Raw genomic sequence first — 446,619 nt, 5'->3', positions numbered from 1 at the left:
TGTGACCCACTAGCTTGTCTCAGCATTGACCTCTGGTTCGGAGCTGTATGTTCTCTCAAGAAGGGCCCTCTCTATCCTTTCATCTGTACATCCTTCATCAATCTCATCGGTTATGTGCTATTGTATTTTGTATGATTTGTAACTCTGAATGTCCAGTGCTGCAGAGTTTAGTTGCACCTTACAAACAAATGAAGATGTTGATGATGATATATTTTTCTTCTCTAAGATTTCCATTGAGCACTCATTCCAGGGCCTGAATTCTGTTAGAAAGTTGTTGTGGTTTGTTTTTGTTATTTATTTGTGTTGGTTAAATTTTGTTATAAGATTTAGATTTGTTATAAAATTTAGAGAGTTGGCATATTCACTCTGGAAAATGTGGCTTATTATAACAACAATTTAACTCAACACATAGCAGAATATTTTTGAGTGTAGTATAACAAGAATTAACTCAATACTTACAAGTTTTTTTCCAGACAACAAAGTACCATATACAATGTTGTCTCCAGTGCCAGCAGGGCAGTCGCAGAAGTTGACATCTTTAAAATAAAATCTGTTATGTGTTGAGTTACATTGTTTTTGTTACTGAACTCCATAAAATTCTAAGTTTGTGAATAAGTTTCTCGTGTTTAAAACAAAGGGCTATATTTAAGAAAATTCATATTGCCAGGATGGGATTTTTTGCTGGTGATTGTTATTGTCGGTGATAACCCCTAAAGTGGTAATTTTTTCTGGTGAAGACATTCTTGTATCTTTGCATTGGAGAGCCTACGTATCAAGTATGGCACCAGTAGATACGGCTACTGTTAACGTAATTTCAGTAGAGCTGGAGAAGCTGATTTTTTTTTTTATTATTGCAAGAAATCATTTTGTCAGCCCTAAACCTTTTTTTAAAAAAAAAATAATTATTGAGCCTATGGCTTAGCCCCAGAAAATAAATGTTTTATTATGGGGCGAGTGGGGGCGATCGGTAGATACAACTTTTATATTCTATCTGCCTTAATTTATTAAGATAATATAGCTATTTGCAGCTAATTAAATCACCTCTGATGAGTTTGATAAGGCGCTCCAATCCAATACTATCCAATAATACTATCTATACAATACTATCCCATAATCCAATACTACCTAGCCAAATAATAGGGCTAGGTAGTATCATAGCGAATGCAAGTAAAAAATAAAATATTATTATGGGGAAGGGCACAGAAGTTGTGTCTGGGGGGTGTGGTGTTCCTTTAACTGAACAACCCCTTAACAATATCAAAGAACAAAACAGGTTTGTTTTTATAGTTTTCTAGTAATATTTTCCTGAGTCATTTAAGGTAATAAAATGCTGTAAATTGTGTAAAGTGTCTATCTGAGAGTGCTGTGTAGCTGAACACTTCTTAGGGCCTTTCCTCAGACAGATATTTTATATTACCGTGGTGTCATTCTGACAATGTGTCTTTGGTACTCTCCTGTTATTTTCATCTTTTGACCTATTTCAGCTTCTCGCCAGTTCTCACTTTTGAAACAAATTTAGAATATAAATGTTTCCTCCTAGATACTACTACTAACAGACTGTATCCAGATATGACTTTATATCTTTATATCTTATCAATGAATGAGGTTTAATTAAAATGATTGAATATGATTTTATATACTATTAGGCAGCTCTTCATCTATTTCTAGGACTTATTTTTGGCATATACATTATGGCCAGGGCTAAAGCCCTCTGACGATATCTAGCTAAACAGATAAGCTGCATGAGTAATTCTATAAATGTGCGCCCTACTCTAAATTTAATATACTACACTATTGGGTCCTTTTACACTTTATAAACTATTGGCCTCAATCATTGTTACATGAAAAGGGAACGCGATTTGCTTTTTTCTTAATTAAAATTGCGCACAAGTATGCGCGTATTCAAGTACAAGCGGATCTGAAGAAACATTTCTAGCTGAATACGGGTGTAAGTACGCTCTGCCTAAACAGTACTTGCCGTTTGAAGACAGACACAACACACTGCAGGATGTGCACAATGCATATATAAAGTGCTATAAGAACACATGAATAAAAAAAAAAGTTAAATACATTAACACCTGTTAATAATATAATCATTAATAAAAATACATTTAAAAAGAAGGATTTGTTTTTTTTAGATGAAATATATACATCACAATGTTCTTAATGCCTGCTGTACATAAAATGCATTTTTACAGTTGCTCTTAATTGTAAACACATGTTCTGGCATGTATACACGACCCTCATCACTATCAGTTGACACTTACACCTACCCTATAGCTGGTGCAAGTGATAGGGCAAAAAATCGCATACCTGAGAGATTCCCAGAGCTTGAATCGGACGGATGTGCGTGCGCTCAGACTTGGCACGCCCTTACTGTACATTGCCCACATGCATACACCCGTTCCCTCCTCCATTCTGCTCCTAAAACCATAAGCTGTCGGGAGTGTCGAAACTGAAGGAGATGCACTTGCGTTCACTGGCTTATAGTCTGTTTCTGAGCATGCGCAGAGCATTTTGTGCACAATATGGCATATAGCAGGATTTAATCAATAATCAGGCCTTCTTTCTAGAAGATGGGTCTTCACTGTGGTTGTGGACCCGGAAAGAACAACAGGTTTACAAAAGACTCATATTGGAAAGAATTTGTAAACATGATATTAACTAGGTTGGCTGTAGGAATCCTTTGCTACACTGACAAAAAGTCGTTGATCCTCGGCACTCACCAAAAATAGCGTAAATGCTATTCTAGCTACTACAAATTGTGCTCTGTATTAAAAACAGTGAATCTTGACTCCACATACATGTTAAGATGTCCATCTCACTCCAAAGTCTTCCCCTTCTGGCCGGTCCATACTAAATATAAACATTAATTCAGTTTGAATTTTAAAGCTGTCATACTTATGCTTTTCATTTGGGTTGAGTACACAATACAGAATTTTCCGACCAATGTGTTCTCTACAACGATTGTACCAACGACTGAAAAAAAAAATCAGGATCAACATGTGGATTCATGCATACACACGATACATGTATTAAAAGATTTACCTTCAGATCTGTGCTCTTCAACTGTCATAACTATCGGCTGAAAAGATCACGACTCTGTAAACTCTATGGAGATCCTGATCGTGAGTGCCTACACACTGCAGGATTGGAACGACATGATTGACCCAATAGTCGGCTGAAAAACCTGTAGTGTGTACCCAACCTTACCTGCACACAGCTTTTAAAGGGGAATACTCCCCCAAGCAACAGAAACTATAAGGCACCTAGGGAATCAATTGACATACGTTGGATAGGGAGGGGAACTACAATGAGGGGTTAGTCATAAAACCCATTTTTAAAAAAGAAAGACTATAACTATATAGTTTATATAGGCTAAAAGAATTGTATTCTACCACAAGTATTTAATGAATGTAAACAGCTACAAACCGGGATGTAAGAATGCAGGAAGTTCTAGAACTTATTTGAATGCTTGGCCTAAAGTATCGAAAGATCTAATCTTATCCATTTTAGCTACCTATATTTGTGGCCATATCAATCAATCATTTTCTGTATTTATTCAGGCAAAGACCGTTAAGTAATAAGTAGCAATACATTTCTATACAGACAAATGGACAGTAGAGGCAAGAGCACAATAATACAGACAAAGATTAAATAAACTGTAAAAATAAAAGTACATTTGGGTTCAGGTAAAAGACAGTTAATAGTATATGCATAACAATGGTATCAAGTTATTAAACTGTATACCAGTTAGGGGTATAATTAAGAGAAAACTCTGCCCAATGATCACGGTGCCTATAGTCTTTTCCGAGTAGCTTGTTGAATTATTATTCTATTTGGAACTCAGCATGAACAAGTTCTTTTCATGTGTTTGCGAGAACAAGCCCTTAAACTGGACACACATTGACCAATTCTACTGCTCTGCATAAGCGCCAAGCAAAGATCGGTTTCCAATTTTCCAAAATACATAGGTCACCAAATTGGACAACCATTCCATGCTTGGGCCAAGCGGCCGGCTCAGTTCCAGAACGCTATTGGTTCTGTTTGTGCGCGACTATGCACACTGGCCAATAACATTTGCCATCAAGTTTAATTGGTTTTGATTGTATTGTGATCAGACTGATTTTGGAGCCACTATATTCCAGCATGTGTATCAGGGCTTAGATGTATCTAGTGAAAACGAGTTGTGTGTTTTAGTTTTTTTAATATTTTTAGTCTTTTAGTCTTTAGTCAGACAAATAAAAGAATCTCCAGGTTACAATAGAAAGAGAAGCAGTGATGATTCCTACAAATCAGATATGACAAGAAGACAAATCTCTGCTTTATCTAATGAATAATTTATTATGCCTAAAAGTAATTTATTCATGTTAAACAAGGAAGTGGACTAAAATATAGAAATATTTATTTGTATACTTCTTATACTTTTTCCTTTTTAAGCTACTTACAATTGTCAAATAATCTTCTCTTTTGGGAAACAAGATGTTTGCTTACCCAGCTAACGTTATTTTATTCATAGTACAGGTTTGTTCTGGTCATGCAGAGCACAACTGTGATATATAATCCCATCGCCCAGGTGTCCTTGACCTTTTCTATATCACTGCTACATATTGCTGAATGTCGTGTAGCTGTCATTCTCATAGACTAGCTTAGTATTTTATTTCTTGCCCGCCATCATTTACTAGTCCTTGCCATGCTTTTAACATAATGTAAAATCATTTCAATAATAAAACACATGAATGTAAGCAGGAGACGGCTGGAAAATGTTAGCCCGGCGGGCAAGACTGACTCAGCAGCCAATTAGGAACATTTTAAAGGAAAAAAAGCAGATGGCCAGTGAACCAGCCCAAGGTAGCCCACTATGGTACCAGATGCCCCCTTGCCCCCCAGCTCAGCCTGCACCTGAATGCAAGGTATTTTCACTAAAATGTGGATAGATAGATATGAGATAGATGTATAGATATGAGATAGATAGATTTATATGAGATATATAGATACGAGATAGAAAGATAGGAGATAGATGGATAGATAGATAGATATGAAATAGATGTATAGATATGAGATAGATAGATATATATGAGATAGATAGATAGATAGATACAAGATAGAAAGATATGAGATAGATGGATAGGTAGATAGATAGATAGATAGATAGATATGAGATAGATGTATAGATATGAGATAGATAAATATATATGAGATAGATACGAGATAGAAAGATATAAGATTAATAGATAGATAGATAGACAGACAGATAGATACTGGATAGATAGATGAATAGCTAGATATTGGGTAGATAGATTTTGGACAGATGGATAAGAGATAGATACATATGTTGTAGTTATGATATCTATGTATATATATATATATATATATATATATATATATATATATGAGATAGATAGATAGATAGATAGATAGATAGATAGATAGATGGATAGAAGATAGATAGATAGATAGATAGATAGATAGATAGATAGATAGGTAGATAGATAGAAGGTAGATAGATAGCAAACTCTTAGAAGGGGGTGAAAATATGCCACGAGGCTTTGAATTAAATTTTAATTGGTAATTACACAGTTTAGCTATAATTCACTTTGGTTTTCCAACATGAATATTTGAACTGTGTGTCAACTATGTCGGTAAGTGTGCCACAATGCCATAAATGTTGAACCAAGAACCACTGACATTTGTGGTCAATTCCCCAAAAGGGATCTGCTCACTTTCCACAAGTGCTCACGTTTCAGTTTGGGATTCTCCATTTTTTTTTACACCTGACCCAGGTTAAAGACTCCAAGTATTCCAGTTGCTATAGTTAGGTTGCTGGTAAGGTTGACAAACACCGCTACCTGAGCGAGGGTGTGTGTGGAGGGTGGGGAGCTGCTGGAAGCGTAGGACAATTACCCTGAAGTTTTAGGGAGCTTCAGGCTTCAGCACATGCCCCAGTAACGTCAGCGCCAGAGCGATCCAGCACAGGACAATGAGACTCTCTCTGAGGTGTGTGAAAATGAAAGCTAAATAATTCACCCATATATTGCAATACTCCTCTTCGGATAGAAATATCAGTGGTCTCCACTACACCCACCGTCCCAGGCCTGGAAGTACAGGTGGGTTGGACTCCTAATTTTCCCAGTGGACACATTCAAATTTATCCCACATGTTCCATCAATCAGACCATCTCTTGAAGTACATACAATCTAGATTTTCCACCCAACCTCTCTGCATGTTGCTGGGACCTATCATCCCCCTTCACTAAACCAACAATTCTGTCAACATCTTCTATTGTTTATTCACAGTCTCTTTGTGCCTACAAACATTTCTCTCTAACTTCCTCTCTTGGCCTTTCTCATTCCATTGATACTCATCGTGATGGCTTCTGCCTTGATCATTTTTTTCTTCAGACTGTGTTCAGTTTCTGATTTCTTTAACACTCCTTTCCATCTATCAGACCATCACGTTATCACCTGCAAGACTGCCTACACCACTTACATCCTCATACAGCAGAATCAGTTCTATTCATTTCTAGCAACTCTCTGCAACAACTTCTCCCCCCAATTTCTACATTCTGCTCCTTGGATCTGGCAGTATCACATATTAACCGCACCCTAGCAACATCTCTTGATCAACTGGCTCCAGCATCAACCACACTCTCAGTCATGGCCCACTAAAGAAATATGAAAACATTATAGACTTTCACAGAAAATAGAGCAACAGTGGCAACATTCTCGTACTTCTAATGACTTTCTCAAATTTACTGCTATGAACAATTGTATTAAAATGTTTTTTTACACTGTCAAACCGACATACTTCCAATCACTCACCAATGCTGAGGCTTCTAACTCCAAATTGCCTACTGAATACATTTAAATCTTTTCTCAACCCTAACAAATCAATCCATCTGACCCATATAAATGCCCATAATCTTGATTCCTACTTCTAGGACAAGATTGTAAATAAATGTTATTCTATTCCTGTAGAAATAATCAGATCAATTCCTTTCCTGAACTCTCTGGCAGTTTCTTTTCATGTGATCCCACAAATGAACATGAAGTATCTATTCTCTTCTCATCCTACCCTACTACCTATGTGCTCGACCTAATACACTCACTAATCAGTAATTCACTGTATCATGTGCTCATTCCAGCCTTGACCACAATCTGTAATATATTTCTCTCTCTAGACTAGGATTTCCTTCATTATTTAAGCATGCGGTTATTACTTCTATTATGAAAAAATAATTCTGACCACCAACTCTCTTGAATTAATGTCCCCTCATGTTTCCTTTCCTTACAGAACAGATTGTTGGACCCTCTTCAGTCAGGCTTTCGTTCTGCAACTCCATGCCATGTCTAAGGTGGTTGATGATTTGATCACTGCTAAATCTGAAGGACACTACTGGCTTCTAATTCTCCTTGATCTTTCTGCTTTTTTTGACACTGTTAACCACTCGCTTCTCATACAAAAGCTACATTACCTTGGTCCTTTCCTGATTGTCATCCAACCTTTCTGTGTGTTTGTTCCTTTTAGGATAACCCCACCCTTTCAAGCACCTGCTATGAGCCTATAAATTGATTGAGCGACTTCCACTTCTGTATTTGTCTGAGAGGCATGTTGGTGTCAGTAGCTGAGGGGGAGTGCTGGCACTGAATTGCTGTTTGGAGGCTTTTAAGATACCTCTTTGGTAAGTTAGCTCTCAATTTAAAAACACATATATGTATGGCCCAAATATATGGGACTCTCACTGTTTAGAGATAGGACCACCCTATTAGCAAAAGTGCCGTGGAGTGGCGGGTGGCTTTAACATACATTTACAAATGTGTGCAACTAAGGCTTTTACATTTTTTTCTACAATAGAAATGTCAGATCTTTTGCTGGCTATAGCAGTGTGCTGGGGGGATCTTTCTGTGTGTTTGTTCCTTTTAGGATAACCCCACCCTTTCAAGCACCTGCTATGAGCCTATAAATTGATTGAGCGACTTCCACTTCTGTATTTGAGAGGCATGTTGGTGTCAGTAGCTTAGGGGGGGGTTGTCATCCAACCTTACCAAATTACCTTTTCAGTGTTAATTTCTCTGGATCCACCTCCTCTCCTCTATCCTCTCCTCTATCATTTGTTGTACCACCAGGTTTGGTCGTAGGCCCTCTGCTCTTTTCTATCTACAACAATTTTCTTTACATTTCTCCATTTAAATACCATACCATACACAAGTTAAAATATTATTATTTATATTTATTATTAAAGCACCAACATATTTCATAGAGCTGTACTTTGAGTGGATTGTGATTCAATGAAATAACATTCAATAATATAATACAGTAATATTTAGTTACATAAGTTTATTTATTGCACCTGCATCATTGGGCCACAGTAAGGCTGTTGGTCCTCCTTTTTAGGCAGGATCTAAAAGTCTTTGATGTTTTGTTACTGGCTTCTGCTTATTTGCTAAAAAGGGGATGTATTTTTATTCTTGATTAAAGGGGAACTATTAAAATCAAAATGGTTTCATGTCGTGTAATCAAGAAAAAGCAATTGGAGTCATTTCCAAATGCAGAAACCTGCCCAGGTAATTTTGCTCCTGTTTTTACAGGATAGAGCCTGTTAGGGGGAGCTAAAGTTATCTCCTTTGAGAACATTGAGGAGTTACAAGTTGAATTACTAGTGAGCTTCTGTAACAGTATAAGATTACCTGCTGAAGTGCAAATGCAGCTTCAATTTAGTGGGAAAAGATACTCTAATCTAATAAATCACAGTGGGTGGGAAATGCATTAATGGAGGAATTTCCAGGTATCACCATAGCTATTCGAAAACTTAGTTTTACACATACATTCTTTAATGTGAGTGGTTATATATATATATATATATATATATATATATATATATATATATATATAAAAACATATATATACTCGTTTGCCACTTCACGCTTTATTTGGAAACCCACATTTCGCTAGATATAAACAGAGCTTGGACAACAATGGCGCCCATTCATTCTGCTCTGGGATGTGGTTAGGTTAGTAGTGAAGAAATCCATGCTAGACACTTAACGGCAACCACCAGAGAGACATGCAAAATTCTGTGGCGAAATGAGGGATGAGGTGAATATTCAATGGAACACGTTTGAAAATTTTGATCTTGTTTTACCCTTTTGTTTTGGAATGGTCTATTAAAAAAAAGACATTTTCAAAAGACAATTTTCTTTTATGACCCCCTAATTTTATTTTATGACCCCCTGTGTCTTCCTGTTCATTGCTTTGGACATTAGCCTAAACAAATGTACTAAGCTAATGGTACATATCCACTGCAAATTGATCTGCACGTCCTATGCGGCAGAATGCGACAGTGTTCAGTGACCACGTTGTGAATAAAGCTGATCATAGATCTCTATAGGAGCTGCCCTGTCTGTACCCACTGACTGTACCAGCAGTGGGTACAGAGAATGTGGCATCTATAGACATCAGTGATCTTTATATTGGTTTCTCTCATGTTGGGGTCACTGGCGTTCAGCCAAAACAAGCTGCCACATGGGAGTTGCAGAAATAGTCACAGTATTGATAATAGTAGGTATGTACCTTTAGTTACAGGTGGAGGTGAGTGAACAGTTTTGGAAAGTTTTGCGCTTCTGCAAAATTCGGCGTTTGAGGACATCTTATCAATTTCTTCTAGAAAGTTGTCTATTTTTATGTCACGCTCATTACAGTTCTGCCAACATGATATATTCCAAACATATGATAATGTTATTATGTTTTCCATATCGATTCTTTTTAAGTTGCAAAATGGGGACTGAATTAATGAACTGTTGGGAAAAAATACCTTTAATTAATCCATAGACTAATTATTTCATCCTTGGTTACTGCAAATGGAAATTCAGTACAAGCAAAGAAGGGAAGGAGGGTTATCACATAACAGAGAGACGGCTCATCTAGTTTTAATAATTCTCCGGCTACAAATATAAAATGCAATGTAATACCAAAGGATAAAAAGACAAAGTCTGACTTTGTTAGCAAACAAATACATGAATCTACTACAAATGATTACAAATAACTTAATGAAAAGCAAAGGCTTTCTAAAAGTGCACAATAATGATTGAACGATTCCAGGTGCAATAATTATATATGAATTTCAGCCCAACCAGAACATTGACTCTAAAGTGAAATAATTGACTAAATAATTGCAACATTTAGATCCCAGGATGCACAGATAGCAGCATTTACTGGATGTACAGAATACTTATACAAATCGTTCTACCACTACTTGTAAAAATGAGATTTCTATTTACAGAAAAAAGATAATTCATAATATTTTTAAACACATAGGTGGGGAAAGCAGATCTCACCTTATACTTCCTCCGTGCACCTATTTTCGAAGTTCAACCAGTAAGATTGCTTTTAATCTTTCTATATACTTGGAGATAATAACACAATTTTCTATGAAAATAATTTTCAAATGTATCTCTATACAATACAATTCCAAAAATGAAAATTTAAAGGGATAACCTACAAAAAAGGCAAAATGTTCCGAATTTCCATAACCGGAAAATGAGGCAGAGTCCAAAAGGACTCCGGCCTGCCTGCACTGAATATCTCACCGTTCCTCCTCTTCCCCTTCACGGAGACCACTTTGTTCACTATTGAGTCACCATGGCATCAAAACCGGTGCCACGGCCAATCACACTAAGGCCACCTTCCCCAAGCCTGGATACGTAAAAATAACATCATGTTGGATGTAGCAGCAGTTATTAAATATTTAGAAAATATATGTCCACAAAACGTTATTCATGCTCTCTAAAAGAGGTTGGGCATGATAATTAAACTCTAATGCTCAAGGGGTTGACACAGCAATGGGGTTGGGTACCATTTTCCTATGTTTGTAATTCCAACATTGGTTAAACCTACAAAAAAAATGCGATTTAAAGAATGCCTACAAAAGTAAAATAATGACTTACAATAAAAATGACAGTGGGCATCCTCGGGATATCTCGGTATTTAAAGCGCCAATGCCAGGACTCCACGACTATAACCCCTCATTTACTCGTTGGGGTCCTGGCATTGCCGATTTAAATACCGAGATATCTCTGTGGCTATGGAGAGTGACGTAATTTCAAAGTGCCGGCATTCAGAGGAACCGGTATGTAGCGTAAGCATGCCGAGGATGTCCACCGTCATTTTTATTGTAAGTCATTATTTTACTTTTGTAGGCATTCTTTAAATCACAATTTTTTTGTAGGTTTAACCAATGTCGCTATAGCGGTAGTCATTAATATGACTACTACTGCAGCAATGACTGTCACCATCCTGTCTCTCCTACTCGTTTATCCTCAAGCGCCCGCCCAAGGATGACTCATTGTCTTCAGCCTTTACCATGACAATACATCAAGATTAAAAACTATATGTTTCTTTCATGTTTTATCTTTCCTTTAGAGAACCACTATTCTTTAATATTTTAAAATTAATTTTGGTTTATACCTCTCCCTGTCACAATTTTACACCCCCCCCCCCCCCAAAAAAAAAGCCCCACAAGACCGGCCTGCCCATTAGACAGAGCCCTAAATTCGGGACTGTCCTGCTAAAGTCAGGACAGTTGAAAGGTATGCAATATACTGGTCAATATTAAAGTATTATTTCATAAATCACCTTGTAATGGTTATTTCATAATCAATCCTTATTTAAGAGCAGACACAAATCTAGACTTAGTTAACCCTTTTCATCTTTTTACTTGTTCCTCTTAACAAAAGTCTGCATCCCTTCAGTTAAAAATAAATGTGAATGAACGATGATTATATATGAAAAAGTACTGAGCTAATTAATCATTCATCAAACCTCCCTGCTGTTTAAAGGTCCATTGTGCTGTTTAGATATCTGTTTATTGACAATACATGCATTATTTTACTGGGATTGTATGCACATTGGCAGCTCACTACATGAAACGAGCTTTGTGTGCTCTACAGTAGTTTCTGACTTTTATTTTTTATTTAAGAGCTTTGCATTGCAATACATTTCTTTGACAGTTTTGGCTCCTGTGTGCACATACATTTTCCTGAAAAATGTACAATGGATTGAACCAGGTATTCGCATATCAGTAGATTTATTTCCGTTTGATTAAACTTGTTCAGTTTATTTTCTGCAGATTCTTTTTAATCACAGTGGAATTCTGACACCGTTTTCATAGCAAGTAAATATGACCTGAGTTTTGTCACTGCAGAATGACTGAATGGATTGGTGCCCAGAAGCCTTTGCTTTCTGTAAGAGGGAACAAATGCACTGGTATCAAATTGGCGACTTTATCATATATACGCACTGTGCTTCTCCTCGTTGCTGGTGCTGCATCTGGGACACACAAATCATCATTTTTAGTGTAGGAACATTTATTTTTGGCTTTAAAAAAAGGCTGTAACTTATAAACTATTAATTATAGGCTGCGGCAGACAAATATCCATTTATGTATCTGTATGAAATATATTAGTATATACAGTGGTGCATAAAATAAGGGCCTACAATTATTTTTTATAGCTGTGCGCATTAGAATAAATTGTTGATATGATTTGTATTTTTACAAAATAAGAATTGATATTTAAATACACAAATATCTGTTAATTAATAAGTCACTATTGTATGATACAAAATCTAATATATATACAGTCAACTCCAGAATTATTGGTACCCTTCATGGAAGTGATCTAAAATCAATATATGAAAATAAACCATACATGCAATGAGTGATATTTTGGTCGTAAATAAGGTGGTAAGTTTTAATTTTTACAATGTGTTTTGGAACTAAGAAAAGCTTTTTTTTAGTAACACAAGATTTTTAAAAAAAACATAGATTCCAAAAATATTGGCACTCCTATTAATAATTCCAGGAGAATGGCAAATTAAGTATTCTAGAACACAAAAAAAGCCATTACTATAGTTATGTGAGTTTCACACCAATAGTAGGGAAATTAGCAAAAAAAACCAAACATTGTTGACTATTTAGAGTCAAACAACTTAATAGACCCAAATCAGCATGAGTATTTTTAGATTTTAGCAAGGCATTTATGTTCCTGGCATCTAATCACATGATTATGGTGCAGATCCGGACACTGATAGGCTGAGATCATTGTGCTGTAGTGACCTCATCACAGCAAAACAGTGATCTCAGCCTATCAGAGACCGGGTGCTGCATCACACCCTAGCAACAATAATTGATCAAAGATCTCCAGATACTCTTTCCTTCCCAGTTTTGGCCATAACCTCCGCTGTGGCAAAATAATGAAACAAATTGCTCTCAAAAAATCTCCTGCAAAGTAGAATGGAATTACTGAAGTCTTGTGATGAATTTCCCAAATATACTATTTGCTACTTCAACTGTATCCAAAAAAATAGACTTCCAATCTTTAGTCTCCATTCAGCCTTCTAACCTCAAACTCTTCTTTAGACCTTTAATTCTATTCTCAGCCCTTCTCTTCTCATCTCTTTCACACCAGCCCCTCTGACCACCCTCAAGGGCATCTTATTTCAAGGGCAAGATTGACAAGAAGTCTGCTCAATTCATTTCCTGCACCCTCTGGCATCTCCTATTGATTTGATCTCACGAATACAGATGAAGTCTCTGCCCTCTTTTTCTTTATTCTTTTACCTGTGTACTGTCTTCTGTATTCATCACAGCCTTAACTAAACTATGTAATATCTCCCTTTCTAATGGCATCTTTCCATCATTATCAAGCATTCAGAAATTACTCTTATACTGAATAAGATTTATAATAAATATTATATATATAACATTAGTCTAAAATGCATTTAATTAGAAATTTCACATAACAGCAAAATCACATATCTAGTAAAATAAAGCAAAATAAAGCTTTCGTTTTTTCTAATACATCGTAAATAAGCATATTTTATTACAAAGTTAAATTTAATATAAATAGCTAGTATTCCATTAAAGCATTTTTATAAAAAGCAGAAACATAGGTAGTTACACAACCATGGAGAACAACTGCAATTTATACACATCTGCAAAATGTCATGCAACACCCTACCAGTTCAGTTATCAGAAAATGTTGTAGACGAGAGCTTCATCTTTAGCAACCCCGGTTCCCATGGTTGTTTGCTAGTACTTAGTTGCCCCCGGGAGTAGTAATAACTACACTGAGGTAGGTGGACACCACAGAATACTTGGTCGGGGGATGCAGAGCAGAGATCTCTATGGCAACAGGGATGGAGGATACACTTGGACCAGGTTAGGCATATATGTTATGATGCAAGAGGATATATCAACTTCTGCCACTATAACAGCTTGGCAGTAGAGAGAATTAGATCTAATTCTAGCTAAATCATCCTAGCCAAATTACGTTGGATACAATGAGCACTACGGCTAAGTTTTTAGCAAATTTAGGGTTCTAACTTTGTTTTTATTATCTGTTTATGCTGATACATTGGAATTATAACAGTTTTATTACTTTGTGAAGGTTAAGTTCTAGTCTAAGTGAGATTCTTTCTATGAGATCTCTCTACTAGGACCAAGCTGTTAGATGGCACAGTGCCACTGTTTGCCCTCAGAGAAGAGGTTACAAGACAAAGCAGAGGTACATAAGCATCTCAACTATTGATATTTATTCAAATATATCATACCAGCAATGGGGCCCCTTTAAGTTTCAGGTGCACAAACAGCACTGTATGTAGCTCCATGCTTGCTAGAGAGTAACCAGCTTTGATGGATTGCACATATTTAGCAGAATGGAACACTATGTCCTATCCAGCTTTTGAATCTTAATACAGGTTTTTTTCCTATTTAAGCACTGAAAACTAACGATGCTTATTAACACAGAATTCAGCAATTTATAAACACTCAAAAAAGAGGGAATATCTTCCTGAAGTTAAAGGCCAACTAGTAGTCTTAATCATCTGGAAATGCTTTTAAGAGAGGGTTTTCATTAAGAGCATTGCTTTTGAGGTTTACACATTAACACATTTTACATTTATATTAATTCTATGTACAGTGGGGTCAAGACTTCAAAATGCTAGTGTATCATTAAATGTCTTCAGTTCCCTTCTCGCAGGGCCTGATTCATTAAGAAAAGGAAAAAGCAGACAAAAGCAGTAACTTTGCATCTTGGCAAAACCATGTTGCATTGGAGGGGGAGGTAAATTTAAAATGTGGGGACAGATTTATAGTTGGGGGAAGGGCATGTTCTAGATCAACTTTAAATTTCAGTGTAAAAATAAAGCTATCAAGTATTTGTGTGCTACATAAAAAAACAGCCAGTATTTAACTTATGTGCAAAATAATAAACTCATTTGCACCCATTGCATTGTAACATGGTTTGTCCAGGAGCAAACTTACACCTTTTTTTGCTTACCTTTCATCAGTGAATCAGGCCCATTATGTTCTATGCAAATTGTGGATTTAAGGAGCTTGAGCATGTAACAGTTTGATTTGGGCATTTAGCAGTTCTACATAGACAATAATGGAGAGGGGTAGACAGAAAATGATCCCTGTGTAACATCACCATTATGAACAATGTGGTGCTCAATCGGTTGTCTGCTAATTGATGATCACACCTTCCAATAACTAATCTGTTCTCCTTCCTTCTGAAGTGAAATATTATTTTCCCAACTAGGACATAAAAAAGGTCTGTGCTCTTCCCCACGTACGAAAAAGTATTGTTTAGTTAAGTGGCCGCCATAGAGCCTCCAGACAACAGTCCTATGTTGGCATTAACCTACAACAGAAAATATTTTAATTCTACAACAAATACTGCCAAGTACAGTAGGAGATATAATCATACAATACAACAAGTATTCTACTCAACCAAATGATGACCTCCTTCCACAGTTAGCCTGGAAAAGGCTTTGGTAAATTGGGTGATTAACATGCTAATCAAGCCATTTAACATGCTAATCAGCCCAGCTAACATGATACACAGCCTGACTTGTATACTAATTGCTGGAAAGTGTTTCATGTCTCTGTGATATATATGACTCCAAGTGAACTAATAAGCTTAAAAATGATTCATTCTAAAAAAAACTGATGCCCTCACAGTTATTTCACCATGTTTTCTACTGGTTATGAAAGCCAGTAATGAATCTGGGGGTGCGGGGAAAATATTATATTAATATAAGATTATTTGCAGCACAAAACATATTTAAATTGTAAAATCATGTGTGCTGCATTTTGTGAATGTCCCAAATGATAATTCTGGTCATCTTGTCGAAGTCAGCAAATTGGATAAAGTCATTTCAATTAAAGTCTAGCAAACTTGGTTGTCTTTGTCTGAAAAGATGCGTACAGTACGCTACGACGTACATGGGCACGCTATGGCGTGAAAGGGCGTACGCATCCACTACACGTGGCAGCAACAATTATTGGTCTTTTACCATACATTCGCACAAACACGCATACTTATAAAATAGTACACATTTATGGTAGTTGCAACACATAGCCAGTTATGTCGAAATATAGTAGTATTTATATGTTATATCAGAGTTACATGTATATTAATGAAATACACGGAACAGGTTGAAGGAATCACATCATGAGTGGTATCATAATAAACCTCGTTACATATCCTACTGTTTGGTTCACTCTGCGAGGGAATCACAGAGTGCATACACAAGTTATGAATGATAGGGAATTATGAACTACTTAAGACTAAGGAATCTTGGCGGGAAGAGCAGAGCATACCCCCTGCAGAGATGACCCCCTCCTTTGGATTCCTTTGTATGAACTGGCCAATGATGACGACCCCTTGGACCTTCCTGAGACCTGGACCAATAGATGCAAGCTATACCATCTTCATTGTATTACTGTATGTGATTGTGTATATAAGCAGCAGCTTGTGATCCAGAGTGCAGACATCTTGTCCCCAGACTTCAGGATTGAATGACTGCACTGGATCCAGAGCGCCTGCGATAAGTAACGGCTGTATTTACTATTACTTCGCTTGAGCATATTTATTCTACTATTTGCGAATAAATCTTTGTGCTTTGGAAACACAACTCGAGGTTCGACAATCGTTATTGGTTAGCGACAATACGCACATAACAATCTGTTCCCCAAAATCATAGGAACATCTTGAGACATTATTAACAGTAAGGGGTAAATTTATGAAGCTACGGGTTTGAAAAAGTGGAGAAGTTGCCTATACCAACCAATCAGATTTTAGCTGCCATGCTGTAGAATGTATTAAATAAATGATAACTAGAATCTGATTGGTTGATTTTGGAAGCATCTCCACTTTTTCAAACCGGCAGCTTGATAAATTTATCCCTAAGTTTTTTAGATAGCTTATATAAACACTACTATAGATCAGTAACACTCAATCATCTATTACTGTACAAACAATAGTGATCCCATGCTGTCCAGTTTTGGGCTGCTGTTCTGTTCTCCTTAACTTCAGCATGGTTAAAACTTTAATTTTAAAATACAAATCTAATTTCCAAGTCAAAATATGAGACATCAATTACCATTGACTACAAAAAGACTAATGTAACCCCAAGGCAAGGACATTGTACAAAGAATAAATTCATTTTTAATGTCAGCGCATAACATTTTTGTGCACGGTACACTACACGATACCCTGTATTTTAATTTCATATTTTAAAAAAATAAATTTGATAAAAATGTTTCTGGGTCACTACAGTCGACGAGAATGAAATAAAAAAGACAGCGCTTTGAAAGTTGGATGTTTTCCAACCTCTATAGCCCATGAACTACTTGCGAATACATTATAAGTCATTTTTATATTGAATTATTCAGATTGAGTTACCATTTAGTAACTATCTTGCCCCTAAAATATTAAGTTGCTTTTAGGAGATTATTGTCAAGGAAATAAACACACATAAAGCATGCAGTGATGGAAAAATATAAAGTAATTTTATGTAGCCTTCAGTTCAAGGAGAGCTTACTAACATAGCACAGTTACAGCCCATTCTCTGCTACTCCAGTTCTGAGTGGAGCTCCCTATTCTTCTATGCTTGAGAAGATTAGTTCAGCAGAGATATTAGGTATACAAAGTTATTAACGGACACTAAGGTTTGTCGACGGTGTCCATGGCTGAAGTTCTCATTAACAAAGGACCTTACAGGTATATTTATTACCTTGGTACTGTTTGTACTAGAGATGTTAACTGAGGCCCGTGTTTTGGTTTTGGTTTTGGATTAACTTCATGTTTAGGTTTTAGTTTTGGTTTTGGCAAAACCACCCTCGTGTGTTTTGGTTTTGGTTTTGGATCCCTAATTTTTTTTTCTAAAATGCCCATTTTTTTTCTAAAATCACATAATTTGGCTCTTTTTTTGTTCCTACATTATTATTAACCTCAATAACATTAAGTTCCAGTCAATTTTTGTCAAGTGACAAGAACACTGCTACCCATGTTTCTGTATGAGCAATGGCACTGAGCAATGTCAATGGAGAATGGAGAGTGACTAGAACACTGCTACCCCTCCTGTTTCTGTGTGAGCAATGGCACTGAGCAATGTCAATGGAGAATGGAGAGTGACTAGAACACTGCTACCCCTCCTGTTTCTGTGTGAGCAATGGCACTGAGCAATGGTACTGGAGTAATGGAGAGTGACAAGAACACTGCTACCCCTGTTTCTGTGTGAGCAATGGTGCTGGATCTCCTGGGGAGGGAGGCACTTATGGAATCCAAAACCCTCGAGACCCGACAACGCAACAATGACGTTTTGCCTCGATTCAGATCCGAGGATGCGCAAAAGTACCGAGTCGGCTCGTGAGCCTACTCGGATCCCCTAAGATCGGGCGGGCTCAGTTTTCTGAAAACCAAACCCGAGCATCTCTAGTTTGTACGCACCCAATGTATTGATCTATTGCAGTGGGCATGTATCCATTCAGTACAGACAGAAAAAAATCTTATTATCTATCTTTTTGTTTGCTTTGATTTTTTGTAAATGTGATACTATGTGCTGTAATGGTGTGTTATTCGCTGGTTTAAGTATTCAAATTAGTCCTTACTTTTCAAGAGTTTATTAACTTAGGTCGGTGTAAAAGATTGGCCTCACAAAATGCAAGACAGAAAAACTAAAATGCACTAAGGCACACATTTTTTTTATGTGTTGTCCTCATTTCCCAGCCAATATATATGATTCCTAAATGATTAACAGATATAGTCTGAAATCTGAACAAAAAATAGTTTACTATTTAATTGCTATCATTATAAGAATTTAATGGCGAAAATCAAGATGACTTTTTGAATCAACAAATGCTTTTTCTAGGGTGAACATGTAAAAAAATAACTGAATAGAACACAGACACAACACACTTGAAAGTCCAGTGCTTGAATGGGATTGTTCCCTTGATGTATTGCCTTTAAAGTAGGCATTGTATTTGTGTGTGTTCTGTTTAGTTTCTTAGATAGTTCATTTTTATGCCAGTCCAGCACCTAATACAAACTTTTATTTGTGATGTCTTGTGAAGTTTTACTGTTGCTATTGTTGACAAATTCCCTTTGTATTCTTTGTAGTGATTTGTGATATTTTTTTTCCACCAGCCAATATTAATAAATATATATTAAAAGGCTTAACGGTTGATGGTCAGCCATGTATTAACTCCCAAAAACATAACTCCCCTTAACATAAAATAAACACTCAGACTACAAGTTTTGGCAAATGAGAATCAGTTTTATTAATAGGAAACAAATGTATGATGGCACAAAGCACAAACAGCCAGTTAGAACCAATACCAAAATACCACAATGAGGGTCACTCACCCTCTCGGTATAAATCAACCGGGGGCATTTTTCTCCCAGGAGCGCACCCTTAAAATGATCAGGTATCCATCTGCCACAAGCTTAGAGGACCCGCATCCCCTTCTAGGCTGACGTGACGCAGTGACGCACCAACAACCCCCCCCCACCCCCCGAGGAAGGTGCCTGTGACTGAACCTAAAGCCTGACACTTTAAAGGGGTGCGGCCTCTTCAGCTGAATAACTGTGCGCCCATCAGGTAACAGCCTCTGGCTGCCAATGCTTTCCGGCTAAAGCACAACATACCAAACCCACAAAATCTAGGGTGCACCACCCTACCTGCAATATCCAATCAGGAACAATGCAACAACCACCCCACCACAGGGACTGGCACCCAGAATCCCTGCAACAGAAGGTCCACCCACCTGATAGACAGCACTCACCATCTACCTCAAACATACTTGGGCACCCAAAGCGCCCATCGACCAGCAAACAACAGAACTGACCAGCATAAAAATGAAAAACCCTGGTGCAACAGAAGATACTGCCAAAACCACAGCACATCTGGGATAGGAGGGTGGGAAACTTGCACAGGATCAAGGAGGAAGTTCATAAGTTCAAAAGATATTTATTACCAGTACAGCTAAGCAACTCCCATTGTGACACAACATGGGAGTATCCAAGTAATCCAGATATGTCCCTTTTTCTTAACCCTTTCATGTATATGAGCTACCAGACTTGATCCCAAACCCAAGCCCTTTAATCTCCTTCAGGCTGATGACCATCCCTCTGTTGTAAATAAATATATATATATATACACAAACATACACAGATGTGGTCACAGTGAATATTTTGAAAGTGACGGTATGGAAAATGTAAGTGAATGGAATTTGATAGTTTGAAGGCAGCAGGAGAAGTGGCAGTATGACAAACTACCATATAGGGGTTAAAATCATTAGAATAATAGAATATAAGAACCAGGATTTGGAGCTCTGCAGAGAAGAGGTATAATATGCTATTCTTTTGATCATACAATCCCTAGCCATCAACTATAGCTGAATGTAATGTATCATTAATTAGTATCAGAGCTCTGTAAGGTACTGTTCTGATTAAATGTGAGATGTAGGTTTAGGTATGTAAGTTTGATACAAAAAATAGGCCAGGCTCCTTGGTGTTAGAACTGAAAGGGTTTCATGCTTTCCTTTATGTTCTTATCATTATTTTTCATTATGTATACCTGCCAATTATAATCATGTAACCCCTTTACGCATATTGATGTGTGGAAAACTTCACATATGCTGGGGACTAACCACAGATTTACGTTTTTAGACATCACCTTAGGGTTGAGGGCCAGGTGTAAATGTCAACTGTTGGGTGCAGGTGTCATGCGTGTAACTGTGATGCGTGCAACTGCTCATGATACGTACACATGACGTTCACATTAGAGCTAGAGATGTTCACTGACCCCCGTGTTTTGGTTTTGGTTTTGGATCTGGATTAAGTTTGTGTTTTGGTTTTGGCAAAACCACCCTTGCGTGTTTTGGTTTTGGTTTTGAATCTGTATTTTTAAGAATAAATAGCTAAAATATGCTAAAATTAAATATTTTTCCTCTTTTTTATTCCTACATTATTATTATACTCAATAGCACTAATTTCCAGTCATTTCCAGTCAATTTTGACCACCTCACAGGTCACAATATTATTTTCATCCACTTTCGGACAAAGTCTGCAGCGACCTGGCTGGATGGTAAGCGACAGAGCAACGGACACAAACCCACGGCAGTTCCTAGCACATCTAGGAAACATTGCCACACAGCAGTGGCAGAAAAGAAAAGTGGTGCAAGATGGAATTGTCCTTGGGCCATCCTACCCACCTTTCTGTAAGATATTGAAAAGGACATGTACAGTTTAACAAAGCAAGTGCTCCAGCAACAAGGAGTGCAACTTTTGTCATGCACCAGTGGAAGCAGTTCTTGCCAGTGATAAGAAGAAGGCCATTGTCATGCCTGGGCTTAAGACCAAAAAATCCACCTCTTATGTGTGGAATTATGTTTAACAAATCCTGACAACAGTTGTCTAGCCATTTGTAGCATTGTAAAGTCACAGTCAGTAGAGGTAGGAACCTTAACCATCTAGGAACCATGTCCATGTTACGCGATTTGAAGCGAGTTCATGGAAATCTCTTGTGAAAATCAGAAACTTATGCTAAAAAAAAACAACAAGCAGTCCAGCAACAGCTACCTCCCATCTCTCAGCTAGATCTCAGCACCTGCAATCTATCCCCCCCAACACCTTCATCATCAATATCCTCACAAGGGATCAGAGTTAGTCCTGCATCCAAGTTGCTAAGGTGAGATGACTCCTCCCCTATCCAGTACTCCTCAGAAGAATCCTTGAGCGTTAGGCCCACTGCTGCTGCTGCTGCTGGTGCTGCTCGTGAGGGTGGATCTTCAACCCAGAAGCAGACCAAGAAGAAGACTACTAGTAGTTTACAACAATTGACTGTTAAGCAATCCTTTGCAAGAGGAAGCAAGTATGGCAGCTGTCACCCAGTCGCACAGTGGATCACAGGCGCCATGGCGACTATGCTAGTATTAGATCTGCGTCCAATATCCACCATTAATGCAGCAGGAATAAGACAGTTAATTAAGGTTCTGTGTCCCCATTACCAAATTCCATCTCAACACAATTTTACTAGACAAGCAATTCCTCACCTGTACCAGGAGGTTACAAAACAGAAAATAACCACAGATATGGGGACAAGCGGAACTGGGAATACTAAAGATTATATGACTGTGACAGCCCACTGGGTTGGCAAATCGCTTACAGCAGTAGAAAGAGCAGCAGCATCTAACAAACAATGCCAGATCTTTCAGAGGCAGGCTACTCTGTGTATCATGTGCTTCACTAAGAGGTAACACCCTGTTTGAAAAACTAGGGGATGTCATTGCAACATGGCTTATCCTGCTTGGACTCTCCTAAGGATATGTGATTTCAGATAATGCCACCAATATTGTTAGAGCATTAGAGTGGGGAGCATTCCATCACATTCCCTGTTTTGCTCACACAATCAACTTGGTGTTACAGAACTTTTTAAAAAATGACAATGACATGCAGGAGATGTTGTCTGTGTCCCAAAATATTTTGGGTAATTTTCGGCATTCTGCAACAGCATGTAGGAGAATGCAGCAGCTGCAAGAAGAATAGAATTTGAGGAGGAATGTACTTTAGTCTAGCACAGTGGAGAATACTTTCCGTGTTGTGCAAGGTGCTGAAACCACTCAAAGTAGTCACCTGTGAAGAGAGTGCAGACACTGTTAGCTTGAGTCAAGTGACTCCCCTAATTAGACTTTTTGAAAAGCAGCTAGAGAAATTGAAGGAGGAAGTGAAACAAAGCAATTCCGCTATGTTGGACTTTAGCTTAAGTATTTTATTCACTTCGCCAGGATCCAAGAGTTATCAACTTCTTGAAATTGGATCACTACATTTTGGCAACTGTGCTTGGTACTAGGTTTAAGAGCTATGTCTTCTCTTTCTTTCCAACTTACCCAGATCTCAAGAGATGCAATGCAATGAGCTCTTGGTCAGCAAGCTGACAGCTCAAGTGGTACATGACACAGCAACATCTCCTCCTTCAGTTTCTCTGGCGAATGCTTCTAGGAAAAAACTTAGCTTTCCCAAGACACCCAGTGGTGACGCAGATGAATCAGCACAAGATTTTGACATTTGGTCTGGTCTTAAAGAATTGCTCAAAAATTGTGACAGCTCTGCTGTAAAATGAACTGCAAATTCCATGAGGAAGGCCATTACCGTCAATTACATCAAAGTACACAGACTTCTGTGATTGTGGATTCCAGCGGGGATGAATTAGTATTGTTTGAGGATTATGTACACACTGATGATGGTGAATATGATGACAGTTTAGATTGCAGGTGCTGAGATCTAGCTGAGAGAAGAGAGCTTGCTGATGCTGGTATGCTTGGTAATATTTTGGGTAGAATGGCATGTTGGCAATTTTATGTTTTTCTACAGTAAACTTTCACCTTTATTAGAGAGGTTTTTTTTTCTTTAAAAAGGTACAAGCTTTTTATTTACATTTTTGTTTCCCTGACTTAAAACCACTATGTACTTGAACATAGACTTTAGCACATGAGGTAGAGGGATTAGTATCATCATGACTGAGAATGGAGAGTGACAAGAACAATGTGACTGGAGAGTGACAAGAACACTGCCACCCCTCCTGTTTCTGTATGAGCTATGACACAGTAGAATGTCATTGGAGACTTTTAAGAACACTGACAGCACTATTTTTACAATTTCTGTTTCAGCACTAAACACTGCCACCTCTCCTGTTTCTGAGTGAGCTATGGCACACTAAAATGTCACGGTAGACTTTTAAAAGCACTGCCAGCCTTATTATTTGAATTTCTGTTTCAGCACTGAACACTGCCACCTCTCTTATTTCTGGGTGAGCTATGGCACAGTACAATGTGACTGTAGATTTAGAACAAGACTGCCAGCCCTATTATTTCTAATTCAGCAATGACAATTAGCAATGGAGCTCTCCTGTTTCTGTGTGAGCTATAACTCAGTAGAATGCCACTGGAGACTTTGAAGTATACTGCTACCCCTCCTCTTTCTTTTCTAGCTATGATGCTGCCCAACTGCACTAGTGATTGCCAAGAACAATGCTACCCTTTCTGTGTCTCTCTGTGAAATGGCGCTGGATCGCCGTGTAGGGTGGTACTTATAGAATTCAAAACTTGCGAGATCCTAGCATCTCTAATTAGAACACAGTACAATACAAAAGCACTAGAGTGTTTCTGGATTATAACAGGAAATCATGTCCCGATGTGACATCACTAGATCACTAGACATTTCTTTATTGCAGCCAGACATAGGATAGCTAAATTAGGGCCTATTTGAGTCTCTTATGACTCCTAAATGGCTTGTTAAAAAAATATATATAAAAGGGATAAAAAGTGAAAAATAAAAGTTAAAACAAACACACAAACACATACCCTGTTTCTGTCCATATAGTTCCCTAAGACCTCAGTTTATTGTACACATATTTGGTATTAGACCTAATTTTAGAGAAATTTCCATGATTGCTTTGAATATATAGGAAACGTTACAGGAACGTGTATTTTTGTGATATCTGTCTGCTTTGTTTTAGCTAATGGAAGTAAAATGAAACACTCTCTATTTCAATATGCCAGAAACAGATTTATAAAATGTGCTTGCATAGATTGGGAAGTAAAAGGATTAAATTATTGGTCAAATACATTTACTTGTATTATTCACATTGTCATTTGGATGCAGTGGGGCCATGAGGTGTGGGCAATGTCAACAAAGGAGACCTAAAGAGATAAAAAAATGTAGTCTTGGCATGTTTAATTATCCAATTAATACAATTTCTGGTAATTTTTTTAGGCTTTTAAATTCTAGAAGACTCGGTTTCTATCTGGTACAATGAATGATGGAAATCGATGATACGTGTGCAGTACAAGGGAATGGAAGTTATTAGTCCATTTGAACAGTCATTTTGAAATACTGTCCTGTTAAGGTTAATGAAGTTTTTGTATACCCCCCTCTTTTATCAAACATAGAATTTGACAGCAGATAAGAACCGCTTCGCCAATCTAGTCTGCCCATTGTTTTATTAACCTATAGAAACCTCAAACCCAATTTCATCCTTATCCCAGGCATGTTTAAACTGCTCTATTGTAATCGCCTCTACCACATATGATGGGAGGCAATTTTTCCTCATATTTCCTCTGAACCTACTTCCCTCCAGTTTCAGTGCATGTCCTCGTGTTCTAGTACTTCTCTTCCTTTGTAGAATGTTTCCCTCCTGTACCTTGTTCAAACCCTTGATATATTCGAAAGTTTCTGGGCCTGATGGCAGAAAGTTTCTGCCATTAAGGGAAGTTAAGTAAAAAAAAAGTAGTCTCCTGGACAACTACATGTTACAATAGAAGGGGTGCAAATTAGTTTTCTATTTTGCACATAAGTTAAATACTGCCTGTTTTTTCCTGTAGCACACAAATACTTGATAGCTTATTTGTAGACTGAAATTTAAAGTTGATATTTGTGTGCTACATGAAAAACAGACAGTATTCCATAAGTGATGTCACTTATGGAATTGAAAGGCTGCATGCTCATGAATATTGGTTCAGGCTACAAAATGGCTGCCTCCGCTGTGTGAAGACAACAATGTACCCTAATCACAATAATGTTTTATTTCACACATTGTTTTAATAATAATTTGCATGTAATGCAATAAACAATAAATTGAAGGAATAAAAACACACAAGAAAAAATGATTTAGATAATATTTAATCATACAAAATGTTTAAGGCCTCTGTTTTAACATTGATTCTGTAACCAGAAACATGTAAAGAATGAACATAAAGAAATATGAATTATGAATATTTGTTTGTTTGGAATAATCTCCTCCAGTAGCACATACAGTACTTTCACTGCTGTTGTGTCTTGTGAGCCGTTGGCATGTATTATTATACGCAGCTCAGAAGCCATTTATTACCTACTTTGTGTGTCTGGAACAGCAGGTGGTATTTACATTGACAATCACTGGAGCTTGTAAATGATATTATAATTTATGTCAAGAAAATTTCAGCGGCAAACAAGACGATTGTGACATGAAAATTATATGGTTTCTTCTTTTGCGCCGTACAGCACGTTGGGAAACGATAAGGCCTTCAGCTCTTTCTTCCAGTTCTAGGAGATAAAATAAGGATTACATTAAAAAAATATATATTAGACTGTCTTAAATAAACTCAATTAAATAATTAATAAATAAAACAGGCAAACTGCATTTACCCCAAAACAGAGACAGCGGGATAGAGAAGCAATCGCAAAATGTGTCAGTTGCATTTATTCCCGACCTGTTAAGTTGCTACCATTAAGGTAAAATGGAGGGATCAGGTTATTGCTGTGTTTACCAGCAAACCCACCGAAGTTAAGAGTGCTAGATCATTCCATTTGGCTCATTAAAACTGTTTAATATGTATCCCATGAAAAAAAATTCTCCAGTGCATATGCTATGATAATCAGGTTTTTCTTCTTTGCTCTAAACGTATCTCCTTTTTAATAGCGTCTACTCAAAGTTTAAACTAGTGTTCAGGGCAATCACGTGTGTACTGATTATGACAATATCCTGGTGCATTCAAATTTCATTAAACAAGGAATTTCTGTCCAAGCACCGAGCCAGGAAAATCCTTTCCACCGCACTACACTGTAAATATGTCGCCTTGAAAAGGGCCCCAACACATTCTTCAGATTGTGATGCTGCAGATTTTGAATTTAAAGCAGGATTTTTTTGACACTGATCCACAAACCGTTGAGTACAATGCCAAATCAAAATAAATATCCCCAAACCTTTTCCACAAATTGCTAAAAAATTAAAAACAGAAATGGTTAAATGCACAAAATATTCATTAATGGCAAGCTCAAATGTTCACAGGTGAGGTGCATCACCTTAGGTCATACAGCCTGATCAGTGACTCTACCTGTGTAATAAATTATTGAATCCAATGTCGTCAATGAATTATTAAGTTAGAGATAGTATTATGAAGTGTTCTGTTTTGCACACAAGTTAAATACTGGGGAAGGGCACAAGAGCACTATAGAAGCATTGAACATCGGTGGCAGCATTGTGTTAAGGGATTGCTTTTCCATGGCAGGGACTGGCCAACATGTCAGGATTGATGATGCACATAACAGATCTTGGACAAAAACTTCAACCTGACGAGGATGTTTGTCTTAGATCAATGTCCTGTTGAAAGATAAAGTGGAAGAGCGATACTGGAGAGGCTTAAAATTAAAGCCACTAGTGATACAATTGCAACCACAGTGTTTTATCTTATTGTCTGTTTAGACTGAATATTGACCTCCACCTCTATAATTCCGAATATCCTCTGTACCAATTGGAAGACACTGTTATGCTATCTTATTCATGTATCTGATTCCCTTATCTTTGTCCCTCTCCCCTTTGTTTTTTTTTCTTTCTGTACCTCAGAAGCGTTCCTCAAATTACTAAAATCTCAATAAAATATTGTTTAAAAAAAAAAAAGAATTAAAGCAACTAATAGCACTGACTGGAACAGACCTCAATCCCATCAAAAATATGTGGCCCCAAACTTGCGGTACATCGCTGTACCCCAACTAACCTGACCCAGCTTGGCCAAATAATAATCCATCTCGGTGTCTCAGTGTTTAAAAGAGAGACTTACCCAAACAGACTACTAGCTGTAACACCACCGCTGCCAGAAGTGATTCCACCAAGTATTCTCCAAGGGGGGGTGAATACTTATCAAGCAATGATATTTCAGTTTTAAATGTGTATTACTTTATGGTTTGCCATTCTCTGTTTTTGTTGGGAAGGACTCTGTGTAGACGAATATGTGACTCACAATTAAAATATCCCATTAAGTGTGGAAAAAAGATGAGACGGACATATTTTCAAGGTGCTGTTCACATCACATCATTGTGGTATCTAGCTGCATTTACGTATGGAAAACGGAATTTGAATAGGCCTAACCATAGAGATCACTGATATCCAACGTACACACACCCACCCTGACCATGAATCTTTCTTATTAAAATGTTGATCTATCCAGACATTGAAGTATTAGTATTACTAGTATATACGGTCAGTGAGGGTCTTTTACAAAGCTACAATAATGCTTTCTCTGCTGTGTGCAGGAATGAATGCACGCCGACTAACTGCTTTGTGCAAATGCTCTGCCCGACCATTGCAGTCCAAGATGGGATTGTGCAGACCAGAAAAAAACAAAAATGTCACTTTAAAATCCTGCTTACTATACCCGAGACCACTCCCTTAATAAATACAACTTTCAATTGCTCTCCTAAAATACTACTTGTTCAAGGTTCATTTATGTCTAGAAAAAGTCATAGGAGTAAGGGGACATGATCACTTTCTATAACAAGAGTCTTACCTACGGTGCAGTTAGTGGTGTCTACCACAAGGTGGACGCAATTAGAATGCATGTTATTAAACAGATCACCATCATCATTATCAGTTATTTATATAGCACCTCTAATTCTGCAGCGCTGTACAGAGAACTCATTCACATCAGTCCCTGCCCCATTGGAGCTTACAGTCTAAATTCCCTAACACACACAGACAGACAGGCTAAGGTCAATTTTGATAGCAGCCAATTAACCTATTAGTATGTTTTTGGAGTGTGGGAGGAAACTGGAGCACCCGGAGGAAACCCACACAAACACAGGGAGAACATACAAACTCCACACAGATAAGGCCATGGTTGGGAATCAAACTCATGACCCCAGTGCTGTGAGGCAGAAGTGCTAACCACTACGCAACTGTGCTGCCCACAAATCATTGATCGTTATGGTAAACCAGATATATTTACTCACTGAAACGCATAAAGCACCAAAAATAGAAGCGACCTGCCCTTCAGTGAGTATGGAGGAGGTACTTACTATACAGATCAATGATCCATCTAATAACAGGTATTCTACTTGCTACCACCGTGCAGAGGATGTCGCTGCCTGTGCCACAGGTAGCAAGTTGTTACCAAGTGTATAAAAATTATGACTAGACGTGATTTTTATCTTAGTTTCTCTTAGTTCCTACATAAGTCTAACAATACAACATAAATGAGTTAAAGGTAACTGACCCAGACACAAGAAAATATGTGTCTGGGTGAATGGCGTATTGCGTACAATATAAATTACCGGCTAAGTGACCATAAGTAGCACTGCTCCTGCTCTTCAGATAAAATCTCTCAGTGATACCGCTCAAGCGCTCAGGTTCATATTGTCAATCTGTGCACTGGAAACAGACCCCAAGCTACCCTTTAAATTACATTTCACAGTCCAGCATTTCCCATGTAAATAGACAACACCATGAAAACATTAGGGATGAAACCGGAAGTACCATGTAATAAAGTTTTTATGTCTCCAATGACTCATACATAGCTCTTAGGGGGGTATTCAATTGTTAGCGTTAACGGAAAAAAACGAGCGCTCAAAAAATATTACCGTTTATACAGTAATATTGCGCGAGAAAAGCGTTAATACGGTAGTTTACTCGCGGAATTTCCACTCGCCGCTCAGGGAGCGCGCGAGCTGAAATTCCACGAGTAATTACCGTATAAACGCTAAGATTTTTGGAGCGCTCGTTTTTTTCCATTAACGCTAACAATTGAATACCCCCCTTAGAGTGGTATTCATAATTCTAAAGTCTAAATCTGAAATTTCAACTAATATTACTGATATAAAACCAAAGCAAAAAGTAGTATCAGCATCTTATATTCGCGGTACAACAGAAGATATTTTATAGCACTATACACTCATTTTAATTGTAAGATATTTACAAATCTACATAAAATTAGTACTGAATGATTGCACAGTATAGAATTGGGGTTATCCTAAATTCCACTATCTTGGATAAACTGGCTGGCACCCAATTTGTTGAGAAGTATAACACAACCACAATTCCAAATTGAGATCCTTCAATATAAAAGGACCTATGTAAATACCTCTGAGACCTGGGGAACCAAATGACCTATGAGACAACTTGTAAACCAGGTAGCAAAACTTTATAAAGTACTCACCAAAAAAGGCAAAATAAGAAATCTGCTGTGGACAACTGAATTGCACTGTACGGTGAGGTTAATGGGACAGCTTTCAGTTAATGGGAAAATTCAAAATGGCTTCTGTCAAGCTAAGCATATAATGGGTAGCAAGTTTCCTTTCATAATATCCCCAAGTCCGGGCATGGAAAGCTAGAAAATTCAGTATGAAATAACCTTTTTCAGAAGTCATTGGGGACAATTTTAAATAATTTTTGCACATTATATTATTATATACAGTATGTCACGAACGCCCAACCTGTCCCAGATTCAGCGATCTGAACAGATGGCTGTGACTGGCATCACCTTAGTCACTTAGCAATGAATACACCTTTTCTGCCACCACAAAGGATTTATTATGGTGCTCTTATGTTCACCAAAACCACTTTTTAATGTTTTGCTTTTCAATCGCATACACTTGTATCATGAGCCTCCCTGGACTTTGTAAATTCAGAAAGAATCACAGAGAAAATGCGAGATTAAATGTATTTTAACCCGAAAAATGTTTCCAAGGCTTAGTTACAAAAAAGCTAATGACAAGACATACAATAAATTGTACAAATAAGTTTCAGAAATAAAATAGGAAATAAAACCAGTGTCACTACTTACTAGTTAAGACTTGGTGTGTGAGGAAACACAATTGAGAAATGTGGGACATTTCAGTATTGACAGACACCCTCATAAAAATGCACACGTTATTGTCTAAGGCAGAAGATATCAAACCTTTTTCCACATAGCTCTCACCCTCACCCTTGGAGTTAAGCTGTCAATAAGGACAGATTGATCTCCCAAATGTCACAGGGCTTTCGAAGTGAGCTAGGGATGTCCTGAGATCGGGAATGTTCACAGGACCTTGAGTTCTCATCTCTGCCTATTCTGCTTGGCTAGATGGTTTACAACTTTGGGGCTTCAAACTTCTCAGAGATACCCATCTCTCTCTGGTCTGGCTAACTTCAACAGATTATTGACTCTTGCAGTTCAGACTCATGTCATCTAGCAAAGCACATGTTGAGATTACCGTATTTTTCGCTCCATAAGATGCACTTGACCATAAGACGCACCTAGTTTTTAGAGGAGGAAAACAGGAAAAAAATATTCTGAACCAAATCTCAAATATTCTGAACCAAATCTCAAATCTCAAATATTCTGAACCAAATCTCAAATCTCAAATATTCTGAACCAAATGGCACTGCTAATATGGCTATGAGGTGTCAGGTTGTGAAGTTACATTTTTGCATCCTCAAAAAAGCCTGACAGCCTAGGCCGCAGCCTAAGCTTACTGGATAATCAGGACCTGGGTGCTAAACATGTATAAGGAATAAATATATTGCTCTTATTTATCACTGATGTGATGTGAATTCTCTTAGGCAGGTGGGTAGGTAACTGTAATGACATATTACAATGATTGGACCTACCACTATTAGTAGGTCTCACAATATCCATGGCATACTGTAATAGCTGTCAGCTGCTGTCACACGAAGTTTGCCGGGGAAGGAGGGACCGGCTGTGGGAGGGAGAAGGAGGAGGAAGGCCCATAGGGAGGAGTGAGGGCTGCGTGTGTGGCTGGGAGGTGTCGGATCTCTCCCACTCAGGAGCCCAGGGCTCAGTGCACTGTATGACGGGGGCCTCCTCAGGCTGATCCCGCCTGCCAGCCCTATGGATTAGTCGGAGTTGCGGGGCAGGAAGTTGGGAATCGCTGGGAGTTCGGGAACAAGTAGATAGGGGGTCACCATGAATTCAGCTGGCTACTTCACACAACGTCACTCGTATGCGCACACTTACTGGAGAATGGAGACATCCGCCCGGCAGCAGGACGCTTGAGCGTCCCCACGGCAGCCAGGTATTCTCGATCAAGGTTCTGTTCAAGTCTTTTTTTTTAGTATTCGCTCCATAACACGCACACACTTTTCCCCCCACTTTTTTGGGGGGAAAAAGTGCGTCTTATGGAGCGAAAAATACGGTACATTACAAGGTTACATACAATATACATTGTTATACATGAATTCAACAAAAAATAACAATCAGTCATTAGATATATTACATAATCGTCACACAGTATATTTGTTATGTTTCTAACATGAGATTTTAAACCACCATAACTCAATTTTAAATATTAGGCAGATATTTTTGATTATTCTTTTATGATACTGTTACTTTTATGAAAAAATAGTGATTGAAACAAGACAAAGACATACCTCATGGGCTGTTTTCCAGGGAAAAACACTGATTTGAACATTATGATGAACAGTTTCAGACACCTAAAAAAGAAAAAATAACAGAGAAATATACATACAATACAATATACACCAAACAAGTCACCTTTTGATAATGCAGTATGTTTAACGTCATTGTAAAATAATTAGTATTACCCTAAAGCTAAATACCTATTGGTGTTTGAGATGCTTTTTTTTGACGCTAGCAAAAATGGCAGTAAAAACACATAACAAAAGCATAAACGTGCAATAAGCATTTGATGTGTGTTTTACTAGAATTTTAGAGATATTTGTATATTTTTCAAATGCTTTAGAACACAGCAAATGCACTGAAATAGAACAAGTAGTATTAAAAATAAAACTCTTAACTCAAACAGCAGTATGTATGTACCCTAATCAGGGCTGGATTAAGGGAAGGGAGGGCCTCAGGCTAAGGGTACTTTGAGGGCCCCCCTCCCCCCATGTGGCCCCCCCACCCATGAGGCCCCAGCCCGTGACCTTACCTCCTTCCGTTGTTCCACTCCCTGTAGTGCTTCCGCGGCGTGCTGTAATCTCCTTAAGGAGATTACTGCGCGCCGCGTAAGTACTACAGTGACGGCAGGCAGCTAACAGCATAACATTTGCTATTAGCTGCCTGCCATTCTCCTTGAACAGGTGACAGTCGGAGCCGGATGCGAGGTCTCCCTCGACCCGATGAATGTCGGTGGGCCCCCAAGCTGCCCTAAGGCCCCTGGGCTGTAGCCCCTTTAGCCCTATTGTTAATCAGGCTCTGACCCTAATACAGGTAAATATTTCACATGCAACTAAGTGGTTAACTGCACTGCTTCAAGATCCATGAGCGTGTACATGTTATTTACAGGTCTATTTATGAATAGAAGAAAAGCACTATTGCGGCGTAAACACCATTGCTACCGCCACAATCCTCCGCAATCTCAGGCTTAGAGAAGAAGATATTGAAGTTTTTTCAAATTTATTTAAATACTAAATTTTTGAAAAGCAGAATTGCTGCAAAAGAATTCATTTTAAATATATTTAGATTTTTATTTTTTGCAAGTGGAACTAGAAAGCCAAGTTTTGGATATATAACACAGACGTGAGTTACATGATGATACTCAAGCAGCTGCTCGTATTGAATAATGCCACTGGGCGCCACGTAGCCAAGCTACAGTTCGGCAAACAATCAATGGTGAACTCATCATGCAGACTTCATAACATTGTCATAGAAATTAGGTCAAATCCTGCCAAAAAAAATATTTTTATATATTCATCCCTTGACATATTTTTATATGTTCATCCCTTGACATTTTCATTAGATGAAAACAAAGCGAAAAAATGGGGTTAGAGGCCTTTAACAATATGCTAATGTGTCATGTGACAGCAAGCTCGCAGAAGAAGCCAGCACACAGTCCTGTGATCAGTCAGCAGACTATCACAATAAGACACAGCGAGAGCCTGCTCGCTAAACAAAGAAGTATTTCATATATATTTTATTATATATTACTGTTTCGCACTTCATGAAAGAGCAAGTGTGTGAATAAATTCTGAGCTCTGCTCCATTGTTCCTCTATGGCTCAAAGCAAATGCACTGCAATGGTTTATAAAGATTTTATGTACCTCGTCCTGTGAAGTCGTGCTACTTCCTGCATAGTTTGGATTGGAAAACCCACTGGTAATATCGCCTTTATGCTTCCTGTTGGAAAATAAAATGAAGGCCAGTATTAATTTTAATCATGAGCTCATGAAGTTTTAAAGTGAAAGACATCTAAACTTGTGTGTTCCGAACAGCAATAATGTTCCTATATACAGGCAGACGTCTACAAATACTGGGGTAACTCATAGCAATTGATCACATTGCTTACTTCTTTTTTGCACTGTTTAGAAAATGAAAGCAAACACTTGTTTGACTGCTGTGACTTACAGCACCTCTTTTCTGTCCACTGGTTTCATAAATGTCCCCAAATAAACGTCTGAGACAATTTACTAGGGGTCAGGGGCGGGCTGGCCCGGGGGGGAAGGGGGGCAGTGGCCCCCCGGCCGCTCAATCAGACCGCTATTAGGGCTGGGGGGTAGGTCGGGCGGCCGCCCCCGGATGCAACATACCACATTTTTACCCGCGGCCGCATCTGATGACATGAGATGCGGCCGCGTCAGCACACAGGCGGCCGTATCACATGACAGGCGATGAGGCCGCGTCATCAATGATGTGGCCGCATCCCGCGTCATGTGATGCGGCCGCCTGTGTGCCCCCCGGGATTCCCTCTCCCAGCCTGTGCCTGATAGGGGTACATGAAATATAGTGTAATTACCATCTTCACCCACATCTACAGGAGCGCGCAGGCTGGTCACTTGCTACATGCTAATTAAGGAGGATAGCTCCATGTGAGAATTCTACAACATCTAAATGCTGCTGTCAGCAAACAATGTGCAGACAAACGTCCACAGACACTATACATCTTCCTTACAAAATCTTCTATCTCCTCACTTACGCCAATACACCTGTGCACCTAGCGGTTGCTCTGGAATATGTACCAGTCAGTGAACTCTCCCTGTGCACCTTCTGGGTGACCTGGCACAAGTGACCTGTGGGTGGTCTGGAAACTGACAGTTATTTGCAGCCTTGCTGGGTAACCTGGAACATGTGACCTGCTGGGTAGTCTGGAAACTATGACAGTTATTTGCAGCCACATATATCAGCGCATATTGCGGGGACTTCAATCATGGACTGCTGTGTTATTTCATTTAGTGATTATATTTCAGTTTAATTTAAGGCGGTTACCGCCGGGCTTCTTTAGTATTGATAGATGTGACTCTCTCTTTGTAAATGATCATCATACTCTTCTTTGCCCCTGGCTCCCTTTTTAAAATGTGTGCTGATGAGATCACGGCCCTAATGTAATGACTGCAGACTCATGGTTTATACTATAAGGCAGAGCTTATAGCTCTTTAGCTCTTGTGTAAGTATAAGCATGCCTACACCGATAATATAGTGTACATTCACAACAGACTCAGAGCAACAATAAACGTTCAAGCACAACAGAGATGTAAGTTTAGTTATAGCAATACTGTAATTAGTTTATTACAGTATTGCTATAACTCATTTAGAATACACACATCTTACCTGTTATAGTAGAAACAGAAGAATGCGATGCTAAGTTCAATAAACAAACACGCCAATCCGATGCCAACACCTATCCACATACCTGCACAGAAACAAAATGAAAGTATGAATGGGGTTTTATATATCGTTTTTTTTTAACTTCAACATTTTCATACACAGGAGCCTTGCATCTTGCTCTGTACTGTTATTAATTTTTAGATGTTTCATGTTGCTGGAAATAGTCTCCACGTGACTGCTAAGAAAGCTGAGGAATATGGGACCACCACCACCCTGTCATTTACACAATTACACAGATCCAACACAATTCATTTGCTGAGATTTATTGACATTGGGTTAATGTCCCATAAGTACTGGTTTTGGATTCTCTGCCTTTTGGCTAAGATCAAGTGCAGTTGTGGCAGAGCTGCACTTGGTCCTCTGGCCAGGGGACGGGTATGCCGCTTTGAAAGCCTGGGACAAATGTGCCTCCAGGAGTGGCGACCCCGGGGGTGCCATAAATCACGGGCCAAGACGCCTTAATATAGATATCACATGATTTTGTTGGCACCCATGCACTTTTGACCACTTTCATTTAGCACTCGCTACATTCTTTGCCCTGGCCTTTTGGCTGGGTGAGAAATTTTTTACTACCAGCTCAGCCATTAGGCTGGGGCCGTATCCACTCTGCACTATTTATTTTTTTCTCCACGTTTGTCACTTTCACTTTTATGTTTTCACGTTTCTTGGATTTGTTTGGGTTCGGGTACGCCCTTATGGGCTCCGTCCCCAATAGATCTAGGGGGGGTTGTGTGGCCCTGAGGCTCCGGCCCCCCTGAAAACCATCGTTGGTCCTTCCCTTCCGGGGGTTGGACATGTTGTCAAGTCCTGGGTGAAGCTTCAGCGGATCCCAGGGGCTAAAGGGGCCCCCCTAGCCTTGCGGCGAAGGGGGTCTGAAGACCCTTCGCCCCCTAAGGGACCTTTTGGTTATGGGGTCGGGGACCAGGGCCTTTTCTTTTTAAAGGAAGGGCCATGTTCGCACTTTTTTTATTACTTTTGCACCTTTTTTGGGCACTTTTGGACTTTTGATAGCACGTTCCAAGGCTTTGAAAAAAAATTAAATAAATAAGTACTGGTTTTCTGAAGGTTTCCCCTGGAAAATAAGGGGAAGCCATTTCCAGATGCATCACAATTACAAATACAAGCGTTAGCTGTGTCTTGAAAGAAAAAGGTTGGGACATATAGTCCAAATGTATATTTAAATCAAGTAATATTAACCTACTTCGACTATGACAATGTTATTCCCATCAATCCTCAAACTGCTAAATAAAATAATTAGCCTGAATCAATTACTGCAACACTAATACAATGGCGGTGTTGAGTCAACAATGGGTGAGAGATATTAGAAAATACAAAAGAGGGATCTACATTAATTTGCTTCTTTTTGTTCAAGGGCAAGTGGACTAATACCACCCAAAGATCATAGACCACTTCTATATCATCATGGACTGGATATTAGTTATACAAGTTGAAGGTGGTCTGTCATGTATGTACAGCCGATTGGCAAGGGACATAATCATGTATTGTGCTTAGTACATTGTATCTCTGGAATGAGATGTCATTCTTACCCATGGTATCACCTTCTGACGTGGGTGGAGATGTATTAGGAGAACTGATATGACATCGGGTCCCCTGCCAGTTCTTCTTACATCTGAAAATGAAAAACAGGAAATTACAGAATTAAGCAATTTAAGAATACAGCAAAAGTAACGTGGTCACAATCTGCCAACTATTGCTTCATACTTGTGCAGTTAAACCTCTCCGAGATGTCATGTTTTACGGTGTTCAGCATTTTCTTGGCATTTGCACTTATTTAGGTGATTGCAAACAGTGTCAGAGAAGTGCTGACTCTTCATGTGGTAGATCCCAGATGCAAAAATAAACTAATTTACTGGTGGCTGTGCCATGCTTAAATTTCTATTCCAGGGACATCGCAGTGATGGATAAGTCATTAGACCAGTGCCAGGAGGCCAATAGGTAGGCTCATTTAAAAAGAAATGTGTCAATAAATTTCGAACATTACTTGTAAAGGTCAAATAGAAAACTAAATATGGAGAGCATACTCTAAGTAAGGAAAAAATAATAATTCTATGCAGCAACTAACTCTAGACAAATTAATACTATTGCAGAGATTTATGAAAACTGGTACAGTTAGTTATGCAAATATGGTGCTGTAACCCACAGCAACCAATCAGTATTTATTCTAATAGTTTAAAATTTCAAAGTAAACTTTTGATTGGTTGCTTTGATTTTCAGCACCATTTTAAGCCACTTACCGGTATATTTAAATAAGCAATTACTTTATTGTCTGACTTTATGCACTGCAATAAAATGAGATTACCAGAAACAGGCTGTGTGATGGGTGTTTATTTTTCATAAAGTTCATTATTTAAGTATTTTGTCTGCCCAAAAAAATCTTGATTTTGTATATGGATGCAATATGAGGCACACAAGCGCACCCCGTGTGCATTATTATTATTATTACTGCAGAGTTTTTCAGTGGGGAAATAAAGCATAGTACAAAGATGTACAGTATGGAGAGGCACGGGGGGACTATATCCACCACATGTGCTGGGACGGCGAGGGGTCCCGGACACTGGGGAGGCAATGCTTCTACATCCTTCTGTGTGTGAGCTGGCTCATGGGCTGTGATGCATCAGATGCATCAAGTGGGCTCTCAGGAACTAGCGGCCTAGGGACTGCATGGTAGACGCCAGCCAACATGTAAAATATAACACAAGCAAAGGCAAAATACAAGAAACTCAAGAAGCATAAATGTAAACAAAGAAATAAATGAAGCATATTACTATATATGGCATGACAGGCAAGATATATAACATATGTAGGCTACAGGTTCTCTGCAAGTAAGAGTGTGAAACACAAGTACCTGAAACTGCAATGAAACAACAAACCAACAGTTTTCCATAAATTTCACCAGTTGTTTCATTAGAGTTGAGTGAATAGAACAGTGACCAGGATACTTTACCAAAGGGGAAAAGAGAATAGGACATAAGTTGACAGTACTTGTCTACTTTTCTAAATTTCTGGGAAGCTCACAAATTTCGGTGAGTCCTTTTGGAAGAGCAGGATCCTGGGGAGACGTGAATTGCATAATTAAGCCCCACCCCTGCAGAGCAATGTCAGAAATCTCGATAGTGGGAGGGGCAAGGGTAATGCGATGGCATCACCATGCCCCCCTACTACACTTGACACCTGACCTACCCTCCAGGATCTCCTAGAAGGGAGAAACTACAAGTTGGCAAATATAACCTAGCTGTGAGTTTCTCAAGCACAACAGAACTGCAAAGTCATGCCCCAAGTGTTGTAACACCCTGTACTTCCAGGTTTTATCAGGTAACCTAGGCATATTGAAGGCAGGTGGAAGGGTGTGTGCACAAGGAATGTAGCCGTACTCAAGCACAGAGCACAGGTAGATGCTCAATTCTTCCTTGCACTCAATCATAAAGTCACTTTATTTTTTAATAGTAACACATGACAAAAGCCTAATTTCAAAATTAAGTTGTTGACATACAGAGACCATTCTAGAGAAATCAGCATTATACTCCCTTTTGTCTTGTGACTCCAAGCTTTTGCATATTGCATATTAGCTGTTGGTGTGGGTTGACCTAACGAATCTGTGACCAGAACTGGACTGGAATAAGATTTTGGGGGGGGTCTGGGGTGCTTAAGACAGGGGGGTCGCTATGGTTTAAAATGAAGGGCATAGTGATGCAAAAAGAGTTAGAAAAACTGCTATTGTTACCCTCATATCTCTCTCATCACCTCCTCATCATGTCTCTCCCAAATACACCCTCTATACTTCTGTTTCACCAGAGATAGGCTAACCCAATGCATGGGGAAGCCTTTTAACATGCATGTATCAGAGCAATAACATGGGATGGCTATAACAAAAAAAAAAAAAAAAGTAAAGAAAATTAATAAAAAAAATACTATATTGTTTGAAAAAAACGTAAAACTTTTTTTTTTTCCAATGGTCAATATTTTTAACATATATATATATATATATATATATATATATATATATATATATATATATACACACACACACGTTTACATATTTTTTTTACATATTTTTTATTATTATTATTATTATTATTATTATTACTGTTATTATTACTATTTGCTTTTACCAAATCTGGGTCTTTAATAAGTCTTTACAAATCTGGGCTTTCCGTTTCATTTCATGACCTAGGTCACATACGTGAATATTCCACATATTAGCCAGATAAAGCTGTAAGTTGACCTTTATAGCACCAGGCCAGTATCGCAGAGGTAGCTGAATATCTCTCAGCCGTCCAGACGATATTTTATTGATAAATTGCAGTGATAGGTGATTTTTTTATCGTCGCAGTCAGTCTTATCGACACATATGAATAAATAAACCCCTAAGTGGGAGAAAGCTGTATATGTCTAGTCATGATGGGTACACTTTAATGTTTTTATCTATTTTTTTTAAACTGCTATGCAAAATTAGTATCTGCAATAGTAATAGTTCATTATACATTTTATATGTATTACAGTGCTTTTAAGTATTTCAAAATAAACTACATTTTTGTCTTTTAGAAGCATAAAGCACATAACATATCAACACCAAGCACATGCAAAATTTTCAATTATGTATTAAATTGCACTCACTTTACACAAAGGCTGTGTATTTTAGTAGCAGAATGCATTTACCTGCACATAAATTAGGAAGAACTCTTGGCAACAATACTTGCTAAAAATGTCCTGTATTTTTATAGCTTTCTCCAATTGGCCTTATTCTCATTATATCCCATTAATGTAATAGCCAAGACTGTGAGTGAATTAAATAACAAGAAAACAAACCTGGATATTCTCCAAATACTAAATGAATCATCTGTCACATGGAGAAAACTTTATATTATATACAAGAAAAAAAACATCAACTGTAAATACACATAATAATCAAGAGATGTTAATATTTGTATAAACAGTGAACTTGGATGTCTTCAGTGTTCATTAGAAAAATGTGCATATTATCAGGTAGAATGCCCCCTCTACTGTAAATTATTACAGATACTAGAGGTCAACACGTAACCTTGTCATGATTTCATATAGTCACAGATGGTCACATCTCATATTTATATAATTTATACAAGACACAGCAAAATGCCATTGTATAGCTCTTAAAGGACTCTTAATACTCTATTTTGTGTTTTCCTTTGAGATATTAAGAGACCTATAAAATATGTTTTCACCTTATTTCTACAGTGTTCTTTATTCTACTTCTTAATCTTCAGAACTTACTACTCAGTACAGTTGCCATTAATTATCTTCCCTGAATAACAATATAGAGGATAGCGCTCTAATTCGGAAATCACTCCAGAAAGAGCTGCTATTAAGGGGAGTTCCCAATTCCCAATTGGTATGCCATATAATTCTATTAGCACTCAATTCTTAGGACATTCCAAAAATAAATAATAATATTGAGAGCAAAAAACAACAAAAAGCAAACAACAAACAAAAACAAAGAAAAAGTAATAAACAAACAGAAAAAAAGAAAAAACACAAGAAAAAACTAAACAAAACAAGATATATAAAAAACACAAACACAAACAGCCAAACAATCAACAGAAAAAAAGTATATTGCCAAAAAAAAGTCCATGCATAAGCTGTAGTTCCATATAAATGTGTAGGATGATGTTCAACTTGGTCAATGATTGAAAATGTACCCACAATAAGTCAATGAGTTAGCGTAACGATGTAATACAATGAATATCAATGGCTGAGGACCAAATAACAAATAGGGGAAGGAGGGCACTCACAGTTGAAGCAATATAATTAAGCCTATTCCCAGTGTAGGGGGTAAAGTCAGTTTCCTCTTCCAAATTCAATAATCCCCGATAACATGCTGTGTAGTAACCTCATGCAGATAGCCGGGACCCTCCTCTATTCAATGCGAAACTTGTCGTTAGAATGTTCTCCCACGACTAATTCCTCTCCAGCCAGAGGGATATTACCAGAGAAGGCAAATGGAGTGGTTAATATAAAAAACTTTAGCGATGACAAAAAATGTGTAGTACTCACATATAGTACAGGGTATGGCAGCGTCGGCAAGGGACAGACACAGCCACGATGTCAATAGGATAGAGTGTAAGAGTAACTCAACGCGTTTCGTTTCCACACAGAACTTTGTTTTTGTTTGTTGTTTGCTTTTTGTTCTCAATATTATTATTTAGTTTTGGAATGTTCTAAGAATTGAGCGCTAATAGAATTACATGCCATATTAATTGTCTTCCCTTCCCGCTAATCCCATTATCTCCTCCCACATCTCTCCTGTCCATTGAATAGTGATAGTCCTCTCACAACTCAAAAGTTTGGGGGCATGGTACATGATATGTGTAACCTCATTACTGGGCACAGCTAGATTCCTAAAGGACCGAGTCCAGGAGACTCTTGAATTCCGGGTAGGTCTCCCAGACTCCTAGGAGAGCAGGCCATCCTTCCGCATCCTGCTCACTTCCTAGTGAAGATGGGAGCCTCCGTCATGCAATCTTCAGTGAATCACGTCATTTTGGTCCCAAAAATGACGCAATTGCTGCGTACTTCACCTTCCCTCCGGAATCATCGGAGGGAAAGAGTAAAATGTTGGTAAGTATGCAATATAACATCAAAGCATCCAGTCTTTGCTCTTCTCTTCTGCCTACTAGTCTGCAGGCAGATGGATCAATCAGTAGCCGGCAAGTAGAGACATTTTAGACTCTGGAAATCGAGAGGCATTTCTACTGCAATGGGTGGTTAGTGTCTCCCAGCTCACTAATCCACCGTCACACTGTAAGCTGGACAACACTACAGGAGCCTACAGCCATCCATCTGCACACAGTCTGTCCTCTCTATCTACCATCACACTGTAAGCTGGACAGCACTACAGGAGCCCACAGCCATCCATCTGCACACAGTCTGTCCTCTCTATCCACCATCACACTGTAAGCTGGACAACACTACAGGAGCCCAGAGCCATCCATATTTACACAGTCTGTCCTCTCTAAACACCCTCACAGTGTAAGCTGGACAGCACTACAGGAGCCCACAGCCATCCATCAGCACACAGTCTGTCCTCTCTATCCACCCTCACACTGTAAGCTGGACAACACTACAGGAGCCCACAGCCATCCATCTTTACACAGTCTGTCCTCTCTAAACACCCTCACAGTGTAAGCTGGACAACACTACAGGAGCCCACAGCCATCCATCTGCACACAGTCTGTCCTCTCTATCCACCCTCACACTGTAAGCTGGACAACACTACAGGAGCCCACAGCCATCCATCTGCACAGAGTCTGTCCTCTCTATCCACCCTCACACTGTAAGCTGGACAGCACTACAGGAGCCACAGCCATCCATCTGCACACAGTCTGTCCTCTCTATCCACCCTCACACTGTAAGCTGGACAACACTACAGGAGCCCACAGCCATCCATCTGCACAGAGTCTGTCCTCTCTATCCACCCTCACACTGTAAGCTGGACAACACTACAGGAGCCCACAGCCATCCATCTGCACAGAGTCTGTCCTCTCTATCCACCCTCACACTGTAAGCTGGACAGCACTACAGGAGCCACAGCCATCCATCTTCACACAGCCTGTTCTCTATCCACACTCACTTTCCCCTTCACCTGTTACATGGCAACCAGGAAGCGGGGGCAGGATACACAATGCTGAGATTATCTGAGCCAATGTTTATGTGATCTCTTCAGAGAGAGATAGAAAAGGACAGAATTCCCTTATTGCTGATCACAGGTAAGAAATACATGTGGGCTGTGGTTCTTTAAGCTGCAAATATGGGGCTGGATTTAACAAAAAATTGTTTTGTAGGCAGTTTTAAACCAGCACACGTTGCTGGTGATTTAGTGCTCCAAACCACCACATTTACTATAGGGCAGTGTAAGGCTCAAATGTCCGACATCTAAACCGCTGTTGGCTTAGCCAAAACTGCCCGAAAAAAAGTATTTTTAAAACCAGATATTGATACCCTCGAATGCTGAATGTGCACGTCGTTTGAGCAATGTTGACATTTCAGAACATAAGAGGAGAAGGCATCTTTGACTTAGGAATCATGGGGACAATCATTACTCATTGATTAAGGGGCAAAACTGATGTAGAATTAAATTATTGGGCAAAATACCGGTAATAGTAATACAGTATAATGTAATGGAAATTTACATTCATGTTATTATTAGTTCCTAGAGAATTGAGAGGCTAAGTATTGATGTCACCACAATGGTGACCCCCCCACTCTTGGGGGTCCTGTTCTGGTTGGGGTCTTGCCTCTCTCTATGTCGGTGTAGGTGGCACTCTCTCTCCAGAGAAAAGGTACAAGTTAGTCACTGACAACAAGAACCCTACAGAGTGCCACATCGGTTTAGCCCAGCGGTGCTCAAAGTGTGCGCCGCGGCTCCCAGGGGTGCCGCTGCGCTGTCACAGGGGTGCCGCGGGTCAGCCATAGATAAAAAAAAAAGAACACACAAACTTACCAATTCGCGCGGTGCCGGGACCCAGCATCCTCCTCTCTCACGCAGTTTGTCACTCAGGGACAAGCTGCGTGAGAGAGGAGGATGCTGGGTCCCGGCGCCGCGCGGATTGGTAAGTTTGTGTGTTCTTTTTTTTTTTTTATCTATGGCTGGCACGCGGCAGAGGGGGCAGAGTGAGAGGGATTGTGGCAGCGTGGCAGAGGAGGGGGACAGCGGGGCAGAGGACGGAGAGGGCAGAGGGACTGGGGGCAGCGTGAGAGGGCAGAGGCACTGGGGGCAACGTGAGAGGGCAGAGGCACTGGGGGCAGCGTGAGAGGGCAGAGGCACTGGGGGCAGCGTCTGGATGCAGAGGGGGCAGAGTGTCTGGGGGAAGAGTGGGCATTTTTGCATACAACTAAATAAGTATTTCTGTCCTGACCTAAATACTTATTACAATTTTTTGACCCAACTACTTCTAAAACAGGACTGCTCAGTAATTATTTTGGAGGGGTGCCTTGAAAAAATTATGGAGACTCTAAGGGTGCCGCGAACTACAAAAGTTTAGGAACCACTGGTTTAGCCTACAAAATGACTGTCTCCACTGTGTGCAGATGACAGCTACACTTTAATTAACCTATTTCAACAACCAAAAGTGTGGCAGACAACCATCAAATCCATATTCATCCACTCACTTTAATGTAGAATGAAAGAACCTCTAAAACGTCATATAATTTTTATAGTTTTAAAAGTGTGTTGGCTCCAAAATGTAAAGTCTACATAGCAACTGGAGCTGAAGGTTAAGTTTCTTACGGAATCCTGCCAATTGTAATTAAACATTTATTTTCAGTTGTTAGGCACCATTGTCTGCAGTAGATAAAAAGGTAATCAATTAGATACATATTCAATACAAGACCAATGTATGCATCCATTTACACATTAACTAGATATCTGAGTGGACAATATAAAAGTAATCATGTTACATTTAATATGTTGTATAGCTGTGATTTGTCTGCACAGTCATGGCCAAAAGTTTTGAGAATGACACAAGTATTGGTTTTCACAAAGTTTACTGCTTCACTGTTTTTTGACCTTTTTGTCAGAAGTTGCTATGATATTCTGAAGTAAAATTACAAGCATTTCATAAGTGTCACAGGCTTTTAATGACAATTGCATTAAGTTTATGCAAAGAGTCAATATTTGCAGTGTTGACCCTTCTTTTTGAAGACCTCTGCAATTCACCCTGGCATACTGTCAATCAACTTCTGGGATACATATGGACTGATGGTAGCGCTCACCTTTCCTTCTCCCCACAATTTTTTTTCCAGATGCCCCAAACAATCTGAAAGGGGTTTTATCAGAGAAAATTACTTTACCACAGTCCTCAGCAATCCAAACCCAATACCTTTTGCAGAATATCAGTCTGCCCCTGATGTTTTTTCTGGAGAGAAGTGGTTTCTGTGCTGGCTTTCTTGACGCCAGGCCATCCTCCAAAAGTCTTCGCCTCTCTGTGTGTGTTGATGCACTCACACCTGCCTGCTGCCATTCCTGAGCAAGCTCTGCACTGGTGGTGCCTCAATCCCGCAGCTGAATCAACTTTAGGAGGCGGTCCTGGTGGCTGCTGGATGTACTTGGGCGCCCTGAAGCCTTCTTCACAACCACTGAACCTCTCTCCTTGAAGTTCTTGATGATCCGATAAATGGTTGATTTAGGTGCAATCTTACTAGGAGCAATATCCTTGTCTGTGAAACCCTTTTTTTGCAAAGCAATGATAACTCAACGTGTTTCCTTGTAGATAACCATGGTTAACAGAGGAAGAACAATAATTTCAAGCACTACCCTCCTTTTAAAGCTTCCAGTCTGCTATTCTAACTTAATCAGCATGACAGAGTGATCTCCAGCCTTGTCCTCGTCCTTGTCAACAGTCTCACCTGATGTCAGCTGCTCCTTTTTCTGGAAGGGCTGAAATGCAGTGGAAATGTTGTTTTTGGAATAAAGTTTATTGTTATGGCAAAGAGGGACTTTGAAATTAATTGCTATTCATCTGATCACTCTTCATGACAGTCTGGAATAGATGCAAATTGCCATCATACAAACTAAGGCAGCAGACTTTGTGAAAAATAATATTTGTGTCATTCTCAAAACAGCATGACTGTAGAGTTTTCCAGTTTAGACAACGTGTCTGTATGAAGTTAGCCAATGGCTTTTTGTCAGCAATCTGGAAGACGTCTGACAGCTTTCAGCACATTGGCTCTGAAGGATCAAATGATGGGCAGCACCAGTGGTTAGTGGTTAGCACTTCTGTCTCACAGCACTGTGGTCATGAGTTTGATTCCTGACCATGGCCTTATTTGTGTGGTGTTTGTATGTTCTCCCCGTGTTTGCGTGGGTTTCCTCTGGGTGCTCCGGTTTCCTCCCACACTCCAAAAACATACTGGTAGGTTAATTGGCTACTATCAAATTGACCTTAGTCTCTCTCTGTCTGTCTGTCTGTCTGTGTGTATGTTAGGATATTTCGTCTGTAAGCTCCAAAGGGGCAGGGACTGATATGAGTGAGCTCTCTGTACAGCGCAGCGGAATTAGTAGCGCTTTATAAATAGATGATGATGATCTTTAGCCTACACAAAAGATAATATAACAAAATCCTAATCAGGGTGGTAAAATGCCATCACTAGGTTTCATAGTAATTTTTTGGGGGATATGTGTCCATCCTCCCTGGAGCCCCTGCTCTGCTGTTCTGGAGAGGACGATACATGAGCTGGGAAACAGGGCGTTACTGCACATGTACAGCATGTACATCCAGCAGGGTGTATGGACTAGTATCACCCACTGCACAGAGCAGTAACAGAGAAGGGAAGGTGTAGGTAATAATTATACAGCAGTGCTTCTTATGAAAGGCAACAGCATTTCTATAGGGACATAGAAACAGAGGTGTAAACACTGTTGTGCCTTATGGTCCAAAAAATATGCAAATAATGAAATCATGTCACTTTACATTACACTAAATATATTATTATTGTATTAATGATGTTCCCTTTCTACTGTTTTATTGCCATATTTAATTAGAACTAATAATTCAACCGATAAATAACAACCAAGTTCACTTTTTATATTGCTAAATTATGTGGCTACAAATGATGTTGACTGTATCGCACTTCATGAATATGCAAATAAACTGCCATATCGTGTTGTTAATTCAATTAATGCTTGTTCATTGCCATCACTACTGTCCTTGTTCAATGGTAAATACTGTCTGCCAGCAGTATAATGATCAGCTGCTGTGATAAAATTATATATATATATATATATATATATATATATATATATATACTTTCTGTCTTTTAAGTATACAGTAGTTACCTTCCGCTTACTACAGCAAGTTGATATTGATAAATGGTTCACATGCAAAGGGACTAAATGTATTCGTGTTTTTGCTGACAGAGCGTACTCGCCCCTATCAGCCAGTGCAGACTAATTACTTTGCGTAATTGCAGATGGTGTTAAGCAATGAATCATTATTAGGAATACTCCACTCCCACCAACGCTGTTTTAACATTGAAAATGCACCTTATTAAAATAGAAACTTTTACATTATTCTATTTTTTATTTTTTTTTAAAAGGACCACTAAACCTATATATAAGATGATCTAATACAAATAACTTAATGGTAATATTTCAAATATATCATTGTAAATGTTCATGTACTCATACAGAACTCAGCATGTTCAAAACTGTATGTACCCTTATAACTAAGCCTAATACATGCTATGGGGTAAATTTACTAAAGCTACTTAAAAGGAAAGAGGAGTTGCCCATAGCAGCCAATCAGATTTGAGCTACATTCTACAAAATCATAGTTATAATCTGATTGGTTACTATGGGCAACGCCCCCACTATAAGTGGATTTTCTGCTGCTGTACAGGCTTGTAGACAAAAATTGGTGCATTTATTTTTTTCTGTAAATACAAAGGCAAAGGATCTTATGGGATGATGTTACAGGAGCTTGGTGATTAAGGTAGGTTAGTATCTGTATGCTTATTAGTGGTTATTAGCATGTTCCTTAGTTTCTACATTTGAATTTAATTGCATCAATTTGGAACTCAATGGCATGTCATATTCTATTTAAGTTGCAGTTGAAATTTTGATTACTACCCAGATGTAGTCAGTGAAGTCAGTTGAGCTTTAGTTTGCATACAACAGGACGCTATGCTGCTTTATATGCTAAATATATGGGTTTACTGGATCTAATGAAGATGTATTATGTTTTAACAAATTAATAATATGTGGACCTTGAGTTAATTTCAAGTGGATAAATAAAGACTTCATTTAGCAATGTGCTGGCCAATGGCAAGGGGTAGGATGTTTTTGTCTTGAATATGTTAAAAAGATTCATACTGGCATATAATCAGTGCAATCTTGTGGGACTACCATCCTGGAATATAAAGGATGTGTCGGTATATTGAGGTGTTTTCAGCTTTGGATTTATTTTTTGATTAGTTTCCTATGTCCGAGAATGTTTAAAACGTATTCATATTGCAGAGGCACAAATCCGCTGCATCCCTGTAAGGAATGGAATACTGCCATCAATCAGTCTCCAAACCTTGAATCTCATTTAAATAATCTCATCCCACAAAACTACATCTTATTTTTGCATGTGGATGCCTAACTAGACTTACTGGGTGCACAGTGACGCAATCATCGTGCCGATCACACGATAAACGACTGTTCAGATATGGCATTAGTGTCTACACTCCCACAATCATATTTTATCGTACCAAAGTGCATTATATCTGTTAATTTGGTTTTATAAACATCCTAAATATCACGATCAATGAGTGAACAAATGTGTAAGTGTGTACGCACTCATGTAAGCAGTGTAGGCTGATCTCTATAGAGTGTGCAGGGTCAGGATCTTTTCAGCAGCTGGTTATGAGAGATGAAGATCACAGATCTGAAGATAAATTGTGTATACACATGAATCTACATGCTCATCAGGACTTTCAGTCGTTGGTAAAATCATTACAGAAATCACATCTGTAGTAATTTTCTATAGTGTGTACCCAGTTTTATTCATGGTGTAGACTGCACTCAGCATGCACCCCTGTAGACAACACTATCATCAGCATCATCTATTTATATAGCGCCACTAATTCCGGAGCGCTGTCCAGAAAACTGACTCACATCACTTGCAGCCCCATTGGAGCTTACAGTCTACATTCTCTAGCATACACACAGACAGACAGACTAGGGTCAATTTGTCAGCTGCCAATTAAACTACTAGTATGTTTTTGGAGTGTGGGAGGAAACGGGAGCACTAAGAGGAAAACCACACAAACATGGGGAGAACATACAAAGTCCACTCAGATAAGGCCATGGTTGGGAATCAAACTCATGACCCCAGTGCTGTGAGGCAGAAGTGCTAACCACTAAGCCACTGTGTTGCCTATTATGGCCTGCAAACCCATGTACTTTCCTATAAAAAAAAAAAGTGGACATTGTGAGAGATATAGGCTCAAATGTTATAAGTGAGGAAAGTGTTTTGTACTTTCGTAATGTTAGTGTCTGTATTATGCATACTCCTAGTCATACTTGTCAAGTTTATGCCTCTCCCCACCAGAGATCATCATCACCATTTATTTATATAGCGCCACTGATTCCGCAGTGCTGTACAGAGAACTCATTCACATCAGTCCCTACCCCATTGGAGCTTACAGACTAAATTCCCTAACATACACACAGACAGAGAGAGAGAATAGGGTAAATTTTGAAAGCAGCCAATTAACCTACTAGTATGTTTTTGGAGTGTGGGAGGAAACTGGAGCACCCGGAGGAAACCCACGCAAACTCGGGGAGAACATACAAACTCCACACAGATAAGGCCATGGTCGGGAATTGAACTCATGACCCCAGCGCTGCAGGGCAGGAGTGCTAACCACTGAGCCACCGTGCTTCCCCAAGATCCAAGAGGGAAGGTCAGACAGCAACTGAAAGGGGAAGGGGGATGAAGCATCATTCGATTGCGTTATCGTGCCAGATGGACATGGCCAAAGAATAGCATCATCACGCCACAAACTGCGTCATGAAGGCCCCACCCACCTCGCTAGGAACGGAGCAAGATGCAGAAAAGGAGGGCCTGCTCTCCCGGGACTACAAGAAAAACTATCCAAAACTACTCATGTCACCCTCTGACTCTAGTAAAAACATAAGAAATACAGAGTGTGGAGGAGCTAAAGGTGTTTTTTGAAAGAAGCTGGATGGTTTAATGGAAGTGTACATTCTATGCACTGTATTCTCTAATAGCTAGTAATATAACTTGATTTCCAATATAGTATGTTCTGAATGTAATATCCTTAGCCTCAGTTTGTCAGCATTGCACCCTGCGCTTGCTTTGTGCTGTTGTGGAAGATTATAAATCATTTTGTCATTCCCAGACAATCAAAAATTCATCTCTTCCCACAGGAGACAACATTAAATCATAATGCTTAGCTCTGTCTCAGATGTATATTGTCGAAGTCCGGGGCGCAACTGAAGCTGCAATCTACATCATGAGTATATAATTTATTTTTTAGCAAAACTTGTATTTAATGCGTGGTTCTGCCAATAAACTTTCAGTTATTTATGAGTTTTATACAGCATCTAGCGGAGAAGACAAAGGGCTGGCTGGAACAGACGGGAAATGCTAGATGTTTGCACTGTGACTGAATAGAGGGACTTGACAAGTTTCCCAAAAATTGGAGTAAAATAACTACATCTGTAATAGCAGATTCATTTCAACAAGAGTATTTCAGTGTCACACCTAATCACCAAATGCCAAATAGATGAGAATATATGTAACAAATATAACCCTTTATTTGTACAGTGGAATGAGTGGGAACAATGAGCTGTACAATGCTTGGGGCCTAATAATTAACATCACATGGGGCCTAATAAGTAACATCACATGAATTTAGATGCTATAGTCTTCTGTGAAGAATATAATTCTGTAAATGCTTCTGTGAAGGAAGTGTACTTGTCCCCAAATGCATTAGCAAGTGAATGTCATGGCCCTTTTGACCCGTGATATGATAATGGGAGCACTGGCAGGACCAGAATGTTTAAACATGCGGCTGTCAGATTGCCTATTGCAACCACATACCATGTTTGGGGTTAAGGTGTCTGTCTCGAGTTTGACTGTGCATTCAATCAAGAGCACCCGAGTAATATACCCTGGAGAGGAGAGATAGAGGCTGGTAATAGCCTGAAGCGAGACAGAGGTGAACCCAACAGTACTGCAAGGTAGGATATGAGGAAAAACTCTTTAGGACAGTATCCTGATGAGATCTGATACAAATCAAACAGCTAAGACTGCAGTTATTTGAGCTGCTGTGACATCGCTGGCCCTGACCCTGTGCTCGCTGCATTTCAGCATAGCAAGTCACCCACGCTGTCAGTCACAATGTCTGCTGTGTTAGAGAAGCACCAGTTGGCTAACATGGTAACATGCTGCAGAGGAGTGAAATAAAGTACGTTGGACGTATTTAATTAACCACAAACGCTCCAGTTATTTCATGTATTCATTCAGCTTCGTAATATACAGCTTTTGATATACAATGCAGGTCGACAATCTGCCTTTATCAAGTACCTACATATTTTAGAAACTACCACTATTATTATTCTGTACCAAACCTGCAAATGCAGTACAATCTGTGTACTCTGCATCATTATTCCATGTCACAGTATTACACACTACAGTGCAGGGCACAGTACAGTATTACACACTGCAGTGCAGAGCACAGTACAGTATTACACACTACAGTGCAGGGCACAGTACAGTATTACACACTACAGTGCAGAGCACAGTACAGTATTACACACTACAGTGCAGGGCACAGTACAGTATTACACACTACAGTGCAGGGCACAGTACAGTAATACACACTACAGTGCAGAGCACAGTACAGTATTACACTCTACAGTGCAGAGCACAGTACAGTATTACACACTACAGTGCAGGGCACAGTACAGTATTACACACTACAGTGCAGAGCACAGTACACTATTACACACTACAGTGCAGGGCACAGTACAGTATTACACACTACAGCATACTTGCCAACTCTCCCGGATTGTCCGGGAGACTCCCGCATTTTGCAAGAGTCTCCCGGACGAGTGTGGCAATCTCCCTGATAGGAAGGGGGAAAAATTTAGTTTAAACGCCGCGATTCACCCGGAATCGCGGCGTTTAGCCCCGCCCCCACTGTAAAATGACGCGATTTGCGTCATTCCGTCACGGGGGCGGGGCCAAAATGACGCGATTTCGCAGCCCCGCCCCCTGCACGCCCACGTCCCAGCCGGCATCTCCCGGAAAAAGAAAAAAAAAAGTTGGCAAGTATGCACTACAGTGCAAGGCACAGTACAGTATTACACACTACAGTGCAGGGCACAGTACAGTATTACACACTACAGTGCAAGGCACAGTACAGTATTACACACTACAGTGCAGGGCACAGTACAGTATTACACACTACAGTGCAGAGCACAGTACAGTATTACACACTACAGTGCAGGGCACAGTACAGTATTACACACTACAGTGCAGGGCACAGTACAGTAATACACACTACAGTGCAGAGCACAGTACAGTATTACACTCTACAGTGCAGAGCACAGTACAGTATTACACACTACAGTGCAGGGCACAGTACAGTATTACACACTACAGTGCAGAGCACAGTACACTATTACACACTACAGTGCAGGGCACAGTACAGTATTACACACTACAGTGCAAGGCACAGTACAGTATTACACACTACAGTGCAGGGCACAGTACAGTATTACACACTACAGTGCAAGGCACAGTACAGTATTACACATTACAGTGCAGGGCACAGTACAGTATTACACACTACAGTGCAGGGCACAGTACAGTATTACACACTACAGTGCAGGGCACAGTACAGTATTACACATTACAGTGGAGGGCACAGTACAGTATTACACACTACAATGCATACCGCAAAAGCAAACTTTGCGGCTCTGACAAACAACCAAAGACTCACCTTTTCCACGCCACAGTAGCAGCTAAGTAGTCTTCATGTTGTCGTTCATCCCTCACCACTACACACAAAACTATTGCATCAGGAAACTGAGCTTTATGGGGCCAGCGGGAAGGATTATTATTGATAGGGGGAACAGAGGAATTGCCTAGAGAAAATATGAATGAGCTAATTTTATATAAAACTCATTCACAGTCATTCTCACAACCCACAAAGCAACCTTTAGTAAACAACAGTCAACGTTGTTCATAGAAATCAACACCGGCAGATATGGACACACTGGATACTATTAAACATTGGCACAGACATGCACAGATAGCAGAGTGCAGACTCTTAAAGGATATTATAACCTTTCTATAACAAGGTGCTAAGGGTGTGTTATGCTGTTGGAGCATCCTCCCCTTGCATCACTACCTGCCACTTTCCCTTCATCCCCAGTACCTCTATAGTAGTGGAAATCACCTCTTTCCTTAAACAATGACCATAGTAGTCTCTGTATGAAGAGTGCAGTGATTGATATCTGGAACAGAGATATAGGAGGGGAAGGATCTTCCCTTACGTCCTCTCCTGTAGAGCGTCTACTCCTGCTTTCATTAATGAATCCAGAGGTCCTTATACAGTGACTGCAGGAAAAACAGCACAGCGAATGGTCTGTGGGCCACCGTGTAAATTCGGAAAAGAGGAGAGTTATTTTGGAAACCGGGATGCCTCTGCTATATGAGGACTGGAGCAACGCTGGGGGTTTTTCATAAAATGGTCCGAGAACAATAGAGATTGATATTCCTATTTTACATAACCTCTCTTACCCTATTAACATATACTGAGAATAAGTGACACCAGACTTAATTGTGGCAAAATAAAGGAGTTTATTTGGAAAAAATTGTATGGTGGAGGAGAAAACAGCAGGCAGTACGGCAAGGCCCAAAACCACTACCCAGGACCTGTAAAAATACGGAACGCAGTACGAGGCCAAGACCCGACATAAAGACAAAAACCGACACAAAGATAGAACATCCTGAAATCCAGCAGCAGGCGCCGAAGAATCCATCCAATGCCAGGTAGGGTGGGCGGACAACAGGGGCGGGCTGGCCCGGGGGGTAGGGGGGCCGCAGCCCCCCGGGCCGCTCGGTCAGACCGCCATTAGGGCCAGGGGGTAGGCCGGCCGCCCCCCCTGGATGCAAAATACACCACTTTCCCCCGCGGCCACCTGTGTGCCCGCCGGCCATCCCTCTCCCAGCCCGCGCCTGGCGGACAAGGTCCTGGATCCTAGGGACTGATATCTGCTCCGCCCCTCACTTCTATTAACTAATCCTTAGCCCTCCCCTAGTGACATCAGATGGGCGTACTTTAACCCTTACAGAGGTGAACTTTAGCTAATGAACACAACCTCAGCTTTTAATTCCCCTCGTGCTTAAGCAAAAAGGGACATTTCTGAAACTACAAAGCTGTGTGTCCCAAGTCTGATTATCTGATGTCACTCACCTATTCTTAGGGAAATGTGTCTTTTTATTGCATACAAATGGAGTTTGTTGCATGTTCTGATAAGATGAGCTGGTCTCAACAAGGGCACTCAAAACTAAATTTGAGTTCGCTTGCTTCATACTCCTTATTTTGGGTTGATACAGTGTGGGACATATGCCATTTTGCATAGGGAATCTTGCGTGAAATCGCTCTGCGAATGCCAAAAAAGTAGACAGGGGAAGGGGCTGTCTAACACTGGCCTAGTACAGTAAAGAGGTGTTTCTGCAATTGCAGCCCATACAGACTCGCTGAAACATGCAGCGCAAGGTGAGCGATTTCAAGGGTTGGAGAGGGTACAGGGTAAATCTAAACATGTATTAAAAAAAATGTCTTGACCCGTCTTGAAAAATGTGTTATGTTTGATCTTATTATAAATCAGAAAAATGTTTAAAAAAGTTAGAAAAAAACCACAGTTTTGCTGGCATTATAATTGTACCGTGTTCTGTTTGGATATATTGCACATTAAACATATGTATGTATGTATGTATGTATGTATGTATGTATGTATGTTTGTGTAGAGCAGTACTTTGGAGAGAAAACTTTGAGACTTTAGAAAGGTGTAAATAATTTCCTACAGCTCTTACTTATTCTGCTCCCATGTATATTTAAGCTCACTTTATTTTCCAGGTAATGAATTAAGAAATCAGAAAAACTTTATATTGGTCAACACACAACTAGACATTAGCTATAGTAAAGCATACATGCATCAAACAGAAATTTAAATTATCTATCTAATATCTATCTGTCTGCTTGTCTCATATCTATCTCTATATATATATATCATATCTATTGGTCAGCACGCAGCTAGACACTAGCTATATTAAATCATACATCACCAAACAGGAATTTAAATTATCTATCTAATATCTTTCTCTCTATATTATATTTGTCTGTCTGTATGTCTATCTAGTATCTATTTGTCTTTCTTCTATCTATCTATCTATCTATCTATCTATCTATCTATCTGTCTGGTCTATCTCATATCTGTCTATTTGACTATCTCCTATCTATCTAATATCTATCTAATATCTATCTTTCTATCTAATATCTATCTGATATCTATCTATCTAATATATATCTATCTATCTAATATCTATCTATGTATCTATCTAATAGATAGCCCCTGCTGGGGACTCTCACCTCTAATCTGGCTGTTCATTGAGCTTTCTGAGTTACTGTGATTTCTGTTAACTGTACTGTACTGTCTCACCCTGTATCGTGTTTCTGTCTGTCCCTGTACGGCGCTACGGATACCTAGTGGCGCCCTATAAATAAAAATTAATAATAATAATAATAAATCTATCTATCTATCTGTCTGTCTGGACGGATGTCCATCCATCTCTCTGTCTGGTCTATCTCATATCTGTCTATTTGACTATCTCCTATCTATCTATCTATCTATCTATCTATCTATCTATCTAGGGCAGCACAGTGGCCTAGTGGTTAGCACGTCTGCCTCACAGTACTGGGGTCATGAGTTCAATTCCCGACCATGGCCTTATCTGTGTGGAGTTTGTATGTTCTCCCTGTGTTTGCGTGGGTTTCCTCCGGGTGCTCCGGTTTCCTCCCACACTCCAAAAACATACTGGTAGGTTAATTGGCTGCAATCAAAAAAAAAAAAAAAAAAAATTGACCCTAGTCTCTGTCTGTCTCCCTCTCTGTCTGTCTTTGTGTGAGTGTGTGTATATATTAGGGAATTTAGACTGTAAGCTCCAATGGGGCAGGGACTGATGTGAATGAGTTCTCTGTACAGCGCTGCGGAATTAGTGGCGCTATATAAATAAATGATGATGATGATGATCTATCTATCTATCTATCTCTCTGTCTGGTCTATCTCATATCTATCTATCAGATTTGCAGATTTACAGGACAGCAATGGATGCTACAAGAATACGCACGAGGTTTCAATAAAACACAATTTTTCCGTTCCTCTGGTCACCCACACTGAAAAGAGGAAGTTAAGCTGTTTGCTGACATGTCTCTGGTGGTTTGGATGGACGCCTGTTTCGTTGAAAATGTTTCCAAAACCTGACGGGCACAGACAGATAATATATTGAGGGTGGTTATTTCAATGCAAATGAGGAGCCACAGATTGAGGCTGTGTTCTGTGGTGGCTGCAGTGAAACCACATTTGTGGTGTTTTAATGAGCAGTTATTGGCATTACAATCCAAGCGCTTCAGTCTCTGCACTTATTTTGTGGTTAGATTGTAACAGAACATGGTACTGTCTAAGTTAATCAGGGAAACTTTACTAAGGTTTGATGTTTCTTATAATAATATACAAAAAAGCCATCTAAAGTGCAACTGGAGGAAAAATTTAGATGTGAAAACATCGCTACATATAAAATTGCAACAATGTATTTGTGTTGGACATTGTTAAAACTTGATATTATCTGATAATTGAGTGTGATAATGTGTACCCATCGCCTACACACTTTGGAGAAAGCCATGGTGTGTGCTGCATGAAGAGTCATGAGTCTGCTGCTTCTCAATTCAATACTAAGCAATGATATCCCTGAGGCATGAGGCACAAAGTGCCTCACACTCTATTTATAATCCAATCTGCTAGACATATGATTAGCTGCATACCAGCTACAGTGTTTGCAATGCTCAAGAACCATTGAATGTTGCCTCAGCCAAGACCAATATGTTCATAATAATATGTATTATAATATAATATATAATTATAATATAATAATAATATGTTCATGCATAATATGTAACACAATACAAGGAAAACCATATTAAAGGTCCCTGCCCATAAAATTTCCTTTTATTTACAGAGTACTATTTTAAATTAGTTACAGTAGGGGAAAGAACTAGAGGTGCAGGAGGTGCACTGTGCAAAAGTCTAAATGTCACATCAAAGTGCTACCTCCTGGCACTGTATAACCAACCCTTTCATTGTACAATTTCCATAATATACCCTAGCATGGTTGCACATATTCTGCACCACCTGTCTCCTTCTGTAGTTGTCTTGTCCATGACCTTTCCTCCTGCCCCCCCCCCCCCCCTGCTCCTAAACAGTGAGTGGTAGGATTTGTCGAACCTTCTAAAAAGAAAAAGTATAGGTGTTGGCAACCAATCAGATTCTAGCTTTTATTTATCTAGGTCAGTTTAGAAAATGATAGCTGGAATCTAATTTGGTGTTATGGGGCAGAACCTCCACTTTTCACTTTTAGAAGAGTTGAAAACCTCACTCCCCAATTCTGAACATTTCACCCTCTCCCATTCTCAGCTAATGTTCAGCATTGTAGCCCTAAGGTCCAGTATATCATACTTAATTGTTCAGCGTGATAGCCCCAATCTCCAGCACTGTAGTCTAATGCTGAGCATAGTATCCCTAGAATTCAGCATATCATGTAGCCAAAATGTTAAACCCGGTAGCCCCAAAGATCAGCATATTTACAGTGCAAATATCTAACAATATCCATAACAGCTGTAAAGTACAGCATTTGATAGTGATTTCAGTAAATAAGGTTACATGAAAAAAATAAAAAATGCTGTGTGTGCAAAATGCCTCAATTTGAAATGTATATATGCAGTTTGTTACATGTAAGTCTCATGTTCTATATAAAATATAATACAAACACAAATACAAAATTAAATTAAACAAACACCTGTTGTTTCCCATTTTGAAAATCACATGGTAATCTTTCCTGCCGCAGGATAAATGTAAATGTTAATTAAGTGATGCAATAGACAGCCATAACTTCATATAATACAGCAGCCACTAATGAATGAGGTACTATCAGCTAGAAGGGTCAAGACACAATCAGCCAATCAGAAGCAGCTGATTGTCATCATCATCATCACATATCGTTGTGCCCGCCCCCTAGCACCTGTACAGACACCTCCTGACAGGTGTTTGTGTCCAGGATGTGAACACACCAATACTTGGTCTACGCTTCACCTCCCCTTCCCTCCCCGGTTCTGCCTCTCAAGTCACTAAATGCTAAGGGCTGACACCGCACCACTGCCTCACCTTACCCTTTTTACCTTTAAGCTGTCAAAGCTTAAATCATGACCTGAAAAAATGACACGGACGCATGTTTAAATTTTTGACGCCCTATGGTCACAGTTTCAATTGTTATAAATAATGGGGGCAAAGAAAGCAGATGCAGTAACAGCTACCAGTCAATACCAAACATGGGGTGGCCAGCTGGCCCAGAACCCCGGCACTACCTTAAGGACGTCAGAAAGACTCCATGCCTTCTGCCTCCAAAAAGGGACACTTAAACAAACGATACCCCGGACACCTACACAAGTGACCTTGAAGAGACAAGAGCGAAGGGGGAAGAATACTAAGGCCCAACGCAACATTTGAGCCAATGTATTAAACCGCTGGCTGCACTGCTTTCCCGCCGACTGTGACGTGTCTGAATTAGGAGAGAAAACAACAATAAACAAATGACAGTGCCAAACACATGCATCAAAAGGGAGGGGCGGGCGGGCAATCATGAAGCAAGAGAGGGAAAATTCCTGTCCCTCTTGCTTATGTAAGCTTCCAAGCCCCACCCCATGAAATCTTATTGGTTACCTCCATATCCTGACAGAAGCTTAACCCTTCAAGGTAAGTGCAGTAGTGAGATTACAAGCCCAGCGTTTAAATGCATCCGTCCCCGTTCTGGTCCTCATTTCTCCAAAGAGTTGTAAGTGTGTGTGAAGTACAGAAATGGGTATTTTAAGTATATTTTAGGTAAAAAACAGACATAAGTTAAAAAAAAGACAGACATATGTCCAACTATTTATGAGTCCCTAAATGTTGGCCTTTCACTATTGAGATTGTTTATTCTTAAATATATTTCAGATGCATGCCCTAAAGGTTATTAATTTGATATTTAAATAAGAAAAATAATCTTCTATGTGGGATTGCTGCACTAATGAGCAAAGAAAATCAAATTTTCACATATATTTGTTTCACACAAGATCGAATAATCTATGCATAGGTCAGCATATACATGCAAAACAGGGAAATAATTAACTTAAATAAGTGGAAATTTTGTGGGTTATTAACATTAAAACTTTCAAAATTCATAAAATCAATATGAATAAAGTGGTTGTTTTATGACATTTTCCTGTATTAATTGCATTCATTTTAATTTGAGTCAGCATGGTATAAATTAAAGAGAGAAATGGCTATAGAAAGATATATATCTAATTTAGCATATTATAATAGCATTCTCCTCCAAAGCTAACTGTGCCAGCATCTAGCTAAAAAGCGCTTTGCAATGCTCAGTAACCTCTGGTCCTACTGAAGAATGGAAATACATGCGGTATATTCAGACTCTTATTTTTCAGAGTAAAGATATACAAATGAAGGATTCCGCAATACTGACCAGATGAACCAATATGGAGGACGTCATCATTATCATCATCATCAGCAGCAATTTATATAGTGCCACTAATTCCGCAGCGCTGTACAGAGAACACACTCACATCAGTCCCTGCCCCATTGGAGCTTACAGTCTAAATTCCCTAACACACACACACAGGCAGTCAGAGATAGAGAGACTAGGGTCAATTTGACATTTATGAAGGACACTTAGGGGCATATTCAATTCTTTAGAAGTCCAGCGGCGTTAAAACTACTACAGTTAATACGGTAAAATCCAGCGAGAAAATTACCGTATTAACTGTTTTTCCTCGCACGATTACCGTAATCGTGTGCGGACCGCAGGATTTTCGCCGTTTCCGCCGACAATTGAATACGCTCCTTATTGTCTACAATAAAACCCCTTGTTTTGCAGTGGTACATATGGATGGTCCATCCAGCTCACATTCAGGTGCACACCTGGGGCCTGATTCATTAAGGATCTTAACTTAAGAAACTTCTTATTTAAGTGTCCTGGACAAAACCATGTTACATTGCAAGGGGTGCAAATGAGTGTTCTGTTTTGCACATAAGTTTAATACTGACTGTTCTTTCATGCAGCACACAAATACTTGATAGCTTATTTGTACACTGAAATTTAAAGTTGATATTTGTGTGCTACATAAAAAAACAGTCAGTATTTAACTTATGTGCAAAATAGAATACTAATTTGCACCCCTTGCATTGTAACATGGTTTTGTCCAGGAGACTTAAATAAGAAGTTTCTTAAGTTAAGATCCTTAATGAATCAGGCCCCTGCTCTTCACTCTCTTGGGAGGTGATTCTGAAGACCATAAATCTCCAATCTCTGCTACTTTAGAACCACCTTTTTAATTAACATCAAGGTTTACTTTTTTTTTTTACAATAAACAGCTTCTTTTATGTCTTGAATTAATCATGAGAGTGATGGAATAGTAGTGTAAGGGATAATTGTATGAAAGTTCGGTTTTCAACAAGTTTGCTGGTCATATTGAAAATGGCAATTTAATTAAAGGCAAAACCTACCGAGTGCCGTAGACACCTGCCACTGCCACTGGTGTGCCCAGTATTTACATGTTTTTAGGGAAGAGGAAGGGGAAAGCCCACGGTTGTAGAAGAGCTGGGCATGCAGCCAGGGGTAAAATGGCATGCTCTAATGGCTATGCCACCATGAAAGTAAAATACATTGTATAGTGTTAACGTGACATGCAGCATACCAATGGGATTCTATACAAACCAAAAGGTTGCAGTCTGTTAAGCTGCTGTGACAAAAAATAAACAGCAAGTTTATTGCAGCAAGTATTTTTTGTTCCGTAATCAAGTATTTGTGAACCCCCTCTATAAATCACGCGTTTGCCCTGGCTCTACATAATGAACTACGTATATACTTTTTCACTATACCAATGGTCACATTTAAGAAAATCATATTTTTGAAAAATAAAACTCAAATTTATTTGTAAACTAAAAACCTGTATTTTCCATCAAGGCGTACTAGTGTTTGCAGGGATAACATCCAAAATACCCCACAACTATAGTAATAGAAAAAACAACTTTTTATTGAAAATCCTTCAAGCTTCATTTATTTTGAAGGATATAAACCTCCCAGGATTCTGCTTTGATATCTGCTATCAGAAAGAAATACAGAAATTACACTGAACTTAAATCTCCCTAGCACCAGGCCATAGCTTAATCCTTAAAAGAAACCATGTAATCTAACAATACAGGGACGACCGAAGTTACTGATCTCAGGTGAGTTGACAGAAGTGGAAAGAAAGGTTGCTTCATACAAATAAACATTTTATGTGTATTTTTCAGTCTTTTCTTCAATCCTTCTGTTCGTCAAGCTGTTTTAAATACATTACAAAACAGTTTATTGGTAATACGTTATTTAAAAGGACGGTTATCATGAGAAATGTTGTATGATCATTTTTACAGCAATAAATGGTTAATTTGATGTTTATCACTCTGCTTTATTGATTTGGAGTTGCAACAAGACTCTTGCGCAACAGTCAGTTCTGACTAGGGATGAGCGCACTCGGATTTATGAAATCCGAGCCCACCCGAATGTTGCGGATCCGAGTCGGATCCGAGACAGATCCGGGTATTGGCGCCAAATTCAAATGTGAAACTGAGGCTCTGACTCATAATCCCGTTGTCGGATCTCGCGATACTCGGATCCTATAAATTCCCCGCTAGTCGCCGCCATCTTCACTCGGGCATTGATCAGGGTAGAGGGAGGGTGTGTTAGGTGGTCCTCTGTGCTGTTTAGTTCTGTGCTGTTTAGTTCTGTGCTGTGCTGTGCTGTGCTGTGCTGTGCTGTGCTGTGCTGTGCTGTGTTCTGCAGTATCAGTCCAGTGGTGCTGTGTGCTGTGCTCTGTCCTTCTGAGGTCAGTGGTGCTGCTGGGTCCTGTGCTGTGTCCTGTTCAGTCCAGTGGTGCTGTGTCCTGTGCTCTGTGCTTCTAAGGGCATAGTTATTTCCCCAATATTCCCCTGTGTTTAAAAAAATAAAAAAAAGTTTTTTTAAAAAATACCAAAAACTACTTTAATTTTTTTGAATTACCACAAAATTTGCACAACCAATCCTGCAGTATAAGCCCATTGGTACTGCAATATTACCAAGTTCACACATTCAGCAGTAAAAGTCCAGTGGTACTGCAATATTACAAAGTTTACACATTCTGCAGTATCAGTCCAGTGGTGCTGTGTCCTGTGCTCTGTGCTTCTAAGGGCATAGTTATTTCCCCATTATTCCCAAGTTTTTAAAAAATAAAAAAAAAGTAAAAAAAAAAAAAAAAAATTTAAAAAAAATAAAATATATATAATAATTATAACCAAATTTGCAAAACCAATCCAGCAGTATAAGTCCATTGGTACTGCAATATTACAAAGTTCACACATTCTGCAGTATCAGTCCAGTGGTGCTGTGTCCTGTGCTCTGTCCTGCTGCGGTCCGTAGTGCTGCTGGGTCCTGTGCCGTGTCCTGTTCAGTCCAGTGGTGCTGTGTCCTGTGCTCTGTGCTTCTAAGGGCATAGTTATTTCCCCATTATTCCCAAGTTTTTAAAAAATAAAAAAAAGTAAAAAAAAATAAAAAAGTAAAAAATAAATAAATATAATAATTATAACCAAATTTGCAAAACCAATCCAGCAGTATAAGTCCATTGGTACTGCAATATTACAAAGTTCACACATTCTGCAGTATCAGTCCAGTGGTGCTGTGTCCTGTGCTCTGTCCTGCTGAGTTCCGTAGTGCTGCTGGGTCCTGTGCCGTGTCCTGTTCAGTCCAGTGGTGCTGTGTCCTGTGCTCTGTGCTTCTAAGGGCATAGTTATTTCCCCACTATTCCCAAGTTTTTTAAAAATAAAAAAAAAGTAAAAAAAAAAAAAAAATTTAAAAAAAAATAAATATATAATAATTATAACCAAATTTGCAATACCAATCCAGCAGTATAAGTCCATTGGTACTGCAATATTACCAAGTTCACACATTCTGCAGTATCTTGTGCTACATATAATGGAGACCAAAAATTTGGAGGATAAAGTAGGGAAAGATCAAGACCCACTTCCTCCTAATGCTGAAGCTGCTGCCACTAGTCATGACATAGACGATGAAATGCCATCAACGTCGTCTTCCAAGCCCGATGCCCAATCTCGTAGTACCGGGCATGTAAAATCCAAAAAGCCCAAGTTAAGAAAAAGTAGCAAAAAGAGAAACTTTAAATCATCTGAGGAGAAACGTAAAGTTGCCAATATGCCATTTACGACACGGAGTGGCAAGGAACGGCTTAGGCCCTGGCCCGTGTTCATGACTAGTGGTTCAGCTTCACCCACGGATCTTAGCCCTCCTCCTCCTCCCCCCCCCTACAAAAAATTGAAGCGAGTTATGCTGTCAGCAACAAAACAGCAAACAACTCTGCCTTCTAAAGAGAAATTATCACAAATCCACAAGGCGAGTCCAAGGATGTTGGTGGTTGTCAAGCCTGACCTTCCCATCACTGTACGGGAAGAGGTGGCTCGGGAGGAGGCTATTGATGATGTAGCTGGCGCTGTGGAGGAACTTGATGATGAGGATGGTGATGTGGTTATTGTAAATGAGGCACCAGGAGGGGAAACAGCTGATGTCCATGGGATGAAAAAGCCCATCGTCATGCCTGGTCAGAAGACCAAAAAATGCACCTCTTCGGTCTGGAGTTATTTTTATCCAAATCCAGACAACCAATGTATGGCCATATGTAGCTTATGTAAAGCTCAAATAAGCAGGGGTAAGGATCTTGCCCACCTAGGAACATCCTCCCTTATACGTCACCTGAATAACCTTCATAGTTCAGTGGTTAGTTCAGGAACTGGGGCTAGGACCCTCATCGGTACAGGGACACCTAAATCCCGTGGTCCAGTTGGATACACACCAGCAACACCCTCCTCGTCAACTTCCTCCACAATCTCCATCAGATTCAGTCCTGCAGCCCAAGTCAGCAGCCAGACTGAGTCCTCCTCAATACGGGATTCATCCGAGGAATCCTGCAGCGGTACGCCTACTACTGCCACTGCTGCTGTTGCTGCTGTTAGTCGGTCATCTTCCCAGAGGGGAAGTCGTAAGACCGCTAAGTCTTTCACAAAACAATTGACCGTCCAACAGTCGTTTGCCATGACCACAAAATACGATAGTAGTCACCCTATTGCAAAGCGTATAACTGCGGCTGTAACTGCAATGTTGGTGTTAGACGTGCGCCCGGTGTCCGCCATCAGTGGAGTGGGATTTAGAGGGTTGATGGAGGTATTGTGTCCCCGGTACCAAATCCCCTCGAGATTCCACTTCACTAGGCAGACGATACCAAAAATGTACAGAGAAGTACGATCAAGTGTCCTCAGTGCTCTAAAAAATGCGGTTGTACCCACTGTCCACTTAACCACGGACATGTGGACAAGTGGTTCTGCGCAAACGAAGGACTATATGACTGTGACAGCCCACTGGGTAGATGCATCCCCTTCCGCAGCAACAGGAACAGCTGCATCAGTAGCAGCAACTACAAAATGGCGGCTCGTGCAAAGGCAGGCAACATTGTGCATTACAGGCTTTAATAAGAGGCACAATGCTGACAACATATTAGAGAAAATGAGGGAAATTATCTCCCAGTGGCTTACCCCACTTAGACTCTCATGGGGATTTGTGGTGTCAGACAATGCCAGTAACATTGTGCGGGCATTAAATATGGGCAATTTCCAGCACGTCCCATGTTTTGCCCACACCATTAATTTGGTGGTGCAGCATTACCTCAAGAGTGACAGGGGTGTGCAGGAGATGCTTGCGGTGGCGCGCAAAATTGCTGGACACTTTCGGCATTCAGCCAGTGCCTACCGCAGACTAGAGGCACATCAAAAAAGCATGAACCTGCCCTGCCATCACCTCAAACAAGAGGTTGTGACGCGCTGGAACTCCACCCTCTATATGCTGCAGAGGATGGAGGAGCAGCAAAAGGCCATTCAGGCCTACACAGCCACCTACGACATAGGCAAAGGAGTGGGGATGCGCCTCAGTCAAGCGCAGTGGAGACTGATTTCCGTGTTGTGCAAGGTTCTGCAGCCATTTGAACTTGCCACACGAGAAGTCAGTTCCGACACTGCCAGCTTGAGTCAGGTCATTCCCCTGATCAGGCTGTTGCAGAAGCAGCTGGAGAAAGTGAGGGAGGAGCTGGTAAGCCATTGCGATTACACCAAGCATGTAGCTCTTGTGGATGTAGCCCTTCGTACGCTTTGCCAGGATCCGAGGGTGGTCACTCTTTTAAAGTCAGAGGAATACATTCTGGCCACCGTGCTCGATCCTCGGTTTAAAGCGTATGTTGTGTCTCTGTTTCCGGCGGACACAAGTCTACAGCGGTGCAAAGACCTGCTGGTCAGGAGATTGTCCTCTGAAGAGGACCGTGACATCCCAACAGCTCCACCCTCATTTTCTTCCACATCTATGGCTGCGAGGAAAAAGCTCAGTTTTCCCAAAAGAGGCACTGGCGGGGATGCTGATAACATCTGGTCCGGACTGAAGGACCTGCCAACCATTGCAGACATGTCTACTCTCGCTGCATTGGATGCTGTCACAATAGAAAAAATTGTGGATGATTACTTTGCTGACACCATCCAAGTAGACATGTCAGACAGTCCATATTGTTACTGGCAGGAAAAAAAGGCAGTTTGGAAGCCCCTGTACAAACTGGCTCTATTTTACCTGAGTTGTCCCCCCTCCAGTGTGTACTCGGAAAGAGTTTTTAGTGCAGCGGGGAACCTGGTCAGTGAGCGGCGAAGGAGGTTGCTTCCTCACAACGTTGAAAAAATGATGTTTATAAAAATGAATAATCAATTCCTCAATGAAGTACAGCACTGCCCTCCAGACAGTACAGAGGGACCTGTGGTTGTGGAGTCCAGCGGGGACGAATTGATAATGTGTGATGAGGAGGAAGTACACACTGTAGGGGGAGAGGAATCAGAGGTTGAGGATGAGGACGACATCTTGCCTCAGTAGAGCCTGTTTAGTCTGTACAGGGAGAGATGAATAGCTTTTTTGGTGTGGGGGCCCAAACAAACCAATCATTTCAGCCAAAGGTGTTTGGTAGGCCCTGTCGCTGAAATGATTGGTTTGTTAAAGTGTGCATGTCCTATTTCAACAACATAAGGGTGGGTGTGAGGGCCCAAGGACAATTCCATCTTGGACCTTTTTTTTTTGCATTATATGACCAATCAACAGTCGTTTGCCATGTTCAAAAAGTAAAACCAAATTTAAAAAAATACAAGAAATTAAACCAAAAGTAAAATGCCGTGTCATAATTTAAAACAAGAGGTATTGATGTGCTCTAAAACTACTGTATTGTTGTTTATATTTTATAAACACTACACTTGAAAGCTTGAGTCTTTCAATAAAAAAGTAACTGTCCATTGCACGAATATTTGCAACAGGGACAATTTTAGGGTTAAGAAAGTCAACTAATAACACTTCGACGCTGTCTGTCTTTATAAACACTACACTTGGAAGTTGGAGGAGGTATTGTGGCCCCGGCACCAAATTTACTACCGGGGCCACTCCACTGTGCAGTCCATATTTAGGTGTATCAGATATTAAACAACGGTGACAGTTGATGCCCAATTTTTTAATTATATTGTGGCCTCGGTACCAAATTGTGTACCGGGGCCACCACACTACGCAGTCCAGATACTTGTTTGGTGGAATTCAGACCAGTTGAGGGTTTTATTATTATTATATTGTGTGGACCACTCTATCTATACCACACTACAACTCTATATACCACTCTATTTCATACTTTAATTCTATTTCATACTTTAATTCTATTTAATACTTTAATTCTATTTCATACTTTAAATCTATTTCATACTTTAATTCTATTACTAATTACCATAAAGAGGAACAAAATAAACCAATTTTACCAAAAGTATAATATGACTTAGACTTACAAACACTACACTTGAAAGATCGTGCCTTTAAATGAAAAAGTCAGTCTTCATTGCACGACTATGTGCAACAGGGACAGTTTTTTGGGTTTACAAAGTCAAACAATAACACTTTGACCCTGTCTGTCTGGGATCTCAATGACGAATTGTCTGTACCATGTTTGGAGGAGGTATTGTGGCCCCGGTATCAAATTGGGTACCGGGGCCACCCCACTATGCAGTCCAGATACTTGTTTGGTGGAATTCTGACACGTGGAGGGTTTTTTAATTATATTGTGGCCTCGGTACCAAATTGTGTACCGGGGCCACCACACTACGCAGTCAAGATAGATAGATGCGTATCATAGATAAAGTACATTCAGTGGTGTGGGGCAAATTGAAAAATATTCAAAATGCACTGACATTATCAAAAACAAGAGGTTGTCACACGCTAAAACTCCAACATGTATATGATGGAGAGGATGGAGGAGCAGCCGTATGTGTAGTGTAATGCAGATCTGTTGAAGGTTTTTTATATATTTTATTGTGGTGCCCAGTGCCCACTCCTCTACGCAGTCCAGGTACATTTATTGGTGCGATTCATAAAAGTTCAGGGTTTTTAAGATATTGTGGTGACCCACTCCTCTACGCAGTCCAGGTACATTTATTGGTGCGATTCATAAAAGTTCAGGGTTTTTAATATATTGTGGTGACCCACTCCTCTACGCAGTCCAGGTACATTTATTGGTGCGATTCATAAAAGTTCAGGGTTTTTAATATATATTGTGGTGACCCACTCCTCTAGGCAGTCCAGGTACATTTATTGGTGCGATTCATAAAAGTTCTGGGTTTTTAAGATATTGTGGTGACCCACTCCTCTACGCAGTCCAGGTACATTTATTGGTGCGAATCATAAAAGTTCAGGGTTTTTAATATATATTGTGGTGACCCACTCCTCTACGCAGTCCAGGTACATTTATTGGTGCGATTCATAAAAGTTCTGGGTTTTTAAGATATTGTGGTGACCCACTCCTCTACGCAGTCCAGGTACAATTATTGGTGCGATTCATAAACGTTCAGGGTTTTTAAGATATTGTGGTGACCCACTCCTCTACGCAGTCCAGGTACATTTATTGGTGCGAATCATAAAAGTTCAGGGTTTTTAATATATATTGTGGTGACCCACTCCTCTACGCAGTCCAGGTACATTTATTGGTGCGATTCATAAAAGTTCAGGGTTTTTAATATATATTGTGGTGACCCACTCCTCTACGCAGTCCAGGTACAATTATTGGTGCGAATCATAAAAGTTCAGGGTTTTTAATATATATTGTGGTGACCCACTCCTCTAGGCAGTCCAGGTACATTTATTGGTGCGATTCATAAAAGTTCTGGGTTTTTAAGATATTGTGGTGACCCACTCCTCTACGCAGTCCAGGTACATTTATTGGTGCGATTCATAAAAGTTCAGGGTTTTTAATATATATTGTGGTGACCCACTCCTCTACGCAGTCCAGGTACATTTATTGGTGCGATTCATAAAAGTTCAGCATTTTTAATATATATTGTGGTGACCCACTCCTCTACGCAGTCCAGAAAGATACCTTGTTGCAACGTTTTGGACTAATAACTATATTGTGAGGTGTTCAGAATACACTGTAAATTAGTGGAAATGCTTGTTATTGAATGTTATTGAGGTTAATAATAGCCTAGGAGTGAAAATAAGCCCAAAAAACTTGATTTTTAAACTTTTTATGTTTTTTTGCAAAAAATCCCAATCCAAAACCTTAAATCCGAACCGAGACCTTTCGTCAAGTGTTTTGCGAGACAAATCCGAACCTCAAAAATAACGAAAATCCGGATCCAAAACACAAAACACGAGACCTCAAAAGTCGCCGGTGCACATCCCTAGTTCTGACAAGGTGATATCGCCTTCATTATCCACACAGCTGAGCTAGTAAGACTATAGATCGCACAGCACAGTGAAAAGTAACATGCATGATGAGCCCTGGGAGAGGAAAGCTGGATAAATAACGCTTACAACAATAAAACAGTCAAATCTGATACTTGAGCAAGATGTTATAGAAGCAAAACTGACAACAACTATGGTTTCCTTAAGGTTATGTTATATATAAGCCTATATCTCCTTAAAGGAAGTCTTTAAGAAAGATTGTTGTGGATGAGTGAAAGTAGCATGGCCAAGTGTTTCATAGACCCAGAATTTGAGCAAAATCACGACGAAATAAGCCCAACCCAAACTGAATGACGAGCCATATTTGCTCAAGGCCACACCCATTTTCCTGATAAGCGTTCTCCCTTTTGAAGTCCCCAAATCTAGACAGTAACACCAAAATTGGAACATGGAAACATATGGTTTTGATTTTCCGCAGCCTTCCAGTCTTTAAGCACTGTCTGAAAACTACCTGACTCACACTTACCCTCTTAATTATTGACGAGGGGTATTTAAAATGCAAACTATATGTTGTGAACATATTCAGGGCCTGATTTAGAGTCATAAGAAATTTACACTTAACTCATAAGTGTAAATTGCATCCCTGTAATTAACACAGTATTCCAAGTCACACGGATCTTTAGATCCAGTGCACAGCGCCTTCTAAGGCAGATAAATGAATAAGAAAATTAATGTAAATTTTTTCTAAAAAAATTGTGCTATCCCCCTTAAACAGCACAAGGGTTGGTTATGCTGTTTGGGAAGGAGTGCACACCTTTTTTTTTTTATTTCAATTATTTTTTTTACTTTGTTTTTTATTACGTCTCCAAGAGACCTATCTGAATAGCATGTAAAGAACGTGAACACGCCTTTACATTCTAGGCTCGGCTTCTACCTCCCCCGTTCCAGCTCTCTAAGCGCAGAGAGGTGCAAGAGGGAGATCTGTCTCAGTCAGAATTCAAACCGAGATGGATCCTTGGCTAAAAGTGCTATTTGCACTGATAGTTGGACTTATGTCCGACTCTAAATCAGGCCCTCAGTAACTATGTCATGATGAGGATTGTAGTGCTTCAATTTCTGCTGAGACAGTCACAGTATCACACTTAATGCTGCACTGAACTATATCTTCCTTCGTTTATTGTTCATTCCTTTGTTCTGTGTACATCTCCATAGAGATACCATGAGTGCTGCAGCTAGACATGTATAAGCAACCATGAAAAGTTACATTGGAAATGATTATAAATATGGGTTTCATTTGCATGATCAATAGTTATTGATAAATGATTAGCATATATTTTTATTGACTCTTTCAGTATGCATTCCTGCAATATATTTAATTGCATAAATGTGCCTATTTACCCTGATTGGGCATGTATAGGTGTTTGGACCAGCCCCCTAAAACCAGCCTGATCCTACTTGAGGATCAAACTGTAAATGTGCGTGGTGCAATTTATTTCTCTCCTAACATACTGCTTCGTCCAGCATCGACTAAAGGCGAATTTAATCATAAGAATAAGGAGGCATTTTTCACCTTTGTGTGTTTGAATGCTTCTTTACATTATATTTTTGCCCATATTAATACACTTATTGCATCAAATGTACTGGGAGGTCAAGCAAGCAGTTCCATTGAAAGTGTAGGAGGAATTCTGATGATTGACACCTCCTGAGCGCCTGTTAAAAAGCTAGTTCATTAGCAGAAAGAAAGATGCTCTGCAGCATCTGTGAATGTGCCCTTTCATAGCTCATTGTACAAAACACAATCTCCTGTTTGGTTATTAACACAATTCAAGGCACATTAAATTAGCTAGGAAAGCCATGATCCAGCCAGCTTTTTCTGTATGAAGATACAAACTGCCTCATCCTCATCCATGGGCAGAACGGTGGCTAAGTGGTTAGCACTTCTGCCGCACAGTGCTGGGGTCATGAGTTTAGTTCCCAGCCATGGCCTTATCTGTGTGGAGTTTGTATGTTCTTCCTGTGTTTGCGTGGGTTTCCTCCGGGTGCTCCAGTTTCCTCCCACACTCCAAAAGCATACTAGTAGGTTAATTGGCTGCTATCAAAATTGACCCTAGTGTCTCTCTCTCTATCTGTCTGTGTGTGTGTGTGTGTGTGTTAGGGAATTTAGACTGTAAGCTCCAATGGGGCAGGGACTGATGTGAATGAGTTCTCTGTACAGCGCTGCGGAATCAGTGGCGCTATATAAAGAAATGGTGATGATGATGATCCTCCACAGACAAGCAGATCCGATGTTCTTCCTGCACAAATGGGCATTTGGTGGCAAAAATATATGCAAAACGATAACACGGGTGCAATATTGTATATTCATAATAACCCTTATTGTGCTTTACTTCTACTAAATATTATAAATTGTGCCTAGACACTGACATCTATTGTATACTAGATAATTTCTTTGGATGACTACAGAGCAGTACAAAGCAAAAATAAAAAGTGACGTAAACGCTCTTCACTGCTGTTTCCCTAAGTAAATAATCATTCTAGCCATTAGAACATTATAAATATCGCATGGAACATTCAGATTATGCATATTAACTGTAGACAACAGGCCATTGTTTTGTATTGCACATAAGTGTCAAAACATACCCTGATTATTTTAATAAATCAATGTAAACTGCCATGTACATAATACAGTATTCATACAAAGCAATATCGCTATATTGCAGTCTTGATACTGAAATGCTATTGTGGAAATAACGTGAATTAGCTTGCAGCGAACACATTTATGTCTCCTAAGTAATCTATCTGAATTTTATTATTTAGAGAGTTAATATGTTCACTTTCATAACTGAAAAATTCCCACCTGGGATCGGAAGAATCAAGTCCATGAAATCACATATAGCATCTTAGACAGGCCATTGCAGAGTGATTAATGACTACATTGTGGGACTAAAATTAGCTTGGAAAATATAGAAATGCGGAGGGACAAAAATCTGGAATGTCATCTGCAACCACAAATACTGTAAAATATGGAATTATTAATAAAGCTGCAAGCCCATGTATACAAGGGCAAGTTTTGTACATTTTTTTTTTAATAATATTTTATTGGATTTTCAAAGGCAAAAATACAATATAAATAAACCAATAATTATTTAGGTATGACATTGGTAAATATCAAAACATGGAGACAGAATATTCAATGTAATATGATACCTCCGAGTAAAGTTGTGGTGAGATAAACTAAGGGGGAGGATCAAAGAGGGAGGGAAAATTGAGGTAGGGATTTAATTAGTAGCGATCAAGTGGTTTATCTGAGCAAGTGGGGAGGTGTGGGGGTGTTAGTATCCCGTAGTAAGGATTAGGTGATGGACATGGAAGGGAGCATCCATGTGTCAGAGGCTGCTTTATATACCCTAAGGTGCCTCCTGATTGGGTTAGGGAGATTTTGGCGGTAAGACAAGCTGGCTGCAGACAGGAGAGCAGAGATAGCGTCCCGCTGCTAGGCAACAGGAAATGGTTGCTGAGAAGGTGCAGGCGTCCGTTTCCTGCACCAAGTGTCAGTGCGGAGGCGGCGCCTGACACATTAAAATGCAGTTAAAATCAGATACGGTTCATGCGTACACACTACACACGATTTACTTTCAGATCTGTGCTCTTCCTCTGGTCCTATAGTCGTTTAGAGAATAACAGCACAATATGCATTCATTCATTCCTGTCACACTGATGAACCGCATTATCCACATGTCATAACAAATTTAGTTAGCTTGTGTGACTCTGAAATGAAATATTCAGTGTCAGAACGAACAAACGAATTATTCCATCTACAGCACTCTCTACATTTAGTCACCAGAAGATGCTCACTGCCAGCATCGTGATCGTGATTGCATATACACGTCATGATCGGAAAGTGATTGGAACAAGATTATTACACAGTACGACCAACCAAATGAAACGACAATCGGCACTTTGGAACGATTGCCGTTCATCGTGTAAATATACACACTAACGCCATATGTGTCCAAGCGGTCGTTTATCGGGTGATTGGCCCGATAGTTGTCTGAAAAACCTCCAGTGTGTACCCAGCCTTAGATAGTATGGAGACACAAACAGAACAGAAAGATGGATATTTTACCCTGTATCACATTTTAGTAAATAAGAGTAACATTCCACAAAACCACGTGGATGATTTATATTACATTGTATCGTATTTGAGTGAGTAATAGTGATAGTATTATCAGAAACAATTGAGGATTCTAGAGTCAAGAGGGTTCCACTGATTACTCATCAGTGCATTAATAAAGATAACGGAATGTTTCACAAATTAATGCTGACAAAATAGTGTATTATTATGGCTTTGGAGTTTGATAAAGCATTCATTTGCAAAACAATACTCCTGTAGCTCTTCTTAAATAATTTTGGATCATGGTTATTTGGATTTTAATTGTTATACTGAATTTAATTATCATTTTGTATTGATGCCAACACTATAAAACATGTTTAACTTTAATATATTAGGAGTGTGGTTTCCATTATCTTTATTAATACACAGAGTAGAATTCACTAATATCTCATCCTACAGAATTGTAAAATGTAATCTTGAAATCTTATTTACATGATATTATAATCGTTATTTATACTGTTTTGTGAAATATTGGTTATTAACTACTCTAGGTACAATGATAAAATATTTTATCTTGGCATTATTTGAAATTCTTGTAAACATTAATATAAGAAGTAATGATGCAGAAAGAAGCACTAATAAAATGTGTTCATTTTGAATGTACCGTAAATAAAGAATCTTGTGACCATTTTACAAAAACCTTTGTTAAATATAATGATAACTTGGACATGCCCGTTTTTAAAGAGTATATTTCTAAAACTGACTGTCACGTCAGAAAAACATTTATTTGTGAATTCCTGTTAAGAAAATAAAGTAAAAGATATTTAATGCTATAACTTTGTGAATGCCTCTCATTAGAGGTAATTTATCATCATCGTCATTTATATAGCGCAACAAATTCCGCAGCGCTGTACAGAGAACTCACTCACATCAGTCCCTGCCCCATTGGAGCTTACAGTCTAAATTCCCTAATATAGACACACACTCACACATAGACACAGACAGACAGAGAACGAGACAGACAGAGAGAGAGACTAGGGTCAATTTTCTATAGCAGCCAATTAACCTACCAGTATGGTTTTAAGGTGTGGGAGGAAACCGGAGCACCCGGAGGAAACCCACGCAAACACGGGAAGAACATACAAACTCCACACAGATAAGGCCATGGTTGGGAATCAAACTCATGACCCCAGTGCTGTGAGGCAGAAGTGCTAACCAGCACAGTGGCCTAGTGGATTTGTGATGTCCCCTGTCAAGGGTAAAACCAGCGAGGGATCCCCTGTGCATGTCAAATCACTATATATACCTAGCTGCCACCAGCTGTGTATACATCTGGTATTGTTTGCCAAGGAGCAGAACTTTGCCCACGTAGAGCGGAGAGTAGTTGGGCAGAGTGAAGATATTTGTAGCAAAGTATAGGCTAGGCGCAGCGGTGCACATCTCTATGAAGCCTTTTATTTTTATGAAGCAGTGCCGAAATGAGGTTTACTTTGGTGGAGCAACATTATTGATCTGAGATAAAGGGGCAGAGAGGGAACATTATGCCAAGCGGAGGAGCGCATGACCATTTCCACTTTGCAAAAACATTTAGCGCCAGTTCCGAGCTGGAGGTACTTTTAATGCGACCTGTTTTACGCCTCCATGTTGCACTTCAGCAGAGGATCACAGGTGCACAATGAGCATTGTAATAAAACGCTTTAGACGCACACCATTGTTACATCTAATAAAAGCAGTCCTGGGGGGTATATCTCCTATGCGGTGGTTTCGTAGAACTGCCAATTTCCTGTGCATCCTAAATCCAAATCAAAACTCTATTGTGTCTTATTGTATTCTTACACTGAATCAGGAATTGACGCGTTTCTTAATCCAAGTCTAATATTCCCTTGACTGCAGGCATATATCTTCATGCTAACATGTTAGAAAATACAATTATGCAGTGACATCTATATTAGTGGTATTTACCAACATTTTTATTGTTCACCTCTTTACACCCACATTTTTCCATTACATATGCAATAAAGCCACAAACATTTAAACTATGTTATTTATAAACGTGGCTGTGCTGTGCCCATTTACAAGCATTATGGAATGTTATGAGTTTTCCTTTGCATCACATTTCACAACATCCTGGGAAGCCAGACCACGCTGGGCCCATCAGATTGTCTGGCTCAGTCTACACAACCAGAAGAATTCGCCCTGACAATGTTGGTTACCAGGAAACAGCAGCAAAGAATGCAGGTGGGAGTTTTGTCAAAGGCACAAAACAGCGTCTTCCCTTATCTGATCATTGTATTTTGTGTGGTGTTGTTAAGGCTATGGCTTACTCTGAAGCTCTTCCGTGGTACACAGCTAGGTAAGTGTATACACTAATACATACATTATTTTTTCTCTTAACTTTTTGCAATGTTGTTTTGTCTCTAATGTAACATATTTGTGCACTTACTACCGAAAAATGGCTCATCTCACATCCACCTCCAATTACAATAAATATTGTACAGGTCAACAGGGGATCAACCGTTGCCTTTTGCCAAAATTCTATGTAAACAAATACTCTGCATTTACAGTTTTATAAGAAACATTTCTGTTGATAATATTTAAACAGAAGAGCAAATACAGCTCTGACATAAATATGAAAGGAAAAAAATTTGAATCAACAATAAAAAAAATTAATAAAAAAAATATTCCTGACAATAACACTATGGGGGATATTCAATTGTTAGCGAGATGCGTTAAAATTTAGCGCTCGAAAAAACCCCAAAAAACGCGCTCGTTTTTTCCTGTTCGAGCGCGCGTTTAAAAAAAACAAACCTCAATTCAATTGTTTTTTTGCATGCACCCCCTCGCGCTCTATTATTGGTCCTAGCGAGTTTGAAATGGTTAAGGCACTCATTTTACTATAAAAAAATAAAAGTAAATTAATGCAATCAAGAATGGCCCCAGCACTGCAAAGGAGATTGGGCCCCCACACTGCAATGAAGAAGGGCCCCAGCACTGCAAGCAACAATGGCCCCCCTGTACAGCAGAATTAAAGATTTTACAAGGAGGTACATTTTTTGAAATTTACAAACATTTGAACACTGGCCAAGCATGGACATTTGTAAGGTACAAATATTTGTGGGACAGTGGGCAAGCCGGACCTTTCTTCGAAGGTAAAAATATTTGTTGGGACTTTGCGTAAATAAGTGTGTGTAAGTAAAGCATCATAAAACTGAGGATTTCGTCCATGGTGAGTTTTTTGGTTTTTTTAATTAAAATCTATGGTGTACATGAGGGTGCTTACTGTATTTCTTGGGGTTTTATTATTTTTAATAAAGATTTGTGGTTGGAATGAGGGTGTTGTGCTTTTATTTAACATCTTGCTTTGTGGAACTACAGATCACAGCCAGCCGTGGGTGTAAGAGCATGTTGGCACTTGTGGTTCTACTACAAGTGCAAACATGCCCTGGGTGCTATGGGTACGCTGGTGCTTGTAGTTAGACAAGTAGCAGCATGCCCACACTATTTAGGACAACATGGCTGGCTGGGACATGTAGTTCCACAAGTAAAAAAAAAAATGTTTTGTTTTTTTTCATACAAAATCCCAATTTATTACCATACTACCCACAGCCCAGGGGTAGTAGGAAGAGCCCTAGTGCTATCTGCACTGGCCTGGGTGTCCCTAGGGGGGTGGCCCGCTTACATTTTTCAGCGGACCACAATCCTTAGGGAATCCAGGCCAGCGCTGAGCAGTCTGTGGGTGTTTAGTCATTATGGCCGTGGGACCCAAACTGCGTTTCCCCCACCCCTGTTATAGTGCCTATCACCCCGGCTGGTTTGCCTAGTGCTGGTTCAATTAAATTAGGGGGAACCCTACGTCAAATTTTTAACACATCAATAGCCTGCCAGCACTAGGGCGAAGACTAAATAGAGTGGGGAGCAAACGATTTTGCTTTTAATAAAAAAAGAAAAAAACATGATACTTTTTGGCACAACCACCCCCCCCCCTTAAAAACAAAAAAATAATATAAAAAAGTTTTAAATACATGCACCACTATGGTTTTTTCTAAAGGGGGAAATTTCCAAAAATTGTTAATTATTACACACTTTTTTAAGTACTTTTCTTTTTTTAGGTTACTTTTATGAACTTTTACACCTATTTTCTCAGTTTAATGTATAATTTTCTTAACTTAATAAAAAAATTTTTTCTTTGAGCAGACCATGGAGGTGCGAGATAAAACAGCATATTTGCCTTTTTCACACTTGGCGTTAAAAAACAATTGAATAGCTTTTTCCGCTAAGGGTTCACAGCCAGCCTATACTTTAACATTGACAAATGCTTGGAGCGCGATAACACCGTTTCGGTAAAAAAAAAAAAAGAATAGTATTGCGTGAGAAGTTTTCGCGCTCGAAAATAAGGTAAAATAGCAAAAAAATTACTTTTCACGCTCGAACTTCCAAACTCGCTAACAATTGAATACCCCCCTACGGGGGGGAATTCAAATGTCAGCGGATTTTTTTTCTAACGGTGCATTAAAAAAGGGCAAATGATCCGCGCGGGTTTGGAAAATAAAATTGCTATTTTTATGGGTGTCTCTCTTTTACAGTGTGTGTATGTGCCGTCGCATTTGCGTTTGGCCATGGAATGTGGCGGCGACTTATAATATCCTTATAACATACAAACTTTTTTTCACAATTGTGGTGCTAGAATTGTTTATAAATAATTGTTTATAAATAAAAACACACACACATATATATATATATATATATATATATATATATATATATATATATATATGTAAATATATATATAAATAAATATACATACTGTTTATAAATAAATATACATATTGTTTATAAATAAATAAAGTACTGTCAAAAGTAGTTTTGCATAAGGAAAATAAAACATTTAAGTGAAAAATACGTGTATGTATAAACCTTATTATTATTATTATTATTATTATTATTATTATCCTTTATTTGTTTGGCGCCACAAGGGTTCCGCAGCGCCGTACACTGTACAAAACAGTAGACTATACAGGGTAAGACATTACTGAATAATAAACAATAAATACCAAACCTTACTGTTAGAAACAGTAAAACAAAATCAAATAACCGGTTGATAGTTCTACAGATAAATTGATTTATTTTCAAATGTTATTCATAAGAATTAATTTTGTGAAATTTACCTGCATACTGGAACTTTATTTTCAACACAACATTTCCCTCCATGTCTGCAATAACCATCCGGACATTCTGAAAAACACCACCACTTCAGCACAATATTTCTTTATCATTTACTTGCAAATAGTGCTAAACGAACACATATTTTTACAGTTATCACATGGAATATTAGGAAAGTAATTCATAACAATAAATAATTCATAATTATTAGAATAATTAAATCGGATGTGCACGTTAGGGGAGGTAGGGGAACAGGGGTAGTTGCACAAAATTCAAGTACAAATTTTTTCTTTTTATAGTGTTTTCCATACAAAAGCACTTTATTTTTTCCACTAGTTAACAGACAATCAATCTACAATATTTAAACATTTCTTTTTAAGCATAGCAATATATTTGCAAAATGCAATTGTGACGATGTATACAAATTTATTTTGACTAATGCAGGACAATAATAAATGCTGCACCATAATAACATAACTGTAATAAAAATAATTAAATTTGATACCTGAACAGCCGGACTCATCAATGTGGTTGCTGCAATCTACCTTCCCGTCACATCGCTGGTCAACACTCATCCATGTATTAGAAGGGATGCACAGCAAAGAACCGTTGACAGCCAGCATAGTAGCTGAAATAAAGCAGTCAACACTAATTAGGTACAATAAGCACACAAAATGCATAACCAATGTGCACTGCACAATGCTTTGGTTTTGCACAGATGCGCTTTGAAGGTCGCATATTAAGATACACCCCTCCAGTGTCTAGAGATGACTACATAACCTAGAGTGTGCCTCAGTGTGCGGAGAGGGCACTGTGTAAAATGTAGGTAAATGTCACATCAAAGTCCAACCTTCATTGAATAATTTTTTTTTGTTTTTCTCTAATACTGTTCGGTTTAGTGTTATTTACAGCTTAAATATATATAAAAGGGATAGACCGCGCTTCCTAGATGGATATGTAAGAATGCTGCCTTTAACGGGAAATACCTTGTGATAAGGAGGGGTCCCTTCCCCTATAGAAATAGATACAACAAAATGGTATAACCTGGCGCAAAAATGAAGTGTATTTGTACAGTACCAAAAATTACCAGGTATTACTACCCATGTAAAAACATATAAAAGGGGTAATAAATCCAATAAATCCCAAAAATATATATGTATGTATGTATATAATAAACTGTCCACCTTGACCGCTTCTATCATCTTAACCCATCCATCCATTCTTTAGAAGAGAATATCTAGTTTGGACATATTCAAGTTGGACAGTTTATTATATACATATATATATATTTTTTGGACTTATTGGATTTATTATCCCCTTTTTATGTTTTTACATGGGTAGTAATACCTAGTAATTTGTGGCCCGGACCACTTGTGTTGTTTTTATCATCCAATAAATTTTTGCTTTATTTGTTTACAATTGATTTTATTCACTTCATTTTTTCCACCAGGTTATACCATTTTGTTGTATTTATTTACAGATTAAATTATTCATAAGAGTGAGGGAAGATGTGGACTGCCCTTTTGAAGTGTGGTACTTTTCTGTGAAGCTTTTTTTTACAATGAGCAAAGTGCGCATAGAATACGTCCCTTTGAAAGTATTGGATTAGATCCATAGTTGTGCTATAGTTGATGTCCCTAGACTTGAACAACAACATTTTTGTACCTGCATTAGTGCCGCTACCTATCTAGATGGGTAAACACATCATTGTGATGTCACTGTGGTATCAACCTCTTGGGTACATTTTATGGTGTATCTGAAACAAAGTCAATGCTTGCTCTTTGGTAAGAATTCCTTTACACAAACTGCAGTAGGAACTAGATTCCAAAAGATATTAAACTGAAAATGCTATTTTTTTAAATTATATTTTTTTCAGCAAAACCTCTCGGGAAATGTGTTAATATTAACAATTAGGAGATCATTTCCAGCCTGCAAAACTGGTGCACCTAGTCTTCCTCCAAGAGATGGGTGTAATAGTTTGTATCAGTTGATGGCAGGATTTGGGCAGATAATGGCGTTGTTTGTAAAGTGTAGGACTGTGCAATTTTTTTTAGCAAGATCATCAAAATGTGAAAAAAAGGGCATTTTTCCCCAATAATAGGGGCGTTACTTGCTTTTTGGAATATACACTAATTTCTACTGTACAAATACACTTGAATTTTGCAAACATCGCAGAGCTGGTGCAGATAGGGTTGTTATTAGTATTATCCTTTATTTGTATAGCGCCACAATATTATGCAGCGCTGTACAGAGAACTCACTCACATCAGTCCCTGCCCCATTGGAGCTTACAGTCTAAATTCCCTAACATACACACACACACAGACACACACACACACACAGACTACGGCCCATTTCTGTTGGAAGATAATTAACCTACCAGTATGTTTTTGGACTGCGGGACAGGCCCAGCGCTCCCATTAGGCAAGGTTAGGCAGTTGCCTAGGGCGCTGGGCTCTGCAGGGCGCCTCAGAATTAAAAAGCAATTACTAGTGTAGTTTAAAACTGTGCGGCGACCGCTGAGCATACCTTAAACGGCACAGCTTGAGATCGATCCACGGGGAGGGGGAGGGGCTATGGATCACCACCGCCACCCTCCCCTCCAACAGCTGATGGGGCGCTCTGTCTCCTCCCCTCCACTCACTGACTGTCGGGCGTGACATCATCACCACGGCCCGACAGTGTCAGTGAGGGACGGGACCCTGCAGAGAGGACCAGCTTTATGGAGCCAAGGTAAGGAAAGACGGGGGGAGGGGAGTATTTTACATTGTGCCGGGGGGAGAGTTTTTTAATTGTGCCGGAGGGGGGGCGGGCCGGGGGGTTTGGGGGTTTACATTGTGTTGGGGGGGAGTTTTTTTACATTGTGCCGGGGGAGGGGGAATTTTTTTACATTGTGCCTAGGGCGCCGAGGACCCTAGCACCGGCCCTAGAGCCCCCAGATAAAATCAACGTGAACATGGGGACTACACACAGATAGGGCCTTGATTGGAAATGTGCTTCTGTGGAAAAGCCCAATCCTGGTGCACTTTGCCCAAAACATGAAAACTAAAAAGTGCCACATGATATAATGACAGTCCCAATAACCTCTCACTCTCATGATTAAATGAAGCTATCAATGAGGCAAAATTGAGCATTATTTTAATTTTATTTTAATGAAACAAGTTTTATTTATTGAAACTAGTAGCTCTAGAATGGTAGGAGAATGAACTCTGAGTTCTAGAATGGTAGGAGAATGAACTTTCAGTTCTAGAATAGTACGGTAATAGAATTTTGGGTGGTTAAACATCTCTACTAACTGTACATCTATAAGTTTGACTTCTGTAGCAGAAAAAAACATATTAAAAGATCTCTTAAAGGATTTTATGCAGGAATGTTTTAAAAAGTACAATATTATGAATATCAATCAACGTTGTTTTATGACTGCTAGGTCTTGTCTTCTATAAAGAAGTTAGTACAAGGTTGGAGACTATTGCAGTATAGGTGATTTGCAGGGTTCGGCTCCTATTAATCTTCTTTATAAATGACTTACTGTAGAAACAGGTATTAAAAGTAATGTCTTTGTATTTGCAGATGACACTAAGCTATATAAATCAACAGACTCCTTAAATGATGTGGCATCCTGCAGAGGGGAAACGTTCAGAGTATAAGTGTAAAATGAGTTTCCATCTAGATAAATCACTGGTTGGGATCAAAATCTAAATTCAACTTATACCATAAATGTTAAACAAACTGAGTAAATCCTTGATGGAAAAGGGTCTCTAAGCATTCTAAGCCCTCATTCTACTACAATGACTTTATACACAGAGCCACAGACACGGTTAACACCATTATACACTTACAGACTAAGATTTGGTACTTGTAAAGATTAGAAAAGTTGTAGTGAAATTTCACAAAAATCTTGCTACAGAAAGAGGACATTTTTCCGGCGGTTCAACCTTTGAGTTCTGTTTTTGCTTTGTCATTCCGTTGAATGACATTTTGCATTGCATTTATAAATTCTGCAAATATTGTCTCTTCTATTGACTTTTAGTAACTCTATTGTTTCTCATATCCCTTACTTTTCTGTATTTTGTTCTGTTTATTTTTTTTGTTGATTGCGAGGTGCTGCAGCTTCTGTGGCGCCATATAAATAAAATAAGATGATAATGAAGATAATAATTCGAGCTGGGGCAACAATAGGGTTATGAGAGAAGCTGGATTGTAACAAAAATTCTAAGGGGCATTCAGCACCAAAACACAAGACCAACTTCCATCAGAGAAACGTGCAACATTCTACAGCCAAATGTGAACTAAGGGCAAATATACCAAAGACGGTTTTGAAAACTTCTCTAACAGAATTCCTGAGAACCCCGGTTGCTGGTTTCTATAAACTCCTTCCAGTTGATCCAGTGCAATTTCATTGACTGTTGTTTGTGAACTTGATCCTGTAGGAGGTTTTCTCCTTCGCTCCAGTTTATTCCTGATCGTGATCTTCGGATTCTAACCTGACTCCTTTTGCTGTTCCAAGATTCCTGTCTTGTTTCTGTATCACTGATCTTCTGCTGCCAACTCAGATTGTCTTTACTAAACTACTACTACTGCTTATTCTGACCATGGACCATCTGACTATGATTCGGTCTCATCCCCGTATTTGTTGCATTTCTGCAGCTACCCTGTACTCCTGCGCACTACGTGTTCCCACCTCTGGCACCAGCCGTAACTGTCAAGTAATACAAAGCGAGCTATCAACACCATTCATTGTGTTTCCATTATGCTGTCATCTAACTACACAACTCTACAGTACTTCTGTGGCCACTCTTATAAATGAGTTTTCCATCTTTTACACTAGCTACACCAATGGATAAGAATACATATTATCTTAAATGAGACTGTGGAAAACATTTCTTGATATCATATGTATTATTCCCTGTATTATACTATGGGAAGAACAGTAAATAGAAAGATAATTCTATTTCAATGTCTGCTTTAAGAACAAGGTTTAAACTAGAACCTACCCTCCGAGAGTGATAATGAAGGTAGTTATTAAATGGTCATTACGATATTATCATTAATAGAACATTTGCCTCACCATTGGACCCTCCTAATAACAGAGAGCAATAGCAGACTCTCAGGGATATAGCACCAAAATAGCTAACCTTTTACAGCAGGGAACGTTGTTATGAATATAGCTATACAAGTGTTCTAATTTGTTTCACAAAGGTTGTAAAGGAGATTTGTTTTACCAAGTGTTGATTGTATTTAATATCAGCTTTCCAGTGTTTGATATACACTGGTCCAGCATCTTTAGTGATTATTTAGCAATGTAATTAGATATCTATTTAGATTGCCTGTTATTTGTTAGGGTGTATTATAAACGTTATATCCTTTATAGAGAACCATTCTCCCTGTTTATTTTGGTGAGTGTATCACTATTTCTAACAAGAATATTATATGTAATATTTTTATATTAATTAATGCAATTAATTACAATTTCTACAATTACACTTTTATGAAATGACATAATTGGATTTCAAAAATTAAAATGTTACAGCCCAAAATCAGAGATATATGCCATCTTTTAAATAGTGAATTTCATTAATTCCAATAGGAGTTGGTCCTGCCACATTAAGAGCAAGTTAGGTTTTCAAACAGAAATAAACACATGTGAACACAATTCTATCAAAGCTGCATGTAAGCAACAGACAAGAGACATTTGCTGTTACAATTTTTAAGTCTGTTAAATGGATAATAGGCCTGATTTATTAAGGAAAGAAAGGCAAAAAATTAGTATGTTTTTTCCGGGACAAACCATGTCACAATGCAAGGGGTGCAAATTAGTTTATTATTTTGCACATAAGTTAAATACTGTGTGTTTTTTCATATAGCACACAAATACTTGATAGCTTTATATTTACACTGAAATTTAAAGTTAATTTAAGACATGATCTACCCCACCTATTAACCTGCCATCACATTTTAAATTTACCTCCCCCTCCAATGCAACATGGCTTTGTCAAAAGTGCAAAGATACTTATTTTTTTGCTTTACTTTCCTTAATGAATCAGGCCCAATATGTTACACAAGATTTTGATTGAATGCACACTGGACTACTTAGGGAAGTGATGTAGCTATTGAGAACCTGATCCTTGTTATTAATATACACAATAGATGAACTGATTATTATTCATAAACAGAACTGAAAATTTAAATTGTTGATAGTTATGTGCAGACAAGTACTCAGTACTTTTCCTATAATGAATTGCGGCAAAGAAACCCTCAATTCTCCTCAGTTAGCCAATAAGAGGTTTAATTTAATCGCAACCATTTCCTGAAAGGATAACATAAATAGTCATTATTTAGCTCATAGCTAAATACTTCCTTTTTATTTTGTTACTAGATGGGCATTTAGTTATTTTAATTTTTTTATTGTTGATTTGAAGTAGAGGACTAGAAACCTCAATATGACCTTCATAACATTTAAATGAAAATCTCGCTAGCTGAAAGAAAAATGAATCTCTTCATCTAGTTAGATATGCTTATTCCCTCTTCAAAATTATACACTGTGTTTACTTTTGTTCTTTATCCCTCATTCAACCTTTGTATTTTATCTCAGAAAAACAGATTTTTTTTAAAAAAAAATATGTCATCACCTAAAAAGATTATTTTATCGGCAAAGTGTATTTTCAACTATAAAGTAAAGGCACCATTTGTAACTCTGCGATTACATTCCGATGTAAATTAAATCATTCTAGGGAAACTTTTTTTGTCCTCTAAAAGTAATGTGTTGGTACAGTTGGATTCATTCTGTTAACTATCAAACTAAATACATAATTATTCAAGGAAATGTGCTTTGTAAGATAGCATGAAAGATCTTCCAAGGTTATGTGGGGCTAACAGTAGCAGAATATTGACGCCTTGATATCATTATGGGGTAAACTTAGTTCTAATGCAATATTGAAACAGTAGAGATGTTGAACATTAGGAGATGCTAACATAAGCAAATAATCAATTTGACTTTAGTAGAGATTAGGAAAGCTGACGCCTGAATTTAACGTTGAACTATTTATTTCGGAATAGTAAAAACAACCACTCTAAGAGAACATTACACTTAAATACGACTTATTATAAAATCATCTTATGGACATCTTTTCTAAGATATAAAAGTCCAACATAAAAATATGATGACTACTCATTTAGAGGACAATTTTGTAAGCTTCAAATAAATGAGAAGATTTTGTTGAATGAGACATTGTAAGCAGACATATATGAACACTGGAGAATATAAAAAAAAATGTTCTGTAATGCATAGCAACCAATAAGATTCAAGCTTTATGACAGTGAGGTGCAACATGGACCGGATGGAGGGCCGCACTTTAATATGTTTTTATTATATTTTTGTTTCATTTTAAATACACAAATGTTTTCATAAAAAAAAAAAAAATTTGGGTAATGTCTCAAATCATTTTGAATTATGAAATAACATGTTTTTATACCCATAACAATGTCTCTTTTATGAAAAAATTATTTGTACATCATATTGACATTCACCAAACATTTGTCTAAATTTACTATCATTTTTGTAATGTTAATGCATAAAATCATGTTTTTTTTGTGGCTTTGTTTTTAATTGCATCATTTCTAAGGTCATTATTACTGACGCTTTTGGAAATTTGGCTTGGCACAGAAAAATTAGCTACAGTGATTTAAAGTTGCGGCTACAACGGGTTGGGTACCATTTTACGCTGACGGTAATAGCGACACTGTGTATACCTATAAAAAAACGGCAATTTGAAGAATGCCTACAAAAAGAAAATGATGACTTACAATAAAAATTACACTCGACATTCTTCCGCTACATACCGACTGCTGTCAAGACCCGCACTTTCAATTTGCGTCACTGTTCATAGCCACAGTGATATCTCTGTATTTAAAGCGGCAATCCCTAAACCTAATTTGTAAATAACATCTTTAAATCATGGGGTCCTGGCATTGCCGCTTTAAATACAGAGATATCACTATGGTTATGAACACTGACGTTAATTGAAAGTGCCGGCATTGACAGGAATCGGTATGTAGCGGAAGAATGTCGAGGATGTACAGTGTAATTGTTATTGTATGTTATCATTTTCTTTTTGTAGTCATTCTTCAAATCGCCATTTTTTGTAGGTTTAGTCAATGTCGGTATAGTGGTAGTCATTAACCACCGGCTACTACAGTAAATAAATTACTAATATAAATATCACTTATACATAAACTTTTATCTGCATAAAAGCTATATCATTATATTAGCAATTATAAAAAAATAATAATCCTATTATGTCCTCCTTATCTTAAAATAATTTTAATTTGAATAATCCTTTTTTTTTGTACCTCCAATTCCGCTCAACCCCCTTCTTCTGTGTGGTTGAGACAAAGTTAAAATTGAGTCTCCACAATGGTGGACACAATCTGCAGACCAGGCAGGAGCAGAATATTATGTCAAGTATGACTCACCGCCATGTGACTATGTTGCTTCAGGCAGCCATTGCTATGACATGTTAAAGTCCCAGGGGTAAGTTTATCAAGCTGCGGGTTTGAAAAAGTGGAGATGTTGCCTCTAGCAACCAGTCAGATTCTAGCTGTCATTTTGTAGAATGTACAAAATAAATGATAACTAGAATGTGATTGGTTGCTATAAGCAACATCTCCACTTTTTCAAACCCGCAGCTTGATAAATTTACACCCCAGTGTTTTTACAAATTGGAGGTTGGAATTTCACATGCTATTGGTGGGCTGAAGTGGTGTAAGGGCACAGCAATTCGGGAGGGATGACTTTAATCTTAACATAATGCTTGGATGATGCCCTCTCTGCTGATTTTTCTGGAGGAGCGATTTGATCAGGTGTCCTCAAACTATTTTATGAAAAGTTACTAAAAAAAAAATGGAGTTGTCTATTAATACTATATTTAATTATAAATATAAGTTAAACACACTTTTCCATGGAGAATTGTCTGGTCAGTCCTAGCCTTCAAATGCATGTATGTGCAAAGTTATGCCTTTATGCTTTACAGATCATCTATAGAAAAAGGATTGCTGTACCTATCAGTGATCAGACAACTTGTAATTTGAAATTTGGGTGGAGTAGGGGGATCCCAAGATTGAGACTGCAACACCCTCTGCACTTTCATGCTGTTCTATTGCTTTCAAAGACAGTGATGGAGTATGGACACTTAACCACAATTTACTAATTTGTTTATATCATTGACAGATCAAGGAATATTGTAATACTTACTGCAGTTATTTTCATCGTCCCCCCGGAGACAATCTATCACACTGTCGCACCACATGATTAATGGGATACATCTATCGACACACTGGAATTCTGTAATCCTACAGCGCATTTCAGGAGTTGTGCTAGGAACCACAGTAGTGCAGACGAGTTCATCTGTACCATCCTTGCATTCCTCCGTCCCATTACATGTTGCAGATAAGGGGACACACTGTTTTTCATACATGCATGTAAAAAAATCCTGAGGACACGGAGGGTTTGGTATTGATGGTCCTGAAATAAAAATATCATCTTAGAATAACGTTCATGAAACTCTGAACACTAAAATGATTAATAGTATTAAAAACGTTAAACGTCTATATATGAAACATGATATTAAAATGTCTAAACCATTCAGCTCTGTTAATAACTTAAAAGTTTAATGGGAGATTTCCTCCTCTCTCCGTCATAACCAGCTTAGGACTCAAAACACAGCTCTTAGTAAGTAAAAAGGTGTTGATATACTTTAATACAAAGAGTTCAAATGGTAAAGTCTATAATGTCATTAGAGCTTGCTCCAACATCACTTATGTGTCAATCCCTCAATCAGCACAGATATATAGGTAGAAGATGACAGAGCAGAGGGACTAAAACTTTGTTCCAACAGCATTAAAGATAACTTATTGTTTGTCAAGTTAAATTTGACAGATAAGAGGAGGCATAAACAAAGGAAATTTATCACAATTTAAGTAAGTCCATGTTTAAAAGTCTGCAAGGAACCATAAAACAATAGGGCTAGAGGCTGTTTAGTACAGCATAGGTACTTTGACAAGGTAGAAAAAATAAAGGATAAATATATTATGTCATGCCCGACTCCACCAATCTCTGTGCGGTTACTAGTGACTGCATTGAAGTTCCTGTTGATTTTTAAATCAGTTCACAAAAGCGTCAGTATGAACATACTGTTAGGTTAATTGGATGCTATCAAAATTGACGCTAGTCTCTCCCTCACTGTCTGTCTGTCTGTGTGAGTGTGTGTCTATATTAGAGAATTTAGACTGTAAGCTCCAATGGGGCAGGGACTGATGTGAATGAGTTCTCTGTACAGCGCTGCGGAATTAGTGGCGCTATATAAATAAATGGTGATGATGATGATGATGATGATTGCGCCTAAGACTAAAATATCTTCGTCCACCTGTGAGGTAAAAGCAGGGGCAGGCTGGGCTATAGTAGGCTCCCTTGGGCTGGGTCACTGGCCCACCTGCATTTTTTAAATATGTTCCTAATAGGCTGTCAAGTCTTGCCCCTATGGGCTAAAATTTGCCAGCCCTCCCCTGGATAGAAGTATCATTGGGAGAACTCCTTCTGGCCCGTCACCCTCACTTATGGGAGCGCTATAATTCTTCCACCAACTGGATGTGATGCAGAGAATTATGGGAGGCCTACAGTGTATCTTCAGGAGAGGTATCAGACAGGTGCATAAACCTGTACTATCCTCGGACTTAAGGACAGTGGTATTCATGTCAGTGGTGACCCAACGGCACACTGGGCAATTGTTGTCTAGTGAGGTGGGTCTTTATTGTGTACCAATGGATTTTTCCGAAAAATACCTATGATGTGTTATTCTAGTTTATATAATGGTAAATGCTGATATTTTATTATAACCAACCCTTAGGGTGGTCATTTAGTTGCACATGTATTACCGCCTTTATAGGGGAAGGGTTACAGGTTCCCTACTAGCATTAATGGAGATCGGTTCCATTTCTCTCACTTAGCGGAGGTTCCAGACACTTTACCACACAGTGTCACCACTAACTTTCATTGGACAACTCACACTTAGATGAGGGCTACAACAATATGTCCGCTATTCAGACATTATTAATCTACCTGGCATATTCTCATTCCTGTACTATATGTTACATGAGGTAAATGTCTGACATAGTTACATTTGTGGTTGAGTAATACTTCACCTGTTCTAGTAGGCTCTGGTTGATGTGCTATTGTAGCTGTGTTTTATTAATTAAAATGTGTCTCTCCTGCGATCACCATAAACAGTGTTTTTATGTGTAGTGGATACATTAGCTTATATCGTATTGGCCTTTGACTATAGGGCAGTAAGTACAGTTGGGGTTAAAGTTTATCAGACGTGTCTATAGTCAGTGGCTGGGTGGACATTTGGTGAGTCTGAGATTTTTATTCTCCTTCCTTCTTCCTTTTTCTATTGCTTTACCCTATATGGCTGTTTTTCCTTGCCTCTGGTAATATAGATGGTTCAATTTAAGCACAGGTCCATTGCCAGCATAGGTGATAATTAAATAAGTGCAGCAATAAAAAGGAAATTATGGCAAGGATATTATACTGATAGCGGTAGTTATCAGTACAGTAAAGCTTTAACGGAGCCTTCGATTCTAATCTCCAAATTTCAAATGCTAATTACATTTGAACAGTGATACTAATCTGATCATGAAATTTAGCATGCAAAGAGATATTGGCAAGATTAATTCCTTTTTAGGGGAATCTGTTCAGCCAATTTTGCGATACAGCAGTTTAGAAAACGGACTGGGATTTGTTCAGAACATTAAAATGCTTAACGGCTGATATCCCTTACTTACTTAACCTCTTAAAATTTATTTAACTACTTTGAATGATTACCCTAGATATAAATATATCAAAATGAAAAGGAGTTTATTTGCAAATATTTGCAAATATCAGTCCAACATCCGCCAGGCAACCAGGATGCCCCAGCATTAACCGTGGGACCTCCGCAAACAGGGGGCCAACCAAAACACACCTCGGGCGCACATATCTACCTTATTAGGACCATCTACAGAACCCGCAAGCCATCGGGGCTGAAAGGAACGCAACCACATGTCAACACACAGGGCCAGTACTCGGACCGAGACTATAGCCAATTCATCGAAGAAAGGTGGGTTCAGCATGTCCACTACCGTTATGTGCGCTGTCGACTGCAGTGCATTTTCCGGCAACTTGCCATGCAGGACATACCATGAACTGGCCACCGCTACTATAGAACAGCCTGACAATCCAGCACTCGAGTTCAGCCAACCAGGGAGGTTTCCTGAACTCAAGAGAATGATTTACTCCCCGAACATCAATCTTATAGACTATACCTAGCCGTCCCCTGTGACATCAGATGGGCATACTACTCCTCAGTTAACATTTAACCACAGAGGACTAGCTACAGTTTAGTGACACAGCCTCAGGTTTTAATTTCCTTCAGCCTTCAGTTCTTATTCCGATTAGAACTTTGACTATCTAATTATAAAGATAGGCTGAAAAGTTAAGGAAGAAGATATTATGGATTGTACACTTTTGTTCAAATAAAGGTTGCTCCTTTTACTAGAGATGCTCAGGCTCGGTTCCCCGAGAAAAAAACCCACCCGAATTTAGCAGATACGAGTAGCGAGCCGAGCCAGCTCGGTACTTTCACGCGCCCTCCGAATTGAAAACAAGGCAAATGGCATTGTTACGTCATCGAATCTTGCGAGTTTTGGATTCTATAAGTATCCAGCGTCATTTCACAGAGAGACACAGAAGGGGTAGCACGGTTCTTGGCAGTCTCTAGTGCAGCTGGGCAGCGTCATAGGTAGAAAAGAAAGAGGAGGAGTAGCAGCAGTGTTCTTCAAGTCTCCAGTGACATTCTACTGAGTATAACTGTGTGAGTATATGCTCACACAGAAACAGGAGAGCTCCATTGTTAATTGTCATTGCTGAAATAATAGGTCTGGCAGTCTTGTTTTAAATCTGCAGTCACATTGTACTCTGTTATATAGCTAACACACAAACAGGATAGCTCCATTGCTCACTTGCTAATTGTCATTGCTGAAATAGAAATAATAGGGCTGGCAGTCTTGTTCTAAATCTGCAGTCTCATTGTAGTGTGTTATATAGCTAGCAAAAAAACAGGATAGCTCCATTGCTAATTGTCATTGCTGAAATAGAAATAATAGGGCTGGCAGTGTTCTTCAAAATCTGCAGTCACATTGTACTGTGACACAGCTCACCCAGAAATAGGAGAGGTGTCATGGTTCAGTGCTGAAACAGAAATTGTAATAATAGAGCTGGCAGTGTTATTAAAAGTTTCCAGTCACATTTTACTGTGCCCCAGCTCACTCAAAAACAGGAGAGTAGGCAGGGTTCAGTGCTGAAACAGAAATTGTAATAATAGGGCTGGCAGTTTTAGTAAAAGTCTCCAGCTACATTTTGCTGTGCCATAGCTCATACAGAAACAGGAGGGGTGGCAGTATCCTTGTCACTCTCCAGTCTTTAGTCACATTATTCTGTCACTCTCCAGACTCAGTCATGATGATACTAATCCCTCTACCTCATGTGCTAAAGCCTATGCTCAAGTGCATAGTGGTTTTAAGTCATAGAAACAAAAATGTAAATAAAAAGCTTGTAACTTTTCAAAGAAAAAAGCACCTCTCTAATAAAGGTAAAAGTTTACTGTAGAAAAACATAAAATTGCCAACATGCCATTCTACCCCAAAATATTACCAAGCATACCAGCATCAGCTAGCTACCTTCCCTCAGCTAGATCTCAGCACCTGCAATCTACACTGTCATCACATTCACCCTCATCAGTGTGTACATCATCCTCAAACAATACTAATTCATCCCCGCTGGAATCCACCATCACAGAAGTCTTTGTACTTTGATGTCATTGCTGGTAAGGGCCTTCCTTTGTAGTTCATATTTACGGCAGAGCTGACAAAATTTTTGGGCAATTCATTTAGACCAGACCTAATGTCAAAATGTTTTGCTCACTCATTTGCATCACCACTGGGTGCCTTGGGAAAGCTAAGTTTTTGTTCTTGCAGCAGTTTCCAGAGAAACTGAAGGAGGAGAAATCGTTATGTCATGTACCACTTGAGCTGTCAGGAGCTCATTGCACCTTTTGAGATCTGGGTCAGTTGGAAAGAAAGAGAAGACATAGCTCTTAAACCTAGGATCTAGCACAGTTGCCAAAATGTAGTGATCCGATTTCAAGATGTTGATAACTCTTGGATCCCAGCGAAGCGAATAAAGTACATAATCTACAAGTCCAACATAGTTAGTGGACTTGCTTTGTTTCATTTCCTCCTTCAAATCCTCTAACTGCTTTTCAAAAAGTCGAACTAGGGGAATCACTTGACTCAAGCTAACAGTGTCTGCACTCTCTTCAGAGGTGACTACTGCAAGTGGTTTCAGCACCTTGCACAACACAGAAAGTATTCTCCACTGCGCTGGACTAAAGTACATTCCTCCTAAATTCCATTGTTCTTGCAGCTGCTGCATTCTCCTACATGCTGTTACAGAATGCTGAAAATAAGCCTAAATATTTCGGGACACAGTTGAACTTTACCACCACTCTCTGATTGACTGAAAGCCTTTTAGAGTTTGAATAATTATGGTAATAGTGCACGTAATTACCGTTATTACAGTACCTGTAATGCCGGATTTCAGCTCGCAGCTCAGGGAAATCCGGCTTAGAATTACTGTAACAACGGTAATACTCTTAACGCTGTGTTACTTTTGCGAGTAACACAGACAATTGAATATGCCCTCTTCAATTTTTGGTGCTTCTGTTAGTTTACCTTTACTATAGAAGTGAGACATGCTTTTTTTTTTATCTGTGTTGTACTACCAGACGTGGGTACAAAACTATTTTTAAGAACACCATTCCCTCATTTATGCTGCATTTTCCTGCATTTCCCCATAATGGGCCTGAGTCATTAAGGAAAGTAAGGACAAACCATGTTGAAATGCAAGGGGTGCAAATTAGTGTATTATTTTGCACATAAGTTAAATACTGTATGTTTTTTCATGTCGCACACAAATACCTGATAGCTTTATTTTTGCACTGAAATTTAAAGTTGATCTAGGACACGCCCTACCCCAACTATAAATATGACCCCACATTTTTAATTTACCTCCCCCTCCAATGCAACATGGTTTTGCCCAGGTGCAAAGTTACTCCTTTTTTATGCTGTGATCTCCTTAATGACTCAGGACCAATATGTTTTTTGACAAAAAATTCAATCAACGAAGGGTAAACGTTGCCTTTACTAAATACAGATTTGGATCAACAACTGGTACAGCTGGCAGGTAAACATTATTCATGCTATAACCTAAAATAATTTATGGACATGGTGACAGTGACCTATATTATTATTATTATTATTATTATTATTATTATTATTATCATCATCATCACCACATCCTTTGGGATGTGGTCAGCTAAGGTCAAGTATATCCTTAAGACCTTCATTTTCTGTGTAGTTTTTCTAGCTGTATACAGAACTTTGCTTAAAACACATGGTTCGTTTTTATTAATATATTTTTATGTGTGTTTCTTTGCAATGGTTACCTTAAATAAAGTTGTGGCAGTCCCCAACCCCCCCTCCATCTTTCCCACTTATCTGTGTTCATGTGTTTATTATTGATTGCCTATAAAGGTGCAGGGTGATTATCTTAAAGACCCCTTCTCCCTGCACTCATGCAGTTCGTTGCTTTGTGCTGCTATGTACTAATGTGGAAAAAGGACACAGAAGATTATGAGAGGGCCAATGATGTTCAGTAAACCATGGTAGGGTTAACGGTTAACGCATTCTACAAATCAACAATTCAAAAACCACACACAACTTTAAACTTGAGATGTTATTTGTAAAAAAAATAAATCCTAAGGCAGAAAATGTGTTCACATTTGATGTCTGATGCTCTTAGAGCATTGTCTGTACGGTAGAAAATCTCTGAATTGCCACATAACGCCCTAGAGCTAACTCTCCAAGAGAAAGGAAGAACGTACAACCATGAATCTCTTTCTCAGTGTGCCGAGGACAGGATGTCTTTTTCTTACAGTGTGTTCACATTCTAGAACCGTGATGGGCAACCTCATACCGTTCGGGGCCACATTGTACAACTCTCTAACCTTCCAAAGGGCCACACGTTACCCTTAATCTCAGTAATAAGTTGAAACAATACATTTAAATCAAAGAAACACATATCTGTAATAATATATCAGTAGGCGTTTTAGACCAGTGTTACAAGCTATAACAACACATCTGACAATAAAGCAGGAAGGAGCTGGTGGCCACAGGTGAAGACTCGGAAGCCTAGGACCGCCTGTTGTCCATTGCAGTTCTAGTCTAGACAGTAATCACTGATAACATTGTTTATAAAGAGATGCTCGAGAACCCACACACAGTATTATATGTTCCCTTGTGTCCTGCGGTTTCTAGGAAAATAACAGTATTCAATTAATGCATACTATTATAAAAATCATTAACCTTGACTGACATCATTTGTTGTATGGTCGTTTCCATTATTTGTTTTAATGTGACAAAATAAACAGGTACCGGATCTTGAAGTCAGATTCTCACTATCCAGAAAGCTCAGATAACTCAAAATATAAACAAGTAAATAATTGCTGCTGATGATAATCATGTCATACACACAGACATTAACATCACATACCTGAAGTCACTGTGAGGAGCGCCTATACACAAGATAGTGAGGAGGGGATATCATGCATCTGATCACTGAATACCTTCTCCTACAGTCACTGTGAGGAGCACCTATACACATGATAGTGAGGAGGGGGATATCATGCATTTGATCACTGAATATCTCCTACAGTCACTGTGAGGAGTGCTGCTAAACAATGTAATAAGCAGGGGAATGTCATACACACAGACATCCTCTAGGATTTAAGCTCTCACAGGCAGGGTCCTCTACCCTATGTCTCATACCTGTCCTGTCTCTGTGTTCCTCGTTTGCCACTGTTTTCATGTATGTCATATCTGTACCACTATGTTAGGTGCTAAAGAATCCGTGGCGCCATACAAATAAACAATAATAATAATAATAATAATAGCAATCATTAAGCAGCTTTTCCCATACCTCCCAACTGTCCCATTTTACGGTTAGCAGCATGTGCCATGTGTACCACGTGGCAAGCAGGCAATGAATGGAGTGGGGGGGGGGGGGGGTAAGAGGCCACCTAGGGCTTTAGAAATGCTAGCAACAGCCCTGGAAATATGGTCACGCTCCCCGATGTGGCCACAGACCCTCTACTTTGTGTCTCGATTTGAACAGATGCACATTTGGGAGATATGCTTTTCTACAGGCACCATGGATTGCTTACCACCATTGCAGAGCTGGAGTGAGGGTTTGGGGGGGCCCGGGAACTTAAGACAAGGGGCCCTTATGGTTTGAAAGATATTTACTTACCCTATTTTGAATCACATAGTTCTAAAGATACAACGCTATTAGGCTCTTTGATGATCTAAATGAATAATAGTGTTCCCTTGATGAGTGCAATTAATAAGAGTGCCTCCTTGATGATCTAAACTTATAGTAGTGGCCCTTTAACGATTGTAATTAATAATAATGGCTCTTTGATGAGTGAAATTAATATGCCCTTTGATGATCTTTAATAATAATAGAGTCCCCTTCAGTCTTAACAGCCCTGGTAGCACCTACCGCTTGGTCCAGTGGGTCCCATGAGACATGTGGGCCTGGGGTACATGACTCCTGGGCCCCCCTTAACCCAGCTCTGCACCATTGCTCAAAGGGGCAATTCTGCACCATATCAACCAATCAAACATCAGCTTTTATCTGTCATTGTCAAGTTAGACAATGACAACAAATATCTGATTGGTTGCTATGATGTGGAGCAATCTTTTCATCATCACCCCTCACTATGTGGAGTGCAGCTGAGGAGGTAATGTAGAGAACAAAGAGGGAATATTTACATGTGAGATCCAGAAAACACATATAAGCATATAACATATACGTACTATGGATAAAAGTTTCTATACCTGTAGTTAGCTTTAGTCCAGTGGTAGACAAAGAGGTTTCAACCAGGAACACCCAAAATGGTGCGAACAGTATGCTTCCTTTATCTTAACATAAACATATAGGGTCTGATTCATTAAGGAAAGTAACTAAAAAAATGAGTAATTTTTTTCCTGGCTAAAACCATGTTACAATGCAAGGGGGTGCAACTGCAAATGTGTTTACTATTTTGCACATAAGTTAAATACTGGCTGTTTTTTCATGTAGCACACAAATATTTGATAGCTTTACCCTGAAATTTAAAGTTGATCTAGGACATGCCTTACCCCAACTATAAATCTGCCATCATATTTTATGCTGCAATCCCCTCAAATGCAACATGGTTTTGCCAAGGTGTAAAGCTACTCATTTTTTTTGCTTTCATTTTCTTAATGAATCAGGCCCATACGGATTGCTTCCTCTTTCGAAATCAGCACAAACTAAATACATACTTGCCAACTCTCCCGAAAAGCCCGGGAGACTCCCGAAATTCGGGTCAGTCTCCCGGGCTCCAACGAGAGCTGGCATTTCTCCCGTATCCCGGAATTCCCTTGTTAAAATGACGCCATTCACAGAGAATCGCATCATTTTGGCCCCGCTCCCCGCGACAAAACGTTATTTTGCTCGTGGTGGCGATGCCAAAATGACATGATTCAAGGCGCCCCGCCCTCTCTCGCCCATTAGTCAAGCCCCTCTCCCGGACGTTGCCTACTGAAAGTAGGCAAGTATGATTAAATATATATCAAATCAGAGCACATCAGGAAAATCCCTGTAACAGGGCCTGCTAAAGGTTACAGGAACAGTTTATCAACCTTTTACTGCAAACAACAGAGGTCTCTGTGCAGTACGGCCATCAGTGGGGGTTTCTGTGCTATATGGCTGCCAAGTAGGGATTGTGGTCAATGTACTTGGCAATGGGAAGGGTTCTCTGTACAATATAGTTAGGAAAGTGGTCTCTGTGTGAAGTGGGTGAGATTCAAGGGGTTTCTGTTTGTATACTGTGACTGATATTGGGGTCTATAATTTGGACTTCTTCTCTCACTGCTAAATCGGTGGTGAGGACCTGAAAACTGTTTAAGGCCTCTCCAGCCCGTGATGAAACGCCTTAGAATTTAATGTACGACATTTTTTCAACAGGTTCTAGTCTGATACGTGGATCACCCCATGCAAGATCCAATATTAAAGAAACCTTACAGATGTATTTTAAATCACATGGTACTTATAGTGTTATGCTGTTCATCTATGTCTCAATAACTTGCCAGTACCGTCCGGAGTCCATACAGAAACTTTACTCAGTGTTACGAGCCGCGGCGTTGTTCACAGCCGCCGCAGCTCGCTCTCTGTGCTCCCCAGCATCCCGGCCGTCGCCTTGATGACCAGGACGTCACTTCTGAGTCTGGACCGACCGTTGCTAAGGCAGCGCTCTGACACTAATTCCTTCAGCGCCACGTCCTGGCAATGCAGGGAAGCCGGGCGCATGTGCAGCACCCCCACCAGCCTGCAGGCTAATTAATTAACTTGTTATTAAGCAGAGGCTGTGGTTACTTCCAGAGCTAGGCATTTGGTATTTAAGGCAGGGAGGGCTTAGTCTCCCTGACGGGTATAGTGTCCAGTTTCCCTGTCAGCTAACCTGCTCCTGTGCTGTGTTCGATGAAAGCCATTTGGATTGACTTCTGTGTATGACCCCTGCCTGTACATTGGACCTTGCCTGTGACCCTGACCCTTTTGCCTGTACCTTGGAACCCGCTGTGTTGCCTGTGACCTTGACCTTTGGCGTGTTATCGGACCATTCTGCTTGCTAGTAACCTTTGACCTCGGCTTACGTCTGACCATCCACTGCCATCTACTGTGTCTACTGGCCTGCCGCTACGGTTGTGTATTACAAACTTGCACTACGTCTGGATTTAAGTCCTGGGGTCATCTGAGTACTGGTGAGCGTATAAAGCTCTATGGGAAAGGTGGCTGCTAAAGGTGAAGACCTCCGCCAACTAGTTCTGTAAGTTTGTGAACAGACCGTCAGCTTAACACTCAGACAGTCCTGACTACAAGTGAATTATTAATGTTTAACAACACTCAGTCAACATTTATAAAGAAGAATTACATAGGGAACATGTTTTTTTTTTACAAAACCAAGAGAAACTTTTCCCCACTGCTGCCTTAATTTCCATAATGCTCCAGAATTCTCAGCCTGAAGCTGTGTTTGGGTAGAATCTGGTGTAGATAGAGAGTTTTAGTGATCCTTACGGAAATATGAATTTGCATTGTGCTTATAGGAAACACCTCGATAATATAAATGTAAAAAAGAAAAGTACTGAATGTTCTAACTTCCATTGTGTGTTTTATAATACATGTACCAACAGTACCAGTAAATGATTGATCATAATCACGTGCCTTAGATTGAGAAGGTATACTTATAATTCAGTAAGTCGGGATTGAATCAGCAATGTTGGACCGGAATATATTTTATGATTTTCTTTTGTGAACAGTTCAGTTTGTGCTGTATAAATTACATATATCCAATAGCTTAATACATAAGAATCTAATTGGTTTTATAATTGCTTGTTTCCTCCTTTGACACCTGGTGTCTCCTACTACTTTCTTCCGGGGGAGTTCACAAATGAAGCACATTATTCACACATTTGTCCCTGGAATGCTAACAAATTGAGTTTAAATAATGACAAAAACTACAGGTTAAAGGGACACATTTTCAGAACTCACATTCTGTCAACATTGGATTATTATGCAGCACTTCTTGAAACAAATTTAGTAAAACTAAACATAGTATATTAAATAAAGCTGGGGTATTTGTGACATTACAATCTGCAGAGTTCAGCAACAGTTTGAACACTTTCAAAAACAATTTGCAGGATTTTCTCATTAAGTTCTTTTGCTGCTTTCACCTAACTTTAGTATTTGTGTGTCTGGCATTTTAATGTATTATTTTACCATTTGGGACACTTATTATTGCGACTGGATGGCCAACTATGTATATTGAATTTTGTTCTCCTTGTGATTGCCCTTTGTAGATTAGCATAACATATTGGTATGTCCATTGATTTATCCAGGAGAGATTGGAACTAAATGAATCAGGGTCAAATTGCTTGACACTACACGGTGAAATTGACAAATGTACAGTTAAGTACATGGATTCATAAATGTTTTTATAGTTTATATCCTCTGATGAAATAGGCAGAAAATAAAGTGAGAGAAGGAGGGAAACTAGGATCGGAAGGAAGGTGTGGAGCAAGTGGGGGCTGAGGTGGAGAGATTGGGAAGTGAGAGATATAGAAAGAGAGAAAACAGATGGTGAGGGAGAAGGGAGTGAGAGGAAGAGAGAGTAGGGAAGTGTGAGAAAGGGAGAGCAACGAAGAGCTAGAGAGAGAGATACAGGGGGTGAGAAAGGGAGAGGAGATAGAGTGAGGGGGAGAGGAAGATAGAGGCGGTGAGGAGAAACGTAAGGGAGTGGGGAAATGGAGAGACAAGCAGTGAGTGAGAGGTAGAGGATGGGTAAGGGAGAGAGCAGGAAAAAAAGATATAGAGAAAAGGAGAATGAAAGAGAAGGGGTGATAGAGGGGGATATAGGCAAACCGAGAGGGGGTTTCCTAGTCCCCCTCCAAGCCTGGGGAACTGTATTATTGAGATGGCTGGACCCTGCCGCTGCTTCACACGGCTCTGCTTGAAAAGGGAGAGCTGTGTGCATCTAACAGTAGTACATGCAGCATTGCCCATGTATATTATGGGGATAGGAAGAGTTGGAGAGCAGCCAAGCACTGTCTAATATTATAGCCACGCCCTCATGCATGCTGGCCACGCCCACTGGTGGCGTGGTGTGGAATCCCCCCTCTACAATTTCTGCGATTGCCCCTGGGGGTTCATTAGGATGAGCTAGATAGAGGAGAGGAGAAAAAGTATTTCGATAGCACCAGTGCCGAGCATCAACCCAATATATAAATGAAAAATAGGAAACAACCTGTGATATCCAACTAATTGGGGTGCACCTCTCGTTATATTATATACTGAAAAACAGAGAGAAAACGAAAGAAATAATGAGGTGCACTGAAGCTCGCTAAGATGTCACCAATTCAGAGAGTGGGTTCAGAAATAACTTAAAATATAATTTTTATTTAGTCCACTAAAACAGCGAGATAAATAAAATATCAAAAGTTAAAACCAATGTATAATTAAAACTAACTGTATGCATGCCTAGCTATATATAATAAAGGAGAACCATGGATGGATAACCGCTATAATAAGCCTCCTTCAATTGTATATAGAGTAGTGGAGAAAAATCCTGATACGAAACCAGACAGCCTTTCTATCTGGATAATCATAAACCACCAAACTAAATGATGTTTGGCTATTGTTGTTAATCAAGTGGAGGAACAGCACCCGGCTCAATCAAATTATGGGGGGTGTATTGCTGACTACCTCAACACTGCTCCACTAACTCTGGGCTTAATTGAGCAAATTCACAAGTCCATGGGAAAAACCTCCATTCAAAATTAAAGCAATAGGCAAAAAGCATCCAGAGGTGGCGTGGTGTGGAATCCCCCCTCTACAATTCCTGTGATTGCCCCTGGGGGTAAGGGAGAGAGAGGGAGTATATGTATGCTTGAGAGAGAGAGAGAGAGAGATCATGTGCTGGAGGAGTAAAAGAGAGAGGGGGATGGAGAGAGAGAGAAGGATGTTGAGTAACAAAGAGAGAGGTGGAAACAGAAAAAGAATGAGAGAGAAAGTGATAGAGGTAGTGTAAGACCTTTATCACGCTGTCTTCGGCATAGGAGCCATCTTTTTGAAACAATTGGTGGTGCACACGTTACTCCCCACCATATGACAGATAAATGCCAGGCATAGATGTGGATGGTGACAGTGGCAGCACAAATATTGGGTTCGCTGACCCACTCACTCCACCAACAAAGCAGGTGGTCTTCAGTGTCTCACATTTACTGTATTATTTATTTACATTATATTTTTTCTCTATTCCAATTTATCAAGCAATTAAACTTACATAGCAAATGATTGTTAATTACAGGTGTAGAAAAACCCACAAATTGTATTTGCAGCACTTCAGCATTCAGAATTGTGGAAACATTTCACAATATAGCAAATAATTCCATCAATAGGTAGAAGATTATTTAATTTTTAATGAAAAATAATGGTTATTACAGGATCAGTGCTGTCACATGTAAACATTATTTCAAAATGGTGTCTTTTTTTTGTATAATGAACAGGGACCTCTATCCAATACACTGGGGCGCTGGGTGCCAAAGTTCCACTTCAAGGGTCCTATCTTGCTTATCACCATAAAATCTCAGGGGTTCAGGGAGAGCCCCATCGCTTTTCAGATTGATTTTTTTCCATATATTTATTTTACTTCTCCAGTTTGTGAACCAAGGACCTACCATGAGGTCTATGGAGGGGAGGCCGTGGGGAAGGGGGAGGGGGGTCGTCACATTATTGCTGGAGGATTCCCATATACAATAATGGTAAAGTAATTGGAATTACATCAATAGACTAGTTCTGGTCACTCTTGTTTGTACAACGGGAACATGTTCTACAATGTACCATAAAACTGCTGGCTGTAAAATAACTTTTTTTTTTTACAATGAAAGAGTTTATTTAATAACATGCTGCAAGCCACATAAATATATAGAGGCACACAAAATAAAAAACAACACTCTATACCAGTGATTCCCAACCAGTGCAGTCCTGAAAGAACTTGAACATATAAAATGGGAATGACACATGTTATACATGCTATGTGATAACTAGCTGCAGTTAAAGGACTTAGAACAGGGCTGTCCGGGTACTTTTTGAGGGGGACACTACCTGCTGGGAGCCTGTTTTTGCAGGTCAAAAGCTATTCTGAAAATGAAGCCACCCAACAGAAATGCACATAGTAAGTCAAGCGCTGGGACACCTACAGTACTGGACAGTACAGTAGGTACGTGGATAAACTTGCTGGTACTAATGTCCACCATATGTTTAATGGTACATCCAAACATATATATGTAGAGTATAGTTCCACCTATGCATAGGTAATAGTTGTCATCTATAGCTCCTTTATATCGTGTATCCGCTTATTGAACTTAAAGTCCATGTAGATGGTAATAGAGCATAACCACGTGTGGCTGTCTTAAAGCAACCTATGCACTCCGGAAAATAGGGAATAATAGGGCTTACCCGGCTTGATCTGCAACTTGGAATATAACCGAGAAACGAGTACACTATTCCGTCCCCTCCTAGGCAGTTTCCAAGGATGGAGCGAGACGGAGCTTGCCCAAGCTGGATCTGTGATCCGAGGAGTGCATATGACGCAAACACGTTCTTCCGTCAACACGTGTATAGGGATACACCCCTTTGTTGCCCAGGATTGGATACGTGAAAACAACCCTACAGAGTCTATGGAACCTTTATATTAGACTGATTTCGGTTCATATCTGTCATCTAGCTAGCTCCTGTATTATTAAGCTTTGTACGGACAAGGCCAAAAGTTTTGAGAATGAGACAAGTATTGGTTTTCACAACATTTGCTGCTTCAGTGTTTTTAGACCTTTTTGTCAGATGTTGCTGTGGTATACTGAAGTAATATTACGAGCATTTCATAACTGTCAAAGGCTTTTATTGACATTTACATTAAGTTTATGCAAAGAGTCAATATTTGCAGTGTTGACCCTTCTTTTTGAAGACCTCTGCAATTCGCCCTGGCACGCTGTCAATCAACTTCTGGGCCACATACTGACTGATGGCCGCCCATTGTTGTCTTATCAATGCTTTGAGTTTGTCAGAATTTGTGGGGTTTTTTTTGTCCAGCTGCCTCTTGAGGATTGACCACAAGTTCTCAATGGTATTAAGGTCTGGGGAGTTTCCTGGCCATGGACCCAAAATTTTGATGTTTTGATCTATAAGTCACTTAGTTATCACTTTTGCCTTATGGCAAGGTGCTCCGTCATGCTGGAAAAGGCATGGTTTGTCACCAAATTGTTCTTGGATGGTTTTAAGAAGTTGCTCTTGGAGGATGTTTTGATACCATTCTTTATTCATGGCTGTGTTCTTAGGCAAAATTGTGAGTGATCCCACTCCCTTGGCTGAGAAGCAACCCCACATATGAATGGTATCAGGATGCTTTACTGTTGGCATGACCCAGGACTGATGGTAGCGCTCACCTTTCCTTCTCCGGACAAGCGTTTTTCCAGATGCCTCAAACAATCTGAAATGGGATTCATCAGAGAAAATTACTTTACCCCAGTCCTCAGCAGTCCAATCCCTGTACCTTTTGCAGAATATCAGTCTGTCCCTGATGTTTTTCCTGGAGAGAAGTGGCTTCTTTGATGGCCTTTTTGACACCAGCCCATCCTCCAAAAGTCTTTTCTTCACTGTGTGCGCAGATGCACTCACACCTGCCTGCTGCCATTCCTGAGCAAGCTCTGCACTGGTGTTGCCCCAATCCCGCAGCTGAATCAACTTTAGGAAACGGTCCGGGCGGTTGCTGGATGTTCTTGCGCGCCCTGAAGCCTTCTTCACAACTATTGAACCTCTCTCCTTGAAGTTCTTAATGATCCGATAAATGGTTGATTTAGGTGCAATCTTACTAACAGCAATATCCTTGCATTTGAAGTCCTTTTTGAGCTAGCAATTATGACTGCATGTGTTTCCTTGCAGGCAACCATGATTAATAGAGGAAGAACAATGATTTCAAGCACCACCCTCCTTTTAAAGCTTCCAGTCTGTTATTCTAACTTAATCAGCATGACAGAGTGATCTCCAAGCTTGTCCTCGTCAACACTCACCTGTGTTAGCGAGAGAATCAATGACCTGATGTCAGATGGTCCTTTTGTGGCAGGGCTGAAATGCAGTGGAAATGTTTTTGGGATAAAGTTCATTGTCATGGCAAAGAGGGACTTTGAAATTAATTGCAATTCTTCTGTTGACTCTAAATGACATTCTGGAGCATTTTCAAATTGCCATCATACAAACTGGGGCAGCAGACATTGTGAACAATAATATATGTGTCATTCTCAAAACTTTTGGCCATGACTATAGATACTGCATACATGTTGTATGAGTATAATTGCTCCTGTCTGAGCCCGCACTCAATATCTAGCATTCAAAGCACCCATCTAACACCACCCCTAAATGTACAAAAACAGACAATTCTATTTTTAACAGCCAGGCTATATAAAACAAAACAAACAAACAAACAGTACTTGATAAAGGGAATTGTAAAAGGAAGCATCTGTGCATTATTTAGAACACTGCGAGAATACAGTTTCTTTCCCTGAACTGTGGGAAATATCTTCAACTGCACTGTGAACTGTATCATCTTTGCAGCACATGTTATTCCCAGAATTCTCAATAGAAATACAATAGTTCAGTTATTTTCTGGGGCAACTAATAACTATGTTTGGTAAATCACAAATAACCTTAGCAAAACTTTTACAGATTTACAGTTAAACAAACTAAAGTTTGGGGGAAGCGAGGTCTAGAATATTCACTAATTGCTTCACTTTTCCTATTTCATGTACCTATACTTTTTCTACAAAGCCCGGAAATTCCAGGGTCCAGACAAGAAGTAACTGAGCTTAGACACATAAAAGAACAGGTAGTGAAAGCTGTAAGAACAGGTAGGAGAGAGCAGGACAGTCTACCAAATGACCTGATGCTGGGGAGATTTTGGGTAACTGTCCAGCTCAGTCAGGACTTTCACCTGGCTGCTCATGGAAGGGAAGCTGTGTCCACCTAATGATAGTGTACGCAGTATTGCCCGTGTATTTGAAGTGGATGGGAAGCGGTTGCAGAGAAGCTAAAATTATAGCAAGGCTCTTTAATTTTCCATTCACTAAAACTTGCAATGCCCTAACTATCGTTGGTCACCGAACTGCCATTCATGAGCCATAGCAACCCTTTATAGTTTGCTAAACTGGTGCTCAATGCAAGGTGATATTATTTTATCGCAGTTTTTTCCTCAAAATGCTGATGTCCCATGAATGATTCTGTATAGTGGCTCTATCGAGGGTCGTCTTCTAGAACCTGCAGGGCCCGATTCATTAAGGCGCAAAGCTGGTGATTTGCTGCACTTAATGAGCACAATTACTCTGTGCATGCCCAGAACCAGACCATAGGCCATAGAAGCCAGCAACGTTCAAATCATCTTCAAGTGCTAATGACCCTTACTACAGCCTACGATTTCAGGGGCGGAATGGTGAGGGGAATGGGCGTATGCACATAATCAATGTGCCAAGATCGCACGCACGAGCCTCCAATTCAAGCTTTGGGCATCTCAAAAGTACCTGGTTTTCAGTCGTATCATTTGCACCAGATACATGTCTGGTCTAAATGCTGATTACTAGTGATGATAGCTGAGTATGCTGCTAGAACATGTGTTTGTAGTCAGGAGCAACTGTAAAATGTTTTTATGTACAGTAGACATTAATTACTCCTGATTTTGGGTCAGTTAGTTGCGATTAGGCATACACAGTGGATGCATATGTTGTACAACAGTTACCTTACACATATATCAAGAGCATTTGAACCATTGTTAAATCTTTCAAATTTGCATAAGATGCAAAATAAGATATTGTGATGGCTGTTTAGACTGAGTACCATGCCACAAACAAAGCTTAGTAAAACTCTGAACAGGTAATTGCAAAAAGATAGTCACGTTAACTTTAAATAAATCAATTCATCAAATTAAGATAACTTTCTGGTGAAATTAAGCCTTATTCACTTACTTGATACAAAATTACCAATAATTATCATTTCAAACTAAAACCTAAAACACCCATATGAGCCCATAAAATATATGTATATATAGTGTAACCAGGTTAGGGGAATATGTGCAATCTCCTGGGGTAGATGGTACTGAACATCAGCAGCAGAGTCACACAAATCCAAGGTTATTAGTAAAACTAGTCTCTGTCAGTTTTATTAAGCAAAAAATAAATAAAGAAAACCTCAAAATAAAGGCCTTGCCCGTCCAGCACTAACTAAACACACAGGAACACCCTCTCACATGTGAAGGACCTTGTGTCCCACACACAAATAAAATATACAGCTAATTGGTCACCATTTGCAGTGCCTCTCAGAAGATGTCCAACCTCCTTCCCAGATCTGAGAGACAGAGGAAACAGCCTAGCAGATTTTTATCAGCACTTTGCAGGTTCAACTTTTAACCAGTCTGCTGTAAGACTGGGACGATGTCTTATAAATGGAGCCCACCCTTCTCTCTCTATTTACAACCCAGGGACCGTTACCAGCTTTTCCTAAAACTAAACATTCTTAGGGAACCTCCTTCCCACACAAAGCAATCTCCCTGGGGATTAAAAGCATATAAGACAGACAGCCTGATGGATGCATATCTACCATTTATCACTTTCCCAATGCTTTGTCACAATAGATATAACTGGTTGCTATGAGGTACAACACATCTGATCCCCACTGCCATATTAGCAAATAAGGCCACATACCTAAGTGTGATATGTTAGCATTAGGGTTTCACATACTTCTGTTTCTAGCATGTTCACTAGTGATTGTACTTAACTGTAGGTTTCCCTAATACATTTTTACACAAATAATGCAAAAACACACAATGTATTCTGAAATAAGAAAGTAATGCTCTAGTAAAATGAGTATGGTGACAATAGAAACAATGCATTCTAATGTTAAACTTACATTCGTTAATCTAGAGATAAAAATGCTAATTACATGCAAGTAATAAACACCAGCGCCTATGAGCACTTGTGTTTGTGTCACATAAAATAAGATTTAAAATAAAAAAGAATTGCTCCTCTCCCCGTGAGAATGTAACATATTCTTTAGCTGACTTCCAAAGTCTGCAATGATGAAATTCTTTAGGCATCTGTTGTGATCCTTTGTTTTCATTAAGCGACTTGATAGGACGTACTGTTCCAATCTAACTGTTCATCCCAATTTTGTTTGTTTAATTTGAATTGGAAGACTATCGATAAATCACTTCCACAATTTGGCTGTTCTGCAGAAGCACTTTCCCATTATATAAAACTAACATTGCAGTTACTCAGTAAACAGAGAAAAAAAACATTAAATATAAATGAGTGATTAGAACACATTTAAAATTTAAAAAAACATTTCCCTAGGTTTAAAGGAGAAAAAAAAGAAAAAGAAGCATTGCTTGGGCAGTCAGTAATATACTGTATAGTGTATTCAGCTGCTCTTAGTAGCCTCATCACTACTCTGTGTAGTTGCTGGAGTTGACTGAGCTAAATTACTATTTGCTGCTGTTAACATTCTAATGCTCTGATTGGCTACAGGTTGTTGTGGCCCAATCCATTTCATCTTATGCTCATCGATGTGTTTTGAGATAAGAATACAACAGGTGCTCTGATTCTGTCCAATGCAATAATATTCAGAAGGACACTTAGGTCCTTTAAGATCACCTAAAGTAGATATATGACAGAGCTGGGCATGTAGGCACTTGGTAGAATCGACAGGTATTGAACAAAAAAATGGAAACACCTGCTAGACTACCCTGGTCGCCTATAATTATGGCTAGCATGGCTGCAAGTATAGACTGCTTTGATAGAGGTGATTGCAATGATGTGTTTGGAGGAAATTTCTGTGACAGCTCAACTTGCTAAAGTTTGACAGACAGCAGTGCCTAAGTTGGTGTCAGCAAGGAACTCAGATGGAAAAAATCCTATCAGCAATGGTAACCAGTGGGACGAAGCCCATACTCAATGATCATGATATCTGTACATTCATTGAAGGCAAAACAGGAGAGCATCTGCTGGTCAATTGTCAGCAACTTTCAACCTCTTATACAAGCAGCTAGTTTCATAATAACAGTCTGACAAGAACTGCGAGTTCAATTGTGCAAACAAGCACAGGTAATGGACTACTGAGCAGTAAAGGAAGGTGATACGGTGTGCTGAATCATTCATCATTTCCGTAACCAATGAATGCCTATTATAAGTAAATTTATGTTGTTTCCATTTTTGTCCACCAACTGTTGACAATTCAGTAGGAGAATAGAGTTTGAGAGTCCTGATGTACTGTGTGCCAACCCCTCCTGTACTCTGCTATAACCAGGTTTCAATATTATTACCGTTGATGCCCTCACACCTTTAGTTCATATTCAAACAGGTAAAAAAGAGTCTTGGGGGTTAATGTATCAAGCTGCAAGTTTCCGGTGGATTTGAAAATCCTATAGCAACCAATCAGATTGTAAATAAAATTTATTTAGTACATTCTACAAAATGACAGCTAGAATCTGATTGGTTGCTATAGCCAACACTTTTCAAATCCACCGGAAACTCGCAGCTTTATACATTTACCCCTTGAGGATATTGGAGAGTCAAATCTGTTAGACCATATGTAACTGACTTTTCAATTACAAAAATCTAATAGCCATTACATTTATACCTCTGCATTGGCATGGAATACCACCAATCATAGCTTACAAAATGAAATTACATAATTTACATAAAGCACATTTATGTGGAATGCCTATAATTATGGGAAGTAGTGAAGTTAATTTTTAGAGCATTATTCTAAGTCCAGAGACCCCTCTTGTATTCAGTATTCATCTCCGCAGGTATAACTAGTTTTGTGGTGGGTGGGTCTATGACAACAGCACAGAGTAGCAATGTGAGCCTCCCATCACACTGATGCAGAAAGATTGGAGTGTCAGATATACTTTTATATGAACAAAGTTCACTATACACTAGAGTCCTTACAAAATAACTGTCTGCACTGTATATAATAAAAGTATGTTTTTAAAACTAAAGTAGAGGAAAACAGTATGGCTCTTTTATCTGTGCCCGTCAATAAAATCCCATAAGATTATATAATTAGTGAATAGTGAAATCCCGAGTATGTATGCTTTTATGTATCTTAGAGTTTGCACTTTCTATTCTTCTTTATTTTGGTCTTCTATGTATCTGTTTACATGTGTAGCATCATAAGAGTAATAGTACTTAAAGGTTTGCAGTAAAAGTACATGATTAAAATTAAATAAAATGTCAAAAATAACAGGATCCTAAATAATGTTTAGTAAAACATATGAGTCATTTTCTTTGCACAGCTTGAAAAAATTGAATTACCAGCGATAGACTTTATGAAACACTGTCCCTTGTGGCCTCAACATCATTAGAATTTACAATGCAACAATGGTTCAACTATGAATCTCTGGATCATGGGGTACTCTTGTTCAGTTCATGATATATTGCCTTAAAATAAATACTATATATATATATATATATATACATACAGGAAAAAACTTAGATCAGACTATGCTTAAAGTTGACAGTGCCCTAAGCACTATTATTATTATTATTGGTATTAGAACACCATCCATGCTCCTGTCATTCGTTCCAACAATGCCTCTTTTATAATGTTTACTGTGCAACATAGATTATTGCTAGACAACAGTAGCAAGAACACTCTGCCTCCCAGAAATGTAAAATGGAAAAACAAAATATTGCTACTTTGTGGCCAGCGCTGCCTTAGGCTGCTGCCTAGTTTGCCAATAATATAGGTATCAATTTCAAAATAGAATGAAAGAACTCACCTTCTAAATAACAGGCCAGTGTAAATGATATATCATCCAAAGCGATGTCAACTGTTTTGTCCCCTCCTACTTGAGCTTCAAATGCCACCTGAAAGGGACTGCCGCTGGACAGGATAACACTGCCGTACATCCACCTGCGCTCCGCGCTTTCAGTCGCTGACCACAAAAGAATGTTCAGTCTGTACTGGGTGACTATATATACCTGTTACAAATAAAAACAGTTTGTGTGTCACTGAAGTAAAAAAAATCAAAACTATCATTAATCACAATTTGCAGGATTTAGACTGATCTCCAGCACCCAGCGTTCTATGTGCTGATTGATGATATAGACAGTGTCAACCAGACTGCAATTTATGTTGATGATAAAACCAATCACTCTTGCTTTAAAGGGTTGTCCGTGATGCATGAAAACCTATCATAAAAAAAAGTGAATGACTTTGAGAAGCTGCAGAAGGCAAACACCTAAACAATCAATTCTGTCTCATTCCAGTAACACAATAAGATGATGTTAAAAAGGGAAATGTTTGGAAACATTATATTCAAATATGTGTTTCTGCATATTAAAATGTTATTTAGAGTAGCCCAGGAAAAAGTGATATTCAGTGATGGAGTTAATCAGAGGGACTCCTATGAAAATTTTTGTTTATGTTTCATATATAGCAGTTATGCAAATTTGTTTAATAGTTTGAACTTTAGATCAATATACACTTTATGTAATATTGTAAGAAAGAGAGTTTCCCCATCAGATTACTTTAACACATTTTTATTTTCTGCCTGCCTTCCTGCAAATTGCATTACTTTAACTTTCTGACTTTGTGCTGTGTTTATCAGCAATATATATAATATTTACCAGGCAGACTAGTTTGTTTTTGCAACTCACTGAGACATATTCAATTTTCCGCGTTACCGCGTCTAGCTACCACCGGCAGCAGAACACCTTGGGGCATATTCAATTGTCTGCGTTACTCGCAAAAGTAACGCGGCTTGCGCACTATTATCGTTATTACGGTAATAGTGCACGTAATTACCGTCATTACGGTACCTTTAACGCCGGCTTTCAGCTCGCAGCTATCTGAGCTGCGAGCTGAAAATCGGCTTAGACTTACGATAATTACGGTAATAGTTTTAATGCCATGTTACTTTTGCAAGTAACACGGACAATTGAATATGCCCCACTGAATAGTCTATCATATCCAAGGCCAATAAAAATAAAACACATCTGCCTATTTGATGAAAAAAGAGCATAGAAGGAAGCAAGAAAAATAAATCGATGTATTTAGTGTACCCTGATAATTATAGTTATTTGATGGCTGATATACCCTTTAAGCATAGTCTAAACCTTTATCATCGCTTATCCTATGCTAAATGCATGACTAGGGCTGTATGAAACACCATCATTTCTGTTCACTGCGATGCAGATGACTTCAGGCTCAGAGGTTGCAAATTGCGGCAATTTCATTCAGATTCGAAAATGAAAGAAAAAATTTAAAGGCCTGTACGTTTAATGGGACCTGACTTGCAGGCAGACTAGCAACATGTAATTAAACAGTCCCTACATAAAGGAACCTGTGTAAAATAAACAAAACATTGTTTCCCCCTCCTACCATGGAATTTTTGGCAAAACAGGAGTGATTCACAAACTAAATTGCTAATGGTGGATCTTAAAATTCAGCCAAATTTCAGAAAAGGCTCAATTTATTCAACCCATCTCTATTCAAGACCAACCTAACACCAAGGTTTACTAATTCCCATATTCCCTCAACAAAGTAATCCATCCCAATCTCAGTTTTAGTTACATTTATTAAGAGTAATGCACAAACACTCATGGGCAACCACTGTGCATGCACCAGGATAAGGCCATGGCACTTGTTTGTGTGCACTTTTGGCTCAATTTGCATCTAAGGTGCAACTAGACTGTTGTCCTCAAAAGGGCCATGGCTGAAGTCACACGCAGGCCTGGATGTAACATATTTGCCACCCAAAGCCCTTTCATCGTAGCGCTCAACATTGCAGAGCTCCATGATGCCAACCTCCAACATCTGCATGAAATAGATAACTGTATTCTACCAGGAAATGGGAATGCTGGTGTGTTTTGGTATATAATTACAGTCATACATAACAAACAAATGTTAATATTATGAAACACGAAATAGCCTTCTCCATCCTACGGCCAAGCCTAAATGGCCTTTCCGCAAACCTACATCTTGTCTCGTAAAGAAATTGTAATAAATACAGGAGGAGCTGCACTCAAAGACAAAGAGAGGACTACTTTGGTTCAAAATCTGCCGTTGCAGTAAAAATGATCAGGGTTCAGCTCGAACAACTCTCAGCTTCAGATAATGAGGAGTACCCCCCTTATTTCCTAGACATATAGGGCATGTTTAATTAAAGAGGGGTTGTCCGAAAGTGGGAAAATCCTTTAACAAAATTAAAACTTAGTGAAAATTAAGTGAAATGAAAAATACATTAAGTATGATACCTTGTATGTTATCTTACAATTATAATTCACTTACTCCAAAAAGACTATGTCATTTTATAAGTGTAATAGTTTATGCTCACCTTCAGTGTTCCAGACTGTGGAGGTCCTTGTATGTAGTACCAAAACCGCACTCTGCATGTCTCACGAGTGGCAGGAAAATAATTGGTTGTAAATATTCGTGCAGTGTCCCCAGCCTTACAATTGGATGTGTCAACGCGAAGAAAGAAACCTCTTCCACCTTTTAAATGAAAAGTATGGACACCCGTGTCACAACAAAGATATACTAAAGCAATACATAGTTACCGTCCTCCCACTAACATATTAAGCTATATACATTATTTTCTATACTCTTTATGCTCCATGGTTTACTGGATTACATTACATGGCATTCTATAGTGATGACGGGCACAGTCGTTATTTGGTTTCCTGCGGAAACTCTGATGGTATCGTGACCATGATTTCTTGACAGGTGGAAGAGTCACTGGGTGTAAAATGTCCTAGACTATCTCTCAGCTGCTATAGTTACCACTCAGTACTGATGGTACAGCATTAATGGTTCTAGCCAGTAATATACATAGCACTTCTAAAATGTACACTGAGTATATTATTAGTGCTACTATTACTGGCACACTGTACTCATACCACCTCATCCTTCTTCTCTGTCCTAATACTGTTACTCCCCCAACAATGTTCAATGTCACCAGGCATAGGCACCTCTGGCTCCTAATTGGTCACTGCCAATTACAAACTGTCAGCCCACATGCTTACCTCCCTTGATGTGTGATACTGAGTGATGCCTCGGTAGCACTCTCTATTCTCACCCCTAAATACCAGAATTAAAGACCTCAGAACCCATTGAAGATGCCATTTGTTGGCAAAATGGGTTAGATTACAAAATGCACTGCAACACTACAGTTTGTTAGTCCTACTATAGTATTTGTTATATACATTATTGATGTATGCTTTTTATACTGTGAAAGTCAAATAATTGGATGAAGTAAACTAAATTAATTAATATTGTTTTACCGTGTGATTGCGATTAATACAGCAAGTGTTATGATGATTAATAACACACATTTACATTCGCACTTACACTTGTAAATAATATACATTTATTAAGGTTCCAATCCTCATTTAATCTTAGTAAAAATTTATTAGAGATTATTTATATATGGATAAAACTATTGTAAAGGTATTAATGGTTCAGGTCTCCTAAAAGGTAAAGAGTTTAGTCTAATTTTAAAGCTTATTTCACCAGCATTAACCTGGTTTTGACAGAGTAGCAATCGCATCTAGCGGTCGCAAGTTATGAACAATATGAGATTAATACTCAAAAGTACTTTGTTTGGTGGGTCAGTTTGAACCGGTTATTCGGTGGGAAGACATGTAGACAACAGTTGGGGGACGTTGCCCCCCACCCTTTGAAGCATCGTTAACCCGTTTCACCCACTGGAGCATCGTTAACCCAGGACTAATAAAGACCTCTCTGTTATCTGTGTACATAGTGACATCAGTGTTATTTTGAAAACTGAAGCTGCATATAAGCAAGCTTTCCTGGGTCATTTTTCTCTACCTTCCTGACTGCAGACTACATGAACCTGGGCCCAGGTGAAGTACTAGCGAAAATGTAATGTATTTGGTTTTTATACTTTCCTGCTTTATTGTAATATCTTTTATGTGCTATGATGGCTTGCTGTAAATCCTGCTATATTTTGCAATTAAATATCTTTGTACGTTGGAACTATAATAATCGCATTGGACAATGTTTATTGGTAAGCAATAAAATTACTTTAATACTTTTATTTTTATTTTAGTTTATTATTATGTTTATTATAATTTATTGCTAATTAATACTGACTTATTCTAATTTATGGTACTCATGATACTATTATTCTATGCAAAACTCTAGTATCAATACTCACATTCTTCTACCACTTACAATGCAATATTCTTATCAGTCACATATCTGCATTTTACTATAACACCCCCACTCCATTCACAACTATACACTCTAAATCATAACCTTACCATGCTATCCATTTATTCAGTTCTGTATTTCTTTTTCCATTTAATTTTATTCTATTGCCTCATTTTTATATTGTATCTTACTACTTTACAGTATCCCTCTCCTTCTCCTGCACTTGATACAGTCTATGAGAATCACATTGGATCTCACTATCATTTATCATTAACCTATTCTACCTCTTTACCTAAATACCATGTCCGGAATCCAGGGAGAAGCATTCACCGCTGTACTCTAGGTAACTCACTGGACCCAGACCAGAGGATCAGAACCAACCACACTAGACATCCAACCAAAGGATCACAACACACACACAAATTCCACCAAGTGCTCCACTGCAACAATAAGCTAAGTATCACCTTCACTAATCTTACTAGGCGTAGGATGAACACACCACTTCACATTAGCAAAGCTCAAAGGTTTATCCCACTACTGTATTCTAAGGGTGTGCACCTGAAAAGGGCCTCAGTTCAGTCCCACAGTGGATTGAAACCAGATCCAATGGCTGCCAATTTTAAGTTGCTAATGTACTACCCAAGGGCCCTATGGAATAAACTGACAGCACTCACCTCCAGCTGTCCCTGCTATCTGGTCAAATGCAAGTCCCTACCAGCATCCGAGGCACTTTGCTGATCGGAATCAAAGTGCAGTGAGATGCAGCTCGATGTTGTCCAGATCCTCTATACATGGCTTGGACTGTTTTCCAAGAAGTGCATAGACTGTAGTCCAAAGTGCACCTTGCTGTACTATCGTCTGCTCAGCGAGGTCCAAGGCGGACTGGGACCACTGATAGACACTGTCATTCAAACAAACGACAGGGACAACACTTTTCGCAGAGAAACTATTTTAATTATGCTTCCTCTGACTTATTTAATGATATACTGAAAAAAATAATAATAAACCAAACTAAAATGTAAATTAAATACTAAATATATTTGCTTTTGGGTCGTAATAACTTATCCTAATGCAATTTTTTTAAATCTATAATTCACTTTAATATATATATATATATATATATATATATATATATATATATATATATATATATACGTTGAGAAAACAGTCTTTTTCCCAATTGGTACTTTTACTTTAAGGAAATTGTTTTCTTGTTCCTGTGTAGTCCACCTGCCATTATAGAACACCTAATAAGGCAACTTATAGAAAGAGGAACCTCCTTTACTGATGCAAACAGTGATTGAGAACGGAAGAGATATAATGATCACAACAACAACATCCTACACATCTTAGATCAAGGCAATGATTTCAAATGATTCATAAAAATGAAGTAAAAAACCTCCAATAACCTCACAAAGCTGAAGTGGTTATTTGAGATTTGAGTGCTACAACATTCTATTTCTCGATTGAGAACTTAGATTGCAGGCCTATTTATCCACTAAATTATTGAAATGTATTTCTAGGTAGAAAGGTAATGTAGGCTCTATAAACGGAAAACATTAATACATCCAATATATTTCTTTATTTGAAATCACTTCAGCCCTCTTTTGTATTTCTGAAGCTTCTGGCTTCAAAGCGAGGTAATCCTTTGAAGGGCAATTTACAATTAGCTGGATAATACGGTGACATTGACCCTGGTGCATTGTGGAAAGGGACATTTATTTTCTTTTCATGTTTTTCTGCAAACTACAGTGTTTTGTTTCTTTCATTCTAAACACTTTTATGTTTCCCTTTTCCCCTATATATAGCATAATATACAGTGCATATCTATCATTGTTCAAAACTCTATTAGGAAAGAAACTAAACTCCACAACAAACCAGAAACAGGTATCGATGTTATAAAGATTTATAAGTCAAGGTGCAAAACAAATACATGCAAAATATTGGCATATATAAATAGGGGAGAAACAGCCGCTGTCCAATTGGAGATTTAGATTAAACAAAATAAAACAAGTAAGACCAGGGGGTAAATGTATCAACTGAGAGTTTGCCGGCAGGTTTGAAAAGTGGAGATGTTGCCTATAGCAACCAATCAGATTCTAGCTGTCATTTTGTAGAATGCACTAAATAAATGATAGCTAGAATCTGATTGGGTTTTCAAACCCGCCGGAAAACTCTCAGCTTGATACATTTACCCCCAGAGCTAGTATCTCTTATCTCTGTATAATACTCTTATCAAGTACCTAAATGTATATATACAAGTATTCCGAAATTTGAATAAATATCATAGTATATTTTATTTTTAAAAGATAATAAAAATTAATTAAAGGTCAACAAATTTCAGTTCAATAGGTTTCCTCAAAGATTTATCATTTGAGATATGCTCAGTCTATTGGACCTCTATATTGATTCTCAGTTAATCACAGTATTACACATCCACTTTTATTGTTAGTTCTTATAAAAAATATGCACCTATTATCATAGGACCAGATGACATTTATTATCCAAAAGTTCAAATTGCCTTTTGAACAGCAAATTTTCCATCCAGTGGGAATATATAGGAGAATAGATCTGTGCGATTTCATTCATTTAAGGATATGTATATAATAAATGATAGAGCACCTCATTGATGCTATATGTACAATGATTTCCTCTGTTGATTAGTGCATCCTGCGAGTGCATCTGTCTCACACAACAATCTATGGCTCATTCATCGACAATGTGTGAGTCAATTCAATGGTCTCATAGATTAACCTACTGACGCATTTCTTTGCATATTACTTCAGAGGTGTAACAATGGATATCCATGGGGAGGTTTATAAACTTCCCTTATCTAATGAGAAGTGTTCATAACTTAACTGTGCAGCTGTATTTAAAGGTATCACATACATTTAACTCATGTCAAACTATTTACAACAGTACCGTTCATATCTGTATTCATTCAAAAGGTAATATATGCATGGGTTCAACTCTCATAATGCTTTTAAGATTAGAAACTATATTATAATCCACCGGAAGGGATATTCGCTATTCCTAACAGGAGACCAATCTTAAAGGAGCATCATATGCATAACAAAATTTTTACTTTTTGATAATAAATGTCTTTTGGTCCTGTAAAAACGGTGTATATTCTAAAAATGCATGTGTAATATGGTGATTAACTGTGAATCAATATAGAGATTCAATAGACTGAACACAAATGATAAATCTCTAAGTTAAGCTATTGAGTTGCAATATATTGACTTTTAATTACTTTGTATTTTCTGTTTAACAATAAAATATACTATAATATGAAACTCATTTCTGAATACTTTTGTGTATACTGAGGTAGTTGATTTATTATTTACTATTATACAGAGATATGAGACAGATATTTGTGTGCATTTATTATTATAAAATATGATTAATCAACCAAATTGTTACTTTTTGGAGTGTTATTTGATCCAAGACAAAACAAACTTGAAGCTTCTCTAAATAAAGGGTCTATTAGTAAGATCAAAGTAGATCTTAGTGCAAATATAGCATTTTACCAATAATTCACCCTCAAACCCCCCCCCCCCCCATCCCTGTTTTCCTGTAAAATCCAATGGATCGGATGCACAGGACCCCAATGGTTCAGGACCTATACACTATAGCTAGTAATAAATAAAAAGCCTGGAGATGTTTGCCTGTACAAGTTAGCAGTTAAGCTTATTAGACAAGTCATGCTGCATTCCAATGAGCTAATTTGTCAATCAGTCAACTCAGGCTGCCTACCTCCAAACTCTCCCAGAGAAGTAACCATTACCAGTACCAGCAGGGGTGTGTTGTGCTAAAAGGTGGAAGTCTCTAACATAAAATCCCACGGTTCTACTAGTCACAGTATGTTATCCATAAATGGTCTCATTTAGAGACAGAAACAAAGCATAAAAAAAGAAGTAGTTTTGCACCTTTGCAAAACCAAGCTGCCCTGCAATACAAAGAGGAGGGATTTAAAATGTGAGAATGTGTCCTAGCTCAACTCTAAAATGCAGTGTAAAATTAAAGCTGCCCAGTATTTGTGTGCTACATGCAAAAGCTACCAGTAATTTTCCTGCATGCAAAAAAAAATAAATGCAATTGCACAATTCGCATTGCAACATGGTTTGTTCACGAGCAAATTTGCTCCTTTTTTTTTGCTTTTCTTCTAAGCCTAAATGAGACTCCAAATTTTTAATTTGTATTGCTTCATCCCTTAAAAAAAGCTTTCAAAAGTATGATTGTTTTTTAATAAGTCTTAGTCATGTATGAGTGCATTTTTATACACAACAAACTCCTGGGATTGTTGACAGTTAGGCATTAGTAGACAGAAGAATACATTTGATATGCTAATGTATTTGCCATACAAAAATAGATAGGGTTATTAATTATTGACAGAGAAATGTTTATATTGCAAATATACCCTAGGTTTATATACAAATTTGGGAAGATCTTCTTTTGAACAATACACTAAGGAGTTATGGAGCATGACAGGCAATCCTTGATTAGGCGACATACTGACAAGATAAAGTAAACTTCACATACTTATTTGCAAATGTTACAACTTTCTTTTTCTTATACTGAATAAACCTACATTTTAGGTGTAGTAAACTCTTAAAATAACACCTCTTTGTCTGTTTGTTAATACCCAGTCTCGCTTACTTTTACCTTTGCATTCTAGCTGGTCCATTGTGCAATATGATGTAGCACATGCCCTTGTGTTTCTAACTCCCATTGTCCTATAGATTGTAAGCTTGCGAGCAGGGTTCTCTTACCTCTCTGTCTGTATGTATTACCCAGTATTGTCTTATTAATGTTTGTTCCCAATTGTAAAGCGCTACGGATTTATCTATATAAATACATGTTAACAGTGGTCGAAGTGGAAATTTAAAAGTGGCGGTATGAAAAATGTACTGGGAATGTAAGTGAATGGAATTTAATAGTCTTACAATGAAAGCAGTAGGAAAAGTGGCAGTATGGCGTACCCCCGTATACACCTCCATTTCCACCATTGCATGTTAATAATTGCTAATGGTAAATAAATAATCTATATATATAAAATAAGAAGTTTGTTTGCTGGTGAGTATCTTCCACCGCTCTCAAGGTAACGCTGCCAAATCTCACAGCTATTAAGCATAGAAAAGTAACCTATTTGACCGCAAAGCGAAAAAAGCGTCAGATCGACAAATATTGAAAACATCATTTATGGTTGTAAATAATTGTTTGACTGCTGGAAGGGAACCTCGCAACGACACGACATATCGACAACGCCAAAATGCAGCAAATCTTAGTTTCTAAATAGCATTTTTGGTCTATTTATCGAATAATTTTCAAATATATAAAAACTGCTACATATTACAAATCGGACCCATGCAACAGCCGGGTGACTCTGCCAGTAAACAATAAAAATATAAGCATGATTGCTTCCATAACGACAAATAATCAGTCTTATAAAAGTGAGAACTTCAATATTTTGCTACAGAAGACTGAATACTGTCTGACACTTTGCAGAGTGCATTCTGTAGATAGACCTGGCTTTCTTCAATGCTTATGTGGTTTACAATCATCTATACCTAATTAGTTCTCAAGGACAAACATGTTACACTCCAAAGGTCTAACACAAGTATGTGATCCAAATGCAGAAAATAGATGGATAGGAACTATGTTCTCCAGTTTTGAGAATACTCTGTTCTTTCTTTTCATTCATTAAGCGGTCAGATGGTTAATTATATGCCAATATGCCAAGAATACGCAACAATACAACTTCCATCCTTATTAATCAATTCATAACTGCTTGAGTCAGAAACAAATAGAAATGAGTGACATTTTGAAAACTATTACACAGAATATTCGTATCACTCCACATTTCACCACGAGAGTTCACGCATTTCGCCAACGGACTTAAGGCTTAAATGCCCAGTCCTATCCATTCACACCACAAAGCAGAATCAATTGACCATTGTCGCACCTATGCAAAACAGTCTGTTCTGATGTGAGACAGCACAAAATGTGCGTAAAATTTCGCAGGAGCTTAGCTCATGTCTAAAAGAAGCCCTTTATACATAAATATTTTCCTACACTACTAAAAAAAGGTGATTTTCCATATTTTTAATAACTAAAGTAATATATCTGAGTCTACTCATAGTACATTTAACAACCTCTGTAGCTTAGAATTAAAAAGTAATAAGATAACATGCTTCCTCCAGAAATGTACTCACGCTGCTGAACGCCTATGAAGGAAATCCCGCTCCCTGACTGACTTCCGTAATTTTAAATTTATCCTCTCTTCATACTGCTCCGCCCTCTCCCTCACTATACAATCCTTCTTTAAGTCCCTCATCTCTTCTCATTCCTCTAATCCCCGTCACCTCTTTGCCACGTTCAACTCTCTCCTCCCCCTTCCCCCCCACCCAACCCGCTCTTCCTCTCTGCTACCGACTCTGCCTCCTTTTTCTACTATAAAATTGAGGACATCAGACTCAATATCTCCTCTTTCCTTCCCTCTCCTGCCACCCTCTTCAAGCCACTTTCCTCCAGCAACCAACTCTGGTGCTCCTTTTGCCCAACTCCCTCATCCTTTCCTCTCCCCCATCTACCTGCAACTTGAATCCCATTCCCTCTCACCTCCTTCGCTTCTTTCCTTCACTGCCTGATCATTCCTAGCAGACCTCTTCAATCTGTCACTCTCCACTGGCATCGTCCCTTCCTCAATTAAACACGCCCTTATCTCTCCTACTTTCAAAAAAAAAAACAGTCTTGATCCCACCTCACTCAATAACTATCGCCTAATTTCACTTTTCCCCTTTGCCTCTAAATTACTCGAGCGGGTTGTCTGCAAACGCCTCACCAGACACCTTTCGGATAACTCCCTCCCTGACCCTCTCCAATCCAGTTTTCACCCCCCCACTCCACTAAAACTGCCCTGGCCAAAGTCACTAATGACCTCCTCTCAGCCAAATCCAGGGGTAACTTCTCCCCACCCATCCTCCTTGACCTCTCCGCAGCCTTTGACACCATGGATCACCCCGTCCTGCTGCAGACCCTTTTCTCCCTCGACCTCTCTGGCTCTGTCCTCGCTTGGTTCACCTCTTACCTTGCTAACCGCTCCTTCTCTGTCTCCACATCTGGTTTCTTTCCCCCCTGCTCTGCTCTCCTTGTAGGAGTCCCTCAGGGCTGACTCTACGCCATCTCCTATTGGTTGTCCTCCTGCTTTCTCAAAATGAACATTGCTAAGACAGAACTCATTGTCTTCCCTCCATTCAAATCATCATCCCACCTTAACCGCTCTATGACTGTCAACGACACCACCATCTCTTCTGTTCCCCAACTCCGCTGTCTGGGTGTCACCTTTAAATCCTCCCTTTTTGCCCCTATATCCAATCCCTTGCCCAATCCTGTCGCTTCCAAATACGTAACATTGACCATATCCTTCCTATCTCAGGATGCCTTGAAAACCATCATCCAATGCACTCATTATTTCATGACTTGATTATTGTAACCTTCTCCACACTGGCCTCCTCCGCTCTCACCTCGCTCCCCTTTCATTCTACACTTACCGTGGCCGCAAGGCTTATCTTCCTTTCATACCGCTCTTCTCCTGCCTCCCCTCTCTGCCTGGCCTTACATTGGCACCCCTTTCCCTACAGAACTCTTTTCAAGTTCCTGACCATCACTTACATGGCCCTATTCCACACTACTGCCCCTTATCTCTCCAACCTCCTCTCCATTCACACTCCCTCCCACTCCCTGTGCTCGGCCAATGACCCCCACCTCTCCTCCACCCTGATCACCTCTTCCTCAAAGCCTACCAGCCATCCACCTTATCCATTCTCCATGCTCATTTTCTTCACCTCTCTCCTCCCGGCCCTTACTCACTCCTCCTGCACTTGATACCATCTTCTGACTCCCTCTGTATGTGCTGTCTGTTTGCCCTCCCTTTAGGATGTAAGCTCTTATGAGCAGGGCCCTCTTCCCTTCTGTCTTTACACCATTTCTTGTGCTCCAGCTTATCTGTTATTGTTATGTCTGGAGCTTCTGGAGTCTTGGTTTACTAGGCTTTTGTTCTGTACTGTTTTACCCTGTAATGTCTACTGTTTGTGCTGTGTACGGTGGTGCGGAATCCTTGTGGGGCCTAACAAATAAATGATAATAATAATAATAATAACAACTGTACATTCAAGCTCATTAAAAATGACATTTTTAATTGTGTCACTGTATTTGCCATGATCATACATAAATTGCAAATTAATGTTATAATCTTGTAAGTAGATTTGTGGTGGAAAAGTAAGCCCCTCCTTTTATTTAGAGCATTCTGGTCATGTATGGAAAGTCCCTCCCACCCCCTGTAGCTACATGATAGGGCAGGACAACCCATGCAATTGGTTTTTTTCTAAACAATATTGTGAAAAGCAGATTTCAGGTGGGGTACGGTATTCCGATGCTTGGGATATTGACAACCACTAATCCTAACGAATAGTTAATAAACGACATGATGAAAATGTACACTTACCTTTATAGTGATGGCGTTGATTTCTGAAGAGTCTTCTATACGACGGCTGGTAATTCTGAAGATACTGTATGCCTGCGCTGGATTGACGTCAGGTAAGTATCAGAAGCCTGGGCCGCCACCTAACCCCAATCCTAATCCTATCCCCAACTGTATGATTAGCATAACTCTTTAAATGTGTTCAGTGACGTCACAACTCAGTGCCGGCATTCAGCATCTTCGGAATTACCAGGCATCACTTTAGCAGACTCTACGGAAATCCCGTTGCTGTGAAGGCAAGTGTATATTGTCATCATGTCGATATTTATTTATTATTTGTTCTTGCCCTCTGCAGAACAGATAATGAGAGAAGGTGGTAATATAATGGGGGGAAAAAAATCGAAAATATGAAAAAAATCGCATTAACGTGCATATGTTCAGTCCATACATCTCACAATGTGTCCAGCTGTACATCGCTACCATATGCATCAGGTTTATGTCACAAATGTGTATACGCACGTACAGCAATATATAGAAAAAACACAGAGATAGTGAACACATAACATAGAAATTTACCACGCCACGTTACCCTATTTGTACATAATATAATAATGTAATGACCTGTGATATACTCAAGAGAAAATAGTGTCCTGCTGATGTTATTACTACGTGCGAAACTTGCATTTACTATATAAAGCAAATACAAACTACAAATTAAAATAAAATAAACTGAATAGAATTAAATTAAATATAAACATCTGTTATGTTCCCCTTTGCAAATTATTTTCTGTTGCAGTCCAAATGGAAATGTCAAATAAGTAATGCGAATAGACGGCCGCAATTTCCTATAATATAGCAGCCACTAAGGAAGGAAACAGTATTGGCTCGAGAAATGAATCTGGAAACATCCAATCAGAAGCGCCTAGCTAGCGCTGTTGATCGTCATCATCATCATCGTTGCGACTCCAGCTCATACGCTGCTTCCAGGTCTACTTAAGTTGCAAATAGATAATTATGCCCTTACTGTACTTAGCCTACAAATAAGGAAATAAGGGAGTGGAAACATGCCGGTATAGTAGTCATATACCATGTAACCCTACTCAATTCTGCTTTGGCTGCTGCCTAATTAAGATTTCATATAGGTTAACAAAGCTTGCTACAAACTATCCTAATAAATTCGCACTCCAAGTTCCATAAAGACAGCACCAATTTATTTTGTCTTGAAAGTGGAACTGTTAGGGCTTCCAGTTCCACTGCGCATATTTGAACCAGCAAAGCCGTCACGCATGTGCAGATCCACCAAGGTCAACCTTTGCCATGACTGGCGAAATGCTAAAAATCATCTTAACATTGCCAGCCAGTATCGTCGGGCAGCTGAATTACTGGCATAATAAGGCACCCCTGGGTGGTCAGCCAGCATGAAGTAGGTATAACTGGGTCAGATAAATCCGTTTATGTTCACAATATTATCTCGGTAAATTGCAGCAATAAGATTTTCTATGGCTGCTCTATGTTATCACCACTCATTAATAAACACGGGCCAAAGTCTGGTGTTTGTAGGTAAAGATGTTCTTCCACAGTCACAACTTTTGGGGGAAATTTACTAAACTGCAGATTCACCAAACTTCAGATTTTCATGTGATTTGATGTATACAGTGAGCTTCCCCAAAGGAAAAAAGACACATTAAGTCTTTTGAATAGAAAGAGCAGTTTTCAAACCATATTTGCGACTTGGGCACTTTTCTGGGAAACAATGCATTCCATTTAGAAAAAAAAAATAATATATGGTTTTGTCAGGTGAGATAGCTCAATCAATATGCAGTTTGATCAATCTCATCTGTCAAAAGGCAAAAAAAAATCCTGTTCCTTACATTCTCTAACAGACCACTCTACTCAGCATCGAGCTCAGTCCGTGTCCCCGTTTATGAAACTTTTATATATCTAATGGTGCTTTTTCTAAGAAGATCCTTTACACAAACCAAGATGTATTTTAGTATATATTTGTGATTTATTATTATTAGATCTTTTATATAATCCAAGTTGTATTTTAATATATATTATATGTATATTCCTTCGCCATTTTTCTTCAGTTACACAAGTGCTTTGTAGAGACTTGACATTCATGTGACTCACTATACAAGGATTATTATAATCAACTCCATGTAGATTGTGATTAGTCACATCTTTTATTAAAATATACATTGATACACCAACTTAAGTCATTACATGACTAACCGCTATTCAGCATTTGTTTGTATGTTTTTATATTCTCTATTATTGGTTTAATATTTCATTTACTTTCTGTTCTATCATCACCTTGCGAGCGCAGTTGGTACTTATTTATTTATATGTTTTAAGACAACTTATAATTTAGGTTTACTGGTCCTTTTATGATCAGTGCAAAAAGAAGTGCTTTTGCTGATATTGCCAGTTTGTATAGAGGAACACACCTAGCCAGTCCTCAGGACACAAATGAACATAAAACAGAACAACAAAGCACTAAAACTGGTAATAAAACAAGTGGATGTAATTACATTGAATTTATAAACCAAATAGAAACTTTTAGAAATAACTGTCCAATCTATATTATATTCCTGGTAAAGAGGGGCATCTCCGACATAAGCAACAAAGCTCCCTGTATTTAATGTTTAACAGTAGGATTTTCTTACCCGGTGTATGATCTGCATTTAGGTGAAGACGACCTCTTTGAGCCACTGTCCACTCCAAATCATCTGTCTTGTTTTGCGAGAGACCACATCCAATAAGACTGTTTCGATCTGGGCGTCCAAAACTGCAACTGCCAGGCGCGTTAGTGTACTCACCTAAGTGTATTTAAAATAATGGCAGCCGTAAATAGTTAAGCACATGTGAGACTTCCACTCAATATGTTCTCAGTTAGTTACACTAAAATCACTTTTCGATGAAAGCAAGCAGCAAGATAAATGCTTAATTTACTTAAATCGACTTCTGCTTTACTTCTCTCTCAAGAAACTCCATATTGTGCTGTTGGAACCATAGACGATTTCCTATAAGTCTATTAAGGGATTAACTCATCCTGGCTTAACACATTTACTTAATTTCACAGGGGAATTCAAATTTTTCATCACAGTACTTGCTTCAGTGATGTTCTACAGAGTGTGTAAATCAGATGATTTAAAATGTAAATACAATATATCCCTTGAAAAAGCTTATTTGATTTCATATTGGTTATTACCATTAATACTTTCTTATTTCATTATAAAATGAACGACCCTTTGTCAGATTTGGGACATCTAAAGAGAAAATACAGACTGTATGAGCAGGAAGGTAGACATAGTGATGGCCGATAGTAGACTCACGAACCTCCAACGGCCCACCGTGTATTCACCTGCACCCCCCTCCTGACCAGATAATCCTGAATACAGAATGTATGTGCAGGAAGGTAGACATAGTGATGGCCGATAGTAGACTCACGAACCTCCAACGGCCCACCGTGTATTCACCTGCACCCCCCTCCTGACCAGATAATCCTGAATACAGAATCTATGTGCAGGAAGGTAGACATAGTGATGGCCGATAGTAGACTCACGAACCTCCAACGGCCCATCGTGTATTCACCTGTACCGTACCCCCCTCCCCTCCAGACCACATAATCCTGGATCTTGGAGAAACTGTCCCATAGAAGAACTTTCTTACATATTTGCCGGATCTCTCTGAAAATTGTCTCTTTCTTGAATAAGGTACAGACCCTACTAAATTCCATTCTAGGTTGCATTTTCCAAAGAATCCCTGGACCTATCTTCTTTACTTCCACAAAATGCTGCCATCTCATGGTTGCAGCTAAATGTTTGATAGCTGAAGCATAGAAACAGTTGGCGTTACCCTCCATTTCTTTTCTCAAAGCCTGAATTATATTGTATATAGCAACCATGGGAAAACAGATCACCTCATCGATAAAGAGAACCATTTTGCTTTAGTCTGACCCCCTTAAATATTTGCAGATAGGCAGGAGCAAAGGCTGATTTGCTTAAAAGCCTGTGGAATAATTGAAATATTATGATTCCCCTCCTACATAACATAGTTATGTGTGAATATAATAAATGCTCTTTAATCTGAGTCTTGCATAACAAAAATATTGTAGTCATACAAAAGAAGAGCCTAATAAATATAGATATGTATTAACAAAAGCAATGCAGATAAAACAGGTAACGCAATAGAAAATAAAATAAAAGCAATACTCAACATATTGCAATAAGCACTATGGATAGAAACTTGTGGATGTGATAAAGGGTTTAGTATATACTTACTGCAGTCAGCTTCATCTGAAAAGTCCTTGCAGTCGTTCTTGTAGTCACATACTAGGTGGGATTCAATGCACTGTTTGTTTTTGCATATAAAATCTGTATCTTCTGGGCATTTTCCAGGCACCTCTCCAGCTGTACACAACATGACATTACAATCAATACTTAACTGAATCAATGTGCACTCCATTTCATTTGTTCGTTTAATTTTACTAACACTTTGCTTCTATTAACATTCTGCCTTCTCTTAACTATCATCTACAACACTATTCACTGTATTATCTGTATAATGTAGAAAAGTGAAACGTTTTAAAAACATATTCGTATGCTTAAATATGCGTTCTATGTCGGTACACACTGTGAACCTATACAAAAATATATACTTCTTATCTAGTCTGCATGTAGTTATCATACTTGTATCATCTAAGTTACAGTGTTTTATGAAATATGACTAACGCGTTTCACTTTATTTTCTAAAAACATGAGATATGCTTTTTAGGGTAGTGCAGGATAATGTTCATATGTGAGTATAAATGTTTCTATTAAAGATGAAAGAAGTTGCGACAAAATTTTGCACAGATCGAGTAAGAGGTTGTTTCATAGAGGACTGAGCTTCAGTGACACAAGCTTTTGCTTTGTCGTTCTACAAAATGCCCTTCCACACTGTGGGCCTGATGCTGAGTTAGATGCATGTTGGGCATAATTTTTGCTCAAAAATGTTGTTTGCAAAAATATAGTATTTACACCCATATGATGAGTCGGAGGCATCTCAAGACGCATCCAGCTCTGCACCTTTAGCATATAAGTCAGGTTTACACCAAACATACCACGTCCCACATACAGATACAACCAAGTCAACATTTGTTTTGATAGCGAAAAACACATTTATTTGTCTTGATATAATATGGCAGATATATTATTCCTTCTTGCATATGAATGAAAGTAGCAAGTATTATTATTATTATCATTTATTTGTTAGGCGCCACAAGGTATCCGCAGCGCCGCACACAGTACTAACAGTAGACTATACAGGGTGAAACCATACAGAACAATGAACAAAAAGTACCAATACTTCAGAAACTCAGGCCAGTCATATGCAGTAAAGACGGAGCGGAAGAACAGGTATGGAGACAAGAGGGAAGGGGGCCCTGCTCATACAAGCTTACATCCTAAGGGGGGGGTAAACAGACCAGGCACAAGAGGAGCCAGTTGAGGCAAGAGGAGAGAAGGGAGGACAAGCAAAGGGAGGAGATGGGGGTTAAGTAGATGGTTGGTAGGCTTTGAGGAAGAAGTAAAATGATTAACTATTAATTATTGTTATTAATAATATAATAATATACACATGATCAATTAAGAAGGCACTTATCTGCTTCAGAGGTGAATTTGCAATCAGCCAATCAGAAGCGGCCGGCTAGTGCTGGCGACAGCCATCATTAACAGAGTGTAGTTGCACCTGCCCTCTAGCAGGTACAAAAGATATAGCTCTTGACATGTGTCTAAGTCCTGGTCTGCTTCACACACCCTTACTATACCCAGCAGATATCTAATCAGAAGCGGCTAGTAGAAAACAGATGTACATCCAGATCTACATGGGCCCGTTAATTACCTTAGGGCATAGCATGGATACACAGTCTAAAGAAGTCCATGATTACAGGTTGAAATGGACCATTGGCCACAAATCAAATTGCACTTGCCATGTTCATCACCAACAATACACATCAGTGCATCAGTCTACTAGCATTTAATGTTAAACTTTTATTCCAAAAATTCTCACTTCTTCAGCTGGATACAAAAAAGCTGATCCTGGACCAAACTTCGGAAACTTAAATATATCTCATCAGTTTTCTCTCCCTTGACCCCACTGTTTGCCAATCAGTCCTTTCCACTCGGAATCAAGGAAAAGGTGTTTAAAAAGTGGTCTCAGGTGGGGATCGTTCGCGCTGGCCAGCTGATGGGCCCATCTGGTGAGCATCACTTTGAATATATATAGGCCAAGTGGAGTTTACCCAGCTCAGAGCTTTGGCATTATTTACAACTTAAACACTTCTTAAATACAGAGTAGGTGCTCATAGGTGCTAGTAGGGAATTGACATTATTCAGGACTGTGTGTGTGTCTCCTATATACCTTATGCATGTCCTTTCTGTTATTTATAAAATCCTGATTGAAAATCATTTTGCCTCTTTGCCAAAGTTTACATAAGACTGGGAAAAAGATTTGGGCAACCTGGTTCAAGAAAATTGGAACAATATTTTTCAGATTACCCAAGCCAGCTCACTTAGCATTTTGGTGTTTGAGACACAGTAAAGTCCTCTCCAAATGGTATCGCTGCCCTAATGTCCTTGCTAAAATGTACCCTGGGACCTCTAACACTTGTTGGAGATGTAATTTGGCTATTGGGACAACATTACACATTTGATGGGAATGTCCATCTTTAAGACCATTTTGGGATGGAGTCATTGCTACTTCAAAAAATTATGAAAGCTGAAGTACCAGATGATCCAGGTTTTGCTTATTAAACCTGACAAAGATTCCCATTATATAAAAAAATCCTTGTTAAAACATCTAAATAGTGCCCCAAAGGCAGTGATTCCTGTGCATTGGAGAGCCTCCTCTCCTCCAACTCTGAAGAAATGGCTCATCCGCATTGAATCTTATAGGCATATGGATAATCTGATTATCTCCTCTTCTGATAGGTTTAATGATTATTGTACCACTTGATTCTACTGGCAGGACTTTCAAGACACCAAAAAATATTCTTTGTTATCCAATTAGTCCTCCTTTTGCGGAGTTCCTTGATGGGAGTTACACTTTTTACGATCTTATTCATTTGCCCATTACCTAGTTGCCATTGAAGACTGAAATCCTTTTACAAAGGACCTTTCCCCTTCTTTCCTTCCTTCCCATCACCTTCCTTTATATGTTTAACCTTGTTTGGTTTATTTTTTGCATATTTTCAATGTTTAGCTAACTAGGGCATTTAATCACATAAATGTTAGACTTTGTAAAATTGGCTGATTAAAGATTGGAAACTAGAACTTTTTCTTTGCCGGATTTAATGAGAATTTGTTTTTGCAATCAACCCTCCATACATCAATACTATATGTCAATTTGTTTTGTTATTTTCTTTAAAAATTTACTCAATAAAAAGTTATTGCGAAAAAAAAAAAAAAGCTGATGCTGACATTTAGCGCTAGCGCTGGTTAGAGGTTCAGGGCCTGATTTAATAAAGCACGCAAAACGCACGTAAATCGGGCATACCCATGTCCATATCCAACAAAGAGCAGATCTGAAGATATGTCTCTTGTTGAATATAGGTCTGGGTACGAGCTAGTCTAACAGACAATAAACTGCATGAGACGTCCAATACATATGTAGAGCATAAAGTCCCAAAAGAAAGCACAGAACAAAAATGTAATTAATGTAACCTATTAATAATATAGGGCCCGATTCATTAAGGATCTTAACTTGAGAAACTTCTTATTTCAGTCTCCTTGACAAAACCATGTTACAATACAAGGGGTGCAAATTAGTATTCTGTTTTGCACATAAGTTAAATACTGTCATTTTTTTCATGTAGCACACAAATACTTGATAGCTTATTTGTACACTGAAATTTAAAGTTGATATTTGTGTGCTACATGAAAAAACAGTCAGTATTTAACTTATGTGCAAAACAGAAAACTAATTTGCACCCCTTGCATTGTAACATGGTTTTGTCCAGGAGACTGAAATAAGAAGTTTCTTAAGTTAAGATCCTTAATGAATCAGGCCCATAGTCATTAAAGACAAAATCTTTTAAAAAAAAGTTCCTTTTGTCCCATAAATAATTTTATTAATATGTTTTAATTTTTATAGTTGTTCCTGATTGCAAACACATGTTCTAACATGCATACACAGCAGTCATCACCAGTAATCAGCACTTACACCCAACCTGTAGATGGAGCCAGTGATATGACAGAAAACACATACATTTGAGATGCTCAAAGTTTGAATCGGACATTGCTGTGTGCGCTCCAGCTTGGCAAGCCCTTACTGTACATTGACTACGGGCATACTCCAAATCCCCCTCCCCCCGTTCCACCCATGACATTGTAGGCTGTAATAAGGGTAATTTGCCCTTATAGATGCAACGGATGTTGCTGCGTTTTTTGGTGTACGTCCGGTTCTGGGCGTGCGCAGAACGATTTTATGCAAAAACAGCACCTATCGGGATTTACGTTCCATGCACAGAGGCTCCTGTACTGTAACTGTCACTGCCCCATTATGGTAGTGATACAGGAATACACTTTATATAGACAATATTTCTTGACTCCAGAGATTCCAGACACCCGGCCTTACTTTCACCTCTTTAGAGTCCTTCTTCAGCTGCTCTGATTCTGGACTAGGCTTGTCAGTCTCTTGCTCACTTTAGGCCTGAGTCATTAAGGAAAGTAAAGCATAAAAAAGGAGTAACTTTGCACCTTGGCAAAACCATGTTGCATTAGATGGGGAGGTATATTTAAAATGTGGGGACGGATTTATAGTTGGGATGGGACATTTACTAGATCAACTTTAAATTTCAGTGTAACAATAAAGATATCAAGTATTTTTGTACCCAATGGAAAAGCAGCTGGAATTTTCCTTCAGTGCGAAATATACTCATTTGCACCCCTTGCATTGTAACATGGTTTGTCCAGGATCAAATGTACTCCTTTTTTTTTTTTTGCTTTGCTTTCCTTAAATGACTCAGGCCTTTTAAATGGATTTAGACACATACATGGGGATCATTAACTTTACTGCATGTAAAAGATATTTGTTAATACATCTGAAATTCAAAATAGTATACTGAAACATTGTAGATCAACAGCCCCAATGTTATCGTGGAATATTATAGTTAAATGTAACAGCAAAGAAAAAAACCATGAACATGCAAGTGCAATGTAACAAGCAATTTCAATTTTTTTTCGTTCTGAATATACAGAACTGTTCTGAACACCAAGTAACATAGAAAATTTCACTGTCCTCTGCAACATATATTTTTCCTAGATTGCTGTAAGTCTACATGTATTGCATTAGTCAGCAACATAACTTTCACTGGTCTTCACTTAAAGACCAAGGTCAGGAAAAAGTCAGAAGATGATTAAGACACAAGGATATTAGAAGGTGTCTACTCTCCATTCATTAGATCGAGAGCAAGTGAAGTCAGCCTCCGCTATGTGCACGTAATTCAGAAACCTGAAGGTGAATGGAAATAAACAGCTAAGAGGTCACTTCTCCAGTGATAAACTCATTACTTTTGTGAACTTCCCAGTGAGTTTGAAAGTCAACTTGCTTTGCTGCTTTTTTAAGTCTCAATGTTTTCGCTAAAGACTATTCCATTTATTGCTATATCTTGAGTCAGCATTAGTAGTGTGTTCAGTATGCCTCGCATTTAGGAGAATGTAGCATCATTATTTTGGAAAATCATATTTAAAGACTTGATAGGACTTAGTTACAGTCTCCAGGCAATGGATGTGATGAAAAGACAGAATATGAAGACTATGTTATAAAGTGGTTACAATTCACACTTGTCCCGGAGACTCATGAATTCCAGGTAGGTCTCCCGGACTCCCGGGAGAGCAGGCAAGTCTCCCGCATCCTGAGGTGGGGCCAAAATGTCACGATTTTCCGCACCCCCTTCTACCCACCCACCACCCCCCTCCCTGGGAATTTCCAGATGCCAACAACACAAAGTTGGCAAGTATGGGTTACATTGGGAAATGGGTACAAAAAAATTAAAAGTGTTCGATACTCAATTATACACTACTGGCTTAATCGTTAAATATAACATTTCCATGTAAACTCAATACCTAGAATATCAACAGTAAAGATTCATCAACCAAAGAAGAAAAGAGAATAGAGAAAAGGTACTTTGACATAATCATTTTTTAAAGTGGCTCAGTGGATAAAAGTTGAGTGAAAAGGAGAATTATTTAATATTATGGGGATGTTTTCATACCAGGTTCTAAAGACATACTGGTAGGCTAATTGAACTTTGACAAAACTGGTCCTAGTATAAGTGTTTTTGTGGTTGTGATTCAGAAATTAGATTATAAATTCCACTGGGACAGGGACTGATGTGTTTTAAGGAAGACTTATGTGTCTGAATCAGTGGACAAAGTGGAAATTTAGAAGTGGCAGTATGGAAAACGTAAATTAATTGAAATTAGTTTCATAATCAAAACAGTAGGAAAAGTGACGGTATGGCATACCTGTAACAAACTTACCTGCTCCACGCTCCAGCGCTGCTCCGTTCGTTCCAATCCAGGCACTTTTAGGTGGACGGTCACATGATCCGCCTGCCAGGGTGGGTATTTTGAATGCCCTGCACTACTTAGACGCTGCACTAAAACTCAGCCTGTGTCAGTAGAACGTTGTTGCTGTGCGTCTGACTCCTGCTTAGTCTTTGCTTCTGCCCTGCTCTCTGCGAGTGTTTCTCTGCTGGATAACCTGTGTACCGAACTTGGCCTTTCTGACCCTGAGCTGCTGGATCACCTGTGTACCGAACTTGGCCTGTCTGATCCTGAGCTGCTGGATCACATGTGTACCGAACTTGGCCTGTCTGACCCTGAGCTGCTGGATCACATGTGTATCGATCTTGGCTTGTCTGCCTACTCATTGCTGGGTCACCTGTGTACCGAACTTGGCTTGTCTGGCTACACATTGCTGGAACATCTGTGTACCGAACTTGGCTTGTCTAGCTACACATTGCTGGATCACCTGTGTACCGAACTTGGCTTGTCTGGCTACGCATTGCTGGATCACCTGTGTACCGAACTTGGCTTGTCTGACGACGCATTGCTGGATCACCTGTGTACCGAACTTGGCTTGTTTGACGACGTATTGCTGGATCACCTGTGTACCGAACTTGGCTTCTCTGACGACGCATTGCTGGATCACCTGTGTACCGAACTTGGCTTGTCTGACTACGCATTGCTGGATCACCTGTGTACCGAACTTGGCTTGTTTGACGACGTATTGCTGGATCACCTGTGTACCGAACTTGGCTTCTCTGACGACGCATTGCTGGATCACCTGTGTACCGAACTTGGCTTGTCTGACGACGCATTGCTGGATCATCTGTGTACCGAACTTGGCTTGTCTGACGACGCATTGCTGGATCACCTGTGTACCGAACTTGGCTTGTCTGACGACGCATTGCTGGATCATCTGTGTACCGAACTTGGCTTGTCTGACGACGTATTGCTGGATCATCTGTGTACCGAACTTGGCTTGTCTGACTACGCATTGCTGGATCACCTGTGTACCGAACTTGGCTTGTCTGACGACGCATTGCTGGATCATCTGTGTACCGAACTTGGCTTGTCTGACGACGCATTGCTGGATCACCTGTGTACCGAACTTGGCTTGTCTGACGATGCATTGCTGGATCATCTGTGTACCGAACTTGGCTTGTCTGACGACGCATTGCCATTACTCGTGTACCCGATCCTAACCTGCCAGTACTCTCTGTGCCAAATTCCCTGTACAAAATCCTTGCCTGCCTGTTCATTCTGTGCTACATCCGGTGTTCCTGATCCCAGTACTATCAGTACCTCTGTGCTATCTTCTGGGTCCGTCATCCACCCTTTAGGCCTAGTGTTACATTCTGAGACACTCCAGGGGTCGTGACCTCGAGTTCTCGGCAGCAAAATCCAACCCGCCTTGCAGCGTTTCTTGGTGAACAGCGGGGAACTCGTTAGACTCCGCGCCCCTTGTGTGCCAGGCTTCTCTTCCTTCAAAGTGTAACAAAACCACCGTATAATGTCCCACTTCAACCACTAATAATAATATCCTCCTCCCGGTGTACAACATTCACACCTTCATTAGCCAAATCTGTAACTGGACTGTGGGTGATCCTTCCAGCATATGCAGAGGGCGTGCTGCAAATGCTGGATGGAGTCAGTTCTTCCCGTACAGTGATGGGAAGGTCAGGGTTCACAACCAACAACACCCTTGGACTCGCCTTGGGGATTTGTGATGTCATCTGTTTAGAAGGCAGAGTTCTTTGCTGTTTTGTTGTTGTTGCTGACAGCATAACTCTCTTAAATTTTTTGTAGGGGGGGGGAGGAGGAGGGCTTAAATCCTTGGGTGAAGCTGGACCACTAGTCATGAACACGGGCCAGGGCCTAAGCCGTTCCTTGCCACTACGTGTCGTAAATGGCATATTGCCAACTTTACGTTTCTCCTCACATGATTTTAAGTTTCTCTTTTTGCTATTTTTTGAGAACTTGGGCTTTTTGGATTTTACATGCCCTGTACTAGGAGATTGGGCATCGGGCTTGCCAGACGACGTTGATGGCATTTCATCGTCTATGTCATGACTAGTGGCAGCAGCTTCAGCATTAGGAGGAAGTGGGTCTTGATCTTTCCCTACTTTATTCTCCAAATTTTGGTTTTCCATTATATGTAGCACAAGAGAGCGTACCCCTAAGCCACACACACTCGGCAAAGCCTTTAAAAATTATATGCGGCACAGGAGAGTTGCACTGGACTTATACTGCTGAATCAGTGAACTTTGTAATAGCAGTACCACTGGACTTATACACTGCTGAATCAGTGAACTTTGTAATAGCAGTACCACTGGACTTATACACTGCTGAATCAGTGAACTTTGTAATAGCAGTACCACTGGACTTATACTGCTGAATCAGTGAACTTTGTAATAGCAGTACCACTGGACTTATACACTGCTGAATCAGTGAACTTTGTAATAGCAGTACCACTGGACTTATACACTGCTGAATCAGTGAACTTTGTAATAGCAGTACCACTGGACTTATACACTGCTGAATCAGTGAACTTTGTAATAGCAGTACCACTGGACTAATACACTGCTGAATCAGTGAACTTTGTAATAGCAGTACCACTGGACTTATACTGCTGAATCAGTGAACTTTGTAATATATCAGTACCACTGGACTTATACTGCTGAATCAGTGAACTTTGTAATAGCAGTACCACTGGACTTATACACTGCTGAATCAGTGAACTTTGTAATAGCAGTACCACTGGACTTATACTGCTGAATCAGTGAACTTTGTAATAGCAGTACCACTGGACTTATACTGCTGAATCAGTGAACTTGGTAATATAATATTGCAGTACCAATGGGCTTATACTGCAGGATTGGTTTTGCAAATTTTGTTGTAATTAATTTTTTTTGTAATTATTTTTTGGTATTTTTTTTTATAACTTTTTTTTATTTTTTAAAACACTTGGGAATAATGGGGAAATAACTATGCCCTTAGAAGCACAGAGCACAGGACACAGCACCACTGGACTGAACAGACAACAGCACAGGACCTAGCAGCACCACTGAACTCAAAATTGACAGAGCACAGCACACAGCACCACTGGACTGATACTGCAGGACGCAGCACAGCACAGCACAGGACAGCACAGCACAGCACAGAACTATACAGCACAGCACGAGATATAGCAGGACAGAGGACCACCTAACACACCGTCCCTCTACCATGATCAATGCCCGAGTGAAGATGGCGGCGACTAGCGGGGAATTTATAGGATCCGAGTATCGCGAGATCCGACAGCGGAATTATGACTCAAAGCCTCGGTTTCAAGTTTTCATTTGGCGCCAATACCCGGATCTGTCTCGGATCGGAAAGGTTCGGGTGGGCTCGGATTCACAAAATCTGAGTGCGCTCATCTCTAAACGGAACCAATATGAATATGAATTACATAAATAACTAAATGTTGTAATGCGAGTGTGTATGTGCATATTTTACCTTGCGATCGCCGTATGCCACGTGTAGCGTGGCATACTGAGTGCAATCGACCAATAAAACAATATTAACCAATATACTTTCGTTCATCCAATTATACGACTTCGACACTTTCAGTCCCCACAAAGATTTAATTACTATTAACCTTGTTCTTATATGCATCCGTGGATTAACTACCCAAAGAGACAAGAGAGGGCGGGCAGGTTTTAATACCTAGTTGCAAAAATAAAAAATAAAAGTGTAAAGTAGAATATTTGTGCATTTTGCTATTGTTTACTCTTTGTACTGATATTGTAGGACATTAAGTTAAGGGATGTGTCACATTCACTAAAATTGAATTCATTAGTGTCTGAGACACCCTGATTATAAAGCGAACTACATCCCCTTATTTTACTTACTGAGATATTAACCTATAGAGATCCCTGACTACATACTATTCTATTTCATGCCACTGACCTTTTGTTATTGATTTTGCTTTTAGTATGACACATTAAGATTGATTGTTCAAAGCTTACATAGACATAAGAACTTATGTTCTGGGAAATGCTGATATTTTTCCTTTAAAGTGTACCTGTTGCTTACATAAAATGAAGTAATTTAGGAAGTTCACAAAAAAAAGCCTTGGTTTTGAGAGTGAGGGGTAACGTGAGTGCTTTGATGTGGAACTTGTCTAGAGAAACGTTTTGTTAAATTGTTTGTAGAGCGCCTTAAAATTTACTTTCACTGAAGTGCAACCAGCTCGTAGCAGGTGCAAAACTGAAGTCATTTTGCGTAGTGGAAAACCTTCCGCACGGCAAAGAACTGCTCTAAGAATAAACCCTCTCCAGCCCTTTATCTCATTTGAATAATTTCATCTATATTACATGTCAGTTTAGTGCGTTTGAAGATTTTATTACATAGAAATCTGCGCTCCTGTAGAACTGCAGCTGGAAGTTGCCTAGTGCATCCCGTTGTAAGAATAAGGATGAGATCTATGAGACCTCAGAGGTTGCAAAGAATGTAAAGCCTTCTGCAATTGTGTGCCCTCTGGCAAAGCCGTGAACACCCTGGTAATGCTCCTTTTCTACCCCTTTATTTAATTTTAACAATCCTGTCCAGCAAAAAAAAATTTTGTTACGTGCAACAATAAGTGTCCTCATGCACCTAATCCACAATTAGCAAGGAACGCCCTTCATCCACTAATTTTGCACCATCCAGGCCCTCACATCAATGTGCATTCCTGTAAATCTAGGTGCATTTGTGCAAGTGTAGGTGTGTGAGGTCACAAAAGAGTATTTGCACTATGGTTTGGCATTTTGCAGTTCATGTAATGAACGTTAGAGTCCAGCAAGAGTAGTGGCTTAGGGACTCTGTGGGCAAGAGCCCCGTTAGCCCTATGCAAACTCCAGCCTTATTTGACATATGTGCATTATGACAAAGAGAGAATGATATAGCTCTCTTTTGGTTGGGGAACTACAAGTCCTAGCTTGCCCTGGCAGCCTTTGGAGAGCCACAGGTTGACAGCATGGTGGCTTAGTGGTTAGCACTTCTGCCTCAGAGTACTGAGGTCATGAGTGCGATTGCCGGCCATTGTCTTATCCGTGTGGAGTTTGTATGTTCTCCCCGTGTTTACGTGGGTTTCCTCCGGGTGCTCCGGTTTCCTCCTACACTTCAAAAACATACTAATAGGTTAATTGGCTGCTATCAAAATTGACCCTAGTCTCTCTCTCTGTCTGTCTGTGTGTGTGTGTGTGTGTGTGTGTGTGTTAGGGAATTTAGACTGTAAGCTCCAATGGGGCAGGCACTGATGTAAATGAGTTCTCTGTACTGCGCTGCGGAATTAGCGGCGATATATAAATAAATGATGATGATGATGATAAGCCTGATTTAGCTAATAACTATAAATGACAAATTTGAATAAGGTGATGAAATGACCTGTAATGTAAGTGTAACTGAGAACGCCAGGAGTTTTTTCAAAACAGTGTTAATTTTTATTTTGACATCAGAGAGTAGAAGACACAGGATGAGTGATATATATCCTGTTTTCCGGTTCACAGATGCTGATGTCTTGTCAGAACAAGGTCATGTCAAGGCAAGGGCAGATGAAAATGATGGATGGCAGCAGATACCAGACAACGGGGTGTGTGTACCATGTAGAGCTATATGCACTACAGACACAAACACAAACACGTGGGTTGGCTCTATTGATCAATTTGAAGCGTTTTTGCAGTCTGCGCTTAATGTTACTGTCAAGCAGCCGGACTGAACCTCATCAGAGAGTGTGACACCATCTGAATTGCAAAGCACTCAGGAATTTGAGACTTGCATTTTTCAAATACAGTTATAAATAAACCAAGTGTATAGAATATTAAACAGCAAGGTCTAATATCCTTTCTAACAGCAAAGAACATTGGCATACATTTGATAGTTTAATTTATTGAGGGAAGTGCTACATTTTGCAAACAAGTAACTTGCACAACTGGTGTAAGTCTGATGCTGTAATTCCCAGCCCAAGCAGACACTTGCTGATGTCTGTGTTGTTAGAGAGTAATGCGTTATTGAAAGCATTGTATTGTAAATTTAGGATTCCAAATGATTGGAAACGACAGGTTCATTAGAGATGGGTGAATCGATTTGGCCAACTTGTGAATTTGGATGGATTTTAGCCATCCTGGAATGTGCATTTCGCTGAGGATTCAACAAAAATGTGCAGAATAGTTAACACCAAATGGAGTATAATATACTGGTTTGGACCCTCTTACCCCCTCTTTACCCCCCTGTCAAAAAAAAAACATAAACCAGGTTAGGATAATACGGGCCCTCTGGTGCCCACGAGGCCCTAGGCTGGAATTTAGTTTGCCTATGGCTATAGTCCACTGCTGCTCTACCTTTATTGGTTACTGGAGCTTATCCTCCATGGATAAAGGGACTAACACCCCCCTCCCCCCCCCCTTCCCCCAATAACCTCAGCAGAGATCCTGGTTTCACAGTTTAAAGCAAAACAAAATAAATAATAGCAGAAAGCATCATGGCCCTCTACCCAAATCCTCAACCAGCCTAACCATAGACCATCTGGGATGGTTTCCCCTATAACATGGTATTCACAAGCTTGTGTCTCCCTGCTAAAGTGAACTTAGTCCCAGGCTGGTCAGCACAGCGATAGTATTCTGTGGGAGTGTGGGGTGCTCTTTTTTGCACCACCCCAGAGACATCAGACCTGCGTGAGCAAGTCTGGGGCTGTTTTTCAGTATGGTGCATGCTTTCTCCCAGGTCTGAGGAAAACACCTGCACAAAACATTAGAGTGGCCGATGTGCAGAGAGGTGGAAACATCTGGAGAGGGCACTGCAAAAGTCCAACCTCCCACCACGATAGGACCGGAACTTTTATTAAATAAAAGTTTCAGACCTTTTCCTTGATACTGCTTGTTTTAACTTCTCTTTTACAGTTAATCATGGGAGTGGGGGTACACGGGTATTGTATATATTACATGTGGCACTGTTGTGTGCAATACATTGGGGAAAGCGTGCCTAGAATGGGATTCACTGCTGAATGGGACCTGAACAGCGAACGGTACGTCTACTGAGGAGTATAGTCAGAGAACCAAACTCTATCAGCTCAGAACTGGTGCATTTTTTTAGAAGACATTTTATGGAGGGGAAATGGCGGAGCCATTCTGCACACTGCAAGTAGCTAAAATGAGCCCTTTATCTAATTCCAATAGTCTTGTGGCGCAAATTGAAATCTTGTCTTTCTACTGCTCACAAAACTAGGTGGCAATGTAGACATGACAAATGGATGGCAGCTCTCTCTGACAAATACGGTTTCTCTTGCTTGTTCCTCTACATCCTGCTTCTCTATAATATCATGGACTTCTCTGGTGTAAGCAGATGGATGAATGTAACATGTTACTTACTAACCCATTGCTCAATTTGGATTTAAACATTTTTATTCAGTTCGAAAAGTTAATAAATCTTGTTCTGGGAAAATATGTTAAACCCAACAATGATCTTTTACTGCCTCTGATAACTCAATCAGAAAAACAAATAAGTGATAGATTTTTAACCAAAGTATATTACTCATAGCTCTACCAGTCAATAGTTTCATGCTTTTATGAGACAGTAGATAAACTATTAAAACATACAATCAGTCTGAGGATTAATGCGCTACTGTTCATTCTTAGCAAAGGTTAAAGATGAATTCTTTACACAACATTGACCTTGAGGTTAACTCTGCGTGGTCTGGTAATGCTTCCAGTAACTGCACAATGTACCTAACTGTCTAATTCCTGCAAAATGCAAATGATTTCACAACAGTTCTAATGTTCTAATGTGTTATTGTGGAAACATTTACATAGCGTAACCTTGAAAAGCTTTATGCCTGTGTTATGGGAAAGACACAGGGCGAGGCTGATGAAAGGAGATGTGCACTCAGAATTGAAGACAAAACCTAATATTTCAAATGAATAATAAGACGATCTGAAAAGATCTCTATTTTTTTCCTGCCGTCGTCGGCCTCGTACGCACTGGAGTTATATTAAAGCATTTCCAAAGCATACTGAGCATGTTATGAATGATGCCAAGCGAATGGTCCTGTCCTCATACTACCTGACAACCGTTCACTTCGCTTTGTGTCAATTTTCATGTTGCCCGCAGCATTCAGAAGCGCTAAATGCTCAGTGGAAAGGCCATGGAGTTATATGGGAGCGCTCATTTCAGCGGTTAACAAGCACTTGACAGGACTTGGTTGACGACAATGAGAGTTGCAGGGAAGTTTTGAGATGCCTTCTTTAGTACATTATTAATGTGCTTCAAACTCATTTGGAACATGAAGTTTGTCTATTGCGTTTAACCATACCTGCCTACTCTCCCAGAATTCCCGGGAGGCTCCCGAATTTCGGGGAGTCCTCACGGACTCCCGGAAGGGTAGGCAAAACTCCGGAAATTTGGCGAAATTGAGGGGGCGGGGCTTTATCACACCATTAAGCTCCGCCCCTCCATTCAATGTTGTGAATTTTTTGGCTTTTTTTATAGTGGGGCGGGGCTATGGTGATGCGAAATGTCGCCACGCCCTCCTTCTACCCCATGTCACATGACTTCTTTAAGAGAAGTCTTAAAAGTGTGCATGTACATCATTAACAGCCATTGTCAGAGCCTCTATGTCTGAAGACAGGATGTAAACTAATCAGCTTTACTGTTATTGCAACCATGGGCAGGAGAAGTGGCTGAGGGGCCCCAGGCCTGTGTAACTGGCAATTTGAGGCTTCACAATTAAATTCTTCTCATAAGGAAAGAAAACTTTAATAATATTCCTTTCTGCTTGGAACCGGAAGTGCAGAGCAGATCAGAGAAGGTTCGGCTGGCGAGGTAAGTGAGGGGAGGGTGTCCTTAGAAACTTTGTAGGATCATTCAGAGTCTTGGGGGTATATTTACTAAACTGCGGGTTTGAAAAAGTGGAGATGTTGCCTGTAGCAACCAATCAAATTCTAGCTGTCATTTTGTTGAAAGCAATAGATAAATGATAACTAGAATCTGATTGGTTGCTATAGGCAACACCTCCACTTTTTCAAGCGCGCAGTTTAGTAAATCTAGCCCTTGATCTAGTTTCACCACTGGCTACAATATTGTTGAAGCAAATCAGAAACTAAGTGTGTCTATTACTTTAACAAGGGACTGGAGGTGAATGTGTGTGATCAAATTGCTTTCTTTCCTTACTGAATCGGTTTATCAATTACAATCTTCAGTGCACATGTAGATAGGTTAGAAATAATTTTAATCTATATGCTTGTTTTATCACCACAAGAGTTAATAACAATGATCTGCAAATCATTGTATTATAAATAAGAGGATATTCCTTTTAAAAAAAATGATGATTGGAATTTCATTTTAAGACATGTTTTCATTGCATTTTAGATAAACAGTTTTTCGCATTTCCATGTAAGTGGCTGAGAAAATCAGTATTTGAAACCCATGTTACATTAATTAGAAACCACGCACATACTGTAATATGGGCAAAACCAGAGACAGGTTTCGTTGGGAAGGTGTAACCGAGTGGTTCATATATATTTGTGTAATGTGACATTGGGTGCAGTAGAGCGCACGGAAATACACCGGGGTATACTCTTCTGTTTAAAATATCTATATACATTTTTGGTCATTCCCGCATTTTCCTCTTTTGCCTGGCATATTATCATATATAACATCTCACTATGCATTCTGAAAAGTCACATTTCATATTCAATTCTGCATAGAATCATTTAAGCAGGAAGTTATTATTTTATTTATAAAGCACCAGCATACTTCATGCCAGTATACAATGGGGAGATAACTATATAATGCAATATAGAATTACAAATAGAGCATAAGATGAGACAGAATGAATGAGGACGCACAGCTACAGTCTAAAAAGTTGAGGGTAGAACGATCTTTTCTATAATTATGTTTAAAAGTTAAATATATGAGATACGTATGTAAGAAATAAGCGGAATATTTCAGACAAGTTTCATTTTGATCTTGTGTATTTTCTAATGCAGAGTTTGCTTCAGATGTCAGCACTTCTTGCCGCACCTGTTCACCATGAAAGTGAATGGATTTATAAATACCTATTCCCTCCCTCGCACAATAAGACTTTCCTCTAGTCTTCAAACCTTCAAGCGTTCTCTGAAAACCTACTTCTTCAGACAAGCTTATAATATTCCTCAACCATCATTTCAATCTCCCTAGGTTACCCTATTTCCACCCTTTACCCAGCTAACACAAGACAACAACCCTCTGACCAACATTGCTGTGTGACTGATCACACAGCCAACTAAATACTTTCTAACCTTTGCATTCTAGCTGGACAAATATTCAATATGATGTAGCACTTACCGTTGTGTATCAAACCATTGTTCCATAGATTGTAAGCAGGGCCCTCTTATCTCTCTATCTGTATTACCCAGTATTGTTTTATTAACGTTTGATCCCTAAAGCGCTACAGAATTTGCTGGCGCTATATAAATAAATGTTGATGATGATAAATACCTCACACCATTCCGGCCCAATTGGGACAAAGCTGTCTTGATCGGGATGACGGAACAATGTCCTCAAATTGGGATTGTCCCACATAAATCGGGACAGTTGAGAGGTAAGCACTTGGTTGTAAGCCAATTTGCAATGTGGTGTCTTTGACAAAGGTTAAAAATGTTTACTCTGGATAATCTTCCATTCCATAGGCACAGCAACCAACTCATATTTGTATCTAGGTGCCAATGTGAGTAATATAGACATCACCCTGTAAGGCCAACAGTTTACATCACATCTACTTGTTCGTACACATACGTGGACTTTTAGATGCTATATTGCTTTAGAGCTAAAACATTATGTAGCTTTTAAAGTTTGCAATTCAAATCTGTTCCGCTCTGCAAATAAACGGTATCACATGAATTGCACTTACACTTGCTCTTGTCATTCCCTAGCATGATAATACAATGTGTTGAGATTGATGAAGAAGATGCTACTCACATGTAGAGCATTTTGTAAACTCAATGTCATCGATGGCTGCTCCGCCGCCAAAATCTTGAGTCCGAATGCCTTCAAATATCACTTCGAAATGCCTCAGCTTCCCCAGATGAATCTCCACTTTATTCCACTTGTCATTTTGATTCTCACTTTTCCCCCACACTTTCGTTAGGCCGCTTTCTGTCTAAATATGGACAAAAAGAAATGATAGAAGCGATGATTTCAGAGGAACACATCAATACAGTTTCAGGAGCCATATTAATGATACAGTTGCCCACAAGGATATAATTGCTGCTTTTCAACACACATCATGCATGAATGATGCAGCACATGGGGAGAAAATGGGAAATAACGGATGGAATTGCCTGCATGGATCACAATAAAATAAATAATTGTACATTTTAAGACAGTAAATTGGTGTATGTAATTCCTAAGTGAGAAATGACATGACACGTCAATAGATGTAATCACTTGTAAACATGAGAAATTTGAGAGAACGTCATGTGGACAGCTCGGTGGCTCAGTGGTTAGCACTTTTTCCCTCACAGCACTAGGGTCATGAGTTCAATTCCTGACGAGTTTGTATGTTCTCCCCATGTTTGCGTGGCTTTCCCCTGGGTGCTCCTGTTTCCTCCCATACTTCAAAAACATACTTGTAGGTTAAATATTTACTATTAAATTGACCTTAGTCTCTCTTGGTCTGTGTATGTGTGTGTTAGGGAATTAAGCTCCAATGGGGCAGGGACTGATGTGAGTGAATTCATTGTACAGCGCTGCAGAATCAGTGGCGCTATATAAATAGCTGATTGTGATGATTACAAGAATCAAACTACCACAGGGTTTCACACCCAGGACTTGGTTAATGTCATTCTCAGTGTGTTTTATTACATCTGCATACTGTGGAGTTTATGTATCAAGGCAAATATGGATGAAAGAGCTGCATATTCCTACTCTTTCGTCTTATTTCCCTCCTCTTTGTCACGTTGCACCATCATTATCATGCAAGAAATTATATAGATTATAAATTCTATATCTTAGATGTATCTTAGATGGTGAGAAATGCACATACATAGAGCAGGCTTATCTAAATGTGCAAGTAGATTTAGATCTGTTTTAAATACTACACTGTTCTGGTGCTTCCTGAGTTCTATATATTTTCTAGCAATGGGCATTGCGAGGGAGCATGGCCACACTACGATAAGGACTGTGGCTGGGATGAATGCCCCTTATTACTAGTCAATTTAGGGATCAGACTTTTTGAAAAGTGTCTCCATAAAGTCAATGATCTGATAAATTTATTCAGATCTATAAATATTTCAAATGTATTAACTGGACAATTAGGATCAAAGTTTAAACCTTTTCCTAATAAATTGTTCTGTAAGTTTCATGGTGGATAGGTTAAAGAACCCTGATGGTTCTATTTCCAATTCAATGGACTTCTTTTTGGAAGATATAGTTCCTCCTCTCTTTCTTCTTTCTGCCTGAATCTTCTTTTTAACCCCACTGGCAACTGAATTCTTGGAAATAAGATTTCTTCCTCAGTAATATGCGACCTTAAACATGGTCTACGTTTTCTGTCCGAGAACTGATTCACCTGTATACTCTGATCACCTTCTATCTATAGCCACGTGGTTGATCGATATTCTGGCTTGTGGTACACCATTCTGTATTGGCTTTAAATACAGTACTATACTATGTGGCGCCCCCACCCATTTGTTTTTTTGTAGATTTATTCCAGTTCAACATCTGGCTATGTAGGAAATTGGCAGCCGCCTGAACATAGGACTATCACTTTTCTATACAGACATTATTGGAACCTTGGTGTCTCTTCAGAGTTACGCGCTGTGTTATCTATTTGTTTGCTATATATATATATATATATATATATATATATATATATATATATATACATACATACATACATTATAAACTTAGTTAGGTACATCCAATGACCTTCCAGATCACACAACAGGCTAATTCTAAACAGACTGATGTCTATAATTACAGCAAAAGGTGGCACTACAAAGTATTAAATTAAGGGAATGATTACTTTTCCAACCCTGTTATTCTAGTATTTCATTATTTATTAATTTTCAGAACTGTTGCCTTTTTTCCCTTGGTTGAATGTTATAAGGTGATATATGTAAATAAAGCTGGAAAAAGTTTTATTTCGTTTATCTCAATATCCATGGTAACAAACTGTGGCAGGGTGTGATGATTTTCTACAGGCACTGTATATGCTAAGTCATGTACTCCCTATTTTGTGCCCCATAAGCAAAAGGTCAGAAGTTGGCAGTAATTCCCTGACTGTTTTTGGTCAGATTTAATATTTTAAAGTAAATACAAAGCTTTAAAATAAGATGCTTCGCCACTTCCAAATTACTATATACTAAGGATGTACTTATTTAAGAAAAAGTTTTATCTAACCATGAGAAATTTAGGGCAAAGATCACATTCAATTGATGTAGTATATCCCAGCTTACTCTTGTTTATTTAACAGGAAGCAAAAATCAGAAGTTAGGAAAAGTCAGTGATGTTTTTTTTTAATGAACATTGCTCCAATGTGTAAATTTCACTAGATCCATAGCAACTAATCACAAATTTGCTGACTAGTTCCTGTGGATTTAGTGCGTACTTACACGTCTGGATAATATTAATAAAAATCTCTCAATAACAATCAAATAATTACCTAATAATACTGTGTTGGACAACACAGAGTAGAAAAGACATTATGAACAATACCTGAAATCTATGCAAATATAGAATTAACATTTTTATATCTGCAAACAAATGTACTATGTTTGGATAGTAACATGAAAAAGGAAAATTGCGTTCATTTAATTCTCTGCAAAAAACTCAAACTGCTCTTACAGGTTTTTTTATATTTATTAATGAAGTATATTTTGTCAAAATATTGTCAGGCGCCGTCCCCGCACTGTGCATGTGTGTGGACTGCCGACTCGCAGAAGGACAAACACTTTTGGTTATCTCTGCATGCGCATGTGCAGTGACCTCCGTGTCCCGTTGCTAGGCAACAGGACGCTTTCTCCTATTCCTGACGGCGTTTCTGCTGCACTTGATCCCCAATTGCTACCACCCTATCAGGCACCACTTCCCTCTATTTTAGGAACCTTCCAGCTTCAGACCGATGCCAGAGTATTGGTGTTCCAGTCTCTAGCGCTCCAGTTACCAGTTCCTGTTAACATTTCCTTTGCTGACTTTTGGCTTGTTTCCTGACTATTCCTTGGCTTTCTCATCCAGCAAGTTCCTGACCTCGGCTTCCTATGACCATTCTCCTCGTTATTACCTTGTGTACTTCGTCTCAGCTGTTTGCATCCGCAATCTGCTCTCCTGTGTGCGCTCCACTGCACTGGTGACTTGTTGGGAGAACTGCGACCTGCACACCTCACGCAGCTAAGCCCATACCTCCTTGCGGGGGTCCCTGCTGAATACCGGGGGTGGGTTAGACTCCGCGACTCTCAATCTAGTTGCATCAATACCAGTCAGTGGCCTCTTCAGTACTATTAACGTGACATGTATTTCATGTCAATAATCACGTAGCTTCTCGTTGGTCCCCTCACTCACATCCCCCCTTCCACATTCATTTTAAAGTGGTACATTTAAATGTTCCCCACTTTAGATGGTAATGGAGCTTTCACAGACTAAACAAAAATTATGAAACAGTAACTATGGCACTTGCAAAATTTTGAGCACCCGGTCAGTCTGTACTTAGTAACACTTCCTTTGGCAGAAATCACAGCTTTCCAATGTTTCTTATAGCCAGTTAAGAGTCTTTCTATTCTTGCTTTAGGAATTCTTCCCCACACTTTCTTACAGAACTCTTCTAGTTCTGCAATATCCGTCGGTCTTCTTGATTTTCAATAATTGCAAGTCTAAGGACTGTGAAGGTCATTCTTAAACCTTAGTCTTTTGTTCCTGTCAATACTCCATGGTTGATTTTGGTTTTGGATCATTTGGTCTTGTTTAAAAATCCATCCTTTCTACAGCTTAAATTTCTTCCTTGACTCGGGGCTGATTTATTGAAGTATAACAGTCTTCCATCCACCTGGTTGATGGATAACAGTTGGCAAGGTGTTATTATCTTCAAGTGCTTCACCTGTTTTTCTACAATTGTATTTTTAGTGGTTGTGGAGAGAAAGGTACACTTTTGTTTCATCAGTCCGCACAATTTTATCACAAATTGTTTCTTATTTACCCAAGTAAGATAAGACCAATTTACAAGCATATACAGTATATTGTGCTACAAAGTGTAAACAGCACCTTACAGTATATATCATAAACAAATTGGGGGTAACATGTGTAACCATAAAAAACAATAGGATGAGATTCCAGTTCTTAAGACATTTCATTCTAATTATTATAATCTTTCTCAGGAATAACAGTGGTAAAAATACTTATTAAGACAAATCTAAATTCAGTTACCTTTCCCAGATGTTCATTTTTTTGCTTTTTCCAAAACACATTTTTCAGAAATAATATGTATCTATAAAGCTAACCGTAGGGTTTTGCATTATAGTAATTAGATATATATACAGTTCCCATTTTAAAATAGGGGCTCTTATGATACATCTCAATCTAAAAAATGCTATGGTATGAGTCAAGAAAAGACTTGGATTGGCCATAGGCGCCCCAGTCCTACAATAAGCATTAGAGATGATTGATGCTTTCAAACTGGTTTGAAATTTGACTGGATCAATGGCCACGAACATGTTCAATCATCAATAAAATTGCAGTTCCAGTTTGTGTTCAGACTTCGTGTTTGACGATCACATTCAAGATTTGTTGTTCACTTTTGAGGTTTGTTTGAGGTTAACGTTTGTGTTAACATGAGTGCTTTTAGAATTTTGTTAAACATATTTAAAGAGTATTTTTCATTACCAAAAAAGTATTTTCATTTTTAAAATTAATTGTGTTGGAGGTACACCATTCGCACATGTTCAAACCAGCTGGAACATCTGTGAACCTGCTCCAACATGGTTGAACTGACTTGAACGTGGTCAAACATGTTCAACTTTATCAAATGTAGTTTGATTTTTTTTAATCATTCTGAAACTGGAGTAATCCCAGCAAACTTTCAAATTTCAGAACCAATTCGTCCAACCAGTTTGATAATCTATCTGCATTCATTTCAAGCATGTCTAATAGTTGTAATAATCAAAATGATTTTGCACTAGTTAACTGAATATTTTTCATATTTGAAGTTCACTTTTTACAAATACACTTATCTTTATATTTTAGAGTTTACAAATCTATTTTACTGGTAGCCAATTAAAATTAAATACCTTACTAATTTACTGAATGCTGATTCTGAAGTTTAATTTGGGTCCCAGATGGACAACTTGAGTTTTAAAAGGCACAAACTATCTTCTCTGTATGAATGACGGGATGGCATTAAAAACATTTTAAATACTGCCCCTGACAATTAAATACACATTTTACAATAAACCTCAAGAATATTCTTCCAATAAATTCACCCTTCTCTATTAGATTGTCTGTGTATAATATATTATATTTCATCAGTGATTAATATATACATTAAAAAGAAGTGGTATGTTACACCACTAGAATGTGGAGACATTCCGCCAGAGGGGGCATGGCCAGGTCCTGGAGGGGTGTGGCCAGTCTTGAGTGGGCGTGACTAGCTTAACAAGCATCAGTCTGCTTGCAGCCCACTACATTCTTCCAGGTAATGCAGTGCGTCCCTCTATTAATTGTATACAGCTTGTCCTTTGTGCTACCTGCCATTGCAGAGCAACATGATGGAAGACACATTTTACAACTATCCCCACGGTTAAGACAATATCCTAGAGGTTCAGAACAAAGACATAAAATCCCTCCAGCTTTTTTGTTAATTTTCCACCCTCCCTCTTCCAATTTATCTGCCCCCCCCCCATGCAATTATTTTAATTTCCCTCTCCAGATACAAACCAAAGCCCTGCATCTGAAGCCTCTAAGACTTTTGCCTGTTCAAGCTAAGGCTACGTTTATCCTTACACCGTCACTCCAAGCTTGCATTGTATACCCTTTGGTCTGTTGCATGGAGGACGTAGAAGCAAACTGCAGCTAACTGGTGCCAAATGCTATATTTTATGTACCTTAAAACAACCTTCACTCTTCACTGTACATTTTCCCTGGATTCTGTTATCTGCATATAAAACATAATGCGTTCCTGAAGCTACATCTGCTGCATCATTAATCCTCATTCGACCATGTTTTGAGTGATGTTAATTAATTTGTCCTTTCATGGTAGTTACAGAAATAGCTACTATGGTTTCTACTTGTCAATTTATTATGTGGAATGTATCTAAGGGGTCAGGGGTCAGGCAGTAGACAGTTTAATGTAGAACATTTCAAAACAGGGCATCCTATAACAGGCAGTTATTATTCACACACTGTCTCACTAAAACTCTCAATGCAACAAAGGAATGCGGACCACCAATACGATTAAGCTCTCGAAATTCAAAGTGACTTTGCAGACATTTAAAGTCAGTGTAATTTGCAATGAAATATGGGGTTTTCTCTCTGATCCAACACATTTTGTTTCTCTGATGCCTGTATTCTGATTAATGGGTCAAAGTAGAACGTTGTTAAACGGGTTATACACATCCATGTCTAATTGCACTAATTATTTCGATCAGCTGGAGATTGCTCTGAAGCAGCGGTGTCATTTTGGTCAGATGGTGGCACAAGATTAATTGTTAAAACGATCACCTCTCTAGCCAGCTATACAATAAAGTTTACGATAAATTGTGCAATCAGTGGGAGTGAAGGTCATGCTCTTTAAAAAGGTGTTTAATGTCTTAAATACTTGTTTATGATGTACTATATGAGTTTTGTCTGTTTGGGTGTTTCGTTTCATTTTTTTGGGATACAATATTTTAGTTTCAACACAGCAACCCTAGAACTTTTTTTATGAATGACTTTTGTGAACTAAACAGATATTCATAGAAACTTGCCATAATGTTATTAACTATTCTCAGAGGTTCAGTAAAGTTAACCTCATCACTGAAAACATTGAAAAGTTGTTGTAACTTGAAACCTTAAAGTTTTTTAAAAAAAACACAGAAACTACATTTAGCATAAAAATAGTAAAAACAATAAAATCATAAATATATTTGGAGTAAATAGCTTAATATTAGTTATATAAATAAAATGTATTTGTGATGACACGTGGTTTTTAATCTGGCACTATCAGAAACTTGCAGGTAGATTTATCAAACATTCTAAAAAAGATATGTGGAGGTGTTGCCCTTAGCAACCAGATTCTAGTTTTCATGTTCTAGAATGTGCTAAGTATGTACTGCTTGGTTGCTTTTCCTCTTCAGAAAGTTTGATAAATCTACCACGTGGTCTGTAAATCCGTGAACTTTATCATAAACGGGTTGTGCATTTACGACAATAAAAAGTTTCAATATCCAAAATATCATTTGCACTGAGGGGGCCAAAATTTGGCTATTTCTTAAATGAACCTTACTGCCTGAAAAAATTAGGATAATCTGAAATACAATATTATATGATGTTTCCGGTCTCCTAACTGGCTAAATATGGTGGGTAGATAAGTAGCCGCAGCTTCATATACAGCTTTGATTGGCTATATTTGCAACCAATACATTAAAGCAATAGAGATAAAATAATATAGCGTTCAACATTAACACATGTGCTTCTATCATTTCCCTACAGCACAGTCCTATGGTTCTGTCTTGCATACAGTAGCATTAATTGACTTGCAACCTACAAAGCCTATTTAACATCAAACCCACATTTGCACACTGGTTAATTCATACAGTGAAATTTCCTACAGTTTAATGAATGAGTCCCAAAGAAAGACATTAGGAAAAGGGTTCTCCAAAGAACAGCTGCAATGAAAACCTTGAAAGTTAAAATAAAATGCATTTCGAAACTCTTGTCTGATAGAGCCATGAAATTAACATAAAATGCTATGCAAGTTTTTCTTTTGCATACCAACAAGGTATTTTTATCTGCAAAGATACCCACATATTCCCACAATCTAAGATGGTGAATTTATCTTTTAACTAGATTCTGCATCAAGGCCTCTTATAATTCAAATTGTATTTTTCATTAAATTGCAATTCAGATGATGTATAGTGTTACTAAGGAACTTAATCTGCTTGCAAAAGATGGCAGAGATTGCAGAATCTCCTGATGGCGATCCTAAATTAATTAAATGTACCGCACATGAAAATTTTAGTTAATATAATCTATAAATATGAGTTGTGAGACTCCAGTGTACACGGCCATTTGGTTTAACTTTTTTTTTTACCAGTTTTGATACATTGATACTAAATTATAGCACACAGATATGGAGAAAGGTTAGTTATCTGGAAAAACAAGGACATTTGCTGCTGTCTCAAGAAGATAAAATCTAAGAAATAGTAGATAAAACATCAGAAGCAGAATTTAGCATAACATTTTTATTAATATAAAATTAATCTGTTTATTATGAAGATATCCCTTAATTCTAGTAGTTTAATTTTAACACTTTCTATAATTGTTCATTAAAACATGGACATATACATAGGACCACTTTAATTTAGACCAGTAGTTCCCAAACTTTTTCAGTTCGCGGCACCCTTAGAGTCTCCATCATTTTTTCAAGACACCCCTCCAAAATAGTTACCGAGCAGTCCCGTTTTATAAGTATTTGAGTCAAAATAACGGAATAAGTATTTAGGTCAGGACAGAAATACTTAGTAATTTGTTTGCAAAAATAATATACATAAATCCAAGAAAAAAGAATATTTTTATATATTTTTTCAATTATATTTCTGCCAAATAATAAATTACAGCTAATATTAAGAAGAATAAGATCAAACAAAATAAGGCAACAACATGTACAAAAATCACACTGTGCCCCTTCACCTTTACACTGTGCCCCTTCACCTTTACACCTTCATCCACACACTGTGCCCATCTTTATCCACACACACTGTCTGCCCCTCTTCAGCCACACACAGTGCCTGCCCCTCTTCATCCTCACTGTCTACCCTTCTTCATACTCACTGTCTACCCCTCTTCATCCTCACTGTCTTCTCCTCTTCATCCTCACTGCCTGCCCCCTCCTTCATTCTTTTGCCCCTCCATTGCTATTTCCTTTCCCCTTCCCCTCCGTTTCTTTACTTACCATACTTGGCCTTCTTTCTTCTATTTCTTCTGTCTTCTCTTCTATATTCTTACCAATGCAGTGGTGCCCGGGACCCAGCATTCTCCTCTCTCCTGAATATGTCGGGCGTGATGACGATTTTTGTTTTTTTTGTCCCCTGGCTGCGGCACCCCTGTGTCAGCACCGCGGCACCCCTGGGAGCCGCGGCGCACACTTTGGGAACCGCTGGTTTAGAGAAACAATGCAATCAGTCGCTTGTCATGTCCCTTGCCACCAGCCGTCTGGCAGAATCAAGGTTAGAGCAGCATAGGTAGCCTCAAATCCGGCTTACTTTGCATCTTCTGCCAATTGACAGCAGTAATTCGACACCTGGTGTAGTTGTACCAGCCGATGGTGCAGTGGCTATGGAGCACAATTTGAGCATAGGCAAAAAATGGAGATGTTGAGGCATTTATTCCTTCCCTTATTATTTTACTGATAGATGAGCAGGACTGGATAAGAAAATAATGAAGTTGATTGTGTTCTTTCAGCTCCTGTTGCCATATACTGATCCAATGCTGATGTACAATCCCTCAACTTGCTTCTCTGTGTCAGGAGTGATATTTGCGAGAGATGAACCAGAGGTCTCACATGCAGCAGATAACGGCCTAAGTACATAACACATGGACATCTCCCTTCTTAGTTGGTACTGACCATGTCTTGGCTTTTTTTGACATTGAACCCTAGGTGTAACTCCGCAGCATAACTAGCAGCAGAAGTCTTGGGTGACCTCACAGGTACAAATGAGTTTCACGGACACTGTGAATCGCTCTCCAGTGATCACTAACGGTAAATGTACCACTTACCTCTTGGCGCTGCTAATCATATAAATAGCTTGCAAATATGAAATTGGTACCACCTAATATTGGACCATAGTATTGGACCATAAAGAAAAAATGTTCCCTCAACTAAAATCTCCCTTATATCAGACATCACTGACTTTTGACACAAATTATTTGTAAAATTGCTGTTTTTGCCAAGAATTCAATGTTAAACCAACCAAAAACCAAACAACAAAAATGCCCGGAATGTCAAAAAGATTAGTGCTAAACCATCTATCTTAGTCGTACATTCCTGTTATTATATGGCCAAAAGATGTAGTTTCATGACAATCTAAACATTTATTTAACTTTCCACCTAGTAATTCTACTGTATGTACATTTGACTTGAGAGTTATCAAAATAAATCTATGTATGTGTTAACGATTAAATGGACAATATAAAGAAATTCTGAAAAATGAAAGCAAAAAACAGCAATGTTCACCTTAAAGAGTTCAGTTAGCAAAGAGTCATTTCAATGCTTGTAGATCCAGTATAGAGTATAATTATTCTAACAGACTGGAGTCTTTTGTAGAGGTCTTTTAGCTATACTTGTTGAAACTCTGTAATGTTCAGCCACTGTAGGAGTATAATACAATAAGACAGTGAATATGTTTTATATTATCTGTTAGAATATATTACATGTAGCAAAAGTATGTGAATTTAAGATTGTGACTTGAGTTGTAAAACTAAAGTTTAGCAAAAGCAGAATAAAAATGTAACAATATGCTCCCAGATGGGGTCGGACTGGGGCTGGCGTGTTGAGTGATATGGGAGACGGAACCAAAAACAGGAGGATGGTGTTTCATCATCATCATCATCATCATCAATTATTTATATAGCGCCACTAATTCCGCAGCGCTGTACAGAGAACTCATTCACATCAGTCCCTGCCCCATTGGAGCTTACAGTCTAAATTCCCTAAAATAGACACACACTCACACAGACACAGACAGACAAAGAGGGAGATAGACAGACAGGGAGACAGTCAGACAGAGACTAGGGTCAATTATTTTTTTTTATTTTTTTTTTATAGCAACCAATTAACCTACCAGTATGGTTTTGGAGTGTGGGAGGAAACCGGAGCACCCAGATGAAACCCACGCAAACACAGGGAGAACATACAAACTCCACACAGATAAGGCCATGGTCGGGAATCGAACTCATGACCCCAGTGCTGTGAGGCAGAAGTGCTAACCACTAGGCTACTGTGCTGCCTTGGATGCCAAAATCTACAGTTCCAAACATGCCAGAGGAGCGAGGACACAGTAAATAGTTTCAGAGCCTGATTAAAGAAGGGATTTGGGCATCAGACTTGAAGAAGAAGGAGTATAAGCACGGGATTGTTGTAGAAGGTAGGTGCAGACATTGCTGATACTTGAGCCATTTCTAGAGGTGTGAAATGCAGTGCAGCTACAATTATTGAGCCTGTTAGAGGGAAAGTATACCATATTGAGAGTTAATACTGTAAGAGAAAGTGCTACAGAGCCAGGCAAAGAAGTGGAGGGATCTCACTGCATATAAGGCATATGGGGGATGAGAAGAACCATCATTCCTAAGACAGAGCTGTAAGTCTCTCAAAGCAAGCTGCACGGTTAACAAAGAAAGCTTACAGAGAAGGTTGACAGTCTAGTTGAAAGGTCTGCCAATATATTAGGAAGAGCTGCCAGATTGCTAAAACTAGCTGCAAGACTAACAGTGGCAACTGTCAATCCCAGAGACAGAGTAACATAGAGAGTCCAGCACCAGCCCAGGGGAACAGAGGTGGTCCTGGTCCAAACCAGAGTTGTAGGAAGAGCTCAGAGTTCTCCCAGTTGTCTGCTGCTCCTTCTGTTCCCATACTCTTGTTCCAGCTTCCTGCTGCTGCTATTACTAACACCTTGGCCATATTGCCATTCAGAGAGGCGATCCTTCCAGGCCTATGATGTGTTATCAAAGAGCCATCCAGGTTTTCAGAACTTGTCATTGTCTGCTGCATGTGTGGGTAACCTTCCAAATTCTGCACTGCACCGCACCGCACCAGGAGCCAGTTGATTGTGTCCAGAGGCAGAGGCATAGTCTTATACTGCCCTACACTGCTGGGACTATTCTTCCCCTAACCCTTACCATTTAATAGTGCCTGAGGGACTAGTCCACCCATTTTCCTTTGCACTTATAAGAGCTTATGCAAAGGACAGTATTTCTGCTAGTCTATTTTGTCTATATCTTATTTATATTGCAAGTTATATTTTTCAACAGTCTTGATAAAAAGGTTTCCCACACTAACTTTTGCAACCACAATTTCTTCATTTTCAGGCCCATAGCTATGGTCCAGAATGTGCGGTTATTAAGAGTAGTTTTTCCATTTAATTCCATGTCTCCTGTACTCAATTTCTTGTACCAGGGTGTGTGCCCATAGGTTAAATAAGAGCAACACCTTTTCACAATCACACTAGATGTAAACAAAGCCTATAAGCCTATAACATGGTACCTATACACTGCGTATAGATGCCTAGAACTGAGTGACCACACTAGTTAACAGTCGTTTAAAGGTATCTTAACTGTGAATTCACATTGACTACTTTTGCTCATTCATTCATTCATTCATTCAACTATTATTGAGTTTTCCTGATTCAGTTTGACATCAGATATGGCTATTACTATATTTTCATACGTCAATACTTCATATTATTGTTCAGTTTAATTTATCAATACATTGTACCATTATTATTGCATATTTTCCATCTTACAGTTACATTAATCTTCACCTTATTACCTTTATAAGAGTGACAATCTTGCTGTATGTCACCTACTAGTTATCAGATTACAGGCCTATAAGTTACACGGCCTATTAATAACTGTGCCAAGTGGTTTATCCCCATTACCGGGGGGGGTGGGGGGGAAGAGTTGTCACAAGTCACTTATAGAGAGTCGGAAAGGGCTTTCCCAAATCAAATCCTGGTGGACCCTACAACTCAGCACGGCCTGGGTGGAAGCACTGCGTTTTAGAACTTGAGAAGGTGAGTTTAACCATGAGGGTAATGTTAGATTCAAAAAATACACATGATGGTGGAATGGATGAAATCCACAAATAATGTATAAATTGATGATAAGACCCTCCTTTAGTTCCCGATCCACAGATTGAGCACCTCTGATCTAGAGAACTTTATCAGTATAGTGAAGGGTAAAATGAGAGCCTTTGTCAATTCACAATGTGCCTGTCAATTGAATATAATAAAGGATATTTAAAACTTCTACACAGGTAGCTGTGCTATAAATCACAGCAACCAATCAAAGATTTTCTATCATTTTCTCAACTGTGGCAAACAAATGACAATCTGATTGCCTGTTACGCGTTACAGAACCTTTTGTTTCACAGTTACCCATGAACATGTTTTAATATATGTCCCTAAAATAGATTTGTTATATTTTGTGGCCCCACAATCACAGTGTCTGTAATGTTATCACTGTAAAATAATTTAAAATGAGAAACAAGAAACCATGGTTGAGTTATTGGTTCAGTTTGCTAAAGAACAAATTCACAACTCAAGCAAGGACAGTAGGTGTTTGCTGATTTGGGCAAAACACCCCTAACATTGTAAAGCGCTACGAAATATGTTGGCGCTATATAAATAAATGATGATGATGATGATTAAATGTTTACTGTACAGCGCCGCGTTATATGCTGGCCCTATATAATTAAGCAATAGAATATAACAAGGCTCACTCTGGTCATTATGGTTCACCTGTACAGCGTACTCCATTAATCTGAAATTGAAATACTTAACACAAAAGAATAGTACTTATGTGATAGAAAAATGTCTGTTCGGCCAATATGTCTCAAAGCCTGTAATCAGACAGTAGCATGGCTTTAAGTGCTCAAAGGATTTATAGCGCTTTATAGATTCCTCTATTACTTGAAGGCCAATGATAATTGCTACTTTAGTTTAAATACAGATGTGCGTCTTTCAAAAAGTTCCTGGTAGACAACTTGGAATTTAGTTACTCAATTCAGTTATTGATCCACATCACTCATATTCCCGGCAGAGAAGCATCAGAACATGTACAATGCTGCAAATGTTGGCTGGATGGAGCAGAAATCTACTTTCTTTATTGACATATATAGCTTCATCTGGCAGTAAGTCTTTTAGTAATGTTAATTCAACAGATGCCTCTCAGGAAACCTGCACAATTACTTTGTAATATAATAACTAGATGGCAAATCTAGTTTTTTTTCTCAGTTGTGATGTATTTCAGTTATGGTTTCAGCTACATAAAAACAATCAATTGCACTGGGTTCAAACATAAGAGCAAAAAGCAAATATGTTCTGGTATAAGAAGAATTTGTATTTACAGCATTCATGCTAGAAGAAAGAAAAGAGTGTATATATAGACATTATTAACCTACCCTATAATATTATACAATTGGGGACTACTAATTATGTGCTGAAAAGGGCTTTGGGAAAAAAATACAAAAAAAATTAATAACGAGCTAAATGAATGGAAAAAGTTTTCTTACCTTTGACGCACTGTCATTGACTAAAGATCTGCCTGTTTGAATCAGGGGAGCAGCACTAATGTACAGAAAAAACCTATGTGGGACTATTGGAGGTTAATGGGACCTGGCAGATCCAGCGTACATAGCCTAAAATGTAGTACCGCTAAGAAGGTACTAATGGTACATCTAAGAGGGTAATTATATTACACCTTAAAGGGTACTTGTTGATTCCTTAATGCCTATCTTTTAATCCCTGGTGCTGCAAATAAGTGGCATAATAAAAAACTCCAGTGGCGAGCCCATATGACAACACCGGCACAGAGCTGCTCTCTATGGGTGAGACCATGAACCATGTACCATTCACAATGAGCACAGTGGACCCGATATACAGTTGAACATTCAACACTCAAACGTAAAATTCAGCTTTTTTTTTTTCATCCTGCAAACGCACAGTGATACAACAAGAAATTTAGATTTTCACATAAGTTGGTCTTGTGGCCCCCTACACCTGGAGAGGCTCACCAAGGGGTGCATGATTGCAACTAAATTACAGTAAGGGTGTGCTCAAACCACCCCATCAGGGGCGCACGCAGGATTGTCAGGGGGGGTTTACCCCCCCCCAAAAAAAAAAACACACGAGAGAGCTGCTGCGCATGCGCCCGCTCCGTATCGGCAGCGCTGTCCTATACAGCAGCCGCGGCGGTGCTGTATACAATACAGCACCGCCGCGGACGCTTCTTTGACAGCGCCGCGGCTGCTGTATAGGACAGTGCCGCTATGGCGGCCACTTAGTTAGCGCAGGGGGGGGGTGTTTCTGGAGACTCAGAAAACCCCCCCTGTGTGCGCCACTGCCCATTGGTAAAACGCCCCCGGGCTGGGTCCACTATGACAGAGACGAGACTACAAGTCCCAAGCTGATCCAGACCGCCTGGTCTGTGGAAGCTGGGAGAATTACCAAGGTTGTGAATCTTGGAGTGCCAACTTTGTCATTCCAGCGGTCCCAGTAAATTGGACAATGGTGTCTGATCATTGTATCAAAATACTTATAAAAAATAAGCACATATACAAATTTATTTTAGTTAAATATGTCATATTCTAAATGGTTAAACTATCCAAAAGTCACCTTGAAAAGACCCTACTATATACTTAAGGTCCCAGTCCATTGTACTGAGATACAATATTGTTAATTACCATGACCCCTGCAACCCAGGGGGGGATGGATGAGTGGGACTTATAGTACATGAGGCAGCATGCTGTTTATGCCCCTCCCCCTGCGCTGTCCAGTACCAGACTAGTTATCACCAGAGCATTAGAACAAAATGCTCAAGGTCTCCTTATTATAGTGGATCCAGCCCAGACTGTCTAGTGCTGGGGATGTTTGAATATTTGTGTGGGTGGGCACAATGCTCAATTTTTTATTATTTACACAGTGCTCTGTATAGCGGACTATTTAATTACAGGTGGTAAGTGCTCCTCCAAATGGGGCTTCTTTAAAATAAATTATTTACACTGGCCCTGTGAAATCAGGAGCAGTTTATTCATTTCCAATCCAAATGAAATATACTGTTATTCGATTTTGTGCTGAAAGTAGTCTGAATTACAGCAAACTGAATTTCTGATGTTGTAAACAACCCTTGATACATCTGAGAGACGCTCAAACGAACAAATCGCCCTGGACAATAGAATTCTCTGAAAGTGGCGCCCCCCTACCGCCCATTGCATATATATGTTTAATCAGTTTTAAAAGAAAAAAAATACAGTATACATAAAATACTACCTGACGATTTTGTATAATGGCCCTAAGGGTGTATTTTGTACAGATTAAAGCACCTATCTTGTGCTATTCAGTTGATAAACAAACTCTATATAATTATTTTTGCTGAGTACTTGAAACCTGAGTGATGTTGGTAAATGCACAGCCGGGAGCATTCCAGATACCTTGTTTCTCAGCAGTTGGAATAGTTGTGTATGACAATGTAGGAAACTCAGCTGTTATACTTGCTCTCATAAAGAGTATAAAACAAACAAATGGAGACGTGAAGGGACTTTCCCTCGGGGTGTAGGCATGTTATGAATGTGGATTTATCCATTAAATGACAAAAACACAGTGACATATGTATTAGGGAAAGAATATAAATCTCCTACTTTGATAAGAACTTGTATGTGTCCAGTGGCTTTTGATGAAATGTAGAACCAGAAGCTGAGAACACAATCTTTCCCCGATTCTTTCCACTTTGAGCTTTTGACGTGGGCTTTTTCACCACGTAATCCAACGTAGGAAGTCTCAAGGTACAGGAAGTGGCCTAGACAAGTGAATATATGCAACAGAAAAATGAACATAACTAAAATAATCAGTGCATTATCAAGCTGTATAGGGATTTGCTGCAGTTATAAGAAGCCTTGAAGGGTAATAACGTTTCTGTAAAAACCATGTAGGTCAGTGTTGGCTAACCTGTGACACTCCAGGTGTTGTGAAACTACAAGTCCCAGCATGCTTTGCCAATATATAGCAGCTTATTGCTGGTAGGGTATACTGGGACTTGTAGTTTCACAACACCTGGAGTGTCACAGGTTAGCCAACAATGATGTAGGTCATCTTAAGAGAGTAAATAAGGGAATTTTGTTCACCCGAATCCTATTATGTAATGAGTAGTGCATTACTTCAGCTACCCAGCATTCACCCTGATCTGATCATGTCCGGTTAGCTCCTTGCATCATACGTAGCTCCACTCACAATAGAACCAATCCTGACATGCTAAGCCATGCACACATCCTTCCTAGTTCATAAATGACTCTAGTGATTTGAAGTGCAGATATAACAGCTATATAACATTACCTAGAACAGACACTGTGACTTTACATTACACATTATTAATCAACATGAGTCCATACCATGTTCATTTCCAATTGTGTGGTCCATGGAAGGACTCAGAGTTTGAGATGAGGGCCCTCCTAAAATCCAGTCAAAGTTGTCAGCCATCGAGTTCTGCCACCCGCAGATGCCATTTTCAAACGTGCAGGAGGTGCCGCATCCATCTTCATCTGTGTTATCCCCGCAGTCATCCACAAAGTCACAGCGCTTCTCTGGCCTGTAGCACTTCTTATTCTTACATTTCCAGAAGCCAGCTCGGCAAAAGCCTGTGAGGTGGCAAACATTGGTTAGATAGTTTCTTTAGGAGAATGTATCCAACTGCTAGTACGTTTTGTTGAAGAGTCTAAGGCCTATGTCACATACACCAGGTTATCTGGTTTGAGCTGACTGGCATGGTCTATTTAGAACGCTGACATTGGGCAGGTAACGTGTTAGTAAGGGGCCATGCGTATGGAAAAACTGATACTTTGAAAAGTGGAGATGTTGCCTATAGCAACCAATCAAATTCTAGCTGTCATTTTGTAGAATGCACTAAATAAATGATAGCTAGAATCTGATTAGTTTTTCAAACCCGCCGGAAAACTCTCAGCTTGATACATTTACCCCAAAGAGTCCATGGGGTAAATTCATCATGCTGCGGGTTTGAAAAATTGGAGATGTTGCCTATAGCAACCAATCAAATTCCAGTTATTATTCATTTAGTATATTCTACAAAATGACAACTAGAATCCGATTGGTTGCTATAGGTAACATCTTCACTTTTTCAAACCCGCAGCTTAATAAATTTACCCCTTGTCTTTTACAAAGTGCAGTGTGTCTGCCACTGAAGCTCTCAGTTCCTCTATAGAGACAATCCACCAAATCTTATTAGCAATTGCCTAAAGGCACTCTTTTTTTTTTACATAGTTTAGCATTGCACCACTGGATAGCTAGGCATATACTGAAAAGTTTAAAAGAGATCTATTGAGCAATTTGCTCAAACTAACTCATAGAATGAATCTTTACCTTCCACGGGCTTATTGTTGGGATAATCTGGGACAAGGTTAGGAAAGGAAACACACTGATTAGAAAGCACTAGGTCATCCAGAGCTATATCTCCTCTTTGATCTTTGCCAACTTCCCCTTCAAAGGTGACATAAAAGTCTTCTCCGAATTCATGGAGTAGTAGCTCTTGTCTCTGCCAAAAATTCCCCTGGTCTCCTGTCAGATTTAAAAGCAGTATTTCACGCCCGCTCACTGTCACCTGATGTATGGTCAGTGACCCAATGCCCTCACCGTACATATGGAAGTAAAAAATGAGCTGTAAGAGAGAACACACACATTTAGTGAGAACTTTATTCCTGTAAATAAGCATCAATAATAAAATATAAAAATTATATGAAACAATTTAGGCCAGTGTTGGCTAACCTGTGACACCCCAGATGTTGTGAAACTACAAGTCCCAGCATGCTTTGTCTATATATAGTAGCTTATTGGTGGAAGGGTATGCTGGGAGTTGTAGTTTCCCAACACCTGGAGTGTCACAGGTTAGCCAACACTGATTTAGGCCAATTCATAAGAAGGAGGAGGACTACCCGGTGGGAATATAATTGGTGAGTACTGTGGCTATAATACTGTTACAAACCATTTTGCATAAAAAATGTTTAACTTGTATTTGGGGAAGCCATAAACTGTGGACAATTTCAGGTTTTCAAGATTTGATCCTGGAAACTTGTCCAGGATGTTCCGCATTTACAATATGTTCACGCAGCATAAACCCATGTTTTCCTTTGCTTGCCTCTTTGGGTGTCTGATCATATCTAGTGTGTTGTATTAATTAAAACATACTGGCCCGCCGTACTCGCAACAGAATAATATCAGTAAAAGATTCTACAGGTGCTCCTCTTTATGACCCTCAAAGAATTGCGCAACGGTTTGGGGATTATTATGCTTCTCTATACAATTTGAGTCCAACAACAGAAGATCCAGTCCAGCTTAAAGCAAATATTAAGAGCTACCTCCGCTCTTGTCAGTTACCCAAACTCAGTAGAAGTCAATTGGCAACTCTTAACGCAGAGCTTACCCCAGAAGAAATTACTGAGGCCATTAAAGCACTGAAACGTCAATCAGCCCCGGGACCGGATGGATTTTCTTCTATATATTACAAAAAATTTGTCCGCCAACTGGTCCCCATGCTTTCAGGGTTATTTAGCTCTGTACTTGAAGGAGGCAAATTTGATGGGGCTACCACCGGTGCGGGGATCGTCGTAATACCTAAACCAGACAGAGATCCGACGGAAGTGAGTAACTATAGACCCATTTCCCTGCTCAACGTTGATCTAAAACTTTTTGCTAAGATACTAGCAAATAGACTAGGGGCTGTTCTCCCTTCACTGGTCCACCCGGACCAAGTCGGATTTGTTCCAGGAAGGCAAGCCTCAGATAACACAAGAAGAATAATAGACTTAATCCATATAGCTAATAGTACGTCTCTCCCTGCCTTGGTGGTTGCTCTAGACGCTGAGAAAGCGTTTGATAGAGTGGCTTGGCCATTTATTCAGCAGACTTTAGGAAGCATGGGGATCCAAGGTTCCTTTTGTAAGGGGATCTCGGCGCTGTATCATAATCCAACGGCTTCAGTTTTAGCGAACGGTCTCGCATCCACACCCTTTAAAATAAGTAATGGCACTCGACAGGGCTGCCCCCTATCACCCTTACTCTTTGCCCTTATTATGGAACCCTTAGCAGCTAGAATTAGAAGCAATACGGAAATCAAGGGTATTCCCACGAGTTCTAGAGATAATAAGATAGCCCTGTATGCTGATGATGTCATACTCACATTAACTAACCCACACACTTCATTGCCTAACCTTTTTGAAGAAATATCGCTCTATAGTTCCCTATCGAACTACAAAATTAATGCGGACAAGTCTGAAATTTTAGATCTTAATATTCCTCAACATATCACCCAGCCACTTAAAACCACTTATAATTTTCGATGGCAGCACAATAAGATCAAATATCTGGGAATATACCTAACCAAGAATTACTCCTCCCTATACGCGGCCAATTTCCCTAGACTAATTAATGCAATTAGGGGTGACCTAACTCAATGGAATAAATTTCATATTTCCTGGATTGGCAGGATGGCTTCAATCAAAATGAATGTGTTGCCCAGGTTACTCTATCTGTGGCAAACGCTCCCAATTCAGGTTCCCTTACATGTTCTCCAGCACCTTCAGCAAATGGTATCTAAATTTGTATGGGCAGGGCGTAAGCCTAGAGTGCGTATGCGAATACTCACTAAACATCAAACCTCTGGAGGACTGGGCCTCCCAAACATAATAAAGTATTATAGAGCCACGCATATGTCACAATGTATCTTATGGCACTCACCCCCACAGTATAGAGTGTGGACACAGATTGAGGCAGACATATTGCAATTATATTCTCCATATTCCTTACTCTGGATACCATCCCAGCATAGGACTAGACGTTTAGCCCAGCTTCCAACTGCTCGTTTTTCTGTCTCATTATGGGATCAAGTGACCAGATTTTACAAGTTGCGATCTAATTACCCACTCCTTGTCCCACTTTGGAATAATAAAAACTTTGAGCCAGGGTTAGATCATAAAATGTTTCATTACTGGTCCGCACATAATTTGCTCTTCATTAGGGATCTGGTCCCGGCTGGGGTTTTTCCTACATTCTCAGACTTACAGAGAAGATTACATTTGCCCCAAAAAATCTTTTATCAATATCTTCAACTTAGGCACCTCTATCGATCCTTAAACGCGCCTCCCCCCTCGGTTCGATGTTCTACTTTAGAATCTTTATGTCGCTGTTCCCCCACTACTAAAGGCTTAATTTCCACTTTGTATCAATTGATTAACAACTTTGGCCAGCCCGAAAAAGACCCTCATGAGCTTGCCTGGGAGAGGGACACCGGGGAGACACTGACTCCTAAAGAATGGTCAAAGGTAAGAGCTAATATAGCCAAGTCATCTATATCAGTTAGGATAAAGGAAAACTCTTACAAAATTTTCTACAGATGGTATTTGGTCCCCTCTCGTCTCCACTCTATCTTTCCGACTACTAGCGACAGATGTTGGAGAGGGTGCGGTCTACGAGGTACCCTGTTGCACGTTTGGTGGTGTTGCCCTAAACTACGACCTTATTGGCAACAAATTCATAATCTCATCAAGGATATTACATTGGTTAAAATGCCCGAGTCCCCCCTATACTCGCTTCTTCCTAGACGGCTCCCGGGCACTAGTCACTCCACACAAAAACTTATCAATCATATATTGAATGCCTCTAAATGTTTAATTGCCGCTCTATGGAAAAACACCTCTCCCCCCTCGCTCTCAGCCACTATCAATACAGTTTGGTCAACCTATAGGATGGAAAGCATCACAGCTCTTCTCAAAGACAAACCAGTGAATTTCAAAAACACATGGTCTTCCTGGACGAGTTACTATGATGCTGAGCCTCCCTTGACAACCGTTTGACAAGTCTCTGTTGTTTTGATATGTACCCTTGTCAGGTTTAAGAAGGATCACTACGGTTATAAGTTTTAGAAAATCCTAAACTAATTTGATCTCCGTGTAACCACACGGGTTAACGCTCCTCTTTCCTATATTCTGATGCATAAAACAATGAGTAGAATATTTTCCTGTTCCCCTCCCCATCCCCAAAACCTTTCCTTCCCCCATTGTTCGTCTCCCCCCTCCCCCTGAAAAATAAAAACAAACAACATTTTTCTTTTCCATGAATAACATACCGGATTTTAGATAATTTATCTTTCTTACTATTGTGCGTAATCATTTGAGTTTCATATGTATACAGTATGTTTATACATTCTCTTGGTATGTTTCAAACTCATTGTTTTGTTTTGAAAAAAAACCCTAATAAAAATTACTTTAAAAAAAAAAAAAAACATACTGACGATTAACAGTTCAAGTACCATAGTCATGTTGTATTATGACAAGATCTACCTGCCACGGGCACCCATGCGTTTGTTTCCAAGGCAGTACTGATTTTTGCTATTTAAAATCTTAACGCAGGATACCAACTTTTTTAGAATTCAGTTTCAAGGACACCTGGATCATCAGTATTAGTGGGGATGGACAAATGTACCTGTTGCATTACATTTATCAAAATTACTGTCAAATTGGTGCGCTGCTTCTCTGTTGCTTATTTAAGTGAACCATAGTCATGTGGATGGATGTAAAGTCTTGTGTCTACTGCTAAAGGCCGCCCACAAACAAAATGTTCAGATTTTTCTATCTCATTGCATATTGTCCCCAAAAATGAATTAAATTAAATGTTGTCAAGGATCTATCTACATTTACTAATCTGCTGATTTATAATCTAGATTTTATCTAGTGATGCTAAAGACTTGCATTTAGTTGCTTTCTAACGAATTCATAAACCTTTGGACTAATAATGAACAAAATCTCTATCACATAGGGAATGTCCAATGTAGCAGTTTAGGTAGGAAGGAGGATTTCTCAGCATAGGAAGAAACTGAAAATCTGTAATTACTATTGCCTTTATGCCAGACAAGGGACATTGGAAGCTACAAGTAAAGGGTAAGTATTCATTGAAGAATACTACAGTAGAGCCATGGGACCACATGTTAGATCTTTGAGTACTCTATACAATGGGCCAGTTGAGAGCTTGGGTGAGCTCAGTCTAACATAGCCCAAGTCCTGGATAGAGAGTGAGGAATCCTCCGCTTTCATCTAGTCTGTTCTCCTTCACAAACAAAAAGACATCTCTAGGCTAAATACAAAGGTCTTAATCCTGATAGGAGACCCAAACAATCCAACGCACCTAGGGTGGTCAGGCTCTGGCACCCTACTGTGGGTAAATCCTGTGATGCTGCAGCTGCTTGTGGATAAGGAATATCAAACCCTGTAAACAGACTTAGGGCCCCGTAGAACTTTGTTCTTAGAATTGATGACAGAAAGTTTTTCACAGGGACATCTGACAAATACTTGAGGTATTCTCGATAGTGTCACCATCTGTAGAGCAGTGCACAGATCAGGGGAAGAGAGAAAGGGCAGAGGTTTCCCCGAGGACCTAGATAAACCACCTAGGACACCATCCCAAAGTGGAAGGGGTATTTCTTAGTATCACTTCCCTACACGCACAGATATTATACAAAAATCATTGCACTTGGTGTCCATGTCCTGACCTCAATTCTCCCCCTTCCCTAGATTCTCCCCATCCCACTCCCCTCCACCATACACTCTCACACATCCAGCTATGTCTGGTGTTATGTGCTTCTTTGCCAGAGCCAGCAACGCCGACAAGGTCTTCTGTACTATTTTATATAGTCATGTTCATTCCTGCTGTTCCTCACCTTATGGCTTATTTATATATTTATTTTCCTATTTGTCCAACTGCTACTCTTCTGGTCACTGGCAATTGTTATTGCTATTGTATGGTGTTCGAAAACGTAAACAGTTTTTAATATAAAAATCAGACTGCAGCTGTCATCATTGCAGCTTTTGAATCAAACTCTCATAAATTCAGAATGGCTGATGTGATTTGATAGACTGACGTTTCTATAAAGACAGAGATTTATGGATCTATGGAAGTTTATCAATCAAATATGCAGAGGTAGAGGTACAAAGAGATAACTACATGTTTATTAAAAAGATAGTTATTTTGTGTGGCTAGTACAATTAGGAAGATTTTGACATATGGTATATAATATTTATATAATGTGTATATATAAATAATCTTTTCTAAATTATCCCACAATATTCTATAAAACAGTGACCTCCTGTCCTTACGATCTGTATAAGAAATGTGAAAATGTTTCAATATATACACTTTACATAATTCTGCTTTTATTAGCTCCATATGTGCATTACTTCATGTGTGAATGAGTCAACAGAGCATTTACTTAAAGAGAAATATGTGACTGTTTCATATATGACCATTTAATTTAGTTCCAGTTCAAAAGTTCATCTCGATCTCCCAGTGGTTAAACGTACCTTGCAATTTCTGCTCCATTTGCTTATCATAGGCCCAGAAAGCTTTGCTACTTGTCCTGGTAAATGCGGAAATGAACCTTCTATGAAAATATAAAACCCAGACGGAAACTGCATAGTGTGATCAGTGACTGGACCTGTGCCAACAGTTGGGGTCCTTCCTGCACGCAGGTTCCAGTCAAAATCATCATTTTGGCTCTGCTTCCAATCACAAAGGTCAAATTCAAAATTGCAACGTCCAATATAGGCACCTAGGACAAAAACATTACAACAACCAATTAGGCTATGGGGTATATTTACTAAACTGCGGGTTTGAAAGAGTGTAGATGTTGCCTATAGCAACCAATCAGATTCTAGTTATCATTTGTTTAGTACATTCTACAGAATGACAGCTAGATTCTGATTGGTTGCTATAGGCAACATCTCCACTTTTTCAAAACCGCAGTATAGTAAAAATACCTCTATGTGTCTAATTGTATAAAAATAAAACACTGTATATTTACACTTGGATTTATAGCATTTTTAAGACAGAAGAGTGTAAGTTCCAGTAAGATATTATTTGTAGGATGAATTCAATTACACCCTATTGTGGGTTTCCTTAAACTATTAAATGTTGTGCAGAATATATTATTATATATCCATTAAAAGTATTCAACCAAACAGTAAAGAAGACATCCTACAAAAAAAGAACTGCAATGTTCTGGATGGTTCAGTATATATCAATACATTTACATGTAAGGGAAAAAATGGCACCAAAATAGGGCATTGTTTGTCTGGTACCCGATGTGGCTTTCAAGATCGAAAATCAATTACAATGTTATTCTTACCAGTAAAAATTGTATTGCCATGGTGACCAGTATACAATGTAGAGACAATTTGATGGCCAGCATACAATGCAGTTCATTAAACTTTAGTGACTGACTGTTGCAGTTCATTTAGCTGAACAATGCTGCCAATTACATTACAGATTACCATGCTTAGTTGTATGATATTATTATTAGATATGTATGCTGACCCTCGTGTTTTGGTTTTGAAACCAGCATCGGTTCTAACCAAACTTCATGTTTCGGCTTTGTTGCCGCTTTTGTCAAACAAACGCGAAGGGTTTTGGTTTTGGATTGAAAATTGTGCAAAATAGGTAAAATAATGTAATTTTGAGCTGTTTTTACTCCTATATTACTATTTATAGCATCACACATAGATAATTGGTGCTCTGTTCCCAATATTCGAAAAAGTGCCGGCTACCGCGATTCCAACGTGGGCAATTTTCTTTATATGCACATATACATCTATATGTGGTTTCTTTTTGTATGTGGAATGGAAAAATGAACTTTGGATACTTATGAAGCAGGGTCTATGCAGACACAGCTCAGGCATTATACAATGCTGATTCTTAATTGACATCTTGTAAGTGTTTGCACAAAAGGGTGTGGAGTCATTCATGTGGTGTAATGAATTATCATTTCAAATAGAATTCACTGATTACATTTAAAGGGCAGAAAATGTATGGAATATATTTATGGTTAAACTGTATTGCACTATTATATATTTTTTGTTTGCATTTTCGTGGGAGGAAAATTGATGCTACAGATCTCAGGACTTATAATCACAAAACACGGATTCGAAATAGGATTGTATAGACTATATAAGGTCCTTTTTGATTAAAAAAATTATTTACTGTTTATTTATGGATTTGTATATATTGGAGTAGTGTGTGTGTTGATTTGGAATTTCACAGAGTACTGCAATTAGCAGCCCCGTCTCTATCTCCAATTCTTTGTTTTTATAGCACCGTCTCATGCTCCTTGTTTCACACAGAGTATAGACTCTGATCACTATACATTTTAGCCATGATTATGCCCCAAGCCTCAATTTTATCACTAGTGATTTCAGGAGGTCCTTTGTGTGAACATGGACTCTGTAGACAGCGTGGAGCCACTGCTAACAGGGGGTCTGACACAAAGATAGGAAGCCTAAGCCGTGTTACAGCCCAGAATGCCAGAGTTAATTAAATCACCAGTGATTAGGCTCCTTTGTTGCAGATCTATTGTGGAATCATGTTTTGTACAGACATTATGGATCCAACGCCGGCAGCAGGTCTAAGAGAAGATGAGCTATGCCTGAGTCACGATACAAAGCCAGGAGATAAGAACCTCTACTTGGGTAGGCAGGAGAAGAGAACACTACTCTTATGATGGGGAGCAAAGTCTGGATAAAGGGTTTTGTCTGGAGACCATAGGGAGATACGGGGGTCTTGAAGAACTGGATGTCAGTACTGGTGTTAAAGGGGTTATGGCTCACGCTGGACTGACAGAAGTACTGGAGTCTACAGTGAGGAATTATAAAGACAGCAATCTTCTTTATTCATCTGGATTCCCTGTGGGTCTTATAGATCTGTGTGTCCACCGAAACCATGGTGGCAGCGAAGCTGGATGGCTGCCTTGCTGACACTATCAGAAGAGCAGCCCTCAGTGGATATCCTCAGGGTGCTACTAATAGATGGTTATTATTATGTACCTGTATCCCTTTCTTGTTATGTTGCATCTGCTGTAGTGTGATTGTTTTAACCCAAATGCTATATTTGCTGTTCGTGATTTTGTTTTAATAAACTTAATGCATCATTTTAAGCAGATATAGGCTTGGGTGTGTAAATATGTTCCCACATCAACTCTACTGAGGGCAGAGGTAGGCTGAAGGTAAGCACTAATCTGGTTGGCCAGGGTAAATAGCCTGTTGGTGTCCCAGTATTGTAACACCAGCCTTATTTATGACTTAAATATGAGAGTGAGGAAACATCAGGATTGTGTTTGTCAATTTTGTATGCAAGAATGTTCATCTTTCATGAGTAGAACCAGAAAAGTTGAAACTAGAAAATTGGGGCCGTTTTAAAAAGGTAGAGTTGTCTCAAGCAGTGACCGTATTTTACCATGTCATTTCTAGGGCATCCAAAGGAAATTTGTACAAAGCACTTTTCCGGGGACAGTTCTAAAAATCAATATATGGTCATACTCATTAGACTAAGTCTGGCCAACCTGTGCCTCCAGGTGTTGTGAAACTACAATTCCCAGCATGCCCTGCCAGCAATCGGCTGGCTTTCTACTGGCAAAGCATGCTGGGGCTTGTAGTTTCACAATACAGGTAGGACAAAGCCTACAGTAGGCGGGAAATAAGGTGTGTTTGTGCGAATAGAAATGTATTGCACCCCCACCTATTTTGTAGTTAGTAGATTTCCTTTATTGTTTGGGTATAAGAAGATTCAGCAATGTTTGCCTCAGACCCGCTGCTCCTAAACAGTTTAATTAAGAGTTTTCCATTTTCCCTGAATAACTTGCACTATGTATTGTCTGTGCTGAAAGTCAATCTGTTCTCTAATGTTTTATTGCGATGTTTCTACAATAAATCCAACCCTGTACTGTATGTGCTCAAAGTCAATCTGTTCTCCAAGACCATAAAATTATGGAAATCAGCAAAAAAAAAAGCATTTCTTTGCTAGAGGGACATTATGATGAGAGCAGAGATGATCACAATGTTTCAACAAATTTAGAATTTCTAGATACTGACATATTCGAAGGCACTTGTGCCCCAGTGAAAAACTTTTGGTAAAATGATAAACACTAAACATCTTTTAGATGGCAAGATTAAATGATTCATACTGGAGCTGAACACTTTTACCTAATTCCATGGCAACTGTAGGTTCCTGTGCTGTCACCAATAACCACTACTTTCGGTTTCTAGACAGCCAATCCTTTATACTGTATTCAAAGTGAACACTGTGTGCAGCTCACTGCATTTAGCTCAATATGGAAGCCTGTGCCATACTTGCCAACTCTCCCAGGATGTCCGGGAGACTCTCGCATTTTGCGAGAGTCTCCCAGACTCCCGGGTGAGTGTGGCAATCTCCCGAATTCTGCCCACTTCACTAGGAAGTGCCCCACTTCCTAGTGAAGTGGGCAGAATTAGCTCCCAAACGCCGCGATTCCCAGGGCCCCCCCGCTGTCAAATGACGCTTTTTGCGTCATGATGTCACTAGGGTGGGTCCAAAATGACGCGCATTTTGGATCCCCACCCCCGTCACGCCCACCTCACATGACAGGCTCCCGGAAACCAACTGTTCAAAGTTGGCAGATATGGCCTGTGCTTCTGCGGCGATAGAGTGAAATCCTAACAGAACCAGTGTAACTTCTTACAGTGGCTGGCATGTCAGCTGCTGTTAGATCCAGGTTACACTGAATCTAATAATAATAATAATAATAATAATAATAATAATAATAATAGGGCAGGGTAGTACATGTACAATACCCACAGGGATACCTCACTGAGATTCAAGGAGTGCTTTGACTAGTAAAATTAAACTCAAGATAAGGATTTAAGTATAAATAATGAATAAAACATTTTCAAAACAACTTATAAGTAGAGATGCTCACTGAGCCCCGTGAACTGGTTTTGATTTTGGATCTGGATTAGCTTCGTGTTTTGGCGTTAGTTTAGGTTTTGGCAAAACCGCCCTCGTGTGTTTTGGTTTTGGAATTTTTAGAAGAAAATCCTAAAATATGCCAAGATCACATCATTTTGCTCTTTTTTTGTTCCTACATTATTATTATTAACCTCAATAACACTAATTTCAAGTCATTTGCAGTCAATTTTGACCACCTCACAGATCACAATATTATTTTCATACACTTTCGGACAAATACTGCAGCGACCTGGCTGGATGGTAAGCGACAGAGCAATGACACAAACACACGGCAGTTCCTAGCACATCTAGGACACATTGGCACACAGCAGTGGCAGAAAAGAAAAATAGGGGTCCGCCCTCTCCTCCACCCACAGTTATGTTGGATCTTAAAAAGGAATCCAAAAATTTGCGAGATCCGAGATCCGACAACGTAACAATGATGTTTTGCCTCATTTTCAAATCTGACAAAGCGCGAAAGTACCGAGCAGCCGGCTCGGCTCGGTAGTCGGATCTGCTAAGTTCGGGTGTGTTCGGTTCTCGAGGAACCGAGCCTAAACATCTCTACTTATAAGTGGTATTTTTTAAACAATTAAAGATATATAGGTTTTTTTTTACAAACTTGAATTCACATTCTGGGATTTTTAGAATAAATGTACACACTTTAGGAGGTACTTGGGCTAAATTGATACAAAATAACTGCAACTTGGTAAAAATTTACCACCATAAATGGGTTCATGATAAAAAGGTTAAGAAAATAGGTAATAAGGATACCTGATAAAAAAAAATCTTTCTGGTTAAGAAATAAAATTAAAAAAAATTGAAAGAAGTAAAAACTATGCACTTACCTTACATAAAGTACAAATAAACTTGAGAGGACTTGCCAATTCTTTTCTGGCATAATGCTCTCTCTTGGTTTGCACTAATTGGGTCAAAGTAACTAAGGGAAAATTAATAGAATAGTATGTGCTTTTGCATTTTGAATGTGTTTCCCTTTATAATTCACTAGAAAGCCCTATTTGAAAAATATCATAATTTCAAATTCAGTAGGGTATAAAAATATAATAAAAAAATGATTTTCAGTTTAACTGACAAGAGCAAAACTGTCCAAAAGGAAGTTGAACTCCATGAAAACAAAAATCGAAGCAAACCCCTAATTCTATAATTTTTTTCTCAACTCTGTGTAATCTAAGATGTTAAAAAATAAAATAAAGAGATGCGAAACATCCCCCTCTCGTTTATGCTGTCCGATGCGAATAAAAATAAGAGTGAACCCTCTGGTTTTTTTATTTATTTATATACATTATAGTGTCTTAAACACATCATCCCCTTGTTCAGGGCGTCTGCCATTAAGACATCCAAAAGATCAAGATCAATAGACAATAAATACAATTCCAACCAATAAGAGAGGAGTCTAATAGACTTGCATCAATCCAGTACTATTTGCTCAGCGACTTACTGCATATGTGGAGGTTCTCATCAGAATTATCCGAACAGTCATTCACAAAGTCGCACATGTTATCTCTTGGAATGCAGTGCTTATTGGAGCACATGAACTCATCTGAAGTGCACTCTCTGTCTAGGGTCACCATTGGTGAACAATCTTTAAAAGATACATCATCCACAGTCACATCTCCTACGTAACTGACCCCACGCTTGGCTTGAAGGACAATCTACAAAAGAGAAATTGAAGTCAATTGTGACAACGAGGGAGGGTGAAAGATAGCTTGGACATTAACATTGGGTGGTAGACAAAGCTGATTGTTTTTCTGTATATTTAGAAATGCAAGCATGCTCCGCTATAGAAGATTTTCAAACTGAGTGATAGGACCGGTAGGGAGAGTCTGACTACTGAGTACAGACAGACAGATGGATCAGGACATGCAAGCTTAATGTCAGCTTTTTCTATTTGGCAAAACGGCTTAAAGGTAACTTCCAACAGTAGAGGAGCCAGGAAAATGAGAAGAATAAAATATTTTCAAAACATATTATTATTAGGCAGCACAGTGGCCTAGTGGTTAGCACTTGTGCTTCACAGCACTGGGGTCATGAGTTCGATTCCTGACCATGGCCTTATCTGTGAGGAGTTTGTATGTTCTCCCTGTGTTTGTGTGGGTTTCCTCCAGGTGCTCTGGTTTCCTCCCACACTCCAAAAACATACTGGTAGGTTAATTGGCTGCTATCAAAAATTGACCCTAGTCTCTACCTGTCTGTATGTATATGTCTATGGGTGTGAGTGTGTGTCTATATTAGGGAATTTAGACTGTAAGCTCCAATGGGGCAGGGACTGATGTGAATGAGTTCTCTGTACAGCGCTGCGGAATTAGTGGCGCTATATAAATAAATGATGATGATTATTATTATTATTATTATAGTAATTGTTAAGATTTCAGACACAATTGTTCCAAATGAATAGAAATAGACATATAATATCAACTTGGCTTTTTATTTATGTTGCAAGATTATAGGACACAACTCTAAATTTAAAAGGATTATTATGATAATCATCTTTAAACGGAATCTTATCTTATTTTTTTTAAATTCCTGTGTATTTGTCTAATGTAAATATTAAACAGTGAATGTATAGAAACTATACTTGTTATGATGGTGCCAGTGTAGCTAGGTACAGACTACAGGAGAATTCTAACAATACGATATTTTTAGCAATTTTTACCAGCGACTGAAAAGAAAGAAGTCCTGGTCCGCATGCCGGTTCATGTGTACACACTACTGAAGTTTCACACGATTTAACATCAGGTCTGTGCTATTCGTCTGTCATATCCATCGGCTGAAAAGATTGTGACTCTGCACATCTCATAGAGGGCTATGGACTCTGCAGTCGTGAGTGAATATCATCCTTCCATCTTTGAATGAGATTTTTTTGCACAGTTTAAAAAAACTCGCTCAGCGATATAATGGTCTTTGGAAAGATAATCGTTCATCGTTGCAGTGTACACACTAATGTGATATCAGGCCAATCGGACGTTTATCGTTTGATTGGCCCGATAATGGGCCGAAAACACTGTAGTGTGTACTCAGCCTTAGTCAGTAAATATATATAATTGTTTCCATTCTCTACCACATACTCCCTTTGTCTCAGAGCTCTTCTGTCAGGCTTGTTAAGATGCGATAATCCTTTTACGATACAATAGCTTGGGGTGTGGCCTAGTGAAAACACATATGTGTGGTTTCAGTGGGTCAGGGTATGATATTGAAGATTGAAAATATCACAAAAAGCTTCAAATACTTTTTTTGAGGTTACAGTCCATTTAAATTGATGAAGCTGCACAAATATGGGGCGTCTCATTTGATTTAAGAATTAAAGGAGCTGCACTACTGAGGTCAAGCAATGATGTATTTATACTTAAAAATGTACTTGTCAACTTTATGACTCTCTCCTCAGGTGGCGAGTACTGGGCGGGAACACTTCCTAGTGAAGTGGGTGGGATGGGTACCTCACAGCAAGTTGCGTCCTGTTGACCCCACCCCATGACGCAATGCCCCAATCACATTGGTGGACAGGGCCAAAATGACTCATTTTGCTGTGATTTGTGTTGTTCAGCTACCCCACTCCTAGTGAAGAGGGTGGGATTCCAGGGGGGGGGGGTTCTCTCCTGGGAGTTTGGGAGAGCTAAACGGAATTCGGTAGTCTCTTGGACAGTCCAGAAGAGTGAGCAAGTATTTTTAAAAATGCAGCAAATAAGACAGTTACTCCTGTTAGTATAAAACAGTTCATTTGCAAATAATGTATCTGTTGACAAATATGATGGAGGGCAGCAGACATAATTGGTGGGATTTCAGATGAAGCCGGGTTCTTTCAGCTAAGTAGCACAATCAGTCAATGTTCTAAATAAAGTAAATGCTCTGGTTAGAGGCAGGATCAGCATATTCTGAAACAGGCAACATCTGTGTTACTTGGCTAAAAAAAGCCAACAGTGCTGGAGCTAGGCTGTATCAAAGATTGTGCAGTGACAGAGGTACTGCCACCATCGGAACACAGCAGCTGCTGCAACGGAATGTTGGCAAAGTGTAGATCAGGGACAATACTTATAAGAAAAATAATGGGGTGGGGGGGGGCTGAACTATAACCCCCCTGAAAAAAAGATTTTTAAAGAACGAAGCTGTAAAATTCATAGTATATGTGTTACTATGTTAATTCAGATGTGGCAGGTCCTCCAGCGAGCAGGACAGTTTTGCATTTTGCTATGCGTCATTTTCACTGCTAATATGCCTCTTTGTTATAATGTTATATAATGAACTGCAGTAGCTAAAAATATCTGCTCTTGAAAAATATCCTTTTTTTTATTTATTTTGTTGTAGCAGATTGCTTCATTACTTAGACAAGTGGCATTCTCCTGTTTAACATTTGACAGACAATTTTCCAAGATCTACTTTATGCTAAACAAGACATCCAAACAGAAATACATATCGCTTTAATTATTTGGCAAGGAGACACATTGTGGAACATATGGTAAGTCCAATTATCTACCACACCGCTGACATTGTTTATGATACTGTATTTCATCTACACTTCAGAAACCTAGACATTCTGTTAAACTCTGTGGGGAGCATTATGAGGGTAACAGAATAGGAAATGCATAATGAAGCTCTTGTTGCAATCATTGCTTCTAGGCTTCTACATTGTTCAGCTGTTTGCGCCCAGAGGGATCGCACATAGGGGACCTCATTGACGAAGCGCTTATTCCTCGTGTGACGCCTTCGCAAACTAGTGCAGGGATTCGTAAAAATCTCCATAGATACACTGTACAAATTTGTACATTTAACATCAAAGTCCAACTTCCTATTCCATTAGAACCACCCGTTTTATTAAATAAAACTTTGTATATTTATCTTAATACTCTGCTTGGTTTAGTCTCCTTTGTTGTTTGAGTTAATCTTGAATGGACATTGGGGCCGTCTTTAATTTCTACGTTACTTTTTTAGAGTGGGAAAACTGCAATTAGAAATGCTTTTCCACAATGAAATAATACTGGAGAGTACAAAATACCTCCCGTTAAAAGTAGAAACCTGATTTCTGCCAGCTCAAAACTAGTGCTTTTGCAGAGTTGATATGGCCAGACACCCTCTTGCTTGCCAAGGAATTCCCCTAAAATGGGCCTTCTCTTCCACTTTATCTTGTTACGATAATCTCGGTCTGCAAAATGAAATATAATTTTTGCATTGCTCTACTAAGCACTCGGCTGAGCCCACGCTGTAGGAATGCCCTGACTCCACCTTACTCCTATCAACCGCCGCAAACTTCCGCTCCTCCTCAAATGCCATCATCTTGCTCCACAAACTCCAGTGCTTAAGTAAAGATCAACGTGGGCAGCACGGTGGCTAAGTGCTTAGCACTTCTGCCTCACAGCGCTGGGGTCATGAGTTCAATTCCCGACCATGACCTTATCTGTGTGAAGTTTGTATGTCCTCCCTGTGTTTGCGTTGGTTTCCTCTGGGTGCTCCGGTTTCCTCCCACACTCCAAAAACATACTAGTAGGTTAATTGGCTACTATCAAAAATTGATCCTAGTCTCTGTGTCTGTGTGTGTGTGTGTGTGTGTGTGTATTAGGGAATTTAGACTGTAAGCTCCAATGAGGCAGGGACTGATGTGAGTGAGTTCTCTGTACAGCGCTGCGGAATCAGTGGTGCTATATAAATAAATGGTGATGATGATGGTGATGATGATGAACATGCAATGGCACAAATAGAAGCTCATATCGCCACCAGTAGTTGGTCCGAGCTATGCCTCTTCAGTTTTGCATTACCTAAATGACATCCACAGTATTTATATAAATAGTAGGGTTGATATGAGACAAAAGGTACATCAAATTCATAATGTCCTCCAACAACCTAAGCAGATGGAGCAAATCCCTTTTATATGAATGACACAAGCAAGAACATATTATAAAGCATTGACCTCTAAACAACAATGCACTTACACAGAGGCCATTATAGTGCAATCCAGTGCACCCTCGGTGAACAGGTGCTGAATTTGGCTCAAATAAATTTCTGTAAACATATTTGTGTATAGTACACAGTGGAAATTTAGATGTGGCTGCATTGCAAATGTAAGTGTATTTGAAAATTAGTTTTTAATCCTTTTTTTAATATCCTCCCCTCCTTCCAGTCCCACTTGATTCTCACCCAAATATGTGTCTGTGATTTCCCAACCACCCCCTATTCCTGCTTATGTTTTGTCTGTGGTATTACTGTTTCTGGTTATTGAACTCCTACTGAATCCCTCTCCCCTATAACTTAAAACCATCCTCTTGCCTCTGAGGACTTCTCCTCTGCATGGCATCTGCTATTTGCTTGCTGTTCAATTCAGTGACATATTTATCTAGCAAGAAAAAAATCTGTACTACACAAAAAATGACCACTGCCCTACAGCACACAGATTTTTACAGGTGCGTTACAAGAAAATGGCCGCCACTCTCCAGCACACACAGGTGTGCTGCACAGAAATGGCTGGCACTCTCCTACACTGTGGACATTTATGAAGCATCAGGGAAAGTGGGGAGAAGAAGTGCATGGCCTTATCTGTGTGGAGTTTGTATGTTCTCCCCGTGTTTGCTTGGGTTTTCTCCGGGTTCTCCGGTTTCCTCCCACACTCCAAAAACATACTGGTAGGTTAATTGGCTGCTATCAAAATTGACCCTAGTCTCTCTCTCTCTCTCTCTGTCTGTGTGTGTGTTAGGGAATTTAGACTGTAAGCCCCAATGGGGCAGGGACTGATGTGAATGAGTTCTCTGTACAGCGCTGCGGAATCAGTGGCGCTATATAAATAAATGATGATGATGATGATGATGATGAAGTGCCAGTATAATATATATATATATATATAAAAAGATCTATTCTTAATTAGCAGTGATGCCATTCCTGCAAATTAAATATTAAATCCTTGCTTTGGTAAGGCGGGTTGTTGCTGTGGAATGCAATACAATCAGTGACAGTTCATCTCCTTTTGACAACTTATTTTGTTTTAAATTGAAACTTGTGCAGGCTCATGCTTGTGCTGATCAAGGGACTCCTTGCTAATTTCTAAGATCTGTATGTTTAATTTTGTAAATGTTCTATTATGTACTCTATTAAATCTACATAATCTACAAAAATCTACAACATTTAAATTTAAATCTACAAAATTTAAATCTATTAGATTTAAATTTTGTGGGCAGCATGGTGGCTTAGTGGTTAGCACTTCTGCCTCACAGCACTGGGGTCATGAGTTCGATTCCTGATTATGGCCTTATCTGTGTGGAGTTTGATTGTTCTCCTCGTGTTTGCGTGGGTTTCCTCCGGGTGCTCCGTTTTCCTCCAACACTCCAAAAAAATACTGGTAGGTTAATTGGCTGCTTTTAAATTGCCCTTAGTCTCTCTCTTTCTGTCTGTGAATGTTAGGGGATTTAGATTGTAACCTCCAATGGGGCAGGGACTGATAGGAGTGAGTTCTCTGTACAAAGCTGCGGAATCAGTGGTGCTATATATGATAATGATGATTTAGGGTTGGTTTTTAAAGGAAAGCAGACAGCTTCATGGTGGGAATAATAAAATGACAAATAATCAGACATGACAACATGGCCCATTTTGAAGAAAAAAACAACAAAACTACCTAAATAAATAAATAATAAAAGAAGTGACAAACCCGAAAGTTAGACAATGTTCCTAAAAAAACTTCTGCTCTCTTCCAACTTGCTCCTTGTTTACCGCTTTGGAACCAAAGTTCATAGGTCACATTGCCAAATTGAATAAGAACCTGTAAGTTAGAAGAACAGATGATATGATCCTATTTCAATGAAGTAAGAAAATGACAGCTGAACATACTGCACCACTCTTCCAGGAAGTACAAATTTTTATTTTATTTTACACAGTTACACTTCCTATAATTCTGAGAAAATGTGTATATACGGTTTGTAAAACCAAATACATTTACATGTATACAATATTGACATTTACACTACAAAATAAATGAGGGTACTTTCAACATAATACATTTAACTTAAGATCATCCACAGACACATGAAGGTTATTACCACTGACTTAGTATCTTGTCATGAATCCGCTGCTCCGTATCATATAGTATAGTTGTTAACCGTCCCTACTTGCAGGGATAGTCCCTACTAGGAGTTATCCATGCACATGTGTATAGAGTTTTGGTCAAGGACACAATAAAAATGTTTTTCTGCATGGCTACTTTAATATCCCAAAAAGTGTATTTGTAAACGTTCATTGAGACATTAGGGCTGTTGCAGAATTGGTCGCAAATTGAGTGTAATTGACTCTTTAAAAAAAGTGCACATAAAAATAGCTTATTTCCACCCATGTGAAGAGATGTACACATCTCGAGATGCCTCCGTCTCTGCATTGGCAGCATATGAGCCAAGTCATCATTAGCAGCACGTATTTGCATCTGCCCAATAGCAGGTGCAAAATATATGCCTCCTAGCAGGAGTATATGCATGTTACTGCAGGTCTACATGAGCTGCATCTATGTGAACATGGATACCTCCCAACTGTCCCAATTTCATTGTGACAGTTGGGAGGATTTTAGGGCTCTGTCCCGCTGTTCTGCCCGGGGACATGTTTGTCCCATGGGTGGGAGTGTTAGGAGAAAGGAGATAGCTAATAGGCAGCCTATGCCCCTTCTCCCACCCCCCTGACTGACATGATAGGAGAGATGAACATGCCATTAGTGTACTGTGCCTGTGCTGGCATGGCCCCGTCCCTCCCCTGTGCCACCTCTCTGGCAGTAAGGAGATGCAAGTGTCAGAATCAAGTCTGGATCTGCGGAATTTATGCAAGCAGACTGCTAGAAGTGCAAGTCAGCAGGAGGCCCATGTCATAAATTTAGATCGATAAAGAAAGAAATGTGTCGACGGAGATGATTTTATTATGTTGGTAACGATGATATGGACCAACAGTGTGTATCACTAGGAAAATATACAAGTGGTTATTAAAATTCTTTTAATGTTTATTAAATGCAAACATTTGAAAGCAAAGTGTTTGAATATATCCATATGAATATTGCAAGTGAGGGATTCAGGACATAAACTATACTGTAATCTTATTGTTATTAAAAACATTAAAAAGAATATTCACCGGAAGTATCATTGTGTGTTATTATTGTTTTCAGTTGCAAGATCAAACACACATTCAAACACATCTGAACCTGGCTTACAATCCCCCTGTTATCATGGGCCTTGCCTATTGTTATGCTGTGCAGCAATACTAGAGACATGATCAGATATCTCTGTACATGTTACAGCAAAACAACTATGGTGCCCGATAATCATACCGCCAAAATCATGCTGGACATGTTGGTAGATGGTTGGAATTGATCCAGCCAACCGGCTCATGAGGCAAATGGTCAGATCACATTCAATTTAGCCATCCTCCCCAGTAAGTTAAATTAGACTATGATCCTGTAGCTCAGCTCTCATCCTGAATGACAGGATCGTAACTTCCTAGAGTCAAATAGGCATTTCCTTGGTTAACACGAGGGGCTAGATTTACTCAACTGCGGGTTTGAAAACGTGGAAATGTCTATAGCAACCAATCAGATTCTAGTTATCATTTAGTTAGTGCATTCTACAAAATGACAGCTAGAATCTGTTTGCTTGCTATAGGCAGCATCTCCACTTTTTAAAACCTGCAATTTAGAAATAATACCCCCAGGTCTTTTATACATAACTATTGGTATCTAGTAATAGGATAAGCTGGGCACCAGGAAGAAGGAAGAAGACCGTAGAGTAGTTAGACAGACAGAGAGCACAACATCAGACAAAACTGTATAGCAAATTACATGGACAAAATATGGTCCATTTGCGGACAAATGGTCAAAAGAAGGCTGAGTTCACAAAAGGTCCATGGCAAGGACCCCTGTACACAAGATAGCACAATAGCCAGTGTACTGTAAAGGATGCATAGTCAGGATTGTCAGCAAAATCATAATGTTCCTATAGATCAGAATCTTTGGGAATCCCACCTTACATTGAGAAAGTTTAATATTCATTCTCACATTTACTTATTAGTTTTACAATGATGTATAAGGAGTAAATATACTAAAGGGCATTAAACCTAATGTGCAAGCTTTTCTAAAATGAACAGTCCCCTTGTACTGTTTACAAATACTGTAATATATATATATATATATATATATATATATATATATATATATATATATATATATATATATATATAACTGTTCCCATGACCATGACAGCAGATAAGATCCTTGGCACTGGATTTAGGCTTGTTATCAGCCTGTAACTCTTCCGAAGCTACTTTTCCCTTTTTTTCACCCATGTTAGGTTCTGAAAGACCTGTTGCAAAAGAAGACATGCTTCCTCCATGAATACAGCCTTATCTGGAATAACTTACATTTTGATAAGCTCCTAAAACATTTACATATTTATTGGTGAACTTTAATAGCAGCTCTTTAATTTAAAATGACTTGAATTTTAGGTTTAGTGGCCCTTTAATGATATCAGCGACATTCAGTAAAAAGCAATTTGCTCCTGGTGGCTACCAAAGTAATTTAGTCTAAAGGACATTATATCAATAAATGAACGTTTTATCTCTATACTGTGCCTTTACCTATTCCTACTAATAAAAAAAATAAACAAATAGCAAGAACAAAAAACATAATCTAAATCCAATTATTCTGCTCTATAAAATGGTTTATTTAGTATTTGACAAATGGCTTCTAGACAAATTGTGTTTTCTAATATAATCCCATTACTCTTCTTTTCACTACACTGATAAAAAAATCTACTTTATAAAATAATTTCGACCCAATCATAAATTGCACTAGTGTGAGTGTCATCATTCATGTTAATATTCTGAGTTTCAGGGGGATATTTTGGCATCTTTTCAAAACAAAGCGTAATCTTTTTATTCTTTATCTTAAATGAAGGAAAATTATTAGAGATTTTGGAGCAGCATTTTGTAATGAGAATTTCTGGTGATAGATCGACCGAACAAAACAATTGAGCTGTATGAGTTTGATGATATATTGGTGGAATATATCTTCTGAATACTGTTTGATTTTGATATATAGCTCCAAAGACTCAGAAACAAAAATCATGTGACAGCATAGAACACGAATGTTTTCTTTGTTACATATTATAGATGTGCAGTGAATATAAGTCCGATTTTGCCTTTTCATATTGTGTTGACTACCTGTCAGACGGATGATCAAGCCTTTATTTTGCCACTTTGCCAATTTATTGTACCAGTTGCCATTGCTCAACGGTTGCATAGATCAATATCCTCTATTGAAGAACAATGTTTGTAGACTGTGACTTTGTTGCATTCGGTGAAATGTGAGATAGGTAAGCCAGAGAGTGTGTATTGCAGTCAAGCTCATTGCATATGGTGACTGCTGTTGGATATGTGTTTATAGTTTGGTTGTCATATTCTTGCATAGTCTTGTGTTCAGACCTAATTTTGCATTTGTTTTCAAAACTGATTACACACAAGTAGAGAAATGTTCAAAACTGCAAAATAGTCCCCCTCATTCTGTATTCGGTCCTGAAATTTTGCATATTCAGCTGTCGGAATTTGGTTTTAAGTGTCCCAAGTCCTACCTCATCCACTCTACACAGAATAGAGGTCTTCATAATACCAGCTATTTTTTTCCACTCATCCAACCCCTACACATTGAGTGGACAGGATTAGGCAACATGTAACCAACACCACATCTATACAGAGTAGTGATGTGAGCCTCTGATCAAACCAGTGTGGGACGATTACGATGTGAAATATACGGAATATATAATGAAATCCTCTTGGTTGAAAGTGGAATTATCCTTTCCTTAATGAGAGCACCATTCTGGAGGGCTACATTGAGCATCTACTGTTCAGTGTAACCCTACACATTAGATTTTTTTTATAAGGATTTACATTTTTAACGCAGTGTATTTGTAAACCAGAAATCCCACACAGAAGTTTTTAAAAGCACCAGTTAAGCATTTCTCTTATCTGTCCTTCTACATATTATTATCTCCTTTTAAAAACCTCTCTGGAGGTTACAAAATTTGGCTGCCAACAACACAAAAACAGACAGACAGCTCTCAGCGCGTCATGTGAAGGCAGAGGGGAAGATTAAAGAGGAAATTTGTACAGCACACAGAGCAGATAGAGCTCAAAGGGGAGTTTCAAAGCTTCTCTGCTCACTAATTCATGTTCCATGTGACTGTTTAATAATTATTTTTGCACAGTGTTCACTACAGAAAAAGCAGGGAAGGTGCTACAGTTAAGTTGCAAATATACTCATAAAAATGAGGTAGATACAAGTACATTTACAGAGGAGAAAGTCCTAACAGAGCTCTCAAAACTGAAAGTGGATAAATCAATGGTGCCAGATGAGATACATCCAAGGATTCTAAAAGAGCTTAAGGGGGTGCTGGTAACACCATTAACAGAATTATCCAATCAGTCACTAGCTGCAGGAGTAATTCCAGAGGACTGTAAAAAAGCAAATGTAGTCCCACTGCACAAAAGTGGAAGCAAGGAAGAGGCAACTACAGACCAGTGAGTCTTACATCAGTAGTAGGGAAACTGATAGAAACACTCTGAAAAGAGTTGTAGAATATCTCAAATCCAGTGATTTACAGGATCCCAAACAGCATGGATTTACTGGGGGGAGATCGTGACTTTTTTGACTGGATGACTAAAGTAATAGATCAAGTGGGGCCGTAGATGTAGCTTATCTAGACTTTAGTAAGGCTTTTCAAACTGTCCCACATCGCAGACTGTAAAATAAACTTGAAAGCTTGGGATTGGATTCTAAGACGGTTGAATGGATAAGATCTTGGTTACAAGATAGAAAACAGAGATTTATAGTATAACCGAGTGCATTTACAGGAGGGAAAGGTTTCCAGTGGAGTAACCCCAAGGATCTATATTTGGACCAGTAGACACACCAAGAGGGGCAAAACAAATGATTGATGATTTAGGTAGACTAGAGGAATGGTCAAGAGAGTGGCAACTACAGTTTAATGCTAAAAAATGAAAAATCATTCACTTGTGTCTAAAAAAACCAAAGACTAAATATAGTATCAATGGCATAATAATGGTAATTGATAATAATTGGTAATAATAATAATAAATTAGTTGCATAACTAATTAAGAGAAAAGAGATCTAGGAGTCACTATTACAGGTGACTTAAAGGCAGGTAAGGAATGTAGCAAAGCAATGAGGAAGGCCAGTCAGATGCTTGGTTGCATAGGGAGAGGAATCAGTAGCAGAAGGATGGAAGTAATAATGTCACTGTATAGATCATTGGTACGGCCTCATCTAGAATATTGTGTTCAGTTCTGGAGGCCATATCTCCAGAAGAGACTGTATAAAGAAGGGCAACTAAAATGGTGCATGGCCTACAGCACAAAAACTTACACAGAGAGACTCAAGATCTTAATATGTATAGTTTGGAGCTGAAAGGGGAAAGGGGGGACATGATAGAAACTTTCAAATATATCAGGGGTTTGAACAAGGTACAGAAGACAAACATTCTTCAAAAGAAGAGAAGTATTAGAACACGAGGACATGCACTGACACTGGAGGGAAGTAGGTTCAGAGGAAATATGAGGAAAAACTACTTCACAGAAAGGGTAGTGGATAAGTGGAATAACCTCCCATCAGAGGTGGTAGAGGCTAATACAGTAGAGCAATTTAAATATGCTTGGGATAGACATAAGAATAGCCTTATAAAGAAGAAATGATCAAATAAGGTTTAATGTACCATCGTTTAATTTAAAAAAAATAAGCAGACTAGATGGACCAAGCGGTTCTTTTCCGCCGTCAAATTCTATGTTTCTGTGACATGTTCCCTTTAGAACCATTGCAGGAAGGATACCAGCTGGTGATTTGCTTTTATGGGGCAAATGGATGCAATTCTCAATTACTGTTGCAGGTCAATTTATATCAAGTTAAGATAATAATCATAGACATACACGAACACGATACACAACATCAATCATTCCATAGCAATGTTTACAGTGAACTTCTATGAGCATAATGTGACTGCTTTAATTGACATAACGTTGATTTAATGTAACATATGTGCAGAACTGTTTGTTGCATAATTAGTATTTGCTTTTGTTCTCATTAGGATTGTAGATCCCTAGTTACATCTTGATTGCTTTCCAGTTTTCTAGGTTGTACTAAATGTTACCTGGCAAACACAAAGCTTAATATTATACTTTTCTTCCCATCAAAAGGCAGATGCCACACATTGTACAAAGCCTGGCTCCTTGTTAAATGTTCCCCTTCTGTTACCCGCTAACAGGGGTTCACTACAAACACACCACGCGGAGTGCAACATGCGGTGTTTCTATCTGACACACAATACTCATTTTGCACCAAATGCAATTGGTAGTATATGTCCAAGTCGATATAAAGATTTTACTACACTGAGTTGTTCTTCAAGACAGGAATTAAACCTTAAAAACATTGGACATAATTTACAACTCTCTGGAGACTTAGGGGGTGGGAGCCAGAAGACAAATCTCTACAGAACTTTAAATGTCACATTTAAGTCCATCCTCCCACTTTCTTTTTTTCTCTTAAGATACTATACCGCTCACCTTCGCCTCGTTTATGGCTTACATTGATCATGAGAGTGAAGGGGCATGAGAGATTTGTTTATTACACGTCACTTTGGGGTGTGCGGAACTTTTTATTACATTGCTCTGAGTGCACCTCCAAATATGTCTCACCGCCTTTCCATCAAAGTGCGATAAACGGGTCCCATTAGAAGATAATTTTGCACAAGCTAAGAGCTGACAGATAGTCTGATTTAAGCTAGTGCAAAGTAGTTGTTTGCTACTCTACGCGTTTTTCCAAAAATGCTGTAGCACAGCCCTTATCTTGGCGGAATGTCCAGACTTGCTGATAATTGATAGGCCAGGGTGTACCTAGGTCAACAGGTAGTCTATGCCACAAAGCCTCTAAGTAAAGCAAAGCTTTTACATGCTTTCATAAGAAAAAGGTCCAACCAGAACAACGGGATATAAAATCCTTCACTCAGACATATCCCACTCCGTACTGTACAGCTTGTCTGTTTTGTCTGTTTTTGTCTATTTTGACATTAATTAAATCTAACCCCAAATTGCAACACAGTGAGGATCAACAAGAAAATGGATCTGCAAAGGAGGCTAACTCTCCTCAACAATGCTCAATATAGAACATGCCAAATGTGTCACTCAAGTTCTACAGTCTACTGCATTTGTTTTGAAAATATATATGGTTTAAAACCTTTTATAAAATACAGTAGTTCCTTATTTAAAAATACTGTAGTTATTTATTTACCAACCTGTAATGATCCCACAGTTGCACCGTTCATATAAGTCCAAAATGTCAGCTTGCACTTGGGTCCAGTATGGGAAATAAGAGGAGTCATGATGTAAGCTGTATGACCAAATTCTCCATTGGAACTGTCTGCATATAAATACCAGCCTTCTTCTGTAGATCTGTAAATGCAATGTTGTATAGTCAGCAATGCAGATATTTTTTATTTGCATGGTCAAGCTGTTGCATTGAATATTATCATCATCATCACCATTTATTTATATAGCGCCACTGATTCCGCAGCGTTGTACAGAGAACTCATTCACATCAGTCCCTGCCCCATGGGAGCTTACAGTCTAAATTCACCAACACACACACACCGAGATAGACTAAGGTCAATTTAATAGCAGTCATTTAACCTACTAGTAGGTTTTTGGAGTGTGGGAGGAAACCAAAGCACCCGGAGGAAACCCAAGCAAACATGAATACATCTGCTGGCATTCAGACTCGCTGCTTTTTCTGCTGACTCTGGTGACTGTGGAAGACACAATGTCACATTGCAGCAGAAGCCTGAGCTCGGACCAATGCTCTTGAAACTATACGAACTGTTAAAAACTCCTTATGTTCTGAAGTTTTTTAAAATTTTTATTGTAACTAAAGTAAAAACTGCATGTTTTTGGCAACTCCCCCCCCCCCCACTCTACGTATTAGTATCAGTGAAAACAAAGGAGGAACTGCTGCTATCACCAGTAAGAATTGAATATAAAGAAGCCTATAAGAGAGAGGAGATGAACACTTGCTTATATTACTGCCGGTACGTAATTTATCTGTGTGTTACGGGTGATTTTTTTTATAACACTAGAGTGCTAAGTTGGATCTAATTTATCACTTGAAGATGTTTATTGTGGTGAAGTTTCACGGTTATATTAATATATTCTTGTGAAAGAAAGCTTTCTGGTACGAAGACACTCTGTGTGTTTGGTTTGTGCATGGGTGGTTTTAGAAAACAATAATGCACTATTGTTATTTTCTCCTCTCTTTTTTCTTTCCATTCCTTTAACCCATCAATGTGCTTGAATACACGGAGCTGAGACCTGTATACAAAGTATCGGATTACCATGATTTACAGATGAGCTGTTCATGATCTTATATATAAATAAGGTTACAAGTCACAAGCGTTACACCTTTGGTCCTTTTATATTTTTCTACACTTACACTTTCTTACACTGAAATTTAAAGTTGATCTAGGACATGCCCTACCCCAACTATTAATCTGCCATCACATTTTAAATTTACCCCCCTCCCCCCCCCCCCTCCAATGCAGCATGGTTTTGCCCAGGTGCAAAGTTACTCATTTTTGTTTGCTTTCCTTTCCTTAATGAATCAGGCTCAAAAAACTAAAACTTGTACTAACTTGTGCATAAAACATAAGTACAAATAATATATAATGTTTCCCTATATTTAAGTTGATTTAAGTTAGTTAAGACTTCAAAACACCTTTGAATTGATGTTCCAGCACCACATAAAGAAGATAATTGTACATTCTGCACCCTTTCCTTGGTAGCTAAATTTTAGCATCCATCAAAAACCTGATTGGGAAATGTGTTTAATTGTTTTCTGTGTCTGTTACGTGGGGCTAAGGTTGCTCTGGTACTTGCAGTATGACATTGATCTACAGATGTGTTTTCCTTGAGGACCACGCTATAAATAAATGAGGGGATGTTTTGTATTGGCAGGCGTATTCTTATTGGCAGTATTCATTATAGACATGTTGACATCTAAGCACGTGCCAGATTACCCCAAAATACTGAATGCTGATTGCTCATTAGGGAAATGAAACTAAATTACTTCAAGTGATCTACAACCCTGACAGTCTACTGACTGAAGCCATTAATTACTGAGCTCATTGACTAGAACAGCAGTAAAAGAAGTTAAAAGTGAATCATTTAAATACGTTTTAGTGATAGGTACATAAGAGGTTTTATTCTTCACCATAAAACTGCAGGGGGAGGAAATTACACACAGAGCAAAGACAATAGATAGGTTTGTTATGTAAATATTTTTAAACAGGGGTATTTCATACTTGCCAGCTGCTATCTTCTACCCTTCAGGAGATCCCAGAGTAAGGTGAAGGGCAAGTTTGGAGGGGGAGTGGCCTCACGGATTGCATCAATTTGGCCCTGATCCCCACAATGCAATGCTGCAATCACTGCATTTTGTCACAGCAGGGAGGAGACAAAGGACATGGCTTGCAATGAATGGCGCCACGGAGGCCACCATCCCACCCACTTCACTAGGAAGTGTCAGGGCCATCTTAGCGCACGGGCATGCAGGGCAGTTGCCCGGGGGCCCCACGAGCATAGGGGCTCCATAGGCTTGACAACTTTTCAGTAAATGATTTGGGAGATTTATTCATAACCTTCAAACCCTCTTTATTAAAACATTTAGGTGGACTATTCACCTCAGTCATGCGCACTATTATCGTAGCAATGATAATAGTGCGCGGATCGTGTTACTCTCACGAGTAACATGATCAATTGACTGCATAAATACAGTATCCCCCCTTACAATCTGCCCAGATTAGCTCCACACACCACGGAAGCACAGAGTCTAACATTTGCACCAGGGACCTCAGCAAAGAAGTCTGATCTTTGCTGGTTGCAAGACACAGGTCACAGATCTCTGGATGGGTACCAGACGAGATTGACAGGAGAAAAGAATGATATCCGACAAGAGGAAACCAGAATAGGAAAAACAGGATTAGCTCAGAAGTGTACCAGATTACAGGAGCACATGAGCAGGAGCCCGACAGAGGAGGCCATCGCTGTGCATCGGACTACGGTAAGTAAACTGGAGGGTCCGACACATGACTGAGGTATTGGCATAAGGAATAAAGTTTTCCAGATTGCCTCTTACAAGGTCTCTGAAACGCTTAACAGGAACAGAGACCATTGTTAACCCGGCTCAGGATCAATCCTGATAGTAATTCTTCAATTGTTCTGCTCGTTAACTGCCTGGACTGACTTTTCTTTAACGCAAATAAAAAGCCTGCACTTGATCTATGTGCCATTACTGTTTCTTTGGTTAGCCCTCTCCGATCCCAACCATATAGTGGGTACAATAAAATTATGAGAAACTGACTTTATATCAATCTAATAATACAATATTATTTACCAAATAACTCCATATTATAATATATTTTTCATATATATTGTAAAATATATGCACTATATAAAATATATTAATTTGAAAATTATAATGGTACTCTTATTTCTGGATACATGAGGGCTTTACATACCCCAGTCCAAAAGTACTGGCAATGCACAGATGTGAATTGTACAGTGACAAAAAGTCACCTTAATTTTAATACCTTGTTATTTAATTTGCATTTTCCAGTTAATGGCTGTGAATGATAGAGGCAACTTTAATTTCCAAGGAGAGTTAGATTGGACAAGCAAAAGTATAAAAAAAGTTCAACTGCACTAAAAAGTATCAAAATGATGAGGATAAAAATATTACAATAAAAAATTCTGTTTGAATGAAAAAAAAGAAAAGAAATGTATTGATGTGCTGGGGACTATAGCTGGTTTAGAGATCAGTTCCAGAAAATAACATGGACAATATCAGACAAAATCAAGTTTATAATAAAATGCATCTCTATTGAGGCAATTTCAGAGAATAGCTGGAAGAGAGAGGCTCATTTTGATCTTAAGCGTCTTTGTCACTGGATAAGGATGGAACACTCAGCTTGTTTTATGCCGTCTGCTATACTGTAATTTGGGAAAGTGACATAAGGAGGAAATAAGACACACTTTAACATGCATATTATAATAATATAGCATATTTGTCTCCTCTTCTCTGGTACATTTCTTTGGATCACAAAAAGTATGTCGGGGAACGCAAACTGAAAGATTAACATAACTCTTTTACTGTGCGTAACACTGATATATCCATCTTTCGTTTTACATTTTGTGCTGCATAGAATCTGAAGTTTGTTAAAAACACAGACAATGGGGGTCATCTACTAAGCAAGTGGAAAGGTACAGCAACCGATTATGAGCCCATGTGTAAGTTAGACAATAAAAGTTAATAATCCATTGTGATCATTTACAGCAATTTTGCCTTTTGTTAGTACATAATCCCCGGTATCTGACTGGGTTACACAGAACAGGTCAAAAAATGGCAAACATACTTATCATCATCATCATCATTTATTTTATATAGCGCCACTGATTCCGCAGTGCTGTACAGAGAACTCATTCACATCAGTCCCTGCCCCATTGGGGCTTACAGTCTAAATTCCCTAACATACACACACACACACACACACACACACACACACACACACAGAGACTGGGGTCAATTTTTGATAGCAGCCAATTAACCTACTAGTATGTTTTTGGAGTGTGGGAGGAAACCGGAGCACCCGGAGGAAACCCACGCAAACACAGAGAGAACATACTAACTCCACACTGATAAGGCCATGGTCGGGAATTGAACTCATGACCCCAGTGCTGTGAGGCAGAAGTGCTAACCACTGAGCCACCGTGCTGCCCATAATACCCCTCTGCGAAAACTGGGACACTTTAAGCCTAGGACACTTTAAGCCTCTCTTCAAGTAACCAAATTTCCTGGCCCTCACGCTGACCTATAACAAGTCTCCCATAACTTTTGTTTCAGTTGATCTTTCCATGTAGATTGTAAGCTCATACAAGCAAAGTGATCATTCCTATTGACTCTCCAAGTCTCCGTGTTTTGTTATAATGTGTTGGTAATGGTTATTTTGACTTTTTTTATATATTGATAAGTTGATATTACAAGATTCCAGCCAGAAAAGCAGTGATACATAGAGGTAGCAGGCAAAAATAAGAAATACCAATATAATGGGACTTAATAGGGCATTTGTCCCCATGTGCAGCCAGTACGGTCTGTATGTACCGTGACATTAGCAATATCTGTAGCTGTGCAGGAGGGAAGCAGCACTCTGCTTCCAAAAAAAGATCTCATTTACTAATGTTGAAGAAAAAATATCATGATCATCCCAGAATAACCGCTAGATGTGTGATTGTGTTTAGATCTGGGCCATGACACGTGGATAACATCGTGCACTGAACCATTGGGCGACTCATCCTGCAAGATGTCACAATCCCAGAGTATGCTCTTACACTCTCCCTTGCCCTTTGCTGTTGACGATTTTCCCTCCGAGTTCCAAGCTGACATCACCCCGTAGATGATTGCGTGTGAAACATTAGTAGTTTGAGCTGTCTTGGCCACTGAAGCTCCTGCTAAATGCTCCCACCAATCACAATCTTTTAAAGTCACCAAGGGCTACCCATGCTAGCCACAATTATAGGAAACCCGGGCAGTCTTGAATTTTTATACATGACCCTGACCACGCTGAGACTTTATTTGCTAAATGAATGCCTAGGCCACACCTGCATGGTAGCCTGGTGTCCCCCATTTAAGCGGGTGTTGACATTTATTTAGAACGCTACCCAGGTGTGGAACAGTGCGCCGCTCAGCAGAGCTCTCCACGCTGCACTCTTGAGCGGAATGTGGGAGGCTCAGGGGGAGCGACCCGGCATTTCTGAGCCCCCTTCAACTCCAGGCACCATAGACCCCCTGCACCCCAACACATAAGCCCCTGTTAAGACCTTTAACAGTTATTGGTAAACAAAGGTTTTCTGTTACACAGAAAGTGCTTCAAAGCGCATGCAGTATTCTGCACAGCAAAAAGGGCTCGGAACTGCTTTCTATATAGAATGGGAAATAGGATTTTTCCATTCAATGCTTTGTCATTACAGGAGCCTAAGAAATCTGCAGTTTTCTGGATGGAAAAATATGCCATTCAAATCCACATGTGTGACTCCGGACCTACTCTGCACAGTGTTGTGGGAGAACTTGGCACTGTACGCATGCAAAAAAATAATAGTAACAAAGATTAAACGAATATTAAGACAATACTCTGACAATGTATCCACTGTATAAACATAATGTGCATGGATGAGGCTTTTCCTTGTTATTACATTTAGGGGAAACCGAAAGATCTTTTTTTTTTTTTTCTTTAATCCTGAGGTGACGCCTGAAATCTTACAAATTCCTCCCGAGCTTCTCTTTGTACACAGTGTGGTTTCTTTAGCTCTGCAGCTCTGCAGAATTTCACACAGTCTCATCTTTCCCAGAGGTGCCGCTTGATGCATGTCCAAAATCTTATTTACATTTTACAGAATGTGCTGCCTACGTGTTTCAGTTCCCTCCTTGGCAAATTGTATTTCTTTTTTCTTTTCAGGCTTCACAGTGCTGGTTTCCTTTGGTGTTTCCTTGGCGAGCTCGCACGTCACCTACAGACAATGTACAAGGCTACGTTCCAGTGCGCTCAAGAGGAGCTCACTGCTATAAAAACCACACGCGTTTTACAACAATAGCTATAGTTAAATATGAATAACAAGCACATGAATGATTTCACAAACATACAGTCATATGTTGCTATTATATTGTTAATGCAGGGAGCATACTCTACAATAGAGGCACTTCATAAAAATGATGAATGTAATGTTTCTTCATACGATCCGGCATAAAAATCATATCATCGACATTCACCTAAGCTTGTTTCTACTTTGCAAACATCAACCAGCGCTTCAGTTCCACTTTGCCCATTTAAGACAATTTATACATATTGTTATTTTTTTTTGAGCACTTTCTTTCCCAGAAAACCAGGTGCAATTGCATAGTATTATTAAATTCAATGGAAGCCATTATTTTCTACTGTGAATCAATTGAAGTCAATGGAGCCATTACTTCTATTGTGAACCTTACAGTCATTTAAGTAGATGTAACCATTACTTTCTATGGTGAATCTACAGTCAGTGAAGCCAATTAAGTAATTGTCTATGTAGCAAGGAAAGGAATAGCCATTCTTAGTGTTCCTTATTTTTTACTTTTTCATTTAATTTTTTTTTTGTCACTGTCATATTTTTAATCATTTTTTGGCCAATGATTTTTCTTTTTGTGGATAATGCCTCCTAATTTTTGCTTTTTGGGCACTTTTTGTGTATGTCACTGCTTTACACCAATGGGGAAGTAAAGGAATCTACTTAGCCCACTGAGGATTTTAGTGATTTAAATAAAAAATATTTTTAATGTGTTTTTTAAATAGGTAAAATGATGATGTTGGTTTTAGGTGTGGTAAGTAAGCAGTTAAGAGAATTCAAAGTGAAATTCACTCTTTTGATTCTTTGTAAATAGGCCCAATTGTCTCACATTACCTTTTAGTAGACATGACACACTATTTTTTTGGGTGTCTTAAAACCCCCATCTCTCTGGATTTGCATCCATCGGTCACCTCTGTGATATTTAATTAAATGTCGCACCATCATATAGGGCCTGATTCATTAAGGGACGTATACAACAATTTTGTGTATACAATCTGTAAAATCACTTTGTGCATGTCCAGAACCGTTTGATTAATCTTCGAGTGCAAAGGACACTTACTACGGCCTACGATCAATGTACAGTAAGGGCGTGCCAATCTCAGGCGCAAGCAGCAGTGTCCGATTCATGCTCTGGGCTTCTCCCAGTTACTTGTTTTTCAGCCGTATCTCTTGCTCCAGCTACAGATCTAGTTTAAGTGCCGATTACTAGTGAAGGCGGCTGTGTATTATTATTATTACCATTTATTTATATAGCGCCACTAATTCTGCAGCGCTGTACAGAGAACTCACTCACATCAGTCCCTGCTCCATTGGAGCTTACAGTCTAAATTCCCTAACACACACACAGACAGACAGACATACATACAGACACACACACACACACACAGACTACGGTCAATTTGTTAGCAGCCAATTAACCTACTAGTATGTTTTTGGAGTGTGGGAGGAAACCGGAGCACCCGGAGGAAACCCACACAAACACGGGGAGAACATACAAAATCCAGACAGATAAGGCCATGGTCGGGAATTGAACTCATGACTCCAGTGCTGTAAGGCAGAAGTGCTAACCGCTAAGCCACCGTGCATGATATTAAATGTGTTTGGAATCAGGAGTAGCTGTAAAAAAGTATTTTAAGTACAGTAGACATTCATAACATACTAATATGTATTTCGTGAAAAAAATCAACACTTTTTTATCTTTTAATGTTTTATCAGTAATGACAATATTTTTTTTTATTTATTTTTTTCCTGTGCGTTCTTTTGTGATTTTAGATTACACATATGTATTGGACGTATCCTATAGTGTCTTGTTTAGTACAGCAGAGCAGATCTACACCCGTGTTCATCAACACATGTATCTTTACATCCGCTCATTGTTGAGTTCGGACATATATAAAACAAACGCACATTGCGCTCAGCATGCCTTGATGACCCCAGACCATAATGTCTCATATGATTTGTACAAGGAGCAATCATTATTTAGCAGATGGGATAAAAATTCTGATAATTATTTTTTATGATTTTTGGCTACTATTGTGGTTGAAAATGTAATGGATTTCAACAAGCAAAACTATAAATTCAATTATTTAAATGTAAATATACAAGCACAAAGCAAAATCAGTTTTCCTCCCTTTTTCCTCCCTTTACTTACCTTTTCCTTTTCTTCTCTTTTCTTTCTTGGTCCTCTCTGCTCCACTCAGACTGAATGCCGAGCGTGACATGATAACGTCATGGAGCAGAGAGGAGGGACGCCGACGCCGCGATCACGTGAGTATGTTTTGGGTTTTTTTTAACTATCCTGCTCCCCCCACCAAAGACCGAGCCCCCGCAAAAAAAAAACCCAAAAAAAAACCGACAAGATAAAAAATGTAGTTTTGATAGAAAAAAAACTAAAAAAAAAATGAGTACCTGCTCCCCCCCTCTCGGTGGCCCTGGGTACAAGAGCATGTGTTGAGCAATGTATCACACTCAGATAAATATAATGGGGTATGGAATTGTACCCAGGAATCTAGCACCACTGTGATATAGAAAAGTGACCATATTACACTAAAATAATTGTAGTTTAGAGCAAGCAAAATAGGCTTCAATGTGCCACCCATATAATAAAGGTTTATGAATAATACTATATGATTAGCAGGAGTTCATGTAATCAATTTTAAAAAATGCTGATCTGCTCAGTTTATATACACATGGAGGATTTTCAGCTGGACCAGGTCTTTATTAACTTTTATACTGAATATGTTATCTTATTAACTAGCGAACACTTGGTCTTTTGAAGTCTCTCTCACACACTATTCATTCTTTGGCCAAGCCGTCACAGTTACTTCTAGTCATTGTCTCCTAGTTCTAGGAAGGAATTATATTAAAGCTGCATATTATAAATCAGATTGATACAATCTGCCTACATCAGAACACTATTTGCATATTTGGTCATTGAGCCAAGAACAGAAAATTAAAATGCTTAAACCAATATATGAGAGGGGAAGGTAAACTTTTATTTCCATCTCACCCATCCCAAGACAAGAATGTAATCAAAAAGAAATTGCTTATAATTTACTAAATCTCCTAGAAGCTAATGGTAACTGAAAATAAATGCATCTTTAATAATATTCCAATTTGTTAACATTATGTTAAACACATGGCAAATGTATTCCAGTGTTCTTCGAATTTAATATATTTCCAAAATGTGTAATAACTTTGCATAATGAAGTAGTGGAAAATATGTTGTAAAGCATCACTTAACTTATGCATTGGTATAATTTTTTTTAAAAAAAGGATGCATTATATTTTATATAAGATGAGAACATGTGACCCGGTGCACATATATTTGTGAATATTAAATTATACAACAATGTATGTCATTTGTTTGGCCTGCTAGGTGCAAATGAATAAGGTTCATTTAACACCAGGCAAAAGAGCAAATCAACAGCATAAATACGTAATTTGTGACATAATGCAGATACGTTTGTGAAATTTGACCCATTTTTATGTAAAGTGCATCCAGGGCCGTCTTTCCCATTGGGCACAATGGGCAGGTGCCCGGGGGCCCTGCAGCCCAGGGGGGCCCGTCGGAGGAAGCAAAAAAAACCCAAAAAACTGGAAAAAAAAAAGACAATACTTACCTTGCGATCGGCTGGCGATCCGGCTCCCTCCATAGTCTCTTCCTCCGTACGGCGCTCGCAGTGCATGTCGGGAGTGACGTCATCACGCCCGCCCGACATCCATTGCGGAGCGCGACGGAGGAGGAGACCATGGAGGGAGCCGGATCGCCAGCCGATCGCAAGGTAAGTATTGTCTTTTTTTTTTCCAGTTTTTTGGGTTTTTTTGCTGCCTCCGACGGGCCCCCCTGGGCTGCAGGGCCCATATATATATATATAATCATTTTTTTAATTTTTTTGTATATATAGGGGCCCCGCTGCACTGGTGTGCCCGGGGGCCCAGGATGTTCTTAAGAGGGCCCCCTGAGTGCATCGATTTGTGTGTGAAGATTATGGCATCTGTGAGGTTGCAAAACATTGTAACATCGGATAAAAGGAGCTGGATCAGCAGCATTTCCTGCTGCGTTTCATTTACGTGTTTGATTGCGCCTACTTTTGTACCGACGTGTCAAGACTAAAATTTGGTTTGCGAGATGAAATTATTTAAAAGTGAATAAGAAATAGAGAGAGTGTATTTACTGCAGCGCTTGCTGTGCCCAGTGAAAGACCGCTACGTCTCAGCATTAACACACAGATAAGGCTCCAGCGCTGTCATCAGGGTCTGGACCAAGTGAATGTGTGAAGATTCAATTTGGTCCAAAGAGAGGTCGGCACGGCGAGCTCTGATTGGCTCACAGTGGGGGCCTTTGATTGGACCTAAGAGAATCTTCACAGTTTGAATTCGGGTGCTGTTGACAATCCAGGCTTGCCGCATCATTGCCCCACCGCCTTGCAATGGCTTACATTTAGCCTGTGTGTGCATTTTATTCAGGCTAAGAGCCTGGAGGCATGGTTAGAGTCCGGCTGAAAGCCTGTGGCCTCAGGAGTACTAACAAGAGAAGATATAACCGCACTAGGTAATAATATAATACATCCCCTTATTAAAATATTATCATCCAATTATATTCAATGTTTCAGTATTATTTATTAATTGGAGGGTGCACATGAACACATGTTAAATTGCTGAAAGACCAAAGAAAAGAAGTGTATACCAAGGCACTCCAGGATGTATTGCAAAAATATAATTATTCAAATTTTATTGATATACATTAAAAAATGATAGTAACAACCTGGTGTGATTAAAAGTAGCGAAATAAGGTTAAAAACAAACATATTGTGTATATTGTGCTGACATTACAAGGGATATAAAATTACAGTGTAACACTGCAACTGTTTCATTGTCTCATTAATAAAGTATAATAAAGCCTTTATTTGTACAAAAATATTGATTCCACTCTTTAGGTTCGTTACAAATTTTGTTGTCCATATAAAATGATCAAAGTCCTTGTCAAATTATACAGGAATACCTCCAATATGAGAGTCTTTAGCTTCCTAGTTAATAAGTAGAAAATAGACTCAAATCTCTTCTATAAGGGAGGCACAGTATATATTAATATAATATAGATTAAGGACTATAGACAAGATTAGCGCTGAGCTCCATTTAGTAATGATTCTAAATAGATAGGCATTGACTGCATGTTTAATATCACATGCCCTTATAGAGAGCAGTTAGATGAATAGCTGTTGTCTGTTTTTATAGCTCTGATACTTATATATAAGATCTGTAACAGGTGCTGACGCGCGTTTCGCTTAGTTACTTTCTCAAGGCAAGCCGAAGATCTGTTATTTATGCTCAAAGGACACACCCCCATCATAACGTCATTGGAAGAGGACCGATCAGATGGCAGAGATGTTAAAGTAATTGGCAGTTGTGACTAGCCAATGATATTCACATCTGTCCTAAGTCCCGCCCCTCTTGATTTCTGATAGGTTCATCTCAAATAATACATGATCGGGACAAGAGAAAATTAGATATATTATATCGGAATGTCTGCATCTACTAGATCTATATAGAGGGGGAAGAAGGAGTGCTAATCTTATCCCATAATCAATTATGCATATCAGAAAAAAGAGAGTGGAGACACATCTAGAACCAGGGATATAATTCTAGAACTCTAATTCAATCTATATTATATATGTAAAAATGAATAAGGTAATACTGAAGAGGAGAATCAATTCAAAATATATTAATTGAAAAATTGGTTATTATTTTGTTTATTCTAAGAATAATAATTAATGTGTTGTATAAATAATCTATTCTCTAAATCTCCTAGTGTCCCCAAATCAATTTAGTATATAAAAATATAATAAGGTGCAAATAAAATCGAAATATAAAAATACAACATAATAAAGGTCAGTGATAATCATATAAAGTGATTGATGAAAGTGTAGTTTCTTATACTAAATAAATTTGTGTAAAAAAATGAATAAAAGTGATAAATAATAATAAAATAAATTATTAAGTGCAACAAATAAAAAATAAAAAATAAATGTGCATCTGGGAATAGTGGATGTAAAGATAAATGTACATCTTACATTTTAATAACCTTTTAGTATTCATATATGTGACTATTATAAGAGGGGCATATGTGATTGGAAATCACATAACTCCAATAACAATATCGTCATCTGATAAGACAAAAAATCCTTTTTGGAAAGGATAAATATATTACTTTCAATAATATCAGGTGTAACAATGAAGTTGTGTCTGGGATCTCCAGTGAGAGGTTGGTATTTCTCCACAAGTCGGCGCGTCAAGTGAGAAAGGATCCGCGCACTGTGCAAATAAAGGGGTAGAGAGGCTCTCCAATGTGTGTGTTGTATTTGTAGCTAATAATTATCTTATCTTAATAATTATGTTATTTTATTGTGGCAGCACAGTGGCTCAGTGGTTAGCACTTCTGCCTCACAGCGCTGGGGTCATGAGTACAATTCCCGACCATGGCCTTATCTGTGTGGAGTTTGTATGTTCTCCCCATGTTTGCGTGGGTTTCCTCTGGGTGCTCTGGTTTCCTCCCACACTCCAAAACATACTAGCAGGTTAATTGGCTGCTATCAAAATTAACCCTAGTCTCTCTATGTCTGTAAGCTTCAATGGGGCAGGGACTGATGTGAGTGAGTTCTCTGTACAGCGCTATATAAATAAATGCTGATGATGATGATCTAAAGCACATATAATAGGTTGTGAATGGCTTTTAGCAGTTTTATTCAACAGCCTACTTTAGGAAGCTTGGTGTATTTACAAAAAATAATCTCTCTATATGAAATAAAATATTAAAATAAACATGTAATGACATAACAACAGTTGTGATGGATTATATATATGTTAATACAACTATAACTTGCTTCAAATAAAGTCCCTTCTATTTAGAAAAAAAATCTTTAAATCCTTTTTAGATCCTCAGATGGCTAGTTTATTGTTTATTGTATTGTACGTGCTCTCCTGCAAGTTTTACTTAACAGATAACATTTCTTTGTCTATTTTTTCTGTCACTTTTTTCTATAATCAGACAACACTCCTGAGCTCTCAGCATTGGTTACAATTGTACCTAAAGAGCAACTGTGTGTCATGACCCTGGATAACGAAATAACTCTGCCTGATTATAGAAATAAATGACCATACAGCACACATGGAAAAGAAAGACAATAGCAGTGTATCTAGTAAGAGTTACAGTGAGGCAAACCAATGCATGAAAGCCATACGAAAGTATAAAACACATATAATACTTGTACTACATCAGGTAGTAAGTTGGAAGCAGGATGAATATTGTGTCATATAGAAAGAAGACAGTCAGTGATGAGGGTGGTTTGAAGCTCCACCAATACAAAACTACATTCCTTCCATATACACTTTTAACATGGTGAATACACTTACGTGGTATGGTCATTAAGAGGCCTGTGACTCTCTTCTCCCGGATGAATAGTGATTCCTTGACCAACTCCCCACTGGAAGCCTGTGTCTCGACGAAACGAAGATACCCCCGGCTGAAACCACCGACATGTGGTCGCATTTTCAAAGCTACAGTGTTCTGGAACTTAAAAAGCAGGTTTCAGTTAATCTCATTTAATAGTTATACATTGCCTTGTTGTTTCACAATACCTACACAAACACCAATCCTCACAGGGTGTCATCAGTTCACAGATCTAGAACTTCACAGAGGTATAACTTGAAGGCATAATATGTAGGCTAAATACAAGGGTAAATACAAGGCTAATTGTACCCGTGTTGCATGTCGGACAGTACATGAGAAAATATTGTATTCTATATTTGAATGAAAACTATTCCGATAGTTTGAGAGTACCAGGGCCCGATTGTGGCAGGGTAAAAAAAAGCTGTTGTCTAGGTCTCTTTTGGTTGTAAGCCCTCAAGAACAGGACCCTCTCTACCATTTGTCTCATGTTTGCACCTCCTTTGTCTCTATTTGTTTGCCTTTATGTGCTACTATGTGTAGTATGATGTGTAACTGACTGTCTGACTCTGCTGAGTCTTGTGGCACCTTACAAATAAAGTATGGTGATAAAGTCTACTGGTACAACCCTCCAACTGGGGTCCAACTGGGGTCCGAGTAAAGAACGGGAAAGAGACCGGGGTATTGAGTGATCTATCTCTTCCAGTTCCTGATATGCTACAAGATGTTCTTAAAGTTGGTGGCACTCTAGACATTGAGTGAATGTAGCCTGGACCAGTGATTAGGCTTATGCTTCCCTAACCAATACCACCATTCTACATTATTTTTAATTACAAAAACAGGTGGTTAAAAGTAAAACCATAAACAAAATCAACACTAAACCATTTTCATGCACCTTAACAGTGTTGCCATAGGCCCATGTTTAGTTTTCCTATATGGTAAATACATTCCTGGATAGGAAATGACCTCATTAGACGTGCGGATCACACACAAAGAATAGTGCAAAGATCCATTGGGAGAGGATACCAGAAAACATGCAAAGAGCTATCATGCTGGATATTTGGGACATAGATTTATCGAAATAAGTGAAAAGGAAAAGAGGAGGTGTTTCCTATTGCAAACAATAAGATGCTTTTATTTTCTAGAATGCACTAGATAAATGATAGCTGGAACCTGATTGGTTGTTATGGGCAACACCTCCACTTTTCCATTTCACTAGTATTGATAAATCTACTCCATGGTCTCTTATCCTATTCTAGTCTTCAAGGTAGACTTGAAGACAGTTTTATACCGGGGTATGGGTGATGGAACTTTCCACATTTGATTACTAAAAAACAATGTAAATGTGCAAACATTTTTATAACCAGAGCAAAGCCTGTTTTGCAGCATGATAGACCATGGAGTAGATTTGTGGGTCCTTTCATTTTTTTTACCTGGCAACAACTATCACCGGTAAGGAGGGCAACACCTACTTTTGCCGGAGATAAAACTTTTCTCTAATTAATAAATAGGCCCCTTTAGCTCTATATTTGGGAAATTTTATTGGCATTTCTTGCACAAGAGATCCCTCTTTGCTAAAAAATTTAGGAAGGCAGGAATTTAAATTATGTAGCATACAAAATGTCACCACAGAATATATCTTGTCTGTATCAGACAGGACTAAAGTCAGCTGTACGGTAGGCGATACATGGACTGTTTTTATGTTGTACTCACCACAGTGGGCTTCATCAGAGCCATCTAAACAATCCTCTCTGAAATTACACAACATTGTCCTTGGTATGCATTGTCCGCTTGACCTACAGACATGTTCATTCGCTGTGCAGTTATGGAAGGGAAGCGTAGCCACAGTAGAGGTTTGCAGTGGAATTGGTGCCCAAGTTGGTAAAGTGCCTAAAGACAGATGTAGTCACATTCTGTGTTATTTAATAAAACAAACTAACACAACACAACAAGCAATGAAACATTCAGAGTAATTTGTAGCATGTTTGGAGGTTTTCAGTTCTCTGGAGGTAAGATTAGATTTGAGGAAAAGTCATGGATTACAGGACGCCTTATCTCCATGTGCAATCATGCATTTCTGACACTTACATTAACCGTCTAACTATGAGTTGGTATGTAATGTATAGTTACTATTTATGTGATAAAAGGTCAGCTACTGACACTGTCAGATAGAAGAACTTGGTCGCTAGGCGATCAATGTTATTTGCAGGACTGAACTTATTATTTCTCACTCTTCAGTCTGGAGAAAGGATATTGCTTAATCACTAGTTCCTGTGATTTATTGGCACTCATATTCCCATTAGCTAATTAGTTAAACAGAAATAAAAAAAAAATTTAAAAATATTTTATATGATATAGAATATGATGAGCTACAATGCCTTTCCTTTTCATTAGAGATGCTCGGGCTCTGTTTTCTGAAAACCGAACCCACCCAAACTAAGGGGATCCGAGTAGGCTCGCGAGCCGGCTAGGTACTTTTGCGCGTCCTCGGATCTGAATTGAGGAAAAACGTCATTGTTGCGTTGTTGGATCTCGGATCGGGTTTTGGATTCCATAAGTATCTCCCTCCTCAGGGGATCCAGCGCCATTGCTCACACAGAAACAGGGGTAGCATTGTTCTTGTCACTCTCCATTCTCCAGTGACATTGCTCAGTGCCATTGCTCATACAGTAACAGGGGTAGCAGTGTTCTTGTCACTCTCCATTCTCCAGTGACATTGCTCAGTGCCACTGCTCACACAGAAACAGGAGGGGTAGCAGTGTTCTTGTCACTCTCCATTCTCCAGTGACATTGCTCAGTGCCATTGCTCATACAGTAACAGGGATAGCAGTGTTCTTGTCACTCTCCATTTTTCAGTGCCATTGCTCAGTGCCACTGCTCACACAGAAACAGGGATAGCAGTGTTCTTTCCCTCTCCATTCTCCAGTGACATTGCTCAGTGCCATTGCTCATACAGAAACAGGGGTAGCAGTGTTCTTGTCACTCTCCAGTCTCCAGTGCCATTGCTCACACAGAAACAGGGATAGCAGTGTTCTTTCACTCTCCATTCTCCAGTGACATTGCTCAGTACCATTGCTCATACAGAAACAGGGGTAGCAGTGTTCTTGTCACTCTCCAGTCTCTAGTACCATTGCTCAGTGCCGTTGCTCACACAGAAACATGGGTAGCAGTGTTCTTGTCACTCTCCAGTATCCAGTGCCATTGCTCAGTGCCATTGCTCATACAGAAACAGGAGGGGTAGCAGTGTTCTTGTCACTTAACAAAAATTGACTGGAAATGACTGAAAATTAATGTTATTGAGGTTAATAATAATGTAGAAACAAAAAGAGCCAAATTATGTTATTTTATAAAAAAAAAACAGGCATCCAAAACCAAAACACACGTGGGCGGTTTTACCAAAACCAAAACCAAAGCAGAAAGTTAATCCAGATCCAAAGCCAAAACACGGGGGTCATTGAACATCTCTACTTTCCATAGCTGTCAGAATAGCCCTGTGTCCTCAGAAGATATTTTTAGTTTTAGTTATACCCTGTGAACAGCATGGCAGAATGAAGCCTGTGCCACCAAAATCAGCGATCCCCACCCAGTTAGAAGCATTAGTCTATGCTATATATACATACCTCGAACCTGTCCCTATTTTGGCGGGACGCCACGATTAGTGGCCACAAAGGGTGCTGGGCTTAATGGGAAAGTGGGTGGGGTTTTGTCCAAATATGACTGATTTGTGGACAGAGATTGAGCGTGACTGAGCAGAGTTTGGGGGGGCTTATTTTGTCCCGCATTGGGGATTGTGAATGTTGCGAGCTACGTATCTATGCCTCTTTACTGTCCAGGTCCTAAGGCACTGTACTGCAATCCCGACAGACAGGACTTTTGTCCATACTGGCGTGTTACTGTTGGAAGGCCTATGCCCTGCTCACTGTTGTGTACAGATGAAGGGTGCTGCAATGCAAGGGTGTTGTTTGTGAGAGGGGGTTGGGACTGGCCCGATGTGATGCAAGCACACCCCCAGCATGACGTGACCACATCCTTTGTCAGAGGGGTGTGGTTATGCCCTGACATAACCACACCCTGAGGGGTGTGGTTTTCAGTTGTGGGTGGAGTTCAATGTTATGCTATAACATAGAATGTTATTTACTGGTATTCCATTTGAAAATTGCACCTATCTTTCTCCTGGCATTCCACACATCACTAAATTATTTAGCAATGCTCCTCACAGTGACTGTAGGAGAAGATGTTCAGTAATCATGTCTGTGTGTCAGACATCACCACTGAACAGCAGCTATTATTTCCTTTTCTCAATTTTTATTGTCACATTAGTTGCTCTGTATTTATTAGGGATGTGCTGGCCAATCTCTATATTTTGCATATTTTTATATTTGCATGTTGATTTTATTAAAAATGTTGCACCGAGGACAGGTAAAGATTAGACAACTCCTTCAAAGAATTCCACAGCACAGACCCAGGGGTAAATGTATCAAGCTGAGAGTTTTCTGGCAGGTTTGAAAAACCAATCAGATTCTAGCTTTCATTTATTTAGTACATTCTGCAAAATGACAGCTAGAATCTTATTGGTTGCTATAGGAAACATCTCGACTTTTCAAACCTGCTGTCACGCAAAAACAACCCTAAATGTCTTATGTCGAATAAATAGATGTTAGGCTAGCACAGGGATGTGCAGGGAGGGCATGTAGTATTATGCAATGGGCGTGGAACTGTAGGTGGAGGCCATAGAGTTGTTATGCTGGTATTGGGCAGTAAATGGTGGCAGTCGCAGAACTATTGCCACTGCAGGGGTGGTGGCCATGACAGGGACTGGAGATGAAGGGGGACTTGCCAGGCACTGGCAGACGACCCTTCTGATGCCTCCACCCTGCTCTTAAACAGGGCTTCACTCTGCATGTACCATCCCCGTGCAGAAGAAGCCCCTGCTCTTTTGAGCATGACCCATATTGGAAGACTGCCATTGCCAGGCTGAGCCGCCTCTGTGCTCTATAGCATATGCACTCTCTGCAATGTCGTGTGCACACTCAAAAGAGCAGAGGCCACGTGGACCTGGACCGCTGGGTCCTCCCCCAAATTTAGCTATGAGGCCCAGTGATTCCGTGCTTCGTACCTTTATGGTGGATCATTGAAAGCTACTCATTGCCTAACATACACTGATGAGGTGAGCACTGGGTAACAGAGTGAATCTGCCACAGAGCTACTTCATATAATGCAGTTTCTGATTGATAGGTAAAAATAATGGAACACAGAGTATGGCATTTTAGAGCAAACTGAACTGCAAGGAGAATTAGCAACACCTTTATAGGATCAGGGGAAGTAATGCAACAGGATTAATGTTATATGCTCATCTTTTGGGCAGCACGGTGGCCTTATCTGTGTGGAGTTTGTAAGTTCTCCCCGTGTTTGCGTGGGTTTCCTCCGGGTGCTCAAGTTTCCTCTCACACTCCAAAAACATACTGGTAGGTTAATTGGCTGCTAACAAAATTGACCCTAGTGTGTATGTGTGTTAGGGAATTTAGACTGTAAGCTCCAATGGGGCAGGGACTGATGTGAGTGAGTTCTCTGTACAGCGCTGCAGAATTAGTGGCGCTATATAAATAAATGTTGATGCTGATACTGTTGACATTAGCCAAATATATACATAACATAAAAAATACGGTTACCATGCATTTGCTATATGCATTTTACATACCTATACATTTCAAAAGACAAGTTAACTTTTTTAAAAGTTTCCTGCATATTTCGTTTAGTTTTTCATTATGTGTGAGCTAAATGGCATTGTCCCATCTTGAGTGAGCTTATACTTTATTTTGTTTTCATGTTGCTGTCTGTTCATAAGAAGCTTTTAGAATATTAGGTATTATGCAATTTGCGAGAATTTGACATCATGGAAAAGTTTTACTGATGATGGATCTGCCTTCATGTTCTACAGAAATAAATTGATTTTCTTGATGTGGTTTTATTTGTTACATAAGAAGGTTGGATATACAGCAAAAAGGAAAGCTGAATATAATAGATTTCTTCACAAAGTCTGTAATTGCCATCTGTGCTGGATACATTCTTCTAAGATCAATTTCATAGGGTTTGGAGAAATTGCTCTAGTGTAGCAGATTTTGAGTTATGACCAACAAATACAGTATGAAAGGCATATCTTAGAGAACTTGCATCAAACTAGATATTTCTATGGGGTGTTAAATATAATTGAACTGTGTAATTTATTAGAAGAAATTCAGTTTATTCATGGCGCTTCTCCCATTTTATTAAATTTGTATCATTTCATATATAATTATTTAGTCTACAATTGACTTCACTAACATTGCATTTAAGTGCAAAGTTTGCACTGAACCACAGCAACCAATCATCAATTAGCTTTTAGCTGTCTAGTGCAAGTTAGATAAAGAATCAATTGTCTGGTTGGTTGCTATAGTTTTATCTACATTTTTCACCTTGATGCAAAGTTAGGTAGAGTCATACTGCTTAAAGAACACTTTTCTTCTACACACTGTGGGGACAGGTATTTTTGGGGGTAAAGCAATTTTTATGAAAATGAAAAACAGTCAATCCAGTCACTAATATTGCCTACTTTTCAGTTAATTGATATGTTTCATTCCAATAAGTATTCATTAGTCCACACAATGATTAGGTCCACACAGGGTATCAGAGAGGGAAGCAGGTAGGTACAAAGAACCTGGGACTTCCTTGGGGGCCTAGCGATGGCAGAATTGGGAGGGGGGCACATCCTGCACCCCAGCTGAGACACATTAAAGGCTGAGCAAAAAATTCTCCAGTAAACTCCTTTTGTAGTTATTTAATTGACAAGCTCACAAAGCCACTATTTTATCTTTGTGATCTTAAACTGCACAAAACAATGCTCCTACGTAAATTTGATTGTCTGGAAATGCTCCACCGCATATAAGTCATCCATATGCACAAACAAGGCATAAGCAGGTATAATGACATCATAAAAGAGGAAAGTCAGCTTTGTCTGTTGTAAATGACCCCGTTGTCTCCTCCAAAAGCAGCAAAATCAATCCTCAGAGGATTCTCACCCAGTGAATATTCAAGATTATTGAAACTCCCCTCTAGATAAAATACCCTACAAAAATGAGTCAAGTGGATGTAGTAACAATGGTTGTAGTTACTGAAATACCAAGAGAACAATGGTTCAGCGTTCTTAATATACAGATATATTAGTCAATGCGCTGTGATAAAATATTCAGTCAAAGGGGTATATTTACTAAACTGCGGGTTTGTAAAAGTAGAGATGTTGCCAATAGCAACCAATCAGATTCTAGCTGTCATTTTGTAGAATGTATTAAATAAATGATAGCTGGAATCTGATTGGTTGCTATAGGCAACATCTCCACTTTTTCAAACCCACAGTTTAATAAATCTAGCTCAAAGTCTTCAAAAATGTATAAAGTAAAATCAATAAATAAGCTAAAAAATGTAAATATAAACTTACCTTTGTACAATGTGCAGTTTAGGAAGGACATATCATCAATTGCAATGTCCCCAGTAAATCCATCGCCTACCATGCCTGTGATTAATAGCTGAAAGGTGGAAAAAAAATGTCATTATTGTTTCAATTATATTATTAAAACAAAGAGAATATTTTAGTATACCCGTGTTTCCCAACCAGTATGTCACTATAACATGCTGTGTCAGAAAAATTTAGGTGTTATATGAGAAAAGTCCTAAATAAATTGAATTTATGGATTGTCAAAGATAAGCAAACTATACTTTCATTAAAAAGTAATAGATTTATTTGTTTATGTTTGATGACATTGGTTCTCCTCTTGTACAAAATGTAGATGATTTACTGTTAGGATCTCAATCCACAGAAGAAAGTAAGATCAGCTCTCTGTACTAACTCTCTCCTCTCCCCAAAACAGACACAAGGGGCCTGAGTCATTATGGAGAGCAAAGTATAAAAAAGGCATAAATCTGCACCTTTGCAGAGCCATGTTGCATTGGAGGGGGAGGTAAATTTAAAATGTGCAGACAGATTTATAGTTGGGGTAGGGCATGTCCTAGATCAACTTTAAATTTCAATGTAAAAATAAAGCTACCAAGTATTTGCATGTTACTTGAACAAGCAGCCAGTATTTTCTTTATGTGCAAAATAATAAACTTATTTGCATATTTGCACCCTTTGCATTGTAACATGGTTTATCCTGGAGCAAACACTCTTTTTTTTTTTGCTTTGTTCTCCTTAATAACTCAGGCCCAAGGTTTCCAAACAGAAACTTTAAATGCACCTGTCCAAAACACATTACTTGGGACCAGAGGTGGAACTAGCAAGCTGAGGATCTAGTGCAGGGAGGCGGGTTGGAGGGAGCCGGGGCCCCCTGACCCTCTGCATCTGCCATGTAGTGGGCCCCATTATCTCCAGGGGCCCGCTGCACCGCACATACTGCACCAATGGTTGTTCCGCCACTGCTTAGGACATAATAATTCAGTGGGGAAAGACATCTTTCTTTAAACAGGATTCAGGCAAATCTTAGAGTATGCAAAACTAAAGCTATCACTGGGTATAGCTAGTTACAGCAGTCAGTGTGGTTTCTGGGTTACAGTAGTGATGTCATATCTTTACAAAATCTGACATATATGAACATTCCATAACCTCTCCTCTGGAACATTGTAACAGATAAGGCTTTCTCTACTATCTGCGGCTACCTGTTTGCACAAAACCCTTCATACTGTTCTGCCATGAAAAAGAAAGGTTTGCATTAGTTGTACTTACACAACACTATGGAAATAAGAACCACCCAATTGCACAGGACAGCTCATCACTAGACTCTGCAGCAGCTGTTTCGCCTTCATGCTTAGAGCTGTAGTTACTGCTGCTAATGTCACACCTTTAAACCCCCTTGTTTTTAGGTTCACCAGTTACGGTGGCAGTTTTACATGCAATAGCTGCACACTTATGTCAAACTAAAACACAATAACTGTCTAACACTAGGCTCATAAAATATGACATATTGCTGTCATCAGAAATATCATTACTACAAGATGTACGGTTCTAAAGTCTGCATCTCTTTCACCTCTTTTTACTGAAGGTGAACCCCACAATAGTTTACACAGAACTTCACATCTCATGTTGCCCCATATAGATCTCACCTAAGAAACATCTTTACATAACTCATACTTACCTACTTTCTTCAGCTCTCTTCCGGGAGCCAGCCAGTGGAGGGGGGCGTGAGGGGGCGGGGCGGCCAAAATCGCGTCATTTCGGCCCCGCCCCCTGTGACGTCATGACGCAAATTGCGTCATTTGACAGCGGGGGGCGGGGCTAAACGCCGCGATTCATCGGGAATCGCGGCGTTTGGGATCTAATTCTGCCCACTTCACTAGGAAGTGGGCACTTCCTAGTGAAGTGGGCAGAATTCGGGAGATTGCCACACTCGCCCGGGAGTCCGGGAGACTCTCGCAAAATGCGGGAGTCTCCCGGACATTCCGGGAGAGTTGGCAAGTATGACATAACTCAGTATTCTATGTATATGGCTCCTGTCTTAAACACAGACATGGTACTCTGGCATCACTCAATATAAAGTCATTGAAAGCTTCTACTTATTGTTTGTTTATTCAGCCCATAGCCCAGAATTGGTTGCTTTCACTAGGACATACTTCCTTACTAAAGAGTAATATTTTAACTTTATATTTATTCAGGATATGCCTTTGTGGTAGTACATGATTTTGGTCAACAGCGAAAACAGATTTTCTTACTTCAAGAGAAGCATAAAAAATGGTCCCCCTATGTAGCTCAATTGTTAAACGCGTTACAGCTAGAAAATGTGCTGCTCACCTCAAGCACCATGACGATGTTATCATAGAAACACTTTGGCTAACTCGGAAGCCAAAGCAGCGGCTGTTTCCACACTTCAGTCTACCCCTGTGCTTTTAATCTTTAACAACTGATTCGTCTCCTATGAGTACCCTTAAGGATATAGCTATTTTATAGGACAAAATAAACTCCCAAATGTCTTTATGAGTATGAGAAACAGAAAATATAAGCCTATATGAAACGCTAAAGTGCAGACATATGAAATTACCGTATTCACAACTTGTTGCTTCCAATTATCTTGACTTACATTTAACTGATGAACTGAACCTTAACTTTGCTAATCAAATGTGTCAAGGCCTTTGAGCATGCCAGAGCTGCTTTACCCAAGAAACCAGACAAACGCTGCCACTCCATTCAGCCTAGAGACTGGGGGCTAGATTTACTAAGCTGCGGGTTTGAAAAAGTGGGGCTGTTGCCTATAGCAACCAATCAGATTCTAGCTTTCATTTGTTTAGTACCTTCTACAAAATAACAGCTAGAATCTGATTGGTTGCTATAGGCAACAGCCCCACTTTTTCAAACCCGCAGCTTAGTAAATCTAGCCCTGGGTCTGCACAAAGGTACACAATTTGAAGTTATCCTTAGAGCCTTGGTACATGATGCCATATCAGGTGTACGTTACCACTCACAGTGTAAAGGCATGCAGACCTGGAAACACACATCAAACTGCAAGAAGACCTGTCTACCTGAGGACAAGCCAGTGCATCTGTCAGAAGCTCTTTTTATTAAGAATTGGCCACTCACTTGAGCATACTGTATAATAGTCACAATCAGCATTTTCACATAAATGGATGAAATAAAACCTCTGCCTGAAGAAACAGAAGACGATTCATAACTGCAGTTGTAAAGGGGTGCATTTGCCTACTAAGCCTTAAAACAAATAAAAACATTTTTGGCATAAATATTATTTGAGTACTGTAAATAAATATTTAAAAACTTGAAATTTTTCTTGCTAGTTTTTACTGTCTGAATGATTAGGATGCTGTTATTTGGGCTATGTCCTTCCAGCCACACATCATACTAAAACTTTGCCCCAGGATACAGTATAAGCAGAAACATAAAGTGACTTTGATGTACTATTCCCAATGTATGGCATAGTGTTGACTGCTAAGAAAATTAAATTAACTAGAGAAAGTAAAGAAATTGGGAAAGTGAACAAAATGAGAATGGATTAGTGAATATTGAAATGTATGACAATGATGAGCCAAATATGCTCAAAATTTGGGGGGGGGGGGGGATGAAATGAAGAATCATAGACTCTTAAAACTCTGTTTCTGTGACATAAAAGGTTAAGAAAGAAATATGGTCTAATACAGTGCTGTTAGCTGTGACATTTTGTTGAGTACTTGTGGATGCGTTATCTTGATGCAATTATTATCTTATTATTTGGCAAGTTTTTTTTCAATATCTTAACCTAGGGAGTATACTCTTTAACTTTAAGGTGTTGTACTACACTTCATAGCACATGTCGGTAGGGTATAGCGAGAGCATTTCCTTTACTGCAATTTTGTGGGTGGACACTATTAGACAGGGTAGAATTCCTCATCCCTTTATTGGTCCCTGTATAAGTAGCAGTAGATTCCCTGCCCAATTTTTCCCTTAGACCGAAGTTAAGCCCTTGGCCTATTAGTCCACTGAAATGTTCACTGTATTCGGATGATTGGTGGCAGGGTTTCCAGTTGGACGTGCAGCACAATCCGCTTGTTGAGTTGCAGTGGTGTATGCCGGTGATTCTAATTTGGGTTGCCTATTTTTGAGTTCTGGTGGTTAAAATGGCGGGTTCCAATTTGGAGCAGTGTGTTCCGCAGGGTGTTGGTAAAACTTGTCCTGAATTCTAGCAGTGGCTACTGACGCTTCCAGGTGAGAATTCTTTACCCTGCATTGTGCTGTTCCTGAGTGACCCTTGCTGGACTGGAGTGTCAATCGGTCCTAGAGGAGAGTGAACATCTCATAGTCAGTGAAAGGTTAACTTTCACCTTAAAGCTCCAGAGATTAGTACATGGGCTCCTGGGATATAGGTAGGTTTAATATCTGGTTTAGGAATTTTCATTTCAGGACCCAGGAGTCAGGCCCCCATTAAAGGAAGGCTATTGGTATGTATTATTCCGCGTGCATATTGTGATTTGTACCTTTGAACTGTGGGGTGTTAGCTAGGGTAGGGCACCACACCTACTGGTAGTAGCATTAAAGCTGTGCAGCGTCTGAACACCTAGTTCGTTGTTGGGATCAGGGTGCTGCTTTGATGTTTTCGTTAGATAACGCTAGTGTGGGAGTCACATTTGAGAGGGTAGATAGCTCTGTGGGGTGTTTGTGTGTTTTGTCGCCTCTGTTCCTGGGTGTTCAACTGACGGAGTTGCAGATTACGAGGATGTGACCAGTGCCGGTGAGTACTGTCTTTCAGTGTCGTCATTGTTGGTAGGGGCTCTTACCCATAGCACGGTAAGTAGGTTATGCGGGTAGGATTCTTCCCTGTCCCGAATATCCATAGTCCCGCTTTCAGGCCCTTAACAAAACAAAGTGTTTGCAATCGGGTTAGAGCGAAATGTCTCTACTCCCTACCCTCGCCTCGGACACTCCCTCTCCTTCCATTTGATACTCCTACTATTAAGTAAGCTGTCCAGTTTCTTCCCTAGAAAGAAGTGATTAAGAAGTTTGTACAACGTGGTGGAACCAGAGAGTGCATGGGAGGTGCATATGGTATTCCCATAGTTAACCAAGGTAAGTACCTGGAGTGTAGAGAAGAGATTTACGGGTAGTGAACCCGCAATATTTGCAAATAACGTTGCTTTAACTTCCAGCCATGTGTGTAGTGGCTGAACTACTGAAGGGGCTGTGGCCACCACATAGCCTGGAGGTGAGATGGGCCTGCCAATGCTGCTCACCCCATTCTCATTCCAGTTTCACCAGTGGCCGGTAACTTTTTAGAGCAGGAGCAGTGAAACCCCAAAACAGAGACTAGAGTGTCAACCACCCAGTTTCCCCCAGAAATGTCGAAGACCCCTTTAAATTCTTATTTTCATAGTATTTTGCACTACTATTTTTATACATTTATTCCAGTAACATTAAAGTGATGTTATATTACATTGCTTCATGTATTTTTTTTATTATTTATTCAGTTGGTGCTAACTCCTCTTTCCTCTACAATATGTGTCAGAGCTGCACCTGCTGTTCCTTAATCCCACTACAGCCAACATTTTAATATTTCATTATTGTATTATTGGAATAATATGACTACATTGTAAATAATGCAATACTTTGTGATCCTGGTAGTTAAATAAATGGAATACTTTTTTTTATCTTTTTATACCAGACAATTGCCTGCAGCCTGCACGATAGTGTTCTGAGCACATGAGCCAAAATTTACTTTGCCTTAATACGGGAAAAGAAACTTACAGAAGAAAGCTTCACATAGCTGATCCTTGCAGTTCTGCAACACTGAATCTGTCTGTGAATTTAGCAGCCGGGTCAATTTCCCATCTACTTTTCCACCCTTTCAGTAAATCTTTGTAATTGGATTTCAAAGGTAGGATTGTTTTGACCATCATTCAATGAATTGCCATTTCCAACAAAACTTGCATGTCAATGTAAAGCCTCCTCAAGGGAGTGCAGTTACCGTGAAGATAATTTCACATCTCATTTATAGCTCGAATTAGGACAAATAGAAATACATTTCTTTAAATTTGTGAAATGCACACTGTTCGGCAGGTGGTCTAATGGTCTAGCTGATCTGTGCCTCTAATCACTCAGGTTCTGAAGAACTACTCTCACATCATGATGGCAATGTATGGATTTTAGTCAGTAAACCATGCTAGCAATTAAACATGTTTCTCACTTAGTGACGAAGGATGAGCCGTGATGGTGTTCAGCCTCAAATGAATGTTAGGGGAGCCAGATGCACAGATATATAAATGTACTATGTGGATATAATCATATATTATTATTTATATAATCATATATACTAGTATAATATTTTTTTTTACACAAAATATCAGAATAATGCACTGCTAGTGCATTCAATAAGGGTTATTAACAATTGTGCAAAGTTGTGGATGCCATAAAAGATTTTATTTATTTCTCGTGCAATGTTTTGTACCTATTTGTACTCAATTGCGACGATATTCACAGGTCAGAAGCTGTAGGTGACTGCGTAAACGTAAACATTTGCTCCTTCGGATCAGAGAAACTGGGTCGATCAGGGTATTCCCTGGTGAAGTAATGTACTTATACTGTGTCTAAATGCAGAAATGACTTTTGGCGTTTTCAGGGCAAGATATGTAAATGAGATTTGAGTGGTAGGGAATGTACACTGGATTAGGTGGACATTTTAGTACTTTTTAAATGTTTTAGTAAAGCTCCATAGATACGATCTTTGAGTTCTGCTTTTGCGCTACTATTCTGCCAAATGTCTGTTTTGCATTGTATTTGTCAATTCTCATTTCACTGAATTTATAGTCTATAAAGAGATCATGGGATCATGGAGTCAATTCATTCTGGTCTGTGGTATGGTCAGGAAGGACTGTGAATTCTGGGCACAACAAAAATGATAGGGACAATTTTCTTGTAGAATACCTAAGGCCAAATATGTTGTTCTTCCCTAATCATCTATTCTGTGATAATTATTTAATTATAACATTATTAAAAAATAAACATGCATGTGAGTAGTCATAGGCCCAGTGTTATCAAATGTATCAATAATTCAATTAGATTAGGTGGAAAGCTTTCATACATACATAAGGGATTTAAGTTGATTGTGTGTATTGTAATCATAGGATTAAAGTCTAACGATCCTACGACTGTTTTACAGTCACCTGTACTGCAAATATCTTTGTGATCATTCAGAACAGAATTGTGATATTTGTGAAACAATCATTTTTGACTTAGAATCGGATTAACAAGCACTGATAGCTGGTCTGACTTCTCATTTACAGCTAGGGGAACGTTACATTGATTTAAAATGAAGTACTTAGATAGAATTTTGTGTGTTTCAGAACATGCATGTGGGGATTCGGCAATGTGTGTTCTATATAGATACCATAGCTATCTTCCCAGCAAGTTATGGATGGACAGTGGTATTCCATCTACAATTTAGACGGTGGTTTCCACTTACAATTCTGTGGTGTTTTTGAGCATGTTTTATCTGGCTCCTTCAAAGGGCCTCCGTAATATACTTTCCCAAGTAATCCCCTTTAATCTTAACCTTACTAGCATGGTGAAGAAAATATTATGTCATACATCTGTTTCCTGCTGGTACCCTAACACCACTTTCATAGTTTAACCTTCAAAAGCCAGTTTGGTCTTACATTTTCAAGATGTATTCAAATACGCCACGCTAAGCTTTCCCAAGTTGGTCGCCTAATTCCTGGGGTTGTCCTCTGCCCCCTTCATGAACTGTATGTGCTGGGCCCATGCAGGAAGTTCTTGCTATTAACCGGCCTGATCCTCATGCTGAAAGAGTCTCACATCTCTTTAAATATTTTGATACTTGGCAGGCTGATATTTTGGTAACTGAAGAACAGTGGGATGTGGCTCTAAAGTATCTTCCAGACATAGTTTTCTTGGCTAGCGATCAACTTATCCGATTAGAAGTTCTTCAAAGGGTTTACTGAACACTAATGCATTTACATGCTATAAACCCGTTCATCCACAGGGCATGCGCCTAATGTCATGTACAGGAGTGGACATTGTACTGACTTTACCCTTTGAAATCCCATAGGTTTGGGACCCCCTGAAACTGCTATTGGGCTTGGTAGACCTTCTGCCTTCAGGTGCAGAGCGCATTAAGTTTTAGGCACTCTTTTTTTTCTATGGCACAAATGTAATTTCCTTGAAATGAAAGCACACATAGTCAATCTTATTGGTATCCTGGCTTTCCATCATTAAACAAGCCTTGCCTCTGATTGAAAGTCATAATAGTAATGGCTTCCCAGGTATTTGTTTTAGCTGTATGGGAAGGCTGGATAGAAGATTTGCACTAATCTTCTTCTTGGTTTGGTCAGATATGACCTCTTTACATGTACTAGTTTGTCCTCCAGATAAATACATGCACATTCAGTTCCTATGTGGTAGGATTTTTACTCCACACAATATGAGAAGGGAATCTGTGGGATGAAAATGGAACGTGGTGGACAGAGAGGACTTGAGGGTCTAAGAGGAAGTATGAAATACAAGAGTGAAGAGGTTGGTTTGAGGGATCGTGTGAAGGAATGTAGGTTGGGAGAGTGTCTGGTAGGGCAAGGCAAAGAGTTCCATAGGTGGGGAGCAGCACAGGGAGAAATCTCAGAGATGGGAGTGAGAGGAGGTAATAAGGGGGTGTCACGAACAGCACTCACCTGAGCCTGCGTGACGCGTGTGTGACACAGGGTTAACCAAAAACAACCACCTGGTTTGTCTAAAATGATTAAAACCTTCCCTATCTAGGCCACACACTACCTTTGCGGTACCGACTATGCCACCACCATGGTTTTTAATGAAGAGCTGACACTCTTATTTAGGAAGTCTTTGGTTCTCCCTTTGAACTAATATAGCACAATTTACTTTAGTCAAAGTTAACATAAACCACAATGTTCTCCTCTTTTCAATTATGTAGCGTTTTGACCAAACTGTCGCGTGAATTCGTAAGAACACCGAGATTTGAACTTATTAAGTATAATTTAATTTGGAAAATACATCCACAATGCTTAAGATAGCACAGTTAGTAAAATGACATACAAATATAATGCAACTGTTTCTTATAAAATAAAAAGGATAAAACACAGAATTGATAGTTCATGTATAATCAAGTTTCTGGTGCTGGGAGAAGCAGGAAAATGAGACACTCTTCAATATCAGATCGACTCACAAAAGTGAACAATTTCTTAGAGCCACAGTGCAGTTTTAAAACCAAGCTGCAGGGCCCACAGCCCCCTTCCTATGATGTCAGAACTAAATGTCCTTTGTGAATGCAAATTAGAGTTTTATGACTCTTGTTGACAAAAACCTTTTCTAGTCAGGATTTATTTATCCTGTCCTTACTTATTACCAGTATGGCGTACGAACATGATTTTACCTCCACACAACATGTCATAAGTTCCCCGTCATCTGCATACCACACATGCCTCTGGCAAGCATGATATTAGAGAAAATTATATGATATTTTCCTGTGACCCTATTCAGCTTGAATTTGTCATTTACATATAACCATGGTTCTGCAGTCGGCATGTCTGAGTCAGAGAGGTGTTAGATTTCACTGTCCTGAAAGAGATATTTTCAAAGACTTTCACGTTTGCGATCTGCCATAAATGATAGAAGGGCCTACAATAGATCTAGGCTCTTATCTACCAGCACCCTCTGAGTACTTTAACATAAACAAACACATTGATTTAAACAGCTCCTCTGAGCCATATCACACTATTTCTAGGAATGAATTCACAAACACATATTTGCAGATTTATATGCCTCAAAAATTAGTTTGCACATGACAGGGGGGAAGAGAGAGACAGAGGTCAGAGGTTGAGCAGAGTGAACAGAGGTCAGAGATGCGCAGGGGCAGGTGCTAGTGAGGGTTTTGTAAGTGAGGGTGAGCAACTTGAACTGGATTCTGAAGCAAATGAGGAGCCAGTGCAGGCATTACAGAGAGGAGCAGCAGATGAAGGACAGATTAGCCTAACCATGCCATTCAGGATAGAATGAAAGGTGCATGAAAAGAAGGCCAGTTACAGTAATCATGACAGTAAATGATATAAATTGACTAAATTTCTCTCTATCCTAGCCAGAAGACAAGGGACAGCTCCCTGCAGCCATTTTTACCGGGACCCCACCTGTTCTGTAACACAAAACCGACAAATCAATTCTGTTCACCAGTTTAAAAATGGTGGCGGAAGAGGGGTATGAGCGGGAGGACCAATCACAATCTCTCGATTGCAGCTTGTAATTGGTCCTCCTGCTAAGACTCCTCCCTCAAGATTTTCACCAAGGCTATGAGAATAATTAGAGCACCTCAAAGAAAAATGCCTGCACAGAGCAATACCCATTGCGCCAGTTAGGGTAAGAAGAACTGAATAGGTAAAAATGGGAAATAGGGGCAATGGGTAAGGATAGGGGCTGGTAACGGGCAAGATTTGTGTGATAGGAGAAGTGTATTTGTAGGAGAAGTGTACTAAATGTTGTTTCTCTAAATATATGTATTAGTGTGAAACTATAAGAGGGAAATAGGCACAAATGATCCACCTAAAAATTTTGATGTTCAAAATAGGAGTTGGGGAGACTGTTACTGAAATGTATTTACTAGATGGTAGCAAAGCTTTTATGCACTTGCAAATTATGGTTGTTTGGTTTTCCAGTGGGCAGCACCAGTAAACAATATATATATATATTGCCTCCCAGGCATCCTTAAAATCCTTAATCTCTAATTTTCAAGGGCAAGGATAAGTCTCATGGAGTTGTTAATAACTGTAGTGCTATATATTTCATACTGTATAAACGGGACATTTTCATTTTCAGTTCTACTCATTACCCATATAATATATGACCTTCCGTAAAGTTAAATAAGTACCAAGAATGAACACATAACTCACCGAAAAGATCAATATTACAAAATATATTACATTTTATGCCAAAATATTATTACAAACAAAGGAGATGTATGCCAAAATCAATATCAAAGGGTGAATAAACATTTCTAGTTACGTTATAAACAAGGCTTAAAAATTGACTGTTAAGGGCACTGATGCAGATAAAAAAAAATATTAATATTACCATAAAAAGCTGATTTGCTAAGTTTATGAGAGACTGATGTGCAAAAACTTTTGAGACACAATTTACAATGTTGGATCTATCTCATTAATGAGATAATATTGGTTGTCTTGTGTGAGTGTCCTAAACTGTGCTGAGGATGATCTATAATGGGTAGGCTTGACTTGAGTCACTATAGTTAACAATTCATTCTGAGCAAGTAACAGGATTCCCTTGACTTTTCTCCTGCAGATCAGAAGAGTAAAAAGGACATGGATCACCTCTATGTTGATCCATTTTGCAATCCCTTGAACTAATTACAGATGTTACAGCCTCCTAGTGAAATTGAACTAACGCTATTTGATAGCATTTTGTTCAAGGTTCGTCTCAGAAAGTTTATCCCAAGAGTATATACGATAAGACAAGTAGTGAAGTATAATGGAAACAATTGAGACAATACACATACCGATACATCAATAGTATGATCAAGCACCACTTTCATATAACCACTTGAATAATACTGATGGGGCAGTGTTATTGCAACATGATGCACATACTTCTGCTGCTACCACTGAAATAAAATGGACGGGGCAGAGTTATTGCAATGCAATCTGGTGTTCAAACCGCGCTTCAGAGGTTTAATATCATTGCTGTAAAATAAATGTGCTCCATCTGTAGAAAGCACAATATGTATCTTACCTAATCCTAATTTGTTTCAATGATGAAATGTAACTGCTTGAAATTGAGTTTCTGTAAGTGAATATTTGCAGGAATAGATTTCCCTTAAAGTGTTCTGACCAACGTTGTGTAAACATGTGCATGCTACAACATCCCCCTTACCCATGCTGCCGTGTTGGTAGTGGCAAGCACATGCATATACACATGGAGCTGGTAGGTACACTTTAAGAACTGCAGATATTCAAGCAGTAATAGAGTAATATATATATACCTGCCAACAGTCAAAATTTATCCCAAGACAGTTCCAATTTGTGGTGGGCAAAATGGGTGTGGTAATGGCTTGAGTACATTATATGCATAGTCTGGATCCAATTTTCCAATTGGGAATATTGGGAGATATGAGCTAATTAAATCCAGTTTTGGATTGCCAGATACATTTTCTTGTAGGAACGGCCTCATTTGGGGTCAATGACACAGTAATCCATGGGTCCCAGAACAATGCACTTTACTGACACTTGGGCTAGCGGAACAAAGATTACAACATGTTATTTGGCATCAGGAAGGGGGCCTAGTTACACTGTTGCTACAGAGCACTGTTCAGATGGTCAAAGTATATGAATCACAAAACCAAATAAAGTTAATTTAGCAGTTGGAAATAGAAGGTTTATTACAGTTAATATCCCCTTCACCCACTGCAGCCTGTCAGACGCCATCCCCACACTGTGCATATGTGCCGGGGACGGATGCCTGCTACTTCTTCCAATTCACGTCCCGTTGCCTAGCAACGGGACGCACTTCCGGGTTACGCCGCTCGCGCATGTGTGGTGGGTCTGCGTCCCGGCTTCTTTTCCCCAGCATGTCAGGGGTCACCAGACCGCCGAATTCAGAAATAACCTATCAGGGCCCACTGTGGAGTATTTCAGGCACCTCCTCCCTTCAGTCTGTGCCAGAGTATTGTTTCACCAGCTCCAACATCCTGTATCTTGCTCCTGTTGCTACTTGGTTCCTGACTATTCTCTGCCCTGCGATTTGGCCCTGTTTGATAGCTGGATTCTGACCTTCAGCTTTCTCCTGACCTCTCTCTTGGATCACCACTGTATACTGCACCATTGTTTGGCAACCGTCCCGGACCGTACCACTATTCCTGCTCTCTTCTGCTGCACTGATAACTAACTGAGAGAACCGTGACCTGCGCACCCCACGCAGCTAAGCCCATACCCCCTTGCGAGGGACCCTGGTGAATACCGGGGGGTGCGTTAGACTCCGCGCCTCCCAGATTAGTCGCTCCAATATCAGTCAGTGGCATTCTGTAAGTCATTAACGTGACATAGCCGTATTACATCAAAGTGGAACAAAAGTCTAAAAATGAAAACACATTGTAAAACGCCATATAATATGCAGCCACCTATTTACAACAAATGGTTGTTTTAGAATGACTTAAATCAGTTTTGCAATCTCAGCCTCTGCCGAATGGGGCTGGCTGTAAAATATCTCATATGTGTACAGCATTATGCAGTAATAAGAAAGAGCAGAGAAACCGGCATAATCATGGAAATATTTCGCCTGTCTAAAAGCAGGATAAGGTTGTAGAGAAAGTATTCTGCTGGTAACAGTTCTTTTTATTAATTCATTAAAGACAGAGACTCTGGATGTGAGGAAGAGTTTCACAGAAGTAGGGCAGCATTCTGTGTCCAACTTCTGAATCATTTTCTGACTTACCAGAGCTTTTTGAGAAAATACATTAGAGTTCACCTTACTTTACAACGTAACAAAATATTTATTCTGGGATGAGTTCCATTTTAAACTCCATAGTACTGTATACTACCATCCTAATCTATATTTATTTACAACAAATACATACAAAAATAAATAAATACATTTTAGCTGAATTGCATTGACATATATTGTAATCTTATTGTAAACTTTTACCTAAAGCTTATTTATGCCTAAAACATTAAATAGTTACTTCTAAAATGATTGTGTCTGACTTCCTTGTACATCCCTTGTACGTGTGAGTACCCATAGCATTACTCACACTCATCTGTGCTACTTATGTGTATTACCTCATCTATTTGTTACTTGCTTCTGTATCTGACTCTACGGAATCTGTGGCGCCTTATAAATAAATAAATAAATAATAATAATTGTGAATATTCCAACATATGAAATAATAAAACAAATAAGGGCAATTTTTTTTTTTATAAATTACCTGAAATGGTTGAGTACTATTTATGTATAGTATTTTCTTTAACCATCTGTTTCCTTTATTTCCGTACGTTTGCCACAATAATTGGCCTCTCGTGTTCTTCATGGTCCTTTTGTAGATTGCCAAGGAATAAATCTGCCTTCCAGACATGTGGTAATAGAAGCGGAAAAAACAGGATTTAGTCTCATAATTAACTGTGGCGTCTATTTCAGGACTCAGTAAAGTGGCTTGATTTCTGTACACCTGAGGTTCTGACGTCTCAATATAGAGGTAATGTCCTTTGACAGTTCCCAGAGTATGGTCTTTCATTGGTCCTGTGTTAAGAGTTGGAGTTTGACCTTGGTGTCTAGTCCAGTCAAAGTCATCATCGGTGTCTTGTATCCAGTTACACATTCCATGTTCAAAGTCACATTGTAGTTCAGGGGCTGAAATGAACCATAGTAATGATAAAGTAATAAAAAGCAGTGATCGTTTAGGATAGCATAAAATTTATAATTAGCTAATACATCCTATTTATAATTTACAATTGACATAAGTATATATAAAAACTCCTTTAAAATATATACTTCTATATGGACAGCAGTGATGTCATTACTTATATGTGGAGACTGGTGTAATGATGTCACTCTGGTAAAATGTATAATTTGGAGAGTAATGATGTCACTGGTGTCACGTGACTCATTGTGAAAGTGTTCCATGATGACTTTCAGGGCAGGAAAAACACATTACATAATACAAGGAACTTGTGTATAATATGATAATATAAAATAATGCACTCCTGGCTGCAAAGCAAAAAAAGATTTTAATTGTCGCCATAAAGTTTGCAACCTGTATAAAAGCACTCTTTTGCCTTTATATGGTCACATAAAATTACAGTATATTGTTCTCATTATCTAAGTTGCAGGCAATACAGAAAGTGATACTACATTTCTTACAGTTAAGTAAAATATTGTGGAGCAGATTCAACTGCGGACGTAAGTCTATTTGCGTGCCGTATCTTGCGTGAAATGGCTCTGCGCATCATCAGATATGGACCTTATACCAATGAATGCAATTGCATGAAATTCATGTTCAAACGCAAATGATGCGGCTGCTTACAACTTTAAGGGTGGAACGGGGGAGAGAAGGGGCGGATAAACCTAGGCAATGTACAGTGCCAACGCAGGAGCGACTGATTCAATCCCTGAGTTTCTCGTAAATACAGGGCAGGTGTAAGTGCTGACTACTATTGATGACTGTCACTACATAGTCTTTGTTTTACAAACTACACATTTGTGCGCTGGCACAGAACACATGTATGCAAGTAAAAATGCATTGTGGGCCTGATTAATTAACAAGTTACGAAATGTAATCGGACATAGGCACATCCGTATTCAACAAGGAGCGGGTTTGAAGAAACATCTGATAATGTTAGGTCCACTCCGCTCTAACAGACAATACACAGCAGGGCATGCACAATACATATGTGGAATATAAAGTCACAAAACAATGCACAGGAAAAAAAACTATTTAATTAATGTCACCAGTTAATAATATAGTAACTAATGACAAAACATAATAATAGGTTGTTTTTTTTTCTGTTTTTTTTTTTTGTACAATAAAATACTTTTATTAGGCTGTTATGAATGTCTACTGTCCATCAAATATATTTATACAGCTGCTCTTGATTGCAAACACATGTTCTAGCAGCATACACAGCCGGCATCACTAGTAACGGGCACTTACACCAGACCTGTAGTGGGTGTAAGTGATGATGACAGGAGAACATGCACCTTAGAGATGATGCTGTGTGCGATCCAGCTTGTCATGCCCTTACTGTACAATGACTACATGCATATGCCCAGTCTCCTCCCCTTACCCCAAGATTCAAATAAGGCAATGCCAGCTTTTTGCACCCTCAAAGATGCCACCATATTGGGCCGCAAATCCATGTGCTTAGCGGTGGAATTGGGTGTATTGGCACAATACTACATCACAGAACAGCAGTGCACTGCACTTTTGTGCTTTTGTAAATGACCCTTTTTAGAATCAATTTAAATAGGATTTGAAAAAGTAAAGGAATAACATAACGTTTAGTGATTGAAGAGTAATTACTATCATTCCTTGAAGACTGAACAAGGGAGTTGTTGTTATATATTATCACAAAAATGTAAAACTGTGGCTTATTTCATAACAAACGTTAAAATGTAATTATATGCTGTAGTCAATCATATATCATCTTAACAATCCAGTCTAGTTAAATCTAATGCAAACTATCATCTAATTGGTTGTTATGATTTTTACTTTTAAGCTTTTTAATCTAGGCCCAAGCTATATAGGCTATAGTTACAATTTAGATAATGTAAATATGTCATGCCCCAATTATTGAATGTTATATATAGACAATAAAGGACAATTGCTTATGTACCAACTATGGGTGTGATTAAGAGTTGAACGTAAAAGTTAACCATTTGCATACATGTAAATATGTGTCTGCACAGTTACGTTTCCTTGTCTGTAATTTGAGTTACACTCAGCTTAAAAAAGGTGCAAACTTAATTCAAGAGCATAGATGTTTCTAAAGTAAATATACGGTCATCATAATCATCATCATCATTAACCCATATTGTGTAGTTTATACTTGAAATATGGGTTAATGATGATGAAATATATAATGATGATGAAATATACTTGTAACCCAAAATCAGACACATGCCCTATGGACGTGCTTAGCTTGCACTCACAGTACCGCACTTGCACATGAACACCCCTGTCTCTGCCTGTGCAAGGAGCTAGTGTTAGAGACATGTCACACACAATACTGGTGCAAATTGTGCGCATGTACAGTGTGGCAAGTAGCAAATAAGGCACAAAATTACGCAGCATAAGCGCAACTCTAAATAATGATCTCCGACTCTAACTCATTGTCAATAGTTATACTCGATGCTCTAGTGTCATAAGGTAGATTCAATTAGCCCTTTGGTACAAATCTCTGCTCATTGTCCCTCATATCACTATAGGACGCAAAGGAAAGTGGGTGGAGACTTCTATAAAAACTCTGACATGCCCCTGATCCCCTTCCCATCAAACTCCACAAAAAAAATGTAAAAAACCCAGCAGTCTATCTCATCTCCCCTATGTCCCCAATTTTACACGGTCGTTCTATTTCTGCTATACATCTACTCTTATTATATGTTTACACTAGGACATTTTAGCACCCATCAGAGATCTACGTTGTTGTTGCATTACTTTCAACATTATATACTATATATGTTTTGTTCATGTACTTTCCCTGCAGTTCTTACCATTCCATTCATACTTATAGTATTTAACGAGCTGTATTGTTACTACCTGCTGTTATAAATAAAAAAGTTTAAAACTAAAAGCCTCTGATGCAATGTGTCTCTGTGGACTGTTATGGAGACAAATCTCGTCCCGTCATGCTGAATTAAATCTGCCCCATAGTGTCATAGTTGACAATTGTCCCTAGTCTCTAGAACAGTGACATGATTTTATGATTTCTCTCCGAAAAAAAAATTCTCCTTGGATATTTTTCTGCCTATAAGTCATCTCAGGACTTTATGCATTAATATTTATCGAGGAGGAATATTTGAAGTACAGACTTCGGGGTATATTTACTAAACTGCGGGTTTGAAAAAGTGAAAATGTTGCCGTAAGCAACCAGTCAATCCAATCAGATTCTAGCTGTCATTTTGAAGAATATACTAAATAAATGATAACTAGAATCTGATTGGTTGCTATAGACAACATTTCCACTTTTTAAAACCCGCAGTTTAGTAAATATACCTCTAAGATTGGTCAATAATGGGGGAAAAAGATGGCATGCCCTCTTTAAACCGTAGCAACTTTACAATAGTCTATATGGAGGGAAAAATACACAGATGTCATGAAATGTATTAACTAAGGAGACACTTTGAGGACCATTGATAAGATATATCCATACAGGTCTATACAATATAACAAGAGACAATTAAAATGTAGAATTACACAGTTGTGTCTCTTGAGCCCCTGGTTTAATCTGCATAGGAGTGTTTCCAACATCTCAGTGAGACCAAAGCATATAAAGAACAGAATATTTAAATACCTTTTAGGGGCTTTTAAGTTATTATAAATTCCATGTTTGAAACATAATAATCCACCACTATAAAGACTTCAAAGGGATTTTTCACATTTTTAATGTACTGAATTTGCTTTGATTCATTGTGTTTCATCATGTTTATCAAAGGATGCATACAAGGCAGTATCCAAAATACTAGTGGAAAATGATGTGGAGATGTTTCAGTGGGCCCGTATTTAAATCTAAAATAAATAATGTGTCTAATAAACATTCCTGAGAAAAGAATAGTCCCATGTTAATATTTCTTTATTAAAGCCATTTACTATAATAGCTGTGGACTATGAATAAAACAAAGGCCTAAAATTGCTGCACAGAGAAACAAAATCACTATTTGTTTTGGAAATTCCAAACAGTTTTTTGTTTGTTTTTAAAAACAATTCAGTTTGTTTATGCGTTACTTAAAGAGCATCTTTTTCACTAGGAACCAGTGACTACATTAAAGTATTTTATGGCCAATATTCATGAGATATTGACTGGTTCTTAGTAGGGGCTGGCTGGCAAATTTTAGCTTGGGGGCAAAACTCAACTCAGCAGCCTATTAGGAACATTTTAAAGGTAAAAAAAATGCAGGCGGTCCAGTGACCCAGCCCAAGGTAGTCCACTATGGGACCAACCCAAATGGCTGTCTCCATTGATTGTTGATGAAATGTACAGTATTTTTTCATTCTAGAATGAATGGAGCAATGGGAAAAAAAACAGCTTTACTCCCAAAAGAGCCACTTGAAATGGTGCACAATGTGCATTGATTTTCCTTCCCCTTATAAGGTTTTAACATAAATTTGGCGTTGTGTGTACTTGTGTAAATAGATGTATTATATAGAAAATACTTTTTGTATTAACCGTAATCATTCTTCTCCATTAATGAGTTATTGGCAATAGTCAACTTTTTTTCCAAAGTACCAGAATGCATGCTGAATCTGTTGTATGATCTCATTTGCATTGAAAGCCACTGGCATAAGGGAGAACACGTAACTTTTAATTTAAATAGTTTGCAACCATTCTTCTGATTGTAGCTCTATCATGTAAAGTAAGTTGAATTTGAGGATTAATATTATTTTCCACTTGAAACTAGAAAACTTGGACAGAGTACAAAGAGTTTAAATAAAACTTGAGCTCTTAGTTAGCTGTTTGACGCAAGCCAATTGGATGTAAATGCCCCATAGCTGAAGAGCAATTTCCTGGGGAAGGGTCAGCCACAATCACATGGCTTGGGGCCGTTAGACCTAGCAGGGACACCGGCAGATCCAGTAAATGGAGATAAAAAGGAAAGTAGGCATCATCATCATTTATATAGTGCCACCAATTCTGCAGCACTGTACAGAGAGTACTTGTCACTCGCATCAGTCGCTGCCCCATTGGAGCTTTCGGATGAATTCCCTAACACGCACACAGACTGACAGAGACTAGGGTCAATTTGATAACAGCCAATTAGCCTACCAGTATTTTTTTGGAGTGTGGGAGGAAACCCACGCAAACACGAGGAGAATTTACAAACTGCACACAGATAAGGCTATGGTTGGGAATCAAACTCATGACCCCAGCGCTGTGAGACAGAAGTGCTAACCACTAAGTCACCGTGCTGTCCAGCATTGAGTTTCATCTTGTTGTACGCCATGCAAAGCTACATTATTTATTTTGGGGTACAGTTAGGGGTAAATGTATCAAGCTGAGAGTTTTCGGGCAGGTTTAAAAAGCAGAGATGTTGCCTATAGCAATCAATTAGATTCTAGCTATCATTTTGTAGAATGTACTCAATAAATGATAGCTAGAATCTGGTTGGTTTTTCAAACCCACCGGAAAACTCTCAGCTTGATACATTTACCCCTTAGTCTTTAATGTACCAACATTTCTTCTAGACAAAATTTTTTTTCAATAATCCATAGTTTTCCCTATCTCACATTTTACTAGAAAGGAGGTCAAACAATCCACAATATATGTGAATGCATTTCAAACTTTTTTGCTGATGACTAGAAAGAAAAAGATAAAGTAAGGAAGGTACTTACCGCAATTCATCTCGTCAGAGCCATCCCCACAATCATCGGTAAGGTCACACACCAGTAAAGATCTTATACAAGCCTTGGAATCTCGACACCAGAAAAAGCCAGGTTCATCACAGCTGGGCGCTGCGGGAGGGAGAGAACAGTTTTCAAACACAATATCGTCGACAGCCGAGACTCCTTCGTAAAATCCCAAACTGATTTTATTCATTGACAATTGGAATGGACGGGACAGGCGATCAAGCTGAATAAATGCCTTTAGCCATTGATTTCCTTGATTGTAGTATGTCCTCCAGAGCACAGTGGATGTATTCTCATTATCAACATGCAACAGCATCTCTGCTGCTCCCACTGATAGTCCATAGCTATAATACCTGAAAAAACAAAGCACATTCCGTTGTAAACTCAGTTGGAAATGTTAGATTTTGAAGTGCCCCATGGACATCTTTGTTGTTTGAGCCCCCTCTAGAGATGATTATATTAAATTCAACTTTATAGTGTCCAGCTCCCTCTAGCTCCCTGGATCAGTACCAGAAATTACAAGATTAATTCTTGAAAATGATGTCCAAAATGTAAATATAGCCCATATTGTGTGCTGAATATACTCCTTAGCATCAGTTATTACTGTACGGGTTGCACCAATTTATACTGATTAACTATTAAACGTTACAATTTAATAGAATTGTACAATGAGCGCGTGAAGAGGTCAGGGTATGGATTTTGCAGTGTCTTTTCTATATATATAGTATTATAATCGAGGACATTACATGCAATCGCCAGGTTCCCCCGTCAACATTTTGGGGAGAAGACCGGCAACTCCATTCTATCCCCTCCTATAAGCCCCCGCTTTGCTCTCCTAAGTATGCTAGGGGTCTGTTGAAGCCCAAATGTGGCCGACTTTGCAGATACAACTCAGCGCCCCATGTGATTGGTAACGTTTCGCCTTTGATTCTGATCATGTACAGTGATCAGATTATGTTGGGGCTGTAGTGTCCAATATCTCTATATAATGCCATAGTATTGTATTATGATACTTTACGATGGTCCATGTTGTGAAGTGCGGAATTCTATGTAAGTGCCATAGAATTGTATTATGGTCCAGTGAGTCTACTGGTCAGGTCATGTCGTATTTGTGTAGTGTGCTATGTCTGTATAGAATGTAACATAATTGTATTATGATCCAGTGAGTCTACTGGTCAGGTCATGTTGTATTTGTGTAGTGTGCTATGTCTGTATAGAATGTAACATAATTGTATTATTAATATGTCCAGAGGTCAGGTCTTATTGAAAGACGTAGTGTGCTATAGTGTGTAATAGGATTGTATTAGGATAAATATCCAACGATCAGGGTCATACTGGGTAAATGTATTGTCCTATGTTTGTAATATATATATTATAGTCTTGTTCAATAGCCATGCCTTATTGCATTTGTGGCATACCCTAAGTCTGCACTTTTCCAGAAGCAAAGTGTAAATTGTTTTCAAATGATGTTAAATGTGCGCAGGGCTGTTCTAAGAGACAAGCTAACAGGGCAGAAATAACACACAATAGCGGTCTCACATGGAAGCGTTTAACTCAGCAGATGGGGAAAGAAACTCTTCAATATTTCTGAGTTTAAAAAGTTCTACATACTATCTAAGCAGTTATTTAGCAGCAGTTTCATTGCTAGCCTAGGACATTTGCAGGAACGTTACAGAGACTTCTATGGAGCACTATTTTACTTGAGCTCTTTTGCTTGCTCTTCATGGAATATTTTTTTTGCTTTAGTTAGAGTAATGATTACACTAGAGCTATGCCAAGAGTTTGGAAAAACAACTAGGTTTCGTTAAATGAGTCAGCCCTCTTTATCTAGCATTTTCCATTGTTTTCTGTCTGTAAGCACAGCATAGGGTTGGTAAATGACATGATGTCATGAAAGTGACACCCTTGGTTAGGGAATTAATTAGGAGAAATACAGAGAGAGGTGGAAGGGCATGTCTACTGTAGGTCAGCCCAGTGGTGGTCACTGCCTAACAAATCCATCATCATCATCAGTTATTTATATAGCTCCATTGATTCCGCAGCGCTTTACAGAAAACTCATTCACATCAGTCCCTGCCCCATTGGAGCTTACAGCTTTACATCCACCGGCATTCTATTCTCTATATATTCTCTAATCATCTTACTTTCCTGATAATGTGAAGCACATCTTCCTGAAAGCTCCCTACCTTACAGGGATGTGTGAAGCCAAAAATGGGCATTTTTTTAATGATAAAAACGGAATTAAACTTTTAAATGATTTTGCCGCTTCTCAAAGACAGATACTACCTTGGAAAGATCATTTTAATTCCATATCTACTGTGATTTACTGTGATTTTATTGATCGTTTTCATATGAACGTTTGTCACACCAGAAGACCCTCTGACAATCTCTTTGCATGTCCCACCTCATTACCTTTAACGACAGTTTCACTTTTGGTTTACATTTAAATTTAACACAAGTCATAAATAAATAGAAGGTTTTGTTCCTCAATAAGCAGATCCATGTCTTATGTTCACCTGGAAAAGTTGAAGGGGTATATTTACTAAACGGCTGGTTTAAAAAAGTGAAGATGTTGGCGATAGCAACCAATCAGATTCTAGTTATCATTTTGTAGAATGTACTAAACAAATGATAACTAGAATCTGATTGGTTGCTATAGGCAACATCTCCACTTTTTCAAACCTGCAGTTTAGTAAATATACCCTGAAGAGTTGAATGTAAAGATGTTCTGTTTGCATATGATAAAGGATGCACCGGTATATTTGCATTTCCAAGTCTGTATATTCAATTTGCACCCATCTAAAGATACCTGCAAATCTTAAATCTACCCTTTAGATGTGTCAGAAGCAAAGCTGTGACAATCACAACCATCAAAATTTCTGTAGTGTGTACGCAGCCTTACCCATCTATTGAACAGAGGGTATCTAGCAGTTATCTCATTGTCAAACTTGCTTAGTTTACAGAACAGCAAAACTCCCTTCCCTGGATCACCCAGGAGAAAGACAGATAAGAAGCACACTTGGGGGAAAATGTATCAAGCTGAGAGTTTTCCGGCGGGTTTGAAAAACCAATCAGATTCTAGCTATCATTTATTTACTACATTCTACAAAATGACAGCTAGAATCTGATTGGTTGCTATAGGCAACATCTTCACTTTTCAAACCCGCTGGAAAACTCTCAGCTTACCCCTTGGTATGTTATTCACTCTGTCCATTCCCTGCCAGGCCCCTGCTCTTTAACCATAGTTTCTCCTTGGTCTAGAACATTGGCAGAGTTATAAGCATACTAACTGGGCTGTTCAGCATGCTAGCCAGACAGGTTGGCATACCTAATGCCTGACTATCATGCTAATTGCTCAACTGACCAAACCCCCTATTAGGCAAATGGTTTATTTTAGGTTTTGAATATGCTGTAGTTGGAGACAGGTGTCAGATTCTCTTTCAATGTAAAAAGGTCACCTGTCCACTAAAGTTTAATTCAGCATCATTATAAAATATTTACATAAGCATTGCAATATTTCCTTACTTATGTTATTAAATAATAATGCATTTTGCTTCTTAGCTGGTAAGAAGCACAGCAGGTTTTTTTAGCGTATAAAAGTAAAGAGATGAAAGTCTTCTCACCAGAAGGTCAAAGAACAGTTTGGTCCTGATTGACTGAACCTCGGGCTCTTCAGTTCTGCGATCTGTGTAAAGTTTGTGTCCTTCTTCCGAATAAACATGAAGTGACCTAATTATTCAGAACATAAATTAATAAATAGATATGTAAGACATTACATGCTGGGCACCAAACACGTGTTATTAATGTCTTTGAAAGTTGTTGGGTAATTGATCAGATTCTGCACTATCATTAATGTTTTATGTTGTTTATTAATATATACACGCTGAGCCAAACTACAGTACATCAAAGCTGTTTTCCTGTTTTGCAGTGGTTAAAATTTTACTAGCTACTCCCTGCACAAATACCGTAGATATCCTATCAATGAATCAGGCTTTTATTTTCAAAAGTAGACCTGTTACATCTACATAAAACCTAATTGATGACTTTGGTGTAATAGCAATTAAGGGTCTACATTAATTGTTCTCATAGTATGGGAAATCTAGTACAGATTGATACACCATACTTCACCATATTAAAATTGTGAATTCATTGACCAAACTCTCTAGTATAGTAAACAGTGATTTTCCTTCAAAATCAAGAGAATCGTAGCATTTTTATTTTTTAACAATTTTGGTAAAAAAAAATTAAAAAAAGATTCATTCTCTAAATATTGAAGCTTTCCCAATCATTTCATTGGTCCATTTATTTTAATGGCCCTTTCATATCAATAGGATTGTGTGCTAGATGTATAAACATCTTTAAAATGAATGGGCAGTTGAAGTGAATGGAGCTCCACAGCATTGTTAACTGTATTTCCTCACATCAATAGGGATTCGATTACTCTCTATTGATGAGGGATTAAAGCCGAGAGTCCCCAAGACTCCCTCTCACCGCCAGCTAATCACAAGTGGTCATTGCCGGAAACTGCTGGCGATTGGCTGGTGGGAAAGGATTTCCTTCTAAGAGATGGACAGTAACAATGAGCTCATGGAAACTACCCTGCTAAGATCTCATGAATAGAGAATGCCCATAACAGTCGTTAAATCCCAGAACTGCTTTATAATCCACCCAGGTGTTAGCATAGTCTGTTTGTTTTTCTGTTATCTCCTCTCCATAGATAGGTAGGTTTCCCTAACTGGTTGGTCGTGATATCTCATAACCTGACACTTAAATAAAGGACACCAGGTAGCATCCATACAGATTTCTCCCTTTTTGCAGTGTTGACCATGGTCACTCATTACTGTTGCAGATGGCTGGTACACTACCATATCTCCCCTACCCCCCTAACAAGATCAGTCGTAGAAACCCCTCTGGATAGCAGAAGACCCAGGCACAGCTCCTAGAAGAATGAGTAAGACAGTAGCTGTTATCCAATATACCCCTCGTACACAAGTACACTGGCAGGGCAGTATGACTTCCTTAATCCTTAGCACAATCTGTGCCCTATCCTTTTATTCCTCACTGATTTTCATTATAGAGATCCAACCTCAAGCTCCACCATCAACTGCATAATTATTAAAAGTTAACCCAACAGTGGCTATTGTAGAGCTGTGTTCTGTTAAATGCAGGCCAATCACTATCACATAGCTGCATACAGTGTCCTAAAGCAGAAAAAGACAGGGAAACATACTTGCCAGCTTTGCATTTGACAGTGTGATCATTGTGATGTACTAAGCCCAGTGAGCCGTGAAAGCAATATGATAAATCAGTGTCAAAACTATTATATTAACATTCCATTAGTATATGTAGTGCACCACACACTGCTAAATTATTGTGGCGAGTGCCCACAGTGAATACATACATGACCGTTATGGAAATATACCATATATAGCCATATATGTTGGCTTCATGGTCCACCGTCAATGTGAACATACAGGCAGTGCTCCTTCCTCACCCTACTTTTGTCTTTGCTTATGTAGAAGAAGACAATGGGGACAAGAGGGGGTTGTGCGATGTGAGACAGGAGACTGAGATTGACCAAGTGACCAACAAGTCTGATTAAATAGAGACAAAAAGGACGAAATCAAAAAAAGCTGACAGAGGGTATTACTTCCTATCTCACTGATGTTTCTAGTTCAGGATAAGACTGAATATCGGTTGCCTCTACCATGAGTAGGTGACAGTTACACTTAAGACTACATGAGGCCCATTCTAACCCTAATTTCCCATATAAGCAGATTAAGTGGTTCACTATATATGACAGTTATGTTGCAGGTAAGAATAAGCCCCAAATTGTACATAACTACAAGATATCCCCCCATCCTAAATTAGAGATGCTCAGGCTCGGTTCCTCGAGAACCGAACACAGCAGAGCTTAGGGGTCCCGAGTCGACTCGCAAGCCGGCTTGGTACTGTGGCGCGCCCTCGGAATCAAAAACGAGGCAAAACGTCATCGTTACGTCGTCGGATCTCGGATCTCGCAAGCTTTGGATTCCTTTTTAAAATCCAACATAACGGTGGGTGGGAGGGAGGGCAGACCCACATTTTTCTTTTCTGCCACTGCTGTGTGCCAATGTGTCCTAGATGTGCTAGGAACTGGCGTGCGTTTGTGTCATTGCTCTGTCACTTAGCAGTCAGCCAGGTCGCTGCAGTATTTGTCCGAAAGTGTATGAAAATAATAATGTGACCTGTGAGGTGGTCAGAATTGACTGCAAATGACTTGCAATTAGTGTTATTGAGGTAAATAAGAATGTAGGAACAAAAAAAGAGCAAAATTATGTGATTTTAGCATATTTCAGGATTTTTTCTAAAAAAATACAAAACCAAAACACACGAGGGCGGTTTTGCCAAAACCAAAACCATAACCAAAACACAAAGCTAATCCAGATCCAAAACCAAAACCACTTCACAGGGTCAGTGAGCATTTCTATCCTAAATGCATTACCTGTATAAAGTATAGGCAAACCAATTAACATTTACAAGGTGTTTTCTGATATGTTAGCCCAGGTCGGACACTACTAAGTAAGCCAGTCACTCCTTTAACGTAAATGTCTGTAGTTGGAATAATCCACAACTGATGCAGTTATAAAATGTAATCCGTTCCACTTGGTCATCATAGAAATGATTCCATATTACTCTAAAACCAAGAATTGGATGTCAGTAGAAACTTCAGTTTCACACTTCTTAGTCAGTACATTTATTTTTCCTTTTAAGAGGTCTATAAGGAACACGTTCGCTTTGAAATGTTTTCTTCCAAATTGACACTACTGAGGATTTAGCACCACTGAGAAGATTAAATGAATGCACATTACAATTAATTAGAGAAACAGTGCTCCACGCCTGTCAAAATAAAATTTGCTTGGGAAGCTTGGATTTGTCACAAATGTTGTTCGCTTAAAGGAAGAAAGTTCATTGAAGCATTAATTTGTATCTCACAGATGTGGAGGGACAGAAGACGCTGGAGCCGGTGCCCGTGAAGAGGGCGAAGATATCCGGCAGCGCTGTGCCCCTGGAGGGGCTGAAGAGGTCCCCGATGGTGCCCAGCTACAAGAAAGAAGAGGAGAAGTACTCACCCGTCCATCGATCCAGCGGCGGTGAGTATAACTTCTTTTTTGCAGGTCCTGTGCGCGGGGGAAGGATGAGCCAATCAGGGCTCATCTTTCCCCGCTGGCCAATCAGCGGCCGGATGCGCGAGCCAATCGCGGCTCGCGCCCGGCCATTCAAAAGATTGGCGCCGACGCGAGCCAATCAGCGCTCGCGCCGGCGGATGACGTCACGCCGGCGACTATATAAGTCGCCGGGTGGCGCCATTTTGCCAGAAGTCCGTCGGCGGAGAAGAGAGAGGACGTCTCTCCACGACGTCGAGCCAGAAGACCAGCGGCAGCGGCGGCAGGGGGCCCTTGTAAGGGCCGTGAGCTACCCTGCCGCCAGAAGACTTCTATCAAGGCACCGGAGCGGAGATCGTCGGCGGGGAGCCCTTGTCAGGGCTGAGAGCGCCCCCGCCAAGCAGCTTTCAACAGCGCCGAAGCGGAGAAGAGGCGCCGCCGGCTGGAGGGTCTGGAAGACCCGGAGAAGAAAGAAATAGAAGACGGCGTGTCAAGTTGAGTATCCTGCGCAGAGCAGGTAAGTATACTCAACGTTGAAGTCGGGCACTAGGCCCGTGGGCACAGCCGGGCACAAGGCCCGTTGGCACACTGTAAATTAGGGGCACAAGGCCCAGGGACCTGGGCACTAGGCCCCAACGTGGTAGTGGGCCAGTAGGCCATTAGTATACTGATATAAAGGGGACAAGCCCCTGTTAGTTAGAAAGGGGGAGTCAGAGCCCCAGAGGTACAAGGGCACAAGGCCCTTAGGTAGTTAGGGGCCTAGAGGCCATAGGAAGGCCAGAGGGCCTGGTTAGGGGCTGGTAGCCCATCTGCTATTAAGGGCACAAGGCCCTCAGTAGTTAGAGAGGCCACAGGCCTCAGGCAGGGGCTAGGACCCCTAGGTAGTAGGGCGTAAGGCCCTAGTGAGTGGGCTCAGAGCCCTGAGCTAGAGAGGGGGCTGAGGCCCATTAGTCAGAGCAGAAGGCTCTGTGTGTAGCTGGGCAGAGACCCATGGTGTATAGGGCATAAGGCCCTGGTGGTGAGAGGTAGAGGCGTAGGAGCCTCGTGAGAGTAGGCGCGGTCCTGTGTGAGGTGAGCACACGTGGTTAGGAGGTACGGTCGAGCGTAGGCTCCCGTGGTGCTGTAGCAACCTGCTGGTTGGCTAGCAGCGGTGTGTTCGGGTAAGTAGCGGCAAAGTACTGTAGACTGTATTTATTCTGTCTGTGTGGCGAGTGTAGTTTACATTACAGTATTTTGGTGTGCTTTCTAGCTGTGTCCAGGGGCAAGACGTCAGGCCCCCATTAAAGGTAGGCTCTTGTTTCCTGTGGTTTTCCTGTGCTAACCCGTGCTGTGTGGGGACAAGTGTAAGTAACAGCATACACATAGTCAGGGGAGAACACATGTAGTTTCCCTGTCCCTTAGGTCCCCGGGGTCACACTGGTACCCAAGGGGGGTGGCTGAGTGAGTTGGTGGCAGTGCAGCACACCTTGAGGCAGTTCCAGGGGCGGCCGTGGTTCTGATCAAGGGTCCTCAAGGCCGGTTCCGTGCAGGTGGACCTGTGGTTCCGGACGAAGGGACACGTGTGAGATACCCGAGTACAGGCAGTCGGGCGGTTCAGTTCGATCGGCTGTTCCGTGCGGCAGTCGGCCCGCGGGTTAGTGTGCTGTTTTACTGAGCCTCAGCCGGGCCTAAAGAACCCGTACTTAGGGCCTGTGTGTGACTCCATAGCAAGAAGGCAGCTTCTTGGTAAGACCTGGGTGAGGGGGTTAGGAACCGCCCTCCGGTTTAGGCTGTGAACACCGGCTGGTGTTCCCCGTAGCGTGTAACTAGTAGCTCCGTTAGTGCACCACATTTAGTTAGTCCTAGTGTTTGACGTAGTTGCGTTGCCGACCATTAGAACGTTGTTAGGGTCGGGTCGCCGTTTGTAGTTAGTCCAGTTTGTGGGTGCCATCTTAGTTCACGGAGAGCGTAGAGGGAGGCTGTGTGTCTTGTCATCCGCAGGAGTCGGGAAGGTGCAGGAGAACCGGATCGGAAGTGGGAGTGTCCCGGTGAGTATCACGCTCGATTCCCCCTTTCGGTTAGGCCCTCACCGGCAGGTGTGTGAGGCACTTGAGGCGGGATTAGTCCTCGGATTAGTCTTGGCCTTCAGTGCCTGTAGTCCCCCGCGTCTTGGCAAGAACAAAGTGAGGAGGCGGCAAGGAGCTTGGACTGACCGTGTCCTTGTCCTTTGCCGTAGTCTCGGACAGCCCTTACCTGGTAGGCACGGCCGTAACCTCTGCCTCTATCTTAGAGGGACATGATTGGAGGTGACTGCGGCTGCGGATCTGCTGGGATCGGATCGCAGCTGGGAAATCGGAAGCGGACTGGAGGTGACCATCGTTTACAAGGCGAGTTATTTTCTGTTGCGTCTGTCCCTGTCTTTTCCCCGCAGGGGGCGTTACATTTTGGCGTAGTCGGCAGGATCAACGATGGCTCATCGGGGGATCATTCCGCTGTACGAGGGATACAGCTGTGTCATCTCTCGTGACGAAGTGGCAGCGTTCACGAAGCAAATCCTGGAACGTTGTGAGACAAGGAAGAAGAAGAGCAAAGGTACTAAACGGCAACCGGTGGAAGAAATGCTGTGCTGGAAGTGTGGGTTGCCTGGACACTTCGCATACCAGTGCCCAGTTGCCGAGGAGCTCTTTGATGAATGGGAGGACGAAGAAGTCTCCGATGAATGGGAAGACGTAGAAGTCTTCGAGTGGAAGGACGAGGAAGCCTTCCATCCATGGTCTCAAGAGAAGTCGGAATCTGGAGGGAAGGATCGGCAGAGCCTGCTGACTGTTGGATCGCAGGTGATCGTCCCGTCCAAGCAAGATTCGCGACAGGAATACCCGCGTCAGCCGGATGCTGGAGCTGGGGTATTGGAGACGTCGGATACGTCAGACGACTTGTCCGTGGCTGTGGAAGAGTTGGTCCCTGAAGACGAAGGGAGAACTGAGCAGACCCTCCACGGGGCAACGCTGTGTCCGGAGACATGTGAAGATGTCTGCCCGGTGGTACCTGAGAGGATGGAAGCCATCAGTACCCCGGAAGAGAGAGCTGCTGAAGAAGTACTGCCTGACGAAGACTGTACTTTAGAGAGCGCAGCTGGAGAGTGGTGGATGTTATCACCTTCTGAAGAAGCTTCCCGCACAACCGAGGAGGTATCGGACGGATGGGAGGTTCCGGCAGGTGCTGAGGAAGAGACTCCCTGGATACCGACTTCGGGCGAGGAAGTTGCCAGGATGGTGTGGATCCTGCGCGAGAGGGCTTTACCGCGAAGGACCCGGTGGACGCAAGTCAGGGATGCCGGTAAGCGACCCTTGGAGGTGGACGTAGAGGAGAAGACGTTGATTGTGGGGACCACAATGGAAAAAGGCGGCGGAAATGTGGAGGGACAGAAGACGCTGGAGCCGGTGCCCGTGAAGAGGGCGAAGATATCCGGCAGCGCTGTGCCCCTGGAGGGGCTGAAGAGGTCCCCGATGGTGCCCAGCTACAAGAAAGAAGAGGAGAAGTACTCACCCGTCCATCGATCCAGCGGCGGTGAGTATAACTTCTTTTTTGCAGGTCCTGTGCGCGGGGGAAGGATGAGCCAATCAGGGCTCATCTTTCCCCGCTGGCCAATCAGCGGCCGGATGCGCGAGCCAATCGCGGCTCGCGCCCGGCCATTCAAAAGATTGGCGCCGACGCGAGCCAATCAGCGCTCGCGCCGGCGGATGACGTCACGCCGGCGACTATATAAGTCGCCGGGTGGCGCCATTTTGCCAGAAGTCCGTCGGCGGAGAAGAGAGAGGACGTCTCTCCACGACGTCGAGCCAGAAGACCAGCGGCAGCGGCGGCAGGGGGCCCTTGTAAGGGCCGTGAGCTACCCTGCCGCCAGAAGACTTCTATCAAGGCACCGGAGCGGAGATCGTCGGCGGGGAGCCCTTGTCAGGGCTGAGAGCGCCCCCGCCAAGCAGCTTTCAACAGCGCCGAAGCGGAGAAGAGGCGCCGCCGGCTGGAGGGTCTGGAAGACCCGGAGAAGAAAGAAATAGAAGACGGCGTGTCAAGTTGAGTATCCTGCGCAGAGCAGGTAAGTATACTCAACGTTGAAGTCGGGCACTAGGCCCGTGGGCACAGCCGGGCACAAGGCCCGTTGGCACACTGTAAATTAGGGGCACAAGGCCCAGGGACCTGGGCACTAGGCCCCAACGTGGTAGTGGGCCAGTAGGCCATTAGTATACTGATATAAAGGGGACAAGCCCCTGTTAGTTAGAAAGGGGGAGTCAGAGCCCCAGAGGTACAAGGGCACAAGGCCCTTAGGTAGTTAGGGGCCTAGAGGCCATAGGAAGGCCAGAGGGCCTGGTTAGGGGCTGGTAGCCCATCTGCTATTAAGGGCACAAGGCCCTCAGTAGTTAGAGAGGCCACAGGCCTCAGGCAGGGGCTAGGACCCCTAGGTAGTAGGGCGTAAGGCCCTAGTGAGTGGGCTCAGAGCCCTGAGCTAGAGAGGGGGCTGAGGCCCATTAGTCAGAGCAGAAGGCTCTGTGTGTAGCTGGGCAGAGACCCATGGTGTATAGGGCATAAGGCCCTGGTGGTGAGAGGTAGAGGCGTAGGAGCCTCGTGAGAGTAGGCGCGGTCCTGTGTGAGGTGAGCACACGTGGTTAGGAGGTACGGTCGAGCGTAGGCTCCCGTGGTGCTGTAGCAACCTGCTGGTTGGCTAGCAGCGGTGTGTTCGGGTAAGTAGCGGCAAAGTACTGTAGACTGTATTTATTCTGTCTGTGTGGCGAGTGTAGTTTACATTACAGTATTTTGGTGTGCTTTCTAGCTGTGTCCAGGGGCAAGACGTCAGGCCCCCATTAAAGGTAGGCTCTTGTTTCCTGTGGTTTTCCTGTGCTAACCCGTGCTGTGTGGGGACAAGTGTAAGTAACAGCATACACATAGTCAGGGGAGAACACATGTAGTTTCCCTGTCCCTTAGGTCCCCGGGGTCACACTGGTACCCAAGGGGGGTGGCTGAGTGAGTTGGTGGCAGTGCAGCACACCTTGAGGCAGTTCCAGGGGCGGCCGTGGTTCTGATCAAGGGTCCTCAAGGCCGGTTCCGTGCAGGTGGACCTGTGGTTCCGGACGAAGGGACACGTGTGAGATACCCGAGTACAGGCAGTCGGGCGGTTCAGTTCGATCGGCTGTTCCGTGCGGCAGTCGGCCCGCGGGTTAGTGTGCTGTTTTACTGAGCCTCAGCCGGGCCTAAAGAACCCGTACTTAGGGCCTGTGTGTGACTCCATAGCAAGAAGGCAGCTTCTTGGTAAGACCTGGGTGAGGGGGTTAGGAACCGCCCTCCGGTTTAGGCTGTGAACACCGGCTGGTGTTCCCCGTAGCGTGTAACTAGTAGCTCCGTTAGTGCACCACATTTAGTTAGTCCTAGTGTTTGACGTAGTTGCGTTGCCGACCATTAGAACGTTGTTAGGGTCGGGTCGCCGTTTGTAGTTAGTCCAGTTTGTGGGTGCCATCTTAGTTCACGGAGAGCGTAGAGGGAGGCTGTGTGTCTTGTCATCCGCAGGAGTCGGGAAGGTGCAGGAGAACCGGATCGGAAGTGGGAGTGTCCCGGTGAGTATCACGCTCGATTCCCCCTTTCGGTTAGGCCCTCACCGGCAGGTGTGTGAGGCACTTGAGGCGGGATTAGTCCTCGGATTAGTCTTGGCCTTCAGTGCCTGTAGTCCCCCGCGTCTTGGCAAGAACAAAGTGAGGAGGCGGCAAGGAGCTTGGACTGACCGTGTCCTTGTCCTTTGCCGTAGTCTCGGACAGCCCTTACCTGGTAGGCACGGCCGTAACCTCTGCCTCTATCTTAGAGGGACGTGATTGGAGGTGACTGCGGCTGCGGATCTGCTGGGATCGGATCGCAGCTGGGAAATCGGAAGCGGACTGGAGGTGACCATCGTTTACAAGGCGAGTTATTTTCTGTTGCGTCTGTCCCTGTCTTTTCCCCGCAGGGGGCGTTACACAGACACACATATATTTGCAGAGTATCAACTAAATGTAACTGAATAACCCAGATAACACCAGTTACAGATGTAAAATGCAATCATTTATTTGTATATAAATCTCTGGTTTACAGTTACTGAACTGTTATCAGCAATTTGCTGCTAATGGTTTGTGCTGAGAAGTACATAGAGAAGAGAAAATATCCAAAGTGCTAAGTGATGCTGTACTACAACCCCTGCCATCCTCAATAAGGCGTTCATCAAGTAAGGGAGTCATTTAACCACTGATTGCTCCTTGTGTAAGAATACGGAATACTTTACAATGGTCAACTTACAAAAAAAAGGACAGTCATAGACAGGGCTGTGATTACCATAAAGGCCAATGGACAGCAATTAAATAATTTTCTCTTAATTGCTAGTAATGTTTACCTTTCATCAGTCACCCCTTTGTCTAGACATAGCCATAGAGACGGTAAATGTAGTGTACACACTACAATCAATGTAGAGATAAAAACCCAACCTCTATATGCATAGTAAAGCTATCAATCTCCATTCACTCACATTATCCATACTGCCAATTCTGAATATCTACACCACCACTTCATCATCATCATCATCATCATTTATTTATATAACACCACTGATTCCACAGCGCTTTACAGAGAACTCACTCACATCAGTCCCTGCCCCATTGGAGCTTACAGTCTAAATTCCCTAACACACATACGTACTCAGACAGACACAGACAGACTAGGGTCAATTTTGATAGCAGCCAATTAACCTACCAGTATGTTTTTGGAGTGTGGGAGGAAACCGGAGCACCCGGAGGAAACCCACGCAAACACGGGGAGAACATACAAACTCCACACAGATAAGGCCATCGTCTGGAATTTAACTCATGACCCCAGCGCTGTGAGGCAGAGGTGCTAACCACTAGCTAGCCACCGTGCTGCCCCTAATTTTTCACTACGACCAGTGAGAAAAATGATGTTGCCTTCTTATCAATTTACATTTTGTTTATTCTGAATGGCCAAAGATTTGGAATTTAGTCATGATTAAACTAATGTTAGTTGGATGTCAATGTATTACAGTATTAATGTATTACAGATCTATGATTTTGAAATAAAAGGGGTATTCATATTGCTTATTCATAACTCCTTCTCTTTTAATAGTGCCCCCCATCACCCCTCTCCTGGTTCTGTTTACAGCAGCCATTGCTAGGAGTAGGAGCCTTCATGGCAGCCAAGTCTAATCAGGTCATTCAGATTTACTCATGTTAGAGGTGTGGAAATAATTCATTATCTGATTGGGCAGCAACTGTGGCCAATCCAAGCAGGGCCACAATCATTCATTTCTTTCATTTATATAGCGCCACTAATTCCGCAGCGCTGTACAGAGAAAACGCACTCACATCAGTCCCTGCCCCATTGGAGCTTACAGTCTAAATTCCCTAGCATACACACAGAGAGAGACTAGGGTCGATTTGATAGCAGCCAATTAACCTACTAGTATGTTTTTGGAGTGTGGGAGGAAACCCACGCAAACACGGGAAAAACATATAAACTCCACACAGATAAGGTGATGGATGGTAATTGAACTCCTGACCCCAGTGCTGTGAAGCAGAAGTGCTAACCACTAAGCCGCCGTGGTGCTCTATCAGTTATGCACTTCCCATCCATAGCACAGAAAGCTACAAAGGTGGACAACCTCCTTAAATAATTAAAATGTTACCTCACCTTTATTGACTTTCAGTAAATTAACTTGTAGTTGTAAGTGAGTTAGCGAGTGACAAAACTTAGCTCTCATTTTCTTTTGTTTTAGCACAATATGCTTATGTAAATTTTCCAAAAAAAAATACAATTTGGATAAAATACAGCAATCTAGTACACACAAACAGAAAGTACGTATAAGAAGTTACCTTCCGTAGAATTAGTGGTATGGTCGTGGGGAGGAGCTTGGGAGCGGTATTCAGGCAGTGGATGGCTCTGCGACATCCTCAACCAGTCAAAGGAATCCGTATAATGTCTCTCATACCAGCCACAGGAACCAGATTCAAAGTCACATTTAGCAGCTGGAAGAAAAAAAAATAATTAAATTAATTCAGCCCTTTTTTTACATGAAAGTATAACACACTAGGGTTTATTTAGTTGCATTGTTTAAGTAAAACACATGCTGTAACCCACATAAACCAATCAATCAAATATTAGGTTTCATTAGTCTATGTGCACCAACCTACTACAAGCCAATGGGGCAGATTTATCAAACATTCTAAAAAGGAGAAGTGGAGGTGTTGCCCATAGCAACCATTCTAATTCTAACTATAATTTATCTTGCATGTACTAGATTAATGATCGCTAAAATCTGATTGGTTGCTATGGACAACACCTCCACCTTTCCTTTTTGAAGGTTTGATAAATACATCCCAATATCATATTGGTTTCCATGGGTTACAGCCTATTAATGCTCTTGACTTTGAATGTTTTTAAATAAGTCCCATGGCTTACAAATATATTTAGCTGACAAAAGACAATCACTGATAGATACATCATGCACCAATATTAGTATAATTACCTCTCCTTATCTATACCTACTATAATTTAAAACCACTACACAACAAAGAGTGAGTTTGCATTTGTAAAGTAGTGTTAAAATGACTGTAGTAATATGCTCAATGCTGCGCTACTCCGGGGGGGGGAATTGGATTCCCCCTAAGTGGGAAGAAAATAAGTGCCTTTATAAATGCTTATTTTAATTTGTGCTGTTTGCCTATGTGCAGTGGGGGGAGCCATTTTGCTGGCTGAACCAATATTTAAATAATCTGCAAGTATGTCAATACAAAACCCAGATACTGGGTTAATCCTGGTGGACCCCATCGCCTGAGAGTCATGTGCCTGAGATCCATGTCCACGGCTTACGTTACAACTCCTCCTGACCCTCTATATTGATTTCAGTCTAGACAATCCAGCCGGCCCAAACACTGTTGGTGATTGGAGGGTGGACTAGTTAAGAATTAGCTCTGCCCTCTGTTGGCTGGTCATGCCCCCAATTTGATCACAGTCATGCCAGTATCACAATATTTCATAGGCCCATACTTTCCACCGTGGGTAAGCACGGGCCCACGGCCAGGCCGAGACTGGCCGGCCCAATCCAATTTTGTATAATTGGCATATTGGTCCATACAGAAACTTGTAAGAGCCCATAAGAGACATGTATGGTGCTTTTATGATGTAGACTAACAATTTGTCTGATACTGCTTATGTAGCGGTTCTATAGAATGTCAGATTTTTACAGTTTTTACGTTGAGAATTCCAAAAATAATCCTAAACAAATAATTATATATAAAAAGAACTTACGACATGATAGTTCATCAACACCATTCATACAATCTTTTGTGAAATCACAGCGTTGTTTCCATGATATGCATTCCCCATTTCCACATGAAAAAGACCCATGCGGACAATTAAACAACAATGGTTCTTTGGATTGTCCTGTAAAAAGAAACATTTTATTGTCAATACAAGATTCCACACACAGAAGGCTGTAACATGCAACCCGATTTTTCATTTAGGCAATTTGGTGCAAATTGGATAAATGAAAGCAGAATTTTTGTTACTATGGGGATTAATTGTATTTCTTATTTATTATAGTCCCTCTTTGTAGGTTTGGCCACGGTAATAGGAGACTATTTCATTGTACTCCATAAACAGGGCTCACATTGCTTACGTGTAGAGGAAATATAACAGAAATAGTGCAATCCCAAAACAATGAGTAAGACAATGAGTGCTAGCAGCTGTTTGGTTGTTAGGGTTCTTGGAGTGTGGGAGGTAACCCACGCAAGCACAGGGAGAACATATAAACTCCACACAGATAAGGCCACGGTCAGGAATCGAACTCATGACCCCAGTGCTGTGAGGCAGAAGTGCTAACCACTAGGCCACTAGTCATGAAAAAAAAAGCTCAGCGGACATTCACTACCAATGTCTATCTGTAAATACTAACAGTTCATAGATATAAATGGAACTGTGTCCAACATAAAGCGTCCATCACACTATTAAGACTATAATAAAAAGCACAGTGGCAGAAAAAACAGTATTCCAGACTAACCGTTACTATGCATATACAACCTCACAAATGTAATCAAGAAATAAAATCAGATTTTCTTTATACTTTTAAAACAACTTGTGCTATTGCCATTCTCCTATATTATGCTGGAATGTACTATATAATGTAATGTGCGAGCAAGTTAACAAAGAAGAAAAGTGTTTTGACTTATAATATAATTCTAATTGTATTGTTCCCAACTACTGCATTACTAAGGAATACCCGTTTCTTTGTTTCAAGTTTAGAAGTTTGGTGTAATAGGATTCTGTGACTTTCTGCTTAGCCGTCCTCTCATCCTCTGTATGTTAACACCCCTTACCTCTCCCCCCACCCCTTCCCCCTTTATCCCCACCTTTTTTCTTTTTCTTTTCATGATCCATTATCTTATTCGGCCTTACACAACTAGACCTTGTAATGGTTTGTATTTGGAGTTGCTAGGTCATAGTACAATGTGGCCTATTTATGACCAATCAGAGTCTTTTCTCTAGTACAGCTTAGACCGTGAAAGCAAACCTTGTGTTGCCATGGGTTACAGCACATTTCCTTCACAGTTAACCGTGGAACAATTTCAATAAAGTTTCTCCCACTAATAGGAGAGTCATTATTTCACTTGTCATATTGGTGAACTTTGTAATACTAAATAAATGTGATTATTTATGCAATGCAGACCAGCTGCATTTTGCATGCCTATGAATCGATAAAGCTACCTTATTCAATATAGTAGGCAGCCGTACTATCTTTGGTATTATACAATAGATGTAGTCAGCAATCTTCAGTCTTGGTAACCAGGGCTGGATTTACCATTAGGCAACCTAGGCAATTGCCTAGGGCCCAGCGGTCCCCAGAGGGCCCTCCCATGGCTGGCAGTGAGACCACCCTTTGAAAATGGGCCGCTACTTATGGGCCAGTGCTATATGCTTGCCCCCCCGGTCTAAAGTCTGTATATGTCATGCTAAAAAACTATAGTGCTATGGATTTTTTCAGGGAGGGGCCCCCAAACCAGTATCTTGCCTAGGGCCCCATGAGGTCTAAATCCAGCTTTGTTGGTAACTCATATCAACATCTCAGACACATACATTATCTTATTGCACATATGCACACACTACATACCTCTTACATTCTTATAATCTTCCATCGCAGCCCTGTGCAACTTCACAAAAGTCGGGACCTTGGCTTAAAAAACTTGTATACAAGTACAAAGTCGGGCAAATGATTTAACGGAAAGAAATGAAAGCAAACCGGCTTTTGCATTGTTCTGCAACTAATGCTGTATATAACCCAGAGAGAGAGGAATATATATATATAAGTTATGTCCCTGGTTTACCTGAATGTGACTGATTAATGAAGCTGCAATCTGGAGATAAACTGATGTCATCAACAGCAACCATGGCCCGTGATGATATGAGTGCGGCTTCCAAAATGATCTGAAATGTAATCAAACATTAACATTCCACTAAGATGACCTGTACACACCAAAGTAGCACAAAGAAGGTTTTCAGTTCCTAAACAACTTTTTGGCAGAATGTTGATTACATCTAAACAAACATGTAATTAACGTCAACTTTAATGCTTTGATCGCCAAAATGCAAGTTCTTTTACCAAATTGTTTCTCTTTCAAATATAAAGTCATTCTTTGTATGTATAGCTAAAAATTCATTGTTTTTATATATTGATGTTTATGACTACAAAAGTTGTTAATTGATATCAGAAAGATGATATAATCTGCAGCTATTTTGCCGCATTCAAGAAAGATCTTTTCGGTCTAGATTATCAACAATTAAGCATACTTACCAACTTGACAAAGTTGGTTTCCGGGAGAGGTGGGTGTGATGGGCACGGGCCCCAAAATGCGCGTCATTTTGGACCCGCCCACCGTGACGTAATGACGCAAACGCGTCATTTAACAGCGGGGGGCGGGGCCAAACGCTGCGATTCCCAGTGGAATCGCGGAAATCGGTAGCTTATTCTGCCCACTTCTCTGGGAGAGTTGGTAAGTATGCAATTAAAGCACTTTCAAATATCCATTTTCAAGGTGAGCTATTACTTGTCTGCCAAATTCTAGAGTGAACTGGCCATAAAAAAAACTTTTATGATTTTTGGTGAATGCAGCATTATAATTTTTATTGAAGTTTTGCAAGGGTAGAAAAAAGAACAGAAATATAGGGGGAGCGGAGGGTGGGGGGCAGGGATAACTCCACGTGGGGGGGAGGGGCGAGTTACTCCACAAGGTTAACACGGTCACAATATCATAAGAACAACATGACACTTAAAGTTGTGGTGCTGATATATATATATTTTTTTAAATATAAAACAACAAATCAACTTTATTTGAGCTGGGTAAGACAGACAATTTACATTTAGGTTTCAATAGACAACTTTGCAAATTTGAATAACAGTGTCTGGATTTCGTCTTTAAATATCTTTCTACATCAAGTTCAATTTTAGATTTTTTTTACACAATATGGCATGCATTAATTTAAATAGCTATTGCACGCTAAACAATCTGTTGAAAATAGATCAAAACCATCCGTCAACCTCAACATGATGTAATATTTGGCTCGCAAAGAAGTGCTAGCTGTCTATGAAAAGCACTTTTAATGCAGAAATTTAAATGGAAAACACTTTTTAGAAGCAGGGGGTTTTTTTTAATTTTAATTTTTTAAAATTTATATAAGAGTAACCTGTTTTTATTTTTTAGAACATTTAATCTACTGATTTCATAGCTAGATAAAATGAAACACTATGTAGAGCATTAGTAAACTATACAAGGCCTGCTTGGCTGTAGAACACATGACTGGCTGTAAAACACATACTTGGCTCTACTAAGCAATAATGTTTGACTCTCAGTCATGTGATACCCTCGTTTTTTACTCAGTGGGAAAGGTTAGACAAAACGTATCAATATACATTTTGTAAAAATATACAATGATCTTGCATATCTATAATATTATTATTGAATGAATCATTAGCAACTTAAATCTCATGTTTTACATTGAATAAAGTTAGATCTTTTAAACGGGGCTGCAAACATGAATTAATATTTTTATATTCACTAGAAAAAAACGTGTTTATCACTGTTATCTAACTCATGTCTTTCATTTGCTGCCATTTACTCTTTAATACCATAGGCACTTTATGTAATGCAGAGGAGGGGATGGATTTGACAGGCTTTTCTGGTCATTTAAAAAGTGTAGTAGGACTACTTTATAGTGTAGCGGAATTAGACGATAAGGGGCAGGTTTAATTCGGCCTGTGGTGACGCGATATGACTCCAGAACAATCTGCGGAGACACATCGGGCCTGAGGCATTGAGGAGAGCTAAGCAAATAAAAAGTAGTAAGTTTGCTCCTGGACAAACCATGTTACAATGCAAGGGGTGCAAATTAGTTTATTATTTTGCACGTAAGGAAAATACTGGCTGTTTTTTCATGTAGCTCACAAATACTTGATAGCTTTATTTTTGCACTGTAATTTAAAGTTGATCTTGGACATGCCCTACCCCAACAATGAATCTGTCCCCGCATTTTAAATTTACCTCTCCCTCCAATGCAACATGGTTTTGCCAAGGTGCAAAGTTACTTAATTATTTTGCTTCACTTTCCTTAATGAATCAGGCCCATCATGTCTCTGCTCATTTGCCCTTGCGTCCCCTCTTGGTCATCATATTTATCCTAGACTACATACAACATAAAAATGAATAATGCCCCCACTTCTGTAGCAATGAAGATAGGCTCTGCAAGGGAATTACAAATGTTATATTCTCTTGTACTAAACAGATACTTATTTGACACCAAAATAGGGTTGAATATATGGGACTTTCCTCTGTGGGATTTGGCAACGATCTGACAGTGATTTCACAACTGATGTTTATTAAAAACAGGTCCTTAAATCACTTTCCACAATGCCAACTAAAGGGTAGATTTTTGATGCAAAACTTGCCAAAAAGTCTTGGCTGTTTAGTATGAAGGAATAGCAATCTTTATTTTTGGAACATTGTAAGAGGATATCTAATGGACCTATTTCAAATACAAAGGGGCATATTCAATTGACGGCGGGATCGCCGAAAATCCCGCGCTCCAAAAATATTACCGTTAATACGGTAATCCTGCGCGTAAAAACCGTTAATACGGTAATTTACTCGCTGGATTTCAGCTCGCACCTCAGGGAGCTGCGAGCTGAAATCCAGCGAGATATTACCGTATTAACGGTAATATTTTTGGAGCGCGGGATTTTCGGCGATCACGTCGTCAATTGAATATGCCCCAAAGACTAATAAAATATTATATAATGTGGCATCCCTATAAAAAGTGTGTTACCAAGCTGCATTTAAAGAGAAAGAAAATTGCACCAATTAACAATATTTCCTATAGTGACGAACGATGGAGAACGCATAGTGGTTACAAAGTACAATTCAACAATATAGCACTTTACATACATACACAGAGCTATATGGGACACTTGCCTTATTGTACATGAAGGGATTCCTTACCTGAGTTGTGTCCAGTGAGCTAATATTCATATGTACAGTAGCCTTTGTCCAGTTGCCAGCAGTAGGGCTGTTAATTTCATAGAGTAACTCCAAACTCTGATACACAACTGTTCTTTTAAAGACTGATATTTTAGCATTTTCCACCAATTGGTACCAAAACTGTAACTGCAAAGAGAATTTTATTAGGTTGATAAATGCATTCATATTATCAATAATTTTCTGCAATTAATGAGCCAATTACAACTTCCCTCTGTGTTCACACATAGGTATTACAGTGTACTGTTACCTCTACTCTACAGTGACTAATGTGCTTTCCTCTCCTATTAAATGCAGTCAACCTCCAGTTTGTTATAACTGCCTCTAAGAGTACACAATCCCCTGGCCTGTGAGTGATGTATATATGTATGTATCATCATCATTTATTTATTTATATAGCCCCACTAATCCCACAGCGCTGTACAGAGAACATACTCACATCAGTTCCTGCCCCATTGGAGCTTACAGTCTAAATTTCCTAACACACAGACGAGGGTCAATTTGATAGCAGTCAATTAACCTACTAGTATGTTTTTGGATTGTGGGAGGTGCCGTGAGGCAGAAATGCTAACCAGTAAGCCACCGTGTTGCCGGGAATGTATGTGTGACGTATGTATGTATGTATGTATTCTTCTGGGTAACTGTCACTGCTAGTGTACTCCCGTGCTGGTACACTTGGGCTGGTACCCCTGACCTCTTACTATAGATCAGGGTTGCTGTGGATGGATCCCCCAGGCCTATCACACTGGGCAGCTGCTGGGTAGCGGCAGAGCGGTGGTAGTGGAGAGCTGGGTCCAACCTCAGAAACAGCCGGAGGATGGATTAGATTTAGGGTCTAATCTGTAGGTCACAGGAATACAGCAATATTGAAGATGTTTTCAGGCATGTCTTTGTAGCAAGTGATGTTTATTTGCTCTCACACTGGTTGAAGGTACCAGGTGATCAGGTCAGATGGCCCATCAGAATGATACATTTCAGTGTACAAGACAGTGCTTTTTATACTGATTTGGACACAGGCTATTTTTAGAATCAGGATGCAATGTGTTTACATAAACATGGATTTACATGCATTGCAAAGCTAACAATATTCACGCTTATCTGTGATATCTTAAAACCTTGCTGTGATATCCTGCATCTTACAGTGGACAGCAAGTCTAATTACATCTTCTTATGACCCTCACACATCAAAAGGTCTAATTAGCATGAGATCAGCACGAGTCCTTCCAACAGTTGCAGAATACACATTTCCTTCAAAGAAAAGAATTCCCCAGGAAAAGTTGTAAACCCCAAACAAGACATTCCTTTACCAAAATATGCACAATATCAAAAATAAGTGCATTGGCAATTATATAAATAAGCGCCCTGCGCTATTTCCTTTAAATACATTTATACCATAAGTTATTTATAAGTGATCCAGTTACATATATGTATGTATACATTGGCCAGAATATATGTGTGTGATGTATGTATACATTGGCAAAAACATATGTGTGTGATATATGTATGTATACATTGGCCAGAATGTATGTGTGTGAGGTATGTATGTATGTATGTATGTATACATTGGCCAGAATGTATGTGTGTGAGGTATGTATGTAGTGACAGTTGCAAGCACAACATTTATATTTTTTGGATATTTTTTCCTACCACTAGTTCTTAATACATTGATAATGTTCAACAGTCACTTGAAATAGCTTTCTCTAGTATACACCATTTATACTCCTGCAAATGATGGAAAGAACAACAATTTGAGAATGATATACTATTGATTTTGATAAAACACTTCTTCACTGTATATGTTTAACCAGAGCACAATTGATCACAGTATGAAAACAAAACACAACACATCACCGTGGAATACTCACTGAGAATGTATATACGGACAAACATAACAAGACTGAGCAATTGAAACAAACAGTAGGGATTTCCTTAGTCTGTCAAGAAGTCAGTGATTTGCAGGATGAATATTTAAATTATTCATTTTGGAGTAACGAGGTTACATTTATTCTAAGGCATTGCAAAATCCCCTTGTCTACTTCCCCTGGCCTGCTGTTTTGTTTTCTCACTAAAATCAGAGTCAGGACATTAAGAGAAAATGAATGGTGACTAATGTAGGCACCTTTTATGATGTGTTTTCCTCATGCGGTGCTGAGCCTCTTTAATCCAGAATGAAACAACATTTCCTGCTCTTTAAAATGGACTAGAAGCAATAATGGCAAACAAATCCCCCAACAGTAACAGTCAGTGGTTTCCAACCATGAAATAACCCACTTGAATCACTGCATAAAGGCTCATACGCAGAATCGCTAATTAACACCTTAATGTCCGGGACTGAGCTGGTGCGGTGACCGCCTGCTATACGTGGACGAACGTCTCTGCAGTTTTGGACCATTTGTTCGTAACAGCAGTTTTCTCGGTAAATTGGCAATCACACAATTTACGAAGGGTTTATGGCATTAACCACGAAAATCACCACCATCAAATAAAAATAATATTATTGTTATTTTTAAATTGTTATATTAATACATAATATACTGTACTTATGTCTATGCAGGAGCTATTTTGCATGAGGCAAGGTGAGCACCTCGCCTTAGGTGGCAAATAGAAATGGGCAGCAGATGGAATGATTTATTAAAATGAACAAGAGCAGGGGCCTTATTCATTAAGGATCTTAAATGAAGAGGTATCTTATTTCAGTCTCCTGGACAAAACCATGTTACAATGTAAGGGGTGCAAACTAGTTTTCTGTTTTGCACATAAGTTAAATACGGACTGTTTTTTCATATAGCACACAGATACTTGATAGCTTATTTGTACACTGAAATTTAAAGTTGATATTTGTGTGCTACATGAAAAAACTGTCAGTATTTAACTTATGTGCAAAACAGAAAATTAGTTTGCTACAGCTGTAATTATTTTATAAATAAGTAAGAAATATTGTTGTTCTGTGGATAATAAAACAAATTCTGTAATAAGAATTGCATTGAATCTAAGATTTAGTTTGGAATTCAGCCAAAGGCTTTTAGTAGAGATGCTCTGAACCGAACACACCCAAACTTAGGGGATCCGAGTACTGAGCCGAACCGGCTCGGTACTGTCATGCGCCCTCGGAATTGAAAACGAGGCAAAACGTCATTGTGATGTCATCAGATCTCGGATCTCATGAGTTTTGAATTTCTTTTTAAGATCCAACATAGCGAGGGGTGGGAGGGAGGGCGGACCCCCATTTTTCTTTTCTTCCAGTGCTGTGTGCCAATGTGTCCTAGATGTGCTAGGAACTGCCGTGTGTTTGTGTCATTGCTCTGCCGCTTACCATCCAGCCAGGTCGCTGCAGTATTTGTCCGAAAGTGTATGAAAATAATATTGTGAGGTGGTCTTATATGACGGCAAATGACTTGAAATTAGTGTTATTGAGGTTAATAATAATGTAGGAACAAAAAAAAAAACAGCAAAATGATGTGATTTTAGCATATTTTAGGATTTTTTTCTAAAAAATCCAAAACCAAAACACACAAGGGTGGTTTTGCCAAAACCAAAACACGAAGCTAATCCAGATCCAAAACCAGTTCATAGGGGTCAGTCAGCATCTCTACTTTTTAGCAATATAGGGGTTTGGTGAAATCATTAGGCTAAAGCTGGCCAAAGCTAAATCCTGATTTTTCCAGATTTCCTCGGGACCAAAACCTGTTTTATTCTTCTGCTGTTACAAATAAAAAGTTAAAATTAAAAAATAAAAAAAGAATATAAATATAAAGTTATTATTTATAATATACAATTTTAATATCAATTAATATAAAATATCTAAGAGCCGAAATCTCAATCAGGTTTTATCATTATCTTCATTTTAAATTAAGAGGGTTCAGTTTATATCTATATGTGTATAGTGTAAACATCTCAGGAAGCAGGATTACTGACGCCTGAGGTGACACACAGCAGCTCCCAAAAGTCACAAACCAGCAAGTTCATTACAACTGACCACAGGTGGTTTTATTGGTACAGAAAAGGAGTTATACGAGAGAAATAGCCAATGAGATGTCTGGCTCTAAACAAACAAGAGCCCCTCTTTAACCAGATAAGGTTCAACCAGCAAATCAGAGCTTTACAAAGCAATGTTTACTCACAAATTATTTATTTATTTTTCAAGTGCCAACATATACTACAGCCCTGTATAGTGCAAATAATACATACAGGGCAAACAACAATTACATGATTTTAACATTTACACCAACATGTGAAATTAGGAATTAATTCAAGAGGCTGTTGCAGGCCAGCATCACCTGGTTTCTGCAGGTGATCCCTGTCTGTGTTTAGCCACGCCCTCTAAAAGGATGAACACACTTATTGGCACATCTTTAGGTTGTCGGCTTCCTAACAGCCGATGCTCATACCGCCAAATACGGAGTGTGCTAGATGTAACCCCTATACCTGGGAGGAGAGTACATCTGATTTTAATTGCATTCTAATGTTGTTTATAGCATATAGGTCAGTGTAGGACCTGCATATAATTAGGTGACCTTGACGTTAGGATGCAGGCTTAAATGTTTTGATCAAAATATGAACTAATACCTCATGTTTTCATTTTGCTAGATACGCAGTGTTAAGGATAAGAGCTGCTCGGTGGCTCAGTGGTTAGCACTTCTGCCTCACAGCGCTGGGGTCATCAGTTCAATTCCCGCCATGGCCTTATCTGTGTGGAGTTTTTATTGTCTCCCCGTGGTTGCGTGGGTTTCCTCCGGGTGCTCAGGTTTCCTCCCACACTCCAAAAACATACTAGTAGGTTAATTGGCTGCTATCAAAATTGACCCTAGTCTCTCTCTGTCTGTCTGTGTGTTAGGGAATTTAGACTGTAAGCTCCAATGGGGCAGGGACTGATGTGAGTGAGCTCTCTGTACAGCGCTGCGGAATCAGTGGCGCTATATAAATAAATGATGATGATGATGATGAAGGGCTGTCAACTGTCTTTTTGTTTTAAATACGGAGTGTGATCCTGCTCATCACTCAACACTCCAGCAAACCAGACCCACTATGATATATAATACTATCATTCTGCAAAATATACTATTAGTACATCAATATCAATGATAACAAAGAATGTTCTGTATGATATATTAAGCTAACAATAAAATAAAATAATAAACAATTAATACTAATCTGAAATGGTACTAATGCAATATCTTAAAATAGTAGAAGTACTAGTATTACCAGAAGTAGTGGCAACAATTGCAAAAATCTTTTTTTCTTAATGTTTCAAAGTATTCCAGTAGAAGGAAATAAATATAGGTCTGTAAGGAAAGCGCTGGGATTTAGTTCCTCTACATTCTTCTATAGATACAGAGACCACAGGAAACAAATAATGTCAGAGATTCTAAGAAAGCCTCAGGCACCTATTTATCAAGCGGTTTATTGCATCTCCTGCCAGATAATGATCACTTTAGGTGATGTTATTTTATGGGGGTGGTTCATCAAGTAATGCCTTATTTTGGACATGTTCGTAAATCAACCTGATACAATTACACCGCCTGGCCTTATATTATCATTCATGAGATGATTTAATCAGCTCGATCATTGTTGAGTTCTGTAGGCTTCCATTTCTGTTAGTTGTGTAGCTTTGTTTTTAAGATAAATAAAAGTACAGCACTGTTGCAAAAATAAAAAGAATCGAGTTATTAATTGAACACTGAACCATAGGTCATAAAGCTAATTCGCATACATCTGGGTCACGACCAGAAACTTGTAAGGACCGCTGTGTCAGATAATAGGAAGAGATTCAGGGAATGAGCAAAGGTAACGTTTAAACATGTAGGTCAAGTGGAGCCAGGCATTAGATACGAATGCCAGGATAGGACAGATATCTCCGTAAAGAGGAACAGTGATAATGATTTGGGATCAGGTTTCCGGGCATAGGCCTTTAAGGAAACATTCTGTTGCAATATGATCATTACATTATTCTTGGTAAATGTTGGACAAAATGATTACCTGGCAATCAGCAGTAGTAGAGGATTTCATAAAAAAGTTACTTTCCAGCTGTGAGGAGGGTGTATCGTCTCCATTTACAGTGTCCGCACTAAAGCACATGAAGTGTCCTAAAAAATATACATAACAAGCAATAAAACTGATATTATTCCAACGACAACCTCATAACATATTAATGGTGTGCATATGTTAGACCAAAGTCCATCCTGTCAGAGAAATATTAGCTGGAAAAGAATCCTGGACGCACTGTAACAAATAACGGGGAAGTGATTATATATATATATATATATATATATATATATATATATATATATATATCTACTCAAATACTGGTCAGGATTTTTAATTGGCTGCTGTAGGCAACAGCTCCACTTTATCAAGCCCGCAGCCTGATAAACTTACCCCATAAGAGTTGTCGGAATGTGAGAAAGAGCTTAAAAGTGTGTCATAAAACATTTCAAAGGTGTAAGAATAGTTTTAGGAAATGTTACATCTATTTTTCTCTTGGAATCTAAATTATACATTGCCAAAACAAATCTATGAGCATGTATTATTATTAATGATATGTATAATTAAATAATAATGTGAGCAAGGCTCTAAATCACATTCTGCAAATATATACAGGTCCTAGGATAGTTAGCGGTGAGATCAGTCAGTGATGAGAGGAGGTGAACTCTCTTGGAGATGAGTATGAAAGAGCAGGTGTATATTATGGCACAAGAGAGACGTTAAGAAGAATGGCTTCTAATCCCTCGGTGTGCCATTGTGACATTTCTTTTTATTATATGCTATTTGTTATAATAATAACACAGACTGCCTACATAGAAGCAAGACAGCGAACGTACTTACAACATACCCACAAGCTCATACATCTTCCTCTTGTATAATACATGACTTATTTTAATTATTTATGACAGCTGCATATTAGGTAAAGAAATATTAAGCTAAAAGCAGCCAAAGACAGATCTTTATTCACCAACCCCTGTGACTCAAATATCCTGGGTGATATTAATATATTGGTTATTGGCAAGTATGTCTTATATAAAAGAAAGTTGTTAAAACATGTTTTTTTAAGAAAGTTTGATTATGTTGATTTTGCTTCAAAATAAGAAATGCTTTGCGGGTTTTCAGCCAAGACATGATGTTAAATAGCCCTGTGAATTCTGTTGGCTTTCGGACTTCAGTGTTCTATTATTTATAGTCATTTGTTTTTACCTTTCTAAGTCGTTCCTGGCTCTCAAAACAACTCCTGTGTTATCCAGGATGATAAATAAATGAGAGCTCATCTATGGCAACAACAGAGTGAATTTTACCAAGCGATTTCCCGCAGTAAAATCTCATTTATTGGACAAGTTATACTGAGATATTGGAGTTATTCTCAGAATTATTACCCTCTAACATTCTCTAACTTTATCACTCAGGAGCAGAGAAAGGATCGGGGGAGTGCGGGTGTGGACCACATGTGCCAGGATTCATGGAGGGTGACACCGGCAACTGTTTTCATTGCTACTCATTAATGATGGCATGCTGTATTCTTGTCGAGAAAGGATGGGATCAGTCACTGTCACGTAAGCATCTACCTTTCTTCATCTAATGTAATAATCCCTTTGACATGGATTATATATATATATATATATATATATATATATATAGGAAAACAGGGATACTCTGCACTCTCCAAACACATAATTAATGCTATATCAAGTACTGCTCTATATTAAAAACAGGGAATGTTAGTTCCACATATTGCAATATATGTTAAGCTGACCAACTGACACCAAAGTCTTCCCATTCTGGTCAGTCCTAACATGATCAAATGCTATGCTATTTTATCTGGGCTTAAGGCTTACCTGCACACAGCTTTCAAAGGCAAGTCTTTCCCTAGCACTAGCAGCCGTGGGAGACCTGGGACTCACCTGACACAAGTTGGAATTAATTAATGTAAAGAATGGGGTGCAAGAGTCATGGGACTTACATTGTATAAACAAAAACAGACATAGGTCCTCTGCACTCACCATGTACTTGAATTATTGAGGAGTGTCTAAGGACCTTTCCATCATCTGTTTGGATATCGTGGTACTAGTGTGGTGGGAGCGCTGCAGAGATTTATATATGAGCTGATTGATATCTATGCATACATCTCTGATTACATCCCAGATGAGTACCTAAAGATACCAATATATGTGTGTTACCTTGTGTTTTTATGTAAGTGTGATACTTACTATTTTATTAGTAAAATCTGAGTTTTTACAATATTACACTATATGAGTTTTTTTATATTGCTCCTATGATGCTGAAGTTACAGTCCTGACAGAATTGTACAATTGGATGAGTGACGTTACTGGTAACAGCTGCTCAGATTTGGAGTTTTCCATTGAACTGATTCATACATCTTCTGGTTCTAGTATCTGGTACGCAGTTTTATGTTTATTGGTGATTACATTGGTGGCATTGAACACAGTGTGCTGTCACTTTTGTATATATCTATTCACCCTTTTGGTTTCATTAGCCCTACCGGAGAGAAGTTATTATCCTTGAGTACACATCTGACTCCTCCACTTTACTCTCTCTTATTACATTAATATATTGTGGTAATACACCATGTGGCGCCGTGTTTCCTTTATTCCTTGTTAGATTTCCAGACTCACCACCTGTATTGGAACTGGCTGCCTCCTGTACATTGGACTTTGGGTGTAATTATCCCGCCTAGTGACTGTATACTGAATAGGGTTACGCGCCCCCTTGTATGTGGTATCTGTTATCTGCACAAACATATATATATATATACACTCCGATTGGCCACAACATTAAGAACATTGACATGTGAGGTGAATAACATTGATTATCTCATTACAATGGCACCTGTAGAGGGCTGGAATATATTAGACAGCAAGGTAGCAGTCAGTTCTTGAAGTTGATGGGTTGGAAGCAGGAAAAATGCACATAAATGAGCCCTGGGTGCCCATGACCCTGTCATACGAGGAACACCCCACGATATCTGTCATATTATATATATATATATATATATATATTAATATACATTATACACGATATGGACAAAAGTATTTTGCCACACCAGTTAATTATTGAATTGAGGTGTTTCAATCAGACCCGTTGCCAGAGGTGTATAAAATCAATCACCCAGCCATGCAATCTCCATTTGCAAACATTTGCGATACAAAATGGGTTGTACTGAAGAGCTCAATGACTTCAGCCGTGGTACTGTGATAAGATGCCACCTTTGCTATAAGGCAGTTTGTGAAATATCATCCCTGTTGGATATAGTGGAAGTGTTTAAGAACAACAGCAACTCAAAGCGGAAGACCATGTAAAATCACACTGATAAGGCGCATGGTGCGTAAAAGTCACAACGCTCTGCTGATTCCATAGCTGAAGAGTTTTGAACTTCCACTGGCATTAATTTAAGCACAAAAACTGTGAAAGGCGCTTAATAGATGTGTTTCCATGGCTTAGCAGCTGCATGTAAGCCTCACATCACCAAGACCAATGCCAAGCGTCAGATGGAGTGGTGTAAAGCATACTGACAATGAAGTGAGGAGCAGTGGAAACGTGTTCTGTGAAGTGACGAATCACGCATCTCTGTTTGGCAGTCAGATAGGCAAGTCTGGGTTTGGAGGATGCCGGGAGAATGTTATCTGCCTGACTGCATTATGGCAATTGTGAAGTTTGGTGGAGAAGGGATAATAGTATGGGGCTGTTTTTCAGGATTTGATGCTTTAATGCTTCAGGATGCCAAGTCATTTTGGACATGGCTATGCTTCCTACTTTGTGGCAACAGTTTGGGGAAGGCCCTTTTCTAGTCCAACATGACTGTGCGCCAGTGCACAAAGCAAAGGCTACAAAGACATGGTTTGATGAGTTCGGTGTGGAAGAACTTGGCAGGCCCACACAGAGTCCTGACCTCAACCCCATCAAACGCCTTTGGGATGAACTGGAATGGAGATTGCGAGCCAGGCCTTCTCCTCCAACATCAGTGCCTGACCTCATAAATGCTCTACACAATGAATAGGCACAAATTCTGAGAGACACACTCCAACATCTGGTGGAAAACCTTTCAAGAAGAGTGGAAGCTGTTATCGCTGCAAAAGGGTGTTCAACTCATTTTTAAAGTATATGTATTTGAATACAATGTTATTACAGTCCCTGTTGGTGTAATGGTCAAGCATCTGAATACTTTTGTCCATAATATATATATATATATATATATATATATATATATATATATATATATATATATATATATATATATATATATATATATATATCAATTGTGACAAAAACAATGGTATAATGTTTGCAGGCAAGTATATTATTTCTAACCTTCATGTTTTAAAACCCCAGGGAGAGTGTTTATAATTGAGAAATGCTTCTCAGAGAGATGTTCAGGGAAAAGCTGGTAAGGGTCCCTGGGGTGTAGATGGAGAGAGAAGGGTGGGCTCCATTTACAATGCTCGGTCTGGGTCTACTTTCCAGCTGTCTGGCACCTGTGAGGTGTGTTTAAAAGGCTGCTAGACAGTGGATTCAGTCTCTCACTACCTGGGATGCAGAGTCAATATGAGAGGAAGCCTGATTTTTGCTGTGACAATGATGTGCTGGAACTTTTTATGTTTTGCTTTAGTTTGTTACTTAGGAGTGACTTGTATTTAGTTAGTGCTAAAAAAGCAAGGTGTCTGTTTTGCTTTTTTTTTATTTTCCTTGATTAATAAATCTGTCTGAGGCCAGTTGTACCTAAATCACCTAATATAAGTCACATTGAGGAGTGAATAAGAATGCCAGAGAGGGCTTTAAATATGTTTTCGTTTATTTCAGTGTTGCTATTGTGTCTCAGTGTTAGGAAGGAAGGTCATCTACAGCAAATCAATTAATGTTTTAATCACATTTGTACAACATGAATTAATATGTACAATCAGTGGTTGGAGTAGAAATCTGGAAGTGGCAGTATGGAAAATGTAATGGGAATGTAAATGAATGGAATTTAATAATTTTACAATGAATAGTTTTACAATTAAGGCAGTGGGAGAAGTGGCGATATGACATACCACCGTATACACCTCCACTTCAATCAGTGTGTACAATACAGAGAAAATGGCTTGTACACATGAATCCGAAAATGCAAGAATGCTACTGTCATTCGTGCTGCCCATATTATATACCCAATGAGCATTTGTACGTTAATCATGATTAATACTTACCATAATCTCTATTAGTTGTATGGTCTCTATTTAGCAGGATTTCTCTGTGTGTATTTCCGCTGATTATTTTCCAACCTGAGCCATTTGTGTTCAGTGGTTTCCAATCACAGAAGCCAGATTCAAAGTCACATCTGCTAAAATTCCCTACAAAAATAATAAGAATAGTTATATTTTTTATTCCACTTATGTTAATGCAATGTCATGTATTTGTTAATTGGTTCAAATTATAATTAGATAAAAAAAAAAGGTGAAGAGCTGTTGAAGGTGTTTTGAAGAAGCATCAGTTAAAAATGTGGACTAATCTTCAAATATTTTCAAATGTAAATAGCAACCACACGGCTTAGTTGCAGTCAAGGACATTGAGGTTGCCCTCACAAAAAGCGATCAATTATCTACTAGCAGCAAAGTCAAGTGGCAACCTCTCCATAGTCACACCATAATTTTTTTTTCCGTCAAGTCCGCTACCTTGGTGTCAAACTTTACTCTGCCCTCTGCTTTACATGAAACAACCAGTCTAAACCAGTTCTAAATTTTGAATATATGTTATATAAAATGGTTTCCAGTAAAGCAATATGTTTAAGCAACTAAGGGGTTATGTATGTTGATGAAAAAGGCAAATATGTTCAGGGTCCTGTTTTTTTGTCACCTAACATTGATTATTTACTCAGAAATGCCCTAATTGCACAGAAGAGCAATTATACCCTTTTTATTGCTCAGTTAAAAATCAAGGACCATAAACTTGTCTAAATTCCATTTGGCTAAAAAAGGCTATATTTGGTTCGCCATAAATTCAGTATATAATCCATGTGGTAAACATAATGGTTCAAAGCAATACTTTACATAGTCCATATTTGAATAGACCTCTGTATAATTTAGCAACAGCTGGAACTAATCATATAACATATACATATATCATATACAGGACCCATAAGCAACCTATAGGGATAATGCATAGCCCCAAGGAATCAATATAATGTCACCATGTTTCATATGTATGTGTGTGAAAAATAATACCATATTTAGTTGAATTAATGTAATAGCCCTACTATGTTCCAGAGGAGGGTTATAATGTATTTGTAGAATACATTATTAGAACGGGTCCTGGACAAAAGCTTAATAAATCAGTTATAAAACAGATTAGCGTACCAGCACTCCTCTTGTTTTGATGTCACAGAGGAGTAGGGTTTGGGCAAGGAAGAAAGTCTGAAAGTAACTCTCCTCAGGCACCAGATTACACAAATAGTATGTGAGTGTAATTTTTTTGTTTTTGTGTTTTTTTGTCTTTTATTTTAAAGAAAATGTTTTCATTTATAGTTGTGTATATGAATTTATTATCACCATTTTTATTCAATAAGCATTGTGTCTTTTTGACATACTAAATCCCATTTAATAACATTCTGTCTTTGTGCTCTTAAAGAATTAACGTGTCAAATAGGCTTTGTTTTTCTAACACTACATTTAAGCAGGAAATTGTTTGGGTTATAGTAATTCTGATTCTTGGATTGCATTTTCAGATGTCAGGCAATAATTGACAACTTTCCTAAGAGTGTGAGCTCTTGGACTAAATCTTAGAGGTGGCCGTAATGGTGTTTAACAGTGAGGATGAGATACATTTTGGGGGATTTTAATAATTTTTAGATAGATCAAGTGGTTTTGTTTAACACTTTCACACCTACATGCCCATGTGGGTGTTGTAAAGGCATTTGGAATCTTCAGTTTACTTTTACACCAAAAGTATAATATTCTCAAAACACTTGCTATGAACATAAAATTAAACTTACATTATAAATAACATTATATATCCCTAAACTGCCTTTTAATCTATTCTTCTGTTTGAGCCATTAATAACCTGTAAACCTTGTGGAAATACACAATACTGCCGAACAAATAGTGCCCTTGGTCAGAGTTTCGACAAGATGCTGCAGAGAAAAAATAATAATGTTAAATTGCGATGATAAGTGTTAATTTAATAAATTGGCCATGATATTGCTTCTAGTTTTTATTAACAAACCATAATCATAGGAGCAGCAGGTATCAGTGGCTGTCAGCAGATATTGTGCTGAAACAAACTGTACTGCTCAGTTTCTGAGTGAGAAAATGGGGAACTGAAAAAACTTTCCCCATATAAGAATCACATTAACATAAGTTCTATGTGAACTATTTATATTTACCCCCCCCCCCCATTGCGACAATAAGCATGATTTTTTATCACCACTTATCGCTGCAGTAAAAAAAAAATCACTTATCTCATTCTTACCAACTTTTGCAGCCAGCTGTATGGGAGGGGGCTCCATCTTTGGGCCGTGGCCACGTGTATCACACCATTAGGCCACACCCCCTGTCAATCTTTGCCCATTTCAGCCTATCGGTGGGTGGGTGGGGGCGGGCCAGGATGAGACTTTTAGCCCTGCCCCCACCCACTTCACAAATGAGGTGAGCTGAACCCGGTATGTTGTCCTGCTCTCCCGGGAGTATTCTCAAAAATTCGAAAGCCTCCCGGACATTAGGCAACTATGACTTATCTCCTGCATTTACCAAGAAAGTTTTGTCAAGGCTGCTGAGTATTACTCAGTGTGGCAAGAGTTAACTAACCGCTTTGCTGAACCAGACTCCACAGTTGGGTACATGTGTGATTGTGCATTCAACCATTTGTTAGAACAAAAATAAAGCGTTAAGAATTCTATTTTATTTGTAATAATTAAATATATATTTTTAAGCACTACAGCATGAATATTTTATTTTAAGTATAAAGTATTTTAGTGCTTTCTGCTTAATACTATGCTGACATATTTGGGGAAGCCTTTGAAGGTGAAAGAGGGCAAAATTTATTGCTGGTAAATACTACACGCAGTTAATAACCAAGGTTATTACAAGCCATTATATGTATAGTATGTATAGGGTGATGCGATAATGAGCCCTTTTTTCATTTCATAAAACAATCAAAAATTGTTTTTCAGATTTGATTCTTGTAGTCAGCTGTCAAGTTTTGTGAACCAATGTGAAATATACAATATCTTGATAGTTGTTTTGGATCTGATACAGAATAAAAAGTGTGGCACAAATACAATAGGTACTTTACAGATTAAGTGAAATTAAGAGGAAAATTGTCAGATTTGGCATACCAGTTTGTTTTATATAACTGTTTGCTTTCTCATAGTCCTTGCTCTGTCAACTAAAAATCCCATAAAATTAATATGCAACAAATGATTCCATTCTAAGTACAAAACACAGTTTTTCCCACTTTGTTGGCTCAAACGACAAAGCTGACTCATTCTGTATATATTTGATAAGAAAAATCCCCCATCATGCTGGCATCAGAGATGGCTCAGCAGAGGGATGTGTGAAATGTAGAGGATAATCTTCCCGACAGCACCCACTACAGCCTTTCTGATCTGGCTGTCTACCTCTTTGTATATGTAGGGTCAATTATATCTGCAAGGGGTCGGAAAGGGTTTCTAACAAGTATTTGTGACAAAGCATAACAGCTTTATATGGGATTTTGGCACCTGGGTGTTGGCCGAAGGTTAGAGCTGAATTTTTTTAAAGTGTGCCTGTTATTTACACACAGATAATAGTTAATTGAGACAAAAAGCGTAGAGGGTTACACAGCAATCACCGAACAAATGTTTGTTAGTAATGTCGTGTATGAGAAGCCTAATCAGTCTGGGGGGCCGTTACCATTCAGTTGTTAATCCATTTGGGGTCATGATCATTTGCAGAGTGTTATAAGAAATGTTGTGAAGATTAGGCCTATTTTATATAAGAACAGTGGCTCTGATGAAGAGACAACGGGTAAAATTTGTGTGAGTTATGAAATGAAATGCTCGACACCTCCGTTCTGCACAAGATCTACGTCTCTCCTCCACTCTCATCACATCCTCCCATTCTCGGTTACAGGATTTTTTCCGGGCTGCACCCACTTTGTGGAATTCCTTCCCACGCACAATAAGACTTTCCTCTAGTCTTCAAGCCTTCAAGCGTTCACTGAAAACCCACCTCTTCAGACAAGGTTATGATATTCCTTAACCATCATCTTAATTTCCCTAGATTACCCTATTACCACCCTCTACACTGCTAACGCAAGACAACAACCTTTTGACCAACATTGCAACACACACAGCCCACTCAGTACTTTTACCTTTGCATTCTAGCTGGTCCATTGTGCAATATGATGTAGCACATGCCCTTGTGTTTCTAACTCCCATTGTCCTATAGATTGTAAGCTTGCGAGCAGGGTTCTCTTACCTCTCTGTCTGTATGTATTACCCAGTATTGTCTTATTAATGTTTGTTCCCAATTGTAAAGCGCTACGGAATTTGCTGGCGCTATATAAATTAATGTTGATGATGATGATGATGATGAACTTGAACTGGTTTGGTAATGAGATAGATAGATTGCTTCTTTTATGTGCTGGACATCAGCTGTAACATTAACAGGTTCACTAGCATAGGCAAACCGAGGGGGGGGGGGTCTCCTAGCGCCTGGAAACCCCCCTCCCAGCCTGGGGTACTGTATGCTTGAGGTGGCTGGACCCTGCCACAGGACCAGCCACTTTGCTGTTCACAGCCATCTCTCCCCAACAAGTATTGAAAGCAGCAAGAACAGGTAGGACAGAGCAGGACAGTCTGTCAACTGTTCTGACACACTCAGTCAGGACTTTGTCCTGATTGTAGGGACAGTTGGGAGGTATGTCCAGCTTCACACGGCTCTGTTTGAAAAGGGAGAGCTGTGTGCCCCTAACAGTAGTGCATACAGCATTGCCCGTGTATATGATGAGGATAGGAAGAGTTGGCAAGCAGCCAAGCACTGTCTAAAATTATAGCCACGCCCCCATGCATGCTGGACACGCCCACTGATGGTGTGGCATGGAAACCCCTCTCTACAAATCTTGCGTTTGCCCCTGACTAGGTTAACAATTACAGGGAGATGTCTTATTAATATAATTGTACTAAATAATGTACTATGTATGTCATACCTATATTCATTTATACCTATCAACTTGGTGTTTTTTTATTAGGGCACATGTGTTTGCACATTAAATTGCTAAAATTCTGCAAAAAAGTCTACATCTTTAATAAGCTAGTATCCAGACATGGTGGAGCTGCAGTTGTTATCCCTGTAGCTATTCTCAGTTAGTGGTATATTTATAAAGCACTTACTTTGCAGAGGAAATTTATAAAACAGTGAAATGCTCTTTAGTGAAAGTAAAGTTCAGCATAAAAATAGTCCCATAAAGTCCTTTTTGACCATCTTAAACTACTTTTTCCTTTGGCATGAAATTTATTTCAGTGGCAATAATGTAATGTTGAGCAATAAGTACATTGAAAGTAATGGTGCTCTACTGGTCATAGGCATACATCATTGCCATCATTTTTTTGGTGAAATGGATGTTCAACACTTATAATTTTTACCCATAAAAATGGGAAAGTTCCAATCACATTACATCAATGTATGGAAGACTTTATGTAAATGTCTATATTTTATCTATAATATTCATGTCAAATTAAAAGGCATCATTTTTTGATGAATATTAAAGTTCAATGACTATAGCAAAAAATGTTCAACATACCGCAAATCGTTGGGTCTTCATCACTACCGTCGCTGCAGTCATACTGGAAGTCACATGTTGATTCAGCGTTGAAGCACAATCTATTGTTAAAACTTGGAGCTTCCGAAGACTCTTTACAAACAGTGCATTTAAATTCATCCAAAGCAATGAATCCATTTATGTTCCTTAGTGTGCCTTCAAAAGCAAGCTTCAGATTATACCATAAATATGTTAATCATTGTGACATTTTTTGCTGCATATATTCATATACATTACATCCAATAAACTATTGTATCGATGGCAGGTAAAGCAGTTTACAGAATAAACATGATTTAGCAGTAGCAGACTCCTGCTTTCCAATCATTTAATGCTAAATCCCAACATGCCCTGCTAGTCAGTGATTCATTGGCCATGCTGGGACCTGTAGTTCAGCAACAGCTGCCATGTTGCTGCCATGTTCTAGATATGTAATATTGTGTTATTCAGCTTGTGTGAGGTTCTGTCAATAGAGTTCCTTTCTGACATGAGTGGCTGGGAGGTCAGATGCAGTTTCTATATAACAGGCGCCATTTGTAACATTTTAATCATCATTTTTATTTTGTGCTTTGTGCACAAAAAAATTACTGACATTTAAAACTTTTTTTGACATTTGTCATTTATTGCGCTAACCAATAGTTTCTTACTAGTCCACAAGGTTACACATCGCTCCAGGAGGACACACAGAAATTCTGGAATCTCCTGGACATTCCCGAAAGAATAGACAACCATGATTGCACACGATCAGTACCAGTGACTGGCTGGCGGGCAGGGGACAGTTTCATATTGGGCTGTCTTGGGAAGGATCACTGGGCCACATGAAATTGATTTATTTAAAATGTTCTTAATAGGATGCTAGGCCGAATCCTGCTCCCTAGGCAACAAATATTCAACAGCCAGCCCCTGCACAGTGGGACCCCAAGATCTCTTTCACCAGCCCTGCATATAACATGCCACTAGGAGACACGCCCAAACGATTATTATTACACCTTAAACAATGGTAGCTGTACAGAATGGTGAGCTCTGAATGTGCAAACCAGTACTGTACTATAATATTTTTATACAGTCATCCCTTGAAGTTCACACAATACAAAGTCAAATACAAAGGGTAAATAAACAGCTGCGACTAGAGTGCCGTAAAACTTTAACAGTGTTTTGATATTTTTTAGGACATAAAGATATGTGGTCAAAAGTTTTTCAGAGTGTTTTTTATTGATGTGAGTTGATGGAGTGTGACTTGTTAATATTTATATGTGCATGCAGGGCCGCCGAGAGGGGGGGGGCGGGTACATATTACCCGGGCCCGGGCTGGGCCCTCGCTTTTAATTTTTTTTTTTTTATTTTATTATTTTTTCACCTTACGGTTTTTTTTTTATTTGTTTATTTTTTCTGCGGGGTGGGGTCGGTCCATCAAAGATCGTTGGTGGGGGGAGCTGGCACAAAAAAAAAAAAAAAGAAACAATACTCACGTGATCGGCGCCGCGGTCCTCCTTCCTCTCTTCTCCATTCACACTGACCGTCGGACGTGATGTCATCAAGTCACGCCCGTCAGTCAGTGAGGAGCGCCGCAGCCAGGACACAGCATGAAGAAAGCAGCATGAAGAGAAGACAGAAGAGAAGAAAAGAAAGAAGTTGACAAAAGGTAAGGAAAGAAACGGAGAGGCATGGGGAGGAAAACAGAAGGGGACAGTACTATAAAGGAGAGGGAGTAAAAAAACGGGGGACAGAGCCTGACAGTAAAAGAAAAAAGGGGACAGAGCCTGACAGTAAAAGAAAAAAAGGGGACAGAGCCTGACAGTAAAAGAAAAAAAGGGGACAGAGCCTGACAGTAAAAGAAAAAAAGGGGACAGAGCCTGACAGTAAAAGAAAAAAAGGGGACAGAGCCTGACAGTAAAAGAAAAAAAGGGGACAGAGCCTGACAGTGAAAGAAAAAAAGGGGACAGAGCCTGACAGTAAAAGAAAAAAGGGGACAGAGCCTGACAGTAAAAGAATAAAAGGGGACAGAGCCTGACAGTAAAAGAAAAAAAGGGGACAGAGCCTGACAGTAAAAGAAAAAAAGGGGACAGAGCCTGACAGTAAAAGAATAAAAGGGGACAGAGCCTGACAGTAAAAGAATAAAAGGGGACAGAGCCTGACAGTAAAAGAAAAAAAGGGGACAGAGCCTGACAGTAAAAGAATAAAAGGGGACAGAGCCTGACAGTAAAAGAATAAAAGGGGACAGAGCCTGACAGTAAAAGAAAAAAGGGACAGAGCCTGACAGTAAAAGAAAAAAAGGGGACAAAGGGGGAAAGCAGCATGGAGGGCACAGTGTAGTTGTGATGAAGGGGCACAGTAATGTGTGAGTAATTGCACAGGGGGCTTGTTGCAATGTAGTGTGTGTGAGGTAGGTGGTGGCTAATTAACGGGCGCTATTTTGTTTGTAGGATGATGGTGAGGCAATTTAATAGTGGGGACTATTAATTTAAGATGGGGTGGTTTGGGGGCTATTGAATATGGGGGTGAGTTTGGGAAGAATGAGGTCTATTTATTAAATGTGACTAAGAGTTATTTAATGGCAGTGATGGTTGCGGGAAATAGGTATTGCTGTTTGCAGGAAGGAAATAGATTTATTTATTAAATGTGAATAGTATTATTTTAATGTTGGGGCTGGAGGAAGGCCTAATTATTAATCGTGGGTGCTATTGATGTAACACCGGGGCTGGCTGAAATTTTCTAAATGTAGCCATTTTTTTTTTCCAAATAGGTCCTTCAACATTCCAGTATCCGGACAAGCCACAACTAAAGAAAGCAGCAGTCACAGGTGGTGAAAGTGAGAAGAACAGGTACGAGAGAGCAGCAGAGTGTGTGAAATGTTGTGATTCTAGTAGGGACAATGGCAATTTTTGGTGAGTGTTGTGCCCAATATAAGGTGCGGGCAAAGACTGAACTCTTTCTGTACACACTGCATTCTTTGTATACTACACTGTGGTGCTAGATTTCTTAAAAGTCAGGAGTGCTGGGACATATGTGACGCTCTGGTGAATTCAGGACCTAGTGATTTTGATGTGCTAGCTACGCCCCAACGGCGCATTGCCATGCCCCCAAATGTATGACCACACCCCCGTAATTTTTTGCGCCCCCGTTAGGCTAGCTACGTCCCAACGGCGCATTGCCACGCCCCTGAATGTATGACCACACCCACGAAATTTTGGGGGGCTTACTCAACTATGAGGGGGGACCCCATGAAATTGTTGTACCCGGGCCCTGAATTCCTCTTGGCAGCCCTGTGTGCATGTCATACATTTTTGTAAATGTGCATATTTTTAGATATCCTGTAAGTAATGAAATGCATACATATGTCTAATATTTTTAGCTCTAAGTAATGATGTTACTGCCAATATGCAATATGTTGGGCTTATATAACTCCCATATTGTACATAAGTAAGATCTGCTGGAGGAAAGAAAATTATATTTACCCTTCAAAACTGTCATGTTTCTGGCTCCCTCATCTAGCGGCCTATTTGCTATTGAGAGCCCGTTTTCAGAAATAATCTGATTTTTTTTTTTAATCATTACTTATTGACGCTATAAAAAAGAACTTATTGCTGCCATTTATATGTAAAATATCACTGAGACAGCTGCCCCGTGGGATACTGGCTTACAATGGTAAGAAGTAACTTACCATTGCACTGGGGCAGTCTTAGTAAATGTGTGTGTGTGTGACTGTAGATTTACTGCGCATATGTTTGGCGCCTTGTGTACGCGCAGTAAAACTGAAAGCCGAGGTTTGTGTTGCAGTTCCATTATGAAAAAAAAAAACTAATTTAAAAAAATTTAAAAATATATATTTTTAAATGTGATTGAATTTAAGACGATGATTTATTCTCAGATTAAAGCATTTTTCCCAAAAAATTTTTTTGATCTGTCATCAACTATTATATATGTTATACTTAAATAGGCTGCCCCGTGCAAACGAAACTGAATCTTACTGCCAGCAGGGTTAACACTGGGGGTACACATTCGTATATTGGGCGATGCGATAACGAGCTGTAATAAGGCGCTTTGCCCGTTAATAACTATGTTGTTTAGTTTTGAAACTACTGTTGTAATTCTGAATACAAGATTTTCAGGTGTGTTTGACCAGGGTCAGAGCACATTGTTGTATGTAGGAGGAGATATATTAAAGTGTGTGGTTTTTATGGATCTAGATGCGGTTTATTAGTATTTATTTATGCACTTGCGCACTGAACATACTAAACTCCTGATTTAATCATTTCCATTGCATCTAATTTGGATCTATATCTGTCCCGTAGGCCAGGTGCAAGTGTCCTTGTTGATGATGATGACTGTTACATCTGTGAACTGAATGTATCTATATCATAGTTGGCTAATTTTTTTTCTTGTCCTCCGGGAGATCAAAGAGGAAAAGTCATGTGACAGTGGTAGAGGGGGCGTGTGGTGACATCATCACGTCACCATAGCCCCTCCCCCTACTATAAAATGCCGAAATTCACGACATTGAATAGCGAAGGCGGGGCTTAAAGACGCAATTGTGCCATTAAGCCCCGCCCCCTGGTATTCAATGCCTTGCATTTTTGCATTTAATGGTGGGGGCCGGGCTATGGTGACATCACCACGCCCCCTCCACAAGGATCCGGGATTCGTGAGCCTCACAGAAATTCCAGGAGAGTAGATATTTGATAACATTTGTGCATGAATTTACTTTTGTGGCTACTTAGTGGCCACATTTTAACGGTCACCTGTAAATGAGCTCCTTCCTATAGGCATTGTATGGAAAAAGCCTGTGATTTGACCAACAAGAACCACACCTAAATACAATTCATGTCGATTTGCACACCACCACTTGATACTTTGCAGTGTTTCTATAGGTCCAAGGTCACAAAACCACCATTATCTGCCAGTTTTTTAAAAAAATGTTGCTTAAACTGTGGTTTAGAATGATAAGACTTTCATCTACCCCCACTTCATCTCAAGCTTGTCCGTGTTCCCCAATTTTGAAGTGGGTGAAGACAGAATAATTTGTCAGCCCCTCCCTGCATGTAAGAAGTATATATTTGTCATCCTAGCTCAATACCTGAAAGTCTTTTGAGTTCTCTGGTAGACAAATTTCTTCTTCAACCCATTGGCCTTTTGTTGACACATTTTGTTCAAAAAGTATAATTTCTTTCTGTGAGGGAGAGATAATGAAGTGTTGAAAATAGATTGGAACACTGTAAAGACATGTATACCAAAATGTCATTTACCACCAAGTCTCCTCCCGGGTTATTTATATTTCACTGTGCACACTAAGGGAAGGAAATCAATAGACAGACAAACTTGTTGAATATGAACATGTCACATTTGTACAAACACTCATCTCAGAGTAAATTAAACCTGATGACTTAAACAAGAGTGCAATCAGCCTCTGTTCATTAAGAACTGAAACCTCATGTCAGTAAACAATCACAAATGGAAAAACAAAGTGACGAGTGCAATAATGAGAGTGCTTTGGAGTAGGCAGTTAAACAAATTACATTGAGGGTTGGATATAAAGCAGAGGAATATATATTAAAATATAGGGGTGAGTGCATTCTATTTATTTAAAGTTTCTAGAATGACCCTTTCTGTTTTGGAAACAAGACCCTAAGTGCTATGATTACTTAATCAGTTATCAAATATTCTTTAATTGCACATATGAGTAAAATAAAGAAGAATTGCCCTTGCTATGGGTAACAAGAACTGGACTAGCCATAGGGTCAGTAAGTTAGATACATGCAGCAAATAGGGATGCCACCTATAATCATCATCATCTATTTATTTATATAGCGCACTAATTCCGAAGTGCTGTACAGAGAACTCACTTACATCAGTCCCTGCCCCATTGGAGCTTACAATCTAAATCCACTAACACACACACATACACACACACAGATTGAGAGAGACTAAGGGCAATTTAATAGCAGCCAATTAACCTACTTGTATGTTTTTGGAGTGTGGGAGGAAACCGAAGCACCCGGAGGAAACCCACGCAAACACAGGGTGAACATACAAACTCCACACAGATAAGGCCATGGTCGGGAATTGAACTCATGACCCCAGTGCTGTGAGGCAGAAGTTCTAACCACTAAGCCCCCGTGCTGCCCACCTAGCTGGTATTTTACTGCCCTGGCTGGAAAAATGGGCTCAATGGAGAAAGTAAGGTCAATAGCTTTCCAAGAAATGTGGCAACTGTGGCTTTTAATATTATTATTATTATTATTATTATTATTATTATTTATTTGAAAGCAAAGTACCAAAATATTACACACTACTGCACATTGATGGGATCATGATAATGACAAATAAATAGTATACAATACCATGATACAGAAGTAAAAATCAGGGGTGGAAATCTGGGAGTGCCTCAAGGAGGAGCAGGGGGCATCGTTGGGGTTGCACCCTGCATTGCTTTGCTCTCCTCACCTCTGGGTCCCATAGCAACCACAGTCCCCTGGGCCACTTATAGTTTCACATACCTCCCATGTGCAGAAGCGGCTTTTGGCCACGTCCTGCCCCACTTTCTCCTAGACCACTGGGGAAACTGGCTGCTATATCCCGGTGCGTGTGCTCCGATACCGGGACAAATTGCAAGTCGGGCGGGACAGAGGGACAGTCCACTGAAATCGGGACACTTGGGAGGCATGGTTTCACCACTGGTAATGATGGCCCAGCCCAAATTACTATACAGTCTAATAAGCATGGGGAAAATTTGCGACATAAGGTAGTGGAATAATAACTGTAGCTGGTGGTGGGCAAGGTGTGCGTGGCTACTGTATGGAAGAAGCATTATCAGACACTAATATTAAAGCAGCCATTGACGACTGGCATTTCTGTGCAGTTACTGGTGGTATTGTTTGGTTGTAAAGACAATTGGAAGGTAGGGACATAAAAGATGAGCCAGTCACTGTGGAAATGTCAAGACAATCAGCTATGTGCAACCATGACTGTACATCAGCATTTATCTAAGCTGATCTAACCCTCTATTGGTTCTGGTAAAGGCTTTTGTTCTTGTACTGCATGGGCACTTTAATGGAGGGACTGATATCCAATGTAGCTCCTGGCATAAGTCCACTGCGCAGCAAATAACAGTAGTTATGTAGTAGTAGTGAGATGTAGATGAGAGATGAGGAGTGCACGTACTAGTGTTTTAGTAATAAGGCTATGGTGTATGTGGGTGATGTTTTTTTAGGTGAAGGAGAAATGGTTTTGCCTGGAATTAAATGTGGGGAATAAAGGACAAGAAGAAATCAATGTAACCCCAAAACTACAGACTTGTGAAGTGAGAATGATAATATAATAGCTTACATATATAGAAATTTCAGGCATGGGGATTTTAGTGAGGGTGGGAACACAATGAGTTCAGCTGAGAGAAATTCAGATGTGTTAGAGAGGGACGAAGCTCATGGTAGCCAGTATACAATTTGGTATCATCACCATAGAGAAAGTATTAAAAGCAGAAACTGTTTTTCTGAGTGAAAACCTGCACAGAAAAAAATAAAAGAGGACCTAGCGCTAATTGTTGAGACACCAAAATTGATAAAGGGAGCAGGGGAAAGTTAGAACCAAAGAAGTATAACATCTGACTGAGAAGGGGGTGGTCAACTGTATCCTAAGGCAGCAGATAAATCCAAAAGAAATAAAAAAGAATAATGACCATTGGATTTAGTAGTTTGAAAGGAGAGGGATACATGCCAGATAAGAGGGAGAAACTGCAGATTTCTGTTAGGTGGGTAGGTGGGAGATTAAAGTTGTAGACAGCGATTGGAATGGATGTGAAGACATAGGAAGGGGACAGGTAGTGCATGTTACGACTCTGCCTATGTTTTGTTGTGGCAGCAGTACCTTTAATCCTCCAGATGTGCTGCTGTTCTGCTTCTGAGCTTGCACCATGCCTGAAGGGGTTAACCTCCTTTCCTAATTAGAACTGCACCTGGTTCACAGCTTCTAATAGCTGCCTCAACTTGTGCTCAGTTCAATTCATCTTTGTATACCTGGCTGCTGCTTGTGTCTCCCTGTTCCAGTTTGGTTCTGCTGCTACTTGATCTCCCGTTGTGACCTTGGCCTGTTTACCATTGATGCTTGTGACCCCGAACTCTGCCTCAATACTGGATACTGCTTGAACTCTCGTTGCCCAAGACCTCGGCCTGATTACCAGACTATGCTAGCTTGCTTGTGACCCTGTACTCTGCCTGGACTCTGGTTTTGCTTGTACTTGTGTTGCCAGACCTCTGTCTGGTCATTGGACTCTACTCCTCTGTTTGCTTCCCTGGACAGACTCTTGCATCCTGGCATTGGGTAACTCACCATTCTTATCCCTGCATTTAAACTGTATTTGCATTTACTGGAAACTGTTATTTATGTGAACTTTCCTGCCACACATTTTCATATTTATGTTGGGAGTTATACCTGTTTACGCTGTTACATGAAAACCTGCATATTCCTTGAACTGAATCTTTGCTCATATATTTTGCTGGAATAAAGACATTTGTATTATACTTCCGTGGCCGCTTCCTGTGTTTACTAGGAATCATAACAGTGGGAAGAGGAGAGTAGTGCAGCGACTTCATCCTCAGTGACTGGTTCAAATAGAGAGAACGAGCATGGAGGAGAATGTAATTGAGATCAATATTGAGAAGTGGAGCTGCTAGGAGTCGATGATAGCATGTCCTGCAATACTGTCCTTAAAGTGACAGGTAAGTTCATGGGCAGTGAGATCAGTGGTCGGAGTCTGCGCTATTCGGATGAAGAATGAATGAAGGGTACCAGCGAGATATTTTGGATTAGAAGACATGAGCTAAGCTACGTGAAGTAGGCATGCTTTGCTAGGGCAAAAACATAAGTATAGGGGTGGTAGAGGCATCTTCTAAAGAGCATGACTTCCTCCAAAGACACACAGCAGATCAAAATTACCTTATGTTTGTTTGGTTGGTGCCATGGTTGTGGATGGCTACTATAAAAAGACTGGGGTGAGCATGATGACAATGTAAAAATATGGTGCTTACTAAAAATAACTAATTGACAAGAACAGACCACTTGGGAAAACAATGTTGGTGTTAGAATTGAATGAACAGGTGTAAGATGATATCAATGCAGACCCAAAAGACTCCGCTGTTGCTTGAGAATTTGTAGTTGGAGATTCCACTCCAATGACTAAATGGGATACGGCGAGCTGCTGTGTAATTTGCCATTAGTTCACTGTTGTCCAACTTTGTCAAACTCTTTCAGTAAACAAATTGCATGACTGCTAGCTCCAGCATACCACTTCCCCAATGATAGCCTAATAATATGACATAACCAAAGGAGGAATCACAGCCTTACACCTGTGGCTTGTTATCTGATTAGGCTACAACTATGAAGAAAATCCTGAAAAGACCAGGATGTTAAAAGTTCATACAGATTCATGTAGCATTAGAACCAACATGGCCTATCAAAAGAGGGAGACGTTGATAAGAACATAAGAATTATAATTTTGTGTATAGGAAGATGTTATACATTTACAGTTGATCATACAGCTTTGACAGAATTATAAGCAACTTAGTGGACTTTGTAAAGTTATAAAGTCCCCTGTCACCCACGCTTAGTGGAAGCAGCCATTTTGTGAGCTTAACTAATGCTGATGAGAATGCAGCCTATTTCATTCACCATGAACCAGTAAACCAGCAGCTCAATAATATTAGTCAGCCCTCATGAATTTTAGTTAGGCAGTGCTTATAAAAGTGGACCTGTTGTCTACACCTAATGGAGGCAGCCATTTTGTGAGCTTAATTAATATTCATGAAAGTGCGGCCTATCGATTAACTAGTACCTCATGATTATTAGTCAGTCCCCGTGAATATTAGTCCGACAGTGCCTCAGTAATGTCAATGGTTTATAGAAGGTTGATAGGCAGCAAATTGATTCAGACCACACAATGGATGACTTCACTGTGTGTAGATGACAGATCCACTTTAAATAAGCTCGAAATTGTATATCAATCGAAAAGATTTCTGTGCAGTGAAATAATTGAATAAATGTAAAGTTTCATATTGTTCTTGAACGTGGACATAAAATAACCTAGTTTTCTTTTTTGACATAAATCTCAAAGTAAATGAATGCTGTTGGCAAAGAAACCACTTAATATTTCTCTCATCGGAGTTCTTATAATATTATTTTTTCCTGCTATGGCAGTAAATTCCAGCTGTGCAGAAGAGCAAACAAGTGAAAGATAGTTAATGGAATCTTACCTCATCAGTGTACAGCAGTAATCTCAAACTGTTGTCTTTCTCATTCATGTAATGAAAGTGGAACTGACAGCTCTTGCTGTTGCGATATAAGGAGCTTTTCAAATAAGCCTTTTTGTGCAAATTACTGATGCTCCCTTCAACAAACATGAAATGTCCTGCAATGATAAACATAATTATTATATGTAGTGATACTCAATCCAGGTGGGCCTAATCCCTCAGTTGCCTGAGGTGGCAAGTGAAACTGTCACCCTACCACAAGCATTTGTATATAATCATAATCATCTATTTATATAGCGCCACTAATTCCACAGTGCTGTACAGAGAACTCATTCAAATCAGTCCCTGCCCCATTGGAGCTTAGTCTAAATTCCCTAACATAAACACACTGGCTGTGGGAGACTAAGGGCAATTTAATAGCAGTCTATTAACCTACCAGTATGTTTTTGGAGTGTGAGAGGAAACCGGAGCACCCGGAGGAAACCCACGCAAACATGGGGCGAACATACAAACTCCACACAGATAAGGCCATGGTCAGGAATCGAACTCATAACCCCAGTGCTGTGAGGCAGAAGTGCTAACCACTAGGCCACCGTGCTGCCCATATAAGTAGTGTAGCTACTGGAACATGGAATTAGAGTTAGGGACAAATCCAGCTACTAGGTGCAAAATTTGGACTATTCAACTGCAAGTGGTCAAAAGCTTAACCTGACTTATAGTTGTGAGGAGTGGTCGCAGCCTAGTGGAAAAATCAATGCAGTGTAAAAATAGAACTGGCCAGTATATGTGTGCAGCATGTAAGAGCATGCAAAAAACCTTTGCATTTTTATCCCTTGCAGTGCAATATGGTTTGGTTGTTTGCATATTGTACACCCAGGCAAAATTTGCACCTAACTCTAAAACAATCCAAAATGTCAACTTAATAGTTTGAAACACCCTCGGATTAAAGTCAGGCTGTTATATTTTCCAGCTATCTGCACTGGAAAAATTTCAGAGATTTAAAACAAAATAATGTTAAAGGCAAAAATGGGGTGCATGATTGGATGTGGGGTGGACAATGCTTACCATTGTTGGCACACCTACTATCACCATTGGCTGGCTTGGCATGCTGGCAATTGTAGTTCCACAAAAGCTGTATAGCCACAGATTCATAAGCCTGCTCTAAAAACTTGTATTTTAAGATTATGTTTGTCAAATGCAAAGTGATGATTAGGAAGTGTCATTCAACAAAAAGGGATTTTGTTAAAATTAAAAGAAGGGAAAATCCACTTTAAATTCATAGGGGGAATGAGTGCTTCCAAAACAGGGTGTATGCACACCTCGAAAATGTGTCTTCACAGATTTTTCTTCACACCCCTTATAGAGGTGTACAGAAAAAACAGTATTGTTCAGGTACCGCAGTACCTGGAATTTAGCGCTGTCGGATATCGCTTTGATGTTCCATGAGTAGGTGAGTAATAAAAAGGGTGAAAGAAGGCATTGTAGTAATGTTTTTATTTCAAATATATTTTTTTTTTAAAACAGTGTCTGTATTATTTACATGTTTCCCTGGTGCACTACATGAACCAGTGGGTCTTGGGTGCCAGGGCATTTTGGCACATGTAGTTCACCAAGTGCCAGCATGTCCTTGCAGCCATGGGTATGCTGGCAATTGTAGTACTACAAGTGCCAGTGTAACAGGGCAGATGGTTGGAACCCCAAGAAGCAGTGTAAGGAAGGATTCTACAGGCTGGTGGTATGGTAGAGGCAAAGCTCCCTCCACTAGTGATGGAATTAAACAAGGAACACAGGGCTACAACTGCATAAACTTGTGGGTTTATTCTCTTTGCTTGTGGCATAAGGTTTTACCACAGCGGTAGATAAGTAGCGGTAGTGTAGGGAAGTAATACCACGTTACCATCAATATACAATGTTATTCAACAGGTCACAAAATAAATAACATTTTAGGAATTATGATTCAAAAATATCAGCAATATGCAAACATAAATCACCACAAAACATAGGTCACTGAATAAATATATATTACTTTAAGCTTAGGCACTGTGCTTCAGTGAAATGGATTTAACTGGATAAATGCTTTGGGAGACAACCCATTGCTAATGAGTTAATTAGACCCTTACTCTAAATTTTAGTGCAATTATATACCACTCATCACACAAAATCGGCACAGATGAATAAGGATTAATCCAGTTTATTCAGGTTGGATGCTTTAGCAGAATTACTGTAGATTAGGGTCACTTTACAATAGACAGAACCCATAGGGGTAAATTGTAATTCAAATGAAGGTTCAGTAGGACACATGAAGCTTAATTGCTTAACTTGTTAACTGCAGAGTTAAACAACTTGCAATTCTCTCGTCAGACAGTTTCACAATAGAATCAAACTTCTGATGCAATATAGACACACTTTTGTGACAAATGATTGCTCTCTATGTCCCTTGCACACTGTATCAGTTTGCAGATAAACTTTAAATACACCACATTTGGCTGGAATGAACTCTCCATTCAGACAGCAGCAAAACCCCTCAATAGCAAAATTACAAATTACAATAGAGGTTTTAATAACACAATTTGATGTGTCATTTGTTTGACTCAAATAACTTGAACATAGCAAAGCAAAATAAACCATAAACTTATCTGTCTTATGAGTCCTGCTAGCATTTGATAGGCAGTGGCAAGTTGGGTCTTTTTCCTGTTTCTCCAAAGATGTTTCCTTATGGGCTGGCTTTTACATACTTTGGCAGCAAACATCCCTCAGCTGTTAGCTCAGCAATAGCATTCAGTGCTCTTTGTGGGAATTTTCTAGTACATTCTGGGGCTCTAGGAAGCAGCCTGGGGTTGTAGTTTGCAGTTTGTCCACCCCAAAATGTCTGACACTATTTCATTGAACTTCCCAGAGGCTGTCTGGGAGATGGAGTTTTATGAATAAGTACATGTAGGAATATACCTGTGAATTACAAGGTTTTACACCGGCATGCCCAAACACTTAATGGCTGCATGGGCATGCTGGGAGCTGTAGTGCACCACAAGCAAAATGCTTTTTTAAATCTAATTTTTATATATTACCCCATCACCCAGGGGGGATGGGAATAGCTCTAGTGTTATTTAGCATGGGTATGGTTAATCCTAGAGTCAGGGGGCCCTATATTTTGTTCAGGTCTGATCCCTATAGGGAATCCAAATCCATGCTGACCAGCCTAGGACTGACTGTCACTATGGCAAGAAGACCCATACTGGCTGGCATAGCCTAGTGCTGGTACTGGTAATTTCAGGGGGAACCACATGCTTTTTGCACCCCCTATTTTGCCAGTACCACCCTTGGCTGGCTGCACCTCCTAGAGGTGTATTTGTAACTGTGGGTATTTCTCCCTCAACACTAACACACCCTTACTATATTATGCCTATGCCTGCCCGCCCACTACCTCTCCCACTTCATGTCTCTAAATGTAGAGAGGTGCAAGGGGGAGATATGTCTCAGTCTACTCTCAGCAAATGAGATTTTTGCTCATAAGTCCTACTCTGTATGATCCCCTATGTGATTATTCATTTCTCCTTTGTTCACATCTAAAAAATGCAAGGGAAGGAATGAGAAGTACCAGTGGGATCAGTTCTAGGTCAGCTGATTGGGCACCAAGGGGCAGGGATTGGCAGGGCTGGGAGGAAGGGAGACATCTGCCCCCCTGGCCAGTCCCATAGTGAGCTACCTTGGGCTGGATCACTGGGCCACCTGCATTTTTTACCTTTAAAAATAGGCTGCTGAGTTGAATCTTGCCCCCGGGCTGAAATTTGCAAGCCCTCCCCTGCCAAGCGGCAAGTGACCATTACCATCACTGTGGTCCTCTCCCTAGGGATCAATGAAAGGCTGATTATCTCTTCAACCAGATCAAATATTAAACATCATATTATCATGACATGTCAAAAGGTGGGAGAACCGATGACGGCAGGAACAAAGAGGCTCGTGGGTAGCTCTCTTGTAACAGCCTAGGACCCCATATGAAGTCCATTAATCTGCTCTAGAGCTATGGAAAGTGCTAATTTGAGTGATACCAATATTTATAATAGACATCTCTTCCGATAGGGATAATGGCAGAGTTGGGGTATCCATTCAGCCATTTTCCCTATACGTTCTGTTGGGTTGCATCATGATTTTATATTTAGCATTGAGACACAATTGAAAACCCCATAAATTCATTTTGTTCTTTTTCTAATAAAAAATGGAACTCCTACTCACTAAATCCCAGTTATCATAAAACAAATGCTCCATAACTTGCTATCCTGTTTGTAACTGATCATTTGCAATAAAAATGCACACTTTATGAGATATACTCATTTTTATATAAAAACAAAAGGAGATATTTGTTGCTTCTTTCAGTTTTCTTTCCTAAAACTGTAACTCTCGCTTTATCTGGAGTTCCAGGTTTTATTGGCGGTCTTATTTCAGTCTTTCCTGGCAATCACACCTGATTTCAAGGCAAACCTTTTGCAGAGAATAAAGATCAGACTGACGGCTCCTATTCACATGGCAGCGCACTATCTCCCACAGCAGACCGCTGGCTGACTCCTGTGTTCCAATCTGTCAGCTGCCCAGTATTTTCCCATCCACACCACTCTGCATTTCGGGACTCGTTCGTGACCCGTGACCTACTTTAACAAGACCCACAGAAGGATAATTTGACACGTTACATTTTTGTGCTGAGATTTCCCATTACCGTTGCAACATCTGTCTTTCCCAATATGTTTGCACGTCTGCCCTGCACCAGTGTATGGAATAAACAGTTGAAGTTCAGGAGTAGGAAACGCGATGAATCAGAGTGAATTTAGCAGCGATTCTTTTTAAGCAGCTGTCATTTTATATAGCTCTGAAGGAAAGCCAGCAGAGCTCTAGCTGATTCAGTCTGTTAACCTGCTATTTAACCATTTTCCATGGTTAAATGCTCTCTGTCAGCAGAGATGTCAAATTAGAAACACTCTTGCTGTAGTTTAGAGATTGGGACCTTGTCTGGGGATCCGATTTATGGTTTAATGCATAGGCTAGTTGAACATTAAAACAAGCAGTAATGTAGGTAATGCTCTACTTGGGATATGACTCTCACTTAGGTGTATTATCAAGACAGATTGAATGCAACATGACTGTTAAAGTGTAGAGCTGTGCAGGATGTGCAGGATATATATGACCTGTGAGTATCACATAGGAAATAGACAGCCACTGATCTTATAACTCGGTGAGACATAACTCTTTCTTTCATTTCATTACAGAGAGTCTATCTGTACTTTTACCAGCAAGAATCATTTTTTGAATAACTTAGGAACATCTTCAGTCTTTCATCATCATCATTTATTTATATAGCGCCACTGATTCCTCAGCGCTGTACAGAGAACTCATTCACATCAGTCCCTGTCCCATTGGAGCTGACAGTCTAAATTCTCTAACATACACACAGACAGAGAGAGAGAGAGAGAGAGAGACTAGGGTCAATTTTGATAGCAGACAATTAACCTACTAGTATGTTTTTGGAGTGTGGGAGGAAACCGGAGCACCCGGAGAAAACTCACACAAACACTGGGAGAACATATAAACTCCACACAGATAAGGCCATGGTCAGGAATCGAACTCATGACCCCAGTGCTGTGAGGCAGAAGTGCTAACCACTAAGCCACCGTGCTGCCCAGTCTTTCACAAAGAATCAGTGTTCTATGTAGGCGTATGTAGATAGCATTAACTTTCATAACGGGAGACATGTGCATTAAGGTGCCTGAACACATGGTGATTTTAATGGCTATTTAAGTCATTTTAAACCTAATTGGATGCAAATAGCAATGGTAATGTGTGTGGGAGCAAAAGTCCTCTGATCCCGGTCAACATGATGCACATGTGCTCTTACTGTCTGAATACACGAGTTGTGCCCAATGAGATCAGGTCGTGTGTGCCCAAACAGGAATTAGACCACCCATTTGGGTTGAGCTGCCCTTCCTGCCCATGTATAGGCACCATAACAGTACACAAGTAATGGTCATACTGTGACAACATAGTGTACATTAAATTCAGGCCACTGTCTAGTTCATAGATAGGCAATGCCAACGTGTGACTCTCCGACTGTTTGTATGAATTCTACCCAAGGCTGTTGTAGTGTCGAAGTCAAATAATTGGATGAAAGAAACTATATTGATTAATATTGTTTTACCGTGCGATTGCGATCAGCACGATAAACAACGCACACATACATTTATTTACACTTACACACTCACTTGTACATAGGTCCAACCCACAGTTGTTTTTGAACAAATGTTATTGAATTTATAGTTAAATATGATAATGTTAGAAGCACTTTATTGAGATTTAAGGTTCAGGTTACAGGAAACATATCATGTTTGGTGTCATTCTAATCCCCTATTTATCCTTAGTGATCCAGTTCCATTGGCTATAAGATTGCACGTCGTGTATGCTAGTTATGGAATATATGGAATTAATGATCAGAATGGTACTGTCTGTGTAATGTAAACAGACCAGTTTGAACTAGCTTTCGGCGGGAAGATTAGTATGCAGCTGTTGGACAGCTGACCCCCACTCTTGGAGGGCGTCGTTTGAACTGACCTATGAACTACACTATACTGGACTGTCCTGGAGCCTGAACCTAAGGAAACATGCCAAGTCATCTGTATTGTATTTACTGTAACACCAAATGTATATATATTGCTCTCTGGAACCAGCATTCAGTCTCTTTGACCACAGACTTCAGGATTCAATGACTGTAAGCTGGATCCAGCTGGGCACGGCATATGTATCGGCTGTACCTACTTATTTAATTGTTATTCTTTTGATTTTGCTAATAAATCGCTTTGTGAGTTGGAACCACACAAATCGCAGCAGACAATGATTATTGGTAAACAATAAAATAACTTTAATAGTAGATAACTCAGTTCCCATTTAAAGGTTTTAGCAAACAAGCTGATACTGCCACTTTTCCTGAGAGCCTCAATAAGACAGGTGTCCAGCTTGGCCTCGCACTCTGGCAGAGAAGCTGGATCACTCCTGGGGATATATTTACTAAATTACGGGTTTGAAAAAGTGGAGATGTTGCCTATAGCAACCAATCAGATTTTAGCTGCCATTTAGTAGAATGTACTAAACAAATGATAACTAGAATCTGATTGGTTGCTATAGGCAACATCTCCACTGTTTCAAATCCGCGGTTTCGTAAATATACCCCCCGGCATTATCTGGCATTAACAGGACTGATAATATGGTCTGAATATGGCTGCACACATAAACTGACCAGGGTTATCTGCAGTAATATTCTGATCGCATTTACCGACACAATAGTGGGATCTCTTTATGAGTCTTCGTATTTCCTCAATGTTGATTATTTTTTCTTATGGCAGTGATAATAATTGAATTAACATACTAATTTAACAAAATTGTTCAGCCGGGACTGCGGCTCTGATAGCCGCCTGTAGCGGCTAGTAGTCTATAGTAAAGTGATTGCTATTCTTTCAGGGCCACGCTTAGTCATTTGATGAGCAAGGACAGAAAAAAAAAAAAGTTGGGCCACAACGTTCATCTTTAACGACATTCCAAATGAAAAAAATAGTAAAAATGTTCAAAATGTCGGTAACAAAATAGCAATAGCATGGAGAATGCAAGGAAATTCTTGTGATCAGCTATGTGTCTGAGGGGAGTTCTGGTTGGCAAACCCAATACCCAAGCCTATTAAAATATTAAAACCTCTCTAAAGAAAACATATATCCTCACTTGATCATTCTTCCATAACAAACATTAGTTTCAGCATGTTTTGTGTGAGAAATAAAACTAGTTTTCAGATATAAAAGAATTAACTCATAGGGGGGAATTCAATTGGCCATGTTACTCGTGAAAGTAACGCGGCCCACGCACTATTAAAGTTACTACGGTAATAGTGCACATTATTACCGTTAGTACGGTAATTTCAATGATGATTTTTGCTACGTTACTTTCAGGAATAACGCGGAATAATTGGTGGAGATATGCAACAGCATTATCCTACAGCGATCTCCACAGCAGATAAACTTTAAAGGCGCAACGATTAACATTTTCAAAATGTTATTGGTATGATTATGCGTTATTGTTTATTTTGTCAATCCATTGGTGCACTGTGTGTACTTTCAAAGATCATTTAGCTTATTTTAAATTCAAATCTATTTTTATTTTTGACTATTTACTTGCAATGAGCATTTCCCGACAATAAATTATCCATGGTTTTGGATTCCAAGACCATAGAGAATTTAATGCATATGTAAATCATCTAAAAATGTAAAGTAACAGTGCAGGCGTGCAGACTATGAAATTTATGTGAATATATTTTATAGTTCCTCTGCCCAGTGTTGCAACTGCAGTAACAGAACAGACTACATTTCTCTTTTGATAGCAAACGTATTTCTTTGAATCCTATTTACAATTGTGTAGTTAAAATTCTCCTGAAAATGATTATTGTTGTATACTAATATTGCTTTCAGAACCCACTCTGAAGTATTGCCTCAATTAGAGGTTTGCCTCTCTTTATTTTGACAGGTCTGTATTGTTTGTGAGTGTTTTGAATTTGGAAAGCAAAATTAAATTATCATTTTGCGGAAAGCTGATCAGGTTGTAAGGTACTTAAAGGGTACAGTTTTTGAGGTCACGCTTATCCGTGTATGCAAACCATGTAGGAAGAACAATAACTCACCTATGAACATGGCAAATCAATACTAAGTGCTTAAATCAACATTTCTGCCTCATAGGGGGTATTCTATAAAGTTACCGAAATTTGAAAGCGTTCTTTCTGAAATTGTTTTTTCTTTGGCTCTATAGTTGTATGTGCACATCGTAGGCCTGATTCATGTTTGCAACGTTTATAAAATGATTGCGCAATTAGCTCCGACCGTATTCAAATATATCTCAATATATGTTTCCATTTGAATCTGGGTGCAAGTGCGTTGTGGCTAAACATTACGTGCACTATGTAGACCGACGGAACTAGGTAATATATAGGCACATCGGAACGCATGGGCAAAAAAATATTTTATAAAGAAAATTAAAAACTCTTAATACTATAATCATTAATAAAATTATTGTTCCTACATTATTATTAACTTCGATAACACTAATCTCCAGTCATTTCCAGTCACTTTTGATTACCTCACAGATCACAATGTTACTTCCATCCAATTTCGGACAAAGACTGCAGCGACCTGGCTGGACGATAAGCGACAGAGCAACGACACAAACAAACGGCAGTACATAGCACATCTAGGAAACATTGCCACACAGAGGTGGCAGTAAAGAAAAGTGGTGCAAGAAGGAATTGTCCTTGGGCCCTCGACCCACTTTTATGTAAGATATTGAAAAGGACATGTACAGTTTAACAAAGCAAGTACTCCAGCGACAAGGAGAGCCACTTTTGTGGCTGAAGTGCTTGGCTTGTTTGGGCTCTCACAAAACAAGCTTCCAATAGCTTAGCTGCCTTAAGCCCAACAGTGCTGTCAATGAACTCTATATTATTAAAATTATGTCTGCTCGTGCTGCATCTTTAATCTCCTTCTCCTCTCTGGATATCTCCCTCTCATCCCTGAAGAACTGCCAAACTTATGTAGACACAGGAATGGATATTACAACTGGAGTGGCATTAAATCTGCTTCAGACAGACTGTGATACTGAACATGTGGGCAGCATGGAATCCGTCATATTGGAATACGCTGCAGTGAACAGAGATTTAAACCAATATATAGATGCAGTTGAGGAGACCATACTTAAATTAAAATGTGACCCACCGGATGAAATCCCAGATTTAAGAGAGCTTGTACACGAGAGATACACTGCGCTTTGGAAGAATAATACAAAGGAGGCCCTGAGGCAGGCGATAAATATGTCCAGTTTAAAGAAAAGCTAAGAGACCTGAGAAAATAAATGAGTGTGTCACCGGCCCCTGCAGACGAAGATTTGGAACACGTAGACGAGGAGATTGCCGTCACCCAGAGCACTCCTATAACAGTTGGAGAACCCAGTGAAAAACAAGAGACAAGAATAATGCTACTGAAGAGTGGACAGTGACAAGAACAATGTGACTGAAGGCTGGAGAGTGATAAGGACACTGCCGCCCCTCCTGTTTCTGTATGAGCTATGGCACAGTAGAATATCACTGCAGACTCTTGACAACACTGCTAGCCTTATTATTGGAATTTCGGTTTCAACACTAAGCGCTGCCAACCCTTCTGTTTTACTTTCCGGCTGAGCTATGGCACAGTAGAATGTGACTGGAGCCTTGAACCCTGCCAGCCCTATAATCTGTCTTAGCACTGAAACTGCCACCCCTCCTGTTTCTGTGTGAGCTATAACTCTGTAGAATGTCACTGGAGACTTTGAAGACTACTGCAACCCCTCCTCCTGTACTAGCTATGATGCTGCCCAACTGCACTGGAGACTACCAACAACCCTGTTACCCCTTCTGGGTCTCTCTGTGAAATGGTGCAGGATCTCCGTGGAGGGCAGTATTTATAGAATCCAAAACTTGCGAGATCCGACAACCAGTCAATGACGTTTTGCCTCGTTTTCAGTTCCGAGGGTGTGTGAAAGTACCAAGCCAGCTCGGCTTGGTACTCAGATCGGCTATGTTCAGGTGGACTCGGTTTTCCCAAAGCCAATGCCAAGCCCGAGCATCTCTAATTTCAAGATACGTTTGGATTTGAATCGATGTGGAAGTATTCTTTCCCTGCTGTACGTAGACACACAGAACTGACTGGATTATATGCACAAGTGTATGCAGGGCCATCTTTTCCATTGGGCACGATGGTCAGCTGCCCGGGGGCCCCACGGGCAAGGGTGCCCCATAGGTACGGCTCTTAATGAGAATAAATAATCCTGCAAAAGAAAAAAACCTGCAAAAAAACCTACAAGGGTCACTGAGCAAGTACATCTATCTATCTCTATCTCTATATATCTATATCTGTATCTGTATACATCTATATATCTATATCTATATCTATATCTATATCTATATCTAGGGGCCCCAGTGCACTGCTTTGCCCGGGGGCCCATAATGTTGTTAAGATGGCCCTGAGTGTATGTACAATAAAAGCTCAGATCAGAACACATAAAAGTATGATTTCATCTTAAAATAAACTAACAACTCTTAACAGTATAATCAAAAAGTTGATTTCAAACACTAAAGCTGGGTACACACTCCAGAAAATGTCTCCCGATGCGATATCTTTAATGATTTTACCAACGACTGTAAGTATGCTGATTCATGTGTACACACATGTGTATATACGATTTTACACGATTTACCTTCAGATCTGTGTTCTTTATATGTCATAACCATTGGCTGAAAAGATTGTGACTCTAAAGTCTATGGAGATCTGCCTACACTGCTGGTCGTGGGTACTTACACACATCACAATTTGTCCGACATTGTTCACAGTGATTTTAGTCAATGTGCTTTGGTACAATTAAACATGATTGTGGGAGCGTACATATTAATGCGATATTGGACCTGACAGACATTTATCATTGATTGGCACAAAACTCATAAGAAAAACCTATAGGGCCTAAGTTGTTAAGGAAAGTAAAGAAAATAGTTATCCAGGACAAACCATGTCACAATGCAAGGGGTGCAAATAACAGCAAATATGTTTATTATTTTGCACATAAGTTAAATACTGGCTGTTTTTTCATGTAACACACAAATATTTAATAGCTTTATTTTTACCTTTAAAGGTGATCTAGGACATGTCCTATCCCAACTATAAATCTGTCCCCACATTTTAAATTTACCTCCCCCTCCAATGCAACATGGTTCTGCCCAGGTGCAAAGTTACACCTTTTTAATGCTTTGCTCTACTTATTGTATTGACTCAGGCCCCATAGTGTGAACTCAGCTTAAGAAGTAACAGCTGAATTGCTACGGAAATTACTTTTGCAAACAGTATTACAAGCCAGAACAGAAGTCACAATACATAAACCGCCATACACAGCACAAGTAATCCAAATGGATAGGAACAATGAAGTAGTTGCTCTTAGTTCAGGTGATTTTACTTCATAAATAAATGTTTAAACCTGTAGGTTCAAGTTATCATATTCAACAAATATTTCAAAAAACATATAATTGACATCTACAATTTAATGGCTCCGAAACTTAAAGAATTTAGCTAACTTAGCTCTGAAAAAATGGTTTGGGCATAATGTTTTGTCAAATAAACAAGAATGCGATAGTGTGTGCTGTACCAAATCAGAACAATTGACTCCGGTAATTTGTAATCACATAAAATGATTTCTCTAAGGAAAATGCAAAACATTTAAAACTTAAAAAATGGAATAAACCATTAAATATAACATACTGATGAAGTCAGAACAAATGTGCGATGGTATTACCATATAGTGGCATGCTGAGAATCTTCAAATAAACATAAAATGATATATCAATCCAGATATTGTAAAAGCAGGGAAGCACTTAGACTGTGAATCCTACACAGTATTAATTGTCTAAATGTAATAATAAAATGTTCTATGTCAAATGATCCAAAAATAAACTTTGTTACCAATCTCCTGAACTAATGGGAATATTCGCTGGTAAAAAGATAATAACTTGGCAGGAAATATGATAGTGACCCGATATTCTCACCAGTCAGTTGACCGTATGCGTATGCACAGTTGCGTGAGGTTGGCTGTGCGGAAAACACCGAACAAAACTGCAGCGGTGGGCAGTGTTTGGACTCTTCCTCCTCTGATATAGGGGGAACGGGCTGGAAAGTAGCATAACTCTGTGTGCACCATTCTACGAACCACATGCAATGTAATATGGTATAAATCGACAATGATGTTAATACCTCCTGCCTCGGGTCAGGGAGTGGCTAATACTTCCACAGCCGTCCAGGTAATGCACCGATGTAGTTAGACCACAGCAGACATAAATCCCAATGTGACTGATAAGTAGGTAACATAGATGAAAAAAGTTCCTTGTGCTACACGCTCCTAATAAGAATATATATCACATAGCATCCACAGAACCTGACGCGTTTCATCGCCTGTGGGGTGATTTCATCAGAGACAGACTGAGTTCATGTATCCGCTTCCTTATGTACTCAACAGGTAATTAGCATTTCCTACACATGAGGGCTTTAACCCTATATTTACCGCAAGTCAAAAGTCTGAGAATATGATGGAAAAAAGAGAAGAATAGCCATATTGCCTTATGTCACTAATAATAAATATAATTGGGCATCACCCCACTAATATGTATTGCTATTCAGAAGGCTTATAAATAAATAGAATAAACAATAATAAACAAATATATATGTAAATATAAACACAACACAAGAAAAAATAAATAAATAAATATATATATATATATATATATATATATATAAATACACCAATAAAATAACATCATATATATGGTGTCTCTAAACACGCTAAATGCATTAATACAATATATGATTTATTAATAATGATAGTAAACATTAATTTAATTTGCTTTATTTTATTTATTGTAAATATTATATGTTTATTTTTGTATTCTTATAAGAAGATAATGTTTTTTCACTCATATTGTAATGTTTAGTACTATTGCAATAATATCCTTTTTTGCCTTTTGTCTTAACATTATTATAATTATTATATCATTATTTGGTTTAATGATATAATAATTAAATTACCAAAACTCTCACTCACTCTCTGATCATCTCCCGCCTTGATTACTGCAACCTCCTCCCCACTGGCCTTCCCCGGACCCGTCTCACTCCTCTTCAGTCCATTCTAAACACTGCGGCCCAACCTATCTTCCTCTCCTGCCAGTCCTCATCTGCCTCCCCTCTCTGTCAATATCTACACTGGATCCCCCTCCGTTTCAGGATCCTCTTCAAACTCCTCACTGTCACCTATAAAGCCCTCTCTAACTCCACTGCTCCATATCTCTCCAACCTCATCTCCACTCATACTCCTTCTTGCCCACTGCGGTCATCCAATGACCGCCGCCTTAACTCCCATCTGGTCACCACTTCTCACTCCCTCATTCAAGATTTCTCCTGTGCTGCCCCCCTTCTCTGGAGCAATCTCCCCCGTTTTATCAGCCTACTTAACGTCAAACGCTCCCTCAAAACCCCATCTGTTCAGTTAGCCTACCTTTCCTCCATCTAACCCTGCCCTCCTCTAACCGTCTTCACTATCCTTCTATACTATCCATACTATACCTCACCCTCATTCTTCTTCCACTGTTTCTTGTTCATCTCTCCCCTTAGAGTTCTCGTCTTCTTACCCTATCTTCCCACTCAGTGTCTCCTGTCACTCTCCCCCATCACCTTTAGATTGTAAGCTCCCTTGAGCAGGGCCCTCGATTCTCATGTCCTCTTCTTCCTGTTTACCTATGCCTTCGACTCCCCAACCACTTTTCTCCTCTTCATAACTTGACTTCTGCTGCTGTCTCTCCTCTTCTTCCTTGCCTTCACATCTCCATCTTTGCCCTGATCCTGTTAATGTCACCCACACTATTGGGCATAGACTCAGCCTCCATTCTTCTATCCCCACCTCCCTTCTTCCCTTCCCATTCTATCTCTGCACTGGTAGTCACTTTTGCCTATTTGCCTGTGCACCTACTGTCTACTGACTTTGTACTTTTTGTACTTATTGCACTTTGTTTGTACATTTTGTATTTATTGCACTTTGTACTTTTTGTATGTATTGCACTTTGTACTTTTTGCACTTATTGCACTTTGTACTTTTTGCACTTTGCACTTTTTGCACTTATTGCACTTTGTACTTTTTGTACTTATTGCACTTTGTTTGTACTTTTTGTACGTATTGCACTTTGTTTTACTTTTTGTACGTATTGCACTCTGATTTTGCACTGCCTGTATGCCGGTTACTGTTAAACTGTACTGTTGTCCCATGCTCTACGTACGGCACTGTGGACCCTTTGAGGCGCCTCATAAATAAAAGATAATAATAATAATAATAATTTATTTTAGACCTCATAATTAAATACAGTGTACCTGAAGCATAGAAAATGTAGTAAATGTCATTTAGTGTTCTGGTCTATTATTCAGAAAGCAACAATTTCCATTTAAAAAAAATAAAGATTGAAACTTTTCTCCCTGTTAAGTAAATATCTAGACAAAAAAGCCAGCAGGCAATTGTATCAATCACATCCTCCGCTAAACCTCAAGACATATAATTTCATGGTTAATAAATATTTCTCCATGATATGTGATTTAATTACCAGCGCCTCATGACATGTACTGGTATAATTATCTTTTGCGTTAAAGACACATGTTGAGGTTCTACTCGTTAAAGCGAAACCATAGAGACAATGACTTCTTGATGTTTTCCAAGCATTTGGGACATAAATGATAGCTTTAATTATATTTGCCAAACTGCAATCAGATACAATACTGGTTAAATATGATAATAGTGGTTTGAATTTAATACACATTTACATGCGTTACTTCTTCAAAGTTTTGAAAAGCTAATTTGTTTCAGACTATATTTTCTTCTTGTTGCGTGTCTTTTAAAGGCACACTAGCCCTATTTCTTCCCTTACTATTTATGTATGGTATTTATTAATCAACAAATGTATATTATTCATATAGCAGGATTTGGAACTTGTTAATTAATTGGGAGCCACTTGATACATGAGCTCCTCCCACCAATGATTTAGGTGTCAAGAGGAAGCTGCGAATATATTCTGACAAGATCAAACTATGAAGCATACAATAGATATCAGCTGGACCATTGGAGCCAACAGATAATCTTTTTAATTAGTGCCATCATTTCATCCTAGGAGGAAATTAGTACACATGTCCACCAAATGTTAGTCAGTTCCTCTCTCCATATTATATTTGCAGCACTACTCTGAGACCAGCGGAGAGCACCCCCACTGCTCAACCGGAGTCTAATTGAGACATAGCGAGAGCTACATCCTATTGCTTTATAATAGGATGTAGTTTATCTGTAAATATATGGGGCCTGAGTCATTAAGGAGAGCAAAGCAAAAACGGGAGTAAGTTTGATCCTGGAGACAAACCATGTTACAATGCAAGGGGTGCAAATTAGTTGATTATTTTGCACATAAGTTAACTACTGGCTGTATTTTCATGTAGCACTCAACTACTTGATAACTTTATTTTTAAACTGAAATTTAAAGTTGTACTAGGACATGCCCTATTCCAACTATACATCTGTTCCCACATTTTAAATTTACCTCCCCCTCCAATGCAACATGGTTTTGCCCAGGTGCAAAGTTATTCTTCTTTTTAGCCTTGCTCTCCTTAACGACTCAGGCCCATAGTGTTAAATGCATTCATCAATTAAAAAATGTCAGCCTAGGGTATTACAAGTGTAAAATAAGTGGTAAAAGCAGTACCTGGCAAGTATCTTAATCAATGCAATGTTGTTGGAAGATTTTGCAACCTGTAGCTGTTTCAAAAGTCACTAGTGTGAATCATGCATTAGTAAGATTTAAGCCCTGGGATAAAATTATTTAAATGTCCCAAATAACCCCAATGGAGGTTTATATGTGTGTGTGTGTGTGTGTGTGTGTGTGTGTGTGGGGGGGGGGGGGGGGGTGGGGGGGGGGGGGGGTGGGGGGGGGGGGTGGGTGACTGTTGTCACCATTTATCAATTCTGTTTTAAGGAATTTTTCAAACAATTCTTATGGCTTGGTTTGTATATGCCATCTACCAGCTTATACTAAATATGTTACTTTATCTTTATAGTTTATTTATATATTTTTAGATTTTCTACCAAGCCGAGTTAATAATTTATATTGACTTTGGATATAACACAGCTCAGTTCTGCTCTCTGTATTGAATATGATCATCACCACGGAGTAATTATGTTTTGTACCCAAGGGCAACAACATAAAAAAAAAACTCTGCCTGGATGACATAAAAGCTTTGGTGAAAAAAACCAGAAACAATCCAAAAAGATAGCAACATTTTTTAAAAAATTTGCAGGAAGACATGTATAAAAAAAACCAATGCATACTAAAGCTATCTAGTAATAATAATAAAAGTAATAATAATAATAATAATAATAATAATAATAATAATAATAATAATAAGGATAATAATGTTAGCTAGAAGTGGTTCTTCCCTGGATGTTTAGCACATAGTTGCCTACTCTCCCGAGATGTCTGGGATACTCCCGAATTTCTGGGAGCCCAGGAGGACTCCCAGGAGAGCAGGGCAACCTCCCGGATCCTGGACAGTTTGGTAAATTAAATTGAGGGGGAGGGGCTAAGTGACGGGATTCACATCATTGCCAATGATGGTATTTCTAATGGAAATGACAAGTAACACTTTCATACCATGTCGATTGTAATCACTAAATAAAATATTTTTTCAATAAAAAGTATTCATTTAAAATACCCAATATAGCAGTGTCATAAGTAAACAATGCGAGCATTTATTTTCCAGAGGTCAACATTAATGTATATAGTATTTATATGTACACTTCCTATACAATGTTAGATTACGGCTATTGGGCTTCCTTTCCAGGATAAGAAGTGTTTGCGTTTTATGAATTACAGTAGCATGACAAATGCCTAGGAAAACAAAGGCTTCTAGTCTATATATCCAGACCTTTGTGTTTTACTTAATGCAATGATTTCAGCTCTAGAAATGTCAAAGCTCAATCTCCAGCCTTCTCTCCCTGAATTCTGACATTTATGGGAAGATTATACCTCTCTTTCACTGGTGCGCAAGTCCCAGCAGTAATGTGAATTACATATTATGCTAATAGAATAACCTTTAACAGATAAAGCAGCAGCATCCTAGTCTGAAAGGCAGGATAAAATGACTACAGGGACAACGTCCATTATTTAGAATAAAGCTTTTTGAACCCATCGTGTGCCTGCCGTGATCATTGGTATATCCAGTAGTACCATTAAAAGAGACAGATTAACCATTGCCCATCTGGAAGTGTTATCATTTAGGGCAATGCTGTTTCCTGGCAATAGTACAAAGAAAACTTTATTTAATTAAACACTTCCATTTGAATGCACAGAGTTTTCGGGTCACGGACACCTTGGGATGACGATGAGAGGCGTTTCAACATGGTGTTGATCTCAGTCATTAAAAGTGCTATCAATTACACCAATGTAGAGGTTGAGAATAAATAAATAAAAATATCTTGGGCGTCAACAGTTTTATCAATGCACCATGAATCGGTTTGAAGAACTGTAAGCGATACTGTCCAGTATGGAAACCTTTTTAACCTGTATAGGTCCTCCTATGGAATTTGCAAAACGTTTTTAATGTGAACCATTAATAGGATCCTTGATTCACTGAAAAACAGAAAATTGGCCCAGCTTTACTTTTACACAATCTAGAGTTGAGCTGGAACAAGTCCCCTCCCACCTCTAAACTCTAATGTTGCATTTGCTCCCATTATGCCAAGGTGCAATCTTGCTCTTTTTTGCTTTACTCCTAAATCTAACTGAAGCCCCGGATTTTATACTAAAGAAACATGTGGTTTTACATGTGCGATGCTAATATAATTAGACAATTTTTGCATGCCCTAATTAGGCAATTAATTCAGCATTTAAAAATGCATTATTTTCACTGAAGAATTGTAGGAACAGCTAAATCACATATATTCAGCGTGACAGTGTATAAAGAGACAATCACTTTCAAGTGTCCTGATTGCATGATGCAAATTATCCATTTCTGCAGATGTTTAATTCATGTTATTAAGTCCATTTTATCATTACATATTTCTGTACTTTTACCTCTAATATTGTCACTGTTGTTGTGTATAGGAATTGTGCCTAGTGGCAGGTTAACATTTCCATTGGCACGTCTCCAGAGTCCGAGTGATGGTGTTGAAGTCCATTCACATGAATCCACATCAAAGTCACATGTTAGGATTGTTTCTGGGAAAATACAAGAAGATGTTTTATTAGGGCCCCATACAGTGAAATAAAACACAAAAAAATAAACATGGTTTTGGTGAAACGGAGTATGTGTAGATGCCAGATTCTTACGGGCCACTTGCGTCCTAATCTGCCTGGTTTCAGCATAAGTTCTATAGTTTTATAATCACATTAGCATTCCTTAGCTATGCATTGTTGTAATATGACTCATTCATCGTTATGGTGCAGTATCTTGTAACAGCCTGCAGATGACCCTCTTGATCTTGATTCTGTGGTTTCTGCCTTCATCACTCTTGTCTTCCTATATAGTACTTAGTAGAGATGTTCTCTCATACTGATCCAGGTACCTCTATTTATTTTCCCCTTTATATTGTGTACCTATGTGATCAGACTCATAAGTTCATCAAAAGCTATTTCTTTGTTATGGTGCAGTATCATATCAATGCCTACAGAGGGCACTGTTGCTGCTGTTTCTGTGTTCTGGACACCAAATAAAATGGTTTAAGAAACTTTTTATTTTAACTTACAAGAGCAAACAAATTATTTAAAATAAGAACCATATATTCACCCTTTCAAAACACAATTATTTACTTTACACCAGAGGTCGAAGTGTAAATTTAGAAGTGTCGGTTTGTAAAAAGTAGGTGAATGTAATTTGATAGATTTACAATGAAGGCAGTATGGCATACCACAGTATACACCTCCACTTCCATCACAGCTTTACACTACATAGTGGTGCCACAAATTTAAGAGAGTATCTGCCTGATAATTTTATCTCTGCTTCCGGTTAAGGTCTACCTGAGCCAACTCGATTAATATTTAAAGACATTCCAATCAAACTTTAATTAGATCATAATTGGCACATAGTAAGTGTGAACATCTAAATTTTGGAAAGACTGGAGACATTTTATTAAAGGAGTACAGGTGCACACTTAGGGGGAGGGGGATTGTAGTTGCCCTGAACTCACCCCCCTCCATCCACTAGTCCTTAACAGACTGGCTCCTCCCTTGTGATCAGTCACCTCACTGGTTAGGGGAGGGAGGCCTAAATGGTTCACTGCACACTGTTCACACTGTTCACTGTTTCTGTAGTTTTCCCATTTTTCCATACAGGGCCCCAACATTCCAGGATCCAGAAAAGCAGCAATGAAGCTGAGAACACGGGGAATAACATTTAGTGGAAGCCTCAAGAACAGATAGGAGAGATCAGCTCAGTCTGCTAACTGTCCTAATTCTGGTGGGGTAGTCCCAATTTTGTGTTACTGTTCCTCTCAGTCAGGACTGTCTCTCGGCTGCAAGGATATTTGGGAGGTATGTCCCACTTCACATTGTACTGCTTGTTATGGGACAGCTGTGTGCGGTACTGTTTGATGCAAGCAGCTCTTCCATAATAAGCAGTACAGTACGGGAATAGTCCTGACTGAGCGGGACAGTCACACAAAATTGGACTGCCCCACTAGAAACAGGACAATTGGCTACCATTGCCTGTGTATTAGTAGGGGATAGGAAGAGTTGGAGAGCAGCCTAGCACTGTTTCAAATGATAGCCACGCCTCTTACATACACTTACATACGCTTTAGCAGCAGGACATGGAAACCCCCTCTAGAAATCCTGCATTTGCACCATGAGTTCAGGAATGTAAGATACCCTTAGTCATAAAATATTAGCACATATTATTAACCAATTCCTGGCATATACCTATGATTCTCCTGTTATGAAACAGTAGAGAAGGAAGTTATGCAGAAAATACAGTAAGATAATGTTTCCATAGATGCTATAAATACATGCTAGGCACACATATTTTTAAAAAGATAGTAAAAAAAACTTATTGCATAAATAGTAATTAAAGCCACCATTTGACACTGATTTATATATATAAAATTCTGTATATTACTGAGGTGAATAATACACATTAAAAAAGAGAAGGGCTTATAGTTAACTTCATCATCATCATCATCATCATCATCATCACCATTTATTTATATAGCGCCACTAATTCCGCAGCGCTGTACAGAGAACTCATTCACATCAGACCCTGCCCCATTGGAGCTTACAGTCTAAATTCCCTAACACGCACACATACAGAGAGAGAGAGAGAGAGAGAGAGACTAGGATCAATTTTGATAGCAGCCAATTAACCTACAAGTATGTTTTTGGAGTGTGGGAGGAAACTCACGCAAACACGGGGAGAATATACAAACTCTTCATAGATAAGGCCATGGTCAGGAATCAAACTCATGACCCAGTGCTATAAGGCAGAAGTGCTAACCACTTAGCCACCGTGCTGCCCACATCCAGCATCCTCTCTTACATTCTCCTGCAGAAGTTTGCCGTGTTAGGGGGGAGGTCTAACTTATCGACAGGTGTGTAGGATTGTTCTGCAGGAAAGCACTGTGTGGATTGGTAGCTTCATTCACATGAACAGTGACACCACAGCAGCTCACCAGACTGCAGTCTCATTTTTTTGGACCTGTATCAGATCTCATTATGATGTTGTCCTAAAGGTCTAGTTTGAAGTTCACTTCTCAGTAATGTAGCGGGGGATTACAAAGCATTATGTGGGTCTTGTACGGGCCACTCAGCGCCAATCATTCAGCAATCAGAGAGAAATACCAGATATTTGTCCAATCTTTTGACACAACAACACAAATACTTGCATGCTGAAGACTGGAGACCAGCATCTCTGGTTTAAGTCATGGAAAAAGTACCTGACAAAGTGAAATTAACTCTGTTCTGGGGATAGGTTATGTAATTAACTTGGAAATGTGTTATGTTAAATACAATATATGTTCTGTAATCAACAATAATCACGGTAATGTAATTAATTAGAGGTTAGTGTTATGTAATCGCCTAAGAAGATACAACACTATATAAACACCAGGGGATTATACAGGATGAAATGTAAATGCCAATATCTCCTCACTAAATTTTTCTGCCATGTGTCCTGCCTGGATCAATATTACTGTAAATATTGATTTTGTATCGCAACCAATTAAAGACTTAAACATACTAAACTTTAATGGCTGTTTTAAACCTAAGTTTTGCTTTGTGGGAAAAAAAAAGCACAAGAAGTAGACAATTACATTATCTTCTAATTTCAGAAAAATACAAAATAAAATCTGGTCCAAACTGTCAGACTGAATTTATGTTGCTAAATCTGTTATGAAGTGTATTAAATGGAACACGCTTCTTTCAATAAGGAAAACATATAGATTTGGTTTACAGCGGCATTTTGCAGAACATAAGAAAATCATAACACAGGGAAAAAAGCATTAACAAACTTCTGTATGGTCAGTGTGACTTCTGTACACTGCAATTCTTCAGAAATAAATTAAGTTTAATAGTTCTGGTTTTTTTCTGAGAAATAGGAAAATTTTACCTCATAAAAATGAATTGATGTTACTAATAATGCTGAATTTCGCCTTTTGCCGTCGAATGAAAGTAGTTGAATACACAGCTGGCCTTCAGACTATTTTCAAAATATAGTATATGTACTTTGTGCTACCTCATCTCCAGAATCTTTTTGTAGAGACTCTAGCCAATTCTTATGCTGCTAGAGGCTTATTCTAAATTCTAGATAGGATAAGATAAATAAATTGAATTGAATTGAATTATGTTGTCTTTCTTAAAATAGGACATCATTATTTTGGATTCCGTGTCATCTTTCATCCTTTGCTTGATTTGAAACCAAGCACGGTGGCTTAATGGTTAGCACTTCTGTCTCGCAGTACTGGGGTCATGAGTTAGATTCCTGACCATGGCCTTATCTGTGTGGAGTTTGTATGGTCTCCCCGTGTTTGCGTGGGTTTCCTCCGGGTGCTCCGGTTTCCTCCCACACTCCAAAAACATACTGGTAGGTTTGTTGGCTGCTATTAAATTGCCCTTAGTCTCTCTCGGTCTGTGTGTGTGTGTGTGTGTGTGTGTGTGTTTGTGTGTGTGTGTTAGGGGATTTAGATTGCAAGCTCCAATGGGGCAGGGATTGATGTGAGTGAGTTCTCTGTACAGCGCTGCAAAATTAGTGGCGCTATATAAATAGATGATGATGATACCAAGGTGATGTCTAAAGGTGGATTCTGAATCTTGCATCAGTTGAAAAGGTCCGACTAAGATAAGTGAAAACAACATCTCCTTTGACTTTTCGGTGTCTAGAAACATCTTCAGAAATTGGCCAGGCTGACCCAAAGTCCAAGTCATGGGCTAAGATAATCATCGTTCTTAACATCAACCTCTGTTACTAATTTAGATGCCTAGATGAAGTAGATGCCTAGATGAAGTAGATAGCTATGTGCGATTAGCACCACATATATCATGAGTAATCGGTCACCTATTCTGTTTGGTATTGTATTTGTAAGGAGTAGACCGCAGTGTGTGGGAAATTGGCTTCTACAAAATGTTGCTATGGGACTTACAGATGTCTTAATCCATGCAGGTCTGGATTTACATTGTGTTCCTTCCTTGGCTACTTTTCTCTGTTCTGCTCCAATCCCACCTCACACTACAACTCATACATCCGAACCCCACAGTAGAGGTGCTCAAAAATCGCGAAACGGTTCGAAATTCAGTCGAATTTCACAGCTACAATTGCAATTGACCACAATTCAAATTTGTGGTTTGAAATTTGCAACTAGTATTCACCATTCATGCTTCATACTCATCATTCACAGTTCGCTTTCGACGTTTGCATAAAAAAATATTTTATTTTCATTGAAATATTTTTTGTTTTAATTACTATTTAAATAAAAGTTTTTTAAAATACTTAACAAGTATCTTTACAATATTAACACTGAACTGCAGACAATACGGTAATCAGAGTTTGAGGTACATCACTAAAAAAAATTACCATGTATCAATATAAGATCGAACAACGTATTTGAGCCAGTTTACATATGTGCAAACTGGCTTGAGCAGGGGAGAAGAGACTCAGGATGGTTGAACAGACTGAAACATGATTAATTCTGTTTGACGTTGTGCAATTTGGCTCCATTTTTTTAATTGGTCGCAAATTCAAGAAATTAACGTCACGTTTTCAAATTTTTGTACTGATTCGTCGAACTGGTTTGAGAACCGATATGCAGCAACATGCAAAGTGAATACTGTGCTGAACCTGCAAACTTAGCCTATTTAGCCTTCCACTAATCCGGTTCTGTTTATACCACTAATGTGTATTTAATGCATCTCTACCTACACTCCTACCCGCCCCCTCCGCTCTGCCCGTGACCGCCGCCTCACTACGTCACTGATCACCTCCTCTCACTCTCGTCTTCATGACTTTTCCCGGGCTGCTCCTCAGCTGTGGAACGATCTTCCACGTTCCATCAGGGTAGCATCTACTCTCAAAGGCTTCAAGCGTGCCCTTAAGACTCATTTCTTTATTCAAGTCTATCAGTCCTCCTTCTAACTCCCTTGTCCTGGCTCTCCCCCAGTTAGTACCACCCTATTTGTGTCTCCCGTTTCCCTTTAGGATGTAAGTGTCACGGGTCAATGTAGAAATACAGCTAAGGAGGCATGGATAAGGTGAAAAAACAAACAATGTTTATTGCTGGAGAGTATGAACAGGTGATGAAATCATAAGCTTGCAGAAATACCAGATATTCAGCAGTTGCAGGTAAATGGGAGGTAAGGAAAGATTCCAGGCAGCATATACAGGGAAATGCACAGGTAAGGTTCACATATGAAACAGGTCAGCAGAATGTATCTTGAAATAGATCTCACCCAGCATAGATCCAGGAGCACCACAGGAGGAAGTGACCTCAGAGCATAACATCAGGATGACAACAATAATCAGCAATGACTTCTGGGAGAGACAGGTTTAAGTAGGGACACACCCAGGTGCAAGGAATAATTACAGGGCAGGTTAACCCCTGATACAAACAAGTAGGGCACAATAGCAGCACCTCTGGTGAATGAAGGTACTGCTGCAGCACATAAAAATAAACACAAATACAGCACAGTGCAAAACAAACAGGGGCTGCAGGATGCAAGCAGCATTCAAAAGGGAGATGTTGCAAAGCAGACGGAGGTAGACCGTGACAGTAAGCTCTCATGAGCAGGGCCCTCTTTCCTTGTGTGCTCCTTTTACTGTTCCTTTACCCTCTGTACCTCCTGGCCTGCTTCCCTAGCCCTATTTTCCCTGTTTTCTTAAGCTTCTTGCTGATTTGTACCATCCCTTTCACTATCTGTCCCAGAAATAATCTGATTTGCTTTACCCTGTCACCTGTGTTTGTATATATTTTTGTATCATGTTGTGTCTTGGTTCTGTTTTCTGTATATGTAATGTACGGCGCTGCGGACCCTTTGTGGGGCCTTATAAGTCAAAGATAATAATAATAATAATATTAATAATAATAATCTTTCTGGATGTAAAAACAAGATCTTCCCTAATATAATTATATTATACCATATGCGCCATGATCCTTTGCAGTTTTTTAAGGGTGACAAATCCAGCAAAATCATTACACAAATCTAATGGCACTTAGTTTTCAAACGCTGGGTGCTTTATCCTATTGAAATACGTATTTGTAGTCAAATCTTGTCGCTGGGAAAAAATAAAATTTTCTTGAGAAAACTATTACAAATAAAAGATGAACCTAGGGTTAAATTTCAGAGTAACGGGTCTCTATTACTAAGCACCTATAAATCTGACATTCCTAGGTCATTGTAAGCAATTCTGTAAACTGGTGCCAGGTTTATAACCTTGCTAGAACACTCTGAGAATCACGCCTGGATGGGTCTATTACATAGTGCAAATGTAAAGTCATTCATTACCTTGTAATACTGTTTTAAAATTTGGAGATGTCCGATGGGCGCAGGATGCTGACCGCAAGTGACTCCGACTCTCGAGGTGTCCGTCAGGAGACTTTAACGTCAGTGCGACTTCTATCCCTTTTAATTTAAAGCGGCAATTTTTGGTTAAGTGTTTAAACACTTAACCTGCTGGGTTTGACATTGCCACTTTAAATTAAAAGGGATACAAGTCGCACTGACGTTAAAGTCTCCTGACGGACACCTCGGTAGTCGGAGTCACTTGCGGTCAGCATCCTGCGCCCATTGGATATCTCCAACGTCGAGGTGCAGGCAAGTCTGCTTCTCTTTAAATCGTTTCTTTACAGATTCGGAATTTAATTCAAAGAGTCCTCGGTGTCATTATGGTGGTAATCGTAAAAACGATTACCACCGATTTAAGAAGCTCCCCGAAAACGGCAACAGCGATGTGAGGGATCCCAGCTATTTATAAGTAAAGGATTGTAGCAGATATCTCCAATATCTGCTGCAGCCATACTGTTATGTTATACAAAAGCAGTCCATATAGTTTTTTACCATAATTTAAAGTAAGTAATTTAGCTATTTCGTTATTTAGCTAATTTGCCAAGTTCCAAAAATCAAATATTTTCGGAACTTGTGCCCAATGACTAATGCCATCTGAAGATGGTGTTAGCCATTTAAGCCTATGGGGAGAGTATTGTGGTAGAGGGATCTTCCACTTTGCGATAGTAACCATAGAGGAGATAGGATACAAGTACACAGCCGTTTATTGTGACTGCTGTTCCAGCATACCAACTTTCATAAATGGTCACGATCTTTCATTTTTTACCATTCAGATAAGGAATGAAAATGAACGTATCAAAATTGCGGTTATTGTTGAATAAGCCCCTTTGCTGTCTTTATCCCATTGCTAAAAAAAATATATATTTTTTTTAACTTAATAGATATTTTATTGAGTTTTAATAGAAAAACATTGACTATTGACTATTGCAATTCCCTCCTTACTGGTCTTCCTCAAAACAGACTCAAACCCCTACAATCTATTTTGCACGCTGCAGCAAGATTGATTTTCCTTGCAAATCGTTATTCCTCTGTTGAATCACTCTGTATGTCTCTACACTGGTTGCTTGTTTTCTACCGAATCCAATATAAAATACATTTACTAACCTACAAGGCCATAAACAAAGCTGCACCAACATACATCTCCTCTCTTGTCTCAAATTATCTCCCAAGCCAGCAACTCCGTTCTGCACAAGATCTGCGTCTCTCATCCACACTCATTACATCCTCCCATTCCTGGTTACAGGACTTTTTTTGGGCTGCACCCACTCTATGGAATTCTCTCCCTCGCACAATAAGACTCTCCTCTAGTCTACAAGCTTTCAAGCGTTCTCTGAAAACCCACCTCTTCAGACAAGCTTATAATATTCCTCAACCACCCTCTTAACCTCACTACATTACCCTATTACCACCCGTTATACAACTACCCCTTGACCAACATTGTTGTGTGACAGGATCATTTAGCTTATGAGTCACTTTTACCTTTGCAGTCTGGCAGGGCCATCTTAACAACATTATGGGCCCCCGGGCAAAGCAGTGCACCGTGGCCCCTAGATATAGATATAGATATATAGATGTATACAGATACAGATATAGATATAGATATATAGAGATAGAGAAAGAGAGATGTACTTGCTCAGTGACCCTTGAAGGTTTTTTTGTAGGGTTTTTTTTTCTTTTGCAAGATTATTTATTCTCATTAAGAACCGTGCCTATGGGGCCCCCCTGCCCATGGGGCCCCCGGGCAGCTGCCCATCGTGCCCAATGGAAAAGATGGCCCTGCAGTCTGGCTAGGCCGACTACAAATGTAGACTGAACCTCATGTGTCAAACTCCCATTGTCCCATAGATTGTTAGCTTGTGAGCAGGGTCTTCTCCCCTGTTTGTCTGTTTTACCCAGTTGGTTTATTAGTTTACTATGTTTGTACCCAATTGTAAAGCGCTACAGAATATGTTGGAACTATATAAATAAATGATGATGATGATGATGAACAGACAAAGCAGTAATTACTAGTTACAGTGCATAATGTAAAACTGTATGCACAATCAATACTGCCAACAAACGTACAGTCAAGAAAAATGAAAAGGGTAAAAAGACACATAAAACATTGAATTACATTTAAGACATAGACATCAGGGGGGAGGAAGGGGGAAACAAACAAGGGGGGAAGTGTCGGAGATAAACCAATCAATAATCAATGTTATCAATAAAGCGATTTTGTGAACAGCAACCTAACGCATTTCATGAACACTGAATACGATATATCAGAACTTAGGAGTCAGACCCAGAAAAAAAATATTTCTAGTATCTTTATATCTTAATTATAGCCATAATCCATTCTACAATAAGTAATGGATCGCCCCCCATTGTAGAACATTCTATATTCATGATCACCTATGGTACAAACCATGGAAAACAAACTGGGCCTATTTCAATCACAGTTTTAGGAAGCCCTTCGGGAGTATGATGTGTTGGATGGAATATTTATAAGGTTTCATCACTATAATAACACTAACAATCAATAATATTCATGCAGTACACATATGCACATCTTTCTGATCTTGTGTACAAGGCTGACTGGATAGTAAACCGCATGAGTGAGCCTAGTTTTGCAAACAGCTATTACACTTTGGTTTTGCTCTCTTGCGGTTCGTCAATGACCCTGTCATCTTCATGAGACATTCACTTCCCATATAAACAGTTGTAAAAATAAAAAGCAGCCAGGACCGTTAAAACAGGTAAACTTGTTTCCCACAACCAGTATTATCACAGGACAGACGTAACTATATAGAGATGTTCCAGTAGTAGCCATATCTCCTGGGCTGACATGCTGGAGAACTTTGAATGAATAAACCAGAACGTGTAATGGGTGAATAAAGCTTATTGGACTATGGGCAGCACGGTGGCTTAGTGGTTAGCACTTCTGCCTCACACCACTGGGGTCATGAGTTTGATTCCCGACCATGGCCTTATCTGTGTGGAGTTTGTATGTTCTTTCCGTGTTTGCATGGGTTTCCTCCGGGCGCTCCGGTTTCCTCCCACACTCCAAAAATATACTGGTAGGTTAATTGGCTGCTATCAACTTGACCCTAGTCTGTCTGTGTGTGTGTTAGGGAAATTAGACTGCAAGCTCTTCTGCAGCAGGGACTGATGTGAGTTCTCTGTACAGCGCTGTGGAATTAGTGGCGCTATATCAATAAATAAATCATGATGATGATGTGGTGGCTTGATCAGTCATCGTTATCAGCCCATAACACCCAGCGCCATACTCAATAAAACATCTCCAGGTAATCAGCTCTGGTGAAATGATCCCACCTATAGCTGTCTTGCAGAGGTGACTGTTTCCAGATTTCTCTGGCAAACTCTCACCTATAGAGAAATGATGGAGTTTTGCTGTCTTCAATGGAATATGAAATGCAGGTAAATACGTATTGACACTTGAAAATAAATCAATTTAAATTATTCTAAACAACAGAGTTATAGGCAACTAATTAGAGACACACTTTTGTTTTTTCAGATCATCAGCACAGGGGAAATGCTTTTTTTTGTGTTTGTAAAGAAATGTTAGCACTGTCTAAATAAAATATATCCACTAACCTTTTATAAAACAACAATGTCTTTTTTTTATAATTAGTTTCAATTAATTCTCACAGTGAATCTGTATTTCGGAGCAGTAAAAGCCCCAAAATTGAAAAGGTTACATACATATTTAAATGCCATCAACAATTAGTCATATTTGTAATAAGTAATCGTTGGGTGTAGGAGTCTGTAGATACATTTTGAACGTTCTGCTCCTATGATTGTTTACTTATTCACTATCAGTTTATAAAATGGCCAGTTCTATTACAGTATGTCACACCTGTTCAAGGCATTCAACCTGCAAAAATATTCTTTGCTTAATTGTGTCTAGCAATGGTAAAAGCAGATTCTAGACATAATTATGGCCATCCCTTTGTGCAGGTTGTAGCAAAACTTAACGGTCTGTGGCTGCTTATTACCATTATTGACAGGAGAGCTTCACGGGGAAATGATGGAATTGTGGAGCAGAGACAACAAAACAATAACAGTCTTAGAACAGTAGGATTAGCACAATTTTTATAGAAGCTAAAAAATATTGTGCAACAAGAATGTTTTATACATTCATTTCTTAATATTTACATTAGACAAGTATGGAGTGCTGTTAGGATGCCCTCTATGACGACCCTGACAAGACAAATTAAATATCTAATAGTCTAAGCAATATAAATAAACACAGGCTTATTTAATCACATGATGGAAAAAGCCAACGGGCCTGAGTCATTAAGGAAACTAAGGCAAATAAAGGAGTAAATTTGATCCTGGACAAACCATGTTACAAAGCACGGAGTGCAAATTAGTTTATTATTTTGCATGTAACTAAAATACTGGCTGTTTTTTTTTTATGTAGCACACAAATACTTGATAGCTTTATTTTTATACTGAAATGCAAAGTTGATCTAGGACATGCACTATCCCCAACTATAAAATAAATCTGTACCCACATTTACATCCTCCTCTAAGGCAACATGGTTTTGCCAAGGTGCAAAGTTACTCCTTTTTTTGCTTTGCTCTCCTTAATGACTCAGGACCCATGTAATGAAAAGCAGTCGAACATGTGAGGTTAATAAGCAAATATCTGATTGGTTGCTGTGGCTTACGGTACAATTGTGCTATTTGCACTAAAGTTAGCCCTTTAGTGTGCTTATCTTAATAATATTAAATTATGGTGTGGGCCCCATAGCAAAATTTGATTAGGCCGACGCATGTGCCCACTGCGACACCCAGAATAGTCCTCCACTCTGTTCTTTTCAGAACAGAGCAGTGGGGGAGGGGGGTTCAGGGATTAGAGGGGTCTTGGAGGGGTGGCACGATATTATTGTTCTCTCCTCACTCCTGGACCCTATAGAAGCCCCACCCACTACACCCACTGTAGGTTCCGTGACTGTTCCTCATTGTTACATGTGATCAAATTAGATCTCTGCCACTATAGGGCCATCTAACCTATTGATGTACATACTATGTGATATTTGTGAATAAATCCAACCTGTATTGCTTTTTTATATGCATATATATGTGGAAGGTTCCTATTTCTACGATCTCTAGTTACTGTATGTCCTGCTGTAGTCACAAATCCAAAACAGACTGTACTTACCATCAGCGGGTTTACATCCCTCACTGAAAGAAATGTCGTCAATGGCGATGGCTTCAGATGTACCAGTATCCAAAACTACTGCTCTGATGATGATCTGTAACGATGCACAAATGGGAGAGAAAGAGTAGATTATTAATTCACAATTCATCAAATTGATAATATTGGTTAATTTTGGCTTTGTTTATAATTCAAAGCCTTGGCAAGTATATTTGTGGTCATCATAATCTTAATGGGGTTCTCCAGCTTGAATTTTATCTTTACTATTTATAATCACCCTCCAATATTCTTGATTCTGTTTTAATTCATACTTACCCAGCTATTCACAAGTAGCTCCCTGAATGGAAATTATTTAACAGGTCTGCAGACCTGCATTTCCGTGCTGCCATCCAGCCTCTCTAACACAATGAAATATGATATATAAGATGTATGTACGTATAGTGACACCAAGCACTAACATTTGCTATCAGAAAAAGCTCTGTGTCACCATGTCAAATCACTACTGTGTTGATATATATATGTCTTCACCCATGCCAGATGATGTAAAAAGTTGTTTTTGCACACTGGGCCCGAGTCATTAATGAGAGCAAAGCATAAAAAAGGAGTAACTTTGCACCTGGGCAAAACCATGCTGCATTAGATGGTAAATTTAAAATTTAAAACAGTCGATGGACATCATAATTGCTCTGTCCTTGACATGCTCCGGCCTGATCCTATCTGTTAAATAGAGCAAATATCTAGTCTTAAGGCAGTGTTATGTCTTAGTTTCTGCAACTAGACTGAGATCTATTCAAATGGCATTGGAAGCAAAGGAAACTAAGAGAGGACACCCGTTAGCTTGTAGGTTGGCAGTTTAAGAAATGATACAGGTGGCCGGCAGTGTGTGCAATACTAGGATGGTACAGGCAGTGGTAGGGATGCTGTAGAAATGATGGCATCTGCAGCAACATTTGCCCTCACAGTAGCTGTAGTTAGTTGAGATGTTCACTGACCCTCATGGTTTGGTTTTGGTTTTAGATCTGGATTAACTTCGTGCTTTGGTTTTGGCAAAACTGCCCTCGCATGTTTTGGATCACAATTTTTTCTTGTTTTGTTCCTACATTATTATTAACCTCAATAACATTAATTTCCAGTCCATTTTTGTCAAGTGACAAGAACACTGCTACCCCTCCTGTTTCTGTATGAGCAATGGCACTGAGCAATGGCACTGGAGACTGGAGAGTGATAAGAACACTGCTATCCCTATTTTTGTGTGAGCAATGGCACTGAGCAATGTCGCTGGAGAATGAAGAGTGACAAGAACGCTGCTACCCCTGTTCCTGTGTGAGCAATGGCACTGAGCAATGTCACTGGAGAATGGAGAGTGACAAGAACGCTGCTACCCCTGTTTCTGTGTGAGCAATGGCACTGAGCAATGTCACTGGAGAATGGAGAGTGACAAGAACGCTGCTACCCCTGTTTCTGTGTGAGCAATGGCGCTGGATCTCCTGGGGAGGGAGGTACTTATGGAATCCAAAACTTGCGAGATCCAACAACACAAGAATGGCGTTTTGCCTCGATTCAGATCCGAGAACGTGCGAAAGTACTGAGCCGGCTAGTGAGCCTACTCGGATCCCCTAAGTTCTTGTGGGTTCGGTTTTCAGAAAACCAAGCACAAGCATCTCTAGTAGTTAGATAATCCTTGGGCCCCATCTATCACTGTTGTAGATTAAACAGTACATCCATAGTACAACAAACTAAGTAGCAGCATCGCCACGACAGCACCACAAGGCACAAGGTGTGCGGATGGGCCTCAATCAGCAAAAAGGAAGATTATGTATTTTGGACTATGAATTAGGGTTCATCATCCAAGTAGGAAAGTAGAACAGTCTGGCCCACATAATGAAATGCGATTCGCACCCGTATATTTGTATACATTTCTCTTAGATATATAGAAGGTAAAAGAATCGTGGTCCGTCTGTAAATACAGCCTTAAGGACAGTGCAGAGCAGCCTCTATTTCAACAGATTAAAATGATGGTGTTGATATACGTGTCACATTAAAATCTCATTAAAATAAATAAGACTAAGCAAATAAATAGAAAGCACAAGTATTCTTCCTGATAGAATTGTTCAGCCTGTGACTCGTCAGCCGGCCACCAGGGTCAGACAATTGACACAAGTATTCTATTCCATGAAACAGATGGACTCTATAGCGGCTGTGCGCTCATTTAGTAAATAAAGCATTAATAATTAAACTTCACAGCAGAAGGAAATAGTTAAGTTATGCACAGTGCAGTCACTGTTAAATGAAGAGCTAATTACTGCAGCTGCTGTGTTTTGTACAAGATGCAGCAAATGTTCTTCCAGTTACACTGAATTTATTTCTGAAGAATATCCCAACACATACCTTCAAATAGTCACAGCAAAATATTTTTATTCTCCAGTTATTTGCAGCTTCTAATTTCATCGCTAACATATAATAAACGTTGCTTGAGTTGACTGGCATTTGCAAATTAATTAAAATTTGCAGGCATAGCCGTTAGTATAAGGTGGGTTCTAGGGAAAAAAATATATAAAGCCAACCTGTCACATACACAGATTGAGCAGACAGCCTACAAATAAACATATGTTACATGTACTGCATGTTACAGCTCTATAGATTATTTTTATTTATATGTCTGCATGAAGACAACCATCTTGTGGACAGGTATGAGAGATAAAACAGCATATGTACTGGCTGGAGCATTCTTTATGTGGTCCTGAGAAACTTTTCAACCAGAAGTAGTTTGCAGCATGCAAGGCAGGATCCTGATTGGCTCTGAACTAACACATAACACAGTTTTACTAAACTGTGGGTTTGAAAAAGTCTAGATGTTGCCTATAGCAACCAATCAGATTCTAGCTTTCATTTATTTTGTGCATTCTACAAAATGACAGCTAGAATCTGATTGGTTGCTATAGGCAACTTCTCCACTTAATAAATATAGCCCAGGATCGTTAGTCTGCACAAACTGCTGAATTAAATAGCGCCAGAGGCATTATTGCCATACCTAGCAGAGGATTTCTCCTGGAATGTGTGGTACTAACTACACATTTCAATTAGACTTTTAGCTGCACTCTTGGGGGTAAATGTATCAATGTCCGGATTCTTCAACTCCGGCGTGTTCAACGTCTTCGGTGATTAAATTTAAAGCGGCGCTGCATTGTAAAGGGAAGTTTCCCTTTACAATGCAGCGCAGCTCTAAATTTAATCGCCGAAGACGCTGAACACGCCGGAGTTGAAGAATCCGGACATTGATACATTTACCCCTTGATGTTAGATTTTTGAAAACTGCATGTCAAGTCTACTTTTTATGATAATTTGTTCTGTTTCAGTTAGCAAATTAGGTTCAATAAAATGCATGTCCAACTGTTTGGGCAATAGCTACTTTGTTCAGGCTCATTTTTCAGTTAAAGTTTTTAAATATTGGTGAAAGCTTGATACATTGTCTAGTACTTGCCAATTCCCTGCAACTGCTTATCACAGAATTCTTACAACTCTGTCAGAGGAAAATACTGACTATTGACATTTATAGACAACATTTAAGTCCCGACCAATCAACCGAATCTGCTAAATATTTGTGGCAGCATGAGTTTACCAGGCCAAATCAAACTGGGATCTTGTCAGTAGGATACTGTATTTCATTAGCGAAAGCACAGAATTACAACCTCTCATTGTGTAGTGCCTGCTGTTCTATCAAAATACAACTACTTTCTATTTGTTTTATTCAGCTGCATAGACAGGACTATGTAATTTGCATTTAACTAAATATAAAATAATGGTTTGTCCAGTATGAAAAGGCACCTTATCACAGTAAGTAACACTGAATCATTACGCAAATGTCCCTTTAATGTCTTTTCCTTCACGTACCTTACCAACATTCGTAAATTACAAGTCTGACTTCAACTAAACCAAATAAAAACACGGACACAAATAAGCTTATTTGGCAAAAGGTCGCAGTTTTATTAATAATAACTGTCACTCACCGGACCGTGAGTGCCTCTTCCCGGACATTTAGGAACCGTGGCCGTCCACCATCCTGAGGGTCTGCGCATGCGCAGCCCTTTTCTATACTTCAGTGTATACCCCTTTAACTTAATTGGCAGATCAGGCAACCTCCCTATATTAAGCACCTGTGGTCACCACCACGTTGCCTGATCTTGGAGTCTCATTCCTCATGAGTCTCTGAAGGTGTTCCTGTATTACTTGTGTATTCAGTGCTGCTGATTCCTGTGGTTTCCAAACCACTTCTACTACTGTGGTTCCATACCACTTCTACCATCAACTGTATCATCATGACTGTTTGCTGATTCCTATCCGCTGCCTCCGTGCACTACAGTCTTCTACACCACTTCAACGTTATTTTATATCAATGTGACTGTTTGCTCATTGCTATCCGCTGCCTCCGTGCACTCCAGCTTTTACCTCACTCACCTGCTTCTCATCAAGTCTGTTTGCTGATTTCTATCCGCTGCCTCTGTGCACTACAGGCTCCTGCTTGCAACTCGCCTGTGTTCAACATCGTGACTGCCAGCTGACTACTATCCGCTGCCTCTGTGCACTACAGTCTCCTGCTTGCAACTCGCCTGTGTTCAACATCGTGACTGCCAGCTGACTACTATCCGCTGCCTCTGTGCACTACGGTCTCCTGCTTGCAACTCGCCTGTGTTCAACATCGTGACTGCCAGCTGATTACTATCCGCTGCCTCCGTGCACTACACTCTCATCTCATCTTTGCTGTGACTTCCTCGAGACTGCCACTTTTCATTACCATCTGCTACACTTCGTGATCTACAGCTCCTGCCCTGCGCTGCACTCCTGTTTCCCATCGCTGTTGGTTCCTGTGGTTGCTACTGGTTACCTCCGTGTGCCGCTGAGTCCTGCCGCTGTGGTCAGCGCTATCGTCCATCTCCTGCTGATCCACTCTCCACGCCTTCACGTGTTCCACTGGCCTCTACCCTCCTGTCAGCATTGAATTTGTATCTCTTCTACTACCCTCTGCTGGATCATCTCCATTCTCCTGGGTTTCCTATGAGTCCAGTTCCACGTGTTGCTGACTCCTGTGGATTCGTGTCCCTGTCGGTCTACTCACCTGTGCGCTGCACCTGCTAGACCGCTGCTTCTCCTATCCAGGGACTTCCTATCCAGTCGGCCTCCAGCCGCTCAGGTACCGCTGCAATCCCATCTGACTGCTACTGCTGAACCACGGTATGCATACTTCTCATTGACTGTGCTGTGTATTGCATATCTTGCTGGACTGTGTTTGGTTCTCTCTGGAGTCTGCTATCCGCTGAGTCTATTGCCATCATTGACTGTGTTATCATTGTGCTGGACTACTTCAAGAGACTTTCTAGATTGCAGACCTGATCAGTCATTTACATATATATATACCTATATTGTGCATATTACTGTGGATCGTGGATAAGGTGCCTGTGTATATCCTGTGTTGCAGTCTTCCCCCGTGCACCTCCTCACATATATATGCAGTGGTACAACTTGCTGATGTCAGACCACTGATCCCTGTTTCCGGTATCACCTGTTCCATTATCCTCTCACATAGCAGTGGTACAACTTGCTACCGCAGACCACTGACTACCTGGATACCTCCACTTGGATTCCATTCCTTCACTCAGACAGCGGTACAACTTGCTACCCGCAGACCGCTGACTCTCATCACCTCCTTGTTTCTGTTGGACATTCCTCCTCACTATAGCAGTGGTACAACTTGCTACCGCAGACCACTGACTACCTTCACGTGTCCTTGTCCATACAGTTCCTTGTGTATCATTACCTCATTATTACCAGTGTTGCTAGTCATAGACTTTCCTGAGCATCTCATCGGCCATCATTTCATGTTCCGTGATCACCCAGCTACCAGAGTACCCTATTACCATCTACATTGCTCTGGTAAGCCTACCATCTGGTGATCCCTGGGTAAAGACTCCTAGTGCCCGTGACAATAACCAAATTAAATTAAAATCCACCTGGTGGTGGCGAGAGCAAAATGCAAAAGTGCGGGAAGAAAAGACCCAGCATTCCATGGGAAGTAATACTGAAGGGGCTATGCCACTCCCCATGGATCCTATTGGCTGGATAACATCAAAATGGCTTCACTTAACAGTCTGTTTTATATTTGACAGATGAACAAAGGAGAAGTGGACACTCGTAAAAAAGACCTTAAATCAGTATAGAGAGATGCAGGTACAGTACACATGAATGATTTACCAAAGTGGAAGGTGGAGCCACAATGAGGGAAAAAGTTTCACTGGTCCCTGTTCCGTAATCATCATCATTTTTAGTAAAATATTAATTTGCTTTACTAAAGTATGAGTATATGACTCTCCCTACAATGGAGGAGAGATGGATCAAAAGACACATGTGTACTGAAGCCCAAACTCTTCCATTGTCAGCCATTTTTGGATCTAAAGGTCTTGAGGTGTCCTTCAGTCAGCTTAAATAATTCTGCATAAACAGTCATTCCGGCCAATCACAGTCTGTAAGACTCGCCTATGGATGCACAAAAACCTACAATGGAAGTGGTTTACTTTTGCGCAAATGCCACCATTGTTACATGTAGGCCGATGCACTCCAGATCAAGGTGGTGGCAGCTGCGTTCCTTGCTGAGTGCGGATTAGGCGTCACTCATTAGGAGTGGATCATGAGTGCTTCTAGCTTTGTCTGCAAAAATAAGATTTATTTTTGCAAAGGGGGATTATTTAGATGAAGAGGTAGAGAAGTCACAATTAGGGGAGTATTCCCTATTTTCAAAATATATTCCATATTCTGCAGCGGCGAAGACTGATCCTCTTCATAAACCTTCATTGAGAAACATTTAGCATCTTTCAGGCACACTTCGGTGCAAAAACAAATGTAATAAAAACGTTCACACACATAAATATAACACATGTAGTAAAGTCCTGAAGTCCCTTCACCCTCTTGATTGTTTTAAGACATAACTGAAGCTTAACAGTATTTTAGGTATTTTATAGGACTAATCCTATTGTGGTAGCAAGTAGGGTTTGAAGCAATGTTTTCATTCTTTCCATCATTTAAATTTTCATGTGGTTCTACAAATCCATTAAACTAGATGCAAATTGATTTTTATTGGCAGTGAAATCAAAATTGTCACTTCAGACACCTGCCTCACACTTTTGGATCACCCCCTCAGGGAACATTTGTTTTTATTTTCCACCTAAAATGCTGCTTATTTATATCTTGATATCGTACAAGTTAACCCGTGCATGACACTCATGCATTCTAGTCAAATCAAGCTACTTGAGGTGTTAAAAAGGTTCTTGTCATGCATTTGGGCCATAGCCCAGGCCTCAACCACCAACCACTCCCCACTGTCACCCCCGGCAACCACCAACCACTCCCAACTGTCACTTCTCCTTCAAGAAATATATATATATTTTTTTAAAATCTTTATAAACACTTTTAACAATTAACAAATTAAATTAACAAATTAAAAACATCTTAGTATACCAAATTTCAGCCCTTTCTGATTTTTTTTTTCCACACACACTAAGAATTTAGTAGGTCAGTATATAACTCCGCCCAGCAGGTGGCGCTGCAGCTTGGTTTTATTTTTTCCACACACACACACACACACACACACACACACAGACTAACACACGCCACTAGACATTTATATATTAGATATAATACATGGTCATGATATCTGTATTTCACTGTCACATCAGTACATTTTTATGTTCTCGTTATATTGATATGTGTGCTCCTATAAATGTATATTCCCATATACAGTGCACTTGAGAGATGCAAAGGGCGTCCTTAAGAAAACATTAGCTGACACCCACCTCCGGCACCTTAAGGACCTGTAACAATCAAGTAATTTTGCCCAGTTTAAAGGTTATTCAAACACCCACTAAACCAGGAAGGTCTAACTAAATGTGCACTTGCTCCTCCTTGAAGCTCATTTAAATGTCTCAACCCACAACATGAACTCTCATTTTTTGCATTTGAGCACAGAACTTGTATATAACTGCACTCAGTCTGTCTTCAGCTAGGAAGGCTGCTCTCATCAAGAGGTGGAACTTTTATATTACCACAGCTACTGCAATCTTGATGTTGTTACCTGTATTGCATCAAAAAAGGTAGAAAAAACATCATTTGTGCTGCATATCTAAGGCTGGGTACACACACACTGGAGGTTTTTCAGACAATTATCGGGCCAATCACCCGATAAACGACCGCTCGGCCACATATGGCGTTAGTGTGTATACTTACACGATGAACAACAGAGGTTCCAAAGTGCCAATAGTCATTACATTTGGTTGGTCGTACTGTTTAATAATCTCGTTCCAATCATGTAGTGTGTATACACTCATGCTCACGATCTCCATAGAGTTTACAGAGTCGTGTTCTTTTCAGCCGATGCCGGCAATGAACATGTCCCGGTGACTAAATGTAGAGAGTGCTGCAGATGGAATAATTTGTTTGTTCGTTCTGAGACTGAAAATTTCGTTTCACAGAAGCTAACGAAATTCGTTATGACATGTGGACAGCAATAATAAGGCGGTTTATCAGTGTGACAAGAATTAATGAATGAATGCATATTGTGCTGTCATCCTCTAAATGACTATAGGACCAGATGAAGAGCACAGATCTGAAGGTAAATCGTGTCAGTGTGTACGTATGATTCGCCCGACCAGTCGGACCTTCAGCCGTAGGTACAATTGTTGTAGATAACAGGTTGGTGGGAAAATTCTTCAGTGTGTACCTAGTCCAGGGTTTCCCAAACCCAGTCCTCAGGGCTCCCTAACAGTGCAGGTTTTCCATATCTCCTTGCTGGAGCACAGGTGTATTCATTACTGGCTGACACATTGTAACAGATCCACAGGTGGTCCTAATTATGTCACATGTGATCCGGAAAACCTGCACTGTTGGGGAGCCCTGAGGACTGGGTTTGGGAAACCCTGTCTAAGTTGTTGCAGTTTTATTAATTAACCTTTTGTTTGCTGTGTTCCTTCCTTCAAAGGAAGTGGTAACAATTTGTAATGTTCTAACCTGCCACAATACTAAAGCACAAACAAGACATTTATTTAACTACAAAAAAATCCTCTTTATATTTTTCTTGGCAGTTCTCGAGAACACAAATGTTAGAGTTGGTCACATTCCATTGTGAGTGTCAAATTTTATAGAGTAAGTCTCCTAAGGATGTTTTATTGTTCAGTGAACTCAGCTGCTCTCCCGCACCTGGCACTCAGTAATGTAAATTATTCTCTAAACACTCTTAAGACATTTCCAAATGCAAAGAAATATTCTGTTATCCTGAAGCTATTGTTAGGAAATAAATGAACATCAGCCCTAGTGTTAGATTTTCCATTGTGATTTAATTAACTTATTTTAATTACAAGCTAAATGCCAAACGTAAAAAAAAAATAAAAAGGTACAAAGGGAAAAAAAAATGTATTCTCAAGGCTAAGCATAAATGAAGAAAGGTTAAGTAGTGTTTTGTATTTATGCCAGTGCTAAAAAAAATGTAGGGAGAAGGTATCACAACAAATATTGAAAGGACTGTGGGGGGTGGGGAGATTAAGGGATTCTCAGGAAGATACACAATGGCAACTCTACTGAATAGATCAGACTGCTATCCAATTTGCTAGTCCCATCGGAAAAAGTGTATACCAGAGTCCTACACCAGAATATTTTTAAAATTAATCTCTTAACAAATACAATGGAAAATAAAAAAAGTTACTGCTGGAGTCACATTATATTTTTCACTATTAAGGGTGTTTTATACTTTTATTACTTAATCATTGTCTAACTGTTTCATGTACCCTAGTAAAATTCACATTGTTGGTTTTTTTTTAAAGACAGACAGGGTTTTCATTGGGTAGCATGGTGAAATAAATGACTTCTTATTGTGTGTGCTTTGTACAGAGAAAACTGGAAAAACTACCAAAAATATAGTTTTCCATTATTCTTCCCATTTGTATATTTGATTTAACGGGCAAGCCTAGTCCAGGCCTTTTGTCAGCATTGGTAGTTTTGTGTAAAGTGGACCTATCTAATTGCAGCTGACCTGCAAGCCATTGTTAGTTGCAGGTTACACTGTATCTATCAGTGCTGACAGACTGGGGAGATATCAAACTTGACACTTTTGAAACTCCCTTGGCTTTCCGACACATAGGGAAATCTCTCATCACGTGGCCTTTGTAGTATCACAGGATTTCTTGTGACCAGTAGGAAAGCCTACAGTTCCCCATTGAACTGTACAAAGCACTCACTTTAAATGTTAGTAACAGCAATTGGGTGGCCAGTGTGGGGGTCTATGGGCCTGTGATTATTAGAAGTATTGGTGCACCCCAATACCCCAACACCAGGAACTATCCACTCAAAGAAACAGCCATTTAACTAGAACTCAAAGCTGTCATTGACCATACTGAGCGGATGTCTAAGCGCTCACACATTGTAGACATTTCTGTACCAACAGAAGGGGTTAATCCTAATTTTGTGTGTACTGACTTTACGTGGTACACAATTTTTCATATTTTATCACTGTCACTGCCACTTTCCCTCTATATCCAGTTCTTCACAAAGCCTAGAACATTGTACAGCCGTCACCTCCTTAAATTAGCAGCTTAACAGCACGAATCATAGGGGGGCCCTTGAAACTGACATCATTGTAGGCTGCCGGGATTTTCATTCGTCGGAACTGTTTACGTCTCCTTTTCAAGCTGTCCCTATTACCACGCTGTCGTGAAAGACACCTTCGGTCTCATCACATCGGGGTATTCAATGTCGTTGTTTTCAACATCTTGATAAGGTACCCAACCCTCTGTGTACTACTTCACCTATAGCACCTGCATCACAGCTATCTCAAATCTACATGGTACTTCTGCTTGCTTAATTTAACCCACAGGATGACGTGTGAAAGACTGCTAGAGCAGGATGGTTGACCTAAGGGTAATACCAGATAGGAGACAAGGAGAACACACAACCATAACATACCTAAGCAAATAGAGATTACACGTGTCTTATTATCATTATTAGAATTTACCCTACTCCCACCTATACTACCAACACTAAAGTACCCTCACATCCGTCCCAATATCCATTCTGAGCCTCACTTGCTCCTCTAGTTTCCTCCGTAGCCTCTCCCTCTTAGCATGTAAGCTCTTTCACAAGCCTTTGTTTTCACCTCTGCATTTATATTGTCTACCTTATATGTCCCTGTTTTATGCATGTCCTGTTTTCACCACTGCCCGGCGCTGTGGAGCACTGTGGCGCCTCACAAACCAGCGATTATAATAATAAAAATATCTTGTGCTACAAAATAGCGCATTACAATTTCTGTGGTATCAAATTTATTGGACACAACTAATTTAGTGGCTATAAAATTGATTTATCAAACTAATTTGGGGACTAAAATAAAATTTTGTGACCACACAATTGATTTTGTCAATCATTCCCTTTTTATCTTTTTATAATATTTGCATACCAAAATGGGTTTTGTGCCACAAAATTCATTTTGTGTCCAATCTCCACAGTTTATACACCAAATATTTATGAGAGTGTATAAAATTATTACTATTGCCTGCCACAATATATGTTATTTATATATTTGCATACCAAGTATATTGTTGACAAGAAGAAACTTCTAGGAATATGAAGTTTCACAACAGAGCCAACTCCTTGTGATCTAAAACCTATGAATCAGATTATCATATCATATTCCCCTAAAATAATATCGGCCCTGATTTACACATCTGATTTTCAGCAATATTCTTGCAGTTTAAAAGCCTCTCCATGCCATTGTATATTATTTTACTAATCAGACATTGGAGTTTTATTAAAAATATATTAGGGGAAGTCCATTTTAATTTATGATTTTAATAAACTACCATCTATGGAGATCTTGAATAACCATCTGAAATAAATTGTTTCATTGTTTAATCTTTCCTGAAAAATAACTGAAGTAGTTTAAACTTATTTGAGCACTGAGCCACGATTTAATATATGTCAGCATTTGAAAAAAATGTCTGAAACAATCTAAGTAGTAACAAATGAAGCTTGATATTTTCTAATAGACCTAGTGTCACATGCGTTCAGACAAACTTCAGAAAGTCATTTTATTCTCAAAGCTGTGCTTTGCAATATGAATCTTCAGTAATTTCTGGTGTAGCCCTTGACAAGAAATGTATTGGTAAGTCATTTGTGCTGTGAGATAAAGTCTCTCAGTCCTCTGTAAATGTTTATATACTGTACAAAAGGAATGGTAAATTAATGATGATCGACTCTGAATGCAAATACATTGTCAGACCAGTGTCTAGCTGTTAGCTACTTACTATATATCACGGGCAATGCAGCCACACAGCAAATTTCATTTCGGGAAGGTGGTTCATTGGTAGATAGAGATAGGCTATTCGTTTATTTTTAAGATAGAGGATTGTCGACATACAACACTTGAAGTGTACTGTGCATGCAGCCTTTCTGTTGCGGTGGATATTACTATGTGATAATAAGTCAGTGGTCAGGGAACAGGGGTAAATTACCACAAATGGGGTAAAAATGAAATTCCTGGGGGTAATGCTGCCGAATCACATGCTGTCAGTTGGATTGTAGACCCCTTTACATGTGAAATTGCTGTTGTAGCAGAAGAGCCTCAAGGGTTGGCAGAGGCACTTCTTGAGCTTCGATGCAATAATGAAGCTCGTATTGCATTTGAAAACAAAGCAGATCTGTCATATTTTTGGATGTCAACAGTTGCTGAGGCATTCAAAATTGCACATGAGGAGGCAGTCAAAAAGTTGCTGCCTTTTGCAACAACCTACTTTTGCAAACAAGGATTTTCCACTCTAACGAACATAAAAGCAAAGCAGAGAAATTGATTGGACGCTGAAGACTGTATCCAAATTGCTCTGACATCAAAATTCCCCCAATATTGATGCTCTCGTATCAAAAATGAAGCAACATCATTTCTCAAAGACCTGAAGTTTTGAAGTTGAAGCTTTCAAAGAAATTTTGCATAGATTCAATAAAATTTTGAATTCCAATAATTAATAATATATGATTTCCTTCCTTTCAAATCAAGGGGGTAACGTCAGCGTATCTAAATATATTTGGGGGTAAAAGGTAAAAAAGTTCCCTGACCCCTGTAGTAAGTGAATGTTGATGGCGTACTAACTTTTGGATCAATGATCAGTGCAGATATATCGCTGTCTAACCTCAGCGTGTGCACAGTGCACTTCAGCGGTAAGGTCTGAACATGCCCTAAAGGTTCACTAGGATTTCTAATTATAAAGTGTCAGCTGTTTGCCAGGAATAAGACTTCTTCATGTGTAGAACAAAAAAATTTTTTTTTTCGTCAATAACAGGATTTATTAGGGTCAGTTCACGTCTTAATTTCCTGCTTAATTCTATGTCCGCAGGTTTTGAATTGTATCGGAATAAATAACCTGTAGTCACAGCTGTGCAGAGTATTTTAACAGATGAGTGCGCTGATCTTTTGGAAGGCAGTGACTAATCCACTCATGTTGTTATGGGGCATATCTATGAAAGAGCCAAAAACCCTATTTTCGACGGAGGTACAGCTCATTTACCCACTTTATCAAAGAACCTACTGACATTTCTGACACCCGCAAAGGCTTCCTTATGTAAGTATTGCTTGTTCCACTGTAATACCTGTTCTGTTATCGCCAACTCAAGTGAAGACAAAAAAATGCTTTATTTCATTAAAGTCCAACGTAATCATTAAATATAGTATAATATTGCAAGTTGCAAATGATCTGGACATTATTAGACAAAGTCACAATATGACGCAGCACAGTGCCAAGACGGGGGCTTGCAACAACGTGTGTCCAAACAATAGCAACAAATTGAATGTTCGCTCTGCAGAAAAGACAAAGAGCACTAAATATCTCTTAATAGCTGTCCAAGTTATAAAATCCAAGAGCCAGTAGTAAACGGTGGTCAATACAAATCATAGAGTCAGAATGGCAGTCAGGTAGCAGAAGTGGTCAGTACGGAACCGGGTCAATTCACAAAATGGAGATAACAGTATTGCTGGCCACTGATCAAGAAGACGCAATCATCTGGAAAGATATCTTTGCACTGACCAGATTTTACAACCATCTACACACACATCAGATTTACCCTTCTTCAGTTTCCTTACATCAAACCACCTGTCAATCTGGAAGATATTTGTCAATCGTGGCTTCTAGCATCTATTATATATTGCGCTTTCCTAATAATAGACGTCATTCTAGGCCTCAGCTTCAAATGACACCATAAAACAGTTTGAGACACACTTATACAAAATGCCTAAATAATGTCCAATGGTGGGTTTGTATATATATATATATATATATATATATTAGGGGTGTGCACTGGCCGCTTTTGGTGTTTTGGGTTTTGGGTTCTGATTAGCTTGAGATTTTGGGTTCTGATTTGTTTTGCCAAAACACCCCACAAAAGGTTTTGGTTCTGATTTTTTTTTTAAAAAAGCATAAAAAGTACTAAAATCCATATTTTTGGTTTTTTTTCACTCCTACACTATTATTAACCTCAATAACATTGATTTCCACTCATTTCCAGTCTATTCTGAACACCTCACACCTCACAATATTGTTTTTAGGCCAAAAGGTTGCACCGAGGTAGCTGGATGACTAAGCTAAGCGGCACAAGTGGGAGGCACACGTGGCAGGATCAGTGGACTTAAACAGCAGTACCACTGGACTTATACGGCAGGATCAGTGCCTTGCTTGCAGTCTCCTAGGTAACGCAAATAATCTGTACAAATATGCACACAGGGGCATGGCCAGTAAAATATGGAACACATACTTTATGGATAAACAATGTCACTACACTTCATGCCGAGAAGCTAATATATACCTATTATGGCATTCTCATTTTTTATAATTTAATTATTTAATAAAAAAAAAATGAGAATGGCATAATAGGCATTTATTAAACATGTAATGAAGGAATATATATTGGTCTACATAATCTCTGATGATGATAATCTCCTCATTTGGTTACTAGATGCTTGCATGGTCTCTTTGAAAGTGGATGGATTGATTTTGCTCAATTACAGAGAATACTCCGTATTACCACAATACCAGCAGTACTCTAGGGGCCACTATTGCCATTAAATGCGGTGCCCCGTGTTGTTCAATTAGCACAAAAACCGTCCCTGCATAGAGCATATATCTAGTATTCACCTTACATATTATAAAACTCGCTTATTGAGAGTGCTCTTATACTAGAGCCTTAGGTGATACTGTAAGGGTTGTTGGATTGTACTGCTTGCGATGAGTGACTATTTCCCAATGCAATAATGAAATAGTTTTTTTGTGAAAGCCCAGATCCTGCCATATAAAATATTGGATGTCCGGTAGTAACATTCTACCTCTTACTGTTGAAAGTTAACAATGCCTGAATAAGTTTGTGAAAACTTGACCCTTTTGGATTGACAGCCTGTGGACTTGTTCTAAAGATCCACATTTATAATATGCCATTTTCTCTCTCCGCATTGTTTGTTTTTTTATGTATAAATGTGTTTGATTGTTTTGTCAGTTTTATCTTATTGTCATAAGTAAAGCAATATTAAAATAAGAATTTCTGTTCGACATTTTAGTGGATTTTGTTTTTTACAAATTTTCCTCAGAGCACCCATTGGGCATAATTGATGTTGGAAGCCAGCTTTGGGAGCACTAACAATTGATTGGTTTTGTTAGGTTTCCGAGTTGTGAGGAGGGGGGGGGGTGTTTATGCTCTTTTGTTGTACACATATTTAATGAGCCTTAATGAGGCAATTCTTTTGTGAAGGCAAAGGGTAAAATTAAGGAAGGTGTTAATTTTCACATCCCTTGGAGTACAGCTGAAGGTCATCATTCTACAATTGCAATTCCTCCCCACCCATAATGTCTATATAGCATATTTGTTTTATTGTTGACAAATAAAATAACATTTCCTTTTACATTTACACTCTACAATCTTGCATCTAGAAGGGACATACATTTTTTTTTTTGTTTCTTTTCAGTGGGTGTAATGGTTAAACAACACTGATAAAGGAAGAGAAGGTCTGTGCTGGATGCTTGAATGCTAACAGCTTGCTTGGAGCAAGATGATACTCATTAGTCCATGGTGTGTATCCTAGGATATGGAATAGAAATACTTGCCTGCAAACTTTAACTGCTGCTTGCGGGGAATTTATAAAATCCGAGTCTCGCGAGATCCGACGCCGGGTCTTGATGTCATAGCCTCGATTTCATTTTTTTTTACCGCCGGAAATACCCAAACAGTGCACGGATCCCGTCGGATCCGCACTGTTGGGGTGGGCTCAGGTTAGCGCAATCCGAGCCCGCTCATCTCTAATATATATATATATATATATATATATATATATATATATGTATATATGTATATGTATATACACACACACAATACTGTGCAGAAGTTTTAGGCATGTGTGGAAAAAAATGCTGCAAAGTAAGTATGCTTTCAAAAATAGAGGTGTTAATAGAGGGTACAATAATGAGTGTCTGCAGAGAACAGTGAAGCATGGTGGAGGTTCCTTGCAAGTTTGGGGCTGCATTTCAGCAAATGGAGTTGGGGATTTGGTCAGGATTAATGGTGTCCTCAATGCTGAGGAATATAGGCGGGTACTTATCCATCATGCAATACCATCAGGGAGGTGTCTGATTGGCTCCAAATTTATTCTGTAGCAAGACACTCAAAGATACAGCCAATGTCATTAAGAACTCTCTTCAGAGTAAAGAAGAACAAGGAGTCCAGAAAGTGATAATATGGCCCCCACAGAGTCCTGATCTCAACATCATCGAGTCTGTCTGGGATCACATGAAGAGACAAAAGGATTTGAGCAACCCTACATCCACAGATCTGTGGTTAGTTCTCAAAGATGTTTGGAACAATCTCCTGCAGAGTTCCTTCAAAAACTGTGTGCAAGTGTATCTAGAATAATTGCTGATTTAAAAGAAAAGGGTGGTCACACCAAATATTGATTTGATTTAGATTTCTCTTCTGTTCAATCCCTTTTGTCAATTGATAAATATAAACTATTACCATATATATATATATATATATATATATATATATATAAACCCATATGAGACCATTTTTATAATCACAAAATATACTTAAAATATTCTTGTCACTCTCTGGATTTTGATAACTTTGTTTCACAGTTATTACTTACAAATATATATTTGTACAGAACTAACCTTAAATGGCTCGAGGCTGCTAATAGTAATGACCTCCCTTCTCCATTCATTTTTATGGATTGATTTCTGCATCCAGATTTCATTAGCCTGATCTTGAGAATGCTTTTGTAGTCCCACCATGAGCATAGAACTTGCATCAGCAAAATAGTAATAAAATCTCAGCTAGAGAGGGAAAAAATAGAAAAATAAATAAATAAAAGTCCAATATATATTGTGAAAAAATAATAATTAGCATGTCAATGTGGTACCTTACATGGCAAGAAATTCTTTCTTCAGTTGGAAGGAAATTTATACTTCTCAAAACTGCTTGTACGCCAAGTGCGTTGTCTGACGGGGATGCCAGAAAATGAGCTGTTGGAATTAGCAACACACAGTTTCAGATATTGTTATTTTTTCTTGGATTAGTGTTATCCTTTTATATGTAAAATATACCTTTCATATCCCGAAATTTCATAAAGTTCTTATTTTAAGCACAGTTAACAGTTTTTTTATGACTTTTAAGAAAATGTTAGCATCTCTATATATGCACATTATATTACATATTCATTATTCATACATGTTTATTAACATTGTATATTTTGTAATTTATAATATTTCTGAAAACCTTCAAAAAATTAGGATTTCATATTTTGATGCTGATCTGCTTACACAAAATTCCAGCATTTAATGAATAATTTTAAAAACCTGAAATTCACCCAAAAATTTGGAAAATAAATAGATATTTCAAAGGTTTTTTTGTACATAGGCCTATCAGCAGGTGTGAATAAAATAACTACAATTCACTCAACTTTCAAGGGAATGCAGCTTTGAAAACCCAAACAAGTGCCACTACACTCAGAATATAATAGATTATTGAAAGAAAGTCCCCAAAAAAATCCAAATAAAGTTTTTTAAATAAAATCCAACATGGATGAGAAAATTATTTCTTCCTTGCCGTAGCAATACATTTGAGCTACAATAAAACATATATAAAATAAATAGTGCAAAAATATTTTTAAGAAAATAATTCAGTCCACCCGTGAAAAATATAAACAAAGTGTGTCAAACATAAAACACACACCTCCTTGGGAATGCACTCATGTTAAGATTTTCCTAAACTAGCATGTAACACTTCTTTACATTTAGTACATCTGGTGACTTGAACACAGCATACAGCCCTGTTGAGTTGTTTTTTCTCTCAAAACAATTCCTTCTCAGAAGATTGGAATTCCTCACATAACACAGAAAAATGGAAGGAAAAAGAAGGATCTAGCATAATATGTTTTATTGAAATGTAAAGATAAAAGAAAAGTGCTCTGAACTCACATTGAAATGGATAGATGTGTAGTTAGGCTTAAAACATTGCAGGAATCCTTATTCTTACAAATAAGCCTCCTAACAGAAGACAGAAGAATGATCATATTTCCAAGTTTGTAGTAGGATCCGGGATTCTAAAAGCTGTACCGAAAAAAGATCAAAAATACAGATCTGACGGATTTTTTCAGCTCTATCCGATCTGGATTTTTGATCTTTTCTTGGTACATCTTCTATAACTTACCATGGCTTTATGCTGTGTCAACATGATCAGATGTAATCAGCGTAAAGCAGTGTTATATGCTAGTTTGAGAAAATCATAATGTAAGGGCATTCACAGCGGGGAGTGGATTAGGGGGCATATTTATTAAAGAGGGCATTTTTAACATGATCCCTTTCAATCCTTATCGCAAAGATAAGGATTGAAAGATTGTGTGTATTTCTTAAAAAACTTCAACAGGAACAGTAGTCACAAAAGACTGCTGTTCCTGCGACGATCCCTATACTATCTTTCCTGTGGTTACTATCGTAAAGTGACCACCTTGCGATAGTGATCAGAGGGGAGAGCTGAAAGATGCGGTGAGGGGTCCGAAGATCCCTCTACTGCAATGCTCTCCACATAGGAGCAGACCTGAAAAATTACACATACTTTTCATTACTTCTTAAATAGTTTTTCTTCTTCATTACAATGGCTTTTCATTACTTCTTAAACAGTGGTAAATAGCAGTCCCCATAGACATCTATGAGGACTGCTCTGTTTTTCGGGGAAAAAAAATGCAAAGCAGCAGATATCTATGATATCTGATATCTATGATATCTGCTGCTATGCACTGTTAATAAATATGCATATTACTTAAATATGTATATTACTTAAATATGCGCTGGTCTACCAAAAATTGCCATTTTCGGGGGAATTTAATGAAAAAACTATAATAAATAAGCCCCTTTGTGTTTGACAGACATTGAATATATTTTTCATTGGTAGATTGAAATTTTTTTCTTACAAACATTATTGCACTATATATTGATTTTCTTTTTTATGTTTAATTGGAGCACAAATTGATTGTTATGGTAAGGAAGGAATTGTTTTCTCATCCGTGTTGGAGAATGTTTTAAGAGGATTTTAATTGAAGAACTTTAGTTGAACTTTTTGGGGAACCTCTTTGACTAGTATTTTGGACACCGATGTTTTTTATTCAGGTTTTATTTGTGTGCACCTAAGTATACACAATACATATTGTTTATAATAGGGATCGTTGACACGTATGGAAAAATACACATCATGTTTATAGTGAATGCTGGAAGGACCATTAAGACAATAAAATACAGCTTGAGTAGTCAAGGACCATATAATCATTTGCTAGGAAATCATATGTACTTATATATAGGAATGATGTATCTGCTGCAGTCACCCTGAAGATGATCATATGAATAAAAAAAATAATAATGATAGGGTTCAATAAACTCTGATTGCTAGATATTGATGTAGAAGCGTTCTCAGTTCTTTTTACACAATTTGTGGCTCCTTGAGTGTTGTCAGTTTATCATGACAAGCCTTTCCCCTTATATTGTTTATCACATCTCCTTCCTTCCCTTTCCTTAATTTTTTCCAAATTAAGTGGTATCATTTTTGTATTATATTTTTTATGTCATATATTTTGTAATGTCCTTTGTCTAATATATCCAGATATGTGTTGTAATTTGTGTTTGTTGTGCCACACTCAAAAAATCATAAAATAATGTATGCTAATTTAATGTATATAGTGTTTTATTTTAATGCTGCTCTTTAACATGCTATCGGTGAAAACAATGGCCTCATCTGACCATATGTGGTCATCAGTTTTTGAAGGTTATTTAATAAGATTGAGCAAAGATGCAAATCTGCTCTGAAACCAAAGCGACCAACTAGACGTCTGCTTTCATTGTTTCACTTGCAATAAACAGATCAAAGCCAATTTCTGATTGGATACCAGGCTTTCAGTACACATGAGCACATTTGAGCATGTTTGAATTAGCCACACATATGAGGACTATAAAGTATATACATTTTAAAACAGAGATTTCCATTTCACAAGGAATTAAAAGGCAATCTGTATTTTTAATTGTATATATTATATTCATCATCATCAACATTTATTTATATAGCGCCAGCAAATTCTGTAGTGCTTTACAATAATGCAGCCAGTACTATATATAAATGTTAGTTTAGTCCTCGGAAAGTTAATTAGGACTATTTAGAAGCTTTTTGTTGACATCAAAGAAAATGTTTGGAAAAATGATGACTAGAGGCAGTAATGAGGTTTGTACTTTATAATTCAACTGGTCAATTTTATTTTTATAGTTATAATTGATTTTTTTCCTTCATCCTTATTTATTGGCTGTTCCTGTATACGCTGAATATTGAGTTGCTGATATATATGTTAGTTGTTCAATGTACTTTCTAACAGAACCTTTTACATTTGTATAAACAATTTCTACTTAAGAAATATTTAGATTATTTGTTTCATGTATGAATCAATAATGCATTGAACTTGGATACATTTAATCATAACAATGAAACAATAACCTTTTAAATCCTATTAGATTCTCTGCAACCATCCTGAATTGATAGCGTACTGAATTTGGATATATTGGTTATAATATTACTAGCAATTGGAGTAAATTGTCTTTGTCCATTAATCACATCTATATGTGATCAATACAATTGATAAATGTATTGTCATTGGGGACCATTTCTATTACTTCTATTATTTATATGTTATATTAAAGAGTTAACTCTTATAAATCATCTTTATTTTGCTTATTTATTTTACTATTCTCAAGTATGGATTTTCTTATGCGTGTAATACAGCTTTCTTATTTTCTTTCTAAATAAACAGCAAAAATTCATTTACTTATAGTTATTTATTAAAGTATGCAAAATATTATTATATTGTATCTTTAAAAATATATACTTTTGGCTTCCAAAAATTATAACCACTTTATGACCACATTTAATCGTTAATTGTTATATTGAGGATACATTTATTGATATATTTATGTTTTGCCATTAAATTGCATCATTTTGCCTCTGTGTGCTTTTTATATATTGATCTATAAACATGTTTTTGTAGTCAATACATTTCTCTGCTCACAGATGTGCTTTTTTACCAGTATCATTTTAAGAATATCTTTTTCAGCAAAATGTTGTAAATGTCAGTTTTTTTCTCTGTACAGTTTATAATGTGTTAAATTAAATTTCAAATAAACTAGGTAAATGAGAAGAGATGATAACATTTAATATATGCAATACTGTCCATTTTATTTTAATGTCCCTTTAGTCAGTTAATAATGCAAATAATTATTCTACAATTCCATCTATCTCTAAAGTAAATTAACTGATAATTATCAAGACTGAGTTAATGATTTCATAGATATTCCTTGTAATAAATTCTATTCCTAGGACTTTGACCTTATGTTGAAGTTACGTTAACAAAACTAATCAAAATAGTGTCAGGTCATACAATTGCAACAGCTAGATGCAATAAATATCTAACATATACAGTACATTTTAATTAACTAGAATAGTATTGTAAGTTATAAATATTGTTTTAATACTGTTAATTTTGTTGGCTTGACTTGAGATGCTTGGTAGTTAGTTAGTTAGTTAATTATTTAGTTAGTAATAAGGCTAAAAAATACATAGACCTGTTATTGAATCACTATCAGTACTTTTTTTAAATGGTAGATTTCAATAACTCTATTCTTACTTTCAGTTGCCATTTTCCTAGATTGAAGAGCAAGGCTCTGTTCTTGGCCCATTACTTCTCTCTTTTTGCACCTCCTCTCTTGGTCAACTCAGTTGCTCCTTGGACCTCCAATATTACCTTTATGCCAATCGCACTCAAATCTACCTTTCCTCCCATGACCTCTCTCCTTCTCTCCTCTAGTGTGTGCCCGACTGCCTCTCTGCTATCTTCACCTGGATGGCTGGATGCTACCTCAAGCTCAACACATCCAAAACTAAGCTGATCATCTTTCCACCACCTAGAGTCATATCCCCTCCTCTGATCTCCCTTTAAGGTTAGTGGTGTCGCCTTTTCCCTTGTTCCCACGCATGCTGCCTGCAGGTCATCATTGACTGCGCCCTCAGTTTCACTCCCATCTAGTCCTGTGCCCTTTCCTGTTTACTGCACCTTCACAACATTGCCAAGATTCACCGATTCCTCCAAGACTATCATCCATGCTCTTGTCATCTCCCACCTTGATTATTGCAATCTCCTACTTTCTGACTTGCCTGACAAATGTCTGTCCCCCCAGAAATTTGAGCTGAATGTGGCATCGCAACTAATCTTCCTCTCCCAACATTCCACTTCCGCTATGCCTCTCTGTAAAACCCCTGCCTGCCCCACCCAATCAGACTCACATTCAACATCAAATCTTTCAAACTTTCGCTCAAAACTCACCTTTTCCTACATGCTTACCAATTCCTAAGACAATTCCCTCCTCACGGTTCTCCTGCCTCTTTAACACCATCTCTATTGTCTCTGTTTACTACCCCAATCCTCTTAATGTTAACTCTCACAAGTTTCTTCTCTTTACCTCCTATGTGTTCATCCTCTTTGTAATGTTTCCTTTGTTCTAGCTGTGCCTTTTTATGTCGTTGCTTACTCAATATAATCTTGTATTTATTTTTACTGATTCCATTGATTCTCTTGTCCCATACTTATCTGTATCTTTATTCTGTTTATTTTGTGAGGACTGTACAGTGTCATTTTGCACAATTCCACAAAGAAGTTTGAATCAGTTTTCCACAAAGAAGACTGAATCAGTTGGGAAATTGTTCTTGAAGATCCTGTTTTAAGGTCTGTACTTCCTTCATGCCCAGTAGTCTTTTATAAGAAGGCCCCAACCTTAAATCTGTTTGGTTCTGAGTTTGGTTAAACAAAAATTTCCCCATTTGGTAGTACTAATTTAAGTTAATTACAAAGCTCCACTGAGAAGGACTGTTGCTGATGTCCCTATTCTACAACTTGTAAATTTATGGATAGACAGTTTAAAACATTCCAACCTTTTATTCCTTCCACAGGTAAAATATATACTGTTAGATGTTATAGTAATGCAGAGGAGGAATTGATAGAAATCAATGCTATTTCACTGAAAGCTTGAATGGAATATGCTAACAGGGTTCATTAGAAATAGCCAGGGGTTGTTTTATGCATGTTATAGTAAAAAAAGAAATTTGATATTTTCACTGTTATTGCTGCTTATAAAATTTGACAATTAATCTATAGTAAACATATATTATCAATAGAAAATATGTTATATGAACAAAATTATTTGCCCACACCTGTTAATTATTGAATTGAGGTGTTTCAATCAGACCCATTGCCAGAGGTGTATAAAATCAAACACCTTTGTGGCAACAGGTTGGGCTAGGCCCTTTTCTTTTCTAACATGACTGTGCCCCAGTGCACAAAGCAAGGTCTACAAAGACATGGTTTGATGAGTTCTGTGTGGAAGAACTTGACTTGCCCGCACAGAGTCCTGCCCTCAACCCCATCAAACACCTGTGGGATAAACTGGAACGGAGATTGCGGGCCAGAACCTTCTCGTCCAACATCAGTGTCTGACCTCATAAATGCTCTACAGAATGAATGAGTGCAAATTCCCACAGAAACACTCTAACATCTTGTGGAAAGCCTTCCATGAAGAGTGGAAGCTGTTATCGCTGCAAAAGGGATCCAACTCCATATTAAAGTATGTGTATTTTAATACAATATCATTACAGTCTCTGTTGGTGTAATGGTCAAGAGTCCGAATACTTTGGTCCATATTGTGTGTGTTCTGCACCTTACCTGTATTATTCTTTTTGTGGTCAAAAAGTGCAGTTGTTTTTGCCAAACCGTTGGTTCGAATCCACCCTTCATATGTCATGCCACAGAAGTCTGTCTCAAAATCACATCTTTCATAAAGGGAGCCTATTTAGAAACAAGGAAAGAATAAATTATTTAGTAGAAAAAAAAATGGTATTTACATAACACTAAGGAACTTTTTACACAATTAAGCATAATTGCGTAGATTATTGTTTGTTTTTATAATAAGCCATTAAAATGTACAATAATTATGCCAATTTTGCTTTTTGTTTTTAGGAGAAAAGTAGAGGTATCTGCTTGTTATCTACTGGCTGACATGGTGCATTGTTTTTTCATTAGAAAATTTGGAAGACATCAAAATGTATTTAAGCAGATGCACTGAAGGCCTTGCAGAAAAAACTGACACAGTTGGCAACAACAGATGTTATAACCAGTTAAAAGAAGGAAACCTGCGTTCACAGAGGTCTGTTGGTGAAACTTCCAAATTTACATGCCTACAGTACCAATTATGGCCAGCAAGGATGCTCCAGGTCCACGGAGAATAAGCAGAGCAACCTTATTGGTGTATGCTTCGGCATTAAGAGAACAGTCCAGGGCAGTGGATCCCAAACTTTCTCAGTTCGAGGCACCCTTAGGGTCTTCATAATTTTTTCAAGGCCCTCCTAAGTCAAAATAATTACCAAGTAGTTCCCCACCTTGCTTACCACTGGCCCTGGCAGCGGCAGCCCTGTGAGATCGCCGCGGCACCCCAGGGAGCCAAGGCGCACAGTTTGGGAACCACTGGTCCTGGGAGAGATTCAAACACTGAATAGCACACTAGTTGGGGCAGGTGTGGAGGCAGGGCTGGATTAACCCTAGGGCTAACTGGGCTATAGCCCAGGGGCCTCGGGCATCCAGGGGGCCCTTCAAAGTCCTCAGCAGCATTATTAATCGGTCCGGGGGCGGGGGCCCGATCAATGCTGCTGAGCACTGTCAGTGCAGTCATCCATCGCCGGCGCCACTCAGTAATCTGTTTACTGAGGAGATCTCACGAGAGTTCGTGAACTCTCGCGAGATCTCCTCAGTAATGAGCTTACAGCGCGCCACGGAAGGAGGACTGCACTGACAGGTAAGCGCTTTGGGGGGGGCTCATGGGGGGCGGCGGGGGGCTCACATCGGGGGCCATCATGGGGGAATTGAGGCCCCCTTAGCCTCCATTCCCTTAATCCGGCCCTGTGTGGAGGACATGAACCAAACTGTAAATAAGTATTACAGATATCTGCAGAAATTCCTGGACCACAACACGAGGAAGAACACGAAGGTGTCACAAAGGTTTACGTAAAACATTGCAAACTGCACACAGGAACATGAGAATTCCAACAAGAGTGTCCTTTTTCACAAAGTCATGAGGCATGTGGCTCCTACTTCAGCTACTAACAATTACAGGGACATAATAATTATTTAAATGGTAACACTTATGATGTGATATTGCAATTAGCCATTAATAAAATTACATTTTAAAAAGGCTTTTAAAGAAAGGAGTATCTAATTAATGATCCATCTAATCTCATGACTAGGAGCAGTTTATTTAAAGTAAGTTTAGTTGAAAAAACCGAAGGACACAATTAACAGTAATTTACTCTTTGTGCTATGTACAAAAAATGTCAGGCTGATCAGGTTTATTCATATTGAATCTGAATTATAATTGATAATATTACGTTTTTGTATTAAACAAGTTGAATTCAAATTGTGCAACTATTCAGACCATCAAACTACAGCTAAAGGTGCAAAGGTTCTTAATGGTATGCATGATAATCATGTTCATTTAAATTCAAAATATACTTTTGTTTGTTAATTGCTATCTCCTGAAGAAGAAGCCAAGCCACCCAAAATATAATGCCTCATTCCTCATTCACTCCTGGGAATTTAGTGTATGCCTATGAATAAATAATCTATGTGTAAAAAAATCTAGGATTGTGTGTCGAGATGGAAATAATGTTTATTGAGCATATCACAAGACCTAATCATTAACCACCCTAACTTTATTAACTTTGATTTGCTGCTACATATTAAGCAGAAAACAATCAGTATTATTATACTATATGTCACTCGTTTTAACTCTGAATGTAGAAGAAGCCCTACCTAGCACGGTGGCTTAGTGGTTAGCACTTCTGCTTTATAGCACTGGGGTCATGAGTTTGATTCCCAACCATGGCCTTATCTGTGTGGAGTTTGAATGTTCTCCCCGTGTTTGCGTGGGTTTCCTCCGGGTGCTCTGGTTTCCCCCCACACTCCAAAAACATACTGGTAGGTTAATTGTCTGCTAACAAATTGACCTTAGTTTTGCTCGGTCTGTGTGTGTATGTTATGGGATTTAGATTGTAAGCTCCAATGGGACAGGGACTGATGTGAATGAGTTCTCTATGCAGCACTGTGGAATTATTGGTGCCATATAAATAAATAGATGATGATGATGATGATGGTGAATCCTTCCTGAAATTAATACACTCCTGTTGGAGTTCTTATCATGGCTTTGTGTGCAGTTTGTGCTTATTTAAGTTGTCCATGATATAAGAACCTGTAGATGTTGTTATTTCACTCACTAGCTCTAGAGATGCACAAAATTGTTTCAAAGTAATTCTCTAATCAGTTCATCAGCCAGATTCTAAAATGTGCAATAAATTATCCATATCTAGATAGACAAACAAATTGATTTAAATTTGAGGTGGTTCAACCATGTCGACGCTTAAATGACTTTGTTGTATACTTGTGAACTGTGAATTCAAGCTTTGAACTCAAACCCAGTAATGTTTCTTGTTTGAATTAAAAAATGTTAAAAACACCACATAACTGACCTTTTACACTTGAACTGGCAGAAAAGCCAATATTTTAAAGTGTGTTATTTTAATGTCTGTTAACTGTAAGCAGTGGCTTTGAGTTTAGACTTTAAATTCAGATGAACACCATGTCAGGTTTTTTTAAAATATGTTTGAGTTCATCAAACCAGCTCCAATTTTTTAAGCATCTCTAACTGACACCAGGAAATATTATTGTGCTCCTATTGCAGTTTGAGATGTGCACCGCGTCTCATTGTGTAACTATCCACATGGCTGACATTCTGCTCCAGAAAACCCCCTAGATAAAAGCTTTATAATGATATATTTCTTCAGGAAATTATGGCTAAATAAGGTTTCCATAACCAAGAAGGAACAGAGCTCTGAGAGATCCTGACACAAGTGACAGCAACCACTAGAATGAAATCTAATTGGACTCCCTCACCTGGACTTAGCCATAAACTAGACAAGTATATAATACAAGTTAATCCGTGCATGATACTCATGCATTCTAGTCAAATCAAGCTACTTAAGGTGTTAAAAAGGTTCTTGTCATGCATTTGGGCCATAGCCCAGGCCTCAACCACCAACCGCTCCCCACTATCACCCCCGGCAACCACCAACCACTCCCACTTCTCCTTCAAGAAATATATATATATTTTTTTTAAATCTTTATAAACACTTTTAACAATTAACAAATTAAATGAACAAATTAAAAACATCTTAGTATACCAAATTTCAGCCCTTTCTGAATTTTTTTTTTCCACACACACTAAGAATTTAGTAGGTCAGTGTATAACTCCGCCCAGCAGGTGGCGCTGCAGCTTGGTTTTATTTTTTACACACACAGACAGACTAACACACGCCACTAAGCATTTATATTATAGATATTTCAGACATATTCATACACAGAATCTTGAACGTTTGTTAATTATTATTTATTTTAATTAAAATTAAATGTAAAAGTTCTCATAATCATATCAAGTGTACTTGCTGCTGGTCAGGTGCATTTTAAGTATGTCATACAAGTTGTGGTCTAGGAGAGCTTTAATATTTCACAAACTCAATCATGCACTTGTTGGACTTTGTTAAATAAAAAAAATGTTTTTCATATGCTCTACTTCAATAAATGTTACTTCATTATGTATTAATCTTACAAGTATCAATTCAATTATTAATAGTAAAATTAAGTATTTTTTTTTATATTAAAAGTATAATATTAGTTTTATACTTGGAAATCGCAGTCATATTTACAGAGATAAACATCTAATTAAGTTGGCTGTGTTAAATGTTGAAAATAACTTTAATAGCTTTCTTTTACATTATTTATTTGTATATTTTAGAGGATATGTACATTTATAGAGATTATCTATAAAGTGTACTGCCTCCTGGGGGAGGCATTGTCTTGTAGTTTTGGTTACTGTCTCCCCTTCAGCCCATCCTAAACGCCATGGCAAGACTGATCATTCTCTCTCACTCTTCCAAATCCACCTCACAGCTCTACAAATTCCCACCCTGGCTCCCCATATGTTGCAGAATCCCATTGAAATTACTCACTTACAATGCCTCCAACAACACCACCACTTCATACTTCACAGATCTTACCTTGGAATAATCTCCATTGTGCCCTCTTAGATCTACCTCTGACCTGCGCCTCTCCACCTCTCCTATAACCACTTCTCAGTCTTGCCTACAACATTTTTTCAATGCTGCTGTCCATGTATGGAATTCCCTACCATGCCTGACCAAGGTCTATTCCAGCAACAGGGGAAGGCGTCTGTCCCTGGCACCGGGCAAATGTGCGGGGACGGCGCCTGACAGTTGTAGGTTTTGTAGTAGTAGTAGGTTATGTTGTAGGTTTTGTAGTAATAGTAGGTTATGTAATAGTAGTAGGTTATGCTGTAGATTATGTAGTAATAGAATGTTATACTATAGGTTTTGTGGTAGTAGTGGGCTATGTTGTAGGTTTTGTGGTAGTTGTAGGTAATGTAGTAGTAGTAGGTTATGCTATAGGTTATGTCGTAGTAGAAGGCTATATTTTAGGTTTTGTGTTAGTAGTAGGTTATGCTGTAGGTTATATAGTAGTAGTTTATGCTGTACATTATGTAGTAGTAGAAGGTTATGCTGTAGGTTATGTAGTAGTAGAAGGTTATACTATAGGTTATGTAGTAGTTGTAGTTTATGCTGTAAATTATGTAGTAGTATTGGTAGTAGGTTATGCTGTAGGCTTTGTAGTAGTAGTACTTTAGTAGTAGGACCTGATTAATTAAGGAATGTAAAGCAAAAGAAAAAAGGAGTAACTTTGTACCTTGGCAAAACCATGTTGCATTGGAGGGGAAGTAAATTTAAAATGTGGAAACAGATTTATAGTTGGGTATGGCATGTCCTAGAACAACATTAAATTTCGGTGTGAAAATAAAGCTATCAAGTATTTGTGTGCTAGATGAAAAAACAGCCAGTATTTTCCTTATGCGCAAAATAATACAGTAATTTGCACCCCTTGCATTGTACCATTGTTTGTCCAAGAGAAAATGTACTCCTTTTTTATCTTACTTTGCTTAATGAATCAGAGCCGTAGTGTTTAGTAGTGTCATATAATACTTCATGGATGATATTCCACATTCGATCAAGTACTAAGTTGGAGTCTTACCTTACTCTCATATGGAGGTGCATTTGATACCACAGCTTTGCTGAATGAATATAACAGGTATATAGGAATACAGCAGGAGCGTTACATCATTACTCCCACTGTGCTGTTGTTATACATGGCTTACAATACCTAACGCTAAGTCTGTGGCGTCTTATTAGTCATTATTCCCCCCCCCCATCACATTAAGACACTGCCCCTGTCACATGCGGCTCTGTCCTGAAGAAGATCATGCTCATATCCTGAAATAATCTGTGCTGTCATGAACATTCTAATGATCTAATTGGCTACAGATTGTTCAAGCCACACCAACTTCAAAACTAGAAAAACCTGGATAAGCAGGAGATGAAAAATGACAACATAAAGGTGGTCTGAACCTAGTCAAAAACATCTTAAAAAATGTTGGTAAACTCTTATTTGTCTTTGTTGTACAGTCTAAAGAGTGTAAGGCTCATTAGACAAATCTTTGGACTAATCTCAGATATATTTATACATATTAATTAGGTCACATGTATGGTCCTTTTTCCAACGTAAACAATCCAATTTATCCAATCTTTCTTTATAATGTAAACTCTCCATTCCTTTATTTAATAAGAACCCCAGCATCTGAACACTGTCAAGTTCTCCTATGGCCTTCTTTTAAACAGGTAAACTGTACCCCCATATTAGAGTTTGTTGTCTGTCTAATGACTTATACGGTATAGTGGAAAAAACTATATTTGTCCCATGTGCATCTATGTCACTCTTTATGAATCCCAAGATTGTATATACTTTTGCAGCAGCTATCTGGCATTTAGGGCTGCAATTCTGTTTACTGTCTACTAGTATTCTTAAATCCTTTCTTTATTTCAGATTTCCCCAATTATTTCCCATGTAATGTCTAAATCATACTTGCCTACTCTCCCGGGATTTCCAGGAGGCTCCGAAATTTTGGGGAGTCCTCCCAGACTACTGGAAGAGTAGGCACTCTCCTGGACACTTGTGGAAGCAAAGCTTAATGATGTGATCGGGCCGTTAAGCCTCGCCCCCCATTCACTGCGTAAAATCAAACCCCTCCCCACACACACAAGTCACATGACCTGTCCTCCGGGATCTCCCAAAGGACAGGTTTTAAAACTTGGCAAGTATGGTCTAAATAGGATAGCAGTTACCATGGCCTATGACCATATATATTACACTGCAAAGCTTTCCAATGTTTCTAAATCCTCTTGTAGAGAGATACTATCCTCTTCTACGTAATAACTCTATATAAAGCAATGTCCAAATTATGGAATTTTTACTTTACGTCATCTATAAGGCCATTAATACAAATATTGAACAGAATAGCGTAGGTAGTGGGTATATTTAATTTCCTTGTATTATTTTCTCTATGTAACTATTCTGGGGATATTCTGAGTTTTTCTTGCATACAGTTTATAGGTCCTTTAGACTATATATTTATTTTGCAAGGACGATGAACCCTTAAGGAGATTAGGTTTGAGCAGCCCTTTCCTTTGATTTTGCATTTGTTAAGCGTGCCCTAGAGATATGGAAAAATAAAAGGCATAGTATAGTATGATGTGTTCTCCGATATGTCACAGAAATGTCAACTTTAGCATTTTCATAAACCTTTTCAGATTTATTTTCATATAGATATATGATTATAGAGAGATGTATCAGAAACCGCTTTCATTTACTGTGTTTTGACAGAGTTGCATTTTTATGCTTTTGAATTGCGCATATGTTGAACGAGGATAGAAAGGTAAAATGATATAAAATGCATGAAGCAAATTAGGAAAATGGTTATTTTATGTTTTGTTACCAAATGATATATATTTATATATACCAATAAAAAAATAACAATTGGGGGTGAAATTTAGTGCAGTTTGGCTTAAACACCAGTTTCTCAGCAATTTTCTTGTGGTTCTCAAACCGCTAGATTTACTAAGGGCCAAAGACCTCTCGTTTTCAAACCACCATTGCAGGCGCCGTTGTCCTGATTTTTTAAAATCATTTAAAAAATATAAACTGCAAAAATTATCAAGCTCCAGCCCATTGGAAAATCACACAAAAAAAGAGATGTTTGTGAGAGCCCTGTGTTAGGGAAAGAAAATAAAGGAACATGTTAAAACCCTGCCTCCATTTCTGTAAAGACCCGTGCTACTCAGGATCAGGCGCAGCACTCTAAGTAAGGTCTCTCTCTGAGAGCGGTCTCTCAACTCTCATGAATGAGAGATCACTCCTGATTGGTTGCCCATCTTTTAAGTAGGTGAACTCCTCCGGAGCAGTTTGGTTTATCTCTATCAGATTACATCAGATCAAGAATAGAAGATTGTAGGTAAGTATTTAGTAATAACTACACTGCACTACAGAAAATATTAGGGGGACAATAATATTGCGGGGATTATTTGGAGACTACATGGACCTGGCAGAAATCATAGGTAGGTAAGACATTTAATGGTAAGATAGTGTTTTGGGTGGAGTTCCGTAGGCATCTCTTAAAGTGTACCTGTAACTCATAGTAAAGGCAACATTTTGTGGGCTGACCCATCATACATGAGGTTAAATTATGAATGCATTTGTTACCACTGAGGCACTTTATGAATAACTATTCATGAGGCCCTTGCTTCTAATTGATTGACTACTGTGACGAGAGCAGGGTGCTGAGCATAGTGAGAATAGAGGTTATGCCCACTTGACATGTCCTCTCATTCATATTATATTTTTGACCTCTATTAATATGGATAGTGACTGATGTCTAATGACTTCTTGGGAGTTTGTCCACTAGCGGTTGGAAGTGCCTATCAGCTAGGAAGGGATTGTCTAAAAGGCTCCTTGTGTGTTGAACTTTCTGGCTACTGTTAGTTTTCTTGTATTCCTGTGTGATTTTGTGAATAGAGATATATATTTTTTTTTATATAAATTAAAGGTGCTTTTGCATCTTTCCAGTTGTCTTTTCTTAAATGATTCCAAAGGTACAGAGGTACCGGGTACCCTCAGGCAACACATAAGACAGCCTCAAGTTGATCAGCTAGTGCTGAGTGGGCAAAGGAGGTTACACATAATCCCAAAACATATGGAACACTAAAACCTTGTACACACTGGAGTCTATAACAATTACTAGCATATTTAACGCTAGTGAAGAACATTTACTTGGGTCTGACACTAGAAATCATTGTTTGTAGTTTTGTCATACTCCCAGTCACTGGTACTTGCATTTTCTTGCATTTGCGGAGTTCTATTTGCATTCCATCTTCAATTTTCTGTTTTTTATGTTGATTTTCTTGAACATATTCAAACGCAAGTAATAAAGTAAAATATGCTTACAAATCAAAGTTACACATAATTTCCATTTAATCAATCATATCATTAATAATTGCTTTAGTTAATTAATTTTCTTTCTCCCTATTCACTTTGCTCCACCACCCCCTCTGCCGTCTCTCGACCTCTGCATTTCTAATTCTTTACCTTACTCCCTTCCCTCTGTATCCTCCATTTTTCTCACTTGCTACTTAAAATAAACCTTTGTTATATATATATATATATATGGCATAGGTACAACAGAATGAAGGCGCAATGGTGATGTTAACAGATATTACTGAACAAGGTGGGTAAGTAAATAAGCATGTGGATTCAGTACAAATCTCTGGGTTGGTATTCAACAAGATATACAATTCATCCAGTCTTAATCCAAATGTAAGACAGAGTAACCAGTCATATCAAAACATGAATGTGCAGGATTCCACTCTAAAAACAGGGTGGAGTAGAAAAGTTCATGTGCAACTCGTACACACTTGCTAGGCTGCTGTATCACAGCTACAATTCATTGTCATCAGAGGACAGAAATGTGCAAAAGGTGTGTGAAAATTCAGTTCATCAGATAATACAAATCAATAGTTAAAGGCGTACCAGAGAGTAATATAAAACCAGCTTATCTGTAACAGGGTCTACAGGGGGGGATCCCAGCTCCACCTAGTAGATCAGGAACGGACAAACAGGAACCACGAGCGATATTTCTTAGATACGGCAGACGTTCCGAGTGTATACACTGCTCTCAGACTCCAATCAACCAGATAAATAGAGATAAAAGAGCTATATAGTGTAGTAATTTATGTATACCAGATAGATATAAAAAACCCAATAATTGGGAGCGTACCAGAAAATAGTATAAAACTGGCTTATCTGTATCAGGGTCTCCAAGGGGGAATCTCAGCTCCACCTAATAAGTCAGGAACGGACAATACGGCGACCGCAATAGACGATATTTCTTAACCACGGACCGACGTCTCAATGGAAGTACCGCTCTCAAACAAAGAGGTACCCCAGAAGCCTCCAAATAGCAATCCAATGTCAGCACTCCCCCTCAGCTACTGACACCAACATGCCTCTCAGACAAATACCTATATATATATATATTGTTACTACAATATTGTATTAAACTAATAAAGAACTTTTGTTGCAATTTATTAACATCTACCTAACATCTTAGTTGCAAATTTTAGAGTTACGTCTTCATTTCCAACTTTCAAAACCACTTTTGCAGCTGACTGTAACCAGGGCTGTAATGTCTTCTAAAGTGGTGCTTCAGTTTTGTCGCCCACTCTTACATTTTTTCTGTTCTTTTGTTTCTCTGCTTTTCCTTCCTATCTATCCCTGATCCCACATGGCTTCTTAGTGCAGGGAGACAGTATTGAGGCATTATGACCATTGCTAACAGTTAATTGAAAAGAAAGGGTAAAATTTCCCATAGCAACCATAAATGGCCCCCATTCAATCTCTCTTCAGCATTTAATTATCTGTACAAACTGGGACAGGGTTAGAGGTGTTGACACACTTCACAATCTATATTCTGAATTGTTGTAGTCAGCATACTGGTTGAAGTCTTGACAGTGTAATTTTAAATCCTACATCAGAATTTTGTGCATAATATATTATGTTGTTTCCATTAAGTCTAACATTATTAATGCTGATTTTGTAAGTCCCGATCAGCATGCCAATTTATATGTACACACGTTTTACACGATTTACCTTCAGATCTGTGCTCTTCATCTGTCATAACCACCGGATGAAAAGATTGTGACTCTGCACACTCTATAGAGATCTATGGACACTGCCGGTAGTGAGTGCATACACACTGCAGGATTGGAACGACATTGTTCCACCATTGAACAAGATTTTTAGTCCGGTTTAAAAATCAAATGAAACGATACGATGCACTTTTGGAACGAAATTGTTCATCATTGTAGCATACACACTGATGCGATATCGGGCCAAACAGTCGTTTATAGTTTCATTGGCCCTATAATCAGCTGAAAACACTGTAGTGTGTACCCAGCCATGGAGTGACATTGTGGTCATCACCTGACCACAATATCCTCCAGTCCCAAGTGTTATCTTGTAGATCATGATCAGATGTTGATCTGGACCAGCATATGTTTAGGACACATATAAACCACAATTTTTAGCTAATTTGGTACAAAATTAATAAGTCACACCTTCTCCAACAGACAGGAAAAATTCAATTAGAATTACTTTTGTCACACATTCTTGATAATAATCAAGGTTGAGGTAGGTCTATATTCTTCTTGTTGAGTGACAAATGAACAGGACAACCTCTAGATTTATCCTCTATAGTATATATAAATGTATTAGCATAACCATTTTAGTGAAGAAAGCTCAAAGAGAACCAAAGAACATTCACTCCATTATTCTTCATTTGAATGATGTTCTATTATTTCAGAAATGTCCTTTCCCAACAAATCCATATTTCAAAGTTCCATCGCTTTATTAATTTGGGCTTTTTTTTTTTAAAGGTATTCGTCTTGTAATTTTACGGGAAATTGATTTAAGAAGTTTGACCTCCCAAGGCTAACAGATCATATTTGGAACCATAACTTCTTTAGTCCTGTCGCAGATTAAGTGTATTAAGTCATCTTTATCATAATGAGGTTCCATAATATAACTGCTTGAACTGTGATTCCTGTTTCCATATTTTTTCTCCTTAAATATAGCTATTAGACAGGAGAAGAGTTTGAAGTCCAAAATCGTTGACTTGCAGATGGGCAATGATTCATGGTTAGGTACATTTTTCATCCAAGCCTTGATCATTACTGGAAACAATTCATTTATACTCACATCTAGTATAATATTAATGCAAGTTTATTTTCAACATGACCTATTCAAAACTGACTTTGCCAACTGTTGTCAACCTTTTTACTGCATTATTCATTGTAATATGATTTAATTAAGAATGCATGACACAGCTCTATCAAATGATGAATAAGTCCTACAGTCTCCCAAAAAAGTGCATTAATAACGCTTTAAGTGATCTTATACACACTAGACCAGGGGAGGGCTGGCAAATTTTAGCCTGGGGGGCAAGACTTGATTCAGTAGCCTATTAGGGACATTTTAAAGGAAAACAATGTAGGTGGCCCAGTATAAGTCCCGGCCCGGGTGACAGATGCTTCCCTGCCCCCCAGCCCAGTCTGCCCCTGCACTATGCTGTAAACAAAAAAACAAACTTATTAGGAATATATATTTAAGGGTAAACACTGGTATTGGAACTTTAGAGTAAAGAGTCAATTGAAGGCAAAATAATCACATCCCAAGGCACAAGAATTCAAGAAAACTGCTTATTCTTCCTATGCTCGAAATGGGCAAAATGTAATATCTATAAGCTTAACATCTGGTGGTGCCACACCACAGCCTGCCATTTCTAAACCTCCCAACAGAGAAGGGCAGATTGTGCCCCTCATCACTGGCCAATCACAGCCTGTCTGTTCATTGCTGTGTCCAGGAACTGAACTAAGTCTTTTCTAGTCCAATCACTGGATCCCAGGTTCCAATTTTTCAAACAGAGTTTTAAATCTGAACATTGAATAAACTAGATGTGCAGGGCATGTGACATCACCGTGGATACTGGACATGAAGGTAGACACGGGTAGTTACATGTGACATCTGAATCATTTTTCCTACGTCAGATATTATTAATGGATCCAAAAAGTAATTTGCTTATTTGTTACAATTGATTACAGTTTGCATTGAATCTACGGTATTAGACTTGTCAAAGTCTTCATTTGTTTTTGTCACTACAGCTGTATCAGACTTTGCATAAAGTACATGTCTTTGGCACCCTGAAACTCTGTAGAATTAATAATAATATTTTGGGTAATTTTCTGGGAACTATGGGGTGCATTAAGGAAAATTATCCTTAAAATGTTTAACAATAATTTAACTTGCGTACAATCATATATACTAGTTGGCTTATAAGAAACTCCAATCAGCAATTTACTGGTGTTTTTTCCTTGTTTATCTACCCATACGGACTTTGTCATTGTCATAATATTCACAGATATCTTAGTACTGGGCTGGCCTTTAACAGCTTTTAACATATAGGCAAATCCATATCTCTTTCCTATGCTTCCTAAACATGCTATATTTTATTTATTTATACATTAACAGCCTCTTCTGGACTCCCTCATTTTTCTTAACTAATCCTTATTCCTTAAATCTCGTTTGTCTTCTAATCATCTTCTTCCCCAGCACACCTGCACCTCTCCCATTGAGGTACAGCTGTCCCTACTGTCAAGTTTGTAGCTTAGAGAAAAATCAGCACAGCTATCCAAAAACTCAAAACCGTTCTACCTACTCCAACTTTTCAACCACTTTTTGCATCACTGAGCACCAACTACATTTTTAGCACAATTAGTCTTTCAGACAATACTACACTGGATGTCCTTGCTTAAAGTTTACAACCGAATTCCTTTAAATACATGTTGAAGGCCAACCACCTACCTCTAACTGTGTCTTTGGCACTGGTGTGTACCTTGACTACTGGGTCTTCCTCAGCCCTTTCCAACAATCTATTGACGAGGTCCAAAATGTGGGGAACAGCAAACTGATATGCACAGTCTTGGTGACTATCATCGTCATCAACTATTTATATAGCACCACTAATTCTGCAGCTCTGTACAAAGAACTCACATCAGTCCCCATTGGAGCTGACAGCCTATATTTTCTAATATACACACAGACAGAGAGAGACTAAGGTCAATTTGATAGCAGCCAATTAACCTACTAGCATGTTTTTGGAGTGTGGGAGGAAACAACATTATGGGCCCCCGGGCAAAGCAGTGCAGCGGGGCCCCTACCTCTATATATGTGTATCATATATAGCTATATAGATATATATATTTATATATATATATATAGATAGATATATATATATATATATATATATATAGATATATAGATAGATATATATATATATATATATAGAGAGAGAGAGAGAGAGAGAGATATAGATAGATATAGATATATTTGCAGGATTATTTATTTTACTTAAGAGCCCGGTCTATGGGGCCCCCTTGCCTGTGGGGCCCCCGGGCACCTGCCCATCGTGCCCAATGGAAAAGATGGCCCTGAACCGGAGCACCCGGAGGAATCCCACACAAACACTGGGAGAACATACAAACCACTCACAGATAAGGCCATGGTTGGGAATCTAACTCATGACCCCAGTGCTGTGAGACAGAAGTGCTAACCACTGAGCCACTGCACATCTCATACAAATTAAATCTTTTGCCATCAGCACATGCCAGGCTTTTAATATACTCCCGTTCCAATGTTTACTGGAGCAGTTATTCCAATATTTGCATCTTGATGATACTCCTGAGCTGACATATACCAATTTCAGCCAATTAGGTATGATTATTAGGGTGTGTCAGATCAGACTAGTTTCTGTGCCCACAGCTTCCGACCACTACACCTTCTTCTAACTGTGACCCAGGATCTTGTTCACCCATGTCTCCACACCATTTTACACTGACCCCAACCAATTCCTCTGAATGTTGTCAATGTCCCGCAAGTTACTTATCTAGATCCAGATGAGTAACTCGCTTCCGACTTGTATTTTACCCTCAAGTGTTTGTGCCAAAAGTGAATAATGCCACAAGATATACACTTGGTGGTCTTACTAATCATGGAAGACATAATGTCTGCAATTTACTTAAGTCATATGGGTATCCAGCTCTGCAATATTTGACTGACACTATAGTTCTACTGATTAACTAGAATGAATTAATTTGATACGAGTATAGTACGCACAGCAGTATTGTAATAGTATCAAAAAACTCTGTACAAGTACAAAGTAATATTTTAAAATAGGTTAAAAAAAAAAATAACTAAACATACAAGAAAACATCACAACAAGATTAACAAACATTACACAAGACTTCTCCCGTGCTGCTCCCCACTTAATTCCCTACCATGCTCAATCAGACTTTCCCACAGCCTTCAAATCTTTAGACACTATTTGAAAACCCATCTCTTTTTAGAGGTGACCTTATCCCGATAACACTATTCACACTAATGCACCCTCACAACTATCCCAATCTTCACTGTGAGCTGTTCCTCTTATTTCAGCTGTGCCCTCTCCCACTTAGAATGTTAGCTCTCTAATGAGCGGGGTCCTTCATACCCTTTGTTTTCATGTCTGCGTTTATTTTGTCTACCTTATATGTCTTTGTTTTATGTATGTACTGTTTTCCCTACTGTACGGTGCTGCAGAGCACTGTGGCGCCTTACAAATCTACGATAATAATAATAAATACAACCTTTAACAGAAAATTGCCAGAAAGAAAACACTTATATACCTTTCTTTCCTAATACCTTGCATTGAACAGTGCACTTATTACAACAATTGCACTTTTCAGACAGTTGCCAGGAAACAGAAGAAACCTTGCACAGCTCAGAAACCTTGCTCCTTTTGCGCTTAAGATCTAGCCTCTTGAAGGGATAAAGCTAATGTTTATTGAAGGTTTACTTATCTATCTTGTACAAAGGATTGTCTGCATAAAAATATTTTATTCTTTCAGTTCTACTAACAGTTAATCCTACATGAAAGAAAATCTCTATATATTGCTATAGCTTTCTTCCGTCAATGACTAATAGCATTTCACTATTTTACAAAACAATAGCTCGGGCATATCCGCTAAGTGAAATGAGCAAGAGATGCCACAATGAGAGACCTGAATGCTGGTCATTACTTGCATAAACAATGGATATGGAGGTGTTCAAATTTAATTTCTTTTTATACATGCTAAATGTGAATTTTGCTTTTATTAAGACATTATTTTTTCTTGGGTATCTGATTGCATTACCCTAGTTGTACCCAACATAGTAATGTATTAAAATGTGTTTTTACTACATTTTAGGATGTGTGCAAATCTGGTAATGTCATTTCTGGGAATTTAGTGTATGCCTATGAATAAATAATCTATGTGTAAAAAATCTAGGATTTTGTGTCGAGATGGAAATAATGTTTATTGAGCCTATCACAAGACCTAATCATTAAACGCCCTAACTTTATTAACTTTGATTTACTGCTACATATTAAGCAGAAAACAATCAGTATTATTATACTATATGTCACTCGTTTTAACTCTGAATGTAGAAGAAGCCCTACCTAGCACGGTGGCTTAGTGGTTAGCACTTCTACCTCACAGTACTGGGGTCATGAGTTCAATTTCCAACCATGGCCTTATCTGTGTGGAGTTTGTATGTTCTCCCCATGTTTGCGTGGGTTTCCTCCGGGTGCTCTGGTTTCCTCCCACACTCTAAAAACATACTAGTAGGTTAATTGGCTGCTATCAAAATTGACCCTAGTCTCTGTCTGTGTGACTGTGTGTGTTAAGGAATTTAGACTGTAAGCTCCAATGGGGCAGGGACTGATGTGAATGAGTTCTCTGTACAGCGCTGCAGAATCAGTGGCGCTATATAAATAAATGGTGATGATGATGATATCTCTTCTAATAACAATCAATTTATAGCGGCATCAAGCATGAGCTTTACATATAGGTTTATTCACATTTCTTCTCATATTCATAGTAATGTCCCGCTACACTCACGCTTTGGTTTAGGGAATTAGGTCACACTTGCATAGATATTCCCTATCAACACTCTATGTACTGCATGTAAAAGCTACTTACTATAGATGCCGGCAGGGCCGCCTTCAGAAAAAATTGGGCCCAGTACGGGCCCCCCGTGCCCCCCCCCCTCATGAGCGCCCCCCCCATGAGCAACACATACTTTCATACTTATCTGGGGCCCGCCGCTGGTCTCCGCTATTCTGTCTTCAGCCTGGCTGTCACCGTGACAGCCAGGCACCAGGATCCGATCGCAGGGGTGGAGGAATCATTCCCCCTGCTATCATGTGATCTGTCACAGGCAGAGCACATGATCGCAGGGGGAATGAATCCTCCACCCCTGCGATCGGATCCTGGTGCCTGGCTGTCACGGTGACAGCCAGGCTGAAGACAGAGTAGCGGAGACCAGCGGGGCCCCAGGTAAGTCTGTGCTGAGCTGTTGTACCGGGCCCCCTGGTGAGCCCAGGCCCGGTACAACAGTACCCCCCGTACCCCCCTGATGGTGGCCCTGGATGCCGGTTCAAAGAACGGCATACTAAAGACATTATTTTTCCAAGAGGGGGCTTGAACGCTTATCTAAATGGCCCTCCACTCAATTTACATACTGTGAAATGCAAAAGCACTGGATTGGACCCCTGTCCTATATGGCCTAAATCCACCACCCACAAACAGAGCATTTAACATCGGGCATGTTAACACACCATATATACTCTGAGAAAGTCTGACATAAAGACGAAAAGCGTTGGGTCTTAAGCAGCAGTCCTGTAAAACTATCCAACAGACCTGCACAAGTCACCCTACACTGAGAGCCTTCTCAACCCACACGGACACGGCTGAGACCCGAGGACGGAGAACCAGCTAAGGGACCCTTGGTTGCCACAAACTGCGCATGTGCACTACAGATATTGTAAGTATTCATTTTGGTTGTTTCTAAACTGACCATATGAATCAACGGAATTTCACTATAAGTGCATTTGTTATTTTCTCTATGTTCTGACGTGCATACTGAGCATAAGCGTACCTCCGCATATGACCATGTATCGCCACTGGAACAATAAGCTGAGAACAGCAGTGACCACACGGTCTAACACCTCGCGCAAACACACTCCGCTTGATAAATGAGGCTATGGGCTAGATTTACGAAACTGCGGGTTTGGAAAAGTGGAGATGTTGACTATAGCAACCAATCAGATCCTAGTTTTCATTTATTTAGTACATTCTACACAATGACAGTTAGAATCTGATTGGTTGCTATAGGCAACATCTCCACTTTTTCAAACCTGCAGTTTAGTAAATATACCCCTATGGCTGTGAATGACCCACTATCGCCTGAGAGCTACAAGAGAATACATACAAGGCAAAGCGGCCACCACCTGTACACACCAGTTGCGGGAAGCAAGAAGCTGCTGTGTAAGTGATTCCAGTAAACAAACATCCCTTTTCCATTGAAAATAACAGTACTACACTATGTATCTTTTCTCTCTTGTTTATAATGTGACAAATATAACAAGGATAAGAAAAGCAAATCCAGGCAAACATTGTTTATCAAAGACTCTGTATGAACTTGTGAACAAACCGTGGAACCCAACATTCTGTCACAAGAAATATAAGGCATCTGATGAGACTCAATACACCTTATTTCCATCTCAACATCCAATCCTAGATTTTTTTACATATAGATTATTTACAAGTATACACTCAATTCCCCCCAAATATAGTGCATAAATATGTCCTGTCTTGTATATGCCCATACTTTGCTCTTCATAGATAACATTTTTTCAAACATTATATAGAAACAGAAATACATGCTCACATCAAAGAGTATGGGAAAATTACATCTTTATGCCTGTGCTGTATCCCAATTGCATGTTAATACCTTTTATTGACCTCTAGAAGCACAAGGGGTCACAAATGTCAGATACATATGAAACTATTGGTGCACGTTGTGTGCATGCACAGTGCAACAAACTTTGCATAAGATGAATAATTACACTGCCACACCGTGAGGAGCACTGCTAAATAATTAAATCAGGAGGGGCTGGCCAGGGACAGTGTAGGCAAAGACAAGATATTTATTTTAAATATAAGTAAGTATAGAAAAACTCTGTATACAGAAAACCCTACCTACAAAGCATTATGTATCATAAGGCTAATACATAGATTATTATATACTGAAACAGACATGAAGACAATTTAGTAGCACTATATGAAATCTTATTAAAAAAATACATGGAATTAAGAGATTTCTCTGTGGAATTCCAAGATTCTAGTCTATCAAGATTGAAACTAATGTATAAAATCATAAATAATATCAAGCAACCAGCCCATAGACGTGACATACATTGAACAATATTCATACAATTATTTAACTTTTATAAGTATTATTTAAATATATATATATATACAGGGGCGCACGGAGGATTTTTCAGGGGGGGTTTCCTCCACCCCCAGAAAAAAAAAATCCTAGAGACCTACCGCGCATGTGCGGCAGCTCCGTTTCGGCTGCACTGTAGTATACAGCAGCCGCGGCGCTATCAAAGAAGCGTCCGCAGCGGTGCTGTATACAATACACGCTTCTTAGACAGCGCCGCAGCTGCTGTATACTACAGTGCCGATATGTAGGGCACTTTTTAGCGGAGGGGGGGTTTCTGGAGACCCAGAAACCCCCCCTGCGTGCGCCACTGGGCTTCATGCTTCTGCCTCACAGCACTGTCATGGGTTCAAGTCCCGACCATGGCCTTATTTGTGTGGAGTTTGTATGTTCTCCCCGCGTTTGCGTGGGTTTCCTCCGGGTGCTCCGGTTTCCTCCCACACTCCAAAAACATATTAGTAGGTTAATTGGCTGCTATCAAAATTGACCCTAGTCTCTCTCTCTGTCTCTCTCTGTCTGTCTGTGTGTGTGTGTGTGTGTGTGTGTGTGTTAGGGAATTTAGACTGTAAGCTCCAATGAGTCAGGGACTGATGTGAATGAGTTCTCTGTACAGCGCTGCAGAATCAGTGGCGCTATATAAATAAATGGTGATGATGATGATGCAGTTGAGTGTTAAAAGACCACTATGCTTCAAACACAAGGGTATCTAGTGTTATAGGGTATTCTAGTGTTATAAAATTACACATAAGTCAATATATTATCATTAAAAGTGTTGGGTCATCCTCCCGTAATATATTCTGCCTCCCATGCAGTAAATTGGACACTCCTTACCTGAATCTTCATTCCAATAAGACCTCTTCAACAGAGCTCTACTGTAGATTACTAGATGGGTTGTAATACTGAGCTGTGAGATGCAGTGAGAATGAGTTAATTGAAAATATCTGTAAGATCCTGACTCCTGCGGGCATCCCAGGTGGCCTTACTGAAAGTCTGGAAAAATCCTAGAGACCTACCGCCATGTGCGGCAGCTCCGTTTCGGCTGCACTGTAGTATACAGCAGCCGCGGCGCTGTCAAAGAAGCGTCCGCAGCGGTGCTGTATACAATACACGCTTCTTAGACAGCGCCGCAGCTGCTGTATACTACAGTGCCGAAATGTAGGGCACTTTTTAGCAGAGGCGGGAGTTTCTGGAGACCCAGAAACCCCCCCTGCGTGCGCCACTGATATATTTATATATATATATATATATATATATATATATATATATATATATAAATATATATACACCGATCAAACCACCTGCCTAATATTGTGTAGGTACCCTGGTGCTGCCAAAACAGCTCTGACCCATCAAGACATGGACTCCACAAGACCTCTTAAGGTGTCCTGTGGTATCTGGCACCAAGTCGTTAGCAGTAGATCCTTTAAGCTCTATAAGCAGCGAGGTGAGGCCTCCATGACTCTGACTTGTTTTTCCAGCACATTCCACAGATGCTCGATCAGATCAAGATCTGAGGAATTTGGAGGCCAAGTCAACACTATGAACTCATGTTCCTCAAACCATTACTAAACAATTTTTGCAGTGTGGCAGGGTGCAATATCCTGCTGAAAGAGGCCACTGCCATCAGGGAATGCCGTTGTCATGAAGGGGTGTAGTGGTCTGTAACAATATTTAAGTAGATGTTATTTGTCAAAGAAACATCCACATGAATGCCGGGACCCAATTGTTCCCAGCAGAACATTGCCCAGAGCATCACACTGCTTCCCCAGCATTGCCTTCTTCCCATAGTGCATCCTGGTGCCATCGCTTCCCCAGGTAAGCAACGCACATACACCCATCTGTCCACATGATGTAAAAGACCAGGCCACCTCCTTCCATTGCTCCATGATCCAGTTCTGACACTCATGTGCCGATTACAGGCTCTTTCGCCGGTGGACAGGAGTCGGCATGGGCACTCGGACTGGTCTGCAGCTACACGGCCCCATACGTAGCAAGCTATGATGCACTGTGTGTGCTGACCTCTTTCTATCATAGCCAGCATTAACATTTCAGCAATTTGTACTACAGTAGCTCTTCTGTGAGATTGGACCAGACAACATAGCCTTCGCTCCCCACACGCATCAATGAGCCTTGGGCACCCATGACCCTGTTGCCGGTTCACCGGTTGTCTTTCCTAGGACCATTTTTGGTCAATACTAACCACTGCATACTGGGAACACCCCAAAAGACCTGCCTTTTTGGAGATGCTCTGACCCAGTCGTCTAACTGTCACAATTCGGCCCTTGTCAAAGTCATTCCAATCCCTACACTTGACCATTTTTCCTGCTTCCAACACATCAATTTCAAGAACTGACTGTGTACTTGCTGCCTAATATATCCCACCCCGTGACAGCTGACATTGTAATGAGATAATCAATGTTATTCACTTCAGTAGTCAGTAATTTTAATTTTGTGGCTGAGAGTGTGTGTGTATATATATATATATATATATATATATATATATATTATGACAAAGTCACTGGATTAGTGCTGAATGTCGGAGGGATATGTCCCAGGCTTTCTGCCTTGTGACATTAAAACGATTGTTTTTGTGTGGCAAAAACTTCTCAAATTGTGTTTCCCATCTGTAGGAAAATATAGTAGGGGTCCCTGGTGTTATGAATGGAGAGAGAGGGCGGGCTCCATTCATCAGGCCCATTCTGGGTCCTCTGGGCTCATTTGCACTGTACCTGTGTAGGGGTGTATAGAAAGCAGTGTGGCTGGACATGCAGTCTCTTGCTACCTGGGGACTGAGGCTGCCGAGTTGCTGTGAGATCATGCCTTATATTTGCCTGGGAGTAATCCATGCTGCTTCTTTTCATGTTTTGTTTAGATTTGACAGATAGCCAGGAATGACATATGTTTAGTGAGTGGCGGACAGGCAAGGTGTTTTAAAGATTTATTTTTATTTTTCTGCTTAATAAAATTAGTTGAGGCCAGTTGCTCCAAATGTTTGGTCTTATCTGCCTTATCTGCTGCTATGCATCACCAGATACCCCAGAAGATGGCACCTGTTCCCCTTACTATATATATATATATATATTTAAATATATAAATGACATGGAAAAACAGAGCCGAGAGCACTCATAGTGTAATACTTTCCAACACCAAGCAAGACTGAGCAATTCCTGTGGACTTCCCGTGATGTCATTTCCTGTCCGGACCCTGCTTCTTGTTTCACATGGGACAGTGTACAGCCTACAACCAGTGCTCAGATAAGCGCTAACATTTTTAAACAATGTAAGGGGTTTTTAATACTTTAGTGCAATAAATCATTTTTTTAGAAGTTTCTGCCTATGGTTTGTTATTTTTTTCCCAGCTCATCCATTGTTGGTGATGTTGTTATGGGAATAAATTCAAACAGGTCTGAGAAAATTATCAAGGAACCTTCACAGATAAAATTAATTTGTGTTCTGGAAAGTATTACACTATTGGGGGGAAATTCAATTCACGCTATTACCGTTACTATGGTAATAGATGTGCATTATTACCATTACTATGGTAATTTCAATGCAGATTTTTCCTCGCAGCTCTGTGAGCCATGAGTAAAAATCCAATCAATTAATTCAACTAACCCCTATACATATATATATATATATATATATATATATATATATATATATAGAGCAAATACTACAGGAACTATGACAATGTGACATTCACATGCAAATGACGACAAAAACAATTAACTATATCCATAAATGCCACAAGCATTAGACAGCACGATAATGTGGACAATATCATATTACGGTTAGTAGGAAACATAAGAAAGGGAAGGGTAGAGTTGGATCTGGGTCCAAAAATGTTTTTTGCACAATTATAAAAATCAGAAAACTTTTTGGAACTTTTTCACATGGCAAACTGCTTGGGACCAGAAGAAAATTGCACTACAAATAAATGTGAAGAGCCCCATCAAGGATTTTTTCAACGTATTACAGTAAACAAATAAATGAGTATATATATATATATATATATATATATATATATATATATATATATATATATAAAAGTTTCTTTCTACTTACATGAACTTTCATCACTGCCGTCCCCACAGTGATCAGTGAAATCACATACATTATCCAGGGGCACCAGGAATCCATTTCTGCATTGAAATCCATTTCCATGACAAGGCCTTATAATGACATCAATATAAAATACTACCAATGGGCAAAATAAGCTAAATGCTTTAATCATTTGGCCTGATTAAAGGAGAAATATCCCATATAAAAGTGCATTCGTGAAAAAGAGGCATCTAGCCTGACATATCAGTAGCTATAAAAAGGTTCATAATTCTTCCCATAACATATACTATTGTTGTCTCACTGACATGAGTGGGTGTGTCTTTAGAGAATGTTTAACTCCCGGGCATTTATGACCCGGCACTTAGTACTGATACTTCTGTATTATCAATTATTGCGAGTGTGCAACATTCTGTACTGACTGTAATGCTGGCTAGTGCCTGGCAGAGAGATCTGATAAGTATTCCTAGATAAACAGCCAGGTTTCATAATATCAGCAGCATGACTTATCTAAAATGCATTTTGTTTTCATGTCTCTTGAAACAAACTTGATATAAATTGACACATAAAGTTCAGGAGTGTCATGAAAACATTGACAGGTTACTTTCTACACTAGAGCAAAATCTATTTAAAACCTGTTTATAAATAATACTTAGTTTCACACAAATCAGGACCACATTGCAGAAAATGGGACATGTGGTGGGTATGCAGAATTTTTTTTTTGCTTTTAATTGGTATATTAGACTCACAAGGGGATTTTTGTGAATAATCTTGACCTATGATGTTTCATTTATTAGATACACTCTATAGCAGAATGTATCTAACATTATCTGCAATGTAAATGTTTTCTGTCTACCAGGGGGTGAGTTTATATGCGCTCTGCATACATGTTGCCATGTTGTCTGCTCAGCAGTGAAGGTGTACTTGTGTCTGCAAGAGAATGTATCTAACAAACCATTGAAGATTATAGAAGGTGTAATTTACAAAAAAATGCTCCTTTGGGTCTGTTAGATGCACTAACATTAAAAAAAGTAAAAGTCTCCTGGTGGCTGATGCCTGGGTGGATTGTAGCTTCCCGACCACAGATACATAGCAGTAACAATTCATAAAAATTGTTTAATCCAATTATTGACTTCCTAATGTCATAAATGCTATTCTACCTTTGTATCTATTGAGCAATCATTTACTATATATCTAAAACAACTTTTTTTTTTTAGGTCACGATCACAACCTTATTTGTTTAGTTAAATTCTGCGGAAAATGGATAAACTAAGCGGTTTGCAAATTAAAGATAGTCAGACGTTACATTTTTATTTATTTATTTATTTTATTTTGTTGCAGTTTATACATTAGGATTTATCCAATTGTTCAGTTCTGATAGTAAAGGAAAAGCAGTGTTTTTCTAAGTGAATAATGTAAACAATTTAAACCCAGAATTTGTATTATAATCAGAATCCTTTGACAGGTTTAGAAACTATCGTAAACTAATGAAAAAAAACTGGGAGGTTATGTATTAGCATTGGTGCAAGCTTGCCATGTCACAACCTATATGGGCCAATCAGCATTCAACACTCTAGCATGAAGTGAGTGAGGAACAGTGGTAGAAGTGAGCTGGTATGCGGTGGTATGCCATACCGCCACTTCTCCTACTGACTTCATTGTAAAATTGTCACATTCAATTCACTTACATTCCCGTCACATTTTCCATAACTCCACTTCTAAACTTCCACTTCATCATCATCATCATTTATTTATATAGCACCACTGATTCCGCAGCGCTGTACAGAGAACTCATTCACATCAGTCCCTGCCCCATTGGAGCTTACAGTCTAAATTCTCTAACATACACACAGACAGAGAGAGAGGGACTAGGGTCAATTTTGATAGCAGCCAATTAACCTACTAGTATGTTTTTAGAGTGTGGCAGGAAACCGGAGCACCCGGAGGAAACCCACGCAAACACAGAGAGAACATACAAACTCCACACAGATAAGGCCATGGTCGGGAATTGAACTCATGACCCCAGACCCACTTCGACCACTGGTGAGGTAAGCAAGAGTACTCCACTGGACTCATTGCATTATATAACCCGTTCATTGCCCAGGATATGTGTCATGATTTTTAGTCAGAAGACCCCACTTCATGTCGCACTTCCAGTCAAATTTGACAGAAATAACTTTTTGGATTTTTAATGCCACGAAAAACATGTTGTTTTTTGAGATAGTGAACGCTTTCTTTCTTTTGGCACCACAGTCAAGTAAATATATTTCAAATTTATGGTTATTTTATGAGTAAAACATTTAAAAATTATCTTTGTTTTCCCTCCGGGTCTCAGTCCTAAGGCTTTTTCCGCTTAGAAATTTAAATTCCTACCTGATGTTGTTCCAATGGGCTTTTTCACAGAATTTTCTGAGCTTCACGACCGCCTTCATCTACCAACCTCCTCTTTTTATCAATACCTCTAAATATGACACCTCAATAACACCCTTATTGACCTGCGACTCCCCTGTTCTCCCTCCTATCTAGTGACTTTCTGTCTTTGTTGGTCCTCCTCCAAAGGACTTATTTCTACCTTCTATTTGCTTCTAATGAACCACAATCTTCCAGATAAAGAACCTCACAAGCTCCGCTGGGAAGTGGACATGAATGAGACACTTGACATTGAGGAATGGTCGGCCATTCAAGAAGCCACTGCAAAATCCTCCATCTGTACTTGAATTAAGGAGAATTCCTATAAACTTCTCTTTCGATGGTATCTGGTCTCTTTAGGACTCAAAACAATATATCCCGATACGTCAGATCTGTGTTAGCAGAATTGTGACCATTGAGGAACCCTGTCCTACATTTGGTGGAGCTGCCCAAAAAATCGAGCCCTATTGGTGAGAAGCGTTTGACCTTATTTTTAGGATCACGCGCCTCTCCTTCCCCTTACATCTCTCCTTTTTCTCCTCCCTCACCGACCTCTTGGAATCCATACCTTCATCTGGAAACTCCCATCACACATCCTTACTGCTGCTAAATGCTTGATAGCTCAGAAATGAAAGATCCCAGATCCCCCATCTATCACATTCCTAATCAAAAATGTCTGGCAAATTCATAAACTTGAACATTTTACCAGTGAACTCTATGAACATCACAACAAATTTGTATCTACCTGACAGTGGATTGAATATTATGATTAGGAAAATCAGCTTGCATAACTCCTCCCTCTAAGTTTGAGAACTCAACTCCTCTCTTTTATTAAATATCCCTTTCCATCTCCCCAATCCTGTATTAACATACCCATGTCTCCGATTCTTCCTCTTCCCTATATCTTCATGTTGTTGTTTCTTGATGCCAAACAACACTGCAGCACTTGTTGGTGCCTTGAGAAACACTACAATTGCCACCACAGTGTTTCTTCCCATTGTCTGTCTAGACTGAATATTGACCTTCTCCTTTATAATTCTGACAACCAATTGAAGACACTGTTATGCTATCTTATCTATGTATTTGCTCCCCCTATCTCCGTCCCACTCTCCTTTTGTTTTTTCTTTCTGTACCCCACAAGCTTTCCTCAAATTTACAAAAAAACTCAATAAAATATAGTTTAAAAAAATAATAACTTTTCTTCCCTTAACTATTGTAAAGATTATCTATTGTTATTTTCCCTTAATCTTCAGGTATGACAATGTATATTGTATGTAACCTTGTAAGCTAATCTCAACATGTGCTTTGCTAAATGACATGAGTCTGAACTAATGCAACTGTCAATATTCTTTTGAAATTAGCCAGATCCAGGGATAGATAAGCAATTCTGTGGAGTTTTTTGTATGCAGAGGATGTGGACCTGAGAAGCCAAGCAGAATGAGTAGAGGTGAGAACTCAGGCCCTATGAACATTCCAGATATCAGGACATCCATAACTCAATTCAGAAAGCTTGGTGTCATTTTGGGAATCAATCTGACTTAATTGAAAACATAATTCCTAAGGCGAGGGGTGAAGAGCCATGCAAGCGCAGGGTTTAAAATCTTCTGCTTTATACATTATAATGTGCATTTTCATGAGGAGGTGTATCAAGATTGAAATGTCCCATATTTCTCAATTCTGTTCCCTCACACTCACCAAGTGTTAACTAGTATGTAGTGACTCTGGTTTATTTCATATCTTATTTCTGAAACTTATTTGTGCAACTTAGTGTATGACTTGTTATTAACTTTTTTGTACCTATGGCTTGGAAACATTTTTCAGATTAAATAAATGTAATCTAGTGTATTCCCTCTGATTCTTTGTGGATTTACGAAGCCCAGGGAGGCTCATGCTACATGCGTATGTGATTTAAGTGTGAAACATTAATAAGTGGTTTTGGAGAACGTAAGGACACCGTATTAAATCCTTTGTGATGGCAGAAAAGGTGTATTCATTGCTAATTGACTAAGGTGACACCAGTCACAGACAGCTGTTCAGATTGCTGTATCAGGGACAGGCTGGGCGTTCGTGACAACTCCATTCGCACAATTACTTCAACCCATAAAATATTCCCCTTATTTTGTTCTGAAACTTTATTTGGAGGTTTGGTATATATATTGGGCCATAAAAAAGTTTATATATAAAATGTGTTTGTGTGTCTATGGTTTGCCCCACCATTCCTTCCTTCTATTTCTTACGTATTTCCTTGTAATAATTCATTTGATTTAAATTCTTTTCCTAACAGTCACTTTTTCTTAACATTTAAGTGATAAAATGTGTTACTAAGCAATACCATAGGCCAGGAATTCATAGACATTCCAGCCTATGTCAGAATATGTAATCACATGCTCTGACAATAGAGATTATTTGAATTTTAGTAGATCCAGATAACCTCTTTCATGCATGAAACACTAGTGATCATATCACATGTGTTTGTTGCATTATACTGGTTGTGGGTGTGGGCACTGTGACACATGGATAGCAATCACTTAGAAATTTCTTTACCAATATGTCTAATTAGTGTTCCTGTGTCCAGGATCATGTGACCACCTCACATCCAATAACTTGTCCCCTCCTTTCTCGAGAACAGTGGCTTAAGTCTTTCTCATTTGATGGGGTTGTCACACTTCAATGGAAATCACAGCTATGAAGCCGGGGATATGATGAAAGCATAAGATGTTTATTAAATAGGTTTAAATAATGAAATGCATGAAATGGTATGAACTGAGCATAATAGACACTGAACAGGGATTTCTGAGTAACGCTGGAAACTGATAGTAAAGGAATACAGTGGATGCATGTAGAATGGCTGAGTGTAGAGAAATCCGGTGCAGAGATGTCAGCAGCAGTATGCAAAAGTCCCACAAGAGAAGCAGGAGAACACAGCAATAAGGAACAGCAATCAAACAACAATGACCAGCACAGGTAATAGAGAGAGACAAGAATAAATAGGGAACCACCAGGTGCAAGTGATAATTAGTGCAATAGGTTAAGCCGGCGGTTCCCAAAGTGTGCGCCGCGGCTCCCAGGGGTGCCGCGGCGCTGTCACTGGGATGCCGTGGGCCAGCCCAAAAAAAAAGAAAGAAAACAGAAACTTACCAATTTGCGCGGCGCCGGTACCCAGCAGCCTCCTCTCTCCCGCAGCTGTCACTGACGTCATTCAGTGACAGCTGCGGGAGAGGAGGCTGCTGGGTCCCGGCACCGCGCGAATTGGTAAGTTTCTGTTTTCTTTCTTTTTTTTTGCCTGGCGCGGGGCAGAGGGAGGGGGACAGAGGGCAGAAGAGGAGGAGGACAGATGGCAGAGGAGGAGGGGGACAGAGGGCAGACCAGGAGGACAGATGGCAGAGGAGGAGGAAGACAGATGGCAAAGGAGGAGGACAGAGGGCATAGGAGGAGGGGGACAGAGGGCAGACCAGGAGGACAGATGGCAGACCAGGAGGAGGACAGATGGCAAAGGAGGAGGAGGACAGATGGCAAAGGAGGAGGAGGACAGATGGCAAAGGAGGAGGAGGACAGATGGCAAAGGAGGAGGACAGAGGGCAGAGGAGGAGGAGGACAGAGGGCAAAGGAGGAGGACAGAGGGCAGAGGAGGAGGGGGACAGATGGCAGAGGAGGAGGAGGAGGAGGACAGATGGCAAAGGAGGAGGACAGAGGGCAGAGGAGGAGGAGGACAGAGGGCAGACCAGGAGGACAGATGGCAGAGGAGGAGGGAGACAGAGAGCAGACCGAGGGCAGAGGAGGAGGAGGACAGATGGCAAATGAGGAGGACAGATGGCAGAGGAGGAGGGGGACAGATGGCAGAGGAGGAGGAGGAGGACAGATGGCAAAGGAGGAGGACAGAGGGCAGAGGAGGAGGGGGACAGAGGGCAGACCAGGAGGACAGATGGCAGAGGAGGAGGGGGACAGAGAGCAGACCGAGGGCAGAGGAGGAGGAGGACAGATGGCAAATGAGGAGGACAGAGGGCAGAGGAGGAGGGGGACAGAGAGCAGACCGAGGGCAGAGGAGGAGAAGGACAGATGGCAGAAGAGGAGGACAGATGGCGGAGGGGGACAGAGGGCAGAGGAGGAGGGGGACAGAGGGCAAAGGAGGAGGACAGAGGGCAGACCAGGAGGACAGAGGAGGGGGGCAGAGAGCAGAGGAGGGGGACAGAGGGCAGAGGAGGGGGACATGTGGCAGAGGAGGAGGACAGATGGCAGAGGAGGAGGGCAGAGGAGGGGGAGAGAGGGCAGAGGAGGGGGACAGCGTGAGAGATGGCAGAGGAGGGGGACAGTGTGAGAGATGGCAGAGGAAGGGGACAGCGTGAGAGATGGCAGAGGAGGGGGACAGCGTGAGAGATGGCAGAGGAGGGGGACAGCGTGACAGAGGGCAGAGGAGGGGGCCAGCGTGACAGAGGGCAGAGGAGGAGGCCAGCGTGACAGAGGGCAGAGGAGGGGGCCAGCGTGACAGAGGGCAGAGGAGGGGGCCAGCGTGACAGAGGGCAGAGGAGGGGGCCAGCGTGACAGAGGGGGCAACGTGAGAGAGGGCAGTGTGTCTGGATGCAGAGGGGGCAGTGTGCCTGGTTGCAGAGGGGGTAGTGTGCCTGGTTGCAGAGGGGGCAGTGTGCCTGGTTGCAGAGGGGGCAGTGTGCCTGGATGCAGAGGGGTAGTGTGCCTGGATGCAGAGGGGGCAGAGTGTCTGGATGCAGAGGGGGCAGTGTGTCTGGATGCAGAGGGGGCAGTGTGCCTGGATGCAGAGGGGGCAGAGTGTCTGGATGCAGAGGGGGCAGAGTGTCTGGATGCAGAGGGGCATTTTTGCATACAACTAAATAAGTATTTCTGTCGTGACCTAAATACTTATTACAACTTTTTGACCCAACTACCTCTAAAACAGGACTGCTCAATAATTATTTTGGAGGGGTGCCTTAAAAAAATTTGGAGACTCTAAGGGTGCCGGGAACTGCAAAAGTTTGGGAACCACTGGGTTAAGCCATAGACGTAAGAAGGAGAAGGCACAATAGCAGCTCCTCTGGTGAATTAGAGGAACTGCCAGGTGATACATTCAATGTAACAAGCTCAATTGTCCTGGAGGCAGGAGCTGCCAATACAAAGCAGCATGCAAATGCAGAATGGTGAAGGCAGATCCTGAAAGGTTTTAAATTATGCAATCGGCCAAAGATGTTTCAACCCCTTTGATTAAGATAAAAATACTGTTATTGATTAAATAATTAAAAATACTGGAATAATTTGAATACAATATGGATTTTGGCTGCAGGTCTAGAGTTCCGGGCCCAGGGGGAAATACTCTGTCTTTTCACTTTTGCATCTGGCCAACAGCAAGTTTTAATCCCATTTGAGCTATACAAGCTAGATAAGTTTTACTTTTTATCAACATTATTTATTTTCTCTAACGCTAAATACACACCAATGCAATCTTACGTCGGATGCAATTTCTGTAACGAGTTCACCAACGATTGTAAGTCCAGATGAGCATGGGCATCTCGGTGGCATAGTGGTTAGCATTTCTGACTCACAACGCTGGTGTCACGTGTTCAATTCCCGACCATGGCCTCATCTGTGTGAAGTTTGTATGTTCTCCCCGTGTTTGCGTGGGTTTTCTCCGGGTGCTCTGGTTTCCTCCCACACTCCAAAAACATACTAGTAGGTTAATTGACTGCTATCAAAATTGACCCTAGTCTCTCTCTCTCTTTCTATGTCTGTATGTTAGGGGATTTAGACTGTAAGCTCCAATGGGGCAGGGACCAATGTGAGTGAGTTCTCTCTACATCGCTGCGGGAATTGGTGGTGCTATATAAATGATGATGATGATGATGATGATGAGTATGCCCATTCATGAGTACACAGCTACACAATTTACCTTCAGATCTAAGATCTTCATCTGTCATAACCACCTGCTGAAAATTATGACACCATACACACACTACAGATATCTCCATATTTTGCTTCAATATGTTGAACGGACTATATGCAGAAGTATTGAACAGACGGTCATTACTGCATACACATTTCCACATTTGCCCGACCTCGTTCCATTCGTGATAGGGATTTTTAGGAAGTTTTAAAAAAAAATAATCAAATGATGTAGTGTGCTTTGGTGCGATAAAACATGATCATAGGAGCATATACACTTTTGCAACATCTGACCAAGCTGTTGTGAGTCGTGTGATCTGCATGATAATTGCATAGGTGTGTACCCAGCACCTTTTTATTACTTTTTTGTTAATTGTCAACACCTTAGCTTTGCACAGAAACTAAAAATTATTTTTTTCAACCATATTTATTTTGTTAATTGTTGGAGATAAAAATACAAATTCAGAGTAAATTAATGTAATCTTAGTAACAAATCACAAACACAGTGTAAATCAATAGATGACTGAAGGTTCTGTAACTACATCCAGTTATGTTCCAACCTTGTAGAATTCTCAGATTATAAGCAGTAAATAAGCATGCTTCCTGTTTAGTTATCATCATTTATTTATATAGTGCTACAATGTAACACAGCGCTGTACAGAGAATATTTAATCATTCACACCAGTTCCTGCCCCATTGGAGCTTACAGACTAAATTATACTAGCTACAGATCGTAGCAGCATATAAAAGTATGTTATTCTCATAAATGATACATTTTTATACATTTGAGTGAGCACGATGTTCCCAAGCTCCTCATACTAAATCAAATGTGTCACACATATCAAGAAATGCATTTATATTTTTCTCCTGACAAAATAATTTGTAAGTTAATTGCCTTCTATGTTGGAGAGCAATACGCATTCATGCAGTCACACAGACATATGTATGTAACCCCTGATTTGCAGAATCTGGATAGAGGTAGGGAAGGCAGGTTGCTTGCTTTGGTCTCAGTTGGTAGTGCCAGCACCCCGATGTTTCAAGGGCCAAGTGCAGGGACATGCGCATGCTTCTCAACCATCCTGATTGGAGGGCTCTGTCGATCAGAACAGCTTTGTCCCACGGGTAGGATATTTGTAAGGTATGTCTCATTCATTGCTGCAAGGCAGAGCAGTTGTAATTGGGTGCCATGAGCACTGGTGCCAATTGCAATAGAGGTGTTTGCAGGGGAGGAGAGTATGGGGCAGCCTATCACTTCAAACGTGCTAGGAATATCCCCCGGGTGTGTGGCCATGCCCCATTGTGACGTGACCATACCCCATAATGATGTAGCCACACACCCTGTCCCGATGCCGGATACCCAATTGTTGAGATGAGTTGAGTTGTCGAGGGTTGACCTGGGGAAAGTAGCTGCGTTGCAACACAAAGTTGGCAGCTATATAAAAGTCCAAAGGCACATTTATTGTATTGGATAAAATAGGCTGTAAGCAGGATAGGGTAGATGAGTTGTAGAAGTGATGGATGATAGAAGATGTGACAGGGAAACAATCTTGATTCCTACAACACAGTACAGCAATAATACTGGTTAGTAGTGGTAGCATTATACATATGTCAGTCAGGCCTTCTCCTTCTTGCACTAAGCCCGCACTGTGGGCTTGTCAACAGCCAGACCTGACCAGTAGCAAACTAATATAACATCTTTCCCAACAGTAATTAAACTGGCATGTGCTCCACACACTGCTACCTCCCCCTAGTAAGTCCACGCTGCACAATTGTTTGGTGGGTTGCACAATGTTGGGGTTCAGTGCAGATATTGATGTTGATGTGTGAGGCACTATGGATGTGCATTGCCATAATGTCACTACACAGTATAGGTACTGGTGAACAAGGAGGGCCCTTTCCAGTGGGTAAACAGTATTTTGAAATAGGAATCTCAAGTTGGCTCTGTCTCTCTCTTTCATCACTCTCAACTATTCCTGGCTGAAGTGGAGAGGACAGAGACTAAATCCATTCAACCCATTAGCAATGAAGACAAGTCCAAGGATGAGCTCAGACTCTCTCCAACTCTTTCAACGCTCAGAAGTATCAGTCACAACCGGTGACGCTCTGTCTCGTGCCTCTCCATTATACATTCACCTGGCCTATCCAGGGCGCTGGCTCATCCAGCAGTCCCTCTGGCGGGCTTCCAAGGTGGCCATCCATCTCCTATTTTTGTACACTGGAGAGACTGCCCTGACCCATCGGACGGGGGGAATTGTAGTTCCTTCTGTGACACCATCTAGCATAGGCTATGATGTTTCCACCAGGGAGCACAGCAGGCCTAGGTTACATAAACATGTTTTGTTAATTTATTTTTTTATTATTTCCTCATTGTGTCCCCAGAATTTCCATGAGGTGCCTTATTATAGATTTTAGGTATACCTTATGAACAAGTGGCATATGATTACCATGATAAATGGTGGCTAAGTGGTTAGCACTTCTGCCTCACAGCACTGGGTTCATGAGTTCAATTCCCGACCATGACCTTATCTGTGTGGAGTTTTTATGTTCTCCCCGTGTTTGCGTGGGTTTCCTCCGGGTGCTCCGGTTTCCTCCCACACTCCAAAAACATACTAGTAGGTTAATTGACTGCTATCAAAATTGACCCTAGTCTCTGTCTCTTTCTCTCTTTCTCTCTCTCTCTCTCTCTCTCTGTCTGTGTGTGTGTGTTAGGGAATTTAGACTGTAAGCTCCAATGGGGCAGGGACTGATGTGAATGAGTTTTCTGTACAGCGCTACGGAATTAGTATAATTATAAATAAATGGTGATGATGATGATGATGATTGCCCTTGACCAAACAGTTTGGCGGTCGAGGGTGTTAATGATGCGGGTGAAAGTGAGGCAACACAATAGAACTGCCATGAATGTTGCTTGGCATGGTGCAGCTATGGGCTTGGAAAATAGGCATTGCCAATATCACCAACCCTCATATTGCACAGATCTCTTTGCAGTCATAAGTGAGAGGATGGCTTAATGCGGTACTACAAGGGATTGAGCCATAGTGTTTGACATTGGTTGTGGCTTGGGAGATAGGGCTGGAAATGGATAGAGAGACATCAATGCTTGGTTAAAAAATACCCTTTAGTTAAATATATTTTTACGCTCTCTTCTGTGAAAGCATCTCAGTCATAACTTTGGTCATCTGAATTTTTAATAAATATGTATAATAACAAAGAAACTTCAATTTAAGTTAGTGTTTTTTTCAGAAACCTGTTTTCGGGGGAAAAAAGCACAAAGACAATACGGTTTAATAGTTGTAATGCATGAATGAATTATATACCAGACCAATATATTTAACTCTCTTGAATTACAGTGTTTCTCAAACCCAGTTCTTAGGTACCCCTAACAGTGCAGGTTTTCCAGGTCACAAGTGAAATAATTATACCACCTTTGGCTCTTTCACAATGTGTCAGTCAGTAATGATTACATCTGTGCTCCAGCAAAGAGATATGGAAACCAAGCAGTGTTAGGGGTACTTGAGGACTGGGTTTGGGAAACACTGAATTATGAGAACAAACTAAATCTCCAATATTTGTTGTCAATAACACATTGTGGTTTTTGTAGTATAAATATGTCAAGGCTGTTTACATTCCCAGCTATGATTAATGCACAATTAAATTACTTTACCTACAATGCCTCATTTTTCATGCTCATGACAAATGAGTTCTTTGTTTTTAATTATTATTATTATAAAGCCACACAGATAAATGTGTAAATGACCGTAACGCACAAACAAATTATTTGAATACACCATCATTTTCATCCAGAAGTACAAATTGTAGTTTAATGACCACATGGATGCTTTGTTTTTAATGCCTTCTGTCTTTAAATGCAGATGATGCCTCTAATACATCCAAAGAGACCTGCCACTCAAAGTTTCACAGATGCAATAAACTCAATAAGAAATAAGAGCAGACAAATCATCAGCTGTAAGTTAAATAAATTACAGTAAGCTAAAATCTAAGACTACTTGCTCTCATAATATATATAAACAGAAGGTCATTTTTTTTCTTGTTCAAATAGCCTGTTTATTGAATAGAGAACTCAATGTTTACCATAAGCAGATAAAAATTATTTTAACATTTCTCATACCAAAGAGATAGGTGCTACATGTTCCTTCCTTGAGTCTCCTATCTACTGACAGCACTCGAGATGTGTCTAATCATATTCATACAAGCAATGTGGATAAAAATACACTGTTCAGTACCGAGAAAGCCTTTCACAGAATGAATTGGAAATCACTGGAGATAATGTTACGGAATGATGTGTTAGGTGCAAGCTTCTTAAAGTGCAAATTAAACTTCATAACTGCTCTTCTGCTCAACTCACATTTATGGAATCTTCAATCTTTTCCATGTTCAATGGCACAAATCACAGTTGGGCTCCATGGTAAGCAGTGGTTTACTAATGACACTCTTTGTAAAGATATGCAACGGCTAAAACGTACAGAGACTGTAAAATAAAGGTCAGAAATTAACAAAGTTTTCAGATGACATTTTCATTTGTAGGGAATTTTAATGCAACTACCTCGTTTTAAAGGGAAATTCTGCCTATATTTATTAAATAGCATCCAATTAATAATCTTTTTTTGGTGCAGGGTTATGCTTTATTAAAATTACTCTTTTGGAGTCAGAAAGGAAGAGGGTTTTATATTCATTTTGCCCAATTGGTTACAGTTTATCTATCCACCTGCTGTTTGCCACTTGTAAATGTCAAGATTTTCACTATCACTCTACCAATAGATATCTATGAATGTCATATCGATTAATGTGGCTACTCAGTCTCGTGAGTGCTGCCACTGTTGTACTCCGCTGTCAAGGACATACTGGGGGTCAATAAATATTTGCTAGTTACTGTCATATTTTTAACATGGATTAAGAAATAATGCCTTAAAGTAGCGTCAGACCCCCTTTATTTAGTTTCCCTATCTCTTTTCTTTTTTTTTATATTCTTTCTTGTTATATATAACATTACAGTCAACTGTACGTAAAATATTACAGGAAAAGTTAGCTTTCTAAGGTCTAGAAAAGACTCATGGATATGTTTTATCAATTTGTTGTGTCTTTCCTACCCATCGGTTTTTCTATATATCATTTATACTTGATTAGTTGCTAATTATATCACAAATAAAAACATTATTAAATTGAAATAAAAATATATGTATATATAATGGTTCTTGTTACATTCATAAATAGTTGTTTTCGAGGGTTTATAAAATTTAAAATATGTTAAATGCTAACATGCTATTTTAAATTGTAAAAAACACATTAAGAGGCTGATTGCAAATATTAATTCTGTATTTTGTTACCTCCTGCTGTGTCTTACAATACAAGGTAAAGGTGGTTTAAATGTGTTGTGCAATAATTTCTATAGAGTACCCTTATATTATATAAGTGAATGAGGCTATTGTGATGCGTTCTGATTCATTGTTGCAATTTAGATAAATGACAAAGAGTGTGCACCATCTGTGTTTATCTCAAGTGTTGCAAGTAGCTCATTTGTGCAAGAAAACATGAGATTATTTCCACTTAACTAACACACGTTGTTACATTATCTCTACATTTCTGGGAGCTGAGAAAAGTTATGAACCTATCGACCATGAGATCATTTTATAGAGCAGATACAACTTAAGAACATTCCTCTTAGCAGATGTGGTAATGGGGAAAATGAGTCAGGGACAGAGCACATTGGTTTCTGTGGAAGTAATTAGGATTGAAACATTTTGGCCAATCAATGACATAAGTGAATGTAAAGTAACATTTGTAGGGCTCTTGTGTGTCTGTTTCGCCTCTGGAAGCCTTTAAGTGAGAAGGTCGATTATATTTTTAGTTTAAAACTCTAGTTTGTCCTACCCTAATTTTTCCTGGCTGCATATCTCCATGTTCACCGAGGCTCATTCTTATAGATAGGACTTTTACCAATTCCCAGCACTTGACGGCCCCGGTCTTCAGGCAAACAGAGGTAGTTGTCTTTGCCTGCTCGCTGAGCTTCTGTATAAAGTTTCTAGCTGCTCAAAGAAACTCCAAGAAATGTAGAAGGCACAATGGGACAGGTGAAAGGAATCCCCAAGATTTGCAATGGAGCACAGGGGGAGATATTATGCTGCTCAGCACTTGTCAACTTGTCTCACAAGATTCATTTAAAATGTGTTCTCCAAAGACTTGGATAACAGTCAGTAAAAGCAAACATATTATACAAGCAATGTCTTTGAATAATTAAAAAGCAACTGTCACATATGCAGATTTATTAAATTACTTTGAGAATTAACTCATTTACAATATTTGTGTGTATGAGAATTTAGACTGTAAGCTCCAATGGGGCAGGGACTGATGTGATTGAGTTCTCTGTACAGTGCTGCGGAATTAGTGGCGCTATATAAATACCTCCCACACTCCAAAAACATACTAGTAGGTTAATTGGCTGCTATCAAAAATTGACCCTAGTCTCTCTCTCTATCTGTGTGTGTATGTTAGGGAATTTAGACTGTAAGCTCCAATGGGGCAGGGACTGATGTGAGTTCTCTGTACAGCGCTGTGGTATTAGTGGCGCTATATAAGTAGATCATGATGATGATGATGATGAATAGCTGCTGCTGATGATGATGATGATACTCATATTCAGTAGATTACCATATGAAAGAATAAGAATGCCTAATAGTGAAGGGGTCAGGGCTTCATCAAACAAGTTTAGAGTCTACCAGCAGTAGAGTTGTTGGCACATTCGTAACAGGTAAGCTGCACCTATGATAGAAAAAACTGGTTCTATTAAGGAACGTATCATATGCCAAGTGAGACCTTCTGTAGAACAAGCACATGCTGCTAGGTGGTGGGCATTATAGGACATTTTACCATTATGGTGTCCTCTAAATAAGAATCGATAGAGTGGAATTGTCACTATATTAAAGCAGAAATCTGATACTCTCCCATGATAAACATTGATATAACAATTTATCACATTTCCATTTCCATTTACCAATCTGTGTTTGACACAACCCTCCCCGCATTTACTAAGCTGCTATGACCAGCGATAGGGTCTACTTCTTGGACACTAAAACTCATTAAAATCAATCCAAATCCCCTGATGGGGCTCCTACCCAACCCCCTAACAAAGTGAGGCTGGGATGTAAAAAAATAAATACAAAACCATACAAACCTACTGACATCTTGGGTTTTATGGTGCGCACACCCTTGTGCTACAAGACCTACGCTGCTACCTCCGATAAAGAGAGGAGCCAGGGTTTATTAAAATAAGCATCTCCCTAGCTGCGCATTCCTGCTGGGGGGCCTCCACACCCTCCTTTGAAACAATGTAATTCAAAGCGTATATTTATTGAGTTCATTGATCCTCTCTTGATCCCAAGCTGACCAGTCACGAATACATTTATTTTTCTCTAAATCCTTTTCCCTTCTTTCTTGGCATATCGTAGTCCATGTGTATGATTAAAAATATAAATACAAAGAATCAAAAGAAGTCCCTTTCTTTGTTCACTGTTTTTACACCTGTAATCCCATCTCCTCAAGGGTGGTATCAGTGTATAGGTGTAACAGTGCTAGTTGGGCAGCAATTTATATGTGGGCCCTGCCCTCTTGAGGGTACCTCTGGCTAGTTCAGACTCTTTGACTTCTGTATTGTGTGGGTGATAAAGGGGAGTTTTGCACATGCACAATGATACAAGTGAAAGTATATGTTGCAAAAGCATCCTACAATGTGGTGGTGTTATTCTCAAATAACTGACCCTAATCACACTCTATCCTCTGTTCCCAGCAGAATTATCTCCAGTGCTCACTTAATCCAGCCATTTACACTTCTTGCTGCTGTCCCTCAATCTGCATTCTTTAGGGTATTAATTCCCCTCACATGTCACCAGATAAATGTCCTTACTGGGTAGGTTAGGGTCTCTGAGGTTACAATTTTCATGTGGCTTAAGTTGATTTAGTGGTTTGGGACTTGCATGAGTTCCAGCATGAACACTAACGCATTCCAAGGGTCTGCAGCTAATATTAACTCACAGCAGCTCTATCAGGAAGTGTAATGACTGTACACGGATCATCAGCTCTCCCTCTGCTCACACCTCAAATCTGCTATCCAACAAGGTCACATTTATCCCAATGCTTGATCACAGCTTTCTCTGCTACCACTCTCCAAGGTTCTAAGTCAGGTCTGGTAATTAAGTTATCAACTGTAGATCTTTACGTTCCTACTTGAATCTTCCTCTCTAGACTGCTTACAATTACTCCTCATAGGGGTATCTCAAATCTCTCTTCCCTCTTCCTCTAAGCTCAACCCAGCCATTCATCTCCATCCTTCTTCCTCAAAGTTCACTCACTGACTTTTTCTCTCTCTCTCTCTCCACCTCTTGTGGCAGAGTCACTGGTCATCTCCTAATGGGTACGATTCACCCCAGCACCTAGCCTAAAGGATATATAGAGGCATTTTTTGTGGACTAAACCGGTATACACAAATATGCAGTATATCAGCTTAGCAAGGAACCAGTGACATCCCTTTGCTAGTGAATACAATATTGCATTCTCAGGAATGATTGCCACAGTCCACAATATGGCTACCACCACTGTTTAGATGGGATAGTTTATCTTTAACATACAAAGGTTCGTTTCACTGAGGCCTATCTAAAATAGACCAGCTCTAGTAGTATAGACCATTGATGGTTGAGGGACCTGACTGGGAGAGCACCACATCCCAGGACTATATAACTCTGTCCTGCATCTCACATAATGAGTTATAGCTAAAACCTTTAGCTTATGGTGCCATTTTTCTTTAAAATTGGCTTATTGCTTTGCATTTCTTGCTACCACAAAAAAATTAATTGCAGGTATGTGGCTTTTGTTTCTGCATTGAAAACTGGTTCCCATTTTTCAGATTCCTACTCCATACATCATATATAATACCTCATATATATCCTCAGATCTGAAAAGTTCATCAATCTTTTGGATATCTGTTTGTAAATGTTACAAGAAACTTTTATATAATGCAACTAATCCACACTATATATGTCTGCCAAGGCTGTTAATGTCTTCATTACATTAAATCTCTTACTCAAACAAGCATGCTAAACAATGCTAATGACAAAGGTTAATCATTATGTCATGCACATAAAGGAGATGTGTGACTTGTTTTGGTCTCCTTGCATTGAGTTTACAGTAATTAAAATTCTACCACATTACAGGCTCTAATTAAGAAGATATTGATAATGGAAATGTCATTAACTATGTAACTTCTCAGTAAAACTTACACGCCAAGGTTATTGGAGCATCTATAGATGGATACTGCAGAGCAGAACTAATATTAATACAACTCTAAAGAATATCCATTCCAAAGAGGTGAAAGTGGAACTCCTGGAAAAGTTTTTAATGGATTGTCCACCCTACCTTTAAGCTCCAGAACCGGTGCATTCCTTTGTTGGGGACCCTGTCGTTTTGAAGAAACTCACCCATTTCTCCATGGGTAAAGGGCTCAACACTAATCTGTCCAGTTTCAAACGGGCCCTAAAAACTCACCTTTTTCTTAAAGCCTTTCTGTCTCCCACTTAACTTCCTACCTTATCTTCTGCCTCCGTCCCCCTACTCTCCCTCTCTCCCCTGCGTCTCTCTGTCTGTCCACCCCTCCCCTTAGATTGTACGCTCCTCGGCCATCTCTCCTCCTGTTTCCACCACTTTTAACTCTGCTCTCCAGCTACTTAGCCCTCCACCTCGAGGGTCCTCCACCCCACGTCCACTCTCGCTCCCTCCTCCCCCCTGGGGGTCTCCCTGTCTTCTGCGCCCTCCTTCTTGGGCCCCGTCATTTGCAGATCTTCCCTCCCCTTTCCCCGCCCTCTCTAGCTGTGCATTGAGCTTATTGAGTTACTGTGCTTACTGTTTACTGTACTGTGCTGTCTCCCATTGTATTGTAATTTGTTTGTCCCTGTACGGCGCCACGGACACCTTGTGGCGCCTTATAAATAAAAATTAATAATAATAATAATAACACATGGAGAACTTTTAGTAAATAAAGTTCAGAGTACAAATGTATAGATATAGCTGATTGGACTGATGGCTGCCATTTTATCAGCTGTATCAATACTGTACATTTACACTCTACATTATACTCATTTAAAACTCTCACGAATCCTGTAGAGTGACCATTATCCACAAAGCAGGGGTGAGTATTTCGGGAACTGTGAAGGCACCAGTCACAGAAACCAGGAGCTTCTGTCATTTGGGCAGAGAAGATAAACTATAAAAGAAAAGTTCTGACTCCAGTTCTTTCTTAAAATCAAAGAGTTATCATTTAAAAAAAACCGACTCTATCATCCTTACATAGAACTGCACTATACAAGTGTATTTAGGGGATCAAATAAAATATGAGTGTATATGTCCTTTGTTTAGAAGTGTCCATTTTTGGTGGTAAGTATAAAAAGCACACCAAATATAATAATATATACAAGTCAGCCCCCAATCTGATAGCTAGTAAAAAGCAGACCCCTTTTTTTGAACACTAGTACACAAATCAGACCCATATCCCTGTGGCTAGTATACAGTACATACACTAGCCCTTGTGGTTAGTGCAGAAATCAGATGCCAATCTTTGTGGCTAGTACACAAAGCAGACCCCAATTCTTGTACTTAGTACACAAAGCAGATCCCAATCCTTGTGCCTATTACACAATACAGATACATTCCTTGCTGCTTGTATACAGAGCAGGACCCAATCCTTGGATGTAGTATACACTGCAGGCCTACATGCTAAGATGCTTTCATAGTGTCAGGGGCAAACGCAGGAATTGTAGAGGTGGGTTTCCACACCATGCCGTCAGTGGGCGTGACCAGCATGCATGGGGGCGTGGCTAAAATTTTAGACAATGCTTGGCTGCTTTCCAACTCTTCCTATCCCCACAATATACATGGACAATGCTGCGTGCACTACTGTTAGGTGCATGCAGCTCTCCCTTTTCAAGCAGAGCTGTGTGAAGCGGGAGCAGGGTCCAGCCACCTCAATTATACAGTGCACCAGACTTGGAGGAGGGTTTCCAGGCAGTAGAAAAAACCGCCCCTCGGTTTGCCTATGAGTGTCTTAACAGTCATACCCAAAAGGTAGAATTAGAGCGAAACAAATTGTGTGGCAATGCAAATTAAAAAACATTATATATAACAAGATAAAGTAAATTAAAATCAAAATATACGTTTGTCAGCCAGGAGCAGAAAATTCTAAAAACCTGCACTATAATTTGCTAAAATTGCTCCAGTTGATTGATCTACAATCAACTTTCTGATTGGCTTTCAGTTGGAGAAGTATTTTGACTCTTATCAGTCGATATATTAGATCATATTTCACTGAAAACACAGGGAAAGTAATTTGCCAAGTTGCCCCTATGGGCTGATTATATAATGACTGGGGTGACATTTGCAACCACAGGTCCACAAGATATTTGCTGCCTAATGTAACACTTGTGAATAAATATGCAGTTTAATGATTATCTATTTTTCTTACCTGAAATGGTTCATAAATTATAACCAGATTTTATCAGGTGCCTCATTAGGATATCAAATGCATCAATACAGATACACCAGTGTTCTTCTGACTTCCAACCCCATAGGGTATATGCTTACAGTTAGATACTTCACAAATTAACAAAAATAATATGTACATAGGCGCTCATGGGTGTTCATATAGGGAAAATTCTTCTTATATCCCAACGAATGGTATTTATAAAAAAAAAGGAACAATAATATAGTGTAATATGTAACAACAAGATATTCCTAATATATATATAGCTGCCAAACGTTCCCAATAGGAGAAGTGAGGAAATCCAAGATTCTTCAACACCCAGAAGTGTTATAATCAAAATCTTATATCATATGTGCTTACAGGATAAATTCTTTCATACTTGCATTGTATAATATGAAGGAAACATAAGTTGATAAAGACCCCAGCCAGGGGTAGAAACGCGTTGGCTTCATCACCACCGATCCGCTGGACTGTTCTGTGGCTTAAAGAAGGAGTTTAACTCACAAGGAGACAGAATAACAGCTGAGTACTTTCTATTTGCCTCTGAACTTGTTCTTTGCGGTACGGGCATTATCCTCACTTGTGGGGGAGTTTTTATCTTTATTTATTTATTTGTTATATTTTATTATTAAAATCTGTAATACACTATATAGTGTTATTTTTATTTGCAAGATAATGATCAAGAAGAGGTCCCTATAAAGATGACTTATGTTTCCTTTGTATTATACAATGCAAGTATGAAAGAATTTATCCTGTAAGCACATATGATATAAGATTTCGATTATAACTCTTCTGGGTGTTGAAGAATCTTGGATTTCCTCACTTCTCCTATTGGGAACGCTTGGCAGCTATATATATTAGGAATATCTTGTTGTTACATATTATACTATATTATTGTTCCTTTTTTTTATATATACCATTCGTTGGGTTATAAGAAGAATTTTCCCTATATGAACACCCATGAGCGCCTATGTACATATTATAACTGTGCTTTATATATATGATTTGGTGTATACTCTGTTAGGGCTGTCTTTTGGAAGTGTGCTATAATATCCTCTATCCATTTTACATTTTGACTTCAAAAATTAAGGCTTATACTCCTGCTCCTTCCTCTGAACCATGAAAACAGATCTCCATGAACGAATGTTCGAGCATGTGAATAGAGAAATGACACCATAGGAGGAACCTCGTGCATTAACTCAATAAAACTTATTTTAATCTCATAAAATCAATAAAACACACTAATCTCGAAAACATTCATCAGTGACATCTCTTATGTATGAACCTGTACCCAACGTCAGTGTAAATCACAGCATATGTAGTATCCAGAATAGATTATGATATCCCGCTGCAGCTCTGATCATCCAATATGGTGTAACCTGCAAATTGCCGCTGGATAAGTTCTTCCGACGCGTTTCAACCCTTACGAGGGTCTTTCTCAATGTGATCACCTTAGTGTGCATGTATTATTTTCATATTATTACCTGAAATGGTCTTAGAAGCAGCTGTATGTCTTAAAACAACTGATTAAAAGCAAAAAGATAAAATGATACATGCATCAGTCTCTGCTGTTCCTTCTTGGTATATTAACTTATATAGTTTATAATATTGAAACTGTTTCGATAAATGAGTAAAGTTGTCAATGTACAAATTCAGCACCACTGAAACGCCTACATTTCCGCAAACCAAATATCTACTGGCTGTCTCTTGCTTTAACGTGATAGATGGCAGATAACCAAATAATATGGATGATTTGACAAGACAGCCCGGGTTACCAGGGCCAGTATCTGAAAGGTATACTGGGGATAAAACTAGCATTGCTGTTCTCCGTAAGGCAAGTAGACAGGAGATTCGTGGCATAGAATTCTAATGAGTTATCTTCAGTCTGTAAAGTGAAAGATAAAAAGGGAACTCAATCATCACTGAGCAGTCTAGCAATTTTATCCTGGGAAGGGGGAAATGAAGAATGGGCAACATCTGTTAATTGAAGTTGAGAGCTAATTAATGCTGCTAATGCTGTTTGTTTAAGGATAAAGACTAATGAGATTTACCTTTCCATAAATCATTTTAAGTCCAGCGCCCCAAAATTTAAACTAACAATCAAGGTCAATGGCATTCACTTTCTATCTGGTAATAATGAGTAGCTGGAAACTTCAATAGAGGTATAAATGTTTTCAGCTGCTATTTTGTTGAGATAGTACATTGTAAAAATGTTCCAGTTTTTAATTGGATATAGTCAATATTTTCTCGCTTTCAGACAGAAAAGAGCTGAGTAAAATCTATCTTTCACTTCCTAAAGTATAAAGTATATCTTTTAGAATGACACTACTTAATACACCTGACCTCACTATAGGATTTCAGGAAATGCATTGATCTAGACCAGTGACTTTTAACCCTGTGCTCAGACCTGTAAGTAATTTCCAGATTTTCTTTAAGTATAAATTAGTGACTGCCTCATATCCTATCTTCTGGTGATCTCATCACATTTTTTCATTAAAGTCTGCAATAAAATTGCTAATTTACTGTTCCACCCGCAAGATATTCCAACTTTCCTCTTTAATAATGGACTCACCTATTATTTTGCCATCTCTGGCTTCTTGTTACTCCCTGTCCTATTAGTCTCCATTTGTGGGCCCATACATAATTATAAACCTGCAAGGTGTATGGCTGTGACTGTCTCATTACACCACTTCATCATTATGAAATTTAATTGCTATTTATTCAATTTCAGGGTTGGTTGGGAGGAAGAAGTCCTAATTATTAAAATGGATGCAATTAATTTGTGTTGGGGCATGTTGCTGGGAGTAGGGGCTAGTGTGTTTGCTCATTGCTCGGTATTTCAGGAAGTTACTAGTAATTATCTGTTTTCCAAACATGGCCCCAACATTCCAGGACCGAGAGAAGCAGATACTGAGACGCCAACAGCAGGTAGTCAAAGTTGCAAGAACAGATAGGAGATCAGCAAAGTTTGGTACAATGCTCATTGAGTGCATGTGCCATACAACCATGATACTCCCATGCCCAGAAGAGTGAGTTAATAGGTTAATCGCTAAATAAATAATAATAATAATAATAGTAATAATCACAGACATGAGAACAGTTAGAACACTTTCTAATCAGGAGAAACAGGAGTTATACAAAGAAAGAGGTTAGGGTGGTTAGGCAGCCGAGCCAGTAGGATCCATGGTCAGAGGCCCAGGAAAAGGAGCTTACATCACTATAGAACCACTCGGCGGACCCACCCATATGGACCAGAAGACTTCAGGTCAAACTATGCATGCAGCCAATACCAGATAAGTGGTACCACAGCTAAACTACACAAAAAGGTCATCTTAGATGCTTGGACAGTATGGTGGCTAGGTGGTTAGCACTTCTGCCTTACAGTGATGTACAAATAACTTATTCACATCAGTCCCTGCCCCATTGGGGCTTACAGTCTAAATTTCATAACACACATACACACACACAGACACAGACTAGGGTCAATTTGTTAGCAGCCAATTAACCTACCAGTATGTTTTTGGAGTGTGGGAGGAAACCGGAGCACCCGGAGGAAACCCACACAAACAGAGAACATACAAACTCCTCACAGATAAGGCCATGGTTGGTAATTGAACTCATGACCCCAGTGTTGTAAGGCAGAAGTGCTAGCCACTAAGCCACCGTGCTGCCCCAATATATAGGCTATGCAGACTGGCGTACATCCGAACATAAATCAGTATGCTTATTATGACAGTATTGGAAAACTAAATATCTGTCCTGATATGCCTTTATACACTGAAATATCTATGAAAACACTATATGTCCTTTATACACTGAAATCTCCTGGTCAGAAGTTGTCACCTCTACTGGAGAAATGGGATATTGTAAAATATTTGGGTGGACAATCCCTTGAAGAAATAATCTCCAAAGATAAGTTTAATATATACATTTATGATCATCTATCAAGAATATTTATTTTAATAAACCTTGTTATTAAAGTGTTTGTGCCTTCACGTGTAACATATGTCAAGTACACGTAGGTCATGAAAGTGATTGCTTCCCATCTATAAAGATATATTTAGGAATGTTTGCTGTGGAGCTTACACGTGTTGCAGATGCACTAAACATAATTGTTGGGACAGGGAAGCCGGGACCACCTGTATAACCACCAAGCAGAGAAGAAATATAAATATGTTACACAACAAGGGAAGAACAATCTGCATCTGTTAAAAATGACAAAGACAACATCACTAAGTAACAACAGACATATATTTAGTAACCTGGTATAATATGCAAAATGTGCCAGAACCTGTAGACCCCAATTAGAGGTTTGAACACATTTTGTAAATTGTACTAGAAAAATGACAATTAGAACTTGATTATACCAAGTTACTAAACAAAAAAAATAGTTTGAGGGTTATTTACTAATATTACATTTGTGAGCAACTTTGCACTTAACCCATGCTGGCCTACGTTTTCTGCAGAGGAAGAGATTAATGTTATGTGGGGACTGATGTGGATGATAAATGTTATGTGGGGACTGATGTGGAGGATTAATGTCATGTGGGGACTGGTGTGGGGGATTAATGTTATGTGGGGATTGATGTGGGGTATTAATGTTATGTGGGGACTGATGTGGAGGATTAATGTTATGTGAGGACTGATGTGCAGGATTAATGTTATGTGGGGACTAATGTGGGGGATTAATGTTATGTGGGGACTGATGTGGAGGATTAATGTTATGTGAGGATTGATGTGGAGGATTAATGTTATGTGGGGACTGATGTGGAGGATTAATGTTATGTGAGGATTGATGTGGAGGATTAATGTTATGTGGGGACTGATGAGGGGGATTAATGTTCTGTTTTGACTGGTGTGGGGGATTAATGTAATCTGTACTGTATTACTGTAATAGGCATTTATTGTAAAGAAAATGCTATTGATTTAATATGGAGCAGACTAGGGGGAAGGAGACCTAATTTTTAAACATGGGTGCTATTGATATAATGTCAAGGCTGTTTTGGGGGGAGGGGGGGGCTAGAGTGTTCACTCATTGCTCAGCTATCAGGAGGTCCAAGGTACCAATTTTCCAAACTTCGCAATAACATTTCAGGATATAGCCGAGCAGCACGTGAGCTTAACACTCCAGCAGCAGATATTAAGAGCTGTAAGTACAGCCAGGACCATCTGACAACTATCCAGATTATAGTGGGACAGTACAGATTTTGAGGGACTGTACCAAGGATCAGGACTTTGTAAAAACTGCAGGGACAGTTGGGGTTATGTCAGTGCTGCTCTGTTCATGAGCCATGTACACCTAACAGTGGCTATTCGGTAGAGAAGCTGCCTGCACAGCCTGAGTAGCCATATGAAATTATTTCTTCCACCCATCGCTACACAACTAGTTTAATCAGCCTGGTCACAGACCTGGACCTAGAGATGCCTTGCTAAATATTTAACTTTTTACTTTTTTGATTATCTTGTCATATTTTTTTCTCAAAGCACTGTCATCAGTAAAATAACGGAAGTCAATCAGGATAACGTATGCAGCAAAAAAATAATAATAATAAAAAAGGAAAATCCTGATACTGTACGTTTATAATTTATTGGCATATGTTCAAAGTTAAATGGACCAACAAACTTGCAAATAGGCAAAGATCCATAGGACCAGATGGACCAAATTGTTGGCAGCTTGGAGGGAAAACTCGTACATCAAATGCTTTTGTTCAGGGCAGGAATCCAAGTCAGGGCGCCCAAGTGGTAAATCAACCTGGATTTGGGCAGCAATAGTTAGAAAGTGTAAAATATGCACAACTGTATGATATGACATGTAAGCAGAAATTGTCTGCAAACATCTAATGTATTCTTCTATATTTTATATCAGTTTAATGTTATGACAGGATAGATAGATAGATAGATAGATAGATAGATAGATAGATAGATAGATAGATAGATAGATAATCATTATTATCATTTATTTATTTATATATATATAGTGCCACTAATTCCGCAGCGCTGTACATAGAGCTCACTCACTTCAGTCCCTGCCCCAAAGGAGCTTACAGTCTAAATTCCCTAATATAGACAAATACAAAGACTACGGTCAATTTGATAGCAAACAATTAACCTACTAGTATGTTTTTGGAGTGTGGTAGGAAAGCAAGGGTATAAATAAATAGATAGATAGATAGATAGATAGATAGATAGATAGATAGATAGATAGATAATCATCATTATCATTTATTTATTTATATATATAGTGCCACTAATTCCACAGCGCTGTACATAGAGCTCACTCACATCAGTCCCTGCCCCAAAGGAGCTTACAGTCTAAATTCCCTAATATAGACAAATACAAAGACTACGGTCAATTTGATAGCAAACAATTAACCTACTAGTATGTTTTTGGAGTGTGGTAGGAAAGCAAGGGTATAAATAAATAGATAGATAGATAGATAGATAGATAGATAGATAGATAGATAGATAGATAGATAGATAGAGGGGAATTCAATTCCCCCCGAAGTACCACCGGGTTAAAACTATTACCGTTATTACGGTAGTTTTAACCCGGCTTTCTGCTCGCAGCCGGAGTTAGAACTACCGTAATAACAGTAATTAAGCGCACTATTACCGTAATAACGGTAATAATGCACAGGCCGCGTTACTTTTCACAGTAGCGCGTACAATTGAATATGACCAATAGATAGATAGATAGATAGTGTCTCTCTTGTCTCAGGAGCTAACTCTTTCCTAGGGAAGTGGTATCTGTCTCTTCGACTCTCTGGTCCCAGCACTGTGGCCTCTCCTCTCACATGCTTACAGTCTATGACCCTTCATTGCCTCTTCGGGACATGTAAATGTAGCATGAAGGTTATGCCTGGGTATCTCTTTGAGCAAACACCCTCACTGACACCCAATACACACACCTAGGCCCAGGTAACAACATTTTGCTCCAGTTTCACACTGCATCTCTTCCCTTTGGAACTTCCATCTTGACTCCGGGCTGCCATAATTCTTTGCCATCCTTCCGTACTCGGGCACACTCAAATCAGGGCAGAATAATATTTGCCCTACTCCTGCCAGGTGACCCATTCACACAGCCAGCTTGGACTTCACTCTGGACTCAATACCTGAAACTGTCTCTCATCTTAAGCCCAAACATGCACACGCCTGTGGTCGCGGGAATCTCGAGTCACACACTTTTAAATATTTGGGTCTGCCACTGCTCGCACCATGCCCCATAAGTGTTGCATCTAATTCACACGTCTCAAGAGGCGAGACTTAGTTTTATAACCTTGGGGTGTTGCACAGCAAAATTATAATACCATGTGTACCTATTGTGCCAAGAAACAAATTCTCTAGATAAATTGCACGTTTAATAAAACATATTAAGTTAGTTTAATTCTGGGCCAATGAGACAGAGCCCCCTACACCTCCATATCTGGAGTCCAAGACAGGCCTCATTGCCCTAGGCAGGCATTTACTCCTACCTATTCGACTTCTTCTGTGCTGCTCCCCACTTATGGAATTCCCTACCACTCTCAATCTGACTTGGTGGCCTTACTAATCATGGAACACATAATGTCTGCAATTTACTTATGCTATATGGGTATCCAACTCTGCAACATTTGACTGACACTAAAGTTCTAGTAATTGTTATGAGCCGCGGCTGCTCCGGGCACCGCTGCAACTCACTTCCCCTGCAGGCTCTGCGTCCCGGCCGGAGTCATGCCGACCGGGATGTCATTTCCCTCACAGCTGTTAGTGCCGCGTCCCGGCATCTAGGCAGCCGGGTGCGTGCGCACGAGTAGTTAGTTAGCCCAGCTGGGCTAATTCGTCCTGCTGTGCAGGACACACCTCATTGGCCACCACTTGTTTATAAGGCAGCCCTCCCTGCCGGTTATAGTTCCTGCTACAGTGCTGTAGACCTGCTCCCTCTCTCTGTTCCTGTTTATCCTTGATCCTGTTACCGTTGCCGACCTTTGCCTGAATAATTGACTACGTTTGCCTGCCTGTGCCCCTTGATTTATTGCTTGTACCCTGACGCTGTCGTTTTGCCTGTGACCTCTGACTCCGGCTTGTCTCCTGGATACTCTGTTTGCTGCCGGCCCTCGACCCTCGCTTGGACTTCACTCTGCTGGTGACTCCTATACTCTATCGCTGGGTTCTCCCCAGTCAGTGCGCAACTCACGACCCTCTGTTGTCTGCGGCCAAGTCTGTCCCCACCACTAGGGGCTCCAGTGAACACCAGACCTCAGAGCAGACTCCGGGTTTTGTGGTGCTGACTGTTGGGGTTCCTAACAGTAATTAACTAGAATTAATTAATTTGATATGAGTATAGTACGTACAGCAGTATTGTAATAGCATCAAACAACTCCTTACAAGTACAAATTAATATTTTAAAATAGGTTAAAAAAGAAATCACTAAACATACAAGAAAATATAACAACAAGATTAACAAACATCACATAAAACTTCTCCCGTGCTGCTCCCCACTTATGGAATTCCCTACCACGCTCAATCAGACTTTCCCACAGCCTTCAAATCTTTAAATGCTCTTTGAAAACCCATCTCTTTTTTAGAGGTGACCTTATCCCGATAACACTATTTACACTAATACACCCTCACAACTATACCAATCTCCACTCTTAGCAACACTCACTCCTCGTATTTCAGCTGTGCCCTCTCCCACTTAGAATGTAAGCTCTCTAATGAGCAGGGTCCTCCGTACCCTTTGTTTTTATGTCTGCGCTTATTTTATTACCTTGTATGTCTGTTTCATGTATGTATTGTTTTCCGTACTGTAAGGCGCTTTATATAGCGTAATGGCAGATCCAGCACCAGTGCAGAGCATGAAAAATATAGTATATTTATATATGTGTTAATAAATGACACAGTGATGGCATTTTACAATAGAATGTTAAAATAATAATCTGTAAATACTGGAATTAAATGGAAAAATAAGGACAATTAAATAATAAGAAAGTGGACAGTTATTGTAAAAATAAAAATAATAAGGGTTCAAGGATGTCATGGGTGTACAGGAATGGGATGTATTATTCAGAAAGCTTGGGACCTACGGTTTCTCAGAATTAGGGTCACCGGGCCTGATTCATTAAGGAGCTTAACTTGAGAAACTTCTTATTTCAGTCTCCTGGACAAAACCATGTTACAATGCAAGGGGTGCAAATTAGTATTCTGTTTTGCACATAAGTTAAATACTGACTGTTTTTTCATGTAACACACAAATACTTGATAGCTTATTTGTACACTGAAATTTAAAGTTGATATTTTTGTGCTACATGAAAAAACAGGCAGCAGTAAATGAATTACAGAAATGGAGAAAGAGCAAAAAGGGTCTTAATAAAGTGAGTAGAGAATAGACAGTTGATATCCATTCACATTACAGCGTAAACAGCCCGGAGTGTCAATGAGTGATGATACTCATTAACATTATACATGTAGGTTGTGCAGCCTCAGTAAATGCAGATGGATTGATGAGCTGATGTCACCCAGTATGCATCTGCTGAATCATGCTCCCAGTAATCTCATTCAGTCAAATGTCAAAATTCAAGGAGAAATCCATTGCTCTGGACTTTCATTAAGGACATTACACTGATGAGGCCGTTTCATTAAGCTAGCACACAAAAGTTTTCCATAAAAGATATATTGTATGTTACTATATTTAGGTGCATCCTGAAAAAAAAGGAAAGTTACCATCAGGAATTAACAATTAAATGTATCTTTTTAATGGCAATGTATTTGCCTAATGGAAATTACAAGAGATATATCTTTACACATATTTGTGTTGTGTTTAGGTTCTACAAAGGTTTTATAAACTCTTGGGGGTATTATTTACTAAACTGCGAGTTTGAAAAAGTCGAGATGTTGCCTATAGCAACCAATCACATTCTAGTTATCATTTATTTAGTACATGCCACAAAATGACAGCTAGAATCTGATTGGTTGCTATAGGCAACATCTTCACTCTTTCAAACCCGCAGTTTGGTCAATATACCCGCTAGGTTTAGGTTGGAGCACAGCTCGATAAGTGAACAGTTTTTTGCTCAGGATGGAGTGAGACCCACAAGCTTCATTGTACTGAGACAAAGGACGGCTGCTTATTGAAGTCCAGTACCCATTACTCAAAAATCCCAAGGATATCTCCAGCTAAGTATACGTGGAGTTTCAGTTTTATAATAATTGTTGTTGGCAAGTTCAGAATGTTTAACACTAACTTAGTAACTTATATTCATAAGAACTGTTCCACTAATATAGCATAAGAGAACTAACAATATAACGACATGCATGCTTGAATCCAGCGATCGTTTGAATTATTTGAAGCTGCGAATTGTTCTCTAGTTCCTAAGTGACAAAGGATGTTTGGTTACATTATAACATTTATAACGGAACAGGATAAATTGCTTTATGTGCTCCTGAGGATTGGAACTCTGATAACATCTCTTTGACATTGTTTATAAAACTATAACGTGATGCCATTATTTGAACTAGTAAAATATGTACATTTGCCAATGTTGACCTTGGTAACTCATCAAGTTTTTTTTTTGCATATTAGCGCTCTGTGCGTGTTTTAATATTTGTAGATAAGACCTCAGTAACTTTCACAGAAGGATGATGGACAGAAGCAACAATGCACCCCTGGCTGATGTTTAATGTGGAACAGTTGTTAAGGTGATATTAGCATGGAGGAAAAACATCCTGAGTGGATAAAGGTGCTTACTAACCAACAGTGGTGCTCATGCTTTATTTCGACAAGCATAGAAAAACAGATCAGCAACTCAGAATCATTTCACTGCAAATATCAAACTGAATAGGAAGTGTCATCATCTACAGTCCTTTGGGAACTTCATTGAGAGGAATAATGTGGGGTCCCAGCGACTTTTAAAGGGAGCTTCCAACTTTAGGTGACTTTATTGGCTTATATTTTATCAAATGTGCTGTTTTATCTTTCCCACTTGTTTCTGTGTATTTCAGTTCAGTCTATTATCAAGAGAGTTAGTTCTTTTCATTGACTATGGATAAAGCACAAAGCTGTCCTGTAAGGTAAATAAAATAAAAAAAACTCTACTAATGTAAATACATGACTGAAAAGCATATAAGGGAATCTGATAGATAAAGCAATGGATTTAGAAATTTCCGCAACCCTTTGAGATACTTTGGGGTAGATGTATCAAACCTTCAAAAAAGTAAAAATGGAAGTGTTGCCCATAGCAACCAATCAGATTTTAACTATAATATTCTACTATGTGCTAGATAAATTATAGGTAAAATCTCATTGGTTGCTATGGACAACACCTCCAATTTCCCTTTTTAGAAGGTTTGATACCTCTACCCCTTTATGTTGATGTTTTATCTTTTTTGTTACTTAACTACACAGTGATAATATTTAAAGTGTTTTAGATTTTGAGTTACTTGGTGCCTAGTTCTGGACAAAAATAATTGGTCAATTACTGTACAGAGTTTGTGGAATGTATGAACATCTATTCATTAATATTTTCTAGTAAATAACAGATTATTAATACCATGTTAGACTGGTTGAAAAAATTGTTGACCTTAAATGGAATATACAACATAGCAATGAGTAAATTCTAACCACCTGATAATCCACTGGTAATTTTTGCATTTGGCTAGTTTTTATAAAGCTATAATTGCGCCACCTGGTGGATGGTTATATTCAAGTCAAAAACTTGAATGCACAAGATATGTAATGCAGTGACACTTAAACTGTGTTTATTACTCTATAACTAAAAAATATGAAAGTAATAAAGGTGACTTGTTGTTACTCTAAAATGTTAGATAAATAATTTCTTAGTAACCAAATGTGTTTTACACAGCGATCACAAATCTAATTTTGCAATTTATTTTTTTTACGCTCGAGATATTATCTTTTTATTGAAAGATCTTACTTTTAGTAGAACATGAGAATAATGACCAGGACGGAGGCAGCAGTAGGTTTCTGTCGCAACAAAAGATTACATGTGTGGCTCCTACCTTGTAGGTCTAATTATAATGAAAGTAACAATATTTGTGTTTTATAATATATATTACACTAACATGAAAGTGAATGGGATGGCTCAGGCAACAGAGCGGACAACCACATCCATTCAGAATAAGTGCTTGATATATCTTGGTTTGGTAGCGCTTCAGCCAATACTTAATCTTTTAAAGTTTGTATTACTTAGGAAACAAAACAGAACCTTGGGGTCAGATATATCAAAGGATGAAAGACCCTATTGTATTTCAAAACAGTGCATGGGGAAGCCTATTTGTAAAGCATATCGGCGGTATTTGTGCGACCGTGATACCTGTTCTTTAGCGCCATCTCAGGATGACATTAACAGAAAAATAAGGCTGACAAAATAGTTAATTGATGCTAAAATTTATTTTTACAGACCGTAACATTTTTTAAATGAATAAGGCTATTAAATTGGGCCATATATGGGTGGGGTACGTTGGTGCGATGCTAATTATATTAAAATACAGACATCTGACTGTCGCTTCCTTATGTGACGTGAAACTTAGCAGCCAGCATGCAGGATCTTCGGAATTTACAGCTGTCTACATGACACTGTTATCAGTAAAGTCCTATGTGTGTTTTATTACATGTGCACATTTTCTTTATGTCGCTGTCATAGCCATCAGATTTTTTTGGTCTGTTAAGTCAGTGTCAGTATAATAAGTATCGCAATTACCATTACCACCGATATAGGGTGATATATATATATATATATATATATATATATATATATATATATATATATATTTATTTATTTATTTATTTTAATTTAATTTAATTATCTTTTTCTTTCAGTGGTACTGGAAGGTCAAACCAAGCGTCCAGTTCCACACATGCTCCTGGTCAGTGGAGCAGAGCGTGGGCTCCGGAGCAATTAGAAACCCTTCTCACTCTGGGAATTTTTTACTATGGCTGCTAACTATAGACAATCCCTGACAATAGCTCAGTTGCCATGGCAATATATTAATCTTAAACCGTAGTTATAAATGCAACCACACATTGCTGGGTCCTACTGTAGAATTGGGGCTGGGGCGCAGCGACCCTGCTCTCGTCTCACAGCCCCCCCTCTTGCTCACAATAGACGAAAGAGGGAGGCCTTTTTCTGCATGTGCGGTTCCACATATACGCCCAATGCGCATATGCTGTTTAGGAGAGGTCTCTGCTCTACACTGTTAAGAGGAGAACAAGGGCTTCTGGGGGAGCAGAGACCCCAGAGAGCGAGGCCTAGGGAGGGTGAAATGGCATGGCCAAGCCCCTATGGAAGTTTTCCTATAAGGCCCTTCGATGCACTATCCCTGCTTGCTGGAACTAATCAATCGGAATCTGACTAATTAAACCAAATTCTAGTTGAGTAAATAAGTCCAAAATATGGATTCAAATTAGCAGAAACGTTAATCAAAGACATTTAAGCTGTTTTTTTGTACTGTAATCTCCCTTTAACACAAACATCCCAGAACATTATAGTTAGGAAACACATACCCTGCTGCGAAATACGTCAGTCAATGAATAAATATTCCAATTTTATCCAAAGAGATTTTCATCTTTAATTAACTTAGGCAAACATTTTGCAGTCAAAAGACTTGGATAAACTTTTGCTATAATCCCTTACTGAAACATATCCATAAACTGCAATTAGATATATCTGAAGTGATCTATTTGATATGTAGAGAGAGGAAATCACACTTGCGATAAGCGGTAAGTGTGGAGGTGATTTCATTTCCCATAAGTTTCAGCAGTAAAAGTGCATTTAACAAGTAAAAATGGGGAGCTGTTCAAGTTCAGGCACAATTAACATTTCAAATATATGTTATAACAAAAGATTGTCTTGGTCTATGGATATTAGCCAACTGCAGAGCAAGATGCAACTTCACAGAATATAGCATATCTATACTAGTCAGGGTCATAACAATGTGGGTTGCAGGGGGTACACTTATGGGGACTGAAGGTGAGAGGGCCCCATTTCAAAGCTTCCTGACATCCCCTTCTCCCCGAGACTATTGGCAGATGCGTCCGCCCAAAATTTATTTTCTAGGCCAGTGTTATTTAACTTTGTATGTGCTCTCTAAACTAATGCACACTTTGCACGCTCACTTACACAATTTTGTTCAGGCATATGCGACATACTAAACAGATTAAAGTATGCGCTCGATTGCTTACAATGACATATGTTACTTGTAAATGTTGAAATAAAATGCTGAGATTTGAAACAATATAAAATGGATAACAAGACAATTTATTGAGTATATCTAAAACAAAACACACTATTGTGTGTATAAGCTATATATCATCGATCATAAACTGGATAGTAAACAATGGCCACCAATATATCCAGGCAATAAATAAATATAATGCGGATAACGTGCAACAATAAAACACAAATAATCAGTTTAAAATAAACTGACTATTAAAGTCCAAAATAGACAAAGTTCATTCGAATCCAAAGGGTTCAGATGTCAATTGTTCAGCTGCATGATCCAGAAAAAATGTGAATGACATTTAAATGGAAGGGAGAATATCAATTCAAGACTCACTAGACTTACTAGCCGGGCCCAGAGTAGATGCGGCTGCAAGATTGTCCTGTCTGCCGTGGACCTCTTCAAAAGATGTCATGTATGCGATAATCAGCAACGGGGATATGACAGTAGAACCTGGTAGATGATTAGGCTGCAAGAGGCAAGCGGCGTGCATTCCACAGTGGAACGCACAGTGTTTACTTCCTGTGTGACGTCACTGTGTGGGCGTTTGCCAACGCATTTCATTTGCCATGCAAATTTCCTCAGGGGATTCTTCCCCTCAGTTGACTATGCGACATAGTCAACTGATGTTGAACTCCATGATTTCTTAAAAAGTCAACAAAGTTATTGTTCAGATATCTTCCTCCGTTATCAGATCTCGAAACTTTTGAGGTTTGCATTCCTTGCTCTTGTGTATGGCTTCACTTTTCGCTTTAAGGAAATACATTTGAGTCATCTTTGTGTAATCATCAATCAGTGTCATAAAGTAACAGAACCCCTATTTGACTCAGTCTCCATAGGACTACATACATCCGTGTGCTCCAATGCTAATGGCGCCTCAGCTGTTATCGCTGACGTCGGGAAGGGATATCTGGTTTGTTTACCTTTGATGCAACTTTCACATATTGGTTTATCAGGATTATTCACCGCCATTCCTGTTACTCTCCCAATCAGAAGTTTCTGCACATTATCGTACCCAAGATGTCCTAAACGCCTGTGCCAAGGGACCATAGTCTGACGTGTGTCAGAAGTAGCCATCACATAACACTACTCAGTGTCTATGACATATAGTAAGGGTGTCACGGGCACTAGGAGTCTTTACCCAGGGATCACCAGGTGATGGACTTACCAGAGCAGTATAGTTGGTAATATGGTACTCTGGTAGCTGGGTGATCACGGAACAGGAGACAGCAAATGGTAGAGAATGCTCGGGGAAAGTCTATGACTAGCAGCACTGGTAATATATAGGTAGTAGTACACGAGGAACTGAATGGACAAGGAAACGTGAGGGTAGTCAGTGGTCTGCGGTAGCAAGTTGTACCACTGCTATAGTGAAGAGGAATGTCCAGAAACAATGAGGAGGTGATGAGAGTCAGCGGTCTGCGTCAGCAAGTTGTACCGCTGTCTAGGTGAAGGAATGGAATCCAGGTGGAGGTATCCGGGAAGTCAGTGGTCTGCGTTAGCAAGTTGTACCACTGCTATAGTGAAGGGATACTGGAACAGGTGACTCAGGAAACAGGGATCAGTGGTCTGCCACTAGCAAGTTGTACCACTGAATATATATGTGAGGAGGAGCACGGGGAGAGAAATGCAATACAGAGTATACACGGGCACACTGAACTTGATCCCACGATGATATGCACAATATAGTAATGACTGAACAGCACTGCTCAATAATACAAAGTCACAGGAACTATCCGGGCAAAAGGTAACACAGTCAAATGATGGCAATAGTCTCAGCGGATAGTAAACTCCAGAGGAGAACAACTCAGTCCAGCAAGATATGCAATACACCAGCACAGTCAATGAGAAGTATGCATACTGTGGTTCAGGAGCAGGCTGTCAGACAGAAGTGCAGAGATACCTGAACGGCTGGAGGCCGGCAGGATGCGAAGTCCCTGGAGGGTGAAGCGGTAATCAAGTAAGTGCAGCGCACAGGTAGGTAGACCAGCAGGGATAGAAACAAATACTCAGGAAGCAGTAGTATGTAGAACTGGACTCCTGGAGAACCCTGAAGAGTAGAGATGGTCTAGACGAGATGAAAGCAGCGAGGCGTAGATCCGATGCAGACTGGCGAGTTGACACCGGCAGGAACACTGTAGAAGCACGGAGAGCGGATCAGCTGCTGCAGACACAAGTAGAACTGAAGGGTAGCAGCAAGCAGGACACTGCAGGTACACGGAGGTAGCGGATAGGAATCAGCAGGTGCAGTCACGATGAAACACAGGAGAGTTGAGCTGAGCTGGAACTGTTGAGCATGGAGGGCAGCAGATAGGAATCAGCTGGTGCAGTCTCGATGAAACACAGGAGAGTTGAAGTGAGCTGATAACTGTAGTGCACGGAGATTGCGGATAGGAATCAGCTAATACCGTCACAATGAAACACAGGAGAGTTGAAGTGAGTTGATAACTGTAGTGCACGGCGGCAGTGGATAGGAATCAGCTAATACAGTCACGATGAAACACAGGAGAGTTGAAGTGGTCTGGAAACCACAGGAGAGTTGAAGTGGTCTGGAAACCACAGGAATCAGCTGAGCTGAATATACGAGGAAACACAGGAACACCTTCAGAGGCTCATGGGGAATGAGACTCCAAGATCAGGCAACGTAGTATGGAACTCAGGTGCTTTAAATAGGGAGTGTTGCCTGATCAGCCAATTAACTAAAAGGAACAGGTACTGAAGGTTTGAAAGGGCTGCGCATGCACAGACCCTCAGGATGGTGGACGGCCACGGTTCCTAAACACACGGGAAGAAGCACTCACAGACTGGTGAGTGACAAAGGGTAGCTGTCGCTATTACTGTCCCCCTTTTATTTTGCACAGTGCACTTGCCCTTTGCGAATTCTACTTTATAACCTTTGTTTTCTAAGACACTTATCACAATCAGATTACTTCTTAAATCTGGTGCGAATGCGCAGTAGACCAAAAGAGGCGGAGCCCAGCGGCACCGCACTTCCACCACACAGAGTAGACCGGAGCACCGGAGACATCCGCAGCGCTGATCTCCCACCAAACCTCTTCTTAGTGAGCAGGAACTTCCTACAACACCCCCCAAGGTCCTATAAAAACCTTCCCTATTTTCACTAGAATTCTGCCTGAGACAAATTATTAAGAATGTTCAGTAATTTACGATTGAAGTGAGATTAAATTTATATGGAACACAAAATTGATATTAAGTTTATATCTGTTATATCTACTTTGATCGTTTATGTGTACTGTTATATTAATGAATGTTCTCTTTAGAATTTTTATTGCCTCTTCCAAGCCTGCATTGGACGGAAGTGACGTCATATCCAGCACACATCGACTACCGAAGTGACGCATGCGCCTCGGTTGGGACAGTGTCTTTCATCACATCAAACAGATTGGACTAAGTTTTATTGAAGAGCACTATATATACTGCTGATTTTCATGCATTTGTATTATACCCCCTGAGGAAGTCGCCCAGTCGAAACACGCAAGAGCCACAATCGGGACCTATTGTGATTTGGTGTTTGGATTTTCTATAGTGATTGTTGGACTCTTCTTTCTGGCCATAGAAGTCTCCTTGTTTTAATCACCTGTAGTATGGACTCCATACAGATAAGCCTTGGTATTGAATGTATGCATGATGTACTACTGATTTTATGTGTTTATTAAATTCCTTTTTTTATATATTACGTTTTCGTGCAAGGTTCATTATATTCCCGTTTTGGTACTCATATATATATTTACAAATTTTTTATGAATATTTCTACATTACTCAATATACTACACTATGATACATTTTATCATTTTTATGAGCTGAACAGTACATTAATCGATTTGAAGTCTAAGGAGTATATTTTCTATGTGGCGGTTTCATAGAACCACCGATTTCCGGCGCTTTGAAGACACATTTTAAAAATGCACTTTTATTAACTCTCTGATTATCTCCCACTTGGACTAATGCAACCTTCTCCTTATTGGCCACCCCCTCTCTCATCTCACTCCTCTGCGATCTGTACTCAACGCTGCTGCTAGGCTTATCTTCCACTCTCGCCGTTCCACTTCTGTCTCCCCACTCTACCAAGACCTTCACTGGCTCCCCTTCCCCTACAGAATCCTTTTCAAACTCCTCACTCTGACTTACAAGACCCTCACCAACTCCACTGCTCCCTACATCTCCAACCTCATCTCTATTCACACTCCATCCCGCCCACTGTGATCGTCCAATGATCATCACCTCTCATCCCCTCTGATTACCTCTTCTCACGCACGTATCCAAGACTTCTCCCGCGCCGCTAACCTTCACTGGAACAAGCTCCCCCGCTCCATCAGAACTTCCCCTAATCTGTCGTCTTTCAAACGAACATTAAAAACCCACCTTTTCTTAAAAGCCTTCCAGTCACATGCCTAAACTTCCACCTGTCGGCTACCTCTCCCTCTCATCCCTTCTTCCCTTCTCCCCCCCTCCTCGACTCCGTCTCCGTTTCACCCGTCTCTCCGCCCCACCCTTGTGTCTCTGTCTGTCTTCTCCTCCCTTTAGATTGTACACTCCTTTGAGCAGGGCTCTCCTACCTCATGTTTCCATCACTTTTAACTTTGCTCTCCAGCTACTCAGCCCACCTCCTCTCGGACCTTCTGCCCTCCGACTCCTCTTGCTTCTCTCTGTTCCTCTCAGGGGCTCTTAACCTGTCATCCGCTCCCACCCTTTTGGGCTCAAGTTACCAGCCAGTACTGACTATTCCCCACCCTCTCTTTCTAGCTGTGCTTTGAGCTCCCAGAGTTATAGTGCTTACTGTTACTTGTACTGTGCTGTTTCACCTTGTACTGTGCCATTGTTTGTCCTTGTACGGTGCTACGGATACTTTGTGGCGCCCTATAAATAAATAATAATAATAATATTAAGGACACAACTCATTGGGTTATGTCTTTAATAAAAATGCAGTTTACAGAAAATGCCTTTTATGGAACCGCCACATAATAAATATACTCTTATGTCTTATATGGATTTACGAAGAGGACATCTGAACATACGTTTCTCAGATAAGCCACATTTTTATTTGCTTTTGGTACGCAGATATTGACTAGATGCACTTATTGTTATTCAAATTATTTGTATTTACTACACTTTGGCGCTTCTTCTTTTATGATTTTTTTTAAACACATATTTAACAGGTGTTTTAGAAAGGAGCAACATAACTGTATGGTGTTTTTACATTTTTATCACAAATATTATATGGTAACCACTTTAGCGCCACAAATTTTATATTAAGTTTATACATATATATATTCAGCTCTTTTTATATAAGGAATGATTGAGGTAATTGTATTGTATTCTTTTATATGCATTTGTGTATTGTTGAGGATCTAAAACTAAGACATGAGAGAGATAAGTGAATATTTTCACATTCCAACAGCATGTTGTAGCTATAGATCAGATTAAAAATGATATAAGGCTACTTGGAAATAGACTGAAATAGGCTATGTACTGTGAGGATCCATCGCAATACCATCTGCAGATGACAGGTGGCAGTGCAACGTCAACACTGACAAATGGACTTTCTTTTTCATTTACTCCAATAAGCACTTTGCTAAAAGCCAAGCCCATTAGAACTAATAGACTTCACCTGCATGTAGCCTTTAAAAGGCCCTTACTCCTACAAATATTTTTACGTACAAAATTGGAATTTTATTTTTCTGCTTGTGCTTCAAAGAACTTTCATCATTTACATTTCTACATTCTCCAACCTATCAACTTCAGCTTTGCCTCTCACGACCACTCCTTTCAGGACAAAGCAAATTGGCTGGTCGTACAGTGTCTGATAGCTAACCTAGCTAAGTGGTTGTCTCCTGGGAACAACTAGCACTGTGACAATTATTCTTTGTTATAGAATAATATAAACACTATCTATAAGAAATATACAGTTCTAATGTAAGAATTAATCTGCAAGTTACTGTCCACATTTTATACTTAGATTACTACTACCATCTACTGTCCAGAGTTAGTATTGGTTATAACTATTTCTGAGACGTAAGAAGGTGTATCAAAATTGTTTCTTGAGACTCGAGAAGATGATGGATGGTGGATGAACTTAAATTGGCCCTGGGAAAAATTCTAAAAATGTAGGTCGGATGTAGCCACATCAGTGGTAGACCAGGCCAAAGCAACACGCAATGGGAGTCACAACACCGGCAGACATTCTAGTGTGTATTGTATACAGCACCACCACGGATGCTTCTTTGACAGCCCCGTAGCTGCTCTATAGTACAGTGCCGCTATGAGGGGCACTCCGTTAGCGATGGGGGGGGGGTTTCTGGGTCTGCGTGCGCCCCTGGAAGGGGACGGGCGTAATCAATGTACAGTGTGATTCGGCTAGTGACTATTGACATGAGCTTCCAGAACAAGTGACAGAGGTCTTCACTTATATCAACCGCCTTCCCCGTAGAGCTTGCTGCACTCACAGGTACTTGAATGGCCCCAGGACTTATCTCTTAGAGGAGTGGAAGCTTATATACAATACCGCAGCAGGAAGATAGGAGGCGGTAGCCAAGACAAGAGTAGATGGTCAGAAGCAGTCCAGATCAGGGGTCCGCAGCATGCAGAGTAATCAGGATAGGCCAAAGGGTCAGGGCTGGCAGCGAGCAGGGATATCCAAACAACAGAGCCAGAGGTCAGGGCAGAGTTCAAACAGGGTTCAGAACAATGTCAAGGGTCACAACAGAGAATCAGGACAAGTAGCAAAGTATCCACAAGAACAGCAGATCAGCAAAATGTGCAGCACACAGGACACCATAACCGACAGGGAGGCTAAGCCCTCCCTGCCAGATCTGGCCAATCAGAAAACAGGGGCACTGAGAGCAGTAACTTGTCCCAAGAGTACACTAATTAATTAATAATGTTTGTGAACAAGCCCGGCTGCTCCCTAATGGCGGGACGCGGCGCTAACCACAGAGCATTCAGGCCGTTGCCTTGGTAATGGCCAGGACGGAGGGGGAAGTGACGTCACCTTTGTCATAGTGATGGCCGGGATGCGGCCATATAGTAAACACTGAGTTTCGGCAGCTCGGGCACCGCCGTGACTCGTAACACAGTAAGCTTGCGAGCAGGGCCTTCTCACCTCTTTGTCTGTTTTACCCAGTTTGTTTATTAGTTTACTATGTTTGTCCTCAATTGTAAAGCACTACGGAATATGTTGGCGCTATATAAATAAATGATGATGATGATGATGAAGGGCTTGCTGATGCAGATACAGCCGATTCAAGTCCTCGGTTTCTCTTAAGTACACTTGCTTTCAGACGTATCATTTGCATCAGCTATTGGGCAGGTTTAAGTGCTGACAGATAGGGATTATTGGAACAGCATAGTCTTTGTATCTATAGGCAAGTAAGATAATATCACAAAAACACGATGTATGTACAGTTCACAATCAGAACATCTTGATTTGTAATTTTTTTTTAAAACCAACCATATTTTTATTAATGATAACTCTATTTAGAAATGTTCATTTATTTTATAATATAATTTTTTGGTGTGCATTCTTATGTAACCTTATATTGCACATATGCTTGTGCATATACTGCGCTTTGTTCTGTCTATTAACATATGGCAAGTACTGTGTAGGCACAGCATACTTACACCCAGATACTAATCGACAAATATCTTGACATCTCTTTTTTAAATGCAACTTATCCAAGTTGTGTTCCGATTTTAATCAGACCTCAAATGTCTCCAATTGTACACATTTCCCCTGTCTTTGAAGCATTTTTAGTATTTAACCCTTAACTTACATACACGCATTGATTTCTCAACCAAACAACTGATATTATTGGGTGCAAGCAGGGCCAGATTTATATATTTATTTTTTTAACCCCTGACTATGCCTAAATCATATCAAATCAAATCATATCATTAGCAATAACAGGGCCTGGTGCGACTGCTTCTTGGGCCACCCCAGGCTTGACACTCAGCCTCAGGTTGTGTAACAGAGACAATTCACCCAGGCTGCACACGGAGCTTCGGCAATAGTCTGTGCTGCTCACAACACTTAGAAGGGTTGCTGTGACCAGGCGGACCAATATGAAGTGATCGGTCCATGCAGTTACTTTGCCCTACCTTTTATGTATCTTAGATGGTGTCATGGATGGGAAGAAATTTTGTTTTGTAACACATGATTAGTTAAATGAGATTGAAGAGCTGCAGAAGGTACTTTCTTGAGTGGTATTCTATGTTTATCAGTTCTTATCTTAATTTGACTTCTTGTTTACACGTCCTTTGAGGTTGTATTTTCAATGGTTCACCTTTTCAAGCCACTTTATACGGGAAAGTATATTTATAGCCGCATTTTAACCAATGTAATAAAGAGTAATCAAACGCATAAAAATGACACATAAAGTCATAAAATCCCCTCCCTCGTATTATTCATTTAAGACATATGTAGGGCTCCAGTAATTAAAACAAAAAACAGGTCTGAAGTTTACTCAGGTCATAAAATCCACACCATAATGTACTTTTTTTTGAGTCCTAAATAAGGTAAAACAGTTATAGGATCCTATTTCCACTTATAATGGTACCTTGGGTTCATTAGGAACATGAATTATGGGAAAATGTAAGTCTGCATTATTAGGGTTTAAAAGATAGAACTGTCCTGGGAAAATCATTACACATTGGTGCCCCAGAGTTAAATTATGTTAAACCAAGTAGTATTTTAGGGCTAAGGTTGAAACATATAAATTAATGAAGGGGATGGTTATAAAGTGAACACCAACCCACATACACACTTTGAAAGTCCAATAGTTATTTTTGTGTTTGAAATTGGAACAAGGTAAACTGTATGCATAGCTAAGAACGTACTTATTTGTACCCAGTTTAAATTGAATTTATCCTTTGTGATTATTTTGCTTGAAGAAAGATGATTTGTCACCTGACATGTCGCAGAAAATGCATGTGTTAAATGTATTTGTTGTTCACATTAAAGGCTTTCTTTTGTTAAAACTTTTTGAACCACCTATTCTTAATTAAGCTGCTCAGATGTCTTAAGCCGTGACATTGGATCACTCTTGACATTGCTTAGTGCACTATAGATCATAGCTAGTAAAACAAACTATCCATTCCCCTTTAATAGAACTCTGCTGAAGAGATATGGATGGATGAATTCAGTACTCTAGCTCTGTGGTCCTGGTGGGCATCCTATTATCTCACTATTTGCTACATGAGGGAGCAGACAGGTTAGACTAGAAAGGTTGTTAACCTCTTTAAAAATATATTGTTTACCTTTGTTCCTTGAGCCTATTACAGTGTCAGACCTTCAATACCTCTATCATCAGGCGAACTAGCTGTGGAAAATTTGTGGAAAATATTTGGTGTTGCACTAAGTGAATGGAGCTATGAGAAGAGTCAAGAAAACTGAGTATAAATACATTTAAAATCATAATTGTATTCAGACAGAGTGCGTTAATTACTCCTTTTATTTCCTCTTTTCATGATATAAAGTTGACAAAGATAGGGACTGAAAAATAACATATTTTACAATAAACACCTGATTCTAACCATAGAAGAGAGAGTTTTAATTTAACTTAAATTTTATTTAAACAACCTATTGTAAAATACATGTTATAAATGTTTATCCTTTTTTTTTTGTTTCTACTGCCCTGGAATCTACACTACTCAAAGATTCTCTAAGGAATACATTTCTTCATAATTTCACATAATGGAGCAGTAGTGCGGTGCATGTGTGACCCCTCCTCCACCGGACATCACAACAGGGTAAGACTTGTATGGACAAGCTAGAGGTACTGTTCATTTCTTGGAAATCTTAGCAATGAGTGAACACTCTAGGCCTCCCTCCCCTCAACCCAGGGCCTGATTATCCAATCGTCTGACTAGGCTGCCGCCTAGGGAGCAAGGCATTTTTTTTTTTGTGGGGGGAGGGGTACAACATTTTTGGAAGTGCAAAAATGTCACAGGGAGGGGTATGAACTGTAGTCAATTTTAACATTTAAGATAATAGTTGTTCTCCAAGGAAAAAGCAAACTTGAAATAAAAATGTAGTAAAATTTAAATCTTGACGTCTTCCCATGGTAAAGACTGAAGACAATTAGCCATCCTTGGGCTAGCGCTTGAGGATAAGCGAGTAGGAGAGACAAGGATGGCAACAGGCGCATGCGTGACAGTCCCTTCACCCTCAGCAGCGCTTGTTCATACCTTCGTTCTGCTATGCAGTTCTGATTTTAATGAAAGTGAGTGACAAGGATTGCCATGACCATTTTTAAGAGCCAAGAGGAGCTGAGTTTCAAAAACACAACATACGGAACATAAACATTGGTGGTAGATGGGCGAGGGAAGTCTGATTTTAAATTAAGGACAAGTTCTTTTTTGCCTAACCTGCATTAGCCTGGCGTGGAAAATGAAGGGCCGCTATGAGCGTATTAGCCTAGGGCGGCATGGACCCTTAATCAGGCCCTGACTCAACCAGCCCCAACATTAAATCAATATCACCCATTTTTAGTTGCATTACTACATACAATACAATATGTTAATAGCCCCTATCAATTCCACACTGCAATTAATAACATCTAAATTTAATAATAAGAGATCTGATATTACATTAATAGCCCCTACCTGCTGCTATATTAATAGCCCGCTTGAAGAGGTGCCAGCCACTAAGATGTACCCAATGCCAGTCCAGAGAATGAAGAGTACTACCATGTGTGATTCTAACCCTATAAAGCATATTGTAACAAAGTGTAATGATAAGGGAGCCTAGACTTGTCCACCAGTACATTAGAACTTCTGCAAGTGCTAGAATGACAGATTGTTGGTCTGGGTCTGCTTGGAAGTGACATTTTACTGTTTCTACAATACCTGTTTGCAACTGGACCCACAAATGTATTGTAGCCCTGAATTCTTCTGCATAACAAAAATATATTATGATGATTGGGTTCCTTTGTAGGACTTTCCGATTTGAAAGTTAAGTGAATTGATGTCTTGCCGTCCGGTGCAGGGGGAGTATTTTTGTGGTCATGTAGAATAAATAAATCAATGCTCTTAACTTAATTTAACAATTAAAAGGTAATACTGGGACCAGTAACTTATTGACAATTTTGGAGTTGAGTCATTGTGGGTTTTATTTATACAAGCCAATGCAGAAAGAGAGAAATATTTCTTATACTTGGCATGAAAATAAATTCACTAGCAGCCTGCATCAGCAGAATCACTAATGTAATTGAAACACATTCTCTATTCCTTTATACATTTGATAACTCTAAAAGATCCCCAGAGCCTAGCATATTATTGATGATCTGTGACTTGCTTTTTAGATGTGGAAGTTGTACTAATTTTCCAAATGAATGAGAAAGTAAGGAAACAAAAGGTAAAAATGTCACAGAAACACAATTGCATATATTTGTCAAAAAACAGTTTGTGTGGTCAAATGCATCATTTAAAATGTGTTTTTCTTTTTTATTTAATAGTCAACATGTTTATTGTGACACTAGATTAAAGAGGATGTCAACATACAAATAATATTTTAAATAAACTGTCACGTTCAAAGGGTCCGGAGAATGCTCGTAGGGTCTGCTTGAGTTGGTGCTACCTCCCTAGAGGCGCGGAGTCTAACAGAGAGGGAGGTTTTGCGCCAGGGATACCCACAAGGTAGTTTGGACTTTGCGGTTTCCAAACCGCAGGTCGCAGGTCTCTTAGGGGGAGATGAGCAAGACCGAGATGAGAACCAGGTAAACAGAAAGAAGAGTATTACAAGTAAGCTGGATAAAGATGACTGGAGGTTCTGGATAGTTAGGGGGCCCCTATTATTAGGATGACAAGAGAATGCAATGATCTGCAGCTGCTAAGGTCCTGGGGAGCTAGGGAGCCCCTTTTATCAGGATCGCAGGAGGATGCGATGATTTGCATCTTGAGATAGAGGAGAAGGTCCTGGGGAGCTAGTAAGCCCCTAGTAACGGGATCACAAAAGGATGTGAGGATCTGCAGCTTGCAGAGGTCCTGAAAAGCTAGGAAGCCCCTATTATCAAGATCGCAGCAGGATGCGATGATTTGCAGCTTGAGATAGATGTGAAGGTCCTGGGGAGCTAGTAAGCCCCTAGTAACGGGATCACAAAAGGATGTGAGGATCTGCAGCTTGCGGAGGTCCTGGGGAGCTAGTAAACCACTAGTAAGGAGATCACAAAAGGATGTGATGATCTGCAGCTTGCTGAGGTCCTGGGGAGCTAGGAAGCCCTTAATTATAAAATACCCATGTTCTTAAAATTGTTGAAGATAAATATATTTTATTTTATTTATTTTTGTTGTTGGTGGGTTTTACAATTATGTTTTACAATTTTTGCTGTTGGGTTATCATCATTAATGGAAATTATGCAACAAACAATTATCCATGGGAAGAATAATGTGCGATTGAATAAGACGAATAATATGAATAATACTTCATACAGACAGAATATCCTTATGAGAATGAACCTCTCTATTAAGCAGGAAAATCAAATTTATTACAGATGGATGTGCAAACTTTGTTCCATTTAGCAGTAAGGTATAACTCCATCAACTTAAAATTTGCTCATGCAACACCCCAACCAAGTGCTCACCTGTTCAAGGAGGCAGTGCTCCGAAGGTGGAGAGAGATGGGAGGTGAAGCCTCTAGCTTGGAAAGTGCATGGGTTCCTTAGGCACAGGCAACAACACCTTCCAGCATGACCAAGGTGCCAAATGAAGGGGAGTGAAGTCAGAGCCTGCCAGAAGAGTAGTTTGGTGCAAGAGAAGTGTTGGAGAGCAGCAGAGGAGGAAGGAGGTGCTAGCATTGGTGGGAGCAGTGCCTGTCTTGAGGCAGTTACTGGGAAGGAAGAAGAAGTGCAGCCGATGCAAGGGGGCCTGCCAGTCACCCCTGCCAAAGTTGGAAGAAGGAGTTCCCGGTAGGAAGATTTTGTAAAGTGAGCCACCTTCAGAAGAAGTACAACAATGACAGAGAGGGAGAATGCAATGAGGAGGGGTGTCAGTCTAACTGAACAGTCATAACTGTCAGTCTAACAGAAAGAACTGCCAGTCTAAAAGCGAATTCTGCCAGTAAAATAGTTAGAGCTTCTAGAGTCAAAGTGGGAACTCCCAGTATCAGAATGAGTGCTGCCAATTCCAGAGGGAGATCTACAGTAAACAGTAAACTGCCAGAGTCAAAGTGTAAGCTGGCAGTACCATAGAGGGAACTGACCTGCCAGAGAGGGGTCCAGATCCATGTATCTGAGGAAGTCCAGCTCCAGTCCAGATAACCAGAGGGAGTCCAGATCTGGTCAAGGTGTCTACAGGGAGTCCAGATCTGGTGCAGGTGTCTACAGGGAGTCCAGATACTGTCCAGATCTGGTCCAAGTGTTGAGAGGGAGTCTAGATCCTGTCCGGTGTTCAGAACAAATCTAGAACCATTCCAATTGTCTTCACAAAGTCCAGGTGTCTGCTTTTGATACTTCTACTCTTTAGCCTTGTGTGAGTCATTAGGGACCCATCAAGGCCCTTGATACGAATAATTTTAAATAATATGAATAATAATCAAATTTCTTGTCAAAGATGATGAGGAAGGTAGTTCCAAAAATAATAATCATTACGAATATGTGAAGCAGTTGAGGGGCATAGTACCAACAATAATATTGGTTATAAATTAGTGAAAAAGATGAATGGAGGAGTAGTCCCAGCTGTGTTGAGCAGTTCAAAGTCAGACCTCCAGCTCACATGGACCGCTGTGAGTTCAGCCCCATGTATGATGCAGCACAGAATTAAGTTGGTTATTTACACTTGCCATGGACATAGACCAGTTCTAGAGACCCATCAAGGCTTGTTGACAGGCCTCTGACTGCAATTGGGTCGAAGGGAATTTGAAAGATGGAGGCAGTGACATTCTGGACATGACCTTTCATGTGAACAGTCCCTTTTAAATATATCTGAAACAGACCTGGGGCCTGATTCATTAGTGATCTTTTCTTGTGCAAAAGTTAAGATGCTTATTTTAAGAAGAAACGGGGAGATAAGAGTGAGAGTTTAGATGGATTTTCATCTTAACGTAAGAAATTCTTCACTTACGCAGTGGATTTTGCTTCTTATCTCCCTTTTTTGAGCCTTTGCTTAAGATAAGCAAAAAACGGCAGATAAGATCACTGGTGAATCAGGCCTCTGGTATTAGAGAAAGAATCCAGTTGCCAGAGTGAAAAGAATCAGGAATAAACCAAGGTCAGTAGATACAGAAGTGGAGAATAGTTAAAAAATCCAATGTCAGTGCACAGATAATCGAGCAAATAGGTAGCCAAGGACAAGCTGATTTGGTCCACAAGTACAATAGTTGATGTAGCAAGAAGTACAGGCGCCAATAAGCAGGCAAGGGAAACAGGAAAATTCTGGGTTTAAATAGCTGCTTCCTCTGATTGGCCAATGATTGCGAACAGGTGAAGCTCATTGTGCAATCTCTAGGGATAGTCCCTCAAGAACTGCAGCTCAAAGAAAAACTGTCTCAGTAGCAGATGTGCAAGGCAAAGAACCATCATTCCCTTGCAGGTTCATTTCCTGACATTATTATAAGTATATGTGTGGATGAAACAGAAGTTACTTATGCTGTCCCAACTACCAGGTACTTCAATTCTCACAGGGTACAAAGATGTGTAAGGGTTACTTTTAACCCTGTCCCCCCCAGGTGTTCCAATGTGTGATGGGAGGTGGGTTCTGGGCACTATCAATAATGGTTAAGCCCACCAGGAACCCCTCATATTGATAACAGAAGATCTGATTTGATCGGATAGATGGTGTTCACTGGGAAATGTATATTTCAAATGTATTACTGAATACCCTGTCTGTAAAAGAGCCCAATGTGCCGCCCCCTGATGTATAAATTATCCAGGTTGCTTCTGATGACTGATGACTGGAGAACAGAGATTTGTCTAAATTTGGAACTAGTGGTTACAGCTGGTGCAATTGCAATGAGCCACCTCCCCAGATCCCGGTGAAATCCTTTTTCGTTTTCCAATTGTAAACCCGCTGCTCTGTGTGCACATGTGTGGGGGTGGGGGTGGGGTGTCTACTGTTGACTGCACCTACGCATAAGGGAAATCAGTCTGCAATTGATTCATGTCCACTTCCTGTAGCTGCTGTTAGATGTTGAAGGTAAGAGATAAACCATTTGTCGGTGTGCATCCTAGTGGGCAGTCCTGAAACACCCCAACTGCCCTCCCCTACTGCTCTACAACTTTATACTCAAGTCACAGGGTAAGATACTTCTCAGCTATATGTTGCCGGGATCTGCACCTTCACCAACCCATATGGGAAATCATGTCAAACAGTACTGAGTTGCTCCCTGTCTGCTGAGTGATTCGGCCACATAGATGAATTATGCAAATATTTCTATTTGTTTTTATTAACCTCTCAATTACAATCCTTGTTTTTTCCATCTCTGCGCTGCTCGTCAGCCTGTTCACAATACCAATCCCTTACAAAATTATAATAATAATTGATCAGTTTCAGTAATTCACAGCTTAGTATAACAGGAAGTAATAATGATTATTATAAAGAAGAAATACTGTTGTACAAATTATGCAAATAATATTGAAATATTATAAAACTTTATAGGCTATTTTTAGGAAATGGAAAAATCTTTGTAAGTATAAATTCATGAAACTACACATGGAATACATAAATATTCCTAATTAGACGATTATGTAAACATTCTTTTCTTTGGTAAAAAAAAATCACAGCTAGTAGGTGCATATTATAATACAGAGGTCACTGGAATGCTTTTTGTACTATAATTAGTTTTCAAGGAAAGAAAAAATTATGGTCTTAATGTCTTTTTAAATGTAATGTCTGTATAGCTATGCAATTATGACAAAATCAATAAAACTTGGACGTAGATAAGCATTTAAAAATGTGGACATTTTCCCCTTAAGCAAACTTAAAGAAATAGCTTATATTTTAACATGTTAATTCTGGAATTTGATGATAGAGCCCCTAGGGCACTCCAACATGAAATATGGGAAAAGCGAACAAGGGATGTTATAATTCAGTCTCAGGATCACTGCTTTAAGGAACCTGTTTTGGCAGCTGCTACAAGGCATACTGTTGAATGTGCAATACCCCAGATTTTCACAGATCTCTCTATAATTATCATACTCAAATGTCGCCGGCTGAAACCTGTCACTGACACACTGGGGCCTATTTATCAAACTTAAATTCCCACTTAAATCCCCGAAAATAGAGGTTTATGGGGATTAACCGCAAAATTCAGATTTATTATCACAGCAGCGCAGCAGATATCTTAGATATCTGCTGCTTAGCATCTCTCTTCGTTTTACTGAGCACTCCCCATAACAGTGTATGGGGAGAGCTCAGTAATGCTATTTACCAGTGAGCGAAATTAAGTTTTCAATCATGTTAATGTACGTCTACTGAAGCTGGCGTACAGTAACATATTTGAAATCTTTCACTGAAGTCAGCTCTGCTCCGAAGAGCAGAGCTGGACAGCGCATTTGTGGGGGGATCATGTGATTCCCCCCTGTCACATGACTCACCTTCTTGCAGTCCAGGGTCTCTATGCGCATGCCTGATGTTTTCGGTCGGCGCATGCACGCAGGGATTAAAAGGAGGAAACAACATCAAGTCGGCATCACATGGGAGGTGAAGAGAAGAGGCAAGTGAAAGGTAAGTTTTGCATTTCACAGGAACAGCAGTTTTTTCGGAACTGCTGTTCGTGTGAAGGTTTTTAATACATATGAAAGTTAGTTCAATCCTTAGCAATGCGAGGAGGATTGAAAACTATCTTTCATATTTTGCGATGCGTCTTAAATATGCCCCTCTATGAGAAAACAACATAAGATTCAAGTGAAGCCTTCCCTTCTGCTTAACAATGAATTATAACTGTACCACACTCAGGAGTGAGTCCCATTGAAAGACTCCTTGTCACGCCAAGGCACCAGCTGCCCACTTGCAGATGGGATTGCAACTGGCATCAAATTGGTCGCATGTAGGTCCTTCTTCCAAGTAGACTCCCACAGGACAGAGAACCTGACCTCAACTTGATTCAACTTACCCTGCATGGGCATATTTTATTTGTAAAACAGCTGATTTCTTATCTTCCTCTCTTTTTGGCTTTTAACATCACAATAAGTGGCCTACTCCATCTTCAGGAGAAAGGATCCAGGAGAAAAAATACCAGATACCGCCATGTCATTAAATTTAACTAACAGATTAGTTTTAATTAGGGATGTTCACTGACCCCCATGTTTTGGTTTTGGTTTTGGATCTGGATTAACTTCGTATTTTGGTTTTGGCAAAACCGCCCTTACGTGTTTTAGTTTTGGTTTTGGATCCCAATTTTTTTCTAAAATCCCTAATTTTTTTTTTATAAAATCACACAATTTGGCTCTTATTTTATTGCTACATTATTATCAACCTCAATAACATTAATTTCCAGTCATTTACAGTCAATTTTTGTCAAGTGACAAGAACACTGCTACCCCTTCTGTTTCTGTATGAGCAATGGCACTGAGCAATGTCACTGGAGAATGGAGAGTGACAAGAACACTGCTGCCCCTCCTGTTTCTGTGTGAGCAATGTCACTGGAGACTGGAGAGTGACAAGAACACTGCTACCCCTCCTGTTTCTGTATGAGCAATGGTATTGAGCTATGTCACTGGAGACTGGAGAGTGACAAGAACACTGCTACCCCTTCTGTTTCTGTATGAGCAATGGTACTGAGCTATGTCACTGGAGAATAGAGAGTGACAAGAACACTGCTACCCATGTTTCTGTGTGAGCAATGGCGCTGGAATTCCTGGGGATGGAGGTACTTATGGAATCCAAAACCCGCGAGATCCAACAACGCATCAATGATGTTTTGCCTCGATTCAGATCCAAGGACGTGCAAAAGTAACGAGAAGGCTCGCGGGCCTACTTGGATCCCCTAAGTTCGGGGGCGCTCTGTTTTCAGAAAACCGAGCCCGAGCGTCTCTAGTTTAAATGTCTTGTTATGTTATTGTATGTACCTCTGTGATCATTCTTTACCTACTTGCAGGCAATCTGTTAGCTTTGAAAATTCCCCCAACAACACTGCGGTGAGCAAGTAAAACAGCTGCCTTTCTACTTGTACATAATAATGCAGAATTTTCCGTTTTAGACATTTGCAAATGCATGATAAGCCACCCGCCACGTCATGGCACTTCTGCTAATTGAGTTGTCCTAACTCTAAACAATGAGAGTCCCTATATATTGGGTCATACATTCATGTGTTTTTAAATTGAGAACTAACTTACCAAGAGTTACCCCAAGAGAGAGAGTCTCTTACATCAGTGGGGTTTCCTGGGCCTCCTACCATATAATCCCCTTTCATTGAGTAGGTGATGTATGGTGCAAGTTGAAACTGTTCTACCTTCTGTCTGAAGGCCAGCTTGCATCTGTTTGGCAGTTGATGGAGGTGCTTTCTCCAACAATCCTGTTTTGCAAAGTTCTATATTGTCTTCTCTTTCCAGGGAAGTTGGCTACAGTGCCAAAAGCCTTAAACTTCCTATAACATTATGTATGGTGGAAAGAGGAACATCAACGTCTCTGGAAATTTATTTGCAACCTTGAGATTGTCCATGCTTGGCTACAATCTTCTGTCTGACCACCTCAGATAATTCTCTGGCTTTTTACTTATCTCCATGCTCATTGCAGTACACACAGTGACATAAAACAGGAAAATTAGTCCTTTTCTCTATTCAAGCTCTTTTATGAGTAACTTTTAAGTTGCAAGCACCTGCTACTTACACCAGGGGGTAAATGTATTAATCTCCGGTTTCTTCAACCCCCGCGAGTTCGGCGTCTTCGGCACTTAAATTTAAAGCGGCGCTGCCTTGTAAAGGTGTGTTCAGTTGCAAAGTGAAGGAGAATCACTGATTCTTTCTAACCAATTTCAAATATTGCCAATAATTTTCACTGGCCCATTTAAGGATTTCTGTGTGGAATAAGCTTCGACTTAGTAAATGTTTCTGCTATTTGTTTTTTATTCCACTGCAAAGCAAAGAAATACATGTGTGGATAACAAATATCTTTTTTTAAATTTGAACAATTATCTGGAAGAAATGGTGCATTATTAGAAAAAAAATTGCAAGGGTGCCAATATTTTTGGCCACAACCATACGTGGTCATTCTGATTTGACTTTCATTTACTAACTAAGATTGGTTGCCCAATCACAAAGGGCCACAAAAAGTGTGCAACTCCAAATATGAAGTTTGTGCATGCATAGTGCAAGAAATTTCATGCAACACGCTTTTTTACATGGGGCAAATGTAAATCAGACCCTTTTGTGGTACTCCTGCAGTTAAAATTAACCGTCTTCCTAGACTTTAATTTAATTCCAAGGTTTGAGACATAGACCCTACGAAGTCATATAAGCCTCTGTATATAGAGACAATGGGGTAAATGTAATAAGCTGCAATTTGAGTTTTTCAGTGATTTTATCAGTCCCCGATGTTTGAAAGTGCAAGTTGATAGTAAATCGCCAAAAGTGTTTATTTATTTTTTAAATAAGTTTTATTTACAGTCAAGAGTATAAAATAACGGAAATCAGAGGCATTTGCAAATGACATAACATACACAATTAAAGGGTTGCTTCAGTCAATGGAAGAAACAATACTCTAAGTTCATATAAAAGAGAGACTAGAGTGACCAGTAGGTTTTCGTGTAATTAAGAAAGTATCTGAGGGAGAAAGGAGGAAGAAAGGGGAAAGGAAAAGGAGTGAGTGAAAAATGTGAAACAAGAGAATAGTGAGAAAATAGAAGATAGAGAATGAGAAAGAGAAGAAAAAAAGACGATGAAGGAAGAGAGGAAAATGTTGTGGGGTGGGGTGGGGTGGCACAAACCACCTATCGAGCGTTAGGGAGAAGGGGTGAGCGAGTTAGGGGAGCACAGCCTAGGTAAAGGGGGATTGGTATTGAAAATAGGACATCCAGGGTTCCCAAACCTTGCTAAAAGTTTTGGAAGTGTTGTGTATAATACTGGTCATAAATTCCATTTGGTAAATCTGCCAAATCCTGGCAACCATGGAGGAGATAGTGGAGGGAGAGACTTGCTTCCAGTCGGAAGCAATTTGGCATGTGGCGGCAGAGAGGATGTGGCGAACCAGTTTGTTTTGATGTTTAGTTGCTGAAGGGAATCCAAGGGGGGAAAGAAAGAATTTGGGTTTGAAAGGAAGAGAGATTTGAATTATGGACTCCATCAGGGACTTGACCTTGCGCCAGAACAAAGTTAGTTTCGGACAAGACCACCATAATTGTAGAAAAGTTCCTGCACCAAAGCATGAACACCAACATCTGTCCGAGGAATCAGGTAATATCTTATGAAGACGGGTAGAGATAGTAGAGTAGTACCAGCAAAACAGGAGCTTATAGACATTTCTTTTATTTGTACACAAATTGATCTAGAAGCGGCATTGTCCCAGATTTCAGACCAGTCCTCATCATCGAGAGGTTCTCCCAGGTCTCGTTCCCATGCCACAACATGAGGGTCATGGAAAGGAGCAGCAGGGAAGGTCAGTTCAAAGTAAATAGTGGAAATTAGACCCGGCGTAGATGCTTGGCTCAGGCACAGTGACTCAATGGTGGTGAGTGGCCGGGAAGTGAGGTGGGATTTAACGGTGGAGTGAAGATTGCAAATTTTTAGGTATTGGAAGAAGCATTGAGTGGGTAAGCCAGTTTTCGCTTGTATGTCGGCAAACTGGAGGAATCTTGCATTATGGGTGATGTCTCAGGTGAGAACGAGGAGGAGAGCAATCCAGGGTGGAAATCTGGAGAATTTAAGAGAGGGATTACTCTGCAGGGGTGAGGGGAGAAACTGTGGAGTCGGGAGGCCAAGTCCCAAATAGACATAAAGTGGGAGACAGTGGGGTGGTTCAGGGCCTTTCTAGGGCAACGTGATCTTGGGAGTGAGAAGAGGGAAGCAGGGGTGAGCAGGCCTAGACTTTCAGCCTTGAGAGTAACCCAGACCCTAGTTTAATGTGGGTCCGTTCCAAAATACACATTGAGCGATTTTGGCTGATGATAATATCTCTTAAAATTAGAGATACCCAAGCCCCCGCCTTGAGAGGACCTCTGAAGGACCACAAATCATATGCATGGACATTTTCCCGCCCAAATAAATTTGTAACATTTGACTTGGAGAAATTTAAAAACAAAGGGGGGTATTCGGATAGGGAGTGTTTGGTAGAGGTATAATAGTCTACAGAGTATATTAATTTTGACGGCGATAATGCGGTCAATCCAGGAGATAAATTTGTGTAACCAGTTGAACAAATCTAAATTTATTCTAGAGAGGGTGTGAGGTAAGTTGGCCTGAAAAAGATGGGAGAGGTTTTTGGTTAGGAATTAGTTATATTTTGTGTTAGTTTTTTATTTTTTGGAGCTACCAGGTGAATAGAAATGTGTGATCTAAGAGCAATTTGTCAGAATGGGGGATGTAGAAAAGTGTTTTTACCAAAATCGCCATACTGCAAATCGACATCCTGACGTTTGGCCACTCTAACAATATAAGTCCCCATATGTATGCTATTTTGCAAACTCACCCGAGATTGCTATGAAAGCCACAAGAATCAACATGCTGCTTTGGTTAGGTGAGATTATCAAACACATCAGCATTTCACTGCTGGTCTATGTTAACATAACAGGAGGAACAATAAAAGTTTTAATTACGCAGGTAATCATTATTTCTTGTTTAGAGTGTCAAAAATTATTATTAATTATCTTACAGGGACAAATTTCATTACCAATTATGTAAGGGAAATTTTTATTTTATTATATTATAGTATAGCGGCATACAATATATATATATTTCATTACTAGTGGGGTAATAATTATTTTTTTCTGATGTGGCAACACTTAATATTGCCAGATGGCTACACCATTTAAAGTACATTCTTGTGGCATTACACGTGGCAGGGTGCACATGGACACAAGTGTTGCCACATCACAAAAAGATATTGTCAAAATTGCAGGTTAATACATATGGCGACTTTGCACATAAAATCGCCGGTGATCGTGAGCAATTTGCAGTGGTTTCAAATCGCTAAAAAAATCGCAACTTGATACATTTACCCCAAGGTTTGGTTAACATTAGAAAAGGTAAACTTCAGCACTATGAAAAAGTGAGAGGACTAGCAATACCCAATTAATGCACTCTTCTGCAACAGCCACTTATATGCAGATATAGAACAGCTATAACACCAGGTATCAGCTCGAGTCTCAGAATGACCGCCTATTTTTGGCAACCCCAGAATTCCTACAGGATGAGCTATGGGCAGATTATTTGCTTTGATAAAAGAAATATCATTTTTCAGGGGGATATTTCACAATGAAAAAATGAAAGGGAACACATGACCTTGAGTTATTCTTATTCTCAATTGTTATTTCACTGCTCCTCACTCTTTTTTAGGTTCGGATTACACTTTTTAAAAAATGATGCGATATACCTACTTCTCTGAAAGGTTTAATAATATGAGGAAATCAGAGGTTCAATTAAAGATTTCAGATGACATTATATGTTCCAATGGGAGAGAGATCTGGTTAGATGAATAAGTAAGGTGCAATATGGAAAACTTTGTAGGGCAACTTCAAGTTCCTCTTGTGTAAAAATAAAAGAGGATGCTCACCAATTATTGGAAACTCATTAGTAATTATCTCCTAGTTATTTGCATACAATGTCTGGTTCTTTCTCTCCATATTTTCATTCCTGGTGGTTATGCCCGGTAGCCTAAGCCTACTCAATTCAAATCTTTGATTAAAGATATTTTAGGCTCTCCAATTTCTCCAGACCCCATCATTTTTTAATTTTCCACTTAGGTAGTCTGAATCAATCCCTACCTGAGTGTACATGGAAACTTGTCTTGACCATTTCAGTGGGATCCCGTTGTCTTTAGGCACAATATTCAAAAAGGTTTGGGGTGGGATATCTCCAAGTTCACATTCTTGAACTGCTTAATAAAATAAGCTTCAGTAGAGAAAACAAATCAAACTCCATGTGAGATAGTCCCGCTAAAATCTCTGGTCTCTGTTTGGAATATACTACATTTGTTAATGTATATAATTATAATATGTAAATTTCCATTGTCAGATATAACAATATGAGTACATTTTTTTACGATCTTTTATTTAAATTATTATTATTATTATTATTATTATTATTATTATTATATTGTAATGGGCTGTATGTAAAAACAAAAATGTAATATTATAATTCTTTAGTTTGCAAATTACTGTTTTCATTTTGTTTTATTACGGTTCTTTATGGTTCATTGTATATACTGTATGTGTTCTAATCTCTGTACCTGTCACTTACCCACTGTATTGTAAGAGAATGCATCAAGGACCACCATCACTGGTTTCTAATGAACTTATAGGCTTCATTCTTATGAATATTGGTTCGGCCTACAAATGGCTGCCTTCATGTTGTGTAGATTACAATTTAAGATTGCACTTTAAATACTTTTTCTTTTATAGCTTGCATGTGTCAGTCCTTCCACTGTTGTATAAAGAGAGGTCTAACGTTCCGCAAAATACTTTCTATAGACAGAAATTGTATGTGTCAGCTTCAGGTTAGAATAATGTTTTTCAATGTATTAAAACCATACTGGGAAGGTTAGAACTCTAAATATAATTTTTTAAAAAAGGTTTTTTTTCTAATGGAAAAAATTGCTGGCTATATTTAATTTTGCAGGATAAAGTAGGATTTAAAAATCCTACTTTAATGATACAATAAAAACCCCTCCACAGTGTATTTTTTGTTATACCAGATTTTGTTGAAGCCTTTATTTATGCATAATGTATTGGACATTTTATACAGCCAACAGCAGGCTGAGCTCGGAATCAGGTACCCGTGTGACTCAGGAACATGATAAATAAATGTGTTTTTTGTTTGTGGAAATCTGTCATAGCCAACAATTTTATCTCGGCCCAATGTGGCTACTAAAAATCAGATTTTATTTGTCATTTTATGCATGCGCAGCCTAAAAAATGGTTTCCATAAAGCAAGATCGTAGAAAGAAAATATAAATTTAAAAGATAAACTTGAGGCAAAGCTTTAGGATTTATGACCACGGAACGAGAAAAGAGAAAATAGATAGTAATAAAGGGAATTTATTTTGTCTCAGGTATCATATTTTATGCCAAAACACACAATGTACAATTTTAAAATTGAATATTATGGCTGTGTTACAGATTTTCCCTTATGTAAATGCTGCATCTAGTATTATAGGAAAAATACAAATTTATTGAGAAATACATGATATATTTTGTTTTTGTAGTTTTTTCCATGTCATTGTGTGCTTTACAAGCCTACTTACTTTCTACATTGTGATTCAGAAGAATAACAATTTGGTTGCTCCACATACATTTGCATACATTATTATTATTATTCATTATTTTTATTATTTATACGTTATTGTTATTCAACTGTGACCCCTGAAAGTTTCACATCCTCCTTTCTCTTATAGTGAATAATATAATGCAGCTTCTTTACTATTAATTGGTTCAGGGGTCAGTTCAAGGACAAATGTTGACCAGTAGAAGCATTGAAACTAAGTTCCTTTCCCAAAAAAATACAAAGGAACAAAAGAAAGGTAGATATTTGTAATATATAGGTGTACTCTTGAATGTTAGTTTGACCTGCTATCATATCTTAACACTGATCACTTTTATGTGTTAGATACAGCCAACTATCCGCCATGAGCCTCTGGGAACATCAGATGGTTGCAATGGGATATGGAAGCTGAACTTCTCGCTAACCTGTAATATTAATATTGACTGAGTCAGATACTATCATTGGTGCCACTTAGTGAATGGAAGATATGCTAGAGAAGGCAGAGCAGAAAACGCAATAAGATGCAATGTCAAGACTAATCGCGATGACATAAAATTTACTATTAAGGATAAATATGTTCTCACTTCTATTCAGTGGTGACCCACCAAATCGCAGCTTAGTAAAAGGCCACCATAGACCATAGAATTACATATCTCCCCTGCACACTTGCAATTACTGGCCACATTCACAAGCTAAGGCAAACCAGAGATTATTATTATATTTTATACAATGAGGGGATGATGATATCAGTAAATAACATACAATGACATGGAAAAGAATATAAAGATGGCTCTGCCTAAATAGGTTTACAATCTAAGGGGGGTATTCAATTAGGTTTATGGTCCGCGGTAATGCGCACTACTGTGAAAAGTGCGCAGTATTAACGGTTATAGGTAATGCGGTACCACAATAACGTGGATTTTCATGCGCACCCCATAGGGATGCGAACAAAAATCGACGTTATTGTGGTACCGCATTATCTATTACCGTTAATACTGCGCACTTTTCACGGTAGCGCGCATTACCGCGGACCGTAAACCTAATTGAATACGTGGATTGTCTTCGCGGCCCGTTCCAGTGCGTTACCGCGGACAGGAAACCTAATTGAATTGACATAAGATAGCAGTATAACAATTTAGCTGCTGATGGGGAAAGTGTGTGTGGCTATTGCAAGACAGAATCATTATCCGCCACCGCCTGGCATTTCTGTGCAGCTATCGGTGGTCTGATACAATTTGAATTAGGGGAGATGGTAGAAGATGGAGATATGAAATATGCACTATTCATTATTGTCTTAAGACAGTCAGATGCTGGCATCCATGACTGTTCTTCACCATTTATATTAACCTAACCTCCTTCCTCTTCTGGTTCTAGAGAAGGCTTTTACTTTTGTGATACATGGGTACTCTTGTGGTTATCAGCCAGCTAGGAGTAGCTGTGTGCCCAGGATATTTGTTTGGCATTATGCTCATGGCTGGACACGGAGCTAGGACACTTGTTCCCCATGTTGGTGGCATTTGTGGCGGTAGCTACTGTCATCAAGGAGGAAACAAAGATCACCAATGAACAGAGATGGCAGCAGAATTAACAGTTGAACTCACTGGGTCCAGAAACTTTAATTAGATTATATTCCAGTAGATCTTCAAAAATAGTGGTCCTTGTGTAATGGCATTTCTTGGCACTCCTCTGTAATTTCCCACTGCCTTCACAAATCTTTAACTGTTTTATATTTGTGAGAAGATGGTAACGTGGGAGGAGGACATAGAACTGATCTTGAGTGCAGCCATCTCTAACTGCCATCTGCATGCCACATGATAGGAGCAGTTATTAAAAGAACATGATTTTTATTAAATAGAATACATTACTCCAGTGTATATCTATGTTACTGCGTGACTTGCATCCAGGGGAGTTATTTCAATAAGGTAAGAGGTTGGGCACTTCATAGATATGATTTAGTTAAAGAACATTAAAGAAAAAAACTGCAATTATCCTTGTGAACCTGGCTGTGCAACCCAGTCTTTAATCATGATGGCTATATGATTCCTTTCATCATACAGTATTCATCATACTGACTGTAGTAGGAAATACACAATGAGAACAGAGCACTATTCCTCTCCTGAACCTCCTCTGCTCCTATTGCCACCATGTTCATCCTATTCAGTGGCGCTCTGAGTCTCCAGAAACCCCCCCCCCTGCGCTAACTAAGTGGCCGCTATAACTGCACTGTGCTATACAGCAGCCGCGGCGCTGTCAAGGAAGCGTCCGCGGCGGTGCTGTAGTGTATACAGCACCGCCGCGGACGCTTCTTAGACAGCGCCGCGGCTGTTGTATAGGACAGTGCTGGAGAAACGGAGCTGCAGCTCTCGCGGGGGGTGTTTTTTTTTGGGGGTCGGGGGGGAAACCCCCTCCCTGACAATCCTCCGTTCGCCCCTGCTATTTATTTCAGCAAGGAGAAGCACAAGGTGATAAATTCATGTAGCGACCAATCATTATGCTTCCTCCTGCAGTTAGTACAGGGAGTTTTGTGACACACCCTGTGGGGATGGGTGAAAAGTATAGATGATCCATGATTAAATATCAGGCTGCAGAGATGTGACCATGTTCACAATGTCAATAAAGGTTTTGCTTGGCTGCTTTTAAATAAACAAAATATCTATATTCACTGGGGGGCTGGGGGGCTGGAGGGCTGGGGAATTAGCACCTTCAAAAAATCTGTAGGGTAGAAATGACCATGATTCTTTCTCATTTGTCATGAAAGGGTAGTGCATTGTAAAGCCATATTTTCTCAGTCATCATTAATATTATAGGTTAGTGGGAGGCTCACCATTCCTTATCCCATTGCATAACATGAACTAACCCTGCTTCTTAATGACATTAATGCAAACGATCTTTAGAAGAGAAAAATAAAATATGAAGCATAAAACATATTCGATTTGTAGCTGTAGTCTGTAAGATGAGCAGGAAGAAAACAATGGAAAGAACAAAACAGTAACTCAAACGAAAGTGGTGACCTCATTTGACAGTTTTCTAAAGAAATTAAAAAACAAGGACACTCTTAAAACAGTAACAATTGAGAATCTTGAAGTATTCAGTAGTGTTAATGCCACAATGTTTCATGAAAATGTCTTCTGGGTTCAGCTGTCGAACTCTCTGGAAATTTTGAAGCCAACTTCTTCAGCAATCACTTCTTCTGAATCAGAGAGTGCACGTCCATCAGACGGATGCCTTATAGCAGGGTTGTCCAACCCATGGCCCGTGGGCCGCATGCGGCCCAGCCCGCCTGTAAATGTGGCCCAGCAGGAGTTTTGGTTGTGGCAAGGGGGCAGCGCTGTTAATGAAAAAAAAATCCTGCAAAAAAAAAAGAAAATACTTACCTTGCGGTCACGTCAGCTGGCGCTCCGGCTCTCTCCCTGGTGTCCTCCTCCGTGCGGCGCTCACAGTGAATGTCAGGGGTGACGTCATCACACCCGACATCCATTGCGTAGCGCAGCACAGAGGAGTCACCCGCGTGAACTATCAGCAGCAGTGAAAGATTATCCAGTATCTTATTGTTGTTACTCTGAATTTGGACTTTCTGCACCATGCAATTATGAACTAGCTGTGTTCTCTGTATGTATCTAATATAAATATTAAGAGATGATTGTATTTTTAATATTTTAAACCATTTTAAATGTGCAGTGCTGAGTAGGGTGAAAATATCACCCACTGTTACCTTCATCGGAGGCTGCTCCATGAGCCATTTTTCCCGCCATCTTTAAATCTCTGTAGATTTCTATTAGTCCTCCTGATGCTACCTATATCGGTGACCATTTCAAACTTGTCAATAAAAAAAATGATTCATGGGTGCAGAAAGAGAGGGAAAAAAAAGTTTTGGGCATTTAATTCCCCGAACCCCACTAAGGGGCAGATGCAGGTAAGTTAAATTGTAGCTGGTAATGGGACTACTGCTTTAATCATGATTATGCAACAGGTTTCCTAACTCTTACTAGCTTTATTTCCAAGTAAGTTTAATATGTTAACTATGTTTTCTATGGTTTTATTGGATGATCAGCTATCGTTAGTGTTAGTGTATTTTATGTGCGGCCCAAACCAACTCGTCGTCTTCCAATGTGGCCCAGGGAAGCTAAAAGGTTGGACACCCCTGCCTTATAGCATAGCTCAGATAAAATCAGCTGTTGTTGAGAATATAAGAGCATCTCCATTTACAAGTACAGAAGAAAGAACAATTAAGGAATTATCTATGAACTGATGGGAAGAATGTTGTTGCTTATCAATTTATACTGCTAGAAATCTTCTGAATTTAAAATTCAAAAGAAGAAATCTAGAGATGTGCGCAGACCCCCCTGTTTTGGTTTTGGTTCTAAAACCATCTTCATGTTTTGGTTTTGGCCAAAAAAAACTCTTGTGTTTTGTTTTTTTATCTCGATTTCAGTAAACATTGTGAAAAACAGGTACAATCATGAAATGTTCGGCCTTTTTTGTTTATACATTAGCATTCATACCATCAACATTTAGAGTCTATTTTCTAATGACCACCTTACAGCTGTCAATATTGTCACCCATAATGGCCAAACGCTGCAGTGAGCCGGCTGGCTATAAATAGTTAATTCCCATGATTAAGCCTATATGGCGAAACGCGCATCGAGTGTACGCCCTTGTGCTGTCTAAGACCTGGATATTGTAAGTCGGCAAGCGTCGAATGCCACGATCATGAAAGCTAAACATTGCACTGTGGCTGTTCACATAGGGAGATCTCCTTACAGGGTTTTTAGGATAGCCAACAGTGACAGCGCATTAGGAGGTGTCATTGTTGATTTATGACTTAGGGGATTTCGCGTTACAGTCAAGTTTCCGCAGTTAGATACAGACAGTGGCGTCTGATATTTAGACCTTTATATTTCGATGCAAACAATGACATCTGATGCCACAGTGCCGCAACTCATCTTAGGATTTGTAGTTGAAACTCATTATCTAATAGAGATCTAACCTGTTTGTAAGCAACTATTTCAACCTTTTGCTGTGAGAATTTGCCCTGTATTTAACAGGCATTTCCCACCTAAATACTGCTAGCAAATATATATATATATATATATATATATATATATATATATATATATATATATATATATAAAAAACACTTGGTGTATTTGTTGTGCTTGGTTAGGGTTACTCACTAAAGGATTTATTATAAATATTGATGCATTGTGACTGAATTTGCATCAACAATTAAGTTACTGGAGTTTGCTGATAATCAGTAGATAATTTGATTGAAAGAACAAAGTAACACCAACACAATGTTCACCATGATGTTTAATTTATAAAAAAAAATGGATACATAATGGAAAACAGAAAAACAATTAAAAAAAATAATAATTAAATAAAAAAATAAAAAATGAAAAAATATTATATAAAAATATCAGCAAAAGTAAATATTTCAAACAGGTTAATCACAAACCATTATTACGGTTTTCATTTTGGCTTCAGTTTAGCATAATAATGATCACAAGTGTATATGTGATTGTCTGAAGAAGTATTGCAACAATCCGTTAAGCCAATATCGTCTAGCCAGCCATCAGATCCTAACTATCTACAATACCTAAGTCCTTTGGGATATAGATAGTCCTCTTTTTTGTATAATATAGCTACCGTGCAAGCATTCTATATATATATATATATATATATATATATATATATATATATATATATATTGGAAATGCAGGGTGCAGATAAGTCTTCTCTAGAGCCTCAGAAAATACTGAATTCCTCTCTGGAAAATATTTTCACAGGAAATGTCCTCTTTGGAACCTTAGGACACAGAACGGTCCTTTCTTGAACTTCAGGGTTCAGGGCAATCCTCTCTGAAACTTCAGTGTGCAGGGTAGTACCCTTTGAACCTCAGGATACTGGGAAATCTACTCTAGTACCCACAAGCACAGGTCTGTCCTCTCTGGAAAATCAGTGAGCAGGGTAGTACTCTGTGGTCCTCAGGATACAGGGAAATCCACTCTAGTACCAGAAGCACAGTTCGGTCCTGTCTAGCACCTCAAAACGCAGTGCAGTCCTCTCTGGAGAGTCATGGTAAGCATTTCCCTGCCCCCAAGGATAGATTCCACCCTCCCAAAACACTCTGTACCTCCTCTGGGGGGCAGGGATGACATTCAAATATCAAACAATATAAACCTTCATTTTAAGGTTTATTAACTATCTGTGAATACTTTCATTAACAACTCAACAAATGCTAGCATAGTTATTTAACATTAAATGTAGCATATCAACTATCTATAAATACAAACATAAACACTTCAACAAATACTAACAAAAAATTATTAAAAGTAAAATGTAGCATATCTACCTTGAAGTGTAGGAATTACAGCAAAGGACAATGATACCTCAGAATGCAGTTAAAATCCCTCTGGAACATCAGGATGCAGAAAATACTTCTCTAAAGCCACAGGAGTTAGTGCAGTCCTCTCTTTAAAGTCAGAGACCAGGCCAGTCCCCTCTGGAAACCCTGGTCTCAGGCAAGTCCTCTATGGAAGCTTTGGACTGTTCTGCCCGAGGTTTCTCAGAGGACTACCTCTAGAACCGCAAAAGACAGAGCAAACTATCTTGAACCTGAGGAGCAAGTGCAATCCTATCTGGAACTTTAGAGGTAAGTACTTTATGATCCTCAAGATGTAGGTCAGCCTACTCTGGAACCACAAGATGTAGAACAGTTCACTCTGGAACATCTGGGGTCAGGACAATCCTCTCTGTAACCTCTGGGCTGTTCTGTTGAAATCTATGATAGGACAACCTCTAGAACCTCAAAAGGCATGGCTGTCCTCTCCTGAGCCTCTGGAGGCAGTGCTTTTCTATCTGGAATCGTAGAGTGAAGAGCAGTCATTTCTCGAACCTGAGACTAAGTCACTCCTCTCTGAAACCTCCTGGATCTTGTGTCTGAGGTCCCTAAGTAGACTGTCACTGCAAATTTAGGAGGTAGGAAAGTCATCTCTTGAACATCTGGAGGTTGCGCAGTTGTCTCTGGAGACTCCGAATGCAGGTCAGTTCTCCCTGGAAAAGCAGGGTACAGATAAGTCTGTTCTAGAGCCTCAGTTAGAAGTTCAGTCCTGTCTCTAAACTCAGATAACAGGGCAGTAATTTCTGGAAACTCTGATTACAGGGCAGTGCTCTATGGAACATGGGGACACAGGACAGTCCTTTCTGGAACCTCAGGGTTCAGAGCAGTCATTTCTGGAACTTCAGTGTGCAAGGACTTCAGGATGCAAGGATATCCACTCCAGTACCACAAGAGCAGGTCTGTCCTCTCTAGAACCTCAACACGCAGTGCAGTCCTGTCTGGAGTGGCATTGTAGGCATGTCCCTGCCCCAGTCCTCTTGGGAACCTCAGGGATCAGGGCAGATCTCCTGGGATCCAGGAAAGAAGGTCTCTTGGAACTACCAGGATGCTTTGTCGAAATCTCTGAGTGGACTGTCTACGTAATTTAAAGAGGAAAAGTAGTCCTCTTTAGACTTTCAGGACATTGTGCAGTCCTCTCCGTATCCTCAGAACACAGGGCAGTCCTCTCCGGATCCTCAGTGTGCAGGGTAGTACTATCAGGACCTCAGGATACAGGGAAATCCACTCTAGTAGCAAAACCACAGGTCTGTCCTCTCTGGAACCTCAGTGTGCAGAGTAGTACTCTCTGGTCCTCAGGATACAAGGAAATCCACTCCAGTACCACAAGCGCAGGTCTGTCCTCACTAGAACCTCAACACGCAGTGCAGTCCTCTCTAGAGTGGCATTGTAGGCATGTCCCTGCCCCCAAGTAGAGGTTCCACCCTCCCAATACCCTCTGTACCTCTCCTGGGGGGCAGGGATGACATTCAAATATCAAACAACATATACATTAAATTTAAAGTTTATTAACTACCTGTAAATACTAGCATTAACAACTCAACAAATGCTAACATGCAATCGCTTAACGTTAAATGTAGCATATTAACTATAAATATTAGCATTACCACTTCAACAAATTCTAACAAAAATTATTAAAATTAAAGTGTAGCATATCTACCCTGAAGTATAGGAATTACAGGACAGGACAATGATACCTCAGTATGGAGGTAAAATTCCTGTGGAACATCAGGATACAGAATATACTTCAGTAGAGCATCAGGAGTTAGTACAGTCCCTTCTGTAAACTCAGAAGTCAGGGTAGTGCTCTCTTCAAACTCTGGTCACAGGGCAGTCCTCTATGGAACCTTTGGACACATGACAGTCTTTACTGGAACCTCAGGGTTCAGGGCAGTTCTCTTGGGATCCAGGAAAGAAGGTCAGTCCTCTTAGAACTACCAGGATGCTCTGTCGAAATCTCTGAGTGGACTGCCACGTAATTTAAAGAGGAAAAGTAATCCTCTTTAAACTTTCAGGACATTGCGCAGTCCTCTCCGTATCCTCAGAACACAGGGCAGTCCACTCCGGATCCTCAGTGTGCAGGGTAGTACTATCAGGTCCTCAGGATGCAGGGAAATCCACTCTAGTACCACAAGCACATGTCTGTCCTCTCTAGAACCTCAAGACCCAGTGCAGTCCTGTCTGGAGAGCCATGTTAGTCAGGAGAGGTTCCATCCTCCCAATACCCTCTGTACCTCTCCTGGGGGGCAGGGATGATATTCAAATATCAAACAACATATATCTTAAATTTAAAGTTTATTAACTACTTGTAAATACTAGCATTAACAACTCAACAAATGCTAACATGCAATTATTTAATGCTAAATGTAGCATATCAAATATCTATAAACAATAGCATTCACACTTCAACAAATTGTAACAAAAAATTATTAAAAGTAAAATGTAGTATGTCTACCTTGAAGTATAGGAATTACAGCACAGGACAGTGATACCTCAGAATGCAGTTAAAATCCCTCTGGAACATCAGGGTGCAGAAAATACTTCTCTAAAGCCTCAGGAGTTAATGCAGTACTCTCTTTAAAGTCAGAGACCATGTCAGTCCCTCTGGAAACCCTGGTCTCAGGCAAGTCCTCTATGGAAGCTTTGGACTGTTCTGCCCGAGGTTTCTCAGATGACTGCCTCTGGAACCTCAAGAGACAGGGCAGTGCTATCTTGAACCTGAGGAGCAAGTGCAATCCTATCTGGAACTTTAGAGGTAAGTACTCTATGATCCTCAAGATGTAGGTCAGCCTACTCTGGAACCACAAGATGTAGGACAGTTCACTCTGGAACATCTGGGGTCAGGACAATCCTCTCTGTAACCTCTGGGCTGTTCTGTTGAAATCTATGATAGGACAAACTCTAGAACCTCAAAAGGCATGGCTGTCCTCTCCTGAGCCTCTGGAGGCAGTGCTTTTCTATCTGGAATCGTAGAGTGAAGAGCAGTCATCTCTCGCACCTGAGACTAAGTCACTCCTCTCTGAAACCTCCTGGATCTTGTGTCTGAGGTCCCTAAGTAGACTGTCTCTGCAAATTTAGGAGGTAGGACAGTCATCTCTTGAACATCTGGAGGTTGCGCAGTTGTCTCTGGAGACTCCGAATGCAGGTCAGTTCTCCCTGGAAAAGCAGGGTACAGATAAGTCTGTTCTAGAGTCTCAGGAAGAAGTTCAGTCCTGTCTCTAAACTCAGATAACAGGAAAACTCTGATCACAAGGCAGTCCTCTATGGAACCTGAGGACACAGGAAAGTCTGGAACCTCAGGGTTCAGAGCAGTCATCTGTAGAACTTCAGTGGGCAGGTTACTACTCCCTGGACTTCAGGATGCAAGGAAATCCACTCTAGTACAACAAGCGCAGTCTGTCCTCTCTAGAACCTGAGCACGCACTGCAGTCCTGTCTGGAGTGGCATTGTAGGCATGTCCCTGCCCCCAAGGAGAGGTTCCACCCTCCCAATACCCTCTGTAACTTTTCTTGGGGGCAGGGATGACATTCAAATATCAAACAACATATACCTTAAATTTAAAGTTCATTAACTACCTGTAAATACTAGCATTAACAACTCAACAAATGCTAACATGCAATTAATATTAAATGTAGCATATCAACTATCTATAAATATTAGCATTCACACTTCAACAAATTCTAACAAAAAATTATTAAAAGTAAAATGTAGCATATCTGCCTTGAAGTATAGGAATTACAGCACAGGACAATGATACCTCAGTATGGAGGTAAAATCCCTGTGGAACATCAGGATACAGAATATACTTCACTAGAGCCTCAGGAGTTAGTTATATCCTCTCTGTAAACTCAGACGTCAGGGTAGCGCTCTCTTCAAACTCTGGTCACAGGGCAGTCCTCTATGGAACCTTAGGACACAGGACATATCTTTTCCCTACACTAGAGAGGCCTGGCATAATGACGAATAGCAATGGGCTTTTTCTGGTACCCCTGGTCGGTTGTTACCATGGCAATTTAATTTTGGTTTCACATATTCCAATACATGTTATGCTGGCCAACCGACCAGCCCTACACTAAATATAAATATATATATATATATATATATATATATATATATATATATATATATATATATATATATACAAGTTAACCCGTGCATGATACTCATGCATTCTAGTCAAATCAAGCTACTTAAGGTGTTAAAAAGGTTCTTGTCATGCATTTGGGCCATAGCCCAGGCCTCAACCACCAACCACTCCCAACTGTCACTTCTCCTTCAAGAAATATATATATATATATTTTTAAAATCTTTATAAACACTTTTAACAATTAACAAATTAAAAACATCTTAGTATACCAAATTTCAGCCCTTTCTGAATTTTCTTTTCCACACACACTAAGAATTTAGTAGGTCAGTGTATAACTCCGCCCAGCAGGTGGCGCTGCAGCTTGGTTTTATTTTTTTCACACACAGACAGACTAACACACGCCACTAGACATTTATATTATAGATATAGATATATATATATATATATATATATATATATATATATATCGTGGGATGCACGATAAACAACAGCAATGTACAGCGCTGCAGAGCACTGTGGTGCCTTACAAATCTACAATAATAATAATGAACATAAAAACATTTTTATTCTACATTCACCAAATACACCATTAAACTTCCACATATTCCAATACATAACTTGACTGACCCACACCAAAGTCTTCCTCTTCTGACCAGTGCATTTCTAAAAGTAAACATGAATTCAATCTGTATTTTAACTAGCTGGTTTAAACCCATCTGTCTAATATTAATTAATTAGATCTCAATCTTTAACCCTAAACCTAGCATTGTCCTAAACTTCAATCCAACCTTGATTTGAATTCTAAGAAGGGGTCTATTTCAAATTTTGACGTAAACATTCTTTCAATGCTTTTTATTCTTCATTAAACTGTCATAGATTTCTCCGACATTGACCTAATATTCGGATCTTACTGCTGTCCCCATAGGCCTCTATGGGGACAGCAGCATTTGTTAATCTATTAAGCTGCGATAAGATGTCCTAACCAAGGTCTTATACTGCTTCAATAAAGTCTAATAACATAAGAGTCCATACTAGCAGTGGCAATATCAAGAAAACAATATAGTATAATACATATCCCAAATTTGTTTGTGGTGGTAATTATTAAGTTTTACATATTTTATAAAACTTACTGACGGCATTTTATTAAAGGGGGCGGAGCTAGCTAAAATAGCAGTACATGTAACTTTTAAGAGATATATTGCTATAGTTTTATATCTAAAAGTTGTTGTTTTTAAAATAAAAAAATATTTATTTATTCTGTAATGTTTTGTAATAGTAGTGGAACTGGAAACAAAACCAAGCTCCCAGTTTCACGCATACGCTGTAGATCAGAATGAGGAGCTCTCTCTCTTATCTCTTTGAACAGCTTTCATCGTACCATCTGAGTACATTAATCGGCTTCAAAACGATAAAATATTGTTAAACCACACAATAAAAAAATGGAAAAATGGGTATTATAATACTGTATGTAATATAATCTTACCTTGGACTATGTGATGTCAAATCCAGCAGATATAATCATAGAAATGAAGAGTGATTATATGCAGCCCACACTCATTGACATCTGATAACTGCCAGCACTAGACTTTATACCCAGGCTGAGTGACATCACAAAAGCTCTTTGTGATGTAACCAGTGACATCATCAGCCTAGTGACAGTTGTTATTTCTCAACCTGGCTGCTTATTGTGGCTGAATGGCGTTATTGCCACAGGATAGTGTTTACAGAAAAAATGGGGACACAAATTGCTGTATTCTTTGAATAAATCATTTTTCAATGGCAACTTTTTTTTAATATTTTAATTTTAAGCAAAATATGTTTCTATATTTAAAAAAAACAAATATATATATATATATATATATATATATATATGTATATATATATATATATATATTTATTTTTTAATTTGTGTAACTTAAAGCCCAAATCTGTGCTTTCAGTTCCACTGGGCATGAGTGAACCTTCTAGCTAAGACTGGAGCGGCGAGGTGGTCTGTTAACCCTTACTGCTCCTGGCCACAGTATTGCTCACCTGCCCTGGCGATATTTTATTGATACATTGTAGTAACAGGTGATTTTTCTTTTATACATATAAAATATAAATCAGCCTCATCACCGCATATTAATAAATAGACCACTTAGTCTTTCAGTTATCGAAAATATTTCAGGATAAAGGAACAATTGGGGAACAAAAGTTAAATAAAAATAATAACAAAGGTGGATATTTCAAATCTGATAGATACATAAGATCTGTGATGTTTTCAGTGTAAAAACAACATAAAGGTATTTATATATATTAGCGAGATGAATTGACCCCGTCTCTCAACCAGTCACTAATAGATATAAAGGTGGTAATTACCTTGAACAGCAACTCACAGCAGCCAAATATAGAATAACCCATCACGGCACCTCCCCAAGAGAGTGAGGGGATATTTGTTCTACATTTGTAAATGAATGTGAGATGTTGCAGAGAGTGAGCAGAGAGATAGGATGGTGACACAGTAAAATGAAAGTCATAGCCAGAGAAAGTCAGCAGTCAGACAGGAGCCTGAATGATTATTTACCCTCTTTGGAGCCCACTGTATTACCTAAAATCCCGTCATCCCCGAGCTCCCCCTGCTTGGAATGAATCATGTTATATAACCTCGGTTGTTGTCAGATTAATTTGTCAAAATACATTCTCCTCACTCACTGTACCTTATAGGAGGGGTTGGTTAGACATCACAATGCAGGAGCCAGGAGGTGAGGAGCCAACTCAGCATCTGTAGTGAGTGTTGCTAGGTAACGGAATGCTGGGGTCGGGGCTCAGACATCACAGTGCAGGAGCAAGGAGGTGAGGAGCCAACTCAGTATGTGAGTGAGTGTTGCTAGGTAATGGGATGCTGGGGGCGGGGCTCAGACATCACAATGCAGGAGCCAGGAGGTGAGGAGCCAACTCAGCATGTGAGTGAGTGTTACTAGGTAACGGAATGCTGGGGGCGGGGCTCAGACATCACAATGCAGGAGCCAGGAGGTGAGGAGCCAACTCAGCATGTGAGTGAGTGTTACTAGGTAACGGAATGCTGGGGGAGGGGCTCAGACATCACAATGCAGGAGCCAGGAGGTGAGGAGCCAACTCAGCAACTGTAGTGAGTGCTGCTAGGTAACGGAATGCTGGGGGCAGGGCTCAGACATCACAATGCAGGAGCCAGGAGGTGAGGAGCACACTCAGAATGTGAGTGAGTGTTGCTAGGTAACAGAATGTTGGGGTCAGGGTCAGCAGTTAAAGTAACAGGAAATCCTGCTTTTTTGGAGGGCTGCCCTGAACCAGGAGAGACTGCGATTGTGACTGTAACATTCTGGGTGCAGAGTGAGCTCATGTGAAAGGGCCATTGCAGGGGCTTGTGTGAGCCGCATGCTGCGCCCCTCCCCTGTTGGTGAACTTTGTTGCTCTCTCCTACCTGTTATTGTAGCATTCACAACCTGCTGCTTTCTTGTCTGGAATGTTGGGGCCTGTTTGAAAAATGAATATATACATGAATTATGGAAAGCCAGTCAGTAAGTAAACACCATACATAACACAGATAAACTCATATGTAAATAATACATATAGCCAACCTGCAAAAGGGCTGCACATTGCCCTTAATTTTGTGAATGAATAAACACCCAAAATCACTCATTCCAAAATGCGTATCCCTCATTTGTTCCAAATTTCCAACACACATGCCACTCACACCTCTCACATGGCCTAAAGTAGACCCTCATTTAACACAAAAGTCACCCACATGTATCCAGACTCCCACAAGCTCTCAGATCCCTCACTTACTCAAATACTCATCCACATATGCCACTCAGACTTCCCAATCCCCCTCCCCAACATGCCCTCCCCCCTCAGACCTCCATAGATGCCCATTATATGCCCATCAGACCTTCCCTCATGCCATCCAACCTCCCCACATGCCCTTTATATGCCCATCAGGCTCCTCCATGATCTCAGACCTCCCCACATGCCCTTTACATGTCCATCAGACCACCTCACGTGGCTTTTACCTGTCCCTCAGACCCCACACCTGCCCCATAGAACTTCTCACATGCCCCTTACATGCCTATCAGACCTTCACATATGTTAGCAGACCACCCACATGCCCTTTATTTGCCTATTAGACCTGCCCACATGTCACCCAGGCATCCACCCATGTTCTTACATGTCATCCGACCTCTACATATACCATATCAGATCTCCCCACATGCATGGCCAGACAGACAAAGTCTGTTTTGGGCCGGTCTCCTCCTTGGTGGCTGGCCCCTCCTACGGGACCAGCCACCTGTCTTCATTGGCCGCGGATCAGACAAATGGTCATTTATCTCTCGACTGAACCAATAGTGGGCTGAAAAACGTGTAGTGTGTACCCAGCTTAAGAAACATACCAGTGTCAATATGTTGGAAAAACTCAGGAATGCCATAGCAAAATGTCTCACCACGCTAAGACTCTCCTCAGGGTTCCTTATTGCCGATAATGGAGCGAACATTGTAGGAACATTACGACTTGGTGAATTTCAACACGTACCATGCTTTGCGCACACAATAAGCTTTGTGGCTTAGACTTTCTTAAAAATGAGAGGTCAATGCAGAAGATGCTATCTGTGGTCGTAAAATGTCTGGATAATTTTGGCATTCAGTGACCGCATGTAGAACATTGCAGCAGCTGCAAAAGAATATTATCTGCCATGCCACCAACCGAAGCAAGAGGTAGTTACAAGGTGGAATTCCACACTTTATATGCTTCATTGACTAGAGGAAAAAGCAACAAGTTATCAATACCTTCACATCCAGCCATGAGATAGAGAGAGGGGGTTATGTTACCTTACTGCAGCAACTCTGGAGAGGCAGAGGCAGACAAGGAGGAAGATAGAGGCACACACATATACAAAGGGAAAGGCAGAGGCACACATACAAAGGGGAAGACAGAGGTGCACACATACACACACAAGGGGAAAGACAGAGGTGCACACATACACACACAAGGGGAAAGACAGGTGCACACACATACAAGAAGGAAGGCAGAGGCACACACACAAGGGGGAAGACAGAGGCGCACACACATACAAGGGGGAAGGCAGAGGCGCACACACACACAAGGGGGAAGACAGAGGCGCACACACACACAAGGGGGAAGACAGAGGTGCACACACACACAAGGGGGAAGACAAAGGCGCACACACATACAAGGGGGAAGGCAAAGGCACGCACACACACACACACATGGGGGAAGGCAGAGGTACACACACATACAAGGGGGTAGGCAGAGGCACACACAAACAGACAAGGGAGGGACAGAGGCACACACACAAAAAGGTAGATAGAGACAGCGATGTGACAGAGACAGAGACAGACACAGAGGGGTACAAGGAGCCGCTGACACAAACACAGGATGAGACAAACATGGAGGGAATGAGTTGGGCAGTGGAGGAGAGGGGAAGCTAATTAAATTGTGTTCTAATTTCTGCCGGGGACGGGGACAATGCGGTGCACATACAGGTTCCAACAAGTAGACAGGGGAGAAGACGAAGAGAATAAAGGTTACGCCGAGGTGAGGGCAGGGATGCACCAGTGTATATCTTGATGAATCCTGTGCAAATAACCGCGCGTTGTCTTTCTAAGGCAACAAGCAGTGTGCGGCCCAGACTAGATATGTCGACCCAAATAATTCAATTTGGAACAGACCATCCTGCATCTGCATCCAAACGTCCCCATGACATCATGAGGCGGCCAACGGCTTACCAGGAAAACTCGCTTCTATGCCCAATCCCCCCTAGTGTTAAGTGTGTATAGTGATTTATACTGTTTATGAATTTGTTGGCAAAAGTTGTGTGCATGAATGCATAAAAATGTGTTTTAACATTTTAAATTTGTTTTCTTCAGTCATGTTACAATTAGATGGGGTCCCATCTTGAGAACCAATTTGTTACTTTAAGCCAGAAGCCAGACTGTGCTGCTTATTAGAATGCAATCATCGCATGGTTCTATGCATCCAGCACGAATCAATAGATCACAGAAGAATAATCTTAGTCTGATATATTGAATCTTTTTATTTCGGTTGATTTATTTGTTCTGCGGATTACATACCATAGGCAAACCGAGGGGGGGGGGGGGTGTTCTAGTACCTGAAAAACCCCCCTCCAAGCCTGGGGCACTGTATAATTGAGGTGGCTGGACCCTGCTCCTGCTTCACACAGCTCTGCTTGAAAAGGGAGAGCTCCGTGCACCTAACAGTAGTGTAGGCACCATTTCCCATGTGTATTATTGGGGATAGTGAGAGTTGGAGAGCAGCCAAGCACTGTCTAAAATTATAGCCACGCCCCCATGCATGCTGGTCACGCCCACTGGCGGCGTGGTATGAAGACCCCCCTCTTCAAATCCTGCGTTTACCCCTGCATACTCCTGGATTGGGAACTAGATTGGCCAGGGGGAGGACCCCATCAAATTGCTGTATTATGTGGGCAGGTTGGGAGTTTGTACAAAAGTCGATAATACCTTTAAGTGTTGCTCCTTGGCCCTTTGAAATTTTGGGAGGTATCTTCATGACTAACTAGGAAGTACACTGAGATAAGTATATTATACTGTATGAAATATGTTTGTAAACCAGGGAGTGACGGAAGATTAGATGCTGAAATACGCCACCTAATTCTAACACAAAATGTTTAGTCTTCGGTGGGATTAACCATTAACTTGCATACTATGGGTCTACTGGTAAACATTGTATATCAATGAATATTCTTAATACAATAGTAAACATTTTATTAATTACTTTAATGCTATTAAAATCATATGTATAAATTTGGTTTACATGACTCTTTTGATGACAGCAGTAATGTATTATACAATTTAAAGCACACAAACCTCAGAGGGATCTTTCCTTTTCATTGCAATGATTTTTTTCTCCTGATAGCCTGCAGCACCACGATCCATAAATACTCTCACAATAGACTCTGTTGTCACTTGGGATATGAAAAGTCTAAAATGTAATACCTGCAGATTGTAATATTTTTCAGTAATAGTTCACTTAAAGTCCAGCTTCTGACAGACACTAGGTAAGGTCATGAACCAGGGTATACGTTCAAGGAAGGAGGTGAGACAAAGGAAGAAAGGGAGAGAGAGAAGAATAGGAAATATTGGGATTATTTTAATAAAATGGAGGAAATAATCAGTACATAATTTTTTTTTCTGAAATTCAGTGTGGATTAAACTCATTTATATTACACTGTTGTTGTTTGTATCACTTTTTCATACTAAAACACTAGTTGGTTGATAAAAGGGCATTTCCTGCTGGGCCTTCTCTACCACCACTTTAGTTTACTGTCACCTCTGAGTCCCTGAAGATTATGTCTCATTCCTATTCTTATAATGGGGCTTAATTTAAACCTTCAACCAATCTGAGAAAAAGCTACAAAAGTGCCGCATGTAATAAATAAAGCCCCAATGTGCCCTCACTATCCCGATTTATTTAAGACATAAATGAAGCTGAACCAAACAGTATTTTAGGAGAAATGGTAGTAGTCTAGACTTTGATGTGACATTTCCGCTATATGCATTTTCCTGAACATCCGCCTACCGCAAAACTAGGCCCAGATTGGAAACTCACCCATAAAATCAAGGGCCTGTAATGGGCGTGCACCTTGGACTCACATGGTGCACAACTCGGAGTGCTCGCTCACATATAGGTCAGCAATATTTGCAGTTCATTATTGACCCTTATTGTCAAACATTTCATGTTCTGTTATGGGAACTTTGATTTATAATTTTATGAAGTTAGTTCTTTTACAGAAGGCAATCTGTATTTCAGGTTTGGCAGCCCTTTAAGCCATTAGTGCTCAAAATATTTTATAGAATAACCCAACATCAGTTAAACTCTTCATGTAAACCCTGTCCTTGGACAGCGTGCAGAGGACAACAGCACCCAACAAATAGACAATAAGAATATTTCTAAAGCCCCCGGCTCCTGGCGGTTACACCAGCCAGTTTCCTGCCAACAGGCCTACACAGAGAAGCTTTACTTGAATTTTTCCAGACTTTCAGTAAGGCCACCTGGGACGCCCGCAGGAGTCAGGATCTTCCAGATATTTTCAATTAACTCATTCTCACTGCATCTCACAGCTCAGTATTACAACCCATCTAGTAATCTACAGTAGAGCTCTGTTGAAGAGGTCTGAATGGAATGAAGATTCAGGTAAGGAGTGTCCAATTTACTGCTGGGAGGCAGAATATATTAAGGGAGGATGACCCAACACTTTTAATGATAATATATTGACTTATGTGTAATTTTATAACACTAGATACCCTTGTGTTTGAAGCATAGTGGTCTTTTAACACTCAACTGCATCATCATCATCACCATTTATTTATATAGCGCCACTGATTCCGCAGCGCTGTACAGAGAACTCATTCACATCAGTCCCTGACTCATTGGAGCTTACAGTCTAAATTCCCTAACACACACACACACACACACAGACAGACAGAGAGAGAGAGAGACAGACTAGGGTCAATTTTGATAGCAGCCAAGTAACCTACTAATATGTTTTTGGAGTGTGGGAGGAAACCGGAGCACCCGGAGGAAACCCACGCAAACACAGGGAGAACATACAAACTCCACACAGATAAGGCCATGGTCGAGACTTGAACCCATGACAGTGCTGTGAGGCAGAAGCATGAAGCCCAGTGGCGCACGCAGGGGGGGGGGGTTTCTGGGTCTCCAGAAAACCCCCCCCCTCCGCTAATAAGTGCCCTACATATCGGCACTGTAGTATACAGCAGCCGCGGCGCTGTCTAAGAAGCGTCCGCGGCGGTGCTGTACGCTTCTTTGACAGCTCCGCGGCTGCCGGCAGGCAGGTCTCTAGGATTATTTTTTTTCGGGGGAGGAGGAAACCCCCCCCCCCCCCCCCCCCCGAAAAATCCTCTGTGCGCCCCTGAAGCCAGATCTCTGAGAATGGCCAATCCACTAACGTCACAGACCTGATCTGACTTTTATACAGTGTCATTATCTGAGCCATATGGTACATCCTATTTTGTTTATAAGGAAATAAATACTATATTCTTATAAACAAAATCTTATGTACTGTGAAAGCTCTAAACACACGAGAGACATTATTTTATTTTTTTTGCCAAAGTCATGAGTAACATTTCTAAGATTTTAGCTTATTTCTACGTTAAGATACCCGCTGCAACTGTGGATTGCTCCGGATTGAAGAATAAATTACATATTCTCTTGACTCATGTTACAGGTTTTGAAAGTCTATAGACCGTAACAAGAGCAAGACATTTACATATAAAGCAGCAGTGAATTGTCAAAAACAGGAAGATTAATGCGATGTGACCTGGTCGGAAGCAAAACAACTGCTGGAGAGAATATTTTTTAAAATAATGTTGCAAAGTTAAGTCTAAAAATAAAATGCATCTCATGTTTAAGTAAATACTCTAGTGCCACCTACAGGAGACGCAACCACAGTGGTTGCATTGTAAATAGTTTGTGGAAAAAGGTACAGAAATAATCAGAAAAGCAATATTTGTCTTGTATTGAACTTACAATAAGTAAACAAAAACACTAAATATATTTAGAGGTGAACTTCAATTTTTATAGTTTAAAAGATAGTTTAAGGCCATGGATTAGTGCTGTATACTATGGGGAAGATGGAATCCAATGTGTATCTGGAACAGCCCGGCAGAACCTCGCACTGAATTGGATCTGCCCCTATATGTATATAACCTACTCTGAACAAACCATGTAGTTCATTGATACTTCACACTTCCTCCCGCCAGCTGTTCCGACTCTTCTGTAGACAGGACAGGCCGATAAATAAGAAATAAAATTCAAATATTAAACTCAGAGCCTCCACTGTCCTCTCCTAAAACCCAAACAGTTTTTTCTGCTCTGTCAGGTAGAATGGATGGTTTTATTTTAGTTTTCATTTTTGCTTTTTCCCCTTTTCTATCTCTGTTCTACTGTGGTGGTAAGCGGCAGCATGTCAGCAATGGTGCAGTTTCATCACCTTGTATTAATCGAAAAGAGTGTTTGGAGCCCTTGCCTTGGTACGGGGCAGTGGCGGATCCAGGGGGGGGGCGATCGGGGTGATCGCCCCCCCTAGCAGTGGCTTGCTGCCGGCGGCTGCACACTATGTGCAGGTCCGTTCGGCAGTGACAGGCATGGACAGTGTGCTGCCCGGCTGCTCTGATTGTGTTTTAAACACAATCAGAGCGGCTGGGCAGCACACTGTCCCTACCTGTCACTGCTGAACGGACCTGCACATAGTATGCAGCCGCCGGCAGCCTCAGATGTAAAAAAAGGGGGCGGGGCCTAAATTGCCCCCCCCCCCCCCTAAATCGCCCTGGGTAGAAGAATTCTCTAGATCCCCCCCTGGTATGGGGGTATGTGCAACATGCAGTCATCTCTTAGGAACAAGTGCAATCTGTAGGTGTGATGATAATCTAGGCACCACAGGTTCAGCCATGCCGTCTCATTGTGAAAATGCTCTATTTAAACAATAAGAGTATTTTTTTCATTCCTTTAGGCACCTCTTTTGGATGGTGAAGAACGTCCCTGTGTGTCAATCTGCCTTAGCTGTCCCAATTATTAAATGCACTGAAGGCACGATTGACAAGCACAGACACGCAGATATTTATCGCCTAGGGCCATGACTAAGTTGAAAGTTGATAGGGTGAAATGCGTGTAGGGTTGTGCGTCATAGATGACATCCCGAACCTAGAAGTTAGAGCTGGCAAACGGCGATTGACCGCAAACAGCATGTCTCTTTGCATATGGGCAGCACGGTGGCTCAGTGGTTAGCACATCTGCCTCACAGCACATGAGTTCAATTACCGTCCACGGTCCTATCTGTGTGGAGTTTGTATTTTCTCCCCGTGTTTGCGAGGGGTTCCTCCGGGTGCTCCGGTTTCCTCCAAAAACATACTAGTAGGTTAATTGGCTGCTATCAAAGTGTGTGTGTGTGTTAGGGAATTTAGACTGTAAGCTCCAATGGGACAGGGACTGATGTGAATGAGTTTTCTGTACTGCGCTGCGTAATCAGTGGAGCTATATAAATAAATGGTGATGGAGATGCATACAACAAATATTTCACATAACGTTTCAAATATGAGCAATGCTATGAAGGGAAAGTAATAGGAAAGTCCTATACCAGCTCCATAATATAATATATAATTCTATATGAGGTGGATAATACAGGTTGATACAATCTATTCACTGTATTTGTTTTGAATACGGAATTTACATTCTGTGTCAACAAAGTGTGATCCTTTAATAACACAGTCCTCTGTATATCCAGTTAAATTGGATTTCCTGTACAGAAATAATATATTCTAGGTAGATCAATACCTGAATCTATACCCACAGTTCCATAAGTATAAGGATTTTCCAACTTTGGTTGTGATATACCATCATAATATCAGACATGTTTAATACATTTCTTGGTGTGTGTGTGTGTGAGGTCTACTAAAGAAATAGGACAAAAATTTCAGATTTAATAAATATTTTTATTGTAATATGGATGGATCTAAATAAAATAATTGTGACCTAGCAACAATAAAATCTTTATTACAACACCACACATCATTATACTTGGTTCTACTGAAGGGTTTGTTTATGATTTTAGTCTCACTTATTCTTATTTCTTTTCCTTCTTGATTTTAATCAATTTTCCTTTCATTGGCCCTGTATAGTAATAGAAAACAATTTAATATAGGACATTTTAATTTGATCAAATAATAAAATTGGTTTTATGGATGGTTTTGGACTGAAGTGATTCTAAGATCAACTTTGTGTCCAGGCACACTCTTTTGAATTAGTACTCATACTCAAGTTGAGCAAGTACCCCCTTAGGGCATCATAATGTTATAATATATGCCTAAGGAGGTGTTCTATTCCCTGAAAGGACTTCTTATCTCTTCTTCGCCTAGGGCAGGGGTCAGCACGCCAGGGCAGCTTAAGGTAGAGTCTGACCCAGCGGTCAGACATTGCCTTGCTCCCCCTCCTGCATCCTTGGGTGCCATGCGCTTCAAGCCCCTGCTCCCTCCTTCTCACTGACCATCGGTGCGATACAGGAGGGAACCCGTGTGATGAAAACGGAACAGTACGATGAAGCAGGGAACCAGTGTGATGAAGACGGAACAGTTTGATGGAGAGAACCAGTGTAATGAAGGGGTACAGTGCAATGAAGTAGGAAATCAGTGTGATGAAGGAGAGGAACAGTGTGATGAAGGAGGGGAACAGTGTGATGAGAGAAGGGGAGCAGTGTGATGAAGGGAGGGGAACCAGAGTGATGAAGGTGGAACAGTGTGATGAAGGAGGGAACCAGTGTGATGAAGGAGGGGAACAGTGTAATGAAGGAGGGAACCAGTGTGATGAAGGAGGGAACCAGTGTGATGAAGGGGGTACAGTGCAATGAAGGAGGGAACCAGTGTGATGAAGGAGGGGAACAGTGTAATGAAGGAGGGAACCAGTGTGATGAAGGAGGGGAACAGTGTGATGAGAGAAGGGGAGCAGTGTGATGAAGGAGAGGGATAAATATATATTTACAATAAGAAAATCAGGCACTGTCCTTTATCACAAAAATGTCCATGACTGCAATATACCTTACACGACTGAATGGCACTCACTAGTGTAGTCTCGAAAGAAAATTGTTGACCTTGAAAAATAATGTTTTAGAGTGTACTGTGTAGTTTAGGGGTAGGATGTAAATACTTATCCAAGTACAAAAAAAATCCAAGCTAAAGATTAAATCAAGAAAGAATGTTTTTGCCTAATTAAAATGTTGATGCTGGGTATTACAACTTACTGTTATAACTCAAGAAACTTGAAATAGGACTGTTGCCTGAAACTACCTATTGAAAACTGAGAAACCAATAAAATGTTGCGCCATTTTGACAAATAGGTTGTGAATAACTGACCTTCCTAAGCAATATTTGTAAAAGTAGAAGCAAATTGTGCACTGCTCTGGTAGTTTACATGGTTACATATGTTGTTAAGAAAGGCTAATTAATTCACAATCTTTCAAATAAAAACAATGTTGTGTTTTTAGTTTTTCAAAAGGCAATTTCAGACAGAAGCCATGATTTAAATGGTCCTTCAAGTCCACTGAGCTAGTTTTGGGGATCATGAAGGTACATCTTCTACTACTACTACATTGGCAGCACGGTGGCTAAGTGGTTAGCACTTCTGCCTTACAGCACCGGGGTCATGAGTTCAATTCCCAACCATGGCCTTATCTGTGAGGAGTTTGTATGTTCTCCCCGTGTTTGCGTGGGTTTCCTCCCACACTCCATAAAAACATAGTGTGTGTGTGTGTGTTAGGGAATTTAGACTGTAAGCCCCAATGGGGCAGGGACTGATGTGAGTGAGTTCTCTGTACAGCGCTGCGGAATTAGTGGCGTTATAGAAATAAATGGTAATAATAATAATAATACTAATGAAGGAGAAAGTTCCTAGGAGTTGAACAGTTTTCCTATAAACTCCAAGAAGGACCAGATCTCTATGGAATGGTAGAATCATATAATGTCCCACTTTTAAACAAGATATTTAAGAAAATATACATAGAAACAGATACAACGTGGCACTATAATAATTATCCAGTTAAAAGTCCATAAAAGATGTAATATAATAATAAAAACACTCCTCATGTACAGGCGGCGCCACACTCCCAATAACTGGGTGGTTAGTTCAGAGATATCTTCAAAAGAAAAAAGCGGGAAAGGGGATAAGCGCCTACTAGTGTAGTATTGTTAGAACACCTTAGTTCTACCAAAGTAAATATTCATGGATCATCATCATCACCATTTAGTTATATAGCGCCACTGATTCCGCAGCGCTGTACAGAGAACTCACTCACATCAGTTCCTGCCCCATTGGAGCTTACAGTCTAAATTCCCTAACATACACACACAGACAGAGAGAGACTAGGTTCACTTTTGATAGCAGCCAATTAACCTACCAGTATGTTTTTGGAGTGTGGGAGGAAACCGGAGCACCCGGAGGAAACCCACGCAAACACGGGGAGAACATACAAACTCCACACAGATAAGGCCATGGTCGGGAATTGAACTCAAAAACCCAGTGCTGTGAGGCAGAAGTGCTAACCACTAAGCCACCGTGCTGCCCCTGAGTGGATGCGTACCAGATATAGCAGACGATCAGTCCCACAGGTTCAATTGATGTTCTTTAGAGGTTGCTAGTCATCTCATAAAAAAACAAACAGAGACCAATGATAGTGTGGTATCATTAAATGAAGCGAATCCCAACACCACACCACACACTCCACTTGTGTTTGTGCGTGCCAGATATAAAATAAAGATTGCTAATCTGTGTCTTTTAATGTGGGTTCGTCATCTTTGATTTTATTTAGCAATTTTCTGTGGTATTTTATCCATGGGAGGGGAAGGCAGATTCAGTAAGCATTGTAGTAGTTTAAAAGAAAGATGGTCTCTGTCACTAATTTCAGTGAGTTTTATACAGCATAAATGTAAGAGCCTTTGTACTTCCTTATTCATATAAGTAAGGAAGATACTTAAGATTGAAATTATTTAAGATACTGTTTTCTGAAAGAAGAGGAACTGAAGCAATGGTAAGGTGGATAAATATAAATGGTTAATGTGAGACATATCAGTGACAGAAGAACCGATTGTGCACCATGTAAAAGTGATTTCTGAGCCTTGGCACAATGTAAAGTCCCTGTAGCCTCAGTCATTGTGTACAGGGCTCTTAAGCTGGGTACACACTACACGGTTTTCATCCAATAATTGGCTCAATCAGCCGACATACGACCGCTCGTTTAAAAGTCGGGTCAGTGTGTGTAGTGACACGATGGTCGAAAGTCTGCCCAAATGGACGATTGTCGCCTCATTTGGTTGGTCGTACCGTGAAATATTTTCTTTCCAACCTCGTTTCCGTTGTGTAGTGTGTATAATTTTCCGATGTACAATCGATCGGCATAAAAAGTTGGTGAAAAATTCTGTAGTGTGCACCCAGCTTTAGGAACTGGCATCTGTGGTTAGAAAATATTGCGGATGGAGAGGTCCCTAGAAAAAGGGACTGGCTGGTAAATTTTAGCCCTTAGGGCAAGATCGGCTCAGCTCAGCAGCCTATTAGGAACATTTAAAAGGAACAAAAATACAGGTAACCCAGTGACCTAGCTCAAGACAGCCCATTAGGAGACCGGCCCAGGGGGCATATGCCCCCCCTGTACCGAAACATCCTCCATTCACAACAGATGGTCCATTCAGCTTCAGATTTCAGAACTGAAGCACGTATCAAGATGAATGGTGCTGTCGACAGCAGGACATAGAACAGTCTGGATAAATCCACAAGCACAATTAAAACCTGTTTTTTTAAAAATCATGGCAGCAGAATGTAGTAGGTGATGGATACCCCTCAATTCAGAACGTGCACCTCCTCAATTCACAACTGCATGTTCTGCATTGAGGGGGTGCAAGATCTCAGACCTAATATCATAAAAGTCAACATATCTTGCACGTTGCCTGTGTATAAATGTATTTGGCAGCAAACCCTCAGGTGCAGAGGCTTGGGAAAGTCATTATTACTATCAGGCCCACAGAGATTGACCCAGATCCAAATTGTAATTAGAGTCTAGACATGCAATCAAGAGATTGGAAGAACAATCTCCTGTATCAGAGAATCAACAAAGATATCCTTTCTTGAAAGTTTTCATGGCATTTTTATGTCCGGGATGAACAAAGGTCTAAAATATCGCATAAGCAAAAAAAAAAAAAATAGGGGGCAGGGATCTCTAACCGGGGTTCTCTACAAGTCCACAATATATAACTATTTTTTCTATTTAGCTTGGAACATCTTTTAATGATGAAATATAGTATTTTAATTTTAATAATAGTGACTGCCCCCACCCCTTTTCTTTGCTATACAGTACTAATTACAGATGATACCGTTGGGGAGCACCTCCTGATATACCCATACAAACAATATGACACGTATTTCTACTATTATTATATATAGATAGATCAGGTAGGTCTACACTAGATATCTCACATTTTCTGTTCTGTGCGGATATTGACAAACCTTTCTCTAACAGGTCTAATATATCACCTGGCACACAAAGGATGAAATACAAATGCTCTATATAACAGCAGACAAACACTGATTTTTTTTGGTAAAGACACATTTTACACAAGCTCTCTTGGGCAGATATAAAACTACCAATCCTACAAATTGGCAAAACACTTATTTGGGGAAATTGCCACACATTTGTGAAACATTATATACAGTATATTACAATCATGTGCTGTTTGTTTCTTTTTTTTTTTTTTTGGCCTTTATCAGACTAGTGTGTACACTGCAACAATGAACAATTATCGTTCCAAAGCACATTGTATCGTTTCATTTGACTTTATGAACGGACTAAAAATCTAATTCACTAATGAACGATGTCGTTCCAATTCCGCAGTGTGTATGACTCACAATCAGGATTTCCATAGAGTTTACAGAGTCGTGATCTTTTCAGCTGGTGGTTATGAGAGATGAAGGCACAGATTTGAGGATGAATCGTGTAAAACGTGTTTAGTGTGTACACATGAATCGACATGCTGATCGGGCCTTTTTTTTTTTTTCAGTTGTTGGTAAAATAGTTAATGATATCGCATCTGGGGAAATTTTCTGTAGTGTTTACCCAGCCTAAGACTGAAGAAAATAATGTGTAAGTGAATAAGAAACAGACTACTCTATAGAAGGCCTTATGACATTAGCGTTTCATCTCTTTGCATTTCTTGAGGTGTAAACATGCTAGAAGAACACAAGAGCCCCATACACAAATTCCTTACCAGTGTTATGAGCCGCGGCGGCTCGCCTGTTCTCTCTGCCCCTCGTCCCGGCAGTCGTCATGAAGACCGGGGCGTCACTTCCACCACTACACAGCCGTTGCCAGGGCATCGATCGGGACGCTGCTCCAGCCCCTGTACGCGTCCGGGCAGGCAAAACACAGCCGGGACATGTGAGTTAATTAAATTAGCGCTGCAACCCGGGTGCATGCGCAGTGTTATTATAGCAGCTGGGTCTGTTTATGGAGCTTGCCTCCTGATTAGCTACTATCAGTATTTAAGGCAGGGAGGGCTTAGCCTCCCTGCTGGTTATAGCGCTCAGTTTCCTGGCTGCTGACCTGCTGTTGTTCTGTGATACTGTACTCCTGGATAGACCTTTCTGTGTATGACCCTGCTGTCATCCCTGCTTCCTGCTGTCATGCCCTTGCCGCGCTACAGTTTAAACCATAAGCTTGTACTACGCAGAGCATAAGACCTTGGGGCATCTGAGTACCTGTGAGCACATCAAGCTCTACGGGAAAGGCGGCTGCTAAAGGCGAAGACCTCTTCTACCTGTTCTACAAGCTTATGACTATAACCGCTAGCCCTGACAACCAGGTGCCCACAGTACGGTTTTACCATTAAACTGTGTTTAGGCGATACAAGAGGGATGTGAATAAATCACAAGAGGCTAAAATGTGATAAAAGTTTGTCTTTTAAACCACACCCAAGAAACCTTTTATTTTAGTGACGGTTAAACCATAGATGCAAGTATAGCTGTATAGTATAGCTTGCTTACACTGAGGACAATTGGATTGTGATCATAAAATATTTTGAACCAATGCCTCATAAAACTCCTCAACCCCAGAATTAGGATTTTGAAGGACTTAATCTACTATTCACTTTGGCCGTAGACCCAGACAGAAGCTTTCCACTGGAACCATTCTTCACTTTATTTTTGGAGGCGATCTAGATAACCTCACAATACTTAGAGCAAGGCAATAACTCAGGTACCGCTTCCTCTGGAGTAGGTAAGATGACAGCTATCCTCAGATAGCTCTCCGTAACTCATACTCTCCTTAAACCTACCAGAACACGTAGCAACCAATGATGTCACAGCAGCTCAAATTACTACCAGGTCCCATTAGAACATTGTCCTTTGATTTACTTCTGGCTTGACCAAACAAGGGCTGTGATTTTTGCCTTCTTATGGTGGAGACATTCCATTAAGTACTTTTCCAAACCATAAAGAAAATGTATAAAAAAACAAATACATGTTTACTCTAATAGGTTTGTACATTACGTTTTGTTGGCAGAAGACTGTACTTTTGTAGAAAAGGTTAACTTCACCTTTGGTATACATTGGCATGTCCGACACAGGATGCAAGATTACATTTACTAACCATGCAAGTCCTTTCTAATACCAATGTACACTGTGCTACTAGATTAAACATACATTGTTTTTATCAAATCCTTGTGCATATAGAGCATTTCAACACATAGTATAAAAGGTTTACTTTAACCAAAAATAGATAGACAGGTATACTTAAATAAAACGTGGCAGCTGCCATTATTTATTTTACAACTGTACATATAAGAACGCTGTAACAGTTTACACAACAAAACACAACAAAAAAGGATTATAAAAAATCAATGACAAGAAGAAAAAAAGTTACAATACAAGCTTTCCTGGTATTAAGGGCCCCTAATGGTATTAAGGTCAAAAAATAAGTGACAATTGAACGGCAGATTAAGTCTGACTGATTACTTACTATGGGCAAGTATTCTCATTGTGCCAGCATCTGAATGTACTTCATCATCATCATCATTTATTTATATAGCTCCAACATATTCCGTAGCGCTTTACAAACATAGTAAACTAATAAACAAACTGGGTAAAACAGACAAAGAGGTGAGAAGACCCTACTCGCAAGCTTACAATCTATTGGACAATGGGAGTTTGACACATGAGGTTAAGTCTACATTTGCAGTCGGCCCAGCCAGACTGCAAAGGTAAAAGTGACTCATAAGCTTAATGATCCTGTCACACAACAATGTTGGTCAAGGGGTAGTTGTATAACAGGTGGCAATAGGGTAGTGTAGTGAGGTTAAGAGGGTGGTTGAGGAATATTATAAGCTTGTCTGAAGAGGTGGGTTTTCAGAGAACGCTTGAAAGCTTGTAGACTAGAGGAAAGTCTTATTGTGCAAGGGAGAGAATTCCATAGAGTGGGTGCAGCCCGGAAAAAGTCCTGTAACCGGGAATGGGAGGATGTAATGAGTGTGGATGAGAGACGCAGATCTTGTGCAGAACGGAGTTGCCGAGTTGGGAGATATTTTGAGACAAGAGAGGAGATGTATGTTGGTGCAGCTTTGTTGATGGCCTTGTAGGTTAGTAAGCGTATTTTATATTGGATTCGGTAGAAAACAGGCAACCAGTGTAGAGACATACAGAGTGATTCAACAGAGGAATAACGATTTGCAAGGAAAATCAATCTTGCCGCAGCGTGCAAAATAGATTGTAGGGGTTTGAGTCTGTTTTTGGGAAGGCCAGTAAGGAGGGAATTGCAATAGTCTTGATCAGTATGTCTATATATGAATTCACAGCTAACACAAGACAACCACCCTCTGACCAACATAGCTGTGTGACTGAGCATACAGCCCACTAAATACTTTGTAAGCTTTGCATTCTAGCTGGACAAAAATTTAATATGATGTAACACTTACCCTTGTGTATCAAACCATTGTCCCATAGATTGTAAGCAGGGCCCTCTTACCTGTATGTATGTATGTCTGTATGTATGTATGTATGTATGACCCAGTATTGTTATATTACTGTTTAATCCCAATTGTAAAGCGCTATGGAATCTGCTGGTGCTATGTAAATGTTGAGAATGAATGAATACATAAATATATATATATATATATATATATACACACACACACACAAATAATACATTTTCAACTCCCATGTGCAAACTTGCCTGGCCAAGATTCTAGAAAGCTGTCTTTGTATTTGATGTTTGGTCATTATTAAATTATCATTATCTGATGCAAATCTCACAGAAGTCGCTGGCTCAATAAATTACACAAGTGTTTAAAAATTATTTCTGCAAATATTGTGTTTCACCTATTTTTACCCCCCAATATTGTTTCAAATAAATGATCAATAATGAACTTGACAGCATGTATTATACTTTATGAAGTTAGGTTCACTTCCATTCCTGTGTCATATGAGAGGGTGAAACATTGAAGCACATTGGGGTTAGTTTGAAAAGTTGAATACAGTTCTACTTGCATTAATTTGGTTTGACAGAGATGACTAGTTTATTTAGATGTGAGCCGTACTCTGGCATTCTCTCCGCTTCACTGTATAGCTGATCCACATTGAAAGAAGTATTCAAGTGACCATTTAGTCATACTGTGCATTCCTAACGGATCAAACTCCTCATGCCGGTGTGGCTGGACACCTCTGCTATCCACATGGGTAAAAGTATAACAGGCCAGTGGAAAGCAGAAGAAAATTACACACTTCAGGGGGAGTTCAATTGACGCAAGTTTTTTTTTTTTCCCCCAGTAGCGATCCAAGAAAAAAAAATAATTCACGCAGGTTTTTAACGGCTATAGCGACCGTTTTTAGTTAACGCAGTGTTAAAACTTGTGCAATTCAATTGAAAGAGGTAACACTGCCCGTGCGTTAATCATTGGTGTTTGCGAGTTTTTAGGGGAGTTTAACGTGGTTATGCAATAAAAAAAAAAAAAAAAAGAGGATTGGCATACATTAGATTGCATTACACAACCATTCTGTTTGATAATATCTACATTACAGTACTTTCTTTAGCATATTTTTTTATCTCACAATTTACTATAGAATCATCTATACCATGTCAAAAAAT

The 446,619-nt window shown here is 39.5% G+C and overlaps 1 protein-coding gene across 1 annotated transcript; it reads right to left on the bottom strand.

Annotated features, from left to right (window-relative positions):
• Positions 1-26,005: 26,005 nt before the first annotated feature.
• MALRD1 (MAM and LDL receptor class A domain containing 1) lies at positions 26,006-360,433 on the bottom strand. Its single transcript, XM_075211472.1, has 40 exons — positions 360,309-360,433; positions 357,033-357,139; positions 334,213-334,335; positions 327,336-327,433; positions 327,083-327,244; positions 309,855-309,948; positions 278,989-279,143; positions 273,822-273,914; positions 268,733-268,919; positions 263,164-263,307; positions 257,954-258,060; positions 251,942-252,106; positions 248,777-248,876; positions 245,270-245,422; positions 233,871-233,976; positions 230,233-230,600; positions 224,116-224,537; positions 210,138-210,225; positions 204,380-204,556; positions 202,633-202,792; positions 188,814-188,970; positions 181,142-181,252; positions 174,959-175,172; positions 169,050-169,297; positions 163,066-163,360; positions 162,081-162,326; positions 161,334-161,491; positions 144,716-144,896; positions 127,478-127,606; positions 125,861-126,013; positions 112,872-113,029; positions 110,313-110,514; positions 87,953-88,222; positions 79,209-79,331; positions 78,709-78,775; positions 37,261-37,343; positions 35,657-35,738; positions 34,153-34,228; positions 32,521-32,583; positions 26,006-26,423 (listed from the first exon to the last, which is right to left on the bottom strand). The coding sequence occupies exons 1-40, from the start codon at positions 360,431-360,433 to the stop codon at positions 26,352-26,354; spliced, it is 6,222 nt and encodes a 2,073-aa protein (XP_075067573.1). The 3' UTR covers positions 26,006-26,351.
• Positions 360,434-446,619: the final 86,186 nt, after the last annotated feature.

The sequence above is a fragment of the Mixophyes fleayi genome, chromosome 5 (assembly GCF_038048845.1).
Source record: "Mixophyes fleayi isolate aMixFle1 chromosome 5, aMixFle1.hap1, whole genome shotgun sequence".
Lineage (NCBI taxonomy): Eukaryota > Metazoa > Chordata > Amphibia > Anura > Limnodynastidae > Mixophyes > Mixophyes fleayi.
Note: the sequence above shows the minus strand (reverse complement) of the source record. Positions and strands in the feature narration are given on the sequence as shown.

What these genes read in the sequence shown, in the direction of transcription:
- MALRD1 (XM_075211472.1), bottom strand. Translation starts at nt 360,433, where the DNA reads ATGGGAAGAAACACTGTGGTGGCAATTGTAGTGTTTCTCAAGGCACCA. An exon ending in GGACGATGAAAATAACTGCA is followed by an intron (nt 79,332 to 87,952) that starts GTAAGTATTACA and finishes GCTTTATTTCAG; the next exon opens with CTACTATGCTGGCTGTCAAC. An exon ending in GTCAGAAGGTGATACCATGG is followed by an intron (nt 35,739 to 37,260) that starts GTAAGAATGACA and finishes GTTTCTGTGCAG; the next exon opens with GTATGTGGATAGGTGTTGGC.